We start from the raw sequence: 576,716 nt of genomic DNA on the forward strand, positions 1-576,716 counted from the left end.
TAGGCATAACAAAGATACAGGAAGCATTAGTTCATACACAGAATAGTTTCTGGCCTTCTGCTAAAAGTTTAATCTGATGTTACCTTATGCATGCTATGAATAATGGATTATGTTACAGCTCAGATGTACACTGATGTATGTTTTTCTCCTTGGATTTAATGACAATGAACTTAGAATAGATGTATACCAACCGACTGACAAGGCTTACGTATCCATTTATATTTTCACCAGCATTTCAACTTTGTTTGCTAAAGCTGAATACATCTACTGTCACAGAAATTTTTACTACATGGAATATTATACAGAGTAAATTGTTCAATAGAGTAAATTGGATTTTGTCTTACTGAAATGAAAAGAGAGAGTCATAATGAAAAAATTACACTAGAACAAAAAAGAAATTGTTTAAATACATGCAAATCTTTTGTCTCATTATTCATAGCAGAATAGTCTAACCAGTAAACAATTCTACCTAGGCAGTGGCTGTGCCTACAGGAAATATGGTGTTCTAACCATGGTTGCTTCAATAAAAATGAGCTACATAATTATATTGTCAAAGAGAATAAAAATTGGTGACATAATAAATCTTCTGATTCTTTTAATCCCTTCATGAATACCACTAACCGATATTAAAATTGAAAGTATGAGAGGTATTCAAAACATTTAGAGAAAACGCATTCCATGAAATAACTACATGTGGATTTTACAATTTTTGCATCACAATAAATCTGTACTTACTGGAAATAACAGACCTGAAGAGAATCCAGTAAGAGGCAGTAAGAAGGATAAGATGTTAGTATAAATGGAGCCTGTAACGGAACAATATGTATTTCGCTAACATTGAAGCAAGAACAAGCATCAAATTCACTGTGACTGTCAGATGGAAGCATGAAGAAATTAGCAATGCTTTACAAAATCTTTCTGGACACAAGTCCCCTAAAAAACTCATTTGCCTATTAGTGGATAATTCATTTCAAAAAATGTAAAACAATAGCCACCACCAAAGATATCTCAGTTGATTCAGCTTATACTATTCTGACTGAAAATTTGAAGTTGAGCAAGCTTTCTGTTTTAACATGTGCCAAAACTGTCATGCCAGAGCATCTAAAGATAAGAGCAGAGCTTTCAGTGGAAATTTTAAACAAGTGGAATTGAAATCCTGAAATATTTATTCCAAGAATTATAACAGGAGATGAAAGATAGCTTTGCCAAAATGATCCTGAAGACAAAGTATAATCAAACCAATGACTACCAAGAAGCAGAAATGGTTCAGTAAAACCAAAAGGGATGAATACAGAGTAATGGTCTTAGAGGTTGGGGAATGCTGCTACAAGGATTTCCACGTGGACTTCCTAAGGGGCCAAAGAAAGATAATATAAGCTTATTAGGAAAGAATATTGGGATTGTTTGCCAAAGCTGAATCCACAAAACACCCACAAATCTTCACTTGAATAGTGGACCACAAAAGGCTCCTGTTAATTCTTCTTATAAATCAGCTGTGATTTGGAGAGAATTTCTAACCATGTCACAGTCCAGATTCACTCCTTCTGAATTGATTTTGTTTTCTAATCTTTAAGTATATATATATATATTTGTATTATATATATATTCCGAGGATCTTCAGCTCTTTTAGACTAAATGACTGCTTCTATAACTCACAAAAGTACCTTGACATTGACAGAGTTTATATGTAGAAACAGAACTCATGTTGTTTATTACTATTTTCAAATGTGTTTTCCCTCAGGCTGTAGTCTTCTCACGTGATTTACACTGATACATTGAGAATTGCTAACTTGCAACTCAAAAAATAATACAGGAAGTCAATACTGTCATTTGTGTCGATTTAATTTTTGATCTGTTTTACATCTCATTATCATTCTCATACATTTTTAGCTTATGCTATTTTACTATTTTTGTGTGTATTTATTAATCATCTCCTGATAAGCATAATAATGGTTCCCAAAATAATCTGCATCCTAATCTTAATAATGTGTGAATATGTTATGTTAATGGTAGTATATACTTAAGATTGTAGATAAATTAAGTTTGTTGGTTAGCTGACCTTGTGCTAAGAAGAATATCCTGGATCACACAGATAGAGCCAGTGTAATTACAAGGCATCTCATTATTGAAAGAGGACGGCAAGAGAGTTAAAGTCAGATGGAGTGAATAACTTGTTGCACAGCTCAAAATGCTGCAAAACTGGTATCAACCTCTTGAATGTCTGCTTCCTAATTCAATATAATCCCTGTCTTCAACTTGTGCACTGTGTTCAATTCAGGCTGTAGGGTCTGCTGTGTACAGACCTGAGCTGTGTGTTGGTTTATGGAGATCAATCAGATGTGCTTTTTGTATTCAAGCAAACCAGAGTAAGATCAAGTTCATCAGATTTTAACTGTCTAGGGTGAAAGTCTGAATGGAGATGGAATAGGGGTGAGGCCACATTGGATGATTCTTTCTGGTGAGATCAAGAAAGACTTGCAGGGAGCAGGCACGTGTGTCTTACCTCCCAGTTCCTGGGTTGAGGTCCCATCTCTAGCCCCTGATTCTGATTTCCTGACAATGCAGACACTGGGATGCAGTACTGGTTGTTCAAGGGAGTGAGTCCCTGCCACTCAAACTTTCTGCCTCTCCGCCTGTCATACAACTAATTCAATGTTCAAAAATTATGGCCTTAAGAAACTAAACCATTCCCTGAAATCCCAAGTAAGCACAAATATTGTTGAACACAGAAAATGCCCACTCATGGTCTTTACCATGTAAATATTGAAGTTGCAGGCTAACTATATTTGGGAAAATGGGCAAGAGCAAGGTCGTGTGTGGGTGAGAGTGTTCTTGTAAGAGGACCAATTACTTCTCAGGGTAAGAGATTTGAAAATACAGTAACAATTACATGAGAATAGTTTTTTTTTTTTTTACATACATAAGAAAATAACAGGAAAAACCTTTTGGGGTAGAAGTTATGGCACAATGGGTTTTGAAGAGTGAATCTGCAGGTGGAAAATCTCTGACTCTCCCTTACTCTGCCTTTCAGATAAAGAACTATGCAGGAGAAGAACAGTTGGAAGTGGCTGCCTGCAGGTAGCCCAGTTAGGGCAAGGCAGGCCAAATGACAGATTCCTTGATAAGCCTCTTAAAGCAAAACACCATCCCTAAACGAACCAAAAAAACTATGAATTTGTACTGCTCTAATAAAAATAAAGTTACATTTTTAAAAAAAGAAAACCTGAGAAACTTGATTTTTAACCTTTCTTGCTTATCCTCTGAAGCTCTGAATTACAATATTTTGTGATCCCCATTGCCCTTTCCTATTCTGTCACCCAGAACTAGTTTCTTCCTCTTTCTGTATAGCTATAACAAAATCACAACATACAGGCTGGCTTTTATCACCGCGGCCCAGTTCAGGGAAGCACTTTGCTAAGTAGGGGTCAAATATTTGCTGTACCTGAAAGTGGCTATTTCTGCCTCGGGGAGCTGCAGGACTAGCCATTTGTGCTGTGGGGAATTCAGACAATCAGAACTAGGTTTTGACATGTTCACAGCAACCATAATTCTCATTTGTAATTGATTTAACACAACTTGAGACAGCAGCACCCTTGTGCCTTCTACTGCGGCAACTTTCTCGAAATCCTACCCCCAGAAACTGTTCTCAGAATCTATCCACCTGTCCACTTCACCCCCGTGCAGACTTCCGTGTAATGTGCTAACGCATGTATTTTCAAACTTAGTCTTTCTGCTTCCCAAACTTTAAAAATTGAATAACCCTCAACCAAACTGTAGATAGTTAAACTCCGGTAGTTTATGATATTTCAAGTTGCCATTAAACACAGGCAAAAGTTTGGCCTAGTGGCTAAGATACCCGTATGTCTGACTAGAGTCCCTGGGGTTATGTTCAGCCCTGGTTCCTGACACCAGATTCCTAATAATGCAGACCTTTATAATAATAATAATAGCAGTAATAATAATCATTTAATTAAAAAATAAAGTTGTTGCCAAAATGAATAAAATTGTGTGTATTTACTCTCACACCTATGACTGTATTTTTTTCCTGTTTTCTGCCAACGTTTGAGTCTTTAATTTTGAAGACTCAACACAACTGCAACCTGAAAGTTTTTTTCTTTTTACATTTGCATTTAGTGACGCATTTGCTGGTTCACTCCTCAGATGTCTGCAATGGCTGGTCTTAACTACTAGGCTGATGATCTGTTCCAATGTTAGAATTTAGTAAGTGTTTTGCTTTAAGCTTTCAAAATCAACTTACAAGCTTTATTACTCTACTAACAACCCTTCAGTATTGATGACCATTTCTGAGGATAGATCTTTATAATGTTTGATCTTATTTACAAATTAGTTTACAAGAACATGTGATTTTAAACTTTATTTCTTATTTCATGTTTGTAAGGATTTCATTTTACCAATTGATTGATAAAGAATTTGGATAACAATAATTAATCCAAAAATTTAACGTACAAATGCAATAATTCTTCAACTACTTTAAAACATTCCAAATTGATTGACAATCTATTTTTTTATATCACTTGTATTTTCTGACTAAATTCCTCAAAACAGAATAAAATACACCATACTATTACGACTCATTTGTTCAATTCACTGGTCTATCAGATGATAAATTCTATACTAAATATTTGTAATCGGATAAATTTAATCTTTTATACTTTTTTCTAAATCATCTCAAAAGCAACATATTTATCACTGCCTGGACAAATTGGAATTTTCTCTCTAGAAAATTGTTTTGGCCAATTCCAAACCTAAAACAAATGTTAATTATCAAAATGTTTAATTAAGCAACTGTTTCACTCTCCAGATGTCCTCAATAGCTACAGCCTGGGATGGGTTACACAGAAGCTGAAAGTCTGGAACTCAATCTGATCTCCAGGGCCAATGGCAGGGACTCAATAAGTGGAGCTTGCACCTATTACCTCCCCGGGCATGCATTACCAGGAAGCTGGAACTGGAGGTGGACCTGGGACTTGAAACCAGATAATTAAAAGTGAATTGTAGGAGTCTCAAATGGCAATTTAATAGCTGTGCCAAGTGTTTGCTGCTATTTGTTTACTTTTTCAAGTGAGCAAAATAAATAAATAAATAAATAAAGCTGATTTAATTCAAGTACAATTGCACCAAGTGCTAGGGAGTAACACTTTGAGAATATATGAAAGAGAGTATAACGTGTTCTGCTCTGTATCTATGAATTATCTGCACCATGTTTGGGTGGGTGAGAGTTAATGTGAGGCAAGAAAGACAGTCTCAGAAGAGGAAACAGGATGCTTAAAGGCTCAATCATCCAGAAATTGAAAAACATTAGAAAGGAAACCTGGGTACCTAGAAGACGGTGTGCCAAGAAAAGAGGAGTTAGAGAGGAAACAGAGAGGAGTGGAAGAGCAGGTGAAAGTCCCTCAGATCCATTGTTCTTTTAAAAAATTGGTCTCCTTACTGATGCGGTATTTGTTGAAGGAAGAACATTTAACTGCTGTGTGTGTGCGAAACATTATATGATCTCTTTGATAAATGATTTGGCAAACTATACTGAGAGCCTTTAAAAATTCATAGCCTTTCATCTATGAAAATTGCCTCTATAATTCTATCTAAAGTGGTAAAAAAGAAAAAGACATTTTATGTACATAGAGTCATAGGTATCTGCACAAACGAGAAATTAGAAACATTCAAAAATCAAACAACTATAGCAACAGCCACAAATATGTTGAGTACTAACTGTTTTAACTACATACATAGCATGCATACTTGACAAGGATGTTATTTTTGAATAAATCACCTAGGGAGTAACTACCTTCTCCATCACAAGCGGTGGGTGAGAGACCTAGAATTTTAGTCTGGGATATCAAGCTCTTCACTGCTAAGTGAAATTATTGATTGTCAAGCAGTTAAACAACTAACAGATCAAAGGATGGGATTTTTTCAAGCATTGAAACGAAGTGCTTAAAGAATGTTTAAGGACAGGTAAAATGCTAATAATACAGTTATCAGCTAGAACGTATCAAGGCATACACTTGACCATGCATGCTTTTGATTATGCATAATATCAGGTACAGATATGTGTGTGAAGATTATGATGATATTAGCCTATAGTTCTCTGGAGCCTTCCTCCCAGGATCATATTCCAGTTTTACTCCAAAGGGCCCTTTTCAAATCTGGTTTGCACAATGGTCTTGGGTCACCCATTTCAGAAATAGCTCTAAAGATTATAAATCTCAAAAGACAGAAGTTGAGAACTACTGATGTGCTGTATAAAAATACTCACAAGCTTGCTTGAAGAGCAGGTTTTTCTACTCCCTGAAATATTTGGAGCTGTAGAAGACACAGAAGAAGGTTAAGAGAACAAGCAGATGAGACAAGAAAATGAAAAGATTTCATAGCCTGAAAAGGAGAGCAAAATTCTCCTTTGACCTTAAGTGGATACTGACTCCATACTAAGCAGTCTGTTTTATTGCTAACTTAAAAATTTGATCAACTATTGACTCTGCGTTACACAGCTTCTGTTACCATCTGACTGGTACCTGCAGATAGTTCACTAATCAATTGCTCTGGAAATCTGGTGGGAGAATTTAGATATCAAATAAGTCGAACTAATATGCCTTTTCTTCTACAGGACATAGAAACAAAGGAAAGAAAATACAGCAAAACTGCGAATCATATAGGCTATTTTTCGTCTTTAAACTTAGTTGCATATAAAAAATATTCTATGATGCATGATATTTGCAATCAGAGATGTGACTAAAACAGAAAAAAAAATGTACACTCTTTCCTGTGATTTCTGCCTAATTTTTGGAAACTTCATAACAATAATGGGTTTGGCCAAAAGAGCACCTACAGCAGTGCTAAGGTTTCTCTTTGGTTTGAGTCCAATTTATAAGTAAAAATTTCAAAAACCCAGAGTTTTTGAGTGTAAAATCAGAGGGATCATGATTTTAGTGTAAACATGCAAAGCTATGAGGCAGCAAGGTTTTATCATGCAAAGCTATAGACTCAGAAGAGCAGCCGGAATGATCTTAACTTGAAGGTGGAATTTTTTTTTGTCTGTGTTTTACTGTGCGCTTCCAGCCTAAATTATGATTTATGATCTCCTCTTAGCTGCTTCCAATAAAGTATTTATTTCAATGCCACTGACATTTATTTATATGACTAATTAGTTCCTTTCTGAGTATACTTTCAACTTCATAAAACTTTACAGTTTTATTAACTAACCCTTGAAATCCCAAACCAGAGATTGTTTCTATATGTGTATTCATAGGTTTTGCTCAATAAACATTTCATTAATTTGACCAAAGGAGAGCTCAGACCTCATATCCAGGTATGAGGAGATTGATGTTCCTCACCACAAGATTTTAGAAATTAGCAAATGTCAAAGTAGGTTGGAGCTTTAAATTTTTTATCAGATTCCAAGCAGAACTATTGCAAATCAGGGCACTCATTTATTTATGCAGACCAAAGAAGCTTTCCTGAATGACACGACAACTAAAATGAGTATTAAAGGATAAAGAGGAGATCACCTAAGAAATGAGAATGAATTGCAAGGTATTTAATTTATTGGAAAGGCAGAGAGAAATAGAGACTGAGAGACAGAGTTGGGGAGAGAGAGAGAGAGAGAGAGAGAGAGAGAGAGAGAGAGAGAGAGAAAGAGACCATAGTAGCCAGGGCTGTGCTAAGCCAAAGTTAGTAGAACTCAACCTGAGTATTCCATGGAAGTGAAGGACTCATGCACTTGAACCATCATCTGGTACTTCCCAGGATGTGCATTAGCTGGAAGCTGCAGCTGGAGCCAAGGTGGCATTCAAATCCAGGCAATTGTCAGGGAATGCAGACATCTTAAGCAGGATCATAATCTTCATGTTAAATGTCTATCTGTGCAGAATGTTTTTGAAGTCTGGAGAGGAGGCTAGGAGATACAGAGGCTGATGAAGGAAAAAGATATTACTGGGCCTGGCACAATGGCTCAATGGCTAAATCCTTACCTTGAAAGAGTTGGGATCCCATATGGGCAGTAAGTCATCTCCTAGCTGCTCCATTTTCCAGGCAGCTGCTTGTATATGGCCTGGGAAAGCAGTAGAGAATGTTTTTGTGGGAGAACCTGGCTCCCGGCTTTAGATAAGCTCAATTCTGCCTTTTGTCCATTTGAAGAGTAAACCAGCAAAGATTTTTCTCTCTGTCTCTCCTTTTCTCCATAAATCTGACCTGCCTTCCCAATTAAAAAAAAATATTTTTTCAAAAGATACTACCATGAGAGAGCAGCACCACTGCTAAGCTTTATTGGTGATGTTCTGACACGTTTACATGTGGGGAGACTCCTCACCACAAGAGATTGTCCAGAGGTTGGGGCACAACAGTAGCTGCTCTAAAGAAGGAGCTCCCAGGAGAAAGGCAATTCAAAGCGCTGAGAGAGGATTTAACATGGTGTAGATAATGTCAGCTCAGTCACAGGCTGGAAGTAGTGGAGTCAGGCATTTCCAAAGGGTAGTTGTGGCTAGAGATTGTTATGGGCAAGGATGTATCTTAGGTATTGTTAGTGGACAATGGCATCATGGTTTCGAGAGAAGCCAGCTGCATGAGGCATCAATAGCCAAACCTGCCACAAGAACCACCTTCTTTCCAAGGCAAGTACCCAGGGACCAAATGATCTCTCAGTGGGCCAAATTCCAAAGTGTCGGAATCAGGTGAAGTCTTAACCTGAATCTATTAACCATTAACATCAATCCATTAATCATTTAAACATAATATTCGAAGAAACAAGATCCCAGCACACAGGTCATTGGTAAACAGCCATATTATCCAAACAACAACAGATTGGGGTGTAAACAGAATTTTCTTAGTTATAACTGTAAACACAGAATGTTGACTTAGGCAAAAATTACAACTAGAGATTAGAGAAAATTTTGATCCTGTGGAGTAGAATATAGAGGTGAAAGTGTGCTCAGCATTCATTTGCAACGAAAAGTTAATAGACCAGCCTGACATTACAAACTAATACAACAAATAATAATGATAATATTTACAAATATGAAACAAGTACCCCCCAAGGTGAAGTGTTTAGATTTCTGAAACTAGAACAGAGGAATGGTAAACTAGTGTTGTTTTTCATTGTATGTATCATGACATTTCTGTATCATTTAAACACTATGCACGTATAACTGGGAAGGAGCTAACAATTATTGGAAAATCTCCTGAATAATTCCTTATTTGAATGTTATTGGGAGCTCCATTGCCTGTGCTTGTTAATGGATAGTATGTCCAGGAATTGCATGGTATTCTTGTTTCCTAAAAGAACCAGATATTGCACAACCACTACAAGTTTCCCAGAAGGACCAATCCTACCAGTTCATGGAGATATTTTAAATGATCAGACTCTGGAGCAGTACTTTTTCAATTTAAGCTACATATTTCAGTCACACGAGAAACTTTATTAAAAGCACAGATGGTCAAGAACTATTAAATTCCCTCAATGATTCCCATATTGCTATTAGCCTAGAGTCTAAAGCTTTAGAAGTGTTCACAAGGCTCCCCTTTGTGTAATCTTGCCCTATCTTCTGCTACTTCCTCATGTCTTCCAACAACTTTAGCAATTTACATCCCTAAAGCATCCCAGACTACTGGTCTCATACACAAGCCTGGTAGAGAAACTACAGAAACTTCCCTGTTAAGCCAGTGATGAGTGTTGGGAGCTTGGACTGGGAGCAGATCAGACTAGGCAGCATAGCAACACTTTTTAACCACATGTGAGCTGGGCTTGGGGAAGGACCAGGGTAGGCTAGGACACTATATCTGCTTGCACATAAAAGAACCAGAATAAGTGTGAGGTGTATGGGCTCTGCTGCAGCATCCATTGGCAAGTTATGTCAGGCTGGACTACAGTATCACTGGCAAGCACATGATCCAGGACTGGGGGTATGTCCAGTAGGGGAACTGTGGGCACTAATCTGTTGGGCTGAAGCTCCTGCTGGTAAACAAGAGAGCCAGGGCTGGGGGTAGTCCATGCTGGACAAGGGAACAGCATCCATTGGCATATATGTGTGCTGAGTCTGAGGGTGGGGTAGCCTGAGCTATGCCGCAACACTTATGAATGCATATAAGAGCCAAATGGAATGCAAGATGGATCAGAGTAGACTTTGCCCATTTTGGCATGCACAGAACCTGGGATTGGGGACAGGCCTGGTGTAGGTTATTGGGAGTTGCCACAACCAGGCTACAACTCCTGCTGGTGTGTATAAGGGCTGGGTTTGCAATGGGCCTGGTTGGGCTAGGCCACATCACCTGTCGGTTTGCTTGAGAGTTGGGGCAGAGGGTGGAACTGACCAGACAACTACATTCACGAGTGTGTGCATAGGCTGATGTGAGCAATGGACTGAACATGACCCTGCACTACCTGAAGCATACAAAAGTCAAATATGAGGTTATCCAGTGCAGCTCCTTGGGGGACTCCCCACCTAGATTGCTGGACTCAAACACCAGCCACAGAGAAAATCACAAGATATGTGATCCCACTTTGGAGAGCATGTATCAGCACTTGGCCTTCTCAGTTGCTAATGCCTGTGCAGTAGACAGCATGCCCAGATGCATACAGGGCACATGATAACCAGCTCATCTAGCTCAGCCGAGAATGTCAAGTGCCTTATCAGAGGATGCAAAGCAGAACAGGTTGAATAACTCTCTTGCCCAAGCTTTGCAACAAGTGTCTGGATGTATGGATGCACTAAGGTGGACGTTGTGAACCAACAGACCTTGGAATATTTTCTCAACCCTGGAGCAATGAAACCAACAGCATCTCAGAGCTATTAAAACCACTCAAGTAACACCATCAGAATACTCCTCCTCACTTTGGGGTCTCTAAGATGACATGAAATGACTATCCCTCATCCCAGTGTCTGACAGCAAGGAGCAGCCCCTCTCTTGGCACCCCTCCTCCTCTGAATTACAGGAGAAAAAGAAAAAAAAACATTTGTCCCACCCTCATTCCTCCACATCTGGACCCTTCCCATCCTAATCAGTGGCTCACATGGGCAGGCATCCTTTTCAACTATATAAACAACATTAAAAATAAAATAAAATGAAATAATATTTTATGAAGTAATAAGTCCTCAATTTCTGTTAGAGTGGGGCAGGGGTAATCTCCCAGCTGTACACAAGGAGGGTGGGCTTTAGGGATCCAAATACATCTGAAATAATCCTCTTCTTGTTAGCCATGATATTACCCTCATGACTGTTTCTGAGACTTTTGAAGGTTCTGTTGTTAAATTTGCTTCCTGTACAACTTTTATCACAGAAGCTCAGGATTCATCTTTCTCAGGTTTTCTAAGCACTTACCCAACCCATCTGCTTTTCAGGTTCCAGAATTCTGTTTTTGGTGAATCTTTGTTCTTCTCTTCCTGTCTCTGTGATCTGGGTTTTAAGGTTTACTTTATTTTGTGTCTTTAGCCAAGAGTTCCTAGAAACTAGTTCCCTGAAGCACCTCCTTTAGAGCAGAAAACTGTAAACAAAATCCGCAGTGCTTTTAAATAGATTAAAACGAATTCCAAAGAGTATATCTGAGAGCCTAATTTATAAAATTTGTGACAACAGCTCCAACCACTGGCAATCCCTGCAGAACTAGCCCAGATCTCTTTAAGTGCTTGTTTATGTGAGCCAGAGCCGGCAAAGGGTGGTCTTCAAAGCACTCCTGCCAGGCATTATCAACGGAGGTTATTTGGATTTATAATACGGTTTTAGAGGGCTTCAATATGGCTCATCTCCATCCTCATCCCCCTCCTCAACGACTTCCTAGAACAATTCTGTACTTCATATACACTTAAAGCATTGGCAGAAACAATTTGCCAGAAAATTTATTATTTTCCACCATAATTTATTTTCTCTATCATTAGCAACAAAGATAACAATTTCTAGTTTCTTTTAAGATGAGTCACATTTTTTGAGAACTCCTCAGTTTCTAAAATATCTTACCTTTTTCTGAGAAGTGATATGACTATATACAAATGATTCAGGAGAGAAAAAGAAACTTGAAATGTTATGAGGGCAGATCAGTGGCAAATTATTTAAAACTCAATCTGTTAGGGTTTCTTTGTGTTTTTATGTCTGAAAATGTAATTTCAGTTTATACAAGTTCTGGATATAATTTAATAAGCAACCATCAAACAAACTTGTGCTGGGAAATGCAGTGTAACATGGTTATCATGAGGCTTAATTTCAAGTTAATTATTGTCGTACCCTACTAGCTTTCATAAACTCCTCCAGAGTCTCCTGAGAGTGAAAGCATTACATACTGCTGCCCCCTGGCAGAAAATTTTGTTTACTGTATATCGTGAGTTGCCTTAAGAAAAAAATTGAAGCAGTCTTGAGACTGGCTTGTACTTATCTACAGAATATTCTTTCGGTGTTTGTTGTCTGATGAACCAACCTTACCACTGAAATGAGATTTGTTTGCAATATGGCTTTGTTGAAGCCGAAGCAGTACATCTGAGTTCCTGGCTTCAAATTTTTGGTAAGTGGAAATTGCTATGAAACAAAATGCCAAAAAAAGGTGAGTGTTACATATAAGCATAAGAAAAACGTGATAGCCACTGCCCTTGGCACCTTTTGTGTAGATTCAACCTGTCAATCAAGGCTATATGAAGGTCCCTGGGAAAAAGGGCACTTTTCAACCAAAAATGTCCACTCCGCACACCTGCTGCATGAACAGATGAATGTATTGAGCTAGTGGTAGAGAGGGTGTGTGTATTCATATAATTTCTTCCATAACTTTTCCTGTTTTTTCTAAAATGTCCTTCGGGGTAAATGAGAAAAGAAGTATGGTCTAAAACCTTTTCACACCAAGAGTCAACTTCATTTTATGATCTACAGATGATTTACAAGGTGAGAGAAAAATAAAATGTAAAATATTAATATCTGTTTCCATTTGCTGTGTTTGAGAGTATGGTAACCATGAGAATAAGGATTTTTCAGACTGCTTAGGGGATGTTTATGCTGACAAATCTGTGGAAACTATTTGGCAACAACCAAATGGGAAGTCACATGTTGTGTCTTGTTTCTCACTCTTGTCAGAATGATTCTGAAGTTTGGAAGGTTGAAGGAGATCAAAGAGGCATGCCAGATCAGAGCATTAGCAAGTGTCTGCGGCTCTGGTTACTTGTTCCGGTCCCCAAGGACTCTCAAGGATTTGCAAGTGAGAGAGAGCAGCATCTTGTTTTATTTCCGTTTTGTTTTATCCCATGACGGATTGATTCCCATCCCCATCCATCTGAACCAGTGCTTGTCCAATTTTCTTTTGCAGGTTCGGTACACTAGGACACAGAGATGAACAGTTCCTCCCCAGAATCCGCTGAGTGAGATTAACCCAGGAATCTGCCTATTGACACATGTAGATGATAAGAGATGTGAATCTTGGTTAAACAATCTCTGTTACACCACACATTTTCAGCTTATTCTCTCTTGGAATTTTGCTGATAAAGAATATCCACCTAAAACCGCATTCTGGGCAGTGATAAATTTCCTAGCATCTTCACATGCCTCCTTCAAGAATACCAGCTATAAATCTTATGTAAGTATATTTAACATAAGTTTAGTTTGGTTTTTGGAAAAAAAAAGTAATTAGAATTGCTATGTAGAATTGTCCCTAAAAATAATGTAGACCTTCTGAGTGATGCATTGAGTTCTTATCCTGTGGCCAGCATTACCGCCCCTTGGCAATCTTCTTGTTTATGAAGTTCCATGGTTTTCTCTCCAAGTAATGAAAATAGACTAGAGGGATTAGCACCAAAATTCTCAACTACTTCTATTTGTGCAGCTAGCTCTGAGTAAAGGATTTTTGCTATTTTCTCCATTCAAGCTTAGGCACACATGCTCAAATACACTCCTGATTTATATGCTAATCCTGGTCTGTTTATCTTGGATTTTGCAGAATTTTTTTTTGTTACACTGACTATTTTATAATTTGTTACTGAGTTGTTTATCATTATGTTTCATGTTTTCTCAATATTTCATAATATGTATCTTGGAGAATAGATTTGTTGATTAAGAAGGATAAACAAAATTATCTCTGAGTGTGCTTTCAAATCCTCAAGTGCAAATCACCATAAGAATTAAATGGTAATTTTCAGTTCTAATGATTTGGAGTTTTAGCAACCTATAGATTCTTAACAAATACTAGGGACCATTTAAGTCAACTCCTTTTAATTTTTATTAGTTGGATTTAATTTTATAATAAATTGCCTTTCGTAGAAACAGAACAGAAAATAAAGTCCCCATATGTCCGTGTTATAGTTATTATGAACAACTTGCCTTGGAGTGGGACATTTGGCATAATTGATGGGCTAAGGCTGATACATTGTTATCAGCTAAGATCAGTAGTTTACACTAAGATTCACTGGTTAGGGGGAAGTGAGGTGCAAGCTGGCATAGTGGTGCAGTGAGTTGAGCTGCTGCTTTTGAAGCCATAAACATCTTAGACCAGTTTGGGTTCCAGGTGCTCCACTTCCAGTCAGACTCTCTGGTACTGTACCTGGGAAACCAGCAAAGGTTAATGCAAGTACTTGGGCCCTTCTTCCCATGTAGGCTACCGGAAGGAATTACTGTCTTTTGGCCTCAGCCTGGCACAACCGTAGCTTCATGGAAGATCTCATTGTCTCTGTGTCTCTCTACCTCTTTTTCTGTCTCTTTCCATTTCATATAAATAAAGGTCTTTACAAAGTGGTCACTTTGGGTTATATAATCTATGGACTGTGATAGATAAAGCTATATACACAAATCTAAAGTGTATGTAGAAAGTCTTATGTCTCTAAAATCATATATTCCACGTGCGCATTTGTCACTTTCTCTTTCCCCTAGAATTTTTGACAATCTGCACCAATTTTGCTGGATTCATGGTATTATCTTTTCCAGAAACCATATATTTGGAATTATAATCTTTTTAGATTGGTTTCCTTCACTCTGTAATACTTTTCTAAAGTTTCTCCAAGATTTTTTGACCCTTTGTTGATGATTTGTTATCATTGCAAAATCATATTCTGTTTTATGGAGTGCTACAGTTAGATTTCCCATTCACTTTGTAATGACCTCTTGATTAATTTTGGTAATTATGCTTTACGCTGCTATAAAATTTATATGCAAGTTCTTGTATAGATGCAAATTCTTATTTCAATTGGGTAAATAACCAGGAACATGATTTCTGGATTGTTTAACTGTATAAGAAAATGACAAATTGTCTTTCAAAGTTGCTGTACTATTTTACATTCTTGCCAATAACGAATAAATTTTCATGATACTACACATCCTAACCCATTTTATTTGGAGTGTAGCATTGTTTTGTTTTTGTTTTAACTTATAACTTCTGAATGGCATGGGATATTTAGAGTGGTTTCATATGTTTATTTAACATTTGTACAAAGCCTTTTATAAGAAGTGCTTTTTTCAAAAATTCCCCCCCCCCTTTTTTTTTTTGCTCTGTAAAATTCTGCTGTTGGGGTCAGCATTGTGGTGTAGCAGATAGCAGGTAAGGCTTTTGGGTGCCAGTCCATGTCCTTGCTGTCCACTTTTGATTCAGCCTGCTAACTTACAAAAAACAGTGCAGGATGATCCAAGTATCTGGGGCTCTGCTACTCAAGTGGGAGACAAAAGAAGTCCTTGACTCCTGGAGTTAGCCTGGCCCGGAACCAGCTGTTTTGCAGTTATCGTTAGTCCTTCAGATTTTTTCCACTTGAAAATTATGTTGGCTATAATATGTCTTTTAAGTAAACCAGGTATTAATTTTGTTGAATATTCGCTAAATAACTTTTCGGAGGTTAGACTGTCATGGCAAAGAGTCTGTAGATCAAGCTGGAGAGTTCGCACACCTTAACAATGTTCAATCTTCCTGCACAGGAACAAGAAATAACTGTGCAGTTTTAGATGCTCTTTAAGTCAGACTTTTTTTTTAGTTTTCCACATATAAATCTTGCAAATATTTTACACCTAAATATTTAAGCTTCTGTGATAAGGTAAGCTAAACTGTATTTTTAACTTTATTTGTTCACTGCTGAAATATTGGGAGACAATTGACTTCTGCATATTAACATTGCATCCTACAGCTTGGTTAGAAGGCTTTGATTTTTTTTTTTACTGTTTTGATTTGGTTTAGTAGATTCTTAAAAATTACTTAGCGAAGACCCAGTGTGATCTCTAAACAAAGCCTTATTTCTTTCTCTTCAACCTGTATGCCTTTTATTTCTTTCCTTATTTGATGTTTCAATCTAGCCATCAACATGCAATGTTAAATATGAGTGTTAAGAGTGGACATCTTAGCTTTGTTCCTGATTTTAAAGGAAAAACAGTTTCCCAAAGCTAAGTTGACATTAACCTGCATGTTACTTTTTCTTTTTTTTTGTAGATGTTCTTTATCAAGTTGTTGAAGTTCTCTTTTATTTCTATTTTGTTAGCTTACTTTTTTTTTTTAGCATAAATTCAGGTTGGATTTTTTTTTCCAACTGTAATTTCTTATAACACAAGAGTCCTGTTTGGGAGGTGGTAAGGTGTGGGTGGAAGGAAACTGCCGTATGCTCCCATGGTTAGGTCTCAGTATCTGAATGTTTCTGAGTTTCTCAGCTGTGACCTGTTCAAATGCTTTTCAGTTATATGCAGCTTTTCCTCCACCCGATGAAGTGGGATACAAAGCCTGCAGAGGACTGCAGTTGGGTGTTGGACTAGGCTTCAGTAAAACCATGTATGCTGGTTGCTGTCACAAGTTTCCTTATTGGAAAGTTCTTTCTCAAAATAAGAATGAATCTCTCTGGCACAACCATTAAATTGTTATTTTCCTTTACCCCAAGTTAATTCTGCAATAAAGTAGCTACAAAAGAAATTATAGAGATATGGTGGGTTTAGTTTTTACAATTCAAAATTAAAACATTGTTACTTGAAAAATACAAAATTGACAACTTGGTATACTCTTGATGTGATAAACTAAATGACAAAGGGGTTATAATTTTATATATGAGTTTTTGAAAGTCACTAAATAAAATCTCCTAATAGCCAAATTGTTATCCTTTATCAATGAGCATGAAAGAGAAATATAAAACATAATTAACCATAGGGGAAAATAAATGTTTTTGAAAAGATTTGAGCTGCAGAATCAGAGAGCGAGGGAGAGAGAGAAGGAGAGAGGGAGAGAGAGAGAGAGAGAAATCTTCATCTGTTGGCGCACTCCTCAAATGGTTGCAATGGCTGATAGTTCAGGCCAAAAACAGGAGGCTGGGACTACATGCAAGCCTTCCATGTGGGTGCAGGAGCCTACATTTGCGTCATCTACTACTGCTTTCCCAAGCACATTAGAAATGGATCAGAAGTGGCACAGTCAAAATTATAACTGGGATTGCTGGCATTGCAAGCAGTGGCTGGACCCCCTGCATCACAATACTGATCTCAGATATTAACTTACAAAAAATAAAACCCCAAAATTTAAACTGGATTTTTCCACTCTCGTCAATAGTACCACACCTTGACATTGATTAAGATACAATGCTTTGGGCTCGGCGGTGTGGCCTAGTGGCTAAGGTCCTTGCTTTGATCCCATATGGCTGCTGGTTCTGATCCCGGCAGCTCCACTTCCTCTCTATCTCTCCTCCTCTCAGTATATCTGACTTTGTAATGAAAATAAAATAAATCTTAAATAAAAAAAATAAAAAATAAAAAGATACAATGCTTTTTCATTCAGTGCTTTTTTTTTTATCCAGTGCTTTTGGACAAATCTGACTTATATATATTAGAATACTGCAAAAAAACAAAACAAAACAAAATCACTTTAACCTGTCATTTTCTAGGGATTTCATCAAAGAAAATTATGAGAGGCATGTTTAATGGCTTTTGTATAATGACATTGATATGTATTTTTCAATATTGCAAATGACGTTTGGAGGTGGCTTTGAGCTCTTCCTTTCAAAATCTGAAGCTCTATTCACCTCCTGTTGATGGAGGGCTTGGTGACTTGCTCCTAGTGAGTAGATATGGTAGAAGTAGTAGTATGTAATTAGCTCCTAAAAATGATCGCTATTTCATCTTTGCTAGGTCTCTATTTTTTTACTTTCTCTGGGGCAAGACACTCAAGCAAACCTTTGGAGAGGGCTGATTAGCAAAGAAATGTGGTCTGCCAATAATCCATCAGAGAGCCCTCTTAGAAGGGAGCACTCCAGCTTCACAAGTCCTTGAGTACATTGGACAGTGCTTGAAATGTCAGTGGCAGAGAGGAATACTGTGTGGAATCTTTGGCTGGCACATATAGGTGTGTCGCAGAGAAGAATAGAATGATTTGGGGATGAAGCTTTGCCACTTGCACTAAATTATGCCTCTCTTCTTGAAGAAACATCTTTTGCTTCGCAGCTGGCTTTAGCAGAAACTCAACCTCAACCACAGGTCACTGGATTACCATGCAGCACAAGTTGCTAATCACATACTGTCGCTGTTTGTCCTGCTAACCATTAAAATTGGGCATGTGAAGAAGAACCCTGTTTCCAGATGGAAAAGAAACATAGCTGAGTACACTCTAGTGGATCTAGAAGGCCCAGGTAACTTGTGTGAGGAAGGCATGGATGCCCACGGCCTATTACATGGTCTTCTTTCCCTCCCAATCTTTTCAACCTATAGGGCGTTCCTATGATCAAGTAACAACTGAATAGGGAAGCTGAGCCTGGTTTAATCAATGGTTTTACAAAGTATACAGGTGCCGTACTAAAGCGAATGGCTTTAGCACTATGGTCCTGCTCTGCAATGACCTCAAATGACAGTATAAGGGGAAAACATCCAGTGGACAAAAATTCCAATTGTTGGATTTTTCTAAAATGAGGGTAGAGCCATGGGTCTGTACCTATTTCCAGATTATACCGAAAACATTAACTACAGAACTTGGTACTTGGACAGAACAATGACAAAGAGATCTAGGAAAGAAGTATGTTAATAGATCCGTCCAAATCACCCAGTGTGAAGATATTGTCCTCCATGTGAATGCTTACCAAAGGATGATCCCAACAGATGACGATGGACAAAAGGGCATATTATGTAAATGTCAGAAGGTTTTGTTCCCCAGGCAGTCCTATTTTTACTCACTGAGCTCTGGGGAAAGAGGCTGTGGTAGGAGAGAATCCACCACAGTAGACAGAGGACCAGTAACGTGAGCTTCTATCTATTAAGGCCCTGGTGGTGATAACCACTGCCGAGTATCCAAACTGCATTCCAAATTATGTTTTTCTGGAAGTGTTTCTGCCAAAACTACCATTATGGATTAACAGAATTGTTTTGTCATCACGGCATTCACTCAGCATTGCTTACCAATGTGGAAATCATCTCTCAGCAGGTTAACTGTGGCAACGGGCTCACAGCATTCACTCATATTATCATGTGACACCAATGCAATTGAACAGCTTTTAAATTTTTTGTTTATTGCACAAACTAGTAGACCTGTGGAGCTGTTAGCAAGGTCTTTTAGGGTGTGACTAGTTTGTTACAGCAGCGTGTAGTATTTGGTGCTTTGTGCTATAACCAGAGCTCTCATACCTAGAAATCACAGGATGGAAATTAGAGTGACTGCTTCCATTATTAATCACAGAATCCCAATGGCAATTTTTTTTGCTTCCTTTTACTGTAAATTTTAGGCTCTACTTATTAGATTCTAAAGTAGAGTGCATCTACCAGGGGTATAATTTCATGTGTTTGGAATCTTGGACAGTTATGATACTATGTTGGGCATTCCAGGAAGTCAAAACAACAATTAAGGGAGGAATTCCTGTGAATGACAAATTAGTGGTGTGTTTATAGTGAGGATAGAGTGGGATTTTAGTTGTTATTTTGCTTTTATTGCACCAAGTTTTTATTGAACTGCTCAGGGAGTCAAATGGCAGGCGCTGATGTGGTATAATGTTTAACAGTGTATGCCATATTCATGTTAACCTGCTAACACTTGATAATCAGAAAGCAACAATGTGGCCCCAGTACAGATGTCAATATAAGACTGAGTCAAGGATATATTTTGAGTATTGAATCCATGGCCCTTGACCTTTTGTTTACTTTTTTTATTTGTATACATTTTACATTTGCAAAAATGACTCCCTTATGTTTTTGCTTTGTCTGTTCTTACTTGATTGTACCATTTATTAATTGCCGAATGTCAGAGTTATATTCACATATCTTGCAGTTATTGAATAAAAAACTTAACAGGGAGGTTGGAAGCAGAAGTCATCCAAGCAGTGGAAAAAGACAGAATTCTTTCCCCTAAATTTTCGATTTTTTAATTTACCTTAATAATAAAAACATATTTCCAAAGTAGTAAGAAAAAAATGATCCATGAGCAATCACTGATTGCTGAAGTCATTGTCATTCTGAACACATCCTTTAATGTTTTTTATCTTTTTTTGCTGCTCTCAATGCTCCTTTTCTTTATCTCTACCTTAGCAGTGTGGTTGCTGAACAAATTGCTTCAGGCTTTGGAGGCAATAGACAAGACTGCTTTTTGTCGTGATTAACTTTTGGTGTTATGAGAAGGCCGCTCACAGAGTGTAGGCAGAAATCATCTACTCCCCATATGTTGCTGGCACTGATAACATGTCAAACCTACCTATGCAGAAGGGCTGCACAATCAAGATGGCATGATTTAACATTTCATCTGAAGTTTGTAGGTTTGACTTATTGTCCTTCAACATTTTTATTTCCAGTTATTTAACCTCCTAAGGAGTTCATTACCATCCCTTTTTTATCACTTGTAATGTCACAATATTTTTAAATATTTTGAAAGTTTGAAGAATACAATGAATATGCTGAGGATGAACTTGGATATTTGAATCCAAGTCAGTGCTTAGACAGTTCATAACTTAGCTCAGTTTTGATTACTGGTAATCACTGTGTAAGAAAATAAAAACATCGCATTTACTTTTAACATATTGGTTACTCATTACTATGTCAATTAATTCCATAATGATGTGAATTGTTGCAGATGGTATGTTGGAGCTTTCAATTGACTGGGATGATACTCTGCTGGCTCTGTCTTCAGACCAGAGAGGGTATACCTAAGAAGCCGTTGAACTTGACTGGACAATAAGATGCTGGACTCTATGTTTGGTATACGCTTGCAATGGGGAAATCTCAACTGAACTTGAGCTGTGGTTATGCAACAAGGTGGAGGAATCCACCATGGTGGGAGGGTTTGGGGAGGGGTGGGGAGAGCCCAAGTACCTATGTAACTGTGTCACATAATACAATGTAATTAATGAAGTAAAAATAATAAATAATTTTAAAAAATAAATAAATAAAAACATTTCATTCTATGGAGGGTAAAGGTGTTGATAGAGGTTTTGTTGACTTCACTCTCTTAATTAGACTTGATCCAATCTCTTACAGTTATTTCACGGCAAAGAATCCAGCCCAAAATCTATATTAAAATGCTTTTTATTAAAATATAAAATTATATTGTTGTTTCGAAGATAGAAGACTATGAAAGCTCAGAGAAGTACAATGGAATGCTCACGTGACATGCTTTATGGGATGGGCCTGGAGTTCAGGCCCCTTCCACCATAACACACACTTTCAGTGCTAATCATGGGAGCACCATGGACAAGGGTTTGTCTTTGATCATTTCCAGATAATCCCAGTTTGAGTGATGACTGGAGCATCTGTTTCTTTAGAGCATGCAAAGCAGAGTGGACATACGCATAAAAGCAAACACTGATCATGGGGACTCTTGCTGAGAAATTCATGGAGCTTAAAGAAGAAGATAAGGTGCACAGTTATTTCTAGAGATTTATTCCTAGACTCTTGGCAGAAACCAATTTGAACTAATTTGTGAAATACAAATTCTCAATTTCTTGGTTGTATCTAATTTTTCTACCTGACAGTAGGACCTGCTATATTAACAAAACCAACAGCAAAAGTATACAATCCTGCCATCTAGAAAAGCATTCAGGTAAGCTGTCTTTAAGTCAATTGAGGTACACTTTATGCATCAATAATAGAGGAAGAGTCATGAGGCTTGCAAAGATTCAATGTAAAATGTAATCTTGGTTTAAGCAGGAACTATTGATTGGTAATATCTAATGATTAATTTTTGCGATGTAATACCTAGCAAAATCATATTTTGGCATAATTAACGGAGTAGAGAAATAAAACATAAATACCAATTTTATTGTTTGGACCCCTTTTAAAACAGTTGTAGTAGTATATAGATACACCAACATAGCTGCTCAAAACCTTAAACTGGATATTGAAATGAATACTCATTTGAATGTAGGCCCCACAATTCAATCTGTGACTGTACATTACGTATCACTGCTTCATTTTCCTCATATCTAAAGGGAAAATAGTAACCACAATAGCCTCTTGATATTAAGAGTACATTATATTTAGTTTTATGTCAAGTGGAAATCATAGAAATTTCTTGACATGTGTTTTTTTCTGCTACAAAACCAAGAGCAGATATTATTAATATTTATATCACGAAAGATATGAGCAGAGTAGTTGGGATGGTTGATTTTATCCATGGTTAGGAGCTTTCAGGGATACTGAAGACATGATTACTACAACGTGTCTAATGGACTCAGCTGAATACAGAAGGAAAGTATATCCTGAGCAAGGTGGCAGACAGGAGGGAAGTGGAGATAGTGGATCAAACACCAGATATGGATTGCAGGTATGGAAACAGAGTGGAAGGACAGCAGGTTGAGTATCGGTGCCCAGCTTTTCTGACATAAAAAGGCTATGAGTAATGACCAAGTTCAAGTTGTGGTCATGCTGAGGGGAAGTGGAGAATGGGATCATTAGAATTCATTTTGAAGTCAGAGAACTATGAAAGTGGTATGACAGATGAGTGGTTTATATATTCACAGAAGTCCCCAGAATGATGGTTTAAAAAATGGCTTGAAATTTTAAAGAAGCTGGATAAAAAACAGCAAGGAAACATTAACACTGAGCAGAGGCATCAGGCTGCACAATTCTACAAAGAGGATAGGTTTATACTGGAAATTCATGCAGAATTTCCCAATCAGAAGTAGCATCCCCTGTTCTGAGGCATCTGGACTTGCTGGAAAACAGGCCAAACTTAAAACAGATCAGAGATAAGAAGCATTTGGAGGGGGAACTGAAGTTAGATAAGACCAGGAGGCAAGGAAATTGGAGAGTTTTTCCTTGGCTCTACTTTAGAATCACTTCCTCAGGCTTTTAGAAACCATAAAGGTATGAGTACTTCCTGTGTGCATTATACACTGTCAAAGACCAGAACTCTTTAGTGGGAAGGTTAGATGAGAAGCTGTGAATTATAAGGATGAGTCAGCTGGCAGGAAAAAGAAAGCGGTAATGAATGAGGGGGAAACAGAAATGACCACAGATCTGGCATTTGAGGCTGTGATGGGGTGGGAGGCATGGAGTTAACTGCTCTCTAGATGTAGGGTGGGATTTAGAATTGCTCATGCATTGTAACAGCCTCTGCATGGCTTCCTGGGGGATTTCATCACTCCCACAGTAGACATTATGTGGGCAGCAAGTGAGGAAGGCAGCAACTGTTGCGAGGAAATGCTTCGGAGAGGAGGTCAGAAATAATTTGTTTACTTTTCTTTCCTTCCTGCTCTCATTCTTTCACTCCAGCAGATTTGTTCTGTGAATCTCAGAGGTTCGTGGCACTTCGCTGCCATTGTGAAATGCAATATTTTCATCCATGGTCATCCCATGTGTTTTGGATGCTGGACTATTGCCCAGTTGTTACATGAATTTTCTCTAAGAATTTTTCCCCCAGAAGAGGAACAGAAAAGCACTAAGCAAGAATAAAATTGACTACATGTGATTTCACTGTGACCTAGGTGGGACACAGAGCTCCCTGGGGGAGATGAGGCAAGGTGACCATGTTCCAGAGCTGAGGACATGCCCCAGCTTTTTTGCATTGGCCAATCAAGGTTATTTTTGTTTTTGTTTTTGTTGTTGTTGTTTATTAGTTTTGATTAGTGGTATGTATGTAGTTCACTTTCCTTAAAAATCCATCTTGGGGCCACAGAGTCTAACTTCCTCTGTATGGCTGGCCACTCAATAAATGCACTCTGTGTGTGTGTGTGTGTGTGTGTGTGTGTGTGTATCAGATTCCAGATGATTCTTATTCCCTACACCAACATAATAAAAATGTTTATGCCTTTCTTCCTCACAGATTTTGCAAATATTTAAGGGTACATCAAAAAGTTATTAACCCTGAATGTAAATGGATTAAACTCATCAATCAAATATCACAGTAGTGAACTGGATCAGAAAACAAAACCCATCTACACAATCATTGCCTACAGGAGATACATCTCACCAACAAAGATCAATGGAACCTGTATCTCACAGATTTTGATGATTTTGTTTTTATTTTCATTTCTTCAAGACAGTTTTTTTCATGCTAATTTTTTTTACTGACTCACAGGTCATATGGTAGCATCATTGTCTTCAAAACGGTTCTTGATTTTCTTTTTCATTTCTTCAGCGATGCATTAGTCAATCAGTGGCATGCTATTTAACTTCATGCTGTTGTAAATTTCTATTTTTCTTCCTATTGGTTTTGTTTTGTGGCTTTTCATCTGAGGGTATGTATTGTAACTGTGTAATGGAGACTATCATATCTAGATGTGAGGATATAGTGTAGTATACATCTCTGCTTCCAATCAAAAATATACTCTCAAAGCAACTTAAATTTATTTACAATAGCATGCTGGACTCTCTGCAACTTGTCGATGCCTGCAGTGTCAGGATACACTTAAATAGCAAATGATGGACTTACGACTGTTTATGAAGAATTATGCTATTGTAATGATTGGGGGGAAATCAGTGTGTGTTTGGGGAATGGATTAGAGGAAGGGATAAGGGAAATCCCACAGTCTATGGAACTGTATCACAAATTAATTAAGAAGTGAAAAAAAGAAATTAATGGAAGATAAAATAAAAGATACTGTTTTCCATGAATGTTTTCACATACTTATATAGATAAAAAGTTTTCAAAAAGTTCATGAAAAAAAATGCATCTCATGAAAAATATACTTGGGTTTTAAAGGGTTTTTTTTGTTACCAAAATAATCTAGCTACAACTTTTTGAAGTACCTGTGTGCATGTATGCTCTGAGGTCTTTATTTGTTTTCTTTCTGTCTTTTCCTTCTTTCCTTTTTCATGAGGAATAAAGTCTTAATGAGCTCAGAACAAGACTCCATGGGTTTTAAGGACCTCTGTGAACTTGTTCATTTTGTTTTCTGTGTTCTTTTCAACATATTTCCCTGGCCTCATGACTTTTTTTTTTTTTTCTGATAATGGATCTTACCCTTCTCCCTGTTTTCTTCCAATACTGGTACTTCCAGCCAATTTCATGAACCAGAACTTCTGCTAGGTGTACAAAAACCAAGGAAGCTAATATTTCCACAGTGTAAGTATTAGATGAAGTCAAAGATGTTCGTGGTTGAAGCTAGGAGTGCATATAGGGCACTAGGGAAAGCAAAACATAAAAAACCTTTTATGTCAATGTAAGGTGCTCTGAGGCAATGGTGATGGTATGGGACAGAGAAGTAATATCACAAAGAAGATTCACTAACTTCAAACTTAATACCCTAAAGGGGGTCAGGGAGGAACAGAAAGCTGAACTTGGCTAGGGCAAGAATCCAGAGGCAACATTGAGTATACTGAGCCACCTGGTAGCAGAATTGTAAGAATTGATCATATTAGAGAGACGTTTTGAATGCAAAATTGATATGTGCCTGTTGTGAGGTTTGAGATATATAGAAGCATCTGAGATTTGGCCTACAATTGAAAGACAGAAATTGCCTAGGAGTGAAAAGGCAAATCTGGAAAATGAACAAATGTTGTGGGAAAGATGAAAAACCCTTTAAACATATGCTGAGCTTGAGATGTATCAGGCATTCAAGTGAATAGCTTGACTAGGCAATTGGAGTATGCTTGTAGGATATAAAGAAGTCTGGACTTGGGTACAGTTTCAGAAATTTTAAGTACCTATTTTTTTTAAACTATGTGGCTACATGATATCAGGGGTGATCGCCAGATCAGTAAGTAAATCCACTTTCTGAAATAATTTATGGTGCAACAAGTTAAATGCCCCTTGCAACACCATCATCCCAAACAAGAATGCTGGTTTAAGTCCCAGCTGCTTTGCTTCCAGTCCAGCTTTCTGGTAATGCATGTTGAAAAGCAGTGGAAGACATCCCAAGTTCTTGGTCTCCACCTACCCGGGGTTGGGGGGGTCAGGATGGATTTCCTGGCTTTTGACTCCAGCCTGGCCCAGATTTGGCTGTTGGGGCCACTCTTTGCTCTCTCTCTCTCCATTTCCTAAATAAATAATTGAATAAATATTAAAGAAAAATAAGCTATATCTTTTTCTACAAGGGTATTGCTTTGGTGTAGACTGTCACCTGGTATTTTTGTGAAATAAAAAGGCCAATAGTGTTTCTATACTAAATTAAGACAAGTTTTTCAAAATAAATATATTTACGGTGTTTTTAAAAGTTTGCCAGTTAATTCGATTATTCCAGCTTCTTAGAATCCTGTTATAGCAATATATGCACATGTCAATATACACACAAATATTTTTCAAAGTATTTTGGATATATAATTGGAATTTCAGATTTTTTTAAAAAGTAGAAATTTTAAGCTAGTGGGAAAAATATTAGAGTTTATGCAAAGCTTCCCTTTTATAGTGTATCTTCTTAAAATTTCTGCTGGATATATTTACATGGGCAACTTTTGAAATGTTTATTAGTTGCATATTTGCAAGATGCTCTAATTTAACAATAGAATAGTTAGGAGTAGATAATAGCTTCAGAAACCTGGTAAGCTGGGAGAATTCTTGGAATACTTGCAAAGCCAATTATACAAAGAGAACATGTAGGCAGTCTGAAACCAGAACACCATAGAAAGAGGCACACTGGTCACTTCAGAGAGCAGATTAATTGTGAGTCAGTCCAGTAATTCTGTTCTTAAAAACTCTTGGCTACTTCCCTATTAGGTACTAAAAATGGTCAACACTTCTATATGCTCAATTCTGATTTTATTGCTAAATGAGGCCATATATATATATATATATATATATATATATATATATATGATATTTAAAGGACGCCAATAAGGGTTTGGTGGTGCTTTATGGGATAAGCACTAGGGTGTGTGTCTCTCATGTGGGAGACCCGCATGGTGTTCTGGCCCCTGCCTTCAGCCGGTCTCAGCCCTGGCTGCTGGGAATGATTGTGGAGTGGAGCAGTACATGGAAGATCTTCGTGTGTATGTCGTTCTGTGCCTCTGTCTTTGTGTCTGTGTTTTCAAAGAAAATGTGAATAAATACTGTTAAGTTTAGAGCAGAGAGATTGAGAGATAGAGAGAGGCTTGCATTTCAAGCAGAGTTTTATTGGGGGAGATAGTCCTACTGGCTGCTTCCTGGCAGCAGAGCCTGGGACAGCTCCCACATGGTGGGGTTACCACATGAGGAAAATGGCCGCCCAGGACACACTGCACGGCGCCTTTATCATACATTTGGTGTTTGGGATGGGGAAGGCAGCAGCTTCTAGGTTGGCGCATGTGAGCGGGGTACTCATCATGGTAGGCTGAGACAAGGCCAGAGTGGTTCTTATAGGACATCCCCACGCAGGTGATAAGGCAGGGATGATCCATTGTGAACTCACTCTCAGTGTGCCTCAGGTCAGCATCCCGAAAACTACATTTAACCAAAAGGCAAAGGAAACAATAAAGAGGTTACAAAATTTATTATTTATATGAGAGAAGATATGACATAAGATATGTGAAATAATCATCAAGTTGCTGCAAACAAAAATCCTAGATCAGAAATGAAACCACGCTGGGGTTTGAATTGTGGCTCAGCAGGTCAAGCTGCTGCCTAAGATGCCGGCATTCCATGTGTGGGCAGATTCAAGTCCTGGTTGCTCCACTTTCAATTTATCTACCTGCTAATTTGCACAGAAAAGGAATAGAAGATGGCCCAAGTCCTTGGTCCCCTGGATGCACATGGGAGACATGGAAAAGTTTGGAGGCTACCTTTCTCTCTCTTTCTCTAACTCTGCCTTTCAAATACATGCATACAACTAAAAAATAAAATTAAAACCACATGATAAAGGTGTGAATTTAGTACTTAATTAATTCAGTATATTTGTGTTAACACAGGTAGACCTTCAAAAAACGATATTGAAAGAAAAATTCCAGAAAGTGAAATGAAAATATCATCTATGTAAAATTAAAAATAATGTGTACATATTGTTAATAAATAGAAACACATAAATAGATATGTGAAATTGTAAACTACTTACAGAACAAATCCATAAGCGTACCTTTTCACAAAAGGAGAGGCAAGGTGCAAAATCGAATAGATGAGATTTAACTTTTCCCACAAAGCTGTATTTTCACAAACAAGCTGGAATAATAAAAAAGATCTGAAATGAATACAAAAATAAGACACTGTGGTCCTTATCTCCATATTTTGTTATATTTTGTGTAACTACCTCAAAAAATTCATGGAAAAATGAAACTAAAAGAATTTTTTTGGTAAGGAGAATTTTAGATGAATGTTTGCCTTTGCCTGTACACACTTTCATCAAATTTTTGAAGTGCCATGTATTTATACAAAAACAGTAAAACACCATTTTACTATTAAATTACCTTGTGAAGTAAAATCAATTGAAGTGAAACTAAATACGATATGGTCAGGTAGATTATTCTTAGATTGTCTTCAAAGTTGAAATACCTTTTATGTTGAAAACCTGGCGAATTGTGTCTTTCATAAAAAGTATTCTTTTTCTGGTTGCTGATAACTTAGGGGTGGCCCTTCCTGGTTTAGGGAGAATGGTTCCTGAACCTGATCTTCAGATTCACCTAAAGTTTTTTAAAATGCAAATATCTGAGCCTGACCCAGGTTTATTAATCATATTCTCTGGGGGTGGAGCTCAAAGATTTGTTCCCTTTATTTCTCTAGTCTTTGAGAGCTCCCAGGGGAGTCTGCTAATTAGCCCGGCTCAGAAACCTATCTCCAGATGTCATCTCAAGTTTCCTTCCTCCAGATAATTTTGCAGAGATTAATTAGTTCATAATAGGAGTGGGGTCACGCTCTTTCTCAGACAGGAAGCTGGTGGTAGAAAAGGCTTCTAGTTTATAAAGTAGATCTCATTCTAAGCCCACTAAGCTTATTCTTGCTTACTTTACAAGCTGGATCCGGCTAAGGTGGTCCATGACAGTCTCAGTGTCCTCTTTATTACATAAAATCCTGAATGTCTTCTTCCTTTCTTGGTTCCCTTGTCATTTTCTTCCTCTCTTCATCTGCCAGAGTGCCATACAGGCAGAAGAGTGTCTGGAAGGGCTTGATGATTTTGGCTTCCAGGAAAACAAACCTTGAAGCTCCCTTTGTAGGGAGCCCTTTGTCAGCAGAAATCTTTGTGAATTTTAATGTTCTTTGTACTTCATTTGCGGGTGAATGTGACCTCGATTTGTACCACAAAATAAAAACCAGGACAGTGATTTGTGCCTCTGAAGCATTTTTCCATTTGAGGGTGGCTTCTCCATAAATCCTTCTGCAGATAATTGCAGAAGTTACATGTCATCCAGTGAAGGGAATTTTAAGTATGTGGGGCGTACAAGGAGTGCCTCCTGACCTGGGTCTGTCATGAAGGGCTTTCCTGAGGGTGGGAAGAGGGTGAGAACAGAGGAGAAGATATGAGAAGCAGGTTCCTTGCAGAAGCATTTTGTATGTATTGCTGTTAAAGGTTATGTTAGCAGAATTGGTCTGCATTATGTTTCTAAAAACTTTTTCAGCACGCAAAGATAGAAGTTAGAGGGTTGCTAGGAAGAGCGATTACTGTTTTCTTCGAATTTATTCTGAACATCGTATTTCTTCATTTCTGTTGTGACTTTGTGCCTGTTGCTTTTGCTGCTTTCCACAACTATCTACTTTGTCAACATTCAAGAACAGGGGTCCCACTGATGTAAGTTTTGGACCCCATTGCTTTATTGTTACTCTCGTGCCCTGCTCTGCTTCTGTATTTGCCTTTTTCCTGATCTAGATCTTTTCTATCAGTAGCCTAACTGTGAATTCTGCGGTCAATTCTATACTTGACTTTTGTAACTTGACTAGCAAATCTACAGCTACTCCCAGGTTGCTCAGGAGCCTTTGAAAAGTTCATACAAATATGTACTATAGAAAAAGTATGCATGGATTGCACACTTTTTGCATTGCATTTTAATTTTCTACAAACTTTTGGAATTTTTTCTTGAATATTTTTGAGCATGCATCCTTGGAACTTTTTGTAGCATGTCATTTGAGCATTTGTCCTCAACCCAATGTGTAACAAACGTTTGTTGATGAACCAATTATACAAAGACACAAGAGCATCAGTTTCATTGCATTATACGGATACTTCCTATTTAATTCAAAAAAAGTTTCCAAAGTTTTCTCATCTAGTTTAAGCATAACATGTGTCATTAGACACCTACATAACATTTTTAAAGAATGGAACGCACTCTCACAGCCTGCTATACCTTCCTTCCCATGACTGAGGATTCTCCATCAGGGTGACTTTGAAATACATGTAACACAGACTGGCAAGCTACTTCCTGAATAAGAGACTGGAAAAGTTTTGAGCAAAGATAGGATTTCTAGAAGAAATTTGTGTTCTTTACAATGAATTTCTTAAAATAAATTGTATTTATTTGATGCTGCCCTTTTTTTTAACCATACATGATATTTTCTAAATATGCTTTTACACTGAGCTGCCTAGAACCAGACTGGTCTTCGACTCTCTAGTCAAGTGGGAAAGCAGCACCATTTGAAATTATTTTATGGATATCATCTAAACTTGAAAACACTTATTCCCCCTCACAGTAATCTCTAATCCTTTAGAAGCTATCATGAGATCTGAAAATAGATCTATCAAGGATTGAGCTGAATGAAACGAAATCAGCACACAAGAAAGTTGCTTACACAGCAATGTTTATTGCAGCTCAGTCCGCAACAGCTGAGATGTGGAATCAATCCAGTTGTCCATCAATGGATAACTGGAGAAAGAAAATGTGGTATATATACATAATGGAATACTATTCAGCCATAGAAAAGATTGAAATCCAGTCTTTTGCAACAAAATGGATACAACTGGAAATCTTTATGCTTACTAAAATTAACTAGTCCCCAAAAGACAGATATGATTTCTTCAATTTGTGGTAACCAATACACAGAGTGCAAAAAAATGTGATATATATATATATATATATATATATATATATACACATATATATATGTATATAAACAAGATAGACATTTTGAGATCTGATTATTGGTTACAGCCTTTGTCCATACTCTTCAGGAACATTAATTTTGCGTTTGTCTTGTTTTTATTTTCTTCACATACCTTCCAACTGGTGAATTCCTTACTGAATAGGACTTCAAATCTGTGTTTTCAAAGTGAACCGAGCATATGTCATTGCAAAAGTTAAAAAGAAAAAAAAAAAAAGAGAGAAGACGAAGAAGAAGAATGAGGGTGGGGGAAAAGTGGGCAGTGGGGAGGATAGGGTGTGAAGTACTACTACGCTCCTGAAACTGTATTGTGAAAAATGTAAAATTTATTCAGCTTATATAACTAAAACAACTTAAAATATGAAAGTTACTGTGAGTAACACAAAAAGTGGGAAACTTTCTTTGTCATCTTCTTCTGTTTGAGTTTTAGTTGATTCACTGTTTTTGCAATCATTGCTTGAACACTTTCTCTGTTTTAGGCATTGCACTTAGAACTAGTCTCAAAATAATAAACACTACATATCGATAGGGAACAAACAATTGCTTTGGAAAGCATAAGCACATACAATTCCTAACAATGTTAAGTTCACTTTAGTGACTTGCGGAGAATGTTCTAGGACTTTGGAGCTTATATATTGATAAGAAGACTACTTCACTAGGAAAGTAACACTAATTTGGACAAGAGGTCAGTGGATTTTTCCGCAAGAGAGTAGATAAGAAAAGATTCAGGCTTTTGGGCTAGATAGTCTGTTGTAAGTACTCAGCTCTTCAGCTGTGGTGCAAAAGCAGCTATAGACAATATGGAAATGAGTGAACATGGTATTATTCTAATAAAACTTTATTCATCAAAGAGATAGAGAGGCAGGTCAAATTGAGCCATGGCGTATTTGCTCATCCCTCATCTCGGTCATGGAGCAACAGGAAGTGAAAACATTTCAGGTGTAAGGAACACCATGATAAAGGTTCAGAAGGAAGAAGGTGTTATGGATCACTGGGTAAGAGCAACATAAGACACACAGAATGAGGACTACTGGTGGTTAGCTGGACAAGAATGATTAGATTATTCTGAGAACATCTTAGGCAAGTTTAAACAGTTGGGTCTTAGCTCACAGGGAACTATGATAAATCAGCTTGCTCATTTTCTGGTGACAGTGATGGGAAGTTTATTAGAAGAAACAGCACAAGGTGAATAAAGATTTCATTTAATTTTTTTTAAAAAGTTATCTGAGAGGATGCAGAGACAGGGAGGAGGGTGTGTGTCTTATCCATGGGTTCACTTCACAACACATGCAGTGACTCAACTGTGGCCAGGGCTAGAAGGAAGCGAAGAACCCAGACCTCACGGGGGGCAAGGTCTGCTTACTTGAGCCATTGCTGCTTGCTCTGAAGGGTCTGCCATAGTGGGAAGCTGGAGTCACAAGCAAAAGCTGGGAATCAATAAATCAAGGTCAGGTACCCTGCTAAGAGAAACAGGCATCTACCTGTTAGGTGAAGTCACTCCCTCTTTGACCACTCACCAGATGACTGAAGACATAAAACATTTTTTCTTCTTCAGTTGTGTGCAAATTTTTTTAACACAGAATTTGACAAAGCCAGCCTGTACATGTATCAGCTCTACGTGCCCTCAACCTCCGCTGTCTTCAACAAATAAGTTGTTTTGGCTATTCACCTAAAAATAATAGAGCAGCTTTGAAAAAAATTACGCCCTCTAATAACTTTTCTATAGAAATCAGTGGCATAATAACTTCTGGATGGAACAGTATTTAGGTGAAATGTTAGAATGAATCAACTACAGAGATGAAAAATCACCCTAGATATCAGTAGATTTTATAATATAACCATTTGTCTTTAAGACAGATCAGAAAATTATTTTCCCAGACATGAACTATCTCAAAATCAACTATTAGAACTTGTGATTCTCAGAGAATCTTAGGAGCTATTTATGTTCATAAATTGCCTGAACTCAAGAGCAATTGTTTGTGAAAAGATTAGAAAGCTATTTGGTGGCATGGATGTATATTGTAAGCATTGATGTGATATTTTTATAGTTTTTTTTTACCTGTTCTAACAGAAGGATCATGTGTGCAGACTTCAAGTTGAGAAGACGTCCCACCCACCCCTGGAGCAACCGTCTGTGAGGAAAGCCATGGTCTGAATCAGAATGCTGGAATTCTAAATTCCCTCAGCGAATCTTTATGGCCGCTCTGTCTCTAACAGGCCAAGAAATGCTTAGTGTCTGCAGTGAACAGCGGTCATGAGATGTCAGGACACAGCACTAGAGGCCAAAGCTTCCGGGAGTGCTGAAGGCCTGAGAAGAAGTCTGCTTGGGTACAAGTAGGTAATTTCTGGGGAGGAACGTTCTGAGCCCTTGCATAATTTCATCTATATATAGACTGTACAATATGAAAAGATAAAGCAATATAAAACAGGCATAAGCTTTCAAAGAAAGGGAGATTTTTTTTTTTTGCAAAGAATATTTAAGAGCAGTGTAACTACCAAAGGAAAACTTTTAATAAGGAACCTTCAGAAATCACATGACCTTATCAACAGACAAGTACTTCCTTGGAAAGGAAGCAGAGTGACAGCAGGGAAGACGTGGCTTGGGACAGCCGCATGCCATTCAGGGCTCAGTGCATGCCTCCAGTTCCTGACTTCAATGTCCAGCTCCTGAGCGTCCTGCAGGTAGTTAGTGATGCTCGGAGTCCCTGAAATTCACATTGGAACCTGAACTGAGTTCCTGGCTTTCAGCTTCAGTCTGGCCTAGCCTCAGTTATTAAGGGCATTTGGGGAGTGAACCAGTAGGTGAGAGGTCTCTTTCTCAAAGAAATAAAGCTTAAAACAGAATTAATCAAAAACATTAACACTGCATGAAGGCAACAGTGCAGCATAATTGACGCCTTAATCACATTGACTAAGGATAAAAGCCACTTTACATAGATGTCAAGAAGGTCTCAGCTCAATTTTCTTCTTCTTCTTTTAATTATTATCATTTTATGATACAGTTCCATAGGCCCTGGGATTTCCTTACCCTCTCCCCAAGTCCCTTCCCCCGCCTCCACTGAGTTTCCCTGTATCATTATTATAGTATAGTTCTTCACAACCAGTCATAAGTCCATCATTGCAGGCACGGACAGTGGCAGAGAGTCCGGCATCCTATTGTCAAGATATAGTTAAGAGTTTCACTGGGAGTCCATCTTTAGTCTGGAAGTAGAGATGCATACTGCATTGTATCCTCACATCTGGATATGTTAGTCTCCATTATACACTTATAATATATCCCCTGATGTTTTCCATTAAAATATGGATGAATTGAGAAATAAGTCAGTGGAAAACATTTTTAAAAAAGCAAATTTTCTTCTGATTGGAAATGACTCTTAAGTACCATGTTCTCTCTGTAAAGTTTATAATCACATGCTAGGTGAGCTTCCCCACCCCCTTGACTTCTATGTAGAAAGTTGGACTGGGGAGTCCACATTGGCAGAGAGACAATGGTCCAGAAGCTCTTTGGCAGACCCAACGGGAGACTCTCCCTCGTGTAGGAAGCCCACATGGGAGCATATGACAGATTCCACAATGAATGATGGGAAAGGCCTTGGACTGACATTAAGTGTGTTTGTCATCTGCTCTGTTTCGCCTGCTCCCTTCCCACACTCAGCCTACTCTTCCTTTTGGAAACCCCCCCTTTCACTGCATGCAATCTTGGTCAGACTGTAAGTGCCTTGGACAGAAGTTGGTCAGGAGGTAATTTTTACAGTTCTCCAAAATTTATTCTCAGAGCTGAGTGACATAAGAAATTGAAATAACTAGAACTTGTCATTCTTCCTAAAGAATAAGAAACATATTTTCCACAACAACTACAATTTCATAACCAGACAAATGAAGCAAATGCATTACTATCACCCAATTTTCAGCTGATTATTATTAGCAATTTGCATGAGTGTGATTTTTTAATGAATAACAGAAAATTCCATCCTATCACCGAGTACTAGTCCCAGCTATGCTCTTTCTTTTCACCAGGCACTATGACAAGCCATGGTCTTTTTTTTTCCAGAAAAGTGAAACAATTTCACCAACCATGTGTTTTTTGTAGTTTGAAGTGTAAGAGTCATTCTAAGGAAATTATGATTTATTAAAAAGTCAATCCTGTCACGCAGCTTTCCCAGACAAGTACGCTCCTCAGTGCTGATTTTGCTGACTTTCAGCATGTTACAGGTTTTCTTTGCCCAAGACTCCCTCTGTCTGCAAACTCAAAATTTCTTCAGAATAGATAAGGGCTCCACCACATGGTGGCGCTCTGGTTGTGCCTTTAGGGAAACCACTAACGTTTTCTTTTTAGGAAAAGGGTTGAACAAAATATGAAATTTATATATCTATTTCCAATCCTCAGTTTTCTAGAGTCCTTTTGGGGGAAAATGTTCAAAAATGTTTCCTCTACTTCCTCTATGTTATCTTCCTTCTCCTGTTTTAGAAGCTTGCACATGCACATTATTTTGGTTTATGTCCTTGAGGCCACAAGGACCCGAAGTGAAGACCCAGGGGAAACAGCTGGGTTTTGATGCTGAACAAGAGGAGCTGGCTGGGTGATGCTCCGACTCCCTTCTTGTGACTGCTGCTCTGTCGCCCATTCATAACCCTTGTCATTCTCCCCCAAAAGTGAATCATCAGAGAATTTCTAGCACTCCCAGCTTCCTGACCAAGATCTTGACCCCTCTCCCAATCAACCTAAAATAAAATGTACTAATGCAACAAACAGGATTGAGTCCTGGGAAAAGGTCATTTATATTTAAGCTCCAAATTTCCACAGAGCACGTAGCCCCAAGGGAAAGAGAAGGACAGCATACTTTTTATTTATTTATTTATTTATTTATTTATTTATTGACTGCTGAGAACCTGTGTTCTCTGGCGAGCAGTTGCCCTTGGGTAGGGAAAAAGGTCCACTGATAGGGAACTTGGGCAAGTTTTTAAAAATTGATGTCTTTTTTTTTTTTTAATATATTTGTAAGGTAGAAAGATGTTGGTTTGCTTCCCTGATACCTGCAGCATCTGGCGTAGAATTAGTCCAGGAGCAATGAACTCAAGCCAGGGTCTTCCATATGGGTAACAGGAATCCATGTACTTGAGCCTTCACTTGCTATTTCCAGGGGTGTGTATTAGCACAGTTACAACAGGAAGCTGAGCCAGGATCCAAACACATATGCTCCAATATAGGATGAGGGTGTCCCACACAGAATTTTAACCACCATACCCATACCGCACATATCCTTCTGTCTTTGTCCTCAGCAGCCTACAGAAGCGGACACTCACACAACTGTTCAGGCCCACCCACATCATTTCTCTCTTGCTCCCAATCAATTTCTAGGAGTCCTGCAGGAGGCACTGGCTGCAGCCATTGGGTACCTGCGAGGAGGTGCGTGTAACAGTCTGCTATCTCAAAATAGTTGCTTTCACAGAACTTCTTCCTGTTCTGATTTGGGATGAGTTTATTCTGTCTCTGTAGAAGTACAAGTGGATTAAAGGATACAAAACTGGAAGAGACTTTAGAGAACTTCCCGGTCACTGGGGCCATGACAGGTCGGTTGAGAAGCAGCCCAGGGACACAGAGGGTGGCCATTGCACCAAAGTCTTTATCCCTCCAGCACTGCCTCTTCCAACCTTCAGGGCTGTTCCGTGATGCTGGGCATTACAGCAGGCTGTGGGGGAAAAGAGGAAAATGAGACTAGTTTAAGAAGTTTTCTATAGGATTATTGGCCATCAAAATAACTTCCCTTTACCGTGCATGAGATTCTACTGCTGACTTTCACTTTTCTTATTAATTTCTTTTTTCGCTGATTGTGGGGAATGAACTAGCTGAAGTAAAGAAATAATTTGCACACAGACGCCATCATTCACTTTTTAGCTGTGAATACAATATAAGCCTTTGGATTTCTAGGGCAGGACTTGGTTGATAAATATGGCATCATGTTCTTCATAATGTCAAAGAAGAAAAAGAAAATCATAACCGAAATGAGAATATTACGATCCATTTATTCCAAGTGCTTAGTCTGCTTTCTGGTTTTCATTTACTATGATTCTTCAAAAAAAAAATCCAGTGTCTTAAATTGTCCAATTATTTTCCCCTCTTCCAAACCTCTGTGCTAGTTCCCTATACTGGTGGATAAGTTCACTGCTTAGGTCGACTCCAGTGTAATCCTTGACACTCCAGGGACCACAAGGACGAAGCCATGCAACCCTCTGACTTTGTAATCCAGTCTGTTACCCAATCCCTATCGAGTTCAGAATACATTATGGATATGGTAATTATTAATTTTTTTACTGGATTGGTAAAAGCATTTGTAAGGATTATGAATCAGTGATAAGATACAAATGGATAAACATATAAAAGCATAAAGTTGCCCTTCAGTGACTGCTGCTAGTTGCCACAAGGCACTTTGATGCATTTTCTGCAATTCATTCATTAGACTGCAAACTAAATATTATGCTCTTTCCTTTGCATGTGAAGAACAATTTTCAGAGAGACTGAATCACATTGCCACAGTCAGAAAGCTAGGAAAGCACGGGACGGTGATGGAATCTTCAGGTTCCATGGCTGTTTTAGGCGCATTCATGACCGTGCTTGTGACCATCAGCCATCTACTACAGTGTGAGTGCATGTTGTTGCTACTGCTGCCCAAGAATGAGAATTAAATTCACAGGCTCAGCTTTGCGGCACAGGAGGTTAAGTGGCAGACTGTAATGCTGGTGTGACCTATTTAGTGCTGGTTTGGTGATCAGTGACTGTTTCAGATCCAACTCTCTTGATAGAACATCCTGGCCATCTGCAGGTGATGACCTAGCTTGGGCCCCTGCCAGTCACGTGGAGCATTCAAATGGAGTTCTTGACTCTTGCCTTTGGACTAGCCCAGATCTCACTACGGCAGCTGTTTGGAAACTGAACAGGTGGATGCAAGATTCCTCTCTCTGCCTCTATCTCTCCCTGCCAGCCTCCAAATAAGTGAATAAGGAAATGTTCAAAATTACATTCAGACATGAGAGTAGACTGCATCCTAGAAGCCCTGGAGCTGGTATCAGTAATGAAGTTCAAACACTGATACTTTCAGCAACGGGATTGAGTAGGATGAATCATTTTGCTCTATTTTTTGCACCTCAGTTCCTTCATATGTAAAGCAGTGATAGAATTTTTACTGGTAGCTGCTGACCTGAAAGACTTAGGCTTAGGTTAACTTGTCTTTAATTGTTGTCCAACCTTCTCTTTGTTTGCTGTTTATTTAAATGGTATTGTTAGCAGTTGCCTCCCTCCCATTAACTTTACCATGGTTATTCCTAACACTTCACTAGGGCCACAAATGCATTTGCTAAGACAGTGTCTGACTACAGCATTACTATCAGTCAGAACTGAATCTCAAAGTCTCAGTGAGCCAATTATAATTACCTTCACTTTTTACAACCAAGAATAAAAATGCTTGGAGAATTATTCAAGGCTTTATTTTTATTTATTGGAAAGCTGTAAAGAGACCAGGTAGAAGGAGTGAAGAGATCTTCCATCCACTGGTTCACTCTCCAATTACCTGAAACTGCCAGGGCTGGGCCAGGGTGAATTCAAGAGCCAGGGACTCCTTCCAGGTACCCTACACAGGTGGCCTGGAGGAACCCAAGCACCTGAGCTGTCACTGTTCTCTTCCAGTGTGCTCATTATCAGGAAGTAGAACTGACATCAAACCCGGGTGCTCCTTTTTGGGATGTGGGAGTCTCAGACAGCATCCTCCCTGTTGCCTGCCCCTTACCCTGTCTCTCAACGAGAGAATGCAGGGAGAACATTATCATTTCTTTTAGTAGAATAGTAATTGAAACTTGACTTCCTAGAGAGCAACTGAGTTGGCTCCGGCAATGTGGAAAGATCTGTTTCTCTCATGACTTCTCATTCTTTCCAGTGTGCCTATGCACACACATGTGTACACACACACACGTACCATTAGTATGCTCTTGTACAGCTGGGGCACAGAGGGGAAGGAGTCCACACTGGGCTTGAGTGTCATCAGCACATCTCCAGAGGTTCTCATCTGTGACAGGTATTTTACAAGGGATTCACTGCAGATGCAAAGATGAGTGAGACACAGTCTGGACCCACAGGTAGTGAGCAAATAGAATTAGCTTCCCCATGATTGCAGCACTGACTTCCTGGGCGGGAAGAATGGGTGTGTGGGTGAGGGAAGGGGGATGTCACGGAGCAGCCTCCATAAAAGGAGACTCTAGGAGTTCTGTGCCACTGTCCTGAGAAATGTGCAAAGCTAGGACCTCAAACCAGGCAGATATGAATGCTTTGTGCTTTAGGGACAACAATTTTTCTTTGAAATGGAAAGATTTGGCTTTTAGGCTAGTATGGGACACAGGCTCACAGGAAGCAATAGCAGTGAACTTTGCACAAGGCATGCAGGAGAGTTTGGCCGAAGATGATTATTTTCAGTGATGAGAATGAACACAAGCTCAGGAGCTCACAGGTTTTGCGTACCTGGGAAGGCAGATTCCTCCTGTCAGTGACAGACCAGGAAAAGTGTGTGTGGATATATGTCTGTGCATGTATGTGTGCAAGCATGTACATCTGCATCAGGGCACCTGCTGATCAGTGGGTATCGGGTGTGCATGAATTCATGTGCATGTATGTCTTGGTGAACACATTTCTGTATACATATGTGGCTGAGTGTCTGATACCTGTGCATGTGCAGGTGCACCCCGCTCACACATGTGTCAGAGTCCTGTGTGGGGTCGTTTGCACAAATGAGGAACGGAATCTGGCAGGACACATTACTGACTGTGCTTCAGGCAGACACTTCATTGTTCCAAATCTAGAATAGAGAAGGTAGTGGCCATACGTAAATGGAGGGGGCCAGAACCTACATTGCAAATTCCGAAAATTAGCAAATATTTCTACTGGGGGAATGGACCCAAACACAACATATCAAGCTGATTGTTTTACCCACCGAGATGTCCCTGGCATGGGAAGGAGTGGCACAGAGGTGGAAAGGCTTTATTTTCTGTTCTTATCCAGGCTTTCTGTGCAGCAGTCCTCTCCCTCTTCTCACGCCCCCTACTTGCCAGAGAAATCGCTTCCTTTGTCTGAACTTGTTTACAACAGATGCCTTATTACAGCCTGGGTTTTAATTGTCCTTATGAGCAGTGGAAACAAAATGAAAGGAGAAAACACAACAACAAATAGTATCAATCTACAAACATGTTTCAACAGAGCTGGGGAAAATGATAAATATATTTTAAAATGATTTTAGTTTGGTAGGGAGCCTGGAAGGCTAGCCCTTCCCCCAAGGGGTTAAGTCCTGGGGGGCAGGGATAATTATGATTATTTGTGTTTGTTAGACACATAGAGCTGTAAGGATCTGCTCTGTTTCTTTCCAGTGTATGGTTTCTCTTCAAATGAGACGCTGCTAAAACACAACTTGCATATTTATTTTTGAAACTGATTTTAATCCTTTCTGTTCATACAAAAAGAATGTATTTTCTCCCACATACCAGTTTGATAATAGTGAAAATCTAGCTCTAGATGCAAGGCTCTTTTTTTAAAAAATAGTTTATTTTCATCTGTAAATATGAAAGTGATGCACTAGAAAGCAACACCTTTTTTCCTTCATTTACAAGTGATGATAAAAGTAAAAATAGTACAAATAAACTAGAGTCAGATATTGTCAAGGTTTGAAGGCTTAATTTTTAGAGCAGTCTCTTGTTCTCAGGAGGTCATGTTCATATATGGCTTTGAAAGGCTTCCAAGCCCCAAGAACAACTGTGCCAAATGTCTAGGTTGTGGTGGGTTTGTCCTGGCACCACCCAACTCTCCTAAGAAAGAAGTCTCTCTCCTAGCTACGTGCTCAGTAACTGGGAAAACCCACTAATTACAAAGAGGATCAAAACATCTCCTGAGTTTTCTTTCACTTTGCAACAGACCTTGTAAAAGAAGTCTCACATTGGGCAGTGCATAGTCTTGTAGTTTTATTGAAGTCTATTTATCGGCAAGAAGGGAGTTAAGCTGAATGTCCTGGTACCACTGTGTACCCGGTCACCACACAGTGTCCCTTACAAAGCATACAATACACTGGTATCATTGATGAACTCTCACTTTCCAACACAAGAAATATTCTGACTGCAGGGACAAAGTTGGAGAGTGACAGAATGTTCATGAGCACAACATACCCCAACGATTCAACTGAAGACCCAACTGGAAGAAGTTTGAGTAATTGGAAGAGAAAAAAGGGAGGTGAGGAGGGCTTTGAAGGAGGTCAGCAAACATGTTGTTAAAGCCAAAAGAAGTAGAGTATGTTCCTATGTGAAAGCAGGAGGAGAAACACTTCAAAGAAGCATTTAAGGAGAAACAGCAGGGTGACAAGCACAGTAAGGTAGCTGTCACCAAGGCCAGGGAAGAATGAGTCATTTAAAATTACTACTCATCAGTAAAATGATGGGCGATTCTTAGAATTCTGGCTCAATAAAATATTCCCTAGTAAGATGTTGATTTGTAAAAAAAAAAAAGATGCTGATTTGTGGTTTATGTTAGTTATAAACAGGGTACAGAAGGAAATAGTACATCATTGGAAATACTCAGTGCTAGGTAGGGAAAAGCTTTCAACTGGGAGACAAGACTCAGGGTTTCCTTCTAATACCACATTGGTTAATTGCCATCTTCCCATGATGAGGATTCGAGGGCAACACTGAGGCCATTGGTTGAGTTATGGCACTCCATCATTAGTAGGTGTGTATAATACAAAAGCTAGTGAGCTCTGAGAAGGGGGAGAGTAACACAGAGGGAGGAGACTATGCACATTGTTTTGTTAAACCTAATTAAGGACCAGCAGGATGGCTCCGTGGCTGACAAATAGCCTTAGATGCACTGGGATCCCGTATGAGCACCGGTTCATGTACCAGTCACTCCACTTCCCATCCAGCTCCGTGCTTGTGGCCTGGGAAAGCAGGATGGGCCAAAGCCTTTGACTCTGAATCCATCATGTGGGAGACCCTGATGAGGCTCCTGGCTCCTGGGTCGGATCAGCTCAGCTCTGGCCATTGCAGCCACTTGGGGATTGGATCAGCTGAAAGACCTTTCCTCTTTCTCTCCTCTCTGTAAATCTCCCTTTTTAATAAAAATAACCAAATCTTTTAAACAAGCCGAATTAAATCACATATGTGCAAACTGTGGAAAAACATAGCTAAAATTCACTCAATAAGGCTGTGGAACAACTTATATGAGAACAGATCTGCTACAGATGATTTTATTCTCTTTCTGTCTCTCAATCTCTCTCACGTTTTCTATATCTCTGAGACAAAATGTGTCTCCCCATGAATCACGGACTAGCTATCTTCTTCAATAGCTAATACACAATAAAAATGCTAAACATTATCAGAAAATATTCAAACTAAGATTATGACTTCAACGTCTCCCATCTTCCAAATATGGGAGGTAGCATTTTCATTCCAAGAACGACCCCACCCACAATGTGGTTTTATACATCTTGTCGAAAAAAGCGACACTTGTTACAACAGGTGCACTCCTAGGAACAAGATCATTCCATCTCTAAACCTCTTCAAATACTCTTTTCTTTGAATTATGAAACCATCAAGGATTCAGTTGCCATCTACTGTTCACTTAGGAAAATCCAAAGGGCTGTCATGTGTCCAGCAACGTGCCAGAGTAAACTGTGGGTGTGTGAGCCTGATCCCTGACACATGACATAGGAGTTTGCAGTGTAGTGGGTAGAGTCATTCCTACAAAGCCACCAGAGCAGATCAATTACAGTGATAGATGACTTGAAAGCGGATAGTTTGCTTCAGCTGTAGCATCTTCATTCATCCAATTTCAGCATAGCAAGTTCAAGGATTAACTGAAAGTCAGCTATACTTTCAATTGTACAATGCAGTGTTGTAATGGAAGTAAGTGCAATACAATACAATACTTTTAGTTGTATATTGCAGTGCTGTATTGGAAGTAAGTATACTTTTAATAGCATAATAGTTTTTATATATTTATAGTCCACATTTTATGTGTCACTCCTTGTTTAGTTTTTTAGCCAGAGCCTGCTAGTTTCTATTCTCAAAGCCTCTTAAGACATTTAGGAAAGTCAGTCAACTTCACAGTCCTGAGTTTTCAATCGTCCTTGTGCTGTTGACGCACACCAGCTACGACAAAAGCCAATGAGTGCTTTACCCATCTGTGCTCAGTCCCATTCGTATGTATGAAAATTTTGATAACCTTGATGCTGTGTCAAATGAGAGAAGAACACAGGTTTACAGTTCAAAGCCAATTCTTAGAGCTGCACTGATTGAGGTGAAATCCAGCTCATTTGTGGACAAGCCCTGCAAGGTTAATTCCAAGATATCACTGGGATTGGAAAGTTAGTGGAAAATGCATACTGTGCAAACAAATATGGATCTCCAAATATTCTTGCGCCAAAAATAACTTACCATTTAATTGCATTTTCTCTGACATAGTGAAGGGACTTCACCTACAATAATCATTTCCTCAATCTTTCCCAAAAAGATCTTCCGACTGTTTCCCTGTGGTGTTAGGCACCCCATTCGACCTGCTGCTCAGAAACCCAGGAGTCCAACATGATTTGACAACTTGACTATAAACTAGGAGATATACAAATTCCCCAAGTTTCTCTTATAAAAAGTTCAGTGGCTATTTACACGTTTTCTGAATACATGATTGGCGTGGATATATGAGGGAATTCACCATGTTTATGGAACATAATTAAAAGATCAATCTATCTTGGTGCAAAAAGTTTGGGGAACTTACTCAATGTTATCCTTGGCTTCTTTTCCATGAACTTGCCTGTTTGTATAGATTTTTGAAGGCTGGTCAAGGGCATGTTTTTCAAGCTTAAACATTCCCATTAATACTCTGTATATTCTCCCTCTCTGACTATGGTTTTATTTTTTCTTCTCTGGGCTTTTCCCTGCATAATCTTTTTGTCTACCTTGTCCTATATGTCTACACCTCCAGAAATATGAACTATGTTCCCTTTCATTCTCCCAAAAGTGGGATTCTGATGTCTGTATAAAAAAGGGAATATTTTGTGGGGGCACATACAATAGCCTTTTTATGTCTTCCCAGAAGCTTTTACTCCCAGAAGTTAATTGAAACTGTGTATCCATTTGAAAAGAAAACATGTTTGTGGTATATACAGAATATTTTAGAGTCTATAAATATCAAACATTTTAATAGTCATACAGAGTCTGTGGCAAAGCTAATGGGCCATTAGTTTATATAACCTACTTAGCCATGCTACAGTATGATTATTGAAGTTTTACAGGCACACTCTGATTCTCCATAAATACTTGTGCTGCATTGATGACTTAGGAAGCTTTTCTTTTCTTCTAGACCTATTTGAGTTTGTCCTAAATCAATGAGTAGCAATTCAAATGAGCTACTATCACTTTTCAATCTTAGAATTCAGAAAACCAAAGTTTTGTGTCCCATGTAGTTCCCAGTACTGATTAATAAGCTAATAATATAATTAAGATGATATCTCAGAGACAGAAAGCTTATTTCCTCCCCTTTCTTCTGTGGCTGTACATATGCATCTGTAGCAGGTGTAATGGAGAGGAGGGAAATGAAGCTCATTCAATTGTTTGCCCTCAGTCATACACTCCAAGTGAAGGTTTCCAGAATCTGTAGCTACGGCTGATACATTAATACTGGAATAGAGCTTAAAGGATGGAACTCCAACAGAACAACTTAAGATCAGATTTGAAGAATGAAACTGAAGAAAGTACATATACTACAAAAGGTGTCTCCAATAGAAAATTCTAAGATGAGAAAAAGGACATTGAAAGCACATAGAATCAGATTTGCATCCAGAGTCAATGAAGTGACAGGAAATGGGAAGAAATTTGAGGAAAACAGTATATTTTGCAAGACAGTATGTTAATCTTAAAATATAAAACTTATTTATTCAAATAATATCTCCTACTAACATATATTGGTAAGAAAGTATAGTACAGTTGTTTACAGATATCTGCTTAATATGAATCTATTTTCCAAAGAAAATGATCATGTAACCAACAGGGAACACAAGCCTTAAATCTCATGATATCACTTAATTGTCAAATCTAACTTTAAGTTAGACATTTGAAAAATCTTTTGTTTCTTAGCTTCCTAGTTCACACACACACACACACACAAGTTTATGAGTAATAATTACACTTTCACATCGACTCAGTTATTATATCACTATTTTTCCATGACTTATTCCCTCATAGTCAGATTCTTCTTATAAAAATCAATAAAAATAAATTTAACTTTTTCTTTATCAAAATGTAACTAATTTCTCACCACTCAGAGACACTATCAAGAGATTAAAACATACTGAATACTCTTAAATGTCTTTCATTTTTGAATGATATTAATTATCAATAGCCTATATTATTTGAATATTAACAAGCCCTCAAAAGATATTTATATTTATGCACATATATGAAAATGGTATTAATTCTGAGAAAATGTTTTTGATGTCTCATTCTTAAAACATTGGGAAGCAACTGCCAAGGAGGCCACAGGGAATTGGATGCCCTCGGAGGCCGAGTACTCTGAGGTCACCCACCCCCAACCGGAGCTTCTGCAGGGGATGGAAGAAGTCCAAACACTACCGTGCAGAAACCAACGTCATCGGAAAGACAACCAGAAGCCCTGAGCGGTCCGCAGAAACAGAAGAACAATAAATGTCCTTCGGGACCAGGGAGGAAAGCTTTCTCTGGTCCGAGCCTGGCTCCACCTCTGGACCCCCACCCTCCCGCGCAATGACCATCGGGATCGCTCTGAAAACCCCTCAGAGCAAACAAACAATCATACAAACTAAAAACACCTAAAATAAATAGACAAACAACAAAGAGTAGAGCTTGGAATCTGACAGGTAAGAGCTGGCGTGGATTGGCTCATGCCTCACTAGGTAGGACACAAAGATTAGTCACTCCTCACCATGGTGTTGAGGATTTTCCTGCACACCCCCCCCCCCAAAAAAATGTTCTGCACCTTAATTGTCGACAAATGTCTTGTTAGAGTTACAAGCCAGTCTAGATTATCCTAAAAGCTGCCAAGATCAGCAAAATTATACTTCAACACAACAAATGACTAAATACTAAAATGAAACAGACACGAGACAGCTGAATGATACCTTATAGCCATTTTAAGGTATATAGCAGCCGGTCCTGTATATAAGCTAAAATTGAAATGTCAATGAGCTAATCATAGGTTGTGGTTAAGAACTTGCTTCTTTTTTTTTTTTTTTTTTTTTTTAACATACTGGTTACTCAAAACCATGTCAATTCCATAATGTTGCAAATTGCTGTTGATGTTATATTGGGACTCTTAATTGACTGGGATGATATTCTACCAGCTCTAACTTCGGACCAGAAATGGTCTCCCCAAGAAACTGTTCAACCCATCTGGACAATAAGTAGCTGGACTCTATGCTTGGTATATGTTTGCAAAGAAAGAATCTTGATTGAATTTGAACTGTAATACTGCATCAAGGTGGAGGAATCCACCAGGGGGGAGGGGCGTGGGGAGGGGTGGGGGATTCCCAGAGCCTATGAAACTGTCACATAATGTAAAATAATTAATAATAGGGCCCGGCGGCATGGCCTAGCGGCCAAAGTCCTCACCTTGAAAGCCCCGGGATCCCATATGGGTGCCGGTTCTAATCCCGGCAACTCCACTTCCCATCCAGCTCCCTGCTTGTGGCCTGGGAAAGCAGTCGAGGACGACCCAAAGCTTTGGGACCCTGCACCCGCGTGGGAGACCTGGAAGAGGTTCCTGGTTCCCGGCATCAGATCGGCGCGCACCGGCCATTGCGGCTCACTTGGGGAGTGAATCATCGGATGGAAGATCTTCCTCTCTGTCTCTCCTCCTCTGTGTATATCTGACTTTGTAATAAAAACAAATTTTTAAAAAAAAACATTGGGAAGAATTTAAGAACACATTTATATTAAAATTAAGTTCACATTCTGCCCTGAAAAAATTAATAAAAAATAATAAATTTGATTTTCTTACACGACTGACTAGAAACTTTAAGGGAATATTAAATATTGCTTGTATGTGTCTGTCTTACGTTTGCTTAAGTTTTCACTAAAAACTGGTACCAGAACCCATTCATGTTTCCCAGTGCCTACTGCAGAACAATATCCTTTTTTTTTAATTTTTATTGGAAAGGCAGATGTACAGAGAGGAGGAGAGACAGAGAGGAAGATCTTCCATCTGATCATGATTCACTCCCCAAATGACTGCAACAGCTGGTGCTGCACCAATTCGAAGCCAGGAGGCGGGAACCTCCTCCAGGTCTCCCATGCAGGTGCAGGATCCCAAGAGTTTGGGCCATCCTCAACTGCTTTCCCAGGCCACAAGCAGGGAGCTGGATGGGAAGCAGGGCTACCAGGATTAGAACCAGTGACCATATGAGATCCTGGTGCATTCAAGGAAAGGACTTTAGCCATTAGGCCTCTGTACCGGGCCCACAGAACAATATGCAACAAATAAATGTGGAATAAAAGATAGCCCTGTAATAATGTATAATATATCCTTACTACATTCACTGTTATTTTGACTTGAGGAAAAGCACTTATTTTTTTATCTCTGTTTTAAAATTTTCTTTGGAAAGCTTAGAGGGAGAAAAATAGATGTGAATTTTCTCCCTGCTGTTTCATTCCACAAGTATCTGCAAGATCCAGGTCTAGGTCAGGCTGAAATCAGAATCATAGAATCCAAGCTGGGTCTCCCACAAGTGCGGCAGGGACTCAAGTATTTGAACTATCATCTACTGCCTCCCAGGTTAGATATTAGCAGAAAAGTGGAATGAAAGACAGAGCTGGGTCTCAAATCAAAGCACCCAGCTAAAACAGATGTGGACACCCCAAGTGGTGTCTTAACTGCCATGTCAAACACCTACTGCTACTTTAGAATCTTCTCTCAAAATGTAAAGCTTGCTTGATTCAGAAGATAAATTGTCTAAACAGCGTTACACCAGGATGCTTAAATACACCAAAAACTGAGTTAATGTTTCATGAACTTAAAAGCCAAAGTTTTTTTAGTCTTTTTTCAAATACTGTATTTGAAAGTCATAATTAGAAGGAGAGATAGAGAGAAAGAGAAAGAGAGAGAGCATGCTTCTATCTACTGGTTCACTCCCCCACAGGGCCAGGCTGAAGCTGGGAGACAGGAGCTGCTTCCAGGTCTCTTACATGGCTGCAGAGGACCAAGCAGTTGGGTCATCTTCTGTGCGTTTCCCAGACACACTAGCAAGGAGCTGCATCAGAAGAAGAGCAGCTGGGACTTGAATTAGTGCCCAAATGAAATGCCAGCTCTGCAAAAGGCAACTTAACTCAATATGCCACAGAGCTAGCCCCTAGAATCCAATCTTAATGTGACTTGAAAGCATATAGAAACCTTGAACCAATAAAACAGATACTAGAGGAAGAAGAAGCTTCCAGAAAATATTCTTGAAGACAGTGAACGCCTATAAAGATAATGTCTGACAGAAGTTTCCTGACCCACTCACTAGAAAGAAATTTGATTTTATAGCCAAGTTGGTGATGTGCAAGAAAAGGTGATGGAAGAGATGGAAGAAATAAAAATAAAAGGGAATTCATATGAAGGGATGAAGAATAAAAGAAATGGCAGTGAAATGGTGACAGTAAAGAAAATAAACAGGAAAAATAAGCGAGAGGCAAGTTCCATGGCAGTGTAGTGCTCACCGCTGATTTCTAGCAGCATCTTTGGGCTACCAGAAAGAGTGTCGGAACTCAGGAAAACTCCACTTACTCAGATGGCTTCACATACCTTAAGAAAAAGTATTTAGAGAGAAGGCAAGCTATATTTGATTCATTGATTGTCTCAAAGTAGTGTTATTAATATTCAAGTAGTGCTATGCTTACAGCTACCCAACAGCTGTCTGTGACCCACTGGCTACTGTTCAGGCAATAGTTAGCCTTGACAGTGTGGTGTTCAGTGATGCAACAGAGAGTAACCAGGTGTTGCATGTTAACACCCAGTGCAGTATATTCAGACTACGCCCAACCACCAGCAAACACCTCTATTCGCACATTTTCAATGCAGATTGAAAAACAAGGAATTTTATGTGCAAATGATGTTGACAGCATTGTGTGAGACAAGATTAGAGGTCTAGTAGCAATTGGTTTAAAAATAATCAAAAAAACAACATCACAAATATACAATTTTTCAGCACTCTTCCAGAAAACAGTCTAGCTCCTTAAAAAGTAGTTTGTTTTTTTTTTTTTTAAATGGCCGATGAAGTCAGTCTATTTTGGCTAAACGTGCTAAATTCTAACCTACCAGGTTAGTCGACCAAGTGCCTGAGGGTGTAAGAAGAAAACATTGACTCCCAGCAGCCTTTTACAAAATAAAAACACAAATGATGGAAAATTTTCACTGTGTAGCTTTTGCTTTTTTTTTCCCCCAAGTGTCATCATTCCAATACTGTTAATGGGTGGGTAGTTCTTCCAGATAAGGACATAGACTTTGTTCAATTTCCTTCACGGTTTTGTTGACTTTACTTCTTGATTACAGACCCTAGAAAGCAGATATAAGTAGCTGCTGTCCAGACAAAGTGCAGAGGAAACTGTGCATGTCGGGGTTTTAGCATTGATGATCCATGTGCCAGGAAGTCAGCATCCACTTGGTTAGTTAGCTGAATTCCTGGTTTATTTGCCCCCTCCCGACCTGGCCTTTTCCAGATGTGAGTGTGCACCTGTACATCAGGTGCCTAAGAAGTCTGATGTCATTGCTATCATCTGGAGTGCATAATCTCCAAAGCAAAAGACTGAGTCACATTTTGGACAGTTATGGCATGGGGCTCTATCTAGAGATGTGCATTTGAATTGAGTGAAGAATTTTAGCAACTGTTACTACCTGTGTCTAATTACCAGAAGTCTTGACATCATTCTTCTGGGATGTGGACTACATAAGTTCCCAAGTAGGTTAATATGTAGGCAATGCTGAAAACTACTGACTTGAGGTGCTGGTGGAATGGGAAGGCATTTCAAGACTTAATGTATGTGATATATTAAACCTTCAACATGAAAGTATTTTGAGGCATAAAAATGATCTGTATTTAACCTCAACTATTGATAGAACATTTGAATTTCACTTTATTATCAATGATCACATGAAAAAGCCTTTGAGAAAATCAAATGTGAACTACATTAACAAAAATTCTATTCTGTCTTTAATAAATAAATTTTATTAGCTTGATTCATTTTAATCAATTACACATGTTAAAGATGAAGCTTTTTTGAAGACCTTTTATGTTTCACTTACCTAACTTTCTTTAATCTTCAAATAAACAATTTCTATTTTCTCACTTCAAAATAAGTATTCATCTCTACTTAACCCATTTATGACAAGTTTAAGAGTAGGATTACAAACAAAATACTTAACAGCAAATAAGGCACAGGCACTGAACAATTGCCAATTCTGCACTTCAACAGGAGTAGGGGAACACTAATTGGAGACAATTCACTATATAACTGCTAAACCAAAATGTTGTCCTGAGAGCCCTTGATTTCCTCTGAAAGCAATACTTCAGATATCTGGGGAACTTTCTAGTAGAGCAGGAGTATTTAACAGTTACTGCCATTTTCCAACTACATTGCCCCTGACACTCAGCCTTAATAAAGAACTCACCAATTCTTCTAAGGTAAAATGTCTGGATTTTAGTGGTGAAGTCAGTATTAGCAGCTATAAATCCAATCTCTCATTCTCTACGTGAAATCAATGTATAGTACCATTGTGCCCTTCAAGGAAAACAATAGATTTTGAATTCAATCAAACCTGGCTGTGTATTTCAGCTTTGGCTCTTTCTGTGTGTAATCTTTGCCAAAATATCTTTTTGAGCCATAGTTTCCATCATCGTTTAGATTTTTGCAATGGTTAAGTGAAGGCATTATTCTAGGAGCTTGTTGGGTGTTTAATAAATAACAAGTTACTATTATGGTGAACATTGTTTAGCTTCCATTGAGATTGATACTCATTACCATACTATTGTTTTCCAGGCCTAATTGCCAGCAGTTCACATCATATTAAAGAAGATCGCATTCTTCTTCAAAATATTCATCATCGTTTTCCATGGAACGAAGAATTGTCTAGAAGCATTTGGCATCAAGCTGGATCATATGAGTTGCATCGGCCAATGAAATAGGGAAAGAAGTACCATGTGCTACTTTCAGAGAAAAACTCAGTGTCAAAATTTGGACTGTGCCTTGTTTTATTTTCTCTACATCACAAAATTATCAATGCCTCAGACAGAAACTTCCTTTGTTTTAAGATTTATTTTTATCGGACAGTCAGATATACAGACAGTCAGATATACAGACAGGAAGATCTTCCGTCTGCTGGTTCACTCCCTAAGCATTCCTGATTCACAACAGCCACAACTGTGCCAATCTGAAGCCAAGAATCCAAAGCCTCTTCCTGGTCTCCCAGGCAGGTGCAGGGTCCCAAAGCTTTGGGCCACCCTTGACTGCTTTCTCAGCCCAAGGCAGGGAGCTGGATGGGAAGCTGGGCCACTGGCATTAGAACTGGCGCCCAAATGGAATCCCCGTGCCTGTGAGGCAAGGACTTCAGCCACTAGGCTATCACACTGGGCTCTGAAACTTCCTTTTTAATCCATGTACTAGAATGGAGAACATGTGGAGCAAAATGCCTTACTGTGGGTACTCATACTATAGATGGAATACATGATTTTATTTTTCTAAAATACTGAGATTTGAGACCGACACAACAATGCCTCCACACTGCAATATAAAAAATAATAATAACCACAATAAAATGCCTGACTTTTGCAATTTTGGTTGCAAGATCTGGCAGTGGGTGGCAAGAAAAGTGTGCTTAGATACTGGAAAGATGTTAAGTTACTGAGAGAAAATACATCTGGACATTTGGTAAAAACAAACTAGTGACATCACTTAGAAAGTGGGTAAATGAGATGGAAGAGCCTATAGACTTAGGAAAGGTATGGAAAGAACTGCAGATAGTATCCCTAGGTTGTATGAAGTAATCCACAAGAAAACGATTCTGTGTAAGAGTAATTTACCACACTGAATATGGTAGTAAGAGGGAACATAAACAGGAGACACATTTGGGGATTTTGCACTGTTAGGAAGCTCAGCCTTTTCTTGTCTCAAACCAAAACCATGCATGTGGCTGTCATGTTGGTCGTTGCTACATTAACTAATTGTAAGTCTCTAACAGTTAATTTTTTCAGTAGGACAATATATCTTAGCTTAGAGATTTAGAATCGGCTCTTTTAAAAATTACTACACTTGGTTAAGTCTAGAGAGTTCAATGTCTTGGTTTGCCTTTGTTACATCAGAGAAAATAAAATTACTACAAGCGCTGTTAAAGATTCTCTATTTGTTCATGCTAGATTGAGAGAGAGGGAGAGAGAGAGAGAGAGAAATTTCCATCTACTGGTTTACTCCCCAGAAACTCTCAAAGTCGGCAGGCAGGAATTTAATTAAGGTCTCCCACATGCGTGGCAGGAATCCAACCACTTGAGCCATCAATTTTGTTTTCCAGGATATGTACCACTATGAAACTGGAATTGGGGGCTGGAGCAGAAAATCAGACCAGGGCAAAGCACTTTGGGTCTTGAGCATCTTAACCACTAGACTAGATGTCTACGTTACAAGCTATGTTTTTGAAAGAGTGTAATTGCCAAAGAAACACCAATTTACACAGATAATGATAGGGATTATTTAACACTTATTCAATGGCTCCCAATTTTTTGGGGACCAAAGCAGGCTGAAAAGTTTGTAGCCCACTCAGATGTGGTCAAAGTGGAAAAGGAAAGCCCTGCCAGAAGACAGAATGAAAAGCTCTGGAAAATTACAGACTGGGGAGCTGCTCCCCACATAGAAAAAGAGAGTCTAATCAAGGAACTTTTTCGCTTTTCGATCTGCCATCTGCGGTGGGGCCGCCGCCACGATGCAGATCTTCGTAAAGACCCTTACGGGCAAGACCATCACCCTCGAGGAAGAGCCCTCGGATACGATAGAAAATGTAAAAGCCAAAACCCAGGATAAGGAAGGAATTCCTCCGGATCAGCAAAGATTGATCTTTGCTGGCAAGCAGCTGGAAGATGGCCAAACTTCATCTGACTACAACATTCAGAAGGAGTCCACTCTGCACCTGGTGCTGAGACTCCGTGGTGGTGCCAAGAAAAGGAAGAAGAAGTCGTACACTACTCCCAAGAAGAACAAGCACAAGAGGAAGAAGGTGACGCTGGCTGTCCTCAAGTACTACAAGGTGGATGACAATGGTAAAATCAGCCGCCTGCATCGCGAGTGCCCCTCTGACGAGTGCGGTGCCGGCGTGTTCATGGCTAGCCACTTCGACAGGCATTACTGCGGCAAGTGCAGTCTGACCTACTGCTTCAACAAGCCTGAAGACAAGTAACTGTATGAGGAATCAATAAAAGACACTAACCAGCAACAACAACAACAAAAAAAAACATTTTCCACCCTGAGGGCCCTTGTAATATTCTTACTGCAAGGTTTCAAAGTTACTCTGCAAATTGTGTGTGATCCCATTTCCCCTTCTCTGTATGGGAATATTGACTGGTGTAATCCTATTCGGTGAAAAGCAGTAGAGAAGGGGAATGGGCACATCGCTGGTCCCATTAGCACACACACAGTTCTTAAGTGCAAGTGAGTGAATAAACATATTCTGGAATAGTCATTCAAAGGGAATATTTTACAGCCATGTAAAATGACCATTGTTTAACCTAGTAGCTTCTGGCTAATGCACTGGGGCACAACAGATGATGGTTCTGGTACTCAAGTTCTTGCCACCCATGTTGGAGACTGGGATGAAGTTCCTTGTTGCTGGCTATGATCTAGCCTAGCCTCTGCCTGACCAGTAGATGGAAGGTCTCTCTCCATCTGTCATTCTGGTTCTTCTTCCTTTCCAAAGTGAAAACTATTAATTTGAAAAGAGTAGCAAGAGAGAGTGCTCCCATCTGTGGGTTCACTCTCTCAATGTTGGCAGTGGTAGAACTAAGCCCGGGTGAAGATGGGAAGTGGAAATAAAGCAAAGTGTTTTACATGGCTGGTGGGAACCAAATCACTAAAGCCATCACTGCTTCCTCATAGGAGGCACATTAGTAAGAACCTGGATTAGTAGCAGAGCTCAAGCTCAAACTCAGGTGCTCAAACAATGAATGCAGGAATCCTGAAGAGCAGGTTAACCATGGAGTCAAATGCTTGCTCCTAATATGATATTTACAATTTTATCCAAGAATTCTTGCATTTTCCACTAGCAGCCAATTCACTTTCATTGGCTTTAATTCTTTGTAGTATTGCGGATGAATGCAAAGGGTAAATCTGAAACCTGTTGTTGCCTTGCACATTGGTAGACTTGTACCACGAATTGAAGAGCTACCAGAGAAATTTTGAGTCACGGGAGTGGGCACCGTGTGTGTCCTGGCTGCTTCACTTTGCTCCAGCTCTCTGCTTATAGCCTGGAAAAGCAGGGGAAGATGGCTTAAGTTGGGCCTCTCCTGCACTCATGTAGGAGAACTGGAAGACCTGGCTCCCAGATTTGGATTAGCTCAGCTCTGGCCATTGTGGCCATTTGGAGGGGTGAGTCAGCTGATGGAAGACTTCTCTCCCCTTCTCTCTCTCTCCTTTCTGTAAAATCTGCCTTGCAATTGAAAATAAATAAATTTTAGAAAGAGAAATGGGAAAATGGGATTATAATTTCAGCATATAAGGCATGTTTTCAATAGGCTAAAATTTCTCACCTTGCAAGTACTGAGATCCCCTTTGGGCCCAGGTTCATGTCCCTGGTGCTCCACTTCCCATCCAGCTCTCTTCTATGGCCTGAGAAAGCATTAGAGGACGGCCCAAAGTCTTGGGACTTTACACCCAAGTGGGAGACCTAGAAGAAGCTCCCGGCTCTTAGTTTTGGGTCAGCTCAGCTATGGCTATTGTGGCCATTTAGGGAGTGAACTAGAGGGTGGAACATCTAACTCTCTCCTTTCCATAAATCTGCTCTGCTTTTCCAATAAAAATAAATAAATCTTTAAAATAAAGATTAGCTTATCATGATACAAAATATTTTTGAAATCCATGTGAAAGCCTCTCATGTGGAAGAATTGGGAGGATTTATAATAATGATCTGCATAATCATTTTTATCACATATTTCCTGCTTAAATGACAATAATATGGAAACCTTTAATCCAACCTTAAACACTTGAAATTGGACAGATATCTACATCAGCAAAAGCAGAAGGTATGCTTCAACCCCCAAATCTGAAGCAAAACAGGAGCTGTGACATTCTGCTAGGACAGACGGCAGCCCCACAACCTCCGTCTCTATGCACTATTTTTCAGACATAGCCCAGGGTTCTGTGTTTGATATAAGCAAGTCAATCAAAGCTCATTATGCTGCAAGCTGATCTTGGCAGTGGTTAAGGCGTCTCACAGGCTGAAGAGTTCTATTTGAGTTCCATTTCCAAACATGAAGTGAAAGCAAATTAAGTTGGTCTTTTGGATGTAAGAGTCCTGAGGGAGATTTGGACATTCATGGAGAATTTTAACCAAGGGCATAAAGAGGAAAGCCTGAATTTTCTGTTGAACTGTAACTTGAACCGTCTCAGTTGCATCAATCATTTGGGGCATATAAATCTTGATACAGAGTCTCTGGTTATTTATCCATGGAATGATGAGTATCCTTCCCTTCAATCTGAAGGTCCTACAGAACAGTGGTTTACAATTCACCATTCTGAATAAATCACAAATAAAATTAACCCAGGGTTCTAATAGTTACCAACTGAATAATTTTAGGAAGACTAGTCAGTGTCCTGGCATCTCAGTTTTCTTGAGTACAAAAAATATGTGGAGATGTATGGGGTGATTTATGTGAGGCACTTAGCAGAATGTTTGACTTACACTGAAACTTCAATTAAAGTCTTTATTATTGCATTATTTCATTAAATAATTGTCACCTTTCATGCTATTTGCTTTTTTCTTTTACACATATATTTGTGCTCTTAGCTTAAATTTTCAATATTTTATATATGTAATTACATATACATAAACATGTTTATATTTCCTAACAATATTAAAAAGACTTTTCCCAGTTTTTCAGGTAACATTTATTGGCTCATAGCAAAATACATTCTGAATATTTTTAAAAGGTCATGCTGGAACATGATCAATTTTTAAAATAAAAAAATATATATATGTTTATATAAACGGGGGCCAGGTTGAAGCCAGGAGCTAAGAGTTCTACCCAGAACTCCATGTAGGTCTTCTATTAGATGGGTAGCAGGAACTTAAATGCTCGGCCATCATCTGCTGCTTTCGAGGCACGTTAGAAAGGAGTTCCATTAGAAGCAGAGCAGCCAAGACTCAAAGTGAGACTTTGATGTGGGAGCCCAAGCTGCAGTTTAGCCAGGGCGGCCACAATCCATGCCCTAGCAATATGATTGCCTAAAGAAAGAACTATGTATTTTATAATATCTCAAAAACCCACACTAATGTTCATGAAGGTTAAGATGTAATTAGCATTTCTAATATTTGCAAATGGAAAAAAAGGACATGATATCAGCATAGAAGGTATTTAGCCTACATTGATAAATAAATGATTGACATTTTGCTAATCAGGAATAGTTTATAAAAATGGAACAAAATAATAATACAGTGAACCTAAATGAGTGCTAAGGACTAGTCTCACTAAAGATTGTGTAAAGTTTTCAAATGTCACTGTGTGCTTTGTTGTAGATTTATTTATTTGAAAGTCAGAGTTAAAGAGTGTAAAAGACAGAGAGAGAGAGAGAGAGAGAGAGAGAGAGAGCGTGCGAGCTCTTCCATCTGCTGGTTCATTTACCAGATGGCTGCAACTGGGCAGTTGGGCAGGCGAAAGCCAAGATGCAAGAGCCAGGAGCCAGGAGCCAGGAGCTTTATCCTATCTCCCACGTGGGTGGCAGAGACCCAAATATTTAGGCCGTCATCTATTGCTTTTCCCTGGCTTTTAACTGGGTGCAGGATAGGAAGTGGAGCCGTCAATACTGGAATCACACCTACATGGGGTATCAATGTCGCTGGCAGGAGCTTGACCCATTGTGCCATAACACTGGTCCCAATGACACTGTGATTCATAGGGTAAAATGTACTTGCCTTCTAATTTTATCACAAAGGGGCAAAGCGTATACTAAACCAGGGTCTGAGTAGTGTTTAGGACTACAGGATTCATGATGTCTATTTTCTAAATTGATTGATATTGGATATGAATCAAAGTCCCTTCGTGGGAACAGAAATTTAGATAAATGATAAAAAGCAAAGATTATTTTAAGCCATAATTTTCCATGTTAAGGACTGGTGGATAGTGACTTGAGTTTTATACCCCATTTAACAACTGTATTAATTGTGGAAGTAGAGAGCTTGTTAACTAAACTTGTAGATGATTCTCAATTAAGATACTACAGACACCAATGAAAATAAGAAGTAATGGTGGCTGTGAAAGAAAATAATGAACAAAAATTGCCATTAAATATAATGAAATAATATCAGTAAGAAGGCATTTAAAATACTGCTATTCTCTGTCTCTGACCTCCAAGAAAGCTAAATAAACATTTTTAAAAGAGATAAAAGCAATTTAAAATATATCCATTTCTTTATTTGCAAGGCAGACAAAGGGAAAGAGAGGGAGAATAAAAGCTTTCTATCTGTGTGTTCATTTTCTAATGCCTACCCCGTCTGGGGCAAGGGCTCCGCTGAAGCCTGGAGCCAAGAGGTCAACTCAGTGCTCCCACATGGGTCATAGAAATTCAAGTACTGGGCTGTCATTGCCAGCTCCAAGTTTACCTTGGCAGGAAACTGGTACCAGGAATCAAAGTCGGGAATTCAACCCTAAGTCTGTTGTTAGAGGTAAGAATCTTAATCACTAAAGCCAAATGTCTCACCACAGAATTTTTAAGGTAAATGATATGTTTTTGTTTGCCTAAGAAGATTCTGGATTATTTTCTTTAACATTTCATAACTGTCAAGTGGATACCTAAAACCAAATTTGGAAAACAACTTTGAGTAGTAAGCTTTTCTGATTGATTATGTTACTAATCTGGAGCTTTCTGGTCCATGGTCTGTATCCCTAGATAAGAATCTTTGCTTTGTTGTCTAGATAGTTATTCCAAATTCTGCTACAGAATGAAATTCTAACCTTGATCAACAATCCTGTAGGGCACGGTTTTGTAACTCTGTCTTCTTATGGCCACCAACTTGTCCCATCCCAATGTTTCTCTTGCCTGGTGTCTAATTTACCTTTCTCCTGTCATTGGTTCTTGGGCAATTTATTGTCTTCTTATCTTCCGCTGAGGACTCTATCTCATCTCAGCATCCTGGTTGTCACATTTAGAGTGCTTACATGAATGGGTATCTTACAAAGGCCCCTGAACTCCTGTCTTTGGAAATTCTATTGGAGTTTCAAAGTCAATGTTTCCAAAGAGAATTCGTTACCTTTTTCTGTTCCCTGAAAAGATCCCCATCATGAGTTTTCTAACAATGTCAGCAGTGACAGATTTCACCCAGGCCAGTAAGAATGAACGCTAGAGTTGTGTTTGGTTTTTCCATATTCATGACCTTTTCTATTCTATTGTCACCCAGTCTCCTCGAGACTTCTTCCCAACTTCATATTAATCTTCCTGTTTCCATTCCTGCTTTCATTCTTGTCGTCTAAAGCCATGCCACTTATATTTATTTGATTATAATGGCCTTTTGTATGGGGGAGTAAAATAAATGTAACAATAGGCTTAATGTTGTTATGAAGTAAGCACCCTAAAGAAAACAGATTTGCACCAAGCAACTCAAAAAATGAAACAAAACAAACAAGCAAAAAATGAGAGTACTCAAATTTAAGGACAGGACAAAATAAATAAACTAAATCAGAACAGTATGATCACTCAAATATTTTCTATCATCTGCAAGCTTTAACTGGAAGACTGGAAGACAAGATGTGGTTCTTGTCTGTTTTTTCTTTTCTTTTATAGATTATTTTTCACAAGATACATTTTTGTAGTTATATGTATTCCCCCCTTGCCTTCCCCTTTCTCTCTGCCTTTGTTCTCTCCCACCATTCCCCCATATTATTACAGTAGTATAGTCCTTCAGTAATAGTTACAAGTTTAACATTCTGTTGCTTAAGAACACAATGGAATTGCGAGTATAGACTCCCAGGAAAACAGTTAAATATACATTGACACCATGATACTAGACTTTCTATCTTGCCTGGTTTTGATCATGCATTATTACATGGGAGAAAGCCAACCATTAGTAGGGCCATCACAAAGGAAGAATCGGTCTCCCACCACATTCAGAATAAAGCATAACATCTTGCATAGGTGCTACAAGAACCTGTGTGAACCGATGCTCACCTCTCTTTCCTCCTAGTTCTCGTAAAAGCTTAACTCCTTTACAAGGCCACATTGGCCTGCCATGGTTTCTTCAACCAATTAAATTCCACAAAGTTTACGGTTTTTGCCTAAAACATTTGCTCTGCTGCAAACTTTTTTGTCCCAACCCTTTAGTTGATTCACATCTACTCATCCTCCAGGTTGAACTTGTACCCCTTCCGAGTGCTCTTTTATCTTTTCTTAAAAGGAAAAAAATTGGTGCTTTCCTTATTGGATATTTAAGTTTAGTGTACTGCTGTATAACTCGCATGTGTAAAATTCATTTTGATGAAATATGATGAATGCCCACATTCATATACTCATCTAGAATCAGAATATCAGAGATTTTCATCTATTTTAACATTGTCCTTGTGCTCCTTGGCAATCAGCTCTCTTTCCCTTCACCTAGCCCCTGACAATCACTGATTTTTATTCCTGAAGGTGTGTCTTTTCCAGAAGGCCGTATAAATGGAATCATGTGGAATATAACCATTTGTGTCTGGCTTCTTTCACTTGGCATAATTATTTTAAGATTCATCCATGCTGTTGCCTGTGTGTATCATAATTTTTTTGTTCATCTGACAACAAAAAAGCACACTTGATTCTTCCTAGTTTTTGTCAACTATGAAAAGAAACTATTAAAAATACTTGATAGAGGTTTTGGGTGAATATGCATTTTTTTCTCTTGGGAATGAAACCATAAATATAAATAAGTATGTATATTTAACTATATTGAAATCCTCAAACTATTTCCTAAGTAGCTGTGCCACTTTTTCATTTACCTAGCAATATAGAAGAGATTCAGTTACTCTTTATATTTGTTGGTATTTGATAATATTGGTTCTCAATTTTAATTTGAATATTGTATAGCAAATGTATGATTTTCATTTGCATTTTCTTTCTAACTAACTAAAACATATTTCCATGTACATATTTTCTCTCTATAATTCTTGTTGGTTGAATTGTCATCAAACCTTTATACATTCCTGGTAAATTCCTTTATTAGAAATGCATGATGTAGGGCCCGGCGTGATAGCACAATGGCTAAAGTCCTCACCTTGCATGCCCGGGATCCCATACGGTCGCCGGTTCTAATCCCAGCGGCCCTGTTTCCCATCCAGCTCCTTGTTTGTGGCCTGGGAAAGCAGTTAATGATGGCCCAAAGCCTTGGGACCCTGCACCCACATAGGAGACCCAGAGAAGCTCCTGGCTCCTGGCTTTGGATTGGCTCAGCTCCAGCTGTTGTGGTCACTTGGGGAGTGAAACATTGGATGGAAGATCTTCCTCTCTGTCTCTCCTCCTCTCTGTATATCTTACTTTCCAATAAAAATAAATAAATCTTTAAAAAATGCACTATGTAAATATTTCTTGTGATTTTATTTTTATTTTCTTGAGATGTAATTTGGAGAAGAGATATTTTAAATTTTGTTAAATTTGGCCTCACAATCTATTATGCTATAGTTATTCTATTAACTTTGTTTTTGAATCCTTATCTTACCTAAGGTTGTAAAACAGTTTCTGCTATGTTATTTTCTAAAATTTTATAATTCTATGATCATTATCCATTTCTAGTTTTTTTTAATTTTAACTTGTGAGTAGGAAGAGATTTGTTTGACCGGAATGTGACTTTTATTTTTTTTATATAAAAATATTATATCCAAGTATGAGAAATTCTTGGCTGAGTATTGCTAACATAATTGTTTTCCTAAAGCCAGAAAAGATAAAAATTTTAGTTACATTCTCCAATGCATTCTCTATCCCAGACTGTTTAATATACCAGCCCACAATTTTAAATATGTTACTTACTTGCTAAAGCAAAGCAAAACAAAACCAAATTACAGTGGCAGTGGGCATTTGATCCAGTCGCTATCTGGGATGTCCACATTTGAGATCAGAGTGCCTAATTTGAGCTCTTGCTCCCCCATTTCCAAACCAGTTCCCTGGTAATGTGTACCCTGGAGGGAGTAGGTGATGGTTCAAGTGCTTGGATCCCTGTCACCAATGTAGGAGACTTGGTTTGAATTGTGAGTTCCTGGTTTCATATTGGCTCAACCCAAGTTGTTGTGGCAATTAGGAAGTGAACAAAAGATCAAAGATCAACTTTCTCTCTCTCTCTCTCTCTTCTTCCCTCTCTCCCTCCTTCCTTCCCACTCCTGCTTATACTACTCATATTGATACTTTACCTTAATTCTCTAATATCACATGTCTCCGTCACTTTATTCTGCAAAATCAAGATCACTTTATTCACTCAACATGTGAATAATGTGAATATCTTCTACATGCTGGGAATTTTAAAAAAAAAAAATTTGCTTTCAATTTATATGAAAGGCAAGGCTACAGCAAGGGCAGTGGTGGGAGTGAGGGGAAGGAGAGAGAGAGAGAGAGAGAGAGAGAGAGAGGCTCTTCCATCTGTTGGTTTTCTCCCCAAATGGCCGCAATGGCTTCTGGGCGAGGTTGAAACCGAGAGCCCAGACATTTTTTGCTGATTGCTTACATGGGTAATAAAAGGGTCCAAGAACTTGGGCCATGTTCTACTGCTCTCCCAGGTGCATCACTTGCGAGCTGGATTGGAAGTGGAGCAGAGCTGGCACCAGTTACCAGTGTTGCAGCAGGCAGCTTAGCCTGCTATGTGTCGTCGACTGATCACACAGATATGGATTCTGACTCCAGGGAATTACAATTCATCAGAGGAGATTGACGTGGAGCAAGGAATTAGAAAAATATTGAGATTTTAGATGAAAAATTAAAGGCAATTTTAGTAACATACGTTCATAATAAGTTCATATAATAAATTGGACAAGTGTAGAAGCACATATTTGTTATAATCAAAAACTTGAAATCACTTGACCATTTGCCAAGAAAGTATCAATTAAATACTTTAATATATTATATACTCAATAATTTAAAAATATATAAGTCAATTAATAAAAAAATAAATAGCTGTTGAAATAGAATAAGGTATATATACCTTATAGCTGAATAAGTGAAGATTATCTTACACAGACACTATTATTTTAACTTAATACATAAATAGTACATTGTATTCCTACCAAAGTATTATATTTATTTCTGTGAGGAATTTGGGAAGAAAGAACTTAATTTTGAGGTTTAATGCCTGAATTGTTTGTCATGATTGTGATGGCTTTTAAGATGCAAAGTTGTTTACATTAACCATAGAAAAATTGAAAAGAAATCACAAATTGCATATTAACATATTACATTATATCATTCCTTTTACCATGCTTCTATGCCTACATTTTATGTTTAGATATATTCGACATCACAATATGCAAAAATCTTACAGCTGGTGTCGGTCTCTGAGTCACTAATTCATTTGTTTACCGTTCATCACCCTATGTAGAAAGTTTTAATTCCCATTGTGAGAGATGCAAGAGAAAAAAGGCAAAATATTGAAGAAAACAGAAATATGCTATCTAAATACTGTCATCTCCCTAATCAATTGATTTGGCAAGCATTTGCTGAGGGAGTTTTAAGCTGCTAAGAACTATTCTAAATGTAACAAGCCTATCAGGCAAGCTTTGATTGTTAATGCAAACAGAAATCATCAACATCCACTTGATAGTGCCTAGTTTTAAAATGAATAAAGGCATGAATGTTCTTCACACGATCTATCAGGCATTTAGCACATTAACTGTTTTAATATTCTTTAAATGGCTATGGGTTTTGTCCTTTTGAATCTGAGGTCACAAACATTTAAATTTCTTCCAGTGAACATATGCTGGCAAACCGACACTGGCTGAATTAATGAGTATAATAGAAATGTGTCTATTGATAGAGAAGGCGAAAGGACCCAAAGAAAGCAACGTGTAGTAAGAAAATTAATTCGGTGTTCTCTTTTGTTACAGATATAAAAAACTGGCATGGGGATGAAGACCAGATGAGAGATTATTATTAACTGGAAGCACATTCCTTGATGTTCCTGCACTGATATTGTCAACTGCTTCTCTTTTTTTGCATTGGAAAACTTGCCACCCCAAGGGCAGGTGCAGGGGCTAACAGGCTAGATAGAGCCAGAAGGTGTGGTGACCAAAAAGCATCGTGCTAAAGTAGAGGTCATTGTCTAATTCCTAGACAGGTTGTGCTAGGGAAGTAGAACAAAGCAATAAAATGAGGAGAAAGCTAGATTTCAAGGAGAGGACAATCACAGTAGGTGGCCATTGTAAATGTGATGCACACAAGACTTCATCTCCTGAACAAATGTGTAGTTACTAGAGTAGATTAGGTTATGATAACACCACCAATTGACTGTCTTGCTTCTTGTTTCATTCCTGTCAATAATTTGGCTCTAGAGCCTGTGATAAGGCTTTCTGCTGCAAATGGAGCTTGAGGTTACTCAGCTATGGGACCTCTCTTTGGTGGGACCTCATGAAATAATAAGTTAGTTACACTCCCCAATACTGTGAGAACCAAGAACCTATAAAGGAATTGGAAAATCATAGCCCATATTCCTAATCACAACCTGTTGATCCCTGATTGATAACATATAGATGTCTCCTTGGCTTTCCAAGGCTGCCCCTTATTCATCTTTCCCCACTGCTCTAAGTCACTTTGTAGTGCTATTCTGTGGATCACTGTTCCTTCCTTTCCACTTGACTTTTACGCTAACATGAAAGGTATATTGAAAAATATCATCAGCACAAAGTTCACACACATCCTATAAAAAAATTGGCAAGTCTTGCCCCTCTATGAGGAGCTAACCAATAATTTGTCATCCTACTTGCATGCGTACGCTTAGCTATCCAGGAAGCTTGGTTGTAGCAGAGGACACTTTCACACTAAGGTGATCAGGATACAGAACCACTACCCACAAAATCCCACAGTCTTCATTCTCAGTCCTGTGGATAATGGGGGAAGATGGAGACCAGGAGTTTATCATGGACTGTCCTCATGGCTGTGGGTAGTGATTCTGTATACATTTGTCATAGTGCTGGCCAGATTTCATTTCCCAAAGGTTAGGAAACTCTTAAATTATTTCATGTTTTCATAGCTCCCTTGGAAAGAGAGGATTGATAATCAGTCCCTTTCTTTATTTCCTTCAATTTATTTTTTTTTGCAATTTCTTAACCAGTGATAAAGAAATTTGTTTTTCTTGTAAGTGGAAGGAACTTAATTGAGTGTATTGGGTTGGTTATACATAACCATTTGTAAGTATGTAGAAACCAAATACCATTTGGAAAGTAAAATTGCTTTTTCTATTGCAGTATTCTTAATTATGTGTTCTTACCTGAGCTCCAGGGCAAAAAGTTTCATTTTCTCCCTGCTCATTATTAATAGAACCCACAAGGACAGGATTTTGTAATTTCATATTTTTAAGTGAATTCAGTGTGCAAAGTATTCTGAAATGACATTTCCTAAGTAGCCAATATCTTGGCCCTTGAATCTCTTCACTTTACACAAATCTTTATATCCTACCCAGATTCCCTCCTTTTACATTGAAATGCTTACCCACACATTTGAAAGTATGAACAATGGTCTGCTGCGGTGATTTTTTATATGCTATATACATGTGAAACATGTTATAACTGCATAACATTATAGACATTACTTGTGTTTGCTGTAATTTTGTACATTACACAGACTTGCAAAGTGAAATTAATTAACCAGAACAAAATTGAATTTAGCAGCCTACATTCTTTAATAATATCCTTGCTAAGACTAAATAATGAATGATTAGATCACGGGAGTGAGGACAGTCCAGGGAGACAGACTGAAGGATTAGGCCTCCTGAGTTTTTATTCCTCCTTCTGCTATTGTTTTCCTCTGTGATCTTGAGTCAGCCACTCTCTGCTTTTGTTTTCCTGGCTGTAGCATGAGAGTAATAACAAGCCTGGGCAGTGTTATAGCGAGGGAAAATGAATGCCTAAAATGTGCTTTGAGAGCCTCAAGTAAAACACCACTAAACTGCATGTGGAAATTATTATTAGTTCATTCTTCATGCACTTTTAGTCCTTGCCCTCTAGGCTCACACTGCCAGCCAAGGCACCAATTACTGTCGATGGGGCTGTTGGTTCTTGTGATGTGAACACCTGTCCTCTAGCAAATGAACTGAGATAATACATACCAATTTACTATGTGTGTCATGTACCCTACAAATTGAATCTCCAAAATACACTCTGAGTTGAATAATAAATGACACTGGATTTAAATGACAGGAAATAGACTCAATACAATTGAGTGGGCATCTGTGTCCACCAGGCTTTTGTCCACCCAGTCTGCTGTTATAACACCAAGCCAGACCTCTCTCTGCATTCTCAGAGCTGACTAAGGGGCCATCTGTATGGAGAAAGTCACTGTAGAATTGCTGGCTTTCCTGGGACAGCCTCAGGCTAATTAATTCAGTAAAGCCAGGGTTTGGCAGACCTGGCCCCACACTGCTCATCAGATATGACAAAATTGCCACCAGATACAGTTCCAGGGGCTTTCACATTCATATTTAAAGCAACATCTATTAGGCAACTGGATGAGCTGCCCTAGAAGAAGTGTTGCATTGCAATTTATGGTAGAGAACATTTAGGGCTGAAAAAAGAAAAAGAGAGAAAGTATTGGGTGGTGCTTGATGGAAGTTTTAAGGTCAGTCAGAAGCTGATGTGAATTGAGGCTCCACCTTCAGCAGCAGTGTGATTTCTAACGAGTCGGAGGCCCAAATCTCTCTAAACTTGAGTGTCCTTGTCTATCTAGAAGCCAACACCACGCCTAATTTGCCAAATTTTAATGTTCATGATGCCTGGTCCAGTATTCGATGCATCGTGGGTGCTAAAGAGCAGTGGGATAAATGAAGACTTGTGGGGTTGATTTTGCAGTTTGGTTTGACAACAGATTGAATGGCCAGGATAGGCTCACAGTAATCTTTATCAGCTCCCTCCTGTGCTGTCTCAGTGGTCACTATGGGAACAGCCTCCGAGTGAGAGAAAGGAGCTGCTCCAGGATTTAAACTGTCCTGCTGCAGTGTCCAGCCAGAAGGTTAAGCATCATGCTTACACTCTTTGGGTAGAGCTCAGCCTTCTTCCTTCAAAGAATGCCATGACTTCACACTGCAGTATAGTTTATGTATTCATATTTATGTGGAACTGAGCCCATAGAGAGTTTTGTAACATTTCCAATGACTTTTTTATTCAGTGTAATAACATGATGTACAAATACAGGCATGTGTACCTCTCTTGCCTGTGATTTATGTAGGTGCAGGTGTACGCAAATTTTTCTTTTTGTGTGCTTTGAATTACATGTGAGTCAGTCAGAATCATGTTGCTCCAGATAATATTTTTATGACTATATTCATTTCAGACATGCAGTATCAATCAAGAGAAAAGGTAAAAATGAGAAAAAATAGGAAAATAGAATCAATGCTTTGAAACAGGCAAAAAAAACCCTTTCACATCAGTGTTACATTCATAGACTTTTACTTGTTATTGCACTCATTTATTTTATTACTCTAACAAAATAATGCCTATATAATCTTAAAAGGTATTTGTTTAGTGGTCTACTTTTGCTTTCTGTATAATTCCACACAATGCCTTTGACTTATTTTGCAAGCTCATGCCTTGGTACCAAGGGTTGTAGAGCTCAGAGCAAAGGGCCTGTCTTACACTGAGTTTGCACCATTGCATCACTGGTGAGCACACTGGTGTGAGAGCAGGCAGCTACAGATTTGCTCTCAGGAGATCCACCTCCCACCTCCTAGGAAGATCCCTTCAGAGTCAATGAATAATGTTCCTTCCTTTTTAGGGCTTTCTCAGCTGCGACTTCCTTCACATTCACCCAGAATCAGCCCTAACACTCCACTGTATGTGGCTTGCTTCTTAACTTACTGCATTTTCCCCAACAGTGCCCCTACATTAGTCTCTTCCCCTATCTCATTGGTTGGCTACTTTAGGAAATTGCAGAGGAAATTACACAAAAGCAAATTTTCTCTTGTTTCTCCCTTGTTGTATTGCCTTCTCCTTTCTGGACATCTAGAACATTTCATTGTAGCTATTCCTATTTCACTTATTCACAGCAAGGTAAGTAACAGTATGTGGCTTTATTTACATTATTTTTACAAATATATAAGATTAATAAAGAGGAGTCTTTACTTTTCATTTTTATTGAAAAGGCAGACATACAGAGAGAAGGAGATACAGAGAGAAAGATTTTCCATCTGCATGTTCACTACCCAATGTCTGAAGCTGAGCCAATCCGAAGCCAGGAGCCAGATGCCAAGAGTTTCTTCCGGGTTTCCAATGTGGGTCTCCTGTTCGGAGTCCTGCAGCAATGGACTTGGTGCACAAGCCAATAACAACACGCACGGACTACTGACTGATGGTCAACAGCCAAAGTTTATTAACAGCATCGGATTTTTAAAAGAAAGTTATCCCTAGGCTTCCAGGGAAGGGACCTTGAGTCATTTACATTTCAACAGCAAAAGACAATCTCCCAATACACAACTTGTTCCTCTAGCAGGTCCTTTATCTAAACCTGCAGGACCAGGAAGTTTCCTGTCCATTCATCTCCATATCAACTGCTCCTGGGCCTTTCACAGGAGATTGAACAGGCTCTGTCTCCCAAAACAGCAAAGATTCTGTATGTCCTTCTACAGTCTCCCACTACAGTGCAGGATTCCAAGGCTCCGGGCCATTCTCCACTGCTTTCCCAGTGATGGCTACCCAGGGCACTGGAGACGAGGGGCTGGTCTGCCCCGGACCCGGCATGTCTCCCAGGCTTCAGCCTGGAACAGGAGGGGCCACAGGAGCCAGTTACATCACCGACCTGGCAAGATTCCAGTTGACCAATGGCACATCTGAATGGATATTCCTTACATAGGTGGGGCACAGACAGCCCCTTTGCCTGCCCCCGTGTCTAGAGGGGTATAAAACTCCTCAACACATATCACAGAGGCCCTTTGCGCCTCCATCTTCCTTCCACTCAACGCGAAGGGGGCCCAGGAGCAGATTTTCCAATAAAGCTTCCATTACAACTTTGAACAACTTGCTGATATTATTCCACCAGTGGGCGGGCGGTCAGTGGTCATCATCTAACACCCAGGCTACAAGCAGGGAGCTGGATAGAAAGTGGAGCATCCAGGATACAAACCGGCATCTGTATGTGATCTCCTCACATGCAAGACAAGAACTTTAGCCACTAGGCTACTGCTCCAGGTCTCACAACATGTTTCTTTGTGCAGGTGTCTTCTCTTTAAGAACGGGAGGTGCCAGGCTTGGTGCAGTGGCCTAGCAGCTAAAGTCTTCTGCTTGTAAGCACCAGGATCCCATATGGGCGCCGGTTCTAATCCCGGCAGCTCCACTTCCCATCCAGCTCCCTACTTGTGGCCTGGGAAAGCAGTCAAGGACGGCCCAAGGCCTCAGGACCCTGCACCCATGTGGGAGGCCTGGAAGAGGCTCCTGGTTCTTGACTTTGGATCAGCTCAGCTCTGGCCATTGCAGCAACTTGGGGAGTGATTCATCGGATGGAAGATCTTCTGCTCTGTCTCTCCTCCTCTCTGTGTATCTGACTATCCAATAAAAAATAAATTAGGAAAAAAAGAATGGGAGTTGTCCCAGGGATAGGAACTCCAGATTTTGTTTTATGTCTTCTGCTGTTTGCATGCTACCTTCTCTTGAATTCAGTCTTAATAAATGTCCACTTGATAGATGTGATAGTGGAGGTTAAATAGTATCCTTTCCTGAAAACATGGTTGTATGCATGGTTGAGCAGGTCTGCAATTGTAAGCAATGTGTACTGATAGATATACAGTGTAAGAAAGGAGGGCATTGGGAGAATCAACTAAAATTTAATTATAATTAATAAAAACTTTTCCAAACTTGACAAATGACTGGTGAATGTGGATGGCAAAAGGTGGGAGAAGGACATTGGAGAACGTAAGATGTTAGTGAGAGAGGATCCTGGTGCAGAGGTGGGGGGTTGGGAGGGGAGGGGATAGTGTTATGACCTCCTGGTGAGAGTGCTGAAAATGAATTTCTGAGGATCAGCTAGAGAAAGACGCAGCGCTGGGGAAAATGAGGTTACAACCATGAAGCTGGCACCAAAGGCGAATCACATTTATTTTCCTTTGCAACATTGCATTGAATCAACTCCATAAACCTCCTCTTCTCTCCCTCTCTGTTTTGTTTCTACAGTAACATACTCTATCCTCAGTATTTCAGACACTTTCTGGCATGTGAATAGGTGTTAAGTGTACACAATGTAGAAGAAATGGAAGTTGTAAGTTTAGAATAGTGGCTCTATATAGATTTGCTTCAAACCTGAAGCTAGCGATATAAAATTTTATTGTTTTAGTATGCTTGCACTGCAAGAACAAACTACTGAGACCAGCTGATAAGTCCTAGGACTAGGAATTAATTTGCATGCACTTTCTAACAGTTGGAATTTGGAAGTTTGTTCTTTTATTGATGACTTCCTTGTAGCTGTGTCCTCCCATGGAAGAGGGTGGAGGGGGGGAGGCAAAAGAGAGAGAGGGCGTGGGGTAGGGAAGAGAGAAACTATGGCCTCTCTTTTTCTAAAGTCACCAATTCCATCATGAAGACTTCATCTGACCGCAATCCCCTATCTCCAAGTATCACCGCATTGGTAGCAAAAGGCTTCAACAGAGGAATTTTGGGGAGATGTAGCTTGGTACAAGAATATGTGTAAATCTGCATCCATTTCCCTTTTTCCCCCATTTTATTATTATTATCATTTTATGATACCACGCCATTTGCTGTTTGAGGTCAGACAAGGTTTGTCTCTTTGGGGCACCATGGAAAATGATAGTCACCAGAATATTTTGCCTCCTCAGAGATGGCCCATTGAGCTTGGAAAATGACAAACGTAAAAATCTATCTGCTTATTACCAAGGCATATAATTCTTTATATCTGTGGCACATTGTATTATTATTTTGAACTTTATTTGAGAGGTAGCCAGATGGAGAAAGAGAGAAAGACATAGAGAGGGCTCCCATTCAATGACTCACTCCCTAGCTGCCAACAATTGTTAGAACAGAAGTGGAATCAGAAACATACCAAGCTCTCCCCTCTGAGTGGCAGGAAACCAAAGGAACCCAATTACTTGAGACCTCATCAGTGCTTCTCAAGGTCACATCAGCAGGATGCTACAGTCATGAGCCAGAAGACAATATTGAACTTGAGTATTCCCATGGGGGAATATGGCATTCTTTTAAAAAAAAAAACATACTTTATTTTTGTTGGAAAGTCAGATACACAGAGAAGAAGACAGACAGAGAGGAACATCTTCCCATCCATTGATTCACTCCCCAAGTAGCCACAATGGCCACAGCTGAGCTGATCCGAAGCCAAGAGCCAGGAGATTCTTCCAGGTCTCCCATGTGTTGGGCTGTCTTCAACTGCTTTCCCAGAGCTCTGGAGCAGCTGCAACTCAAACTGACTCTCCAGTACGGGATGCGTACATTCTAAGTGACTTAAAATCCAGTGCCACAGTACTACTCCGTAACTGCTGCCTCTTACCAGTAGTTTTAACAACTTTCTCAGTGACTTCAGCATGTATGCAGAGCTGAGGGTAATTTTTTTTAAAGTAAGTATTAGGATATTGTTCTCGTGGCATTCTTCCTCTTCTCCTTCATAGTTTGCAATAATTCCAAAATCACTTAATAATGGTGGGTAAGCATCGTTTGCAAACCTTCTTGGTCCTTGTATTTTAAAACTGTATATAGGCTCGGCAGCGTGGCCTAGTGGCTAAGGTCCTCATCTTGATCCCATATGGCCGCTGGTTCTGATCCCGGCAGCTCCACTTCCTCTCTATCTCTCCTCCTCTCAGTATATCTGACTTTGTAATAAAAATAAAATAAAATAAATCTTAAAAAAAAAAACAAAACAAAAAAACTGTATATATATTTTCTTAAAATATCTCTAAGTTTAAAACTTTGAACATTGTATTGAAAGAGAGAGATCTTCTATTCTCTGGTTCAATTCCTAAAAGCCTAAAACATCCAGGGCTTAGCCAGGAGCCGGGATCTCAAGGCAGGTCTCCCACCTAGGTGACTAGCAAGCACCCAAATAACTGGGTAATTACCTGATGCCTCCCACTGTGTGCACGAGCAGGAAGCTGGATCCAAAGCTGAGCCAACAGTTGGCTGTGGACATCAACTTGACTCCCAGCTGCTTCCCTTCTGATTGAGCTTCTTGATAACGTACCTGGGAAAGAAGTAGAGAATGGCCCAAGAATTTAGGTTTCTGGCAATCAAGGGTGGAACTAAGAAGAAGCTTCTGGGTTTGGATGTGCTCAATACCTGACATTGTGGCCATTTGGGGAAGTGAAGTAGCAGGTGGAAGAGTTCTCAGTCTCTCTCACTATCCTCTTTCTCGCTATCTCTAACTCTGCCTTTCAAATCAATCAACAAATGTTTTTAAAATATCGGAAAGTTAAGCTTGTAACTTATACTAAGGGATTATACTAACATGATTAAATGGGGAAAAATGGTGAGATGGGAAAATGAATAGGAAGGAAGGGGAGATAAAGGGATGAACTTGTAGCCCATATAAAACTGTATTGTTTGGCCCAGTGCGGTAGCCTAGTGGTTAAAGACTTCACCTTGTAAATGCCAGGATCCCATATGGATGCCAGTTCAGATCCCAGCTGCTCCACTTCCCTTATAGCTCCCTGTCGTGGCCTGGGAAAACATCAGAGGACAGCTGAAAGCCTTGGGACCCTGCACCCACACTGAAGACCCAGAAGAAGCTCCTGACTTTTGGCTTCAGATCAGCTAGGCTCCAGTCATTTCAGCCACTTCAGGAGTGAACTAGCAAACGGAAGATCTATCTGTCTCTCCTCTTTGTAAATTTGCCTTTACAACAAAAACAAATAAATTTTAAAAATTAAACATAAAACTATCGTGGAAAAAATAATTGCTTTCCTTGACATTATTTCCCCAAAATTTGAATATCAAACTTTGTTATAATCAGTTTAGTTTCATGTGCTATGCATATGGCTTATTTTTAGCATTATCTTTTCTTTGGAATTTTTCTTGCCTACATCTTGATTCTTGAAGCACTAACATATTACTGAATATATCCATAGGTGACATTTCTGTTAAACAACAGGATTAGCATTAGCAATGTCATTCAAACTACATTTTCCTAATATTTCTGTCATTTTAAAAATAATTTCTTTCCTTCAATCACCTCCTCCTAGAATGCTTGCTAGATATTATTGACAACTGAAGGGCTGGCATTTGTGGAAAAGCCAATGAAGCTACCTACCACCTGCAGCACTGGCATCCCATATGGGAATCAGGCCCTGTTCTGGTTGCTCCACTTCCAATCAACGTTCCTGCTAAGGCCATACTAAAGCCACTCCAGGTGGCCAGAATGATTGGGCCCCTACCTCCAACATGGGAGAACTTGATGAAGCTCCTGGCTCCTGGCTTCAACCTGGCACAGCCTTTAGCCAAGGTAGCCACCTGGCAATGAACCAGCAGATCTCTCTCTCTCTCTCTCTCTCTCTCTCTCTTTCTCTCTCCCCCCCCTCCTTGTCTCTATCCCTCTGTGTGTTTAACTCTGCATTTAAAATAAATAAATAGGAGCTGTTGCTATGATGTAGGAGCTTAAATCTCTGCCTGAGACGCCAGCATCCCATGTTGGGTGCCTATTGTGTCCTGGCTGCTCCACTTCTCATCCAGTTCTTTGCTCAGAACCTGGGAAAGTAGCAGGGGATTGCTCAAGCTTTGAGTTCCTACATCCACATGGGATACCTGCAAGAAGCTCCTGGCTCCTGGGTTTGGATTGGCTCAACTCCAATCTTTCTAACCATTTTGGCAATGAACTGGCAAATGGAAGATCTCCGACTCCTTCTCTCTGTAACTCTGCCTCTCAAGTAAAAATAAGTCTAAAAAAGTAATTTAAAAAAATGCTGACACTTTAGAAAGAACAGTGATTTTAAGTATAAAACATGAATACATATATATGCATAGGCATAAATGAGATCATCACAAAGTTTATGGAAATGTGAAAAGTTATGCATCGATTTCAAGTGTTAAACATTTTTAAAAATCATTTTACATGAACTTTTGGAATTCCCTCATATACAGTTTATAATGTGTTTTATGCTGTAGGAAATCTTTTAAAGACACTTTTGACAGTACTGTTTGATCTTGCCTGAATATTAGGTTCATTGACAGATTCCTGTTTTAATCACAATTAAAATTTTCATTTCTAAATATTTTTATTCTCTGGTGGTTCTTTTTTTTCCCCAATCCATTCTTGCCATGTGGGTACAATATCATCTCAGTGCTGTCTGAGGGAACTAATTGAAATATTTTTGCCTTTCATTTTGATTTCTAAATTATTTCTGTTTCCTATGCAGCTAAATCTTTGTTTCTTCACTTGCACTTGCATTCTGTTGGTGTTCTTCCAAATGGGGTGACCCTTCAGATTGAATCACCTCTACTAGTTTCAGGATTGGGGTGATTAATGGGGTGCCCATGTTCTTTTTCTAACAGATCTTGCATATGATTTTATGGGGGCGGGCTCTCTGTTGATGTGAGTAGCCTGTGTCAGTTCTGAGTTTGCCTTGTGAGTTACTGAGCACATGGAACAATTGGATTAAGTCGAAATTTCCATAATGAGACAAAGTAAGAAGGGCTTTGCTCCAAGATGAAGACCAGCAAGCATGTTCACTCGGGTGTTTCTCTTTCTCTCCACAGCCTCTGTTTGGATAGCCAAGTCCCTCCTCAGGCTATCCATGCTTGTCTTCTCTCTCTGGATCCCATACAGGAGCAGATTTGTACTCCAGATAGATTGGAACGTTTCTGAAATTATTTACTGTGAGTTGGTTTATTTAATTAAAATATTATTTTTAAAGCACCAAAATTAAGTGGCATTCCCTGCCCTTTATTTTTGTTGCTAGGAATTTAGAGTTGATCTTGGTTGTCTTGAGTGACAAATCTTGCACTTAGCATTTAAAGCTGAGGCTTCACCCATCCTGCTTTTTCCTTCAGTCGATCCTATGCACTAGAATGCTCCAGATGTTCTAGAATCCTTCTGACTTGCTTTGTCCCCACCCCCAAACACTGGAATTTTCACTCAAAATGATGTTAGTGGACCCAAGAGTGAATGGAGACAGCTGATTATGCTAAACTTAATAACATCTTCCATGGAACAACCATGATGACCATACTATAGAATCTCATTGCTTAAAAGGAAAATACTGTGTAGGTATTTGACATGTGTTCCTTTGGATGTTGGTATTGAATGTTATAGACCAGCAATTGAGCAGCAGATGGGAGAAGGACGCTTCTATGTCTCCCTCTGCTTTAAAAGTCAACACAAATCAAATGAAATAAAAAGGAAATGCATACAGACAAGGATAAGTTGAAGGACGTTAATAGCATATTGTCTGTAACCTAACATATGGTAAAATGTTAAGAAAAAATGATAGTGAAGATGTAAGACATTTTCACAATATTGAATGAAACATAGGGAATAATTAAGTAAATGTACCATACCTGAATTGCAGATCTAAATCATACTGTAATAATTTGGCCGATGTGGAAATACTCTGCAAGATGTACACATTCATGTGTTTATCCACTGGTTGCTGTGTCTTTGTTGCTTCATAATTGTTTTTCATGTAATAATCCAAAAAGCGTTAAACAAAACAAAATATCTCCAATCTTATTAGCGTTCTATTAAAGGAAAAGATAATGTTTCTCAAACTCTTTAACCTAGTATTTAAATCACAGTGAGTTCGTAACATTTTTGTACCATGGATTCCAATTGTGATCTACTGAAACCTGTAGACTCATTTGTAAAGTATCTTTAAATATTTTCCATTTTTTTAGCAATTTTTTTAAGATTTACTTATTTTTATTACAAAGTCAGATATGTAGAGAGAAGAGGAGAGACAGAGAAGAAGATCTTCTGCCCGATGATTCACTCCCCAAGTGACCCCAACGGCCAAAGCTGAGCCAATCCGAAGCCAGGAGCGAAGAGCTCCTCTGGTTCTCACACGCGGGTGCAGGGTCCCAAGGCCTTGGGCCACTGCTCTCCTAGACTACAGACAGGGAGCTGGATGGGAAGCAGGGTCTCCAACACGTGAACCAGCATCCATATGGGATTCAGTTGCATGCAAGACAAGGACTTTAGCCCCTAGGCTACCATGCCAGACCCAATTTTATAGTATTTTACAAAGTGAAATACACAATGTCCACAGGAAACTAAATTCACTGAAATATATATTAACCTAAAAAACTTGTAAATATTTTAAATTTCTGGTACACAGTCTCTGTCTTAATTAATCCTATCAAACGATGATGGGGTTATGTTCTTTCCAAGAATTTGCTATTCCAAAAAAATAATGCTCTCAAAAATTAAATGAACAGGGCCTGGCGTGGTGGCCTAGTGGCTAAAGTCCTAGACTTGAATGCTCCAGGATCCCATATGGGCACTGGTTGACGTCCCTGTGGCCCTGCTTCCCATCCAGCTCCCTGCTTGTGGCCTGGGAAAGCAGTCGAGGATGGCCCAAAGCCTTAGGATGCTGCACCCATGTGGGAGACCTGGAAGCAGCTCCTGGCTCCTGGCTCCTGGCTTTGCATTGGCTTGACTCTGGCTGTTGTGGCTGTCTGGGGAGTAAACCAGTGGAGGATCTTCCTTTTTTTTTTTTTTTTTTTTTTGGAATTTTCATCCTTTATTCCTTTGTTTCTTTTGAGTGTTCTTATGAAAGAATGCTATTTTTGGAGACTGAAAAGAAAAGAAAAATATGGGACAGGGAAAAACAAACTGTTAACATTTCAAGATATACAAAATTATTTTAAAAATTCATAGAAGAGGCAACTAAAGACTATTCGGTGTGAAAATTTCTGAAATCCATGCATAGCAAGAGGAAGATCTTCCTTTTTGTCTCTCCTCTTCTCTCTATATATCTGACTTTGCAATAAAAATAAATAAACCTTTTAAAAAAAGAAATTTGTAAAAATGCACCTTGTCATTTTTATAAATTTATGTTTAAAAATTTATTTTATTAAATTAAAATAGAAGTCTAATGATTTACTCCCCAAGTAACCGTAATGGCCGGTGTTGCACCAATCCAAAGCCAGGAACCAGGAACCTCTTCTGGGTCTCCCACATGGGTGCAGGGTCCCAAAGCTTTGGGCCACCCTTGACTGCTTTCCGAGGCCACAAGCAGGGAGCTGGATGGGAAGAGGAGCTGCCGGGATTAGAACCGGCGCCCACATGGGATCCCAGCGTGTTCAAGGCGAGGACTTTAGCCGCTAGGCCACGCTGCCGGGCCCTGTTTATTTTGTTTTAAAGAGCATAGCTATTTGTTGTGTATTCCTTGTATGCTTACCACTTTCTGCAGTCTTGGAGGTATTTCATAGATTTTGAATTGTTCTCTTTTTCTTGTTAACTGCTTCTGCCCCCATTACAATGACTTTCTTCATCTGGGGATTTTGTGAGAGTATGTTTGGAGTTATTTCTTCAGAGACAGTTTGTCCTCGCTTCTCTGTGGATACCTGGGGTATGTTTGTTTAGGGTGTCTCTTAGTTATCAGGTTAAGTAGGGGTTGCTCTGAGCAGAGCTTCAATTCCCTGTGACAACAAGACAGTGGAAGGTACAGTCTCCTGGTTTTAAAAGCAGATATTGGGGGCGTGTTCAGGTTATAGGAAACACCCTCCCTGTTTACGTAGCGCACATCTTAAGATGTGGACTGCTCAGAAATCTGACCGGAGCCGACTTCTCACGCTTTCCTTTTCTGTGGCAGTCTGGGCTGCCTAGGAGAGCAGTGCTGCAGGATAAGCCTCTTTGAACCAGTCTGTGCTCAACCAGCTCAAAGGAGTGAAGTGCCCCTGTTCCATGTCCTCTCTCGTCTCAATCCCACACTCCTGGCCATGGTTGCTATTGCTGACTGTGTGGGTCAGAATCACACTGATACCTGGCTTAAGGGATTTGTGGACCAGATAGGTAGTGGTAATTCATCTCTTCCCCATCACAAGCAAAGATAACAGTCGCCTCTGTGGAGTATCAATGGGAAATTCTCCTTTTCACCAAAGGGCCACCTAGACTGTTGCCGAAGTAAGCAAATCCTTCACTGTGCGCCTATGCCTTTTTGTTTGTTTCAGGATCCTAGGCTCCGTATGCTTGCTTCTCATCCAACCTTCTCTCTGTGAGTGCTCCTGGAACAACAGATACAATTGTTCTTCATGGCTCACTAAAGTCCAAGCTATGTGCCCCTATCAGTAGTCCCTTAATTTTTCAGATGCCTCCAAAAGCTCCTATTTCCACGTCAACTCAACTACCTACTGAAAGATGCTTTTTTAATACGTATACCATGAACACACTTGATGAGCAGATTATTGCTTCTAAATAGTATTTGCAGAATCAGCTGCCCTAGCACTGACTCAAGTGCATAGTGAGCCTGACATGCAGTGTGCCAGAAAGCAAGCAGACTCTAAATGAAGAGAGATGTGTCGCAAAGACCCGGGAACAAACTTTGGAACAATGTAAGCATCAGAAAGGATAATGAATATAATTGACCATAAATACTGAATACATAAAATTCTATCATTCCACTGTGGTATCAGAGAGTGAGAAATAGGTTACAATAAGGAGATGATTATACTGATTTCTTATCCTCTAAATTAGTCATTAAAGGAACAGTTAAACATTAGGCATAACTCTTTTGGAGGAAATAAAATTTAATATATGGCAATGCAATAAAATTCACCCTCACCAAAAATGAAAACCCCAGAAGATGAAAAATGCCAGTGAAGAAAACAGGTAATAAGAGAATAAAGAAAATCGAGTATTTTACTCTCAGTAAAAGTTTGGAAAAGATCATCACTACAGGCTTGAGTCATTAAAGGACGTGTTTTAAGAAGCAGGAGAGTCATTGAACCAATGTATCATCCTAAAACTCATTGGCTAACTGCAAAGCAAGGAGCAAAATTTCTGCTTTAAAATGCAGAAATTGGGCCCAGCGCCATGGCCTAGCGGTTAAAGTCCTTGACTTGAATGCTCCAGGATCCCATATGGGTGACAGTTCTAATCCCAGCAGCTCCACTTCCCATCCAGCTCCCTGCTTGTGGCCTGGGAAAGCAGTCAAGGACGGCCCAAAGCTTTGGGACCCTGCACCCGTGTGGGAGACCCAGAAGCAGCTCCTGGCTCCTGGCTTTGGATTGGCTCGGCTCTGGCTGTTGTGGCCATCTGGGGAGTAAACCAGTGGAAGGAATATCTTCCTCTCTTTCTTTCCTCCTCTCTGTATATCTGCCTTTCCTATAAAAATAAAATAAATCTTTAAAAAATGCAGAAATCCAGACATCATTATCTTGATTGGGTTTGAAAGTATTTATATATGTCACATACAAAAAGATGTATTGTAAGGAATTCATGGCTCTGATTGTAGAACCTTTTTGTGAGCCCAATATCTGATGAGTGTGCTGGCATACAGAACATTCAGAAGAAGTTGTAACTCAAAGCCAATATAAGCTGAGTGAGGCAGAAGACCTGGGAATTGGTCTTGGCCATTAAGTGGAAGGCCGGGTGGTGGCAGAAGCCCTTCTTGCTAAGGGAGCTCAGCGTTCCAGTTTAGTTGGCCCTTAAGTTGTTGGATGAAGCCGTTCACATTATGGAAGTTAATTTACCAGACTCAGCACTCGCTGCTTTAAGTGAAAGTCTCAGCCAAAGACACACTCACAGAAACTTTTAGAATGAGGTTTGACCAAATGTTTGGGCTTGAGGCTCAGTCAAGTTGATAAATGCAGTTCACCACGATGATGTGACAACAACACAGCAGCAACATGTTTCCTTAGCAGATACCTTCAGGTATATTGGAGGAGAAAAAGCGCCATAAAGCTCGTAGCTCATCTCCAAATTTAGAATGTACGCATGTACACAAGCACATCTATATTCTCTCTCATACACACACACACGTCTGTGTTTATGCACATACATATTTGAGTAATTGCTTATTTTAAACACTGGGTATAGCAATTCAAAGCATTGAGAATTTGTAAGAATTTAGACTGTTTAGTTGCTTGCCACTCTGGAAGGTTCATATGGATATGTACCTTAAGGTAGATTTAGAACATATAATATGCAAGTGCAGTTTAATTTTTATTTTCATTAATAAATGGCTGAGGATTAGAGTTCCCTCAAGAATTTCTGGTAATTTTTTATTTCTTCAGGACAAAATCGCCAAAATCCAATATCTGAGGTTATTTTTCCTCAAAGCATTAGTATTTCCATAATTTAGAGTCACAGTGTAAGTTATAACTTGATTCTTAAACACATGATACATGTTAATGTTCATGACCGTATCAATGAGATCATATTCAAATTACTAAGTGTTTTCATTTACTGCATTTCTTTTCTCTATATATGTCATTGGTTTTGCATTTTGAGAAGTAGCAAATTGCATTTTTGTACTTTTTGTATGTATTTGTCCAAAATTTAACTTTTCCATTACAAACATTTTATCTTACCTTAGACTTTCCACTTGAAGGCCTTCATCATTTTTTTTCTTAATTCTCTACTAACAGGAAGGTATAGGAGTAGAAATCTGGCATTTAAGGAAAGAATAGTAAGTGAAATTAATAAAAAAAATTCTAAAGATCATGGCGGACTGACAATTTATGTCTTGAGATATTACCCCTTTGTATGTTTGGCTATACATTTATGAAAGTATTAATTTGTTGGCTAAAAGTGTAAAATTCAAATGTTCTCTTGAATTTGAATTGCTTGAGATATTATAAACATAATTAATGGCTTCTGGGATACATAAAAAATTAGTTTAGACAGGCAATATTGAGCTTTAGCAATAAAAGGGTTAGAATAATGAAATTCTAGTCATTTTCTACATCTATGATTCCAGTTGGTCTTTGACTGTTAACATTTAATTAAAAATTCCTTCAATGTGTAAGATATTAACCATCTTAAAAAATGAATTTTACTTGAGCAGAGACTGGAGCGCAATAAATCAAATATTTTATGTATTGTATCACTCTTGTCCTTCAGTCAGAAGATGCATTTAGATCTTTCCTAACAGCAGTAAAACACTCTGCTGTACAATTTCCTGAAATCAGAATTTGCGGTTAAACTTGTGTTATTCAAATTGTTTCTGAGTGATCAATAAAGAACTATTTTGGTGTGAAAGAATACTTTGCTTACATCCTCAACTTTTCTTTTTTTTTTTTTTGCCTTTCACAGACATTGACTCATTTAAAAACTCTTTAAAAAAAATACTAGCAACAACATCCAGTATATGTTGTTTTGCAATCTGATCTGGCAATGACATATAACTTCATTCAGCAGTAGAATCCCCAGGCTACCCTCAGTTAATGCATGCTTAAATACTTAGTCTAAAAGACAAAGGTCACTGAGAGCTATCCTAATGTTTTCTTTCTTACAGAGTTTGTTCCCAAAGATTCCTTCTGTTATCACAGAGGAGCACTTATTAGGCTGGACACTCTACTCAATGTTTATTCTGGTATAGGTGTGCCCAGGTTTCCTAAAGCCAAGGTATGCAAGTGACATCTGTGACTTTCCATACTTAAGCAAAATTTGGACTTCTGTAACTTAGTTAAATGTAGGAAGATTTTATACTTTCATGCAGTGGAAATTGCTTAGACACCAATAATCTATACAAAGGTGTCAAATTCAAAAGTGTCAACTATATGGCCCTCCTTTTGCATATCTTACATGCAAAAAAGTTATTTTTTTAAATAAACATGAAAAGAAAATATAAGAGCAAAACATTAGTTATATGTGAAATATGAGACAGAAGTTTATTTGATTGAAGCAAAATGGAAAACTTTCCATCTACACGGATTCTCACTGAGCTAAAAATATTCTCCTAAAATTAAATTAGCAATATTAAGTAAGAAATAAACAATTTTGGTAACCCATAACTGCACAAATGCAAAACAGTAAAGATTTTTGACTATAATCTATTTTTTTCACATAGGTATGTGTTAGAAAATCTGAAATTATTTTATGTATAAACTGGACTAAAAAACGTAATTATATCATGAATAATGGGAGGCAATTGTTTTTTTCTTGTAAAGTAGATTGAAACAAGGAAAGGGTAAATGTTAGAATGAACCAGAGGTTATTGCTTTGGAAGTATGGTTATGAATATCTACTCAAGTTAAATATGCATAGAGACAAAAGCAGACATGGATACAGGTCAGGGTACAGAAACATGTTTCTCAGTTCTCTCCATTCAGAGTTCCCAGAAGCAAGAATAATTAAACAGCAATGAGCAAACTTAATGCCCAGATCTAGGTTTTGAAATATCAATCATTAATAAAATGAAGCTACAACATTAAGCCTTTACCCGAGAAATTCACATTGCATTCTCCTGTGCCAACCTGAGTTTCAACTACTCTATTTCCCATCCAGCTTCTTGCTATTGCACCTGGGAAACAGCCAATAAGGGCTCATGTGCTTGAGTTCATGCCATATAGGTGGGAGACTTACAAATTCTTTTTTTTTTCTTTTTTAAAGATTCATTTATTTTCATTTGAAGGGTAAATTTACAGACAGAAGGAGAAAGAGAAAAAAAAGAGAGAGAGAAATTTTCCATTTGCTCATTCATTTCCCCAGTGGTTGCAGTGGCCAGAGCTGAGCCAATCTGAAGCTGGGAGTCAAGAGCCAGGAGCTTCTTCCCAATCTCCCTTGTGGGTGCTGGGGCTCAACGACGTGAGCCACCCTCTGCCACTTTCCTAGTCATAAATGGGGAGCTGGATTTGAAATGGAACAGCTGGGAATAGACCTGGCATCACTATGGGAAGCCGAGGCTGCAGGTGGAAGATGAGCCTGTTCAGCCATTGTCCCAGCCCTGAGACTTCCCAGTTCTGATTTATGGTTTTAGCCTGACCCAGTCCCAGTTGATGGGGCTATTTGGCGTGTGAACCAGAATATAGATAATCTCTCTCTGCTTTTGTCTATCCCCCAGTTACTATTTTAATAAATAAATCTTTAAACATTTCTTTAAATTAACCTACACATTTTTAGAAGTTGGTGATCCAGCCTTAGGACAGAGGAAATATAAAATTAACCTGCAATAACTCGTGGTACCAGAAAATAAAAAGAGAATTTAGGAAATGATGAAAACAAATTGAAAGGACACTCTAGCCAACCTGGAGTACCTAGTGGTAATACCTGGGTCAATATGAGCAATACAGTATACGATAGTGATGGTGTATTGCTCACCATGTGTGCTTAGACTCAACTGGGGTAGCTTCTGTGAGTTCACACCAGTAAAACATATAACTGGATACAAGTTTAGAGAAAAGAGGAAACAATTCTTCATTTTATCAGAATTCGTATTAACAAATCAAGAAGAAACAATGAAACTTTATTCAGTGAACAGCACAGTAATAATTGTGACAGGCAAGAATCATCAATACTCCTAAAAGTAAAGTCACAGGTATCCTAAGAAATAAAATATTTGTGTAATTAGAAAGTTTATTCCCTATAGGATAATTATTTGTTATAAGACTTAAAAATAGCCAAATTTATAGGGGAGGAATACTTGTCGAACTTCGCGTTAGCCAAGTGACAGAGGTTAACAGCACTAGTAATAGCACCTTGATAGAATGCTAGACATTGTATCATTTTAATAGCATTCTTTCCCAAAATTCATATCTTAGATTTAATCAGAACAAAGCATCAGATGAACTTAAAGGAAGGACACACTACAAAGAAAGTGGCTGATTGGCACTCCTTACAAGTGTCAAGGTCATCAGAAAGAAAGATGCAAAAAGTCAGAGGCAAGTTGTCACTCCATGTTTAGGACATTGCTGGAAACACCCCATGTCAGAATGCCTGGTACCAGTGTGGGCTTTGCTTCACATTCAAGATTCCTGCTGAAGCGCATGCGGGGAGGCAACAGGTGATAGATGATTCAAGTGCTAGAATCCTTGCTACCCACAATGGAGGCCTGGATTGCGTTTCTGGCTTCTTTGTGTTGGTACAGTCCCAGCCCCAAAGGGCATTTAGGGAATGCTTCAGTAGATGGGGCACTTCCATCTGTCTCAGTCTTTTTGTCACTTGGCTATTCAAAAACAAAACAAAACAAAAATCCTACTGTCAAGTGTGTCAAGTCCCTAACAAAGTTCATGAGAATTTTATGTTATCCTTGAAATAACAAAGCTATCAAGTTAAGATTAAGCATGCATGGTGACTAAATCCAACATACAATATTTATTAGTTCATTGGTTAGGATGATGCAAGTTAGATAATTGCTAAAATTTGAATAGCATTTCTAGTTTCTGAGTTATGATAATCATACTTGATTATATAAAATTTGAGGGTGCTTCAAAAATTCATAGGAAATACAATTAAAAGAAAAGTTTGTTTTGATGTAAAAATTTGAAAACTGTGAATAGTTTTTGTTCATAGTGTTTATTATCCATGAACTTTTACAATATCCTTTATATTTTGGAATTATTTGTACCAGTTTTGCAAGTACAAGTAAAAATAAAATGATTAAAATCAAAGCAAAATCAAAAGTATTTTATTTTAAAATTATTAGTTGCAATGAAACTTTCCCTTTCAATAAAACAAGTTGTAAATCTGCCATTTTGTTTTCACATTCTAGTTTTAATAAAATTTTACAATCTCATATTGTGACGGCTTGAGACAATCTCCAGAAAAATAGAATTATAAATAATGTCATTATAAATAATGACTAATTGTATAGCACTACTAAAGTTAGTATACTACTGAGTTCACAAACTACAATTATGATATATTCGTGGTTTTAAAATTTGAAATAGAGGCCAGCATCTTGCAGTGTAAGCTTAGCCTCCACCTGCAGTGTTGGCATCCCATATAGTCACTGGTTTGTGTCCTGGCTGCTCCATTGCTGATCCAGCTCCCTGGACATGGCCTGGGAAAGCAGGAAAAGATGGCTAAAATGCTTGGACTCCTGCATCCACATGGAAGACTCCAGAAGAAGCTCCTGGCTCTTGGCTTTGATCCGCCCGTCTGGCTGTTGCTGCCAATTTGAGAGTGGAGCAGAGAATGGAAGATCTCCTTGTCTGTCTTTCCCGTTTCTCTGTAAATGTGCTTTTCAAGTAAAAATTAATAAATCTTAAAAAAAAACTCGCAATAACATCTGAATCATGTGAAGCGCTGCTCAAATGAAGGTTGTCTGACTCCGCCTTTTAGAATTTCTAATTCTGCACATATGCACTGCAACCTACTATTTCACATTTCAAGGACAGGGGTACCCCTTGAACAAACTCCACACAAACTCCAGTGTAGGTAGTAGTTTGAAACTGTAGGATCAATATGTCACTACTTCTCTATTACTTCCAGGCATGTCATTACACATCAAGACCAATGAAAAGACTCATTCCAACTTCTTTTTAATGCAAACTATCTCGAAACTATAAACTATTTTTATTGAAAACTTGAAATATCCTTTAATAATCCCATGATCATAGACTTGTCATTTAAAGACAATCAGAAAAAATATAAATTTTATAAAAATTTGAGCTTTCTGATATAGAAAATAGAAATATTTGCTAATTATGTTATAGTTTGAAATTTAATGTAGCGGTTAGGCTTCCTTCCTGTACCTACTGCTCTCGCTCACTATACAATGATAGATCCCAAATTAACATTGTTTTCTTTAGAGAAAATAAAGGTACCTACCGGGGGGGAGGGGCGTGGGGAGGGGTGGGGGATTCCCAGAGCCTATAAAACCGTCACATAATGCAAAATAATTAATAAAAAAAAAGAAAAGAAAGGTACCTACGAACTGTTGTGACTATGTTAGAAAGGCCTTTAGTGACTTCTGGCTTTACATCTGACATGGAAAGTGCATGAAAATCATCTCTGTTGTTCCCACTTCAAGTAAAACACTGGAGGAATAGGAAATCATTGCCTTTTCTCACAGCTGTCAGGAATTGCTGCTGGAGGGAAAAACGCCACTCTGAAATCTGGAGAAAAGGACATGTTCAGCTAGATGCTGCTGAGAGCTGGCAACTAGAGCCAGAGCGACCAGAACTGCAAACTAGTGGAAATATGTAAATATTAATTTTGACGAATCTCTGGAGGCTAAAGGTGGACTTAGCTTTAGAGTAAGAAAGTGATGGGGAGCCAGCATTTGGGGGCCCTCCCCCACGCTTACTCAATCTTTTCTCAGGACTCTCACCAACTTGTCAGGATGGAGATGCAAGAAGGATCCTCCAAGTGTGGCAGAGGGAGGAAGAGAGAATCCTAGCGACGTATTTCCAATGCCACCTGTAGAATACTCTCTTGAGTAAACAAGCTTGGGGAACATTTTGCATGCTGGGAAGAGGTTAGCTCCTTGATGCCAGCCTTGCTGTCTCTCCCAAATGTGTGTGTGAGGTGGCTGTGGTGGCGGAGGTGGGCCAACTGTAGCAATCAGAGCTTCTTAAAAATAAACTGAGAATGCTGTGGTCCAGAAAGCAAGCATGTGACAGAGCAAATGAAGAGCTGTACCACTGGAAAGCACTGGATGGCTCTAGCCTCAAACAAGGGAATAAGAAGCACACTAAGTGAATTAACCAGTTAATAAAGATTAAGTATGATTAGCTTAAAAATTACACAATGTCCTCTCACCTGAACTTTCCTACTACACCATTAGGGCTCCACAGTATTAGCAAAGACAGCTGAGGCAGCTGCAAACACAGCCTATCTCTGAGGTAGTACCTGGTAGAGACAATGGAACAGGTGTGTGGTGGAAGAACATAAGAAGGTTGCTAAGTCTCTGACACCCCTGGCCATAGTAAATATTAAATTAAACGCAGTCTGATTCCTACCAGTTCATCACAATTGCTAAAACTACAGACTTATTTTCTAATTTCTATTGTACAACACAACATGTCCAGCTTTCGGCAAGAAATGTCATTTAAAGCATGTCAAAAGGCAGCAGAATTAAAGCATTAAGTCAAAGCAGTCTTTAGAACTAGAATTTGATATTACAAAGATGTTGGAATTATTAGACAGGAAAATATGTTTGATTATCATGTTAAGTACTGTAAATGCAAAAAGGAAGGGAAGGGAAGGATACATGAGAGGCAGAGAAAATAAAGAGTGGAAATAACACGAGGGAGAAGAAACAGAATAATTACAAAAAAATGGAAAATACTATGATAGATACCATTCCAACTATATAATTAATCACTTTAAGTTTAAATGCCAGACATTACCAAACAAGACCCAACTACACATTCAATCTTTGGTATGCATGGGAGACCTGTTTGAGGACCCTCTTTCATATAGCAAATCTTGAAGTTTCTCAAGTTCCTTACATAAAATGCACAGAATTTGTATTTGCATATAACTTATGTACATTCTATTGCATACTTTCAATCATTGCAGGGACACATAGAAGTCTTACAATGAAATGCTCAGTAAATATACTTATATTTTACTGTTTAGGTAATAATGACAAAAGAAAGTGTTTAGTACAGAGTCAATGGTTTCTTTGTTTCATTTTGTTTGTTTCTGAATATCTTCAATCTGTAGTTGGTTCAATATCTGGATGTAGATCTGGGAGATATGTGAAGAAGTTAGTATTTGCTCTACAAAAATAAAACCCACTTGACACGTAAATGCTTACAGCATGTGTTGTGGCTTAGCACATGAAGTTGCCTCTGTCAACCTCAGCATCCCATATGGATTCCAGTTTGATTCCCCAGTGTCCCACTTCTGATTCAGTTCTCTACTGAAGGCTTGAGAAAGCAACAGAAGATGGCCCTAGCACTGGGCACTTGTTATTCACATGGAATAGCTGGAAGAAGTTCCTGGTTGCTGGCTTTGGCCATTCCCACAATCTGGGGAGTAAACCAGCAGATAGAAAATCTCTGTCTCTCTTACCCCAAACCCTATAACACTGACTTACAAATGCATTAAAATAAATAAATAAAGAGAGACAAATCAAAAGTTCCCAAAAGGTATAAGTGAAAGAATGCTTAAAGGTATTTTATTTTAATACTAATGAAAGTTGATTACCAATATTAATCTTAAATAAAACATATTTCATAAAAAATTATCAGGAATAAAGAATGTCACTCCATACTGAGTGAAGAAAACATAATCTTTAACATCTATTCACCCAAAACAGAGTCTCCAAATGGTTGAAATTAAAATAAGAAGACTGAAGGGAAAATAGACAAGTACACTAGTATTGCTGCATACTTCTCTCTCTCAGTCATTTATCGATACAGCTGGCAACAATCAATAAGGATATAGTTGATCTGCACAATACCATCAATCATCTGGAACTAACTGACATCTCCATTTGACAATAGCAAAATAGACATTCAAGTTCACACGCAACATTTAACAAGATAGATGACACTCTGGACATCAAACACATTTTGCAATTTCAGAAGCCTAAAAATCACACAGAGTTTGTCCTCAGAACGCATGGAACACAGTTAGCAACCAATATCATATGTTGGTTATTCAGTGGCATGTTTTTCGACTCCATGGTGCTGTAATTTTTTTTAAGATTTATTTATTTTTATTGGAAAGGTGGATATACAGAGAGAAGGAGAGACAGAGAGGAAGATCTTCCATCTGATGGTTCACTCCCCAAGTGGCCGCAACGGCTGGAGCTGAGTCAATCCAAAGCCAGGAGCTAGGAGCTCTTCCGGGTCTCCCATGTGGGTGCAGGGTCCCAAAACTTTGGGCCATCCTCAACTGCTTTCGCAGGCCTCAAGCAGGGAGCTGGATGGGAAATGGGGCCACCAGAATTAGAACTGGTGTCCATATGGGATCCTGGTGCATGCAAGGCGAGAACTTTAACCACTATACTATCACAGAGTGTAAATTTTTTGTTTTAACTTCATACCTGCTGTTGACTTCATTTCGTGTCTTCTCATTTAAGGAAATGTATAGTGATGGTGTAATAGAGAGTATCATATTCAGATGTGAAGATACAGTGCAGTATGCATCCCTACTTCCAAATCAAAGATGGACTCCCAATGAAACTGTTGAACATATCTAGACAATGAAATGCTGGACTGTCTGTCACTGTATGTGCCAGCAATATTGGGCCACACTTAAATAACAGACTTATGGACTTATGACTGCTTATGAAGGACGATACTATTGTAATAATACAGGGAAAATTAGCCGGGGTGGGAACTTGAGGAGGGTGGGGAAATCTCAGGCCCAGTGGAATTGTTCCATAAAATTCAAAATTCAAAAAAAAACAAAAAAACTGAAAATGAAGATTGGAAAAATACATTTTTCAGTTCAGAAAAATACTGGTAAGTAGTACTGAACTCAAAGAAATCTTGGGATAAATTTAAAAATACTTAGATATTTAAATTTTTCTTCTTTTTATTGTTATTATCATTTTATGATACAGTTCCATAGGCCCTGGGATTTCCCTTACTCCCTTCCTAAATCCCCCCACACTGATTTCCCCTTCATTAATACAGTAGAATAGTTCTTCATAAACACTCATAAATCCATCATTGCGGGCATGGACAATGGCAGAGTCCAGCACCCTATTGTCAAGATAGAGTAAACAGTTTCACTGGGAGTCTATCATTGATCTGGAAGTAGAGATGCATACTACATTGTATCCTCACATCTGGATATGACAGTCTCTGTTACACCATTGTTATGCATCCCCTTAAATGAAAAGCTGCAAAACAAAATCAACAGGAAGAAAAGACAAATTCAAAACTCCATTAAGTTAAATAACACGCTATTGAATGACTAATGTGTCACTGAAGAAATGCAAAATTAAGAACCTTCTTTAAGAAAATGATCCTACTGTATGATCTATGAGTCAGTGAGCTATTTAATAAGAAAGTGTTCTGAAGAGATGAAACTAAAAAAAAAAATCAAAATCCATGAGATACAGTTTCCACTGATCTTTGTTGGTGAGATCATGTCTCCTGTAGGCAACAAATAGATGGGTTTTGTGTTTTAACCCAGTCTACTAATCTATGACATTTGATTGATGAATTTAAGCCATTTACATTCAGGATTAATATGAATGGGTGGTAATTTGGTCTTGTCATTTTAGCAATGAGTTGCTCATTGCTTTAGTCTTCTGTTATTTTACTGGGATGTTCTTCACATTTGCCTTTTTTTTTGGCGGGTGCTATAAAGCTTCTTATCAACAATAAAGCTTCTTATCAATAATGAGAATTATGTAATACAGGAGTTTAAGAAATTTAAGGAACATGTCACACAGGAAATGAATCAAATGAAAGCTGATGTATCAAAAATAATACAGTGGAGCAAATTAAAAGTACAGTGGAGAGTCTCCAAAACAGGATGAATGAAGCAGAAGAAACAATGTCAGAATTAGAAGATATTTTCTGTCACCAGAGGGAAACAATCAAAAAGCTGGAAGCAGAGCTGGGTCAAGCTAAAAAAAAGTATCAAGAACTGAAAGACACTATTAGAAAGTCAAACATAAGAATTATGGGAGTCCCAGAAGTTTAAGAATGAGAAACTGGGTTTAAAAATGTATTTAATGAAATAATAAAGGAAATTTCCCTAATCTAGAGAAAGAATTGGGAAACAACATCCAGGAGGGGCACAGAACTCCCAACAGGGTTGACCAAAAGCAATCTTCACATGATAATCAAGCTCTCTTCATTCAAACATAAGGAAAAGATCCTTAAATGTGCATGTGAGGGCCCGGCGGCATGGCCTAGCAGCTAAAGTCCTCGCCTTGAAAGCCCTGGGATCCCATATGGGCGCCGGTTCTGATCCCAGCAGCTCCACTTCCCATCCAGCTCCCTGCCTGTGGCCTGGGAAAGCAGTTGAGGACGGCCCAATGCACTGGGACACTGCACCCGCGTGGGAGACCCGGAAGAGGTTCCAGGTTCCCGGCTTCAGATTGGCGTGCATCGGCCCGTTGTGGCTCACTTGGGGAGTGAATCATTGGACGGAAGATCTTCCTCTCTTTCTCTCCTCCTCTCTGTATATCTGGCTGTAATAAAAGGAATAAATCTTTAAAAAAAAAAAAAGAAGAAAAAAAGAATATGCCTCTTCCAAACCTGCCCTACAAATGATACTTAAAGATGTTCTCTTGACAGAGAAGCGAAATAGCACCCACCAAAACCAAAGGCAAATGTGGAGAAATTTAAAAATACATTTTGAATTAAATGTAATTGAAAAATTAGGATGCAGCATAAACAGTGTTCAGTGGGAAGTTTACAGCATTAACTATATGAAACAGAAAAGACAATCCAGCAACCTTTCTATTCATCTTAAGAAACTAAAAAAAGAAGAGCAGAAGTTTAAAAACCAAGAAGAACGGACTTAATAGGAAACTAGAGCAAAAGTCACTGAAATTCTGAATAGTACAGAAAAGAAGCTGGTTCTTTGCAAAGAGCAATACAATTAAACACATCTAGTCAGACAAATCATGAGAAAAGAAAACACGAAGCACTGTGTACAGAATAAAAGAGGTCACTGGTATTTAACTTGTGGACTTCAAAGGATAGATACTTAAGGAATGCTATGCACAATTCCAAGCTCACATATGTGATAACTTAGATAAACTGGACTAGTACTTTGAAATATATAACTACCAAACTCACAAACTCACAAGAGGAAAAGTAAAAAATAAATAAATAAAATTAAAGAATCCTATAGCTACAAATTAGAGGACTTGTGTCACTTAAATAACAGGCTAATGGACTTAAAACTGCTTATGAAGGACTACTGTAATATTATGGGGAAAATCAGTCGGGGGAGGGAATTTAGGAAGGGGGTAGGGAAATCCCAGACCATATGGAATTGTACCATAAAATTAAAAATGTAAATAAATAAATACATAAATAAAGAAAAAACAAAGAAAAAAGGAATTATGTCAAGCAATAGCATTTAAAACTAGAAAGCTCAAGGCTCTGATGGTCTTGACAGTGATCTATCATGCTCTAAAATTGAGAATATTTCTATTTTATATACATATATATATATATATATTCGTATATTCTCCTAGAAAGTGAAAACAGAAGAAATACTTCCAAATTCATTCTGTAATGAGTTGAAAAATTAAAAGTAAATTGAAACACAACAAATCACGTATCAAAATAGCTATTTTGTTTTAGATGACAATTTCGATTTCTGGAAGGTTGTGGAACAACTGGGACTTTCACTTACTGCTGATGGGATTACAAACTGGCTTAGTCACTTTGGAGGTCAACATAATGTTAGAATATAAGCCAGCGAGTACAGCCCTAGATATCCACCTGAGTGATTTGAAAACATAACATACATATAAAAAATGAATGTGAAATTTTGTTTTCTCACAAGAACTGGATAAAATTTTTTAAAAATTCCCTAATCAGTAATCAAGTAACAAGTTGCTACATTTGTAATAGAACAATGGACTATTGTTGAGAAATAAGAGTAACTGAAATATTGGCAAATTGTAAGAATGTATTGCGAGGTGAATGTGTGTCCCAAAGAGATTGCACAGTCTCTCTTGCTAACGTGTAACATTCTGGAACAGCAGAATTGTACACTGACATCATCAGCTGTTCCCCGTGTCTGGGTTGGGGATGGTTTGAGTAAGTGAAGGAGCAGTAGATAGGACACATTTGTTAGAACACATATAATATTTTCCACACAAAGAAGTGAACTTAGGTGTATGAAAACTTGAAATGAACACATTTCAAAGTTCAGAATATCCCAGAATGGATTGAAGAATTTGACAGCACAACAACAAACAAACCTGGAAGCTATCATTTAGTATAACTCTAAGAAATTGCCTGGGATTCCAGCACCCCGAAGCAGAGTGCTTGGCTGAAGTCCTGACACCCCCATTCAGATGCAGTTGCTTGCTGCTGACACCCAGGGAGGCAGAAGTTGATAGCTCAGGTACCTGACTGCGTCCACATGGGAAGCCTGCCCTGGCTTAGGCTGACGCCTGGCCCTTTTCTGGCTAGTGTGAGCATTTGGGCTATGACCCAGCAGTTGACATCTCTTTCTTCTCTTTCTTTCGAAAACACACACACACACACACACACACACACACACACAAGTAAAACTGAGCAAAATAACCATTTTATAGTTTCACTGAAGGGACAGTGAGAAACTGAGGTGACCTTTGGTCTGAGTGGAATCTATGAAACTGACAGCAACGGAAGCTTTAACCAGCTGATGAACTTGTTTCCTGTCCGCAAAGATCAACGATTCTGATACATACATTTATATTCGAACCATTAGGTAAGGGGATGTCAGGTGGGTGTAGAAAGATGCTTCGGTGTTACAACAGGTGTCTACAGAAAAGCAACGGCAAGGGGTTGGAGTGACATATATGTTAATGGTTTGGAATTAGAATTATCAGTATGAACTCCTATTTAACTGAATGTTGACACAGCTAACTGCAAATACAATATTTACAGATATGCCTATAAACAAGATAGTATATATATATGTGTGTGTGTATATTTATTTCTTCTGTCATCTGGGAAAGGTGCCATGATCGTATAGTGGTTAGTACTCTGCGTTGTGTCATCTGGGAGGGTCTAAAGTTAAACACCAATTGCCATGAGCAGAATGTATGCCCAGATCTTGTAAAATACTCATAAGAAGTTACCACAATTCTTTGGCGCAATAGCTGATTTTGTGATTCAGGCAGAAAACGCGCACACACACACACACACACACACACACACACACACAATGAGCCTAGTGCATTTTGTAGTGCCAGAAAAAAAACCTAACACATGATTAAAAGAATATATATGTGGAATAACCCCAGGAGCCAAATGAAAGTGCACTTGAAGCAAAGACCTGAAATATCTGAGTAAGGAGGAAAAATAAGGAAGTTTGTGAATGAATGAATAAACAAAAAATATCTTCCACACACCCCTGTCACTCCATTGGTCCATACCCTCAGCTGATCTAGCGATTCAATATAGCCATCTTTCTAGTTCTCATGATCATTACTTCGTAATTGTTAAGAAACACATGCTGTTTGCACTGTAGATGCCATAGGAAGCCCAGAACTACACACAGATGTGAGAAGATTTCTGACGTATAAAAGCGAAAAAAAAAACTTTAAAAACAATCAATGTTATCATTATCACTGTGACAAAACTAAATGTAAAGATCAACAATCTGCGGCCATGATGTAGTAGTCTACAAAGACTCCATTCAGGATAAAGGAAGGTCATTGCAAGCGACCATGATGCAGGATCAGTATGTGAGTCAGAATCCAACTGGCCTTTGTGGGATTCTCACTTCCTCTCCATGTCCTTGCTGCTGTGTTGGAGTCACTCTTGAAGCATCTGTTTCAAGCCTTCTGAGGCAACAGAGGGTGATACAGTTACTCTCCAACGAGAAAACTGCTCAACAAGAAGCCTTGAAAATTAAATAGTATCAAGCTATGCTTTTCAGATGTGTGCCACCATGCCTAAAACCTGCAAACTTTTAAAAAAGATTTATTTTATTGCTAACTCAGACATACAGAGAGGAGGAGAGACATATACAGGAATACAAAGAGGATAGAGGAAGATCTTCCATTGATGATTCACTCCCCAAGTGACCGCCAAGGCCGGTGCTGCACTGATGCAAAGCCAAGAACCAGGAGCTTCTTCCAGGTCGCCCACATGGGTGCAGGGTCCCAAGGCTTTAGGCTGTCCTCGACTGCTTTCCCAGGCCACAAGCAGGGAGCTGGATGGGGATGCCGAGATTAGAACCCGCACCCATATAGGATCCTGGCACATTCAGAGTGAGGACTTTAGCTGCTAGGCCACCGCACCAGGCCCTATCCTACAAATTTGAATGCCCAACTTTCCCATCTTAATAGACACCTATTTAGAAGTAGTCTAAGATTAAAGCCATGTCAGTATCTGACTATGTCCAGATATAACCTCTCAATCAATCCCTACTGCTTGGTTGCTTTGTTTTTACAGGATGGTGTAGTTTCCACTTTATTTTCTTTTTCTTTCTTTTTTTAAAAATTCTTTCATTCTTATCCTGACGCTTCAATCTCTAGCTTTTCACTGGGTCCCAATTTAGAGAATTGGCAGTTTGGATTGGGTGGACTCCTCGGCCTTCTATTCAGGTTGGCGTCTTTGCTCCATAGTTTATTTAATGCTATTTCTGCACAAATTCAACAAATGACCTAATAAGTACTGAGTCCACAAACACATTTTATTACATGATCATATAATTTTTGTCTATGCAAGAGAATTTTGAAAAAAACATTTTTTTGTTGGAGGGCCCAGCATGGTAACCTAGCAGCTAGGCTCCTCACCGTGCATGTGCCAGGATCCCATATGGGCCACGGTTCTAATCCCCGTGGTCCTGCTTCCAATCCAGCTCCCTGCTTGTGGTCTGGGAAAGCAGTTGAAGACAGCCCATGGCTTTATGACCCTGCACCCATGTGGGAGACCTGGCAGATGCTCCTGGCTGTGGGCTTTGGATCAGCTCAGCTCTGGTTGTTGCGGTCACTTTGGGAGCAAATCAACAGACAGAAGATCTTCGTCTTCTTCCTTGTCTGTCTCTCCTCCTCTCTGTATATCTGACTTTCCAATAAAAACTCCAATTTGCAATGCAGAGGTAGAGAAATAGAAATAGAGATCTTTCACCTACTAGTGCACACTCCAAATGACCTCAGTGGCTCAGGGCTGGGCCAAACCAAAGCCTAGAACTGCAAACTTCCTCCTGCTCTCCCATTTGGCTGTAGAAGCCCAAGCACGTGGAACATTCTGTGATGCTTTCCTAGACACATAACCAGGAAGCTGGGTCAGAAATAGAGCAACTAGGATGTGGACCACCATGGGACGGAAGGCAGTATAAGGTAGCTTTACTTGCTATACCACAACATCTACCCCTAAACAAAAACATGTTCATCTTAAAATAAAGGTAGCCTTTAAATTTGATTCAGAATAACAGATAAAAGAGGTGTTATAAAGTTTTTTTGTGTGTGTGTGTGATATAATCAGCAGAATGAATAGATGAGCACAATTTTTTTTTAAAGATTTATTCCTTTTATTACAGCCAGATATACACAGAGGAGGAGAGACAGAGAGGAAGATCTTTTGTCCGATGATTCACTCCCCAAGTGAGCCGCAACGGGCCGATGCACGCCGATCCGATGCCGGGAACCTGGAACCTCTTGCGGGTCTCCCACACGGGTGCAGGGTCCCAATGCATTGGGCCGTCCTCAACTGCTTTCCCAGGCCACAAGCAGGGAGCTGGATGGGAAGTGGAGCTGCCGGGATTAGAACCGGCGCCCATATGGGATCCCGGGGCTTTCAAGGCGAGGACTTTAGCCGCTAGGCCATGCCGTCGGGCCCGATGAGCACAATTTTTGACACAATGTAATTTCTCTATATTGACTACTACAGATTAGGCATTTGAATTCTAAGCATAGTAATATTAATATTCTAAGTATTATAACCACCATGATTTTATAGAAAGAAATGAATTGTGAATTCACATTTGAGGTTCCAGCCCTAGTGTCGCTCTCTTTTAAGACTTATTTTATCAGGCCTGGTGCGGTAGCCTAGTGGCTTAAGTCCTCGCATTATACCTGCCGGGATCCCATATGGGTGCTGGTTCGTGTCCTGATGGCCCCACTTCCCATCCAGCTCCCTGCTTGTGGCCTGGGAAAGCAGCTGAGGACGGTCCCAAAGCCTTGGGACCCTGCACCTGTGCGGGAGACCTGCAACAAGCTCCAGACTCCTGACTTTGCATCAGTGCAGCACCGGCCATTTGGGAGGCGAATCAACAGATGGAAGATCTCTCTCTCTGCCTCTCCTCCTTTGTATATCTACTTTTCCAATAAAAATAAATAAATCTTTAGAAAAAGATTTATTTTATCTGTTGGGAAGGCAGGAGTACATATAAAGAGATGAAAGATAGGTCTTCTATCTGTTGGTTTACTCCCCAAATGGCCAAAATAGTCAACACTGTGCCAGGCAAAGCTGGGAGCCAGAAACTTCTTCTTTGAGTTTCACAGGCGGCTGAAGGGGCCCAAGCACTTGGACCATCTGCTGCTGCTTTCCCAAGAACATAAGCAGGGAGCTGGATCAGAAGTGAAACAGCCAGGATGCAACTGGTATCCCTTTGGGATGCTAACATTATGATTTAGTTCTCTGAATTCACAAATGTTCTTTCCTGGGACAAGCAGAAAAAGCAATTTCTTCAACTTGAATAATCTCCAAGCTGAGCAGTGAGGGTCGCCTGTACAGTCACAGGGTAAGCAACACTTTATTTTTTTAAATAAAGGTCATGTTATTAACAGTCCTTGTCCTTGATAATTTTTTTCTACACAGATGAATTAGAAAGGAAAATTCCTGATAAAGATAATATAAATTTTAATACCAAAGTCCAACTTACTCATTTTCCCCCATTCATGGATGTCTGTGATCACTCACAGCATACCTTGAACACACTAGCAGGAAACCAGATTAGGAACACAGATGGGACTCAAATGTAGGAACTCTCAAAGAGGATGCTGGTGTTCCAAATGCTACCCTAACCATTGCACCAAATGCCCATTCATGTTGCTTTTCTATATTACATTTTTATATTGTGGTCAAAAGCATATAGCTCAATGAATTTTTATTAAGTGAACCATCTATGTCATTTGCAACAGAATGTTACTAATATTTACAAATCTCATTCCAGTGACCTTTTCCAGTGACCACCACCAATGGAACCACTATCCTGACCTCTCCCACTAGTGATTATTGTGACCAGTTTTGAAACACTTCTGAGATATAAGTTTTGTTTTTTTTACACTAAGTTAATATCAGAGTTGGTTCTTTGTGTTTGGACATCTCTGAATGCTCCTGTTTGGTTGCTCTTAAATATGTACTTTTTGTTTTAAATGAACGCATATATAAGTACTATTTGAAACATGCTGACTTTGAAATTCATTTTCTAGTAATGACTCTCTTATCTGAAGCTTTAATCTCATTCCCCCTTCTATATTCCAATAATATCAAATTATAACCTAGTGACTTCAACGAATCTTACAGATTTGATTGGTTCATAGCTTCATTGTACCTGGTGGGGTTGTTAATAACCTGTGCTGAACTATTTATCAGAAAATTTGTATCTCATGCACAAATGTGTAACACTGTAGCTTGAAGGTCAGTTCAATATAAAATTAATTTTAAGAAAAGTGGAAATTTGTCACTCCTTTGTTATTTCTCTGCACTGCCAGGTTAGGAGAATCAGGGGAGCAGACATTTTTAATAGAATTGCTTAAAAGGTTATTTCTGTGTATAAGATGAACACTTATTATTTTTTTCTTATCTGGAGCTTTAATTTCCAAAACATAAAGTGAACTACAATAAAAACTTAAAAGTCTGGAACTTCTGAATGCTTGTTTTGCTTTCTGGTCAAGACACCCAATTAGAGACTTTTGTGTAAGTTTGGGAGGTGTTTATTTTATCTCCTCTGCTTTTACTGTCAATTGTCAAAACTTTCAGTATGGTTGCAGGAAAAGAATGGGTACTTTTTCCTTCAGCTTTGCTTATTCTAAAGTTAGCAATGTTACCAGTATTTTGTAGATTCTGAATGTTTGAGCTTGAAAGGCTCTCCTGGAAAAACTATTTCTAGAGATTGTAGCGTTAGCCAAGAAATTTCCATGTGCCATTCTCATCACTTTTATCTTGCAAGTTAGACAACGCTCTAAAGTAATTAGTCATGTAGTATAAATAACATACAAGGGGTCGATGATGATGGTTAGATATGCATTGGTTCACTCAACAGAAAGAAACTAGAAATACAGGAAAAATTGCTGAGAATCAGGTAGAGTTATGTTTCTCCCTCTTCCTCAAAAACCTTTTTTTTTTGTGGCCAGATAACTATTCTAAAAATAGTCTAGAAATTCTACAATAGTACTGTCCACTGAGTTGAAGATGAATATGTGGATTACTGTTTTAGGACATATATTTTGGAAGAAAAGATAAGCCATATGGCTGGTGGGAAATAAAGCAATATTTGGGGCCAGGAAAAAAATGTATTTTATTCTCTGTTTCAGGGACATGAACACCAGACTGTTAAGTTTGGGCTTGATCATAGTTCTAGCAGCTAGACAGAAATGTTGGATACAAGAATGTTTAGTGAATTCATATATGCCTATCAAAATGGAAGAACTGGCTGCACCATGGACTTGTTAGTAAAGAGATGCTAAACATTTAGAATTAAGCAACATTTAACAAGTCAACTGCACTATCAAATCAAATCTGTTCTTCACTTACAGACCTATTTGTGGGAAATAAACTCCAACCAATGCCTAACCCTTAAGGAATATCTTGCCAAATCTAAATGCCATTCCGTTTGGAGCCAAACAGCAGGTTTCCCCCACTTTGTTAGGAAATGAAAAAAAGGGGGGGATGGTATAGTTTATAAAAAAAATAAATTTGTCTTAGTAATAGCAATGGTAAATCAGAATGGCAATGTCTTTCAAAAGCATTTCTTTTGTGAACCAAACAATAGTAATAGATTAATAAAAAAAATTACCAGATACCCCTTTGCAAAATTATTTCGCAGAAGAGTCAATAAATTGAAATTCAGCTCATAAAATCTGATTCATGACAATGTTTTCATAGTCCCCAAATTTCCACTGTCCCAAATTTATCTGCATAAGCAAGATATTTCTCCTTTATCCATTTATTCTATTTCATGTTGAAAAGTTACAAAATAATCAAGTTGCTGATAGGGCTGAACATTTGTTTGCTTTGCAACTGCCTTTCCACTGGGCCAGTTACTGAAAGGCTGTTAAACATCTTAATATTTAATAATGCCCGGTGCATCAGGTTTTAAAGCAACAGCCACCACAATCTCTAGTCTTATCAAAGGGTCCCAAATCTCAAACTCATCAAGTCTCCATTTAATCCCTTTAATGGCAGATTTGCTCACAAGCTCTTCTCAAATTTCATAGTTTCAATTTCCCATGTTTTCAGGATCAGATCTTCTCTGGAGCAAGTCTGACTAGTATCTTTCACATTTTCCTTTTATAATTTTTAATAATTGTATGGGCTTATAAAATTTGGAAAGTCAATGGTAGTTTATGTGCAAAGATAAATCAAGATTGTTCTATTTTTTTTTTTCGGTTTTCCTCACTACTAGTATTGTACCATTGGAAGACAACTTCTGTTGCTCAGCACCTGCCATTCCGCTTTAGTCGTAGGGTATTAGTATACATAAAACCCATATCAACTGATAAAAATTTTCCTTTGGGGGAGGGCATGTGAGGAGAAATAATGTCATTCTTTAAATTCCCTGTCTTTTTATCTCCAGTTTAGATTTTCTTTGTAGTTCAAGCTTCTATATTCAAATGCCTACATGAAGAACTCTCCTGCTATTTCAAATTTAACTTCTCTGAAATTAAATTCTTTCTTCCTGCCTCTCCACCCCAACCTGCTTCTGCTCCTCCCTCAGCCTCCAACTCCCAATCTGTTCCCTCAGACTTCCTTCTCTTAGTCAATGGTTTCGCTAGTCATATTGCTGAAGCCAAAAATCAAGTAGTCATCCTTAATCTTTTCTTTTCTCTCCCTCACGTAATCCACCTGCGTACTAGTCTATTGAGGCTGCTGTAACAAAATGCAGTACACTGGGTGGTCTACAAACGATAGCCATTTATTCTCTGCAGTTCTATAATCTGCAAAGCCAATGGCCATGGTACAGGCAGATCTGGCTTATGGGGAAAGCCCTCTTCACGGATTGCTATCATCCTGCTGTGCTTTCACATGGCAGAAGGGGCAAAGGTGTTCTCTGGGTTATCTTTTTTTAGAGAACTGATACAGCTCACAAGGTCTTGGCACTTGTGCCCACGTCTTAAACATCCCACCATATAATTTCAGCAATTCTGGAGTCAGAATTTAAAGATAAGAATTTTTAAGGAAAGAAGGTTAACACATATCCAGTCCTTTGCAATCAGGAAAGTCTATTCCACCTTTACAACACATCTACAATCCATCCTTTCCTTTCCTCTGCACAGCTACCACTCTGATGCATTCACAACATTTAACACAATCTGTGTCTACTCCAAGTTCCTAACTGGTCTTCCTGCATCCATGTTTGCATTCTTACAATCCCCTTTTCTCATAGCAGTTAGTGAAACTTAAGAAAATGCACACCACAGTGTGCAACTCTCTTGTCTTAAATGCTTGATTGTTTACCTAAATTTCTGATCAGTTATTTCCCTTTTCACTATCTATTTCACTTTGAAGGATTTAAGTATATGTACTCACATATGTATTCAACTGTCTACCCTAGCCTTAGAGTCTCTAAGAGCAGTAAATAGTTGCTGAATAACAGCGTAAACTACTGCTGATGAAATCATAGTGTTGCTTGTGATTGATACAAGAATGCAACATTTCCAAGATTATTTTTGATACAAACTCCATATTGCTGAATGAAAATTTACTTTTATAACACAGTTATGTTGATTGTAGCTTAAATTTTGGAAATTAACAGTTTTGTCTGGAACATTGTCTGCTTTCCCTTCTGTCTCTCCCTTCTTCCTTTTCCTTTCCTTTCTTCCTCTTTATGTAAGCAAGTAGGGTTCTAGGCCCAGGACAACCCAAGTTGTGCACTGGTATTAAGATGTGCAGTAAAGGATCACACTTTTTATGAGATATTCTGTAGAAATGCAATGGTGAAGAAAATGTCTTGGATAACTGTCAAGTTAAATTTTATGCCACCTGTATAGATGAATAATAAAGATGAAGAAGAGACTCAATATGACTTAGGAGTAAGTGAAAGTAAGAATATCTAATTTAGGGGAAGTTGAAGTGAGAAGCATGATTGTAACATGCATGTTGAGCAACATTTTATCAGGGGCTTATGCGCTTTGGTGTGTAAGACAGGGTAAAAAGGTGGCACTGGCATTGTGATACACTTGGCTAAACCCTACTTGAGATTTAGGCATCTCCCATTGGAGTATTGGTCCAAGTCCCAACACTTGCGTCCCTGCCACTCATGTGGGAGCCCAGGAGGGGGTTCCTGGTTTCTGACTTCAGTGTGGCCAAGATCCAGCTCTTTCAACAATTTTGAGAAAGGGTCAGTGGACAGAAGAGCTTTCACTCTCTCACTCTCTTGCCCTCTCTGCCTTTCAAATAGTTAATTTAAAAAGACATGATGAAAGAGGTTGACTCAACAGTAGATGGTAGAGTCAATCCCATTATGGAATCCGTGGCAGGGGTGGAGGGATGGGAGGGTACTGAGGCATCCACAGAACTGTGAGAAGCTTGGCCCTGCAGGAGCCAGGGCTCCTTACTCCTTCACTGCATGGATATTCCTCCAGGACTTAACCATTCACCTCTTTCTTTGCTCTATTTTAATATCTGTGTGCTTTGGGGGAGAGCTCTATATCAATCGGTTTCAAACAAGTGGTGCCTGATGGTATATATTTGTATTTTGCCACTGGAGTCCTAATTTAAATATATTATCATGTTCAAGTATAGCTATAAAAGTGATGAACACATGCATTTGGTGAGGCCCTGGCATTTCCTTAAGTGGAGACCAACTTCATGTAAAACACCAGCCAGTAAAATCAACAGGAATGGATCAGGATTGTCCGTCTCTTCTCCCCCTACTTCTCTTTCGCCTTACTCCATTAATCTACTAACTTTATACACATATATTTATTTAGCCCTTACTGTGTGCATTGTTCATTGTGCTGAAGTTATCGGCAAAACACTAGAATATGAACTTTTAAGGGTTTCTAATCAAGCTTCTATTTGAACAATGAAACATACTCATGAAAATATACAAGGAGGAGTGAGGTATTGTAATGCAAAATACTGCTTTCCAAGCTGTGACTTGCCAGGTGGATCAATATTGTGGTACAATGAGGAGATACAACTGCACTCCATATCAAACTCTTGCATGCCCTATCAGAGGGCTCTCCGCTTCCAATCCAGTATCTTCTTATTTCGTGCTTATGTGCCTTGGAGGGCCACATGAGAGATGCAGGTGGAGTTCCATGCTCCTGGATTCAGCCTGGCCCAACTCCAATCATCCCAGCCATGTGAGAAATAAACAAATGAATGGAAAATATTCTCTCTCTTCCCATGTATCTCTCGCCCTTCCCCCTTCATAATGCTTATCAAACAAATTAAGCTTTCACTGGTCATAGTTGGGACCATTCTTTACCAAATAATAAAACCTAAAGCTGAAAAATATGTGTATATTAACATGTATTAGATTAGTAAAATTTTTTTCATACACGTTTCAGGTGACACATTTTAACCACTCTATGCCATTGTAAAGTGTAAGCTTTATAAAAAGAGTTTTAAACAATGAAAGATACTACTCATTTTTTTTCTAATGTAAAAGGAAGACTTTGAGGGGCTGCAAATTTACCTGAATGATTCTTAGAGAAGATGGGGTGACTATTCAGATGGAAAAGCTACAAAACAACAAACACACAAACAAACACATAAACAAGAAGACTGCAAACTGTGAAATAAGGTATAATAATCAGAAATAAATTCTACAGAGCTAGCTCACTTTTGGATGAATGTTTCTAGAAAGTATTAGGAAACACCGATCAGTATAGAACAAAATCTAATTTTTTAGAATTGAAATTATCTCCAGTGTGAGGCCACAAGGGAAAGTTTCAAATGGTTCCTGTTAGCTGGTCCACGTGGGTAGACATTTAGAGATTCAAAGTTGCTCTCTGTCTGTTTGTCCCAAACACGGCACACAGGTTTGTGAAACTATGTATGTGTGTGTGTGTGTGTAAGACCTAAACATAATATCCAATTCAATAAACTGAAAGTGACACCCTCAACACATTTTTGGTAGACACACTTCTGACTTCTATTGGACAGCAGATTCTCTGAGCTCTAAGACTGGGCAAAAATCCCAGGACTCGGGACAGCTGATTTATTTTAGTATATATATTCTATAGAAAAGGAGGAAATAAAAAAAGACTAAAAGCAGTCAGGGTGGCCTCTGGCTAAGGGAAGTTGCTTTTGCAGGAATCCTGCAACTTAATGAGAATTCACCCGGGACTCCAGAGCAATGGAGAGAGGAGGAGAAAGGAGGCGATGGGGTGGGGGCAGATACAAATTCTTCCTTTGCAGCTGGTCCTCTCCCTCATTTGTTGCTCCAATAAGCAGTAATTAGGTCCTGAGCTAATGGAGTCAGCTGATCTGCTGTTTTTAGGCTAGACCCAGAGGAATCTCCATGGAAACCCTGCTGGAGTCGTCCCCCCACCTGGATGCTGCTAGCTCCTTTCCGCCACCTGGCTGCCGCCCGGCCAGCTACTACCTCCTTTTGCTTCTAACCTGCAGCCCGCAGCATGCGCACTGCCCCCGGGATCCCTAAATGGGACAATTCTGCCCGTGACGTCAGCGCCCAGCCGTCTCCACAGAAACTTTTGTCCCATTGGCCAATCACAGAGCTTGAAAGGGTCCGGGGAGGGGAGGGTGGGAGGAGAGGGGAGTGGGAGGGGTGGGGGTGAGGGGAGAGGCGAGAGGTTTCGTGTGTGGAGCTGTTCGCGCTCCGCCCGGGCTGTCAGTCCCAGCTCCAGCCGCCGCGAGACCTTCCCGGAGACGCGCGCACACACACAGCGCACCCCCCGGCACACCGCACACCCTGGCTCCCTCACACACACGCGCGCGCACACACACAGCCTGGCCGAGCAGGAGCCACTGACCGTTTTGCAAGTGCCAGGGCCGGCTGCAGCGCCGTGGAGACCTGCACTCCGCCTTCCCGCTCGGGGCTTTTCGTCTGGGAGGCCACGACGAGTGGCGACGGTGGGCTGGGACCCTGACCAGGCGCCGGGCGCCGGCCGGGCAGCCTTTCTGGCACAACCGCTCCCCGGGACGGGCGCGGGCCTCGGCCGAGAGTAGAATAAAGAGGAGCGGTAGCCGCCGCCGCGGCGCGAGGAGGATGGGGAGTCCTGTTTCCAGCCCTGGAGCACGCGGATGGGGATCCTGAATGGAAGAACCGCTGACTTGCTTTGCCTGAGGAAATCGTCCGGAGGAAGTCGTACCTGGCATCCCTGCGCGGTGGAGGGGGTGTCCGTGACGTGGCGTGAGGGAAAAGCGGCAAGCGAAACCTCCCGTGTGGACTGCAAACTGTGACCAGGCAGGGGTGGGGAACGATGCCTCCGTTCATTACAATTTCTTGCCAAGGGTTTCAAGCCTCCGTGTCCTAAACTTACTTCTTTGCCGGGCACCCAATTCCGCCGGAACGCGAGGAGCGCCTGCTGGGGACCCGTGTTTACCCCGGAGCCCCGCGGCCAGCGGCCTGCCTTCGTGCCCACGTCCTCCAGGAACGGAGACGTGTTTGGGGCACTCCAGCCGGCCCTGAGAACTAATGCCCAAGCCCTCTCGGAAAGCTTGGCTTATTTCTGGAACTTAACTCCTGGGAACCTCAATGCGGGGCCGCCCTTGAGCCCACATGCATCTGAAGAAACCATATTTGAAAAACGTTTGAAAATTACCTGGCTTTGCGCCTTCCCCCTCCCCCTTAAAAAAATCCTGTAAATCAGGATTTGATAGGCTTAAAAGACAAGACAGGTAAGAACTTTCTGTTTTTCTAGTCCCCTGACGCCGGTCACCAGGGAAGGCCCGAGCCGGAGCCGGACGCAGGAGCAAGGAGAGCCCCGGGCCCCGCGTGCCCTTCGGGGCGGGCAGGCGGGCGGGCGCTCGGCCCGGCGGCAGCTGCTTTCGGGAGCGGCGCAGCTCTCGCTCCGGGACCGCGCGGGGCCAGCGGCTTGGGGAAGCTCTCCCAGGCGCACGCGAGCGCTCCATCTGCCCTGCCTGGGACGCAGCCCGGGGTGAGGCGTCGAGGGACCCACTGCAGGTCAATATTGAGATTTTTAATAAACCAAGGAATGGGATTTTAATTATTCACAACCCAACTCCTCTGGGCCAAACGCGATTGGGATGGTCCTGGACACACCATATTAAAAGAGCCGGGTCGCTGAGAAGACGGGATGAGCGCCCTAGCCCTCCGCTGCAATTACAAATGAGCCAGACTGGCTAGCACTGGGCATTGATTACCCGTGCCCAACTGGACCCTCCTCCCCTCGCTGCCCGTTACTCCCCACCCCGCTCCCCCTCACCCCCACCCGAGGCAGGCTTCCGCGGTGGCCGGGACCTCGCGTCCCTGCATCCTGGCCGGGGCTGCATTTTTTCATGAGCCCGGGGTGAACAGGTGCGAAGTGCGCTGGGAGCATCCGGCCGGCGGGCCGAGCGCCGTGGGGGGAACATGGAGAGCGAGCGCGACATGTACCGCCAGTTCCAGGACTGGTGCCTCAGGACTTACGGGGACTCAGGCAAGACCAAGACGGTGACCCGTAAGAAATACGAGCGGATCGTCCAGCTCCTCAACGGCTCCGAGTCGAGCTCCACGGACAACGCCAAATTTAAATTCTGGGTGAAATCGAAGGGTTTCCAGCTGGGCCAGCCGGAGGAGGTCCGCGGGGGAGGCGGTGCAGCCAAGCAAGTGCTCTACGTGCCGGTCAAGACCACGGTGAGTGACTCGCCTTGCCGCTGTTATTTGTCTGCCCGAGCAGCCCTGCGGAGCCGGAGGAGGGGTGGGGGGATGGGGAGAGCCGGGGAGCCGCGAGCCACCGTTGGCTCGTGTGCCCCCCACCCTCCGCAACCCCCTCCTCAAGTCGTCCCCACTCGCAACAGCCAGACGCGATTCCCTCCCCCCCCCCACCCCCACCGTGGCGGCTTTGTGGTCCTTTATTTTTAAAGCGGTAGCGCGCACCTCCCGGAGCCCGCTGCCCTCCAGGCTTCCTGGCTCTGGGACCGGCCGCCTAGCCTCCTTCCCCGCCCGGGCCGGGCGGCGTCCGGCAGCGTCCAGCGTCCTCGGGCTGAGCCATTGTCCCACGTCCTTCGCCGGGGCGCCTGGCGCGCGTGCCGCCGCGCGCATAAAGGCCAGGCTGGAACCGCAGCCGCACGCTCTGATAACAGACGATTCTGATCGATAGGCGACAGTGTCTCCTTATTGGCACAAAGCCCCGAGTGTGGCGGTCGCGGGCAGACGAGAGGGCTCTTCCCCGGGACTAGCTACCGGGCTTTATTGTTAGACCTCTGGCCGCGAGCCCCGGGGCAGCGCGAACGCCTGGATACCTCGGGGAGCGGGCGGCCACCGCTGTTTAGATTGCAGCTAAGGTAGCTGGAGATACCTGCTCCCAGCCCCCCTCCCCCGCGCGCCCCCACTCCCTTCCTCACTTCCCTGTTCCACAAATAAAAGCCACAGATAGATGATGAGCAACAAAGAGAGGTGCGTTTGGGCGCGATCAGATGGGGTGTGTGTGTGTGTGTGTGTGTGTGTGCGCGCGCGGTGTGCGCTCGCGTTTGTGTTTCTCTTTCTGGGGTGGCACTAGTCTCACGGCCACAAAGCTTCATCCTGGGCGCTGCCAGAGGTCCTGGCCTTGGGAGCTGAGGGTCTGGCTCAACACCGCACACAGACGGCTGCGGGGTGGGGAGCTGCAGCAGCAACAGCAACCGCTTTCCTTCACAAGAAGATGGGCACTGGGGAGCTCCAAGCAGGATTGCAGATGAGCTGCCCGAGACCTTTCTGCAGCGTGCCACGGTGGGTACCGGCTCAGAGCAGGGTTGGGGGAGGTCACCGGCGTCCTTTGTGTTGGCGCCTCGCGTGGCTGTGGTTTCGGGAGCCTTTGCCCCTTCCCCTCAGCCCAGCCCCTCCCTCGCTGGCAAGTGTTTCCTGGCGCAGGGTTTCTGGAGTCTGCTTAGGAAGGAGTGAGCTTTGAACGGTGGACTGTTTCTGACAGGGGAGTACATTCATTTGGAAACAGGTGCAGGAAGGCTTGTTCAGAGCGTGATCTGAAGGACTCCTGGAGGTTTGTGGCTTCTTGAAATGAATTGGGAATAATCGGACAGTGTGCATTTTTTTTTTCTTTTTGAAATTCATGTGAGCGCGGAAATAAAGGTAAAATGGCAATGCTTGAAAGTTCTGTTGTTGGAAGGTTTCTAAGGTCAGTGGGGCTTTTTCCTGGAGCCTATGGCACTGTTCAAGACAATGCTGAGCTTACCGTCTCGCTTTACCGGATAAATGAAGACTAGACTGGCATGAATTAGAGCTGGGGCTTGTTTACATCTGGATGAGCCAGAGCCTGTGGTGGAGAACGGAGCGTTTGGATTCATTTGCCTCGGGAGTAACATGTAGGAACATAATTTGCTGTGGAGATAAGTTAGAAGAATGTGCTCTCCTTCCGACAAACCTAGCTCACCGAATGAATAAAATTATAGCACGGTTTAATTAGCTTACAGTTTTTAAAGATAATATCATATGCCTTAAATGTATCTCTGAATTTTGCTTTCCATTCCTTCTGTGGTAAACTTAGGTTCCTCTTTAACTGCCTCGGTCCAATAGGCTTATCTCTGTGTCAGTTTGTGTCCACTGGATGTGTTGACGCATGTGTCCGTTGAAAAGCTTAGTTTGAAGAATTCGAAACAAAGTGCATTTTATACTGGTTTTCAGTGCAGTACAAAGCATCATGGATGGAAATGATCTAAAAAAGCGTTCCTTTGCTCTGATATCCTTATTTTCAGTTACAAATTAGTACAGAGTTGTTGAAAAATACTGGTGAGGTGTTCTTTGCAGAGACAATTCCAGGGGCAGTCAGATGTCTTTGTCCAGGAAAATAAGAGAAAGAATCACTCATGCAGTGATATTACTAGGTAATATTAGCTTCCATGTAGTATTTAAGAGCTCTGCTCTTCCTTTGAGTCTGCTTTGACTGTCGAAGAGGTTTTTAATTCATGAACTCTGCTATTGCTCTTTCTGGAATTTTTCTACCGCTTCTGACAGCTACAGACTCCTCCTCCTTTGAGAGACAGCCAATCATCATTTCAATGAGTTGAAAAATAAATAAAAATCTCTTCTTATCATGTTTCTCACTTTGCAATTATTTTTCCCTTACATGAAGTGATTTTTTTTTTCTTGGTAACCCACAGATATATTATCACCAAGAAGACAAACCGATTATCTCCCTTCACTCAAAGGCATGTAGCCCTAGGAATGAAGAACTGTATTTGAAAGCTGTTTTCAAGTAGCCTGAGGACTTACTCTCAGCTGCTGGAGGACAGAGGGTCCCTGGCTTGTTTTGCGGTCAGGGAGATGCTTTGGCCCTGATGTTGCAGTAATCCAGTGCTGCTGATAATTAGACATCATTACTTCAGCGAAAAAGGAGACAGAAAAGGGGAGAGGACAGGCCAGGGCTAATTAACTACTTTAGTTTAATGAAAGAAGAGGAGGCTGATAGCTACTGTGAGGTTACACGAGACAGAGCACATGGACTTAATTGCTGCAAGACCATTTTTCAGTCCTATAGTTAAAGAAGCTTGACACTCCCTCTCATTTCCTGAAAGAATAAAAGCAGCTTTGCAAATGCTCTTCTCTCAAAAGCCTAAACCTAGGTGATGACCAAATCAAGCAACTGACCACTGCTTTGAAATAAAACTGTTGACCACTGAAAAAGATAAATATACCCTTTACTGTTTGTCCTGGTCATGTCTAAAGCTGAAGGGGCATATTTGCCAGTGATGTTTGGATTGCTCTGGGGCGGAGGAGGAACTGATTGGTCACCAAGCAACACCCTCCTGCAGCTCAGCCATTTTAAGTCTGGAGCAGGACCTGTGCTGGTGTGTCTGCACTCACGGGTGCTCAAGCGGGTTCAGTGTGTTGAGCATCCAGACTATTTCTGCACAAATGACTTCTTATTTTTGCAAGTTCTTTAATCAAAGATGGCAAAAATATTAAAAAGTGAAACGATGAGTAACTTAAAACCCATCTGAGAAAGATACAGCCAATGTCTGACATTGACTAGAACAAACTTTTGATCTATATTTTGAATTATAACCACTGCACATATTCTGTTTTGCTTCTTTGGTAGTTGCAGTCAGTGTGTTTTTACCAGTCTTTGATCCCAGCTGACATTTTTGGTTAGTTGAAAACATCACACTTAATAATTTAAATTGCCAAAATACAGTCTACAGCTTGATGTTAAATGGTCATTATAGAAAATAGCCAGAAAATTAATTAAAGCTGTCTGCTAGTAATATGAGGAGTACATTATCATAGTATTATGTACTCATGATATTTCAAAATATTTTAAAATATATTTTTAAAAAATTAAATTAAAAAAATATTGAAAAACATTGTGATAAAAAACACTGTGTTGTATAAAAGCTAAGGATATTTGGTAAGCTCCAATTTTTGACCTTTCAGTCTTAAACACAGTAATGGATATTGAGATTGAAGTCATGTAATGTGACCAGTCCTTTTCTTGACCTATATTTATAGGAACTGACTCTAAGGCCTAGATTTTGCCTTCTGTGCATATTTTTTCTAACATTTGTCCCACTAAAGAACGTAAGGTAACTTTTTGCCAAGAAAGGAATATGTGTTATCTTGAATTATATCACGTAAAACTGATGAGTCATTCAGTTCTGTAATCTGCAAGCTCAGATTTCATATTGTTCTTGCTGTTCACACCGATAATTAATTACTATATTGTGATAAGAATGAATATTCATGGATTCATTTATAAATGGTTAGTGTTTTGTTGCTTCATTATGTTTTTAAAAATAATTTTTTTGCTACATCAGGCTGAAGGAAATTATGGCTTGCTAAGGGGTTGTACCCATTCCCACCTGGTATAACTTTCTGTCTGAGGTTTACTTATTCTAGACTATGCTCTCTTGTCAGGAATTTGCTACAAATTTCAGAAAACAAAGCAACCCATTATGATACTTTGTATCTATAACAGAGGTAATACAGTCACTAAGGTGGACATCAAAGTGCCCCTGTCTCTTTTCCAACCACTGTGGGTGTTGCTACTGATATGCAATTTTGTTCTATTACAATCTGCGAGTCTTTATGGCACTGCCTTTTGGGGTCAAACAAAAGCCACGCATGAGTGTTAGTAATGTGGTTGGTTGACACAAGTGGTTTCTAATGAAATTGGGAGGAATAAATAGAAAAACGTGGACTTAGGACTTTGTGGCTAGGCCAGTGGTTAGGACACTCTTGGAGTGAGTAGCTTCCTGCCAATGCAGGGGATGGTTGACACAATGGAGCTCCTGCTATCCTTGAAGGGAACCTCAATCCAGTTTCCATTTCCTGGTTTAGAACTTGTGCTGGGCTGTTGTCAATTGAGGATTGAACCAGCAAATGGGAGACTTTGTTCTTTGCCACAACCTCTTATTCTTTCCTTTCTTAGAGGAATGCGTTTTTTTTTTTTAAACATGACAATTTGTTAGCAGGATTACTATACATACACTCAGGGAATAATGGTCGTTCTAGTCTGTGTATTAACACAAAGAGCAAATTCCTCAGGATGTAAGGAGGAAGTTAGACTTTTCAGTATAGGAAGGCTACCTCATCCTTATTTCCTAAGAGAGCAGTTCTTGACGTTTCCAGTGGGTCATCTGCAGTGACAGTGGGAGTGAAGTGGAGATAGAAGACCAGATGCAGTGCTTCTATAAACTTGCTGAGCTAGCTGAGAAAGATTTTTCTTTCTTATTGTCTGGAATGGAAGAAAGGGGATAAAGCAGAAATAGGAATAAAACAGCACAACTTCAAGCATCTCGATCCTTTGTCAAGATCGTAAATCCTTGTTCTAAATAGCCTTTGTGTTTACTAAGACATTTTAAAATATATTATTATATGAAAGGCAGATTTTTTTACAGAGAGAGAAGGAGAGACAGAGAGAGAGGTCTGCCATCTGCTGGTTCACTTCCCAAGAAGCCAAAATGACCGGAGCTGAGCTGATCCAAAGCTGAGGGCCAGGAGCTTCTTCCTAGGCTCCCACGTGGGTGCAAGGGCCCAAGGGCTTTGCCATCCTCCGCTGCTTTCCAGGGCCATTACCAGGGAGCTGTAGCAAAAGTAAAGAAGCTGGGACAGAATCGGTGTCTCCATATGGGATATTAGTCCTTAGTCTCTCTTTCTCTCTCTTTCTTTCTGATTCATTGATAACAAAATAGACTTCATTTATAGCATCAATGACAAGGGGTGTGACATAGTAGACAGAGTGTAGACTTTTTTCTCTTTATTTATTCTTATTGGAAAGGCAGATTTTCAGAGGGAAGGAAAGATAGAAAGATCTTCCATTCACTGGTTCACTGCCCACGTGGCTGCAATGGCCAGAGCTGAACTGCTCTAAAGCCAGGAACCAGAAACTTGTGCCAGGTCTCCCACGCGGGTGCAGGGTCCCAATGCTTTGGGCCATCCTTTACTGCTTTCTCAGGCCACAAGCAGGAATCTGGATGGGAAGTGGGCCTGTTGGGACATGCACCATTGCTCATATGGGATCCCGGTACTTGAAAGGCAGGATTAGCCAATTGAGCCATCATGCCAGGCCCCGCGAGTTTATGCAGACTTTTGAAGTGTGATTTAAATCCTAGCTCTGGAGCATTTACTGGAGCTATTAGGTGGGTAAGGTTTCTTATTAAATATGCAAATACCTCTTTAAAAGTTAAAATAATGCTAGTTAAGTAGCTTTTCATAGGAATAACATATAATTTCGATGATATGCACTAATATATTTAAAACAAAATATAGTAATATGTAAATACACATCCAATAAAGATTATGGCATATGTAACATGTGCCTGACACATAAGGTTGAAACATGTCATTTTAAGTTATAACCATACATATCATGATACAATAATTGGTAATATATATTATAGGATTCACAATTACACTACAGTACAGAGTTAAAACATAAAGTACATATGTAAATGTATCACATGTATTATTCAGATATTTATCCTGTAGAGTCCATTTTTATAAAAATAAAAATGCCTTGGAAAATGGGAATATTCTCCTTACTTTAAAATTGAAATGAGGGCCCAGCATGGTAACCTAGCCGCTAAAGTGCTCGCCTTACATGTACCACTATCCCTTATGGGTGCTGGTTCTAAGCCTGACAGCCCCACTTCCCATCCAACTCCCTGCTTGTGGCCTGGGAAAGCAGTCTAGGATGGCCCAAAGCCTTGGGACCCTGCACCGATGTTGGAGACCCAGAAGAGGCTCCGGGCTCCTGGCTCAGGATTGGCATAGCACCGGCCATTGTGGCCACTTGGGGAGTAAATCATCAGATGGAAGATCTTCCTCTCTGTCTCTCCTCCCCTCTGTGTACCTGACTTTCCAATAAAAATTAAAAATAAAATAAATCTTTCTATTTCATTTCAATTTTAAAAAAGAAAAATAATTTTAGCAAGTCCTACCAAATGTCCTATCTAGACGTAATCATCTTTTTAGATGTCTCTTTAGACATATGCAGCAAGAGATGATTAATGTTGAATAGTTACATGCAGGTAGGGACAAGTCGTTTCCCAAAACTAAAATGAAAGTCATATATTAAGAACAAAATATAACATCATCAGGATGCAGTAAAATAAAAAAATACATACATCCGACATTGCTAATACATAACTGTTTCTTACAAGTGTTATTTATTCCTGAAGTCAATGAAAAAGATTAAAGACCTTAAGAGATTGAATTACATTTTCTTTTTTCCTTTGACAAGCTCTAGTTTTATATAATATTTTTGGCTTTGCAATGACAAATGAGGAGTAAGCAGATCACTTTTGCCCACTCTTGCTTTTAGCTCCTGGTTCATAGTGTTACATTTGTTATGTATTGTATCTATTATATGTCACAATTATTTTTGTATTGTCAGTGCTTTTGATATTTATGCTTAAATTTACAAATTGGTTCTCCTTATTGCTTTTCCTTCGTTCATATCTAAATGCTTATCATCTGTTCTTTCATCTGGTTTTCTTTACTCTGAATGTCTTATTTGATTAGCTTTAATTACTGACCACCATTGCTTTTTCCAAAGGAGGGTGACTGTCAGTGTGTCTGCACCGCAGAGGGTTTGCCCTTTGGTTTGTGCTGAAGGGAAAGTTAATACCAAGTGTGAATTCATCATTACATTCTTTTCCTAGAACTTTTGTAGATATTGTATGTGCTTTGTAAAATTTGAACGCAGGCCTGTTTTTCCTAATTTCATGAGTTTCTACTTATTTATTCCTCAAATCCAATAATTACTTTAAGGTACATTTAAATTCCTTGCTTGATTTTATATTTATCTTGGGTTATTGTATTGCACTGTGTGCATAACTTCATTTGGGTCTGTGTTCTGGTGATTTTTGCTGCTTATGTTTTCAAGTCCAGCTCAGTATTTTACATTTTCTAGTGGGTGTTGCCACCCAAGACATCCAAAAGTGTTTGTCATATCACTCAGCTTAATGTCTCAAGATTCAATTATGTTGAAACAGATGATAGGGCTTCTTCCCCTTTAAAACATGGGTATTATTGCATTATGTCTGTCTGCCACATTTCGTTTTTCCATTTTCTGTGGGTGATTATTTAGGCTATTCCCACCTCTGGGTTGTTGTGAAACATGTGGTATCAAAATGGGTGTAGAAATAACTCAATGAGCCTCCACTTCTAATTCGTTTTGACTTGTCTGTGCACCCCTAAGTGGGGTTGCTGCATCATATGGTGTTTGGACATTTGCATTTGTAAATGTTGAATAATTGCCTAATTGTTGTCCAAAGCCATTGCACTGGAGCGAGTGTTCCTTAAAGAGAAGCAACTGACAACTCTGTTTTTCATCTAGAACTTTCCAATGAGCATACTCATTTTAAGCAACTGCAAGTGTTGAATGTAATTTATAGTGATATTATATTAATGTTTGACATTTATCAACTTCTTTCTATAATTAGAGTTGTTTGCACTTTGTGTAAAATACCTTGTTTAATCTTCACAATAATCCCATGCAATTAACATTTTCGTACAAATGTGAAAATTGTGGCTGAAGTTAAAATGAATTTAAAAATTCACACCACTTGGGGAGACAAACCTTTCAGTTGAATTCTAAATACTTGCATTAAATCACTTATTGCCAAACTTAATTAAATATACTTCAGTTGCTTAAAAAAAGTAAACATTCCCACAATATTGTAAGTTGTGAGTATTTGCCTCTGTACCAATTCTTAGTATATTCCAAAGTATATTAAAATATAAATATACAGGCCTGAGGTTAAAATGAGTATAAATCCACTTTTGGCATTTTCTTCTTTACCGTGATAGGTTATCTCATGCTATAAAGCAGATAGATGTGTATATATCAGTTTGAAGATAATCATCCTAGTTCACTGTACACTGTTGTCTCAAAGTGAAACACTGTAGCTATGGCCTTATACTTAAATATTAAACCCTCATTTCTAGGGGGGCGTATTTTGGTATCAATTGTCACAAAATTAAAATAATGCTTTCATTGTACAGATTTATAACATCTATAAAATCTCTATACACACCTGGTGCTTGTTCCAGATGACAGAACATTTCATCAAAGCCATAGTGAACAGTCTAGAACATCTGAAGTGTAAGATACATTGAGCAATGAGGTTTGAAAAAGCATCCTTGGGTAAAATTATGGAAGCTATGGGAGCCAAGCTTCATGTTGTAGGAAATGGCAGCTACCTTGGATGTCATAATTTAGTTGGTTATATGGGTAGAGTTGATGTTTCTCAGCGGCTTGTGAATGTGCCAGAGTGTCGGTTGGGGGAGCAAAGACTAAAAAGGTAAATACTTCTTTCTACTCAGTGTATTATTGCAAATGATATACGGGTAATAAAATCAAGTTATCAAGATTTGTATCAATATAACTTAATGTCTTTATATTACTGAGTGATTGAATCCTGCTATCTAAATCTCAAACTTCATTAATTTCAGTATTATAGGAAATATATTCTGTTAAATAAGAATAGATCTGAAGGTACTTAAAAGGACTAGAGATCAAATCATAGTATAATGTTTAGGTGTTCTTTTTTAATTCTTTTAAACTTGGGGAAAAAAAACTGTTGATCTCTTAGCTGTAGCTTTGTCAGAAACTACAAAATCATTCCATTAGAAAAATCATTCCATTAGAAAAATCCTTCCACAAGCTTACTGAAACACAGAGCTATTCAAAGTGAACAGTTAAAATATTTCTTCAACATGTGATTATTGCTTTAAGGCAACATTCTAAATCTTACTCCCAGTTGTTTCTTGCTCAAACTTCTTTGATTTTATAGCCTTATATCTATCTTTACCATTAAGGGTCTTCCTTACGTACACATTTTTGTGCAATGTACCAGGTAGAATTTTGCAAATAGTTTTCATCGTTGTATCATTTTCCTTCCCTCTGAGTATGATTGGAACCTGTTGGTTTGAGCTATCAGTCTCGTGAATACATTACCCCTTAAGGACATAACTTGAAAGGTATGACTTTAAGAATGAGGAACCTTTCAGGTTAAGCCCCCTCGGTCTCTTGTAATTCAGATTCAGTCACAGCCTCTTAAAAGTGTGGAGTTTGTTGTTTGTTTTCCCTGGTTGGCACCAGAAAAAGAAGGTGAGATTGATCCAAAGCTTGACATATTTTCACTTCAAGGCAAAGGGAGGTTTCCGTTCCCTGAGATGGATTTAACTTCTTCTCTTGGATATTATGAAGAGTGCTACAATAGAGTTGATGCAGGTGAGTCTTTGACATACTGATTTCACTTCCTTTGAATATATAGTTAGTGGGTGTGTTAGATCATATGTTAATTCTGTTCTTAGTATCTGGGAGACCTACCTTTCCGTTTTCCTCAGTGCCTGTACTGCTTTACATTCCTTCCGACAGCGTGGAAAGGCTGCATTTGCTTTACATCTTTGTCAGTTTTATCGTTTGTCTTTTCTGAGAATAGTCCTTTGAACAGGAATTGCAGTGGTGTATCTCATTGTGATTTTATCTTGTATCTTGCTAATTAACATTATGGTTCATTCTTGTAACCTCTTTGTTGACCATTTGTATGTCTTCTTTTGGGAAATATCTATTCATTCTTTTCTCTTTTAAATTCAGTTGTTTTCCTGAGTTGTGTGAACTCCATATATATTTTGAATACAACTCTTGTCAAATGGTGACATTTATCCCATTCTACAGATTATCTTTTCACTTTTTTTCTGATTGCAATTTTTTAAAATTTGTATAATCCTATTTGTCTATTTTTGCTTTTATTTTTAGTGCTTTTGACATCATATTTAAAAAAACTCCTTAAGTCTTCTAATGATTTTTCAGTCTCAGATCTTGCATTTGGATCTTTAATCTATTTTGAATTTTATATTTGATGAAATAAATTCATGTGTCATATACGCATATACAATAGAATATATGCATGACTCTGGGGGACCTTGTTATGCTGGGTTAAAGCAGACCCAGAAAGACAAATACTGTATGATCTTATTTGTAAGTAGGATCTAGAGAAAAAAGGGTAATTTTATATAGAGAAGAAAATGATGGATCCCAGAAGCTGGGGGAGTTAGACAGAAGAGAATGAGGAAGCTATCCATCACAAGGTATGTGAGCACATTGTATAGGAGGAAGAATTTCAAACAATCAGCTGTAATGGTGACCACAGTTAATAAGGACGCATTGTGGGCCCAGCACAGTAGCCTAGCAGCTAAGTCATCACCTTACATGCCGGGGTCCCATATGGGTGCTGATTCTAATCCCAGAGGCCCTGCTTCCCATTCAGCTCCAAAGCCTTGAAACCCTACACCCACATGGAAGACCCGGAAGAGGCTCCAGGCTCTTGTCTTCAGATCGGCTCAGCTCTGGCTGTTGCAGCCACTTGTGGAGTGAATCAGCAGATGTAAGATCTTCCTCTCTATCTCTTTTCCTGTCTCTATATATCTGACTTTGCAATAAAAATAAATGAATGTTAAAAACAATCATGACACATTGCATTTTTGAAAAATGCTACAGGTGAATGTTAAATGATATCACCACAAAAATCATGCTTATATGACACCGTGCATTTGCTAAGAAGATTTAACCATTCTACAAGGTATATAGACTTGATAATCTGGGTAATCTTATCAATTTTTCCAAAGAGCTGAGAGCAACGTTTTGGTTCTGTGAACGTACTTGGCCAACAGCTATCAAAACATTGGAGATATTGATCCTCAACCCCAAGGGAGTGAATTCTGCCAGTAGTTTAAAAGAACTTGGGGATGGATCTTTTTCCTGTAAGACCTTACAAATGGAAATGCAACTGTGTGACACCTAGATTTCAGCTTTATAAGGAGGTGAGTAGAGGACTCAATTTAAACATGCTGACCCACAGCAACTGAGACAATATTTGGGACATCTTAAGCTATTCCATTTGTGGCAATTTGACACACAATGGAAGCGAAGTGATGCAGCATCACTTTTTAATGCAAAATTTCCTCCAAACATTTGAACAATTCAAATAGGTCATTTTTTTGTAAAGCATATCTGGGTAAGTATTATTAGTGACTGAAGATAGAACTGAAATCATTTTTATGTTCTTTTTCTCTAATAATGTGCTGCCATTTTTATAATTTTTTGATGAAGTTGTTCACAATTTAGTCAAATAAAAACTTCTGATGAATCATTTGAATATTTAGTCTGATTACTCCTGTTAGAACACTTATAATAAATATTTATTATATATTAAACACATATATGCACACATGTATGTATGTTTACAGAAATTTCCTGTTTTTCTTTTCCCCTTCATTTTTGTTGATTGGAAAGGCAAAGAGATACAGAGACAGAGCTTTTCCTCTGCTGGTTCACTCCACAAATGCTTCCTACAGCCAGGACTGGGGCAGACCAACCACGAGCCTTGAACTCCATGTGGGCCTCCCACGTGGGTGGCAGGGAGCCTAGAGTTGAACCATCAACCTGCCTCCCAGTTGGAATCAGGAGTCAAATCTTAGTACTCTGACGTGGGATGCATGCATTCCCCACGCAATATCTTAACCACTCTGCCAAGCGTTAGTTCGTCCCAGAGATTTTATTATTAAGTATTATTTTTAAAAGCATGAGGATATATGTATACATGTCTACATCTATACATACAAATTCATCTTTTAATTAAGAACAAATTTGCTTACTGTTTTAGTTTTCACAGTAGAATGGAGAGAAGTGTACATATAAAATTTTTACATTGTTATTAATTTATATTAAAGTAGCTTTGCAACCTTAACATATATGAGAAAATATAGCAGAATGTAACATTTGCTTATTTATGGAACATAGCCATTATGTAGGTTTAACAATTTATATTTACATAATGATATGTATTTTTTTATAAAGACTTGGTTAATATTTTGGGAATATATATATAGAAAGTGATAGTAATAGGCAAATATTTTTCTTTTGATAAGACAGAAGCATAAGTTAATTTTTACTATCTATGTTGAATTTAAATTTTTTTTTCTCTGAGATTTATTCAGTATGTTCAGCCTAATGTAGATCAAGTTCTCATTTGTGGTGCTTCTCCTTACAGTGACATATTTTTTCACGTACTTTGGAGCTCTCAAAAAAATGGGAAGGTTAAGAAATATTTCAGACTTAAGTTGGAGTGGTTGGGATTTCATTTTGATGTTAAGCAGAAAGTTCTCTCGCAGCAAGAATCCTGCTTTTGTCAGTAATTTTTCTTTTTGTTACAGTGTTTTAGCCGAATGTTTCTTGAATTATGTGTTTTATCATTATGTATAAGGTTAACAGTCAAAACAGTAAGACTACTGTCTTTGCATTGGGGGGTGGTCCTTGGGTGAAGAAGATGGGATGGGCTATAGGTACCCTTTCTCTTGGTTTGTTCTGGAGCCTCTCAGTTGCCAGATAGCTAGAGGCTTTAGGGTTTTAATCTAGGGACATGGCCCATATGGGGGTGTAATGCCTAATTTGGTCACATTTGTGCTATACTTTACCCAATTGGCCTAATTAGATGAGCTTTTCAAATCTAGTACCAAAGGGTTGCTCGAATGTCAGATGCGAGTCATTGTTCTCTTAGCAATCTCTGCTCTCATGTTCATTGGTGTTTATTTGAGGTCAAGAAAGGAGTTTTACTATGCTTGCAGATTATGTTTTTCTCTATAAAAGCTATCATTACTAAACAACTAATTTGTTTACCTGGCAATCAAATTTAAAATATGCTGATATAGAATCAGTAATCTGAACAGGGTAAGGTAACATTATTATTAAAGGAGAATTTATCTACAAATTAGTAATTAATAATATAGTTCTTAAACTGTCATCACATAAACAATTTATGTCTATTGCATTATCAAGATCTGTTTGCTCAATTAAGGAGATGTTAAAATAACTTCCTTTCAACTAATTTGCATTATGCTGTTATTGGTATAGGGAATATGATAACTATGTGTTCCCTTAATTTTAAGGTTTTTTTTGTTTTTGTAATAAGGAATTATTTATTTATTTGAAAATCAGAGTCCCAGAGTAAAAGAGAGAGAGAGATATTGTATCTGCTGGTTCACTTCCCAGGTGCAGCTGCAGGATTGGGCCAGTCCAAAGCCAGGAGGTTCTTCTGGCTCTCCCAGTGAGTACAAGGGGCCCAAGCACTTGGACCATCTTCTGCTATTGTCCTAGTCATTAGAAAGCATCTGGATTATAAGTGGAGCAGCCAGGACTCCAGGTGGCACCCATCTGGGATGCTGGCTTTGCAAGCTTTACCAGATGTTATACAATGCTGCCACTCTTATCCTGCTTGAGCTTTTAAGCAAGAATAATAAGATCACTCTCTAAAGCTAAGCTATAAAATCAATATGGTTGGGGTGGATGTTTGGCATACAAAGCAAGTTACCACTTGGCTTGCCCTTATTCCATATTGCAGCACTTGGTTCTCGTGCTGGCCCCTCTGCTCCAGTCCTGCTAATGCTCACGGTGGGAGGCCTCAGATGACAATACAATCAGTAAGGTTCCTGCCACGTAAGTGGGAGACCCAGACAGAGGCCCTGACTTTAACCTGACCCAACCCTGTTGAGGGAATTTTAGGAAAAAAGAAATCAGTACAGTTAATCAGAACAGTGAGCTCTAAATGACTTTGTAGTGATAGAATGGTTATACAACTTTAACACCAGACTGCATTGTGAAAACAGCATGAAAGACCTTGTAGTAGAGTTTCATCTTCAACTTTACCAAAGCGCCCTTTTGTCTCTGCACAACTGACTACTTCCCAGGGGATGCACAGACCCACTCAGTAGCCCTTTTCTCCTAGTTTCACTTTATATATTTAAAGATGTCAGAATCTGATGAAAAGAATGCAAGCATATAAACGCAGTGTGCTATAAAGACTCAAATGTAAACTACAAAACAAAACAAACAAACAAACCCACAAACAAAACCCCACAAACCCGCAGCTGTGGAAACCGAAAAAAAAATTAGGAAGTATATTACAGTAATTGAAAGCAGAGATTGTAAAACAATGCATTATGGCATAGACACTCGTAATACAAATTAGCAGATACAAACTTAAAGAAAAAAAAACTGTTCTTCCCCAAATTCAGCAAATAATTGTAAATTATCATATAATAATGAAAATTTAATGTCAACATGTATAACATTATTTTGGGCTTTTACCTTTAACTTCTCTTGTAACCTGAATGTCACAGTAAATAATAAGAGCCTGTACATTAACATAGAAAATGACAATAAATGGTAGTTGGTCAACCATGGAAATGTGAATGAAAGCTATAATTATTAGGGGTGTCCATAAAATAATACATTGTCATGATGACAGAAGAATTTAGTGTTTCCTGAGGTTTACTCCTATTCAGGACAAAACGCTGCTACCTGCAGGAAAATAATCCCGTAACTTAATTGTTTCCTGTTATTGTATCCTCTTTAGATCCACACTTAGCAAGCTTTGCTGCTTCTAATTTTGGTTCCTAACTGGCTGGACTAAAGAGAGAGTATCACTAGTTGAAGTGTGCCAATGGAGGAAATATTAGATGTATATCTTCAGTATAAATTTAGCAATCTTCTGCTTTATGGTAGTTCAGTGTCTTCTGAGTTTCGATTGAGTTTAGAATCCTTATGATTATCAACTCATATATACTGGCAAGAGCTAAAAAGATTGCTGGATTGGTCCTGAGAAGGGAAAGGGAAAATAGATTTGAGGAAACCAAATAGGGCCGTCTGCATCCTGACTTGGCTAAATTTCTCCCTTCTGTGCAGCTATTCTGTCTTGGTTTGCTGTTCTGGTTGCTCTTTTCTGAGGGGATACTTTTTTACAACACACTTTATAATTTATAACAAAGGCAATATGAGTTTCACTTAGGATTATTATTAGTTAAAGATTCACTTATTTGAAAGGCAGTTACAGAGAGAGGGGAAGAAATGGAGTATGTAGGTCTTCCACATGGGTAGCTGGATCCCAAACACTTGGGACGTTTTCTGTTGCTTTTCGAAGACCGTTAGTGTGGAGTTGGGTTGGAGGGGGAGCAGCTGGGACACAAATTGGTGCACATAAGGGATGCTAGCATCATAGATGGCAGATTTACTCAGTACTCCACAATGCTGTCACAGAAATTTATTGATTTGAGAGAGAGAAGAGAAGAGAAGAGAAGAGGAGAGGGAAGAGAAGAGGAGAGGGAAGAGAAGAGGGAAGAGAAGAGGAGGGGAGGGAAGAAAAGGAAGAGAGAAAAACAGGGTATCTTTCATCTACTGGTTTACTTCCCAGGTGGCTCTAATGGCCAAGGTAGCAGCAGGCAGAACTGTGACGGGCAGAGAAGCCAGGAGCCTGGAATTTCATCTGTGTTCCCTCTGTGGGTGGTAGGGCTAAAATATTTGGGCCATCCTGTGCTGATTTAAAAGACAAATTAGCAGGAAGCTGGAGCCACAGTGTGGTAGCTGTGACTTAAACCAGTGCTTACACGAGATGCCAGAGTTGCAAGTGGCAGCTTAAACCACTGTACTATAGGCTGAGTCATTCACTTAAAAATTTTTATTACTGATATTTCTCAATGTTACTTTATAGTCATGGCCATTTTTTTATGATTTCATGAACACTTAATCGGGTGTCTTGTTTTATCTACTATTTTCATATGGTGAGCTATTTTATTTATAATTTTATGCCTCTTCACACTGAAGTAGAAGTTAATTTTTTAATTTAACACATGTGCATTTGTGAGATTGTATTATAAGTGTTTTTTAATTTGGGGGGACCAAATAGGAATCTTCTCAGATTCCAGGAGTGTTTTTGAATGAATGAATGCTTTCTTAAATAAATACTGTTCCTGTCATTTAGTTTGGATCATCCCATATGTTAAGATGCTTGTCAGTCACCTGGAAATATTGTAAAAATGGTAATTTTGGGTCAAGTCAGGCTCATTATAATTTATTTCTAAGAATCTATCACATGGGTTTCCAATGCTGGCCAAGATAGTGTAAATTCATGATGAGCCATCCGTTCCACCGACTACACTTAACAACTCTTGAAAGACTATAAAACAAAACTACTAGAGAACTCATAAAAGCAAACATCAGCAGAAAAAACTGGGGATTGAAGTCAACTACCAACACAACGGGTGAGTTTCTGGTCCCTAACCATCTTTTGTCACCAGGGTTTGACCTAGAGGTTGTCTCAGTCATGAAACTGCACCATGAGGAGAGACAAGACAAATGAGACTCACTTCTATCTTTCCCAGAGGACCAAGCGAAGCACTGCTTCTGTCACTTAGTGTAGAAGAATCAGGGTTTCAATAGTCAACTAGCAGAAGAACAGCCCCAGTCATAGAGCAGGCCTGCTGCTGGGGTGGTGGCTGTGCCGGTGACAGTAATTTAAAGATGTAGGTGGAAAGCCAGTTCACTTTGGAAAAACATGGAGAAAAGGTCCCTGTGGCAAAGATAATGCACGAGATCTCTGCTATTACTGTGCTTTTCCTGCGATGTTTTCCTGAAGGTGGTGCAGAAAGCTAGAACTCAGAGAGGAGTTGAGGGTTTGAAGTTACGGAATCAGTATGAAAAAGAAGAGGTTGTGATTTGGCCAACCAGAGAATTAAGGGAAATTCTATAAGGAAGGTCCCCTAAGTCTGTATAAACAGAATTTATTGTCATATCATGAATGTGCAGAATATGCCTAAAACTACGTGGCCACACCTTTGAGAACTGACATGTGATATAAACATGTCCCTGGATGGACCCAAAGGAGCACAGTGAGGTTTAAAAACGGAACTGATGTTGGAGTCACATTTGAAAAGGCAAGGCAGAACTTGGGGTGTGAGTCTGTCAGGTCTTACCACTCAGCAGCAAAGCCAGAGCGTTTTTTCCCAGAGGGATTTTTAACAGGATTCAGTCTCACAACACAACATTCAAAATGTTCAGGCTGCAACCTGAAATTACTTAACATATGAAAAACAATGAAAATGTGACACATTTTTCCTAGGAAAGAAAATCAGCAGCTGCCAACCCTAGGAAGGGACAGATGTTAGAGTTACGAAGGATTTTAAGGTAGCTATTATAACCGTGTTCTATTGTCAGAGACAGAAGAAACCATATAAAGAATAAAATGGAAGTATTTGAACCAGAAAATAAAATTAGTGATGAAAATTCACCAAATGGGCTCCAAACTAGGATGAGAGTAGCACATGAAAGCATTAGTACATGCTAAAGTAGACCACAGAAATGATCCTTTCTGAAAATCAAAACAAAAATAACGTGAAAAACCTCTACAAAACCGGGGATCTGTGGTACAATATCAAGAGGTCTGACATTTAATACTGGAATCAGAAAAAGAGAGGCAACAAGGGAATGATCCAAGAAGAAAATTACAAGAATGCCTGGACATTTCCCAAATGTACTGACAGAGCAGTTCAATACTCAAAAACACAAACAAGATAAACTCATATATAGTTATTCAATAATATATTATAATAAGACTGCCAAAAGAAAACCATTTAGAAAGTGACAAGTCACATGTTTATCTATCTATCTATCTATCTATCTATCTATCTATCTATCTATATGTTTGTGTGTGTAAATAATAAGGAATATTTATGCGGGCTTCTCATCAGAAACCATGGAACCCAAAAACAATAACAATTTACTTGAAGTATTGAAATAAAAGAATATTCTATGAAAATGTTCTTCAGAAAAGGAGGTGATGTAAAAAAGACATTCTCGGTGATGAAAACCAAAGGATTGGAGGTCAGGAGTTCCACAGCAGACAGTGAAATAAGTTCTTCAGAATGAGAAGTGATAGATACCGGAAGGAGAATACAGGTAGAGTAGCAGAAGTGATAAATTCTTTTCATCCTCTCAATTCTTTCAATACATATGAAGGTCAAAATTATAGCATTACTGGTATAATAGTATATATATATATAATTACATGTAATATGTTAGCAAGGTTGCCAAGGCAAAAGGAATTTGAGCCACAAATCAAGAGTTTTATCTGTAAAGGTTAAATGTTCTACCTTAGGATTTGCATGGATTATGTTTTAAAAAAATCTTCATCAATTTGTTAATACACTCGATTCTTAGGATCAAAGGTCAAACAATGTTTGCATAAGTGATGGAGTGAAGCAGGAAATCCCAAGGATTAGGTAGCATTCTGAAGTGAATTATAATGATAATGTATCATATAAAATGTGTGGGAAGCACCCTAAATGTGACCTAGAGGGGTGTGTGTTTTTAGAAGAAGTCAGGAGTTTCATCTGGATCTTACACATAGATGGCAGTGGCTCAAGTGCTTGGGCTATTTTCTGCTGCTTTCCTAGGCTAGAAGCAGAGAGCTGGATTGAAAATGAAGCAGCTGGGATTCCAACCAGTACCTATATGAGATGCCAGCATCACAGCCAGTGGCTGTACGTGCTACCCCAAAATGCAAGCCCCTTGAGGGAGAAACATGGTAGTAAGTGCTTGTGTGATGAAAGAGGAAATAGTGGAAATCCACAATCTAAGCTGTCTGACAAATTGGGAAAAGAAGAACAAATGAAAGCGCAAACTTACTATTAAGTATTTTCTGGTAATCTTGATAAAAATTTTTAATAAATTTTTATTTTGAATTTTGAATTATGTGGTGCAATTTCGTATAGGCTGAGATTCCCCCCCCCAAACTCCCACCCCCGTCAGATTTTTCCCATTTTGTTACAATAGTGTAGTCCTTCAAAAGGAATCATAATTCTATCAGTCTCTTATTTAAGTGTACCTCGACATTGTTGGTACAGACAATGTCAGACAGTCCAGCATCCCATTGTCTGAACATGACCAACAGTTTCATTGGGAATCCATCTTTCATCTGAAAGCAGGGATGCATGTTCCATTATACTCCCATATCTGTGTTTGATAGACCCCAGTACTCCATCACTATACATTTCCATAAGTGGAAAGTCACAAAACAAGGTCAACAACTGGTATGAGTTAGAACAGCCACAACGATAACAACAACAACAACAACAACAACAACAATGACATCAACAACAAATTACAGCACCATGAAAAAACACGCCACTGAGTAACCAACACATGGGTGACAAAAAGGAAACCCAAGTTTCTTGGGTAAAATGATGCCATCGTATAATCCATGAACCAGTGATCAATTCGACAAGAGAAAAGAATTTATTTGGAATAAACCAAAATGAAATAAAAAACATCATAACACATGGGATACAGCCCAAAAAGCAAACAAAGAATCAAAAAACAGCATGGATTGGATTATTGAAGTTACACTTTCCATGTTGGTTTCTTTATACAAGAGAGAACATATGGTATTTGTTCTTTAGTGGATTGACTCATTTCACTGAGCTTAATGGTCTCTAGTTGGGACCACCTGGTTGTAAATAGAATAATTTCATTTTAATAGTTGAATAATATTTCATGGAGCAGATGTACCATAGTTTGTTTAACCACTCTTTGGAGGCACATCTGAATTGTTTCCATGTCTTTGCTATTGTAAATTGTGCTGCTGCAAATATAGGATTACAGATCCCCTTCTCATGCAGATTTCACTTCTATTGGGTGTATTCCTAGGAGCGGGATAGCTGGGTCATATGGCAGGTTTATTTGCAATTTTCCAAACACTCTCCATACTGATTTCCACAGCGGTTGCACTAGCCTACACTCCCACAAGCAGTGAAGGAGGGTGCCTTTCTCCCCACATCCACGCCAGCAGATAGTGTTAGTTGAGTTCTGAATGTAGGCCAGTCTCACTGGGGTTAGGTGGTACCTCAATGTGGTTTTCATTTGTATCTCTCTGATGGCTAAGGAGCCTGAGCATCTTTTCATATGTCTGTTAGTCATTTGATTCTGTTCATTTGAAAAATGTCTTCATTTCCTTTGCCCATTTTGTTACAGGGTTGTTTTATTTTGCTGTCCCTGGGTTTCTGAAGCTCTTTGTAAATCCTGGATATTTGTCCCCTAGCACTTGTGTAGTGTGCAAAAATTTTCTCCCATTCTGTTGGTTGCTTCTTCGCTTTGAGAAATTTAAGGTGCTGCTTTGCTTGAGGCTAAGTTTTGAGAAAGGTCCATAGAATATCATAGTTGCAGAATGAGGAGGTATCTGGGTTTTGATATCTGCTAATGGCACTTGTATCTACCTGTGTATACAATTCTCACATCATTTATTCTATATCAATGTATTTGGGTAATGTGGTGCAATTGACAATGAAGATGAGGAAAATGCAAGTTTGGATCCGTCATAGATATTTTCCGTATATCTTGATGTCCTGGGTAAATTCACCTGCTGTCTGAAAGGAGTTTGTGACTTTATTCTGCTGACATGCGTTAGTCCTCAGTTATCTCTATTAGATTACTAGGCTGGGTGCAAACTAAGCTAGGCTGGGTGCAAACAAGTTTAAATGCCATCTGCCTGCTACATTTAGATTTACAGCAATTTTTGCAGTTAATTTTCTTGAATTTTAAGGAGTTGGATTCAGGAGGCGGAGTTTAAAACTCTTTCTCAGAGATTCATGAGCATATATTGTATGTTTTTCCTTCCACATTTCTTTCACTACCTCCGGAGAGAATTGTTACTGAACTGGTAGTGTGGGGATTGTTTATGCCTTCATCAGCTTTCATTCAGGTCTATTGTTTGTGGCATAAATAGTACGTGATGAATTCTCTAGATTTTATCATAGGCTGGTGCCATGACAGATCAGCTTTGAAAATTAACATCTATGGCTTGGACATTTCAAAAGTGTGTTTCTATAACAATTTTTCCAGGGCGGCGATGATGGAATAACTTTATCAGAGAAAAAAGGAGACCAGGATACACAGAGATATGCAAATGATGCTTAGCATTTCAAAATCTCTCCCAGTTTATATGAAATGGAGGCATTGGCTGGCATCTACTTTACATATAGTTTCCTGCTTAAAAAACAAAAAGCAGCAGAAGATTGCCCAAGTACTTGGGCCCTGGCACCCATTTGGGAGACCCAAGTGGCATTCCAGGCTCCTGACTTCCATCTGGTTCAGCTTGGGCTCTTGCAGGCATTTAGGGAGTGATGCAATGGATAGATTTCTCTTCCGTTTTTATTCCCTCTGAATTTTAACTGCCTTTCATATAAATAAATTTTTTAACAAAAATATTGCTTTACTTTAGCATTTTAATGCTCCCGAAATAGTGCTAGAAAGCAAAAGAGATATATTTATTAATAATGAAATATATTTAGACAAATGCAAAAAAGCTTTCCTATGTGGGTTAAACATGCATCCAGACGTAGAGAGAGGGAGCATTCCTTGACTTGAGTACTAGCAGAACATTTATATCTTCAAAACTGACTTGATTGGGTCTTTTTAAAATAAGATTAGAATAAAAATTTGGAAATATTTCTAAATGTGATTCTCAGAAGAATTATGAAAACTTCTAAGTGGCTCTGAGGGAACTTAGAACTAACATATATTTGTTGAACTGAGGAATATATCGGATGTGGCCAACAGTCGCTTAAATAGAGTAGGCCTAAATAGAGAACTGTGAAAGAAATGATTTCAAAAACCCAATATGTTGTATCTAATGAGGAAAGGATGGTGACATAAATAGGAATTATTTGGTGGACTTTATAGAACTAACTTTGTGCAATCCTTCAAATTAATTATGCTGCTTTTCTGGTTCTTGGGATATCCATTTCTTAAAAAGATGTATAAATCTTGCCATTTATTCTTGATGGCAGCAAGGCAGGAGGTAAGAACATGAACTCTGAAACGCAGGTGATCACCTGGATTTGATTTCCAGCTCCCTCATATATTGGTAGTGTTACCTTTGGCAAGTTATTTAACATTGATGTGCCTCTATTTGCTCATCTGCAGACTGAACACGGTGCTCACCGCATGTTTATGACGAGTAAGAGTTGGTATCTGTAAAGTACTTTGGAAAGCGCATGATAATAGAAGTACTTTTTAAGTGCAAGTTGATATTTTTTTGAAATGAGTATGTAAAAATCAGAATATTATTTCCTCCTCTCAATATAAAAAAAACATTTATTGTATGCATATAGCAACTTAATAAAGGAGTACATTTTAAAAATTCAAGTTAGAGCACAAATTAGCCTTGTTTTTCATTAAAGTTTACCCTCAGTTTTGAAAATTCCCTGCCAGAAGGAATTGTCTTTTTGGTTAGGCTAATTTCTGGGGGAAAAAAAATCCTTTTCTTTTTATGGGACTCTTTTACCACTTGGAACTCTTAATATTGACTAATTTTCCTGATTAGCCTGAGTTTTTCCTTTGAGTCAATGAGTTTTCTTCTATTTTCAACTGAAGTGCAGTGCAGCAGCAGTATGGCCGAAGTGTCTGGTCTTCATGGATTGAGAAACAATGTTTGTGATACATCAAAATATCTCGGGTCTCACAGTACTTTCTCGAGACTTTCGTTTCCTGGACTAGTAAATAAAGAATTATAGAGCAAGCAGTCTAGCAGTTAAGATCCGAAGTAAGATGCCTGAATCCTATGTCTCAATATCTGGGTTAGATTTGTGCTTCCTGAACCTGACTCCAGCCTCTTGCCAAAGAAGGCTTTCATGGTTCAAGCAATCGAGTTCCTTCCACCTAAGTGAGAGCCCTTAGTTGAGTTCCCAGTTCCCAGCTTCCGCCAACCCTGTCAGCTCTGGTAGACACTGAGGGAGTGAACCAGCGGTGGATGGTTGTCACTCTCCTTTACTTGCTGTCTGTCTTCCTCTCCCTATCTCAATCTTTCTTGTTCTTCCTGCATGTATCATTTATATATTTTTAAATCTAAACAGAAAATAATACACTATGTTTTGCCCAATTGTTGTTTTGTTTTATAGGGACGTTTTCATCTGATGTACCCATATTTACTAACAGCTTGTCCTAATAACTGAAAATATTTAAGTTAGAATCAAGAACAATTTTTTAAGATGAATTAATTGAATTTGGTGAAGAAAATTCATTTATATTGTGTATCTATTATTTGTTCTCTGAGAGTGACAGGACCATCTCCTTGTGATACGGAGATTGTGCTTGTTACCCATTGGCTACAAAAGAAAATCCAAGGAAGTACACTCAAAATTAGAATGGCTTGTGGTCTAAATTTGTAAAATGGTAAAAGCAGTAACTCAGTACTTCACAGCTGTGTTTTATTCTTTCAATAAAAATAGCATGCTTATTTTCCTGTCCATTCCTATTTTACTTATTGATATGGTGACACTCTATGGTGCCAAGGACTTATTGAAAAAAAATTACAAAATGAAAAGTGAATTAAAAAAACGAGGGCTTCTGTATCAGGAAGAGTGAACACACACCCTGTCTTCCAGTGTAAGGGGTTGTTGATCTCATCATTGGTGTCCAGTATGGAAACAGGCTGAGAAGTTACTTGACAGCAAACGTCATTTACTCTGTTACTCCCAACAGGTTCCTTGCTGCACTCCAAATTGAAAAGGAAACACAGATGCATACAAAGAAATCCATATCTAAATACATAGTAGCAAAGCATCGGAAAATCTTTGATTTAAAAGCAGGCAAGGAACCCTAATCACTTAATAAGAATTATGTAAATATGTGGCTAATTTCTCAAGAGCAATAGTGGAAGCCAAATGACTTTCAAATACTGAGAATAAAGGTGAGGATGTCATGAGACATCTTCACATGAAAGTTGAAAAAAAATTAAACAATTTATTTTGGGAAGAGGTAACATAGATATCTCCAAAGGTATGAGCAGGATGTGAGAAGAAAAACGATGTGGCAATGAAAAAAGTGTGGCCATATTAAAATTAGTATAAAATAACTACAAATAATAGGAATTTTAAAATAGTAAAAATGTATTAAATGCAATATGAATGATTCGATTTAATGTAATTAATGATGAGCTATTGCTTAGGTTTCACCAGCATTAATATATGTATATATATATTAAAATTACAGATTTAGCTACTGATAGGATAGAAATAAATATAATACTCCATTTGTTAAATAAACAAAATTTTAGGATAAAATATAGCTTCATAAGTATAACAAAAGTAAAGGGAGGAAAATAAAACATGCACACAATTGAATGAATGAAAAATTTTAGAGCAGACCTTAAAGTAGCTCACATCAAGGAAAGAGTGTAAATGAAAAAATATTTCAGTGATAGCAAAATATTTTATTGCAGAGCTTTTGTGATAGAAGCAAATCAATATTTGCTACTTGTACTATTTCTTTTTATAGAGGATGAGGGGGATTGGAAATCAATGTTATATTCTGTTCAGTCTAATAAATTGGAGAAATAATAAAGTGAATCCAAATAAGTAAATAATAAAAAGAACAGAAACCCACAAATCATTTCAGGAGTTTTAAAAGATATTTTCTTGTGACTCTGGTCTTGCCTATTTTCTGTTGTCATTAGTTTGTGTATAATGTCTTACTGCTTTTCCACTAGGTGCCTTCAAAATTATCTTTCAGTTTTTGTCTAGGTGGAGTGATTCTCTGTATTATCTTTGTAGTTTTGTGAACTTTGGAAAATATGATTTATTTTCCTTAATTTTTTTATTTTTTGATATTATTATTATTATTATTATTATCATTTTATGATACAGTTCCATAAGCCCTGGGATTTCTCCTACTCCCTCCATAAATCCCCCTACCCCGAGTTCTCCCAAATCATTACAACAGCATAGTTCCTTATAAACAGTCACAAGTCCATCATTCTGGGTATGGACAGTGGCAGAATCCAGCATCCCATTGTCATGACACACCCAAAAGATTCACTGTGAGTTCATCCTCGATCCGGAAGTAGAGATGCGCACTGCACTGTATCCTCACATCTGGACATGTCAGTCTGTACCACACAGTCACTATACACCCCCCCCCAAATAAAAAGCAGCAAAACGAAATCAACAACAGAAAGAAAAACAGACATTTACAATGTCATGAAGTTAAACGATACGCCACTGGATATGATAGTCTCCATTACACAGTTACTGTACATCCCCTCAAATAAGAAGCCGCAAAACAAAACAGCAGGAATTAAAAATAGAAACTTACAATGCCACGAAGTTAAATAGCGTGGTACTGAATGACTAACGTGTTGCTGAAGAAATGAAAAAGGAAATCAAGAACCTTTTTGAAGAAATGTTACTGTATGATCTATGAGTCATTGAAGAATTTAATTAATGAGGAAAAAAGTGTTTTGAAGAAATGAAACTAAAAACAAAACCTCAAAATCCATGAGATATAGTTTCCGCTGGTCTTTGTTGGTGAAATATGTCTCCTGTAGGCAACTAAATAGATGGGTTTTGTTATTTTAATCCAGTCTACTAATCTATGACATTTGGCCTATGAGTCCAAGCCATCGCATTCAGGATTAATATAAATAGATGGTAAGTTCCCATCAATCAGCAATGGGCTGCTCATTGACTTAGTCTTCTGTTATTTTACTAGGAAATTCATCACATTTGCCTTTGGTTTTGTGGGTGCTATTCCTTTTCTCTGTCAAGAAAACAACTTTATCATTTGTAGGGCAGGTTTAGAAGAGGCATATTCTTTTAAATTTTCTTTACTATGGAAGAATTTTATTTCACTTTCAAAGACAAAGAAAAACTTTGCTGGGTATGTTATTCTGGGCTGTCATTTTTCCCCCTTTTATAATATAAAAGGTGTCACTCCATTCTCTTCTTGCCTGTAGTGTTTCCTATGAGAGGTCAGCTGTGAATTTAATTGCAACTCCTCTATATGACAATTAATCTTTTTCATGAGCATATTTAAGTATCTTTTCCTTATGTTCAATTGAAGAGAGCTTGATTACCATGTGTCATGGTGAAGATCACTTTTGGTCAACTGTGTTGGAAATTCGGTGCCTCTCCTGGATATTGTTTTCCAATTTTTTCTCTAGATTAGGGAAATTTTACTTTATTATTCCATTAAATACAATTTTAAATGCAGTTTCTCTTTCTACAACTTCTGGAACTCCAATAACTCTTCTATTTGACCTTTTAATAGTGTCTTTCAGTTCTTGAATGCTTTTTTCAGCTTGACCCAGCTCTGCTGCCAGCTTCTTAATTGTTTCTGCATTGTGACAAGAAACATCTTCCAATTTTGAGATTCTTTCTTCTGTCCTTCATTATATTATTGAGACTTTCCTCTGAATTTTTAATTTGCCCTATTGGGTCCTTCATTCCCAGTAATTCGACTTGAATTTGTCTCAGTGTTGTTCTTTCCTGTGTGACGTACTCCTTAAATTCTCTGAGCTCCTGCTTTATGTGCTTCTCATTGTTGATAAGAAGCTTTATAACAAATGTTTTTAATTCTGTATCCTCCTTTGCCTCAATGTATTCCTCAGTTAACTCTTAGGTTGTAAAAGGCCTTTGCTACTTTACAGGGGAGTCTTCAGTAATATTTATTGTGTCTTTGTCTTCTCTGTTGCTCTTAGTCATTGTACTTCTGGTTGTCAGATTTTTCTGCTTAGGGCAGGCTTCCAAGCTGTGTCACCCACAGGTCTACAATTCAATTTTACTTATTGCAGTTGGTACCAGTTCTTTGCAGTCACTTCTTTCACTCCTTCCAATGAGTTTCGTATCTGGGGTCCTATGTTAGACTTCCACCATGTCTCCGTAGCCCCAGCTCTTGGCTGTGCACTCTACCTCTTGTGATCCTGTGCTGTTGTTGAACCACAAGGATGAGCAGTTATTTTTCTGGGTTCACCTCCTGAGCTCCCAGTAAACTCCCTGTTCACACCTGGTTGCTGGTGGAATTCTGGCTGCAAGTGCAGTTCAGATCACTGCTCACTGAATGCTTCCGGGGTGTCTGGTCACTGCAACACCACACTGTTGTCTCTGCTGCTTTCCTGTGTCCGTCAGTCTGCAGGTGACCCTCTGCCATCAGTCTGTCCTCTCCTATTTGCTGGAATGTGCCATCTTTGCTTCACCCTGGTTAATGCTTCTGCATCTGTTTAAACACATCCTCACCCTATTCTGCCATTTTGATTCTCTCTATACTCCTTAATTTTTAAACAGCATTATACCTGTATATTTTTATGTGATACAGCACAGTCCTGTAACATATGTATATAGTGTTAAGTGATCAAATCAGATAATTGGCATACTTTTTGTTTTGTTTTGTTTTGTCTTTTTCATTTGGAGTCACGTAGTACATGCCAGATTATTGTGAAATGCAGTAACCTCACTGTGCTGTGGAAATTTGAACTGGTTCTGCTTTGGTACGTATTGTTCAATCTTTTTCCATCATTCTTCCTTCCATCCTTACTGGATCACTGGTCTTGATTCAGATCAGCTTTGGTCATAGTTCAATATATGACTGAAACATTTAATATCTGAGCCTCTTTGTGCTTTCATGTTATTATGGAAATGTATGTCTTGAACCAAAGGCGAGGATTCTTGTCAATTTTTTCCTTCCCCTTTGTTTCTGAGCTTTCAACTACCCAAGTGAAGTAATGTTGAAAGGATTCCATACTCTCTGCTTTTTTCCTAGTTTACTTCCCCTCTTTACATTAAGTATTGTCTGTTGATCTTTGTTCTTATCCTAAAATTTACAATTCTCCCTCCCAAGAGAATCAGCAATGGCTTTTACAGACCTAATTTTCTGTTTTAAGATTTTGTTGTAGTTGTAAAAAAAATATATGTAATATATATAAAAAGTATGTGTGTGTGTATATATATATATATATATATATATATATATATATAGAGAGAGAGAGAGAGAGAGAGAGAGAGAGAGAGAAGGAGATCCAGAGAGAAAGATCTTTCATCCCTGGTTCACTACCCAACTGGCTGTAAGAGCTGGAGCTGAACCAGTTCAAAGCCAGGAGCCAGGAGCTTCTTCCATGTCTCCCACGTGGGTGTACGGTCTTAAGGCTTTGGGCTGTCCTTGACTGTCTTCCCAGGTTACAAGCAGGGAACTTAATGGGAAATGGGGCAACTCATCTGTAAGTGGGAAGTACGATACGAAATGGCATTTTAAGGGATCTCAGCATGGGCAAGGTGAGGATTGAGCTACTAGGCTACCATGCCAGGCCATATTTGCTTAGAACTTACCTCACTTTATGATAACACATGCACTAATATGATTAATTAATGTCTGCCGTTCTCATGAAGTAAGTTCCACTGGAGCAACAGATTAAACTTTTTTTTCTCTCTTTTACATATTCTGTAGAATGAGGAATTGTACAATAAATGTTGAATAACAACATTATGACATTTTTGTTCTTTTATAGTATTGTAGTTATGCACTGTGTTTACTATTGACAACTCAGAAATGCTTATTTGTGAAGCTTTCTGACTTCAGCCTGAAAAAGTTAAGGAATAAATCATGAATTTATCTATGAATCTGTTTAATTCTGAAGTTATATTTTATTTATTTTGCTTTAAAAGGATGAATTTAACAGAAAAATAATATAGACCATAGATTTCAATTTTCTTTCCATTGTCCTAATTGTGAAGGCAAAATAAAATAGGATAGCATATTATTATTGAGCACTACTTAATTTCCACATTATATATTGTGTTTTTTTAATGAGCTCATTCCCTCACATTTACCCTATCCATAAACAGTGCTCTATAAATGAAAGTTATAGATCTGTAAAAATCTATTTCACCATCACAGTCCTAAGACAACAAAATTCAAAACCATAGCTAAGCCTACTGTTTAACAGTATCTAAGAGGCCGTAAAACAGCAGAAATAGATTTCAAAAAGGCCTAAAATCTATTAATTTTATAAGCCCTTCTTAAAGGCGGCTATCAAAAACATCTGGTGAACTATAAAATTGCTTGTAACCACATGCAGTTAATTTTCAGTCATTGAATTGCCAAGAAATACTCATTTGTTGTGCCTTATTTGTCTTCTTAAACTTTTAAATATGTCTTCTTTACATGGAAAAATAGGTAAAAGTTAATGGGAAATAAACTATTGCAAAGGAAATGTCTTTTCCTGATGACTTCTGTAAATACCAATCATCTTCCCAGTCCATGGAACTTGCTGCAAACATACGTTTCACAGCTAAGAGAGTGTGATCAAATCTCCTAAGAAATGCTTGCTTGGGGGCCTTCAGATCTCTGCTGTGTACATCTAATCAAAATTCATGTTTTACTAACAATACTTCAGTCATGTCAACTTCACTTTGAGGACAGGCCATTTGCTTATTAATTACTGATTTAGGCTGTGCTCTAAAGCTGCTGTGTGATTCTGGCTCTGCAGGATTGAAAAGGCTGGGGCTGTGTGTTCTAGTCTCAAATGGCCCTTATCAGCACTTTTCATAAGATTCATAAGGTGTCCAGCTTCCATCTTTCTTAGTTTGACTAAAATAAGATGATAGACTCTTTCTGCTGTACTTTAAGGTCCACAGTACTTTTGTAACAGAAAGTGTGTGTACACATTTTAGCAGCTATCTCCTCCTGGTGAATGGGATGCAATACAACAGACAAGTTTCTCTGTCCTAAATGGGTACCAGGAAGCCAGTAGTTTCAATAGAGACATCTTTGAAGGGAGTCTATTATTTCACATTCGTTTTTATCAATTATAGGAAGAAAGTATTCATAACGATCCATTTTTTATGTCAGAAAATGAGATGTATTACTTTTTTTGTGGTTTTCATGGATATGCTTATTTCCTGTGTGACCTTCTGTAGTTGCTTAATTTTTTGAAAGTGAAGAAGTTGAGTAGATATTAACGCGAAGGGCAGATAAGTGAATTCATTAGCTTCTGACTGGGAAAGATATTGATCTACTTGCACATCTAATACGAATATCTTGGTATTTTCCTTACTGAGGTAATGGCAGTAAAGAATTTCAGGCAATTTAGCATTGTTTTATTATCTCAAGCGTCTTGACCATTGCAATGGAAATTAAAATGCAACTTAAAACTGATAAACTACACTAGAATAAAATGGTAGTTTTAAAAAGGCATATGTTAGCTTACCTAAGACATATCTTCATTAAAGCCAACTACTTTCCTTGCTGAGAAAATTAACAGCTGCGTTATAAGCACTGAGTCCTAAAGGAAAATTTGACATTCTTGCTTTAAAAAGTTAACAACTTATAAATACCTATAGAAAATATATGCAAACTCTGACTGGCCTCTTCATTATTTTGTGTAAATGGAATCATCAAGATTTGCACTGTTTGTTTTACCTAAGTTTCTGTGTTAATAAATGCTAATTATGCTCTGAGCCTCACCCTTATATTACTTCTGTGAATTTAAATTTTGAGAAAGAGAATTTAAGGGTAGGTGATTCTAGCTGTCAGTAAGATTCATGAAATGAACTCCTGAGAAAAGCATTGCAATCATGCCACAGTATTTCATGAAGACATCTCAGTAATTTCTGGAAAACCTGCTTTATCCAGTTTTATTTATCAGTGACTTAATGGCAAAGCTGTAACTATTATAGGATTCTAGCAATTGATTAGAAAAATATTTTTTACCAAGAACTTTTCATTAAATTGAGTTAGTGGGCAAGAATAAGTTAATTGAATATCACTGCATTGAGCCTTAGATTTTCAAAGTAAATTTGCATAGATGTAGGTAGTTTTTATATTACATATAAAAAGTTGTCCATAATTCTATTGTATCATAACTGATAAAGATTACTTAGCTAACATAGCAGCTCTTGGAAAATGAGCTGAGTGAAAACATATTTAAAATCTTTTGCTATTTGAAATTCAAACCAAGATGTTTTGAGATCCTAAGGATGGTTAAATTTTGGCAAATGACTTAAAATTACTGCAATAATTTAATAAAAAGTTGCGTTTACTTTTCCTATTTTGTTTCCTCTGTCTTCCATTCCCTTCCCTCTCCCTTTCTTTACTCTCTCCCTTCTCTAAGTTTTTAATTATTTATTTTTTATTGTCAAAATTGCATATGTAGAGTACAACATGTCTTTTGAAACTTTTACACAGTGGGAAATGACTAGATGGGGCTAACATACATTTTTCACACGCTTTTATTTGTGATAGGAACACTTAAAATCTCTTAGCCATGTTTAATGGTGTAATACATTGTTCACAATAGTTACCATGTTGCATATCATCTCTCTTGAGTTTATTTTTTAAAACAATATAAATTTACTTGAAAAGCAGATTTACAGAGAGAAAGAGGGACAGAGAAAGGGATCTTTGTCCGTTGGTTCACTCCCCAGTGGCCACAACGGCTGGAGCTGAGAGGTTCCAAAGCCAGGAGGCAGGAGCTTCTTCCAGGTCTTCCCCATGGCTGCTGGCTCTCAAGGCTTTGAGCCATCCTCCACTGTTTTTCCAGGCTATAAGCAGAGAGCTGAAATGGAGCAGCTCAAACATGAATCAGTGCCTATATGGGATGCTGGAGCTTGCAGGTTGGGGATTAGCCTATTGAGCCTCCAGGCTGGCCGCTTTAGTTTATTAATATTAACTGAAATTTGGTCTCCTTTAACTATCATACCATCTCCCCAATCCCTGCTTCCAAGCCTCAGGTAATGATCATTCTATTCTTCTTCTTCTTCTTCTTCTTTGAAAGGAACATATACTAAGCTATCACACTGGGCCCCTTTATCTCTTTTTGAGCAAATTTTATGGTGATTTTCATGATGCCTGTACAAGTACATATTTCCACCAGCAATGTGCAAGAATCCCATTTTATTCTCATTATCTGTATCATTGGTTATCTTTTGTCTTTTTCATAATGGCTGTGAGGTGATGTATCCATATTTTAAAAAACATGTAGAATCTAGTTTTGTTAATTAAAACCGAAGCTTATTAGCTTCTCCAGTTATTTTTGAGCAATATCTCTCTAGCTTTAACATAACATGAGATACGTTTGATTCACAAGGCTGAGTGAGTTTCTTTGGCTGTTTTAGCATACGAGTGTATTTGCCTATGAAACAGTTTGGCATTGTGGACTGTATATCTATTTATAAAATATTATATTTCTTTGTTTAAAATTAAAAAACAATTTCTATAACATACTAATCTAAGAATCATTTAGATGGAAGAATAAAGATAAAATTGTAATAAGACACAGTCGTAAAGTACTTGTCAAAACAGTTATATTTGTATTTAAATAAAAATACCATTTTAATTAAAAAATAAAAACCTAAAAATTGCATTCATTGACTTTATACATTAATAATGTCTTTGGATTTTTTTGGAGCCAATCCCTGCAGCTGATTAATATACGCCATCAGGATGATGAAGAGATTGACTCTGTAACCTGATAAATACCATGAACAATTCAAGGCATGCATTGCCCTCAGTGGTTACTGGGTGACTGTAGTAAGCATATTCATTCATATAAATGCTGAAAATATAAACACAATGAATTTTTATTGAATTTATAGTTATTATTTGACAGTTATTTATAGAAGAGCATTTGGGAGATGCATAAAATCATATATATTATTTTCTAGTTGCATTACATCCTAAGAAACTAATTTATATTCCAAGATTTTATTTCCTTGAGATCTGTTACAGATGCCCCCTAGCTATCCTTCTCTAGATAGAAGCATTCTTAGCTCTTGTAATTATGATGAATATCAATCTATGCATTTTGCTTCTTCATACATATATATATATATATATATATATATATATATATATATATACGTATATATATCACAATTACAGGCAGAAGTTTGCTGTTTATAAATCTGAATCTCTGCCAAAGCAGAGATGTTGGAATTCATTTGGTGCACACAGAAATGTATATTTATACAGTGAATTTGATACTTTTACTTAGTATATATGTATAACTTTTTCTACTGTTAGAATTGTAACACACACACAAACTCACACACTTGTCAAATGTGATATTGGATTGGGAAACCTAAGGAGATCATTGCGACACTCATAAGGACTCTTAAGAAGGTATCTGCATGTTTGTAGGACACTGCCAGCACGAGTCGTCTTAGTTTAAATATCTCAACTTCTTAGGGAAAAGCTAAAATATATGCTTATGTATAATTTAGAAATAAAGGAACTATTTCAGCCCAGATTAAACCATTTATTTGGACTTCTAGATGACTTATTTCTGACCTAGAGCATATTAATTTAAAATACAATGAGTGACATATCTTAAAATGTATTATTAGAAATGGGAAAAGAATGTCAATGTGTACCTTATTAGCATGGATTTTTTTCCTGTAAGGATGGATTGTCTTTGATTTGACTCACTGGTTTAAGCATTTTGCCACTTCTATTGGAGATGTTCAATAAATATTTGCTGAATGTTCTTTATTATTTAATGTCATAGGATGTCCTGGACAGGAATTATTATATCACAAATATAGATCAGTTTTCTTTTAATCTCTTTACAACTATACAAAAAATAATAAGGTTATGTACTTAGTTTTCTAAATCTAATATGTTTATGCTAAAGAAGATACACCTGAATACAAATAGGATATATTTTATATTTCAAAACAATACATTAAATTTCATAAAAATATGTATTTTTGAACTCCAGTCTAGCATTTATCTAGTAATTAATTTAATGGCAATTATATATAAGGCATTGTGCTACATTCAATGGATGACAGGAAGATGAGTGAATTTTGCTGCCCTTAAGAGTTTTATAATTAATGTGGAGACAAATTTGCACAAAAATATCTCTAATACTGGACATGCTTGGTCATTAGACAATGGCAAATAGCAGGGCTGGTTTTGTGGAATTTTGCCTTAAGTTTGCTGTTTGCAATGCTACCATCCAGTATCAGAGTGTTGGTTCAAGTCCCAGTAGCTTCTCTGATCCTGGGATGGTGGTGGGAGATGGCACAATACCTGGGCCCCTGCCATCTATGTGTGAGGCCATGATGAAATTTTAAAATCCTGGCTTTAGCCTGGCCCACCTTTGGTTGTTATGGCTACTAAGCTAGTAAGTTGGGAACTCTCTCTCTCTGTCTTTCAAGCAAATGAATATATCTTTTAAAAAGGAGAAAACAGAAAATTACAAAAATGCTGAGATATAAATACATGCCTATTAGCATGGTAAAAGTCCTAAACCCTGCTGATACCAGATTCTAGAAAGGATGTTGTACAATGGAAATGCAAAAGGGTACGGAAGCCTCTTTGGAAAGCAGTCTCACAATTTTTTTTAGAAAATTCAACATAGTCTTGTCATAGAGTCCTTGATATTTATGCAAAGGTTTTGTAAACTTGTATCTACAAAAAAAGTCTGCAAATGAAATTTTATAGAAGTTTTATATATAATTGTCCAAAGTGGGAAAAATCCAAGAAGTCTTTTGGTAGGAAAGTGGATAAAATAACCGGAACATCCAGACAACGAAATGCTTTCAAACCTAAATGGAAATGGGTCCCAGGCCATGAAAAGACAAGGGAGAAGCTTTAGTGCTCATTTAAAAGTACAAGAAATAATTCTGAAGAAGCTACATAGTGTGTAATTTCAGCTCTTTGACACTCTGGGAAAGACAAAGTTATGGATAGAGGAAAAGGATCCATGTTTGCATTTAAGGATGAAAGAAGAATGAGCAGAAAAAGCATGAAGGAATTTCAGGGCACTGAAATTGCTCTTATTAAATGATGATAAGGGCTACTTTTCCTTATGTATTTGTCACAACCTGTAAGATGTATTCAACATAATGATGAACCTTAATATGGCCTACGAACTTTGGATGTTGATCGTATGTCAGTGTAGCTTTGTTGGTCTTAGAAAGTATAGCACACTGGGGTTGTAAATTGATAGTGAGGAAGGATGGAAATGGGGTGGAGGAAAAGGTTAGGTAGAAAATATTTGTACTTTCCCCTTATCTTTGCTGTGCACCTGTAATTCTTCTAATAGAAATATTTTTAAAAACAGACACAACATAAAAGAAATAAGGTAAGCAATGTATGTATATTTTAGAAATTTATGGGTGGTGGTTAAGTTCTGGTAAGGAAATATTTGTGAAAGATATAACCATAACATATGGCTACTATTTTATTAATGACAGTGGTAAAAATTTCGATAGGTATAATATTCGCAAAATTGCTTTCTGTGGACTGGAAAGAGAGCAGTTGGTGGAGTAACAGAAGCCCAGGAAAGGCATGCAATTTTATTGCTAAACTATTTAATGCATTTTCTTCTCTTTCTACAGATAAAGAAGAAGGAAATTTAGAGGTAGGAAAACATAATTAGTGGTGGATAAACTTTTTCACTTACCTGATTCCTAATCACAAATTCTATACATGTATGTTTTTGCTGTTACATGAGCACCTCAAATGTTAAAATAAGAAGTTTACAGGTTATTTAAAAAATCATGTTGATGTATGGCAAAACATAATGTGATATTGACCAATAAAGTGCAAGCAGAATAAATTAAGGACAAAGTGGAGTTACCCACATTATTTTGGTATTACAGATAATTTGATAATATAGGGTTGGAGAAGTGAAAATGGAAGCAGAGGATTAATTGGCATTTGGGGAATCAATTCTGGTCAGTTTTTGGGCCACTGACCAACTGTTAAGATTTTTGGAAAAGGAGCAAAACTTAGGGGGCTTAGGGTTTAACTTGGCAACTATATTAGAATTCAACTTTGAGTCATATTAGTTCTCTACGTTTCTACTTAATTTATAATATAAGTAAGAATATTTTTTTAAGTTTTATTTTTATTGGAAAAGCAGATCAGATTTTACAGAGAAAAGGAGAGTAAGAGAGGAACCCCTCCCTCTGTTCATTCCTCAGGTGGCCACAGTGTCTGGAGCTGAGCTGATCTGAAGCCGGGAGCTTTTTCCTGGTCTCCGCTACAGGGGCAGGGTCACAGTGCTCTGTGCCATGCTCTGCTCCTTTCTCAGGCAACTGGCAGGGAGATGGATGGGAAGTTGAGCAGCTGGGACATGGACAGGTGCCCATGTGAGATCATTGTGCTGTGCTCAGTAAGCATTTATCTAAACAGATGCGAAAGGGATTTATGTTTGATAGTAGATATGAGAGAAAGAAAAGGGAGAAGTACTCTAAAGTTAATCCCAGAATATAGCGTATCAGTGCTAGATGGCAGGGGAAATGTGTGGCAGGTTTGTGTTTGGTGTTAAGTAGCACATAAGCAAGTGTTAATTTTAGAAATATTAAAATTTTATTGGGCTTGACACAATAACCTATTTGTCAGTTGTGCTTTTAAAAACAAAATCTTTGGCCTGCTTTTCAACTTGGCCTTAAGTATCAATGGTTCACTGGCAGTTTAGCTTTTCCAGTGGAAAAATGTATGAAATATTTGTTTATATATATGTACAAAATACAAGATTGTTTACATCATCATTATCAGATGCCATTCCATTCCTAATGATTCATGACTATTTTATTGTCATGAGGGATTTATTCGTCAGTTGGTTTTGGTTAACACCCAACTAATCCGGGGGCAGGTCAGGTTGGCTCTCATACCTTATTTATAATTGTGACATTTGCATTTGAGTGTTTTAGCCTCCATGACAAAATACATAATTAACATTTTCCCTGTTGAAATTTATTCTGAATGCAAAAAAGGCAGACCATAAGAACAAAATGATTTGCTGAAGGATACAGACAATGTAGCTTATAGTTCAGTGGTGACTTAAAATTGCATGTATATCAGGATAGGTGGATTTGCAAGTGTGATATTTTCTATCAGGCAGCCCAGAAAGAAAATATGATGAGTATCTGAAATCAGATTATATTGGACAGAATCTATTTACTGCATTTCTTTTGTACATCAACAATTATGCAAATGTCGAACAGTGACTTGACATTCTTAAAGTTTTCACTTAAATATGTCAGAAAAGGAGAAAGCATTGTGATCTCTTTGTAAAGCGATTAAAACTGTCTGACATAGCAAGAGTAAAACAGCCCCTTCCATAATGAAGTGGATCATTTTTATCTGAAGACCAAAAGCAAAATGACAATTTTCAGAACTGAAGATATTTTTCCAAAACAAGCATGATTATGCCCCCTAAGTTTTAAATGTAATCCATAACACGAAGGGAGAGAAATATTTCCTTCTATCAAAGCAAAAGTAATTGATGTGTAATACTAGGAATACAATCTAAATAAAATTGCTCACAGGCACATCTGTGTTCTAGGTTGATCATTGATATTACAGATCTTGTGAAGCAGTGTTAGAGGAAGCTGATGACAATTAATGCACTGACTTCTTTAGTGAAGTTGGAAATGGGTCCTGCTTTGATTGGTTTAATATTCTTAGGAATGGAAGTTGCGTTCAAGCCTTATTTTGGGATTGAAGGATACAAAGGTTACACATTTTAAAAGGTAAATAAAACTATGGAAAATGAACATTTTCATGGAACACAATTGACAGGAATGAAGTTGATTCTGTCAAGAACTGGTAAGTTTATCTCTTGCAGATTTTTTTTGGTGGCTTGGGGAAGTTGGCCTTTGTATAATGTTCTCTTCTCTCTGAAGATTACCATTGCAAAAAGCAGGAGTTTTTTTTTTTCTAATTTTCTCCCATGATTTTTTGTTTATGCTTGGCACATTCTTGCTATGGCACCAATTCCAAGAAGCCTCAGTCTTTGATCTCAATTTCAAAGTCTTGAAAAGTAGCACTTTAGTAGAGATGGGGGAAGTTATGTAGCTTTACCTGCCATGTTGAGGTCTTTTTTAATTGGAAAGTCAGATACACAGAGAGGAGGAGAGACAGAGGGGAAGATCTGTCTGTTGATTCCACTCCCCTGGTGGCCGCAACAGGCAGCATGCTGTTGTCCCTTCAGATCATCAGTTTCATGGTTCTGCTAATCTGGTGTGGGCCCTGTGACATTTTTTGTCAAAAGATGAAGATAGTAGTGGTAAAGTTCTGTAAGTATCACATAAATTAGTTTGCATGCATTTGCAATAGACTATAAATATGATCTAATAATGTTTTGTAGTTGGCCCTGAATTAGGAGAGGACTCACAGAATACAGAAGACAGTTATCCATGGTTCTCTAGCATTTCTGCTTGCCTTGGGAGCAGACGATCTGATGGCCTTTGTTCTGGACTGTCTTTTGAAGAATAAAGTGGAGTGGATAGCCTGGGCTAATATAGCATCTCCCTTGGGAGGAGAGGGCAAGTTTGTCCAACTTGATAAAGATGATTGGCTGCTGGGTAAGCATTCAGGGTGTTTGCTATCCACTATAAATGATTCAGGTTGCCTGAACTCAGTATATCAGGTAGTAAGAGTCATATTATCTGACCTTTCTTCTATTGCTTTGTGAAAACTGGGGCTTTCAGAACTATTGACACTTAGGTAGCCTAACTACTCCTGTTCCTACTTTGTCTCTGATGATAATGTAGTCTTGTGTCTTCTGCCAACATCCAGGAATCTGTGGGGAGATTAGATAGTTAACTTGTAAGTAGGCATGGTCTTAGATTCTTCATGGTTCTTTATGAACTTTTATTTGAGAGGGAGTGAAACAGACATAGAAAGCTCCTGTCTTCTGATTCACACCCCCAAATTCCTGCAGTGGCTGGGGGTAGGCCAGAGCCAGAGCAATGAGGAACTCAATACAGATCTCTAATGTGAATGTCAGGAACCCAATTGCTTGAGCCATCACTACTGCCTCCCAGGGTTTGCATTAGCAAAAAGCTGGAATCGGAAATTGGAGTTGGGTATAAAATTCCGATACATACAGTTATTGATCTGTTTTAATTTTGGATGTGTGCAATGTAGCTGTCTAGATGAATTCTTTTATATGTGCACATCTTATGTTACAGTTTATGGAAAAGCTTATTTTCTCCTCTATTAAGTCGTGGTACCCTCAGAAAAATTGAAATAGATACATAGGTTTACTTCTGAATGCTCAATTAAATTCTGCTGACCTATATGTAGCCATGATACCAATACCGTTATCTCATTGTCTTGATTGTTGTATCTTTGTAATAATTTTTGAAGTCAGGAAGCAAGAATTTTTTAAAAGGTTTATTTTTTAAATTATTTTTATTTTGATGATTTTTACATAATTGGTTAGGGTGATTAGGGTCAAGGGTTACAGGAAAGTGGGTGAGATGACCCTTTCCACATTTTCCTTTTTTTCCTTCCTGTATCTGGGGGAAGGAGAGAAATAAGGGGAGAATCACACCCAACATCTCAACATCCCAGGGTCCCTGATGTAGGGTATGCTCTGAGAGTCCTGTTCAAGAGGTTTTGATAGTTCAACAGTTCTGAATTACTGCTGTTCTTGCCACTCCAAGCACGATGAAGTCTCTCCAAAATCCACTGGTTGACATAGTCCACCTTTGAGTCTTCGTTTGCCCAGATATTCACTGCCAACACTTGGCTGGGGGTAGTTGATCAATTTGTCTGTCCACTGTCTTCTGTTGTGATACCAGGTGTCCTCCACAGACTCCAGTGTACTGCCATATCCTCCATGTGCACCCACCCGGACATGATTCCCACTGCTCCATCTAAGCCACTGAGAAGGCCCAGCTCTGATACATGCACTCACTCCTTGGTCAGACCATGGAAACTTCAATTCTCTCCATGGTTCAGAGTCCAGGAATTCATTTCAGGATCCCCATAGAAACTTCATCTGAGGTGATCCCAGACCTGATTCTTGTGTGTGCTTGCCAATATAGGGTCCGGCACAGTCCATTGCCCCAATCAGCTTATGCATATGTTGGTGATTGCAAGTGCTGGGTCAGTTCTGCCTCCAACCCTGTCTTCTACACAAACCAATGAGTTTTGCAGCCCAGCCCAATCCTGCCCACCACTTACTCAGCCTTCATGTACACCAGTGAGAGCAGTCAGCATGACCTACAATAACCCCCACCAGGCATGCCCCCTGCCCTGGTTCCTGTGCTTGCCCATGTGTATAGCTGGCTGGTCCAGTCTGTCCCACATCCCATTCAGCTCTCATGTGTATCAAAGGGCCTTGAAACTTAGTTCAACCCAATCAGTCCAACTATCCAGTCCACACATGTGTCAGTGGGTGCCATTCTGTCTAGCCATGCCTGCCCCAGTGAATACAAGTCCTGGTTATCCTGTTCACCGGTTGGAGTGGCAACCCAAGAAGGAGGTGCACACTGTTTCCTTACTGGACCCACTCCCTGATCATGCACTGTGCACTCGCCAGGTGGTTCTGCAATTTAACTTGACAGAATTAGACCCCAGTGACAGTATCTGCCAGCTGATGCTGCGGCATAGCCCAACCAGCCCACACTCATTCTGACTTATGCATGTACCAATAGGAACAGTCAGTAGGAACTCAGCCTGGCTTTGCCCTGATCCAGCTCACATGCGGCCAACAGGTGTTGTAGCCCTGCCCGGTCTGGTTTGCACCATCCAAACTCTCATGCTCACCAGTGAGGGTAGCGGTCCAACAGGGGAACCCCACGCAGCTCCCCTGCTGGAGGAAGCATGAATCTTAAACTTTATTATTTCTGGGTTATTTTGGTTTTCTTATTCCCTTGTATTTCTATGTGAATTTTATGATCACCTTGCCAATTTTTTCCAAAAATAGGACCTTTGGAATTTTGAAAGGGATTATGTTAAGAGCATAGAGTAATTTGGGGAATATTGGCATCTCAAAACATTGTGTCTTTCAGTTTATCAAATTGGAATGCATCCATTTATTTCATCCTTCTATAATTAATTTTAACAATGTGTAAAAGTTTTTCATATAAGTCATTTACTTTCTAAATAAATTCAGTATTAGTATTTCAGTCTTTTTATGTAAATAGTATGTTTTCATTATTTCAATCTTAAATTTTTCATTGCTAGTGTATAAAAGCCAAGCCGATTTTTGTATACTGATCTAAATATTCTTTAAATTTGCTAAACTTAGTTATTAATGAAATCAGTTGCTGTTGGATTCTTTAAATTTTTCTGTACACAAGATGATGTCATCTCTAACTATAATTATACCTATTCATTCCCAATATGAATGATTTATTTTTCTGCCCATTTTCTCTGTTTAGAATCTCTGCCAGTGTTCAGCAGAAATGCTGTGAGCCTACCTTCTTGTCTCCTTGCTGACCTTGTGCAGTTATTACATATCATGTGAGCTATTGGTTTATTGCAGATTCTATCAGATTGAGGATGTTTCCTTGAATCTCTCATGTGCTGATTTTTATTTCTATGAGAGAGTGATAGATTTTTGTCTAACATTTTTCCTCACGTCTATTTAGATAATCACGTTCTCTATTTACTGAGAGTATTTGAGAATGAAACAGAGACAGAGATAGAGAGCTCCCATTGCATGTGTCATTCTGCTAAAGCTTACAACAGCCGGCACCGGGTCAAACAGAAACCTGCAGCAAGGAACTCAGTTTTGGGCTCCTGTGTGGGTGGCAGGGTTTCAAGTGTCTGAGTTCTTAGCTGCTGCCTCCCACTGTACCATTAGGGTAAAGCTAGAATTAGGGTAGATCCAGCACTCAAATACAAGCACTCCAATTTAGGTTGCAGACTTCCTAAACTGAATCTTAACTACTGCGCCAAACACTTGTCCCTAGAGTATAGCTTCAAGAGGCTAAATTCAGGGATGCTTGATAAAAATGGTGTTGCAAAATGTGTTTCATGTTCAAACATTCTGACGTTTCTAAGTAACTACATTCAAATATGTTAACTGGTATTTCTTTGTGTAGAAAGAAGAAATGAAATAATTATTATTAGAGAAACCTCTACTTTCCCTATAACCTAGGGCCATTTTTATTTTTTGTTTTTCTCTAACGCAATAAACCTAACAGCTAAGACTATGATCTGTCACAGATTTAGATATCCCTTCTTCGAAGAGGATTATAATGAAATAGCCAGGAAATGATAGTATTTTTGATTGCTGTTTAGAATTTTGCTGTTTAGATTCAGCAATTGACCCAAAATCTCTTAAATTGTTCATAATACCTCCTTACTTATGAATTTATTTAGTATTCCAAGATAAACATTACCATTTCTGCTGTATCTTGAACCGGCTGAGCTACTAATGATTGCACAGAGAACTGAAAAATGAGTTGTGGTAAAAACACTCCACACATAGATACACAAATATGTAAAGTCATAGCTTAGCATTTATAAGAGTAGTGAGTAAAATATATGCTTGCAAAATTCATATGGAGAGACTGTATATATACACATAGATGGGAACAATAATATGCAATAATTTAAAAAGTAAGGTTGTATCAAGGTTGTTTATTATATTTATCAACAAACTGAAGTCCTTGATCCTGGGGGAAAGTCAGGATTTAAGGTAGCATACTGAAGTGTGGATTCAGGTAATTAATATTTTCTACATCAGAAAATGCTATGAAACTTAATTCTTGTTATAATTTCTACCTAAATGTAATTGCACAATATCTGACAGAGAAAACATACATGTTTTTATACATAGTATGTTTATGACATTTAATTCCTCATTTGGTTTCAATATTTCTTTTTAATGACATATTCAATACCCAAATTAATGACCTGCTTAGAGGTTCCAAACTACATAAATAGGTTACTATCTGGATGTGTATTAAGAATAATATGCAATTTAGTTGCCATAGAGAGAGATGACAGACCATTAGGGCTTATTAAGAGTTCATGAGCTGCCATATTGGGACAGAGATGAAAGTCTCAGAAATTCTTTTTTAATAATTATTTAGTATGTAGACTACATATATGCCACTGTTTTTGTTTTAGAAAAGTTACTGTTACCTTATTTTTTTCTAAGAGTGATTTATTTTCTATTTGAAGTACTTAAAAATAGCTTGAAGTGTTAGCAAATAATCTAGCCTCTTTTATTCAACATAATATTTGAGCACAATAGCAGACATAATAATTTCCCCTCAACAGATGTCCTCTTCCGATTACCAGTTCCTGTGGATGTTTTACCTGACATGGTACAATTGACCTTGAAAATGTGATAGTTTAAGATCTTGCTATAATAAGGCTATCTTTGAATCTGGAAATGCTACTGGCCATAATTGCATTTATGGTCATTTACTGTCAGCTCAGATTCTCATGATGTTCGCCTGATCATGGGACTGTGGGAAAATGGGGCTAGAAAAATTTCCATGTAGTCCGCATTCTGTAAAATACAAATATCTTTCATTATGTCCCATTCTGAAAGAATGCCTCTACTTCAGTCCCAGGTAGCAGATCTATCTTTTAAGATAGCATGCTTCATTGAAGTAGAAATTACAAGTTGTCTATTTTTTAAAGTTTGATTTTAATTGATGTATGATAGTTGTTCATGATGATGTGTGTTGCCTTTTATTGTTCATTGATGCATTTTTTATTGATACTTTAACTGCAGTTTATAAATTTGTTGGTACCTGTTTGCAGGATAAACTATAATGTAATTATATTCTGAAACATTGGAAGATAAAAACTGCTGGCTTTCCATCATAAATGCTTTGCAGGCTCGAACATTTTATTATTTTAATATTTTAGGTATAACAGTTTCTTGTATTATACCATTGTTTATTGTAAGGTAATATCTGAGCATTTTCATTGTTTTTTAAAACTTGTGGATTATTTCCAAATCTTGGAAAGATATACTTTGTAAATTTTCATTCAGTTGGCTTTATTCTAGTTTATGATAAATTTAGACAATGCAAAATATTGAAATAATATAGTGGTGTTAGTCACAACCAATAACTTAAGACAAAGAAATACATGACGTGTTTTTAAAACACAAACAGGGGCAGGTGTTTGTGATGCGGTGGGTTAAGGCACCAGTGGAGATGTCCTTAGCTCTGGCTTTGAGTCCCACCTTGGCTTCCAATCCAGCGTCATGCTAATTTGCTCCGTAGGAAGCATCCAATCACGGTTCAGACTCTTGGATATCTGCTACCTTTACGGGAGAACAGAAAGGAGTTTTGATGCTTGACTTTGGCCTTGGCTGTTGGTAGACATCTAGAGAGTAAAACATCAGTGGAACCTTTCTCTCTGTGTCCCTCTCCCTCTCTATCCACTAGATAAAAACATCATGAACATTTATCAATTTTTAAATATTTATTATCATTCAATTACTACCTGGTTATTATAGATTTCTTAAAAAGTGGAAGAAAAGCAGACGATAAAAATATTCACCCCTAGTTATACATCTAGGGTACAGAAATCATCTGTTAATGGAGATTGCACATTCTGTATATGATATATTTTTGAGATTCTTTAAAAATTATTTTAATATGCTTCTTTTTCTTCAACTCTAGTATGTATTAATTTACTTAATTTGGTCAGTATTTTTCTGTAAGAGTTCATATTGACCTATGTCTCATAGCCTATATTTTAATCCTCTTAAATATATTGCTTTAAAGATAATGAAACAAATAATTGAATAGGCAAACATGCTTCAGACCCAGCTGAAGCACGCCAGGTCTGTGGAGCAATTGTAAGGCTGTGTAAAATGGACGCGGAGTAAAATAACAGGCTAACATGTCTAAAGCAATCCAGAAAGCTAAAAGCTATTCTGGTTACCTCCCCATTCAATTATATGTCCAAACATTGGAACACGGGGTCCTCTGATGACCAGTTTTCTACCGTGATTTCCTGAGTTCATAAACCGAGGTATTAAACATCAGTGCCGACACAGCCTAGGTCTTACACACAGACCTGTCTTCTAGCTGAAATTGCCATTTGCATTTTTTGGTGGTTGAACAACAAAAAAGTAATTCTGGCGTCTGATGACGTGGGTAGTATCTATGGGAGGATAGTTGGAAGATTTCTGCTAACCTAGAAATAATTTGGCAGTTTGAAGATGACAAAGTTAGATATATATTGTCTTTATTACTCTCCCTCTTCTTGCATCACTTTTAAAGTGAAGCTGTTTAGGAGAGTCATCTTTGGAAATGTCTCATGAAAAAATTTAATATTTGAAGGCAAAGATAAACTAACAATTAGGTAACACTGATATTTTATTCTAACATATCTAAACTCTTATTTGACTCTTTTATGTTTTAGTATCGAAAGATCAGTTATATACATGGGTGAAATCATTGTGGAGCTGGCTGGCCTTGTGGCATAGTGGTAAAACCACTACCTCCAATGCCTCTGTCACATACAGAAGCCAGTTTTTGTCTCAGATGCTCTACTTCTCACACAACTCCCTGCTGGTGGACTGGAAACAGCAGCAGAAGGTGGCCCATGTGCTTGGGTCGCTGCCACTCACATGGGAAACCCAGAAGAAAATCCTGGTTCCTGGCTTTAGCCGACCATGAGGCTGCTTGTCCATCTGCAGCACTGCACGGAAGAGCCCCCTCTTTCTCTTGCAGTGTGATTCGACTTCAAATAAAGAAAACTTATTTTTTTTCAAGATAGCGCTGTAAAATTTCTGAAGCAGATTTGCAAAATTCTATTTTGCACGAGTGCTAGTTAATCAATAATCATTTAAAAACTGATTTACCTAGCATTTTCATAAATGAAAAATCAATTTTACAATGTACATTCAGAAATATCATTGTTTGTAAGTCTTAATTTTAAAAAAACCGAGCATTATATTAAAGGGCAATACTAGAACATTTTTTATGGATAGTCCTAGTTATGGCAAGAACCATTAGTTACAGATTAAGGGGACAGGTTCATATTGTATACCCTATAAAAATGGTTTCAAACATTTTAAGCAGTGAATTAAATGTAGTTTCTTTGGATTGGTATCAGCAGCTAAATAACAGAACTTCCACGTACACAAAATTCCCTTTGGATGCTCTGCACCATCAGGGCAACAGTCCCCATCGACTTAGCAACTGCAACAGATTCCCTTCTGTACCTGAGATTGTTTTTGCTCCAGTAAATAAAGGTAGGACTCAGTGGTTTTAGGCTATGAACAAAATCAGTTTCAGTGGGTAGTCAGGATTCACCCATTAAGGATGCCCCTCCTCGGTAACTGACTTGGTCTAGGGTGGCAGGTCAGGGCCAGTTGACAACTCAGCTCCCAGCCTCTCTCCTGCTGAGAGGCTCAGAGAGCAGCATTATGGACCCTCCGGAAAACCCTGATCATGTGTCGCCTGTGCATGAGCCACCTTCTAGGGCTCTTGATCTTCCCTTCCCAAATGCCAGGGAAGGACAGAGAAGAGGGGAGGGTCCCTGGGTCCTAGTCCTGGGACATCGTCCTGGAGAACCCCCGGGGCTGGTGGAGAGAGTTAGTTAGCCTAGATGTGAGGAAATAAGAAGGAAACCTCCGTCAGTGAGGACCACTCCTAAGAGGCCACCTGGCCCTTGCTTCCCCAAGGGATGGGTTAGGGTGGGGCGTTTTACCCCCAGCGGCTCCGAGATCCCTGGAAGGTCAAATGCACGAAGGGTGAGACCACAGCTCCCAGGCCTCTCGGAGAGGCAGAGAGGAGAAGGCAGCGATGACGCCCACACTGCCAACCGGCGCCAGGTGCCCGCGGGGGCGCAGCGTGTCTCCTGTTCCTCTGAGAGCCCCAAATGGCACAGGCCTGTATAAAGGGAACTCAGATTTCATCCAGGCCCCAGCCACTCTGGGCACTGGGGGTGGGGAGCATCCGCGGAAAACGGCCTTGGCTTTCCACCCCCGACGGTTGCCTTGGCAACCATGAGGTTTGAGGCGGATGGTCCCAAGGCTGGTGCGCGGCTCCCTCTGGAGGAGCGCAAAGCTCGCCTGGAGGTCCTGGGAGGCCAGAGAAGGGCTTGCCAGGTGGAGGGCCCTTTTCCCTAGGCGCTCCCTCCAGCGTTGCCATGGAGACCGCCAGGGCAACCTCACCTGTACCCACTGCTGCAGCTGCCGGAGAAGAAACAGCAAGCCAAGCCCTCTTTTGCCCTAGCTTCTCTCCCAGGAACAAACAGCAGCTGCCACAGCTTTCCTCTCACAAACAGGAAATGAGGGCAGCTGTCCAGAATTCCTCCCTGCTCCTCCAACGTGTCTGTCTTTCTTTGGCTTTCCACTTGAAATTTTATATCTTCCACAATAAATGATCTAAGGCATATATTGTCAGCTACATTTCCTCTATTAAGAGATAGCCTGTTTTATTCCACAATGCACGGACCTTGATCAGGTTTGAGTATTGAAAGATATTTTTAAAAAATATTTTTCACTTCCTTTATTCAAAAAGAAACAGTATGACCTATTTATTAGATATGGGAAATCTCCATTATTCATTAGTAAAATATGGATAACATTTGTAGGAATACCCTCTTGCTGCTAAGCGCTGCTGAAAGAACCACACAGTCCTAATTGAGTGATATCAGGCTGTATGTGGTGTAGAGTGGAAAAAGTGGGTCGTTTAGACTCCCCTTCCCTCTTTTATTGCCAGTTCCATATGCCAATTCAGTGCTAAAATCTCTTTTCTGGGCTCTATTCCATCGATGTTTGAAATCAGTTTTTGGCTTTGCAAGGATGGGATGGTGGTGATTATTTCAGCATGGCTCTGTCTTTGAACTCAGGCTGGGGGGGAAATTAAATACTCCAGACTACTTGCACTCAGCTCAGGTGCAAAATTTAGTGCTTGGGTGCTTCTCTACTGCCTACCGACATGAATGCGTTTAGCACAAGGACTCTGATTAGAGCAAGTTGAGGCATCTGTGATCCTGAATTGGCAGCCATACCCTGGCAGGCTCTGAACTGCTGTTGGTCATAACCCTTTGCTTCTCAAATCCTTTTCCTATTTAATGTGTGTGCAGCTTTTTTTTTTTTTTTTTTTTTTTTTTTTTTTTTTTTTTTTTTGTGAAAGCACCATGGTAGCTTTTGCTTCTGATAAGCAGTTTTCTTACTTGGTTCTGTGAGTTTAAATAGACCACCCTTTTCAATGGCCTTAGCTACTCCCTCTTTAGAAAACCTTAACAATGCAAAATAACTGTTTCTTTCCCAAAGCTGTTACGGGGTTACTGAATGATTTTTGTTTTGCCACACTTACTGTGTCATAAGACTGGCTAAAGTCATTACAGAGATTTTAATATAGTCCAAGCGCTGGGTAAAGCTGTAAATTTGAAACATGTTTCACTCTGTTGTTCCATTTTACAGGGTTGTTCCTTTCCCCCATACTCACCAAGATTTCTTAAACACTAGATCTAATGTCTCATTTTGTTTTTCATCACACTTAGCCTCTTATAAGAATTTGATCCTCTTGAAGTAATCTCATTTTCCTTGAAAATTTTTACCTGACTTCTCTTAGAAGCCTCCTTCTTGTCACATTTTCTTTTATTATTTGTTTATTGTTTATTGACTTATTCTTTTTTTTTATTAAAAAGGCAAAATTGGAGATGAGACAGAAACCAAGAGATCTCCCATCTGCAGGTTCGTTCCCCCAAGTTCCTACAATAGCCAGATCTTGACCAAGTTGATACCAGGAGCCTGAACTCTATCCCAGTCTCCCATGTGGATATCCAAGACTCCAGTACTTGGGCCATCACCTGCCAGGTACTATGGCATGCCTTTGCAGGAAGCTGGAAATAAAAGCAGCTGAACCAGATTGATCAGCATCCTGGTCAGTGCGCAATGCAACTGCGACACCAAATGCCACCACTGCTTTTCTTTGTTCTTTCTTGCCATTGCAACATTCTCTTCTTTTTTGTTCCCATTCTGCACATTTTCATTGCTTTCTGTTTAGCCTTCTTCATTGATTTGCTAGATCTGTGTGATGCTGTGCAGACTTTTCTATCTGCTCTTCTTCCCTACTTCTGAGCTAATGATGGATATTCCTATACATTTTCCTACAGTTATCTGAAATTCACAGTGCCCCTCAGTGAATTAGGTTCCTATCAAAGTTTTTCTTTCCCTCTCATATTCTATATCCCAATGAATGATCTCAGTGTGCCTCTACTTAACCAATATCAGAGCCCTTTATTGATTTGTGAATTTATCTAATCAGAGTTTCTTATCAGTGCTTACAAATGCCAGGAAGAGTTTCATGAACCTAATTCTTGTGGGAAAGAGAAAAACGTGCATTTCCAACTTAGCAATAAATTGTCAGCTTTTCATCAAAGTCTGCTGTACAGGTATGATTAAGAATAAGTGGAGAGGAGCACATTTGACATTTGGCAGGTTCTATTTAGTATGTGGTGGTGAAGGGAACGAAGGAACCAGACTTCTCAGGGGCTGAAGAGAGAACAGGGTAGACAGAGCCAACAGTAGTTGTGAAAGTCCTTTTAGGGAATCTCAAGCCCTTTGTGTGGCTATAGCAAAGCGGTGGGTAGTCCTCAAAGAAGAAAAATTGATTTCTTGCAGTTTCCAAGGATGGGCATCCAGGATCATGTCACTAGAATTTGGTGTTTGGAGAGGGTGACAGATACTCTGGAGAAACTAGGGGAGATTATTGTGTCCACACCTGACAGAAGATGGAAGGGGAAAAGGAACCAGTTTTCTTTGGTCAAATCCCTTTATAAGGGAAGCTAATTCCATTTGAGAGGAAGGAGCCCTCACGGTGAAATGACTTTCTAAGGGCCTATTTTCCAATAATGTCACATTGGCTACACATGAATTTTGGAGAGACACATTCAAACTGTAGCAGAAGAGGAAGCCCCTCCCCTTTTTGTCTAAGAACTGACATAAACATTAGAGTGCGTGGCAATAAGTTGAAAGGGGATATGATGAGGATGGAAAAGCAAGCAGGGGGCAGATGTTGGGAGACTTACTGTTCCCTATATGGTGTTTAGACATTATCTTATGTGCAATAAGAAGCTACTTCCTGGTTTTAATAACCGTGGCATGAACTGTTCTGTATGTGTTTTTAAGTCAACTACCTGTAGGTTCAAGAACAAATTGGAAGGAGTAATGGTTTGGAAGTAGGGAGGAAATTAGACTTTGAAAGTTCCATTGGTGGCAGGCATGTGAGATAAAGAGGGGACAAATAAGGAACAAATACCAGTAGTCTTTTTGCTTGTCACACAATGATGTGTGCAATCTTATTTTTGTGCTTAAGAGGACTTCATGCTGCACAAGATTTTTCACATGTCAAATTCTTACCTCTAAATCCTAATTATTATGATTATTTTTCATGACTGTAGCAATCAATATAAATGTATACTGTCAGAGAAGGTAAAAGTAGAGAATGGTGCTTAAAAAAGCAAACTCCCGAATTAATATTCCTGGGCTCAAATTCATGCTCCGTGAGGTACTAGCTATGTCATTTTGAGCATATGGATAGTAATATAAATTATATTCTAGACTTTACAGAGATCAAATAGTGCCCATAACAGACTGATTCATACATTATAGTATTAAATGATATGTGTTCAATAAATATTACGTGATGATGATGGTGTTGATGACAATAACACAAACTTGATAACTGAGTTTGAAAAGCATCTTAAGCATTTTTTTATTACTTATTAAATTTGAAACTAGAGAGAGAATGCGCATGAGAGAGCAAGAGGAGAGAGGAGAGAGAGAGAAAAGAGACCTTCCATCCACTTTTACCACTTAAATGCCAATTACAGCCAAAATCTGGGTCAGGCCAAAGGCTGGACTGGGAACTCAGTCTAGGTTTCACATGTGACAAGAGCCCAGGGCCCAAGCACTTACCCATCACCTACTGCCTGGGTAAAACTAGAATTCAATGCAGGTGTGCATTGGGACGAGCTAGAGTAGAATGCAGATCTGGGACTTGAAGCCAGTCACTGGGTATAGGATGAAATGATCTCAAGCAGCTTTTAACTTTTTTTTATTTGTGTGTGTGTGTGTGTGTGTGTGTGTGTGTGAAAGAGAGAGAGAGAGAGAGAGAGAGAGAGAGAGAGAGACATAAAGCAATCCACTGGTGCAGTGAAACCTGGAGTGGAGTCTGGAGCCTGGAATTCCATCACACTTCCTGTGTGAGTGGCAGATACCCCAATATACCAGCCTTCTTCACTGCTTTCCCCTGACTTCAGCACACAGCTGGTCAGGAGCTGGTTACTCGAGACTTGAACTGGCATTCTGATAGGGGATGCAGTGCCCCAGGTAGTGGTTTAACTCTCTGAGCCACAGTGCCAGCCCTCAAGCGTCATCTTAACTGCTGTGCTAAATACTGAACCCTGAAAAACATTTCTTTTAGTTGTTTCCTGCTTGTTTTTTTGACAGCACGAGGCTTCTGCAAGTTGTACAGCTACTCCTTCCACTGCTGCTGCTTTTTGGTCTTCAGGTTCTCCCCGTGCTGTTTAGCCCACAGAGGGTCTTCTTGGGCTGTGATTCCCGGGCAGTGTATTTCTTATCCTTGTAGAATTTCCTGAGGTTTTCTTTCTAGGTCTAGTTAACGAGGTTGGAAACGCAGGTGATAGATTTGCAGACAGCTCAGGTCTGGTAAAGCTTGTACGCAGCGCCACCTGTCACTTTGGCAACACAATGGAGACACCTTCAGATCCTCCAGTTCTCCAGCAGCTCTTCTTTTTCTGTTTGCCTCCAAGGTTGGAAGGTCCATGATCTTGATCTTGGCCACAAGGCTGAGGGAGAAAGAACCTGAAACATTTGAATGTAAACATTTTGAGGATATTTTGTGACCTTTCTTCATACTGTATCTGATAACACTAAAAGTTAGAATTGGAGAGATATGCTGACTAGGTGGGAAAACCTGGAAAATATCTGACAAATAAATATTCAAGAGTGGCCTCTCCTCAAATTAACTTTCTTGGAGCAACCTCACTTTAGGAAAGCATTGACTATTATTTTTAAAACGTGTTTCTTTTAAATCTCCGCTATATAATTTTGTTTTTCCTTATTAAAATCATTTTTATTGGAAAATCAGATATACAGAAAGGAGGAAAGACAGAAAAATGTTCCCTCAATGGCCGGAGCTGAGCTGATCCGAAGCCAGGAGCCAGGATCTCTTTTGGGACTCTCATGTGGTTGTAGGGTCTCAAGGTCTTAGGCCATTGTGCTTTCCCAGGTCACAAACAGAGAGCTGAATGGGAAACTGGGCCACCAGGACACAAACCAGCACTTATATGGGATCCGACACATGCAAGGCAAGGACTTTAGTCACTAGGCTACCACGCTGGGCCCTGTACCATATTTTAAAGGAACTGTCATCAACACTGCATCTCTTTACCTCATGTATGTGGAAAATTGAAGGAAAGATATGTATTATCTATAGCAAAGTAGCAAATAACATTTGTTGAGTGCTTATTAAATTCTAGGTAAAATTCAGTTAATCCTCACATAAAGCCAAATAGATGAATGTTATAGCTATCTTCATATTTCAGATGAGTAAGCCAAAACCCAGAGAGATATGAGGAAGTTCCTCCACGGCATATTAGGTCATGAATTATGGAACATGATAGATTACCTGAAAGCAGTATAATGCAGTATCACTCCCAGTGAATAGGGTGCAATAACTTCCTGGAAAGAAACTCCTTAACAGGATTGTAGAAAAGCAGATTATACTTCAGACATTTCCTGGCATGTATTGTATTACAGCATTGTTTTCTGTGTTACATTTTCAGAATCATCAACAGTAATCATCTCTTAATGAATCTATTGTATAGTGTATCTTATAGTTAAGATAAAATATAACAGCATGTTAAAATGCAACAGTAGTTTTCTTCCTTTTTTTAAGATTATTTTTATTGGATAGTCAGATACACAGAGAGGAGAGACATAGAGTGTCTGTCTGTCTCAGTGGCAGTAGCTGAGCCAATGCAAAGCCAGGAGCCAGGAGCCTCCTCTGAGTCTCCCACATGGGTGCAGGGTCCCAAGGCTTTGGGCTGTCCTCTATTGCTTTCCCAGGCCACAAGCAGGAAGCTGGATGGGAAATGGGGCAGCTGGCATCCAAACCAGCACCCAACTGGGATTCCAGCGTGTGCAAGGAGAGGACTTTAGCTACTAGGCTATGGCTATTGTGTCTGGCCCAATAGTAGTTTTTTTTTTTTCAGGGATTTGCTAAATTGGAACCAATCATGATACACATTGTCTGAAAAATTAAAAATTATGACAGATATGAAATCACATATCATTCAACTAAAAATAGGAAATTGTGATAACAAAGTTTGGATAGAGATCTTCCTTGCATAGAGATGTCACATGATAAATCTTGTGAAGCTCTATTACAGTTCTGATCAACTGAGAAATGGTAAATCATTTTCTGTTCTAGACTTTCCTTTCTTACTTGTATTTAGTCAAAAATTTCTAATATGTGATCACATATACCATAAATTTACAACTCCCAGAATTTTCATAAAATGCATGGCAGTTTTTGTTCCTGGGATTATAACCAATGAAGATGTCTTCCTAACTGTGAAGGCAATTTTTCTCCTTTTTAAATTTTAAACATTTATGTAAGAGGAAAAAATTTCAAATATTTCATATATGCAGTTTTCTTTTATCTCTAAGATTTATTTATTTTTATTGAAAGGCAGATATACAGAGAGGAGAGAGAGAGAGGAAGATCTTCCGTCCCTTGATTCATTCCCCAAGTGGCCAGAATAGCCAATGCTGAGTTGATCTGAAGCCAGGATCCTCTTCTGGGTCTCCCACGTGGGTGCAGGGTCCCAATGCATTGGGCCGTCCTCGACTGCTTTCCCAGACCACAAGCAGGGCGCTGGATGGGAAGCAGGGCTGCCGGGATTAGAACCGGCTTCACTATGAGATCCTGACACGTTGAAGGATCCCACGCCAGGTCCCATATATGCTGTTTTCAAAGTATAATGAAGCACGCTTTAAAAAAGGTTTTCAACCTTTCTTTCCAAACATGCTTTTCCATTACAGGTTAATGGACACCATATGTCTTTTGGCCTACTCTTTGATTTTTGTTTAAAGTTATTATAAATATTGGCATCTCTCAATAACATTTTTATTTGGTTTGCTTTGGTTCCTAGCCTCAAAGACATAAAACAGAATTTATTGCTGTTTTGTTGTAACAAATATACCTGTTAAGACAAAATGGAAAATGATGCAGTTTTTAGATTGAGCTCCCCAAAATGGTAGCCAAAAGAGATAGATAGCTCAGACGGTCCGGTCTGACAAGTAAAGCTTATTTTGCATCTGAACATATGGCAAAGCAGCTTCCCAGTCTCTTTGAGATGACAGAAATTGGCTTCCCAGCAACTGGACTTCTGTTCGTGAGGATGAAGATTCTAGATAAATAATTGTAGATATTTTCTGATAATGTTCAAACCAATAGACTTGGACCAGTGCTGTTTTATTGGATACATCATCAATTTGGGGAAGCAGCAAATTTCATTTTGTACGATTTTATAAACAAATTGTAAATACCAAGTTAATAAATTTGTATGGATTTGCTTTATATGGAAGGGTTTTTTTTTTAAGTTTAGGGTGAAATCCTTTCTTTTCGCTTTGTGCTGGGATTACCTTATACTGCTTTTTATCTGCTTGAAGTGTAACTTCTTTAAAATTCCATAAGACAAGTTGTTTTCCTTTTCAAAACTAGACAGTAACCCACACAATAAAAGATTTTTAAAAGATTTGTTTTCTTTTATCGGAATATGCAGATATACAGAGAGGAGGAGAGACAGAGAGGAAGATCTTTTGTCCCCTGATTTACTCCCCAAACGGCTGCAACAGCAGTAGCTGAACCGATCTGAAGCCAGAAGCCCAGAGCCTCTTCCGGGTCTCCCATGCCATTGTGGAGTCCCAAGGCCTTGGTCCATCCTCGACTGCTTTCGTAGGCCACAAGCAGGGAGCTGGATGGGAAGTGGGGCTGTCAGGATTAGAACCAGTGCCCATATGGAATCCTGGTGCGTGCAAGGTGAGGACTTCAGCCACTAGGCTACGGCACCAGGTCCAGATTTTAAGTAAAACTTTCTGGAAATCAGTAATAGTTTATTGTATTGATCAACACACTATTTTAGATGTGTTAAGAGTAAATTTTTTCGTTGCACAAAATACATGTTTTTATTGTGGAAAGTTTCTTGTAGATCATTTTTTTAGCCAGATGTGACTTAGTTTTTTTTTTCTTTTAACTTGAAGATACAACGAAATATTCATGAACAATGCATATTACTAAAAAAAGACAAAGAAAAATTCTACTTGTATTTTAAATATTTTCGCAACAAAATGAACTTAACCTTTCAATTTCTCTTTTTCACAAAGTCTGTGAAATACCTTCCTATTTCAGTGACGTAAAGCCAAATGGCACTTTTTTCCTTGTTCAAAAGAGAACTTAGGGCTTCCTATGATTGTTTTGATAACGAGCTCGAAGAGCAGATAAACTCACACAAGTGCCTTTCTGTTTAATTAAACCTCCACAAATGTTAGTGCGAATGACATTACTTATAGATGGTTTCTGTAACTTCTTGCACTTGAAATTCTTAAGCATGAAATGTTGAAAATTTATATTTACTTTAAAGACTTTTTCATTATGATCATTTTATTTGTTGTATATAAATTGGCAGCCAGTCTCAATACTTTCACTTCTAAATGTTCCACTAAAGAGTATCAAATTTGTGATGATGATGACTCATCAGTTAGATTCTTTGATAAAAACGTAACCGATTAAGGAAAAGTGATAAATATTTTCATCCATTGATTCCTAGATAGTACCTGTGCCTTATAAGCCTGGGTTTGAATTTGGTCGCAGGTGGCTAGGTGTGTGGGTGCACTGGGTGGCCTTTGTCAGCCAGTGGACCTTGAAAGACTTTCTCAACCCTCAACAAGACTAACAACGTCTCAGACCTGCTGGGACCACTCATGTGACACCCTTGGAGCATTCTTCCCCACATCGGAATCTGTAGAATGGCTTCAGGTGGCTGTCCCCTCTCCCTAGGCGCTGATGCCGTTTAAGAGTAGGGGCCCCTTCCCTGCCATAGCCTGCCGTGCAGATACAGGAGAAAAAGAAAAAAAAAAATTGAAACATTTGTCTCACCCACCTTCCTTCTGTAAATGCTGGATAAACATGAAGAATTGCATGCGGGGTTTCTAGTGTAAATGGCGTTGTGCTTCTATTCCAATGCTGTCAGTATCTCTAAGCAGGACAGCTTCGAGCTTCTAGTGATGAACTTATATCCTCACTGTAATACTGTTGGAAATTAGCTGAAAACACAGAGGTTTATTGGTGAAATAACAATCCAGTTTTATCTATAAGTTGATATGTGTACATATATAATTGATCTCTATATGAATTTTCATGCCAATGGCATGCAATAAAATGTAACTGTTAAACTTTGAAATTAAGATATATGTGGACTCGATGTTTCTTTCTTTATAATGTTTTAAGTGACATTAATGATTGATTTATACATACTTGGGTAAAGTGTGATATATGAGATGTGTAGGTTATGTAATAGAATTTTGTATATGGCAAATCAAGTGATACAGCTCCTTAAAATCTACTTTGTATGCTCAGATGATTTTGAAAGTATCAGAAAAGGAATTAGACAAAATATGTATGTAACATTGTTTATGTTCATCTTGTCTTTTCCAGTACTCTTTCTACATCTGAATTTCTGATATGGTCTGGTATCATTTCTTTACTCCAAAATCCAATAGAGTTTTATTTTGTTATTGAACAGTATATGACACTTTTGCTTACTACACCAATAGAGCAATTATTTATGGGTTGTTTTATACAAATTCCTGTTAAATAATTCAAATCAAAGGATAGACATACAGTCTGTAGATAATTATATTATCTTATATTTATGTTTATTGGAACCCTATATATTTTTCCATAGATTTGAATTATGTGGTATCATTTACTTTTGGACTGAAGAGCTTTCCTTATCAAGTATTATAGCTGTTTTTACTAGCATAGAGTACCCTCAGTTTTCAAAATCTGTGAGTTAGCTTCATTAACCTTAATTTGTTTAATTTTTTTATATGTACAATTCATAGTTAGCAATTTAAATACATCATCCCATTGCCTTCTGGCCTCTATTGTTTTTTTAATTCATTTTATTATTATTATTATTTTATGGTACAGATTCATATTCCCTTATCCCCTCCCCATTTCCCCCACCCCCCAGTTCCTCTATATCATTACTAACATAAAGTTTTTCATACTCAGTCATATGTCCATCATTGTGGGCCTGGACAATGACAGAGAGTCCAGAATCCTATTGTCAAGAAATAGTAAACAGTTTCATTGTAAGTCCATCTTTGTCTGGAAGCAGAAATGCATACCACACTACATCCTCACATCTGAATGTTAGTCTCCATTTCACAGCTACTGTACATCCCCTTAAATGAAAAGTCATGTTTCAAAATCAACAATAGAAAGACAAGAAGAAATTTACAATGCCATGAAGTTAAATGACATGTTACTAGATATGATAGTCTCCATTACACAACTACTGTACATCCCCTTAAATGAAAAGTCGTGATACAAAATCAACAAATAGAAATTTACAATGCCTGAGGTTAAATGACATGTTACTAGATATGACAGTCTCCATTACACAGTTAGTATACATCCCCGTAAATGAAGAGCCACAAAACAAAATCAACAACAGGAAGAAGAAAGAAATTAACAACACCAAGAAGTTAAATAACATGCTATTAAATGATTAATGTGTAGCTGAAGAAATGAAAATCAAGAACCTTCTTGAAGAAAATGATGCTACTATATGATATACGAGTCATTGCATGATTTAATCAAAAGGAAGTGTTTTGAAGAGATGAAACTAACAGAGAATAACAAAACCTATGTGATACAGTTTCCGCTAGTCTTTGTTGAAGTGTGTCTCCTCCAGACAATAAGCAGATGGGTTTTGTTTTATAATCCAGTCTACTACTCTATGATGTTTGATTAAGCTTAAGCCATTTACATTCAGAGTTTAATATGTATGGGTGGTACTTTGGTCCTGTCATTTTAGGAATGGGTTGTTCATTGGTTTAGTCTTCTGTTGTCATTTTACTGGGATGTTCTTCCCGTTTGCCTTTGGTTTTGGTAGGTGCTATTCCTCTTTTCTGTCGAGAGAACTTCTTGAAGTATCATTTGTAAGGCAGGTTTGGAAGAGGCAAATTCTTTTTGCTTTTCTTTACTGTGGAAGAATTTTATTTCATTTCCAAAGACGAAAGAAAGCTTTGCTGGATATGTTATCCTGGGCCGAAAATTTTTTTATTTTAGAATCTGGACTATGTCACTCCATTCTCTTCTTGCCTGTAGAGTTTCCTGTGAGAGATCTCCTGTGAGCTGAATTGGCATTCCTTTATATGTCAATTGATTTTTTTCACGTGCACATTTAAGGACCTTTTCCTTATGTTCAATTGAAGAGAGCTTGATGATAATATGTCGTGGTGAAGATCACTTTCGGTCAAGCCTGTTGGGAGTTCTGTGCCCCTCCTGGAACTTGTTTCCCAATTCTTCCTCTATATTAGGGAGATTTTCCTTTATTATTTCATTAAATACATTTGCAAACTCAGCTTCTCTTTCTGCACCTTCTGGGACTCCCATAACTCTAAGATTTGGCCTCTTAGTAGTGTCTTTCAATTCTTGAATACTTTTTTTGGCCCGATCCAGCTCTGCTTCCAGCTTTTTGTTTGCTTCCCTCTGGTGACAGGAAATACCTTCCAATTCTGAGATTCTTTCTACTGCTTGCTTCATTCTATTTTGGAGAATCTCCACTGTACTCTTAATTTGCTCTACTGTGTTCTTAATTTCTGATATACCAGTCTTGATTTGCTTTATTGCTTCCTTAAATTCTTTGAATTCTTGCATGAGCTTCTCATTGTTGATCAGAATCTTTAAAATGAGTCTTATGGATTGTGTGCCCCATTTTCTTGATGTCTTCCTCAGTTAACTCTGAGATTGGCATAGGGTTTTGCTCCCTTGCAGGAGAATTTTCAGTAATATTCATTGTGCCTTTGTCTCTTCTTTTGCTCTTGATCATTGTACTTCTGGTTAGCAGAGTCTTGAATTCCTTGGGGCAGGTTTCTAAGCTGTGTCACCCACACGTCTACAATGCGATTTTACTTATTGCGGTTGGTACACAACTTTTCTTGCAGCCACTTGCGCCACAACCTCCTGCAAGTTCCACGTCTGGGCTCTTATGTCAGATTTCCACTGTGATCTCCACAGCCCCAGCTCTTGGCTCACCACTCACCACCTCCTGTGATACCGTGGTGAGGCTGCACCGTTGTCTCTGCAGCCTTTCTCCCACTTCCGGTTGGAGCAGGTCCCAGGATTAGAGAGACACCAGGTGTCCTATATAATTAGGTTGTTGGTGGCACTGATCTTGCTGGAACCTGGTTGCTGGTGGAGTTCTGCCTGCTATGGAGTTCAGATCGCCGTGCTGGAATATCAGTCTCTGCAACACCACACCGTTGTGTCCGCTGCTTTATTGTGTCTGTCAGTCTCCAGGTACCCCTCTGCTGTTGTTTTGTCCTTTCCTATTTCCTGAAATATGTCCTCTCTGCTTCATCCTGGTTAAATGTTTTTCCATCTGTATAAACGTGTCCTTACCCTATTCCGCCATCTTGATTCTCGCCTCTATTGTTTTTTAATGTTGGTCTTACTGGATTCTCTTTTTGCGTTAAAAGTCATTTATTCCAGATTTTTGTCATTGTCGTAATCATTTAATATTTCTTTTTTAATGAGTTATGCTCATCAAATCTTAAGCTCCAAGACTGAATATGTATCTTCTGAATGTCCTAATTACTCCTTTGTCTCTTGTTATGAACGTGTGCTTATATTGTATGTACAACTTCTGAAGACATATTTGCATTTCAATAGTAAAGTGTGAAATGTGCTTGAAGCATAATTGAGGATAAGCGGGTACACCTGATGAGAAAAGGAGAGGCCCTTTCCTTTTGGCAGTATGTGTAATTTGAGTATCACCTTGGTTAGCACTGACTTCTGATTTCTTCAAATAATGTTGACTATTAGCCTATGATTGTGAGGCATCCCTAACATATGCCCCTTTAACATAGGATGTACCTCCTGTGATCTAGCACTTAGGACCTATAGTTGGTTGACTATTAATCACCAATGATAACAACCCCTAATTCCTGAAACTTGTAATATTATCATGTGTGGGAAAAGGGTCATTGTAGAAGGGAATAAAGAGTATTGAGGGACTACAATCTTGGATTCTCTTTGGGTCCTACGTGTTAACAGACAAACTGGAATGGAGAGTGGAGTTTTTAGTATAGCATGTGGCCATCCCAAGAGGTGAACAGTGGCTTAAAGACTGTGACAAACAACCACCCGTCAGCAAAAAGGCTGACGGGGTACCATACAGATTTCATAACTGGGACAAGAAAGATAAGGTTTTGTGCATGTTTTTACTGGTGTGTAATGTTTGACTTTGACTTTCTGGCCTCAGATAGGGGGGATATTCTCAGAGGGGATAAGAGAAGAGGCCAGGAAGAGAATATCTGAAAATTCTGCTTTTGAGTCACTATCCTTTAAGCTGCAACAGTTTTCTAGGCTGGTGTTGTTTGGTACAGCTTATTTATAGACTCACTCCATCAAGGTCTTGTACCACAGGCAATGAGGTCTTTGCCATGGGTCTCATAGTTGCCTTGAGATGTGAGGGGTGGGAGAAGTATCAGGAGCTCAAGGAGTTACAAAATGTGTAATAGGTTATTAGTGAGGGAGGACTTCAACTTAAAAAGTGCATTAAAAATGGCACATCTTTGTGGGATTGCCATTGGATGTCTCCATACATGAATATACTGAGTAATATCTAATCATGGCAAATGTGTAAGTTGTGTCAATATTTGATGGAAGCATATGATGGAAGCACTCAAAGTTCTTTTTTGTAGTACTTTTTTATTCATATGGAGAGAACAGATTTTTATACATTCCACACATTCCACAAGTACAATTCCCAAAAGACAACTACACCCTGCTTCACTCTTTTGGTCCCCCTGCCAGATGCAATATATTACAATAAGCTACAGTTCCCTCCTGTGCAATAGTGCACTGGAGTTTCTTACTCCCTTCTAACTATAGCTTAATATATGTTAATATATGCCCTATTATCTCCACTTCCGTCCCCTATCCAGCCTCTGGAAACTGCTGTTATACTTTTGGCTTCTATGCAATCATTGCTTTTATCTCTCACATGTAAGGGAGATTGTGGGGCACTTTTCTTTCTGTTCCTGTCACTTTACATATAATGAACTCCCATTCCATCCATGGTGTTGGAAATGGCAAGAATTCAGTTTTTATGATAGAGTAGCATTCCATTGTATTGTTACCTACTCATCAATTGGTGGACATAGATAGTTTATGTATCTTGGCTATTTTAAGTAGCACTGCACTAAACTTGGTAGTGCAGATGTCTCAGAGTGATATCATTTCACTAGGATATGTATACCCAGTAGTACAATTGCTGGATCGCATAGCAGTTCTAATATAAGCTTTTTAAGTTGGTTGCTTTACTCTGCTGTTGGATTTCTTCGCCACGGGGGAGCTCCTAGTTTCATGAAATCCAACTTATCTCTTTTGTCTCTACTTACTTTGCTTGAGGGATCTGACTCCATGTATGGAAAGGTCTCCTCTACTTTTTATTCCTGCAGTTTAAAACTTTTGGGTCTTACATTTAGGATTTAATTCATTTTGGCTTGATTTTTGTGTATAGAGGGGGATGCAAGGGTGTCCTAGTTTCATTCTTCTGTGACTGGATGTCTACTTTCCCCAACCATTTATTGGCAGGACTTTCATGTTGCTATGTGTGTTCTTAGTGCCATCCTAAAAAGTCACCTGAATGTAGATGCATGAGTTTATTTTTATGGTCTGTGTCTGTTTTTAAGCAAATATATACTTGTAATAGATTCGTAGCTTTGTAATACATTTGAAAGTCAGATAGTAAAATGTTTATTACATCACTCTTTTTATTCAAGATTGTTTTGACTATTCAGATTTTCTGTGATACCACATAATTTTTGTAGTATTTTTAATGTTTTGAATAATTATATGTATTTGAATGTATTTGTATTTGAATTTTAATAGTGTTGGCATATTTAATACTTCTGATCCATGAACCTGGAATGTCTTTCCATTTCTGTATGTTCTCTAAGCTTCTTTCACGAGCTTTTTTAAAAGCTATTATTGCATCTATTTGGTAAAATTAATTTTTTTATTAATTGCTAGAGGACTTTTTGTAGCTATTGGAAATTGGCTTGATTTTTTTTTAAATTCAGTGTCCTTTGGTGCATGGCAACACTACTAACACTTTTTAAATGTTATTAATTTTAAAGAGTTACAGAGAGAGAGAGAGAAAGAGAGAGAGAGAAGGAAAGGCGAGACAGAGACATTCAATCTGTTGATTCACCTCTTAAATGGCTACGATGACCAGGGCTGAACAGACAAAGCCAGCAGCAGGAGTTTCATCCAGGCTACACAGGTAGCTGGAGCTTAGCACTTGGGCCATCCTCTGCTGCTTTATCCAGGCCACTCACCAGGGAGCTGCATCGTAAACTGAGTTGTTGGATTATGAACTGGTGCCCATATGGGATGCGAACACACAGGCAGCGACTTTACCCATTCTGCTACAATTCCAGCCCCAACACAACAATTTGTATGCGTTGACTTTGTAGTTTGCAACTTTGATGGATTTATATGTCAATATTAATAGTTTTTGTTTGTTTTGGTGAAGTCATTCACAATAAAGAATCCATTTCACGGGTAAGCAAGACATTCTATTAACTATGGCAAGTGTCTTAAAGTTCTGTATGTAAGAAACATAGAAATTGGGAGATATCTACTTTTGAAATGTCCTGTCTAGCTGACCTGGTTGACATATTACAGTTCCGTGTCATGTTGTTAAGTGTAAATTATCTTATTAGACTTGTGAGCTTATTTTATTTTACCTACATTTTTTCCAGGATGGCGTGGGGGTAGATGAGAAGCTGTCTTTACGGCGGGTAGCTGTGGTGGAAGATTTCTTTGACATTATCTATTCGATGCATGTGGAAACTGGGCCAAATGGAGAGCAAATCCGGAAACATGCTGGGCAAAAGAGAACTTACAAAGCAGTAAGTTTTAAAGAAAGAAAAGAAAAAAACATGCACTTTGAAATGTGGTATTACGTATGCTTGTTTAAATATTCTATCTTATGACTATTTTTATTATATATTCTTTAGGCTATCGTATACTGATAAAACTGGTCTCTGGAATTCTCGTTTTATTTAAATATATATATGTATATATAAAGTGATAGCCAAAAACTTAAAAATGGGATGATACATTTGAATTATATATTCAGTATATGATAATATATGCATTATGAACTGGAAGAATTAGAATTCTGTACTACTGCTATCTCAGCATTTCTTACATTTCAAATCAAAGTAATATGTTTAGATATTTTATATTTTACATTTGTGGTGATATATATAAGAAAATGTTATGTATTTTTGTTATGTCACTTTGTATTGAATGCATTTATGTTAAAGGCTATATAATTCTTAATTTTCCAGAATAGATATTAAAATGTTATATTTATACCTTTAATGCCCTTGAACATTTTAAAATGGAAATATATAATAAATTTATTGTAAATTATATTAAAAGCAGATTTAATTTCTGATAGATATTTAAATATATATTGTCAAAGGACTATATATTATTTCTAAGTTTCAAATTATACCTACAGCTTGATATAGATACTCTTTTTGTTTACTTAAAAACTTTATGAAATCATAGTATAGATATTTTGTATTTTCTAGGAAAATTCAGGAATAAATTATTCTTTTCGAATATGAACAAAATGTACATCAGAAGTACTTTATCAACAACCGATAATATCCTTTTTTAGATTCTTACTGAATTTTGCTTTTGGCTACCTTGATCTTAATTGTTTTCAGCTCTATTGATACAAAATATCAGTCTGGATCCATTTTTTTTTCAGATACAGAAAAATGTGTGAAATGCTCAAAGTTTCAAATACAGGTACATATGTTTGAAAATTAGCTACTGAGCATAAGAAATAGCTTCTTTTCCATAACTATTTTTTGCTATATTGCCAGGTTCATATTGAATCTTTGTAGTTGCATAATAACCCCTAATACATGTCGTATTTATCCTTCCTTCTCTATGGTTTTGTTTCTTGGCTGTTTCCAAATTGCATGGTTTGTGGGCAGGCACTATTGTAAGTTTCCTTACATAATTCTGCCACATAAACTTTCTTTTGACTTAAACATTCCTGGAGACATTCTTGTCATGACTAATGATGACTTTGCTCTGGAGATACTGTTCTGTAGACTAATATATTACTGAACATACTACTTTGTCTCCCACGCCGGGGTTGAACCTCTGGACAGTAATAAGGGAAAAATACGTTGATCTACTAATATCACTAACTGTGTACTCTTATGATAATGAATTTTCATGCAATAGCTACCTGAGCTTGACAGGACTTTGTAAGGTAGGAATACCTAAGTTCAATTATGTGAAATGAAAAACAAACAAAACCTGGAAGCAAAGCAAACAAAAATCAGGTGGCTTCACTGTCCATAGTATTGTGTCAGTCAATTCTGTGTAGGTGCCAAAAGCAATGAAAAACAATTCAGAGTTGGAAATGCATTTATCAGAGATCTTTATTCAAGCGAAAACTAGAGTCAATGACATAGACTCAAATATCCCAGTTTGTGTTTTTGCAAGTGAAAAATACAGCAATTGACCCATTGCCATTATGCATATTTAATGTTTGCAATAAATTAATAAACATGTTTCCTATGTTTATGATTTTGTATTGGCATTGTGAGAGAATTTCTGGATTTTTAGATTGCACTTTAACGGCATAGCAGAATCTAAAACATCATCCCATCCCTTTTGAAAATGTCCCGTTTGTAGATTCTACTCAAATTTATTTTTTTTTCCACTAAAGTCTTACCACTTTTTCCTGATGTCCTGAAAATTCTTTGTCCTGCTGCCCTCTAGTATCTCCCAATTGAATCCTAATTAGGAAACATTTCCATTTTATGAAGTAATAATTCATTGTAGATTTTTTTTAAAGTGCTGCAATGCCAGTAAGGTTGTGCACATGACTCTACAATGAATTTAATAACGTTAAAGATGAATATAAATGTTCATTTAATGGGGCATAAAACTAAAATGCAATTTGAAATGCAATGGTTTAATGCTATTAGAGCCATAGCTTGTTGGGCCAAAGTTTAGTTCTCAGTAGAAAGGCTAGGATTATAGGAATAACTAGCTACCTATTGTAATTATAATGGTTCCCTTTAAGTTTAAGATATTTTTCGTCTAACACATTAGTTCAAAGAACATGCATGATTATATTTATTGACCTTCTTTTTCTCTCCTTTCTTCCATGGCCAAGAAACCATACTTGTACAACTAATCATTAAAACGTATCATATTGTCTTAACAATATTATCTGTAGATTTAGTAGTCATTTTATTTACTTTGCCTTTTTTTGCCAATATTCTATGTTTTCACTCTGCAGGAATTGGTGGTCCTTTAATATGGGATTAACTTTTGAATGCTATTTGATTTTACCTATCTGCAGTATATCATTCCTTGAAATATCTAGGCATTATATAGCTTAAATTTTATTGTATTTTGACTGGACTAAAGATAAAAATGAAGGTATACTACTATTTAACGGTTCTTGAAAATCCACATAAAATGACACATTTTAGGAATATGTAAAGGCGATCATAATTTATGGAATCATTATTACATTTAACATCTTTAAGGTTTTTTTACTGCATTTATATCTTAAGTATATATTAGTACATACATATACATATATACATATATAGACATATGAGTGTATGTATGTATATTATATATACTGTTACTGGTGCATTGACTGTTTCTCCTTGATTACAGTCAACTCTTGTTTATACTAGCAGCATGGAGAAGGGGTGTGGACAATTAATTTATCACTTATATCTCAACTGGAAGTATATTTTTGTATTGTACATTGAACACGGGTATGTTTAGCAAGTTGGAAAGTCATTTCAGAACCAGTGATACAACATTATAAAAATAATTCAGGATGTTGTCGGGTCCTCTTTCCTTACCGCTTCTCAGCTTCTCAGCTTTGGCACAACTCCACCTTCAGTGGCTAGAATGCTGTCTTCTGGTTGTTTTTTATTACTGATTTTTCATGACAATCTAAATAAAACTGTCATATATATATGTATATATATATATATATGAATCAGAGTCAAAGGGCTAAGTTTCCAAAGTTCTTTCTTGCTTCATGTAAAGTAAGCGTCTCCGGGGGGAGGGGGCAAAGTCAGCATCAGCACCCTGGAGAGCAGCCTGCACCTGCATGTGCACATCACACACACACAACTTGGAGTTTGATATTGTAAAGTGACATGGATTACTCATATACAGAGCTCTCAGTAATTACGTTCATTGAATTTAAAGTCGAGAACATATGCTAGAGCTGAAAGAAAACAGGCTGGACGCCAAACAACTACAGCTTCAGACTTCAAATCTAGTACTCATTTCCTATCTGTTCCACTTTGGGCAAATTATTCCCTCTTTTTTTTTTTCAGACAGGATTATGATACAAGGAATGATCAAATGAATGAGCTAAGATAAGTCAAGAATTTGTCGAATGGTAGACTTGTGCTCGATGTTATTTTTCTTTTCTCTGATCACTACTGGAGTTCCAGATAGACGGACTAGCAGGACGTTAGAATAGATCTGTCAGAGAGATCAAAGCTAAACTTCCAAGTGAAGTTTATGAGAACTGTATTATCATTTCATGTGCTTTTCCAAAGTTTGATATATTTCAAAACAGGTTCAAAAATGTTATTGTCATTACTAAAAAATATTAATTAAATTATATTTTTAGAGAAGTGTCAGTTTAATTATCTAAATAATGTTTAAGGTCCCTCTTTTTTAAAACAAAATTTATTTTATCTTTATTGGTAAGTTAGATATACACAGAGGAGGATAGACAGTGAGGAAGATCTTTGGTCTGAAGCTAGGAGTCTGGAGGCTCTTCCAGGTCTCCCATCAGGTATAGGGTTCTAAAGCTTTGGGCCATCCTCAACTGCTTTCCCAGGTCGCAAGCAGGGAGCTGGATGGGAAGCAGGGACACAGGGATAAGTTCTGGCGCCCATATGGGATCCCGGTGCATGCAAGGTGAGGACTTTAGCCACAGAGCTATCACGTCAGGCCCAAGAATATATTCTAATAGTGTTCTGTAGTCCCACTCTGAAAACGAATAAGGAAAAGTTCTTATGGTATCATACCTGTAACTTTGAGATCTTGGGTAGATTTTTGGCATTCCATATTGGTACCTGGATTTGAGTCTAGAGTGAATCTTGAATGCCAGCTTCGTTCTAATGCACACCTTGGGAGACAGCGGTTAAAGGCTCAAACAGTTGGGTCCCTGACATGCATGTGGGAGACCCAGATAGGTAACCAGGCCCTTGGTTTCAGCCCAGCCCCGCCTGGTCATAGCTGTTAAGAGAAATAAGAAAGTGACCAACCAAGGGATGATCTTTCTGTATGTATCAGATACTCAGATTTCATCATTTTACCTTTGCTGTTTTTATAAGTATAAACAAGCTTAACATCTCTACTGCTACCTAGGACATTTTAACTTGCACCCATCACTGCTAGTTTGTTTTGTAAAAATTCCATAATTCTTCTCAATTTATAATGAGACTATAGAACCAAATTCACAGCCATTGTGTTGTGAAAATATAGTGTGAAACTAAAATTCACAAGTTCCAAAGTATTTAACCTCTTTTGGGCTTAGGCCACAGTTTACTTAGAGCTAAAATCTGCAGGCTATATTACAATTTCTTCAAAATCTGAAGGAATGGTAACAATGCAATAGCATGTGTAGAACCAAATGTTCTTCATGGGGATAAAATGGAAATAGTAAACACATTGAGCAAACTAATTGGCATAAGAAAAGTTCGAATATAGGGCCTATATTCTCTCTTATAAAAGTAGACTGATAGGATAAGCATGAGTAAGGTATGAGATTTGTGTTTCAACTCAGGATAATTAATCTCTCAATTGCCTTCCTGTTAGTATTATTTTAAAAATAGTAACCGTTGGGGTGGGCATTGTGGCACAGAATGCTAAGCTTCTGCTTGTGATGCCAACACACCATGCTGCTGCCTCTGTTGTCCTGGTTGTTATGCTCTCTATCCAACTTCCTGCTCGTGTGCCGGGGGAGACAGCACAAGATGGCTGAGGGCTAGGAGACTGGCCACCATGTTGGAGACGAGGGTAGGGGTTCTTGACTCGTGACTTCGGTGTGGTCCAGACCTGAATGCTGCAGACATCTGGGGGAGAATCAGGGGTTGGGATATCCCTCCATTTGCCTCTTCCACTCGAATACTCTGCCTTTAACCAACCAATTAATAGTACAGAAGAAGGGGCATATAATAACTAAATAATACCAAGTTTACCAACCAGCTTTACCAACTTGCTTTTGGTTACTAGCCATTTTGCAATAATCTACCCAGATGATGATCAGACAGTTCCTCATATTAGAAGGTGCTTTGGAATAGCAGTATAGAAGATGTGGCCGTACTTCCATTGTACTCACTGTTGATGTGAGTATGAGTATGCTGTAGATTGCATGTGTTTAATTCTTGCTTTTCTTCTGCACACTTATGATGAGCATAACTGACATGAGCTTCCATATTGCCTGACTTGGAGTCGAGAGTCTGAGAAAGAATTTGACGGAGAATTTGGTGTGCCTTACAGTATCGACATGGAAGGTTATCTGTGTATTTCTGTGAATCATGCCAAGATGGCAGGCCCCACCTTCACCCCAGTGTTTCCTGGCCCTGTCACAGTGCCTCCCGTTTTACAAGTACAATTTAATCTATTTGGATCTATCCCTTCACTCCACTATATTTCTACAAGAAATTAAAGTGACTTTGGACAAGAGAAGTTAGGGAATAAATTACGTTGTCAGTAGTCATTGACATTGTATGTGATCTGTAAAAAAAATCTTTTTATGTGATCATAAAAAAATTGTTTCTGTCTCTGACCTGTAGTTGAGTGAAAGGGTGATGTAACATCTGTGTGAGACATGGCGTTAACACATCTACTGACCTCATGAGCATTGGTTCTGCAGGTGTTTTTGCATGGGTCCTTATGGGGCATTGTGCTTAACAGCCTTTGGCACATGTTCCATAGCTAGAAATGGAGAACTAGAGAGGTCATCCAGCTGAGCTTGAGAAGTCTAACAACCTCCCTTGAAAATCCTTATCTGCTAAGGAGGGGGGTATTAGTCTCTTGGCAAATATTTTTAAAAGGTGAAAGAGTATTGGGCCCGGTGGCATGGCCTAGCGGCTAAAGTCCTCGCCTTGAAAGCCCCGGGATCCCATATGGGCGCCAGTTCTAATCCCGGCAGCTCCACTTCCCATCCAGCTCCCTGCTTGTGGCCTGGGAAAGCAGTCGAGGATGGCCCAAAGCTTTGGGACCCTGCACCCTTGTGAGAGGCCTGGAGGAGGTTCCAGACTCCTGGCTTCGGATCAGCGCACACCGGCCGTTGCGCTCACTTGGGGAGTGAATCATGGGATGGAAGATCTTCCTCTCTGTCTCTCCTCTGTATATATCCACCTTTCCAATAAAAATAATAAATCTTTTTAAAAAAGGTGAAAGAGTATTATTTTTAAGTAAATGGGAAGTATTCAGTTAAAAACTATAAAATTGAATATATTTCCCAGGATAGGCATGATTCACAATTAGAGTATCAAAATGCAGGGAGCCTGTGTGCTTTCCTGTGGTGGATTCAGTGACAGGTCAGGTGGTTCGTGAAGTCAAGGGATGAGGGGGGAATAATTAGCCATGGCTTAGGCCTTGGTTTTATGTCTGTAAGCTACCTTCTTTGATCTAATGTAAAAGGAAAATCAAAACAAAATAATATGATAAACAAATGTAGACCTTTTTGGTTTTTATTCAGTTGACATTGTTATTGTTTTATTCTAACTAGAGCTCTACCTGAACAACTGTCCTGGAAGTCCAGCAAAGAGAAGAAAAACACTTCAGTTGAAGTCATCTAAATGCAATTTCTTTGGAAGATCTTTTCCAGTATTGAGCCCATTAACAATAACAGTGTCATTTAATAAATCGGTTATGCAGGAATACATTCTTAAAGACTTAACTATTTGAAAGACAGGGTTTCGCAGAGTCACAAGGAGACCTCTTCCTTTCACTGGTTAACTCTCCAGGTGATTCCAGTGGCCAGAGCTGGGCTGGCACGCAGCTGGGAGCCTGGAGCTTCTTCCAAGTCTCCTGTGTGGGTGCAGAATCCCATGGCCTTGGGCCAAACTCTGCTGCCTTCCCAGGCAGAGTAGTATGGAGCTGGGCCAGAAGTGGAGTAGGTTGAACTCAAACCACACCATATGGGATGCTGGAGCAGCAGAGAGCGGCTTTACCAGCTACAACATAATGCTGCCCCCCCCCCTTTGCAAATTTTAAAAAGATTTATTTATTTTTATTGGAAAGTCAGATACAGAGAGGAGAGACAGAGAGGAAGAACTTCCATCCCATGATTCACTCCCTAAGTGGCTGCAATGGCTGGAGCTGAGCCAATCCGAAGCCAGGTGCCTGGAGCCTCTTCCAGGTCTCCCATCAGGTGCAGGGTCCCAAGGCTTTGGGCTGTGCTTGACTGCCTTCCCAGGTCACAAGCAGGGAGCTGGATGGGAAGCAGGGCCACCAAGACATGAAGCGGTGCTCATATGGGATCCTGATACAAATAAGGTGAGGACTTTAACCCCTAGGCTACTGTGCTAGGACTCTCAAAAGTCCAATTTTAAGGATAATGTACTATATACTTTAAAAAAAAAGTTAAAATGTATTTGAAAAGCAACGAATGAGAAAGAGAGACTTTGCAATCTGCCATCTACTGATTCACTCCCCGAATGCCGCCAACACCCCCGGGCTGGCCGATGCTGAAGCCAGGAGCCCAGCCTGAATCTCACATGGGTGGCAGGGGTCATGCCTGATGCTTTCCCAGGAACATCAGCACAGAGCTGGATGCAAAGTGGGGCAGCTGGGACTGAAAGCAGTGTTCATAGGACATGCTGGAAACACAGACATCAGGTTAGTTTTCTGCAGAGGTCCCAGAGTGAATGTGTAACTGGTTCATCTTGAAGAGCTTATTGATTCAAAGTGCTGTTTGACTGCAAATATTACAAATAATATTGTAAAGGATTTTTGTTTTTGGTTTGGGTTTGCTTTAATTTTATGGCTGGAATAGGTTTTTGTTTTAGAATAATATGGTCCCTGAAGGTAGGGGCACAGGACTGTCTTAACCACAGATTAACAGAACATCTCACTGTAGTTAACATCCACTCACTGTAGTTGTAACTATCTTTGTGAAGCCTCCGCCTTTTTGATACAAACTGAACAGTTAAAAAACGTGACTCTAATGAGTAAATATTAAGCAACTTCTAGACTGCTGTTCCTGACTGTAATCACTGCATTTCATGACTCAGTGTTTGCAGTGACCAGCCCTCATGGATACAAGTCATTTGGGTGCTCCATGTAAGGGTAGAATCATTAACACAGGTGCTTTCCATTTGCATTTTAGGAAACATTTTGATCCTTCACTAAATAAGGTTCATTGTTTGAGAAAGAATAGAAACACATTACTTACTTTTACACACATTGGTTTATCTCTGTTACACACACACACGCACACTCAGCACACCCCATGGAACCACAAATCCACACAGGTGACTTCTAAATACTGAAAAATAGGTGTTTATTGATGTAGATGTATTACATATAGTGTTAAAACCACTGTTTTTGGATAACTAAAAAAAAGTGACTATTAATCAAGCTGTTACAACAAATGTGCACAGCATCTCAAATGGAAAAGACTAACAGAAATCCTGTGGTGCAGCAATTAAAGTTATTAAATAGAAATATTACAACAGAAGAGCAGTGGACTGCCATTCATCAGTAATGATTTATTCCTCATATAGTGTAGTCATCACAGATAGATAATACACATGGTTTATATTCAGAAATTCTCCTCCTATTAGTGTAGACAATCAGAAGATGTAAGAGCTCACATACGGACATGTTTATCATTACGCAGTGTCACATTCCTGTCATCAGCTATCTTCTTCTTAAACAATCATGGTCCAGTGAATTTTGTTTGAAAGAGAATTAACCTTTTGGGGAAACTTCCTTAACGCCTGCATTGGAACAGTAAATTGCTACTCCAGTGCACCCTAGTGGTGAGAGTGAGATAATGCAGCGTGATTTGTTTGTATTGATTTTATTTTTTTTTAAAGATTTATTCATTTTATTACAGCCAGATATACACAGAGGAGGAGAGACAGAGAGGAAGATCTTCAGTCCGATGATTCACTCCCCAACGGGCCGGTGTGCGCTGATCCGAAGCCGGGAACCTGGAACCTCTTGCGGGCCTCCCACAAGGGTGCAGTGTCCCAATGCATTGGGCCGTCCTTGACTGCTTTCCCAGGCCACAAGCAGGGAGCTGGATGGGAAATGGAGCTGCCGGGATTAGAACCGGCGCCCATATGGGATCCCAGGGCTTTCAAGGCGAGGACTTTAGCAGCTAGGCCACGCCGCTGGGCCCGTTTGTATTGATTTTTATTTGATTTTTCATTCGCTGGTTCATTTCCAAAATGCCCACAACAGTTAGGGAGGAGACATCTCGAGACAGGAACTCAGATCTCATCCAGGATCTCCCCATTGGGAGGCAGGAACCTAGGTCCTTGAGCTGTCACTTGCTTTCTCCTAGGCTGGGATGAGAAACCAGAGCCAGAAATCAAACCCCAGCACACTGATGGGCAATGTAGATTTCCTGACCCACATTTTAATTGCTAGGCCAAAACTCTGACCTGGAAGGTGTTTTTGTTTTTGCTTTATTTTTCAATATTTGGAGTTGTCTTTTAAGTAACATGTTATAAACTGATACTTTCCTATTAAATAGGAAATAAAGAGTCTACTCAATTGTGCTAAGTTTGCTCCCCAATAACTATGGGGAACACCTTTCTCTAACTTGATTCATGCCTTTTCAAGAGTTGAGAACACCATTCTCCAGCTTTTTAAGCAGCTGTCTTAGTGGCTTCTTGATGAATAAAAGGCAGGAGTATGTTATCTGTGTTATGATGTGTTCAACTGGTCTACTCACCATTTTTCCCTCCACCCTCAACATCCCAGGAATGACCTCTCACAGTCAGTGCACACCACAGCTATATTTGAGGATGGGCTGTGCGCATTGGCCGGGGTAATAAGCAAAGAGGTGACTCCTCAAAGAAACAGCCAAGTGGCCTCACTGCCTCTTTTGCAAGTTTAAATTTTGGGCCAAGAAATCTCGTATTTTTGTCATGTGTAACCTTCAGTTAGTTGTATAATTATTTTTACAGTGTAAAGGAATCGTTCCTCCATGGGGCACTATAGGCATTTTGATCAGAAAGTGGCATTGAGCCAGCAAGTGCTAAGACCTAGCAACACGACCCCCGGTACTGTGACCTGCAAATTCCATTCCTGCTGTCTGTTTCCACATGTGGCCTAGAAGGCACAGCAACCCACCCCCATCCTGAAGCCCTCCACCATCCCGATGCCAGGTGAGACATTTCCTAAGGAAAACTGCCTTGAAAAGTCTTTACTTGATATCTTAAACATCTTTCTCATTTGCCAACTGTTGAACAAGCCAAGACTTCAATGAGTTCTGCATCTGAGGCCCTTCTTTATCAGATCATGCATAGTCTGCATAAATATAGAAGTTGCGCAACTTACTAGAGTTTCTAGCAGAGTGGAATCCAAACTTTTCTATTTTCTCCCAGTCCTCTTAGATGGCAAATTTTTACCTGCCTTGAGTGGCTGCAGCAACTGTACTATTCGCTATTTATTCCCAAAGAATTGCTGTTTTCCTACTGACCAACAGTGTATGAGAAAAGTAAATCCGTTGCAGTAGGAGCTTGACTGTGCCCATGACCCTGGAGCAGAATGATGGGATTTTACATACTCTCTTCTAAGCCCAGAAACAGAATTGTGTTACATTATGCATACTTACCAGGAGAGGTCAAAAGGAAGCAGGCATTCCTCAAGCAGAAAATAATTCTATAAACTGGATTTGCTGAATCATCTTAATTTCATGCAATACTTAGAGATTTCTTTTCCCTTAATTTTAGGAAATTAATGAAAAGACTCGCTTTCAGTGTTCATCTGCTCTGTTTCCCATCTACTGTTAGAATTCTCTGTTAGGACAATCTGTTCCTTCACAGGCAAATGTTCTATCATAAGAAATAATAAAAATAGCACTCACAAGTTAAGGAATACATTGGCAGAATATTTATCTCTATTTTTGATGCTATTACATTTCTTCAATTGGTGAGTATTTTAATTACAGTGAGATGAAATTCCCAAATTAATGTTCATCGTCACAAAAAAGAGACAACAGAAATCTTTCCTCAAAGTCAATAAACTTCAAGTATAATTACTGAAAGAGAAGCTGTTTCCAATAAACATTAATTATATTTATACCACGTTTTGTCTCCTGTTTGTCTATACCCCGGTTGCTAAGTTTGGTTGATGTGGCACTAAACCCATCAGATGACGTCCTGGATGTTTCTGTTCCTGCATGGTTTCCTCCTCTCGTGTCTTTAGAGTGAATTTCTGTGCCTGGGTGCACGCGGAGTCCCTGCCTTTGGCCCAGCACATGTTGCGTGTCCCTTTCCCTGGAGGATACTGTCTTCTTGTGCCTGTACTACTTTTACTTTTCATTTCTCTCTCTCTCTCTTTCATCTCTCTCTATTTGCCTCAAATCTTCAAATTGCCTGTAGCTGTCTGAAAAAATTGACCTAAACTATCTAAAAATATTCCTGCCTGCTTTAGATTGCTTTTGGATCTTCCAACTTTTATTTTAAATTTGACCGCATACCCTGTTTTCTGAAAACTGCACAAGACTCTTTGGATAGACAGCATTTGTACCGGTGGAAAATAGTATCTGTTCCAGCAAATGTTGTCCCGCTTTTGGCACCTTTCCAGGTCAATTTTATAGACTGTGATCACTTTAAATAATGAAATAGAGAAAAGATAAATAGAAATAAGTGGTTAGTCTTATTTTATGACTATGTATATATTCTAGCTTATGATATAAGATATATTGATGCCTATGCTGTTGGTCTGAAGAGCTGGAAAGTGTTGCTTTACATGGATCCCATTACATATTGCCCGTTATCTGTCCAGCAATCACTTCTGTTTATCTTCTGCTCTCATTTCTCTTTGTATTTCCTTGTATTTTCCTGACCTAACAAGTTGGTTCAAATGTAAGTTATCTTCAGACATACCTCTCCAATGTCATTCATGTTAGATAAATGTGCCCCTTTAAGACTTCCTGATTTAACAAATAAGATGTAAGATACCCAGTTATAGTTCAATGTCAGATAAACAAGAAATTTTTTGTATCTTTTTTAATGCTGATATTGCTAATTTAACACCTTGTATCTCACTGATCAATCTTTACATTATTTTCATTAATATAAAGAACAGATTTCCAACAGTTTATAGATAAATTTCTATGAGTATAATGCTAGTTCTGTTACTTCCTCCCTCCCTCCCTCCTCCTTCCTTTGTTTCCTAAATGCTGTGATAGCATGTTTTTGAGTCATCTTCATCCCATTTAAAAGTCAACTGTAGATATTCCTACTGTACTAGGTCTTCTCTTTCAACTGGGTAGAAAAGGCAAGGGAGACTGATGAGTGGCTGTGAAATTTTTTAAGAGATGATTTGTTTGCAAGGAGAATGATGTGACAGAGAAAGAGAGAGAGAAAGAAAAAAGAGAGCATATCCACTATTCATTCCTTTAGATGGGAACTTGCCTGTCCTTGGGTGTGGAGAGCAAAAATCAGAGGAGAAAGAAGGGGAAAAAATGGATAGTGATGTTAACTGTGCATAGCACCCTGGAGTAATGATACTAGTACCTGCTAGAATACTAGGCATGTCAGCACTATTGTAGGAGTAATGGAAATCTTGTAGCTGGGGCAGTCTTAAGTTTGAGGTTGATGGGTAGATCTAGTAGTATCTGATTATGGTGCTGGAAATATTATTAAGGCATAGGAATTCATTTAACCTTTAGTGGGTGCTAACAAGTAAAGTAAATAAGATGTAGCGCTAATTCTGAGTACTTAGAGTTCTGAAACCAAAAACATCAAAGGCCATAGCGAGCGCAGATTTGACTGTCAGGCCAAAGCATATGACTCTTCACCAACTAGTTCTTGCTATGAGATCCCCTTTTATCTCAGAGTTCTATGGTTTTTCAAATAATGTAGAAGATAATCTAAGAATGACTAGTAGGTGATCAGAATGATTTAATGGATCCAGGTACATTGACTTTTCACAATCAAATCTAACAGCCTCTCAGATTATTTGAGTTCCTGTGTCTTCAATATTTATTTGTTCAATACACACACATGTGGTTGGAAAATGTATTTTATCAAGATTTACTTAACTCTACAAATTATTCCCTCTATAGAAGTGGAGTGATGTGGAGTTCTCATACTTCCTTATGCACATAAATTGATACAAAGAGAGCCTATATAAATTTATGTACAAACAGTTGTCTGGGCATTTCAAATTCATAACTCATTTAGAAAAATATCAAAATCATGGTTATGTTCCAGTTATGGCATCAAGTTCCACTCTGGGCCAAATGTAAACAGTGTTGGAAGCTGCTGCTTTTTTTTTTAATTTTAAGTTATTTAAAATGTTTACAGAAATACAGAAAACAGCCCCAAAACCCTTGTCAAACTGGACATGTTGCCTAGAGCTTAGGGTTATTTTTTTTCTCCAGAGAGGGGTTTCTCGGTACTATGGTGTGCTGTGTCTCAGGAGTCAGCATATATGGGATGTTGGCTAACATTTAGACTTAGCAGCTTTGTTCATTACTATCTAAAATTTGTTAGTTTTTTACCAATAATTCTCCCCTGGCTACCTTATCCAGTTACCAGTGTGAAGGGTGGTTTGTGCAAGAAGCTTGCTCAGATATAGTGAGATTAAGACATTTCACTGGATTATTTCTAAGATTTTTGTAATCCATAATCTTAATGGTGTTATTAAGAGAAAATCTTAGAAGTTTTGTTTCCATAAGTGTTCTGTGTATTGTTTGGCAAAAGCTATGGCTTTCATATTATTGAGATAAAATAAAATTATTATTGCTATTCTCCAAAAACAAAATGTGAGGAAGGTGATTTTAAGCAAATGATCGTGACTATATCAACTTGCTTGTCCTAAAGCTGAGTATCTGAAAGAGTACAACTTATTAAAGCATTAAGTCATTTTGTCAAACTACTAATATTTAGTAAATCAAGTAACCAGTTTTTAGGACAATACTGACTGTAAGAATGGCATGATGTGGAGACTGGCTTTGTGGCCTAGCAGATTATGGCATTGCTGATGGGCACTGGTTTATGGCCTGGCTACTCCACTTGGGATCCATCTTCCTGTTAATGTGCCTGGGAAGTGCTTGGGCCCCTGACACCAACACAGGAGACTTTGATGCAACTCCTGGCTCTTGGCTTCAGCTTGGCCCGCTCCTGGCCTTTGTGGCCATCTGCAGAATGAGCCAACTGATGAAAGATCTCCCCGCTCTTCCCTTTTATTCTGTAACTCAGCCTTTCAAATAAATAAATCTAAAAAAATGATTTTGGGTTAATAAATATTTTAATTAGTTTACTTATTTGTTTTATAACATTGTTAACTCAAGATTCACTAGTTTCGTTGGAATGTCTTCATTTTGAACTCACAAAACTACTTCGAGTCTTAGGCCAAAATTGGCTTTTGTGCCGGTGAATTTTTTTCAGCAATTTGAAGTCTTATTCCTTTAGAAATAGGCAGTTATTTACTTTCCTTTCAAACATTCCATTAAAATAGAGTCCTGTGCATTGAGTTGCTGGCTGGTTAGTACTATGGCATTGGCACAAAGTCATCATTTTATTCATTAGTTCTGCCAGAACAAAACAGATGTCCTGTTAATTTTTTCCAGGTGGGGTTTTGCATTGTCGCTGTAGAGTCTGACATTGTTTCCTGTGGAACTTTGTAACCTGAGACAAGGTACCAAGTGCTTGGGTACTGCTTGTATCAGAAGGGTCACCTCAAACTGGTGAGAGCATTTTATATGTACAAAGAACCTCTCACACTAGGAAGCATTATAAACAGTTTGGAATAATTAACCTGTGCTGTGAGGTTAATATCACAGCTCTTTGTGGGTGAAAGTCTCTATCTTTTCTAAATGCTGATAGCCGGAAGTGGCTACAAAGCACAGTGGTTAAAGAAATAGCTGGGAAACCACATTAGCACAGGTGAATGCTGTTTCCTGTGCAAGATCCCAGCTCTCTCTAAAGCTCAGCTTTCTCATCCGTAAAACAAGTCAATGATTAAAGTCAGTTCATGGGATTATTATGAGGAATACACTTTAAATAAAGAAATTATAAAATCCATGTAAAGTTCTTATTTAGCATAATCCACTTACTATGCATTCAATTAAGAAAAAGCTTCACTACACTTAGGTTATATGGGACGTATTTTCTTCTGTTGTAGACAAAGTCAATATTAATTGGAACGCAGCAAAGAAAAATCTTGATGTTGAAAATCGTCAATTCGGTTTCAGCAACCATTTCCAAAGCAACTCAGTTATTAAAGTGTTTTGATTAGCCTAGTTTTGTTTTGTGTAGTGATTCACTTCTTCATTCTTTCTAACATTATGTCCCTTTATCTATCGTGATCAACTAGGAGAAATAATTTTTGAGTATGAACTTCTGATATTACAAAGTAAATTAAGAAAGCTTATAGAATTAAATGCTGCCAAATTTACAAGATGTGTTTTGCAAGTGAGTTTACATATGGTTGGCTGTTTAAATTCCAACTCTCTTGGGTAACCACTATTTTTATCTTCATTCTGTTGAGAGGAAATTGAGTGGCCCTTGAGAATTTCCAGGGGTTGGCTACATATTCTTAGGGGTTTTAAAAGTAATTTTTTTTTCTTTGGGAAAGGCAGAATATTGTGAAGGTAGAGGCTGTTTGTATCCTCCTTTCTATTACAGTGTTTGTTAGTAAAGTTTCCAGAAATACAGTATCAAGTTTTTTTAACTCATTTTCATGTACTAAAAATGTACAGCAGTGGCAGCAGCAATGGTGCAGAGACAGAGAGAAAAAGGGAGAGACGAAGAGAAAGAGACAGAGAGAGAGAGAGAGAGAGAGAGAGAGAGACTGATTCTTCTGCTCATTAGTTCAGTTCCGCAGTGCTCATAACAGTAAGGGTTGGGCCATGCTGAAGCCAGCAGCCTGAAAACCTGTCTGGGCCTCCAGAGAACTGGCAGGGAACCACATATAAGGGCTGTTACTGCCTTTTTCCTAGGATACATTAGCATAAAGCTAGATCAGAAGCAAAGTAACTGGAACTCAAACTGGCACTGGTATGTGGTATGTGAGTTTCCCAGGCCATGGTTTAACCTATACCACCACAACACCCACCTGAGTCTGCCTTAAAAAAAAAAAAGACAAAGATTGAAGATCAGTAACAATGTCCCTTGTAAAATTTGATCATTGACCTTTCTTCAAGTGGATTAGTTTATCATTAAATTACTTGTGCTATCTTGAGAGAGCCTGATTTCATTATTTAATACATCCAAAGACATTATTTTTATTTAGAATCATAATTATATGTTTCGATAGCAGAAATAACCTCTACTTCTAATTTATGGTAACACTTTGATATATTCTGTATTTCTGAAAAATTCTAGTCATACTGTGTTTACACTGTAGTATCTAAAAGAGTTAAAACCCCCAATACAATAAAAGCACACACCCCTAAAGAAAAAATGTAGTACTTTCATTGAAAGAATTATGTTGTCAAATATATGCAGGTGACTTATGGTTTTTAGGAGATGTGAATCATCATTCATAAGGACTTCCTGTGATATTACTAATTATTTCCCTTTTGGGTTTTCTGACTTTACTTAATCCTATGATTTGATTCCCTTCCCTTTATTGTCTATAAATCTACTAAAAGTTATTCTCTTTTTTGCCATGGACTTTACATAGAATATGTTACAGCTATAATAAGCTATTTAAGATGAAAACAAAATTATATACACATAAAACTTTTTAAGAATGATAATTTTGATTATATAGAAAAAGCTGTAGTCCGAGGCTTAGAGATGGGCCTGTCACTGGGATCCAATGTGAAGTTGCGTGCTCACTCTGTTCTTTTACCTGGCAGAACACATTTCTCATCTTTCTACACGCTGTGCCATATGGGTTTGAGGGAAATTTGGCATGGGAAATCTGGAACTGTCCTTTCTTTCTTCTTGGTTGGGCCTTCTCTTATGTCTGTGTTCCATCCAGGGGCTATAATCTCTTTAGCTGCTCTGAATAGATAATGATGCCTGCATGGTTGTTCAAATTTCTTCAAGTTTCTTCTGTGGGAGACTGGGCAATAGAAATTCCTGCTCCACCATGAGCGTAACACCACACCCGAAAATCCCAGAACTCTTTACATCAGTGGAATCTGGTCAAGAAGAAAGGGTTGATTTCCTACTGCCTCTCCACTATAGGATAAACATTGTTTCTGAAAATGAATTATTGTTTCATATATGAAAAACTTCTTTGGAAGGTCACTCTTTGTGCCCAAGACTATCCCATCGCCTGGAGGCCTCAGTCCATAGGAGGTGGGAAAGGAGAAATTTGAGGGAAATGAAATTACATGGCAGGTCTCGCCATAGAATAGTTCCAAATGCTATTATCCTCTTCTGTAACATAGACTGACATGACAGATACCATGTCAACACCATACAAGAGAGAACTATGTGGTCAAATATTTGCTTGAGCATCTTTTCCAAATTACGAAGCGTGATTTTGTGTTATTTCATGCACACTGGTACACACATACACTCATATAGTTGTGGATATCACATCGAATCATTTTTAATATGAAAATGATAAATGATGAATAGCAATTTCAAGAAAAGTTGATTTGGAGTCCAATGGTATTAGAAAGTGTCATAGATTTGGAATAAGGCAATGATAGATATGTCTAGAAGGGATTTCTACACGAGCACTGTAGCAGGTTTGGAAAGTAGTAGATTTTCCAGGATATCAAGACCTCAGTAGCTGATGCAGTATCTCTCCAATTCTGGCACTCATCTCTCTTTATCTTTATGGTAATTCTCTCTTGTGTAAGCAGAGAAGATTGAATAGAAATCCTTTACGAAAACAAGTGCGATCTTGTCCTAAAATTCTGCTTGTTAGCAGATAGATTGGTCAACCGCATTCATGCCCATGGACTACAGCTCCATGTGTGTTGAAGTGTAAAATACCAGGAAAAAAACATACAATGATAGACTTTTTAAAGTTTTTAATTGTGAAAGGGGTTTTAGAGAGTCTGATGGAAACTAATCCAGAAATAAATGAGAGTATTAGTTCCCTCTGTAAATGTGAGAAAAGAAGGATCAATTCATGTGTGTGTTTGGGGATACTTCAAAAAGTTTGTAGAGGGGAGAGGATTTGGTGTAGCAAGTAAAACACTGCTTGGAATGCTGGCATGCCATATCCGAGTTTGAGTTTGGATTCCACTCCTGACACCAGTAGGGGGACACAGAGGATGGCTTTATACTTGTCTCCCTGTCACCCAAGCTGGAGATCCGGGTTGAGTTTGAAACTCCTGTCTTCAACCATGATTACTGCAGGGATTTTGAGAGTGAAACAACAAATAGAAGACTTTTTTTTTTGTCTGCCTGCCTACCTTTCAAATTAACTAAATGTTTTTTTTTTTAAGCTCGTTGAGATTTAGAATCAAAAACACATTTATTTTGGTATAAAATGCAAGAGTCATAGCAAAGTTTATGCAACCTACTCCTGTGAAAAAATTGTGAAATGAAATTTCTTAAACCAAGATAAAGTCAAGCTTTAATTTTCTTTTGTTGTAAGCTTTGGAAATACACTCGTGTGTGTGTGTGTGTGTGTGTGTGCGCTGAATTGGAGAGAAGAGTTGAGTGATAGAATGAAGGAGAATTTAAATTACACATATATTTATATATATTTTTCAGGAACTAACATTAAGGATTTCAACAAAATATGTTTAGATCAGAACTTTTGCCCCATAACGGGTACATTTAAAGCGGTAATTTTAAAAAATTGCCCATGTTAACTTATAAATTATAATTACATTTAAAGATTAAAGTTTCATATTTCTAATCCTAGTAGAAGGAAATTTTAATTACCTGCAAGTAAGTCATTGATGGCAGATTTTATCCATAGAGTTCTGCCGGAGTCCAGCTCCAGCTGAGTTCAGAGCTCAAGAAGGGTGCGTGAAATAGGCGTAGAAAGAAGAAGAGAGATGGACCACTACAATTCCAAGATCATTGTGGGCAATGCGAGAAATCTGTCTGCTTTATTTATACAGAAACAGTCACGAGCTCTGGCCGAGACTTTTTACATCATGGTGTTGCATCCACTCGACTGCAGAGTGCGGCCCCAAGCAGTACAATTACAAAGTTTTCTTTAGGGGCAGTTTGACATAACTTCAAGGGGGCACAATTTACAATAGCTTGAGAGGTGAGTGAGGAAGGATTCCACATTCCTTGCTTACATCGGCTTGCCAGCCCCCACCTGCTCTCCTCAGGTATGGGTTCTATCCTTGGCACACCTGTGACAACCAGACCCCTACCTTGAATTATGCATGGGTTAAAAAGTCTGGGGCCTTGGTTTCTGGGGATTGGGGTCATTGACATTAGTTGGCCAATTAGGGTTGCAAGCTCAGCCTTTAGGGTCCCAGTAACAGGATAGCCTTTAGGGTCCCAGTAGCTACATTTTTTTTTTGTCATAGCAGATTCAGCCTATACTCTCATCACTTCCATTAGTTTGTAAAATTCTTCTAAATACATTTCCCAGAAGTCATGCTATATGTCTGGGCCAGATTTCTGGGCAATGGGTAGGCACACAATAAGGTGTCCAGAAATGGCATGGGTTTAATTGTACTCCTGTGTGCAGTTAAAGGCGCACTCACCAAGACATTATCAATAACATTAACTCTCAATCTCATTTTGGTTGCAAAAGCCATCTCACAGGGGCAAACACTGCCTCAATAGATTACAAAATTCTTAGTGGGGTGGTTGAGTGTCCATGCAAAAAGGGGGTGAAACTGTGTCAAGGTGGTCAGAGAGAAATCCACCGAGCCCTGCCAAACAGCTGGAAGCTCCCCCGGGCCCTGCCAAGCAGGGGAGCTGTTCTCTTCACACCTTCATGTTATTCACACCTACTGCACGGACCCCAGCAGAGTTCTCTGTTTTTTGGAATCCTTAGGACTTGATGAACCCATCACCAATAAGGAAATTGGCAGATCATTATATTTGGTACATATTTTTCTTCCTTCCACTAATTTAACAATGTTGGTAATCTGTGACATTTAGGACTAACTTACAACTCATGTATTGCTCCACTTTGCTCCAGTTTGTCTCAGCGTTAGTGCTGGGGTGGGAAACTAAACACTTGATTCCAATTTCTTCATAGAATTCTCTCCGTGAATGACAGCATTTATTCAGGGGTCTTTCACAATCTAGCAGTCACCTCAGGAGTTGTTTGGTATAATGAGAGGAACTTCTTGGTTTTCTCAGTTAATATTTAGAAAGTCACTGTGATGAAATATTGATTTCTGACCTGTTGTAGGCTGTGACATCTAGAGCACTAGTTCTGTCTAGGACACAGAAAAGCCTGCTCTCCTCATGACCATTGTTGTGAGCAATTGTGGACTTTAAACTGGGAAAAAAATACACAAAGTAAATAAAATAGAAGGCCTAATTGCAATTCCAAGTGTGTCATTTTGTGTGGAAGGGATGATTCACTGCAGTACGTATATAAATATATATATGTGTGTGTATGCATATATATATGTATATATGTGTGTATATATATGAATTTGTCTTTTCTTAAAATTTAAATAAAATCAGAATAAAGAAAAACTCATTACAGAGTATGCAAAGTCAATTGTTTGCACTTAGGATTAAATTTTGAAATCGAATAAGAGTTTTATCACCCTAGCACTGTGTTTAAAAACAGTGTTGGCAATTTCTAATAAAAAAGGAAAATTCACTGAGCACTGTGATTATTTTCTGAAAAGAGATGCAGACACATACAGACATCCATCCAGATGGGGTTGATTTTTTCTTTCTCCACATGGCGTGGTTGGCTATGCTTAGGAGACCTCTAATCAAGTTGGATAGATATTTCTTGAAATGATGCATGGTACGCAGTGCATGCTCCCATTGTGCTTTCTGCCATTATCAAATAATGCGTCTTATTTGGAAATACAATGATCATTTCTGTGCAGGCATGCTCAGTCAGCTTGTATAATAACACCTGTATTTTGTGAATCATTTCAGATTTCAGAGAGCTATGCCTTTCTACCAAGAGAAGCGGTGACACGGTTTCTAATGAGCTGCTCAGAGTGCCAGAAAAGAATGCACTTAAACCCAGATGGAACAGATCACAAAGGTAGCCGCAGTGTCAAATAGTGAGATTTAAAGTCATTTCATTCATAATAGCAATTTATATTGTACATTTTTATAAAAATGCGGTAGATGGAAACAGTTCAAGAAGTCAGATCATCTCATTTATTCAAGTAGGAGGCAGCAAATTTTGAATATCCACTTAGAAAGTAATTCAGTGCCTTTTCTTAGAAGAAATATTGTTTCGGCAAGAGCAAATAACATTTTCTTTATGTAGAATAATGTTTTAATATTTATTATTTTTCGTAGTATTTTAGGTAAATTCAGCAAATTGGTTTGTATCAGTGTCTTTTAAAATCTGCCAATTCATAATTTATAACCATCATAAATAATACAGATGGTCATTCAATGAAATTTTTACATAAATAATTATGATATCCAAATTTATCTCAATTTGTGACATTTAACATTATCTAGATTTTTTTTTTTCATGACTATGTTCGTAAGACAGTTTCAAGTAATTTTGCTGTGTCATTTCCCCATGTTGGGAATGAATAGCCTGGTTAAAAAAAAGTTTAAAAACGGAGACATTCCCTCTGGCACTCATAAAGTCCTTATAGAACAAAACTGCACAACAAAGAGGAAAAATACAAATAATTATACTTATTTAACACATTAGCCTTGTTTGTGGTTACTGAAGATATTGAAAACCTCTTCTGTAATTGGAACTCACTGATGTATGCACATTATAAATTGTGTTGATATACCTTTGTGTGGCCTTCCCACTCCTTTTTTTTTACACTTTGCATCCTTCTGTACTGCTATGATGCTTTTAACCACTCGATCTCTAGAAACTTGTTTCCATTGGACTAAATTGGAGCATTGTGAAATGACAGGTAGAATGCAGTATTGCTTTCATTGCCCATTAAACGTGTTTTATTACAGATAATGGAAAACCTCCCACTTTGGTGACCAGCATGATTGACTACAACATGCCAATTACCATGGCTTACATGAAGCACATGAAACTGCAGCTGTTGAACTCACAGCAAGACGAGGTAAAAGGGAAACACACGCGTTTGTAGCACAGACTGCAGTGGAGTTTGATAACCACGACTGTTGTGTTAAGGATGATGGTGTCGGAGGCAGTGATTTACGTTTTAATGAAAAAAAATTGTCACCGAGATGGCACAGATGGGGAAAGCAGACATGGACTCTGAGTCCTGGATCAGCGTCCCCGCTTTCACACAACTACCTTAGTGTTGCTTGTGAAGTGGCTCGTTTCTGAGAAAAAATTGATTCTCCTTGGTTCGTTCAAGAATCAGTGCACTAAGCTTGCCAAAGTCCTAGAAAGCTTTGGGGGTGGGGAGAAATTTACAGTAAATTTCCCATAACTAGGAAGAACATAAGACAGCTATTAAGGTTGTTTTGTCTAAAAATTTGAAAAGATTGATTTGATAGATTGTACAAGTCTAATCATTTCTTTACCTCTCACAAGTATTTTGAGGTTATTTTTTATTCACGCACCATTCTATTTTTTCATTTACTTCTCTGTATTTTCTAGAAAAAAATTATGGTGACTCTTCTTAGTTGGAGGTGATCTAATGCTTCAAATGATTCTATAAAATCAGAATATAGCAATATGTTGCCATGTATTCTGCACTAAATGTGTATCTGTTGAGATGCACATGTATTGAGCACTCTCTAGGATTCTAATTAGTCCCTCCTTTTGGTTTGAGAATTTCAGAATCAGTGGCTGAGTTATATGTAGCCTAATTATTATCTTAAAAAGATGAAATAGTAGCTAAAAATAAAGGCTTATGTATCTATGTTAATTGGTTAGGATATATTATTTAGTAGAGATGGTTAAACTACCTACATTAGGAACAGAACCTTAAGTCAATAAATTCTTTCCTTTTTGCAATTTCTTCAGATAATAAAATTTCTCCAGAGTCTTTTAGCTATAGCAGTTTTTGACAAAGTATCATTTAAAGCTATTTTAAAATAATTTTGTCTTAATTAACCTAATTCAGGCTATATTCTGCAAGGAATAGACATTGGTACAATTATAGTAGCAAATTATGTATTTCCATTTGGCTCCATATAAATAAATGAACAAATATCAATAAAATCACAGGGCTGAAGACTCAGCACAGTTTAAAAAATATTGCCTGTCCACCTTCACAAATGAGGAAGTATTTCCATGAATCATTATGTATTTGGAAAAAATCAGTATCTTATAAATAGGCTAGAGTTGTGAAATTATTTGTGCATAGCTCACCTTAGTATTGATATGTTTATTTCTAGGTCAAAATGTACAAAGACCAACCTTGTGCCAACAATACAGGCCACATACGCTGAGTCCTTCTGGCTTCTAAGGCATCAAGAATAATTAATAAAATACACAGATGTTTCCAAATTGTTAACTGGATTAAGAATTTACTTCTTGTGGTCACATTTAAGAATTTTTAATTTGATGTGTATTGTTTTTAAATATTCAGATAAGTTACTACTTATATTATTTAAACAGTTTAAAAAATTTTGATTATTGAAGAACAGGACAGAGGTAACTCACATTAAAATGAAATTCAGGTGACATAGGCCTTGTTTGCAAATTACATATGAATCTGAATATCAATTAATCCAGGAAATTCAAACAGTATTTATTGGATGCCTTCTATGATCCTGATACTCTGCAGATAAGCAATGGATACATCGACGAAAATCCTGCCTTTGTTAAGGTTATCTTCAGTTAAGAGAAACAGAAAATAAGGAAAATAGACTTTTACTCTTTTATAGGGACGTGCTAAATCTTATTGAAAGAAATAAAGGTGGCCAGAAATGGAAATTTCTTTAGAACCAAGGATCACAATTTTAAATACTTTCATTGGGAATGTATCATTTGACCAAAACTGAAGGAAGCACAGTATGCATTTATTAGGGGAAAATAGAACAAGGCTCTTAAAACTAGTATGTATGCCATAGCTGAAAGACAAGCCAGATAGTCAAGACAGTGCAACCAGAATAAGCAAGAAAGCAATAATAGGAGAGGGGTTTAAGGAGATGGTAGAACTCTTAGTCATGTAGAGCCATATACTTTAAAAAGTTTTGGATTGGTCCAGCATCGCTGCATAGCAAGCTAAGCCTCCACATGTGATGCCGGCATCCCGTATGGGTGCCGGTTGGAGGGCTGACTGCTCCCCTTCCAATCCAGCTCCCAATTAATATACCTGGGAAGGTAGAGAAAGATGATCAATGTGATTGAGCCTTGCACACAGGCAAAAGATCTGAAACGTTTGGGCTTCTAGCTTTGGAGCGACTCAGCCAACCCTAACCCTAACTCATTGCACCCGTTTGTAGAATGAACCAGTGGATGGAAGATCTTTCCATCTCTCTCTCTCTCTGTCCCTCCTCCTTTCTCTGTAACTGTGCCTTTCAAATAAATAAACAATAAAAAAAGAAACAGGAACCCCTGGGCTTTACTCTGAGTAGTATGGAGCAAATGGAAGGTTTTAGGTAGAGAGACTACATGATCTGATATATATTTTTGCAGAATCACATGATCTTTTGAGATTAGACTGTAGGGAGACAAGCAGGGTGAGCTGTCAAGATTTATTGCAGAGCAAGTATTGCCAAAGAGCTAACAACAAATTTCCAGTTCTGCATGAGAACTTGACTTCTGAGTAACTCCCTAACTTTGCTCCCTGATAAAACAGATTGAGTTGAAATGGCAGTGGTGGTGTTAGGCGATGTTGCTAATGACAAACTATATCAGAAGCCCAGAAATACCTTGTAATAATCTTTCAGTTTCCTTTAATTGGATGATTTTTGCAATTGGTAATTCCTCTTTGGTGGTATGAGCCTAGTTTGCCACGACTTATCTAAATTAGTGGTGTAAATTGTCACATGACAACTGTAACAGCTCCTGTGGATGAGACACGGCCTGTGGCTGTTGGAAAGCTTGTTCCTTCACTCCTTTCTTCTAAATAAATCGAAAGGCAGGGGTGGCTAGTGGTCTTATGAATATACAGTGCACTTTGTGTATGAGCTCCTGAGGAGTGTTTTGGGAATAGAGTATGATCCTGGCTAGTTTAGAGCCATAGTAGATAAAGTAGTGAAATGAGATAAGATTGTGAATAGGCTTTAAAATTTTGCTCACCAACTGAGTGTGGAATCTGGAAGAAAAATCAAGAGTCAGTGATGGTTCCAGGGTTTTAAAATGAGCAAGGGTGATAAAAAAAAATGCTTTAACTAAATCTGGAAATGCTATGCATCAGATTGATTTGAGATAATCCTTTTGCAGCCTTGTCTACATGTGACGATCCTGCACTTCTGCAAAATAAGGTGATGCAGGGCATTCAGATTTCCTATGTGGTAGCTGGCTTTCAGTGAGACCAAACAGAATATCTCCCAGGCATCTGGGATTAACCCTCTTCTAAAAAAATGTGATGTCAGTTTCAAAGAGAAAAGAATTATGTATTACCTCTTGGTCTGAGAAATGACATACAGGTGCAGGAAAGGAGGGACTTGATCATATTTGAGACTATGCACTACAATGGTCAATAATCATGAGAAAATATTCAATTTAATATACAGCCAAAACAAATTTTTAAAATCAATTGACTCGTGTTTTTGGGATTGCCATGTTGAGAAAGATTTTTACAACTTGCTATATTCAATGTTAGGTCAACCATCCTATAAACTGTTGGGGAAAGTTTAGAAAAACTTTCTGAAATCATCCAAATATATTTAGATGGTTTGACTAGAAATTTATATTAAGGGATGTAAGGTATGAAACAACTTCTATATTAAAATGTTTACTACATTCAATGGGTGTTTGATGCATTTTTAAGATTTAATATTGAGGGCATGTCAAGATCACAGTGGCCAATATGGGTTGCAGCCACAGGTGGTTACTTAAACTTAATTGAAAAATTACTTAAAGCAAGCAAAAATAAAAGGTTCAATTTTTACATCACACTAGCCGTATTTCAAGTCCACCATAGCTGTATATGGTAGTTGTTAACTTACTGAACAGAGAATATTGCGAGTACTATTGCCATCACAGAATGTCTTCTTGGACAACACAGTGCAAATAACAAGCATTAGGGTCATGTGTAGTGTCTTAAGTGGTAGCCTTTTGCAGATTTAAAATCCTGAAGCATGGAATCTGATTTTCTAAATACCATGGTCTATCTCATGCACATTGAGGTTTGAGGGAGTGTTTTTCATACAGAGTGTGGTAATACAGGCTGTAATTCAGCTTGAGAAAAAAAATTTAACTAAAAAAAAAAAAACAGCGAAAATGGGATTGATAGGAATAGTTTTCCAACAAGCTTATGGAAATCCCTAAATGCTGAAATGACAAATTGACACGTAAGCTGGAAGTGGACAGATACGGCTTTAAATTTTTGAACAGAAAAGTAGCTCATTCAGAAATTGAATGAGTAATAGTAGGCTACAATTTGCTATATGTAAAGTAAAATGAAATATTAAATCAGTGAGAGATGGATAATTCAAGTAACTTAAAAATAGAAAAAACTTAATAGCATTAAAAATTGTACAAGGATTAAATTAAATTATACTTTCATTTTGAAAAGAGGAAACAAGCCCATGTGAGAGAATGTGATGAAACTCTTGGCTCCAGGCTTTGTCCAGGCCCAGCTCACCGTTTAGTGAGCCAGTGGATACAAAGTCTCTGTCTCTTTCTCACTGTCTATAACTCTGAATTTCAAATAATTAAATAAATCTAAGTGCAAGAATTTATTCTCTAAATGCAAGAATTCATTCTGTAAGTTCTAATTATTAATGAATTATGCTGTATTTTAATCAAAGCTATCTGAAATATAGGAGAAACAATTGCATTTTTAATTAGCTAAAAAACGTATTAACTTGACTAGTAAGAAGTTACTCAAGATGTCCTAGGGTAAAGAATCACAAACTTGATTTATATATTACATAGCTACATTGACCCAGGATTACCTTTAGCCCATGCATCTATGACAATCAAAACAGTCTCCCTGTCATACAGGGTGAACTTATGCCTGGTGCAACTAAAATCTCAAGGTAATGAAAATCAAGTCTAACTACATACTAACTCTGTTTTCTTATGATTCTTAAAAAAAAATCACATCAAATATTTTATGCATTGAATTTTAGACATTGTGTCCCTGATACTATTCTAGATAGTTTACATATTTAACCTCTTCAATTTTCATTCCAATCTATGAAACTGATACTATTGTTCCCATTGTGTAGATGAAGGAACTGAGGCCTGGAGAGCTTATCTAACTGGCTTAAGTAGCAGTGGAATGCAGGGCAGAGCATGGTTTTGAATCCAAGAAGCATGCATTCTAAGAATGTCTTAGAGCACACAGATCCATCTATCTATATTTCATATAGATATATTATACACTAATCATATTTCAACAAATCAAAATAATGAAACTGTGCCATTTACAACAGCATAGTCCCAATTAGAGACCCTTATGCTCAGTGAAATAAACACATCCCAAAAGGGCAAAGAGCATATATCTCTCTGATATAAGGCAACCCTCATGCAAAATACAAGATGAATAGATAATAGGTAAACATGTATATATGCATATTCACCTAGAGGAACTTTACGGTTGAGACTAGCACACCAAGAAGCGAAGATATTGTGCAGTATGCATCTGTGATCTACACTTTGAATTGGTCATTTAATTTTCTTTTTAGTATATATGTATTTATACTCCAGATGCTTTGTGTTTATTTAGGATTTAGGATTGGAGAAAAATGCAGTGTGTTGAGAGAGAAGGTATGTGACCAAGAGGAGTCTGTGTGATCAGCGAAGTACAAGTCTTGTGGGTAGGATTTCCTTGCTGAATTAATGAAGAGCCAGTGTTGCTGAGTGTGCCTTGACAGTCACATCTTTGGTGAAGGAAGAACCCCAGAATCACCTGGGTCTGATCTGTGGATCAGAATACAGATTGATAACTTGGTCAGAACACTGTTACTCCTTCACCATATCAACTTATTTGCTGAAACCAGGTTGTCATTTATGAAACTGTGGTAACTGTTTTATTTGAAGCGCTATTTCCTGGGGCCTCAATGACTACTTCTGAATACTGGCTATGGTATATCAGTGGAGGAAGTCATTTAAATTTTATAGTCCTCAGTTTCTTTATCTATAACATTGGGCAAATACTGGCCCCTGCCTCATGGGCTGTGATAAAATTTGAGTTAGCAAACATAAGAATGATGCCTGCAACATAAATAGCAATGTGTTTGCTCTGCAGATCATATTAATGTTAAGGTTTCACATTAAACATCTGCAAACTAAAATCAAACCTGGTGATTTTGCTGAATTATTTCCATGTTATACATGGTTTCTGCCTAGATAACCATCCCGATCATCCAAAAATAATTTCTCTAAGAGGAATTTCCTTCAGTAACATGACTGCAGCCTAGATTTTGTTTGAGTCAGTGGTTGACAGGTTTGGTTGAATTGGCCATCTGGCATGCTAGCCATTTGGTAATTTAATTACTGTGTGCACTAACTTTTAGTAAATAAATGTTACTCAATTTTACCTAGAGCTCCTCTTTGTAGTTGCAGTGCAATCTTTATTCAGTACAAAGAAACAAATGGTACATTAAGATTATATTTATTCCAAAAATAAAGTTTGAATCTATACAGGTAATTTATTAATTTATCTTTAGGATCTATCTTGTTTGCCTTTGCTAAAGCATTTCAACTTAGAATAGTTTATTGGGTCATTTAATTTTTAATAAAAATTTGTGTTTTATGCTATGTTTTATGATATACATAATTTATTAAAATATGTATTGGCTAAGAAAAAAGCTTTCCATTATTCACACTAATTCCCACACTACATTATTCCTAAGCACATTATTTTGCCTTTAAAAGTATTTGAGTGTATTGACATATTGCTTGAACATTTCCAAAATGACTCAATTAGTTATTTCAAGTATCTATTAGTGTGTAACACAATTTACTGAGTTCTGTAAAAGCGTGGTGGGTGACTTTTAATGACTGTACAGATACAATCATCACTGTGCTTTATGATGATTGATGATATTTTGAACTATTTTCAGGATGAAAGCTCGATAGAAAGTGATGAATTTGATATGAGTGATTCAACACGGATGTCTGCCGTGAATTCTGACCTTAGCTCCAATCTTGAGGAAAGAATGCAAAGTCCACAGACTCTTCATGGCCAGCAAGATGGTAAGCCTTCCAAATTAAAGAAAGCAAGCTACAAAAAACAGCATGGTATCAGAATCCGCTAAAGTGCCAGGCATCTCTTAAGAGCTAAGATGGCACACTGTTTTATAAACAACTGTAAAATCCAAGTTTGCACACCTTTTGCTCCATTAGTTTAGTATATGTGTTATATTAATGTGGATTGGATTTGTGTGATAATGTTTTCAAAGTTCAGTTCTGGGGACATCCATCTTATGAGTGAATTAAGACTTTAATAGTGTTGATCAAAAAATAATATGTTTTCTTTGACTTGAAAGACAATTTACAACTAAAATATATTGGATGCAAAAGAGTAATTTACCAGAGTGATTTTTGCTGTATAAGGAGATATTTTGTTTTGATTTGGGGCTAGTTTGTTCTGATGTTAATGAAAGAAAAATCAGGCTCTTATTTCTGGACCCGTTAAGGATTCTTCAGGAATTTTATTATTCTTGACAGGAAGGACAGCATAGAGAAAGTAGATATTGTGAACACTTTAGACCCATTATTTTGGTGACCTTTGAAAACAATCTCTTGGTTTTTCTAAGTGTAATATTTGAGTAATTGTGAATGGAAACTAAAGTTTGCGTTTAGAAGGTAATTAAATTTTTTTCTTTTAAAAATTAGCTCATTGCATCCTGTAATTCAGCTGTTTGCAAGAACTTTTTGACTCTAGATTATAGAATCAGAATTAGGATCACTGGATCATGTGACAAGTGTATTTCTACTTCTTAAGGAAATTTCCATGGTGGCTGCACTAATTTACATTCCAACAGTGTGAAGTGTTTCCGTTTCTGTACTTTCTTACCAGCATTCGAGTCTTTATCCTCTAGATTTTAGCCGTTCTACCAGTGGATTTGCATTGGTTGAATTTACGTTTTTTTTTCTGATAGCTAGTGATGTTGAACAGTATTTAACGTATTTTGAATTATTTGTATTTCTTCTTTTGAAAATCATCTATCCATCTATTGAGGTCCTTTGCCAATTTCTTACCAGGATTGGCTATTTTTTTTAAGTCTCTTCAGTCCTTTGTCAGCTTGCAAGTTTTTTTTTTCATTTTGTTGGATATACCTCTATTTTATTGATTGCTTATTTTGCCGTGCAGAAGCTTCAGGTTTGTTTACTTTAGGAGTATTTTTGGGGGGTCCTATCCAAGTAGTGATCACCTTTGCCAATGTTTTGGTGTGTTTTCCATACATTTCTCCCGGCAATTTTATACTTTCTAGTGTACAATTTAGGTCTTTGATACATCCTCAGTTAATCGTATCTGGTGATAGGTATGAATCTTATTTTATTAGTATAATTTTGCCAGCACCATTTGCTAGAGATTATCCTTACTATAGTCTGGGTATGTTTTTTGTAAAGAAATCAGCTGGCTGTAAATATGTGCTCAATTTGAAGGCTACTAATCTGTTCTGATGATCCATGTGCCAATTTTTTGCCAGTACCAGCTGTTTAAATCACTAAGTCTTTACAGCATGCTTTGAAGTCAAGTATTATCAAGCCACCCATTGTTCTTGTTTTGTTTTCTTTTTCCCTCAAGGTTGTTTTGGCCATTCTGGCTCTTTCATGATTCTGTGCGAATTTCAGGATTTTTTTTTTGTTAAGATTTATTTGTTTTTATTGCAAAATCAGATATATAGACCGGAGGTGAGACACAGAGGAAGATCTTTCATCCGTTGATTCACTCCCCTTCACTCCCCAAACGGCCACAATGGCCAGAGCTGAGCTGACCTGAACCCAGGAGCCAGGAGCCTCTTCCAGGTCTCCCATGCAGGTGCAGGGTCCCAAGGCTTTGGGCCGTCCTCAACTGCTTTCCCAGGCCACAAGCAGGGAACTGGATGGGAAGTGAAGCTGCTGGGATTAGAACCGGAGCCCATATGGGATCCCAGAGAGTTCAAGGCGAGGACTTTAGCTACTAAGCTATCACTCCAGACCCTAGAATTTTTTTTTTCTAACTCTGTTAAGAGTGTCATTGTCATTTGTTTTACATGACCTTTTTGAAGAACCTTCATATATACTCAGGATATTTTTGTCACAACATGTTTTATAAAAGAAAGAAGATAGAATTTGTGCTGTTTGTATCTTGCTTTAGTCATTGTTCATTAGTTATCTCTTAGAATTTCCTGTGTGGTAAATGATGTATAACTAACATGTTTCATTATGCCTACCTTCATATAATACATAACCAGAATAGAAGAATACATGATATCATCTGTTTTGGTTACAGTGTATCTAAACTATAGGGGAATAATCCTATAAAAATAAGAATTTAAAACAGTGAAACTTCTCATTTGTTTCTGTGTTTGTCATCTTTGTGAGAGTTCAGGGAACTAGATTTAGGCTGACTGTGGGTGTATGGTTTTCTTGGGAGTGGGGTATATTAATATTTAGGAATGGCACAGAGGTTAGCACTTATGCAGCTGATAATGGAGTAGTATGGATGAGGGTTTCTCAGTCCAGGCACTAGTCATTGACACAGAAATCCATGTGGAGGGAGGTGACTGTGTGTTGAAGAATGTGTAGCAGATAAGCGGCCTCAGACTACTACATAATAGTGTACCCCACCTCCAATTTTGACAAAGAAAAATGTCTCCAATTTTGTACAAATTTCCCCTTGTTGGAGTGGGGAGAACACTCTAAGATGAGAACTACTGATCTAGATGTATACAGGGAAAGAACCCAATAGAACAAAAATTAGAGACACCATGGGGAGGCATTTTCAAATGGAGGTTGGGAAAATTTTTCTGATGCTATTTTCTGCACTGCTGGAAATATTCCGTAATTATACTGTGCAACATGGTTTGTAGCTGCAATATCTTTAATATAACTAAGGAACTACTCTAAGATCAATTTTATTTCATTTTGATTAATGTAAAATTTAAATAGTCTCATAAAATGGGTGACTAACATATTAGTGTAGATTTTGGGATAATATATTGATGTAGAACTCAACAATTATCTTATTTTGATAGGGTAGTTAACTTTTTTGTAGCAATAAAGTTGATGTGTCTGAAGATTTAAGGAAATCTTTTTATGTATAGATTTTTTAATGAAAATTTTAAGTGGAATTCCTAGTTTCGTAGTTGCCTTAAACTCCAGTTATATGCAAAATCTTAGCAACACAAAATTCTGAAATAATTTAAAATTTTATATTTAATTTAGTGTCAGATGACTATTTTGAGACATTATTATTTAGAAATTTAAGTAAAATATTGTGATTTCAATGAAATGTTTTTCCCAATAATTTGAACGTAGACCGGTATAAATAGTAATGTACTTATTTGGCATAATATAAAGTTGAAAGTAAAAAAATCATATTTTGTTTGTAGTTGTAGAAGAATTGTGATGCATTCATAAAATACGAAGGGAGATACATTCATATCATGTATTTTGGAAAAACAGAGAGGAAGGGAAATGCTATCCTCCAAGCAAGGCAAAGGTTAGCTACTAGGCTACCGTGCCAGGACCAGGGCTGTAATTTTAAAATGTAACTTACTTTGACCAGGGCTAAAATGTAATTTACCAGAGTAATTTACTGGAGTAAGTTGTGGGAGGCCCAAAGTTTCATTATTCAGTAAACAAGTATGTATTATTTCCTAGAATAAGTTCCATGGAATATTAGCTTAAACCACACGAAATTACCGTTTTTCATGGTTTCAGTCTGGTAGTTCCAGATATAAAAATCACTTAACTGAGAACATGAAGGACATAAAAACTGGTTTTTAAATGTGGATGTGTTTCTCTTGAGATATTAAAAGGAGTATAGTCCTATGTTGAAAGGAAACGTGAAAATTTGAAAAGCCATGTAGCTGTCGTATAAATAAGTGCTCAAAGAAAGATGGTTGTAGGAGTTTCAGTTTTTCTTCTATCCCTTCTTATATACTGGATTGAAGCGTAAGTGTAGCTAGGGAGTTTACTTTTACAAACTACACAGATGCCTGAGCCATACCTGCACCGTGCTGACTTAAACAGTCATGCAGGAAGGAAGTGTGAGAGGCAATGGTGGACGTCACATTTTAAAAGATACTTGTGTCTTTACCACCACCTTCTCGTATTTGCTGTAATTGTTCTGGACTGTCAAGATATCAACAATCTTAAAGAGCGCTAAATAATTTGGATGTGGTTCATGTTCAAATGATGTGGCTAGGCTGTCTGGATCGGGGATTAGAATGCTAAGTCTGAATTAGCTTTTGTTTCTTAATTTTGACAATTACTATGGATGGTAATTTTGAAGAAGTTTTTAGAAAAACACATCTAGTCTAACAAATGTTCAGTCAACTTTATGAACATTAAACAAACTGAATGAATTTAAACACACACACAAATGCATATGCAATCATTTTTTACTGCTCCATGTATATATGAATAACATTTTAGCAAAATAGACTCCTGTGAAAATTGCATCTAATTTATCTGAATAGCATAGTCTCGTATAGTTATTAAAGCACGTAAACCAGCCACAAAAGCAGGTCTTATTCACCATTTAATTTAGTTGGAAAATCGAATAAAACATGTTTTTAATAAAAATGATGTAAAACAGTATTCTTAGTAGGAAATTAAATTTGGTGGTTAATATTTTATGATGATGAGTTTTAATTAGAAAAACTATTAAAATGTTTTCCAGGCCAAAACCCAAATTCCCTAGTGAGATTATGTTGTCCTGTGGAAGCCTTTTTATTTAGTTGGTGAGTTTGTTTACTTTTAACAGTTTCTAGTACCTAAGAAATTCTGCATACAGAAAAGTTATTAAAACTGTTATCATGCAGCTACAACAGAATATTTCAAGATCACATTGATTCTCAAATAGTTCTCAAATATTCTCAAATATATTCTATTATACAGAACCAAAAACACAATCTACAACAGGGAGAAAAACAGAAAATGTACAATCAACATGAAACTCAACAGAATGCATATCTTGACAGTGGAGTGCTGGACTGTGACATGGTCCATGCTTCCAATATCGGGAAACACTTCAATCGTGGAATGATGGATTTATGACTGTTCATGAAGGACCACCCACTGTAATACTAGAGGGGAAATCAGTGGGTGAGAATATGGGTGTTAGGGATGCGGACAGGCAATCCCAGAGCTTTTGGAACTGTATTGTAAAGTTTTAAAAAATCATTTATAAGGATGTATTAGTTAATTATTCTGAGTCAGATCAGTTGACTGATGAAGCTTTTAGATAATGCTCTTTGTGGCAACCTGACTGTTAGCAATTACACCATTATTTTCATAAATAAAAACTCCATTTATAAGCCACATAAAGAAACCAGGTAATTAGAACCAATGCTACTATGAATTGAAGGAAATTTAGATTTTTAAAATATGATTGTTATAGTGGTGCTTTGTGCATGTATGTGCAAATTTTATATTGCTTTTAAGCAACAATTCTTTGTTTCCAAAAGCAGAAGAACGAGCCATTGAACTTACACCTTAAAGCATCCTATGGGTTTGACTGAAGAGCTGCTTACTTATTCCTTTTTTAAAAGGTTTCAGCAGGGAATATTATTTTCTTTGTGCATTTGAGGTTATATCATTTGCATATTTGCTCTACATTTCTCAAGTTAAAATTTTACCTTTTGGCACTTTCATGACACAAGTGAATTTATATAGATATAGATGAATGCTTGTTTACAGACCTAGCTTATATGGAATGAAGCTTGTCACACCACCCAGACCAGGTCTGTCTGCGCCAGTTCCTGGTCCTCTGCAAGGCTAGAAGTTGGCTGAGCTCCAGCATTGCCTTGGAGAATCTAATCAGATCAGTGAAAGATGTCAGATTAATTTAAAATTTTGCTTCTGGGTTAGTGTTTTGTGGTGAAGTATTGCTCTTGTGGTTCGTCATTATCTTCATAACAGTATTTGCTGGTCCGTGAATGATTGCATGAAGCCAACACTGCTGAGTCCAATTCAGCACCCTCAGGAGATGACAAACTGCTAGAACCGAGCAGCGGATATTAGACGTTTTTTAAGTCCTCAAATATTGAAGTGTGTCTATCTGTTAAAGCATAAACAGTCTTAGGAAACCATGTGGTTCTAAAGAAATGTTTGAAAATGTATATCTTTAGTGCATTTATTCAAATAAACTTTAGACCTGTCCATTCATATACTCGGTCATATATAGAATCATCTGAATTTTAGGTCCTCTGAATTGCCTGTCTTTCTAAATTTTGTTTTCTGGGTTTTATTCTCACTTGGTAAGCCTTCACAAATGTTTACTGTAAAGTCAATACCAGGCTGCATTTCTGCTCTACTTTCTTGTGCTGGTAAGGGTCAGTTGGTGATAAATTTAAAGAAGTAGCTGTGGTCGTTAAGCCATTCAACACTTCAGTAGAGTCAGCGTTGAGAGTGGCTCTGATGCTGGTGTTGTGTGACAACTGTGCAGACAAAAAACTCAGCTACAACACAGAACTGGATTGACTGTGAAATCTTTATTTACTAGCTCCACAGATATGATACATGAAGAATTAATAAGAGGAAGAATGTCTGGAGGGTACTGAAGAAAGAGATTCAGAGATCATTTCATTATATTTACTACGTATTTCTAGTCGTTTGTTTTCTTATCCGTCTCATCTTTGTACTTGATGGAGAGTGCCAGGGGTTCAAGAAGTAAGGTGTATCTCATACATCTTTGCACACTCACTTTGCAGGCAAGTGCTATGCTCATTGTGGAGTAAGAGAATGCATACATTGTGAGTAAAATAATAATTTAAAATAATTAAATAGCATTCTTCACTGTTTCTTGTGGCTGAGGGGACGCTGACTCAACTGCTTGACTAATTTTTTCTTGCCATCGATGGCAAGAAGTTGCCTTCCGTATTCATGGATCAGTGTCCTATTTTCTATCTTCCTCTGGGGCTTGTGATACCTGTGCTGTGTGTCCCTCTCAGATTTACTCAGGGGCAATGAAACAATATTGGATTTTTGAGCTCTTGATGTAAATTCATTAAAGTAGTGTGAAAATAAAACCCTCTCAGCTGTAGATTTCCAGGCCCAGTATCTCATGCCACTTCTGCCCGTGACTTGTTTTGGTGATGAATTGAAGAAATAGTTTTTAATTTGGGGGCAACTAATTCTGTATTTGTAAATGAGAGCCGTAAACAGTCTAAACGTCCATCAAGCACCAATACACTCCGAGTGTTGGTACTTTTAGAGTTTCTTTTCTTGGCTTGCAGCATGTACAGTTGTCTCACTTTCTATATGTCTTTTAGCTGGTGTCACGTTTTCTTAGACTATCAGAAGGCATTAAAGAATCATGAAGACACCCCACCCTGTCACAGCAACATCCCCTCCTCTTAAAGAACCATCTTAATTCCAAAGCACACATGGGAAGAATATGTAAAGGACAGGGCAGTTCCTGAAGGATGATACTTTGCAGTTTCTGTCTGTGGTCCTCATTTGCGGGAGTTACCCAGAATTTTTCTCTGCCTTCTTTTTCTTGGCACTCTTCTTGCCTTTGGTTTAAAAAAAAAGGAATGAAGTAAATTGTGAATACTGTAGAAATGCTTAAATGAATGCTTCCTTCTTTTTCATCTTCATTATTCATATGAACCTTTACCCATTGTCCCATCTTTTCTTTTAATTTGAGACATAGTACTTTTTAATGGTTTTATTTTATTTTCATTGGAAAGGAAGGTTTACAGAGAGAAGGAAAGACAAAAGAAAAGATCTTCTGTCTATTGGTTCACTCCCCAAATGAAGGCCATGGCCAGATCTGAGACGAGATTAGGAGCATAGAACTTCTTTAGCGTCTCCCTTGTGGGTATGGGGTCCTAAAGGCTTTGGGCTATCCTCTATTGATTTTCCAGGCCACAAGCAGGGGGAACTGGATGGGAAGCAGAGAAGCCAGGACACACACCAGTGCCAATATGGGATGCCAGCACCTGGAGGTAGAGAATTACCCGTTGAGCCCTTATCCCATCTTTTTTGGAAGGTTTTAAACAGTATATGTGATATTTTCTTTAAGAGTTTTGAATATTATATACAACACAAAAATATGCATTATTCTATCTTGGATGTATCTATGCGGGTATGTATGCCTCTGTGTCTGAAATGTGTGTGTGAGAGAGAGAGAGAGACAGAGACAGAGATAGAGAGAGAGAGATAAGAGAGAGACAGAGATTGAGAGCAAATATGCTTTGTTTCAGTAATGGTTGGGGTTTTTGTTTGTTTTTTAAAGTTGTTTTCCTTTAATTTGTCTTGAAGTACTAATGAGTTTTTTAAATAATTTTCTTCCATAGCAACAATATTACATCTTTAGCAACCTTATATGTCTTTACGTGCTTTGGAAGTTTTGATGCTTTTGGAAGTTGAACAGCATCATTGAGATTCTCTCTTATACTGAGCATTGATTTTACTAGCATTCTCCAGTGAAATATTGTGATAACTTCTTAGAGAATAATCCTTAGCCCCATACAGAATAGAAAGTGCAAGTTATCAGAGCTTATCTCTGTCTCTTTTCAAATCTGTGTTAGAGCAATCAGGATAAATCAGATAAGCATTGTAGAGTCAGAGGAATTATTACCTATAATACCTATATCAGTTCCTGTTGTTAGTGCATGTTTAGTCTGTCACATGTCAACAAATGCACAAGTTTGTTTATCAAAACTACTTGTTAGTAATTCTGGAATCATTGAAAAATGTCTTAATTCTTATCTGTTTCAACCATCTAAACCAAATTATTTTAAATGGAGATTTCTAATGGAAAGTGAAAACATGTGATAATGTGAAATTGTATTTTGGGGTATCTAAATGCCAGGCAGAATTTGAATTAGTTTTATGAATTTCCATAGTATTCCTAAAAAAAAACCCAGCAAACTTGTTTAATCACAGTCACTATATAAAATATAAAGAATTAGAGTACCACCATCTGGTTCTCTAACTCATGGCTTCAAACATGAGTCTCTAAGTTGCCAGAAGCCCACCTCTGGAACAGTTGCAGTTGTTCATTCTGTAGCCTGTGCCTGCTTAACAACTACATTGTTTTATTTCATATGGCCTCAGTCAGCTCACCATGGTCTTATTTTATCAGCAACAATCATTTTATGGGTCCCGTTTTATATGACCTTTGCTTTTAATCTGTCCATAAAACAACTTATGGATATTTTTCCATAGCTTGCTTTTTAATATTGGCATCCCCCCTTTTTTAAATTGCTGTAAAGAAAATACACACTTTCTAAGTCATTGAACTCTGTTAGTTCTATGTAGCTTTTGAAGAGAAGAAATTTGAATTCTGTTTATTTCAATACTATCTCTTGGCAGTAATTGCCTAGTGATTGAAATTCATATTTCCCTTTATCTGTAATTGACATTTAACAAGTTCTTTCATTCCCTCTGTTCTTCCCTCCTGAGGAAAGGACAATAAGAAAATGTCACTGGCCACCTTTAATGCATTCATTACTTTGAATCTTCTTATTTCATTTTACTGTGCTTTATTCTAAAGAATATGACCAAACTTTGGTTGAAGGAAAAGAAAAGCACTTTTCATTCATGATCATCCACTCATGCCATATTGATTTGTTTTATCTTATAACATAGCCTCTTATTTTATAACATTTTAGCTTTGCTTTGTGCTAAAAACAATAAAATGTATGCTTTTATAATAAAGAACACCATTTTTCTATATAAAGCACTCAGATGAATAGTCTATTTTAAAATATCAATCATGTTACATATCTTAATGACATACTTTATGCAACTGTAACGGTCATTTTTATTAAAATGTTTTCAAAAGAATGTTACAGTGGCATAAAATAGAAATTCTTCAGGTTACCATTAAGTAGTCTTATATAATAATGGGATGTTCAGTCCTACCAAAAATAAGCAAGCTTTCAAAAATGAAACTACCAACTTCGAAAGAAGCCTTTCAGGGGGATAAGTTGAAATTTCCTGAGCTTGTGAATAGAACAAACAGTTCCTTAGTGCTTCTGCGATATCGCTGTGGCTTTGAGAATTCATATTTGGGAGTTGGGAGGTTAGTAGAATCGTTTATTAGGGGTTTTTCTCCCCTTTTGTCTCTATCAGTTACGAATGCTTTGTTCCGCTACCTGTTTTGTAGGACTTATTAGTTGGCTAGTTTGTAAATAAACTAACCCCTGTATTTGCATCTGTAGATAAAAGAGCCATTTTTTACCTGTTTATAAAGAAACTACATAATGTTATTCTGGGTGTGGAAAATTGTATAAAAAACTTCAGACATACTAAATATTTCATCATGTCTCTTTGGATAAGAGTTCTTATCTTATGAAGATGATATTATGATTGTCATGTAGTTTATCAATCAAAATAGTCATATTATTCCAATATCAAAATGAATTAATTTATTTTTGTACTGTTTCCGGTAAACCATGCTGCATTTTGCTACTAAAAGCAACAATTTATCTTGTCAAGCAAGAGTTTAAGAAGCTGCTTTTTGTAAAGCAGATCAAGTTGTTATTAAAGATGATAAGGGACAAAGACATGATAGACAAGTTTCACACAACAAAAGTTCAGATTCCAGGTTTTTAAAAAAAGATTTATTTATTTATTATTTATTTGAAAAGCAGAGTTACAAAGAGGGAGAAATGGAGAGCCAGTAATCTTCTACCCACTGATACACTTCTGAAACCTCTCAACAAGCTGGCCCAGGCCAAAGTGAGAGTTCTAGAACAGGTGCAGTGGCCCTACCATTTGGGTTATCTTCTTCCCGAGCACATTCGCAGGAAGTGAGATCTAAACTGGAGCACCCAGGACTCACAGCGGCACCCAGCCGGGATGCTGGTGTCTCTGGTAGTGATTTATTCTGCTCCGTCATCACGCTTTCCCTAGATTCCAGTTCTATGACATCATTTCTATGGCTTGATGGCCTTTTCGCATGTGTTAGTTTACAGGCCCTCCATGTCCGATTCGGGGTAAATGTTTGACTTGCTAGTTCTGTAGAGACTGCTATAGGAACCAACAAGACAATAGTCATTTACAACAAACTATCCACGATGTGTGATACTTTTATGGATTGCTGAGAAGTCAGCAGTATTCCAAAAAAGCAAAGGAGCGTGCACTATTTATGTTGCCAAGTAGGAAAATCAGTTGTCTCTGGTTATAGTACACAAAACTGTGAGGGTAAAGAGCCTCATGAGAGAGCATCCAGGTGAGCAGTTATAAAGTGAGAGTGATAGAGCTGGCAATGTTTCCGGCAGAGGATGAGTGACAGTTTACTGGTGACCGAGTTATCAAGGGAACCACAGGTAGAAGCTACATACAGCAGGTGCACAAGGCCTAGTGTTTTGTGTATTTTTAAGGTACAACGGGTAATCTTTTGTAATGTGTGGATGTATGACTGGTTTTTTCATTTTTTTTTTTCTGTTCACATTTCCTTCATGCTGATTCTAAGCCTTTCCAAATGAACTGTCCTCAGTCCAGGCCTGGTTAAAAAAATATGTGTGTGTGTGTGTGTGTGTGTATATATATATATATATATATATATATATATATATATATATGTTGGTTTTGAGGGTGTAATTAGATACTTTTAAATTAAAGCATTAAAACCAAGGCTTTAATATCCTGTAATTAAATAGAGACAGATATAGAGATGGAGATGGAGAGAGAGAGAGAGAGAGAGTGAGGGAGATTTATTTGCTGGCTCAGTCTTCAAAGGCTGCAGTAGCCTGAACTGGGCACAACTGAAAGTAGACCATCCAGGTCTTCCACATGATAGTACAGACCCAAGTGTTTGCAGAATCTCCCTCTGCTCTTGGAGGTGCATCAGCAGGGACTGTGTCAGAAGTGGAAGATCAGGGCCCGGTGCAGTGGCCTAGTGGCTAAAGCCCTCATCTTGCACGCGTCAGGTTCTAATCCTGGCTGCCCCACTTCCCATCCAGCTCCCTGCTTATGACCTGGGAAAGCAGTCTAGGATGGGACCCTGCACCCCTGTGGGAGACTCGGAAGAAGTTCCAGGCTCCTGGCTTCGAATCAGCTCAGCTTAGCCGTTGTGCTCACTTGGGGAGTGAATCATCAGATGGAAGATCTTCCTCTCTGTCTCTCCTCCTCTCTGTGTGTCTGCCTTTCCAATAAAAATAAATAAATCTTTTTTAAAAAAGTGAAAGATCAGAACTTGAATGCACAATCCAGTAAGGGAAAACAGTGTCACACGCGGTGATTTAATGTGCTGCACATTAACCCCTGCAAAGAATTTTTTTTGATGTAAAAAAAAAATCATTTTATTGGATATTTTGTGGTCAACTCAGGAAACTGGTCTTTTGTTTTTGTTTTTCTTAAATGTATGAATAACTACCATTTATAAAATGACAGGGTAAGTAATATCCTGGAACACTTAGCTGCTTTTTATTCTAAACTGAAATAATAAAGGAAAATAATGAAATTACTTCAATATCCACTAGAGGTCTACTGATATCCAATATATGCCAATGTCTTCCATGCTGTAATTATTTTAAATTAGTGATTTTATCTGGAATTAAAATTTTCCTTCTTTGTGCATGCATCTTATTCAGAGGAAATTAATTCCATTTAATATTAAGAATATAGAATAATTTATGTTTGCTTTTTCCCTACTTTGTTCAGTTACTGTGCCATGACTTCATTTTAAGGAAAATGGAGTTTGTAAGTTGCTATTGGGCATTGGTACTTTACTGAAATATATGCAAAATTGCATATATGTATGCACTCATACATGTTTGTATTGATTTATGTATGCATAAATATACATTTAAAGCAACATAATTAGGAAATAAATCTGCTTTGCTTCTTATTAAGAGGAATATATAAATTGCATTTGATTCCAAAGCAAAAATTTATTGCCTAATTATAGACATTTTTATGCCAATGTGTGACTAAACATCCAGGTAATTTGTCTGTGGGCAGTGAGATCAAATATTAGCAGAGAATTCATCATTCAAAGACTTATGAAGTAGTAAACTTTTTCCAGTTATTTTTAAGAAATTTTTCAACAGCAGTTGTATATATATTATGAAGTGCCATGTGGCAGTCCAGTGCTGATCCAAACAGGGTGATCAAATTATCCCTCTGTGACAGAACTTTCATAGTCAGTTTTGTTGATAAAAATATGTGCTTTCTGTCTTATTTGAATTAATGTTTCTATTTATCAAAATATATAAAATATTTGGTTTAAGATCAATGGGAATATTAAATATTTTTGTGCTAATAAATGTTTTTGCCACTTCACATTTTTCTATGTGAAGGATATAATGAATGTGTGTGAGTTAAGGAACCCATCTTTGAACTCTGAACTCCGGTGCTTAGGAGGATATCAGTCTAGGTTGTTTAAGGTGATATTTGAAAAGGTTTAGTGACTTGTAATCTGATAAGTCTCCTACATCTACAATAGCTTGAAGAGTCTGGTTGCAAAGTTTGGTAGAAATGACACTTTTTCACTTTCATATTTAATTCAACCAGGCCTCATCCTCTTACCAAGATGAAAAGTAAAATTGAAATTATGGTGTCAAGTTGTTAAAAAAAGGAGAGGGGACATGCATATTTTTTCCCAGCATTCTGGGAATTTTTTTCTGCATTAGCCAAAATAGTTATGAATGTACTTGCAATAAAAAATAAAACAGCCTAAATTAGAATAACACTGTGTCATTTGGAACATTAATGTGAACTGTCAAGAATATTTTCATCTCTAAACATATTCTACCTCAGTCCGTTTAATCAGTAAACTTTTTGTCACATGTTGTTAGATTATTGTTGTTTGCCCTATATAGGATAACTTTCTTATATGGCTTTATTTTTCTCTTAAAATATTTTTTTATCATTATCACTTTTCCATGATATGTTTTTATAGATGTAGGGGTTCATGCATACCCCTCTTCTTCCTTCCTCCTCATTTCCCATTCTGCCTTGCCCCTCACCATATTATCACCATAGTACCATCCCTTAGAACCAGTTAGAAGTTTAACTTTATAACATCCTGACATGATAAATACCAAAAAAGTAGAAAACCTAGTATTATTATATAGAGAGATATATTTGCCTGGTACCTTTACTTTCCCAGTATGCTAGACTTACTTGAACAGTTAATATATATAAATATATACATATTTATGTGTGCATATTTATTTGTATATATACACAGAAATATATAATTATATATACATATATATACACATTTAAGCAATCACACACACTCATATCCACATGTTACCATGCATGTATATATGCATCATACCATATATATATACATGGAACCTTCCATATTAGCTGGCTTCTAACAAGCAGAGCAGCTGATATTTGTCCTTTGGGGATTGGCTTACTTTCCTCAGCATGTTTTTCCAGGTGTGACCATTTCCTGCAAATGACAAGACTTCATTCTTTTTTATGGCTGAGAGTATTCAGTTGGGTAGATGTACCACAGTTTCTTTATCTAGTCCTCTGTTGAAGGAAATTTGGATTGATTCCATGTCTTTATTATTGTGACTTGTGCTGCTGTAGGTACGGTTGCAGGTCACTCTCTCAAATGCAGATTTCAATTCCTTTGGATATATTCCCAGTTTGGGATAAGCAGGTCATATGGTAGATCAATTCTCAGTTACCTAAGCACTCTCCATGCTGCCATGCAAAGTGGTTGTACTAGTTTACATTCCCACCAACAGATTAGGGTGCATTTTCCCTCGCCAACAATTGTTTGCAGATTTCTGTATGTAGGCCATTCTCACAAATAGTAGGTGGAACCTCACTGTCATTTTTTTATTTGTATTTTCCTAATAGCAAGAGAAACTGAGCATTTTTGTCATGTGGCTATTATCCTTTTGAATTTCATCTTTTGAAAAATACCTGTTTATGTCTTTGCCCAATTCTTAATAGGGTTATTTCTTTTCTATTATGAAAAATCTGGAACTCTTTATAGATCTTCTCTGTGCTGTGCTAAATGCAAACACTTTCTCCCATTTCGTTGGTTGCTTCCTTACTTTTTTTTTTGTTTAACTCTCTCTTATACAGAAATTTCTCTTTCTGATGTAGTTTGGTTTCAATTGTTCGTGCTTTCAGTGTCTTTTCCAAGACATCTTTGCCCATGCTATGACTATGCCTTGTAGAGTGCTCTCTGTTTTGTTCTAGTAATTTGATGATGTCTGGGTATGGGTTTAGGTCCTTGATCCATATAAAGCCGATTTTTTTTATAAGGCTAAAGGTAGGGTTCTTGCTTCTTACTTCTGCATATGGATAGTTAGTTTTTTCCAGTAGCATATGTTGAAGAGACTAAGTCCTTCATTCTGCTATTTAAGTATATCCTGACATCGTAGATATGGATATTGGTAGAGTCAGCATCATATTTTCAAAATATGTATAACAGTTTCATTGGGAGTCCATCTTTGATATGTAAGTAGAGCTGCATACTCCATTATATCTTTACATCTAGATATGATAGTCTTATTGCACAGTTACTATGTATAAAACAAAATCAACAACATGAAGAAAAAGAGAGAAATTACAACAGGAAGTTAAAAATTTGCTACTGAATGACCAATGTGTCATTGAAGAAATGAAAAAGAAAATCCAAAACCTTAAAGAAAATGAGTCTACTGTATGAACTATGTCAATGACGAAATAAGGAAAAAAGGATTTTGAAGGAATGAAAACTGAAACAATGTCAAAACCCATGATATATAGCACGCACAGTATGGAAAGGGACAATTTTAACCTCTGTTGCTTACAAAAGAATCAAAATATCTCAAATAAATGATGTAATAATGTATCTCAAGGACATATTAAAATAGAAAAATGTGCGGGAAGCAAGAAATAATAGAAATCACAACAAAATAAATGGCATTGAAACTAGAAAACTATAAATTGCAACAAGAAAACCGTTTTTACGAAGATGAGCAAAACAAACTTTTAGCTCGGCTAGCCAAAAAAATAAGAGATTAAAAACGAAGTAAAATTAGAGATGAAAAGGAAAACATCGTAAGAGACTATTACGGTGGTCTCTTCCTACTGACTGGATCCTTTGATCATTAGGTGGTGTCTTTTTTCATCACTTTTAATGTTTCTCACATCAGAATTCACATTATCTGATATAAGAATGGCTACACCAGCTCGTTTTTCTTTTCCATTTTCCTGGAATATCTCTTTTCATCCTTTTGCTTTCAGTTTCTGCATATATTTGCTGATGAGTAGCCAGCCTCGCCTGTAGGCAATAGATAGATGAGTTTTGTTTTTGATACAGTCTGGTAATCTGTGACATTTAATTGATGAGTTTAGGCCATTTACATTCAGGGTAACATGGATAGGTAGTAATTTGGTCCTGTCCTTTTAGCAATGGATTGTTCATTATTTGACTTAATTATCTGGTGTCATGTTACTGCAGTATTTTCCACATTTACCTTTGATTTTGGTAGGTACTATTCCTTTTCTCTGTTAAGAGAACATCTTTAAGTATCATTTGTAGGGCAAGTCTGGAAGAGGCAACTTCTTTGAGCTTTCCTTTACTTTGGAAGAATTTTATTTCATTTTCAAAGACAATAGAAAGCTTTGCTGGGTAAGTTATTCTGGGCTGACAATTTTTTGTGTTTAGAATCTAAAATATGTCACTCCATTCTCTTCTTGCCTGTAGAATTTTCTCGAGAGATCAGTAGTGAGTCTGATTGAAGTTTCTCTATATGTTAATTGATTTTTTCATGTGCATATTTAAGTATCTTTTCCTTGTGTTCAACTGAAGAGAAATGATTATCATGTGATCAACATACTGTAATGAATGATGATGAATTTTTACCTAGTATTTCTGTATTTCATAAGTTTCAAAATTCTAGTGTACTATTTTTTATTAACTAAGCTTTATTCCAATTTAAATGTCATATGAAAACAGCAGTTTTCAAAAATTTACCTTGAATATACATTGAAATTATACAAAGGGAGTTTAAAAATGAAATGCTTCATGAATTTTTGTGTCATTTTTGGACAGGGACCATGCTAATCTCTGCATCATTCCAGTTTTAGTATATGTGCTGCTGAAGAAAGCACCGTATACTGGGCTTAAGGTATTCCCTCTATCCTTAACATTGGAGCATTTAACAAGGCTTGTCCAATGCTGGGGCCTCAGTAATAAACAATTTAGACAAGATATCTGTGATCTCAGGATTTATTATCTAAAAGCTGCATTGTATGTTATAAGCTAAATCCTTGAACACTATGTGTCAGAGGAACTATGGATTACTAACATATCTTTTATGTCATTTCTTCCCAGTTTAGTTATACCATGTTTCTTGTCTAAGAAAATAATTTTGCATTATTTTTTCCATGTAAATATTATGAGCATATAACAACTGTATTTGCTAATAACCCTTCTTGCTCTTTCTTTCTTGACAGAAATATGTGTCCGTTTTTATTTGAGTATTTTCCTTGTTCCTATTTCTTTTTAGCTCTCCTACTTGAAAAGAAGGGCTATTTATCTTTATTTATTTACTTACAATTGTGTCTATAAGGGAATATTTCCACTTTATTCTCATTTCTTGAATTCCTTGCTTTCCAACATCGAGAAATTACTTTATTATTCTTTGAATCTCTGTAGAATCTGTAATGATGTCACCAGTACTTCCTAATTTTAGTATCTCCTTTTTATAGTAGTGATAACCTACTATAAATTTTTTCCTTAAAATTGGTTTTGTAAATATTGTCAAAAATCAACTTATAAGTGTGTTTCTTTTTTTATGTTTCCTATTTAATTGGCATCCAACAATTTTTAAAGATTTGTTTCATTCTGCTTAGTTGATGTTTTTCTTTCTATAAGTTGTTAATGTTTAGCTGCTGATTGCTAACAAGAGCAATCAAAATTGTACATATGCAATCACAATTTAGCTTCTTATAATTTCACATAGAATTGTTTTGATGATCCGTGACTAGTTATAATTTACTTTATTTGAATTTGTTTATTTTGTGTAGTTCTTTAGCAGTATCTTTGCTTTTATTAAGTTGAGATTGTTCCCACTCTACCTCTTTTACTTAGTTTTTACTATGGAGGAATGTTAATTTTTTAAAAGATTTATTTATTTTTATTGGAAAGGCAGATACACAGAGAGGAGGGGAGACAGAGAGGAAGATCTTCCATCTGATGGTTCACTCCCCAAGTGGCTGCAATGGCTGGAGCTGAGCCCATCCAAAGCCAGGAGCCAGGAGCTCCTTCCAGGTCTCCCACGCGGGTGCAGGGTCCCAAGGCTTTGGGCCATCCTCAACTGCTTTCCCAGGCTACAGGCAGGGAGCTAGATGGGATTAGAACCAGTGCTTATATGGGATCCCGGCGGGTGCAAGACGAGGACTTTAACCACCATGCTATCACGCCAGGCCCAGGAATGTTCAATTTTATCAAATGTCTTATCTATACCTACTGAAATGATTAAATGACTTTTGTCTTTGGTTGTTCATCTCAGTATAAAGTTGAAGCTTCTTCAAATGGCATAAATGTAATATCCTCCCTGCTGCCCCCAAAACATGCAATAAATATGCTGGTTTAAGGATGCTTTGTTCCTGTTGGCACTGTTGCCTAAAATATTTGATTTCTTTTTTTTTTTTTAACCTCATTGTGACCTTAAAGATATTACTTTGACATCTCCCCAGTGCAGTCTTAAATGACCATTTCCTTAAATTGAAAACTCTATGCTCTTCTGTGTCTATGGGGTTTTCATTACTTTAACTGAAATACTGAGAGGAATTTCTTGGGGGAAAAATGTACTTCAGCTTTCACTTTACAAGTTCATGGTGCATATCCCGTGTCCTCATTAGTCTTGTGTCTGATGGGGGCTGGCAATGGTAAAATAGGTGGGAAGGAAACCTCATATAGTGGCTCATAAGCTTAGGGAGAAGGTAGGTTACTCCACTGAAATAGTCAACCCGCCTCTCTAGAAATAGCCTCTGAGCACAGTGATCTAAAGACTGGCTTTTCTCAGACACCACAATTAGAATAAACCTTTGCTCTTTAATCCAGGAAACCTTAATGTACATTTTCAAAGGTTAGACACTGACGTGCAATTGGGCACCCAAGTCCTGTTTAATCCACAATAATTTCCTCTGCTCTATTTTTTAATCTAAAATATTTATGTTTCTCCACTATCTATGTAGTAAATTTAATATTTTCTTTTCTTTCTCCCTCCATGAAATGTAATAGGATGGAAGGGAATTTTTCTTATTTTGTTGTTCTATGTCTGTAGAATGTTGTCACAAGCTAAAAGATTGAGAGGCTTTTGTTTGTTTTACCATGGCTCGGTGCCTTTGTTGATATTATTATTTTACATGATACAGCTTGTAGATAAAGGGATTTCTCCTTACCTCTACTCACCTTCGTCCCCATTTTTTTTTTGCCACCATTTCCCCCATATTATCACAGTATAATAGTTCTTTAGTAACAATTGCAAGTTTAACATTCTGCTATGTAATGTATCATGGCATTGTGGATATAGGCCTCTAATAGATTATGCTGTCATGTGACGACGCTAGAGTTTGGGATTATTATTACAAAGCGAAAAGAAAATAAAAACACAAGTTTCTTGAACCAAGATTGAAGTTTGTCATGCAGAGAAGTAATATAGATTTAGACTTCATATTCCAATGATGTTTGTCAATGTTAAAACACTTTTCAAATGTATGGAATTAAAGTATTTTTTATAATAGCTTCAGAAAATTTCAGTGCTCATTTGACATGAATACTCTCAACCAACAACTCCCTGCAGCTTTTAAGTATTGCAGGTCTATAAAATGAATAAAGCTTGAGGTTGCAAAAGTAATGTATGTAATTTCATATATTTTAATGGGTTCCAAAATATTTTCTCTTGAAACAAATTTATATTATTTAAAATCGTAGAATTTTGTCTGATATTTTCTTCATGAGTAAAGACTAAAATAATTGGGAAAACAATATAAAAATTATAGTTGCAATAATCTAAGGATACACTAACTTTGTATTTTATTTAATAAAATCTTAAAAATCTCTTATAACCTGCTTTGATACCTTTCAAGAAGGAACAAATTATCTACAGTGAAGAATTAATGTGTTACATGTAACTGTAATAAATAAAGAGGTATATGTTAAATTTTCTAAATTAGATGAATTTATAGCTATTATTTTGCTGCTTTGAGCTCTAGATTTTAGGATGCATTGTTTAACATCATGTAAACTGTTATGGACATTTAAGGAGGAATGCATAGAAGTGAAATAATGTTACAAATGAGTTTACATGATAGTTAATAAACTTTTATTAAGTCTTATTTTAACTCTTCAATTTCCAAACAAAATTAGTAAGTACTAAATGTTTTACTTAGACAAATGGATTTATGAGATGAATGGGGATTTGATAGAGACTAAACTGAGCTGTAAATGGCTGTGTTCTTTTTCAGGCATTTAGTATCCCTCTTAACACATCTTAAAATGCACTGAACTAGATTTTTGTGCTAGTTTCTAAATTATACTGTACTTCTTTCTCTTTTAAATAATGCAGTCATATCCTTATTTGGATAGCTCTTTTTATTCAAGGATATAGCATGTATTTTTGAGTTGGTTCTGTAGAACATCAGAATTCCTAAAGATCTTGTTTTCTATAATGTAAATACTGTATATGTTTTAGAGAAGCAGTAATTTTTTTTTTCAAAAACAGCGGGGGATAAAAATCATGATTTTTGACATTTGCATTCCGTGGAAGTATTATGAGCTCCTTTCAGTAGCAAATAGATAGTATTCTCAGAGTATTTGTAGGACTTGAATGAATTCAGTTCTGGGGAGCTATGAATGGTATGTATAGACACACCGCAGAAATGTATACAATGATTGATTTATATTCCTGTAAATAAGAGTCTTATGTGCCACGATTCACCATTACACTCTTGTTTGTTACACTGTTGCACACTGCTATTGTTTATTTATTTATTTATTTACGAAATCAAAAGAAAGTTTTTGTAGTAGCGATGATTTAGGTGTATTTGGTGGCATAGAATGAATATTTAGTGACATAGGATGCATGCTAGTTTACCAGGATAATGTGTGTTCTACTCTGTGGTCCTTAAGAAAACTTTCCTATTTTGAACTGTTGGAGGTCAGATTTTGCAATTTTACTGATCGTTCACAAGTGAACTTCTAAACTAATTATATAGAGTTTTAGCTTTTTGTGATATTGTAACATGTAAGAGGCATGAAAATGACATGGAGCCTGGGACTCTGTACAATCATACAAAGTAATGAGAGTGATCACAATAATGTTATATATATATGTGGTGTTAATGGAAATGCCTTGTTATTTAGAGCCTTCACCATTCTTTAGTCATTCATTTGCTTCATTCAGATTTCAACCTAGAACAGAAATAAATGAAAGAGAAATTGTTTAGTCCACTGGTTCGCCTCTTATTTTCCCTGTATTTATTTGGTCCTTTAGTAATGGTCATCTTGGGGCAGGGCTTGTAGTGTCGAGGGTTAATCCTATGATCCAAGCAGAATACCCGCATCTTATATTGGAGTGCTTAGGATGGAGTCTTGCCTCCAATTCTCATCCACCTTTTCTCACCCAAGCCTCATCCACCTGGAGGAGGCGATGGATGATGGCTTAAATCTTTGCCTCCTGCCACCTCTGTGGGAGTCTCAGATGCAATTCTAGGCTCTTGGTTTTGGTCTAACCTTGTCCATTTTGCATTTAGGTAGTGAACTAGTAAATAGAATTACCTTTCCCTTCTCCTGCCTGTTATTCTGCCCTTTTGCCTCTCCTGCTTTCCCCTACACTTTCTCCTCTCTTCTTTCACTGTGTCATTCTGGCTTTCAAATAAATAAATAAACTTAAGAAAATAATATTGTATCTATGAAAGAGTATTTTGTGTTTCAAAAATTGAATTGTATCAGTTATATTGTGTGGATTATGCTTGACTTTATATGATGCTCTTTTATCTCATAATTATAAGTTTTTTAGGAACAGAACCATTCAGCCACATCATAAAGTGACATGGGCATGGAATAGTTAATGGATGAAGTCTAGACTATTGAGTACTTGGGTAATAGGAACTGAAAGAATCACATGACTTATTATGGGATTGCAGGATCACACTAATCCTTTTAAGGGAGTGATTGCTCAGACTTTTGGCTGAGTGTTTAAACATTGGCTGTTGATGTCAAGATTGCCTTTTTTTCACCTTGGCTTCTTTTAATGTGGTCACTCTGTTGACTAATTCAAGGTGTGGCTATGATTTTCCTTTTCCTTTTCCACCCCGTTTGGGAATAGATTTTCATTTTTTGTCTGTATTTCATACAGAAATATGAATGATGAAAGAATGAATGAGTGCTGAGAGGTGAGATACTTCTTCCCACTTATGCAGAAGGAGGCTTCAGTATCAATAGAAAGCAATTAGCACCAATAAGTACATTCTCTTTATACTTCTTGATAAATAGCAATTGCATTACAAATTTAATAATGTATAACTACTTTTGTAAACTACCTTTCTGATTACAAATTGCTTTTAATTCAAACATCCAGAACATTTCACTCTTTATATAGTTAATTTCATGTGTGATAGGCACTGTGGTTTTCAACTTGCTAGTATCAAAGTCCAAGTGACTTCCTTCTGTGACATGATGTGCCCCACCTCCTGCTTGTCCTAATTCTGAACTATAAAAACGTGATCATATGTTGGTGAAACTGAATCTATTATTACTGACTTTTGAAAATCAAATGATCTTTTTTTTTGACACTTTCTAAATGCAAACTGGAGCAAATAGGGAATGAAACTGAAATACCAAGTGTTACTACCTGTCTAGTTTCACCACATTTATGAAAAGGGGGCTATTCCTGTTTGGCTAACTTACAATATTCTAGCTGATGTAAGGCAGTAAAACTCTTAGGAAAAGATTTATATTTACATTCTTCTCACCCTTCATGTTAGACTCATGTACCTAATTGAGATCTAATATCCAACATTTGGTGCTAAATTTCTTTATCCAAAAGACTTATTAAAATTACTATATTTTCTCATTATCTCTCTTCTACAGGACTTTTACTCCTTTTCATCTTTTGTTCTGTAAGCTCAATCTTCTTGTTAGTTTCAGTAAAATATATTTTTGATATTTCTTATTTCATTTCTCATTTTCTTCCTTGGCCACTCCCCTCACTTGAATCATTCTTAATCTTTATTTTTTTTGCTTTGATTTAGCTTTGTGGACTTTATTTCCTTTTTTGGGCACATTTCAGTCTAGCTAATATATTAAAGATGATTAAAGAAAAATGTGGTTACTAATATCACAAAATTATAAATTGTAGCAAATTTGATCATGTTAACTACTGATAGTTCAGTTTTTCCAGATATTGTAAGAATGCAAAATGATCCCTTTACCTCAATGAATTTATAATATTTTTACTAAATCATTACTCAAAATACAATACAAACGAAAGAGTATTATTATAAACTGGCTATGTCATTTGTGTATGCTTCTAAAGAAATGAGGAAATAATAAATTCATTGTCCCTCCCTTAAGCTACCTTTGTAATTAACGCAGGAGTAATATTCCAGAAGTATTGGAGATGTGTGTTGAAGAGTGCATTAAGTTAGATCACATGTTAACACTTAAGGGAACGTCTTAACTCCCAGCTACCATCACTTGAGTTTGTCTCGTGACTAAGGCATCCTTCCAAAGAACCAGCTCTCCAGCTGTTGCAAGTTAAAACCACAGAGGTTAGTTTGCTTTTCCCTTCCCAAAGACTTAGGTCAGTGAGATTTGAATGGTCACAATTCTATCTCATTATATTTTTCTTGCCCACCATCTGTGTAAGAGCACTTCTGAAATAAATTTATTGGTTCTACAATAATTCAGGAAGCATCTTATTAATGAATAATTACGCTAAAGACATGCATATAATTTTTAAAAATTTGACAGCTGTAGAGATACACAAGGAGAAACAGAAAAAAGATAAACATATTGGGTGATGGAGAGACAGAGCGAGAGAAACAAACAAGGACTCCCATCCTCTGGTTCTCTCCCCAGTTGTTCAGAATGTCTCTGGAGGCACTGAACCAGAACCAGAAGTTTCCTGGATGGGTTGCAGGAGCCTGGTTACTTTGGGCTGTCCCCATTGCTGTACTGATGGGAGGCAGGCAGCAAGAGCAGAGTTCTATATCTGTGTATAGGCTGTGGACATTTTAACCAGTATCTTAACTGTTAGGTCAAATGCCCTCATTTTATTTATTAATTATGCTCTTATGGACATTGAAGGGAATGCATATGTTAATCTTTAAGTTATTTTGTTTTTAAATTTAGGGTTTCTTTCTCTATGAAATTCAACCCACTTAGCGCATATCAGTCTCACACATTCCTTTAAGTTAATGTGAAAATCTATTTTCTGGAGTCAGATGCCTTTGTGAATTGAACTAAGTTATGCAGTAAGCAGGAATGAAGGCTTTCTTCATTTGCATAGCACTTATTCTGAGGAGGTCAGGGCATGTCACTTGCATTATCTTATTCCCAGCCAGACTTTCCTTCTGGAGTAGTTGTTAAGTCACACGGGAGTCAGATTTCAAGTCTTCTGAAATCTGTTCCATAGTCCTTCCCAAGGGACACTAATTGTGTAGCTTCTCTTAGGTCTGCTTTTCTTCACAGTATTATCCCCCAGATGTGTTCATTTGTTCCATTATTTATTCCAGAAATAATTATTCCAGAAATTATTTCTTCCAGAAATAATGACTCAAATCAACCAGCAAATATTAGGTGTCTGATATTACTAGTCAAAATTTCAGGAACTTGGATAAATCAAAGAGCAAACCAAGAAAATAAGTGAATGAGCAATCCTTCCATGATTCTTCAAGCAATTATAGTTAATGGGGAATAGGAAATGTAACAGAAACAAATTATAAATGGCCCGCGTTAGTAGCATATGATATTTTAACAAGCTGTCAAAGCAGTGGAAAAATAAGGTAGTGAGTGGAAATTTAGGTGGTGTGGTATAGATCGACAAATAGATTAAACAATACAGAATGATAAAGTACACAATTCTGCAAAACAGTACTGTTAAAATTGCTTCAAAATTCAAAGTATAAAAATGTAGTTGTTTGGGGTTTTTCTGTGCTCAAATTGAGAGTAATTAAGTTCATTCACTCATTCATGAACATTGGTTGACAACCACTCGGTACAAAATATTGTGTAAGCATTGTGGCTAGTGAGGGGGCTGTTATGCAGGTTCACTTTCAAGGTGTTCAGAGATGGGGAGACAAGACATGATAATGCTCTACTGTTGCATGAAACGGAAGAATGAGGATGGCAGGTGGGGGGACACAGGCAGGAGGGAGTAGGTTGGGAAGTATCACTGTGCTCTTATACCTATATCATGAAAGACGTAATGTTTGCTCACTTCATAAAAATGTTTTGTAAAAAGCAAAAATAAAATGTGTTGAGTTCAGTAAATAAAAAATAAAAATGTAAAAAAAAACCCCACAGAGCATAGATTGATTTATTTTTGTTGGAAAGGCAGATTTATAGAGACAAAAAGCTTCCATCTGCTGATAGACTCCCCAAGTGGCTGCAACGACTGTATCTTAGCTGATGTGAAGCCAGGAGCCAGGAGCTTCTGGGTGTCCCACAAGGGTGTAGGGTCCCAAGGCTGTGGACCATCCTGTACTGCTTTCCTAGTGAGTTGATTTGGATGTGGGCAGCAAAGACACGAACCAGCACCTGTGTGGGATCCTGGCACATTCAAGGCAAGGATTTAGCCACTAGGCTACTGTGCCAGGCCAGAGCACAACTGTTTAAAACAAAAACCTGTCTAACATCTCCTGTGATAGTGTTGTTGACATATCTTAGCTAATCCGTGCATCTGCAGTTCCTCATGTGGCTGTTCCTGAAGTCTTCTGAGGATGTGACTGCCCTCGAAGGTCGGATGTGGCCTCCTCAATGCCTGAGGCTTCGGAGGAACAAAGCCAGGAGACGGATCTAAGTTAACATGTTGGGACAGTAAGACAACAGGACCTTTTGTCCCCTTCCTATATTAGGGCCTCTTACTCTTTGTGTGGCTTCTCCACATGGTATCTACATATAGGTTTTCCAGGAGTAGTGACTTACGTTTACTTATAAATCAAGAAACCACAAGGAGCATAAGGAGAAATAAGATTTTTTTTTTTCAATTTTTGATCATGTCCACATAATTGATTATGGTGGGAAGGGTTGAAGACTAGGGGAAAATAATGAGACCATTATTTCCACATTTTCTTTTCCTTCTTTCTGTATCTGGGAGAAGGGAGGAGATAAGGGGAGAAGCCACACCCAGCCTCCCATCTGCCTCAATACCCAAGGATGGGAAAAAGCCACCTGATGTCATCCCAGGGTCTTCATTGTGAAGCATGTTCTGAGGGTTCTGTTCAAGTGGGTTTTTTTTAAGATTTATTTATTTTTATTACAAAGTCAGATATACAGAGAGAGGGGGAGAGACAGAGAGGAAGATCTTCCATCCGATGTATCACTCCCCAAGTGAGCCGCAACGGCCGGTGCGCGCCGATCCAATGCCGGGAACCAGGAACCTCTGCCAGGTCTCCCACGCTGGTGCAGGGTCCCAATGCATTGGGCCGTCCTCGACTGCTTTCCCAGGCCACAAGCAGGGAGCTGGATGGGAAATGGGGCTGCTGGGATTAGAACCGGCGCCCATATGGGATCCCGGGGCGTTCAAGGCGAGGACTTTAGCCGCTAGGCCACGCTGCCGGGCCTAAGTGGTTTCGATAGTTCTGAAACATTGTCCGTCTCGCCAATCCAACGATGAGGAAGTCCTTCCGTGGTCCGTTGGCTGACATAGTCCACCTTAGAGTCTCCATTCACCCAGATGTTTGCTGTCAGTGTTTGCTGGAGTGGTTGACCAATTTGTTCTACTTTCCTTCCTCTATATGGTACCATATGTCCTCTGCAGACTCCAATGGACTGCCATATCCTCCATGTGCCTCTGGGTATGCCGTCCACTGCTCTTTCTAAGCCACTGAGGAGGCCCAGTTGTGACACATGTTCTCCACTGTCCGATCACAGTTCCTGCCATTCTTCCCATGGTTGGAGTTCAAAGCCCAGCTATTTAGTTGTGGAGACCCTCAAAGAAATCTCATCTGAGGTGATCCTAGACCTAATTCCTGTGTGAGCCTGCCAGTATGGGGTCTGGCTCATTCTATCATCCACATCAACCTACACACACATTGGTAGATGCAAATTCTGGGTCAGATCTATCTCCAGCACCATCTCTTATGCAAACTGATGGATGCTGTGACCCAGCCCAACCCTGCCCACAATACACTTGATACTTATGTACACCATTGGAGCTGCAGCCCAGTCAGAGCAGCCGCTAATAACCTGCACTGAGCCGACCCGCATGTCTCGTTCCTGTGCCTATCATCATGTGCAGTGGAAGGTCCAGTCTGTCCCACATTGCATTTAATTCTCGTACACATCATTGGGAGTTGAAGCCTAATTCCATCCAACTTCATCCTCCAACCCACACTCACGCCAGCGGTGTCACCGTCTATACAGCCAGGCCCTCCCACTGTCCTGGTTCTCATGTTCACAAGTGGGAGTTACAGCCCAACAGAGAGCTGCCCACAGTTTCTCTGCAGGACCCTCTCCCTGTCCCAGATCTTGCACTCTCCAGGTGGTTCTGCATTCTAATTCGACAGTACTTGCCCCTAATCCTAGCACTTGCCAGCTGATGCTGTGGCAAGGCCCAAACAGCCTGCCCTTATGCTGGCTCATGCCTGCACCAGTGGACACAGTCAGTTGGTCCATCCTGATTCTCCCCTAACCTTACAGTTCACATGTAGACCAATAGGTGTTGGTATCCTGCCTGGCCTGGTCAATTCCCAGTCCCAACTCTCATGCTCACCAGCTAGGGGAGTCCTCACAGCTCCTTTAATCAACTCACACCCCTCCAACCTTGGGTCTCGCATGTTCTGGTGGGTGCTTTAGCCCAGTCTGGCATGGCCCATCTCACCTCGGCATTTGGCGGCTGGTGCTATAGCCTGGCCCAGCCAGGTCTGCCTCCTGGTCCAGTTCATGTTGGTGAGTGCTGCTGCCCAACCCGGCATAGCCAGCTCCCAGTCCTGGCCCTAATGTGGACTGTCTGATGCTGTTGCCCAACCTGGCCTGTCCTGCACCCCATCCTGGTTCTCAGATCTGCCAGTAGGTGTTATGAACTGGCTCAGCCTAGCCCACCCCCAGACCTGACCCACACATATGCCACTGGGTACTGTAACTTGACCTGGTCTGGACTGCTCCTGGCCTTAGTTCTTGCGTTCACCTGCAGGAATTAACAGAATTTCTCAATACTTAGGTCCAGAACCTACACAGGATAAATGTCTAACCTGTTGGTTAAATGAAATCCCACACGGGTCCAGATACAGAGAGGGTATTTTATAAGTGGAGGACCATGGCATGTTTAGGTCTCTCAGGGACATTACTTGAAACCAGTGATCCCAGAAAATAGTGGTTGAAGCCTTCAAAAAGTACCCTGTAGACAAGAACATCTGTCAGTCTAGAGACAGTCAGGTGAGACTTCTAAGAGTCAGCAGATACTGAGCTAGATCTTAACAGAAAAGTCAGGATTAGCCAGAGAATTATAACAGAAGAAGATGGCAGGTTGATTTAACATGAGAGTAAAGTAAAACACTTTTAGCTTAATGTTGGGAAAGAAGGCTGGAGAATTAAGCCAGGGCTTTAAACCCTAGTATTATATAAAATGAAAATAATTATTATTGAGTTGAGAAAAATAAATCAAATATGTGGCATATGTATACTAGGTATTAATGAACTTGCATGTTTACCATTAATACACCAGGTGATTTCTAACACTTATTTTGGTGTGATATGATGTTTGAAATAAAAGTGAAGTTGATGGGAACTCAATAAAGAATGTGAACTGCATCTTACAAAGACCCTTTATGTGCAACCCAAAAATTGGGTGAGAAAAAGGCGAGAGAATGATTGAGCGTTCTGATGGACTTTCCATGCTAGGCAGAAAAAGAAGGCAGAGAAATTGGTAAAAAGATAATATAGTTATTAAGCACATATATTTTAGCTTTTGTCTTTCAAATTCTAGTAGGGCTTTTAAAAATGATTCAGTGTATTTATTCTAAGCTTTATGACAAAATGTACATATACAGTTGTAATATATAATTTTTCACAGTCAGGAAATGTTACTTTATTAATGACACTTACAATATAATAAGACAAGTCCCTGGTAGATGTAGGTGCATTGGAATTCCATTTTTTTCTTGAGGTGGTAAATATACAGATGTGTTTCTAGTGGATATCACTTCTGACTTGAAAGAAAACAGAGAGAATCTTAGAGAGGTGGGGACTTTATCTAGCAGAAAAAAAAACTAGGAACCAAGACAGAGAAAAGTGTGTATCATTTTGACTACAGCCTTACATATAGGAAGTTGGTATTCATGCAAAGAGGTGGTATTCATGGGGATATTGGGAAATTCTCATAGTTGAAATGAATAGACATAAAAGCCATTTGCAAGTCCTGAAATTATGTTCTACCTTATTTTTTTCAGTTGAATTCAGACTAATCACAGAGTCTTAAGGCTAAAGAAATTCATTAATCATTTCTATGTTTTGATGGTTAGTATTGATAATTATGACCAGTATCTTGCATCCATTTTCTGTCTCCATGCAACGTAGGTTTAGAGTTGAGATGTGGAAGACATGATTTTTATTCTCAAAGATTCAAGCCAACCTAATCCATTACATATTTGTTGACCATCCAATGCTTTTAGATAAACACTAACTTGTGTTTTCCAAATGTGACTTCCTAGCATCTATTAAAATTGGTCTTAGAGACTGATACAGAAAAAGAGCAGATGTTCATTGAAAGATCATTTTCCCACACTTTTGGAATTTTGTTCTGTTTTCATTGCATAAAACATATTTGAGTGTGACTTGGTCAGGTAATTACAGTGGTAACTATACAAAGGAAAGAATGTCTTGTCTTTTTCCTAGGCTTAATTTAAAAGCCTAAACAAGGTCCTGGCATGGTATCTTAGTGGCTAAGTCCTCCTCGCCTTGCATATACCAGGATCGCATATGTTTGCCAGTTCTAATCCTGGCAGCTCCACTTCCCATCCAGCTCCCTGCTTGTGGCCTGGGAAAGCAGTGGAGGATGGGACCCTGCACCTGCATGGGAGACCCAGATTTGGTTCCTAGCTAATGGCTTCAGATTGGCTCAGCTTCAGCCGTTGTGGCTGCTTGGGGAGTGAATCAACAGATGGAAGATCTTCCTCTCTGTTTCTCCTCCTCTCTGCACATCTGACTCTGCAATAAGAATAATATAAATCTTAAAAAAAAAAACAAACCTAAACAAAACAAATGACATTATAGGGTTCCCCGCCCCCGGTATTGTGGTGTTTTTTAAGCACCAAATCAGGTGCAAAATTGTGTTCATGAGTGTGTCTGTGCATATGTGTATTAAAATTGATGTGAAGCTGGACTCCTGGTTAGTGTGAGAATTGCATCACCTTAGATGATAATATACAATCAGCTTCTGTGGATGGCTGATTAATTATATCACAAGATCTTATTACAAAAGGCATAAGTATGTAGGAAAAATATGGAGCATTTCATGTCAATAGTTTCTTAGTTGTTTTTTAGTTTCTGTATATAAAGAATTATGTCATCTAAGGTGGGGCTATCTTGACTTCTACCTTTCCAATTTATACCTATTTCACTTCTTTTCCTTGCTTAATAGACATGGATAAAACTGCAAGAACTACATGGAATAGTAATGATGAAGGTGGGCAACCTTTTCTGGTTTGAGGTCTTAGTGAACATGTTTCCAAATTTTCCCTGTACAATATGATGCTGATTGTTGCTTTACTGTGTATTGCCTTGATTATGTTGATCAGTGTTTCTTTTTTATCGAATATTCTTAAGGTTTTTTCTTATCATAAAAGGGTGTCATATTTCATTAAATGCTTTAACTGCATCAGATAACCATATTGGTTTTACTGTTCAATTTGTTAGTGTGGTGTGTGTGCGTATCACATTTTCTAATTTCTATATATTGAAACAGTCCCATATACCAGGGATATATTCCACTTTGTAGAATAACTATATTCTAATAGTATTTTGTTGGAGACATTCGAATACTACATTCATCAGCGTTTTTTGGTTTAAAGCTCTCTTTCATTGTTTCATCTATTATTTGTTTCTGAAATTAAATGGTGCCGCACAGAAGGAGTTTGGGAGTATCCTCAATTGTTTGTAATAGATTGAAAACACTTGAAAATCAGTTCTTTAAAAGTAGAATTCCACAGCTAAGCCATCTGGTCTTGGGATTTTCTTTGTTGGAAGGGTTTTATGAATGTTCCAATCTCCATTTTAGTTATTGGTATATTTGAGTTTTCCATGCCTTTGTGGTTCAATTTTGGTAGATTGTATATATCCAGAAATCTATCCATTTCTCTTGTAATTTCCAATTTGTATGTATGTATATGTATATATATGTATATATATGTATATGTGTGTATATATATATATGTGTATATATGTATATATGTATATATATATGTATGTGTGTGTATACATATATATGTGTGTGTATATATATATATATATATATATATCTCCCCGGTGATTTTTTTTCCTATGGTGTCTGTTGTAATATCTCCTCTTTGTCTGGTTTTACTGATTTGAGTCTTTTCCCTTCATTTTGGGATGGATGAGTTAGTGATGTAGCACTTTAATTTCTTTCCCCTGACTAATGGTTAGCTCTTCTGCTACTGACTTTGTGTTTGATTTTTTGTTTTTCTAGGTTCTTTGGGATGCATTGTTAGATCATTTACTTTGATATCTTCCATAACCCACTATTTGCTAGTGTGCAGTATTCAGTCTCAATGTGTTTACGTAGTTTGTAGAATTTCTTGAGTTAATGACTAACTTAAGTGTCCCGTTACTATTGTGTTGCAGTCTGTTTCCCTTTAAATACATTAATTTTATTTGAAGAAGCCAGGCACCCTGGCACTGGGTGTATAAACGTTTACCACAGTCATGTCTTGCTGCTGAATTTCTCCCTGAATCCTTACATAATGCCCTGTTCATCTCTTTTTGACAGTGTTTGTGTTGAAGTCTGTTAAATACCAGAAATTACCATGGTTAACCTAGTCATTGTGCTTTCTGTTAGCACTGGAATATGTTATTCTGTCCTTTCACTTGCAGTCTGTTCATGTCTTTGTTGATGAAGTATGTTTCTCATAGCCAGCAAGCCAGTCAATACTTGGATTTTAATCTGCCCCATGATTCTATATATATTAATTGAAGGATTTAGGCAGTATACATTCAAGATATTTCTATCGATAAGTAACAAACTTTGTCCTAGAATTTTTTCTGTAAATACTTCTGTTGTTTGTTTTAGATTTCCTTTGTTTATTACTAGATATTCTGCTCTCAAATTCTTTAGTAATGTGGACTGTCACTCTTTGTTTCTGTGTGTAACACATACTAAAGAATCATTTGTAAGGCAGAAAAAGTATTTGCTTTGGAAGATCTATATTTCACTTGAATTTGTAAATGAGAACTCTGCTGGATACAGATTTTTTGCATGACAGTTTCTGTGATTTCAGTCTTGTATCAAATATTTCCATTCTCTCCCAGCCTTTGCGGTGTCTGTTGAGGAATCAGCTGTTAGTCTAATTGGGGATTCTCTGATGGTGATCTGACATTTCTCTTGTGCCTATCAGCATCTATGTTTTGTTGTTGAAAGTTTGAATGTGTATTCTGAATGTCTGTTATAATCTCACCTTTTAGGTATTCTGTGCACTTTTGTGATTTGCTGTCTCTTTCTCCAAAGCAGGCAAGTTTTCTGCCATTATTATATTGAACCCATTCCGTCTTTCCATGCCTTCAAGAATTCCTAAGACATGGATGTTTGGTTGTTTGGTAACCTTGCATAAATACCAACCATTATCTTGAATTTTACTTTTTTTTTAATTTGTATGACTTAAATATTTTCAAGGATTTGTCTTCTAGCTCTAGAATTCTTTCTTCTGCTGCATGTTTGCACTGCCTACATTGTTCTACGGCATTTCTCTTCTTTTTGTAGAATTCCCACTGGAAACTTTTCTCCAACTGTCCCTGGGAATGCAACACTGATAGTCGGGGACTTCCATAATCCACATTCAGTAATGAATAGCATAGCAAACCAAAGGCCAGGAAGAGGGTTTAAGTAATACAGAATGGTTGTTCCTAACATACATAGACAGAGCATTACAATACCACTTCTCAGCTACACATGAAATGTTGTTTGGAATAAATCTCATGTTCAGCTGCAAATAAAGAGATTGAAATCATGCAAGGTATTTATCATCTGAAAACAATTTTATGACTTAGTAAAGCATTTATTCATGTCACCTGCATGCAAGTTGCTTCCAGTATTTACTCTGACCATCACATTTTCATCTGACTTGTTCATCTGAATATGTGTATTTATATACACACACACATATATATGTGTATGATTGTTCACCAATGTATCTACTTGTTTTGCATTTTGCATGGCTGTTGCCTGATGTCAGAGAGAACGTACAATATTTGTACTTTTGGGATTGGCTTATTTCACTGAGCTATTGCTCTCCTGTTGGGCCGTTTTATTTATTTATTTTTTTAAAGATTTATTTTATTACAAAGTCAGATATACAGGAGAGAAAGAGAGGAAGATCTTCCGTCCGATGATTCACTCCGCAAGTGAGCCGCAACGGCCGGTGCGCACGATCCGAAGCCGGGAACCAGGAGCCTCTTCTGGGTCTCCCATGCGGGTTAGGGTCCCGAAGCTTTGGGCCGTCCTCAACTGCTTTCCCAGGCCACAAGCAGGGAGCTGGATGGGAAGTGGGGCTGCCGGGATTAGAACCGGCGCCCATCTGGGATCCCAGCGTGTTCAAGGCAAGGACTTAAGCCGCTAGGCCTCGCCGCCGGGCCCGGGCCATTTTATTTCAAATGGTAGAATTTCATTCCTTTTATTCATGCGTTGTTTGACAGGCATTTGGGTTGTTTTCATGTCTTCACCATTATCAATTCTGCTTTTTTTAATATAAGGTTATAGGCTGCTTTGTCATAGGCAAATGTTACTTTGAATGTATTTACAGGAGTGGGACAGCTGGGTCATATGGTAGATCAATTTTCAGTTTTCTGAGCACTCTCCATACTGACTTCCCTGGTGGCTGCACTGGCTTGCATTCCCAGCAGTGAAGTAAGATATCTTTTTCCCCACACTCATGCCAGCAGGTGTCATTCATAGATTTCAACATGCAGGCCATCCTAACAAGAGCTAAGTAGAACCTTAGTGTGACTTTCATTTGTGTTTCCCTAATACCTAGGGAGGCTGATCATTTTTTATATGTCTGTTAGCCATTTGAATTTGTTCTTTTGAAGAATATATGCTCATTTCCTTCACCCATTTCTTACTAGGGTTTTTGTTTTGCTGTTGTTGAATTTCTGGAAGTCGTTTTAAATCCGGAATCTTAGTCCTCTATCAGCTGTGTAGTGCGCAAAGATTTTCTCCCATTATGTTGATTGGCTGCTTTCTTGCTTTGCTGCTCATTTCCTTTTGTACAGAGCTTCTTGGTTTGATGTAGTCCCATTTGTTTATTTTGGCTTTGACTGTCTGTGATTTTGGTGATTTTTCCAAGAAGTCTTTACCTGATCCTGATTATTGTAAAATCTGTTTCTAATGGTTCTAATACCTGCATTATTTTTCCATAATATTTTAATCTTGTCATAGTTTTTCTTGCTATGTCTTGTAATGTTTTGAAAAACTATATGGATAAAAATATATGAAAAACTATATGGATAAAAATATATGAAAAACAATGGGAAAGCTTGGAAATAATATCTGATTCAGAGAGTCTCTGTTATCCTCCAGAGGGCAGATAAGGAGGCACAGGCTGCATGAATGAAATCCAGGATTGAGTTTACTTGGCGCTGAGTCTTGCTTTTTGTAAGTTTCCTTCTCCATCTGTGTTCTAGGTGAGGTTCTAACATACTGGATATCCCAACTGAGACCCTGCGCTGCTTGCCAATCCCCCTTTCGCTCTGACTTTCCACATCTAAACTGAAATACAGGAAGCACTGCTCTAGTTTTTAGGAGCAATTTTCTGCTTATTCTTTTTCTTTTGGCTCTGTGCAACTTAACAATAAGCAAAAGTCGCAGGACAAATAATGGAGTGGAAATGTCCAATCTTGATACATCCTGGTTACCATTTTCAGTCAAAAGAGTCATGTGTTCCTTGCATGTTAGTAGATTTATTTGAAAACATTCTACTATTTTTTTTTCCTGTTTGCAATAAATGCCCATACTTTTGGTCCTTCTCTCTTCACACCAGAATCACATTTGCCTTGGGGAACAGGCTGCTTGCAGAATGTTGGTTCACATCTATCTGATTTCCTTTGTTCAACGGTCTTGAGAATTCAAATCTTGTTTGTCCCTTAGCTGATACCTGCAAACACATTTCAAACATGCATTTTAAAAAAGATAACTTTTCTGGTTATTCTCAGTGGAAACACTGAGTTAAAAAAGACTTTAGTATTTTCCACTGCTGCTGCATTTACATGCTTGTTCAGTGATTTTGTGTTTACCTCCCTCCCTGCGTAGACGAAATTCCCTCCAGAGCACTCAGTTTGTAATGTTGTCCAAGTAATTGGGATTTTGAGTGTTAAAAGCCTGAGTGCTTGTCCGTCTCCTCACTAGGGATTTATTTTCTTTTCAGGCATTCACGTGTTATATAACACATAGCCCTCTCCCCATGGCCAGACACACTCAAACAGGGAGAGACAAAATTCCCAAGAACCTGTACTTCTCTGGTTTGCTGTTGTATCCTTAGCCCCTAGTACAGTGCCAGACCTGTAGAAGTGTGTTAAATGAATGATCAGTTCCTCTTTTAGATTGTGAACTCCCTGATAACAGACACAGTGACCCAAGTCTTGGATCCCAGTATGCATAACATCTACTAAAGCAGGTGTGAACACATTTTCTAATAACTAATAACACACTTGCCTATAAAACTAGATTTATTGTTGATAATCCAAGATAATATTTATCATACTTATAACCATTATTCAGTAAGTAATCCTTAAAATAGAATTGTATTTAAGAAGATGACACTTTCAAAATTTATTTCATTCAGATCATGAATTTTTACTTATTTACTGAACTTTAGAATTCTATATTAATTAACTATATTAAAGTATTGATTCTCATCTTTTGATGTTACAGAATTTTTTTGATACTTATTTTCATTTCCTGGTTATAAAGTCATACAAATAAAATGAAAATAAAATGTTCTCTTCACCTATTGAATATGTATTCTCAAGCAGATATTGCATTTCGCACAGAGAAAACAAAAACAAAAAATATTTAAGCCTATCTTCAAGATCCTAAACAATACCTAACATTTACATAGGCATTTCTCTATATCAGATGCTACTTTGAGAAACTCTATATGTGAATTCTGAATTATTACAAAAGCCCTTTAAGTACTATTATTTTTTCATCTTAATAGCAAATAAGTGCACGGAGATGGTAATTTGGTTTTGTCTTTATAGTCTGAGCTCCGCATCTCCAAGCCCTCCCATGTAATGTTGTTCTTGACCAACTCTTCTTCCTTCCTCTCTCTTTCTTTGGAACCTCATTGGAATTCATCTCAAAATATATCTGAGAAAAATGCTCTTTCTTTTTCTCCATTTTTTCCTCTTCCCAAGATCTTATTGTAATTTACAGATATACTGATTGAAATGTTGAAAATAAAAAGTTCATAAAGACAATGTATAGCAGAAAATTATAAAACTCAAACTTCTTACAATAACCAGTTCTGGCATTCATATAGCCTTAGTTATTACTAAGATTACTTTTAAAGTTCAAATCCAAGTTATGACACATTCAACATGACCTACTTGATAAGCTCATTTTTATAAATAATGTTGTCTTCTTGGAAACACAGGAACTGAAAATATATAATCTGATTGATTTCCAGGTAGTCCATCTTCAAGAATAGCAGATGGTAAACATTACCTATTAGAGCAGGAAATTACTTCAACCCTTTTTTTTTTTTTAGCTAAGAAATTCTTGAGAAATAAATAATTCTGATTGGTTCTTTTTGGAATGAAACCATATGTTGTTTACATGTTTTGGCATTTATCCAGTTTTGCTGAAGATGACAGTGAACTTTTTTTTCAAAAAAAAGCTCTTACTAATTAGATAATAATGAATCTAATGAAAACAGGTGCTATAACTTTTTGAATTATGCAGATACATTTTCTTGAGCTCTGGAAAGAGAATCATGAAAGAATAAATGAGCTGTATATATTGCAGTGCATATGTATCCTGGAGATACATACTAAGGTGTCCATTAGCCAAAACTGTAACTGTGAATTTCTGCTCTGATGGAAATCAAAAGTAAATCACAATGAGTACTTTTTATAAATTGTTTTATAGAAAGTACTAGAGGTAAGCACATGTATTGTGTGCTTTATGGAGCTTCTAATTAATCTTACAGCCTTATAAATGCATTAGGTAAATCCAAAGTAACTAGAGATAGCCCAGTGATTTTGCAAGTTAACCAACAGAAAATGGAAAATAGAGATCCTCACCTCTAATGAGAAAAGCATCCAGAAACTGTTGTCTTCCCTCTGAGAGAGTGGATTCAGATAATGTAGATAATGTAGATTTTATTACTTCGAACGCAAAGGAAAATAATTGCAGTGATTGGGTAAGGATTCTGTATAGCCATAGTTGTTCCTGACAAAGGATTAAAACATGGAAAAGATAATGGGGGAATTAAGCAGTAAAAAGGAGATTTCCTTGGACTCCAAGGACAAAAGTCTGACTCTCCAGGGTTTAGTAAGTTGAAACTGTGCTACTGTGGGGAGACTTAGCCCACCTTCTGTCTTTGCTTTCATTGCTACAAATGTTTGAATGATATTATTATCAGTGAATGTCCAAGAGAGTGCATAGCACTGTTAAAAAGCATGATCAATTCCTTAAAATATTTTACAGCATATGCATTCATTAAAATATGTAGCTGCTGGTTTGGTAACTGACAATAAAATCTGCCCTCCTACAGTACGGCCCAGCACTGCATCTCTTCTGCCAGCACACAAGCACTTAAATTCCACTTGTGATTATTTTTTCTAAATGATTAGGCCTTATTGTGATTATCCTCAGGCTAATAAATGTATGCAAAATGTGGCTGCAGAGATTCGCTTTTGTTAGCATATCCCCTCCCCCAGTCACAAACCTCAAGGATTCATTCAGACATTGATGCTAAAGAGAGAAAATGCATGTGTATGTATATATGTGTGTATGTGAGTGTATGCATGACTGTGTAGCTAACCTTCAAGTTGATACAATGGTGATGATATACAAACAAAAAAAAATGCAGCCTTTCCTCCACAATGCCATTGTTAACGCATGATTGTCATTTTAGGAAAACAAAAAGTAAGCAGAATGCTTTAAATTTAAAATTTAAGTAGGGGTAGTGTTTTAAAACTGCAAGAAAGAGCATTTACTCCTGGAAATTTAATATCACTGACAATGGCACTTTGATTAAGTAATTCTGTGATCTTCTCAGGATGTTCTCCTCTAGTAATCTTCCTGCAGCAAAATACAGAGATAATCAACAACACACACTGGTGGCAAACTTGTTGGGGATTAAATCCTAAAGGAAGGAGCCCATAGCCCTGGAGGAAAACTGAGTGCATGTTTCGCTGAGTCTTTGAAGGCTCCTCTCAGTAGTCCCACTGCTAGAATGTGCTCTGTTGTCATAGCAACACCATCTCCTGCTTCATACAGGAAAGATTAGCTCTTACTGTGCAGAGGAGAGAATTTAGGGAAAGTCAGAGTAATCCCTGGGTGCACTTCGAGAGAAAGGTTGGACCTCGCCTGAGGGATGCTGTATCGGCAATGATAGAATTGGCCCGCCACAGACACTGGTGTGTAAGTTGAAGAGCAGGATTCACAGTAAGTGTCAGCTCCTCCAGAGCTGAACGTTGATGAATGAGGTTTGCCTAAGTCTTGGTGAAGACTGTCCCATGCAGCAGCACTCTGACAGCAGCAGGCTTTGGTGAAAACATCAGTGTTTACGGAGTTTAGGTGATGTTAGAAGGCTCCAGCAGTATAGCAACTTGAGGACAATTTTTGATACTTTGAAATCTCCATGTGAAATCCCAGTAGTAGGGAGGCATTCAGGAAGCCAAGCAAAAAATGCATTGTGTCTTATGGCACTTAATTTTTTACCCTATATTTTGTGCATTGAAATATAAACGAGAGAGAGAAGATACTTCATGAAAAAAAAGCATAAGCAAGTTGAGGTTTTCAAATACCAGAAGTGATGAGATTTCATTTTATGACTGAAGATTTTTTTTCTACTGTGTATACTTTTTCTTTTCTTTTCTTTTTTCTTTTTTGTGGAAATCCTCTTAGAAGCATACAAGTGGTGTAGTTCTTTTATGGTAGTTATGATGTGATGAAAAGGTATCCTTCAGGGAAAGGCTATTTAGCTATTCTATTTGGTGCTGGTGTTTCAGCTTGTCAGCATAGTGCGTGTGCAATGTTAAATCTTTCAAGATTTTTGCTGCTTGGCTCAAATGGAATTTGTTGTAGGGGGATATCTCTGTGAATCTGTTTAGTTGTCCTCTTTGGTTTGTTTTTCTAGAATTATTTACACAATTATTGTGGATTACATTTTTTAAAAAAAATCTCAGTGTATCAGCTAGAAACCCTGGAACTGAAATATTTTACATTAATATTCCTTGTGGGTATGTCTGGCCTTTCTAAAACTTAATTACATTGAAGGACACTTTAATCTCCATAGAGATTTGAAAGAGCTTCAAAAATATGTAATTGTATATACTATATTATTATTTAACTTATGTGGTCTTGAATGTCATTCTATATTATCCTCAGTATATATTTATTCATATAAGATATTCATGGTACAAGTGTTATAATGCTGCATTCATGATTGTTTTCAATTGTTTTAATTATGGCTATATATTTATAGCATCATTTATTATTTGAATTTTATTCCCTATGTACAAAATGTTAGCTTACTAATGCAGAACACCAGCCTATACTAAATATAGTCATTTTCATAAGAATATTTAATTGTCATTATAATTGTACTGTTTCAATTTCTTTGGAAGAAAAAGACTTGGGTGTTGCTGTGAAAACAAAATATAAATCGCATGTGCAATCCTTTACTCTGAAATATAATGCTGGAATAGGCAGTGGTCTTAGACTTGAACTTTTTTATTACAAGATGTCGTAAGATTTTTCTTTTCATATATTAGGAAGTAAATGCTAAACCATGAAGATCATCTGGGTATAATTACATTCTATTGGAAACGATGTAAATTCTGGTGCCTTTAAGAAAGTGGACAAGAAGCAAATGACTAGGAATTATTAAAATGATCCTGTTTAGGATTTCTATCAGTTGGTTAGGGTAAGATGCTCAAAAATTCGAAGAGAAGGAAGAAATTCTTGCCATTCCTGAAACAAACCAGAGTATCCCATCTTTCTTCGTAGAGCAGGCAGGCAAGAGAAAATTTTAATCTTCTCTTAAACAGAGTGAAACTTTGGGGTTGTTAAATAATGCCAGAGTCAGAATTAGTAACAAAAAAGGATTTTGTTTCTAATTGAGTATCAATTACTGGATAATACAATATATAAATAAATATAGGAATAATAATTTTAAGATTAACTTATAGATTAGCCTATTAAATGCCATTTCTACAGGTGTCATTTACCTGATTTTAAAGATCTTGCTGTGTTACTGAGAATCTCCCATTCCTTGTATTCTGTGCTTGTGTCTTTTGAAAATATAGTGGTGATTGACCTGATGCCAATGTTGTAAGCTGATAACTGGTAAGGGCTTATTATCTCCCTGAGGCAACTTTGGGTCAGCCCATTACTCTGTGTCTGGGTTTTTCTTGGCGAGATAAGGTCATTCTCCACAAGCCTAATTATCCCTTGAAAAGCAATGCCTTAAGAAATCTTCTAAAAAGCAAGTTTCCCCATTCTTGAACAGGTGTCACTGGTGTGTAATAGCGTTTGGCAAGTCCACAGGTTATTTCATGAATGAAAATGTTCAAGTCATCAAGGTCTTTCAAAATCTCTGGGGTTTGTACATGATCTGGATGTGGTCTGAATTATCCCATTTGAATCAGTGGTACAAGAAAGAGGGTAAGGAAGCAGTAGCACAGAAAATTCACAAAACATAACCTGCAGGGCAATATTCAACACACAAATGCTGAAGGCATAACTGCACAATTTCCCTAACAGTTATCATATAGACTGAAGCTGACTGCGAAATCTGCTCAGTGCAAATGATGGAAATGTGTGCACTATAGAGTATTTGAAAATAAAAATATTCTGCATAAAAGAAATCATATTCTGTGCCAACTTCTACAGAACAAAATAGTTTTCAAGATAATTACATTTGATTTGATACTTGTTGTTATTAGATGAGAAAGACCAATTTGGAGAAATCAGAGCATAAAATTCTTCCTTTTTTATATTTTTGGGTTTATACTGACAAAGTTGCTTCATTTTTTTATTTTGTGTGTATGATTTATCTATTTTGGATAGTGTTAAATTTGTGTTCTTAGGAGTTCTAGCTCTAGGTGTTAAATAAAAATCTTTTTAAAAAGATCACATATCTAATGAGGCATAACAGATTAAGTCATTGTCTACAATGCCAGAATCTGCGATGAATACCAGTTTCTATCCTGGCTGCATGAATTCCAATCCCACTTGCTCCTTTCATGTCTGCAAAAGTAGCAGAAGATGGTTCAAGGAATCACGACCCAGCCACTATGTGGGAGACCTGGAGGGAACTCTTGGTGCCTGCCTTTCACGTGTCGGCCACGGGCATTGAGGCCATTTGGAGAGCGAACCAGCAAAAGAAAGATTTCTGACCCAACCCCTCTCTGCAAGTCTGCCTTTCAAATAAATTTAAAACATTTTATATACATATATATATATGTGTGTGTGTGTGTGTGTGTGTGTGTGTGTATCTATATCTATATCTATATATATATATATTTAAGTTATTTTAAGCAAATGAATAGCAAGTTGTGTGGGGGAACAGAGCTAGTTACGTTGTTGGAAATGGGTTATAGAAATACAGAATGTTGGGCCTAGCACAGAAGCCCAGTGCCTAAATTTTCATCTGGTATGTGCCAGGATCCCATATAGCCACTGGTTTGTGTCTCAGATGCTCCACTTCCATCCAGCTTCCTGCTTGTGGCCTGGGAAAGCAGTAGAGGATGGCCCAATGCATTGGGACCCTGAACCTGTGTGTGAGACGCTGAAGTGCTTTCTGGCTCCTGCCTTTGAATAGGCTCAGCTCTGGCTATGGCAGCCACTTGGGGAATAAACCAGCAAATAAAAGATTTTTTTCTCTGTGTGTGCCTCGCTCTCTGTTTCTGTGTCTTCTTCTCTCTGTGTATCTATCTTTTCAGTAAAAATAAATGAATCTTTTCTAAAAAAAAAAAAAGAATACAGAATGTCAGTTGGGGGCATATACTTTTGATGATAATATTTCAGAGGATACATGTGAGTCCTCAGTACTGTGAACCAGGAGTGAGAAATTGGAGTAGGGCTTTCTGAAGATGTATTCCTAAGTGTAGAGCGAAGATGCTTTGGGTTACAGTTATGGAAGGTGATTAGGGTTGAAATTCTAATGTAACGTAAACTAGCAGAAATATAAAGGGAATGGATCCATAAGAAATCACAGAAATATATTCATATAGTACATTTGTTAGGTTTTTTTTTTTAAAGATTTATTTACTTATTTGAAAGAGTTACTGAGAGAGTAGGAGAGAGAGAGAAACAGATCTTCAATCTGCAACTTCATGCCCCGCATAGTCACAAAGGCCAGGTCTAGAGCAGGTGAAGTCAGGTTCCAGGAATTGGGAGTTTCTTCCAGTCTATCACATGAGTGGCAAGCATTACAGCCAAATTGTGTTGCTTCTCCCAGGCCATGAAAAGGGAGCTGAATCAGAAACAGTAGCCAGGACACAAACCATTGCCCATATGGGATGCCAGTGTTGCAGGTGGTGGTCTTATCCACAGCACGACAGTGCCAGCCCCTGGAGCTATGTTTTTTAGTTTAATTGATCAAGATTTATGTGTCCTGTGCCAGAACAATATGACAAACTAGGAGCTAAGAAAAATGCCAACGCTTATGCTTTCATATGAAGTATTGTAGGTAAGTCTGAGACTCAGAGATACCGCGGTAGACAGTTGGATGGAATGAAGTTGAAAACCAGACTTGGCAGATGACTGAATAATACTAAAAAAGAAAAGGAAACTTCAAGCCTCCAAATGTGTGGGATGCATTATGATGCAAAGAGAAGGAGGAGTTTGTTAAGAGAGTGCTGATGGTAATGGGAAAAAAAATTGATTGAAGAACTCCTAACTTAATTCTTTAATTCTTCTACATCAAATATTAAATTTCATTGTAGGACACAAGTTGTAATGTAGTTCTAAAGTGCAGTTTCTAGTGATTGTGTATGACTTTTAAACAACAAAAAATTCAAAAATTGTAAGTCAAATGATTTGATTGATTGTAAGGTTCCATCTTTATAGCAACCCAAGTATGTGTAAGCTTGATGTATGTTTTTTGCTTAACACATGCATCTTTTTAGTGTGGCCAAAAGAATTTTTTTTTAATTTACTTACTGTTATTGGAAAGTCAGATTTAGAGAGAAAAGGACAAGCAGAGTTCACTCCCTGAGCAGTCACAATGACCGGATCTGAGCCAATCCAAAGTCAGGAGCCAGGAGACTCTTTCAGGTCTCCCACGTGTGTGCTGGGTACCAAGGCTTTGGGCTATCCTCAACTGCTTTTCTAAGCGATAAGCAGGGAACTGGAAGGAAATTGGAGCAGCCGGGACACAAATCGGTACCCATGTGGGATCCTGGTGCACACAAGGCAAGGATTTGGTCCCTAGGCAATTGCATCAGTCCCTGAAACACTTAATCTATGAACTTTGCCTCTCTTTCACTTTACCTACAAGCTTGGCAGATCACCAAACAACACTTACAACATTGGCTCTTCTATGTGCATCCACTGGGCAACGATTGAATTAGGAAATAGTGGATTATTCCTTTAAATACTAGGAAATACTATCATAGGATCTGACCTCATCTTGTAATTACCTAAAGAAAGAAAAGGATTTGATGGGAGAGATATCCCTGAAACTTTTTTCGTGTATGAAAGTCAAATCCCATTACAAGCTGTCAGTTGACTCTCCTTTAAGATTTGACTGAAAGGATGCTAGACAAGCTTAGGAGAGTTAGAGCAAGAGAAAAGACAGCAACAGTAATCAGATCATCAGTGGGGTCATTAACTGAACCAAAATGTGAGCTATATAAAAGAAGATTCCTACTTTGTGACCTGTAGATGTCTTCATTTCAATTTCTGCTCCTACATGCTTGCCTGCAGATATAATTACAATGTATAGTATACTTATAAATCACTGTAAATTATATATTGAGATTTGTTTGTGATAGAATCACTTGTCTTACATACAGAATAACATTTTCGTAGAAAAGTTAACATATTATCATGAAATTTGACCCTAAATAACACATCTTAAGACCAATAAGCCGTATTTCAAGATGCCTAATAATGCAAAGATCAGTTTTTTAACAAAGATGCCTAATTTTGACACTGTAATTTTTCACTTTCACACCATTAACTACAAAATAAAGGAAACAGTAAAGAAAATGTATCTAAACCATGTTTCTGTATGCGTTGGAAGAAGCTTGGAAATTTACAAGAACTCAGAAGTTATAGGTTTGTTAGAGAATACTCCACATGTATATCCTGTCTTTAGAAATTGTATGAAGCCATAAGAAGTGTAAGGGTGATAACCAAGTTTTCTTCCTTCTTCTTTACTTTAGCTAATAAGGTCCCCAGGGATTAGCACTGGGCCTATGGGGAAGGAGAGCTGCGTTTCTCTTAGCACCTGCCATGTAGAAGACTTTAGGGATTTCCTTTGGCCTTAGCTTTTTCCACTGGGAGGTGTCAAGGGGTGGGGAAATAATAGGGATAGTCGTTTTTTTCATGTTCATTTCTTATCACACATTTCTCATCGCATTGTTCTTCTCTCAAGATTCTTTTTGAACTTAGAAATGTAATCCATTACTTCAGGCTTGGCTTACTTAGTGACTTACCTTGAATTTGACGATAGAAAACTAGACTCATCATCTGATATATTTTCATCATGTTTCTTCCACCCCAAGAGTATTTTTGTCTATTAAACAAAATTATCTGGGCTGATCATTGTCAACTGAGCATGTCATGTGTGCTTGTTTCTGGCCTTGTAGAGTTTAAATAGATCTCTTGCTAATTTAATAATAAAAGGACAACATTGAATGGAATAATTAAAATATAAAATGCAACTACTGATTAACTTTATGTGAACAGTTTTGGCATACACATGCCTGAAGTCTGAGTTGTGTCACTGTCACCAGAACACATCGTGAATGTTTCTTTTTGTCCATAACCTTCTGTGATATGTAAACTTGGAATACAAAGATACCATTAAATTATACATTGGGCTCATTTTTCATTGCTCTGCAGCATATGGAAATGGGCAGCATTCCGATATTTTTGTTTGCTTTAGCATCACATCTCCACTGTAGTTTTCCCAGTTGTCTACCGAAAGGCTAAGAATATACCTTGCATGTTGCTGTGTTTCAAAGTTGGATCAGGTTTTAAAAGATAATAGTATGAGATTGCATATTTGTTTTATAAGATATATTCATAATTAAATCATTTAGCCTCACTAGAATAGGTTCTATTATCAATATATTATTAAAAGCCTTCATGTTCATTTAAAGCAGATATTCATGACAAAGTATATATATATATGTACAGATACAACATTCCACTTTCTTCACTCCCAATTGAGTGCTCTTTCAACGGATAACCGCTGTTAACAGCTTGCTATATACTTTTCTGAGCAGGATAGAAGATAGATCAGTAGACATCCTTTTTATGCTAATAAAGCTATTAAGGTTTTGAATATATACATCTTTCATGACTGTGATGCTTCTGAATCATTTTGGGGGTAGAACACTTGGCCAGTGGTTTCCTGAAGTTGTCCTTGTTCTAATGCTAGCAGTTACTAAAATAGACCTAGCAATTAACAGTCTAAAGGACAGTGGGGTAGGATTGACCACAGAATAATCTTTTGGGAATCACTGATTTTTGGAGCAAGGGTTATTGTGAAATGCCAGAGATGTATATATCTTAGCAATGTAGTTACAGATAGAGGCCAAGCAAAATTAAAGGCTCTCCCCTACAATATTTTGTGTGTGAATGTCTGCAGAATTCAAATGTGTAAACCAGAGATTCACTAGAGTCTGCTAGCCAAAAGTGAAAATGAAATTGCTTTCCACTTGCTAATTAATGCCATGTCCAATTGATGGCAGGAAAAAAAAGCCACCAGGCCCATTGGGAAGCGCTAGTGTCCTAGATGTCAAGAGATTTGAAACACATTTCATTCTGATATTTAATGTGGGACCCTCAGAAAACCATGTGCTCCACATAACCAGTTAAATGTTGAGGTTCAATTAGCAACCTGTTACATTCACAGGATTTTTGTGGTAATAAGACAAGGAAAAAAATCTAAAATATTATCAAGATACAGAAAAGTCATGGTATAACTACATCTGTACATTTTAAGATTATGATGTTTATATTGTCGATACATTTTAGAAAAATTTAAATGATTTTGTGCCAGTCCTGGCCATTCAAGGAATAGTTAATGTAATTGACTAGTCCTGGTTCTCAAAACTTGGTTACTGGACCATAGCAACATAAAGATAGGTGTTGGAATCAAACAAGTATGCTTGTAGAATATAATACTAAATAAATGTGTTTGTATGTATTTTCTTTGAATTCTTCTCTTGAGGGTTATCTACTTATTTACATGTAAGTTTTGCATTTCATAGTGGAAATGTAAATATTGAAGTATTCATTGCAGGGGCTTGAGCAGTGCTACAGAAGGGGACTGATACCATGTTGTTATACAAGAGCAATTGTGGCCCTTGTGTCTGTCCTCTCAGAACAGGGTTCTTTGAGGCTACCCAAATATTAATCAAATAGCCGTTCTGAAGTGATGCTGTTGTCCAGACTGATACACATACCATTTTCAATGCCATTTCTCCAGGTCCCTCCCTTTCCTTCCCCATCCAAGCTCTCCTTAGTCCTTTCACCCTCTTTACCTGTTCATCTTTCCTGCCCTCTGGTGTCTTTCCCTCATCATGACTTGTTCTTCAGCTGTCACTCTAAATCCTGTGTTTGTTTGTTGTGTCGATGTATATATCTGGTACACTTCTATTAATTTATGCAAGAAAATAAATATGTTAATGTGAATTGTTGTCCATAACAGAACTATTCCAAATGCTTAGGAATATAGTATCTTTCTTCCAATTACTCAACTATTTGTTCCTATTCCCCTAGGCTTTTCTCCCCATTCTTCCTCTCTCACCTCCCTCCTGAGACTATTATGACAAAGTACGTTGAAATTTGACATTCAGACCCTTTAAAAATCAAAACTCTCATATGCAATTGTCATCATTCCTTTTGCTAAAGTAAAAAATTTAGGTAAGCTAGCATTTTGTTTATACCACTGTTTTATTTGTTTTTAAGATAGGATTGATTATGAATATGATGAATAGCTGATTTTGAGTTCACTCTATCATTGTATATTTTTCCATACTTGACACTCATAACTAATAGATGAAGTGAACTTTTTGCATGAAAAAAAAAGGTAAAGTCTTTTTCTGGTTGAATTTGTCACCTTGTTTTAGGTTGTTTTGCCAGTGTATTTACTATTTCAGATTGGTTAGTATATCCTGGTGGTTTTAACATGAAGATGTATTTTGAGAAAAATTGTTGAAATAGAATAAGATAAAAATATCTTATATCTTGGTTCTGTACCATCCTGAGACTAATGTTCCATTCATATGTACAAAGCACCTAAGGATTTAAAAAATAGATAAATAAAACATACATCCTTTAAATAGAATTTCTTTGACTTCAGACGTGGTGATGCCTGTGGTTAGTGTCCGCAGCATCCTTGAAAGTGGAATTCATGAACTTGTTGCTCACAATCCCACATCTGATGAAGGAAAGGACCCAGGCTATAGGGTCTTCTGTCCCTCGGTGTCATCAGGTCCTTCCTCCGCAGGTGGCACCTCAGGAAGTCATTGAATCAAGGTTTCCCATATGCCCCTTTGACATGAAATAAACTGTACTTGCTTCAAAGATTAGATGCAAATAATTTTAATTAGTTTTAATGTCACCAAGTGTGAAATAAGTAAAGTATAAGTTTGTTTTTGTCTTCTACTTCAAACAACGAGGACTGGAAGAAGGCACAGTATTTCCCAGAACGATGTGTTGTATTTAAAGAGGGAGTAATTTATGGACCCGAGAAGATGTGCTTGACAACCAGGTCATGAATTAACCTCAGCATCACCAATATTTTTACAGAGCTATCATATAATTTACTGTCGAAACCAGATTTCATTTAAGAGTCAAAGAAGCATATTTCACAGCTATTTGGAGAGAATAATTGTGCAACAAGTTTGTGTAAGAGAGACATGCCGTGCAGATCCTCTGCAGTGTATCTTCTGTTTCTTTCCATCTTTCTCCCCACTATCCCACTATTTCTTGCTCTGCTAAAATTGTCTTGCAGTGGGCACCTGTAAATTCTCCAGACCAGTGTTCCCAGCGACACTGACTTCTGCAACTAACATGCATACTTGTAAATTTTACAAATCTCCTAGATCACTTTAGAAATACAGATCTGAGTCAGTTGGTCTGGGGTAAGAGCTGTGATTCTATAGTTCTGACAGGTTAGCAGGTGATTTCAGTGTGATCATTGAGCCACGCATTGTGGGGGAGGGGTGTTAATTTAAAATACAGGAGACGGAGTTGTTTGATATCATTCATTCTCTGATATCATTGCATTGGTTATAGGTTTCACTTGCAGTAGGGTGGTCCTGAAGTTAGAGGTTGGCTTAACTGAGCCTGCAGAATTCATTTAGTTGTCAGTGCAATTGATTGTTGGCGGATGAGATTTCCTAGAAAGGAGTATAGAGAAGATGAATACACTCAAATTATATATTCAGTGTTGCTTGTTGTCCTGTTTATTTTCATTGCTCGGTTAACTACTAAGGAGGAATCTTGGGAAGCTGCCATCAGCAGTAAGCACTCTGAACCACGCCATTCAAAATGCAGCAAATATTTTCTCTTTGGCGTAAGTCAAGGACGAGCAGTTTCCAAAACAGAAACTACTGCACTTTGTTCAAAAACAATCTTCTATATGGCCATGTCTGTGTAATATTGGTGTAGCAGCATGAGGCATTAGCTAGGGCAGAGTATATATATACAAACGTGTGTATATATATATATATATATTAGAGATTCTTTCTTTCTTTCCTTTCTTCTTCTTCTTCTTCTTGTTCTTCTTCTCCTTTTTCTTTTCTTCCTCTTCCTCTCCCTCCTCTCCCTCCTCCTCCTTCCTCTTCTTTTTGAAAGGCAGAGTTACAAAGAGATGAGAGGCAGATACAGAGACATCTTTCATTTGCAGGGTCACTCCCCTAATGGCTGCATTGGCCAGAGCTGAGCTGATCCAAAGCCAGGAGTCAAGGCCATCTTCTGGGTCTTGAAAGTGGTTGCAGAGAGACTCAAGGACCTGGGCCATCCTCCATTGCTTTTCCAGGCCATAAGCAGGGATCAGGAGTGGAGCAGACAAAACATGAACCAGTGTCCATGTGAGATTCTCGTACCTCAGATGGAGGTTTAGTCTATTATACCACAGTGTAAATCCTGGGAAAGTATGTTTTTAAAATATTTATTCATTTATTTTAAAAGCAGGGCAATAGAGAGAGGGAGAGAGACACACACAAACACAGGGAAGGAGGGAGAGAGAGGAGTGCAGATCAATCTTTTATGTGTTGGTTCACTCCAGAAATGGCCATAATGGCTAGAACTTGGAACTACAGGCTTGGCACATGGGTGTAGGGACCCAAGTGGTTGGGCCGTATTCTGCTCTCCTAGACACACTAGCAGGGAACATTCAAAAGTGGTGCATCTGGAACTAGAATCTATGTCCATATGGTATGCCAGCAATTGTTTTAACTTGCTGCACTGCAGTGCCCGTGGCCCCTGGGAGAGAGATTTTGAATGGCCTTTGAGTAAAAATAATCATTGCAAAAACTCTCCATTTGCTATTATTCAAAGAATTTAAATTGATCCTGTTACTGCAGTAACAGATTATTTTTTCTTGATATGCAACCTAGACAAAGTTTTAAACTTGAAGAGTATCTAATATTAGATTTGACTTGAAGAGTGTCTAATATTTGATTTTTATATAAACAATATAAATGAAAATGAGTGCGCTTAACACTGCTATAAAAATAATATCTGGGAATGCCTTCAGTTCTTTGTTTTGTATATTTCTGTGTCTCAAATTCCATCTGACAGACTGCCAACATTTGTTGGCTTTCCTTTTAGTATGGAAAATAAAGCATCAACAAAAGCAAAGTGTTTCTTTTCCCTTTATTGAGTTATTTGAACACTTTGCTTCCAGTGATGGCACACAGCAGATAACTGGCCTCTCTGGACTTCCCTTACTGAAGTGCCTGTGTTTGAATCCCAGCTCCTCTTATAATCCAGTGTACCATGGGAGGCCGCACACACTTTATTCCCTGAAACTTTGGTGGAATCGTTTATTGAATTCTATGTCCCTGGCTTTAGTCTGACCCAGTTCTGATTACTGCAGGTATAAGGAATGTGAACCAATAGATGAAAAACATCAATTTCTCTCTCTCTCTCTAGTAAATGAAAAGTAATAAGTAAAATAATTATATATCCAATTGGTAATTCCTACATTTATATCTTTATGCAAAGGAGTATTAAAGAAAGGTCCATACTTCCCATGAACATTTGGAAAATGTAACTTGTATGTGCAGAAAATAAATGCATAACGTAAATTAAATTTGAACCATAAAAATCATATATATATATATGACACGTATGTATAAAACACAGTAAAGTTGCTTGGAATTATCCACTTAAATTTTTAGGCATTTGCTAAATATTCACCACATGCAAAGACTTAATACTATCTTCAGGGTATATACAACTAAAAAAAAAGCCTCATCCTTGTTCTAGCCCTGTTTATAATTAAATGGATTTGGTCATTAGAGGAAGAGGTTATCATTGGAGAATAGCATATCCTACACTAATACGCAAAGGTTGTCACTTTAGTTTTGATATGGATACAGCTTCATAATTCCATGATTCCTGGTCCCAATATACCTTACCAAAAATAATGACTTTCCTACATAATTGAGAGCTATGTTTTACCCAAGCCACCTTATCATCATCATCATCCTTTTCTTGAGTCTACTCTCCTTTAATTTATACCTCTCTCTATGTAATTTTACATATATATGTGTATGTGTATATATATGTGTGTATGCATATATATATCTATATATATATATGAAAGACAGATTTACAAAGACAAGGAGAGAGAAAGATCATCCATTCATTGGCTTTTTCCCTAAATAGCCACAACAGTTGCATCTGAGCCAATACACCAGGAGCCGGGAGCTTCTTCCAGGTCTCCTAAATGAGTGCAGGGTCCTAAGACTTTGGGCCATCCTCCACTGATTTCTCTGGCTTAAATATAGAGTGGGATTGGAAATAGAGTAGCTGCAACACAAACTGATGCCCATATGGGATGCCAGCTCTTACAGGCAGCGCCATTGAGCCATTGTGCCGGCCTTGAGTCTATATTTTACTTTTCCCAAGTTCAAACCATTTCTATAACCTGCCTTCCTCAAATCACAGGTCAGCATAGTGGAGATAGTATGTATTGTGACATGTGACACTTTAGTTTCAGCTTTGTACACACTGTGCCACCTTTAGTGAATTACAGTGTTATTTCCAGATTCAGAAATTCCTGATTTTTCAAACTATTGCAAAATGAGGATCCTAGATGACACCTTTCGATATACTTATCTTTAAGAGGCTCCCAAATTTGGACGCTCACTTATTTCCTTCTTGCTTATAGCATACCACCTGTCTTTCTCAGGCTGTTCTTTTAGTACCTAAACATGTGTTTCCAGTTGCAGGATTTGAGAGAACTTTGTCTGGAACTAGGCAACTTAATTGTATGTCATGGTTAGTGTGACCTCAGCAAGTTTTTTATTTTTATTTTTACCAATCCCCTTAAATTATGAAAACTGATGACATTATCTTATTACCAGACACTTGAATACTGTAAAGATAATAGCTACCAAAGTGATGTGTACAACTGAAATGCTGAAAGATGCAAGGCAGTTGATATTATTTATAGATTCCTTTGTTTAAATAACTCAGAATAATCTAGTCATTCTGAGAAAGCTACATGCGTTTTTAAAGCCTATGTTTAAATTATTTGATAGGCAGAGGAAGATTCATGGAGGAGAGGGGAGAGGGAGAAATGGGAATCTCCCACCCCAATTAACTTCTCAGATGCCTGCAACTGCGAGGACTGGATCAGGCCACTCCAGAGCCATGGCTCCCACATGGGAGGCAGACACTCAGGTACATCCACCAGATACCATTGTCTGCCTCTGAGGATGTAGTAGAGTGACAGAGGGGAATCAAGGACGGAACTTAAAATCAGGCACTCTGATACAGCACAGATGTCCTGAGTGGCATCTTAACCCATGTATCCTCACACCTGTCCATAGGTGCATTTATAATGTTTCTTTTTTTCTCTCTTTTTTTTATTAATTACATTGTATTATGTGACACAGTTTCATAGGTACTTGGGTTCTCCCCACCCCTCCCCAAACCCTCCCCCATGGTGGATTCCTCCACCTTGTTGCATTACCACAGTTCAAGATCAGTTGAGATTCTTTCATTGCAAGCATATACCAAGCAAAGAACCCAGCATCTTATTGTCCAGACAAATTCAACAGCTTATTGGGGAGACCATCTCTGGTGTGAAGATAGAGCCGGCAGAGTATCATCCCTATCAATTAAAAGCCCTGACATAACATCAGCAACAATTTATAATGTTATGGAATTAATTGACATAGTAATGAGTAACTAACATGTTAAAAAAAATGCAAGTTCTTTACCACATCCTGTGATTCCTCTGTTGACATTTCAATTTTAGTTTATACACGACCGGGTTCTATACACCTTAAAATGGCTATGGATTACTATTCAGCTGTCTCGTGTCTATTTTCATTATAGTATTTAGCATTATATAGCGTTAAAGCACAATTTTGCTGAACTTGGCTTTTTTTTTTTTTCTAAATTGCAATTACAACACTTTCTCTTCCTTAAGAGACCCATAGAGTTCACGGTGGAGGTTTCAACTTCTGAGTGAAACAGTAAAGGAAACTTGTTGAAAATAATTGCAGATATCAGATAGCAATTTTACATTAGAAAGAAAAAAAATACTGACTCCAGCAGCTTCAAAGATGTTAGAAAACAGACATGCTTAAGGCCAAAGTAAGACCAATGGTGTCAGCTGGAATCCTTCAAGAACTTGGAAGCCTATCCCATTTTGTTTGGTTTTAGTGATGTTGGAGAGCTAAAAAGCCAGTTAGGGTAGTGAAGCAACCTAAAGCAACTAGAATAATAGCATTGAGATTGTTCTTATGGCAAGCAACAGAAGGCAGGGTCAGAAAAGGTGTTGCTGGACTCCGAGAACAAAAGTTAGTCTACAGAGAGCAGATTCACAGAAGATGCTTCCTGGCAGCAGCTGGGACAAGGAGGAGGAGCAGTCTGTGCTGGACACACGTGTGAGATAAAGGAGACCGTTTCAGGAGTCTTTCAGAGTACTCCTTGTAGGGTTAACTTATTCTAGAAATCCAGCTCTAGTTTCTGGCTGTCTCTGAATATTGGAAATGAGAGTTGTGGATGTTTGTTCAGCAGTTTTCCCTCACCTACTATAGTAGGGAGTAGGAGAGCTTGGTAGAAAACCTAATGGCATATGCAAACTACTAATTTGCTTCTGAGTTACTCTAAAAATCTGCTCACTGAGTCCTTTGAGCCCAGGATCTCTCCCTTTGAACATACTCTCCCAAACTACAATATACTTCTCTGCCAGCTTGCTAATGGCTGCAAATACCAAGACAAAAAGTCTTTCATTCCACAATTAGAGATAAAAGGTTTAAATTACAGGTGCCTTGTTGAAATAATGGTATTTTTTCTGTGGAGGAATTTCAGTCAAAGAGTAATCAATCCATCAGTCTGTCAGTCTGTTCTGTGAAATGACTTGTAGAGAGTGGGTATGCACACAGAGAGATGGGGGATTAGCTATCAAGAGGGACTGGGAATGTGAGTGACTAAGAGAACAAGCTGAAGCTTTACACAATCTTTCCTTGAATGGTACTCTTGGCCTCTGTATGAGCACAACCAAGAGTGAGCTCAGCACTTGTGAAACCCTAGATTGTAAAGTTCTTGATTTTGCAAAATATGCTTGAACCTAATAAAGGCCCTCTTTCCCAGGAACTTGTTAATCAAGAGAGTCAAGGTGATACTTTTCCCAGAGATACGATCCTTACCTCTTGGCCATAAATCATATTTTTTCATGAGGTTTAGTTTTTAAAATGATACCGCTCTGAGTGTTTATTTTCATTCATTAGTTTTATAGATTAAAGGGATAGAATATTTGGCTTTTGCCTTGCTTTTTTGACTTTTTCTGAGAAACTTATAGCATGGAGTAAAAATGCCCATGGATCTCATCTCACTGAACCCAGACTTGAGGGCTGCCTGTCACATTTAGTTCTCTAGATTTCCAGTTATTGTCCAAAATGCATATTTAACTAGCCAGTTGTTTAACATAATCTGGATTAATTTCTCCTAGATGAGCACAAAGCTCGTGTTTAAGAAATAGATTTTTTTACCCCAACTCTCTTTTTATTTATTTCTATATATGTATTAACGTGGTTGAATGGTCTGAACCCAGGACCTGAAATCCTAAGCCAGATGAAACTGGGAGAAGATAATTAATCTAAAGGCAAGTGGCATGTTTTCTACTCCAGAAAACACCCATACCTAAGGGCATTCCAAACTGCTAAGACAAAACACAGGGAGCCTCTTTGCATATATTCTTTCCTCCACCCCACCCAGGGTCCCGTGGCACTCTGCACATCGCCTGGCAAGCTGCTTTAGAAGGAACTGCATGCTGCCCAGAGGGAATAAAGCCTGGTTTCCATGCCCTCTGCCCTTAGTCTGAGCACGGTTTACACCCAGTCTGTCTTTATCCCCGTCCCCTTACTATGTCCTCCCTAAAATAAATGTTTCTCCACTTAAAAGATAATTATAAGAATTTTAAAAGGAAAGGGGGTTAAATAGCATTATCTTCTTGGAATTGTACCTATGAACTACATGAAATCTGGTTTTTTTATAGTAATAAAATATATTTTTTAAAAATGGGCTCATGTGAGTAAATCAGAGGTCCACCTCCTATATGAGATCAACAGTAGTGTAACATAATAGTGTGTGTGATTTATAGGGTCTTGGAATTATGGTGTGGAAATTTTGCTAGTGGGGTTGATACCTCTTGTCAGTTTCTAATGCAATAATACATAGAGTACATAGAGTACATAGTTTCTCAGACTTCAGTAGCTACATAGTTATTAATTTTGTGAGGATTCACTTCAACAACTAGTAACTGAATGTTTATTAAATGCCAATCAAAAATTCATGATTGAATAAGAACTGGAAGTTACTCTCCAGTAAGCAGCATACTTTGTCTCATGATAATTTTACCAGAATTTCTCATATGTTATACACAAACTGATTCTATACAGCTTCTCTGTAGTTTTGATTGTCTGTAATCCTGACAGGTAATAAAAACAAATTTAAACTTTCAAATATTTGATGCAGTTATACCCCCTCTCTGCAGACCTTGAAGATATTTTCAAGCTTAGTGTTATCTAATTATTTGACATTAAGAAACTTCAGCATGCAATTTTTATTTGTTTTTGTTTTACTTAAAATATCTGTTTTACATTTCTTTATCAGGCTTTTCTCAAATATTTCTATTCATTTTTCATGTGGCTGAATTTGCACTTGCCTGATATGTAAGAATATCTCAGTTTCTGGATTTCCATAAATTTTTGTTGAATTAGTGAGTCTGTTGAGGAAAGGTAGATTCAAAATTTCCTATTCTATTATATTTCTGACATTACTCCTTATTCCTTGGTTTTTCTCAAAAATAAAGCAAATGATATAATAGTAAAGGTTACTTTCTCTCTATATATAATATGTATGTATAATAACATTCAGTTACTCTATACATATAATATGTAGTGGGACTACAATAAGAAAAAAAAATACCTAAATCGGTCATCTGTTAGAGGAGGACTGGAATGCCTTATAAAACATGTGAAGGAGTTTATTTCCCTGTGATTTAGAAAGTCACAAAGTGGGAAAATGCTGTGACTGTGACAAAAATTGTTATGTTTTTTCTCTAATTCCAATGGTGCCCATTTGCTCTGTATCACAGCCGCACATTCTTCTAAAGCAAAAGGGTTATGCCCACTGGAACCCACATTGTGGAATTAAGAGGGTGTGCATACAATTAATTACCATCTCTGTAAGTGTTATGATTATGTCACCATTTAGATACTAAAACACACACAGCATCATCAAGTATCGTTCCTCCTTCAGAAAAATCACAAATATCCCAATTTTTCCAAAACTAGAACTAAATCTAAGCAATGTGAAGCTAAAGCAGCTTGGGTTGATGGTGGGCCAGACCTGCTTTCCTGAGAGCAGATCACCCAGAGATGTTCGTTTTAGTTTTAGTTCTGAAACAATTGAAATTACACAATTAATGGGTCTACTTAACATATTTATCTGTCACTACCTAACCCTATATACAACAGAGGAGATAGGATTTGAGGAAATGAGGATGTGTGTTTAGACATCAGAGAGCAAAGAAATCCAGGGAAATATTAAACTCCTGGTTCTAACTTACCAGCTTATAATGAGTGTTTCTAGTACACATTGTTTATTTTTACTTATTGATGGACTCCTGATTCCAACTAGTTCATAACTAGTAACTTGACTACATAGTGCATATTTTTATTTATTTTGCCAGCAATTAAATTGCTTAGGGAATTTTCCAGGTGGAATGTCATATCAAGGGATAAGTCCTGTGGCCTCTATGAAGATTGCCTTTAAATTCTTATTTTCTCTTTGTGAAGAAGGAGAGTAAGAAGTGCTTTAGTGGCTTCCTTGGAGTTCACCTCCCAACCAGTTTAGTTGGTTGGATATTGTTTGTTTCCTTAGGAGTCAGGATCAGTGATCGAAGCCAACACACAGTCCTCATTTTATCATCTAGTTCCTTGATCACCTGCATGCTGTAAAATGATGAGTGTCTGTCTTGCTTTTGGACATGTTCTTTCTGCAAGTCAGAAATGCCTGATGTTGTAGAGCAGGATTTCTGGAAGTGCTGGCCTCTATCTTCAAGAAGCCTGCTTTCCAGGTGGATATTGTTGGCAATGGAGAAGCAACTTCAAATATCCAGATAGATCACATCTCCCAAAAGGCAGTCTTCACACTCAGTGCTATCTCCTGGGATCAGCTTAACTAAGTTTTTAAAAGTTTGCTCCAGGAATTTTAGAGGTCGAAAATTTGTATTCAAGGAACTATACAGAGTTTATACTTTATATTCAGGGGACTATACAGAAAGATATAATGCGCAAATTTCATTTGGTGAATATCCTTCTCCAATTGGGCTGATCCAAGTATGCCACCACAGACAGTTTTTCAAACAAGGCTGATGTTTTTCATTCCCAGTTTTTAGTTACAAATTTCTTTCAGGCATTATAAACTAAATGATGGGTTTTGTGCAATCTACGTTTATACCATTGGGTCTGATAGGACCCGTTTCTACATGATGCCTCCAGTCACAGGTACCTCTAGTGCCATCTGATAACCGCTTTTGTGAAGATCAAGTGGCAAAGACTTTTTGAGAACAAAAGCCTGTGAAAACTGTGTTGTGCTTCCTTCCTAGTGGTGTAGATCAAATTGTTAAGGCCTGAAGATCACATGCTGTGGGTGTGCTCTGGATCACTAGCTTCCCCTCACTGAAGAGGCTGGTTCCTGTATTTTAGCTATTGTCTGTAACAACTTGTCTTACCAAGACAGACATGATTCTATCAATGTTGTCCCCAAGAACATGGTTTTGTTTTTCTGCTGAACTATGGGGATGTCAGGTTAGGGCAGGATTTGGCAGTTAAAGTTCCTGTGAATTGGATCCTGAAACAGAAATAGACTTCAGGTGACAAGAATGATGGTAAAAATAATTTGCTGCTGTATCTGGTAGGACAGGAACCCAGACAAATGTATGGGGCAGACGAGTGGCTGACTTAGTCAAGAAAGTAAGAATCAGAATCTAAAACACACCACCAAAATGTTAAAACGGAAGGATGGTTAGAGAAACTTCCTCACTGGCAAAGCTTACTCCAGGGTGAGGGAGCCTCATTCTCTGGGGTGAATGCTGCCTACTCCATGCTTGAAGGAATAAATCCAAGCTAACCACAGTCCTATCCAGCTGCAACATACTTCTTTTTAGCCTAAATGTATTACATTTGGATGTTCTTTGTTTCATTTCATTTCTAATTTTCTTCTTTTTTTTTTTTTTGAATAAAGTATTAATGCCAACACAATTTTAAAAAAAGCCAAAAACCTTCTCTTGTTTGGTTTTTGGGCAAATGCCAATTTAGGGGCAAACTCAGTATGGATCACATTAATTTTAGCTTCAGTTATAACATTTCTGTTCAGAATGGCATATTCCTAATTTGTGGTATTGGTTCACATAACTGAGTTATTGGTTGGGGATGATTAATGATAAGTTTCTGAGCCATTTCTTCTACAAATGGTCAGATCACTTCCTAGTAGAATGACTTTATAATAACACTATATGAAATATTCTCATTTTTATTGTCCATTTAATGTGTTTTCTGGGAAATTTCTCTCCAGAGGTTAGCTGTCAGTTTTCTTTGAAATTACTATGAGTGCTATGGCATGAATGTCTTAGATTCATTTTACATCTAACATGAGGTGTTATCTCTTTATCTATATCTGTATCTATACCTATATCTGTATTGTTTACGTATGAAGCAGAATATCTCTGATTCTAGGGAACTGATTTGTTTTTAAGTTGTAGTAGTGAAGTTAGAGTAAAATGTCATGAGTTACCAATACATGAAATCATTCACAGCTGCACTAATATACTCTTTTATCTGTGGCATTCTTTGCCTTGTTTATCTACATCCATATCTAATATTAACTTTCTTGATTCAAAGGAAAAAAATTATGCTTGGTACCTCAAAGGAACAGAAAAATATTCAAGATGTAAGACACCTATTGTGTGGAAGCTTAAAATACAGTTGGTAAATAAAACACAGTTATTTTTAATTTTTTGTTGCAATTCTCTTATCTCTTTAACTCTTTTATTCATGAGGCCAAGAGACAGCAAGAAAGAGATTGATCTCCCATTTACTGATCTACTTTCCAAAATCTACAATAGTTAGAACTGGACTAGAGCCAAAGCCGGAAGCACAGGAACTCAATCTCAGTCTCACAGATATGTGGCAGGGATGCGACTCCCTAAGCCATCCCAGGTGCACAGGAATTAGAGTCAAAGCTGAATATAAAACCCAGGGGCTCCAACCTGGGATGTGTCTCTCCCTCTCTTTTTAAGGACTTGTTTATTTTTATTTGAAAGGTAGGCTTACACCAAGGAAAAAAGAGACAGAAAGAGCTCTTCCTTCAACTGTTTCACTCTCCAGTGCTATAACATTCAGAGCTGAGCCAATCAAATTCAAAACTGGTGCCAGGAGCTGCTTCGATCTCCCACTTGAATGCAAAGGCTCACAGGCTTGACCATCCTCTGCTGTTTTCCCAAACCTTAGTCAGGGAGCTGGATTGGAAATGGAACAGCCAGGACTAGAACTGGTGCCTACAGGGGATACTGGCACTGCAGGCAGAAGCTTAGGTTGCTACACTACCAATGGTAGCCCCAGGACATGGATTTCTTAATCAACAACTTTAACTGTAGATCAAGTGCCTGTCCCCCAAAATACACATTAAAAACAAAACAAAAACAAACAAAACCCACAAGATGATAAGGTGTTGTACAATGAGCAACAGGACTAAACAAATTATTGATAAAGACTGTCAGATCAGAATGAAAACTCATGACAGTTCTATTATGATGCCATTTTCAAAAATTGAAAAAGTAGGATGAAATATAGTTCAAAAACACATATCCTGGGGCTGCCATAGTAGCTGACAAGGCTAATCCTGTGGTATGGTGCCGACATCCCATAGAGGCACCGGTTTTAGTCTGGCTGCCCCAGTTCTGATCCAGCTCTCTACTTATGGCCTGGGAAAGCAGCAGAGGATGGCCCAAAGCCTTGGGGCCCTGTAGAAGGACCTGGAAGAAGTTCTTGGCTCTGGCTTTGAACCAGATAGGCTCCAGCCATTACAGTGATTTGGGGAGTGAACCAGCAGATGGAAGATTTTTCTGTCTTTCCTTATCTCTTTAAATCTGTCTTTCAGATAAACAAATCAATCTAAAAATATAAAGAAACACTTACTTTTGTATCCACAGGTAGATAGATCAGTGCTATGACTTGGAAAGATTATATATTATGTTATATCATATCATATCATATCATATCTTCATGCTATCACTAACTGAAATTTAAAATCCCCTTCTGTTAAGCTTATGTATAGACCATAAAGCATGGAGGTCTTTATAGTATCCATGACTTTGCAAGCAAAATTAATTACAACTATTTGCAAACCACATTTTTAGAATATTGAAATATAATTACTCTTAGAATTTTTTTATGAAAGAGCTTATATTTCAAATCTTTAAATAAGCTTGTGTGTTAATAGGCAATTAATATTTTCCAATCCATTTTGTGATTAGGAAGCTATTGGCACATTTGTTGTGTAAACTACTACTTTCTAAACATTAGTCATCTGGGTGTTGGTGGAAGGTTTCATTAAAGATCAGTTGATTGTGCCTTATAAGAAACAAGAACGGTAATCAATGGAATCTTCTCGAACTAGACTCATGTGATCAGACTGCTTCTCCAAGTGCCTGCTGTGGGAGAATAAGTATTGATTTTACAAGATCAACTAAAAAGATACATAGTAAAATATCCACAACTCCGGAAATGACATAAATTCCTGACTTACTGTATAGAAGATGCTCAGTCTCCTGTCTTTTCCTGGGTCTTTGGTCCTTGGATGTTTTTCCTTACACACTCTGCCGCCTGGAATAACTGCTCTGACCAGCATCCTGTGTCAGAAAAAAATATTTCAAAGTTTTAAACAAAAACAAAATGAGGAAAATGAGGCAAGATTTTTAAGTAGTAAAAACAGGCCTTCAGCAGAACTGAGTTAGAGCATCAGGCTCTGTGCTGGAGGTGTGCTGGGAAGTGCCACCAATGACTATCAAGACGAATAGAAGGAGCTATGGATAAAATGTGGGGTGTGGTCTAGCAACATTACAGTATTCCCTTCCTGTAGACTGAACCCTGTGGCTGGGAGAGGACTTAGAGCAGATATCAAGAGCAATGAAAAGAGAGTTATACCTAAAGTCTTTATTTGGCAAGTAGATTTTGAAAGAAGTTTTCTAAGGAGACATCAACTGACTTGAGGAGGAAGATTTTGGTCTATCTGGGAAAACAGTAAAAACTTTTAGGAATCCTGTGAGCATCTGACATGAATTTTAGGGTAAAATTTCCAAATATTAATCTCAAAATGAGGAGTCTATATGAGGCTGCGTATCTGTGTCTTCTCTGTGCATTTTGTCCAGGGCACTTGACCAAAGGCAATAGTGGAATTCTACTGAGTAATAAAGCAGGTAACTGTTCGAAGAGAGTTCATGTGTGTGGAGGGGGTTGATACATGCGAACCTCATAAGAATGCTTCCAGTAACGTCTCTTTATAGACAGAGAACTAACCATGGAATCAGGTGTTGTGAAAGCCATTTTTGCACAAAATGCAGCCAGGGCTGTTTGAAGGAACTTAAACCCGCCTAACACTTAGTATCCAGTATTCTTAGATCTTCTAGAAAGGAGTTTTTGCTGAGCTGACTTAGAAATCATGTGAATTCTGAAAACACTAAATCCATCTCATCAACATTGACCTCAAAACAAATTGAGTTCAGCTCTCCAAACATCCTCCTGATCTCACTAGATGCCACATGCCCCTGTCACCACATTCCATCTTCTCCTCTGTTGCTAGGCACCCCAGGCGGTCTGACTTCCCAGAGCTCCAGGTGCTGTGTTTCTTTAGGGCTCACATACAGAGAGTCTTTCGTTTAAATGCTGTGGTGCCCAACTTGAGACCTTGAGAGAACTACCAACCTGAGTCTGGGAACCCGAAAGCTGTATCACAGATCTAAACACTGCACCCTTTGCGTGGCAGTCCGTTACCCACGTGTCAAAAGCAGCAATGGAGCAAACTGTATTGGGTAAGGAAGGCAATAACCCCTTTAAAGCGATAACCCCGTTACAGCAATGAACTGATGTGAACTTGCTATGACAAAGAGCAGTCTGAGGTCTGTGGTTTCACATTTCTAGAAAAGCCTCCTTAAGAATGATAACAAAAATTGCTAACATGGTTACCTGCAACTAGACAATGTACAACTGTTAATTTAGCTTCAGTTTAATGTCTATGTCATATTGTACATTTATTTTTAAAATCAATAGTGAAAACTTATTTTTTGATTTATAAAACAGTATCGAAGATATTTTTTAACCATTTAATTTGTGCATTTTATTTTATATAAAGTAGGAAATCATTTGTTTGTCCTAAAATATATGGATTTACTCAAGAATGAAATATGTAAAGCTGTTGAATTTTGTTACCTTGGTAACATCTGGAGTGAACTATTCGGTCTAAAAATATTTCTCCCTTATTGTTTATATTTTATAGCAAAATTATACATAGTATTTATAAAGACTTTCTCAAAAATTATTTTTCTTGTCTGAAAAATGAATCAGTGATATCCTGTTTATGCAATGGATAATGGTTTCAGATTTAAGAAACAGATAAAGCATTTTTGATTTTCAATCATAGTAGAATTGGATTTGTTCGTATGAATGTGTATTTTACTTAAAAATGCAATATGTTCATGGTTATTTCTAGTTTGTAAAGCATTCTTACATGAAACGTTTAGTATTTTCCACTGATTCTAGTACATGCATGTTCAAACACATTTTTCTTCATGACTTAAATGATTGGATTTGACTGTACATCCTATTTTTCTTTGGAGTTTCTTGGAAAAATAAGTGAAAAATCAGAAATGACCTTTCATACTTAATAATAAGGATTTAAGTAAGCATGAAAGAACCGGTATAATTTTCCAAAGTACACAAATCATTCTGCTAATTCTGCATTTCAGAAACCCTACAATTAGATTGTTAACGGAATGTTCTTGATTTCTCAAACTTAAAGCTGTAGGCCACATCATAGTGTTTATGGTCACTTTCTTAAATTATCCTGCATGTTTTTCCTCTCCACTTGAACTCTTGATGGTACATAAAAAAGTTCGTTAATAGTGTTTTTCCATTTGTACACTTTTTAGCTTTTTTCACAAGATAGTTTAAGAAAAATATTCAAAAATATTTTATGACAGCCCTAGACTTCCTCATGAGCACCCACCTGTCCCATGACCAACTGCCTGTTCTGTTCCCACAGTTTCTCTAATTGCTTCACTGTTTCTGCCCTATCACAGCTTCAACTTGATCCTCAAAGTTGCCAACGTAGATGATCTCTGCATCTCAGTTTGTTTCCCCAGCCACCATTTGTTTCCTGCATGCCATCTCTCCTCGTTAGAACCATGGGAATCTCTTCAAATTGTAGGGTTTTTTTCCCACAAGAAGTTAAAATCATTTTTGCTAGTTCTCCAAACAAAGGGCAGGCGTTTTGTTCTACTAAACACTTCTGGAGGTATTTTTATTCCTTTTCCTTTTTTTTTTTTTTTGGCACTCTGCACTCTATCATCTTTCTTGTCCCACATATTTTTTTCACCAATGAGTAAGCACATGCTGATCCTTCTGTAAGAAATACTACCTCGAGCTTCTGCCAGTGCTGAAGGCTCACTCGTCTGTAGAAATCAACCGTGTCACCTTCCTTAGGAAACCTTCTGACATTGTTAGTCCTTGAACCAGGTCCAGATTTTTTGCTCTACATTTCCATTGAATATGTATTTTTTGCACTATTAATTACCTAAAAACTCTTTGAGGGCAGAATCTTTAATAAAAAAAAAATGCTTAACCTCATATTGCCCACAAAGCAGACATTTAACAAATGTTTACTGACAATATGAATGAACAAATGAGTTATATTACTCATCCTGAATTTAGATATTTGTTTTCATGAATGCAATTTATTTTAAGGCTTGCAGTATTTCATTGCAACCCACCAACATGTCTACTTGATAACATTAAAGAAATCACGTGTATTGAACATTATTCCTGCTGCTTCCTCATTTGTGTGATCTAATTAATGGACTTTAAGAGAGAGTGTTTAACAATTTTGTCCATAAAATCTGTTAAAATCAAAAATAAACTCTTACCATGGGACTAAAGGTGAAATTGGCCAAAAAATAAATGGTTATTATTTTATGTAAAAATTTGCTCATGTGTTTTCTCTTTATAAAATTGAGATAATTTTAGGTATACTCAGCAGGTTTTTCTATTTAATAACTTCATGACTCATGTTTCCCCATATCTTAAAATTGAATACTGAATAACTAAATGATATTGTAACCATTCCAACACTTAGTAATCCAATCTTATATTTCTGATTGTTGATAACATTTCTTAATTTTTGCTACTAGTATCACTAATATAAATGTGTACTTATACACAGTGACTTCTTAGACATAAAAGGAACAGAAATTTATCGCCTGGAGAGTAGGCTTCTGATTTGGATGTGCATTAAGAACTCACAAACCTTGCACCAACTTCCATTCCCACTGGAAAGATAGGTGATCGGAGAACTTTTTTTGAGCAAAGAACTTTTATGAATTCTGGGTATTCATAATGAAAAAACAAAGCTATTTGCAATATAATTGGCACAAGTCATCCTTGATGAAATTTCCTTTCCTTTTATGTCATGCAGTTTCTCTCTTTTGTTCACATTTTGTTTCACTTCTTGGGCTTGAAAGTTTCTACCATATTGAAAAACAAACAACAATGCATTCTCAAGTTTATTGCTTGGGTTCAATTCTATACTATGTGTGCCATTTGCTTGGCAAATGCTACTTGAGGTAGAAACTGAGTATCATATTAATTAAAATGAAAATATAAAATCTTCTTGCCCACAGATGATTCTGCTGCAGAGAGCTTTAATGGCAACGAGACCCTGGGGCACAGTTCAGTTGCTTCGGGGGGAGCGCACAGCAGGGAGATGGGTGACTCCAACAGTGATGGCAAAACTGGGCTGGAGCAGGATGAGCAGCCACTGAACCTGAGCGACAGTCCCCTCTCTGCACAGTTGACTTCCGAATACAGAATAGACGATCCCAGCAGTAATGGGAAAAACAAATACAAGAACCTTCTAGTTTCTGACCTGAAGATGGAACGAGAGGCGAGAGAAAACGGAAGCAAGGTAAGATCACGTAGCCATTTCCAGAGAATGTTTCCAGATGATCACGTAGCCATTTCCAGAGAATGTTTCCAGATGATCACGTAGCCATTTCCAGAGAATGTTTCCAGATGATCACGTAGCCATTTCCAGAGAATGTTTCCAGATGATCACCCAAGTGCCCTGTGAATGCAGGAGGTGCATGTTATTGTTCATGGAAATATTTAAGATAATCCTGGCCATGCATTACCAAGCAAGTTACAAGTATGTGTTCTAGGTATATATGAAATGCAATCTCAAATTTATTGGTGATTTTTTAATATTCAGAGTTTTTTGTTGTTTATGCTTTAATGTTTTTCACATATATGATCTATTTATGGGTTTGTGTGGAAATTTGTGGAATGCAGATATGAAAATTTCACTCAGCACACAATTTTGGTCTTTTAAAAGATCCTAAGCCTAGTTGTCTGGAGTGGGTAGGAGGGTATAGCAACGAAGCTTCAGTTGAACTTCAGTTTGCTTTAGAGACTTGGGGACTTCAGCCGGTAATTTACTTGATGAACCCTGGAGAGCTGGTAAGTGTCAGTGTCCTGAATGAAGTATAGTGGACTAAATAACTTTTTGAAGGTGTAATTTAGCAACAAATTTTGCTTTGCAAAATACAAATATGTATTATCAACATTTCTGTATTATTTATGTTGGAAGAAATGATAACCTTTCAATTTGCAACTAATTTTAAAAAGTTAATTTCTGCTAGTTTGACATAGTGCCTCCTGAGAACTTTGCCCTGTATTTTTGTTTTTAAGTTATACTCTGGAGCACTTGAAGACTTTTATGGAGCGTTTATATTAGCTCTCTTCCCTCACTCCCATGTCTAAGTTAGAGTTGTTGAATGGTCTATTGACATAGTTCCTAAAAGCAGAATGTCTGAATCTGGGTAAATTTCTGCCTTTTCAGAGGCACCGTGGTTTCTAAATTGACTCCATTTAAATTGTATTGCTCGCCTGAGGGGATGTTGTTTCATCCTCTTTTAAGCAAGTCACTAGACATTATCAGCCACATAAGTGCCTCTGCCTGGGGGAGGCCACTGCAACTTTCACTGTTGTAAATGTCCAAATGTCCTCTTCAGTGGTTTCAAGCTGATCCACACAAGCACAAATGATTTTAGATTCACTGCAATGATCTGAATCACTAGTTCTGATCTCAGAACACAATAACCCTTACGTTTCCCTGCCCTCCCCATAACCCTGTCTTCATCACACTTCAGTAACCATGAAACTTACTTTATATGCTATGTGTTTGTTGAGTTTTTGGTTAAGATTCTCTAATGGTTTGCTCTTCTTTATCCTCTTGCTCCATGTCATCCTAGCAAGTAGGCTCAGTAAACACATTCTTGCATACATTAAATGTGATGAAGTTACTTTCACTACCTCTATGAAAAGGGAGTTAGGAGAAGTCTGGATTGTTTGGCTGCAGATGAGGGCTGAAGTGGGAGATGAGCACTGGGGGAGGGACATCCCCCTGAAGCACTGAATTCATGTTTTGGTAAAAGAACAGCAGCTTCCAGGTCAAGTGAGGAGCTGCAGAGAGACAGAAGGGAATCGGAGGATAAATAAAGGTAAAGGAGACTTGATTCTTCCCTGATGGACATTATTGAGGAAGCAAAGCAGACGATAGAAAGCAGTTGAATTTGTGAGAACACTTCTGGTGGCAGAAACCAAAGCTATTGCTTAGTCATGCTTTCATAAAGGGAGTAGTGGGATAGCCATTTGGACTAGCGGTTAAAGTGCAAATGAAGACACCCATGTCCCAGTCAAAGTGGCTGGATTGGAGTCCTTGCTCTAGCTTACCATTCCAAATTCCTGCTGCTGTCTACCCAGGAAGACAGCACATATAGCTCAATAATTCAAATTTCTGCCATATATTTGGGAGATAATTGAATGTAGGGCTCTTGACTTCAACGTGGCCAGCCCCCACCTACTGTGAGTATTTGGGGCATGAACCTGTGGATGAGAAATCTTTCTGTGTCTCTACATTTCTCAAATTAGAAAGAAAAGAATATTAAATATCTGACAGTTACTGCATAAGTCTAGATGTAAAATATACACCTGGGTGACAGATGAAGTTCCTGGCTCCTGGCTTTAGTGTGATCCAGACCTGGAGAGTGAACCAGAGGGTTGGAGCGCTTTCTCTCACTTTCTCTCTAACTCTGACTGTTGAATAATAATAATAATAAATGGATCTTTTTAGAAAAGTAGGCAGAAATAGAAATTTGTTGAGAAGAGATTTTATTTTGCTCATTTATTATCTTCAAAATGGAGAGAGAGAAAGAGGAGAGAGACAGCATCTAACCTCTGGCGTCTAATATCAGATGCCACAGTGCCAGAGTTTGCCTGGTCTAAGACAAAAACCATAAGTTAGTGACCCGACCCATGGCTGCATATGGGTGGCAGGAATCCAATTACGTGAACCATCATTCGGATCTTGGAATCAGGAGCCAGGGCTGGGCACAGCCCAAGTACTCTGATGTAGGAAACAAACAAACAAACAAAAATTGCAAAAACCAAACTTCTTATCTGGCTTCTGTTATTTCTTTTTGAAGGTGTATGAATTTTTATGTAAAAGGTAGAATTATAAAGAGAAGGCAAGAGAGAGAGCTTCCATTTACTGATTTTTTTCCCTCTCTTTCCATACCTCTTCCCGTCTCCCATGGCCACAGCAGCCGGAACTTGTTCTGGATCTCCCACGTGGGTGCAGCATCCAAGGACTTGGGCCATTCTCCCCTGCTTTCCCAATCCATAAGCAGAGAGCTGGATTGGAAGCGGAGCAGCCGGGACACAAATTGGCTCCAGTATTGGATTCTTGCACTGAGGCAGAGGATTAATGAATGGAGCCACGGTGCCAAGTCCCCTTATCCAGCATCTTAACCATAGGCTAAACACTTGTCCAGAAAGTAAATTTTAGGTGTTTTAACACAACACCACACAGATTACCATGCAAGCTGATAGATGTCAAATTGCTTTTAGGTAATGACCACTTTATAAATATGTATATTGAAACATCAAGTTATATATTTTAAATTTGCATGATAAAAGCTACCTATATACAACTTTGGAGTAGGTACAGAGACAACTCATAAATACCAATGTTCATTCATAAGGTCCCTGATGTATGGTTTTAGGGAAGATAATATATATACATAAAGCATTTTCTTAGCATGTGTAAATATTCATTCCTACATTAAAATGTTAAGAACAGGCATTTGACTTCGATTTTAAGCTGTTTAGGGTGTTGCCTTTCCATATTAAAGTCCCTTCATTTGCATCCTGGCTCTCGCCCCTGCTGCCAGCTTCCTGCTTATGTACAACCTGGGAGATACCAGATGATGGCTCAAGCAGTCAGGGTCCTGCACACTGAGTTCTCAACTCACGCTGGACCAACGTGGGCTGTAGGAGGGAACAGGGGGGAGTAAAACAACGAATGGGAGCTCTTTTAGTCTCCCTCCCTCTCTCACAGATAAGGTGAATAATACAGTTTTATAAGAGGTAAAGCAAGGAAATACTATATTTACTAAAATATTAGTAAAAAACAGGTTTCATAAAGGAAACATCTTAAATTCCGAAGGAAGTGTTAGATTATCATGCTTGTGCAGAACAGATCTGCTCCTATGCTCTGAGAAAGACCTGGAAAGCAGACAGGGATGGCAACTTGGTCTTTGGCTATGTCCTTTCTGATCTGGATAAGCCTTCCTAATACAGCTTTTAGAGAAGAACCTTGCATCACTATGGAAGAGAAACTATCCACTGTCATCTCAACTTCCACATGTTTCCTAAGGGAATCATTTTTTAAAAGGAATTATTCATCTCTTCATATCTCTTCATGCTAAAGAGAAGTCAACAGAGAGAGAGGGAGAAGGAGGGTGAGAGGGAAACATGGAAGGAGGAACATAGAGAGATAAGGAGAGAGAGAGCCCCTATATCTGCTGATTCAGTCTCTAAATGGCCACATCGGCTGGATGGAGGAAGTCAGAAACTGGAGCCAGGAATTTAATCATGATCTCCAAAAAGTATGACAGGAATCCAAGCCCTTGGGCCATCTTCCACTGCCTTTCCAAGCACATTATCAGGAATCTGGAGCTAGGCTATGCTAATGCCAAAAGCTTAGAACCTGATGCTAAGCTCTCATGAAAGTGGAAGGGACCCAAGTACGTGAGCCATTATTTGTAGACTTCTCAAGCACATTAGCAGAGAGCTAGATCAGAAAGAGCAGTTGGGACTCAAACTAGCACGTGGATGTTGCCAGTAGGAATCACATGCAGCAGCTTAAGGCACTGTGCCACAATGCTTGCCCTACTCAAATATTTCAAAAATACCTAAAAGTTTATAGATTATGGTAAGCAAGATAGAACTTTCTAGCACAATTTTAGGAGTTTTGACTTTGTTGCTTGTGCTAATGATAATTCGACTTACCAAGATTCAAATTGAGAAATATGCAAAGAAGCTGGTTTTGACATATAAAGTTTCTGGAGTCTAGGTAGCATCTAATGAGTATTTTTTGTAGTTGTGGGGATGTAGATGGAAAGGTTAAGGAAAGCAACACCTGAGGTATTAAAGGAGTTCTTGGAGCAAAGGGTACTGAAGAACAATAAAAAACTGCTGGATAAGGGTATATTCCAGAAGGCATTTTGATACCAGTAAAAAGACTTGATTAAGCTTTAAATGAAGTGACATCAGCCTAAATTTTGATAGTGCTTAGGAGAGTTAATGTTGAATTGGAATCAAAATATATGGCAGAAGAATTCACAGCCTTAGTAATACATTCAACTGAGGACAATTGTAGAAGCTGAACTAGGAAAATGAATGGTTTTAATGACATAGGAACCTAAGTCTGGATTTTTAGGCAATTTCCTTGCAGTCTGAATCCTTGTATTAGGTACTTGGCTTTGGATCAATACTTGTTTGGCCCAAATGCTTTGGAATGTAATACATACATAAGTTCTGTTCAATCAGTTGTACTCTTTGTTGTTTCCAGGAATGTCTGATGGGGAGATACTACTACCAATTTATTCTTGCTTGGAAGGACATAAATGCTTCATCATATGGAATTTTTGAGAAGCCTGGGTGCTTGTGAATTTAATATTGACCTAGTTCAGTTTTATTGTGAATAATATCAAATAAAAATGATTATGAAGTGCTTAAAATTGGACAGTGAACAGAAACGCTTAAAAAAGAATTGCTGCATTGGACTCTGCTATTTACTGATTGCATATTATTATGCAAATTAACTCACTAGTCTAGCAGGGAATCACATTAACTGATCTAAAATCTAAATATATTGCAGCCAAAGTATTTGGGTGATATTTATTTTCTTTGCTGATGTTACATTGTTAAAATACAAACAATGATATCAGGACTCATAGGACAGTAGAAATGATAATGAAGACTTAGAAAAATAAAGCTTATAAGGAAATGTTATTCACTAGCTATAAATACTGACCAAACGGATGGAAATCTGGTATATATTTAAAGTTCTTAATCAATGAGTTTGAGCAAAACCAAAGTTTTGGTTAGCTGATTCCTCTCCTTTGCTGGTTTCTAAGCTGTGTTGCCCACTGGTTTACAGGTCTATTTTACTGATTGTGTTCAGTACCCCATACTTCATATGGAGTATCTTGTGCTACTCCCTTCACTGAGTTTCAGTCCCAGGCTCTTGTGTTAGGCTTCCACCATTGTCTTCATAGCCCCAGCTCATGGCTCACTGCTTTCTGTCCTCTGTAATCCTGGGCTGTGCCTGCACCGTTGCCTGCATAGCCTTTCTCCCACTCTCAGTTCGAGCAGTGCCCAGGTTTAGGGAGAGGCCAGCTGTCCTAAATCACTGGATTGTCAGTGGTCTTGGTCTTGCTGGAGCCTGTTAGTAGTTAGATCTGAAGGCCACTTGGATGTATTTTGGATGGAGCCCATAGGATACCAAGTCGGCACTATTTTCCCAGTGAGACCAATGGTATGCTTTGATCTGGATGTGGGTGGTTTCCCAGCTTAGCACATGTGGAGTTCGCTGTTGCTCCTTCAGCGGCTCCTCCCCAGCCTTTTCCTCAGTACACCAAACAGCACTCAATGTGGCACTGGTGGGGTCCAAACCATGGAATCTACCCTAGTTCTACTCCTACCTGCTTGGGCTTTGCCACTCTGCTTCTACTCATGGTCAAATAAAGCAAATCAGCAAGACTGGCAGTTCTATGCCTGGGTTCACCTCCTGAGATCCCGGTGAATTCCCCTTCCCGCTTGGCCTCTGATGGATCTCTGATAACTGATTGCTGACAACTACTGGGGTATCTGGTTACCCCAGTAATTAGAGTATTACAAAGATAAAAAGAGTCATTTTACAGTTCCAAGAAAGGGAGATTGATTGAGCTTTTTATAGTGCGAGCACTGTTCTCAAACCCTAGCAAGCTTCACAATTTCTAAACACAGTGAAATCAGGCTTTGTTGTTATTCACATTTTTACGGATAAGAAAACTAATATCCAGTGGGTAAGAATTGATGACATTTGAGTGTAAGCCTCATATACATTTGCCCACATTTCAATCGCTACAGTATCAGTCAAGAAATTATGATGTCGGGAGCTGATACTGTGGTGCAATGGATGAAGTCTGAGGCTGCCTGTTCATGTCCCAGCTGTTCCGCCTTAATCCAGTTGCCTACTGATGGTCTGGAGAAAGAAGCAGGGGAAGGCTCAAGTGTTCGGGCCCTTGCAATCCATGTGGGAGACCCAGATTAAGTTCCTGTATCCTATCCTGATATGATTCTGTGACCAACTGGGAAGTGAACCAGTGGATGAAAGAGTTTTCTTTGTCTCTGTTTCTCCCTCTGCAACATTTTAAAATGTTGTTGGAGAAGCATATTGACTGACCTAAGCTTATTAGTTCTATTTTACTTTTCTTTTTTATTTTTCCATTTCTTATTTATTTCCCTACAGTTATGCTTATTGTCTAGGCATATGGAATATATAATATATTCCCAGGGGCATTTTGTAGGTACTTATTTTAGGATCTATTTATGTGAATAGCATTTATTCATAAACTAGATTCTAGAATACTTTGAAACCTCTGTTTGTTAAAATCCTCCCTGACGTTGTCACGGAACTATCGAATTAAACATCACTTCCTTCAAGCCACCCAGCACGATCATCTTGTTTTCTATACCTCTATAAGGAAAGCTTCATGAAGAATGAGGACAATGTGGCAGGGTGATGGATGTGTGCTCACCAATAAAGTGATGTACATGTGTCAGGCTTACTCCCTGTCATATGTTCACTGAACAAAATGCAGTAGCATGGAAATATGGTGCATTGATTATATCCCAGAAACTTTCTCATACCAGGAATTTCTTTAATTATCCATGACTTTCCTGAATGCTCCTTAACTTGGAATATGAGCAGTCTTATTATAGTTAGTATACATGCACTTTTGCTCTCTGGCCCAGATATTCCTCCATTGAATATTTTCCATCAACAGTGTTATTAGATCATTTGCTGCTACAATTAAAGAACCAAGGCTAGACACTCACAAAAGAAAAGAGGCTTATTGAGTTCACATTTTTAGAGTGTAAAGGTAAAACCTCAGGCAGCCCCATCTGTTTGGCCTCTTGTAAGGCTGGAGAGCAGATGGCATCACAATGGCGGGAACACGTGTGAAAGATATCACATGTGAGACAGGAAACCAGAGAGATTCAGAAGCCACATGCAGGTTTCTTTCAACCCATGGGGGAACCTCATGGGAGCTAATCAGTATCTCATGAGAAATGCATCAATCTTCTCAAAGATGGACCCCTCATGGCATAATAACTTTACAGTTAGGAAAGTTCTACCACTTTGTAGTACTGCCAAGGTAGGAACCAAGTTTCCAGCGCATGAACCTTTGCAGGCACACCAAAAATCACGACTGAACCATAACAAACAGTGGCCCAAATGTAATGAATGTCCAGATATCATGATTAAAAAGAGACAGCATCATAACCAGCTGAAATACTGGGAGGGGGTGAGGTCTTATGATTTCCCAGTTACACTACACAAATTTCATATAAAGATAAGTAGGCATTTTATTTAATTTCATTTTGGTCTTAAGAAATTTCTTTCCTTTTCCTTCTATTCTATTTTTACTTTTATGATACAATCCTATAGGCTCTGGGATTTTCCTTACTCCCTCCCCATTTTCCCTCCCCACAACAGATTTCCCCCATATTATTACAATAGTAAAGTCCTTCACAAACAGTTGTAAGTCCATCATTCTGCTGTTTAAATGTATCCTGACATTGCCCACACAAACAGTGGCAGATTATCCAGCATCCTATTGTCAAGATATATCCAACATTTTCTTTGGGAGTCCATCTTTGATTTGGAAGTAGAGATGCATGCTGGTTTGTATCTTCACATCTAGATAGGATTATCTATTGCTCAGTTATTATACAAGCCTTTAAATGAGAAGTCAAAAAATAAAATCAAAAGCAGGAATAAAATTTTAAAAATTACAGCACCATAGAGTTAAATAATTTGCTACTGAATAACTAATGTGTCAATGAAGAAATGAAAAAGAAACCAAAAAAAAAAAAACCTTCTTGGAGAAAATGATGCTTTATGCTGTATGATTCAGTAAAGAATTTAATAAGAGAAAAAACTGTGTTTTGAAGAAATGAAAATTAAAAACAGAAGTGTCAAAACCCATGGGTTGCAGAAAAACAGTTTTGAAGTGGTTATTGATTTTATAATTTGTGTGAAGAAGTAAATTCTTTTTTTTTTAAAAGATTTATTTATTTTATTACAAAGTCAGATATACAGAGAGGAGGAGAGACAGAGAGGAAGATCTTCCGTCCGATGTTTCACTCCCCAAGTGAGCCGCAACGGGCCGGTGCTGCGCCGATCCGAAGCCAGGAGCCAGGAACCTCTTCCAGGTCTCCCACGCGGGTGCAGGGTCCCAAAGCATTGGGCCGTCCTCAACTGCTTTCCCAGGCCACAAGCAGGGAGCTGGATGGGAAGTGGAGCCGCCGGGATTAGAATCGGCGCCCATATGGGATCCCGGGGCGTTCAAGGTAAGGACTTTAGCCACTAGGCCACGCGGCCGGCGGCCCATGAAGAAATGAATTCTTAAACATCAAAATCAATACTTATTTCTACTTTTTCATGAACTAAGATGTTGTTTCTGCTACTAGCCTTCTGTGTTATTCAGAGTTTTCCAGAAAAATAGAGCCAGTAACATGCAGAAAGATATTCTAAAGGAGATGGAAGATTAACTCACACTGCTTTGGAAACTAAGAAATCCTGTGAGCTGCGCTTTGCACGCTGAAGGTGAAGGAAGCCCAGTGCTCCTATTCCAGTTCCCAAAGGCATGAGAATCAGGGAAACCCACGGTAAAAGTCCATTCCCTGATGTCCCAAAATAAGTAGTATCTGCAAGTTGTCAAAATTTAAGGTCGGATTGTCTGACGACCTTTTTCTACTCAGGGTCTGGACAGGTTGATTAATATGGATGATTGTCTTCACTCGGTCAGTTCAAATAGGAATACCTTCTAGAAACACATTCACAGACACACTCAGGGCTAACATTTTATCAGCTATCTGAGCATGCTTCAGTCCAGTCAGGTTGATGCATAAAACTAGCCACCGCAGGTCCATCCTGTGCCAGACTATACACAGATCTAATGTCAAAATAAATAAAATGACAGAGAATTCTGGCCAGTGTGATTCCAGCTGTCTAGAAGAAGCATTCCTCCCTCTGAAATGAATACTTCAAAGCCAGTAAAGTCTGGGAACAGGAAGGGAAAAAGAATGTTAATAGGTCAGGAGTCTCCCAAAAACTCAAGCCCATTGCCACACCCTTTTTTTTTTTTTTTGACTAGAAACCATGCTGTGTGGAACTGATAGTAGATAATGAATTTTGCAAGTCTATCAATGGTAGTTTTTGATGGAAGACCTGTATGTAGAAAGATGATCCACATTTAACTCTCTATCCCATTAAGGACAAAAGGCTGCCCCTCTTCTTAGTGTAAGCAGCCTATGGCAACCATCCTGCCACCAGGTTGCAGCATCTGAATTGTGCTAAAACCACAACAGTGTATGAAACCTATAGTAATGCAGTGAGCATGCTCCTTAGGCAGGAGGTGGACTCCGCACTATGTGGAATGGTTGAGTGATGCAAGGTTACAGGAGGTAGTTATTCAGGAAAGGTACAGGAGCGTTATGACTGGAAGGAGTAGCACTGGCCTCAACTGTGACTTTATGGAGTTGCAGATGTGAGAGGTTTGTAGAGTTAGGTCAAATAGGTGGGAATGTGAGACGAAAAGCAAGGAGAATGACAGGGAAGGAACAAAGAATCAGGATCATTACCCAAGAGTCACCAGGAGTCCAGACAGGAAGCTACAAATCAACAGAACTAAGCTTTACTTGGAGAAGAGAATAGTAACAAAGAGGGATGAGAAGAAGTGAACAGAAAACACAAATAATCTGGCATAGCAGTCCTAAGGAAATGATGAATCCTGTTGATGACTGAAGGTGGAGGAGAAAAGAAAGTGATAGCCATCGAGCTAGGCATGTGCAGAGGCCTTGCAGAACCCAGTGTCGAATGAGAACAAAAGGTACATCTCAGGCACTAAGGCATGAGTTATTATGTGGCTTTCCCCAGAAAAACCATGTAATGTAGATAGTAAATGGGTTCATCAGCCTTGCACGACTTTTTGTGTCTGTTTGGTTAAAATAGCTATGTAATTATAAAATGAAACACAATAGTACTTCAAAAATTTCATAGAGAAAAGAAACTAAAAGATAACTTTTGCAAAACAAAATTTCAAATCAATGCATTTTTTAAAATGATGCTTGGCTTCCATGAGCTGTTTGAAGACCTTTCATGTAAGATTTTGATAATATTTCAACACAATGTCTTTACATTGAATGAAGAGAATAATTGGAGTACCAAATATGTACTGAGATGTGAAAATGAAGAAATGAAGGAGGCACTTAGGGTCACACTCTAGGGCATCATGAAGACTTTGGAGACATACAATATGTTACAGTGACAGTCTGACAAGTGCAATAATGCAAAACTGAAAACAATCTACAAATGTAGGAATACAACAATTGATTTTACTGAAAGAGAAGGGATGGGAGTGAGTTTGGTGTGATCAGGCAAGTCTCTTCTGAAGATCTGTCAACTTGCCTAGCTTTCAAAATAAAAGTAATTTTCTTATGAAAAAAAAAAAGAAGGAAAGATTATTTAGTGTGAATGCTTTGGAGGAACCAAATCTTATTCAAATCATAAAATATGTCCCTCCAATTCACTAAGGTGAAAGTGCTAGATTTACAGAATGGATGGTCTCTTCATCCACTGAGCAGACACTCCTCGGAGGCCTATTTTGTGTCAGGTATCCTGCTGGCCACTGGGGATGTAGAGCTTAATGAAATGCAGTCTCTCCTCTGAGTTCCTGTAATAAAGCACATGCAGTATAATGATGTTCCATTTACCTCATCCTTGCATGAAGGCATGTCAGACTACTGGAAGATATAGTGAAAGCAAAAAATCATAACATTGTCCTTAAGAAGCTCTGAAGAAGGATGAATTCCAGAACTAGTTTTTTTGAGTAAATGTCAAAAGCAAAACATAAAATTTCATCTTTATCTCTTGCAAAATATTAATATTCAACATATAAAAGTAACATGAATGAGTTTATGAGGTACTCATCTTTTATGAAAAATGGGGTAATGTTTACTTCTCTGAAAAATGGGGGTAATGCTTACTTCTAAGATATTTCATATGAATTTCCTAATTAAAGGATGTCAACATTAGAAACAGATAATCCTGGGTTTGTACATTAAATATAAATCACTCTCATTTTACACATTAATTTTAGTACAGTAACAGTGATTTCCTAATAGAAAATTTAGTAATCTACACTGATTTCAAGCCATGACATGGCTCCTTTCCTAAATAGGAAAATAAATGTGGACGCAATTTTTTTTAATATTGGAAATTCTTGGTTAACACTGGTATTGGAAGCTTTTGTTAATACTATTATGGAGCTGGGTGATTTTCATTTTATCCATCATTTAGTATAACCTATGTACCTATGATCCAAGTACTCTGTTGACAGAAATGCATCAATAGAAGGAAGAGATGGCTTTGGTTTGGTTAGGTCAGGGTTCATCCCTGTGGGTCTGCACTATCCACTGGTTTGCTCAAGAGCTGGGGTGGTGACAGGCCAAACTAGGCATGACCATGAAACTCACTGACACTCATATGTACTGAAGTTGGGAACAAAATGAGCTAGTCTGGGCTGCAGCACCTGGAAGCATGCCCATGAATTGGGTGTGAGGTGGGCTGGGACATAGCATTCACCAACACACACAAGGGCCAAGAGTGGGAAGCAGACTATGCTGGGTAAGGGCCTAGAACTACTGGCATGTGTGAGATCTGGATATGAAAGTAGGCCTGCTGGGGGAACTTGGGGAAACCCCCTTGTGGACTATAGCTCCTGCTGGTGAGTACGTGAGTCAGGGCTGGATGTTGTTCAAGTTGAGCAAAGCTGCTCCATTTGTCAGTGGGTGTGTGGGTTGGTTTGGGAGAGTGGGGAGATGGGTGGATGGGGAACCTGACAGGGCCTGGTGACAACATAACACACCAACATGCCTAGGAGTTAGAATGGGATGCAGGCCATAGTGGGCCAGGCTATCACACCTACCAGTGTGCATAAAATCCAGAGATGGGGGCAGGATGGGCAGGGCTAGGCTGCAGTTCCCACTGCTGAGAGTTAGGTTTGGGAGTGGGCTGGGCCAGGCCAGAATGCAGCATCTGATGGCAAAGGTTATATTGGGCTGGGTCAGAGCAACCACTGGCATGCACAAGATCTATGGCTGAGAACAGGCCTGTTTGGGAAATTAAGGGGACACCCCAGCTAGAATGCAGTTCCCAGTGTTGAGTGCAACAGCCACAATGGAGGTACTGATCTGAACTCAATGTGGCTGCAGTAACCCTCGGCATGGGTGTGGACTGGGTCAGGAGTGTGCCAGACTTGTCTAAGCTCCAGTACCCACCGGCAAATGCCAAGGTGAAGCGGGCCACCCATGCGAGAATGGGCGTAAGACAGACTGAGCTAGGAGTTGGCATCTGCTGAAAGTCTAGTGGTGGGCCAGGCAGGGCTGGGCTTTAGCACCCAGTGGTAAGAGCTGAAATAGGTATCAGATAGTCAGGCAAGCCCACTGCACTTGCCAGTCTAGGAGTTAGACCAAGTTAGGCTGAGCAAAGAACTCACCGATATGTATGAGTTCTGCAACTGGGGCAAACCTGATAGAGGAACTTAGGGAGGTGCTCTGTCAGGACTTAGTCCCTGCTTGCAAGCCCAAAAGTGAGGCTGGTAATAGCTTGCACAAAGCCAGATTACAGTACCCCTTGGCATACATTTGGCTCAAGTCTGGGGCAAGCTAGGTTGGGACAGTTCATAGTACCCACTGGCAAATCTGAGAACCAGGTTGGGGTGCTGGACAGGCCAGGTTGTTCCACAAAACTAGTGGGGATAGTGTGCAATACCCACCATCATTAGCTGAAACTGGGGACAGACCAGACCGGGCTAAGCTATAACACCCACTAGCAAATGCCAAGGTGAGGCTCGCCATGCCTCAATGCTGTGCCACAATACTTACCAGGTAACTGTAACCACCACCAGTGTGTGTGCAGGTAGATGTAGGTGATGGGCTGAGTCAGACCTCGCACTGGCTGGCATACACAGGATTTGGGTCTGGGCTAACCTTACTTGAGGTTTCTTTAGGGACTCTTCCTGAACTGGTCCTCTGGAGTCAAAATTACAACCATGGAGAAAATTGCAGAATCTGTGGCATGACCATTGGGTGCCTGTTTCAGAATTGGGCCTCCTCAATTACTGAGGTCTGTGCAATGGACAGCATGCCCAGATGTACATGGGGGATGTGGTTGATCATTGAGGCCTGCAGAGAATCTCTAATACCATGGAGGGCAGATAAAATTGGAGAACTCTCCTGCACAAGCTTCAATAGCAGGTATCTGTGAGCGTCGAGATGCTAAGGTGAACTCTCAGTCAATGGACTTTGGAGGGATTTCCTCAACTGTGGAGCAACAAAATCAACAGCATCTCAGAACTGTCAAAAACGCACAAGAAATACCCTCGGAACATGCTGCATATCAGGACCCTTGAATGGTGTTGAGTGGCTATCCTGCATCCCTGCTTACTGGTGTATTAGGCAGCTGAATGTGGCGCTCTCACCCTCTCTCCCCCTTTCCCTAGATAAAGGAAGAATAGAAAACAGAAGAGTAGGTAAGGAAATACAGAAAAAAAAAAACATATCAAAAGAGCCACCTCTCAAAAGGCCATGTAAGTTATCCTGATTATTACCAACATAATAGCTACTCAGAGTAATGAGAACAAGATTTTCATTTTTATATTGTTGAGTCTAGAACTGGATGAGCCAAGGTGGGAGCATGAAGATTAGTTTGAATGCCTTTAAGATAACCTAACTAATCTATTTTGATGACCTGGTTTCTAGTGCCAGGATAGATGCAGATGGCATTGCAAATCATAGATATAGATATAGATATAGATATAGATATAGATATAGATATAGATATAGATATAGATATAGATATAGATATATCACTTTTTCCAAGTTCCTTTTTTGGAGTAATTGCCTCTCCAAGTCCCTGAGCCTTTAGCACCTTCAACTCTTCTCACTATAGTACTCAATTATTATAATTTTAAGTCTAGCAGTTAATACTCTGTGAAGGAACTTGAGTTCCATGCTTTATATTTGAACATGCCTTTCCTCTACTGGAAATAATCTGTCCTACTCATCACCTTCCATCTTATATTACCAACACACACACACACGCACACACACACAAACTTGACCCAATCCATTACTTAAGACATTATGTCAGATTTGAAAAGTCTTCCTCAATGCTTTGAATATTACTACCTTTCATATTTCCTAGATTATGTAGAATTCTCTTGCATCATTTATGTTTTTATCATGCATTCATTTATTTAATATTTGATTACTGAGCACTGTTGGGGGCCCAATACTTGGACTATCTTCGGCAACTTTCCCAGGGACATTAGGTGAAGCTGGATCAGAAGTACAATAGCTGAGGCTTGAACCAATGCTCATACTGGGATGCCAGTATTACAGAAGGCATCTTAACACACCGTACCACAATATTGATTCCAAAGTTTTATTAATTCATGATATTTATTTCTAAAATGTTCAACCACTAGAGAGGAAGAGTATGAGGGAAAAGAGATCTTTCATCTGCTGGTGTCCTTGAAAATGCCTGCACACTGAAGATCCCAGAACTCCAAGCAAGTCTTCCACATGCATGGCAGGTGCCCAAGTACATAAGTCATCATTATTTGAAGCTATGTCAGAAGTAGAGGATCTTGGACTTGAACCCAAACATTCCAAAGAGGAATATGAATGCTGCAAGAGGCTGTGTAATCTGCCAAGCCCCCAAACCATCTGCAGTTCCGGGTGTTTGTTTACACATTTGTCTCTTGTGTTAGTCCACAGAAGATCATCCTTCTCTGAGACACTGCCCTTAGGATATTATAACAAAGGTCACTGAATAACTTAGAACAGCTAAAAGATTGCAAACAGTATATTATCTTACCCAATGTTGCAGGTGTGAGTAGAAAAACAGATAAGGGTATATAGGTCATTTGTGATTATCTGGTAGGAATAACCAACATTCAAAAATAAAGAAAATTAATCAACATCATTTGCAGTATGAAGGAAACAACACTGTGGAATACTAATCTTTTCAGGTGGACTTAGGAACACTCAAGTAAAGAGATGTTGTTTCATGTTGTATGCTTTTATACTAAAAGTGATTAAGCTTTCTCAACCATCTACATTGTATTCAATTGAAATAACAGGTTTTAATTATTCTAATTAATAATGAGATCATTGATTTATAGTGGGATATATTCTCCCAATATATAACATGTGGGAAATATATTTTTTCTTAAAATTTTAATTACCATTTTTTCCATGAGAACCTCACAGTCAGGCTTTATAATTATACATTTTGTAAAGAGTTGTTTATTTATTATAAATTCAGTGACACTAGAGAATTTAGAGAGACAGAGAAAGATGTTCCATCTGTTGATTCTTCTTCAGATGATCCAAATGCCTCGTAATAGGCCTGACAAAAGCCAAGAGCCAGGTGCCTTATCTATATTTCTCATGTGAGTGCAGGAGTCCAAACATTTGGATGATCTTTTTTTTAAAAAAAATTATGCATTTTATTGGAAAGGTAGATTCACAGAGAAAACGAGAGACAAAGACCTTCCGTCCACTGGTTCACTTCATAAGTGATCGCAATTGCAAGAGATGAGCCAATCCTAAGCCAGGAGCTTCTTCAGGTTTCCCCACCTAGGTGTAGGATCCGAAGGCATTGGGCCATCCTCTGCTGATTTCCCAGGCCATAAGCAGGGAGCTGGATGAGAAGTGGAGCAGCTGGGACGTGAACCAGTGTCCACAGTTGATGCCAACACTTGGAGATGGAGGCTAGCCTGTTAAGCCAATGTGCTGACCCCTTTTGGATCATCAAATGTTGCTTTTCCTAAACCATCATCAGGGATCTGAGTCAAAAGTGAAGAAGCTGGTATATAAACCAAATAAACCAGCACCCACATAAGGAGTCAACCTTGAGGTGTCAGCTTTACCTGCTGCAAGGTAATGCTGGCCCTTGAGCTGTATTTTAACAGATCTATAGTTCTTACTCTCAGGAAATTGATTCAGTACCGAGTAACTATCTTTTTCAGTGTGATGTTGTTGAGTTTTAAGGGTGACACTGTTATGACAGCATTATCAGTAGAAAGACAGAAAATAGGAATTAGCATTTTATGGCATCTGCAGATGACTTTCAAGACACTGATGCATTTTGGATCATTTTTGTAATGCGTGATACAGATATCATCCTTCCCCTGAGGAAGAACTCACGTTGTGAAGTATTAACAGTATCTTAAATTTCACCCCCTGGGCTTCTTTGTTTTAATTTGGGAGACTTCCATCATCTCTTGAGAGTGTGCATGAAACCTTGAGACTGTGATCCAATTATGGTAACAAATTTCTGCCTACTTTTTCTTATCAGGACAGAAATAAACTGGCTTGTTCAAAAAATCTTGATGAAGTTAAATACATAAAAAAGAACCAATTATGGGACTAAAGGACAAGCATAAAAAACTACATATAAATAAATCTTCTTACTCCACAATGTTCATTTCTGCAGTGCAATGATTTTGTAATAGTTGAACTCCAAATACCCAAAACAGCATATAGATCATGATAAAACATGGCTTATATAAGCTCTGAAAATAAATAAAAATAATTTTATTTTACAGGCTGTTTGGCTTCTTCTTTTTGGCTGGCTCCTGAGCAGTTTAAAGATAAGAGTCACATTATCTTTTTGAAATTGTATTACTCGTAGATACCCTGGGTAAATGCCAAATGTCTGGCAAAGTCTACAAGTCTATTTGTTATTTACATAGTTCATGTTTCTTAGATAAATTGAAATGACAAGTGAATCATCCATATCCTAGGAAGAGCAAACTGTTTTCACTTTGCGCTACAGTTTTAAATATTTGTATGTGATAGTGACTACCTGTCCTACTAGTACATTATGCCAAGGCTGTGAAGGAAAATTGTAGGATTAAAAGGTTTGCAATAGGACCAGTCAATTATGATGCTACCCTTGTAATATAGCATCTTGTTAATGCAGCGAAAGAGGCCCATGTGTTTGGGCTGCTACAACTCAAGAGGGAGACTAAGGCGGCATTTATGGCTCATGTGGTGGTCTGGTTGACCCAGCCTTAGATATTGGACTATCTGGGATTAGTAGACTAACGATTAATCTCTCTCTCTCTTTCTCTTTTTACCTTTGTCTGTCACGCTCCCTCCAAAACAAATAAATATCTTTTTAAAAGATTTTGGGAAGAATGGTGCGGGTGAAAATAAACACGTTTCACACACCAACAAGTTAGGCCTATGCTATCCACTCAGCTTTTGTAAAGTGTTCTCCCTCAAATCTCGGGCAGTGTGTCTCTTCATCCTTCATTCCACAGGTCGTTAAATCAACAAGCAAGCAAACTTTTCATGAACATTTGTCATATGAATATATTGTTGGGTGTGCCTTGCTAATGAAAGATTAGTTTACTAAGTCTGATATTTATATATATATTTTAAATTGCTGGGCAATATAATATCATCTATTTTCTGGTGTTTCAGTTTCTTAGGTTTTTTTTCAAGTCATCCCATTCAGTGTTTTGCAATAGGAATCCAACATTTTCTCCACGAATTTGTGAAAATTGATGGCACAGATACAAGAGTTTCCTTCCCTGCCACCAATGATATACCTCTGCCACCCACATTTTCTCCTTCTATTGCTGTAATAATTCATTTACTCTACAATTCATTGATTTGAAGTGCTATCACCATGGGTCATTCTACCTGCTTTTCATCGCCCTAAAAGGAAACACTGCACCTTTAACTATGGCTCCTTCATATATATGTGGTGTCTTCTGATTTCCATAGTATAGAAAGTATTACTTCATGTTATTCTTAAAGTATCTGTCATTAACATTCTCCTGTTAACATTTAAGGGAAATTTATGCATGCCCTGATGGGAGAATTAACCTCTGAATCTGTAATGTCATGTGTATTCCATAAAAAACTTACAGATACGTGCTTGAAGAATTCAGTTGTTTACATTCAAAGATGATGCTTCTAATTTTGCAAAACTGATTTTATTAATTTTACTTGCAGATATATCAAAAATGCAAAAACCAAGGACTTAATTTTCTCTCATTTCATGTTTCCATAGATACTTATTCATGTATAATAGATGATTTAGCTGGAGCAGCTCTATTCAAAAGACATATCTACAAATGACAGAAATGTTTCTGCCTTATCCAGCATGGCAACCACTGGCTGTATGTGTCCATTGTTCATGAAAATTATGTATATTCTTATTAAGGATCAAAATTTCCAAATTTTCTAAATTAAATTTAAATAAACATAATTGACTGGCTGCTGTTTCCCTGGACACCATCAGGCTAGAATAGTTAATAATAATTCTGTTACCGTTGACCCATTTATTCTGCCACTACATGCTGTACTTCTACATCCTGCACATATATGGACTAATACCTAACTAATAAAACATACAAGGCTAGCTTACTGTTTTGCTTTTCAAAATGGTAAGAAAAAGCTAATGGTTTTATTCTGAAGAAGCCAAGTAAATACTCTAACAAAACATGACAGTTAGAAATATAACTATTCAGTTGATAATACCTATTTCCACCATTAGAGTTTGAAGTATGCAGTTTGAAAAGCAAAGATGTGACAAATTGTAATAAAGTTTTATTCAGGTGTATTTTCTCATGAGAGGTCCAAGAAACTTATAGAATATCATATAACGTACTGTGTAGCTTCACAGAGTGTGGAGCAGGCAAAGTGGTGGATGAAGTTAGACTGCAGGATCAGTGTTCTCTGGATTGGACGTAGCTAACTGCGGACAGGTAAGTTAACTGTGGAAGTGTAAAATTATGATGAAAAGTTTAGGTTGGAGCCTAGTGTGATAGTCTAGTGCCTAAAGTTCTCACCTTGCATGCCTGGGATCCCATATGAGCACCGGTTCTAATCCCGGCAGCTCCACTTCCCATCCAGCTCCCTGCTTGTGGCCTGGGAAAGCAGTCCAGGACGGCCCAAAGTTTGGGACCCTGCACCTGTGTGTGAGACCCGGAGGAGGATCCTGGCTCCTGGCTTCAAATCAGTTCAGCTCTGGCCATTGTGGCCTCTTGGGGAGTGAATCAACGGACAGAAGCTCTTCCTCTGTGTCTCTACTCCTCTCTGTATATCTGACTTTCCAATAAAAAATTTAAAAAAATCTTTACAAAAAAAAGTTTAGGTTGAACAAGAAGATAACTGGACAGTTTATTAGGAAAAATTGGAAATAGACAATTGAATTTCATCATGAAGACATGTAGGAGGATACTGGGAGTGAGAGAATGAAAATTTATAAAAGTAAAATGCTGCAGTCAGGGAATTGAAGGCTATAGTTTTATATTTCAAAATAAGGATTACTTTTGAGAAGAATGATCTGAAATATGCGCGGCTGAATGGTGTGAAGCAGAACAACATTGAACTGAGTCCCAGGGTTACGAAGCTAGATTCACATATAAACACATCATTTAAAAGGACATTGAAGTCACTCAGGATATTGGTGTCATTTGGGATGGAGAAATGATACATGCTTCCTTGCCAGAAAGTGAACAATAGTAAAAGATAATACAACAAGGAACAATCAAGGGCTGTATCACTGCATAACATAAATTTTGAGAATTGCTTTCACAACACAATGGAAGAATTAATTATCAGAAGAGGTAATGTGGATCTAGGAGTATGGGAACTGGCTGCTTAAGAGTTGGTAATAAAATTGTGTTTGTCATGGAATGGATGGTTTCAGGGCTTTAGCCAGAAAACCTGGGAGTTGAGGTAGGGTAGGCTTTGTGCCAAGTGATTATCACAGTAATTTGGTAGAATGAGTGAGGTGTTCATATTTTTTGGTTCATCAAAAATGATGTAGTAAGCATTAGCTGGCTTTGATTTTTTTTTAAAAAAAGTATTTTATGAAACTTTTTAAAAGGTTTATTTATTTTTATTACAAAGTCAGATATACAGAGAGGAGGAGAGACAGAGAGGAAGATCTTCCATCCAATGATTCCCTCCCCAAGTGACTACAATGACCGGTGCTGTGCCGATCCGAAGCCAGGAGCCAGGAACTTCCTCCGGGTTTCCCACGTGGGTGCAGGGTCCCAAGGCTTTGAGCCATACTGGACTGCTTTCCCAGGCCACAAGCAGGGAGCTGGATGGGAAGTGGAGCTGCCGGGATTAGAATCGGCGCCCATACGGGATCCTGGGGTGTGCAAGGCGAGGACTTTAGCTGCTAGGCCACTGCACTGGGCCCATGCCACTCTTTTCAGACTATTAAATCTAATAACTTTCTAAATTTCATATCACAAATACATGCCCCAGTTTGATTTTTATGAAGTATGCTAAAGTTTAAACACATCCTGTTTCATGTGTCGTGACTACCTTTACTTCTTAGTAGTGGCTCCCAAGAGAACAGGATCCTGCCCCTTGCTTTGCCCTCCAGTCCCTGTCCAGACACTGGCAGCTGACTTGTTATATGGGCTCAGTAAATCCTGGTGAGCCAAAGCATGAACTCATTTATATTGTTATGTTAGCCTGAGTGGGAGACAAATGAGACTAAAAGGGTTATACCTGGCTTACTAAATATCACACATGATATATTTCATGACATAATTATATGTAAACTGTAAATGAAGATGTTCCAACATAGCTATGGTGATTATTTTTGTTTCACTTTTCAAATATTTATAAACCACTTTTATTTCATAAGAAGTGTTTTCTAGCCTTACTAATATTAGCTCATTAATTATTCATTATTATGCTGCCTTAACAGTTCCCTAAGGCACTTGCTTTGTTTTTTTTTTTAGGAATATCTGCTTCAATAATTGAAATATGCTGAGCATAAGAAAGTTAACTATCATCTCTTTCTCTGTATAAAAATAAGTTTAAGCAGCTATCCTGGGTTCCTTCACATTGGTATAGTCCCTTCTATAAGAGTATCATTTATGCCTTATAGCATTTTATATTACGTCAGAATATAGTAAAATAAATCTTCCCCCATTCAACGAATTAACTCTTGGTTTATATAGTTGAGTATATATTAATGTTAATAATGGAGTATTAGTCTATAGTTTTTTTAAATATATATTTGAAAGGGACAGATACAAATAGATGATGTAATCTATAGCTTAGGAACCATCAAGGCTCCCCAGACCAAGCAGTGGTTACTCCGATAAAACAATTGTTTTTTTTTTTCAGATTTATTTTATTTTTATGGGAAAATCAAATATACAGAGAGGAAGGTCTTCCATCTGCTGATTCACCCCCCAAGTGGCTGCAACAACTGGTGCTATACCAATCTGAAGCCAAAGCCAGGAGCCTCCCCCAGCCTCCCATACAGGTGCAGGGTCCCAAGGCTTTGGGCCATCCTCGACTGCTTTCCCAGGCTACAAGCAGGGAGCTGGATAGGAAACAGAGCTGCCGGGATTAGAACCAGTGCCCATAGGGGATCACAGTGCATTCAAAGCAAGGCCAACGCGCCAGGCCCAGTGACCCAGTTCTTAATGCCCACCATCTTCCTTGTTGTTCCAAGATGTTTCACTGTTTTTTTTTTCTCTCTAGGCACCTTCACCTTTCATTCCAGGGAATCCCTATCCTGAAACTTCAGGTTCACTGTCTTCCTTCTGCGTTAGTTTTTAGGGTTCCCCTAAGACTGGAGCACCCATTAAACTAATTAAACAACATAAACAAATTGTTTTGCAGCCCTGGAGACTATAGAGACGTAGCAGGAATGTGCTTCATCTAAAGGTGCTGAGGAAGCTTGCAGTTGCAGGCACGTGTGCTAGCGTCTTGCAATGCAATGCTTTTTGTCATCATAACTCTAATTTGCACATGATATTCTGCTTGTGCATGTCTCTCCAGCTTCCAGTTTTCTTAAAGATACATTCATAAAGGATTAGAGCCTACCCTAAGGGGCTGACATTAGTGTGCTCATCTGCAAACATCCCTTTTCCCAATACTTGCATTCTAAGGCTGTGGGCATTAGTAGTTCAGTATATGAATTTGGAAAAAATCCAATATGCGCACATTTTCCAAGTCTGTCTATTTTTATCTCCTTCAATTAACTTTGAAAATATCATTTTCTTCCAGTTAAAATATTCTAACTCCAGGTTCATGCTATGATTGTACAACCTTGGATCAGGAAAGCGAATAATGCATTCTTAAGTTCCTTAATCAATATGGAGGGGATGCAATCAGTCACACCTGAATCTGTATTTAAAGAAAACATTTTTCTCTCAGTCTTTAAGGTTAATAGTCTTTCTGAGTATATATTTATAGTTACTGTGGATTTTTTTATTCCCCAAGCAATGCATAGTGGCCCACTAATATGTATTACATAAACAATGCACTTAAGTATACAGACTTATAAAATCTCCACCATAATTTTCCACTATGAAGCATATTTATTTCCCCTAGTCAAAACCAAAAAAAAAGTGCAATTATCTGTTACTTCTTTAAGTCATATAGACGTGCAAGTTAATGTTCCGTTAAAATGCTTTAAAGGTATCAGACTATTGGCATGATATTATTTGTAGTATAACCAAGCTGGAGAAATCAGTTCAGGGAGAATAAGGAAGTGAACATTTTATCTTCATTTAAAATGTAAAATCGACTGCTTTGTATTCTTACCTTCCATAACATGCAACAGAGATAGGTTGTGGATAGACTGAATGTAATCCATTATGCTTCTAACCTTTGCTGAAAAAAAATTGTAGTTGATTGTATATTATGTGACCCACCATTGTGCAACTAAATGTATTTTGAAATAATGAAAATATTTTAAGGGTTTAAGACATAAGGATTTTTTTATATTGGTCTGGATGAAAAAGGAATTACAGTCTCTTAAAAGGAAATTGTGAGGGTCAGCTATAACCATAGTTAAACTATTATGACAGCTAAGAAGTTTTCATCCTCTTGATAGAGGGCATAAAGGAAAATTTTTGCAGCATTTGGAAATATAAAAACATGTGAAATATTTCATTATCCTTTAGGTAACAAACGTTGAAAGTTATACCGGCACTCACAGGTGTGTTTCTGTGAGGGTTCTCTTGTTCCTGTAGGCCAGAGGACACACAAGTGAATGTTTTCAGATGCTCGAATGACTCTACTGGGAAAAGCAGGACTCAAAAAACAGTCTCACCTGTGGTTTTACGATTAGGGTGTCTGTTAATCACTTGTACACAAATCTTTAAGGAAGTTTTCAAAACTAATCTTTAAAACAATAGTTTAGAACCCATGTTATCAACACAAGTTAAAGCCATGTTTGCGTTTCTTTCAAAACCAAATTTTAATGAGCTTTAACTCTTACACACTACCTCTTACTCTTCATCATAATCCTGTGAGATGGATGCTATTGTTGTCTTCAATTTTTAAAATGTAATTGACAGGTAAAATTATAAGTATTCTATACAATATGTTGTTTTAATTATCCTCTTTTTTTAATGAAAAGCCTTAGACATAGACAAGTTAAATAAATTGTCTAAGGTCACATAAACAACAAGTGGGACAGGAAAATATAATTTCACTCAATATCATGCTTGTTATCTTGCAGCATGTGGTTAATATATCTGTTGGTTCACTCATAAATGCCTCAGGAGGTAAATACCATTACATTAATTTTAGCAATAAGAGCAATGAGAGGAAATTGTGGAATATTCATTTGAACTCTTATAGCCCTGCCTTTACTTCCCACCACCTATCAGTATATGATGCTTAAATTTACTTTTTATTATGTTAGTTGTGGAAAGTACACTGAGACAGTGGAAGATGCATTTTACCATTTAGAACTTACTTCAGAATGATAGTCAACAACTTTAATAAGTGTTTCAAGCTTGGAAAGAAGGGGTAAATCAGGAATTCACATTTTATATTAGGGGGAGGACCAGCATGATAGCTCAGTACCTATATCCTTACCTTGCAAGCACCGGATCCCATATGGGTACTGGTTCATGTCCCAGCTACTTCCCATCCTGCTCCCTGTTTATGGCCTGGGAAAGCAGTGGAGGACAGCCCAAAGCCCGGGGATGCTGCATCCACGTGACAGACCAGAAGAGGCTCCTGGTTTTGGCTTCAAATCCACTCTACTCTGGCCATTGCAGTCATTTGGAAAGTGAACAAGTAGATGGAAGAACTTTCTCTTATGTCTCCTTCTCTTTGTAAACCTGCTTTTACAATAAAAATAAACAAATCTTTAAAAATAAATAATTGGGAAGGAGGGGAAATCCCCAAGCCTAAAGAACTGTACCATGAAAAATTAAATAAATAATAGGGTTATAAGATTTTAGAATATTTTGTCCAATATGTAATGAAGAATAAAATCATTGTCATTGGCGATATCTATCTCTAAAAACTTCAAGAACATGTTTTCTTGGACTCTTCTTAATGTTATAATCATAGAAGTTTGAAGTTGAAATAATTCTTGAATATCATTCCTAACATATTTCTATCGTAACTTATAGAATAAAACTAAAATACATGAAAAATTGTTAGAATATATCAAATTATCAGAAATAATTGTTTCACACAAAACAGTAACTAGATATAAAAATGCATTGCTGTTGACTTACGCCTTTTATAATTGAATGGGATTTTCGGAATGATATAGTTATTTTTCCACAGGTTGAAAAATGCCAGTATCCTTTGACAGCATAGCATGGACTCGAAGAGCCAGTCATAAGGATCATTTGCCCTAAGTGTGTTCCATCATCATTGCAGTCTTCCCCTAACCCTGACTTGTATTTCTTTTCTGATTTGAAATGTTTATTTCGCTGTGTGTTTTTATGTCTTCAATGCTGAATTTCTCTGCATCATTGCACTGTCTCAAAACCCGCCACCATCAACAGGCTTTCTTATGAAATGTCTTGTTTTCATTAACAAATGAAATTATGTGTGTATACCCACTTCTACTTCTGTGTCTACTTCTGCTTCTACATGCTACAGAGGATCCCTACTTTAATTCATGGAAAATTTAGAGAAGCTTTGCTCTAGGGAGCCTTTTCCCCCCTTGTCTCTCATTTCTTTACCAATTGCTTTTGGATAAATGCATAGCAGTATAAGTGAGGACTCACGAGTTATATTTTAAAAATACATGATAGTTAAGGAAGCAGAAAGAGATATTCCTTGCCTTCCTAACAAACATCTTTCCTTGAATAAATTACAATACTATTTTAATGAAAAGCTGTTATTGTATCAAAGTATGTAAAACCTAATGTCTTAGCCATTTTTAATTTCTCTTATTCAGTATACATACATATATAGGTTATACAGAAAAACATTAATCCCTCATCCCTGGATCCATCTCCAGATGTCTGCAAAAGGTGAGGCTGGACTAGGCCAAAGGCAGGATCCTGGATCACAACCCGTGTTTTCCTAGAAACTAGTGGCAGGAATCCACGTATTTGAACCATCACCTGCACCCCTAGGGGGCACATGAGTGGGGAAAAACAAAAAACAACAAAAACAAAACAAAAAACAAAACAAAACAAAACAAACAATGGGTTCCAGGTGTTCCAAGTGGCACCTTCATGTATTAGCCAAATGCCTGCCTCCATTGAGGCATTTTTAAATAAATCATTAGGTATGTCACATTGCTGTGGGGCAAACCTCCAGAAACTTAAGCAGAGATGAAACTACATATCCATGAAACAAGAACTCTTGCTTCCCCTTCCCACGACCTTGAGTTATAATTACTTTTGTTTCTATGGCTGCTTTAGATACCTCACATAAATAGCTTCATCAATAACATCATGAAATACTTGTTTTATATTACTAAGTGTGGCTGCTTTATTCCATATAGCATAGTATCCTCAAAGTTCACCAAATATCCTATGGCATGCTGCATCAGACACGTTACCTGTTCTGATGCCTGGCATTGTCACAATCAATGGCATGTAAAATTGCTACTCAGACAAATGGGAATGCAGAAGTAAGTTTTTAGTAGTAGTGTCTCTCTTAGATTTACTAATAACTGTAGGTGATACTAAGATAATGTGATCATAAAGCCTGAAATAATTTGGATGTGATTTTAAAATGGCAAGACCTCAACTGAAAGTTAATTTTGTACATATTTCAGAATTACTGGTCAGACTATGATACATAAATAAGAAGGAAGTGTTTTACAGAAAGCAAAAAACAAAGAGTGAAAGGTTGACATAAACTTTAAAACATCCGTGTATCAGGGCCTAGCATGGCGGCTCAATGGCTAAATCCTCATTCTTTGAGCACCAGCAACCCATATAGGTACCTGCTCATGTCCCAGCTACTCCAATTCCCATCTAGCTGCCTGCATGTGGCCTGGGAAAGCAGTCCAGGATGGCCCAAAGCTTGAGTACCCTGCACCCAGATGGCAGACCCAAAAGAGGTTATTGATTCTTGGTTTTCAAATCGGCTCAGCTGCAGCCACTATGGCCACTTGGGGAGTGAACCAAGAAAGATGATCTTTCTCTCTCTGTCTCTCTCTCTCTCTCTCCCCTTCTACTCTCTCTAAATTTGGCTTTCCAATACAAGTAAATAAATCTTTAAAAAAAAAATCCATCTGGGCCCATATGGTTGCTAGTTCTAATGCCAGCTGCCCCGCTTCCCATCCAGCTCGCTGCTTGCCTGGGAAAGCAGTTGAGGATGTCTCAACACCCTGGGACCCTGCACCTGTATGGGAAATCCAGAAGAGACTCTGGGCTCCTTGCTTTGGTCTGCTCATCTCCAGGCTTTGAGGCCACTTGGCAAGTGAACCAGCTTCCTCTCTGTCTCTCCTCCTTTCTGTAAAGAACTTAAATTATTCATGACCAAATTGATAGATAAGGAATAACAGTAATCAAGGTTGCATAAATGATAAACATAAGATAAAAATAATCAAGATCCTTCCAAAAGGAAGTAACAGAACAAAAAAAGATAACATTACAGAAAAACACATTTTGTGAATGAAGCACAGACAATTGTTAGCGGCAGTTTCAATTTTGACATTGTTAAATGTCTATCATATGTCGATCCTTCAGGACAAATTAATTTTATTCAGTACTGCTTAACAACCACAACAAATAGATGTTTATCAAAACTTGATTGAATGTTACTTACAGAGATTCAGTAGGACATTATTTTAAAAAATGTTGCTTGCAAATATATTTAATAGGAAAAAATTTTCCCCTCCTTAAGTCCCGCCCCATTGTTCTCCCATCCAGTCTTACAATAGGTGTCTTTCGTGAATTTTCACAAGTCCATCATACTGCCACTGAGGTCTCTCTCAACAGTGTGGGAGATTATTAGCCACATCACTCTCAGTTCATCCTTGTACTGTGTCCATGAGGACATATTTCTCTGTTTCCACCTATGAACATATTAATTTCCATTATACTGCCATTATGCATCCCATTGAGTACAGTCACCACAGGGAGGAAAAAGAACAAAAGAGAAAAAAAGTGGTGAACCTTCATCCACATGAATTTGACGAACATCTAACAAAGGTATCAACGTGATGCTAGCATGGTGAAAAAGAGTGTCCAGCATCTACACAATGGAACAAATGCTAGCGTGTGTCCGATGTGGCACTAACAAAAGTATACTAAGGGCTAAGATCATCATTACTTATGGACCATAGTGATAACAGTGATAAAAGGGACATTGACAGCCTCAGGTGGTTGCAAGCAAGCAGTCTCTTACGAGTGATTGATTAATGGATTACATCACAAGGTCTTATTATGAAAGGTACACATAATTAGTAAGTGCGATAAGGTAGAATTCACAGGTAAAATCCTTAGATTTGACATCATATTACTTTGTATTAGGGCAAACATGTGATATCTGACATTTTGGGATTGGCTCATTTCACTTAGCATAATGGTCTCCAGTTTGGCCCATTTGGCTAGCAACAATTGTATTTCTTTTTTTTTTTTTTTCCCAATAGCTGAGTAGTAGTCCATAGAGTAGATGAAGCACAGTTTCTTTATCCAGGCCTCTGATAATAGGCATTTAGATTGCGTCCACGTTTTCGCAATTTTTCATTGTGCTGCAGTGAACACAGTAATGCACATTTCTTTCTCATGTAACGAGTGTTTTGGATATATTCCTAGAAGTGCTATTGTTGCGTCATATGGTAGGTGGATTTTCAGTTGCCTAAGTATTCTCCATGCTTCCTTTGCTTTTTATGATTTTTCTAGGCAATCCTCGCCTGCACCTGTACCTTGCAGAGTATGTCCAATATTTGCTTCCAAAAGTTTGATGGTTTCTGAGTGTAGGTTTTAGATCTTTTATCCATTTAGATTTGATTTTTGTGTATTCTGTAAGGTGGAGGTCTTGCTTCGTATTTCTGCAGGCTGTTAACCAGCTGTCCCAAAAGCATTTATTGAAGAGACCTTCCTTTTTTCCCTGTATTGTTTTCTGGTTGTTTTGTTTTGTTTTGTCTAAGATTAGATGGCTGTGCATGTGTGACTTCCTTTCTGGTGTTTCTGTTCTATGCCATTGGTCTTCCTCTTCGTTTCTGTGCCAATACCAGGCTGTTTTGATAACCATTGCCCTATAATATATCCGAAGGTCCAGGATTATGATCCCTCCCACTAGGTTCTTATTCTTCTGGACAGTTCTACCTATTCGTAGGTTTTTGTGTTTCCAGATGAACCTTTGTATCATTTTTCCAGCTCTGTGAAGAATATCTTTGTATTTTGATTGGAGTCACATTAAATGTATATGTTGCTTTTGGTAATATGGACATTTTGATGATATTGACTTTACCAAGCCAGGAGCACAGTATATTTTTCCACTTTTTAAAGTCTTCTGTTTCTTAACATTTTGTAATTTTCCTCATAGAGATCTTCCTCACCTTTAGTTAGGTTTATTCCCAGCTATTCATTTTCTTCTATGTTATTTTGAAGGATATTAGGCTTGTTAATTCTTTTTCAGCCTTGGAGTTGTTTGCGTACACTATGGCTGTTGATTTCTGTTCATTGATTTTGTACCCTGCTAATTTACCTAACTCTCATATAAGTACAAGCAATGTCTTTATTGAGTCTGTTGGTTCTGTATAGCATCATGTCATCTGCAAACAGAAATAGCCTGACTTCCTTGTTTCCAATTTGAATTCATTTGATTTCTTTGACTTTCTAGTTGTTCCTGTGCTTCGTTTTGTATTATATCATTTGCCACATAGTATGTGGTCATCACGCTTTTAGTATTGCTAAGATTGCAAGTAGACTCAGTGATGAAAACTTTACTTTAAAAAAAGTAAATACAGGTGTTGTTTAAAATTGCAAATTCAAAAATTATCGTAAAACATTTGTGTAAGTCCCTTACGTAGGATGTCACTCATTCAGAAAATATTCAGTTTATTGCTTCGATGTGCTTGCTGCTGTGCATGGTTATAAAGATAAGAGAGGCAGAATGCATAAGTGAGCCCGCTCTCAAGTGACTCTCGGTCTATATGGAAAATAAAAATTGGCCTTGAATTTGTGTGTTCTTCTTATGAGTGTGTTCTTTCACACACTCATAAGAGTGTGTGAAAAATTCAGGTCTCTCTCTCTTTCTCTCTTACTTGAATGGTATGTCAGAAATGTCTCCCCATTCCTCCCCCCAGCTGCATCTCATATCAAGCACAACAGTATTGCTCTGTGAGCTATAGCTATGCTGTAACTACAGAAAAAGTTAACTTATTAAGATTCCTTCAGCTGGAGAGTTTTTATAGTCCTGGTGGTTCTATTAAGGCAGGGGAATTTAGGAAAGGGAATGGCAAATAGAGGTGCTGTGCTAAGAAGGGCCTCATTGCAAGAGGAACAAGTGGAACAATTAATTAAAGCAGCGTTCTATGCTTATATCTAGTAAACACTTGTGTTTTGAGGCTAAGCAGGTATGCATCTTCCATAGGACTTAAATTCTGGTCCTTTAACATCTTTGGATTTCTTTAAACATTAAGCTTGATTTTTTTTTAGACTTATTCTTGGAATAAGAAAAAAATATTGCTGCTGAAAGGAAGATCTCCTAGGTAGTAGGCCACCAGAATTCTGGTTAAGGTGAGGAATGTTTATGGGCAAATGAATGCCATAGTTTTAGACAGGTTATTTGAAGAAGTATTACAATGTTTATTTGGTTACATGGTATCACTTCAATATCAACAATCTCCCATTGTAACAGATAAAATACTTTTATAGAAAAAGGTCAATAGTTTTGAATACCAAAATCAACATGTCTTGGTTGATGAGATAAAAGATAGAGGAATATGCTTTGATCTGTTTCAGTGTGGTTTGAGAAAAGATGAAAAACATTATGAAAAGAATGAATAATAATGGTGCTTATTCAAATGATTTAATGTTAAGAGTCTGCAATCTTGGGAAGGATTACAGTAGACTGATTCAGAATCTGTAATGATTATGTAAATTGAAATTGATATGATTAGCCTTAAAAGATAGTCAGCTTTTAAGTAATGACAGAAGCAAGAAAAGATATTCATAGAGTGGCAGGATCCTGAGTTATAAAAATTTCAGTTTATATTGTAGAGGAAAAATCACGGATCCAGCCTTATATATAGATACTGAATATTCTTAATAGGATTGCACTTTTTTTTTTAACCTTAAATGACTGGACCATAAACCTTCCACGGTTGTAAGTGGTTCTGGGTGTTGTGAGTATCTGAATTGGATGTCTCCTCTGGTGTGTGGAAAGAATGAATTGGTCAAATATTTTCATGCAGATAAGTGTATTGTAATATTTTTCAAATATTTCACATTGTATTTAAAACATACCTGATATATTATGTATTTCATGCTTCTTCATATAATTTATACTTGTATGAACACATTTTTTATGCTACCAATCAAAAATTCCCATTGTAGAAAGCATTCAAAGCATTTACTTTATTGATGGCTTTGAGCCTAGATACTATCATTTATAGCAATATTACCTAGATACTACTATTTGCACAGATATTACCTGTTTATTTGAAGCCATGTATGATGCAATTGAATTGATCCCTTGTGAAATATGCATTGTTGATATGGACTGGTGCTAACTGGTTTCTGCAGCACTGTAGGCTCTTATCAAAGGTGACAGTCAATTTTTAAACAAACGTTAAAAGGAAGAAGGGAGGATTGGAGGATGCATAGCATCACACAATTAGAAGATGTAGTTATCAATTTCAGGAGCAGTTGCATCTGTATGTACACATCTTGTTGTTAGCACTCTCTGCTGCTCAGCAGTGCTTGACTGAGCTTGATTTCAGTCTTCACCTACAGGTAAAGTAGAAGCATGGATGCCCTGCAGGAGGAAGGTTGGTACAGCCACCGAGAAGGCGGGGTGAACTGCTGGAGCAGAGAGAATTTGTGAAAACAAATGTACTGAGCTAACAAAGAAATAATGATACCACAGGAAGGCCTATTGTTTGTAAAAAAAAAATCTCAATTGCTGTTCACCTTTTTTACACGTTTGCAACCCATTCTGATTTTGTAACCTGACATCATCGTGTTTCTTGGCTTGCTGTCATGGCCCCTTTCCTCTGAAACCCCATGTGGCTCAGCCCTGCCATAGAAGGACCAATGTCCTCTTTAGAACTTCTCTACCACTTTGTCTCGGCAATGGATTATCTCATTAACTCTGGTTTTAAATCATAGTTTGAATATGTCTGACATAAATATATATTATGTCAGTCACAGTCTCTGGAGAAACAGAACCTATGTGTGTGTGGTTTGGTGCGTATGTGTGTATTGAATTGAATCATTCAGTTAGGTGATGCTTTACTGAGTTCACCAATTTGGATGCTAATCTCATACAGAAACGTCCTCTAGGACATATCTAGAAATATTGTTTAATCAAATATCCAAACACTCTGTAATAAAGTGAAGGTGACATAAAATTAACCACACATACATTCATGTAAGATTTTTTCATTATTATTATTCCAATAATATGGGAATATGTGTAGGGATGGCTGAAGGGGCAATCCCTATGCTGTGAAAATATCATGAAAAAAATGAGAATAAAAGGAAAAAAGGCTACAGTGATTTAGAAGTTGATTTCTGCTTGTGGTGAAAACAGAAAATAGGGTTAATATCATGGATTCACAGTCAAACCGTATATGTTTAAATCTTTATTTGCAACTGTTATGACACTGGGAAGGTTACTAACCAGTTAATGGCCAATTAAAATGAATTATATTTTTAAATACTTAAAATAGTTTCCAACACACAATTTGTGCTCTTATTGTACCAAACAGTGGTTTCAGAATTACCTAGATGAGAGGGTTATTTAGCCTTTCAAAGATGTTGTTTCCTTATTAGTAGAATCAGGATAATATCATCTCACTTGCTTGCTTGCAAAGATGGAAGATGCAATGTACTTCATGTACCATGTTTCCTGGTGTTAAAATCTTCTGTTTGTCTTTCACACATTTTTCTCATTATTTGCATCACAGCAGTTGATATATTTAAAACATCTGTTACATTGTTAAAAATAAATGTAGAGCCATTTTTTTGTTTAAAAAATTATTTGAGGGCCCGGCCGCGTGGCCTAGTGGCTAAAGTTCTCGCCTTGAAAGCCCCGGGATCCCATATGGGAGCCTGTTCTAATCCCGGCAGCTCCACTTCCCATCCAGCTCCCTGCTTGTGGCCTGGGAAAGCAGTCGAGGACGGCCCAATGCATTGGGACGCTGCACCCACATGGGAGACCTGGAAGAGGTTCCTGGTTCCCGGCTTCGGATCGGCGCGTACCGACCCGTTGCGGCTCACTCAGGGAGTGAAACATCGGATGGAAGATCTTCCTCTCTGTCTCTCCTCCTCTCTGTATATCCGGCTTTCCAATAATAATAAAAATCTTTAAAAAAATAAAACCAATAGCTTAAAAAAAATTATTTGAAAGTGTTACAAAGGGAGAGAAAAAGTGTTCCATCTGCTCGTTCACTCCCACCCCAGGTGGTTGTGACATTTGGGGCTCTTCCAGACTGAAACTACAAGACAGGAGCTACGGTGGGGTCTCCCACATGAATGGCAGGGCCCACATAGTTGGCTCAGCATTCACTGTCTTTTCCCAGGCCATCAGCTGAGAGGTGGATCAAAAATGGAGCCACGTATTGAAACCAACATTCATATAGGGCACCAGATGTAGCAAGGAGACTATTTGTGTTTTGTATTCATTTATTTTTTTTAAATTAATATAAAGAGAACAAATTTCATGAATTTTATATACATACAATTTTAAGAACAGAATTGTTCTGCCCATCCTAACCTTCCTGCCTCTCTCACTCCCAACCTTCCTCTTCCTCATTTTCTCAGTTGTCTTTTAAGTTTTATAGTGACATACTTTAAATTTTTATTACATTCATAAGCTTAACCCTCGACTAAATAAAGCAGAAATATAAGAAACACGGTTCTCCAAGAGTATACACAAGGCCTATAAACAATAAGCAAATCTCAAAATGTCAGTTTCACTTAATTATATACATCATATATTTTGTAATCTGTTTACTAATCACCACAAATTAGCAAAAAATATGTCTTTTGGGGATTGGATTATTTAACTAAGCATAATGTTTTCCAGATTTATACATTTTATATGCAGAATTTCAATTTTTGGCTGAATAGTATTTCATCCTATATAGATACCACAATTTCTTTTTCCAGTCAACAGTTGATAAACATATCTTAGATATTGTTTATTAAGCTTCTATAACCCATATGCTGATTTCACTTTATTATTAAACTTCTATAACCCATATGCTGATTTCACTTTAATTAAGTAAATCCCCAGGAGTGGAATAGGTAACTGGGTCATATGATATTTCAAATTTCTTAGAAATCTCCATATTGTGTTCCATACTGGCTGTATTCGTTGACATTCTCACCAACAGTCTATTAGGGTTCTTTTACATCCTTGCCAGCGTTTACTTTTTGATGTTTGGTTGGTAGCCATTCTACCTGTGGTGAGATGAAACCTCACTGCGTTCTGTACCTGCATTTCCATGATGGATGATTCTGAGCATTTTTTCCCATCATCCTTTGAACATCTCTGCTCACGTCCTTTGCTCATGCATTAACGGTATTGCTTGTTTTGTTGTTACTGAGATTCTGTAGCTCCTTAAACATTTCTGATACTGATCTTTTATCAGATATGTAATTTACTTTCTTACATCCAGTTTCACTATCTTATCACAGGTTCCTAGCATATGTTTTGATGATTGCTTGTAAAGGTGTGTTTCAAAGGAGTTGTATAAGAAAGTTCATTGTTATGCTATACACTGCTGAATTGGGTTTCTAATCATGCCGTACATTTTGATCACTTTACTTTCAACTCAGTTCTAGGAAACTAACTCTCATATTATCCCAGGAATCTTGGGAGAAAGTATGTTGAATGTGTAATTGCCAAGTGAATATCAAAAGCCAGTTGACATATTACCGAATAGGTATTTACACATAGATAGATGAACACATTGTTGTATTTCAACAATTAGACCTCTCAGAAGGCCATCAACTGTTCCTAGGTAAAAATTACTCTTTAAATATAAAAATTTTGATGTTACTGATTTCACATTGAAATTTGGGATAGTTATTCATTTCTTTTTTACATTGAATTTGTCCTGTTCTTTGCATACCATTGGAATGTATAAAGTACTGAATTTAACATTAAACAGAGCCCATGCCCCTTGTCTAAGCCAAGGATTGTAGTTTGTTTTTTTTAATAATCTGATTTAAAATTTTTCTTAGCCTTATAGATAACAAAGTACTCATAATATCTTGTATGGTTATTTATGGTGATTAGTTAAGCATAACTATCCCTTGGTTTCCTGATTTAAAGGCCACTTCCTGTTGTCATTTCTCTTTATAAGAATGTGAAATGTTGTTAAAATGTAATTCAGGGAAATCTTAAAAATGATGAAAATTTGCTTTTTTGTGGAATATGGATATTGCATGGGGACAGTAATTAGTCTCAAACAACCAGGCTCAATAAGACTTTTCTGCAGTGACAGACATATTCCATGCAGCTATTGAGGCTTGAAATCTGACACATGTGACCGGGGAAAATGATTTTTAACTGAATTTGAATTCATTTTGATTTAAATTAAAATAGCCACAGTTCTGGAGTTATCAAGTGCTAAACAGTATTCTTTGTTTTGATGAAACAAATGAAATGGTGAATTTCAAACAGGAAATTTCACCTTTTTTTCTTGCCAGTCTCCTGCACATAGTTATTCAAGCTTTGACTCTGGCAAAAATGAGAGTGTAGACCGAGGTGCCGAGGACCTGTCGCTGAACAGGGGAGATGAGGATGATGATGACCATGATGACCATGACGACTCTGAGAAAGCGAATGAGACCGACGGCGTGGAGGCCGAGCGTCTGAAAGCTTTCAACGTGAGTCCTGCTGCGCTCTGTGCGTGGCTTCATTTGTAACCACTTCACCTTCGTGCTGTTGCTTGTTGGTAAATGTGGATATTTTAGAGACATGTTTGTTTCATTGACAGAAGGATTTAAAAAGTACATGACCACCCAGACACGAGAATTGCTGTGTTTTGTGTAGCGTTTTACAGCCCGCTATGAGCTGGAAGCTGGCTCTGTGTTGTGTGAGTATGCGTGTCTGCCAGTGGATGCAGTGTGTCTCACTGACTCCGCTGAGGGGTTATGCCTGTCACCAGTTATTTCTTTGGCTTTCCTAGCTCACCTAATTATGCATGATGAAAGAGTCAATTGTTTGGTTTCAGAGATTAGTCCAGTGTGCCAGGTAGCAATGTTGCACACTTATTTATTGTTAATAGCTAATGTAATGGGGTGCTCAGTTGTCACAGTGTACTGTTATTTTTCTGATTTTTTTCTGCATAATAGTCTATTCTTTTCTGTCTGTCTGTCTGTGTGTCTGCTTCTCTCTCTCTCTTTCTCTCTCTCTCTTTTTTTCCTCTTTCTCTCTCTTATTTAATCCAACCATTTAGAAAGTCTTTAAAGAGTGTTTGCTTAAAATTTCTGGCTTTCCATTGAAAAAGTTCTCCAGTGCATAAAGCAGAAAAAGAATATTTTCCAATCAAAGCAGGAAGCTAGAAACGGCAGAGAGCAGCCCTCCAAACCCTTCTCCTCTGTCTCCCTCTTGCCAACAGATGTTTGTCAGGCTGTTTGTAGATGAAAACTTGGACCGAATGGTCCCAATCTCTAAGCAGCCCAAAGAAAAGATCCAGGCTATCATTGACTCATGCAGGCGACAATTCCCTGAGTACCAAGAGCGTGCCAGAAAACGTATACGTACTTACCTCAAGTCCTGCAGGCGGATGAAAAGAAGTGGTTTTGAGATGGTGAGTTTTGAATTAAAACACAGCCCTAGATTCCATCAAAATCCCACATGTAAACCATGACACTATTTTTTTTTCATCTTAGTGTCTTTTTTATTTTTTCCATAATGTCAGGTCGAGGGGTTTTGTTTGCCTGTTTGTTTTTCCCCTTCTCCTTTCCATCTTCCTGAAGTATTTTATTCCCTTTGTTTATTTAATAAGGGCTATCTTGTGAGACAAGTGCTCACAGAACCACATGGTGCCATGTCACAGAAGAAGAGGGTGATAGGAGTAAAAAGCAGTGAGAACCCTCATCTCATGCATGCTTGTCTTCTGTCACTACGGAAGTGGGTATGAGGTTCCTGCAGTCCGATGGCATGTGGGAGTGGCTTTCCCTGGAATGAAAGTCAATGATGGCTCCGTCTCAGGTCTACCATCTTCACATCAATGATTAACAGACTCCAAGTCTTGAAAACAAGACGCAGGGAATGACATTTCCAGGAGAAAAACAAGGCTTCGTACACCAACTGTATTTATGTGTATGATTGTAGGTGTGACCATGAGTTATTGGGCTCCACTGAGCTTTATAGATGGATGAGATGATGTTGACACCAGATTACACGTGGGGTGGAAATAAGAGATCAGTGTTCTTTGAACTTTATCCTTTTCACCTTGTTCTAATGTATATACTTAGAAAGAATGCCTGCAGATACATGAATATGAATACTTTTCTCATGCCTTTCTTTTTACTTGCATAAACAGAAATATATTTTCTGCAGTGGTTTTTCTGCTGTCATTTTTTAAAGCTCCATGAAATCCTAGTCTCTTAATAGTTGTGGTGTTTGCCTCTAATTGATGAGGTATGTAGGGTAGGGTAGAAATTATAGATAAGAAAGGTTTAATAGATTATATATAAGAAATAATTTTTGTTCATGTCTGAAAATACTACAAAGTGAAGGACTGAGGTAATAAATCCACGGACTATTGCCAACTTTGCTGCATTGGTCTATAAAATCATCTTTGTCCATTTTTAAAGGAAAGACTGTCTACTGGGAGACTGATTTTAAGTTCTAGATCCAACAATCCTTAACCAAGTTCCCACAACCGCCTGTGTTCATGTTCCTCCTCCAGAGATGACAACAACTGCTAATTTATAGAACCAAGTGAATTATATATGTTTTCTATGTTAAACCTCTACATGTCATTTTTTGGCCTATAGTAAGCACTCAAGAAACGTTAACTCTAAAAATATTATCTGAAGAGTTTTGAAGATGGTTCGTATTTATTATTTTTATTTGTAAGGCAGAGAGTCAGAAAGAGCTTCCATCCACTAGTTCACTCTCCAGAGGACTACAGTGACAGGAATTGGATCTGGCTGAAGCCAGGATTCACAGACTCAGTCCAGTTTAGAAACATGAGAAGGAGGAGCCCAATGACTTGACTTTCGGGGTCTGCATTAGCAGGAAGCTACAGGTAGGTACTGTGCTAAGGAACACAGGCATCTTAACCAATGTCCTACGCCCACTTCTCAAAAGGCATTTCTAGTCTCCAGTTGCAAATCATGCAAATAAACGCTTGCTTCTCAGGATACCTACACTGGAGTTGAAGTTCATTGTGCAAAAGTCATTTTAGCAAACCAATTTTTAAACAGCAGAAGTAACAGGAGAAAGGATGAGATATTGCTTAAAGAAAATGAGCTATTTCTTATTTAGTTAATATTAAATAGTTATCTAATACTATCGGTTTAATTATTATTACATTCTGAATTTTTATTATATTTCACTAAATAAAAGATGACCCAGGAAACTGTATGTTAACAAGTGTAAAAATACAGTGACCTCATGCTGACATAAGTTTTGAGACCAGATAGTAGTTGAGATAAATTGATTGAAGCTGAAATTATTCAATTTATGTACTTTCCTCTTTTGACACCAATAAAAATAATAGTATCTTATACCAAAACTTTGATTTTTATCTGCATCTGACTTTAATATTCTAATATTTTAATGTCTTTAGTGATGTTTTCTTTTGTTGACAGTTATTTTATGGCATAACATTTTTCATTTGATTGTTCTTTTAAGAGAAAAAAAATCACTACCATGTGAAATCTTAGTTTTCCAATGCGTATTTCAGACATTCAACCTTTTATTCCAATATTAGTTGCCATTATTATTAGTTGTAGGTATTCAGTTTATCATGAGCATCTCTTTGGTATAAACCTTGTGCTATGCATAAAGGGACACAATATATTTTTTAATTTTTATTTTGTTGTTGTTGGAGAGACACTGAGAGAGAGAGAGAGAGAGAGAGAGAGAGAGAGAGAGAGAGAGAGACATAGTGCCGGTCTACTAGTTGAATACTCAAATGCTGGCAATAGCTGGGGCTAGGAATGGACCAGGCTAACACCAGAAAGCTAGAACTCTGTGCAGGTCTCCCATGGGTAGCTTGGCCGCAGCTAATAGAGATCTCAGCTGCAAGTACGCCACTCAGTTTCTTAACTTCCTATCCAAACACCTCACGAAACAAAATTGATTTACAAGGTCAAGACGTTTAATAAACTCATCTTGAAGTAAATATACCATAAAGAAAATATATAACATTTACTTCTAATAATTTCCATTCAGCTACTTGTTCAGTTATTCAGTGTATACTTTACAGCTATATAAAAGAATGAGAAACATATCTGACTTCTTAATAGAAAATGTAGCACGTCCCCTAATTATGATTTACTGAAGTGTGATAAGTTGTATGAAGTGAAAAGTTTAGGGTATAAAGATCCATGTGGTCAAATGTTAAATGAATAAACTAAGTAAAACAAGAATTACAGTTTATCCCACATTGCTGAGTAATATAAAACTGGATAACAAATCATGTCCACTGTCTAGTGGACATTTGGGAAATGTTTATTTTAGTTTTGGTTTTATTGTCATAGATTGTGGATAAAACTTTGTGTCATTTGACCACTAATCCTTACCCAAAAATAGGAAAAGAAATGGCTAGTGCAGATAGTAATTACGATTAAATATTTCTCATAAATAGTTTTGCACTCATAATTTTTAGGTGTGATATAACATCCATAGCTTTTTGAAAACAACATTAAATAATAATCCTTCCTTCTATTTTAAATCAAATAGATATAAGGAAAAATACATTAATTTCAGTATGTAATTATTTTATGTGTATATTCTACAGCATATAAGATGTTAAAAAGGCAATTTGAAGTTTTTAATAAATTTATGAACTGGTATCAAGTAAGGATTATTTAACTGGAGATTCTGTGTTGTGAAATGAAAATAGCATTCAGCAATCTTGGCTGCTGCCATCAGTATCTCTCAGGTCAGAAGACTTTACTTACCGAGCTCCATAAAATATTGAGTTACATGTCTCCTACCAAGAAATTCAAAAGGAAATTCCCACAGAAGTACTTTGTCACAACATACACCATGATTATGCTTGAGAATCTTGACCATCATATTAATGGATTTACTGTCATTGCTAATACACAATCCATCCATGTTTAATTATTCTATCCTAGCCCTAATGAATTTACTTATCCACATAGGAATTTTAATTGTCTTCACTGAATGCACGAGCATTAATGTATTTATGCATTCTTATTTTGCTGAAATGATTAACTGTGAGTGCTTCAGCAGCACGTACACTGAAATTATCAACCACATGTCATGATTGCTTCAGCAGCCCATGTTTCTATGCACACTAAGCATAGTTTGTGTGATTTATAACATGAAATATCATATTGTAATTCTTTTCTACACACTCTCACCAATTCACTATTCACAATCATCTCAAATAATAAAATCTCTGTTGAATGAAAAGGCATATTTTATGAAAAAATATTCATAATAAAACTGATTTAAAGTACTTGAAGAAACATAAATTATTTGAAATATACATAAGTATATAAATCACTCAAGACATGAAATATATCTGAAAGAAATATCTGAGCTACTTGAAATATATAAAAATATATGAAATAGTTGAAATACACATATAAGAAAAACACTTGAATAAATAAATTAAAACACACATTAAGCTTGTTCCAAAGGACACAGTGAATGAAGAGTTAATACACATATGATGTATTTCAAATTGTTTTTGACATTATTGTGCAGCTGTGACTCACAAATTCACTTGAACTACTTCTTTGAGGAACATTTGTTGGTTGTTCAAAAAAAGATATGTTTCTCCAAGGTATCCTGACCATAAATGTAATAGTACCTGTAACAGGAACATTATAAATGGGATTGGCCCTGCTAAGTAGGGACCTGTATTATGTGATGTGATGTTCTCTTTTCTGTTTCCTGAATTTGTGTTACTGGGATTCTTGCACTGTGCTTCATGTTTTTATATGTACTTCTATAAAACATGAGTGAAAAAACCTTAGAGACTACACATACAGTCAAAGATGCTTTCAGTCCGGTTTTGCCATTGAACAAAGACCAAGTGAACCTAGATATCTGAATTCAATAACCTCAGCTTCCTGTAAAATTACTTAGTTCCTTTTAATATTATATGATTGACTATTTTAATTTACACAAAAAGTAGCATGTATGTTTTTGTAAAATTGAACAAAAGACAATGTCCTTATGCTGCTAAATGTCTATTATGATTGATCTCATTTCATAAGAATCTTTTAGAATTTAATGCAAGAAAAATAGTTTCTCCTGCAGAATTAGAGGGCTTTCATTTGCTGTCATCACCAGGACTACATAACTTAATATGTCCACTTTTTTTGGATGCACTTATTTATTTGAAAGGCAGATTCACAGAGAGAAGAAAGAGATGGAGAAAAAAAGGGGGAAGTAGAAAAGATTGATCTTCCTTCCTTTGTTATGTTCCCCAAATGACCATAATGCCCAAGAATCCATCTAGGCTTCCCATATAAGTGGCAGGGCCCAAATTCTTAGGTCATCACCTGCTGATTTCCCAGGCATCTTACCAAGGAGGTGAATTGGGCGTGGAACAGTCAGGACAGGTTAGGTGTAATATAGTATTGTGGCATTGCAGGTGAATGGCTTGACTTCTGCTACAATTCGTTCCCTGATATGTTTGCTTTCCTAACCCAAGAATTTCAGTGCCAGCATCTTGCCAGTGCCCCAACTGTCTTTCTGTTTACATGGGCGTACATATTTCTTTGTGAATCTGTTGTCTGTTTTAGGAGAAAATCTGAGGTATAAGTTTGAAAAGAAGTATATAACCTAATTCTAGAAATGTCAGAAGAAAAATAATTCTTGTTAAAGTTGTATATTTTTTATGGAGTTTTGTAACATCATTTGCTTCTGCTTGTCTCACGCAGACCAAGAATAAAGAAATAAGAGCCTGTTTTCAGTTCACATCGTGTTTGACATTATGAACACTAACAAAACTACGTAACACTCCTGACTCCTCTTTTAGCAGACTTTACAATTGTGCATTTAAGTGCTTTTTAAAAGTGAATATCTTACCAGGTTTACAATAAAATCTTCATATAAAATATTGATAAAACTTTATAATACCCATGTAGCTACATCACTTTTCACAAAACATGGGTAGAAAGATACAGGTCCCCTGGCGACCAATTAATTTAATTGATGCTAATTAGCAAACACATTTTGTTTGTATCCCCCACCGGCTGTGTGTACCAACTCTTGCCCTTTCTCTCATAGTTGTCATCTGCCATCCCTCAGAATTCTTTCACATCTTCTGAGTTCTTTGTTCATGATATCTCTTTTAAATTATGATCTAAAACATCTTCCTCAGTAATTCTGATTATCATTCTGGTCTCATGTTTTTTTTTTTTTTCGCCTTTTCAACATCAGTGATCGGTACTTCGTTATGAACTTACATCAGACTTAGCGCTCAAAGCAGTATTAACAATGTTCAGGTCCATCTGCAGTGTCTGTTGTTAGTTACCTTTGATAACCACCCCTTCCATCTCCCCTCCCCATCTCATTATACCTTCAGCAGAACATCAGCCCACCAACCATTCCTGCTCTTTCCCAAGCTCAGTCTCTCCTTTTCCTCTTCCTTGGACAAGAGGCCCCTCAATTTAAAAGCCATTTGTTTCTTCCCTTCTAGAATATGAGTCTGTCATTCAATGACATGCTATCCAGGGTCTTTTATACCCAGGGATTATATTTAATACCACTCAGTCTTGCGTGAATGCCCCTTGTACAGCCATGAGTTCTCACCATTGTGTAATTATTATTAAGATAATATTACGGCTTTGACCTAAAATCTGAAGATTGCATCACTCTCCCTCATTTCCTAGAAAAATTTTCTGTTTGTTTGTTTCATGCCTACTCACAATTGACATACCAGTCATCTCCAAATCTTTTATATCTCATTCCAAATATTAGCCAGTTCTTGGTACATCACATTGACTCCTTTATATTCTCCACCACCTGTTCCCTTTACTCTTGTTGTACCTCATCAGGTAAACAACCAAGAAAAATCCTCTTACCTGCTGCCTTAATAGCCCATTGTCATTTATACCACTATTAGCAAATTAGAATGCACCTTGACTTTCTTCATACTTGTAGCTTGAATTTTACCACTCGCTGATTCTGCCTATTCTTTCTTTGCTGAATTTCCCAAAGCCCATCATACTTCTCATAGTTACACATCATTGGATATTTAGGTTTTATCAAGACATTGAGGCTCAGCTCAACCTCATGGAGTACCCCCACTATATACACCTTTATCTTCTGATCACAGACATAAATAATGAATATAATATTTGTTTAAATATCTATCTGAAGTCAGAAGACGGAAGAATAAATTTCCAAGTACCTGAAATAGAGAGGAAACTTACAGACATAATTATAAGCCTTGAATTGAATAGGGTAACAACCTAGGAAAATAAAACAATGAATGTAGACTTACACAGATTAGGGATTGGATCTGAAATGCCTGCTGTGTACAGGATATCTATATATGTAGACATACAGATATAGTGTGTAGAGTGTCTATGATTAGGTGAGGAAATAAGCTGAGAAATATATATATCTGGGACCCTAGAAAGACCCTAAAAATTTTTAAGATTTTTCCAATTACAATGTCAAGAATTAAATATGACAGGTAGTATAAGCATTGAAATTACAACTTTACTAGATGTACTAAATAGAATCTAAGATATAGAGAAGGAATAAATCAATGCATTAAAGCGTAGGAATATAGAAATCACCCACATAAAATAAAAATAGAAGAAATATGAACAAAATGTAAGATGGGGAACAGATGAATAACTATGGATCTATGGTTGTCTCAAAGGAGAAAATAGAATAAAGAAAAGATAACATTCAAAGTACAGTGATGGAGACTTTTCTCAAGTTGATTTTACCATGAGTCCTATGAACAGAAAAAAGTAGACTAGTGCTTAACAGTAGAAATAAAACATATCCATGTCATATTCAGCAGCATAGTGAAATGTGCCACAGTGAAGCAAAAACCATGAAAAAGAGAAAACCAGTTACAATGAAAAGTTGCTTGTTTCCAAATCAGAAACCTTTCTGAAGTATAAAAAAAAGAAGAAGAAAAAAGAAAAAGCAAAGGAAAGGGGAAAAGCCCAAATTGTTAGTGAATTTACTTTTAAATTGTAAATTAATGCACAACTAAACTATACTTTCATACAAAGAAGGAATAAAATACTTCAGAAAACGGACACCAAACTCAGCCTGACTCTGGGCTGACAAAATGTACCCCAAAATAAGGGTAATTAACCTCAGAGGAAAACAGTGGAAATATTGCAAGATTGGTAAGCTACTCTGAAAAGAGGCATCCTGATTTTTTTTAATATCGATTCCTTTTCTTTTAAAGATTTTTTAAATTTATTTTTATTACAAAGTCAGATATACAGAGAGGAGGAGAGACAGAGAGGAAGATCTTCCGTTCGATGATTCACTCCCCAAGTGAGTGCAACGGCCGGTGCTGCTCCTTTCCGAAGCCGGGAACCTGGAACCTCTTCCGGGTCTCCCATGCGGGTGCAGGGTCCCAAAGCTTTGGGCCATCCTCGACTGGTTTCCCATGCCACAAGCAGGGAGCTGGATGGAAAGTGGAAGTGCCGGGATTAGAACCGGCGCCCATATGGGATTCCGGTGCATTCAAGGCAAGGACTTTAGCTGCTAGGCCATACCACCAGGCCCTTTAATATCGGTTCTTATACGCATTTACCAGTTGTAGCATATGGACCCTTTGGTTTCTGAGCTTTATTCTTCCTATGAGAAAACGTGGATAACAATAGGACCTGAAATAACAAATGTAAAAACCTCCTACTTTGATCCCTCCCTGTACCTATGAAGAACATGATACAATGCAGTCTTATCTGGAATTGAGTTCTCTGGTTTTCTTTGCTGGAAAATCATCATTGTGCCAAAATCGCAAAGTATTTGCAGGACTGAACAAAATATATTTATCCATGTAATCCTCACTTTTAACATAGAGCAGCCATATCTCTTTCTCTTCTGTTTGTGCAAATTGTACTTTGTGGTACTTCTGTCGTAGTTTCGTTTTTTCCTGTCTTATCTCGCTGTGATCTATATATTGTTTTAGGTCCTACTTAAGAAATTATGTCCTTTGAGTACTATGCTTTTTATCTCATTCATCTCTGTTTCATTCACAATGTCCTCCATACTATAAGGAGCTGCTTCTGAAAGCTATTCAATTAATGTTCAATTGAATAAAGTTGGTTGAATGAAAGATTGAGTGAATGAAGAGATGTTTACCTAATGCACTACTTTGTTGTGAAAATCAGTTGTGAGAAAGTTCAATGTTCTTGTGTGCTATATGTTTCAAAGTATTGTGCAATTGATACTTCAGTTTAAAAGCTACCACTAGAGAAAAGCTTTAAAAAACTACTGCTAACTGAAAAATATAGCTTGCTATACTAGAAATCTTTAAAATGACGGTTGCATTACTGACTTTTCACTTCTCTCACCTGAAACATTTTTTGTAGTTATATCTATTTGATGATTATCACAAAAAGCAGTATTAGTAATTATGTGAATAGAATTGGTGAGCACTTTTAGTTCCACAAAAAAAGTATTAGAGGAAAATATTTCCATGATTCAAAAAATGTATGCTTATATATAATTGCTCATTTTCATAATTAAATTATGTTACCTAGTAGAAATTAAAATAAAGGATCATTTACCCAAAAATTAGTGTATGTTGTTTTGTTGGTAATTTACCTTGTGTCTTGAACCAGTGGTATTGTCAGATCATAATGAACAAACTGTGTGGCCAAGTATCAAGCGCAAGGAATTTATTCCCCATAAATTTATGAAAGATCATTATTAAAGACCAATCATATTATAAAATTAGGGCAAAAGCATAGATCAGTAATAAAACACTTCCGGCAGTAGCCTACATGAAGGTTTATTGGCCTAAATTCAATTGTTACTTAAAATACACTCCTCTAGTTGAGGACAATTATTTTTCAGTCTTTTGGCTAACATAAAGTGCAAATTAGCCACCAGAATTTTCTCAAACAGCTGAATATGGAGGTATTCATTCACATGACTGGGATCCTTGGGCTCAAGTGTTAGGGACTTGCCTCTTGCCTTATTAGCGGTTCTCTCGTGTATTGATTTACCTCTCAGACAACTCCTGCAGACCTGTGTTTGAGGAATGTTGTCATCAGCAGCTATAAGCTTCCATTCTTAAAACTCACAACCCAGAGGTAGTTCATCTGCCCTGTTTTCAGATCCCATGAAAGAACCTTGACCCTAATAAGATCTAATATTGACCTACTGGAACAGTTACCGGGAAGAAAAGGGTGAGTGGCCATGATTAACCAGGTGTAGCTGAGGTGGCCAACACATTGTTGGTTAGGTATTTTGCTTATCTTTTCCATCAAAACCATATGGTCGATGATAAGGACAGTTATTAGTTTTATTCACATCCTCAACCCTCATCTAAAATCTTGAATTTTGCTATGGTTCAGAAATCAGAACTTTTAAGGCTTGGGGACATGACAGAAAATATATTCTGTTCATGGTATGGCACATCAACAGAGTGGTTGGGAAAATATCACATAAACAAAGGTTTTAGTGAAACATTTGGATATTTACAGAAATCAGGGCAAAAATGTCTACAAGTATTTACATTTCAGTTTTTTCTACCAACTGAAGTATCCCAAGCTTTTGAAAGAGCTCCCTGTTTGTATAATGTTAGGATTTCAGAGTTGCTGATGAATGCTCTTAACTCTGTAATAAATACATTTTATTGCAAGTATTATACATGTTAGGGTTTGTACTAGCATGCAGAGTATTCTCTGTGATGGCAGAACCATTGTTCATGTTTGTATTTCGGAATTTGACACAGTTCCTGACATATAGAAAGCAATTATTAAATGTTTTTTAAAAGAAATACTTAAAGATAGTAGTTGTGTTCTAACACAAAGCCCACAGTATGGATGTTATTTTTTGCTATTCTAAATTTTCTAACTTACCCTCAATTTTGCATTTATAACAGTGAAAATATTGATATCTAGCAGGAAGAGTAAGAATCACAAAAATTATATTGAAACAGCAGTTACATAGATAGCAAGTGGGTGATGACATGATCATTTCTATGTTAGACTGATTTGCTTGCTTTACTATCTGTTTTTCTGGATTTGGTAAGCCAAATTATCTGGATGATAGAAGGAAGCATCTATGAGCTGAAACTTTCTATACTTTATGCCGTTATGCCCTTGGGCATGCATACCATTTGGGAAAGATGTGTGGTAGACATTTTTGATTATGTATCTTACCAAGTTCCAATATTTGGAGGAATAATTGTAATTTAGGATCCTACTTAATCACTGTCTCCTAAATTGTTTGCTTTAAATATCTTCAAAGAGCCTTGGGGGTAGACGTCACAATTATTCCCTTTTTGGCCTTGTCTTGTATTGATAAGCTTTACGTAAATGCTGGAGTCTATAAAGAAATTAACCATGTGGAATGTTACATTCCTGTTTTAATTGACTTTTAAAAATTCTAAAAATGCCACAGCATTCTAATGTAAAAGTTCAGAGAACTCTAAAGTTATTAGTTTGCAGTTTTAGCACCAAAAAATTGAAGCAGTTATTGGTGTACTGATTTTACTGGCATGTATAAGCAAAGACACATTTTATATTGTGCCAACAGCAATCAAGTCTTAAGTCCCCAATTAAAATGCTACTTTTTAAACCCCAAAAGCTCCATGTGATAGATCAGCCATCTGTTTAATGACACAGCCATCACTGATTTGAGCATGGATAATTATTACCATAAGACCGGTGCTAGCAAGAGTTCAACTCAACTCCCGGTTGAGAATGACTGTTAATTACGAAGAGATAATTAGTGAGAACATTATCTCACATCCAGGGAGAGAAATAGATAACAGATCTTCCTCATCTTTGTATAGATCATGTAAAGTGTATAACTATGCACAATTTTAATCATTATTTCAAAGCTTCTTCTAAGATACGTATCAAATAACATATTTACTAAGACAATTTCAACCCAAAAGATATGTATTAGTTTGTAAATAATTATTAAATTCTTTGCATTTGATATCTTGTCAAAATATTCTTACCTGCAGTTAATACAAGATAATTTACAAGGTTCTTGGTCACTCTTACTGGTATAGGAGGAAACCTTCAACATTTGCTCTGGGGAGTCCAACTATAGCTCTTAGCATACCCCACTAATGATGTGTTGGATGCTCAGCTATCAAAAGTGAAGCTAAAAAATAGAAGACATCATATGAGCATCGTTATCAAGAGTAGTGATAAATAATTTTAAATTCCTTGGATAGAAAGGAGCAAAATTTATTAACTTCTTTCTATATTTTGAGTTATAAAATGAGTAAAAGCCAAATTATGAAGGAAAAATAATATCAATTACAGCATAACCAAATTCTGTGTGTATTTGGAAACATTGTCTTTATTCTTGGCTTATCCACATTGAAAGCAAAGGGATTTTAACATGATTGCTGCACAGAAAGAAAAAAACAATTCTGCATGACTCTGGCTTTCTCAATTTGGACATGCAGCTGAACATTGTTATTTTTCGTATACCACAATTTTTGGCACCTCTGGGTGCTCCAACTTTAAGCCTTATGGGCTTAGGTGTAATCAGTTTAGAACATGATACTTAACAGATAAGTTGAATTTTTATCTTTGAACTATTAATGAAGAACTGTATTAGGAAAAACTATGAGATTTCAGTTATGTTAAGAGAAAGCTGTTAGGAAGATATTGTTTTATTTGCTTAATATAGATTATATTATTTGCTAATGATTTTAAGGACAAATGAATTCTTCCACAAGAATATATAGAATTGAGTTCTAGCTTTCTTTATATACCCACAGAGCCCTCAGTTTATAAGAGAATACTTTCTTATCATGCATTTTTATTCCAAATTTATTATCATATTCAGACTTGAATCCAACTATCTCTACCTATATGGCTGCCTGTTTGGGATCAAGAAATATAATCTCCAAAACTTCAATTTAGTTTTTTTATTTAAAATATTAATAATGTTGTAGATTTTCCCAGAACTGCGTGGAAGATTAAATACCAAATCTAAGCTTTTTATACTGATGCCTGAATGACCTAGGAGATCAGCTGGTATCAACCATAATTTTATTTCTAAAAGATTAACTTACTCTTTATTTTGAAATTTAGAATTACAAAAAGTGAGGGACAAATAGAGAGATCTTGCATCTTGATGTTTCACTCCCCAGGATGGCTGCAATGTCCAGCACTGGACCAGCACAGTGCCAGGGGCAAGGAGCTCCTTCCCAGTGTCCCAGATGGGTGACAGCTGCCCAAACACTTGGGCCATGTCTTACTGCTTTTGCCCAGGAGCTGGAGCAGAAGCAGCCAGGACATACACAACATTCATACAGGATGCCAGCACTGCAGGCTTTGTCACCATACCATCTGGCCGCCCGAGTCAGCACTTGTCAGTATTTATCTAAAGCTTAAGATACGATAGTCCTTTTATTTATTGGAGGGGAAACATTTTATTATACATATGAAATACACTAAATCTTTGAAAAACACACATTGTGTGTAATGTCTGGTAGACCCATGTGTTTTTTGATTACAAGGTAAATTTTATGAATGAATTATGCCCTTCTCTGCAATACTCCCGAAGAATTATGACAATTGTAATGTGTCCTTATGAAAATCTTGTGGCCCGCTTAATTTTTTATTCTAAGCAAGTTTTTAGTTTTTGAAGAATTTATTTTACTGTAATAATTACAAATTATGTAATATTATCAAAGATGAAATGTAATATAGGAAAATGAAAGATGTAATTATTGGATGATATGAAATTTGGTTCTATATCTAACCATATAAGTGCTTAGACAAATTACTTTGTCCACTTGGTTTTCAGTTTCTTCAAAGTTCAGAGAAGAAAAAACTGTACTAGATAATTTCTATGTCAATTTACAGTTATCAAATTATTTGAAAATAAAGTAAAATAAAACAACTTTATTTTCAAAACTATTCTGTTTATCTGTAGGTCAACTGTTATTTGAAATGGACTTTTTTCTAAAGCTTGACATTTTACTTAATCAGCTGACCTTAGAGAATATCTAGTTCTATTCAGCCAACATGTTATTCTAGTGTCAGAGAAAACCAATTTAACATATCTGAAAAACAGCCTATCTTCACTACTATTTCTTCTGAAGTACATAATTATTATGAAAAACAACCTGTATTGTTTACTAGAGGTTTCTGTAATTTATTTGTTAAAAATAAAAACAATTGGAGAGGAAAACTACTTAATCATTTTAAGAGGATGGTTCACCTTATATTCTTTTTGTTTAAAAAATGTGTGCATTCAAGGAACCTATGTGTTTAATAATATAATTTAATCAGTTCAGTAAATCTCAGGGGTTCACATACTCTCTCTTTTTTTAATTTATCATACAATTCTGTATAGTCTGGGATTCTCCATCCCCTATTTTCATCCCCCAATAAAGAAAAGATAACAAAAACTCAAATTTGTCTTTGAATCCCCTATATTGTCAGTAATTGGGTTAATAAAAGGTACATTATTGATGTTTTATTTACCTTATATTAAATTTATCTCTGGAAGCACAGGAAGGATCTAATAATGTAGTAGGTAAAAGTGTGAACACACTATTTAAAATGTCAACTCCAATCAAATAATTTGGCTTTTTTCATAATAGCCTTCTTATTCTTGTTTTTTCTGCAACAAAATATTTCAATCAAAGGACAACAGTTATGATACCCATGAGACTTACAGTATTAATTTTGAGGAACTTAATATTTTGTAACTTAATATTTATTGGTTCTGAATTAGAATGCTTTAGCTAAATTTGGTTAAGTAGAGAATAAAATGAAGAAGCAATATGAGTTCTGAAATCAACCTTACTTTGTTTTATGGCCTATTATTATTTTAGGATTGGATACCCTCTTCTCTGTTCTCAAGGCAAAGTTCTGACATTTATTTGTTTAACTTGAAAGTCAGAGTACAGAGAGAGAGAGAGAGAGAGAGAGAGAGAGAGAGAGAGAGAGAGAGAGAGAGAGAATCTTCCATGCAGATTCACTCCCCAAATGGCCACAACAGCCGGAACTGAGGTGATTCCAAACTGGGAGCCAGGAGATTCTTCCAGACCTCCCACGCGGATATAAGGGTCCAAGAACTGTGAACCATCCATCACCACTTTTTCAGACCATAGCAGGGAGCTGGATCTGGCATTGAAACAGCCAGGACTTGAACTAGTGCCCATATGGGATGCCAGCACTGTGGGGAGATTAGCTTGCTACCCAGTCCTGACTTTTGAATTTTCTTCTCAAAGCACTTCTTCACCGTTATCAGGACCCTCTTCCTTTTCTTTTGCAAAAGTGACATTCCACACATTCTTCTGCTTTATTACGAATATTACCAGCCATCATTCCAGACATACACCCTGTACGTCTCCTACTTTTGGCCTGCAGAGGCTACTGCAATGGTGCAAGCAGGGAGAACATGTTGAAATAGCTTCAGAAAGTATGACTATCTAGTTCACAAAAAGTTAGAACCTGGTTTCTTATACTATAAAAAAAAAAATGTCACAAAAAAGTGTCTGTTACAACACCATGGTTGGAATTTTTGTTCTAGAATTTTGTTTGAGACATAAACTCTATGGATCAATCTAATGGAGTACATCATGTACAGTAAAGTCACAAAGGTCTTTCATATACAAAAAAGTTTGTAAATCTCAGTTAATTCACAGTTGCATATATATGTGTGTGTATATTTATATATATGTTCATACACACATGCATGTCAGATTGAGGCTTTGAAAACCTTAAGAATGTATGCTGCTGTTGCTAGCTTCCAAAAAGACACTTTCATTTTATAATTTCACATTATTTTGCTATCTTATTCAGTTTGCTTTTCTTGTTACTTTTTATCTATCATTTGCTTATCTTAATTGAAAATGTTCTGTATCATTAAGCACTTAATCTTTCAGTTATGATTTTGCATAACATTATAGAAGAATAGAGAGCTTTTCTATATTTATATCAAATTATGATGAGAGTTATAAACAATTTGTAGTTAATTAGGATTTGAGTTATGGGATTAATTTCTGTGGAGGCTAACTGGCAAACTGTACATATTAAATCATACAAAATTCTGTAAGTAAAATGCACATGTATGTATACAAGTAAACAAACATTTCACATGTAAAAATCAAAATCAAACACTATATTAAAAGCATTCTAGAACTGACTTTTTAGTTCGTATTTTAAAGTTAATATTAATATTTTAAGATATTTTACTGAAATCCACTTTGTCACAACTTTGATGATAAATAGTCATTATGAGGTGATTTGACATGGTCTGTGTGTCTGTTTTTTTCAGTTGTGTTTTAGCCTTGTCATTTGTTTTGTTTTGTTTCATTGTGCATTGTCATATATTACAAAATAACTAAAGCGCTTACTTTATTTGCAAAATCCAGTTAGTGGTTTTGCTACTGGTTGTCCAAACTCAAACTTACTGGCCCAGACTGAATACTTGTGACAATGGAGCTCTAAGGATGAATGATGGATCTCTGTAGCAATGATAGCTTTAACTTCCAACTAGCTTTCATTTTTCATCTTTCCATTTTGTTTTTCTATTGAAGTAAATTCAGTTCCAATAACTGTGTCTCCTGCACTTGTTGATGCTCCTCTGAGCTCTTCTAAGAACAACGTTGCTCTATTATTGATACTGTTAATAACTTGTCATCTCTCTCTCTCTTCTTTTTTAGTCTCGACCTATCCCTTCCCACCTTACTTCAGCAGTCGCAGAGAGTATTCTGGCATCAGCCTGTGAGAGTGAGAGTAGAAATGCCGCCAAGAGGATGCGTCTGGATAGACAACAGGTACACAGGGGGGTTGGAGGCTGGTGTGCACCCGCTAGAGCAGGTGTGCTTAAGTCAGTGGATGTAGAAGAGCAAACACTCTTATGAGATACAGCTTTGGGGCCTTAATGATAGAAATGTAGACTTCAAAAATGATTGAAAACTTGACAATGAAAATCAAACCAAAATGTCTAGTGAAAATGGAAAATGAAGTTATAATTCTGTTTAGCATCCAGTTTAAAAGCTAATAAAAGATTCTGAGTGACCATTTACAGGACTTTCAACATCTTATACTGTCACTCATGAAATATATGTTCATTTAGGAAAAAAAATCAAATTCTCCATTTCTGATCTAAGTCAGATGCCAATAGATTTTGATGAGTGTCGGTAAAGTGTGTCATAACTTTAAAAAGCTAGAAAGCTGTAACATGGGAGTCTAATGAAAGGAAAATTCATGTCCTGAGCTCAGAATAACATTTCTGATTCTCCAGTTTTCGCATGGCATCTCATTATGTCTCCTTTCTGGGGGTCTATATGTGGCTTTGGTGCGCTGTGTCCTTTTTTGCATTGTGCTATTTGTCTCACATTTTCCTTTACCTTCATCTTTCTGTGTAACTCCTCCTCTCTAAAATGCCCTTCTCTTTCCCAACTTATTTTCTGAATTATCCACAGTAAAGGATGAAATTATAAGGTACGATGCTAAAGTTATGAGTGAAAGTGTGCTGTGTCCTTGTAAATTGTTTTAAAAACTGGATGTTTCCTGTTTTTGTTATGATTGAGATGAAGTGAGGCAAAAGCACTTTGCTGCTGCCCTGTTTTCCTTGACTACTAGGCCTCTATGAAAAAACAAATGTTTGCATGCCAGGTTTAGAGTATTTGAAAATGTTTCAGCATAGTGTGCACACTGATTTGGTATGTTGATTATTAAAATGTTACGGACTAATAATTACGAATGTGGCAAAAGATCAACTCTTAAGTTACATAAAAATATAATATTAACTTTGGATGAAATGTATTTGAAAATACCAGTATTGAATTTTTAATCATGCTTTCTGTATTATTCACATACTCATGTCCCAAGTGAGATATTTATCATTATTATATCTATAAATGTAATTTCATCTAGCATAATGATTAGGTTTGCATATCCTGGAGGTAAATGGAGCTGATTTTCTACCCTTACTAACTGTGGGAACTTTGGCAATCTATTTCAGTTCTGTTTGCTTTTCTTTATGTAGAGTTTGACAATCACAGCATACTAAGACTATACATGATAAAGTCATGATCAGTACTTTGCATTCTGCATAGTAGTGGTAAGCATCGATAAATTCTGCCTGCAAAGGAAGATTTTGATGCCCAGATTTTTTGTGTATACTAAAAAAAATCTAGAAAAACATAAACAGTATTCCTCTGACTAAGGAGTTACTTAAATCCGTTTAAGAAAATAGCTCAGTTCTAGAAACTGGAATCGGAGAATCCTGAGAACTGTATGAATTCTCCTGCTTGTCATCTAGCCATGTGTCATCTACCTAGTGTATACTCAGGAACATCCTTGCAAAGTATCAAACATACTTAGAGTTGTTATAAAAATGAAATGTCTAAAGACAGCATGGTGGTATAGCAAGCTAATCCTCTGCCTGCAACATTGGAATCCCTAAAGGTGCTGGTTCATGTCCCGGATACTCCATGTCCCGTTGAGTTCCCTGCTTATGGCCTGAGAAAGCAAGGGAGACTCAAGTCTTTGGACTTCTGCACCCCCATGGGAGACCTGGAAAGAAGTTCTTGGCTCCTGACTTGCAATCAGCTCAGCTCTGGCCATTGTGACCACTTGGGGAGTGAACCAGGGATGGGAGATATATGTATCACTCGTCTTCTCTCTGCAAAATCTGCCTTTCAAGTAGGAACTAACAAATCTTTTTTAAAAAGAGAATGTCATGACTACTTCATGATACATACTACATATAGTATTTTTGCAAAACTGATTATTCACAAGTATTGCTTGTAATCATATTACTATTGTTCTAACCCATGAAATTAAGGATAAAAATATCAGATTTATAGTCAGCAGGATTATATAGGGCAATATATCTGAAAGCATGCTATATTTGATTTTATATATTGTTAAAGATATATGTATTGATTAAGATTTATGTATTGTTTAAGGTATTGTTAAGACATACATAATGTTTATGATATATTGTTCACCATTTTCTCAAGTACCTCAAGTGTTACACAAATACCACCTCTAGTACCAAAAATTCACAATTTACTATTATACTTGACTAAGCATCAGAAAGCTGTAATGGCTTTCAAGATATTTTCTTTAAGATTTGCTTTTATTTATTTTAAAGGCAGAGTAGCAGAGATAGAAGGCTCACTCCTCATATGGCTCCCACAGTCGGAGTCTAGGTTGAGCCAAGCTGAAGTCAGGAATACCATCCTGGTCCCCTACATGGTTGGCAGGGGCCCAGGTGCTTGGGCCTGGGCGTCATCCTCTGCTTTCCCATGCACATTTGCAGGAAGCTGGTTCAGAAGCAGAGCAGCTAAAACTCAAACTTTTGCGCTTGTGTGTCAAATGCTGTTATCTCAGGCAGTGGCTTAACCTGTCACAACACCAGCCTCGTTTTCAAGGTTTTAATTTGAGTTCAAGTTTGCATCCTAAAGCTTCTACCCACTTGGGGGAAAACAGCTACCAATACTGAAGGGTGGGATTTTGTAAGTTTTTCTCAAAGGTGGAGGCTAAAGTGGCTGGGAACCTGTGGACTTATAGACTTTGACCCTACTGGTTGTATTTTCTGTCTCTTGCTATGTGACTTCACACACTTTGGCTGTTTACTGGGAGGCCTCACACCTAAGAAGAAAGTCTAGTGTTCCCTCCATATGGAATGGTCTTTCTACTCCCTAAAAATACCCAGGAGATTTGGGATTTATGTGAATTGAGGAAGAAATATATGTACAGGCTTTTAAAAATATGCTCTTTCAATAAACTCTGTATCCATCGATATATTACTTTAATTTACATGTAAGGAAACAGGCTGAGGGAAGTGGAAGGATCTGCTGCAGCCACATGGTCAAGTCAGACTGGGAGTTTATATACCTTTTAAATCCTTCTATGATTCCGCAACACCTTTTCATTGATTGTCTCCACTTCGGGGGAAACTCATGGCCTGAAACAAGCAAACTAATAGAGCCCATACTCACATAAGCAGGCTCACAATAAAGGGAGAATCCAATGGTTAAATAAAAAATACAATATTAGCCTTTCTGAAAGTGCCAATTTTAAGTGTGTTAATCACACCAACAGAGTTTATTCACATACATGTGTTTTGCTAGTACAGGACATGTTTAAATGGACGGAAAAACATTTAATCAGGATGAAGCAAAGAGGACATATTTCAGGAAATAGGAAAGAACAGAACAACAGCAGAGGGGTACCTGGAGACTGACAGACACAGGAAAGCAGTGGACACAATGGTGTGGTGTTGCAGTGACTGATGCTCCAGCGGCATTCAACTAACAGCCATCTGAACTCCACCAGCAGCCGGAACTCCACCAGCAACCAGGTGGGAAGGGACTTTCACTGGGAGCTTGGGAGGTAAACCCAGACAAAGAACTGTCCATCCTGCTGGTCCATTTGATTTGACCAGGAGCAGAAACAGAGCAGCAGATCCCAGACGGGCAGTGTGAGAACAGGGTGGATTTCACAGCCCAGTCAGCCCCCTAGAGCTGAATTGGATGCCATTTTGCGTAAGGAGGCAAAGGCAAGGAAAGGACTGAGCATACACTGAGCTGGGAGTGAACTCATTTTTGACTCTGATGAACTGCAGCAACGTGGCATTCTACAGGTTCCATCCAAGACAGGTCTGGGTAGCCCTCAGATCTGATGGCCATCAGATTAAGAACTGTAGTAGTGGTACGTCAGGTGCCATTTTGTACACTGTGGCAATAGCTTTAGGACTGCAGGGGACAACAGTGAACTGCACATGTGCTGAGCTCGTGAGAACTCGCTGAATTCCGTGGTTTGCACTGGTCCCGGAGGAAAATAATACCGACTGTGGCATCGTATGGATCAAAATAGGTCCATGTGGCACCCAGACCTAACGTCCAACAGGTTCCGGCAAGATCAGTGCCACCAACAACCTAATTATATAGGACACCTGGTGTCTCTCTAATCTTGGGACCTGCTCCAACCAGAAGTGCGAGAAAGGTTGCAGAGACAACGGTGCAGCCTCAGCATGGTATCACAGGAAGTAGAGATTGATGAGCCAGGAGCTGGGGCTGTGGAGACCACGGTGGAAATCTGACATAAGTACCCAGACCTGGAACTCACTGGAGGTTGTGACACAATGGCTGCAAGCAAAAAGTTGTGTACCAACCGCAATAAGTAAAATCGCATTGTAGACCTGTGGGTGACACAGCTTAGAAACCTGCCCCAAGGAATTCAAGACTCTGCTAACCAGAAGTACAATGAACAAGAGCAAAAGAGAGACAAAGGCACAATGAATATTACCAAAAACTCCCCTGCAAAGGAGAAAAACCCTTTGCTAATCTCAGAGTTAATTGAGGAAGACATCGAGAAAATGGGGCACACAGAATCCATAAAACTCATTTTAAAACTTCTAATCAACAATGAAAAGCACATACAAGAGTTCAAAGAATTTAAGGAAGCAATAAAGCAAATCAAGGCCAATATATCAGAAATTAAGAACATAGTAGAGCAAATTAAGAGTACAGAGGAGAGTCTCCAAAATAGAATGAAGCAAGCAAAAGAAAGAATCTCAGAATTGGAAGATATTTCCTGTCATCAGGGGGAAGCAAACAAAAAAGCTGGAAGCAGAGCTGAATCAGGCCAAAAAAAGTATTCAAGAATTGAAAGACACTATTAAGAGGCCAAATCTAAGAGCTATGGGAGTCCCAGAAGGTGCAGAAAGAGAAGCTGAGTTTGTAAATGTATTTAATGAAATAATAAAGGAAAGTTTCCCAAATCTGGAGAAAGAATTGGGAAACAAGATCCAGGAGGGGCACAGAACTCCCAACAGGCTTGATCAAAAGCAATCTTCACCAAGACACATGATAATCAAGCTCTCTTCAATTGAACATAAGGAAAAGATCCTTAAATGTGCACGTGAAAAAAATCAATTGACATATAAAGGAATGCCAATTAAACCCACAGGAGATCTCTCACAGGAAACTCTACAGGCAAGAGGAGAATGGAGTGACATATACCAGATTCTAAAATAAAAAAATTGTCGGCCCAGGATAACATATCCAGCAAAGCTTTCTTTTGTCTTTGAAAATGAAATAAAATTCTTCCACAGTAAAGAAAAGTTAAAAAGCAATTTGCCTCTTCCAAACCTGCCCTACAAATGATACTTCGAGATGTTCTCTTGACAGTGAAGAGGAATAGCACCTACCAAAACCAAAGGCAAACGGGAAGAACATCCCAGTAAAATGACAACAGAAGACTAAACCAATGAACAACCCATTCCTAAAATGACAGGACCAAAGTACCACCCATACATATTAAACTCTGAATGTAAATGGCTTAAACTCAATCAAATGTCATAGATTAGTAGACTGGATTAAAAAACAAAACCCATCTGTTTATTGTCTGGAGGAGACACACTTCACCAACAAAGATCAGCGGAAACTATATCGCATGGGTTTTGTTGTTTTCTGTTAGTTTCACCTCTTCAAAACACTTCCTTCTGATTAAATCGTTCAATAACTCATAGATCATGCAGTGGCATCATTTTCTTCAAGAAGGTTCTTGATTTTCATTTCTTCAGCTACACATTAATCATTTAATAGCATGTTATTTAACTTCTTGGTGTTGTTAATTTCTTTCTTCTTCCTGTTGTTGATTTTGTTTTGTGGCTCTTCATCTAAGGGGATGTATAATAGCTGTGTAATGGAGACTGTCATATCTAGTAACATGTCATTTAACTTCAGGGCATTGTAAATTTCTATTTTTCTTTCTATTGTTGATTTTGTATCATGATTTTTCACTTAAGGAGGTGTACAGTAGCTGTGAAATGGAGACTAACATCCAGATGTGAGGATGCAGTGTAGTATGCATTTCTGCTTCCAAACATGGACTTACAATGAAACTGTTTACTATATCTCGACAATAGGATTCTGCACTCTGCCATTGCCCATGCCCGCAATGATGGACATATGACTTCATATGAGTATGAAGAACTGTATGTTAGTAATGATATGGAGGAACTAGGTGGGGGGAGGGAATTGGGGTGGGCATAAGGGAACAATAATAATAAAATGTAAAAAAATTAAAATTAAAAAAATCAAATGAGCAACGACTTGTGATGTCTGCATTAAAGGCAAAAATATCATGTGCTAGGTCACTCCAGCCCCAAACATGTATTTAATTTGATTGTTGTTCATTAGTGTTGCCTGTTTTTCTTCCTAGACTGGTGATCTTTTACTTTTCATTTGCTATTGTATATATTGTTTATTTGTTTGTTTGTTTTAGAGGTTGATTAATTTTTTGAAAGGTGTAGTTGCAGAGAAAGATATCCGTTGCACAGGTTCACATCACAAGGGGCCACAACAGCCAGAGCTGATCTATGAGCAAGCCAAGAGCCAGGAACTTCTTTGGGGTCTGCCACATGTGTGGAAGGGGCCCAGGTACCTGAACCATATTCTGTTGCACTCTCAGGCTTATTGAAAGGGAACTGAATCAGAAGAGAAGCAGCCTGAACTTAAGTTGGTGCCAGCTTCACATCTGGTGGATTAACTCACTACACCACAGTGCCAAAAACAAGTGCTTTATTTTGATGTAAGTTTCATGGCTTTCCTGTTACATACCCCACAGAAACTTACACCAAGTGTTTTTACTTCCCACCAAATAATGCTTTGGGGTTGAATTCCCTGTTACTGGAATCACAACCCTTTTTGCTCAGGTAGAGGAATCAAGTTTGTTTGGATGTTGGGAATGAGACCGTCCTTTTCTGCATGTATTCATGTACAAATCAAAATTTTGAGAATGTGTCAATGATTCAGAGATCCTTCATTCTTTCTCTGTGTAGGTGCATAAAAGGTTAAAATACAGACAGATGAATGTGTTTTCTGTTAAGCCTCACATCTAATCACGTGCGGTCAGTGGTTAGACACCTGTGGAGCTGTGACTCTGTAGGTCCTTCAGAGTTTATGAAGCCTGATAAATTAATTGGATTTTGCAAAGTTCTTTGCTCTATGAACATGAAAGGTGTCACGGATGTGTTAAATACTTCATTTCATATACCCGTTTTGCACCAAAAGCCAGAGGAAGCTTTTTAGTATGCAGCCTTGCCCTGAAGCCAGCCAGTGGCGAGGACAGAATTCTACCACTTCATCAGGAATCAGAATCCGCAAAACCGAAATTCATCCCCAATGCATTTTAGAATATATTCAGAGCTTTTAACACAAAAATCTAAAACTAAAGTTTTTCTCATGGAAATTATTTTTTACTTGAACAACTTGAAGAGGTGAGCAAAGTTATACCTCATTCATACAATTACATCACATTGTCCAACCCCCACAAAAGGTCCTTTTCTGTATATTTGGTATTTAGATATTATTTTATTTTCCCCAAAAACAATTTGAAGAGACAGACAGGAGTGAATTTGAACCAGTGTTTTGTGCTGTTTTTGATTCATTCCACACGTTTTATTCATAAGCCTGATGAATGATTAAGGTGGAAAGTTTTTGATGAAGGTAGAATGAAAAAAAGTTTCTCTGACTTCTACTTCAGTTCAATTCACTTTTAGCTCTACAGATGCAGTTACATAAAACCAGTAGTCAAGGTCTCCTAAGGAAGCAGCCCCAAAGTTTGTCTGACTTCTTGCAGTGACTGTAAGGGATGGGTACAGGTGACAGGACCCCTTGCCTTTACTGAAAACACAGGGGATGGTTTTTGGTGCAGCAGTAAAGCTGCCTGCAGAGTATGTTGGAGTACCAGTTTCCTGCTCATGTGCAACCACCAGAAGTAGCAGGTGATGCCTCGAGTATTTTGAAACCTGCCACCTGTGTGGGAGACCCGTTGGTGTGATATGGCCCAGCTCTGGATATGTCTATTCCCCATTCCTCTGCCGCTTCTCACCCTTTCAATAAAATCAAAATAAATAATTTTTTTAAAGTATGCAGCTGAGGGAAAGGGGGAAATAATGTATCAGTTGTCATATGATAAACAGACAAGGAAGCAGGAAAATAAAGTAGTGAAGCTAATACAGAACTAACTTCAAAAAAAAAGTCGCTGCTGGTAAAGCCACGTTGACTCACTGGCCAGGACCTGCTAGCTTTTTTTTTTTTTTCTTGAATAGTAGTAAATTCACACCAATCTATATGATTTCATTGTTTTTGCTCTATTTTGTCAGAGGAACTAATGAGAGTGCATACTATTAAAGAGATGGAAAAGTAGGCACGCAAGCATGGTGGCAATGTTGATTCAGACTTACTTGGCTTTTGGATGTATTTGAGAACTATCTAAAAATGCTATGAGACAGTTTTTGAAACATGCATCTTTCCTTCTATGTAATTCTGCAGCATTGTTTCCTTTCAGTAACATTTCATATACCGCAACAATTGTGTCACTGAATTCAGTAGAATTTAATTGTTAAACTTCAATGCTTTAACCTAATGTATCTTGAATCCTATTTCAGTGACCTCCAAGCCGTGCCTGAGTTTTTTCTATTTCATATATAATACTTTAGAGAAAAATTTCATTAAGTTTAAGGAAGTCATCATGTTTCAATATTGACTTTTCACCCCCACACACACACACAAAAAGATGCTGCAATATAAGAAAGCATCTCGTTCTCACAGTTTTGATATTCTCATTAATTAAAACATTTCTAACAATAGCAACAGCAGAAACATTTAAGTAATTAGCACTGTGTAAGGTATTTCTTCAAGATTTTTCAGTGTCATTGGCATGATATTTTAGATTTGAAAGATTAAAGATTAGAATATTAAATGCATTTGCCAGGATTAAGGTTTTTTTCTTCCAGAACTCATATTTTTTAAACATAGCAGTGTTATATTTCTAAAAATCTTTTTAACCATGTAGGTTTGCTTTTAATAACTTAAGAAATAGAAAAGTATGCAGAAGAGTTAAATTTTACTACTAATAAAAGCCTCTTGGTTTAATTGTGTAACCCCCTCAGGTATTTTTTCTGTGGAAAAATAACCTTCTGAAAAATAAAAATAATACCACACTACATCATCCATTTCACTTAATATTGTGAGTGTTTACTATATCACTACAAGTGATCTTATAAAATCATTTGTTACAGTTCTGATTATTCTATTGTGTCCTTTTTATGTTATTAAGTATAAGCTCTACTATTTCTTCCATCATTTATGTAGGAAATAATCCTTGGCCTATTTTATAAGGATAAATTATCAGAAGAAGAATTAGTGAATCAAGATACAATACCGAGCCTGGCTCCACCTCTGGACCCCCACCCTCCCTTGCAATGACCATCAGGATCGCTCTGAAAACCCCTCATAGCAAACAAACAATCATACAAACCAAAAAGACCTAAAATAAATAGACAAACAACAAAAAGTAGAGCTTGGAATCTGACAGGAAAGAGCTGGCATGGATTTGCTCATGCCTCGCTGGGTGGGACACGAAGATTAGTCACTCTTCACCGTGGTGTTGGGGACTTTCCTGCACACCACCCCCCCCCCCAAAAAAAAATGTTCTGCACCTTAATTGTTGACAAATGTCTTGTTAGAGTTACAAGCCAGTCTAGATTATCCTAAAATCTGCCAAGATCAGTAAAATTATACTTCAACACAACAAATGACTAAATACTAAAATGAAATAGACACGAGACAGCTGAATGGTACCTTATAGCCATTTTAAGGTATATAGCAGCCAGTCCTGTATACAAACTAAAATTGAAATGTCAATGAGCAAATCATAGGTTGTGGTTAAGAACTTGTTTTTTGTTTTTTTTTAACATACTGGTTACGCAAAACCATGTCAATTCCATAATGTTACAAATTGCTGTTAATGTTATATTGGGACTCTTAATTGACTGGGATGATATTCTACCAGCTCTAACTTTGGACCAGAAATGGTCTCCCCAAGAAACTGTTCAACCCATCTGGACAATAAGTAGCTGGACTCTATGTTTGGTATATGTTTGCAAGGAAAGAATCTTGATTGAATTTGAACTGTAATACTGCATCAAGGTGGAGGAATCCACCAGGGGGGAGGGGCGTGGGGAGGGGTGGGGGGATTCCCAGAGCCTATGAAACTGTCACATAATACATAATAATTAATAAAAACAAGTAAAAAAAAAAAGAAAAGAAAAAAGTGCAGAAGTAGAAAAAAAGCTTTGAAAATAAAGTATCTGCTTTCCCCTTAAAAAAAAAAAGATACAATAAAGGTTTTAAAAGGTATAATATTAAAAAAAAAAAAAAAAAAAAAAAAAAAAGGTATAATAAATATATGATGCATGGCCCTAATCTCTAACCTTTCCTATGAAGCAGGATTTCAGCTTGTTTTATCATTATATCTGTATTAAATTCCACTTTTAGGAATCTTTGGCTATATCTCTCTGTTTCAAACATAGCATCTTTTTTTTTTAGAATGATTACTTTGAAATGTCCCATTTTGTACCTGAAATGCAATTACTTTATAGTGAATAAAAATTATCTGTTGCTGCTATACTTGTTTATCTGTGCGGTTATATATTATCCTATTATTACTATGTTATATATTGTCATGTATAACACATAAAATATATAATACAGTAACTTAAAGTAACACATAACAAAATAGCATGCCTTTTAATGTGAAAGACATCAGTGAAGTCATCAGATACTGACAGTTTTAGGAGAAGTCAGTGAGCATGCAACAGCAGGACTGTCCCCAGATACAAGTGTGCTGTGGCAACTCACTATTTTTTTTTTAAGATGTCTTTATTTTTATTTGAAATGCAGATTTACAGAGAAAAGGAGAGACAGAGAAATTCTTCTGTTTGCTGGTTCACTTCCCAAAAGGCCCCATTGCTTTCCCAGGCCAAAAGCAGAAAGCTGGATGGGAAGTGGAGCAGCTGGGGTATGAACAGGCACCTATATGGGATTCCAACGCTGATTAAGCCACTGTATCAGACCCAATCAATATTTTTTAAGATTTATTTTATTTTTTATGGGAAAGTCAGATATACAGAGATACACAGAGAGGAGGAGAGACAGAAAGGAAGATTATCCATCCTTTGATTCACTCCCCAAGAGGCCACAAAGGCCGGTGCTGGGCTGATCCAAAGCCAGGAACCAGGAGCCTCTTCCGGGTCTCCCACTTGGATATAGGGTCCCAATGCCTTGGATTGTCCTCAACTGCTTTCCTAGGCCACAAGAAGGGAGCTGGATGGGAAGCAGGGGTGCTGGAATTAGAACCAACCGGTGCCCATATGGGATCCTGGCACGTGCAAAGCAAGGACTTTAGCCTCTAGGTTGCCACACTGGGCCCTATCAATGGGTTTTAACACAACCTTTCCAAATGACAAGAGACTATTGTTAAATTTTCAAGCAAAATAGTACAATAATTCCAAGTTAATTGTATTCCAGAGATAATTCAGTATATATTAAACAGACATCATAAGCTTCATTTATATGTAAAAAAGAATTTAGCTCAGATAATTTTAGTGGGCTTTCCACCTATAAAGATATCTAGCAGGACCTTTGGAAACCCACATAGGAATGGTGATTCTTGGTCACCAGAGCTCCCTGAAACATACCAAATTATGAACTTAACCCCCACCTACTTAATTCCAGTAGCACCTGCTTTACAGTTCCCAAGTGGTCCCAGTAGTAGTAACAGTGGCTTTGAGAAGCACTGCTATGGACGGAACCTTCCAGAAATGGAATACAGAAATGAGAATCCCCAGTCCTTAGGTCTGCTGCTTCATAGTAAGTTGTTTCATCTCAGTTATGCCCATTCTGAACCTGAAGCTCAAAATGCTGGAAGATTCCATAGGCTTTGTTCCTGTCATCTTGCCTCGTTTCTTCCTTTTTTTTTTTTTTCATTTTTTTCATTTGTCGGAGCCTAAAAGTAAAAATTATGGGTATAAAATAAAAAAACAATGAGACATTTCTGCTAATTATACTCTTCGCAATGTATGGGGCAATTAGATATCAGCATATCAATATACTCCTAATCCAAAAAGCTGAATGCTATGATTTCTAATTCCAGTATTATTCTTTTTAAACTTTGAAAGTTATTATCATTTTCTTTGAAAGGCAGAGATACACAACGAAAGAAACAGATCTTGTCCACCCACCTGTCCACTCTAAAAATGTGTTCAAGGTCAGGACATGTTGCGGCAGTCAGCCTGAGTCTCTCACATGGCAGGCAAGGACTGGAGTGTTTGAGCCGTCGCCTGCAGCTTCCTGGGTTGTACTAGTGTGACACTTGAACTAGAAGCTGAGCAGGAACTTAAACCTGGCACTCTGAGGTGGACTGTAGACATCCCAGGTGGTGTCCTGAGCACTACGTCAGACACCTAATTGAACTAGAATTGCATTTTGTATTTATCATTCAACTATTTTAATACCTTCAATCTATTATTTTCTTTTTTAAAGTTTTATTTATTTTTATTGGAAAAGCTATTATTTCCTAAATTGGAAGCCACCATAAAATTACATTTTATGTTTGATACTTGCAACATGGATGCCGCAAAACACAGTATTGTATACACTATTTACAATATCCCAATAAGTGCTGGGGTTCAATACCTGGCTCCAGGTCCTGGCTGCACCTGTTGGCCAGTGATGACCTTGAGAAGCCACAGTCACAGCTCCAGTGGTTGGGCCTCTGAGAGCAACACAGGAGACCTGTATCGAGCTCTGGCTCTTCCCAGACCCAGCCCTGCTCCTTGTGTGCATTTTTGGAGGTAATCAGCAGATAGAAAGTTATTTTGTTTCTCATTCTTTCTCCTAAAATTTTAAATTTTTATTTACGCTCAAGTAACAAAAATTTTAAAACATCCATCTATTTTAATCATCAATAAATATACCTTCGGTACACTTGCAACATGGAAGGATATGCATCCCATTGCTGTTCTGTGGTGGTGATGGATTTACACGGAACCGTTTAGACACCAAAGGCCTGCAAAACAAAAATCTTTAGCAAACTTATATTATGTAAAAACTAAGAATGGACATCAAGACTATTTTTCTCCAAAATATGCTTTAAGTCCATTTGCCATAAACATTTTGAAGTATAGTTGTATTCACATGGCCTCTCAAAAGCCTACTAGTATAATTAAGGTCTCAACTTCCAAATAAAAAAGAATTTGTCCTATCGGGAAGTAACTAATATGAGTAAATATCATGATCTTATTGCATAAACACAAAGTGACGGGCAAAGCAGCGCCCCCAGCTAGAGAGAACTGATTGTAAATATTGTCAGTGCTGCACACTTGTCATTATGTTTCCATGAGAGCAGAACAGACCCTGGATTGTATGGTTGCAATCACATTTTAAAAAATAAAACTATGGGGGTAATATGTGCTCCTTTCTATTTTGCTAAACCTATAGAAAATTATGGACACAAAGTTAGGGAAAGACAGCAGTCTTATAAAACTGACACATGCAATGCTGCTCCTACAATTATGATGCTTCTTTACCATCCTAGTTTAAAACCAATGTTTGAGAAAAATGGTGAAGTTACTTTTACTGAAATTTTGTAGCTGCTGTTTAGGGATGAATATTTGACAGGAATGACATTGATATTTTATGAGCTAAAAGGCTTTATGAATTCATATTCTTTCATTATCAGATTAATATTGTAGCTGGACTTCAAATAAATTTATTTCAATTTAAATTCTTAAAAAGGAACTTCTTAATATCAATCTTTTATGAAATATAAATTTGTAAATGTTTGCTTGAGAGGTAAGGAGACAGATTACGTTGGTTCACTTCTGCAGTGCCCAGAAGGTCTCTGAGCCAGGCAGGGGAGCCGCAGACTGGGAGTGAAAGCTCAGCCTGGGCCTCCCACCTGAGTGCCAGCATCCAGTGCCCTGAGCCATAACCATGGCATCCCAGGGGCGCATGTGCAGGCAGCCCATGTCAGGAGCCCAAGGCAGCTGTCAGGCACAGGCACTGCACTGTGAGCTGTGGACATTCCCCCTTAACAGGGAAAGTTTGACCTTTTGTCCCCATGACTTGTGAATTTCCCAAGATATTTCTATGAATATTTCATATCCTTGAATCATTACAGATATGATTAATAAAACATGAGCATCTGCATAGACCAAGAGGGTGTTAATTTTTGAAACAAATAAACCTTAAGTAGTCATTTTATAATGGAAACATTGCTCCGTGCAGACACTATAAGACAAGGATGGAGAGCCGTCATTGAGAATTTACTGAGTGCCAGATTTAATTAGTACTTTGCAGTTTAGTGTCTTTCAATGTAGCAACCTGGCTGCTAGCAGGTGTTCATGCTCTCACTTGACAGATAGGTAACCAGACCTGGAATCATTGTCTAGTAAATTCACATTCTCATTCAGTGAAATTAGCACAGTAGCTGACATGACAAGGCTGCTGTCATCAGCTGCAGGAGCCAGGAGAGAGCACTGCTGACTGCCTGGGGAACCCAGGAGGGCTTCCCAGAAGAGGTGTTTTGAGCCACACCAAGAGAATGCAGATTTCTTCAGACAGGAAAGCTAGAGGATGGTATCCCAGACACCTGAGCTTTTCCAGACAAGAACAAAAGTAATTTTCAGTGTGGATAACTTGGTGTTCTGGGAAAGAAATGAAAAGAGAAAATTCGAAGTCAAGTTCAAGTTACCTTGTGCAGTGAATGAGTATGGATATCAGGTTTATGCCAGAGACAAGAGGTGAAAGAGGAAGGATGTGGCTCAATCCTGAGAAGTTTCACAAGGCAGTGGACAGGAAGATATGGCTGAGAAAGCAGGAAAGGTCAGACCCTGACCCAGCAGGCTGTCATCTTTCCCAACCATCTTTTATTCCAAGTTTCATATTTTAAATGTAATGTTATTTAAACTGGAGCATTTGTTGAAAAATAGTTGTGAAGATTGACTTCTACAAAACAAGCATGCAGTTAGAATCTCTAAGCTAAACATCAGCGATTTGCTAATGTCTACTCTTCCATGCTACAGGTTTAGCTCGGCTCATTAAGAATCAAAGTTTGATTCATTCCCCTAATTTTAGCTTATATAATTATAGGTGCAGATTACTATCCTGTTTTAAAGACTGCCTTATATGAGGTCTCAAAACTCTAGCATTGTAGTTTTTGTCAAGCTATGCATGTTCACCATTTTTAGAAATATATCTAATGCAAAGTTGCCATGTTTGCTCAGTCTGTTTCTATTTATCCTATCTAATGATGTGCCTGTGTACGTTCCAGTAGTGATGGTCAGACATCATTTGATGGTGTCTCACAGAGATACGTGAGGTATGCCAACTGCAAAGTCTCTGTCGCTCACTGATGGGCAATCCAACTGGAAAACTGCGTGTGGGCACACTCTGGGAGAGATGGGAGCAGAAGCTGAATGCAAGCTAGAATTTTTGGTGTTTTTTCTGTTACTTGTTGACCCTTATTATTTGGTCTGCTGGATCCACCAAGAATTCTCCCTCGTGTATGTACAAAGTGATTTTCACTACATTTTAGGTACATCTTTGGTTTAGGACACTACTCATTTGAGGAGGCTAAATGGCAGAATATGAATAGATGGTTTGAATTCAGACAGCAAAATTCAGCTGTCTGAATAACTTGATACAGGTTTGATGCCAAAATCAGGGAAGCATATGATTTACCAGTTTCTTCGTTAAAACAGCATCTTTAATCATATTATTCCAAAACAAATTTACTTTGAACGTAATAAATAGAGTCTGATATATTTGGTTTTTGCTGCACAGTTTCATTTTTATAATTCTCTTCTAATATATCAGTTCCTTGCCCCACCCTTTCCCTTGAATCTATCCACTTCAGAACTTGTTAGTTGCTGTGAAACAATAATATTCCATGTATTGGAAAAATTGAGCAGGAGTCACAAACTCACACAGAAGCTAGATAACTCAGTTGCTTGGGAAATTAGGCCATGCTTCCTAAAGAAAGAGCAACGATGCTGCTTGGCGCGACTCCTCTGTTCAAATCAATACCAGTGGCTTCAATGGCCACACAGCGCTCACCTCAGTCATGCTTTGCTTTGGGAACCGAGTGATTCTGCTCTGGCCCTTGGGGGGGAGTGGAGCTGAATATTAGCTCTCATTAAAAAAATACTTGTATTTTACACTGCAATCAGTATATATTTATTGCATTAGAAAAGTCTACTAGCCATAAAGTGTAAACTTCAGACAGAGTTAGTTCCTGATTTTACTAGTGAATGTGCAATGCTGGCATAGAGCTTGACTTTACAGATAATGAGCAAGTGACTCTACGGAATTTATCCAAGGAGAGAAATTTTTGATCAGGTCAGGGATGACTTTGTTTGTAATTTGTCTCTTGTAATGATAAAGAGATCTTGACTGACATGTGGTTAACTGTACTGAAATGGATTAAATCCTCATGTGTATTTGTGTCCCTCAGAAAGAAGCCCATCTCAACTGTCATATCAGTGACTCTCATCTTGTCAACATTTTAAGATAATTATTTTGCTACAACCATCCAGAAACTCCTAGTTTCCTGTATGACAGCCTGCAATTCTTCTTGAGGTCCTTTTAATGAGAGGGCACACCCACTACTTGGAGAGTGCATGAAACACCAATCTCTGAAAGTCCTCACTTAAACCTTAATTAAGATATAAGTGATGCTTATGTGGATAAAAGCTAAGTTACATTTATTTCTACATCCTTTGAATTGTTTTGCATTGAATATAAACACTATCCAAACCGCACTTTACAACATAACTACGTTAAATGTATAGTGAGATTCGTACATTCAGATCAGATCACTTACTTCAGTGGAGGAATTTTATTGCTCCTCCAGTCACATTCCATGTTGTTGTGGCAGGTCCTCCTGGTTGTGCTGCTCAAGAAATGAGTAGTGTTGGCATGCATCTTACAAACTCAGCACGTGTTAGGACTGATCGCTTTTTCACCTCTGAATTTTGTGCTTGATCTTCTGTTCTCAGCTCCTCTGTGACAAATCAAAGGCTCTGGGAAGAGGCCGGAGAGCAAACAAGACACTAGGTGTGCTTATGAAGTTTTAGATGGAAAAATCTGAAAAGAGGGAAGAGAAAGATAGCCTCAGTTTTGGCCTTGAAGAAAAGAAGTGGAAAACCGAAAGTGCTGGGATGTTTTAAGTACACATTAGTATGTGGGTATGTTACAACACTGCTAAGTTGAAAACATGTAGGAGTGCTGGCTCAAGTTCGAGCTGCTCTACTTCTGATCCAACGCCTGTTGACGTGCCTGATAAAGCACAAAAGGTGGGACCTCCGCCATCCCTGTGGGAAAATGGATGGAGTTCCTTATTCTTGGGTTTGGCCAGATCCAGATTTGGCTGTTGTCTCGTCAACACTACCTTTCACGTAATGAATAAATCTATTAGTTAGAACTATAGGAGAATTTATAGACCACTTAATGAAATCGTTTTATTTTATGAAAGACATTTACTTTTTAGCATATTTTTTCCTTCTTTCTGTTTCTTTTTTCCTTCCTTCCTTTCTTCTTTCTTTAGTAGTTCTTCCATATATGACTAAAAACAGAACACTCCTTTAAGAAGAAGCAAAATTTAAAAAAAGACTCCTTTTTGATTTAGGGGTAATGTTCTGAATAATGAAAATCAGAATGCTTCATAAATTCCCACTTTTAATAGCATCATACATTCGTAGCATGCAAAAATCTGAGTATTGCTTTGGACACAGAACTCAGAAGGTCACATTGGTTTTAATTCAATTGCACTTTTCCACCATTAATGATCCGGTCTGAAGCAAGGTTGAGAAACCCAATGAAGCTGTCCAGCTTTAAATGGACCGCCATATGTGAGAACAAAAATTTCTTTCTAGGAAACTGGCACTTATCCATGAGTTTCCTGGTTTAAAATCCAAACTCTTAACTCTGCAGTTCATTTGATGTCATTTTGAAGCCATTTCGGATGAATATAGAAATACATCATATGCTACTATTACACTAACATTTATGTGTCATATTATAGTATAAATTTTGTTTCACACTTGTTTCTCATTTAATTTTTTTTCAAAATATCCATACAGTATGCGTACATGTTGCTTTGATTCTTGATTAAACCCTACACGAAGAGGAAATGTGGGTTTTCATTGTTCCTGCTTGCTTTCTACATCAGCGACATTTGAAAATTTACAAGAGTCTGAATGGGAAGCATGTGTGCTCTCCACCATTTTGTCTCCAAGTCTGTCCTGAGCAGAAGTTCCCTGTCTACATGAAGTTCACCTATTTTTAGCAAACTCCTCCTAAATCAAATCTTAGTTCACAAAACTAAGTCCTTCTTTTAGTTCACTATTTATAGTTCTATAAACATGAAACCTTTTTAGGGCTTTATTATACACCCAGCTAACATTGTAATAGCTTCCAGGTGTCTTGCTGAATATTGCTTGATTCTATAATTTTGTATTTCCCTGTAGAGTTAAAATAAATAGGTTTGGCTTTTTTTTTTATCACTCTGAGATCTTCAATATCTATTTATATACTGGGATGGTGATAATCACTTAGTTGATATCTGTATGTGGATATCATAGCACAGCAAAAAAAAAAAAAAGAGTCCTTTTTAGGGTGGGAAAGTGCCTTTTTCATGAGATAGCCACCATCACAGAAGGAAAGACTGATCCTGAGAAGTAATATATGGCCAAATAGCCAAGGGGGTTATTGCTATAGCTTAAAATGTTATCTGAACACCCAGGAAAAACAGTATCAGTACCAGAGAAAATGACAAACACAGTATGATAAAGACCAAAGGTTCAAGCAGGAGAGCAAATAAAGAATGTCTTAACAGTTTTCTCTGGCCACTATTTGTTTGCACTGTTCAGTGAGGAAAAAAAAAGACTGCAATTAGGGTTCTGACAATGTAATTATACCAAGACACAGAAGCAGGGAGCTGACCTGACATTTGCCCCTAGGTAGTTGTCATAGCAGCAGGCTGAGGAAAGCTGTTGGTCAAAGAGCCACTGCAGGCTCTGGAGAAAGCTCTGCCTGAAACTCAACATGTTTGAATATTAATATCCAAAAGTGTGGACCATACTTTAGGGATAATTGTCCTTCTCCACTTAAGAACTCATTTAATACTTAGTTTAAACCCTTATTTCATAGGAAATAGATGCTCAATAACAGTGATAACGGTATTCTTTTGAATGGCTAGCAATATCAGCTGTAAGCAGATACTGTATATGTAGGGCATTGCTCCTTGAGTCAAATTATTGGTGCAGTATTACCAATTGAAGAAAGGTTTAGATGCTGTAAACTAGGGATATCTTTTAAAACATATTTTATTTTAATATAAGCACTTTAGTATTTATTTATAATTTACACTTCATATTAATATAGTTTATATTAACATAAACATTTTTATCATATTTACTGTCACCTTATTTAAAATATGTGTGCATCTCAATGTCTTATGCATAAAACATAGCTTTGAAAGTTTATGGCTAAAATGCATATGTATTCAAATGCATTACATACATGTCACTGTATGAGAAAGAAAATCATTTGGGATCACTATTCAGTAATGTGTTCGTCATTTGAGTTTTTAAAATATAATTTCCATTATTGTAGCCTAAGTTTAACAGTAATCTGGAAATGTTCTGTCCAACTTTAATCCCTGCCTCCTTAACCTTCTTAATCATGGTCTCTCTCGGAGTGAGGAAGTTCACTGGGCTGGCCTTAACTTCTGAATCCCAATGGCTGTCCTCAGTCATTCTTCTTTTATTCAGTCACATCTCTGTCCCTTTTCTGTCGAAGCTGACAGTTTTTCTTATGCTACAAAATTCTCAAAAACCTTGTTAAACATTCTGTGGATGTCAGCATGACCCACACCAATAAACACGAAGTTTCTTCTCGCATGTTTCCCAGAAAAGCCTCATCTCTGCTCCTGATAACTACTGACTCCTGGTGAGGGCCCGTGAATCACACACTGCAGCTCGGCCATCCTGTTCTCCAGGATCACCCTACACTTGACCTTAGCCAAAAGGCTGAGAAGCGATCAGGATCATCGTATTTCCAGAGCATGATACCCCCAAAATTTTAAAATCAGCAAGCATTAGTCCTTTGTGCTAGTAATTCACTTCTCACCATAGGGATAACTTCATTTTTCATGCTCTACTTTTTTGAACAACATGTGTATGGCTTTATACCCGTGAGTTATATGTAACAAATATCTTAGAATTGAAAGCACAACATTTGAAATATATTTATAAATTCAATCCACTTTGCACTGGATTCTTAACACTCTTGTTTCCTATATAAGAATGATGTAACAATAATAAACATGAAGGGTAAGACATTAACGTTGTACATATTTAAAATGGCTTTCTCTGCTTTAGAGACAAAGCTCTTACACAAACAGTATTTCATCTGTACTTACCCTGTACATATATCCTGTCACTGGAGCTATGATCAGACTACTAATCAAGTGCTTCTAAGTAATGGGATTATTAATGAATTGACTTCTTACAAAGTACTGTTTATTTATTAGCTCTCTAGTGCCAAAAAGGCTTTACATGTATTTCTTTTGGTAAAACCTAGCTAAATGAACCAGTGTACCTTATTTGTTTACCTTTTTGCTGAATATGAAAGCATTGAATTAGCAGCGATTTGTTAATTATGGGGGTTCCCAAACATTGTGTTTGTCCTATCATGGAAGCATTCCTCCACAATCCAGGTTACCCCCAGACAAAATGAAGGGACGAACACCTGCTTGACGTTGAGACCAGATGCTTTCTCTCTCTTCCGCTGTCGCTAGCTGAGTGCTTTTCTCGGGAGGAAGAGGTGCGTTTGTCCTTGTCTCTTCACATGGCAGAGTGCCTTGTTCATAGAACCTTCGTGACCAAGCAAACAGCATGGATGCTTTTATAGCTGATGATTCCGGCAGGCCTGTTGTGACAAAAATGAGAAACGTGGAGTTGTATGGTTTCTATGATCACAGAGTCCAACTCAAGGATGAATTATACTCATTAGGGTCTTAAAAGAACTTCCAGGGTAAAACACATCAATTCTTGATGTATAGAAAATGCCTACTTTAGAATCTAGGTAAACTCTCCTCTATGATTTTATGAAAACTAAATATATAAAATAAGAATAAGCTAAATAATTCATTTCTCAGTATGTTAAACCTATTTGTATCAAAAATACAAGGAGATGGTAGCAAATTACAGCTTACACAAAGGCACAGGCACTGCAGGTCCATATATGTCTCCATGACAGAAGAGACAAGTTGGATAAAAGAATAGAAGCAATGATGTTCTTTAAATATGACACTTGTTTTCTCGATTTTAGCATGGAGGAATGTGTGAGTTTTGTCCTTTCAAAAACATAGTGGGGAAATAGCTGAGTAGAACTTTTAGATGACTGAATTCAAGAACACGTACCTGTTTCTCTTCTCTTGGCGAAAGCCTTTTGGAATTTATTTTGAAATGGAGTTGCCTGTACCTCTCACAAGTCAAGAAGAAAGAGAACCCCCAAATAGGTGAACATTTTATTTATATTTGACCATGGCAAAGATATATATATATATATTTGAATGACTGGATCAGAATCCCTAAGATAGAATATAAAACAATAACAAAAAATCATTTAGAATGAAGAGCTGCTGGGCTTAAGTGTCCTACAATCCTATTGGCCATAAAATGCATTCAAAGCAGTTAAGAAATGAGAGCCCCTGCTAAAGAAAACAGAGCCGCCAGGATTCAAATCCCCAAAGCATATATCTCAGAAGGAAGCCCTTATTTTTAACTTTGCTGCTTATAGAGTTCAGGATGATTTTATTGGCTGTAATCACTGTACACTCTGAAGCATTTTACTCTACCGTATTCAAACAACACTGGAAATTAATAAAACCCAATTAATATGAATTCTGCAGTGCACTTGGAACTGTGCCCATTCATCCACACAAGTGCACCACGCTCAGTAATTTACTGCAGTGCTGGTTGATCTGGTGGTTGGAAATGGAGGGTTCCTGCATGCTGTCTCTTAGTTTCCCTGTTTTTTGTATCCTGGTCTTCCTTTTGCAAGAACTTACAAAAGACAAAGGAGAATACAAGCAAATTGTGGTTTATTTGCATAATTTAGACTGCAAATTAAAATTATTAATCGCCTTTCTGATTTTTGTAATGAAATGAAAAAAAATTGCTTATCAGCAAATCCAGCCTCCTGCACACAGCCTGGGTTAAAACAAACAGAACAAATCCCATCAAAGGAGAGTTTAAAGTGAGATAATGCCGAATCCATGGAAATATTTCTTGTGCAGTTACATTATTTTTTACTTAGCTTTATTTTATTTTATTTTAAAAACCATTTGAAATAAAAGCACCTCATCCTCAAGAATGGCAATGATGTGTGTAACTAAAGTTATAATTTAGGATAGATGAAAAATTTTGAAAGATTAAAAATGGATATTTGTCCAAATATATAAAGATATACCTAACAAATAGATAGATTGAGTACAAGCCATGCCTAAAAATATTAATAGCTAGCATTCATTATACTTAGTTTTACTTATTGCAAAACATGAAAATTATATATTTTTTCAATTGTGTTCATGCATAGATTTACATAAGAATATGTAGCGTTGAATCTTAAATTTCTGCAGCTAGTCATTTTCTTTTGAGGCTTTTTGCTTCTGTGCAATACAAATTAATTGGTACCTATGGTTCACTGAGTGGGTACAATCAGCTTTTGATACAAATTTCCTTCAACCTGGCTTTGCCAGTTAGAAAAAGGGTTTTCAGCAATCCTTGACAGCGAGTGTCTGATGAAGACATTGCCTGGTCCTTCAGCCCTAGAGGATGAAATGCAATCACCTGCCTGTCATCTTCTATTCAGTTTAATAATATTAGGTACATATTATATGTAGAACACATTCTGGGACACCATAAACCTAAGAACAATACTAAGATCTTCCTTGTAGGGATGCTTCATCTTTGAAGGGCGTGAAACATATGGATAGAGAGTAGATAAACAAGATAGAACTTGTATGGGACAACTCATGAAAATTGGGGGGTCATTCTGTTGAGTGAGATGGCAGCCCAGAAAAAAATTTCTCCGGTCAGAAAAAAAGAATCATATCATTTTAAGAAATTGAAAAGATTTTTTCCCCATCAACTCCCAATCTTTCCCAAAATAGTTAAAACTTAGTCTATCCCTACCTGCTCAAAGTGCAGCCACTTTTTATTCCAAGGCTTTGCAGTGACATAGAAAGACAAACGTGCAGGTCAGATCATTTATATCTTTTCAGCTAGCCCTGTTTTACTCTGTGCTGGAAAAACGTTGGGTCAAAAAAATGTTGATTCCTCTGAGTTTGGGTCTCTGCAACGTGGGAATGGTTTTTTATCTCACAAGGTAGCTGGGACTGAGAGTCATGTAGAACGTGGCCTCTCACCCAGTGCATAACTCAGATGAAGCAGTGGAGAGCAACTGGCTCTTTCCCAGATACCAGGAGAGCTTGTCGCTTTTCAATAAGTGCCCTGTTAGTTTCAGCTTCCTTCAGTGAAATAGACAATAGAGCCTGACTCTGTTGTCCTGTAATATGCACTGTTTTTGCCATCTTCTGCCCTATTTCATGACAAATGGCCTTGTATGGTATTACTACATGCATCATCTCCCACACACTTCAGCAATTCTCACCCTCTGCTGCATGGTCACTTTTGACCCCTTTTTATATTCCCATCACAAACACAACCATTAAAAAAAAAAAAACCGAAAGATTTAAACCCACTCCTTCTCTTGGGTCCCTTACTTTTCCTGCCTTTTATTACAGGATTCCTTAAGAGTATTTTTTTTTTTTTTTGCATGCTTTCCATCCAGTTCTTCCCTATCCTATCGCAAACACAGTCAGGCTTCTCTGCCCACCTCGCCTCCAAAGTTATACCTGTCAAGGTCACCTATGCCTTTCACTTTTCCAAATCCAGTGGTCCAGTTAACGGTTCTCATCTTACTGTTGGGAGCAAGTGGCACACTTGATTACTTTGTCCTTGAGCATTTATGCTGCAATTGATTTGTAGGCTAACGTACTAACTCACCTTTGTTACAGAGCCTGCTGCCTCATATGCTTGTTCATCACTTTTTTTTAAAGATTTATTTATTTTTGTCGCAACGTCAGATATATAGAGAGGAGGAGAGACAGAGAGGAGGATCTTCCCTCTGATGACTCACTCCCCAAGTGACTGCAACGGCTGAAGCTGCACTGATCCACAGTCAGGAGCCAGCATCTCTTCTGGGTCTCCCACTTGAGTGCAAGGTCCCAAGGTTTGGGACCATCCTTCACTACTTTCGCAGGCCACAAGCAGGGAGCTGGATGGGAAGTAAGGCTGCCGGGATTAGACCTGGTGCCCAAATGGGATCCTGGTGCATTCAAGGCAAAGACTTTAGCCAGTAGCCCACAGTCCCGGGCCCTCTCATCACTTTTTTTTCTAAGTAGTTAAAAGGGAGAATGAGAGTGGTGATGTCCTTTCATCCAATGGTTCACATTCCAAAATGCTGAATGTTCAAATAGCCAGGGCAGTCCCAGGCTAAAACCAGGATCCCAAAACTTCTTCCAAGTCTTCCACAAGGGTGCAGGGCCCACGCATGTGAGCCATTGCTTGCTGCTTTCCCAGGCATATTAACAGGTTTCTGCATCAAATAGGCAGATCTCTAACCAGCAGTCTGATATCGGATGCTGCCATCACAGACAGCAACTTAGTCCACTGAGCTGCAATGCTCCAGCACTGGGTCCAGTCCATGGACCTCTTTTCTTTCTCATTCTCTCACAAATTTAAATACCATCAGTAATGTGTTGATTTACAAGTTGACAATAGTGACAGTGTTCTCGACAATGTTGTAGTCTCCCCATTCTTCCTCACATTCCCACTTCTCAACAGTTCAGTATCTGATAAAGAGACTTAATTTGTTGTATTGATTTACACATTTCCATCACACAAGGCTTGGGCTTAGACTGTGGCCTAAAGACTTCCATTTGTCTCAGTGCAATCACCAGTGTTCAGATATGCTCATTTCTTTAAATATGAGCCACACCATTAATAGTGCCATATTTCAGCACACACTTCCCTATTTTACCTAAAAAAATCACCACAGTTCACCTTTTTAAGTGCCATCACAGAGAAAATGAGATGAGTTTAATATGAATTGTTTCATAACGCTTTTAACCAGTTCGAAAATGTTTAGCTTGCCATCTTTAATCACTTCCACTGCTAGTGTAATAGAAAACAATTTTGTTTGAATATTTTATTTTTTCATTTTGTTGAGGGAAAGAGAGAGGAAGAGAGAAAGATTACAGACTTTTTTTATTGTTTACTCCCCAAAGGCTCACAGTAGTCCGAACTGGATTAGTCTAAAGCCAGGATCCTGGAGTGCATTCTAGGTTTCCCACGTGAGTCGCAGGGTCCCAACCTCATCTTCATCACCTGTTGCCTATCTCTGTGCGTAATGGTCGAAGCTAGGGATGGAAACAGGCACTCAAGTAGCATCTTCCCCAAACACCTACCCAATTTCCATATTCTAAGTGATCTCTTTTTCGGCACATTTGGAGGCAGTTCGCCATCTCATACATTAATACTATGTCGCATGTCAAGTGATTGAGATAAAGGGTGTGCTTCATGTAGCTATCTTAAAACTATCCCAAACATTTATAAAGTTATTTTTACCTCAAATCATATACGTACAAAATTTAAGGGCACATATATTTTTGACGTAAAAAAAGAATCCTTGCTTTTATCTATGCTCCATTCTTAAATGCAACTAAAATTATTATAAATGAATACCAAACATTTAGATCTACAAGGAGGTATGTGATAAGAAAATCAGAAAGTATTTAGTATAATGATGAGAGATTCCAACTTATGTTTGGAAAATGGAAATCTGCCCACCAGCTGGCCATGGAGAAAATAACATGAAAATACACCAAGAAGTCCTTCAATCACATGGTTACCACAAGTTTTAGCAGAAACTGGACTTCGCATGGAAACAGAATTGACTCAACATATACCTAAGGTTTTGATTAAGGGTCCCTTCCCCATTCCATACTGTGCGCAGTGTTATTCCTCTATTATCCATTCAGGAGCTGGGGAAAAGAGCAAGAGCTGTCAGACCAGGATACAGGATCTAGCAGCAGGCACCATATACTGGAAATGGGCAGAATAAAATAAATTCTTCTAGCTGAAGGCTGTGTACTTCTGCTAAAGGCAATTTTCCATTTCTAACTCCAAGAATAGAGACAGCCTAGCTATATCGTCCATTAAAGAGACTAGAATTCTTCTCTCAAAAGCTGCACCAAAGAGGTTAAAAGTTCTCTTGCTTCCAATATCACAAGCAAAATAAAGAGCAGAAGGATGTTTAAAAAGCAAAATAAAGTTCAGGTCCTCAGAGATAAAGAAAAATGCTATTTCATTTTTGAAATAAGAAATGCATTCACAAAAGAATATAAAGAATTATTAGTGCATAAAAGCATGTGAAATTTACTATTTTTAAGTATTTCTTGCTTTAATTAAATCATTTTTCTATGATACAGATTTATAAGCATTGCGTTCATCTCTCCTTGTCCCTTTCCTCCCTCCCTGTAATTCCTTTCTGTTATTTATCCCCAAATTATTATAAATATTTTTGAAGTGTGAAAAATTGTTTACTCACTCAGAAACCTTAAAATGTTTAGACAAAGATTAAAACATAAGATGGAAAAGTCATTTCAAAATAACCAACATCTGGCTTTAAAAAAGGTGGAAAAATAAAAGAGAAGCAGTTATTGAGAGAGAATAATTTTCATATCCGAAGAACACGTATTGTCAGAATGAAAGCAGGTTTGTCCTATTTGGATAATAAGTGTAAAAAATACCTGTGATTTTCATGAAAATTCTAGAACATGGGTGACAGGAAATCTTAAGAACTTTTGAAGAGAAAGGAGGTCAGGGGAAAAGAACCCCAAAAGGCTGTCAGCCAGGAAACAACTCTGGAATCTCTGCCTTTGTACCTACAAGGTCGTGGTACCCATGACATGCTTAAATTGCAAAATGATACACTTGTGGAAGTTGCTGAAGGAGCATGCTATTATAATAGCATAGCAGAAAAAGTGGAGATATTTCTGAGCCTATGGAACAGATGTGAAAAAAATTTTTTTGAAAAAGGCAATGTAGCACAGCAGATTAGGGACCAATTGTGACACAGGCGTCCCATCAGAGCACCAGTTCCCATCTTCTGTGCTTCCCATCCAGATCCTTGCTAATGCACCTGGGAAAGCAGCAAAAGATGGCCCGAGTGCTTGAAGACCCAGATGGAGCTTTCAGGTTCCTAACACTGACCTGGCCTAACAGAGACTGTTGTGACCATTTGGGAAATGAGCCAGCAGATGTAAGATTCTCTCTCTATCTACCATCTACCTATATCCCCTGCCCCATAAATAACAAAATCAACATTTAAATACTAAATACATGGGAAGAATACTAAAAAGTTCTGAAGAAATGTCCACGCCTAGTCATATTATATATGAAATTAGACATGCAATTTGGAAAGCAGTTGCAAAGATGGCCCTGGGTAACACGCTCATAGAACAGCTTTTTCAGAAGAAAGGTGTATGGGGAAACTACTAACTGCTGGAACAGCTGATAGATCTTTGCCCCCATGACAGATTTTCCAAGGGGCTTTGTACTTGCACTAGACAATTTGGGAAGAATTGGCAATTGTTTGGACTATTTAGCAAACAATTTCAAAGCCAAAATGAACTTTCATGCTGATAGAACAAAATATGGCGAAATAAGGTGTCCTTACCAATTGAATCAACAGTGAATAACTTTTCATTCTGTGTCTGAGCAGCATAGAGATAATATATCAAAAAGAAATAATTGAAAATTGTTTAAAACACATTCACTTACATGTGTGTTGTTTACATATGTGGGAGATGGGTGAAGGAAACAGAGAATGAGTTGAAGTTTCACAAGAAAGAGAAGCCACCATTACCCAAACCTTAAGGATCAGGAGTCAGGCCTGGGGCAGAGCACGTGTGATAGGCTCTGAATACCTTGGTGCAGGACACACAGGAATACCAGACCAGAGCATGGCAGCCAAGGACACTGGGATCTTAGCTAACCTCTTTCAGTGTTGAAATTCTGGAAGCCAAAGAGCAGGTGAGCCCAACTGTCTAACGGAGTTCACCTTTCCAGGAAAGCAAAAAATATCCAATGCACCAGCAAAATAAATTTTGTAAGTTCTTGTTGGAAGGAAAATTCTATGCCAAGTCATGAGACTTCTTACATGACATAATTAACTGTGCTCCAACGAACATGGTCAGAGCTCTTGAGACACACGGGAAGCTTCATATCAAGTCTAGACAGGGTTACACATACATGTTCCTCACATACATAAATTCCCACATATGCTTTTCCCCTGTATTTCACTAGGCTATGTCATAGTTTTGTTCGATTTGTGGCTTACTAACATCTATCTATTTTAGGAACACCTTCCCTCTTCAATAAACACCCATCAGACATTCTTTTAACACTGCCAGTTTTAACTTACTAATTAGTGTTTGTCTCAGTCTTGAGTTATTTTTATATTACATATTAATTTCTGTATCCTGCCCAGCTTATACCATACCCCTGTAGATTACATGACAATAGGGATCCTCCTTTTTTAAAAAGATGTATTTATTTATTTATTTATTTATTTTTTATTTATGTATTTATTTATTTATATTGGACAGGCAGATTTCCAGAGAGAAGGAGAAACAGAGAAAGATGTTCTAACTGCTGGTTCACTCCCCAAGTGGCCACAATGGGCAGAGCTGAGTCTATTTGAAGCCGGGAGCTACTTCTGGGTTTCCTACATGGGCGCAGGGTCCCAAGGTCTTGGCCCATGCTTTCCTGCTTTCCCAGGCCACATGCAGGGGGCCAGAAGTGAAGTGGAGCATCCAGGACAAGAACTGGTGCTTATTTGAGATCCTGGCACATGCAAGGCGAGCATTTAGCCACTGAGCCATTGTGCTGGCTGTAGGATCCAATTAATATGCTGCTGTATCGCCAGTCCCTAGTTGAGTTTCTAATTCAGTAAACAATAGGCATTCAATAGAACACTTTAAAGCAGTCATTCATAGGCAAAATCAGACTTTAAAGACTTTCCCCTGAGTTACACATATGTTGACTATGGCACAGATCTGTATCTCAGAAGACTGGACAGATGAAGGCATCAGGATCAAGAATGCAAAGGACAGGTGCCAGTGCTGTGGCTCAACAGACTAACCCTCTGCCTGCTATGGCTGGAATCACTTAGGGGACACTTGTTCAAATCCACTTCCAATTGAACTACCTGCTGCTGGCCTGGGAAAGCAGGGGAGGATGGTCCATGAACTTGGATGGACCTCTACACCCACAGGGAAGACCTGAAAGAAGTTCCTAGCTCCTGTCCTTCATCAGCTTAGCTCCAGTCATTATGGCCATTTAGAGAGTGAAATAGGAGATGGAAGATCTTTCTGCCTCTTCTTCTGTCTATAAATCTTTCAAATAAAAAATAATTTTTAAATCTTAAAAAGTACAGGGCCCAGCAGAATGGCTAGTGGCTAAATCCTCGCCTTGCGTGTGCCAGGATCCCATATGGGTGCTGGTTTATGTTCCAGCTGCTCCAGTTCCCATCCAGCTCTCTGCTTGTGGCCTGGGAAGGCAGTGGAGAATGTTCGAGGGCCTTGGGACCCTGTACCCATGTGGGAGTCTTGGAATAAGCTCCTGGCTCCTGGCTTCAGATCAGCTCAGCTCCAGCAGTTGTGGCCACTTGGGGAGTGAAACAACGGGTAGAAGAACATTCTCTCCGTCTTTCCTTCTCTGTATATCTGCCTTTCAATAAAAAATAAATAAATCTTTTTTAAAAATCTTAAAAAAAGAAAGCAGATGTTAGAAAAAATTATGGCTGGAGAAGAGAGAAGATAAAAAGTACATATTTGGGGCATATTAACTAGAAAGCCTCTGTGAGATCTGTAGGAAGTTATATCCTGGAGGTGCCTTAAAATGTAGATCCGGAAAAAGCTTTTAACTGTAGTTTTAGATTTACAAATTTTTGGCATAATGGTAACAAATGGAGTCATAATCACATGTTAGATTTTGTAGAAAAACTAAATAATGGATATTGGAACATTCCTAGAGAATCAAAATCGATCGAAAAGAGAAGTTTAGGGCCCAGAGTGATAATCTAACAGCTGTCTTCACCTTGCATGCAGCAGGATCTCATGTACACGCCAGTTCTAATCACGGCGGCCCCACTTCCCATCCAGCTCCCTGCTTGTGGCCTGGGAAAGCAGTCAAAGACAGCCCAAAACTTGGGGACCCTGTACCCAAGTGCGAGACCTGAAAGAGGCTCCATACTGCTGGCTTAAGATCAGCTCAGTTCCGGCCGTTACGGCCACTTGGGGAGTCAATCAGTGGACGGAACATCTTCCTCTTTGTGTCTTCTCCTCTCTGTACATCTGACTTTCTAAGAATAATAAATAAAATATTTTTTAAAAAGAGAAGTTTAGTAATATTGTTTCTAAAAAAATCTACTATTGGTAGAGTTACAAAATCCTATAGTTTAAGGAAAATAAAAAACACAACTTTCCAAATTAGTGTTCAAGGACAATTTAAAGGGTTATATGTGTATATTTTTGAGTCATTATACTTGAGAACACCTAAAAGCTAACAAATTCTTGAAATACATTTTCATTGTAAATGGAATAAAGTTTAAATTTTGTATCAGTTAGAAGGGGGATTATGCAGTATTGATCTTTCTTTGCTAACTGTATAACCCAAACCTACAATCAGTGTGATGCACCAGAGGTTTCTCTAAATTATACCAACAGAAATAGTAGTATTAAGGAGGTCAGTTTTAACAAGGAGCAATAGTTATATACATAACAGCCATGTGACCTGCATCCATTGCTAGATATTTTTGTTTGTTTTTAGATCATTTCATGATTTCCCATATATGTTCCTTTCAGAATTTAACTTCATATTAATCTAAAAACATTTTAACTCGGTGACTCAGGAATGCCCATACTGATGGCTTTTCTAATGATCTTAGTTTGACTATTTTATAATTCATATATTTGAAATACCAAATGGATGGGTAATTTTTACACTCTGCTTAAATGATAATAACCTATAAGCTTCTATTCCAACATGTAGAAATTAAAGTTTCAATTATATAGTGCTTTCAAGACAGACCATCAGATGCAATTATGTTTGCTATATGATTGAGCATAATGTTGAGTAAAGCAGCTATGAAGGAATCCATTGTGTGGCGTGACATTAGGCTGGGATTGTTTGCCACTCTGCTCAGCCAACCGTCTCGGCACACCTGTTTCTAATTGTGAGTCCATCATGATTACCTCTCAGCTTCAGTTGTTGGAACAGCAGCATTTGTCACATTTTCCAACTTCCTCAAAAAGAAGTGTCTCAAGATAAAAAATTTCCACCCTGGCTAGTTTGTTTTTTGAAAGCTAAATGCATTTTACTTTCAAATTTCTCTTCCATGTTCACCCTAATTTTCTTAAACCAGTAATGAGAATGCTCAGAAACATATTTAGAATTCTGTGTTAAATGAATTTACTTCAAGATCTCACTTTTAGTGTCCTTGGCTGATGCTCATACAACCATGTGTGGCAATAAATCTGACCATCATAGTTTTAGCATTAATTATAGCTTCAGTTTATACTCCGGGAAAGCTGATATCTAAATAAATGAAAATAAAATCAGTTTTCTTAATTTATCTTTTAAAGTGGCATGTGTTGTTTTTATTTAATTGCAAATGTTGAAGTCAAAACTGCAATAGTTTCGATGTTATCTTAGCATTGACAAGTAATATGTAGATACTATTGTATGTATTTGCAAAATAGGATCAATATGTAGTTTTATGACCAACATAGAATCCTAAATGAATTAATTCCCTTTGTAATCATCTCTTTTTGTGTTATGTCACTTATAGCATCAGGATCCTCCTGTCCTTCCCCAACATCAAATCAAACTCCAGAAAGCTATTGTGCAGCTAGTCATGATCTTCTGCCATCACCATGTTAGGATTTTTACATCATAGCTAATGTTAACTGCTAATGGGGAAAAGTGGCGAAACTCCCCACAGGACTCTATTGTGCTTCTCAATGTTTAACACCAACAACTGGCACTGTGGTGCAGTGGGTTAAGCCGCCACTTCACATGAAAGAATCCAGGTCTGCTTCCTAGAAAGCAAATTATGAGATTCAGAAAACTTCTGTGCCTGCAAGTTTAATTGATTTTTTTTTTTTGACCTAGCATTCTCCAAGGCAGTGCTTTGCAGACTTAAATGTATCTCAAAGCCACTTAAGGAACTTGTTAAAACACCTTCTCTGGGATCGCATCCCTGGAGATTCCCGTTCAGTAGCTCTGAGTGGGATCCATGAGGAGTTTTACTGACAAGTTCTAATACAATGCTAATACTGCGGAGGTCCATGGAGCACACTTTGACAACCACTACTCAGATGGAAGATGAAGAAGTAAGGTAGACATTGCTTTGGGTCCAGGGCAACCTCCCTTCCCCCGTATCCAATTGCTAAACACAGCTTTATTTCACAACAGTGTCTCCAGAGTACTTAGTTCTCGTGGTCTGTAACTGAAGCATGGCAGCACTGGATGTACCAGTATATTTTTGGACTCAGTTGTAATAATCTGTAAAATGAGTCACTCATCTACAAAATGTTGGCTGTGAAAAGTTGTACTATGTGATTTCTCTTCATCGCACCAAATTGAAGTCTTAAATGCTAGCAGAGTTTAAAAATAGGTCAAAATAGATCATTTAAAAAAAAAAAAAAGAAGAAAGAATGAATCCAGGTCTCATTCATTCACTTATGACGGCTGCTAAAGATGGCCCCAATACCTTGGCCCTTGCTGCATGATTTGAATGTGTGCAGGTTGCTCACTCTCTGGCCGGTGTGGCCGCTTGAGGAGTGAATCGGTGGATAAAAGATATTTCCCTTTTCGTCTTTCCCTTTCTGTCTCTCACTACCTTTCAAATAAATAAATATTTTTTTTTCCAAAAAAGTTTAACACTAAAGATATTTGCTCTGATTTTTGATTATTGATAAAATATTTTATAGCTAATAGATGTTCATATAAATATCATCCTTAAATTCTTGATACTTGGAGAAATTGAAAAATGATATGTTGACAATAGGGTTAACATTAATTTTAAAATATTTCGTCATCTTAGCAGAATATTAGATTCAAGATCTTTTAAATTTTAGCAAGCTGAAAACAATAAAAATACATTATGTTAAGGTCTTGTTCTCTATTAGAATATCATGTATTCGTTATTTTTTGCCTTTTTTTCAAAAAGAAAATTAGGTACAAAATACACAAAATGATTTCTATAGGTCAAGTTTTTCTTTGTGAGAGTGACTGAAAGATACATTCAGATCTAGGAAGGACAATGTTTTCTAATAAATTCCAATCAGGAATTTATCTTAATTTTCTCTGGATCTAATTCTCTTATTTTAATGAAATAAATCATTTTGAATCATTTATTTCAGCATATTTGTTTGTTTATCTGTTCTCTTACTTGAAAAGTATAGCTATAGAAGGAGACAGGAAAAAGCCCAATGAAACATGTTCCATCTTACTCCTCAACCGACTGCAATGGCCAGGGTTGGAGCAGGTTTGGGTCAGGCCAAAGCCAGGATCTAGGAACCAGAGCCTGGTATCACATATTGGTAGCAGGGACCCAAGCACTTGGACCATCCTCCACAAATCTGGATGGGAAGTCAGACTTGAACTGGCACTCCAAAAATGCTGCCAGTGATGCAGATGTGGCTTAACGTTCTGTGGTACAACTCCTACCTAGACCTTGTTCACAGTCATGAAAACCGTACCTAAACCAACTTTACCCACATAGCACCTTGACATCCCATACAAATGTAAAACAATGTGCTAACATAATCTCTAAAATATAGTTTATTATTCAATATTATACACCCACACGTTAAAAATTAGGAAGGAGTATTAAATATATGGCAAATCAAAATCAAGGGATACAATACATATAGCAATTATGAGAAGCTTTCTACATAGTGATGAATTGGGTGGGCCAGAGCATGGCATGTAAGCTTTCTTTTGGATTATGTTATGACTAGAATATACTGTGTTTAACAGAACTAACAGAAAATGCAGCTGGCAAGACTATCTTCAAATCCTAAAGAGTACTGCATGCGATGAGCTTTTTTTTTTTGTTCTCTGGGAGGAAATGAATCTCAAACATTTTTAAGAAATTGACATGATAAGTGCATAAAGATTAATTTGAGGAAATATGGACAAAACTTGAAGATGATACAGATTATTATAGTAGCTCAAATGAGAGAGGATGAGTCTTAAGTTGAGCATCAACAGTGAGTGTTTCTAAGGTGGAAAACAGTGAGGTCAGACAGGACTTTGGTGCTATTTGATGGAAGCCATGGAAGAGAAGGAAAAAAATTCTTGACATGGTGCATTGCTGGGAGCAAAAACTATTGATAGAACACATGTTATTTTACTTTTAGTTAAAAGTTTTGCAAGGTGTATCTGCAAGAAAGATAAGACAAATTTGTTATTGAAATGCTAAATGTGAAATAACTGGACAATAGAAAATCCACACGTGGGTCTCAAATACAATTTATTTGAAAGGCAAGGAAAGTGAGGCAGTGGAGGTGCAGAGGGAGAGAAAGAGACAGACAAAAAGAGAGTGAGCTTCCAGATGCTGCTTCACTCCCCAAATGGACACAAAGGCACAGGCTGGGCCAGGTCTGAGCAAGGAGCCAGAAACTCCATCCAGGTCCCACATATCTGGCAGCAGGAGCTCTTGGGCCATCATCCACTGCCTGCCCAAGTGCATTAGCAGAGAGCTAGATTGAAAGTGGAGCTGCCAGGACCCAAACTGGCACAAACATGGGGTTCTGGCTTTACAGATGACTTAGTCCTGGCCACCACTGATTTAAAACTGAAATTTAGAAAGACAATGCCTCTAGTCTCACTTTTAATAAACAACTTTATGTCCTTCAAGAACAGCATTGGAGCATCTGACTTTGCAACGCCCTTGATAAATTCTCAGCAGTCAGAGACTTGCTGTTACTGTTGCCATACTTACTTTCTGGGTTTTTTTTTTTTTCAGGCTTAGTGTTTCTCAACACTATATTTTTTTGCAGAATTTCATAAATTTATTCCAAATACTAATTCTTGTGGACAAATAATAATCGTATGCATTTATGGGATGTAATGCAATGTTTCGATACATTTATTTTGATGCAAAAAATGTTTTAAAATTCCTGCATTTTTATAATATGTATTTCCAAAACTTTATGATGATCGCTCCTGAATTTATGATGTAGATAACTAAATCAAGCAAATTGACATCACTATAACCTCACCTGTGATTTTTTTTATAAAACAATTGCAATTTACTCCCTTAGTTCTTTTGAAACATATAATGCATCTTTCCTGAGTGTGGTCTTCCCTCTGGGCTCTTCATCCTTGCTTGACCTGCACACCTTTGTCTCAAAGCCCTTCGTTCTCCCCTTCCACCCCCAGGCTATGGTAACCATCATTCCCCTCTCTTTCTCAATTTTATTGCATCCTACATTCAAGTGAGACAAAGCTTCCACTGTTTATAACCCAAGTGAGTGCATGTGTATGTGGCAATTTTCCTACAAAAAGAGTTTTTAAAAATAATAGCCTTTTCTTCAGATTTTGATTAAAAAAATCTGGTAATCATTTTGGTTTCTTGAATAAAAATGAATGTAATCTGATTTTTCAGTAACTTCCAAGCTGTTCATTAAGCTCCGTTAACTCATGAATTTTCCTCAGTAGACTTGCCTTGTTGGGTTTGGGGGCATCTTTGCATGGAATAAAATTCCATACTAGTATATTACTTATGTATGTAGCCAGCAGGCAAAGTATGACATGCAGCTTGTAACTGGGGGGAAAGGGGAGAAATCACTTGTGCATTTGAGTGTATGTTTGTGATTGTCTTGATGTCATCAAAATCACTTATCTTCCCAAGAAGTAAGCACATGCACTCCCCCCTCACATTTTTGCATATTCCCTTTCAGTGCAGTGGGTTTTTTCCTTGATTTTAAAAAAAAAATTCAAATGGAAGCTCTGGTTCACAACTCTTTAATGAGTTTTCCAAAAATCTCTTAGCAATGTACTCAGTCCTGGAACACTTACTGTCAAGCAGAGGAAGGGAACCTTTAGAAGCTGGAGATACTTTCCAATAGCCTAAACATGAAGTAGTTCGCACTGCCTCAATACATCTGTACTGGTAGAGCAAAGCAGAAATTTAAAATAATAATTTATGAAACGGTATCAAAGAGTAAGCAGGGAAAAGAGACATCCAATCTTAAAGATATCTCAGAGAAACTGAGGTATGTATTTTTCATGTGTTTACTATCTGGCAGCAATGAGGTTATTTGGGAGGCCTAGTCAGGCTATTTAAACTCTAAAAAGGAGTATTACTGCTACCTTCTCTGACCATATCACATCTTGTTATAAAACTGTCATTCGATATGGATGCAGAAACGCCTTGCAAATTCCAACTGCAATAAACAATATAAAATTAAAGCAGAAATAAAGTATGCACATTACTGAATCTAGAAATAAATTTATTTGGAATTTTCTGATCATCTTTCTTGTAGCAAAGAAGACTCAATGATAATTCATACTGAATGGGTAACTAGTTGGGATGCCTGTGTACCGTACTGGAGTGCTTGAATTTATTTCATGGTTCCAGCTACCTACATTGCAGACGCCAAGGGCCTTGGTGAAGGCTCCAGTAAACTGGATTGAATTCACAGTTTCTGGCTTTGGTTAAGCACTTGGGAGGTTGCTCATTCCCTTTCTCTCTCTGCCACTAAAATTTTAAATATCAAGTAGAATACAATAAACCAAGTTTAATTTTAACAAAGCTTGTCTATGAAAGATACTCAAACGCAAGCTTTTTCTGGTATGTGCTGTGAATTTGGCACTCAGCATGTGTGACTCAGGTACCAGATCAGGTTGATCAAGTCAAGTTTGTCTCTATCCTGTGCAAAGATGGAGAACACAGGAGCACAGCTTAGCTCCTTAAGCAGAGTAAATCAGAGGAAACATCTGCTGATCCAAACCATGCCAAGTTTGGCCTTCATCTGAAGGGAAATGCCAACAATCTAAGAAATCTATTTGATTTATCAGGTGTATATTTATGGATACATGGGGTCTTCAAAAAATTCATAGCAGGTATATATTACATAAGAACTATGCATGGATTTCAAATTTACATCAAAATAAACATATCCTTTAATTCTGTTTTCCCACAAGTTTTTTGGAGAACTCTTAAGTTTGTTGATCAAAGTTTAACAGCAGGAGTCAGCATAAGTGTTTCTTTGTTCTGTTATGTATTTTAAGAAATCTGAATCAAATTGATTGCACACTTTCTAGTATACTGCCTGAGATCAGTCATTGATCATGTCTTATTTTTATGAATTTTTTTTAAAGTGGAAATTATTGATCATAATTTTCCATTTTAATTTACCAAATTTATGTAATTGCTTCATTGTGTAGCATTGTAACATTAAGATTGTGCTGGCTTGGAAGCAATCTCCACAGCCACCCAAGAAACAAGCTGTCACCTTTGACAACTTTCGGGACTAAGAGTAAAAGTTGATTACAAAAGCAAAATATGTTTGTGGGTATGTATGCCATTAAAAACTGTGTCATAAAAACTTTTTTATGTCATTAAAAACTGTACTATGTGGGTCCAGTACCATAGCCTAATGGCTAAACCCTCACCTTGCATCTGCTGGGATCCCACGTGGAAGCTGGTTCATGTCCCGGCTGCTCCAGTTCCCATGCAGCTCACTGCTTGTGGCCTGGGAAGGCAGTGGAAGATGACCCGAGGCCTTGGAACTCTGCACACATGTGGAAAACCAAGAGGAAGCTCCTGGCTCCTGGCTCCAGATTGGGTCAGCTCTGGCCATTGCAACCACTAGGTGGTGGGGTGGTGAATCAGTGGATGGAGGATGTTTCTCTGTCTCCTTCTCTCTGTGGAGCTGCCTTTCCAATAACAATCAATAAATCTTTAAAAAAAAAGATGCTGCTTTGAAACATAATAATCATTTAAGATTGAAACCTGAATTGAATTTACATTAAACTTTTGTGCAAAAGATACTACAAACCTGATGTTTCTTTGTTGTATTTATTCATGTAGAGTGGACTGCCAAAAATGACAACAATGCAAATCTGTTTATGAGTATAAATGAATCCCTATGAAGCATAATTTGATTACTAGAGGAATTAATTGTCTGCCTGTTCTGTGTAGTTAACTGTATGGTTTAGAACAGCAGTTCATAATGAAAGATGAAGGTGAATTTGTTTTTAAAAATCACATTAATAATACAAAGTAAGTCTACCATGCAAAGAATTAAACTGAAAATTATCTTGCTTTCTTGCCTTCTCTCTTTTTTATTCATCGTCATCTATAAAGGGATTTTATTGCTGTTTTTCAACGAGAAAAACAAACTGCTGTGTTTCAGAGTGTCATTATTTTTCTAAAACTGGAAGTTCAAGTTTTAGCATGTTACCTAAGATATTTCCAAAACCCTAGTGCTGGAACTGTTTCAAGGCAGTCCTTTGCCAAGGACCCCAAAATTGCTTTGAAGTGTCGAGCATTGTTTTTTTTTTTTCAGAATTGCAATAGCTAACAAATCTTTACAAGAAGAATACTTTATAGCCCACTGCTTTTCCTAAGGTTTACAAGGGTTGACTTGAGTGTAAACTAGAGCTGAGCAGAGCTGCTGATCTGCTGAGAGGAAGAACTCAGTAGGGAAGCCTCTCTGTGTTTCCCTCACACTATCAGGGAGACTGAGTCTTCCCAGAAGCAGGGGCACCACTCTGAACTCGGCTCCTTCCTAGCAAATACAAGCTGTACAAAAGAAAAACATTGCAGGTACGTCTACCCATCTTTTGGCAAGCTGTATACCTTGAATATCTTTATACTAAATGAATAGTATATAACATGCCTCTTCTAGGATGAAAGAATGTGTATACATGTTGAGTATCCTTTATTCAAAATATTTGGGACCAGAAGTATTTCAAATTGGGGTTTTTTGGAGTTTGAATATTTGTATAAACTTTATTACTTGGTATCCCTATTTCTAAAAAAAATAAAATTTGAAATGCTCCAAAATGTAAAACTCTTGGAGCATCATGTGGGCATTTTATCAGAACATTTTGCTCATAGATTTCTTTCCCCAGCTGGAAAGGTTAGGACTCCAAGATGGAAAAATATTTGTTGAATTTTGAGAAAGCCTGGTTAATGGTGTATATGTGGTGTAGTAATGTGAGATTTGACTTTTTTCCTTGACAAAGTCATTGTAACATAGAACTTATAGCGCAGCGTACTAGGACTCTACTAGTTGTTGCGTTACTGGTCTATTAACAACTTTTACTCACAGGTCATGTCACTGTAGGTAACATGGTCACCTACCTCATGCCTGCTTATTATGGTACATGCTTCTACCAACAACAAATTTCTAGAAATACCATCATCAATATCTTGGATTACTTATGTTTCTTTACCAGGTGTAATGCAAAACTTAAGTACAAAAAGACATATATTGTTTGCCTATATATTAAATAGAAATATGCTTTCATCAAAATTCCTATTAACAGAGACAGATTTGGGGAAGTTCTGATACCCTTTTTATAGAGAACCACAATCTAAAACACAACTTCTTTGAGTACTCTCTTTTAGCAAAGAGTAGCTTTGGAGTTAACGATAGTAATAAGCACAGAACTTTTTGACTTTCCAGCCTATATAGTGGATCCAGCATTGCCAACAAGGTTTCAGTCCATCTTGTTACTGCTATAAGGCAGTTTCTCCCATGAGAAGTATTTCAGGTAGTTCCTCATCTCCGCCCCCCATGGATGTCTCAGGTTTATATGAGAAGAGTTTAAATTGCAATAATATATCCTAGTTTATATACCAATTCTAGGTCAGTTCCTGTGCATATATATGTATATATATGCATATATATATAGAGAGAAGATATAGATATCTGTATCTTTAATCATCATTTATTGTTGTTTTATTAGGAGTTCATGCTGGAACATAAATTTCCACCCAAATCCCATATATTTATGACATACCCATATTTCCTTTCAAATTTCCCTTCTTTTCACTGCGATTTGGTAATTTTTGCTGCTGCTTTCATAATCTTACTAAAAATGAACAGACGAAAGCTCATAGATCTGCGGCTGAGTACAATGGGCCATGCTGAAGGGATAATTTAGAGTTGAACAGGTGGGAGGAACAAGGGCAACATCTTGACTGTGGTCCTGATGATCATGGCAACAGCTGCACCCTGTAAAAGATGAGCACATTCATTAACAGGACTACTGCTTCCATTCAGCAAAGCGATGGACCTTTCTGCCTTTTAACGATTTGGGGTCACAGAAAAACATATTTGAAAGTCACTCATCACTGCAAAATAATTCTGATTGTAAAAAATAAAGTGCTTCTAATAATTCACTAGAAATGCATTTATAATTCCTGTTTTATTAAAAACAATGAAAGCAGAAAAGCTTAAAAATGCATAGGCTAGTGAACTCATAAATAAAGAGGTGAAGGAAAAAACACTCATTGTTTTCTACTGAAAAACATAATTCATTGTAAAGTAAATGTTTTTATCTTGTCACAACTATACATGGATGGATGGCTTGGAAATAAGTTTGTGAATATCAGTATAGCTTAAAAACAAAAAACAAATCCAAAAAGCTGAAAGACCCTGGTGTTTCTTAGGGTCCTTGTCAGACTCTTGTATTGCCTATGGTAGGCCTGCCTGGAAATGGGAACTCAATAAATTTTGATCATCCTTAATTATAAAATCAAAAGAAGAGAGAGGTGAAAGGGAGGAAGTGACAAATAAATTGAATAATAGATGGAAGGAAGGAAGAGAAAAAAAGGGGAGAAAGGGTGAGGGAGGGAGAAGGAAGGAAGGAAGGAAAGCTGGGGGAAAAAGGTGTCAAGAAACCCAAGCTTTGTTAAATTTCTTGGCATTTTATTTACTGCCTTTCCTTTATGTAACTTTTAAATCCTAGCTAATTTTTTTTTAAATTCAACATAAAATTCCTCATCCCAACAGTACAATATTGTCAACTACATGTAACATAATTGTGCGATAGAGCCTCTGACCCCACCCCCTCCATGAGTACAACCTGCATCCGCAGAGCAGTTCACCTCCTGACCCGGGCCCTGGAAATCACCACTCTACTTTACGTTTCTGTAAGTTTAACTAGTTATGTAAATATGTAAATATGCATTTTGTTTCTCATACTTAGCACAATGTGCTTAAGTTACATCTTTGTTGCAGGGTTTCCTCTTATTTAAGGGCTAGATAATATCACACTATCATATTTTCTTTATGCATTCAGCTAGCAGTGGGTATTTTGGCAACCCTACCTCTGGGCTACTTTAAGTAACTTGACTTCATGTAATTTTATATTCCATTCAAATTGTCAACTGTTTCCCCACCTGAATTCAAGATGTTAAACAGGCACATATGTGCTTAGTTAATGTTCATTTTGTAGTTGTGTCTTATTCAATACAGATATGTGGATGACATTGAGATGGTCCCATTGAAAGAGAAACCATACAGTGATTTGACAAGTAATGGTATGCTGTCTGTCCTTGCAGGATGAGTCTGCTCCCGCTGACAAACAAGGTAAACCCGAGGGAGCCCAGGCCACTTACTCCACATCAGCTGTTGCAGGTTCACAGGAGGTGCTGTACATCAATGGCAACGGGACCTACAGTTACCATAGTTACAGAGGGCTAGGAGGCGGGCTGCTGAATCTAAACGATGCTTCCAGTAGTGGTGAGTTTTCTTGGTGATTGTATTTCTCTGTATATTTGGGGCTGTAAAGTCTCTAAATTTGAGAGAAGATAAGTGATAAACCTGTTGCAAGCAATAATCAGGGCCAATCTGCTAAAAAAAACAAGACTATTTAATGCATAACATTGTGTAGCTGCATGTGTATGTCCCTATTCATTTTTCTTGAGAATAACAGAAGTGTGACACAATTGAGTGATTGCTTCTTGGTGTTAAAAAGAAATCTCAACTAGAGAAATAGTATTTTACCCCAAGTACTGACATATTTTGCCTCAAAGCTATAACGTACTATTCATCAAGAATAATAAAACATTTTCTCAATGTTCAAAGAGGCTTTTGATTTAAAAATCGTGGGTCACCAGGGACTTTGCATAATTGATGAATCACACACAGTCATAACCAAGAACATACAAAACTAAACATCACATTGAAACCACTCATGGCTCTCAAGCCAATGGCTTGTCCATGGGAACGACATACTCTCTCTACAGTGAGTGGTGGGCTGGAGCTGCCTTGTACTAGTTAAAGCTTAGTAAGCTTTAAGGAGTTCCTTAGGCTTCTATAAGTGAATGAGATAGAAAGGAATCAGATTCAGATGTTTAACATAAAACCCAACATGTCTTGGGGAAAAACATGCATGAGTGAATTTTTTCAAAAAAATTAGATTGTAGGGAAAAATCTTCTACCTATACTTAACAGCAACAGAAAATTAATTTTGCTGTATACCACAAGATATAGAATCTTTTCTTTAGAGGCAGAGAGAAGCAGGGTAAAGAATTAAAGAGATAAACAAAAAGAGAGCTTCTAAATCATTTACTCCTGAAATGGCCACTGTGGCTGAAACAGGGTCACTGAAGCCAGAAGCCAGGAACCAGATCCAGGTCTCCCAAGAAGGTGTCAGGGGCACAGTTATTTGAGCCGTCACTGCTGTTTCCAAGGTCTGGATTGGCTGGAAGCAGGAGTCAGGTGGCACAATGAGGTCTTGAACCCAGGAAATCTGAGGCAGGAACTGGGCATCCCAATGACTAGACTAAATATTTCTCCCCATAAGACACACAACATTAATATAATTTGAAAACAGCCTTAGTAAAATAAGAAGATAAATGTCAAAACTGGAAAAATGTAACTTCCCATAGTACAAAAGGTTAACAAGCCAAACATGAAATATTCTAAATATAAAGATGAAAAACAACAAAAACATACTAAAAAGGATAGGGATATAATTGCATAATTCTCAGAAAGGGCCATGCACATGTTTCTTAATTACATATAAGGTTTCTCCATCTCATTCACTCCTAACAGAAGAAAGATGTGGCTTGTATGCAAAAACCTAATGTAAGAGAATATTTTGAAAAAGACTGGGTGTTCTCACTCACTGCTTCCAGAAATGTAAAAAGTTGGAGTGGGATTGGACAACATCTGTTAAAATTAAATCTGATTTTACCATTGGACTACCAAAATGTGAAGTTCCTCTAAGGACAGTATCACTAGTCTTTAGTCTGCACCAATTTTAGAGAATCGTGCCTCAGATGGGAGATTTAGGTGGATGCTCAGCTTTACAAATGCTTGGGGAGGGGCAGGGTGTCCTTGTCAGCTGTTCTACGTCTTTTTCTTTAATTTGGAATCAAATGAGCAGCAAAGGACAACTCCAAGACCAGAATGGAAATCACAGATATGAAATGCTTAGCCTGAAAGTCTCGCGGGGGTCAGGAACATTTTCCCAAGAGCCCCCTGGAGACCTGTGAAATCATGTGGTCTGGCTGTGCCAAGGGCAGCTGCAGGAGGGGCTCAAAATTCAATAACTCTGTAGCAGACTAGTTTTTAAGTTGATAACTCTGCATGGTCTGTGAGCGATGTCATAATATCCAGATGGCCCTTGGCAGAAAGAAGAGTCTCCAATCCTGAGCCTCTGAAAAGTATCCTAATATTTCACATAAGAACTCAGCCAGCAAATAATAACACTTAGGATGCAAGGTGTATGTTCAGTGAAGATTTCATTAACAGCCTTTTTGTCTTCTGGATTTAAAAAAATCTTATAAATTAATTTATTTAATACTTAGCAATGCATCCTTATGGTATTCAGCATGGACTTCATCTAAACCTTACACAGAACTATGATGTATGCTCTGCAACAAGGGGACAGTTTCAGCAAAATTTCACTTGGCCCCTTCCACTTTAAAGCATCATACTGAGCCTAAGAAAAAAAATCCCTTTTTATAATATAGTGAAAACTCATTATGTTGTTCAGTGACTTCCCCAAATCTCTCCTAAGTAAGAGGAGCCAGGATTTTGAAGATGGCCATATCCAAGCCACTTGTTCAACACTGTCAGTGTCTCTGGAGCGAAGCCCTGGAGTGAGTGTTCAGTGCCAGCAATCACTGATCTATCTACTTTCTGTCTCCAGAAGTACTCCTGTTCAGGACTTCCATAAAAGTGAACAAATCAGACCATGTGTGCCCTTCTGTGCCTGGCTTCTTTTACATGGAGTGATGCTTTAGTCTGTATCCATACTCCATTTCTTTTATTACCAAATAAATTCCAGCCTGTCACATTTTGTGTTTTATTTAGCCAGTCATCAGTGATGGAAACTTGAGATTTTTGCACCTGGAAGTCAGTCTGACTAAGGTTGCTATAAAAATCGAAGTACAAGTTTGTGTTGTATAGGCATTTTCAGTTCTCTTGAATACATTCCTAGGATTAGAATTGCTGGCTTATAATATGGTATCTTTTGTGTTTAACATTTTAAGGAAATACCAAAGCAAACAGGATTATTTTCCCATTCACTTCAAACTTTAAAATATCTTTCAAATGTCTTTGCTGTTTCCAGAGCAAACCTTGCACTATTTTTGATCTTTTTAGTGCTATTTCACTGTATTGAAATAATCATAAATCTAATGTTTTATTCCTTCTTTTCAATTTTTTATTGCAAGTTTACAATAATACCATTGGACTTTTTTAGATTAGTGATTTATGCTGCAACCTTGCTGAGGAAACCATGTATTCTTCTAGGTTCCAAAGAGATATTTTGTGTATCCAAGATAAATGTGATTTGTAGATGGAAATAGTTTTACTTCTTTTCAAATCAATTCACTATTTGTTTATCTTGCCTGTTTGCTGAATGTAGAGTTTCCAATAAAATGTTGGATAGGAGTAGTGATTGTGACTATTGCTACTTTGTTTCTAATGTTAAGGGGAATAAATTCAGTCTTTCAACATTAAGGATGATTTTTGCATTGGACTGTAAACAGGTGTCTTTATTAGGATGAGGAGATTCCTTTAATTTCCTTGTTTGCTCAGCGCTTTGCGTCAGAAAAGGGTCCTGAATCCTGACAAAAGCTTTTTCTGTGTCTATGGAGATTTTTCATGTCATTTTTATCCTTTATTACAAGATAATTGCATTGATTTTTGAGTGTTAAATTATTTTGCATTCCAGGAATAAATGTCAGTTGACAAAGGCAGAGATTTCTTTCTTATGTAATGCTATATATTCCTTTATACTTTTGCTAATATTTTGTCTGAGATTTTTATATCCATACTCAAAATGAGGATTGGTGTGTACTATTCTTATTTTAATTATTTTTTTTCTTATTGCTTTAAAATACAGTTCCATAGGTCCTGGGATTTCCCATCCCACACCCCAGGTTCTCTTCCTCCCTCCCATTGATTTCCCCTCTAGTATTACAATGGGTGATTCTTCATGAACAGGCATAAGCTTATCATTCAGCTATTGAAGTGTCTCCCTGCTTTGTAGGCATGGACCATGTCAGAGACCAGCATCCTACTGTCAGGATATTTCCAGCTGTTTCACTGGGAGTCCGTCTTTGGTCTGAATGCAGAGAGACATACCGCACTTTGTCTCCACATCTGGACATGTCAATCTCTACTACACTTCCATCATACATCCACTTAATTACAAAGCCAGAAAACACAGTGCGCAACAGGGAGAACAACAGTAAGTTTTCATCCACATGAGCTTAAAGAACATGCCACAGAACATCAGTGCATCACTAGAGTGATGAAAAAGAAAATCAAAAAGCTTCTTGTAGAAATTGATGACACTGCTTGACCCATGTGGTGCTGAAGAAATTACAATAAAAACTAGAACGTCATTACCCGTAAGATGTAGCAAAAACAGTGTTGAAAGGGACATTGACAGTCTCTGGTGCTTATAAGCAATCAAAAAATCTCTTATGGACGATCAATTAATGAATCGCAAGGACTTATTGAAAAAAATACAAATGACTAGGAAGTGTGAAAAGGTAAAATTCACAGCAAAAATAATTAGATTTGATACCAAAAAAGCTGCAAATTGAAACAACAAATAGCCATTCCTAAGAAGATAAGCAAAACAACCCTTAGCCATATTAGTGTTGAGCATCACCGGGATACAATCACATAAATTAGACATGAAAGAGAAATGGTTCCAATTTTTTGCTATTTATGCAGGTCATGACACTGTAGGCATGTCAGTAGTAGGATTGTGATTTTTGTTGTCGAGGTATGCATAGAAGTTTCATTGGGGGTCTACCTTCCGTCTTTAGTAGAGATACATTCTGTTTATTTTCCTTGATTCCTGGTAGTCTGGTTTCCTTTACATCCTTTTGGCAGGGAGGGGTTACGTGTGTATGTTTGTTCTCCTTGTGTATGTGTGTCTCTGTGTATGTCTGTGTGTGTGTTTGTTGGAAATTGTCTTATGTTAGAGTAAACACATGATATCTGTGCTTTGGGGACTGGCTCATTTCACTGAGCATAATGTTCTCCAGTTAAGCCCATTTGGATGCAAACCATAGAATTTCAATCTTTTTGTTAGCTGAGTAGTATTCCATAGAGTAGATGTACTGCAGTTTCTTTATCCAGTCCTCTTTCAATGGTCATTTATGTTGTTTCCAAGTTTTTACAATTGTTCTTTGAGGTGGAATGAATACAGGGTGCAATTTGCTGACTCATGTATCAGATCCTTTGGATATATTCCTATTGGTGGTATTGCTGGGTCATATGGTAGGTGAATTTTCAGACATCTTTATCAGTTTTTGTTATCAATATTAACACTGGCATTATGGAATGAGTTGAGACATGTTCCCTATATTTATATATTTTTGGATAAATTTGTCAGGTATATATATTAATACTTAAACAATAATTTATTATTTAAAGGCTTGATATGTTTCAGAAATTAAACCACATGTATTTGGGCTTTTCTTCTTGTTTTTTTGATTACTCTTTAGTTAAATTATGCTTGTACTATATACACATATACGATGTGTGTCCACATGACAATTTTATTGTTCAATGGCACTCAAAAGGAACAAAGGAAATCTGGTATTGAATGAAGAAGTATAGCGATAAAAGTAATTAGCAAGCAGTTTTATGAGTTTACAACTTGAATGTAGATACTATATTACAGTGTTGAAGTCTTGTCTGTAAATCATTTCCTCATGAACTTCCCTACACAAAATGAGAAAGCCCAAATTTATATGCAAAATTATTTTTTTCTCTTTAATTTTAAAGGACATAGGTGACTTGCTCAATGTCAGACTGACTGGATGTGGGTGTGATGCCTCTTATGGCCTTTGTATGATGAGATGAAGAACTCTTAAGGACACAGCAGAGAATAACTTCCAAATGTTCAGACTATGCACTGCTGAAAAGAAGCAGAAACAGCAGACTCACTAGTAAAGCGTGCAGCAAACTTAGAAATGATGGAACAGTCTTTGAGCAATGGTTGTGGGATGAGTATAACCGAGTCAAAGCAACAGTTAAACACACACAGCAAAAGAATAGTCATAGCTAATAACCGTCTTAGACTTGAACCTGAAATTTAGACTTAAATTTGAAAAAGGACAGTAGCAATGGCAATGGTAGAAGAGGAATCATTAGTTCTACGTGATGAAGGGATTCTAAGTACTTCTTTCTCCAATTTCTGCAACACTGGTATGATCTATTGCTGTTCTGGTTTTCTTTTCGTTTCTATTTGTTGTAATCACAGAAAGCCATATAAATTGATCAGGCCCGTAGTTTCCATTATTTGAGCACTTGCTAAATGAATGCTGAGAACTTCAAGTGTTCTTTTAAAAATGGTATTTTGTATTATTTCTTGATCTTTAAGACATTAAAATAATCATTTGCTGTAACAGATTTAGAGCTTTAGAGAAAGAAACTGCATACATATGCATAAATTCTGAGAGCTGAGAAGATGCATTCATTGACAGAACAGTCTTCTACTGGATGCCAGCATGATATCTGATGGCTGACAATTCCAGGTCTTCTGAGTTCAAGAATGCTTGTTGTTAAGGCGTCTGCGAATCTGCAAAATATGGAAGGGAGTGGCAGCTCTCAAGAGGCCAAGTGGCATTAGCCGTAGATCTGACTTAATTTATGAAACAATGGTAACATTCAGATTTTGAATTCTCACTATGACACAGGCTGGCAGCTTAAGTGGGGGGAGAGAAGCAAAAATTTAAGGGAAGGTGATGTTTCCTCAGCTTTTGAAAGTGGTCTTGTAATCAGGTGAACTCCTCAGATTGTACTGTGTTCAGGAAAAATAAGGGTGCAGAATCAAGAATACCTTAAGTATTTGTAGTTAGTGAGTGTTTGGGGATACCCGTAAACAAACCCTTGAAACTATAGGAGAAACAAACGTATAGAAAGCAGAATTAATGATTTCAAGACATTGACAAGGGAAAAGAAGAGATTAAAATATTCTTCCTCCTTGTCTAAATTTCAAAAATCTTTGAAGAATTTGATTAAATACCACCTCTGTGAAGCTTGTTTTACTTCATCATCCTTCTATTCTTAGAATGTTAATCATGCCCTTTGATGTGCCTTTATTCTAGGATTTATTGCATGGTGATATGCATTTTCAGATACGTTCCCTAAACTAATGTGCACTTGAAAAAAAGAAAATGTATCATGCTCATTACTACATTTGAGTAAGATATACAAATATACATACTCAATTACGCTGCTCCAATAAGTGAGTATTTTTAAACCATATTTGATACTAAAAATCAAAAAGTTAAACATTCATATATCTTGAGTGGCAAGAATAATAGGTCTTAGAGAAAGAAAAATAATTAGAAACAAGAAAAAAAAAGTAAACAGAATTTGTGGTTCTGTGGGTAGAAGAGGAAGGGTCTGATTCAGTCATCAGTTTTTGGATCCACAGCACTTACCAAAATTCTTGCTTAATTTTGGATATGGTAGCAATAAGAGAAACTTGTCTATGTTGGAGACTGTTCATAACAAGATTCTATCTACTAATAATGCCAGGGTGCCCTTCAAATCCTTCATTAACCAACCTCCATTTGCTCAGAGCTGGCAAGGTTCCCCACCCACCAATCCAAATTTTCAAGTTGGAGTATTATCAAAATGACAGCAGTTACCATTTGTATAAAGAATTTATTCAAATTATCCAACTGAAATGAGAAGCAAGCAAGCAGCCAATCCTCCTATTATTATCGCATTCATTTACATAGGACTTTGGAAGGCTTGCTTTCTAACAGGAAGCTCACATTGAGCTGTCTAAAGAGGGCAATTGTAGATCACTGCTGTTATCTATTGGATCTCTGGAGTCTTAATTATATGCAAAATGCATAATTAAGCTACTGCTGTTTCCTCTCTACAAACTCCATGGGCAGACTTATCCATTTGTTTTTCAACTCTGATATAAACTGGGCTGATATACAGTCCAACATGTAACAAATCCAAATTATAGTAATAATGACCATAATAACTAACATTTATATGACAGTTTCTACATGCCCAAATCTTTACATGTATTCTCTTCTTGAACTTCACTTGCGTTCAGGATCCCTGGACTTTGGATCAGGGGCTATATTCATGAGTCTCAGGGAGCTTGGTGGTGAGACTGGCCATCCTGCTAAATGGAGCAGGTTCACAGTGCTGTGGCTGGCGTTGTGTGCAAATAGTGCCAGGCTTCGTCACTCTGAAACGTGAGTTCCCAACTAAAATCTTCAAAAGAGCACTCCGAGTCACTCACTGCCTTTCCTTTTAATCCCCAATTCCATTCAATCCCATTCAATCCTCAATTCATGACAGCCACTGTCTATCAACATGAACAAGCAGGTCTAGTTAAAGTGATCGGTGACTCCACTTACTACCAAACTGAAGATATTTTGCCCTTTATTTGGTTACACTTTCTGGTCATATTTAGATTTCTTGATAGCTGAACCCTTGCAGTGCTCATGCGTGTTGGGCATGCTCTCAGGTGTCCTTGTTCTCATATCATTCTTATCTTGCTGTGCTTTCAGGCTTTTCTTTTCCACACAGGGACTTTCATCTTTGGATTCACCTGTCATTCCACCTTTGTCCCTCCAATCATCTTGGTCTGCATGCTACCCAAGGGAGAGCCAACTTGCTTTCATGTTTTTTGTCACAAGATATCCCAAATTTAGATATTAGCCCTATTCTTTCCCTAGTTTTTCAGGCTTTATATCCAGTAGTCTAATAGAAAGTTTTGTCAAGACATCCCAAGAAAGCTTACATATAATTCTTTTAAAATGAATTCTTAATGCCACAAATACTGTTTGTCTCTGAGGTTATCTTATGCAAGAATGTCCTCTCCTGCAATCTGAATCGTATTGGCTATTTATGATATCTTTACTGCTTCTCTCACTTTCTACTAGATTTGCTTCCTAAATATATTTTTAACCTATCAAGTGCCTTTTTTATTTTGATTTGTTAAGGATTTTTTAAAATTTTTATTGGAAAGGCAGATTTACAGAGAGAAGGACAGAGGAAAAGATCTTGTATGTGCTAGTTCACTGCTCAAGTGGCCACAATGGCCAGAGCTGAACTGATCCGAAACCAGAAGCCAAGAGCCTCTTCCAGGTCTCCCACACATGTACACAGTCCCAAGAAACTGGACAATTCAGCTCTATTGCTTTCCCAGTCCACATACAGGGAGCTGGATGCAAAGTGGAGCAGCTGAGACACAAACTGGTACCCATATGGGATTCTGGTACATGCAAGGCGAGGACTTAGCTAGTAGACCATCACACTAGGCCCTAGTTTTTACTTTCCATGATACAGTTTCTCAGGCTTAGGGATTTCTCCTTCCACTTTCCCCTCTTGCCTCATCCCTATTGATTTCCCCTGTATTATAACAACAGCATAGTCCTTCAGCAGCAGTCACGCCCATAATCCTTCTATTAAAGTGTATAATCTGATATTCTGGGTGTAGACAACGATGGTGAAGACATGGAAACAACCCAGATGCCCATTGAAAGAGGAATTTATAAAGAAGCTGTGGTACATCTACTCTATGGAATACTACTCAGCCATTAAAAAGAGTGAGATTATACCAATTGCAACAAAATGGTCCCCACTAGAAGCCATTATGTTCAGTGAAATAAACCAACCCCAAAAGGACAAATATATGTTCTCTCTGATATAAGACACCATTCACACAGAATATCAGATCAATAAATATATAAATAAGCATGTATGTGCATATATTTATCTAAAGGAACTGAATAATGGGAGGCAAGTACATCATGAAGTGAAGACATCTCAATTCTGAATGAAAGATGGACTCACAATGAAACTATTAAATATATCTTGACAGTAGAGTGCTGGACTTTCTACCACATGCTCTTTTCTATATCAAACTAAGCAGTTTGAGGGCAAGGGAGGAAGAAAGGAAATAAAGAGGGAGAGGGAGTGGGAGAAAGAGAGGGAGAGACACAATGAGGGGAAAGATCCGTCTGTTGGATTCACTTCCCAGATGCCTGCAGCAGTCTAGGCTGTATTAAACCAAAGCCGTCTGCCAGCTCCTGCATCTGAGATCTTGATCTCCCACATGAGTTTCAGGGACCCGATCACTTGAACCGTCACCCTTGAGCCATCACCCGGTGCCCTCCCAGGGTGTACATTAGCAGGAAGCCAGGTGAGAAGCTGAATGGGAATTCAAACCCAGGCTCTCTGGTACTGGTGCAGGTGTCCCAAACGGCTTATTAAGTCGAATACCGAATGTCTGCATCTAAAGTGGCTTTAATCATCAATTTCAGTAGATTATTTGCTTATGTCAGTTCTTAGTGAAAATTAGATAGACAGGTGAATGAGTAAGAAGAAACTGTTCCAATAAAATATTTTGCCTCTTTAGAAATCTTGACCAAACCCAACTAAGCAAGGGAATAATCAAGTGAAGTTAGTAATTATCTTCTTAAATCTTCTTAAATCTTCTCCATATCTTGAAGAGCACAATTTTGGAGGAGAGAAGTGTTTCACATAAAACAAACTATTTTGAAATGCTTATATAAATTCCACCTCAAAATACATTCAGAGGTAGCCTTTTGGCTTAGCAGTTGAGACATCCTTAGACAAACCACATTCTGTATCAGGGTGTCTTAGTTCAAATCCTGCCTCTGCTTCCAGTTCTGCCTTGTTGCTTATGCACAGCCTGAGAGGTAACTAACTGATGCAGGCCGAGCAGGTGTGTTGCATCTGGATTGGTTCCTAGCTCCTGGTTTCAGGTTAATGGTCCTTCACTGTCTTAACAAATCGAGGAGTAACCCAATAGGTGAGAGATTTCTCTCTTTCCTTTCTGAATAAATTAAGTACACTTTTTAAAGCAGTCAGCTTAAGCCCATGAATCAGGAATAAGGTATTTAAGTTAGTTACTCAGGGGCCTGGAAAAGAGCACATTTCTCCTTAGTTTACACTCATGATAATTTTTTTATTGTTTCCCATGATACAGTTTCATAGGTATAAGGATTCATTGCCCCCACCCTTCCCTGCATCTTCACCTCCCCCCATTTCCCCTATATTATCACAATACTATTATGGATTAATATAAGTTACATGACTAACTCTCTGATACTTAAATGTGTCGTAACATGCTAAGTACAGACAAACTACAGAACTTAGAATCATAACGTAAAGATGCATTTCTAAGTGTCGTTGCTGAGTCCTACTTTTAGCAGAAGTGGAGACACATACTGCATACTGCCTTTACCTCTCGGTATGCTTGTCTCCCTTGAATAATTCATGTGTATGAATGTGTGTATGTATATGCATATATATATATTTGCATATAATACTGTATTGTGTGCACTGGCTATCTTATATCAGAGAGAACATATATTTGTCCTTTTGGAACTGGCTTACTTCACAAAGCATAATGGTCTCCAGCTGGGACCATTTTGTTGCAAAAAGCAAGATATCATTCCTCTTTATGGCTGAGTAGTATCCCACCTAGAAGATGTACCACAGTTTCTTATTCATCTCTCTGCTGACGGGCATCTAGGTTGATTACATATATTTGCTATTGTAAATTGTACTTCTTATAGACAGGGTTACAAATCACTCTCTTGAATGCAGAATTCATTTCCTTTGAGCACATTTCTAGAAGTGGAATAGCTGGGTCACATGTTAGATTAATTCTAAATGTCTCAGCACTCACCATACTGACTCCCAAAGCAGTACTAGTTTACATTACCACTTACAATGGGTCAAGGTACATTTTTTCCCCACATCTTCCGCAACGATTATTTGCTGATATTAGTATGGAGGTCTTTTTCACTGGGATTAGGTAGAACCTCATTATAGTCTTTCTCTAATAGCTAGGAAATCGAAGCTTTTTTTTTTCATGTGGTTACTAACATTTTGAATTTCACATTTTGAGAAATATCTGTTCATATATTCTTCCCACTTCTTAACAGGGTTGTTTGTTTTGCTATTGTTACTCCTAATAGTTTGTTATGTCTCACTATCCACTTGCAAAATGTGCAGATGTGTGTGGAAGCAGTCATTGTCTTCCTGTTTAAGAAGACAGCCTTGCAGAGAGAAGGGCCGTGAGAAGGGGGCTGTGTAGCCCTGCTTCTTACCTGCACACCTCAGCACTGCAGTAGGTTTTACAGTTCAGCATTGATCGGGCCGTTCCAGCAGCATTTTGCTAAAAGCCTGTTCTCTCTTGTACACTTAAGTGGATCTTTTCATCGTCTCAAGACTCTCTGGAGAATTTTGTGTTGTGTCTCCTTAGCAAACGTGAAGAAGGGAAAGTGACCCCATTTGTATTCTGGGACCTCCATTTCTGAGCCTTCTGGGAAACTGTCCAAGGGCTTTCCAAGTGACTGAGACTTATTAAGATTGGCTTGGGTTGTTTTTCTTCCATAACCTCCTTTGAACTTTGACCCATCCTCTGGGAAACTGTCTGAACAGACCAGTTACGTTTTCTGGCCTCCCCAGCCCTCTGCCCTGGGGAAGATACTATCCTGGTAAGTTCAGCATGTTCTTGGCTGGCAAGTCCAGCATCTTACTCTATCTAAGGAAATTGAATTAGCCCTTGCCCACACTCCTCATTCTTGGCTCCAGTAATGATTCACCTTTCTGAACCAGGCTCTGGGCTGCATACCTACTCCTACTAGAGATTTGAGTCTGAAACACTTCAAAACAGCATCATCCTCAGATATGCCTTCTTTTTCCCCTAATGTTGAAATTTTCCAATTTGAAACTCGATTAAAATTACAACACTAATATTTGCTTCTGTGATTTCAAGGTACAAGGTAATTTTAAATGACATTTGGCTCTTGTCTAACGTACAGATACTGTTGCCAAAAACCTTCTTCCCATTGATGTATATTTGCCAGAACTAATCAAAGTATACACATTTGAATGTGGGGCTTCACAATACAGCTTTGGCCTCCTCAGTTGCTATTTGGACCACATAATCAAATTCAGAATTAATAAGTGACAACAAAATTGAATATGGGTTGACTAACATTTTGATCAATATCTAAATGGCCACAAGGAAAAGCAAATTATGATCATTTAAAGCACTAGGGAATATAATTCTTTTCAGTGTTCTGAAGAAATTTAAAAGTACCTTGTCTGTTGCTTTGAATTTTGTAGGGTATTTTTTCTGGTTACCACTTCTAAAATATAAATTATGATCTCTTTATTCTTCTTGGGGCTAATGTGGTAGAGATAATTACAGTCTCTTAACCCTTCTGTTTCTGGAAGCATACTCCTATGCACACTTTGTCCATAATTGTGAGAAAACTCATGCTGTTTGTCTGTGTTCCGGTCCTTCCGAGCGGAGGTATGCTCTCTGCATTTTCAATGCGCTTACCCATACTCTCTTCCTCTGCACCATTTTCTTCTCGCCACTCTGTCCTCCCATGATCTCCTCCTAGAATTTTCTGTTTCTCCAAAAATGTTCATTATTTGCCAAGCCACTTAATAAGGTGAGAAGTTGAGAGAGGAATATCAACTTATTGGAAATCCCTCAACCCTTCCGCACAGGCAAGAAAATAGTTTCTCTAGGTTCATAAAAATGATCTGGTTAAATTTGAAATCTCTTGATGTTTGAGGAACCAGTGCAAATATTTGAGAAGAAACCTCTGAGGGAAGTAGGCCCAGTCACTCAGTCTTCATGTTTCTTAAATCTTTATTTTTTGTCTCCAAGGTTTATTGACTAATGGGATAAAAGAAGAAGCTAGATCAACTTAAATATCCTGTATTACACATGAGCCATGGGTTCCTGTACAGTTTCAGACAGTTGAAAACTTTCAGTGGATCTTCTGTTTTAAACATGTAGCATAACCAGGCTTACTGTCTTTTAGTCTAATGATTCCATTTAATATTATGTTATATTATTTGCTGTTATGTCTTTCATTTATACTTTTGATGCATATTTTCCTCTTCCTAACCTTGAAGTATTAAAGTCTGAGAGCAAAAGGACACTCTATAGAGGCAGCAGGATCTAATCACACCATTTTTACCTCCATTTCTAAGACAATAGCGTTAAGAACAGCCTAGCCACATACCATGTAAGCAGCTTCTTAACCTCGGTGAGCCAGTTTAAATTTCTGACTCCCTTTAAAAAAAAAAAAACACTAAAACACAGATTCATCAAATGCGACTCATCTGTATATTTCAAAAAAATGAAGGGGGTCAGGCACAATGGCTCAGTAGCTAAATCCTAGCCTTGTGTCAACCGGGATCCCACCTGGGCGCCAGTTCATGTCCCGGCTGCTCAAATTCCCATCCTGCTCCCTGCTTGTGGACTGGAAAAGCAGTGGAAGATGGCCCAAGGGCTTGGGACTGTGTACCCTCATGGGACACCTGGCAGAAGCTCTTGGCTCTTGGCTCCCAGCTTTGGGTTAGTTCAGTTCTGGCTGTTGAGCCACTTAGGGAGTAAACCAGTAGACAGAAGATCTTTTTCTCTGCCTCCCCTCATATGTATTTTACTTTTACCCTTAGGCAAAACAGTATTTAAATAGAATCAACAATAACTCTTAGAATCTGAGGGTCAGGCATTTGGCACAGAGGTTAAGACAGCATTTGGGACACCTGTGTGTTTTATTGGAAAGGCTAGTTCAAGTCTTTCTTCTTCCACTTCCACTGCACTCCTTGATATCATGCATCCTGGGGGACAACAGGTAATGGCTACAGACCTGAGCCCCTGCCATTCCTGTGGGTGACCAGAGGACTCCTGGGCTCCTGCTGTACCTTGGATCAGGTCTGATTGTCCGGACTGTTGCTGGCTTTGACAGTGAGCTAGCACTGTGGAGAATGTGCTAGTGGAAAATGTCATTGTCTTTATTTCTCTAAACTCTGCTCTCCTTTCCTTTGTTTTTTTCTCTCTCTCTCTCACCCTCCCTCCCTCTCTCTCTCCTCCTCCCCTTCAAACAAAAGGAAAATAAATAATTGAATTGAATTAAGACATCAGATACAGAAATAGGAAATGAAAATGAACATGCAGCAGAAGTGTAAGCTTCCAAGCAGGTCATTTGTTATCCAACTAGGGAAAAGTCACTTCATATACTAATCCTAAATTGATTAAATTGCATTTGATGACAACAGCTGAAGAAATGTGCCCAAAGACAAAATAAAACCACTAAAGACTGTTAGTATTACAGGAGCAATAGTACTTGAATGGTTCAAGAAATTGAGACATTTGTAATAACTACAGTCAGATAAGAAAATGAAGGCAACCAATTCCAATAGTTTTCCTTATCTCTTAAGTGGAAATATTACTGCTCTTTTGTTGTCTTCTCAGTAGTCAGTGCTGAGAGCAAGGTGACTGAAGAATTGGCCGCTTTGGCTACTATTGCAGAATAACTGCAGCAGAGAAGATTCTCAGAATAGTCAAATAATTAGCTCAGTATAAGCTAACGTGGAATCTGTTAAGATGTGAAGTACAAAAAGGGTTATTTGGCCCTATTTACAAAGTTGGTTAAACCAAAGGCATCCGGTTAATCTTTAAAATATTCATCAGCAGGGGCATGGAGAAGAGTTTCATTCTTTCATGTATTATTGAAATGGTTATGTCATTGTTAAACTCACTTGTTCCTATCAATTTAATGTCCTTCATTTCTATGATTTTTTTTCAGAAATAGAATCTGTACATCCTGATTGCACAACACAACAAGATGATGGTGTGTGCTCAAGTTTCATTGCTTTTATTTCCAGATCAGGCTAAGATTGAAATTTTTCTGAACAAAAGGAACTTCTCTCAATCACTGTCATTAAACGTTTTTTAGCTTAGCAAATAAGCTTTATCTGCAGAATTGGAAAGGCTTCAAGATGAAGATGGGTCTAAAATTTCTAAACAACACAGTGCTTATCTGCAATGTTTCTATTGTGATAAAGCCATGTTGATGATGACCAATGCTGTTTCAATCACATCAGGGTAACTTGTTTTATTAGATGCTTGAATAAAAAGATAAAACATGATGTGAAATCTCCAATTCCACGTAATTTAGCAATATATATTATTTGAGCACATACTATAGGACCAACGATCATATTTCAAAATCCTACTCACTTTTCAATTGAAGAGCCTCCAAATTAACATTAAGTTGGAAGTAATTTGTTGATGTATGAATATTGATTTGCTAAAAGGCAACTAAGAGGGAAACAATCCAGCAACATTTCATAAATGTCTTCCCAATAATGAATATGTTCACTTAAAAACATGTGTTTATGTCCTGATAACAATATTTGGAAATACTTATCTGTATAAATAAAAGACACTACAAAGATGAAATACATTGAATCCCAGTAGAAATCTGCATTGAAAAGCAATTTACAGTTGCTTTGGTTAAAGGGAACATACCTTTGAACCCCAGTTAAGCTAAGTGTTAGCTCTCTTCCAAAAATTCCGTTCTCTTCACTAATAGACCTGTATTACCAAAAAAATACTGAATTGTTGTCACATTTTGAATTTTGTTCATACAGATCTTACCAAATATTTTCTCTCTCTTTTTTCACTTGGGCATCTACATAAATCTTCATTTTTGTTCTTAGCGCTGATGCCTAAGTTATTGACCACCTGTTTTAAAAAACATTTTTCAACTCTTCTATTAAAGCATGAATGTTAGTGTTTCTCCATTAGGTTACATTGTTAAAGGTATCGTATCGCCAGTTATCCACACTTCCCAGAGTCCATGAGGTGAATACAGATATTTTGAAAAGAAAGAGAAGTGGGAGAAAGTTGTATGTCACCTGAATCTTTTTTTATATCTCACTCAACACTTTTTGTAGAATTTAATGGTAAAGTAAATATGGTCATATAGGGAAATTGGCAGTAACTGTTTTCGTTGTTTGCAACAAGAGTTCATATGAAAATTGCTATAACCAAAAAATTCTATCTAGATGGATTTTTCTTGATTTTCCATGACTACTTGTTATGGTAATAGTAATATTCCCAGATATTAAATACAACTTTATTTCAACATGACATTAAATCCATCATCTTCTATGTTAAACTAATTTTCTTTACATTCTCTATTTCTTGAGCCTTGTTATAGAGAGAAATCTGGCACTTCTGATTCATTTCTTACACACACATATGTATGTATTTCTGTATAGATATATGGAGCCTCTATCATGCCAGGTGGCCCAGGACTCTAGGTGCAATGTGGGGAGTGAAACAGAGAGCCTTGCCCTGTGGATCTTGCATTTTTGTCCTAAGAATAATTTTTGATAAATAAAAATAGCTGCTGCATTCCTTAAATGAGAATCTATACTGCTAAAAACAAAATAATTTTTTTCGTATAAGGGACTTTTTCTGAAGGTAATTGGCACTAAACAGAAGATCACAAAATACATATAAAGCAAGAATTAAGCATGGATCACAGAAGAAATATCCAATTGATAATTTCACAAATAAAATGAAAAATTAGAAATATACATATCCATTTAGTTAAAACTTGATGAAATATACCTCACACCTTAAAACATGAATCAATGGTTGATTTTGGTGCATTCATCTTAATGTTTCTAACAATATTGTATATTAGCATGAACTATCTTTTATCTTTTATTCAGCCATTTAGATTGATCATACATTCTGAAATGAACTGTGTCTGCATTGATTTGGTAAACATGTTAAGTACACTCATAAGTTTCCTTAATTTTTGACCTTGACTTTGATATTGAATCATTCTCTTAAAGCGTCTTGATGTCATCTTTGGTGATTTTGTCATTAACTGGTCCAGAAGGTCTCTAAGAATACTTTGCAGGGTATCATTAAGTCCAGGATCTCATGTAATTTTTTACTCTATAATTAATATGCATTCTAATTATGTCATATTGTTGCTTTGGTTAATTAAAGCAAAACACTCAAGTGTGACATTGACCCAGTGAGATTTTGCTCCATTGTTTTTCGTTTTGCTGCTTTGGTTTGTTTTTGTTTTTGTTTTGATTTTTTTTGCTTCCTTACCCTAACTCCCACCTTTGAAGATTGGAATGCTAAATACTTAACGAAATATCTCTTGCAGTTTTAATCACATTCTCAACTCTGATCCTGTAAACTCAGAAGAAATCAAAGCAATGCATTCAATTTTCTTGCAGAGGAGGAAAAAATTAGTAACTTGGAGGTGTAAATGACCTCTAAATCACTGAGCTGTGTGGAGCATGCTTGTGCTAATGAAAGTGAGAGAAAGTGAAAGCCAAATCTTGGTTTCCAAGATTAGAACATTGAGGCCGGGGTCAGGTATAACCTACAAACGACAGCATTAAAATAAAACCAATCTGCTTACCCTCAGCCTCAACCCTTTAACAATTTCAGTTAAGGATATCAACCAACAACTTGGTTTGGCAGCTAAATCATAAAGTGTTGTATCATCGAATGAAATAACAATAATGAGCCAATCAGATATTAGATGTCTACATGGCTGAGATGGCTATTTAATTTTCTTCTCTAAAGATTTGTGCTGATACTGTGTCTTGAATATAAATAAAGGAAATACGGTTTAAAGTGGTTTCGTCCAGAACTTCCGTTATCTCAAGATGCTTTTTTTATCAGAACTGTCCAAATTAGACCTTGCTAATGATTGTCTTGCATAATCTCTGTCTGCAAGTGTGACATCCCTACATCTCTCCCTTTGTTTTCTCGTGCTAAATAGCAGAAAAAATAAATAGCAGAACAAATGGAAGCTAACTCCTGCTTAAAAATATCAAAGTTTTGAAAGACCATGACATGTAACAAAACTTTAATAATGTAAGAATACACACCATAAAATGCCTTTCAACAGAAATGTGTACATTTTAAATAACTTTATGAAATATTTTAAGCTAGACACTCACAAAGTATTATAAAGCAAACTTACTGGATTTGCTTTAAATATGCATAAGGAACAAGGATTTGGACATGTGAGTTTTCTATACAAGCGAATGCAGAACATCTTCAACAATTTCGTGGAGATTGTGTATTATGAAAAAAGCTATATATGGACTTCAAAAGTTATATTTGAACTCTGTTTTTGCACAGTCATGTTGCAGTAGCGTCATAGACACTGCTTCAGCAGCATTTAAAGCAGTATTCCGACAGGTTTCTTTGTGGTGCTGTTGCAATTATCACTGTATTTCTAAAACAAATGTCAATGTGTGAGTTTTTGAATACTGAACAATTTTGTGGAAAATAATATTGATCTGAAATTTAAAAGTTTCCAAGTCAAATCCTTGCTTAAAAGATCCACCTATAAGTTGTTAAAGTGTAAAACACCATTGGTTCCTTCAGTCCCGATGCATTTTTCTGAACTTGTTTGGAACTCTTGAGTCGCTAAAAGCAAAGCCGCGCTTTAAGGAACAAATTCTGAATTGTCTAAGACATTCATTCATGAGTGCCATGAAATGTTTAGAGATGCCAGCCACTCATGCTACTACCAGGAAGCTTCTACGGCATTGGGAAGATTGAGTTAAGAATAAGCTTGACGTAGGCATTTGGTGTAGTGGATACTTTGGTCATTAGGAATGCTCGGTTAATATCGCCAAGATTGCTTTCAAGCTCTGACCCCTCTCCTGATTCCAACACCCAGAGATGGGCAGGTTGTTGCTACCCAAGTGGGAAACCTGGCTTGGGAGCACTGGTTTGGGTCTTCTGGGTCCATTTCTTGCTATTTAGAGGCATTTGGGCTGTTAACTAGTTGAGGCGAGAGCTCTCCATTTCTTTCGTTGTCTTTCTGCCTTTCAAAGTATGTAAGTAAACAATGGTTGTCAAAACCTGGATGTTTCCAAAACGCACACATTCAAAGAAGATCTCTTTGTGCTGAGAAATGATTGCCCCCCCACCCCTGCCCCTTGACTACCCTGTACTGCTCTTCCTTCCTGAGAGCAGTTGTACTGGAGTAAGGGCATCAACAGCACCTCAAGGAGGAACGCGTGAATCACGTCAGCCCTTAACACTGATGGCTCACATCTAACTTTGTGATTGTCTGTCTAGGACCCACGGATCTCAGCATGAAGAGGCAGTTGGCCAGCAGCTCAGGATCCTCCAACAGTTCAAGCTCAAGACCCCAGCTGAGTCCCACCGAGATCAACGCGGTGAGACAGCTGGTGGCAGGCTACCGAGAATCAGCTGCGTTCTTACTGCGCTCTGCGGATGAGCTGGAAAATCTCATTTTGCAACAGAACTGAGTCAGATGATGACCGTATTCACTGGGGCCTAGGTTTGCAGTTTCCACTAAGGACATCTTGCTTTCTCAGCAGTTACGTCTGGTCTTACTGCACAAAATCTTTTAAGAGAAATACTTCCATTTCACCACAATTGTTCTTGACCCGCAAAGTGATGTGTTACGGTGCTTCAAAGGAACGCTGACCTCTGAAGTACTTGACGTACTGTAATGTGTCCAGCCTATTGCTTTTTGTTTTAGTGTGTCAGCATAAATATTAAGAGCAAGAAAGGCTGTATATTCTTAACTCAAGGATAAAGCGGAAGAAGTTGTGGTATAAAAAAAAACGGTTCAAGATCCAACTGAAATATTAGTGGATATTGCTACTGACTCATGGAACTGAAAGTTGAAGTTTATGGCAAAAAAAAAAAAAAGAGCCAAATTTCTTGTTGCTACAGGTTATAACAACAATGAAAAGGATCTTGTATTTTAAAAAAATATGTAATTTTTATAAAAAGAAAACTTGTTTTTCATTCAAAATTGTCATTTTTACTTTAGTAAACTTTTTCATAGGTCTTAAAAGAAAACGGTTTTGAGAAAACTACTGTAAGTACTTTTTCCACATCCCTTTGCCTTCTCCTCTTTCCAAATTCTTTCTACAAAAATAACATTTGATGCTGGAAACCCCCCTTCCTGCATTCTTTAAATCATCGTATCAGGAACTACTTCCAAGAGAATAAACCTGCCTCTCTCTGCTGCCATGGTGATCTCAAAAACTCTACTCCACACTGCAGCTCCAGCATATCTGTTTCCAGCCCAGATCTTTCTACTGTTAACTATACATACTGAAAGAAAGAATCACAACTTGATTTCTGAGAGCTGCTGTCTCCTGGTGGCCACTGCAATCTTACAGGTGTCCCTAAGCAGCAGTCGGACGTAGATGATTGAATGTTAAGAGGTTGCAAGTGACAATCTGAAAATTTGCACTCTCGTGTGTAATTCTCTTTTCATTTCTCTCTTTCACAACTAGTTTCTGAAATGGCGAGTCTGTCTCCTGATATGATTTGTATCATTTAAAGTTTTAGCGCAAAATAATGTAAAGAGATCTCAGTGGATGCAGCTGCAACTTACAATGAACTGTTCCTTCTGAATCTCCACACTTTGCCCTTATTTTATAGTGTTGGATACAGATGAGTGGTGTTTCCTTTGTGCACTGAGGCAAGCCTATTTTTACAATATTTAGGGAGATGTATTTTAATTCATGCTTCTTGTATGATTCTTTTTCTGTTGGTTTATTTTGGTTGGATTACAGATTCTTTGTGCATTCCTGAATTTGCCTTATTTCATGTAAAATTTGTCATTCGGTTTTCAACAATGAGTTGGAGGTATCAGTGATATTTCTTATCTCCTTGTTACATACAGTTTTTCAAGTAATGACTGTGATTGTGACCAAGTAATGTGCACTTTTTTCTTGTAACTGTGGACATTGCTATGCTTTTTTTCTTCTAGTGTTTCTAGAATTACTGTTCCTTACAGTTACATAAACAAACAAAAAAACAAACAAAAAAAACCTTTTGTGATACTGTTGGTGAATATAATGTGAAAATCTTATTGAAATATGAGTATTTTGGAAATACATAGTTGCACAAACATCTTTTTAAAAAGGTGTGGATTTAGAGTTTGCTTATTTAAATGAAAAATCAAAAATTGAGGGCTGGTATAATTTTCTCTGTTTTGTTTGGTTTAATAAACAGATTTCTGTGTTAAAACAATGATTGTGAAACCTTAAAACCTTTGTGGATGATTTAATGCTAAATTGTTAGCCATTCACCTTTAAAATCTGAAATACTATGTTGCATCCACATTTAGCACAAAATGAACATGCGTATCTTATTTCTCTAGAACATCCAAACATCTCCAGGGAATCAACATTAAGGCTGATGAGACTTTAATCTAAAAATGAACAAAGGAAATTAGCAAGCCAAGGTGACTTCATTTAGTTATTTAAACCTGATTTTAAAATACAGTTGTAACCATGTAGTATTAGTTTTTCCCAGAAGTCACATGTTGTTGGTTTTTTTTTTTTTTTTTTGGTTCCCCTGATTTAATTTCTTGGGAGAAGCATATCCCAGTCTTAAGTATTTTTTGCTTCATATTTTCTTTCTTGCAATAATAGGCTTACATGTTTTGAAACGATTTCTGTTTCACAAATAAGCTTTCCGGCTTGACTTCAGCATGCATATCAAAATTCCTTGATAATGATATTGAAGCAAAGGTAGTCAAGTGGGCAAGCTTTCCCAGTGTCTTCTGGGCTTTTTTGGTACATTTTTCCCAAAAAAGAAGGACACCGGGACTCCTGTAACTTCCCTACGACTGAAGAAGCTGAAGTGAAATACCCTCTTGTTTTCGTGTCTTTTGTGACCTGCACCTGAAGCACAACCTGGTCCTATTTTTACCCTATGTCTCAAGAATGAAGAGTTCACATTTCTTTATAAAGCATTTTCTGCAAAAACTTCCTACTTTCATTAAAATAAGATAATGGAAAAGCCTCACCAACACAGAGATGACATAGCAGTTTCTATCACTGTGCCAGTTAACACTTGATGAACACCAGTGTCTCGTTGCTTTATCAATTTGAAAAGCAAACCTGCCTTCAGATAACCAGAGAGAGTAGTAAGTAACCACGAGCAGCCGTGGAACCTTAGTATCAACATGACTATTTTCACAGTAAGTGGAAATAGGGCATCCAAATATAAGGAGAGCCAGCATTTACCAATTATTTACACAAGCAAAGACATTTCTTCTTCCTTCACTTCCAAAAATAGATTTTGGAGAGTGATGCAATTACTGTCCGTTTTACAAAGTAGGTTCCAAAGGGAAGTCATTTGCCAAGAACGCAGGAAAGTACAAACAAATGCCATCGTGTGACCCAGAAGGCCCTGAAGCCAGAGCTACTCTCCTGTCACTGTTGCTGCTGCTTTCCCAGGTGCCAAATAGCTGAACTCTGCACTGTGTCTTGGAACCAGGTGTTTATACAGATTCTTAGCAGTTTTGTTTGTGCAGGTTAATCACGTTTATTTAAAATGCATTTGAGAAAGCATTTGAATAAACACGGAACTTTATCCTGCTATAGAGGCTAAATTTGCGTTAAATTATATTCTATACAAATGTAGACCTGAGAGTAATCAAAATCAAATGTATATAGCATAAAGGGTGGGGTGGGAGTGGATACTGCCAGGATAGAACCTTATAAGCAAAGAGAAACAGGATTATCCAGTTAAATACACAATGAAACTCATTCCCCACAGGTTTTGCCTTAGACACATACAGATCACTAACCAGCTATTGTCATGAATCCTGACACCAGGAGCACAAATAATATTTGAAGATTAAGATTAGCATGATGAAAATGTTTCCAAATTTCTTCTGAGCCATGTTTTAAGATATAATCTATATAGAAAAACATTTTCGAAAATAAGTCAAGTGGTCATTAGCATCTTGTTTCTAAAGCATGTTTGGAATTAAGAAATTCTGTGAATGATATAGCATAAGCTAAGCTAACCTACATATGCTTGTTATATTAAGGATAGCTCTTTCCTTAACATTTTTGGCAAAGACATAAAATGCAATGGAAGAGGCACCTGCTTCACACTTTAATATATCAGTCATGTCCAACATGTTTGATGACAAAAGAAACTTGGAAAATATGGAAAAAGAATCAAGTGGAGAAAAGGACCCCTTAGAGAATTTGAAATAACATGTTATAGCACATACTTCTTGTTTTGGCTAAAATGTGTGTAACTGTAAGCCTTTTTCTATTTGATTTTACTGCATATGGTATCTCATTTTGGCTTTTATAACTTAACAATGTACCATAAATATTTTTAATCACTAGGTGTTTTTTAGAGCTATGTCTAGTGACTGTAAACTATTCCATTGTATAAATGTATTTACATTTGTTTTGAATTGCTCTTAGAACAACCATTAAAAGCATCCTTCTACTCCAGTCCCTTAGGCAGAAAGTCTAGTTGTTGGCACAGCTGAGTTCCCCTCTGGTGGCTACAGCAGTGACATGATAGTGTCAGTGGAGAGTAGCATGATTTTGCCTGTTGCAGTATTTTATTTTTGTTTTTTTTAAACATGTATTTTTATTGCATTTCACTTTTTTAATTAATTACATTGCATTATGTGATACATTTTTTATGCACTGGGATTCCCCCCCGCCCCTCTCCACACCCTCCCCCCACTTTGGATTGCTCCACCTTGTTGGCTTTCCATAGTTCAAATTAAGTTGACATTCTTTCATTGGAGGTATTTACCAAGCATAAAGTCCAGCATCTTATTGTCCTGGTAAGTTCAATGGTTTCTTGGTGAGGCCATCTCTGATCTCACCAATCAATTAAAAGCCCCAGCATAATATTTCCAATCATTTACAACATTATGGCATTAATTGACATGGTATTGATTAACCAATATGTTAATAGGAAAATGCAGGTTTCAACCACAACCTGTGACTTCTTCATAGACATTTCAATTTTGATTTATATTCAACCGTGTTCTATACACCTTTAAATGGCTTAGATTGCTATTCAGCTGTCTCATGCCTATTTTAATTTTAGTATTTAGCAGTTTATAGCATTGAAGCATGTTTTCGCTGAACCTGGCTGTTTTTCGGGTGGTCTAACTCTATAATTCTAACAGGATATATGTCAACAGTATATGTGAGTGTGTTTAGGAGGGGTGTGCAGAGAAATCTTCCATACCCCAGGGAGGAGTAACTAATCTTCATGTCCCACCCAGTGAGTTATAAGTGCGTCCCCGCTGACCGTTTCCTGTCTGTAAGCTTTCCTTGTTCTCTGTCTGTCTATTCTAGTTTTGTTTGTTTGTTTGTTTTGAGGGGTTTCTGGAGCGCTCCTGATGGTTATTACAAGAAGGGGGTGGGGACCCAAAGTTGGAAGCAGGCAAGGACCAGAGAAAGCTCCTCTCCCTAGTCCCGAAGGAAGTTTACTGTTCTTCTTTTTCTGCGGACCGCTCAGGGATCCTGGTTGTTGTTCCGATGACCTTGGATCCTGCAGGACCTTGGGTCTGAGGTCACCCACCCCCTTTTGGATCTACCACATGGGATGGAAGCAGTATTTTATTTTTGTTTCCTTTTGGTTTTTTCTTTAACTACTTTCCTTTCCCCAGTTGTTTTTCCCTAGTAGGAAAAATCTTCAAACAAGCCCGTTTTGTCAATAACTATCAGCTGCTGCATTTGCACTTTGTTTTGTGTAAAGGGGTGATCTTTTGAAAAACACCTGAGGGGATTTCCTTAGTCTCTCATTAAATTATATGCAATAAACCAGTATGGTAATAGCACTTTTCAAGGGAAAATAAAACCAAAATGCCTGTGGATCTTTTCTTCCATGCTCAATTTTAGAATGTGTTTCTGCACAAGGTATTCCCAGGGATATTTTTGAGAAGGTTCCGGTTCACTGGGCCAGAAAGGGTGCATGAGGACCCAAAGCTGCATGAGATGTAAGCAATCCAACCACATTCCTGAAACTTCTCATGGTAAGTAGTAGTGACATTTTACTTAATCTGAATAATTAAACTGTATATTTACTGTTCAATGTGATTAAATGCCATGTCTTTTTAGAACTTATATTTGCTTATTTCATAAGAGGGAAGGAACTTTCATTCACTGATTCACCCCCCAAATGTCCACAACAGCTAGAGCTGAACCAGAACAAGCCAGGAACCAGAAACCCAATTCAGGCTCCCTTGTGGGTGACAGGAACCTAATGACGTGAGCCATCTCTGCTGCCTCCGAGGGAAGTAAAAGCAGGAATCAGATCCAGGTACTCTGCTGTAGAGTCTGACCACCTTAAGTTTACGCCAGCTGCACACCCTGCCATAGTTTTAACAGGGAAGTTTGATATTAGCTAAAATCCATGAAATTGGGGTGAATTTATTGACTTTAGAAAGTAAACCTCTTTGCTTCCACTTCTGCTAGTTTCATATGAAAAGAATAGTTTCTTCATTTGTTTTCCTTTTGCTCTTAAAGGCCTCTAGCCAGCTGAAAGAAGAAAAGATGCAAGACAATTACCAGAACTGTTTCTAATGCTGTGAGCAAAAGAATACCAGAAAACTGTAAAGGCCGAACGCCAACACCAAAAGTGTGGCCTTGGTTTTTTGCTTGGAAAGTTTTGATTTCCCATATTTATTTATTGGGAGTAGATTATATCAAGCCACCCTATAGGGCATCTTCTGCTTGTGGAAGGCTCTCCATTGTGGTGACAAAACGAGTTAGTTGCCAGAGAAATTACACTAGATTATTTAGCCTTAATTCCCTTTGTGGTGGAAGGATTCTGAAATTTGCACTGAACCCCCACCAAGTAAGTAAGCCTCTTTAGTCATTATGATTTTCATCCATTCAACCACTGCATATTCTTTACCTACTATGTACTGAGCACTGCTGTCTAATGCATAAACTACCTTTCTGCATAATGAGTCGACATCTAGTGAAGGAGTAGGTGAGAAGTACAGATGGCATCACACGGAAGGATCCTGTGTAACAGTGCAGCATGAAATGACGGAAACACGACAAAGAGGCCAAGGAGGGCGTAGGCCCTGTCTCAGGGATGGAAGAATGGGAAGGGGTAGTTGATCATGAAGACTGGAGCTGTGACAAAATTGTTGAATGTCTGTTGAGAGGCCAAGATAAAAGAGAGGTATTCAATATGCATGTTTCATGTATAAGGAACAACATCACAGGTACAGAGGTGGCATGGCAGCTTATTGTTTTATTTTGTTTTGTTTTTTAGATTTATTTATTACAAAGTCAGATATACACAGAGGAGGAGAGACAGAGAGGAAGATCTTCCGTCCGATGATTCACTCCCCAAGTGAGCGCAACAGCCAGTGATATGCTGATCCGAAACCAGGAACCAGGAACTCATCCCGGTCCCCCACACGGGTACAGGGTCCCAAGGCATTGGGCCGTCCTCGACTGCTTTCCCAGGCCACAAGCAGGGAGCTGGTTGGAAAGTGGAGCTGCCAGGATTAGAACCGGTGCCCATATGGGATCCCAGGGCGTTCAAGGCAAGGACTTCAGCCGCTAAGCCATGGCGCCGGGCCCACAAGTAGCTTGTTGTTACAAGAGGGTAGAGTTGAAGAGTGAAAGGAATTTGCTACAGGGAAAAAACAAAAGGAGATGGTGCTAAATGTGCAAATGTGAAGATACTTGGTCGCGTCTTCTAGAGGATGAAGAGGCACTGGTGTATTTTTTTTAACAGAGGAGAGGTAATAGGAGTTTGCTTCTCTGCTCATTTGTTCCCTGGCAAAACTGAGCAGAAACTTAAGGACAAAGAAGACAAAGTTGATTCTGGATCTTGGGACTTCCCTTCTACCACAAAATAGGAAACCCCAAAAGCAAAATAAAACAAAAACTGTTATTACATGGGTAGCAAACTAACAAAAAAGCAAGAAGCTTTATCTTTGACTCATTTGAATGTGGGAGTCAGCCCATGTTTAGCTGCCTAAATCCTCACCTTGCATGCACCAGCATCATTTGGGCACCAGTTTGTGGCCTGGCTGCCCCACTTCTCTCTTCCAGCTTCCTGATTGTGGCCTGGGATGTCAGTAGACAGCCCAAAGCCTTGAGACCCTGCACCCACTTGGGAAACCAGGAAGAAACTCCTGGCTCCTGACTTTGGATCAGCTCAGCTGCAGCCATTACAGCTACTTGGGGAGTGAAGCAGTGGACAGAAGATCTTTCTATTTCTCCTTCTCTCTGTAAATCTGCCTTTCCAATAAAATAAATAAATCTTTTTTTAAAATGTGGGAGTCAGAAACAGTCATGAAACCTCACAAGTTAGTATGCTCTCCCGGTAAACATATGCAAGACAGGTGAGCAGGAAGAAATTTGACAAACTTCATCGCTGACTGTTATTTTGAAGGAAGGAGAATGAGGGAAAGGCAAGCTTCCTGGGAAAAATAGGACACCACCTTCAAAAATTTAAATCCTTCCCTGCCATTGCAGTGTCTCCAGACCTGGCAGCAGTACCAGGACCCTCCACTCTGTGCATCCTTTGGGGGAGGAAGCCAGTCCAGGAAGGAGAGCAGGGTGATAGCACTCCAGGTAGACCTTCTACAAGACAATAGGGCTGTCAGCCTGCATCTGTCCCTATTCTATCGTCTTTTCCCTGTCCTCTCCAGTAATCCCTGGGACAAACAACATGGTGGTCAAACCACATGAACTCTGCTAGCTTACTCTCTTTTCTCACAGGCAAGGCAATATGCAGATCTACTGTGGACAAGGTATAATGGACAAGGGGAAGTAAATGCTGACATTTTACTGCCTCCATCAAAAGCAAAGTGTCTAAGCATCCAGCCAGAATTTGGGGGAATTTAGGAACTGGAAGACTAATTCCTCATCCTCAAATACTCACCACACACAATAACACCTAACTGGACAGAGTTCTGAAACAGAACTATCAATGACAGAAAGCAATCCCAGGCTGGGTGTCCTCAATGGACATGCTTCACAGACCCTGCTACTGTGTCCAGATTGCATGACACAGATGTCAACAAAGCATCAAGTCACATCACACTAGGACAAACTGTGGAAAGACAACACCAGTTAAATAGGAAGGACATGTAAAGAAACAACATATACTGTTACATATAACTAGCTGCCAAGAAGGGAAGTCAGGCAGACAGGCAAAAGAGTTCAAAATATCGAATTATCGACACCACTTGGGAGTGCCTTACTTCTATCCAGCTTCCTGCTAATGTGCAACCTGGGAGGCAATAGATGATGGCCCAAGGGCTTGAGTTGCTCACACATACATGGAAGACTCCAATGGAATTCCAGGTACCTGGCTTTGACCTACCCTGCCCCAATTGTTGTAGGTGTCTGGGGAGTGAACCAGTAAGTGGAAAATCTCTCTCTCCCTATCTCTCTCATAGTTCTTGTTTCCCCGTTTTGTTCTTTTTTGTTCTCTTTTCAAAAATTTTTAGTTACAATGGCATATGAAATAAAGGGTCTCGAACATTTCCATAATAAAATTTTTGCTTGCTAAAACTATGGAACTAGGGAAATAGGTTTGTACTTCATTTAACAATCCTAAGTTATGGCAATCTTAGCTTTTAGCCAATCTTTAATTACAAAGACTCTTTCTTAAATAAGTGTTATTAAGTATAATGTACAGAAACAGAAATACAGGATGCATGCCCGATACAATGTACCAAGTCAAGAGATGGTGTGACACCTTCAGTTGTCAGACTTCCTCTAGTGGATCTGGCATTGAGGAAGGACTTGTTTGGTAATGACACCGTGACATCATGACATATATGTTAGAGTTTTGTTTTGTTCTTTACTGCTGACATGGTAATGCCTTACAGTTGTGTGGTTTTTTTTTTCAAGATGCTATTTGACATACTTCATATGCTCCAATAAGTCCCAAGCAGAGAGCAGTGTTGGATCTTAGACCAGCAGGAACGTGTGCCTATACCACTCCTGAAGCAATTATTCTCCTTTTTCTCGTTAGTATGCAGCTTGGCTACAGATACTGCCAACGCCAAAGGTCAAATTCAGATTTCTTAGAATTAAATAGGAAGTCATACTCTGGCATTGTCATGTTTATAGAGCATTGCTTTTTCAGACTATTTTGCCCCAGGAATTGATTGGTGTGACCTCCTTTGCAAAGGCACTTAGAGATGGAGATTCTTCTCCTTCGTTCTATACTTCTTGGGCAGACCAGGTTGGGTTTGTTTTGTTGAATCCTCGCGCTGAAGATACATAACAGCCCATCCTGTGTCTACCTGTGTGTCCCCGGGGACCATGACTCTGCCAGCCTGAGTCTGGATGGGACCATTTTTCTGATCCTTTGCACATGCTGGGTGAGACTGCAGCCTGGAGGGCCAGGAGAGACAGCCAGAAATGGAAAAGACCTCTGTGAGTTGGGCCTTGCCCCTACACCAGGAGCATCTTCCTCAGTGACCAATCCCCCTAGCCAGCAGCAGTTCCTCCTTGTTAATCTTAACACTGCTGGGTGTTGTGACCAAAGAGGCCAGGCTCTGCTGACATTTGAGATGAATCTTAAATATGCAGATAATTCTGGAAGCACGGAAAAAAAAAAGCAGGTTCAACTCGGCAAAGAATTGTACAATCTCATTTACCCCTCTACTCCTTTATCAACCCCCTTGCAGTGCCTCACTGAGTATAAGACAGTGAGCTGATATTTTAAATATAGCAAATACAAACTATCCTACAATTTATGCTTAAAACTACAAGTCTCAGGTAACAATTTTGAGAGTTTGATAGGTTACAAAGTACTGACACATATACACAGATAAGCCTTCACAATGAGGTCTCATAACTGCTCTCCTTTTTAGAACCATATTTATTTGTTTTTATTTGAAAAGCACATTTTACAGAGAGAGAACGAGACACACAGAGAGAGGTCTTCTACCAGCTGATTCACTCCTCAAACAGCCATGATGGTCAGAGCTTGGCCAATTGGAAGCCAGGAACCAGGAGCTTCCTCCAGAGCTCTCATGTCATCACAAGGACCCAAGGACCTGAGCCTTTCCCAACCCATAAACAAGGAACTAGATCAGAAGCAGGGCATCTGGAACAGGAACCAGTCAATATGGGACCCAGCCCATATGGGATGGCAGCACTGCAAATGGAGAATTAGTATGCCATGCCACCATGCTGGCCATTTAATCACTTTTTGAAACTAAAGCTCAGAGTTTGGGAATTTATAATCATCCAAAGCTAGACAAGAAACAAGGCCCTCCCAATTCTAAAATCCGTCTTACCTCCCCCCACACACACTATTTCATTTTACATTTCTAAGAGCTGTTTTTTGATGTGTCACAAATACACATTATATGGTTTTCTACTAATCTGTGATACCTATCTTATGCCGTTTTTACAAAGTAGAAGCCTGTAAAGCCAAGATGTTTGTTTTAATTTTCTCTGCTCCTATGCCTAAACCTTTTTTTTAATCTTCTTCATAATAAAAATTCATTAGAAAAGTCTTTCAACCATAATATATTAAATGCCTCTAACTTACTAAACACCATGTTGCTCTGAAGTCAGAGGCGGGAGATTTAGACAGGAAGGAAATATATGCTGATGAGGAATCTGTAAGTCACCAGGCAGTGTTTTGGCACGAGACACTGTGTTCTCAGCCACTGGGCTAGATCGATTTGTCCATGTATAAAATGAGCATAAGCTCTTTAAACATAAACATGGCAGGAAGTATGAAAGAGAAGGGTTTAGGGTACCTACTGAATAAAATTTAAAATAACCTGCTATTCCTAATTTCCATTTGAAGCCCTCAGCAATATTGCTTGCTTTCAGAAAAAGATAACAACCCTTGCCAGAAACCAGTGTAACAAAATGAAGGTCCAACACACAGATGCTTGTCCTGTAATGGATGTTAAACATGATTTTTCAACCTCACATTGCAATCCAAGGCTGCAAAATCTATTCATAGATGTTGCTCTGAGTCTTGGAGGAAACATTCCTTGAGCAGTCTGTGCAGCAAACAGGTGTAACTTCTACATCTTTTTCATGTGTGTGAGGGAGGTAATGTTATCCTCATCTAACAGATGAGGAACCAAAAGCATAGAAAGGTCACCCATTTTTTCAATACTGTTTAGCTAAAATGTGGCAGAGTGTCATGTTCCAAGCTACCTTGTCACTCTAAAATTTCATTTCACATCAGTGGAAGTTACTATGATTTCCACATAGCCTGGCTTAATGTAGGATCAGAAAATAAAACCCTTGGGACCCAGCACAAAGGTGCAGTGGCTAAATCCTTACAAGTGCCAGGATCCCAAATGACACCGGTTGATGTGCCAGCTGCTCCACTTCGAATCCAACTTCCTACTTGTGGCCTGGAACCCAAAGCCTTGGGACCCTGAACCCACTTGGGGAGACCTGGAAGAAGCACCTGGTTCCTCTTAGGTTTGAATTGGCTCAGCTCTGGCCATTGCAGCCGCTTGGGAACACTTGGGGAATAAGACAATGGATGAAGATCTTTTCCCCTGTCTCTCATTCTCTCTGTAAATCTGCCTTTCCAATGAAAATAACCTTTGAAAATCTCAGTAGGAACATAAACATATATGATAAACCCCAAGTCCTTTTAATCTTCTAAATCTACAAATTGTGCTTCTTTATGCCATAATTATGCTATTCCCTATCTTTCTGACTTTCTAATTCTTCAGGGCATTACTTTGAACTTCTCTTATAATTTATCTCTTTTTAGAGGGAAAAGGGAAATATAAATGTGCAATGGATGCATACTTTAATTTTGAGAATATTTAAGATTTCTCTTGTGACTAGCATTATAGTATATCCGCCTCCTCCAGCCACAAAGATTATGTAGCATCTGGCATTGTGCCAAGCTTCTTGGGCTGAGCCAGTTAAAGCAAGGCAGACCACCTATTCTACACTTTTCATTGTTTCAGTTCTCCTTCCTACCAACTCCCTCTCCATCCCCCCCAACCCATTTTGTGTGGGCTGCCAAGTGCCCGGTTGCCTAGATAAGGCAATGTGGAGTCTCTCCATAGTGGCAACGTTGCTTGTTAAGGGGAGTGAAGGAGGAGAGAAGGCAGATGTTTTCTTCTGCTTAAGCCAGTCTCTGTTGCCTCTGATGCCTAACAGTTCTTGAACCTAAAGTAGTATTTCTCCAAGAGCATCTGCAGAGTGACCGTGTGTGTGTGTGTGTGTGTGTGTTCTAAATATTTAGGCTCCTGAGTGGCACCAAGCTCTTTCAGAATCAGAAAGGGAGAAGAATTTGGAAACAGCTGGGTGAGTGTGAGTGTGGTGAGGGTGCTGCAATCTGCATTGCAGGTGGTTGTCCTAGGAGATTGCAAAGCAACTGGATTGAATAAGAACCTCTAGTCTGGGCCAGAGAAAAGCGAGAGCTGGACAGTCAGTGGGCATATGTGAGGTGGGATAAGTGACAGCATAGAAGTCCAGGACTGGGAAATGTTCCTGGAAAGTTGTGCTGTGGAGAAGCTCTGAACTTTGTAGCTTCTACTTTATTCACAAGTACATCAGCCATGGCTCTCTCTGGAGACTCTTCCCTGTGCTTAGCAGCTGGCTTGATCAGAGGGTGACCCTGGACTAAACAGCACCTGTTGCACCTTCAACAGGATAGACATTTCTAGCAAATGAAATAAAAATGTGTTTCATTGCTCCTTAGTATGCAATTGTTGATTTAATATTTGAATTCAGTTATGTTTGAAATTCTGATATTTGTATTACTATAATTATAAATGTAAGACACCGCATGGACCATAAAATTAAGTCCAGAGGTCCAAAGCTGGCTTGCCCACAATTTTGATAAATTGAATTATATTTGAACACCACTACATTCATTAATTTACAGGTGTTCTCTAGTGGTTTTCACACACTGTGAATCTTGTGTAATGGATACTAGAAATAAAGATACATTGCAGTATATGTTTCTACTCCTGAAGAAAAGTAGGACTCCCAATGAAAGAGTTAAATATACCTCAACAATATACTACTGGATTTTCTGTCTTTGTCTATACCCTCAATGCCATGATGCACTTAAATAAAAGAATGCTAAGCTTATAAATGTTATTAAAGGACAATACTACTGTGATTAAATGCGGGGGAAATGGTAGGAGGGAGAATTGGTAAAAGAAAAAGAAGGGAAGAATCCCTATTCCTACAAAACTGTATCATGGAAAATGAAATAATAAAAAGAAATTAATAGTTGGACAAGAATTTGTGACCCACAGAACTAAAAAGAAAATATTTCCTACCTCACGATGGGAATTGTCAATCCTGATCAGATGGTTATAATACACGATATCTATGGATAACTACCACTGCTTTATGCCAGGCACTTGACTTCATCTCTTTCATAATCTATCTCCAATGCTCTCTTCTGCTACTTACGTTATGATCGTGCTACTGCAAGTGGGGAACGAGTTGTAAGTCAAGGGCTGTGACTAAGGCAGACTAAGGCCCGTGGCCAGAATTCAAACCCTCTTTTGTGCTGTATGCAGACTCCAAGTCTTTTATCAACTATTCTGTGGACACAATTGCCATCTGCAATGGACTCAAAGATATGCTATGAGAAAGCAGATGATCTGTGCCGTGGGCACTGCCCCTCATTCCGCAGCAGGCTCCTCTGGCCTCCTGGACACTCTTTCACTCTCTAACCTGTTTCATGTTCTGTTCAACCATTTTGTGAGGTTGACAACTTCCTTGTGACTCTCTTTTCTTACCAGTAGAGAGCAGCTGCCTTGCAGGCAGAGTTTTGTTCCATTCTCTCTGGAAGTCCTGGGCTGGAGGTGTGTCAGACACAAATGTCACCGCTCAGCAAGCGTCTGATGCATGGTTCTCTCTTAGTTACTAATAGATGTTTACATCATCATCTTGTAAAATAGAATGCATAGGTGGAGACTGGATTTACAGGCAATTTATGTTTGTGTATTTACCAACATGGAAAATCCTTTCTTCAAATCCACACAAGCCCTTTGATACTGCAGAGAGCTGCGCTCCATGGTGAATCATTACATTACAATATTTTCAAATTATCACAATATGTCTTCTGTGGACTTAGTAGAATTAGCCATTATCACATGCCACAGAAAGAAAAACAATAGCTTTCTCATGACTTTTATTCTAGCTCCAGATGAATACTGCTCATTAGCCCTTAGAAGTTTTTTACAGGTTGCAACATCCTGCCCCCTACTGGAGGAAAGCATTAATGACAAGTAGCAATAAGCAAAAAGGCATACTATAAAAAAAATCAGAAGCAATATTTTATTTTTGTTAAATTATATCTTGTAACTGATTTTCTTTTCTACTTACAAAATAAACAGTAGAATGAAAGAAAGCTAATAATATACCAGTGATGCCAAGGAAAAAAGACTAAATATAGGATGTGTTTTGAAAACAAAAATGATCTTTAATTCAATAGAACTATTTTAAAAGTATGAATTGTTTCATAAACAACTTAACTCTCACCATATGAAATTCTCTTGGAGAATGAAATTTAAGCTTCCACATATAACTTTTCTGCATATTTTCAGGCAGCAATTCGTGTATACTCGCATTAGTTTGATTAACCTCCATTTTCTTTGATTCTAACGTAGGAAAGAAAACATCCTGTATAAAATGATAGATATAATAAATGAAACCATAATCCACAATTTCAAAAATGTGTATCTTGTAAAATGCTGTTTATTTTATGGATAACACATTAATTATACTTGACCCTGACTTTCCCTTCTGGGCCAAATTCGTCCCGTTTAGTTTTACAACTCATCCTGCCCAACTTCACGTCCACGTGGAGAGAAATCAGTTCATCTCTACCTCCTAATATTGAGCTTGTCAGATACGGACACCATCCTGTGAACAACCTTCTGATTTGGACATATTTAGAATCTCTCCTCTGAGCAATATGATGCATTACAGCTTCTAATGTTTTAGTCAAATTAGCCAATGATGCCATGATTTCACAAAGACACTTCCACAGTCCAGCTTAACACATCCAACATAGGAGCAAGACAGTGCATGGCAGAGGTTGGATGCATCAGCACACAGTACCTCTGACCCCCGCCCCTCTGCCACGCTGCAACATCGCAAACAGATGTCTGCCTCTCCATGGAAGGCTGGTGCTGTGCCCCCAACGTGAAGAGAGCAGAGCACAATGTTCCCATGCGAAGAACGGAATGTTTTTCTTGGAAACTAGAAACAGTTATTTTTCTCATTTTTTGTGATTATCTTTTTTCTGTGGGATTCTCCACCCCCCACTCCACAAAACTCAAATATCTAAATTCAGTGCCCCCAGTTCTGCATCTCCTCATCATCATCACTGTCACTACCATCTTCACGGTCTTGACCAGCACAAGCATTGTCTGCGTGCTGCTTTGCGTAGCACTCATCTGAAGAGCTCATCTAATCCGCACAGAAACCCAGCCAGTTTTGCTTTATCTTTGTATTGTATAGTTGAACGAAGCATGGGAATCAATAACATAATATTTTTAGTTTACAATGAGAAGCTAAATCATGAAATAGCTAAAGCACAGTGCAGCTAGACCTGTAAAAGGAAGGGAATCTACAGGGAAATCTTCATAGAGACTGAGCTGAGCTTCTGGAGACGCATGGAAGGGTCACAAGCAAAATAAGACACTCCGGCTGCAGGAAATTCAAGGCTGGTGTTGGAAATGGTGACTTGATGAATGGATGTGTCATTTGAGGGAGAAGAGCAAAGAGGTGTAATGAGAAAGAAAAAACATCTGGAGCAATACATTTGGAAGCCAAAATAAATATATGTGGTGAACTTTCAGAAATGTATCTACTAAAAGCAATATTTTGGAAAATATGATCATTGCACAGTTTGGAATAAATTAGAGGGTGATCCAAAAGTCTGTCTGTTGGAGTGGGCTGGATGAAGACATAGCTAGGCTACTGGGACTGTTAAAACAACATCCTGAGCGCTCGGTTCCAAGTGCCCAAAGGACTTGGCCTCCCATGGATGAAATTCCTCTCAGGCAGCTGCTTCCATAATACAAAAATTTCGTCCATATTGAATATTTATTCTGGAAAGTAATTTCCTTCCACCATCAGTTTATCTAGTTTGCAAAAAATTTTCAACCTCCAGACCAGCACGTACAGAGCCACCACTTGCACTCACATAATGGGATGAATAATGATTCCTCAATCATGTAAAGAAAAAACCTAAAGTTAGTTAGTCTAGCCTCTTCTTTCAACATCACAAACTTTCTGCTGTCACTGCAATCCTCATGAACCAAGACAGATCCCCTTTGGGTGGTCTCCCACCCAGCTCCTAGGATTTTTCCATATCTGATAGAGTTTCTTTTCCACTTCCCCCCACACACACCCCTTTTTAAGTTTTTGCTCCGGCGAAGCAGAACTTTAATTGCTTTGGTCACTTTTGTTCTTATTCTTCAAGACTCCAGTCGCAGCGGAGTGGGCATCCCTGGCTCAGGAGCAACAGACCTCGCTGACTTTCCACATTGGTTATCCTTTATTTCATTTTGAGATCAGTGTGGTGTCCGTGGTAATGTTAGCAATATGTATGTGTAAGTTTTCTGATGAACAACGCAGAAGATTACATGAAGCACAACAGAAACAATACAATCAAGGGATATTATAGCTATCCTATGTATAAACCTACTGCCAGCATACACTGCATACTGTTTACAATAAATTATTTTAAATATAGGTAGGATGTGTACACTGTTAACTAATGATAAAAGTGTCACATGATAAACATTTTACTCAGAAACATGGCCATTTGTTACCATTGTCAAGTATTTTGCACTTTGCATCATGGTATGGCTATACTTTTATAAGGCTGGCAGTGTAAAAGGTTTATCAGCATCACCACAGATACGTGAGAAATTGATTGGCCTATAGCATTACAATGGCTATGACATCAGTAAATTACAGGAATGGTTTAGTTCTGTAAATAGAAACACTGTTTCGTGTGTGGCCCCCATCAATAACCAAAACATCATTATTACAGGCATGACTCTATTGTTTTTTTCCATATTTAGACTCTAAAGAGAAGGACTGTCACCTTAAGGCTAGGAAGGTGAAGTTAAAATTAATTTAGAAAAGGATCTCAGGAGCTATGTGATGCTTCAGTTAGCTAATCCTCCACCTGCAAGTGCTGGGATCCCCTATGAGAACAGGCTCATGTCCTGGTTGCTCTGCTTCCCCTCCAGCTCCCTGCCTGTGGCCTGGGAAAGCAGTCGAGGACGGCCCAAAGCCTTGGGACCCTGCACATTCAATATACACACATTATATTTGTTCATTATAATACTTAAAATAGCATAGTAAAACAAAAAGTCAAGTCCAGATGTGGCAACACTCAGTGTCATTTCTGGCCTATAAAAAGATTAAAAGTTGTCTTTACCATGCTTATAATAAGAAAAAAGTAAACAATATGAAAATGAGTGTGTTTCCTTGCCCATCATAGCACTCAAAGCAAGCAGCCAGTCTGTAATCTGGAGAGAAAGGTGCAAGCTGAACTGTGGCTCAGGTCGGCTTAAGAAGCCACTGGTGGAGCCTGGTGGAAGTTCTTCGTGGGCAATTGTGGCAAATGTCTGGAGGCTGCTTGTGAACCAGCGCGATAATGGGAAACTCCCGAGGATTGTATCCTTAGAAAAGGCTCCACAGTCAGAGGTTTTATCTTCCAGAAATACCATCTGGTTATCATGGTGGAGATCCAAACAAGCTCGCTTGGGCCTGCTCAGGAAGAAGGGAGGAATCATTGTGGAACAAGCAGAGCATTCTTTTTTGTTTGTTTTGTTTTCTTTTTAAGATTTATTTTCACTGGAAAGGCAGACACACAGTATATTTTCCGTGACAGCTTTCTCTTCAAGGGAGGAACTTTTGCCGGTGGGAAGGACCTGCTTTTCATTCCACAGCCCCACCCTTTCCGGTGCACTCCTGGGGAAATCCTTGTTTCTGTGGTCACAGCCCAGAGACAAAGAAAGAGGCCAACATGCAATGACAACATTGTGAATATCCTTTCCCCATACTGACCTCCATCCTAGCCATCTCTATGCAACAGCAGTAGACTGCAGCTGCACCAACCACAAGCTAAGATCTAGAAGAACCCATGTGCCAGAGGCATTTGGAGAAGCCTCTGAAATTCACAACTGCAGCAACCATTACACATAGCACAGCCTTAATCCAAACAGAAGAACATAAACTCTTCTACTAAGTGTCTATTTGCTTCAGTCCATGCTGTGGACTGAATATTTGTATCCTCTCCAAATTGAGAAGTTGAAGTCTTAACCTCCAGTGGGTTGGCTTTGGGAGGAAGCGGAGACCTTGGAAGGTAATTAGATTGTGATAGTGTTGCAAGCATTTCCAACAGAGAATGAAAATAAATACAAAACAACAACAACAACAACAACAAAACACTAAAAGTTAGAGTTGTGGCCTAGCAAGATACAGCCGCCACCTACAATACCAGGATCCCACTGTTCATGCCTCAACTGCTTCACTTCCAGTCCAGCTCCTTTTTTTTTTTTAAGATTTATTTATTTTTATTGGAAAGTTAGATATACAGAGAGGAAAAGAGACAGAGAGGAAAAGAGACAGAGAGAAAGATCCTCCCTGTGCTGATCCACTCTCCAAGTGGCCAGGAACTTCTTGTAAGTCTCCCACGTGGGTGCAGAGTTCCAAGGCTTTGGGCCATCCTCCACTGCTTTCTCAGGCCACAACCAGGGAGCTGGATGTTAATGGCATGGTACAAGCAGCAGCCAGCTGTTTGGGACCCTATCACCCGTGTGGGAGACCCCAAAGACGCTCCTGATTCCTGGTTTTAATCTGGCCCAACTTTGGCCATTGAGATCACCTGGGGAGTAAAACAGCAGATGGAAGATACATTAATAAATAAATCTTAAAAACAATAATGTTTATAATGTATCAGGTGATCACAAGAAAGAGATAAATTTAGTAAATGGAAGCAATGTCATAAGATCGAGACAGAGGAACTGACAGTCCTGGAAGCCTCCAACAGCCTGGCAGCTGCTGCAGATGCCTGAGCCAAGTTGGACTCAATGCTTGGGGCCCTGGCCATGGTCAGAGATGCCATGTGGTGAGCAAGTCTTGGGCTTGCCTGGATCCCAGAGGTTTCTCCCTTCTTTGTAAGTATGCTATGAAGGGATCTCTTGTGAGCTAGGGTGGGCAGAGACCTAGAGGAGTTTGAACTCAAGGCCTGGAAGGTGGGAGCCTCTAGCAGAGGCTGCTGGAAATACCTAAGCCAAGTTGGACTCCACACTTGGGGACCTGGCCACAGACACTGCTGCCACATGGTGAGTGAGTGCTGGGCTTTTGGACACTAGGTCTAGGGAATGAGCCAATTGGGGAAATGTGGGAAACTCCCTAGTGGGTCATAACTCTCACTGGTTATCACATGGTCCAGGCCTGGGGATCCGGCAAGCTGGGCAAAGTAGCTCCAACTGTCGGCTAAAGTATTGGTTAGTTTTGGAAAGGGGTGGACTGGGAAGGGCCAAGAAAGCCATAGATCATGGGCAAGAGCAGAAAACAGGCTGGAACACAGGTCATTCGGGGCTAGGTTGCTACACCTACTGATTTGCATGAGCCAGGGATGGGAGCAGACTGAGCAGGACCAGATTCCAGCACCTTCCAACGAGAGTTGGGACTGGGGGCATGCCACGTCAGGCCAGGCTACAGCATCCAAAGGCGGAGCTCATGACAGGTGAGGGATTATGCCAGGCTGGATCAGAGCAACCACTGGCATGTGCAGGATCTGTGGCTGGGAACAGACATGGTTGGAGAGCTGAGGAGACACCCTGGCTGGGTTGTGGTTCCCACTGATGAGTGCAGGGGCCAGAGTAGGAATTGTGTCCTGGTCTAGATATGGCTGCAGTGTTCCTTGGCACAAGTGTGGACTGGGTTGGTTGCAACGGATTGGGCTCAACTCCAGCACCAATTGGTGCTCATGAGGACCAGGGTAGGTGTAGGATAGACTAGGCTAGGTATCTGCCCCTACTGAGCCAGGTATGAGCTGAGTCTAGGTGTGGACTAGGCTTAGCTGGGCTGAAACATTCAATAATAAGAACAGGAATGGGTTGAAGGTCAGTCAGGAAGGGCCACTGTTCCTGCTAGGACAGGAGTTGGACTAAGTAGGGCTGGCCCATGGACCCACCGGTATACATGAGATCTGGCATTTGGAGAGGTTCTGATGGGGGAGCCTGGGAAACTCCTCTGTCTGGATACAGTCCCTGCAGGTGAGCACAAGAACCACAATAGAGAGCAGCCCAGACAAGGCCGGGTAACAGTACCTACTGGTATACGTTTGGAGCAGGTTGGGGGTGGACCCAGCTGGGCCAGTTCACATCACCCACTGGTGAATCTGAGCACCAGAATAGAGTGTGTGTTGGGCCAGGTTCAGCGCAACACATACCAGCACACATTAGGGCTTGGATTGAGTGCCAGCTGGACTGGGCTATAGCCCCCCCAACAGCATGAGCTGAAATTGGGGGTGGGCTGGACTAGGCCAGGCTACAGCATCCACTCGCAAATGCCAAACTGAGGCAGGCCATGCCAGACTGGATCGCAGCATCCAACTAACACACATGAGAACCAGGGGGAAGAGGAGACAATGCCAGTAGCGGGACTGCATGGGGCTCTCCTGCTGGAATACCACTCCCATTGAAGAGTGGGAGTTGGGATGGGAGCAGATCAGACCAGGCAGGGCTACAACACCTGTTGGCTTCATGTGAGCTGCATCAGAGAAAAGCCAAGCTGGGTTAATTGTTCCTATTGGTGTAAACATAAGTCTGAGTGGGTGCAGGTTGGTTGGGTTCTGCTGCAGCATCAGCTAGCAGATGCTGGCTCTGAAGGCTAATTCTGTCAAGTTAAACTGCAGAACCACCTGGAGAGTGCATGATCTGGGAGTAGGAGTGGGCCCAGTGGGGAAATAGTGGGCACCTCCCTCTTGGGTTACCACTCCCACTGGAGAACATGAAAACCAGGTCTGGGGAGGCATGGCTAGGCAGAATGACATCCATCAGCATGTGTGTGAGCTGGAAAGTAGCGCTGGTTGGGTTCAACTAGGCTTTAATGCCCATTGACATATATGAGAGCTGAATGGAATGTGGGACAGACTGGAGCAGTCTGCTGTATGTACTGGCAAGCATGGGAACTGGGACAGGGGGCAGGACTGGTGGGGGGTTATTGTGGATTTCTCTGACTAGGGTGCAGTTCCCCCAGTTTGTGTGAGGGCCTAGTGTGTGCTGGGCAGGATCGGGCTGAGACAGGGCTGGAAACAGAACTGACCCAGCAATTAAAAGCACCAGCATGTGCATAAGCTGATTGGGGTGACAGACTGTGCCGGACTCTGTACTGGCAACCACACACACGATTCAGGTCTGGGATCACCTTAGACGAAGTTTCTTTGGGGAATCCCCCCAACTGAACTGCTGAACTCAGAACCCCAACCGTGAAGAGACGTGCAGGTTCCATTGTCTGACCATGGAGCGCATGTGTCAGAGCTGGGCCTCCTCAGTGGCTCAGATGGAGCAGTGGACAGCATATCCAGGTGCACATGGAGGATATGGCAGTCCATCAGAACCTGCAGAGGACACCTGGTGCCACAACAGAGGACAGAGGACAGAACAAATTGATCAACTAGCCCAGCCACATGTTGGTAGTGAAAATCTGAGCAAATAGAAATGTTAAGATGGACTGTGTCAGCCAGTGAAAACTGGAGAGGTTTAATCGTGCAAGATTAGCAGCAATTCAGAATAACTGAACTATCACAACCACTTGAGCAGTGCCCCTGGAGCATGCCCAGGTCGGGGACCCTGGGATGGTTGGGAAGCTGAGTAGGGCTACTCCCTTTGTCTTTCCCTCTTCCCCCTTGATACAGGAAAAAAAAGAGAATGTGGAGACAATGGTCTTACCCACTTTCCTGTAGCCTTTGACTCTGCACCTTAATCAACTATGTAAAGATCATTAAAATAATAATAATAATAATAATAATATGGTTTTAAAAAGGAACTGGCACTTCTGTTGTAAAGTAAATGGACTTCATAGAAAGCAATAGAGTGTTATTTGGATGTGGACTTGGATTAAATGCATCTCAATCTGGAAATGTCCTGTGGAACTGTTCACTGTGTTTATCCTGATGACAGTATTTTGCATTTTGCTTCTTTAACAATTGCCCTCTTTATGGACATCTGTGCTCATCGGATTTCAATATCAGACATAATTTGGTCCTCTCAGGAACTAATTTTCATAAGACAGAAAACCATGTGCCTAAGTGTGTTTCTTTGCACTGTTCCCCAGAAATCACTTTATGGTATGACTTTCGGCTTTAAAACGGCATCTCCTAAATCCATTTCTTTTAAACTGTTATTTTCCCTTTGCCTCATTTTTTTTCTTTGATTTCTATTCCACTTATTTTGAGCATTCTATCCTCCATGGATCTCCATAAACTACATTTCGAACATTTAAGTAAGATTAAGTAACACAAGTAAATGAATCGCTGTAGTTCCAAGTGCTCTCCAGAGGGATGTTAGTAGAACAAATTATAGCTATCACTTGGTAGGATGAACCAAACAGTATTTATTCTTTTAATCACTGATGAAATTATTTATTTTGATGGTTGCCTCATTGTCTTTGAGCTGCACTGAGGGAACTGAAATGTCATGATGGCTTTGCCATTCCTTGATACAGTTTTCTTATGTCACATAGTTATTACAGTTCTTGTCATTTTGAAAAGCATTAATTAATCACCAGAAAAAATCACAATGATTATTATTGGAATGTGCTTTGCACTCAGCATTTCAAGGAAGCATATAATCCTAGAGTTGGAATCTCTTTCAAAGAACTGTTTGTTCTTGTCCTTTCTATCAACAGTTGATTGTTTGCAAAACATCCCGATCACAGAACCCTGCAAATTCTCCTGGGGTTTCAGAAGCCTCTGACCCTTTCTCCTTTTAATAACTATGGACTGGCTGTCACATCTTTTATTGTACAAAAACCAATCTTTCCTTATCAACAGTGTCCTTGAAATCATTTAGCACTGTGATCAGTAAACATTTCTATTATTTTTATTATTTCTGGAAAAATGAGTGTTAGAACTCCTAGTGAAAGAAAAGAGTCCGTTGCATCTGAGAGCTGTGTGATGTGAAGAGGCAGCTGCTCAGCAGTTCACTCTGTCAACTCCTTGCTGCTGCCTCAGCTGCCCTGCCAGCACTGCTGGGCTTGAGAAGGAGAAAAATAAGGATGGTACATAAACATACGTCTTGTTCCTGAGTTGTTGGCCCACGGGCAAAGTCTGTGCTGATGCATTCTTTGCTCATGCCCTTTGCCACAAATCATGTGAGATGATGGTTGGAATGCATGGAAACTGAGGGTCTGGATAAGGTGGAGATTGGCATCTCACTCCTCACTTGGGTTTCTACTGAAGAAATGGGCTGTGTCATCTCAGAGTAACGGAGTCGCTGATGGGCCGCTGTGAGCTCCTCCTAGGTTGTCTTAGCAACAAGTTCAGCTCATTTTTGCGTTTCTACCCTACAAAGTGGAGCAGCCCAAAGTTGAACCATGACTCCTGTGGCAGCATCTCAGACCAGTGGCTTAACCCAAGTGTACCACAAAACCAGCCCCAGAATGAGGTTTTTAAAAAATTCTTTCATGTCTACCCATACCATTTTCTCCAAAAATGCAAACATTGTAGGAAGAAGTAAGAGATTCTTCTATGAATGCTTTGAATCTTTACAATATTTTTCTTGGGGACAGTTTTTAATAGAGGAATGTGAAGCAAAGGTGTACAAAGAGGAGATCGGAGACGAACTTGTAATACTTGAGACTGAGCCCTGTATGGCTTCTGTGCTGGGTGGGTAGAGAACCAGCCATATTTTCAATGGGAAGCTAGAGAAACAGCTATAAAACTTGAAGATATTATCATTAGACCTCATTAGTAAATATGCTCAGTTTCCACAAGTGTAAATTTATGGAAGAAATTTCTCCTGACAAGCAGCTAAGGCTTGCTGAATATGTTACAAAAGGGAGTCTCCTCAATTCGTCTCGGAACACTTTACAAAGAGAAAAAAATTGCAACCTAACATTTGGAAAATCATTGCATTTTTCTTTCTTCACCAAAGAATTTCCCACCAAAGAATTTCCCAGGGATCCTGGGCTAGCCACATAGGTGTTCAAAACAACAAAGACAACAAGTTTAGATGGTCTTCAACATGTTTAGAATTATTGTCTTCTGTTGGTGCAAAAATGATACACATTCAATAGAAACAACAGAGAAAAATTTTAATTTTAATCTATTCCTGGGCTACTATATGTAATATAATGTCATTTTGTGATGCCTGATGGGGTTATTATAAACATGTTCTTAGCATGTTTAAGCTAGGCAATATTAAACTACAATAATCTGTAAGTTTGTGTCTTCAGCATACTTTTGAACACAATATGAAGATTGGTTTATCTAAGTTGAAAAGCATCATTAAATCTCAAAGCTGTGGTGATTTGATTCTATTCATTTATTTTACAAGGGTAAGTTAAATTGTTTGCATTAAAAGATGTTTATTAGGACACACACACAAAAGCAGAAACACATTATGAGTTTTCCTACCATGTATTTTCCATGAACGTTTTGAAGACTCCTCGTTTATTCCATTTCAAAAGTTTTGAAATGGAGAGAAATAAAATCCTAATTAATATCCCAAGTATGCTTGTCAGTAGTGGCAAACAAGAAAGTGCTTACCCATTATGTTCCTTCATCCCTCAGAGGAGGTTTCAGCTTAGGCTTTCTGCTCTGTCAGCTAAACCCACAAAAGATTAAATGCTATGTACATAATAGACAGTTAGTAGAGGTCCGTCATGGAGGCAGGCAGGTGTTTCTATGAAATTTTGCCCTGCCTGTCACAAAACATAGGACAGCCAGCACCTGGCAACCTCCTAATAAACAGCACTCTTTAATTGCTTTGAAACAGCACAGGCAGCAGCTGCTGCCAACATTGCTAAGTAAACAACAGGTTTTGCACCTGCTGGAACAAAAACCTTACCTTAATATTGGCCAATCAGGTGACACCCAGGTAATTTAGGCAGCCTGTCCAAATTCAAGTGGCCTAGGAAATTAGCAGCAGTCTGTCAGTATTGATTATTCCCCCCCCAGATTAGTAAACTTTGCTCCACAGCTACTCCCTAAGAGAGCATTTAGCCTAACCCCTCCATGAAAACCTAAATAATTAAATTTGTCTTTTAGGTAGTTCCTTCTAGTTCTTCCACCTTCCTCCTCTGCCATCATTTGAGGACAGCAATGAGGAAAGGTGACTTGGTTTAAGTCCTTATATTCTGTCTTTTCCACAATGCCTCTTTTTGAAGTTTGCAGTGGAGAAGCAGAATGGAGCAAATCAATAATATCCATTGACCAAAGACTTACTTTTTCATATTCCATGAGCATCAACAAGGCGAGAAAGAGAAATAGCATTCATTTACATGCAAATCTTCTAGTGAAGGTTTCAATAATACACTTTTCGGGGGTTTATGGCCTTTTATGTGTGTTTCATTACTAGGAAGTGAGAGTAGAAAGCCTGATGTTAGTGGTCACATGACAGTAAAGTGACATTTAATTCTTCCTCCCTAAGTAAAACCCCTCTGCTCCTCCACACACATGCATACTTTATTCTAAGATTTATGCAAGATGACGTCTAAGAAACAATGTTTGAGCTTCAGGGAATATAAGCCAAAAGAAATGGAAAAACAAAGTTGTGGAAGAAGTCTCTCCTAGTAGATAAAACATTAGATGTGTTTGAAACATACACATGTATTTCCAGGTAGGACATGACAAGCTACCTAAGTTGAATTCGTAGACGAGAGCACATGATGTTCTCAAAGGCATCAGTCGTATGGGACTTTGGCATGTGTCCATTGACTTGTCTTTGAATCCCCAGGGTAAGTCTTGCTGTGATTTGACAGTCTTCCGGAAGTGGCAAATGTAAGGACTCTAGTCTACCAAAGAAGACAGTCCCTTTCAATAAAGAAAAATAAATAAAACCTTCACCTTGAGAGGGAAAGAAAAACACGTATTTTGAACCATGGGTTAAAATATAGTTGAACATATTTAGGTTCTTTCATTTTCATCACAAGCACTCAGAATTCTCAATGTAGAAGAACAAAGATGGGATAGGCCTATGCGCAAATGATCAAACAGCCTAAAGCCAATAGAGTATCTTGCCTATGGCTTATTTATATCATTTTGATCAAAAGGAATAATGCAGCTGTGAGCTGGTCTGAGATGGAGGAATTTTTCCAATGAAATACGTTAATTATTTATTTATTATTGGTTGGAAGTACATGTCAACAGAATCAAAACATATTTATTTCTAATGCTTTTGTAACAATTTCCCCAAATTTGTTAAGCTTAATAATAACTTCATAACATCCATGGGGCAGTTGTTCAGATTTGCTGTGTCAATTATATATATTCATAAATTTAACATCAAGTAACAAATTATGCCTCATACATAATGAACAAACCATAATGATAAGGCTATAAATTTTCAATTTTACAGCATCTCACGGATCATAAACATTATACTGAGATAAAGATACTCAAACTTATGGGGAAGTCCTTAGGGGCTCATTGGGTCTAGCCTGCTGAAGAACAATTAGACAGTTTCAGCTGAGACCTATAGATTACATAAACAGACGTTAAATAAAAAAGACATTTAATTCATATCCAATTTTGGCCCTCAGTCGGTATTTTTTGACCTAGTCTTTTTTTTAACCATCGATAGCAAAAATGAAGGCCAACCAGATATTAAAGACATAAATAAAAGGACATTCTTTGTATTTTTTGAATTATTATGCAACTTTATTTTAATATTAACTATTGTGTTAAGTCACTAGTACATTTTAATTATTAATTACAGAAACTCATGCTTTTTTAAGATTACTTTTTATTATTGTTTTATGATGCAGTTCCATAGGCTCTGGGGTTTCCCATCTCCCACCCCAAGTTCCCTCCCTCCCTCCCATTCATTTCCCCTCTAGTATTACAATGGGTGATTCTTCATGAACAGGCATAAGCTTATCATTCAGCTATTGAAGTGTCTCTCGACAATGTATGCATGGGCCATGTCAGAGACCAGCATCCTACTGTCAGGATATTTTCAACTATTTCACTGGGAGTCCGTCTTTGGTCCGAATGCAGAGAGACATACCACACTGTCTCCACATCTGGACATGTCAGTCTCTGCTACACTTCCATCATACATCCACTTAATTACAAAGCCAGAAAACACAGTGCGCAACAGGGAGAACAACAGTAAGTTTTCATCAACATGAGCTTAAAGAACATGCCACAGAACATCAGTGCATCACTAGAGTGATGAAAAAGAAAATCAAAAAGCTTCTTGTAGAAATTGATGACACTGCTTGACCCATGTGGTGCTGAAGAAATTACAATAAAAACTAGAACATCATTACCCGTAAGATGTAGCAAAAACAGTGTTGAAAGGGACATTGACAGTCTCTGGTGCTTACAAGCAATCGAAAAATCTCTTATGGACGATCAATTAACGAATCACAAGGACTTATTGAAAAAATACAAATGACTAGGAAGTGTGAAAAGGTAAAATTCACAGCAAAAATAATTAGATTTGATACCAAAAAAGCTGCAAATTGAAACAACAAATAGCCGTTCCTAAGAAGATAAGCAAAACAACCCTTAGCCATATTAGTGTTGAGCATCACCAGGATGCAATCACATAAATTAGAGATGAAAGAAATGGTTCCAATTTTTTGCTATTTATGCAGGTCATGACACTGTAGGCATGTCAGTAGTAGGATTGTAATTTTTGTTGTCGAGGTATGCATAGAAGTTTCATTGAGAGATACATTCTGTTTATTTTCCTTGATTCCTGTCTGGTCTCCATTACATCCTATGTTTGTGGGGTTACATATGTGTGTTTGTTCTCTGTGTGTGTGTGTCCGTGTGTATTTTTTGAAAGTTGTTTTACATTAGAGTGAACATATGATATCTGTGTTTTGGGGACTGCCTCATTTCTCTGAGCATAATGCTGGGCCCATTTGGATGCAAACCATAGAATTTCATTCTTTTTGTTAGCTGAGTAGTATTCCACAGAGTAGATGTACTGCAGTTTCTTTATCCAGTCCTCTTTCAATGGGCATTTATGTTGTTTCCATATTTTTGCAATTGTTCTTTGAGGTGGAATGAATACAGGGTGCAATTTGCTGACTCATGTATCAGATCCTCTGGATATATTCGCAGTAGTTGGATTGCTGGGTCATATGGTAGATAAACTTTCAGTTGCCTCCATTCCAACTTCCATAAGCGGCTGCACCAGTCACCAATCCCATCATCCGTGGAGTAGGGTTTCTTTTTCTCTACATCCTCTCCAGCAGGTGTTGTCTGTATGCTGCCCATTCTTACTGGAGTTAAGCGAAGCCTCAGTGCTATTTTTATTTGATTTTGCCTTATTGCTAGAGAGCTTGATCATTTTTTCATATGTCTGTTATCCATTTTGACTTTTTCCTTTGAAAAGTGTCTGCTCATTTCCTTTGCCCATTTCTTGACTGGTTAATTTGTTTTGTTGCTATAGTTAGTCTGGAGTTTTTCTGTATACTCTGGATATTAGCCCCTTATCTGTTGTATAGTATGCAAAGATTTTCTCCCACTCTGTTGGTTGCTTTTTCACTTTGTTGAATATTTCCTTCGTTGTGCAGAAGCTTCTTAGCTTAATCTAGTCCCATTTGTTTATTTTGCTCTTGACTATCTTTGTTTTTGATGATTTTTCTAGAAAGTCTTTGCACATATATCTTTCATTATTCTCTTGTTTTCTAGTTGGTTTACAACTATTACCTTATTTTTTCTGTTTTTCTTGGAATTATTTTGCTGTTGCTGTCTAGTTCCTCTAAGTGTATACTTAGTTCATTTTCTTGGTGTCTTTCTTGTTTGCTAACATAGGCATCAAGTGTGATAAATTTAACTTTTAAAACTGCCTTTTTGCTCCAAGGAATTTTTATATTTCTTCTCTGACCTATTGTTCGGTCAACTACATCTTGTTCATTTTTTAAAAGTTTACAAATTTCCTGGAGTTTTTTGATGTATCGAATCTCTAGATTCACTCTGTGGTTGTCTGAGAAGATGCATGTTATGATGTCAGTTTTTTTAAAGCTTGTGAGGCCTGTTTTGTGACCTATCCATGTACAACTGAAAAAAATAAACATTCAGTGTATGTATGATGGAAGGTTCTGTATATATATTAAATCCATTTGTTCTGTTGTCTGTGTGAGAAGTGTGAGTTCTTAGCTGAGCTTCTATCTCATGGATCTGTCTATTAATGTTAATGGGGCATGGAGGTCCCCCACTATCATTGGCATGAAATGTCTTTTTCATCCTTTCACTCTCAGCTTCCTTGTAACTTTCATTGATTAGGCAACAGATAGATGGGTCCTACTTTTTGATCCATTCTGCTAATCTATGTATTTTGATTGATGAGTTTCGGCCATTTGAGAGCAGAGGTGATATTGAGAGGTTGCAATTTAGTCCTATTATATGTGTGTGCATGAGTGTGTGAATGCGTACACATGTTGGATTCTCTGTTTAACTTTGGTTTCTTTTGTGGGATTTAATGGGAAGATTTTCCCCTTTGCCATTGTTGATTAACTTCCTTTCTTTCTGATTTCAGCACTTTTCTGAGCAGCGTTTCTAGGGTTAGCATAGTGTTGGCATATTCTTCTAATGGGAAGAGGGGGTGAGTTTAGCTAAGTAGAGAGGCTCCAGGGCGCTTTCCTACTGGGCCACTGCTCCCATTGGTGAGTATGAGTACTGGAACTGCTTGCAGACCAGGCCATGCAGAGCTACAATACCTGCTGGTCTGCATGTGAACTGTATTGGGGGAGAGCCAGGCTGGGCTAACCAACTGTATGCATTGCTGCATGCATGAGCCAGAGTAAGTGCAGGCTGGTTGGGCTTTGCTGCATCATCACCTGGCAAGTGCTAGGACTGGGGGCGTGGCAAATTCTGTCAAGCTGGACTGCAGAACCACCTGGAAAGTACAAGATGCAGGACTAGGAGTGGGGCCAGTAGGGAAACTCTGGGCACCTCTCTGATGCTCCCACAAGTGAGCATGAGTACCAGGGCTAGGAGTGGACATGGCTAGATAGGTGCTGGCACCCACTGGCATGAGTGTGAGCTAGATAGTGGGGCCAGTCAAGCTAGGCTTCAACACCCATTGATGTGTACGAGAGCTGAGTGGGACGTGGGGCAGACTGGACCAGACTGCTGCACACACTGGGAGTACAGGAGCCAGGGACACGCCTTTTGGGGATTATTGGGAGTTGTTCTGATTAGGCGGCAGTTCCTGCTGGTGTACGTGAGGGTCGTGTGCTGGTGGGCAAGGGTGGGCTGGGCAGCAGCATCCATTTTTTTTCCCTAAGAGATGGGGCTGGAGATAGAACTAACCCAGCAATTGCAGCTACCAGTGTATGCTAAGTCAAATGTGGCTTATAGAATGAGCCAGACCCCATTCTGTCCAGCACACACAAGACTCAAGTGTGGGATCACCTCAGAACAGGTTTATTTGGGAATTTCCCAAACTGACACTGGATTCAGAATTCCAACCATGGGAAGAATTGCAGGATCTGTAGATCAATCATGGAGTGCATGTGTCAGAACTGGACCTTCTCAGTGGCTATGGTGGAGCAGTTGACAGCATGTCTAGGCACACATGGAGGATATTGCAGTCCATTGGAGCCTGCTGAGGGTACCTGGTACCATAGCAGAGGAAGGAGGGTAGAACGAATTGATCAAATTCCTCAGCCAAGTGTTGACAGCAAATATCTGGGCAAATGGGGACTGTAGGGTTGACTGTGTCAGCCAATGGACCTTGGGAGGATTTCCTCATCCTTGGATTACAACATTTCAGAGTTTTTGAAACCACATAAGCAGAACCCTTGGAGCATGCTACACATTGGGGACCCTGGGTTGACATCAGGCAGGCCTTTCCTTATCCCTGGGTACTGGGGCAGTTTGAAGGCTGGATGTGACTTCTCCTGTAATCTCTCCCTTCCTCCAGATACAGGAGAAAGAAAAAGAAAATTTGGAAACAATGGTCTCACCCACTTTCCCCTAGTTCTAGACACTTCCCATCCTGGTCAACTATGTAAACATCATCAAAAATAAAAAATAAAATGTAAAAACATCAAAGAAAATAATGCAACATAAATTCATATACAACTTGCTTTGCTTATAGTCATCTGTAAATTTAAACAATAGATGATCAATCTTTTTAATTTCTGGAAGATACCTTTGCACTGAGAAAATTACAAAGTACAGTAAGAGTCTTCTATTGCTAACCATTTCCTTGTTTCCACTTTTTGTGCACATTTCACATTCTTATAATTTCATATCAAAACACGTAAAAAAAATAAATATGTTCAAGACATGCAGAAGAATGTGTTTTAGCCATATGTGGCCATGAAACCTAGGTCAGTCAGAGTGGCTGTGTGCAATTTCTTTGAGGATTTTGGGCATAATAAAAATTCTGCGCTTCATTGTCATCTTGAGGATCAAATAAGAATGGCTGCACTTGTACGACACTTCAACACAACAATAGATACAGGTTCTGTAATTCCTTGACAAACTGACTGTTATTCTGGGAAGAATAATCACAATAGAAAGAAAATGATAACCAGAAAAAAATAATCATTGACAACTAAAATACCACTAGAGATGAAAATCAGTGTAATTATCTGTAAAAAGTACATGCTATAAGGCAATGAAAAGGCAGTTTTATATTGCAGTTCTGAAGTGTTTAATATCAATACCAAGGAAACTGGACTCAAGTGTAATCAATTATTTTTCTGATTGAGAGGACCATTTAAAATAAACCAGACCCTCATATAAAGAAAAGAACTGTTGAAAAAAAGAGCATTTTCGAAAGAGGATTATTAAGCCTTTTGAGTCAAGGAAAAAGAATCATGATGGGCAAAATAGCAGAGTATCTCAAATGGGATCCTTATATGCAGCGGTTATTTTTTAAAGTATCTTATTTCTACCCTGTATCAATGAATTAATCTACAGAAAACAAAGGAAACAATCCAGTTAAATTTAATGTGTCTTTTATGATTTCATGTCTAAATTCATTCAAATAAATTTTCTGATAAAATCGCAATTGTTCAGAGAGTGATTGCTCTAACTACATGCCCACATGCAGTAGAATTACAAGAAGTAACAAACTAAAAATCATAAAAATAAGTTTGTGCTGGGTCCAGTGTAATGGCCTAGTGGCTAAATTCTCGCATTGCAAATGCCAGGATCCCATATGGTGCCCAGTTGGTGCCCCAGCTGCTCTACTTCCCTTCCAGCTCCCTGTTTGTGGCCTGAGAAGGCTGTAGAGGATGGCTCAAGACATTGGGACCTTGCACGCACATGAAAGACCAGGAAGAAACTCCTGATTCTTGGCTTCAGATCAATTCAGTTCCAACCATTGTGGCCACTTGGGGAATGAACCAGCAGACCCAAGATCTTTCTACTTGTCCTTCTCTCTGTGTTTCTGCCTTTCCAATGAAAACAAATAAATCTTTTTAAAAATAAGGTCATGCTGTAGCATCACTTTGGGATACCATACAACAAGTAGGTGTAAGCCTATATAACTCTAGTAATCTGTCAGTTGGCTGGATAAGAAAAATCTTATTTTCAGCTCACCACTCTGGCCCACTGGAGCCCATGTTGCTGTAATGCATTTGCTAAGCCTAAAATAAGAGAAGCTTACAAAGTAAGGTTAGAGGGTCAGCATCTCCCCTCCAAGAACTTCTATGTCACACACAGAACATCAGATATGATTTGTATTTCCTAACCAGGAATATTAATTGTAAATTTAAGCTATTGCCAAGCAAAGTGTGTGTGGGTGGGAGAGGGGAAGCTATGGATGGCAGTCCTATCCAGCAGTCTTCAGTGGGAACAAGGTAGGGTAGGCGTCAGAATCCTGCCATTCACTTAATCAGATTTCCTTTGCTTGTTCAGACATGGGGAAGGAAGCTATCTAGGCATGGTTACTGCACGCACATCACATAATGTCTTTCACTGGAACTCATTCTTGCAGAGGCAACACGGTAACCATTTCTCAGAGTTTGATCAGACTATTACTGAATTTCTCAGTGCGTATATATGATGAATAAGAAAACTTGCCTGTAACCATGGGAATATAGGTTTTAAAAATCTATTTTTTACTACATGGGTTAGCACTTTAAATTGCTATTATGTTGGAACTCTTTTCCTCCATCTGTTTTCTGATAACCAAGGAACAGGGGCTTATAACCAAGCTAGATTTCAATCAACTTCCTTTGAGAGCCTGTCCTACAGTGTTTGAGACACTTTCAAACCAAGCAGCTTGAAAGTGTGCTAAGTTTCTAGATCTTATAGGCAAGAGAGTAGAACTCTAACTGCAGAAATTACACAGGAAAGAGAGACATGTACAGTCAATTCTGTTATGCAGAAATTTGTTTTGCTTTTACTTTGCACACTGTGCTGTGGAATGTTACTCCACCAAGAGTAGACCAGAATTATAAAAGAGTAATTGACAGAGCTATTTTTAGTAGATGCCAAAAATACTTTTGCATTAGACTCCCACATTTAAAAAATAATAAATAACTACTATGTGCCATTGAATTAGGCATAGGCGGAGTAGGGAAATGATCCTGAAACACAACACCAGATAGACTTCCAAAACGAAGCAGTGCCTAGTGTTCTCATTAAGATTTTCTTCTTACTTGCAAAGTATTAAGTGCTGTAGAACGTTCTTAGAGCATCCATTTGTTCATTTCATCATCTGCTTATCCATGTGTGTGTGTGTATTTGCATCAGGACTAGGGCAGAAACTGGGCAATGTTCCCTGTCTTTCAGGAATTCAGAGTCTGGGATAGGAACTGAAACCAAGAGCCCTGCTAAGTCCCACAGCCTGGGCACGATTTGTAGTTATCTCAGTTTTGAGATACGGTAGGTGTGTGCACTATATTTTACAAACAAGGACCGTGAGCGGCTCGGAGACATGGATTTGGCCATAGGCATTCCACCACCAAGAAGAGGAGGAACGGGATGTAAACTCCGCTGCCCTTAGAGGGAGTCAGGAAGTCTATGGATGTCACAGATAGCCCAGAGAGCAAAAGACCAAGAGCTTTCCAACACAATGCAAGTTTTTTTTTTTTTATTTCCTGCCTTCATCTAAAAAGACATGGTCTATGAATCAGAAGGAAAGTCAATATTGGGACTGCTGCTTATTTTCATATTTCGGCCTGACAATTCGATACAAGGATTTAATTCTGAATATATTTCAGAACACAAAGACTCAGGCCTCTGAAACATTGATTCAGTAGCAATTCTATTTAAATGGTTTAGTAGGCAAGCTGTACCTAGCAAGATTTACACAACATTTGCATAGGCACTCAGTGCCTAACCCCCTTACGCTGTGTAGGTCAAACATTGCAGACATAACAGCAGCACAGCATTCTGTCTATATTGCAGTCATCTAACTCTTTTTAAGATTTATTTATTTTTGTTTATTTACTCAGACTTTCAGATTTGAATCTGCATTCTTCCCCATTTATTTGCTACAATTCTGTTTTCTATGAACACACATGTATTAGTTATAATGATGTGAACTATCATGTATAAGCTGACAATTTTCTGGTATTTATTTTCAGCTTACAGCTTTTCCCAAATTATAAGAATTATTTATTCGGTCACCTATTATAATTTTAATGCCTTAAGGGCATACCAAAATCAATATACCATAAACCATGTTTTGTGTCATTTACTTAACAGTGTCCTCTTCCATTTTGAATAGCATAGACATTGATATACTTGACATTTAAAACCAATCTCTATCCTAACCTCTCTCTTCACTACCATTTATTTAGTCACTTAGCCTCTCTTCCTACAAACACTACAAAAACTTCTTCTATCACCCTTTCTTCTCTTCTCTCACCATCACTTTTCAGAACGGCTGCCTCCCGCATCCTCCGCTGTAGCCTCCGCTTTGCCACTGTCCCTTTGTTACGCTTCATGCTGCAGCAGCTAAAATTGCTTCGATTTCTTCTTCACGTTGTACTATCATGTATATTTCTACTCTTCCTCTGCTTGGAATATTTACTACCATTTTCTGTGCCTAACTAAGCCCCACTCAATATTCCAGATACAGATTCCACCTGATTCCTTCCAAAGGCTGCAGTTCAACCTTGCTTCTTACCTGAGTATTGATTTTTTTTTTTGTGCCTGCAACTTCCTCTATCAGTGTATCCATCACATGGTTTTGAAATTTCTTACATGCTGTCTTTTCATCTAAACTAAAAGATACTAAGTGTAATGATATTATTCACTGCCTATCACAAAACCTTATCTAGAATAGGTACACAGTGGATTTGTACAGAAACGTCTATGACAGCTTTGCTTCTAAGGAATATGTTTGCTCTCACTTTCTTGGTGTGTGTATTTTTTTTAAAAGATTTATTTTATTTTTATTACAAAGTCAGATAGGAGAGATAGAGAGGAAGTGGAGCTGCCGGGATTAGAACCAGCGGCCATATGGGATCAAGGTGAGGACCCTAGCCACTAGGCCATGCTGCCGAGCCCAGGTGTGTGTATTTTTTTTAAGTATTCATTTAGTTGAAAGTTGGAGTTATGAAAAGAGAAGGTGACACACAGCACAGAGAGACATCTTGTATCTGCTTCTTCATTCCCTCAAATGGCCTCGCCTTCTAGGTGCCAGGAGCCAGGAGCTTTTTCTGGGTCTTTCACATGGATGGCAGGGACTTCTGCGGCTACTTCTTTTCTTAGACTATAAGCAGGAAGCTGGATCAGAAGTGGAGCAGCTGGGACAACAACTGGTGCCCCCAGGCATGCCAACATTGGGGGTAGTGGTTTTACCCTCCATGCCCTTCTGTGTGTTTGCTATTAAATAAGACTCTTATTCTGCAGTATAACCGGATGGGTGATTCACAACATTGAGAAGCCAGCACTGTATCCCTTTGATTAATTATGCTGTTATCAAAATAATCAGAACTGGTTTCTGTATGTCTGTTTTGGTGAATTCTACTGTTTTTCCTCCTACAATTACTTCAAGAGGCCTCCAAGCACAGCTAAGGCATGCTGTCCAAGGACTACCAAACAAACAAAAACATATAGATCCTTACTAGCAATCATTGAAGGAAATCAAACTTTACAGTGAGTAGTATGCTAAAATGTTACAGAAACAATTATATGGTCTGTTTCTTTCATTACTTTATCCAGTTTCTACTTCTCTGCAAGTCAACATGCTGTGTTCTTCTTTGCTAAACCTCCAACAAAGAAAATATATAACCAATAAAAATATATCTATAAAACTCTACAGTGGGAACACTAACACAGTGGGTAAAGCCACTGTGTGCAGTGTCAGCATTTTTCATAGGCTCACGCTGTAGTTTGGGCTGATTTGCTACTAATTTAGCTCCCTGCTCATGAGCCCAGGAAAGCAGCAGAGAATGGCCCAGGTGCTTGGGTCCCTACACCCATGTGTGAGATCTAGAAGAAGCTCCTGGCTTTGGTATGGCATATCTATGACTGATGCGGTCATTTCGGGAAGGAACAAGTAGATGGAAGATCTCTCTCTCTCTCTCGCTCTCTGCCTCACCGTCTCTTTGTCTTTTAATCTGTCTTTCTGCCTTTCATACAAATAAATAAATCTTTAAAAACCACCCTGAATGAAACTATTAGTATTTGTTTATACAGCAATGATTAGCACTATAAAATAATAAAAACACATAATTGTGTAAATAATTTAGTTTTCTAAATGATCTATTCATACAGTATACTAATATTAAAAGAGCCTTTAAAATAAATGTTAATGTGCCTATTTTATAGATTTAAAGATGAGACACCATTGAGAAGATTATAGTAATGAAGCTTATTCACTTTATTCGGTCATCTTTGCAGACAGAGGCAGATACACCAGAAAAGGCCACCATGTTGACCAGAATTGTGGCGACCAAAGCTCAGCAAAGTGAGGGTCCATCCTTCTTGGCCTTGGGCGCTTCCGAGCCACAGAAGGAGATGCAGGTCTGAGGTGGAGATGTTAGGCTGTCATGGTCTGTCTCCCTCTGAGCTAAAATTCCAAAGGACACACATGTTGCAAGAGCCAAAAGTAAAGATGTTTCTGCCTTGTTGGCTTTTAGGATCTCTGAGAGATATCTGTTTAGCCAAATGAATACTGTCTTGGTGAGAAACTACGGAAAACATGACCAGATGCAGGTTAGAAAGGCTGCTTTGCTGTAACTCTCAGGGTTCTGCAGTTTCAGCCAGGACAAAACAGGGTTTGATAAGCAAAGAACTTTCAGAGTTAGGAGAGAAAAGAGTCAATGGCCAGCAATCAAGCCTGCAAGCAACACTTCTAGGAAGATCCAGTAAGACGGAGATAAAAGCAACATCCTGGGAACAGAGGGAGGAACCCCTGTACCCCTCCACGCTAAACTCGCACTTGTTTTTGCTTTCCATTGCTCAGATGCCATCTTAGAGCAGGGCAAGTAGAAGGGGAGCCCAAGACAGGATAGCTATTTAAAAGCAAAAAATCCACTGAGTTCCCACATTTAGGTCTGATATATGAAAAGCTGGATAGTTGCCATTTTCATCCTACAACAGCAAAGCTAAACGGTCTGAAAAGCAATGATTTTTCTTGGATCCATAAGAGGGTGGACATCATGGGGCCAATTGCTGTTCTGTGAGCTGAAGAGGTGAAGATAGAGAAACACAACCAAGACCTGCCTCTGGGGTACAGCAGCTGAGCGAGCTATAACCTAGTAGCGATTCTTTAACAAAATGGGCAAGCTGGAAAAGGAGAAACTCCTGGGAGCCCCCATATTGAGGTCACCCACATTTTCATAGGTTTTCTGCTAAGAAACCAGATTCTTATGGTGAATAGTCAAGCAAAAAATATATGTATATATAATTTTTTTCAAGCATTAGCATCCAAACATTTCCCTGAAAACAGTAAAAAATATATATATTTAAATTATATATCTACATATTTTATATATTTATGTATAAATACATATTTAAAATGTGTAAATATATCTATATATTTAACTTAAAATATATATTTACTTATAAATAATGATATATAATATATTATGTATTATATCATTATTTATTATATTATGTTATATAATAAAGATATATGAAATTGTGTGTATTTAATATATAAATACATACATGTATTTTAATGTATATATATATATATATATTTTTTTTTTTGGTATCCTAGGTGAGAGGAAAGTAGTCATTTTGAAACACTGCAAGTTCTCCAGAGTAAAGTCTTACTCTCCAAGGGAAAAAAAAAAAAAAAAAGACTTTCCCCAAGCTTTAACTCACCAAGAGAGCAGAAGGGCAATTACCCAGCAGCAGTCACGTGACTCCCATCTCAGTCTCTTGGAGGAGGTCCAAGAAACCCTTCTCAGTATGACAGCCCGAGGACTCAAGCCTACTGCAAGTACAGGATCTACTTCAAGATTTCAAGCTGCTTCTCTTCAGAACTTCTGTCCCTCATGTTAGCAGGGCTGCAGTAAGACACCAATATGTGAAAGTGAAAGTGTAGACTTTAGGAAGATGTTCTTAGGGGAACCCAAAGATAACAGGAGAAAAAACAAGGACACTAGGGAAATGCCCAGCCTCTGTTATCTGAAGCTTTAGAAAAAACTAAACTCAGCTAAAATCTTGGCCAGATGAATACAGAAACTCACAATTTACTTCACCTCTTACAAATTGAATCAAAAATTTGTAACCTGCCAAAGAAAGATGAAGGCAAGGCCACAGATGATTTCATTAGCTAATGTTACCAATAACAAAGAAAAAAATAGGGCCCAGCACAATGGCCTCGCGCTGAAGTCCTTGCCTTGAACGCGCCAGGATCCCATATGGGTGCCGGTTCTAAACCCGGCAGCTCCACTTCCCATCCAGCTCCCTGCTTGTGGCCTGGGAAAGCAGTTGAGGACAGCCCAAAGCCGTCCTCCCTGCACCTGTGTGGGAGAAGTGGAGGAAGTTCCTGGCTCCTGGCTTTGGATCGGCGCAGCACCAGCCATTGCAGTCACTTGGGGAGTGAATCATCAGACGGAAGATCTTCCTTTCTGTTTCTCCTCCTCTCTGTATATCTGACTTTCCAATAAAAATAAATAAATCTTAAAAAAAAGAAAAAATAGGTTTGCATTCTCTACAAGATATTCCATAAAATAAAAGAGCAACATTTCTTGTCTAGTTCATGAAGTCAGTATTAACCGAATACCTAACGCATACAAAAACATTGCAAGGAGAAACCCTAATGACCAGTATCTCTTGTGAACGTAGATACAAAATTCCTTTTAAAAAGGTTAGCAAGTTTAGCCCAACATCACGTAAAAAGACCTATTTAATGCTCAACTGGGATTTATGGCGGGTGTACAGAGCAGGTTCTATGAGGAGTGACGTCCTGAAGGTTTTAAGACCCAACCCCCACAGGTATAAGGCAGCCTAGGCAGTTTCCTACAGCTGGGGGTCTTTTTCTCTTTACCTCTCAAAGAAATATTTTAAATTCTTTACAGAAGAATCAAAAATATAAACTACTAGGTACAAATCAAATAAAACATGAGCAGGATTTAAATACAGGAAACCACAAAACTGACTAGAAATATAAAAATAAATGTAGAAGTTTAAAAAAGTTCATGGATTAGAAGTTTTAATATTGTTGTCACTTCTTTGTCTATAAATTGAACACAAGCCAAATCAAGATCCCAGCATAAAATTTTGTTGATATTGACAAATTAATTCTAAATTTGACAAGGAGGGTAAGAGACCCAGAAGAGCCACAGCACTGAGGGAGGGAGACAAAGCCCAGGAAAAACACTCTCTGGCTTTAAGATTTTCTGTAAAATTGAAGTAATTAACACAGTGTGGACATTGGCAAGAGACACATTGATCAAAGAAATGAATAATGCATCTAGAAATGGACCTATTCACACGTGCGTGGGTGATCTTTGACGAAGGAACAAAGGAACACAACAGAAAAACCAGTCCTTTCAACAAATGGTGCTGAAATAATTGGATGTTCAGATACAAAATTAGGTAGATGCAGACTACAGAACTTCCATGAAAGTTAATTCAAAATCAATCAAGTACTTAAATATGAAGAGTAATACTATAAAATGTCTAGAAGAAACATAAAAGAGTCTGTCTTCTTCTGCTTTTTAGATGAATTTTCAGATATCACACCAACAGCATGAGCCATTAAAAAAGATTGTAGGAAGATAAAAAAGATTGTACTCTTCAAACTATATGAAAATTAAAATATAAGCTATAATTTTTGAGAAATTATTTGCAAGACACAAATTTAGTAAAGTATATGGACCCAAACTACACGAACAACTCTTAAATCTTGAAAGCAAAAAAAAAAAAAAAAAACAAAACAAAAATAAACAAAAAAGAAACAATTAGGAAATGGACGGAAGATCTGTCCATGAGAGTGACTCAGGAATGTGTAGATGGTAAATAAGCCTGGGGAGATATGCTCGGCGTCAAATAACATTGGGGAATTGAAAAATAAGTCAAGTTGGCATTACATATGTATTTCTGTGGCTAAAAAGGCTTGATTTTGAGTGACTTCAAAAATCTGACAAGGCCAAATGCGTATAAGGTTGCAGAACATAAATTCTCATATAATTCAGGTGAGAATGAAAAAAATGTCAGTACAGCCATTTTGCAAGTCAATTTGGCTATTTTTTTCATAAGACCAAATTCAATCTTACCAAGCAATCACGCTCACCAGTGCTCACCTAATTGATTTCAAAGTTTAAGTCCACATAAAAACCTTCACATGGAAGATTCTAACAGCTTCAGTCATAATTGCCAAAGTTTGATTCAATCAAGATGTTCTTCACAGGTGAATGGATATACTAACTCAGGTGCCTACCCAGTATGGCATGATGAAGAGAAATAAGATATAAAGTCAAGAAAAATGCACTGATGAATAAGTTTCTTAATAAGTGAAGGAAGCCATTCTAAAATGACTATGCTCTTTTATAATTTCAAAAATATGATGTTCTAAAAGAGACAGAAGTATGGAGACAATAAAACACCAGTGCCTTCAAGAGGTTTAGCAGGCTAAGAAAGTGTGGGCCAGGCAAACTATAAGATGTATTTTGGGCATTAATCTTTAAATACTATATGGTGGATACTTGACATTATACATTTATCAAATTCAGACCTTTACAGCACAAAGAATAAAACTGAGATAAGAAAATGAAAGAATCCATCTTAGAGGAGGCCAGGGCATTTCAGAATGGCCTGCATGCTGTAGGCCTAGGTTCTGACAGCACACAGATGTGGCTGCTCATTGTTGGGGGTTGTGGAAAAAGGAACTGACACATAATTGGAGGAATGAAGAGAACTGGTTAGGCAAAAAGAATTCCATGCCACGTAACGGCTGGACTATAGCTCAAAAAATGTTTTTATATGATAGCAAGCACCGATACTTCTGATACTGATTTATGAAAATATTTTAAAGTTAATGGAAAATCTGATTAAAAGATGTTTACTTTAGGAAAACAGGGAAATATATAGATTTTTGTAATATATACTTTCTATGAAATGTTTGAAGATCCTTCTTGCATTTGAACTAGACTTGAACACTTAAGGAAATGGTTGACAGATGGGGTGTCAGTTTTCTCACTGTGAAGTGAGAATTGCATGTACATTGGGAAGAGCGAGTGAGGTGATTCCTAAAAGAATGAATTCAAACTGGAGACAGTATGAACTCAGGTTTAACTTTTTATAGCTCTAGATGCTTGTATATATAGACACATATAGAGAGAACTATTTATACAAGAAACATTAGAATAGCTATTGCACTCATGTACACATTCTTGACCGCTCAGCTGAAAAAGCCTAGAATCCAAAAGCAAGAAGCATATTTTGTGCTTTGAACTTGGTTCATTTTATCATTCACCAATAAGGGGAATCAAAACTTCTGATGAGATTACTGATTCTAGGACCAGGCCAGCAAATATACAACATGAACCCCAAGAATCTTGCATGGCCAGAAAAAAAGGCAGTGTTTAAACAAACCTTATCAATTCAGTTAGACAGAGAAACATAAAAATTATGTTTAGATTATAATTTAAAATGTAAGAGAGAGAGTGCTTTAAGCTTCTGCTTATGTAAATAAGCGATGGAGTAAATAATTAAATGACAATGAGATGAGAAGAGAAAAAAATTGCCTTGAAAGAATTTATGCAAATCTCTTCAACCTCAAGGAAGGCATAATGAATTAAATGGACATTCCCTCTCAAAACCTAATTTTGAAAACAAGAATCTGCAAATGATGCTAAGGATCTTAGCATGAGATCATTTTGAATTTTGAGGAGGCCTTATATCCAAGTACAAATATTCTTTTATTTTAAAAAATAGACTCTTGGGGCAGGTTTGTAAAGACAGAGATTTGAGCCAACTGTCACAAGGCATAGGATCCCTGGAGCCACTGGAAGCCAGAAGCAACAACAACAACAAAAGAATTCCACCCCTGTCATGGTTTGGATGTGTCTGAGTGTGTCCCTCAAAGGTTATTGCACAGGTACTGGATCCCCAGTGAGGGTATATAGGAGATATGAGAATAAAGGCCTATTGGGAGGTAAAACTTAGATCAGTAATGTAGCTATCCTCCTAGAAAGGTTAAGTAGTTCTTATCAGACTCTTGGCCTTTGGGAAAGTTAGCCCAAATCCCTGAATTGCTCCTTGGCTTCTTGTTTTGGAAGTGGTCTCTTCCTCTCATTTACTCTTTTACCATTATGACAACTGTTGTTAGGTCTCACCAGAACTGAATTAATGCAGCTGCTTCATCTTGGACTTTCAGCTTCCAAAACCATAGGCTAAATAATCCTTTAAAGGAAGCTGGCCTGCCTCAAGTATTTTGTGAAAACAACAACAACAACAACATAAGGGACTAACACACTGTCAAGAACTTCCTAAGACAGCATGACCCTACTAACACTTGAATTTCAGATATTTCACCCCCATAACTCTGAAAGAATAAGCTTCTCTTTTGTAAGCTGTCAAGTTTGTGGGGATTGGTTACAATAGTTATAAGAAACAAATAAAGAGCGTCTGCCAGTCCGCAGAAATTCTTGGCATGTACGAGAGCCAGGACAGACTGCAGGCTAGGCCAGATTGGAATGAAACACACACCAGTTCATATGGTGGCTGGAACTAGGGTCTGGCCAGGGAGAACCAGGTTGCAGCATTAGCCAGTAATGCCTAGATGTGGTGGGCCATGCCAGACTGGACTGTAGCACCTGTCTGCTTATGCAAGACCTGGGACTGGCAGCGGGCCTGGTAGGGTAACCTCAAGGACCTTCCTGCTGAGCCACTGCTTCCACTGGTAAGCATGGACTGGGGGGTGGACTGGGTGGGCAGGGCTGCAACATCCATCAGCTGTCATGTGGGCCGACACTGGGGAGGGCCTGGTTGAGTTAGGCCGCTGTATCAGCTGGCACACACAAGAACCAGAATACTTGTGGGTCAGCCAGGCATTATTACTGCATTCATTGGCACCAACCTGGACTGGGTGCAAGTCATGTCAGGCTAGACCACAGTGCCTCTTGGTAAATCCAAGATCCAGGATTGGGAGTGGTCCTGTCAGGGGACCTGTGGGCACTCTCTAGCTAAGCTGTAGCTGCCATTGGAGAGCATGAGATCTAGAGCTGGGGGTGGAGCAGGCTGGACAAGTCAGCAGCATCCATCAGCATTATGTGCAGGTCAGAAAGCAGGGCAGACTGCGATAAGTCACAGTACCCAGGAGTGTGTTCAAGAGCTGGCTCGGACATGGGATAGACTGGGCTAGGTGCAGCACATTCCAGCAAATGCCAAAGCTGGGTCTGGGGCAGGCCTCATGCAGGTCATTAGGGTCACCCCTACTAGGCTAAGTCACCCATTGCTGTAACTGAAGATCAGGCCTGTGACGGGCTGGGCTGGACAAAATCACAGCAGCCATTGGTTTGCATGAGAAATGGGGCTGGGAGCAGATCTGACCAGGCAGCTGGTTCGAGCAGTGTACACATGTGCATTGGTTGGTTCATGTGATAGACCTAACCTATCCTTCACTTGGATGGTGCACGCAAGTCTGAAGTACCTGGAAAAGTTTCTTGGATGACTCCCCAACTAGATCATTGGAATTGAACCCTGGTCACAGGGAAATCCACAAGATATGTGGTCTGACCTTGAAGTACACATCGGCTCTGGACCTCCTCAGTTCCTGAAACCCATGCAGTAGAAAAGCATACACAGATGCACACAAAGGACGTGGCAGCCAGCTCTTCTAGGCCAGCAGTGGATACTGAGCGCCTTGTCAAAGGATGGAAAACAGAACAGAATGGACAGCTCTCCTGCCCAAGCTTTGCAGCCAGTGTCTGGGTCTGTGGAGGCACTAAGGTAAATGTGTTCAACCAATAGATCTTGCAAAGAGTTTCTCAACTCTGGAGCAATGAAGCAGATGTCTCAGAACTATCAAGTTACGCCTTCGGGATATTCTTTCCCACACTGAGGTCTTCACGAGACCATCAAACAACTCTCCCATTGTTGCAGGCTGACAGCAAGGTGTGATCCCCTCGCCTCCCTTCCACCCCAGACACAGGAGAAAGAGAAGACTGAAAAATTTGTCCCACCCACCATCCTCCATACTTGACCCTCCCAACCCTAATTTGATATTCACAAGGACATGCATCCCTCTCAACTATGTAAACAATTAAAAAACAAATCAAATAAAAGGGGGGGTTGTTGGTAGTGGTGGTTCATTGGTTACATCACAATATCTTAATGCATGAGGTTGAGGTAATATTATATTTTACAGGTACTATTTTTCAGATTGACATCATTTCATCTTAAATTAAGGCAAACATGTGATATCTATGTGAGTCAGACTGCTTATGATCTAAAATCAAAGAATTGTAAAACCTAATATACTTTTAAAAAATTTTTTTTTATTTTTTATTTTTTGACTTTTTTTTATTAATTATTATGCATTATGTGACAGTTTCATAGGCTCTGGGAATCTCCCACCCCTCCCCACGCCCCTCCCCCCTGGTGGCTTCCTCCACCTTGGTGCAGTATTACAGTTCAAATTCAATCAAGATTCTTTCCTTGCAAACATATACCAAACATATGCAGCAGGAGAGCAGAGAAACCATCCATCTCCCTAGAAGGTGTGAGGAAGATGTGAAGTATAACCTATCAGGAACATAGCAGGTAACTCATAGACAACAGACTCAAATCAGCATTAGGCAATAGTAAAACTACAAAGACATATAGGGGGAATCAAGAGCGATCCTGAACAACCTCTTAACAGGGGGTCATATGCACAGAGCAGGGGGGGAACCCCAGAGTGGAGCAGGTGGACAGGAGGAGGCTTGTATCCCAACCCTGAAGCCTCCCGGATCCTCACCAAGGACTATCAGTATGGGCACCAAGGACTACATCCCAGCTGCCAAGGAGACCATGGGGAATCAGCGTGGCTTCGGAGGCCAAGAACTCTGAGGTCATCTACCCCCATTTGGATCTACCGCATGGGATGGAAGAAGCCGAAATGCTTCCTCGCAGGATCCAAGGTCATTGGAGCAACAGTCAGGAGCCCTGAGCGGTCTGTAGAAACAGAGGAACAGTAAACTTCCTTCGGGACTAGGGAGAGGAACTTTTGCTAGTCCTTACTTAGTTCCAACTTTGGATCCCCACCCTCTGTTGCAACGACCATCAGGGTCACTCCGGAACCCCCCAAAACCAAACAAAAACTAGAATAGATAAACAGAGAACAACAAGGAAAGCTTAGAAACAAACAGGAAATGGTCAGCATGGATTCGCATATACCTTATTAGGTAGGATACAGAGTTAGTTATTCCTCACTAAGGTATTGAAGATTTCTCTGCACACCCCTCCTAAAACTGTTCTGTGCCTCAATTGGTGGCATATGTCTTGTTAGAGTTATAAGCCAGTTTAGACTATCCTATAAACTGCCAAGTTCAGCAAAATTATGCTTCAACACTATAAACTGCTAAATACTAAAATGAAAATAGACACGAGACAGCTGAATAGTACCCTATAATCATTTTAAGGTGTATAGAAGCTGGTTGTATCTAAACAAAAAAATGAAATGTCAATGAAGTAGTCACAGGATGTGGTTAAGAACTTGCATTCTTTTTTTTTTTTAACATATTGGTTGCTCAATACCACGTCAATTAATTCAATAATGTTATAAATTGTTGCTGATGTTATGTCAGACCTTTTAATTGATCGGGACAATATTCTGCCAGCTCTACCTTCAGACCAGAAATGGTCTACCCAAGAAACCGTTGAATTTATCTGGACAATAAGATGCTGGACTCTATGCTTGGTATATGTTTGCAATGAAAGAATCTTGACTGAATTTGAGCTGTAATACTGCAGCAAGGTGGAGGAATCCACCATGTGGGGAGGGCAGGGGAGGGGTTGGGGGAATCCCAGAGGCTATGAAACTATGTCACATAATGCAATGTAATTAATATAAAGAAAGAATGAGGAACAAATAATATAAAAAAACTATCAAAAAGGGGGGGGTTATAAACCCCTATTCTTTTAGCTTGAAATGTGCCTTAATTATATCCTTTTCATAGAATACAGGATAGAAAAAGAGAAACAGAATAACCTTACAGTAGAGATATCTGACAAATACTGCCTTAGCCAGGGGACCAAGGTCAGTATCAACAATGATAAATCATGATGACATGATGAGAATAGCACATCACCTCTCTTCTTCCTTACAAAAGCTCATATCGCCAGACTAATCATAAAAAGACATCAAATTTCAAAAGAAGAGAATTCTATAAATTACCAGTTTTCCTCAAAACTGGCACAGACATCAAAACCTAGAAAAAGTTGTGAGTTCAAAGGAGCCTAAGAATGACATTACTAAATGCAATGTTCAATGCTACAGGGGATCCTGGAAGAGAAAAAGACATCAGAAAATCTACAGATTTCAGTTCATAATGGTATGTCATTATTGTTTTAATTATAATTGTAGCACACTAATATAAGATGCTAATAAACAGAAAAAATGGTGCAAAGGATATGGTGGCTCTTCACTGTTTAATTTTTCTTACATCTGAAACTTTTCTTATATACAAAATCCATTATAAAGATGAAGGTATTAATTAAAAAATACTGGGCAAGGACCTGGCATAATAGCCTAGTGGCTAAAGACCTTGCCTTGTATATGCTGGGATCCCAGATGGGCAATGATTTGTATCCCAGCTTCCCCACTTCTCATCCAATTTCCTGCTTCTGGTCTGGGAAAGCAATCAAAGATGGCCCAAAGCCTTGGGACCCTGTACTGGTGTGGGAGGTTCAGAGGAGGTTCCAGGCTCCTGGCTTCAGATCAGCTCAGCTGCAACCAATACAGCCACTTTGGGAGTGAATCATCAGATGGAAGATCTTCCTCTGTGCCTCTCCTCTTCTCTGTACATCTAAGTTTCCAATTAAAAATAAATAAATCTTTTAAAAATTGAATCAAATTGAATTTAATTTTAGTATAAGATTTTAGATTTTGCCCATTTTAGAATTGTCCTTATGCTAGCGTTCTTCAGGGGAACATAAACATGACACATTCTGTCCATAGAATGTGAAAATTAGACAAAGAAAATAAGAATAAATGATTTAAAAATCACATAGATTCTTCTGGTACAACTCAAACTTCAAATGCTAACTGTGATGTCCAACTCATTTTCACCTTATCCCCTTAAAATTTGTAGAAAATTGTGCAAAAAAAACAAGCTATATTATATCTGTGGAAAATCCACTTGAAAACTGAAAATACATTCCAAATAGTCTGAGAAAGCCAGGTGCAATTTACACATGTATGATACAGAGGAAGAGTACAATATGGACAGACAACATCTAAGAAAGAAAATGAGTCAGTATATTTCTGCGGTGCTTCAATACTCCCTACTAAGGGTTAAGTGAGAATAAAGCAAACTCAATCCATATCAAAAGAACACGTATTGCTCTTTTAAAAAAAGATGTATTTATTTATTTATTTATTTATTTATTTATTTATTTATTTATTATTAGAAAGGCAGATTTACAGAGTAGGCGAGACAGCAAGATCTTCTAATCACCAGTTCACTCCCCAAACAGCCACAAATGGCCAGATCCGACCTGATCCAAAAACAGGAGCCCAGAGCTTCCTCCTCATCTCTCACATGAGTACAGGGTCACAAGGCTTTGGGCCATCCTCTGCTAAGCAGGGAGCTGGATCAAAAGTGGAGCATCAGGGACGTGACCTGGTGTCCTAATGGGACCCAGGTGCTTGGAGGTGGAAAATAGTCAGTTGAGCCAATGGACTGGCCCCAAGAATATATTTTTAAAGATTTATTTAATTTTATTGCAAAGGCAGATATACAGAGAGGAGGAGAGACAAACAGGAAAGTCTTCAATCCAATGGTTCACTCCACAAGTGGCTGCAATGGCTGGAGCTGAGCCAATTCAAAGCCAGGAGCCTGGAGCCTCTTTCAGGTCTCCCATGCAGATGCAGGGTCCCAAGGCTGTCCTCAACTGCTTTCCCAGGCCACCAGCTGGGGGCTAGATGGGGACTAGATGGGAAGTGGGGCTGCTGGGATTTGAACCGGCGCCCATATGGGATCCTGGCATGTTCAAAGTGAGGACCTTAGCTGTAACAATATTGTGCCAGGCCCCCAAGAATATTTTTATTAGCTTTGTCCAAGATTTTGTGATTGATGTGGATCAAGAACTTAAAGGGCTCAGCTGCAGTCTAGTTCGCCATGTTTTGTTACTATGTTATAATCCAGAAGATAGGAAGAATGTAATTAATACAATTAGTTCACTTCATAACAGCTAACCTAACATTGCAGCAGAGAAAACAAACTTGCAATTGATTTATGATTAGCAAAATATTCACTTTATCAATTTAGCTAATTAAAAATATTAGCCAATGTCTTGTTTTAGGGACTAGTTATGAAAATTCAGAAATCGTCTGGAAGACATTAAAAATACATTAAGATGAACATTTGGCCTAGAAAGTAAGGGGTCCAAGTCCAACACAATACCTCACTTCATTCTGACTGCTGATTTTAGCTTTCTGCTAATGTGGAGCTTGATCATGTGCAGTGATGTTTCAACTCTCAAAACTCTTCCCATTCGGATGGGAGACCATCAAGTTGCTGCCTTCTGTCTTCAACCCCTGCCCACACCTTTTGGAAGTGCAACGTGAATGGAATTCGTCTCTCTCTTCTCTCTCTCTCTCTCTCTCTCTCTCTCTCTCTTTCTCTCCCCACCTCTCTCTCCTTCGGTCCTTGTTCCCTCTCTCTTTGCCTTTCCATCTCAAATAGTTAAAAAAAAACCCTATATTAACACTACAAATAAAGTCTAACCAAGTTAACTCCATATTAAATTTATGATATATGTTTCCTTATACATGAAGGAAAAATATGCTTTAAGATATTTAGAATAATGCAATGTTTTTCAATGAGAAGAAATTTCTTTTCAAACATTGTGTAGTTCTGATATCTACAAAGAGAAATAATAATCACCTAACTAGTTGATTCAGTGTAAGAGCTGATAACAAAATGGAAAACAAATTAAAGCTAAAAGGCTTTACTTTTAAGCAGTAGGACATTTTTTCTTCCCAAGTGAAGTGCTCTTGAGTGAAAAAGCTAATAGAAAATAATTGTTAAATGCATTAAAATTCATAGGCTGTATTTTAATTTATCAAAAACTTGCTTTTATCCCTCTACTCAAATAGTCTACATGGAGAACAGTCAAATAAATTGAAAAGATAAAACAGAAGAGCCAAAAGCCCTGGAGGTGACAGTAAATTAAAAGGGCAAATGAATCAAGAACTATAATTTGCCTATGTGCAAAACCGAACTAAGCTCATTTTATACACTTAAAATGTCTAGTTCTTTTTTAAATAATTGAATAAATAATTCTCCATATGAAATTATTTGTCATCTGTATTTATGTTATGGCTTTCTCTGTGCTCAATTCTCAAAGCACCGCTAAATTCTTAGAGATTATTAGTTACTCTACATATCAGGACTTCATAATAGCTGATGACAATCACATGCTCTAAATATCTAGACATTCATTTATCACCATTAGCTGTGTTGCTAATTATATTCACATATTCTTGATTTGTGTACTTGATATATCAATTTGGATGGCATAAATTCAGAACATCAATTTTCAGCAAGTAACCAAAATAAGTGGATACTAATATTTGGAAATCCTCATTCTAAACTAATATGATTAATTGTAGGTCAAATAATTTCAATATAAATTATGGACTAGTGGTATGCTATCATCTGAAATAAATTAAAATTGTACTCCAATATAGTTTATGCTTAAAAATAGGTTTTCCTCTTTTATTTCTTTCTTAAGAATAAGTGAAAAAAATCTCTTAGGTTGACTTTGAGGTGAGAAAATCATAAAAGGACTGTGTTTGTTTTCCAACTGTTTAGTATGCTTTTATCGTTATCTTAAGTTGCTCTCCCAGATTTGTATTTAACAAGGATAATTCTAAAAAGAAAAATGAAGCGGGGGCAGAGGAGAGAAAAATGAGTGGAGAGGCATATTGCACACAGGTGGTCAACAAATAATTAATCCCATAAATTCAAAGAAATAATTGTTTTCATTGGCCTTAATGTACTTCCTGTCTTCTTTGATCAACATTAATATTATTGTTGAAACATAAGTAACATAAATATGTGTCCATTATTATTGTTCTATAGCTACAAAGAAATTTTGAATAATTGTATGAGGTAATTTTACACATCTTTAATACAATATAAATTATTTATGTTCCTAAACTGGATTACAGGGGTCAATTCAAAGTTTAACCTGTTAGATTTATAAAGTACTAATTCTCCAAGGAGAGAAAAATAATAACAATAAGAATAGTAGTTATACTCCACTGATGTTCATTTGTCTTTAGTTATAGTCAAGTTATATAAAAACAAAGCAAATCAAAAACTGATATAAAGACACACAAGCTCTGAGATAAATATAAAAGAAACATCAAGTGAAATCATGCCTGTCATCCAAAACTTAAAATAACATGCTGACGCAGCAGATCTATGCAAAGAGTACAGTCCTGAGAGTTTAGTTTTAGAGCTGACCTTTTTTGGCCTCCCTCTCCCAATGTCTCCAAATCACTTCCCTCCTTGGAATTAATAACTCACAAGCCACCAGCCAGGGTGTGACTTTCACAATTACTGAAGAAGTTTCTAGTCTATCCTATTTGGAATGACCATTGTAGGTCATTGTGGCTCCATTGGAATTTGAAATTTGTTTCTTAAATTAATTTTTCTGTAGCTTCTAAATTTCTTTCTGATGTTGCCCTTTGCAAAACTTGATTTGGTATTGGCTCTGACTTTATGAGCTGGTATTTCAATCCAAAGGTGTCTCCACTTTAAAGGTGTTTGGCCTGGTTGTTCTGTGGGTCCCAAATTGTCACGCTTTGTCTTGAGGCATCTCAGTTTCACCTTCCCTGGATCCATGTCTTCTTGACCCCTGCAACACTGAAGATACTTGCAAGTTGTTTTTCTTTCCTTCTGCAAAAGAGATTCAAGAAGAAACAACTATCCTAGTGTTCTATTTTACCTCTGCTTCACAGCAAATATTGCACAGGCCTTAAAAATTATATTCACGAGGTAGTGTCATTTCCCCCTTTATCCTACTTGAATAGTTTAACCAATAGTAATATTTGGGTATGTATCTTGGCATCCCTCTCTGAAGGCTTTTGAAACGGTGTTTGTAAGGCAAACACTGACTTATATATTTGACCTTTGCATTTCTTCACTTGGTTTTTGAGAAGTGGCTTGTTTTTAAGTTTTTTTGTACCAGTATTAACACTTTTTAAAATTTTTTCTTCATGCACTCACATATGTAAGTCACACTATGTAGGTTTATGTCAACTATTAGCAGAGCTGCGAGACACTTTTTGTCTAGCGTTGCTATTGTTGAACGGAAGCTAGCTGTTCTTGATCGATGGTTCTGAGGGATGCCCACATGTAGTTTTGGCTCCCTCCTCAGGTTTTGTCTTCCCAGAGTTAAAGTTATCTGAATTCAATCAGCAAGTAGGTATCTGTTAATAATTGCTGCTCTATGACAACTGTCCCTTGCACAAAACTCATGGAATATTCACTTTTAAGAAGAATTCTAACAAGATAGAAGTTTCTAGAATTTGTACAACTGATGGGGTATGTTGGTCGGTTACGCATATGCACCAAAACATCTGAGAGCTGTATGCTTTAACTGTGCACCTATAGATGCAGACATTTGCTGCTTATTCAGACCAGGCTGTTTCACCTACGTGTTGCTCAGAAGGAAGCTCACTAGTGGATTGAACAATGGATGTAAGACAGACAAAGCAGCCACTGGGTGGCAGCAGAAATTTGATAAATACATTGTTACAAATATGCTTTTTTACTGTTTTTTCTTTTTTATTGGGTATTGTTTAGCACAGCAAAAGACAGGTTAATATTCACCTAACTTATCTTTCTAAAGGTAAAATAACATAATTAATAGTATGAAAATGTACAACTAAAACAAGGACATTTACCATCGAATATCCTAATACATGTTTGATGTCAGGATAACTTTGCAGATCAAAATAAGGGTGTTTTCCTGGTTATTAAAAGCTTCCGTTGCTTTTAATAGCTTCACAAATCTATATATTCAGAAGGAATATGTACGTTATTATTATATCACCCATATTCAGAAGGAATTTTGAATTCAGAAAAGAGAAAGAATAAAACCAAAGAATCCTCAAGATTAACCATTAATGGGTGTCTTTTTTGATGTACAGATTTTTTCAATAATAATGGGTTAAAATTTTACAATACAACTTAAATTACTGTTTTTTTTACATAATATTTCTTAATTTTGTGTATAATGAAATGGGAAGATAATTTTTTGGTATAAAACTTTTAAATCCATAAATTGTTTTTTTCATAGTACACATTTCCCATGAACTTCGTGTTGCACCTTTATATATATGATTTTAGGATATTTTCTACAAAAAAACCAGCCTTTAATTTTAATTTTTCACAAACTTTTGGAAGTCTTATTGTGTAACTTTATTGCCCATGCATTTTTGTGATTCTATTTAGTGATTACATAATAGCATGTCATAAAACTAGACAAATTTATAAGGCTATTTTTTTATTAAGTTTTGTTGGTTTTTCTGTTACTTACTCTTACTGACAACTGTTAATTTTGAAGATTTGTAGCCAATTTGTTAAGCAGGAAAGTAATCTTTTATGTGTAGGATAGCTTAGTTCATTGAGTTTGTAGATTTCCAATCAGAATTTTCTGATTAGAATTACTTAGAATGGTCCTACTTCAGAACCTCACAGAGAAGGCCCTAAATTCTATATTCTAATGAGTTCTCTAGACATTTTAATGCACATTAAATTTCACAATTTAATGAAATCCTCAATTTTGGCACTCCTTATTCAGTCAGAAGATCTTAACAGTAACATTCATAGCAAAAGAACAGGTTTTCCTCCATTTCCACCTGTTCCCTTTTATTTTGTCCATCAAACAGAAATGATGATAAATCCTAGACTAGCTTAACATCAAAAGAATACTAGCATTATCAAGAGTGCATCTCCAACTTTCAAAATTTAGGCTTTGGAGAGACTATGGAGAAGAATATGCCTTTGTGAATTTTAGAAATGATATAATATGCATCAAACGTTATGCTAAGCAGTTTTCATATGGTACCTTACAAGAGTACCATAATTTCATTTTTAGGATAAACTCAAATGGTAAATCCACCCAGGTTATATTGCCTATAAAGTGTCAAAACCTGAATTGAAATGCAAAGTTTCTTCCCGATTCAGAAATGGTTGTACAGAGGGTTTTTTTGACACTTATGCCACTTAGAAATGTCAAGGTACCATTTCAGAACTGAGGTTTGCAGACCCGTTTCTTGGCAGGCAAACGGTATCTTCTTGGGATTAAAAACACATGTATACATTATATATATGCAAACATATATCATATAGCTTATACATATTATATGCAAATATTATATATCATATATGCATATATTTGCATTTTAGATGTTCTAATGGCCAAGTGTAGATCAGATATTGGTTACACACAGTTGAGGAGGTTTGAAAAAAAAAATGTAGCTCACACCACACACACACACACACACACACACACACACAAACCAATTCCATGTGGCCAGTTTCCCTTGAACTTTGAGTTATCCGCACAGCTAGGAGGGGCTGGGCAGAGAGGCTGAGTTTGGAGCAGTTAAGACACACTGACATTTTCTGAGAATTGCATGATTGATAGAAAGCATGCCATCTGGAGAAAAGGGATCCTTTCTAGCTGAATTCATGGGTTTGATCATTCCATTCCTGTTCTAAGAGACACCGTCTTCTTGCTCTCAGAGGTGACTCGAGACCCACGGAGACTCTATATGAACTGATACATAAGGCCTTTTTACCCTCTTGCTTAGTGAACAAATCATCCGACTGACTTGCTATGTGTCTAATTCCAGGAAAAGGACTGATCAATGATTTTAATCATTTGCTACAAAAGTTGTACTTAATTTGCAATCTGGACCTTTGGATACCATCAATCATGCAAGTTTCTTGGTAAATGGAAGACCCCAAAAATCCAATATTTTACTGTGTATGAGAACTTTGTTTAATTGCAGGGACATCTGAGAGCTAGAGAGAATCTTATGTAAATGACATACCATAGCACACTAAGATCAAGGTCCTTTCTCTGCCAGGACGTTCTCTCCATTGTACATGCTGTTCGATGTGCTCCCGCACGTCATATTCTCTTCCTTTCTCTACTTGGAAGTTAAGTTATATTCAGCTTCAGTCTGTTTGGGCTACCACATAGGAAAAGGATGGACTGGGCAGCCTAAACCATGTAAAATGTATTTTCTCCTCATTCTCAAGTCTGGGAGACCGAATCAAGGTTCCAGGGTTGGTTTCTGCTGAGGATGTCCTCATGCCACGTAGATGGCCTCCTTCTCTGTGTGAGCTCACTGGCCTTACCTGCGGACTCTTGCAAAGAAAAGAGAGAGCAGTGTGAAAGGACTTTCAAACATTCACATAAAATGAAATTGAAAGATAAGTTTATTTTGGTGCATAAAATGCTGGTAATGCATATGTAATTTTTTAATATGGTAAACATTTTCCGTAAAAATTTTGAAGTTCATTCCTGTTATATGATGTCTTTTGTCTTCTTAAGGCAACATCAGTCGTATTGGATTAGGGCTAGAGTCACAACCCCATGACTTTATTAAACCTTAATTAACTTTGCATAGAGCTTATTTCACAGTACAATCACATTGGGGCTGAGGACATCAAGTTGAGTTTAAGAGGGACAGAATTCAGTCTAAAACATCTTTTCAGCAGGGCTTCCCCTAAGAACTCTGTCTATAGCCACTCTGATGTTCAATATTTCCTGTAAGTTATGCTGTATTTTCATTCATGGCGCTTACCGCTTGTAAGCATACTATAAATTTAGGTTACGAATGGTAGCTTTCTATAACTCTAAACTATGGCTTAGAAGTAAAGGAATTATGGAATCTGTGTTATGCATAACCTAGGGAGATAATTCCTTTACATCCTTAAAATAGCATCAATTGCTTTTCATAAATCTATGTTTTAAACTATGAGCTAGGTAATCATATTTGCCATTATTCAAGTTATCACTCATTCTTGATTATATTTACAGGAGGCTAATATTAGCCATAAAACAGGTCAAACAGTTGTTTTCAAGTTCATTTTAAATGATCTATCCTCACAGTCATAAAACAGAAATTTCACCTGTGATAATACTTTAATAAACCACCACGTCTAAAAATACCTAATTACAGAGGCCAATGCTTTCTTTCTGACAAATTGACTCGATATTTATTGAAAAAAAAATTTAGCAGGTCTTGGTTAAAGAGCTTTCAACATGAAGTAATACCGAATTATCATCAAGCTGGTTAAAAGCTGTGTTTGTAAAGCACTCCCTCATTAATTTAATGTAAAACTGCAAGAAAATTAATCTTTAATTTAGCTAGAAAATTCTTTTTCTTTAGCCTTGCAACTAAAGAATGTTAATGCATAGTGCTTCCTATGACTGCAATGGAAACAACTCTGAAGGGAAAGTCCATCCCCTGGGTTGGTTTTTCCAGGTGAGCCAAATTTGATGATAAGTTTTTAGTTTTTGTTCTTAGTTTTCCATTTCAAATGAGCACATGTAATTTCTACAATAAAAGATGTAGGAAATGATTCTTAAAGTTGTAGTTGTGGTCTTATCTTTTGCATTTTATTGTTTCTATAAGGTAAAATAATCCCACGTGTTTCACAACACAGCTTTGGGAGGATAGTGATGCTTTCTACCCCGCTCTCTCTCTTGTACACACGCCCCACTCGTGGTCATCTTATTTTTTTTCTTTTCTTTTGCGTTTTTACAGTGGCATATTTTTAATTCACTTCACCATTATAAGCTTAACACTCTTTCAGGGAAAATATTCAACAAATGCCAAGTAGGAAATAAAAGAAAAAATTGTTGCTTATGAGTAAAGACAAATGTTGAACACAATAATCAAATCTCAGAATTTCAATTTCAGTCACTTAGATTACATTTCTTTATAATCTGCTCATTGTCTCAGATCAGGGAAAATATACTATTTCTCTTTGGGGACTAATTTATTTCAGTGAGCATAATGGTTTCCAGTTACATCTATTTTGTTGCACAAGACAGGATTTTTCTTTTTATATTTTATTGATAAATACTTTGTGCCTCAATAGTTTGGAAATTATTATGTATGCAAAGGTGATTTACATTTGCAAAATTTTCATGCTGTCAATGATTTAGTGCATTCAACCACATTATTCTGGGTAGAAGAGAAAATTCCTTCCATCCTATGTTGTGTAAACAGTGCAATGCTGAATCTAAAAACACACAGAAACATTAGATAACATCATTTTCCTTGAAGAAAGAAGCCATCAGTAAAACCTTACATTCTTTATAATACAGCGATTAGCATACAACTGTTTTTAAAAGTTTGTTTGAATGTGCAATGAACATTGGTGCCAGAAGTGCCTTAATATTTGGCATCTTCTTATAATTATATAGCGCCAAAAAGCAAACTGATTTTTCTTTCAGGGAAATGATATATCTTTTTTAAGCAAGGAGGGAAGTCAAAGCATCTGTTTTGGGAAATAGGGAAAATGCAAGTTCTTACTGAATCAAATTTTATAAATAAATTTGCTTTCATAATTTATTCAAGGGAAGTTATTAAAATGCTTACAGTACTTGGTTGCCAGATGGCTTTAAGAGCTTTATTCTCATGGAAGAGGTGATACAAGTGAGCTGTGAGTTGTGGGGAAGATGGTGAGGCAGACAGGAGCAGGGGTGAGTAACCACGTTCCCAGCTACAGTGCAACACAGGCACAGGGTTCTACGGATCAGGTTCCTTGGCGCCGTACCAGCCACCACTTGTGTGCCAGAGTGAAGTTAGAGCAGGAGGATTCACTATAATAGGTAAGGCTTGCTTGGAAAAAATATTGATCCGGGTGAAGCGTATCTCTGACTCTACAATGCTCCATCAGCTGATTATTCCTTTTTTTTTTTTCATTTTGCCCAGTAGCCAAAATTTTCTACATCTGTGATCCTCAGAAGAGTGGGAAGCTTCTACTAAAAGTACTAAGTGCAACATTTGTAAGTTAATTGATTCTAATCCAAACTTGCGATTAGCATGTACAAAACTAGCTCTGTTTTCCTGTTTGAACATTACTGAGCAATATGAATCATCTTAAAGCAATGCCTTCTTCCTTAAAAAAATGTAAGTCTACTTGGCAATTATATACTGTAATTTTTTGCCTTCGTTTCTGTAGCAGTGTCTGTAATATTATTTGACGTTTAATACAAATGTATTACACTGGTTTACCTAGAAAAACGTGGCCACCGTGACATCAGATACTACAATGCATTCCGAGATTTGGGGAAAATCTACGGCCATACCTTCCTGAATGCACGCAATCTTTTCTAATCTCAGAAGCTAAGCAGGGTTGAGCCTGGTTAGTACCTGGATGGAAGATTTGGGGATAGGACTGTGAACTGGGTTAAGGGTCTTCACACTTCAAAGAGATTGTCCTTGGAAGCGCAGCCTGTTTGCTGCTGTGGCCACCCTAAAAGGCTTCAGGCACATGGTTGTTGCCTCCCCCACCTCATCTTTCCCATGTCTTAATGATGCTCTTGCCACGTTAAACTATCACTTTTCCCCAATAGCCTATCACTTCCGGGGGGTGGGGGGGCGTCTGAATAGAATCCCCAGTACCTAAGGGAATCTGTGAAGCAGCCGTCTCATCTTGTTCTAAGAGGATGACTTTCAATTTCTGAAAATAGTATTTGCATCCAGATCTTAGTTGAATGTTGGTAATTTTCAGGTCCTTGAGTCTCAGATTCTTTATGGGATTTTAAAGAGTGGTATCTTGATTCTCCCCAGTTCTGTCAAGCAAAACTTCATGGGCAGAAAACCTTTGGCTAAAGAACGTTTCCAGTATCAATACAGGAAAGAAAAGATGGATGATAGGGCTCGGGGAGCAACTAAGGTTAAGAAGAAGAAAAAGAGGACAGGAGAGAAAAAGGAAACAAAGAAAAAAAAGAGGAAATGAATATACACAAATGCTATCACTTCCAGATGGGGAGAGAATAGCCAGGAGTCTCCCATGGCAATTTAGGCCAGGCACACTTCTCACCTGCAAATCTTACAGCATCCTGAGTGAAGCACTGTTAAACCAAATGAATCAAGGCGAACAGCCACTCTTCTGCACATCCGATTTCTCCCTGTGAGAACTCAACAGTGTTTTCCTTCAATTAAATCATAATTTGAAAATGACAGATACATGGTTGGCCCAAAGGTGAAGGCTACTTTGTATACAAGCTTACTGTTAAACACCCTCCCACCCCCAAAATATAAAATAAACCCCCCAAAACTGATATGGGTCTTCAGTGTCCATAACCTTCTTTTAAAACAGTTGAGTTTCCTACTTTTGCGCCAAGTTCTGATTTACAAGGGGAGTCCATTGAATAGTTTACTTAAGCTGAGCAAGAACATATCTCCCCAGTGTGTTATTGTTAGGTTGAAGCTCAACTTTAAACCATCTCTAGATGATATCAGAAAGAATAATATGAATGAAAGTAGACAACACATTCAACTTAAGTATCTTCGAAGAAAATCGTTCTATAAATGAAATGAATATAGTAAGAGTAAATTCCAATTGGTTTGGTAGTTAATTGCCTTAGCAACCTCATTAAAAGTGTCTGGGAGGAGGAAGATTAAGTTCATTGTATAGTTTAGAGGTCTTGAGTTTGTGACATTAGGATATTCAACCTTCTCATTTCTGCCTATCACTGTGAGGAACTGTGTGTCTCTGCACTTGATTAAGGCTAGGCAACCTTTAACTTAAGACTTTCAACACTTACAGGGAAAAACATTTTCTTACACTATTGCTTTTGCTTCTGATGAACAGAGCCTCCAACTAGGTTTGGGAACTATTCTAAGTTACTTCTAAACAACAGAATCATTTCTGACTGCAATAAGCAATTTGAAAACTAAAAAAAATTTCAGGATAGATCACTAGTTCTTAGGATGGATATAAATCAATACCTTAGGTAAGTAAACCATACAACTTTATTAAAATCAAGTATTTATATTTTGTGATTACTACTTTTTGAAAATAAAGATGAAAATAAAATAAATTAAGATATGTAAAGCATTCAAATCAGTTCCAGCAACTGTCACCCGAGGTCAGTGGCTTCCTCAATTGTATCTAGTGAATTTTGGCATAGATGCTGTTTGTAAAGTACTGTAATGAACATTCTTTTAAAAAGATACAATTTTAAATAACATTGAGAAAGCATTTCATAAATCAGCTACACAGAAAAAAAAAAGTGGCACAAAACCCAAACATCACTACAAGTGAGAACAAAAAGGAATCCTCCTCCACTAGCTTCCTTGGGTAAGCTGAACTTTCATTATCATTTTCATTGTTGGGAGCTTGTCTGTTTTTTTTTTTTTTCTCCCAAAATAAATATCCTCTTTCGCCATCTGGTGGCTAAAAGCAACATTTTCCATGAAAATGAAAACAGTTGAACCTAGTTTTAACAGGCAATTTGAGTTCATGCTTTCTGATTCATCTTACTGCTAGGTGTCTATTTCTTTAACCTGTGTAAATATAACAGCAGCAATTTTGTCCTAATGGCTCACAGCATTTTATTGAAGTAACAAGCTACAATATTTAATGTAGGAGAAAGAAGTTAACCAGGACAATTCTTTTAAAAGACCTATTCCCGTATCACGCACTTTGAAAATTAAATATGGAGGTCACAATACACTTCATGGGAATGTGTTTTGGCATCATTAAGAATATCTTCATTAGAACAGGAACCAAATATATTTTCAAATAACAATCTTAAGATATACCATCCGAGAGGCTTTAGTTTTTCCTGATTTAACAATACTCATAATTGTTATTTCTTCATGCAAAAATAATGGTAGATAATCTAACAGATTTCGGGCTGCTTTCCCCATAGTTTTTCTCTTACTAAAAATCTCAGTGCACTAATGATGTATAATTTGACACATATGTAACTACCTCATTTCTCTGGGAAAAAAAAAAGAATGACAACTATTTCATGTTTAAGTTCTTTATTTTCTCCAGCATATTAATATTGAAATCCAAATTGTTACTTCGAGAAAGGGAAGAAGAGAGAAACATGAAGAGACAGACATTTCATCTCAGTTAACTTATGGTCTTGTGAGCAGTCACTCTTGTAGGCAACACTTTTTTTTCTTTGTAGAAAATAAGAAATAAAAAAACAAACAGCACCATTAAAGAATGCATGATCCCTGAATTCTAAACAAAACACTGTCTAAAAATTTTTCTTTTTCAATGCTTGTTGCACTCAGTCACATTTAGTCAGGTATCAAAGCAAGCATAACAGTATTAAATTGTAGCAGTCTCACTGAGTCAGCCGCTCCCCCTTCTGAGGATTTTACACACCTTTTCTGAGTTTTTTCCTGTGGGAATAATATATTCTTTGGTAGAGGACTGAAGGAGGGTTTTACTTTTCTGTATGCTGTCCAGGGCTGTTGCCCCCCCAATCTGCGTTTGCCATGCATATTATGTTTGGGTTGGTTTCACATTTTGTTGTTACACTGTAGGAGTAATAGTGCCTTTTGAAAAAAGGCATTAAATGGCTAATGTCAAAAAGATGTAAACATTCAGAATACTGACCAAAACAAAAAGGATAAAAAAAATTTTTAAAATACACACAAACACACATTTAAAACACCTGTACTGAAAACATGTGAAAATAGGAATCAGGGTCAGTTTTGCTGAAGCAGGGGAAATACAGCAGTCCATGAAAATGATGGCAACCAAGTAAAGCACTTTCTCTGGAAGTCCATAAACAGTACAAATACAACCAAGTTCGTCTACAGTCTAAATTATTCTGCAACTATCAAATATACAAAGCGAAATAGTATGTGCTATTAAAAAGCAGCGCCTTTAAATTATAGTAAAAATGCTTTTTGTTTGCTGTACAGAGACAAAGCGTGAAGATGACAGGATTTTTAGATTCAGTGACATTTGGCTACACAGGCCCCTGATAGTCAAAGGAAGTCGGCCCTGTTTTCGGGCTCCTCACACTGTCCGTCAAGGAACATGGACAGTGACTCTTAGCTGTGCATGTTCAGCTCGTGCGGTGCCAGGCCTCCACAGCACGGGGAAGCAGCAACCCAAAACTTGGTTTCAGCGTCTAATACACCTAGGACTGACCAGGTCAAGGGAAAACTGCTAAGCCAGAGGCCACAGGAGCTTCTTGTTCATCAAGCAAATGGGGTTGCAACAACGTATTTTGACTCTTGACTGCATCAAAAAGCACCCAGTGCTACCAGCTTGTTTGGTTTTGTATGTATAGTTTGAGTAAGAATCTCCATGGGTCAGGAGTCAAACGGTCTAGAGTTCATCCCAGAAACACCAGCCCACTGAGCCTTTCTCGCAGCCAGGCTCCAAAGCTTGGTTTCTCAGGAATATGTAACAATGTGCTCAGTTCACCATCATTTCTGCACTTTTGACTTTGGGGAAGGAGAAACACCTTTAATTTGAAAATGAATCTGCATCCAAATGCTCCTACTGGCATGCTCGTTAACGACCTAAATGTCTTTGCACGTCTCAGGCATAGGCAGTCAGAGAGAAGCCGGGTAAGGCAGTAGCAGTTACATTCCTTTTCTGCTCCGAAAGTACTACTTAGCCAAACACATCCGTGTGATAAAGAACCAAGGAGTTCCATGTGCGAGTCCTACTCCTGGCAGGGATCTAACAGCATCCGATAATTAGGATGATGGACGGAAGATGTGCACCTCCCACCCCAATAACCATACTCACCATCTGCACATAGGCAGATGCAGAGATCAGAAACTAAAAAGCTGTTCACCTAACTCAAATTTATGTCCTGGTCTTTGTAAATATAGTAAATGGATGTCAAAAAATTTCTCATCCACATTTTGCTTCTGAATTTTTCTTCCCATTAAATTTTAGTCCCAAAGCATTAATGTTCAGTAATACCATACATGTATTACAGATCTGAACTGGGGGACAACAGAGAACAAGGGCACAGGAAAATTAGTTTTTTTGCACCTGGGTGGTGAAATCGACGCGCAATCAGCAGTTGAGTCTCCAAATCCGTTATGTGACAAACAAAAGACAAGGAAGGGCATTTTTTCCTGCCCAGCACTCACAGACAGTATTCCGCAATGATTGGAACATACTATGAGCTCAGTATCACATCACCTTCAGTTGTACCGCACATACGGAGGGCAAAGGTTTTGTAGACTGAACTTTCCTTCCACAGGTGTCAGTTACTGAGGGGGTAGTTTTTAATCTGCTGGTGTGGACAGTATCTGACACTGACAGTAACAGCTGCATTTGGAAGAAGTTGGCATGCAAGTGTCTATATTGTAGGGACGGCCCGCTGTGAGACTAACAGCATGATCTTCAGCATTGAGATGATAACAGAGCCAAGTAGAGCATGAAGACATCACCAATAAGGACACCACCCAAATACAACCTGACAGGTAGTTAACTAAAGATTCACTGGAAACTAGACTGCATTCCTTGAGAGGGGCTGATTAAGTGCATTGGTCTTTCATACTCATTCATATATATTTTTTTTAATTTAGTATGAGAAACAGAACTGGCTGGGCTGACAAATCAATCATGGCCTTGAAGCAGGTTTCAAGGTAAGCTGTCTTTTACTATCAGCAATTTGATAGTAACAATGACATTTCTATCACCCACAAAGATTTGGCAACATCATGATGATAAACATGGAGGAAAAAAAAAACATCCCATAGGTGATTCCCAACGAAAGATACACAGGAATTTAACTTCTGCACACTCCGGTTAACTTTTCAGACGTGTTTCAAGGAATGTCAACAATTGCATTAAGATGATTCCCTGTCATTCTGACCCTGCCTGCAGACGGCTTTACCCTCACCCCATGATTTCTGATTTCCACAGCCACAGTCAGTCAGTGGGTTAATGGACACTCCACATTTTGTGCTCTGGGTTTGAAGCTAGATGAGCATTTTCGTTTTTGTTGTTGTTCATCTTCCCACTGTGTGTGTGTGTGTGTGTGTGTGTGTGTGTGTGTGTGTGTGTGTGCTTTGTGACTGTTCTGGGAACAGAGCCTCCTGAACTCTAGCTGTTGTCTAGCACGAGGGTGGCCAAAGATGGAATGCAGCTCCAACACTCAACACTCAGTCTTTACTGGATGAAAACTGAAGAGGACTGTAAGATGCAGTATCCCTTTTGCGAAAGCAGTTCCACTCCCCCCGCCAGGTTTGAGGAATATATCGAGTTCACCTGAGGAAAACAAAACAAAACAAAACATGCATAACCTAGGAGAGCTTCTTTTTTTGTTTTTAAATGTTGGCTATTTCAGAGTCAAATGTAAATATAGAGATTGCGAATCGTGAATGAAGCGGTTCAGAAAATATCAACATGTCAGCCTCGGGTAGTCCCTTTAACAATGACAGTGAGAAAGAGCGGTGGCGACCCCTCAAAGACGGAGGCCAGCGTGCACTGGTGTCACCACCGAGGGCTACGGTTATTCGGCCAAATTTCAACATCCAATAATTGTATCCGAGTGAATAGAATAATATTTACATTACTGTCTTATGTAGGCATGCATATACAGCATTCTATGTGTTTTTTCCTTAATTTTAGGGCATTTGTTTTTCATATTTGTTTCATATTTGTTCTTAAAAAGCCATACATAAAGCTCCCCAATCCAAATCCTCTTGGCCGCTGGCTCTGTTGGCCTAGTGGTGTGACATGATCAAGTGCCCAAGGGCTGGGACCAGAATACTGGTTCCTTGTTGCAATTTCAGGTGTAGGATGCTTTTCACTACAACGCATGTTCAAAATCCAAGGCAGACACAGTATTCCACCGTAGTCTCTGAGAATGCACAAAAAGGGAGAATAGAGAATATTAGGATGACAGTGCATTTCATCGATGCCTCCTATGATGTGTCTGTCCTGATAGGAGTAAATGGAAGGAATCAGATTCCCCTTTTCCAACTGTGGTTTAGCCACTGTGGTAAAGGTAGGTCCCGCAAAGTCAACTGTAACAACCAGTACTGGCATGGCTCGTCTACAGAAAAAATGCATGACCGCCTTAATGGACTTCTACGATTGGCTTTCTACCTCTGCATTTCTGGTGCCTATTACGGATTTTGCAAGAGTCCTCTTCTTAGCTACACCTGGACTGGAAGAAAAAAAATGGACACAAAGTGGACAGTGACCTACACACACGCTGACAGAAACTTTCCCAAAGTGGGAAAGACAGCTAAAGGCTTTGTAAGAGAGAACGCAGCTGAAGCACAAGGTTGGGAGTACATCCTCCCTCTGTGAGAATTCCAAGAAAACAATCATTGTCTAGAGAAAAGATCATCTGGTTCCAAAGGAAAACAAATGAGCACGATATAAGCCACTGCATGATTCAATCTGTGGTCGCTGCTGCTGTTTGGCGTTTCCGAGTTGAAAAGGGATACTGCATCTTTGACTCAGCTCTTACCGCACAACTAGGCAAGCTACACAGAGTTTCGAAGGACCTATGCAGTCGTCATGGCAAAAGGCCCCGCAGCCTTTGCACACAATCATGGCTTTCAGCCGGCAAGAGCATTTCAGTTCCAACTCATCCGCGTTGCTGCTGTCGGCGAAGTTCTGGGCGGGCATCTGAGCGTTCTGACCAGGCAGGCCTGTGGCAGCGTTGGAGCTGCTTCCCAACATCCCAATGGACTTTTCGATTGCAGATGCTGCCCTTTTGAAGCTCGTGCTACCAAAGTGTATTGTTGGATAATTTCCACAGAGCTGCTGCTGTTGCTGCACCTGCATTTTCTGAGCAGCTAATTGGGTAAAAGGCTTTTGTGGCTCAGAGAGCAAATAGGAAGAGAAATCTGCATTTTTCAGCGCGAACGCTTTTAACTGTTCTTTCATTTCATTCTGGTCATAGGAAACTTGTTTCATGCCCAGTTCACAGCTGCTGCTTAAACCTTCCTCAAAAGAAAGAGGCTCCGATTTTATATTGCTACATACGCCCGTGGACTGTGGCCAACTGAGTCGCTTAGTGGTTTCCATGGTAACCGGTGGTTGTTTCTGCTCAGTTGGGACTTCTGCATTAGGGAGAGGTGGAGGTAGTGGAGGTGGAGGTGGCGGTGGGGGTGGGGGTGGGGGGGGTGGGGGCAGAGCCAAGGGTGGAGGGGGAGGTGGCGGTGGGGGCGGAGGCGGTGGGGGATGCACTAGTGCTTTGTTTGGCATTGTGTGTGCGGGGCCTCCCACGTCATCACCCTCTTTGATGGGTATATTGGGGGACAACATGTTGGCTAGCCTTAGCTGGTGAGGTGCTGAAGAGAGACTGACCTCTCCCAATCCCTTTTGTTCAAGATGCCTGTTGAAGGCGAATGCATTGCAGCCCACTGGGCTCTTGGAGGAAGTCTGTAAGAGAGCTGCGGTGGGCACAGGGGCTCTGGCAGCCATGGGCATTTGGTAAAACTGTTGTCTGTGTGAGGCACCAGTATCGGGGTGGAAGCCGCCATTCTTGTCCACATGGAACAGGTTCTGCTGGAAGCTACAGGAGGGAAGCAGCCGCTTCTGCTGTTTGACCTCGGGGCTGGGCGCGATCCGGTTCTGCATGGAGTGCTTGTTCAGCCACTCCTGCTTGAATGGCTGGCTGTGCCCCAGCTGACTGAGGCCAGAATTGATGACACAAGGCACCCCTTTCACGTCCGGGTCCCCCAACAGTTTTCCTGGTTCACATTTCACTTGGGTGTGTTCCCCCACAGTCCTGGCAACTCTCTTTTTGGGGTGGTTTTCTCGCTTTCTCATCTGTAGTGGAGCAAGAGTTCCCGCCAAGTAGCCCTTACCGTCGGGGTTTGGCGAGCTGGTTGGCATTTCAGCAACACTTCTCTCTGGCACTGGTTTACCCACTGAGGTAGTTTGAAGAGGCAGGGGCAGCCTGTTGATCTCCAGCTTGCCTCCCAGTCTGGGCTGTGGCAACACTTTTTCCAGAGGCAGGTTGCCTTGTAGCAACTGTGTCACCAGGGGATTGTTAGCCTCCACAGATGACAGGCGGCAGCTGGAGCTCCCTGTACCTGGAACTCTTTTCAGGGTGTCCGTAGCCAATGAGATGGCCTCTTCCATGGGGCTCGCAGGGGAGGCTTTTGTGTTCTGTGCGGGTTGGGCGCCAGGGCCCACCTCGGCTGCTGTAGGTGGCAGTTCCGGGCCAGGGAAGTCCTCAGTATCCATTCTAAAGCTCTTGTCCACTTCAGGAGGCTCGGATTTCATGGGAAGAGCCATGCTTGTTAGCAGATTCCTGGGATGGAGGTCGGAGGCGTGAGAGTAGCTGGTGTGTTCTGTTTTGATGGCCTTTGGACAGCTCTGCTCCAGATACTCTTTCTGTTTAGTTGAACCTGCGTGACTGAGCAGGGGTTGCCCCGTGGTTCTCATCCCATCATCATTCCAGCAAATATGGTTCGCTGAGGTGTACTGGTTGCCACAGGTTGTGTCTGCTTCGCTTTTGAAAGTAGCGGGGCCACGGGCCTGTTCGGCAAGGCCGTGACTAGGTGTGGGCGCCTCATTTAATTGATCTGGAATGACAGGCATTTCTCGGAGACTGGTGCAGGGGGTCTGTGACATTTTACAGTCTTGCTTTGCCACGGAAGCAGCAATGAAACTGGACCTGTGATCGATGCCTTCATTTGCAATTGGCTCTGGCCTGCTAATCACAGACACCTGAGGACAAGCCAGGGGTTGTACAGACGCCTCTGTCCTCACCAACCTGCTCTGCGGGTCCCCGCTGGCTTCCGTGCTTTCTAAGGAAACAGTCAGTGACAAACCGGAGGAGAGTGTGGTGCTGTGGTCCACAATGACTTTGCATGGAATGGATCTGTTGATGGCTACTGGCGCAAAGCCCCCTGCAGGCTGGTGAGGTTGTCCTGAACTGTCTGCCCTATTTCGAGGCCCTGAATGCTTATCCAAGCTTTCGGCATTTAACTTGGGGGGACTGTCATAAGCGTTTATCGTTAGCACATTTCCAGTAAACATGGCGATGGGTGGGCGTGTCACCAATGAGTCTGTGGCCGCCGTGGCATCACTGCAGCCGACGGTTGCTCTCACAGTGGGACCCACGGATGTGGGGGCCTGTTCTTCACTCGCAGGCATGGCTATCTTCTCAGGAGGAAATCTGGTGTTCATTCCTGGGGCGGAAATCAAGACAGAGCTCGTGGAGAGGTGGTTTGGCAAACTGTTTCCAATAGAAGGAGTTGGCACAGAGGTGTACTGACCAGAGACGATGTTGCTAGCACTGCTGTTCGGGATGAGCAACGGCTTCTCGTCTGTGGAGCTCAGGATGGTGGCGCCCTCTGTGGAGGCTGGAAGAGCGGTGCTGTCAATACATTTTGGTATAATGGCTATGCACGGAGTGTCAGGGCCCTGCATGGTTTTTAACAGGTTTATATTACAAGTAGAAACCGTAGTGTTTGCACTGTCAACAGACATTAGAACAGATGACTTATCAACAGAACTCACAAAGGGATGTTCTTTAATTGCTCCCGACATGGCAGTGCTGCATATAGACACGGGAACAGAATTTTTATTAAAAAGCATGGAAACGCTGCTATTTTCCGAAGAGGTAGATGAAACAATTTTCTCAGACAAATGTGACACAGGTATGTTTTTATCAGAACTGTGCACAGATAAGTCTGTGGCAGTTTCTGGAAGCTGAGTCGGGTTGAGAGACTGCTGTACTACGGTGCTGGTCTCCCGGAGGTGTGCAGACTTGTTGCTAGGAGATCTGCAGTTAGGATTGACAATAATGACACCTGTGGAACCTTCCATTTTGGTCTCAGGGGTAGAAGAGACATCCAAGCTTGTAGGTCCTTCTTTGGAGCTGGGAGGAGGTAACCGGCTCTCTTTAGTGGTCTGGAAGAGGTGGGCTCGGGCTTGATGCTTTGCAAAGAGCTTAGCTTTGGTTTGCTCTTTGATGTGTGCCAGGGTTCGGACCTTGCCTCCGTCTGGGCTCCCCATGGCTCCTGAGACGATGCTGGCCGCCGCAGCCACAGCAGCAGCTGCAGCAGCCTCGCGCTGGGCCCGAGCTTGTTGGGCGCGGGCCTTGATATCCGCGAGGGTCCTGGCTCCTGTGTTCCTCCCTCCACTGACAGACGTGCTAGCGGATGTGCGAGATTCTGGCTTGGAGACTGGCTGGCTCTTGATAATAAAAGGCGGCCCGATTTTGGAAAGCTGGATCTAAAAGAAGGAGAGAAAGCAAGGATAAGGTGTTTTGTTCAGGAGCACCGAGGGGGCCGTGCAGACCGGGACATACAGGGGCAAGACTGGCTGCAAATTCTGCTAGTGTGAGGTGAAATGAACCTCACACCCTGATTGGCCTTCAGGGAATAAGGCAACGATGAACATGAATGAAGTTTGCAAACTCTGGAATCTTAAAAAACCTCAACCGGGGATCTTATTAGGCATGGCAGTACAGTCTCTTCTTTGTGCTTTATAGAAATGGGATCAAAACTCATGCTTCCAAAAATAAGGTGAGAGAAATTTAGAAATATTTAGTTTTTACATCACTTCCTTGGTGAAACAAAAAACTGGGACTTTACTTTAACTGTTTTTGTTTCATCCTAATGAAAAAAATATTATACTGGCCAGTAAGTCAGAAGATGAACTCTCACTTGGCTTTGTACAAAAACTCGATGATGCTAGGAAATCTCCAAACCTCACTTTCTCCAGCAATTTCTCTAAGCCAGAGTCTAGGTTTTTAATGTACTTGCACACTACCTCACCTGCTGCCTCATACATATATAATAAGTCCACAATCAGAGTTTATAAACGGAGTTGTAAAACGGAGTGAGTTATTTCCGGTCTATTTCTTTTACAGAGTTGTCATAAAGATGAAATGGGACCCTATTTGTGAGTGCGCTGTTTTCCACAGGGATTTGGGTGATCATTTTCTGCCTCTAGAGAAAGTATGGATTGGGCTGTTCATTTCGTTACAGAAAATATACCATCTGCTCGATTTTACACCTGTCCCAAACCACGCTGTTTATGTACAACACCACCATGTGACATAAGCACCAGTAGCTCACACAATGCTGATGCACACTGCTCACTGGAAGGGATCTATGGATGTCGCTCATTTTACAGTTGAAAACTTGAGCTTCTGGAGGATGAAGGGGTCAAATAACCCCTGAGTGATTCTGGTGTTAATTCAGCGCTGTTTATGTCTATTTCTTCTTTCTCTTTTCCCCCATGTTCTCCTAGAAAGTTTCTCTTCCTAACACATGTATATTTATACTATGCTCCTTGACACATGCTTCGGCAACACATCCATTAGGAATTATGCTTTGGAATTTTGACGGATAGAATTATATTCCTGAGTTGTCTGAGTTCTTATTTTCAAACTGCTTTTGAAACTTCCCTTGTGGCCTAAGATAAAGAAAAGGTGAAGGAATTCAATATTCCTTATGAATTTTCCCCTCCGTCTAGAAAAATAACATCTAAAACATAAGAACATCAAATATACTTACATTATCTATCTATGTATTTACGTGTCCCTGCATCTTGAAGCAAAGCACGCATCATCAGACTGGTATGTTTAAAACCACTTTCCTAAAATAGATATTTAGACTTTTCTTTCCATATCTTTGAAAATGAAAATATACAACATTTGATATTTAACTGGAGGTTAAGGTTCATTTTTAACATCTCTACAATCTAATTACATTGGGATTGTTACATTAAACAGAATACAGCTACACTCTTCAAAGCTAAGCCTTGAAGATCATAAATCACATAAAAAGCAGATACAGCAGAACTAAAGAAAATTATGTTTTTAGAGAGCTTGAGATGTTTGTAATTAAAGGTAAATTCTCTGAGGGGGAACAATCCACTTTATTGTGTGATGAAGTAAGCCTAAATAGAAGCATCAATTAAGTATAAATGACAGAGGGTAGCAACATGTTTAAACAACAGTTTGTACTGAATTAACCTTAATATTCTGTTTACTTAAAAGCAATTCATAGAAAAATTTGCTTTGCGGGAGGTAAAATTTCGTTGGAATACGAAATATGAAAAAGCAACATATTTCTATGAGACTATATTATTTTTTGAGATTAAAGACTTCTTTACTATCTTGGAAATGAAAAAAATGATTTACATATCTTTATAGCATTCTCCCTCAGAGTAAATAAGGCGATTTTATTTATTTATTCTTTGAAATATTTAATGGGGTTCTACCGTAAGCCAAGTTCTCTCCGCTGGGCAATGGAGCTATTCAATGTTGTTACAGAATCAGTGCTTGCCTCTAACTTTTGACTACTTTCCCTAGTCCTCCTGAGTTAATAAAAACCTGAATAATCTTTCCTAGTTCCTCCTATTTATAAAGTTTTCCTTCCTTCGCTTTTGCAGCTCCCAGCGCCCCAGTGTTTAGTGGCCTCCAGGCTCCTCCAGGCCCTGTTTTTCCCACACCCCCTGTCGCCAACGCTTTTTCCTCAAATACAGTGGTTTAAATATATCCGCATATCTGAATTTCTTATATGAGCTCAATGAAATTTTAAAAGGGATCATTCACTATCTGAATGGGTACTGGGAGGACCAGATCATATATATCTATAGAAATGTGGAAGGAGGGAAGAAAATATGAACATTAAAAGTCCGAGGAGGAGAAGTCTGCTATGGAATGCACTTGCAAAGGTCATACCTTGAGTGGAGGGACTCGGGGCTCCTCTCTGGGAGGCTGTTCTTTCTCAGGTGGGCTGCTGGATGATATGTTCCGGTTAGACTGGTCATCTTCTATCCTAGCTCTCTTCTCCTTGCAAATTCCGAAGCCGTGCTGCTCTGCCGTCTTCCTCTTCGATATCTCGGATTCCCTACTTTCATTTCTCATCCCGTCTGGTGACTTGGAGGGCTCAGCTGACTTAGAAGCGTGGGAGCTCTCCGACCGATTCTGTGTGCCCCCCTGTTTGTGTGTTTTATTCCTGGAGCCTTCTGAAAAGGAAGCCTTTTCTGCCGATGAGACATACTGCCTGTCCTGTGATTTAGCAGAGGGGAGCTCACTGACCTTAGTCTCTGCCTCTTCGGAAAAGGCAGATAACTCCAATGGGGAAGGGATGCCCTTCTTTTCTGTTCTTTGCAGAACACTATGGTTTTTAACTTTTATCGTCTCTGGAGAAGGAAGCTCTGGGACTGAAGAATAGGGTTTTTCAGTTTCTACATGTGAGTTTGAAGGCTGCTGACTTAGGGTCTTGGGCAATTCTTCGGACGGAAAAGCTTCAGGAGCTATGGAAGAAGAAGCCATTTGGATGGACTCAGCAGTACTGGGCAGAGCATTCTGTTGAGAGATGAAGCTCTCAGCCAGCATGGCAGCCACAGATGGCTCGTCTTTCTGTGGGGAAAGTGGTTCCTCAGAAACTGGAGGTGACTTTCTCTGCGGGTGCGCCATCCCTTCACTCATGGAAGCACTAGACACAGAAGATGTTTCTGAAGGAAGTGGCAAACTAGACACAAACGTGGTCTCAGAGGGGAGAAGCATGGAAGACATGGAAGAGGCTTCTGATGTCAGCGGCAAATCAGACATCGGTGATGTTTCTGATGTTGGAGGTAAGTTGGATACCGGGGAGGCTTCCGATGTTAATGGCAGGTTGGACATATTTGATGCTTCTGATATTTCAGGTGATGTGGATACGGGAGATAATTCTGACATCAGAGAGCCATGGAGGTTTTCATCAGGAGGATTTCTCTGAGGGTATTTGTCTGTATTTTCAGTGCTGGACACTTCAGAACCAAACGTTGCTTCCAGGGAGGCTGGAGTGCATGATTCTTCCGACGTGGACTGGGTCTCGCCGCCTGGGGACGGAAGGCTGGTGCAGGCTCCCTCTGGGCTCTCGGAGAAGGAGGTTTCTGAGATGCAGGCATTTTCAGAAAGCTGTTCGTCAGGCTCACTCTGTAGCTCCATATCTACTGCAATCCCTTCACTTGGAAGCTGATCTTCCAGCGGAGTAGGTCCTGCTTTCATTTTGGGAATACTGATCTCTGTTACATTTTCTGACTCCTTCTGTTCTGTGTCGTCAACGTGAGTCACGGATGAAGTGGAAGGAACAAGAGAGTCACAGACTTCAAGTTGATCAATAACGACAGACATTTCCTCCTGGGGAGATTCTGGTTTGTCTTCAATCTTCACTTCAATGGGAGGCAAAGTTTCTAAAACATCATTCATCATGACACAGGATTCGAAGGTGTCTTCAGAAGGCGCCATCTGGGGCTCTTCGCAAGAGTGGGTTGGACTTTCAGATGCCTCCGAAAACTCAGGTATTGTCTTGTGATGTTCTTCCTGGCATTCACAAATGCTAGTTTCTACCTCTTCTGCAATCTCCTCCTGAATCACACTCTCTTCAGGAATCAAGATATCCTCAGGCTCTGATTCTATCATGCCATCTTTGGCTGGAACTTCCACCATTGGACAAAGTGCAGCACAGAACTCAGGCTCTGGGGAAGCTGGACCTTTCAGACTTTTTGGCTTTTGTTCTTCCAAGGAGGTTTGCACAGCAGGACCGGGAGGGCCAGGCGTCCCACATGAAGAACTACTTTCAGCTCTATCACTGCTGGCTCCGGCAGTGAGCTTCATGGAATCCTCTCTTGACATGCCCAATCTGAATAAAATTAGAGATATTAAATGTTTTCCCAGCAATAAAACACAGAAGGTTCAATAAATCTACTAAATGCATCAAATGGATTTTTAAATTCCCAAGTAACATGCCTGATTGACATGAGAGAACCTATGGTGACGTAGGTGTTCTACTGATTTAACAATAATAGTAAAAACAAGCTCCACTTTTAGGTAAGAAAGGAGCAGCATTTGCTATGTCACCTAAGATAGATGAACTTTATGAAGTTGGGTCAGTAAAAGGAACAAAACTGGAAAACATGTTCAGTAAAGCTTAAGAATGTGTAAGATCCAGAAATTTTTCTTAAGACAAAAATTAGAGCAATTCTCTTACAGTAGAAGATTACACAGATTTGGGAGATACAACAGAATCAAATAAGAACTATGGAAAGTGAACATATCAATTGTGGCACCGAAATGACTTCAAAAGACTGGTTCTGAAACCAATCTAAGAAACGCTAGTCTAATACCTTGTTTCATCTTCCAAGTGCCAAAAACTAAGGCAACGTGAAAATTTGACTAAAGGATCACAGAGTATGTTTGAGGTCATCCCAGTTATTCTACTGGATTCCAGCTAACAGATGCGTGAATGAGGACTTTTAAATTCACGCATGTAAATTTCCTGCTGTATAGATCTTCTACACTAGACAGGATGGAAAACCATGAAATAATTCTATCTAATGCTCAGGTCTTTAGGCAAAGCTAATCATAATCGCAATCAAGTAAGTCTGTTTCTGTATCAGACTCCAATGACTGAGAAATGAAGTTAAATTACAGTATAGGAAATGATGAAGATAAGCAGAGGAGAGAACATCTCCATGAACAGTAGCACATTGGATGAGGAAATATAATTGCATAGCTGCAATGCAAGAAAGCACCTCGGTGAAATTCACCTTAATTATAATTTAAATAACATCAGCAAATGAAAGGGAATTGAAACTGAAAACACTTCGGGGGTATCTGATCACTGTTTGCTTCACTAAAACTCACAAGGCTATCAAAAGGAGAGTATGTTGCCTTCAAAATTAGCTTAATTCCTCTCCATTTTCCCTGAGATGGGTTTGGGAAGTTGAAATTTAGAAGTATGCCTTACTAATAGCTATAATTTTTTTAAAGTTACAGATAGATTTCAAACAGAATAATCAGCTAGATCGTATCAAACACAGAGGCCACTGATATAGTTTAGTATGTAACAGAAATCTGAGGAACTGGCAGCCAAATTTCTATTATTTGGCTAATGGCAACATAATTAAATATGAAAGTAATGATATGTGCAGTATGTACACATGTACAACAAATGGTATAAAATACACCTATACCAAAAAAATTTTTTTTTAATTTTTTTAAATTTATTTATTTTTATTACAAAGTCAGATATACAGAGAGGAGGAGAGACAGAGAGGAAGATCTTCCATCCGATGATTCACTCCCCAAGTGAGCCACAACGGCCGGTGCTGCGCCGATCTGATGCCAGGAACCAGGAACTTCTTCCAGGTCTCCCACGCGGGTGCAGGGTCCCAATACATTGGGCCGTCCTCGACTGTTTTCCCAGGCGACAAGCAGGAAGCTGGATAGGAAGTGGAGCTGCTGGGATTAGAACCGGCGCCCATATGGGATCCTGGTGCATTCAAGGTGAGGACTTTAGCCACTAGGCCACCGTGCCAGGCCCCTATACCAAAATTTTAATTCCAAGGCTGGCACTATGATTCAGCATGTTATGCTGTTCTTCGCAGTACGAGCATCCCTTATCGGAGTGTTGGTTCGAGTTTCAGCTGCTCCCCTTCCAATCCAGCTCCCTGCTGATGTGCCTGGGAAAGCAGCAGAGGATGGCCCATCTACCTGGGTTTCTGTCACCCAAGAGGCAGACCAGGGTAGAGGCTTGGCTCCTAGCTTGGAGTGGCCCAGGACCAGCTACTGTGGCTATTTGGGGAGTGAACTAGTGGATCGAGGGCCAGTCAGTTGTTTTTTTCTCTCTCTCTCTTTCTGCCTTTTAGATAAATACGTACATCTTTTAAAAATGATTTTCAATGGAAAATACTTAAGGTGGCACAGGGCATGGGGGAAGAAACAGCGCAGCTCACACGACACAGAGGGAAACCTGATCTCCAGAAATGTAGACCGCACATGCACAGACAAAACCAATATGATGCTGTTCTATCATAAGAAAACTATGCCAGGAAAAAACATAATCAATATCTACACCAACAATCAGAGGACTAAATCCCACATGTCTTAACTGGACACAAGTCTGGATGATATCTTCATGAAAAAGTTGGAGCAATGGAAAGGTGTATGGTTTTGGTCAGCTCAAAACTGTTCTGTGCTGGAGCCAAAGTTTAAAATATCAGGGAAATACAGGTAAATGAGACATATACATAAAATATATAATCTGTCATCCACTACATGATCAAATATAGAAAACAAGGGACAGGTGCAATGATGGAAGAAGATAAAAATCTGTCAATGCACTTCACTAAAGAGAGGCTCTAGTAGAATCATATTTTGTATTCAGAGCTTGGGAATGGTGATGGAGGGTCATGTCCCTACACAGTATCATGACTATCACATCTTAGGTCAAGACTCCTCAACCTGACACTCAGGGAAATATGTAAAGTCCTCACACTTCATGTTTATGTTATTTTTTCTCTTAGAACATGTAGGACTAAGACTTTTCGCATGTGAGTTAACCTTATTGTGTAAAACTGGAAAAAATTACTTAGCCTCACCCTTCCCCAGTTTCCTAATCCTTTTTTCTTAACTTAAGGATAATGGAATCACTGGAAATTAAATGAAATATTTGCTAAGGTTTTAGCAGCCTATCAGAGGGCTCAATATTGAAATTCCTGGAATGTGGGGTTCTCAGCAAGCAGAGCCCAAGAAGCCCCAAGATGACTACACACTTGGCATTCTGGCATAAAAGAGAGGCTGGTTAAGTACTGATGAATTAATAACAAAGTAAGTGCTTGTTCTGCCACTCAGGATCGGCGCTTGCAGGTAACTAACACAGCTATGGCTCTGCCACTCTGGAGAAGTCTGCTTGCAATATTCCCTCTCCTATACAGGGGGAGAGAGAGAACCTTTGCGTGGTCTTAGTCCCATTATCCAGGGTTCTCAACCCCACTGAGCCTCAGCATGGTTTGCAAAACTTCTAAAGCTACTGATTCCTAAAATCAACTCTTAGTGCTTGTCAGTCCAGATTGATTCTGGGAAACCTATATTCATATTAAACATCTCTAATGAGGATTAAGATGCAGCCAGAACTGAGCAACACTACGGTTGATTACATGTAAAGATGTACTATTAGCCTGTTACATTTTAATCTGTGAGGATATACATTAATCTCGGTTCAGTTTTGCTTTACACATCCAGAAATTCTGACATAGAGATCATATGTAGACCTTTCCAATCAAGAATACTGCTATTTAGGACAACTTGTCAAGACTAGCTCACTCTGAGCAGCCAGCCAGCTAACCATCAGATTCATTTTCAAGAACACTTCCATGAGACTCAAGAGCATGGCTCCCCAAAGACAGGCAATCTTGTGAAATGAGATCAAACTGGTGCAGGTTTTCTTACCTGCAACACTCTATGTCTTTAAAAACAACAACTTTCAAGTATTACTGTCCTATGTAGGAAGTGAAGAACAATCTCTTCACTTTGGAGCATCTGAAGTTACTGGTAACAGTGCAATTCCTCACTTCTTAGGTATTTCAATGAGACATTAATTCTGCCCATGTTCACTGCTTCCATGTTATTTATTATTACTTTTACCAGTCTCTGGTTTTACTTTAAAAATGAAACTCACATATACACACAAATAATACATTAAAAACAGGTTGTACTTGAATAGATGATGGATGGCATGAAGGATAGCACCTCTGCATTTCTCTAAAACAAAATTAATATGTACGTCTACAATCAATGTTTTGGGAGTAAAACATGAGAGTTAAATATATACCTTACTAAACTACTTCTTTCTAAAGTATCCATTAACAAAAATACTGGACAAAAGAACTGGAAAACTTTAGTAAAATCCACTTAAGAAAACCAAAATTGACTTCTATGGGATTTCATGTAATATTTTCGGTCCAAAATGAATTTTCATGAACAAGTTATAAAACCTTGAAAATGCATTTTCTAACATTTAAGTGCTGATATACCACTATAATTTTACCTGCAATTTCTTACACCAAGGGCCTATTTCCTTTTATCACAGATTTATTAAGTTTTACAGCTTGTGAGTGCGCTATGTGAAGCAGAGAATTACATTTTCATTTCCTTCTGCAAGAAATGAGGGGAAAAAATGCTCTAGTACTTACTTTTCTCCATAAAACCTCTCAAAGAATTTTTCTTTCCAAGGTTCGGTTTTCTTTTCCTTCTCAATTTCTTGCCTTATCCGCAATTGCATTTCTGGGGTAAATTCCCCTAGAAAGAAAATAACAATGGAGTGAATAAAAGTGGTTCGTCATCTGCCAATTACTACAAAAAAAAAACAAGTTATCAATCTGAAAACAATTATAGATGTTGAAAAAAGTGACCAATGATTGCATTCTACAAATTTGTCTTTATGGAAATCACTTATCTCATCAAAGTTGAACTCTCACACCTTTATCAAATGTACTAGAAGAGTTGGCCTTGTGGTAAAGTGCGTCAAGTTGCTATCTATGATGCCTGCATTCCATGTGGGCCCTGCTTGATAGCCTAGCTGCTCTAATTCTGACCCAGCTCCCTGCTAATTACTTGGAGAAAGAAACAGAAGTCGGCCCAAGTGTTTGGGTCCCTATAGACATGTGGGAGACCCAGATGAAGCTCTTGGCTGTGGACTGACTCAACCCTAGTCATTATGGTCACCTGGGGAGTGAACTGGCAGGCAGGAGAGTTCTCCCTCTACTCCTTTCCCTCTCCCACCGCCCCCTCCTGTAGCTCTTTCTAAATAAATAAATACATCTTTAAGCATACCCTGAATGGTGGGGCTGCAAATGAAAGAGTCTTCAATACCCTTATAGAAAGCATGGTGGTGGGAGAAGAGGCGACATAGTTTACCATATTATAAACTAAATGCCCTGTTCAGGTCGTAGGTGTAAGTGTGGTGAAACTACAGAGGAGAAAGCACCGCAATCTATGCATGCTCATAAAGGAGGACCACATGGAGAAGCTGATTCTTGAGTTAGCCTCTGAAGGATGATCAGGCATTTACAAAGCAATTGAGTCAAAAGGAAAAGAAATATTAAAACATTTTTATCTTCTTTCAAGTAGCCGGTTATGAAAACATCAGATGAAATGAAATGAGAAAAGAAGAGTAGGGCCAATTATGCGATATGAAAGAAAGGGAGAGAATTTCAGTTGCTGATTCACTCCCCAAATAGCTGCTATGGTCAGACTTGGGCTGGTCTAAACACCAGGAGCCCAGAGCTTCCTGCAGGTCTCCACGTGGGGCATAGGGCCCCAAGGACTTGAGCCAACACCCTCTGCCTTTGCAGGCCATAAGCAGAGAGCGGCGTCAGAAGTGAAGCAGCTGGGACTTGAACTGCTGTATGAGGCAGGGGCTTTACCCACTGTGCCATAGCCCTGGCCTCTTCCATTAACTTTCTAACATCCCACATCGGCATGGATTTATTTTTTTAGATTTTTCACATATTAAAAAAAAAAAACCTTTCAGTTCAATTTCCCATGAACTTTTTGAGTACCCTCACAGGTATGGTTAGAAAGACAGTGCTGGCGACATCAACAGTTCCCGCCAGATGGAAGAACAAGAACGTGGGAAGGAAACGGAGACGGAGCTGTCAGAAAGGTAGCTCAGACAACAATCTAATGCATATTGTTCATGTCTCAAGCAGGTGGCTTTGAGTTGGACAGAGTCAAAAGCAAATGAAATACTGGAGGAAATATTTGAAACGTACTAAGAGGAGGAAATTGGATGATGCCATTCAAAGCCATGCGTATTCTCAAAGAAGAAAAATTCATCTGTATGTGGTGGAATCCCGGCTGACTTCTGAAAGCTTAACTGCATAAGGAGTAAGAGTATGGTGGTAAGCTGGTTGACTAAAGCAGGATAAGGTGAATGCAACTTTGGGAGGAAGAAAATATTTCATAAAGTGTCTCTTGGCTCCAGAAGGAGAATATACAGTGGATCAACTCATGTGATTAAAAGTACCACTCAAAAAAAGTCACGCTGCGTAACATCAGTATTATACCCCAAGTGAAATCATGCTTTCTTAAACAATAACTGACCACCTGCAAAACTGCCAAAGAACTGAAGAATTCATTTAAAGAGAGTTAAAGTTCTCAATAAATTTATGTGTATTTTAGGGGGAGGAAAAATACTGGAGATCAGAGGAAGGTAGAATGCCCAACACATTCTGCATACTCCAATGTCACATATTAGAAAACAGACATTTACCTTCTGCCAGTCGCTGCTTCCACCCTTGTGCTGCATATGCAAAGAATTCATTATTCAGAGCTGAAGTACTGAGGCGTAAAATTCCATCACTTCCCATCTAGGAAATAAATCGACAAAACCAAGATTTCATCAGGCATAATTCAAAGCAAAAGCATGCCTAAAAGCAGCAAAAATAGAATGGTGTTGGAAAGTGTGTGTGTGTGTGTCAGAGAGACAGAGACAGACACACAAGGCAAGGAAAAAAGGAACAGAAACCAGGTTGAATCTCCCAGAACGAAAGTTGTATTTCGCTGCTAGTATGGCGGACAGAAGGAATTAGTGGGTTTTCCTTGATTGGTCTGAAGTGACAGTGGTGGAGTGAAGAGAAGATACGTTAGCTCAGTGATGTCAAATGAAAATTAAAGAAATAAATAATAAACGAATAAATAAATGAAAGATCAGGGAAGGTTTTAGGTAGCCATGGGAGCGGTTAGGAAGAACACAACGGAACTGGTGCAGGGTTAGGACAGACTGGCCAAAATGAGACAGAACTGAGACGAGAGCGCGCTGCCAGACAGAATGAGCTTGTGTACTGCAGAGGTGGACCATCATAAGTCATCAGTAACCGAACCATTTATGAGGTATGAGGATGCTTAGCGTGGCACTCAAAGACCTGGTAAGCTGTAAATCTAACCAGAGCTTTTCTAAGGTTTACTTTCATGCCTAAGTTCAAGATACTCACTGTTACCTGAAAATACACATGCGGATTCTTTATCCCCATGTTTTGTTTATGATTGTTTCCACACTCTATTTTGCCAAAATGTTCTTTTTTACATTTATTTATTTTTATTTTTGATGATGTTTACATAATTGACCAGGGTGGGAAGGGTTAATGGTTAGGGGAAAGTGAGTGAGACCATTATTTCCAAGTTTTCTTCCTCCTGTATCTTGGTTAAAGGTGGAGATAGGGGTGATGCCACACTCAGCATCCCAAATGCCTAGTGTCCGGGGATTGGGAGTGGTCATTCGATGTCATCCCAGGGTCCCCAATGTGAAGCATACTCCGAGGGTTCTGCTTATGTGGTTTCAAAAGTTCTGAAAGGTTGTTTATCTCGCCTATCCAAGGATGAGGAAATCCTTCCAAGGTCCATTGGCTGACATAATTCACCTAAGGGACTTCATTTGCCCAGGTATTTGCTGTCAAAGGTTGTCTGGGAAGGTGATCACTTCGTTCTGCCCTTCTTCCTCTGCTATGGTATCAGAGAGCCTGTGCAGGTCCCAAGGGACTGTGACATCCTCCATGTGCATCTGGGTATGTCATTCACTGCACCATCTAGGTCACTAAGGAGACTTAGATCTGCAAGCACAGTAGCCTTTTTGATGCAAGTCCCTCAGAGGTATTTCCTCACTTAGACATGATCCCCCAGGTCCCCTGGAAACCCGCAAGGCCCGGAAGCTTCACTTGGCACCACTGATGCCCTGGGCTGCCCAAACTTAGCTGCGCCCAGCCCCTTCAGGGTTTCAAGGGCCAATTCCCACTGCACATGCATAATGAAGCGACCCAGGCTGCACCCAGCCCCTGCTGGGGCTCATGGTGAAATATTCTCCTTTCAAAATTTTGCTAAAGTAATGGCTTCGTGAATGTGTTAGTTAAGCCATCATTCAGAAAGAAGAATATGGAATTTAAAAGATAATGCTATACAAACAACTTAAAACTCGATGGTGGCCAATTATACTCAGCAAAGAGAGACATAGAGAACGAAGCTGAGATATGTCATTCCCTGACATAAGACATATAGAAGAATACAGATTTGATATCTTGGGTTTCTTCTTTAGGAAGAGACCTGTAACTATGCTAAAATATTCCATGCACTTGGAGAATTTCAGGCAGGATTTTACTCATCCATTAAACATTGCTTACTCACTCTGCTGTTTCGTTTTTATTCAACAGATACTGAGCGCCCATATGAACATATTCCTGGCACTTGCCTGGATACTGGCAACGCTGTGGCAAAAAAAGAAAAAGGCCCTATCCTTCTATTTGAAATATATTCCATATACATCAGCTGTTTCTAAGCTCTATACATCTCTAGCTCATCTGGAGTTTGCATGGTTATAGCAGGTCATTATGTCAGTATTCCATTTCATGGGCTTAGTTCAACCCCCAATATAGGAGTAGAGAAGTGTTCCAACCTGCCCACCCTTTGATGAGGCAATTGTATAACACTGTCCTCTGGTTTGTGACTTGGGCATCTAACCAGGAATGCCACGATGCTATACCCCTCATCAGAAAGCAAACTGGAATACTTCAACATAAGATTATAAAAGAAAGGAATACTGGAGATATAATCAGAATTTTGTAAAGGTCTCTGAAGACAGAGACATTGGGAGAATAATCTTAGATACTAAATTTCTCCAGTTGATTTTGGAAGCTGGGTTGGGCAAAAAAATGAACAATGCACAGTATTTATCTTGCAGGAAGGTGCTAATGAAGGACTAACAAATACAACAAGGATGAGGACAAGACAGTCATTTGCACAGTACACTTAGGAAACCTGAACATTTTCCGCAAATATTTATTCTGAATATATGGTATAGGGGTTCAGAAGCCTTGTGGGGAGGGGTAAAGGAAACAACTCTACGTCAGACTGGGATGCAAACTGGGATGCCTGTTCCGGCGGATGAAGGTGAGTATATTGTATCAGACTGCCTGGTATGTTTTCAATTCAGCTGACGTGCTTAGGGGCGGCAGCAGGTGACAGCATAAGTTCAAGGGTTCCTGCTGCCCAAGTGAAAGACTCAGTTGGAGTTCCTGGATCCAGACTTGAGTCTCGCCCACTCTGATTATTGTGGGCATTTGAGAAGTAAGGTACAAGGTGGAAGATTTCTCTTTCACACTCATTCTCCCCTTCGAACATTGTTTTAAAATGAGTATTTGCATTGCATAGATTTATTTTTATTAGGGCTAGCAGGTAGAAGACAAATTCTCTGGAAAAGTCTGAATTTGCTTACTATAGAGTGCATTTATAGAAGATGGCATAGAAAAAAAAGTAAGGTTATACCATATTTGAGGATATATAATGTGATGCTTAGTATCTTGCAGGTTCTCACTAAAAGTTTACCAACATGTCCTTGACTAGTATAAATAAGGACTTAAAATTTAACTCCAGAAGCTGATAAACAGAACTTAACTTTCTTGTATCTTACTAAAAATAAGGGCAAGATTAGTTACTAATTGAAATTTCTGTATAATTTTAAGACACAAAGAAATACAAGATCCAGATTAAGTCTGACGGATTCTTAAGATTTCAGTACATGTAAATGCATTCAAGAAAATGGAAACAAGCCCTGAAGGAAATGTGTTTCTTTTAAAATAGAAAAACAATATTAACTACCAGATTGCCCAGCCTATGAGACAGCACAAGTCAACACTAGAGCTCCATTAAACCAGATTTCCCAGCCTATGAGACAGCACAAGTCAACATTAGAGCTACATTAAATTTAGGAAGTACATGCCAATAAAACTTTTAAAATACACTATTAATTTTATGACTTTTAAGAAATACTGTCCAAATGATATAACATTTTAATGGACTGGAACAATAAACATTTCTGAAAGGTCTATTTATTCATTGCTGAGCTGTAAATTCTAGGTTTTCTCATTAGCCACGACAGACACATTCATTCTAAAAAATCACCTAACTCTTTTATAATTAAATGTCTAACTATGGATGAGTTATGCTTCCTTTTTAATTAAAAGGAAAAAATTCTGATCAAAATTGTTTCAGGGAGAAATAAATTCTAGTAAAGGGAAACATTCATTCAGAGATCCAAGAGGGTCCAAGAGGTTGACACTTTTTCTTGCCGAGTACATATATGTCCTTAGTACTGATGATATGAACACACATTTGAAGGGATGAGTGTCAAGTGGAATTCAAGTGTTAAGTAAATGTTGTTACTGGTACAAATCCAGAATTTAAAATTGAATGAATGCTTTAAGTATATGTTTCTCTTAATATCAAACCTGTGTTATAATCTGATCCCATCTCCTTATTTTGTGTTTTTTATCGCTAACTGCAAATGCACAGCACAAAAGAGCTGCTTGGGAGAACAGGGAAAAATTTGCTGGAGTGACAGAGGGGCTAAATAGCAATGCCAGAACTAGCTAATTTCGTTCTATAGACTATGGGTGTGTATGTGAAAAAATGATTGAGAAAGTTCAAGCACATGGTTGCTTTAGATAGTAGAATAGGCCTTTCTAATACTCACTAACAGTAAGGGATGCTTGAGTAGAAACTGGAAATTAGGAGAAAATGAGCAATATGGCTTTTGGGGAAGCATTGGGAATGTATACGCCAAGGTCCTTCGGGTGGGGCTTGCAAGGAGGTCCTTCGAGCTGGAGTGTAGTCGGAGTATGAACAAGTGGGGCAAGGGGCCAGCATCTGCTGAACCTCACAGGCCAGTGTAGAAGCTGGCGTCATCCCCAGGAAGTGGGAAAGCCTTTGGGGGATTTTGGTCTCAGCAAAGATAAAATGTGACATTTACAAAGGATTGCTCCAATTGCTGTGTTTAGAAAAAGACTTCCAGCAATGCTATTTAATAGTAACATAAATGTGAGTGAAATGCAATTCTAGTTTTTCTAGTCATCATATTGAAAAAGACAAAGAAAGATGTGAAATTAATTCCTATAATACATTTTATTTAATCCAAACTATCCAATATGTTATTTCAACATTCCATCAACATGAAATGTTGAGATATTTTAGATTCCTTCTGAATGCTAATTTTTCAATATCCAGTGAGTCTATTTAAAACACATCTGGATTCACATTCGTCATATTTCTAGTATTCAACAGCCACAGTTGGCTTCTGTATTGGACATAATTGTAGAAGATAATATACACCAAGGTCCCTCAGTACATAACCATTTTAATACTCCAGGAATGGGATCACAGCCATTTGCCCTAGGGTAACAGCACTGGAGGTAGTAATACATTTTAGAATTCTGTTCATATTCTAAAGGCTGGGCCGAGAGGACTTGATGCTGGATTGCATCTGTGGTATGAAAGAGAACAGGCTAAGATGACAGCAAGGAATGTTGGCCTTGACAATCAAAATACTTTATTTACTAAAATGGAGAAGAGTTAAGAAGGTATGGTTTGGAGCGTAAGTTCTAATAGATGTCTTAGCCCTATCACTCTAATGTGGAGGAAATTCTGTGCTAAGGCACACCAAGATTCAGTGACTTTTGTCAAGGAGCACTAGGATAAAGCAAGAGAACATACGAGGTCATACCTTAAGATCGGTCAGGCAATGGAAGTGAAAGTGGAAGAATATTCAAGGAAGGTGCAATAACTAGAATGGATTCCCTGAAGGAGCATATGTGTGGGTGGTGACCTAGGCAAAAATGTGAATGCAGATTCCAGGAACAAAGCTGGGATCACTGGACAGAGGCTGGCAGCAGACAGCAGGGCAGGAAGAGTTATGAGGAACAGTATTTACAACAACTGCTAAGTTGCTTTGGACATGTTAATGTCAGGGTATCTTGGAGGTACACATATAATGTCTAGTCAGTAACTGAAGAGTAGGAGCAAGAAATGTAACAATGAGGAAAGAAACAGGAAGAATTTGCAGCAAAGAAACAGGAAAGTAGGTGAGTGAAAACAGGAGGATGGTTAGGAATAGGCAGGCACGAGGAGAGAACAGAGAATGGAAGCTCACTGAAGAGATTTAGTGATGAAGAAATGGGGTTGGGGGGCTGGGCGCCGTGGCCTAGTGGCTAGAGTCCTCTCCTTGAATGTGTCGGGATCCCATATGGGCGCCGGTTCTAATCCCGGCAGCTCCACTTCCCATCCAGCTCCCTGCTTGTGGCCTGAGAATGCAGTTGAGGACAGTCCAAAGACTTGGGACCCTGCACCCGTGTGGGAGACCTGGAGGAGAGTTCCTGGCTCCTGGCTTCGGATCGGCGCAGCACCAGCCCACTGTGGCTCACTTGGGGAGTGAATCATTGGACGGAAGATCTTCCTCTCTGTCTCTCCTCCTCTCTGTATATCTGACTTTCCAATAAAAATAAATAAATCTTTTTTAAAAAAAGAGGAAATGGAGAGAAGCAGATGCTGTAAGAAAGAGTAAGACTAAGGTTGCCAGGAACAGGTGGACAATCAGATCAAGTATCATTATAGATGAAAAGGCAAAAGGTGTTGTTAGCAGACGATCTGTATTGTGCATGCACTACTATCTATCAAGTCATTTAGAATGATTTAACTCCACACTGTATACAGGACACTGTTAGTTGTTGTGTCCAATAAAAAAAAAACCAATGGGATCTTTAGAGCAGAAAACCAATACTGTAAGGCATGAATCAGGCATCTTACACAACAGCAAAAAGGTAACGAGCACATGATCTCTAAGCTACTGTCACTGAACCATTTACATTCTGCCCTTGTCATTTATACCCTAGGATGAATTAAAGTCACAATATTAATTCTAAAAAGTAAATGTTTATTCTGTTTAGCTTAGTACTAAGTATCTCTCAGATGGCTCAGGTAACTCCTAGCATATTTAAATACTATTCATAAGAAAACATACTATTCTTTGGAATAACATAATGATAGGCAAATGGATGAAAAAAAAATTGCTACGAGAGATGTTACTAAAAGAAGTTCAACAATTTTCTGAAGACAATTTGTTACTAAAAGAAGTTCAACAATTTTCTGAAGACAATTCAGCAAGCAGTTTTTGAACCTACATTCAAAATTGTAGTAAGACAATATTTTCCAACCTCTGCTTTTCAAACGAAGTACTTTAATCAGTAAGCCAGTCCAAAAGCAGCTTTATTCTTTCTACCAACAAATGTGGTTTAAACTTATTATGGTTAGTTTACTCCACACAAACTGTAATAATCAGAATTTCTTTTAAACTCATAAGAATAGCTTATCTAGCATTCCCAGATCATTTAAACCTTGGAATCCTCTCACAGAGCAGTTATAACAAGTATTCCCTGTAATACAGTCTGGGGAATGATGCACTGGGGATTGGGAAAGGGTCACCGCTAGAAGCAGTCAAATAAGATAAACCTAGGACAACGGATTTGCACAGGCTAGACACTAAATTCCTATTTAACAAATGAGCAAAAAAAAAAAATCTAACACTTGGCCATGAGATAATATTTAAAGCACAGTTAGAAACAATACTTAAAACACATAAAAAAAAAACCGCACTGAAACATCAGGCAGGAAGATGTCACAGCCTTAACTTACAGCTTCAAATAACCTCAACTTCAAAGTCCAATGTAATAAAATGATTACTTATTATTTATTACTCCCCTTTTAAACCAAAATATCCACAATGTCTTTATTTAGAAATTTTCATGACAAAGTTGTAATTAAACTCATGTTTAGAAGACAGCACTATGGTTCAGTGAGTTAACCTGTCATTTCGCTATGATGGCATTCCAGGTGCTTCGTGTCTGATCCCAGCACCCTTCCTGGGAAGCCACTGAGTCATGGACAGGTACTTGGGCCCTGCTACCGTTGTGGGACACCTGGGGAGTCTCCATGCTTCCTGACTTCAGTCGGGCTCAGAGCTGGCTGTTGTGACCATCTGGGGAATAAGCCAGTGGGTGAATGATATTCTCTCTCTCTCTCTCTCCTTCTCTGTCTCTTCCTCCTTCCAATTCATAATTATGTTTTTAAGATTATTTCTAATCATACACAAACAAAACAACGTCACATAGTATCATCCTTCTTCCTCCTATTTTTTTTAAAATATGCTTAGAATCAAGCAGGAATCAAAGAAAACATTAGCAAGCGCTATGTAAACAGCTAACATTGTGCTTGAAGAGTGGAAGACATTTTGCATCCTATTAGTGATGACAACGTTTTGAGCTGATTTAAACGACAGAAGCCACTCCTTGGACACTTCCTTCCTGTGCTTCCTACTGTATGTTGCTTGTGGGATGGCGGCCCAGCACTAGGGAAGCAATCACATGGCACACAATTCAGCCAGGAGTGCTCTGGAGAGGGAGGTTCTGCCGCAGTCAACATGACTCAAGTGTCATTCTTAACTACAATGAGGTTCTCCAGGCAGAGGAACACGGCAACATGTAATTATTAAACAAGATTTCTGGGGCCCGGCGGCATGGCCTAGCGGCTAAAGTCCTCGCCTTGAAAGCCCCGGGATCCCATATGGGCGCCGGTTCTAATCCCGGCAGCTCCACTTCCCATCCAGCTCCCTGCTTGTGGCCTGGGAAAGCAGTTGAGGACGGCCCAATGCATTGGGACACTGCACCCGCGTGGGAGACCCGGAAGAGGTTCCAGGTTCCAGGCATCGGATTGGCGTGTACCGGCCCGTTGCGGCTCACTTGGGGAGTGAATCATCGGACGGAAGATCTTCCTCTCTGTCTCTCCTCCTCTGTGTATATCTGGCTGTAATAAAATGAATAAATCTTTAAAAAAAAAAAAAAAAAAAAAAAAAAAAAAAAAAAAACAAGATTTCTGAAAACACAAACTGCGAAGGGCTTTACAACCCAAGAATTTCAGATGGCAAAAAGTCTAAGAAGTCTTACAGGAAATGTTTTTCTTATTGTTAAAAAAAAACCACATAGACATACATATAGGTATGTGGGTAAATCTATATATCCATGAGTAAATCTGTGAATAAATACACTCATGTGTATCAATCTCAGAAATATTTTGCACCAAAATAATTATCTTTTAATTCAATTTACCATCAATAGTGAAGTTCCCTTAAGTTACACGGATTTATATGTACATATACATTATGCATGAAACATACATACACACAGTATATCCTTACATATTGTACACTTGACTAAAATCCATATCACCTTTGGAATAGAATCTCCTGCTTATCCCAGAGTACTGATCTCCCATCAGATGACCTTTCCAGGATCCAGTACTGCACTGGGGATAGCTATTAAAGGGATCTATTTCTTGGAGCAAGCCATGTTGAGAAACAACGTCTCAAGCATCAATTGATGAGAAAAAGGAAGTTCCTAACACAGAAAAACAAAGATTTTTTCTCATAATTGCTGCAATCTATACCAGTGTACATAAGCTAGAAAACTGAGAGAGATCTTACATTTGATGACCACTGACCAAATGTTAAATGTCCCCACAGTCAGCCAGGCTGGAGGAGGCTGAAGCCGGAAGGCTGAACTCAGTGCTAGTCTCTTACATGGCAGAGACCCAAGGACTAGAATCATCATCTGAGGCCTTCTAGTGTGCATATTAGCAGAGAGCTGGGTTAATTGGAAGCAAGGGAGCTGGAGCTTGAAAGAGGTACTCTCATGTGAGATGCAGGCATCTTAAGAAGTGACCCAATTGCTGCACCAAACACCTTCCTCCAACCATCCCCAACATTGATTCCTAAAACCATTCAATCACTATGTCTCAGTTACTGTCCTGCAGAGGATTTCTTTGAGGCCTCCATAAGACATTATTAAAATCAACAATTCTTTTCCAGTGACATTATTCTATACTTCAATATCTGACACTTTCCTAAGAATTATTCCCTTTTTTAAATCTGAAAGATGGAAATCATTTATTCAATGTGCTATGATTTCTCTGATGCTTTAGCAGCCTGCTGAGTCTTAGAAGAGAAGTGGCTTATAATGAAATCAGTGAGAAAAAATGAAATAAAGATAGCTACAGGCAAATTACAAACACTGATAGATCAAGTTTTAATCCAAAATTCAAGAAGAATGTTTTGATGTTCACAGTATATTTGCTTCATGACAAATCTGTGGACAGCCTTTGGCCACACCTTGGTGCAATGTGCTATCAGAAGTGAGAAGCGTCAATAAGAATTTTTCAGAATGACCCAGGCAGATAATGAAATTTTTACAAGAGAATTTATTGTATGTCTTAGAAGATAATCTCTTACAATCGCATTCTCATCAATGTTATCTCTGGGAACATCTTTTCAAGTTAACTGAAAGAATTGGTAGTGGTGGGGGAGGGCAAGCATATAGAGACAGAGAGACAGAGAGATAAAGAGACAAGAGAAAGATCTTCCTATTCCCTGGGTCATGACCCAGATGGCCAGAAGCTAGAGACTCTGAATCCGCCATAAAAATAGCAGGGACCCAAGTACTTGGGGCATCATCTGCTTTTCTCCCAGGTACATTGGCAAGGAGTTGGATTGGAACCAGAGCAGCAAGTACTTACATTGGCACTTGGATATAGCATACCGGCATTGCAAATAGCAGCTTAACCTCCTGCACCACAATGTAAACACAGCTACCAAAAAACAAACAAACAAAAAAAGAACAAAAACCCTTTCAACATATATGCCATGATTTGACTATAGTTTGTTCCCCAAAACTCATGTTGAAATCACAACTCCATTATTACATATTAAGAGATGTAATCAACTGAGACCTATAAGTGCTGATGGGAATTGTTTCTGAGGAATGTATTAATCTATACATTCATTTATGGATTAATAGATAGATGGGTTATGTTGAGAGTGAGCCTGTTACAAAAGCTAGTATACTTCAAGGCCCCCTTTTTCTCACTACATGTTTCCCTGTGTAACGTCAGGGCTCTGCCATCAAGAAATGCATCTGTTAACCAAAATAATCTGTTATGCATAAATTATGCAGTCTCAAGTGCTTCACCACAGCAACACAAAATAGATTAATACATTACCAACTATGTAACAGAACAATAATACTGCTGAAATTCAAGCTCATGTTCTTGTTACAGATAAAACCGCGTTATGTTACAATGTAGTGAGAATCAATGGATCAGTATTTCCATTTGTAATACACTGAACAGCTGTGTTTTAATGACTATCTCTCAGTCACTCATTTCTTTAACAAATATTGTATACGTTTGTTCCATGTGCCAGGAACTGTGAAATGGACAATTTTTGCTGCCATGAGAGTTTAGGCCCTAGCGTGGAACAGAAAAGAATAAACTGGGGGAAGGCACTTCTATGCTAATGCTTAAGCCATGTGTCCCCTACACTGACATCAAGCTCTGGCTTATGGTTCAGCTTCCTGCTAACACGCACTCCGGGAGGCAGTGATGATGGCTCAAGGAACTAGGGTAATGTCATCCACATGGGCGAGCTGGATTGCATTTCCATCTCCTGTGATTGGCCCTTATGCCAGTCGTAGTTATTTTGAGTATTTGGGAGAGTATATCATTGGATGAAAGAATTTCAGCCTGACTGTCCTTCCCCTACCCCACCTCCCTTATCTCCTTCTCTTTTCTTTATTTTCCTCTCCCTTAGTCCTATACTCCACTCCCCTGATCAAATAAACAGGAAAAAAAAAAAAGACACTAATCCTTCTAGTGAGGGCAAGGCCCTAATCACTTCCCAATGAGCCTAAACTATTTTCCAGCATCACCAGAGGAAGTGGAATTTAATAAAAATATGGATTTGGGGGGTCAGAAATACTCAGAGCCCAGATTTAGTTCAGCTGTGAAGCAACATTGGATCCCTCAAAATGATGCCTTTTCCTTACACCATATGGCTTCCGTTAATTACCAGGAAGGCATTTATTCTTCCACTCAAAAAGTTTATGTTCTGGGCGCTGGCAACAAAACAATCAACAAAAAAGACATGGTTCCTGTCCAATAATTACAGATCATGCTGAGATCCTAGAAGAAAAAAGGATCACATGAGAAGGAACCCTCCCTGTGTCTGTACACAGGAAAGACTCTGTGAGCAGACATGGACATGAAGGATGGGGAAGAGGGCAGGGCTCAATTCTGGGAAGGAAAGAAAAGAGCCCCGACTGGAAGGAAAAGGAGTAACCTTTTTGGATGGATATCCTTAGCTGACAAGGGTCTATGTGTCCACCACTCAGTTTTGTCTTTTATAAACTCTGAATGTCAAGTATCTTCATGGTGTTTCTATGGGGATTGAATGAATAAATTCATGAAAACAATACTCTAAATAATGCAGGTTCAAGGAAGCTCTGCAGAAGTTGGGGCATATGGTAATTAACACTGTTTAACAGGATATGTAACAGACACCTTATATGTAAGGTGTTTTGTGAATCATACCCTTGAATAATACCCTCCCACAAAGTGTGGGAAGAACTCATACAAAAATGCTAGGGGTTGCCATGCTGTTGATTACGTTACAGTGTGCAAAGCTGCAGCAAAAGCACTGTCCTGCCTGTCCTTGAAGAAGCAAACCACCACTCTGAACCAAAGAAAAGATGTCCTTTTAGAATTGAAGGCCTCAGCTCTACAGTTGCAAAGAACTAAATTCTGCTAGCAATCTAAATGAACTTGGACCCCAAGCTTCAGATGAGAATGCAGCCACCAGCACTTTCATTTCAACTTATAAAGACCCTGAACAGACGATGGAGTTTGGCTGTGCCCAAACTCGTGACCTGTAGAAACAACTCACTCCTGATCCAGGCAGAAAATAAATGTAAGCTACATTACAGAATTAAGTGTATGATGATTGATTAAACAGCTCAGAAAACAAATACAGATATTGTAAGTGAGAAAAACTGTCAAAATTATCCGTTAACACTATGGAGGTGTTTATGAGGGTTAGAAAGAACACAGGATTTCTAGCACCATTATCAAAGAAGATGGGTTATAAAGCACAGATTGTAATCTCCCAAGAGGGCAGGGTTTTATATACCATGTCACAGTTGCACATTAATTAATATACTGAATGAATTAACTTTGTTGTGGTTTAGCTGTATAATTATTTGATGCATCTGTGTCACGTGACACAATTTTCCGATGAGGGTGCCTAACACATACACCTGTTAGGGTGAATGAACAACATACAGAAGGTGGAATCTACTCTTTGTTACTACATTTAAAGCAACAAAGAGAAACAAATCATGGATTTTAGTTTTTGTCTATGGAGTATCCACACCACAGTGATATCAGTGGAACACAAACCTTCTGAGCAGTGATGATGCCATCTTTGCAAGTGAAAGCAATCAACAGTATGCAAAACAGGAGGGCAAAGGTATAATTCCTTCCATGAGCTAAATGTTATGCACCCTTTGGTTCCTATAATCTCCTCTAAGAAACAGTGAACAAAACCAAAAAATAGACTTCTGATATATTCAAGACCTTACATGGTAGTATCTCATAAATAACTAGAATGTTTCAGTGGGAATACAACTGGATTTAAAGTTAGAAAATCACTATGCTAAAATTGAGCTTTGCAACTTCCATCTGAAGATGTTCCAATTTCTTAACAGCTGTGAGTCACCATTTGTCTCATGATTCAAATGTGGTATTAAACATACTTGCAAAGCTGTTACACACATTAGAAATAACAAATATAAAGAAATTAACATACTACCCAATCAATAACACATGAGGAATAAAATATGCAAAGGCTAAACTAACATTCAGCTTCACATAGTGAGTTTGTGATCTTTTAAATCTTAGAAATCTCAAGTGTAACCTTGAGCTTGAATGCACATATCAAGACATGAATGCAATATTTAGACTAAGGATTTAACCTGTTTGAAATAAGATACCACACCTACATCTACTGGCTGACCATGTCCTGTAGTATTTTTAAGAATCAATTTCCTAACCTTGAGTAACATTAGTCCGTAAAAGGTAAAACCAGGGCCAAATCTGACTGGCCTAGAGATTAGGGTCAAACTGTCCCATAGAGACATTCTATGATTTAAGATAATCAATTAATCACTTCCTTCATGTGTGTGGAGGGAAGTGGGTGGAGGGGGTGAAGATAGAGTTTGAAATATCAGAAGAAAGATTGTAACAGAAACAACACGTATCACAAATGAACTGCTGTGAATGTGTGTTTAGCATTCCCTACCCATACACAAGTACCTCGGCAGAACTCATCGAGCAAGGTCAAGCTGACACAACCAGAAAGCACCATGTTGAACAATCTATTGAACATTTTCTACTTTTAAGATGGTATACAGTTCACTGGAGAAAGAAATTCCATTTGAAGGAAGTCAAAGACCATGAAAAAAAGTTGGAGTGAAATGTAACAAGTCAGCAGTTCAACTTATACAATACTATAAGGATTAGATTTATAAAGACTCAAACATTAACCTTCAAATGTTCACAACAAATGCCAAACAGGACACCTTTAAATTATAGCAAACACATTAAATCTGGGATGGGAATCTTTCTTTTATGCCAAGGGCCAATGGATATTTATAACATCATTTGTGGACCATCCAAAATTATTAATTTAAAAATTAGCCTACCGTAAGTCCCACCCATGGTTGCCTTGGCATGATCAGACCACAGGGTCTCACAGGTTTTATTCAACCCATGGGCTGCGTGTTGCTCACCCCTGAGCCAGAATGAAATCCTAAAGCATACAACTCCACTTTATTAGTAATTGGGGGTACCTTTTTTTGTCACCTGATTTTTAATATGTACACATGATTACCAAGCTGTCTAACTCTCATCACTTTACTTTTGCATTTTCCAAATGAATTTTTATCATACCAACCCATAAACTATTCCTAAGGAAAAAAAGACACATGAGCAAATAAATTTAAAATCATTCTACCCAGGTCCAAAAGTTTCCTTTACTATAGAGGTTTGGGATTTTTACTGTATAGCATTTCTAAAAGTCCTGGATGCTGAGAATATAGTCCTCAATAGAATATTCTATGGCTCTGAAGGCCTATGGATTGTGTTCACTCTAAGCAATGTTACCTTATGCTATTGAAATTACAGCAGATTAGAGAACTTGAGAATTTCTGATTTAGAATCTACTTTCTCTTTCTTGCTGCGCATTGATACCTCTCCATGAATTTCAATATAATGAATTTTCAACTTATAATTCAATAGTAATATGATATAGCCTTTATGAACAAACTACTGATAATTTTTACAGAGTTGCCAATGAAACATCACTTGAATGCTGTGTGATAATCCTACATGCATGGTTCCTTTTATTACAGATTTATGCAACTTTTGCTGCTGTCTTTTGCTGCTGCTCTCCAAAACCTCTAAAGAGTGTATCCAGAGGTCATTTCTGACATAACCAACACTTGCTATCCCCTTCTATTTTTATTACTGTTGCTTATCTCTGTTTCTCAAAATTGTGACTCTTAATATGGATTCAAATACATTGAGGGTGTGAAGAAATCATAAACCATAAAGTGAGTTTTAATATCCTTTTCTGTGGTTACTTGGTTTTAAAATATTATCTTTCCTAAAACTAGAATTAGCAACACTGTAATTAGTGGCAATAATTATTAGTCACATAAAGATGATGCTTCAGACATCAATCACAGGGAATTTTTTGGCTGCAATTATAAATCAGCAGTGAGCTCTCTCCCTACAAAAAAATCACCAGTTACTGTGGCTTGAGGGACAACAAACAGCTAAACAGAATGTATAAAAATATATAAATGAGATTTAAAGGGCCAATGTGATAAGCAAAGAGGTACTATTGTGATAGTGTGTGTAGGCTTACTGTGAATTTTTCAATATATGGTAGAGCTGTGCTTGCCAAATTAGTTTTAGAGTGTGAAGAACGAATTTGCTGAGTTTTTAGAGAACTTGCTATTTAAAATCAGGGGGAAAAAGCAAACTGCTGAAAGAACAGGAAGCTTAGGCAGGCGCAGTGAGTTCTTGCAGACCCAGGACAAAAGTGAAATAGACAATAAAACATGAAGGCTTCACTTGACCTTTATTCAGTGGGCTGATTTCTGATGGGGAAGGGTGCACTTAGAGCAGGGGAGCCCTTCTACAAGGTAGGAGAGCTACTCCCTGTGTTCACTCAGAATGCATATCGAAGCACTGGCTTGTTCCCAGTAATGCAACTCCACCAATCACAAATTAAAATTAACCAGTTCTCAAGAACAACAACAAAAGAAAACAGACTGGAGGATTGAAAAAAGTTTCTTCAAAGAAAATGAAGTAAGGCAATGTTAACAATCCAATTTAAACAAACAGGCTCCCCACCCCCCACCTCCCCTTTCTAAGTTCATCATGTGCCACACTGATAGAAGTACCAAGATGAAAAGGATGGGGGGAATCAAGGTGGGCAGCAGTACACCACAGACCTAAGAAATACCACTGAGATGTGGAGGTGGTCTAAAGGTGAGCTGGGGGGAAATCTGAACAGGATTGAAAAAAATGCTTACTTCTCAAGTGAAATATGGGAGCAATAAGAAATACTCTTGGCTTGTTTTAGAGTTAGCACTAACCATATGTCCCCTTGGGCAAGTTACTTTAAACCATATGAATATGATTAAAATCAAAGATATTTAATCTTTCTTCCAGACCCAATGTTCTAAGACATAGCGGAACAGAGGGGAAAAAACAGTGACAAAGATTAGCAAGGAACTCCAAGTTAGCTTGGAGTTGCCAAGCTCATTGCCAAACTCACTGAGTGGCCTGTGACCTGCCTTCATTGAACACAATCTGAACTGACGAAACTGTGAGGTAGTGGATTTTATAGGATGGACCTAACTGAAACAGAAAGTACTAGAGTAAGTCTAAATGTTTTACTCTCACTGAAGAACAGCAAGAGCAGAGGGTAGCAATCACTTCACTACCCATGAATTAAAAAATAAGAAATGGCACTGGAAGGAGTGTGTATATGTATGTCTGTGTTGGAAGAACAGTTGGCTTCTACAAACAAGGTGGCATTTCTGGACGAATGGAAGAGAGGGAAGACACAGAAGACACGCTTTCATAAACCATGGAAAATTGACCGTGACCCCCATATGCCTTGCTAATGACCCAATGGACACACATGCAAGTAAAACACTTACTGTGATGACTCACAACTTGAAAATAATCCCATAGTTTTTTGTGCGCCTTAGTGTATACAGATACTGAATTTTCTTTTCAGGAATGCATCTAACCTGTAACTTGAGAGAATACTGCATTTTGCTGTTCACGGAGAATTGTGTCACTGGCATTAACACTACTTGTGTATTTCTGTTGACATTCTATTTCACTTGCATCAGTTTGCCAACGCAGTTCTGGCACTAAGTCATTCAATATGTACACATAGTTGTTGAGGTACTTTGTTTCAAAGTCCTAGCAAGTGCCCACACGGATCACTAACATATAGAACACATATGGCCTGATGGTTGATAATTTATTTTTCGTATACAATATATACTATATTGCATATAATAAAATTATATAACAACATATTACTTACATGTTTTAAGAATTTATGTGTAGGAAATTCACATTTTTTTTGCTAAAGACAGTAATTTTGTAAGATATATTTTACAATTAGCTTATTGTTTCTGACTGTTTTTACTCCAATTTTAAGCATTTTGGGCTCTCAATATTTTCTATGTTTCATGGAGGAAATGGATGACACATCTGTGTGGCAGGCTGCCGTCTCCCAGGACCCATTCTCCCCTTCATTCTTGTATAGTAACAAACACCTCCCCTGAGCATGAGCAGCACTGAAGGTGATATTTCCCAGACCCTTCTTACAGTGACTTGTGGCCATGTGTCAAAGATTTCACCAAAGGAATGTGAGCAAATGCAATGTGTGTAACTTGTGCACAGATTCTGGAATCTTGCCCTCCGCAGTCCTTTAGTTAGCTGAGCACGGGTGAGCCGGCTTCCATCACTGGGAATAAGGACAATGGTCCAACTGCTCATAGAACATAGAAACAGAGAAAACCACACAACCGTAAGAAGTGGGATTGCCAAACTGTCAAGGGATACTACCTACTTCTGGACTGCTGAATGTGAGAAAGTACCACATGTTGAAGCCACTTATTCCTGGGGCTCTACCAGCAATGCAGTCTCTACCTTGGATAAGTCACCCTGGAAACAAACCAACAAACAAATGCAGAAGTATACACATATATGTGTGTGTGTGCATCTAACCATATCTATACATATAAATATATAAATATATATATATATATATATATATATATATATATATATATATATACACACACACACACACACATATATACACACAAAATGCTATATACACTTTCAGAAGTTTCATGAGCCCCTCAAGTCTTTCCTGGTACAGAGAGCCACATGTTTCAGAGTAAGAAGGACAGAAAGACATTTAGGAAAACTAGCTAAAATAAAATGAAACAATAAACAGCAGGGGACTTCTGTTTTGGAGCACTTTCAAGTAAGGCTATTTCGTCAGGCAGTGAAGTAATTACTACAGGTGAAACAGGAGTGTGGTTTGGAATGAGAAACATGATTAAATGATTTGCTCCTTCCTCAATAACCTAAATCATTTCCTATCTCATCTCTGCTTTCATGTTTGCAAGCAAGTAATGTCAATGAATGTCAAGTGTGTCAATGTAAATACTAGGGCAACAACCCTTTAGATTCTAAACCTATAATAGAATTCTCTAAATGAGAAAAATAATTAAACACCATTCATATGATCTTTCATTCATATGCTCATTTTGCAACTAATAAATTTCTGGAGCAAATATATGCTAAACAAATATATGAAACAAAATAACATTTTATGACAAGTCAATCTGAATACACTTTAAGAGAGGAATTTCAATAAAATCGTATGAACTGCTAGATCACGAGTATGACTCAAACTGTCATTTCTCCCTTTAATTCTATATTTCCTCTTCACAAATGACAGTAACTGAAGAATTTTTTGCCTGTAAACTAGAAATTAGAAGAGTATGTGGAACTAATTTACTGTATAATGGATGAAAATGTAAGAAAACAGGGATTGCATATTTTATTCTTGCATTGCAACTGCAGGAATGTATAGAATCCTGATCTTTTTGACAGAAGCTCTGTGTTTCTCAGTGACATTAAGTGACTAGCTGCAAAACACGAGCTCCTGAGCCAGCCCTAGGAGGAATTTGTAGCGAAGCAATTGCTGTGACAACAGAAAACTGGCTCTGAGGGCTGTCCACACTCCCCTCCTCCATCCACAGAGGGACTGCAATGATCTCATCACACCATATGCTCTCACCCACAGGACACACGATCTGCGTGCAAGCGACCAAGTCAACCATCTAATTTTATTCAGATGATAAAGCGAAGAATGGCTTTTAAAATTCCAAGCTGTTTAAAAATCAGTTACTAGACACACAATTCATTATCACAATAACCGATAAAGGTTTCCATTTAATTTAATAATAACCATATACTGACAAGTATACAATTAGTCATTTGGGAATTCAGATCATCCATGATATGAGTCGTACTACATAAATGTAAAAAAAATGCAACTAAATATAAACACTGCAGTAAACTGGAGGGATGGGAGTCAAACTGAATTACAAAGCTCATGCATATTTTGAAAGCAAATTTGAGGCATATGGCACAAAATAAAATTTAAAAATTAAATGAGGAAACCACTCATCAAATTTGCATATAAAGACAAAAAAGGAGAAAGCAAATGTGAAAGCATGGACATTAGGAATAAAAATAATCTATTTCCCAAAAGGGATAAAGAAAATTATTGCAGCAAAGCATATACAAACATCTGCTTGCAATAAGAAATGTTAGCTTATATAGAAATCACTTCAAGGAAAAACATATCTACATTCCTTCTGAAATGATAAAAGTGTTCTGTTGGGCTGAAATAGAGGAAACCAAATAGAACATCTAAATTAAAGAAGTCTGCCAAAATGAAATGGAACATTTTCAAACATTAGGGAAACGAGTGCAGTGGTATGGGTTTTATAGAACATTTCATATCAGATGTATTATATCTTAAGTCTTTTCAAAAAAATATGAAATTAAGATTTTGTGATGTTTATCTGGAGCATTTTGGCACAGAGGGTTAAGCTGCTGCTGTGACACCCGCATCGCTACTGGAGTGCTGGTTCTAGTCCCAGCTGATCTGCTCCTGACCCAGCTTCCTCCCAGCAAAGAGCAGAGGAGGCAACAGATGACAGTACCAGTCCCTGAGTTCCTGCGATCCATGGGAGAGCCAGGCCAACTTGCTGGCTCCTGGCTCCTGCATCCCCTGGCCCTGGCTGTTGAGACCATTTGGGCATCGAACCAGTGGATAGAAGACATATTTCTCATTGCATTTCAAATGAGTAAATACGTCTTTTTTTTCCCTCTAAAAACAATGAACAAAACCTAGTAAATATTCAGTAGAGAATTCAAACTAAAAATTTCAAATGGAAAGTTAAAGTTAAAATCTGTATATTTCAACAATATGGTTTAAAGAGAATTCTCTCATAGCCGTATTTTGCTCATGTTTGACAGAAATAAAAAGCTTAAGTATTCTAAACCATTAGCAACAGATTTACATCTAAGTAAGTAACAAGTCCTAAATGAGCAAATTAAATCAAGAACAAAAATGTAAGGAGAATTATAATGGTTTTACATATTAATTTAGAATTAATCCTATTCTAAAAGGTGACTATAAAAAGATACATCTTTAATAAGCAAAGAGAATGGACCCCCCTTTTTTTAAAACATCTTTGAGCTAATGCCATGGCCATCCCTCTACAAACACAGTCAACTGGAAGAGAAAATCAGAAAGAAAAAAAGTTAATTATAAACAATTTTTTCTGGTCAAGGCATTTAAATGTGGTCATGATTTCTTAAGCTAACAGCAGTTATATTGCCAAATGAACTTTAGCATGGTGTTAGTGAAGTGAAACAAGATGCCAAAGAGTCTGGGAGAGGAGCATCCTGTCCACACGGGTGCCACCCCTGGCTGAGGGGCGTGGTCAGAGTGGTGGTGAGGAAGGGGCGGAGCGGAGGTCAGGGAGCATCAGGAGCTGCTGGTGTGACAGGAACAGACTGCCCCCACAAGGTCAAATTCGGTGTAAAGGAGTAATTATTTTCTTTCATTTTTGACACTTTAATTGAAAAGTGAACACAGCAGGAGGCCAGCTTTAACTTTACAAAAGGAACACTTTAAAAAAAAAAACAACTTTTTATTTATTTATTTATTTATTTATTTATTCATTGAAAGGCAAAGTTAAAAAGAGAGAGATGAAATGACAGAACAAGAGACAGCGAGATCTTCCATAGCTGGTTCACTCCTCAAATTACTGCAACAGCAAGGCCTGAGCGAGGCCAAAGCCAAGAGCCTGAACTCATCTGAACCAGGTGAGAGGCAGGGGCCCAGATCCCGTCCACTTAGGCAGGAGCTGGGTCAGAAGTGGAGCAGCTGGAACGAACATGAGCACACGTAGGGCATTGTTGGCTTCACACAAAGTGACTTAATCCACTGCGCAACAGTGATCCCAAAATGAATGCTATTATGTTACCGGCAATCAGGCAATGCAACAGAAAATTGAATAACTGTAAGAAGTGCTTGTTTCTGGGTGTTAATTCCTAAGGGTAACATATAGGTTGATTTTGTTTTGCTTTGGCTTTTATAGAAACAGAATTATATACTACATATACTTTTACATTGGATACTTAGGTCCAACACTATGCTTGTGCAACTTACATTGCTACATGTACAGATTGTCTGTTCACTGCTCCTGTGGTCAATACAAACAGTAGGATCCTATACAGTAATTTATTTTGTTATGTACTCCTGATGGGTATTCTGATAATGTGTACACTGAAATTTTGTGAATTGCACACATCTTTTGCTAAACATGTCTGTAAGTTTCTTTGGGCATAAATGCAGGAGGACTTTAAACACTGGTTCAATATTAGCAAACACCATCAAACCTTTTCACAGTGGCTATTCACCCCACCTTCCTCACCAACATACGCACTGTCTCCATAGAGTTTTATTTCTGTTTAAGTTTGTAGTCATTTGGATAGGACACATTTTAACGAGCCAATTCATGTCTTTTTCCCAAATGGATAACAATTATTAGCATTAAACTAAATTTGAGCTAAATTTAGCTACATTTGTTGAATCAAAACATCAGAGTCATTTTAAAATGCCAACACTTAAAAGAAAACTTAATGATAGACATACCTTATTAGATAGGACACGAAAATAAGTTACTCCTCACTGGGGTATTGAAGATTTCTCTGCACACCCCTCCTAAAACTGTTCTGTGCCTCAACTGTTGACATAAGCCTTGTTAAAGTTATAAGCCAGTTTGGACTATCCTACAATCTGCCAAGTTCAGTAAAAATTACGCTTCAATACAATAAACTGCTAAAAACAAAAATGAAAATAGACACGAGACAGCTGAATAGTACCCTATAGCCATTTTAAGGTGGATAGAAGCCAGTTGTATATAAACTAAGATTGAAATGTCAATGAAGTAGTCACAGGATGTGGTTAAGAACTTGCATTTTCTAATGTATCAATCACTCAATACCATGTCAATTAACTCCATAATGTTGTAAACTGTTATCAATGTTATGTTATGGCTTTTAATTGGTCTGTACGATATTCTGCCAGCTCTGCTTTTAGACCAGAGATGGTCTCCCCAAGAAATCATTGAATTGATCTGGACAATAAGATGCTGGACTCTATGCATGGTACACGCTTGCAATGTAAGAAGCATGACCGGATGTGAACTGTAATACAGCAATAAGGTGGAGTAATCCACCATGGGGGGAGGGTCCGGGGAGGGGTTGGGGGAATCTCAGAGCCTATGAAACAATGTCATAAAAAGAAATGTAATAAAAAAATGATAGACATATTGCATACAATAGTACAAACAATACATTGGAAGCAATACATTTTAATGAAAATGGACATGTTTCCTACATCAGTAGTTGTGAACTGCCCAGCTCTGGGAAATCCATCTCAGATGGGACACTGGACAGTATTCAGGCAACATTTTAGGCAACAAGGGCTGCTGCTGGCTGCTTACATTTGTAGGCACAGGCCAGGAAAGCTGATAAATATACTGCAATGCATTGGGTGGGCATCCCCAATGCTAACTCCCCCCACAAACAATCCTCCAGTTTAAAATGCTGCTAGTGCTTAGTGTGAGAAATTCACCACACACTAAAATCACAAGGAAACAAACAGATGAGGAACTGGTTTATTCAACACTTCTGGATTAGAAGGCTATATTGTGAGAATGTCACAGGGTTTCAAGAACTTTTTCAAGTACATAGGCTCATTATCTTGATGATCACAAAGTTTCCAGTAGTGTATTTACACACAAAAATCTATTAACTTCCACAAGTTCCATATGTGCAGTTCATCTCTGTCAGTTATAACTTAATGGGCTGTTCATTTTTTAAAATTCTCTACATAATTTATAAAAAAAACTAAATTTAGGACAAGATAGCAAAACTCTCCAACTGCTGAAGAAAACGAGTTTACAACTAAGTTTTCTCTAAAATGCATCTACACCTATAGAATCTTACAAGCGTATTCTCCCCAACATTTTGAAAGGCATAACAAATCTTGCAGAGACTTCCATGAAGTTGAATACATGCTAAATCTGTCAAACCATTTATAAGAAAGAGTGAGAAAAGAGACATGAAGGGAGGGAGAGGGGGAAGGAAGACAGCATGAGAGAAAAGGAAGGAAAGGAAGAGAAAGAAGAAAGGAAAGAAATGCTTATGGGTATCGGTATTGTTGCACACATATTTTTTTGTCAAGCTTTTTTTTATATCTTTGCCAAACTAATGATTATGAAAGTTATACTACTGTAGTTTGGACCTGTAGTTATTTAAAAACTTAGTGTACATGAGTGAAATAGTCCGCTTCCCATTTGATTATTATTTATAGCCCTTTCCTGTATTTTCATCATACTAGATTTTGTTTTTACTTGTTCAAGCTATTACTTTGTACAGCACTAAGCTGCTGGCCATCATGCTATGAAAATATGTTACTTCAAAAACTAAAAACGGGAAGGAAGAAAAGAGGAGAGAGAGAGAGAGAGGAAGCAGTAAGAATTCAGAAAGGGAGACAGTGTGAAACGGAGGAAAGGAATGTCTTCATATTCTTAGACTTGTATCCATAGACTGCATTGAATCTGTTCACTACGTATTGATGTTACCTTAACATGAAAATAATAAAAAAAGTTTTTAAAAAACAGACTATTGTAGATCAATCTCTCCTCCATTGAAAATGTTAAAATCCTAAATAGAATATTAACAAGCTGCATTCATTTATGTGTGTGTAGTTATTCTGGAAATAGAAGGTTCACTTAGTATCCGAACATTACTCATTTACCACATTAACATAATAAAGGAGAAAATAATTATATTAGAGGAAGAAAATATGATTTCGGGCAATGATTAAAGTTTTACAAAACTAGGAAAAGGCACTCTTTAAATATAAATTATAAAAGTTTACAAAAGAAACCTGTACTAACATTTCTTTGTAAAGGTAAAATATTCAAATTTTCCTCCCCGAGATGACAAGTATGACACAGAGGCCAGCTGTCATCGCTCTATAAGATACAGGACAGAATACATTTCCTGGGTATGTGGCAAGAAACAGAGAGCATTTTAAAATAATAAATAAAATGGTAATTACCATAGACAACCTAACTTTAAACTCATGATTAAAAAAAAAAAACTAGACATTCCCAGAGCTATAATGCAAATTAGTGCTTTTGTTATTTATGCCTCATCCACAACAAAAACAAAAACAATGCGTAACAAAAAAGTCAGAAAACTCATAGTAAAAATTTTAGAAATGCAGACTTTTCTAACCTGAATTATAAAATGTTATTGAATAAAATCAAAGATCTAAGTAAACAGAATGGTACATTATACTCCTGTGTTCGAAGATCTAACATGGTAATAGTTTAAAGTCTTTCCTACATTGATCATATAGAAGATGAATCTTCTAAATCAAAATTCATGTGGTTTTATATAAATGAATACTATTATTTCAAAATTCCTATGAAAACACAAGAAGCCACAAAGAAAAAAACAAAACCTGAAGAATTACTTTCAGCACAGACTGTTAAAAATGAAAATCACATGGCTTGGGTATAAAGAGTCATGAAGACTGCTACACAAGAATCGTGTCTACTTGGGAACTCATACATGGTATTTTTGCCAAAAGTGACCTGCTTTGTGGTAAGCAAAAGGATGATCTTTTCCATAAATATCTATACAGACCTAAAAAAACTAATATACAAATACAAAATCTATAATCTGCCTAGTATCATGTTCAACTCCAGGTGATTTATAGATATAAATGTGATTCTTACAGATATTTCTCATCTTAATACTAAAAGCTGATTATAACAACAAAAGTCAACTCAAGTGCATTAAAACTAGTAACTTAAAAACAATCAGTAACTTCCTCAAAGATGACTGGCAAGCATCCAGAGACAAAACACAATGCTAGAACATAACAGTAAAGTTTTACATAGACCTCATATCCTGAACATATAGCAACTGGCACAAATCATTAAGAAAAAGATGGTTTAAAGCAAAGGTAAAAGATTAGAGTTGGTCATTCCCAGAATGGTTTACTCAAATATCAAAAGCACAGAAAAGTGCTGCACCATCTCATTAGTCATCAGGGAAATGCAAATTAAAAACACAATGTAAAGCATGAGCGTATCCAGTTCTAGTAGGGTATGAAAGATCATCAATGCTCTATATTGCTGGTGAAGTGTAAACTGGTGTAATCATGTTGAAAACCTGGACTTTCTAAAAAGCTGAATATATGCATACTTCACAATCTAGCATTTAGATTTACAAGGTACATCCAGGAGAATTTTGTATTTAGGCAGACCAAACAACAACAAAACTGTAAAGAAATATTCATAATAGTCCTATTCAAAATGGCCTCAAACTGAAAACCCAAGTACCCATCCAAAGACTGAATGGGCAGGGGCCCGGCGGCATGGCCTAGTGGCTAAAGTCCTCGCCTTGAATGCCCCGGGATCCCATATGGACACAGGTTCTAATCCCGGCAGCTCCACTTCCCATCCAGCTCCCTGCTTGTGGCCTGGGAAAGCAGTTGAGGACGGCCCAAAGCTTTTGGACCCTGCACCTGCATGAGAGACCCGGAAGAGGTTCCTGGTTCCTGGCTTCGGATCGGCGCGCACTGGCCCATTGTGGCTCACTTGGGGAGTGAATCATAGGACGCAAGATTTCCTCTCTGTCTCTCCTCCTCTCTGTATATCTGACTTTGTAATAAAAATAAATCTTAAAAAAAAAAAGATTGAATGGACAAATTATAGTGATGTCACTCAATGGAATTATCACATGATAATGAGGATAAATTAATTACTGCTATACTCAATGTAATGTATGAATCAAAAAATATTTCGCTGAACACAATAGAGTACATACTGAATTATTTCATGTACACTAAGTTCAACAACAACCGAAATGAGGTGATAATGGTAAGTCAGTACAGTGAGCTCCTCTGGATGGGTTTCCTACAATGAAGACAGGAATTTCTGTAGGACTTGAGGATGCACATACTCAGGGACATACATGGTACAGCGTGTTAAGCGATCACCTACAACACTTGCAGCCCAAACAAGCGCAGGCTTGCGTTTAGGCTGCTGCATTTCTGATGGAGCTTTCTGTTAATGCAGCCAGGAAAGCAGTGGGAAATGGCCCACGTTGTAGGGCCCTTGATGCCATGTGAGAAACCTGGATGGAATTCCAGGTTCCTGGTTTCAGCCTGACCCAGCCCTAGTCATTGCAGTCATTTTGGAATACACCAGCTAATGAAAGACCTTTCTCTTTCTCTGCTTGTCTTTAACTCTGGTTTTTAAACACACACACACACATACATACCTAAATTTTTAGAAAAAAAACTAATGTAGTCATACGGTTATTCTTTTCTTTCATAAAATTCATCAAATTATACAACTCTAAGCTGAGTCCTTGTCTGTATGTATGCTATACTTCAAGAAAACTTCTATGCAAAAATAAATTATTACATTTTGCTTCCATTTCTTCTTTATTTTAATTGTTGATCACAGAACAATAAGAAAAAATGAATGTGGTGATTGAAGAAGCCCAAGTATAGACAGAATCAGAAACAGCCAGGGAAACTGGAGGACTTGTTTAATGTACCATTTGCTCACTTTTCTCAGGTATTTATCTGCAGTTCTGCATATGTTAAAAAGCCTAGAGAGATAGATTCATTCTGCTGCTGCAAATGGCTCATTCTGTATTAACGCAAAGCTTGACCATGTTTCTAAATTTAGTAAATTTTCACACACATTCGATACAAGGAAAATATCTTCAGTTACATTTTAAAACTTGCAGTGTATTCTCATGTTTTGGGAATAACTTTTTGTAAGGAAGGGGGGGATGTTAGCCTAATAGTTTTTCTCTTCTAACTAAATAGATCTTTGAGATACTAAGAATTCAACACACGCTTCTCTGATTCCCTAACATTATTTTGCCTTGTGCAATATAAAATTTGTGTCTATTTCAAGATATCCAGGAAACAAGCAGATCCCTCATATCTTAAGAAATTTTTGTTGATTATGAAAATAAGTGATCATTATCAATTACCTAAGCTATTAAACATATAAAATATCTGAACACCAGTAGAATCTTACTTGATTCTACTTAACCAATTTTTCTTGGCTTCTTGCCTTTCAAAGGATTTCTTAATGGGTAAAACATTTAAGAAGAATTTAAATGAAAGGCAGAATACGGAAAGTAACATTTTGGAAAGTATCCCAAGAAGAGATTAAACGAAGTGAGGAAATTGAACTACTTGAAGCATTTCCTCAACCCTCTATCAATGAACCATTTATTTAATGAGACTGCCAAATGTACAAAACTGCAGATTTAAGTAACTGAAATTCTGGTACTAAAATATCAACAAATAGAAATAAATCTATGAAACTTTAATGTAAAACACTCCAGGCAAGAATTGCAGTATAAGTATCATTAACACCTATGACTGCCATCACTGTCAATGGCATATTTCTGCTTGATGACTTTCGGCACTATTAATATTCATGCTAACCTCCCCCTTTAAACTGTGAATTCCTTGAACACAGGCACTGTATTTACTCACTAATGTTATCCTATTGCAACCAAAGAAACACGATTTTTTGCTCCATGTTTATGACTGGCAAAATGCAATGTTGTTGTAAACGCTGCAAACCCAATATAATTGTCACACTCACCAAAGCAATAAGACATGCCTCAAAATTATGGTAAATAACAATATATTTACAATAAAAAGGAATGGTCTTCTTTTTCTTTTGAGGCAAAAATACTTTAAGCAATACAACATGAATACAGGCATTTATAATGGAAACTGTCCAGGTACCAGCAGTCAAATAATCCATACCTTAATGTAATCCTTTTTAATAACTTCTGTTATATAAACATACTTAGCAAAACCACATTTTTTTCAAATAAATATGATTGGGAAACATAATCTAGTATGATTGGGAGAATACAAGGCAATTTTTTTTAAAGCTTTTAGTTAGAAATATGCTGTTTGCTAAATGCTTACTGCATGATGGTATATATTACGATATCCATCCATTAGCAATATGTCACTTTGGCAAAAGGTTAAGTTACTTAATAAAAAACTTTGTCATACTGGCAAAATAGCAAAAGAAAACAAATGTAAAATGATATTTGTTGCCACATACACAATCTACATTGCACAATCTATAGCTAGTACACTTCCATCACAGAGTGCTAGGGTTATAGGCTCTGAGACTTACCGAGGCTAAATTCTGGGCAATGCAGCCAAGAAGTCAGGAGCTGCTTTCCTTCAGCCGCTGAGAACTCTAGGGCGGTGGCTCTAGCTCTCACAGAGCGGGCCAAGAACACTAGTGCCTCCACGCCAGCACACTCAGAGTGGAGCTTTCAAGGCAGAATAAGTAGAGCCATTAAAGGCCAACATCCCCACGAAAGCTCTGCTACAAAGATCCTAGGCCATGACCCTACCCAGGCAGAGAAGTCCTGAAGAACAGCTTCTAAGATATCTCAAATGGTGAAGACATTATTTGAAATAAGAGAAAAGAGCAAGTCAAGCCCAAGCGTAATCTTCTAATCAATGGAAAGTTTAGAAATGATGAACTGGAGATGGGTAACTGTAAGAAGGGGCCACAAGCTAAACTTTAGCTTAACTAACTGCCAGAAAACCTTGGAAATGGTCAGCTAAGAAAATCCCTGTGGGAACTTGAATCACTCCCCAAAGTGGCCTTCACCCTTTAAAGAAGCTCTCTCTCGTTTAACTGAGCAGAACATTGGGAAATTTATGTCCTATGGCATTGTTGAAAACAATAAAGCAATCAGACTCTGATGAATGGAAACTGAGGGCTATATACGACAGAGTAGATGTGATTATACAATTCTGAGCACTGTCACAAATACCTGATAATTTTATCCACATTGCTTATGAGGGAAGTACAATAGTTAAAACCAGGACCAAGATGTTTACGACTGGCAAACATAATTTCATTGTGACCACTGTGTACCTAACATACATTAATTATTCTATTCCCTAAAGCAACATAAATAACATTCTAAATTTAATGATAATTAATGATTATAAAAAGGTACAAGCAAAAGAAATATCCTTTGTGTGAGGGAAAAAAAGACCAAGTACTTAGTACATTTCACATATGCATTTTTGATGGTTTAACAAAGCAACCAGTAAAGGACAAAGGGCACTTCAGGATGACTGTGGTCACAGCCAATACTTTAATTTTTTAAAACACTAAAGGCTTCACATCTCAGGGAAAATCAGCTGCATGAAAACAATCCAGTTTGGTCTCTAAACAAGGTAATAAAAGCAATAAAAACCACACATAAAAAGAGATATATGAATAAAGAGACAAGAAGGTTTAAGGAATTTTAGAAAATACAGGGGCAGGTGTTTGATATGCAGCTCGGTTAGCACTTGAGAGGTTGTGTCCTGTAAGTGCGTAGGTTTAACCATGCCCCAGCTCCTGATTCCAGCTTCCTGTTAACGTGTACCTTGGGACGAAGCAGAGTAAGCTTCAAGTAACTGGGTCCCTGACACCCATGGGCAGGGCCCAGAATGAGTTCCAGGCTCTAGGCTTTAGCACTGCCAAGCCCTGATTACTGTGGGTATGTGGGAGATGTGAGATCTCTGTGTCTCTCTGCCTTAAAAATCAAAATAAATCAATAATTCTTTTAAAAACCCCTATGGCTCCGGTGCACTCACCAGGCAGTCTGATGCTCTTCAGTTGCATTTCCCCGTCCCCCTTTACATGTGGGGGAACATGGAAGAGATACATATAATTACTCTCTTCCCATTTTCTTCTGAAGCCACTCCGACTGCCCTTTTGCTACCACATTTTACTAAAATAATATTTGTCAAGATCACCGGTGAATTATGTATGTGAGATCTATGATGAACTCAATCCAGATCGTATTCAAACCTAATTTCAGTGTATGATGAATCATGTACACCTCATACAGTCATGTCACTGACCTCCAACGACACACATCCACTGAGATTTCCCCCTCCTCCCTTCACTGGCCCTTCTCTGCGTCCTGTGAGAGCTCATTCTCTGCTTCCCAGCCACTGAGATAAGGAAACGCCCACTCTTGGTGCTAAGCCCTCGTCTCACCAAAGAGCCTGTATCACACATATCCATGATTTTAAAGAACACACATTCACCAGCGGTTCCCAATTTGTTAACTTTACATTAGATCTTTGGTTTAACCTTGATCTACATACACAAATCCTCACTTGGACAGTGCATATTTCTCAAATGTACCTAAGATCCAATGCATCCCAAAATGGTCCATTTGTGCTGCCATAACAAAATCCCTGATACTGGACAATTTCTAAAGAAAAGAGATTTTTCTGGAGGCTAGGAAGTCCGAGACTGACACATTAGCAGATTCAGCAACTGGGGTGGGTTGCTCTCACTGAAGCACCAGCCTTGGTGGCCGGGGAGCAGTCACCTCAGAGCAAGCACTGCTCTGTTTCTGCCAGTTGCATCCTAAGATTCCCAAGCTGAGGGCAGGTGTTGCAGTATAGCAAATTAAATCTTGCCTTGACCTTCCAATCCAGCTTCTGGTTTATATGCCTTGGATGCAAGAAATGTTGGCTTAAGTACCAAAGGACACCTACCACCCACGTGGGAGAGCTGGATGGAGTTAATGGCTCCTGGCTGGGTGCATCGGCATCTGAAGAATAAACCCGAGGATGAAAGGTCTTTTCCCCCTCTGTCTGTCTGCCTTTCAAATAAATTAAACAAAGATTCCCAAGTATCAAACCATTTTCATATGCCTGTATCATGTATATTCATTTGCCAATTCTCAAGCTTGCTCCCTTTTTTGTAGACAATCATGTTTCCAGAAAGCTGAACATGTGTTCACTGTTGCCAATGTTGTCACTCCACTAGAATGCATAACTCAATCCAGGTATTCCATGTGGCTGTAGGAAACCAAGTCCTTGACACCTCCCTGAAGCCTCCCAGAGTGCATACTCTAACAGGAGGCTGGGATTAGAAGCAGAGCTGCGACTCACACCTGGGCATTTCCATAATGGATACAGGGATTTCAAGTAACATCCTAACAGATGCAGCAAACCCACCCTGAGAGCTCCTGTGAGACAACTGCCCTCATTTATCCTCTCTCCAGTAATCTAGAGCCACCTCCATCATCTCCTGTAGAAATTCCTCAAAGTGTCAGGCATTTGCAAGACAATTTTCCCTTAGGTTCCAGGAGTGATAATGAAGCTTATTACTGGAAAAAGCCTGTGTCACTTTAAGGGAAAATTAGAAACAGTCAAGAGAACTAACTATGCAGACTTACAGGCGCACCTTAATCCAACGATGCAAACATTCCTACTTTGCTAATCCCCTGTTCATAATTGATTCTTTCATACTTACATAAAGTTTAAAAATGGAATCAAAGTATTTTCTCAGGCAAAGAAATTTCTGAATAGGGTTTAATGAACGCTAGGAGTTTTAAAGTAATTTTATAAGTGAAATTGATTTTTCCCTTCCATCCAGGACCCTAATATAGTCAAGTTCTTTATTCTTTTATCCATTCCAGTGGACACTGAACCTTAAATATTATCCATAAATACAATTAATAAACTATATAACAAATTAGATGACATCACTTAATATTTAATAATCTAAGATATTAGCAGTAATGGTTAGATATATTCTTCAGACCACAGCATTACCATTTACTACATGAAAGGGGCAGTAATTGGTCAGTGTATAAAATCATATGTTCTCTAGGTTAAATAAATTTATGTCTCCTCTTAGCTAACTGTGCATGACTAAAATAAACTCTCCATGATGCATTGCCTATTATCTACCATTCAATCTAGTCTATATACTTTTTGACTTACATTGTGGCAGATTCTAATAGGATCTGATGTTAACTATCAATTAGGCAACTGCTGAATAATATTTAAATGAAACTGCTTTCCCCCATTAGCAATCTTCATAATATTAAAATAAATTATATATATCTACAAAGCTGAAAGTGTGAGAAGGGAAATGTCCAGGAATAGTCCATGAGGGTAGCTGTGGCTATGTATGATTTGCTACCACCAGCAAGTGATTTAGGCAAGAAGGAATAATGGATTTCCTAAGTACTTTAAGATATGCTTTCAGAAGCAGGGAAAAAGCCAAAGTGTCAGTTCCATTAAAATAATTACATCTCAAGTACACACTTACTTTTACCTGAAGGCTCAAGATACTAGCATTTTTCATATCTGTAATACTTTCGAATTTTATAATCTTTTAGGTAAATTGACATTTCATTATACATACTAGTTGTGGAATAAAATAACAGGATACTTTTAAAAATCAATATATACAGTACATAGAGCAATCTCTAAGAGGAGCTCGAGTTATTGAAAATGTATGAGCTATTTCCATGGAGGAAAAAGATGGAAAGCTTTTCCCATTTGCATTTATAAAGGCTGCATGACTTCTTTAAGTATATACACTGATGCCAACAGCGCCATCAGAAATCAATAAATCACATTCTTGTGTGCTGTAAAATGTCTGACACACACATTCATTTTCCTAGTCCAATTTCTCTGCAAAAGGGACTGTGTAAATGTTCCATTTTAGCTTAATGACATTCTCCACAGTTAAAATTATGTGCATTATTGCCAGTGACTGCTAAATCTGAGGAGCACAAAGCCAGATAGGTTTTAAAGAGTCTACATAGAACAGAGCCTTCGGTGGCGAGCCACTTAGCAAACCATGGACACATAGATGTGACGTGCAAAGCAAAACCGGGAGATTACGGAGAATGGACTGAAACGCTGCCATTACCATCTGGACAAAAAAAAAAAGAGAGAAATACACATCATTTATTTACTATTTGGGGATGGTCTTACACATATGTAGACAGTGCTGTTAAGTCCTGACATCCCCAAAGGGGAGCCCGGAAGGACATCTCTTAAAAACAATACCGATGACAGAAATGACAACAACCTATTCATCAATGAGGTTCAATTTGAAAGTGTAATAAAAACCTAAATATGACTCCACTTTAGATGACATTTATTCCACCAGCTGCCATATATTTTTAAAAGGTCACAAAATTGTTCTATGTAGACATAGTTTATAAAGCGTAAGTTCTTAAAGAACTTGTATGTATAATCAAGGAGGTTCTAAAAATTCTCCAAGCGCATCTTGCAGACAGCTATGCACAAAGGCATGTCTGGCTACAAACCCAAGCACTGAATTTATTAAGTCAACATTCCTATATGGGCACTGAACGTAGGAACAAGATGTGTGTGTAATTTGTCCTGCTTGCTAGCACTGACCAATACTGCACTGCTCTCCTGGTTTCCATTTGATCTCTGCAGCAAAACTCTGTAGCAAAGGAGATGACCTTTGAGCCACAGGTTTTCTTCACTTAATCATATCTAAAAGGTGTTATCCTGAGACTTCAACAATGTATTAAACAACTAATTTTTTTTCAACAAGTAATTTGTTTTGCCAGGATAATCCTTAGGATAATCCAACAGATAACCTTCCAAACTCCTGTTAGTCTCTTGAAATCTTTGTTTTCTTGACTCTGAGCAAAGATGAGGATGCTTTAAAAATTTCAGAGGAAAAAAAAATTCACAGAGGGGTAGGCATTCTGCACAGAAGTTACAATGCCCTTGGTACACCCACTGCCCGTATCAGTGACCGAGTTAAGTCCCAGTCTCCACTTTCAGTCCTGCTCAGGCGTTCGGCAGGAAGGCAGTGATATGTCAAGTGCCTACGTCCTGCCAACATGTGGGAAGCCCAAATGGGGTATGTCTCATGGGTCCAGCCTGGTCCAACCAAGCCGTCGTGGGTGTTCAGGGAAAAGGCCAGCAGATCTCTTTCTGTCCCTAAAGTAAATACTAAAGTTTTCAAATATTTCAAAAATTCTATGGAAAAGCAGACTTATAAGTTTACCATGATCCAAAACAGCCAGGAATCCAAGCTTATCTCATCACATATTTTCTATGAGCTTTCTCAAAACTCCTCCTGCGTTGCCCTCCAGCTGAACATTTCTATTTTCCTCTGCATTTTCACAGACTGATTTCTGCAGTCCTTCTGTCCTGCTCCCATTGATCTAGAAATTGGTACTTACTTGTTTTCCTTAGCTGCTTTCTCTAACAAAGCCCATCCCTTTCATTTATTACAAAACTGTGATCAATAAACAAAATCTTCTCTCTTCCAATTCTCCATTCAACAGTCTCGATTTTTAGGCCCCAGACATGTTGAAATCTACCGATATCAACCCTGGGACTACACAAGCCCTGTGCGTCTGCATCATGTTCTACTTGTGCAAATACACCACCAAGTCCTGAAATAAATGGTAGGGACAATAAATGGTTGTTTTTCACAAAGTCCCATTAATTAATCCCAATGTGACTTTTCAAGACGAGGCTTTTAAAGACGTCGTTAAAGTTCAGTGAGGTCAGAAGGCACAGCCCTCATCCCAAAGGACTGTGTCTTTCTAGGAAGAGGAAGGGACCCTAGGGATGTCCTGAAAAGAGGCCAGGTACAGACAGCGTAGCTCTCTACAAGGCAGAAAGGGAGTTTTCACGAGCAACGGTCAGCTGCTGTGTTGATCTTGGAGCTCCAGTCTCCAAAATTGTAAGAAAATTAGATTCTGCTGTTTACACCACGCAGCCTGTAGAATTTTTTGGAGCCCTAACAGACTAATGAAATGTCTCATGAATTAGGCTTCAATGGCCTTAAGAGTAATTTCTTAGCCTATATTCTCTCACAGATTCATTCATTTATTCACTGAGCGTGTGGTGAGCAGGAAAACTAAAGGACTGTCCTGGGTCTTGACTCAAATGAAGACACATAAACACAGAGGTGGGTTAAGTGTATACCATTATAAGCTCTGGTAAGGTAACACCCAGTAAAAGCAAGGTAGAGAAGCAAGCAAGGTAGTGTAGAGGGGGAGCAAGAACAGCCATTGTGAGATCACACTGAGAGCCAGTAGACGAAAAGAAGCTAGTCTCACCAAAAGATACCAGAAAGGCATCTCAGCTGAGTTTATAGCAAGCATGGAAGCTAAGCCAGAGTGAAGGCTAAAGGAGGGTGCAGGAAGGATGGTCTGAACAACCCAGGGCCAGGTGCACAGTCAAGGAATCTTCCCTTCTCAACTCAGTGCTTGCCTCCTCCACCAGGGGCCTTCTGAAACTCAAATCTATGTCACACTTCAGGATGAAGTCTTGGTATGTCAACATGGCTTACGGACACTGCACAGCTTTCGGCACGCTTCTTCCAACCCTACCTTATACTCCAGCCATCAAAACTATGTAGATAAAGATCATACACTCGTTCTCTCGTTCTCTCTCTCTCCTCTCTCTCTCTCTGCATGTGTGTGTGTATTTTAGGGTTAAGTAATATTGGTGTAGGGGGAAAGAGCTAGAATTTGGAGCTTCATAAACCTATGATAAAATTCTCATTCTCACGGCTTTACTTGGGAAATTTTTGTGTAAATCCTTTTATTTTCGTCATGACCTTCAGTTTTGACATATAAAAGTGCAGTGAATAATGCAGTAGCGAGCGTTATTATTATTGTAAGGCTTAATAAAAACATATATATGCAGAAGGGCATTACTGTATGTAGGCAATGTTATGAATTGTACATGCAATTTTGTCTTGCTTACTCTCTCCAGATCTCTTTACTGGTAACCTACATTTTTACATACCATACTCTTATTTTTTTCTATTTCTTTATCTTTATTTGAATTCATAGCCTACCAGCTCCTCTCTTGTAGTTTTTTATACGGTCTATAAGGCAGGATTTGAGTAACAGTTACCCTCTAGGCTATGAAAATGGAACTTGTTATTGCTACTGCCCAGCCTCTTACTCCTTCACCTGCCACCCTTCCCAACCTCGAGTTATTACCATTCTAAGGTCAGAAATTTAAAACTTTCTGTATACAGACCACATTTTTTCAAGCTGTTTTTAACTCTCATGACTAGAACCACCCATTTTGTGTTTTCGTCATATGATGCATGTGATCACTACAGAGTAGTTCATTAGGTATTTTATCTATCTCAAGATAGGAATTATGAGTTATGTTAATATCAGAGCTTAGCAGAGTTTGACACATAATAGGCAATATGTAAATATTGACGGAGTAAATGAATTATACATCTTATTTCTACTCCACATCAGTAAAATTTGTTTACCTCCATTCTAACCAATTTTCAATAGGCCTGCAGACAAAGCTCTGGCAGGCACAGTTTATTCAAGATAGGCTTCAAGGAGGATTAAAGTCAATGGAAGGATGGTATAAAAAGGGGTGGTCAAAGTGCAGCAAAGTAGTGTTAATCCTCAAGTGTGAGGGAAGGGTGAACTTAAAAGAACTTGGCAGAGAGAAAAGGTCATACAGTGAGCAGGGGTAGTCAAAGGGACTCAGCCTTGTCCTTCTTTCTCTATCAGTCCGCTACTGCAGCTCTTCCACAGATAAACCCATTAGAATCTAAGGACCTTCTCTAATGAAAAATTGAGGTCCAAAGCTTAAAGCAATATATTCTTTTGAGTGTGGGGGGGTCCACAGTAACACAGAAGGAAATCACACAGCCGAGGGAAGTGAGGTGGGTACACCAATACAGTGGAGATTTTCAGACATTTCTGGGTCCAAGCAGGGTGAGAGATACCCTTATGGGGAAGCTGCCAGTGCACAGTATGAAAGGTCATGCTGAAGGGGAAAGATCTCTGGGCAAAGTGAGTGGGTGACACGATCATGGACAGCCACCACTGAAGCACAATGAGACCACCACTACACAGAAGAGGGATGCTAGCCACGACGGAAGACTAGTTACCTGCGATGGGGACAATAAAATAGCCAACTATATACAGAGTAGTAGGAGCTATCACCTCACTGTCAGGGAAGGGAGAGAAAGCCACCAGAAGAGAGAAAAACAGAGAGAACCACAGTGTATTAAGTTACTACTGAAAGTTACCAACATGAATTCATAGCTTAAAAAATAGATATGTGTAGAAATAAATGTAAACATAATTTGTAAAATGCTTATACACTGTGAATAGGCTCTCACATTTTTACATGATGCTCTTGGTCTCAAACAGTTAAGGATTTGTACTCTTCTGTTCCGCTCTCTGTTCCCCATCCCAACGCGCTCTCTCTCTCTCTCTCGGAAAATGCAAGCATGCATATTCATAACTATGTATTTCTGAAATGTGTCCTAGATTTAAGAACAGCGACGCTCACACCTTGCTGAGGTCTTAACTTCCAAGATCTTTCAATAAAGGGAGCCATGGTTTTATTGGCAGCAGCAGGGAAAATATAAGATGAAATTAGAACCTTCTGGTATGCTTCAAGGTAAGAAGGTGGTACAGGAAAAAGGAACCTAGGTCAGAGAACACCAAAGCCAGCTTAAAGAAACACAAAATGTGGGACAACTGAAACAACAAATCCATACAAATATAGAGTTGGAAGAGAAACATAGCATTTACACAGTTTAAAATAACTTTGTGACAAAGTACTCTTTAGGTTTTTACTGGAGAGGCTTGACAGATACAGTTTAATCCAAGTGATCAAGTAAAGAGTATCAGTTTGGGGACAAGTGAAATTTTATGCCATATAATAGGCTACAAGTAGAGGAATACTAGCTTCACGTATTGCACTCCCCTCAAAGGTACATAATATGAATCTGATCACTGGGAAACATCTTTTAAACTTAAATTGGTTTACAATTTTCCAAAGAGCCAAGGTCACAGAATTCAAAGACCAATTTTAAAACTTTTCAGCAATTAACCAAGGAACCATGAAAAATCAATGAAATGATACATTTGGTAGTGGAGCTCACTGTTAAAAGTTAATGACAGGGAAAATTAGCTAAACTTGATTCTAAGACTCACATGATAATTTTTGTCATTCATTTTCTGGTCTTGATTAGTGACATTGTACTTAGATAAGACAGCGGCCTCCTAAAGCCATACATAATACACTGGGGTTACAGAGGACTGGATCTTCAGGCTAAAAACTTACTTTTTATTGTACCTTCAAAATTTCTTTAAAAAAAGTATATTATTATCTTAAAATTTCAAAAGAGGAGACAGGGCACAGGTCCTCCTGATACAGGAATTCTGATACAAGTTAGCCATCTAGAGCAAAACAGAATAATGAAGGTGTAACCATAGACCTGGAGAAATGATAGAAAGATATTCTACTTAAAACCCAATGATTCATCATGTGTATTTGACAGTTTGGTATGATGATCTCTCGCAGATTTTGTGTTGTCTGTCTCTCATATCTATCTCATTCCCCTGGGAAAACTTGGGTACCCCTCAATGATTTTAGATCCCATAGCTCACACAACCTATGCATATTTTATCAGAAAATATCTTCTCCTATCTCAAAACCTACATATACAATTATATTCTAGACATTTCATATAATAGAGGCATCGCAACATATTAAAAACCAAACTCAATTCTTACCCTGTTTCAGTGGGCATCATAATTTGCCACCAGGCATCCATCCTAATATATTCATAAATATATTAATAATAAGAATTTATAAAAAATAGTTTGCTCATGTTTCTCCAACCTCTTACCTCAATCATATCAATTTTATTTTAGAAGGTGATAACACATTCTAAGCCTTAAGGTTCTAGACCCAGGTGACTTAAGACAATTTATTTCCTTTCCTTATTAAAGAAATATTGGTAAGAAGAATGAAAGCTAACTGAACAGGAAAAAAGACGTGCTAATTCTGACCACTGGAAGGTACCAGAAGAAAAGGGAAGAACTGTATTTTTCTAGGAAACAATACAGAAGTTTTCAGTGGAAATTCAATATACAGAAGGGAGATGCCAGGGAGCATTGCAATATTACACATTCTCACAGCAATGAGCAGTAACCTGCCAGTGACTCCCACAGGCAGTAATTGGAGGGGACATCTTCTCAGAGCAAGGCACCTGGAAACCAGCAGGGAGGAAACACTAGCTTTATAAGGTGAGTAGAAGCTGCTATGGCCCATGGATGACCAGAGAATTTTGTCAGAGAAATAACCATGCAGTCTCCACTGACTCTGAGACTGGATTCAAGGACTGGCTGGGAGTAGGGATTCCTCTTAGACACGCACTGTTCCGGACTTGACTTCCCAAGGCAGAGCAAAGAGCAACTCTTTTTAGGGAGCTCACTCTGGGAATATTACACTTCTTTCCATCAACAGGAGGCTTGTGGATGGAAGGTGAGGCTTGAAGAAACAGTGGATCCCTTGTATCTTATGGCTGAGGGCCTCCTGGGAGTGCACAACAGAGTATGTGATAGTATGTGGCTGGTCTTTGGGAAGTTGCTTCAGAGGCTTGGAACTCTATGTTCATACTACTTTGCAAAGTTTAGGCACTGTTAGCTTGCCTAAACGGTGGATTTACTTTGGCAGAGAGGGGTTGACATTGCGATTACACCAGCTGGGATGATGATATCCTTCCCTCTGCTGACTGCAGAAGAGACCTATCATGCCCATCTTGGAGTATCACCCTAGAACCTTGTCCCTCCTGCACTGGACAGTTTCCTGGCCCAGCACAGCATATGGCTCTGGATAACCACTGAAGGAGCAGACTCTCCACGAAGTCACAGAGGCATATTTCAAAGATAAAAACGTATCAGAAGAAAACCAACAAGTGTTTGCACAAATGTCTGAAAATAAATGTAGAAACAAGAACATGGAAGATAATATGGCTACCTCACAGGAACACAACAACACTTCAAAATTAGAATGCAAGGATGAACAGTTGCTGAAAAGGTTTCCAAAGAATGATGCTAAGATTACTTCAAAACAGAGAGGTAAATATGTGACTTGAAGAAATCTATACAGGACACAGATGAAAAACTCTGTCATGAGGTCAAGAGACTGTAGTAAAAATTGAAATATTAGAAATGGATTCAGTAGAAAACTTAACGACAGAAATGGCAAGGAAAGAACTTCTGAGCTAAAAGACAAGTCCTTGGAAATATTCACTAAAAAAAAGAAAATCAGGAAAAATAAAAATAGTGTTATAGATTGATGGGATAGTATTAAAACAAACAAACATATGTGTCTTAGACCTTGAAAGTGTGTAAAGACAAAATAGATTAGAAGGTCTATTCAATGACATAAACAGAAAACTTCCCTAATGTGGACAAAAATAAAGACATTCAAGTACAGAAAGCACACAGAATTACCAGTAGACATGATCAGAAAAAAACCTTCACCATGGCAAATTATAGTCTGGCTTACCACAGTAAAACCTAAAGACAATATTCTAAAATGCATACAAAAGAATGACCAGGTTACCTTAATAGGATCCCTTAGTATACTCACAGTTGATTTTTCATCAGAAACCCTACAGTCTAAGAAAAAATAAAGAGACATAGTCCAGATCCTTAAAAAAAGAAAGAGAACCCCTTAACCCAGAATATTGTACAGAAAGACTCTCATGAATACAAGAAGTGAAATAAAACCCTTCCAAAATACACAAAAGAATTTTCCACCCCTTGTCAAGCCATACAAATGATACTTAAAGATGTGTTATATGCAGAAATAGAGAAAGAGCATCATCCTGAAAGAATGCAAAGGCAGAAAATTCTCCTGGGAAAAGTGTAAAGGAAATCTGAAACAAACAAGGGGAATATTTATGGGAAAATAGTAGGATCAAGAAACATACTTCCTCAATGAAGATACAGACTGAAAGTGAAAGTATATTTCATGCAAATGGAAAGCAAAATGAGCAGGGATAGCCATCTAAATACCAAAGTAGACTCCAGCATAAAACATGTTGAAAGACACAATAAGAGAGCATTATGTAATAATTAAAGAATCAAATTAATAGGAAGATATTAATACAGTAAATGTATATGCCCCCATCTGGTTATTTAAAACAAATTTTAATGACCAAAAGGGAGACACAGGTTGCAATACAATCACAATCAATTACTTCAACACTCAACTGGACAAGAAAATCAACAGTCAAAATAATCATCAAATAAACAAATTCATCAAGTGAACATATACATCTCATCTCATATCCTCAGGAAACATAATTTTACATAAGTGCATGCATGGAACTTTCTCTGGCATAGAAAACTGGAAAAATCTATGACAAATATTTGGATTTCTGAAAATACAGTCTACCAAAATTGAGTCATGAAAGACAAAGAAAAGCTAAATAGGCCGATAACAAAGACAGCGATGGAGTCAGTTATAAAGATCCTCTCAATAATGATAAAAGCCCATGATCAGAAGGCTTCAGAACTAATTTCAGCCAGACATTTAAAGAAGAATTAATGGCAACACTTCTCAAATTATTCAAAACCATTCAAATGGAGGTAATCCCCACAGACTGCTCCTATGTGGCCAGTATCACCTTAATTCTAAATTGAGAAAAAGGTACGACACGGAGAATTATAAATGGTTATCCTTTATGTATTCAGATGCAAAAGTCCTAATAAAAAATACTAATCAAATACAAAACACATCAGGTAAACGCCACAAGATAATGTCACAGGCAAAGACTTCTTGGAAAAAATCCCAAAAGCACAGGAAACAAAAACAAAATTAGACAATCAGGAAGTTTCTGCACTGAAAAGGAAGCATTCAACAGAGGCACCTGATCATAAGGGAGAGAATATTTACAAACTATTCTACTACGAATGATTAATATTCAGGATATATAAGGAGCTCAAGAAACTAGGCAATTCAAAAAAATCCAGTTAAGCTTTGGGCAAAAGCCATGAACAGGCACTTTTCAAAGGATGAAATATGAATGTCCAACAGACATATGAAAAGTGCTCAGAATCATTAGCCATCAAGGAACTGCAAATCCAAGCACAATAAGGCTTCATCTCACCTCAATTAGAGTGGCATTTATCTAAAATTCAAAAAATAGAAAATGCCGGTAAGGATTTGGGGAAAAGGTACCTTTTTTTAAAAAAAGATTTATTTATTTTATTACAAAGTCATATATACAGAGAGGAGGAGAGACAGACAGGAAGATCTTCCAACCGTCCGGTGATTCACGCCCCAAGTGAGCCGCAACGGGCCAGTGCACGCCGATCCGAAGCCGGGAACCAGGAACCTCTTCCGGGTCTCCCATGCAGGTGCAGGGTCCAAAAGCTTTGGGCCGTCCTCAACTGCTTTCCCAGGCCACAAGCAGGGAGCTGGATGAGAAGTGGAGCTGCTGGGATTAGAACCAGCGCCCATATGGGATCCCGGGGCATTCAAGGCGAGGACTTTGGCTGCTAGGCCACGCCGCTGGGCCTGGAAAAGGTACCTTAATCCACTGATGGTGGGAATGTAAACTAGCACAACCATTATAAAAGACAGCATGGTGACGCCTCAGAACTCTGAAAATACATCTACCATATGACTCAGCCATCCCACCCCTGGGAATTTACTCAAAGGAAATGAAATCAGAATTCATAGGAGCTATGTGTACGTCTATGTTTATTGCAACTCACTTCACAATAACTAAGATATGGCATCAATCCAGATGCCCATTAACTGATGGCTCTAGAAAGCTTGGCATATACACACTATCAGATACTACTCAGTCATTAAAAAATGAAATTCTTGTCTTTTCAACAAAATGGATACATCTGGAAACCATTATGTTAGTCAAGTTAAGTCCTAAAACTCTGTATAGACAAAAAATGGGTATCTTGCAACCTGATTATTTAGCTCCTTTTTTACGCTCCTGTGGAACTGTAGTCTTTTTACTTTTTGCTTGTGGAATATTATGGTTAGTTGTACATTAAGGCTCTAGTCAGTGGAGACTGAAAACATGTTTCTGTGAACATTAAAAAAAAGGAAAAGAAAAGGAAAGAAAAGAGAAGAGAAGAAAAGAGGGAGGAAAGTATGATTATCTTCCTAAAATTGTAACTATGAAACCTATGAAATCTGTTCTCCTGTATCAATACTTTCTAAAAAAAATAAAGAAATGATGGTATGCCTAAGCAGTAACATTAAGTGTTGTATCAGCATTTCTGGTTTAAAAATTAAGATGGAAACACTTCTCCTGTGTGTATGAACAAAGAAAAATACACTTGATTTTTGGATCCAGGTAGCCATCGTATAACAAGATGATTCAGATTTAAAAGGAGGGCAACAAGATCTTTTAAATACTAATGAGTCCTTGACACTGCAAGACCAACAACCAGAAGCCATCTCTTTACATTAATGTCAGTCAGTTGGACTGAACTTTCTGTTACTTGAAGTCTTACATAAGGAGAAAAAAAATTAGATATGAAACTAGATGTAGCAATGTTATAAAACAAGAATAAAATTATACTCTAAATTATATCATAAGCCTATTTATATTTTGTGATATCTATACTTGTATATAATACCATATATCTGTCAAATAAATTAGCTATTTATAAATATAAATAAAACACCCATGGAAGCTGGCATAAAAAACACTTGGCATTGTCAAGATAAATGGGAAACTTCCTATATTTTAATTAAAACTTGACTTTATATGCTTCCAACGTTGGAGGTCTTATATGACTATATCATGCTAAAAACAGGAAGAAATTTGGGTGGTCAATAAAAAGAAACAAAAGACCTAAGAGTTTCTAATTTTGTAGAAACATACATGCAAGCATTCACACAGAGATACTTTCAATTATTTCACATATTTGTGGAAATTTCCACTACCTCCAAAAATCCTTATAACCAGACATTTCCACCTCATCTGTACTTAAGTGGTATCCATCTCCACTTGGATACTGGACAGGTGGAAAGAACAGCAGCATTTCTGATAGCTTGTCACCTCAAGTCACCTGTTCACTTCTTCAAGGTGAGAGGGTTGACTTACCTCAAACCAGAGCAGAGGAAGAGCAAGAGACCAATGCTCTAAATTTCTTGGTATCAAATGGTGATAGGCTCAAAAAGCCACTGTGTCTTTCCAAATTACCCTAGGTAAAATTTCCAGTCACCTCCACTCTTTGTGCAACCCATTCCATATAAAATCTGTCATTTATTCCTCACATCCTGGGTTGTAAATATGTCCAGAGCTCATTCCTTTCTTCTTGTTTCCAAGGCCAGAGCTCAAGGTCAGACCTTTATCTCCCATCTTAATTAGCATAACTGTCTCTTGACCAGTCTCCCTATGTCTTATATTTTTGCCCTTTCATCATTTACAGGGCTGCTGGCTCCTAAGAGAAAAACAATGAGCTTTTTTTTGCTCCTTGAGGCTTCTTCTGCTGCCTATGTCCAGGCATTAAAATATTTGCTTAAATTATTCTATTTAATCCATTTCTCATTTAAAAAATATGTGCAGTGCTCACTGGTTCCTGAAATTTCAACGTGTTCAGCTGGCAGCCATGGCATCAAGTTGTGGACAATTTGCCCCTTCAACAGAGAATCCCTACATTGTCCCACATAGTTGGCTCCAGTTACAGAAAACAATGAGTCTTTGCACTGAGTTTCAGAAAGTGACATGCCCTCCCATTGGAAAATTATTTTTCTTTGTCTTTGTGTAAGACATACCTACCAATTTTTATCTTCTGCACCATAAAATCTTGTGTAGTATGACAGTGGGATTCATTTCTTCATCCACTGTACCCTGAGAGGTCATTTATAGTTCTGTTTTGACACTATATGACTCTATCTGGTCTTACACTAAATTTGATATAGACTTACCCAGTTCTTAAACTTGTTTCCTGAAAATGAGCAAAGTACATTTCAGCAGGACCTCTTCCTCCTCTGTCACTCCTCCCCAAGATTCATTTATTTTCTCCCAGATACAATCATTCATTGTGTCCACCATATTTGGCAAACTAATAGCACACAATACATACCCAGTAAATTTTTCCTGAACAATTAAATAACTTCCCAAGGGACCAAGGGTTATTGAGTTCAAACTTACACCTTATTCAGTTCTACTTCTTATAGTGAAAAAATAGCAAACATATAATCCAAACAAGTAAATGAAACTTGTTACAGCTTCAATAAAACGTTAGGCTTAGATATTAGTTTCTGGGCTTATCAAAACATGTGTGTATACTTAGGACAATTGATCATTTCTTCATTTCAAAAATACTTGTTGAGTAGCATGTACATTATACCAAATCTTACCCCTGGACCTAGAGACGCAATTGCAAATGAAATAACCTTCACATACGCTGAAGTGATGGAAACAGTTACACATATCAATAATCAGTCTCCCTAAAAAGTTTTTATTAAGACCTGAATTCTATTCTCAGTCACATAAACTTTTAAGTGGAGAATAATCCACGGCTCCTCTCCACACCTTGCTTCAAGTGTAATTTGAAAAAAAAAAATCTAGAATTTTTCCAATACAGGAGTTGGGGGTTAGGAAGGCAGAAGAGAATAGGATGATGATGTTGATGATAATGATGGGACTGTATTTTCCTCCACTTCTTTAATTTTAACACTATTCACAAAAAGCTGTTATTATGCCTTTGGAAACAACTGAAATTGCTTTCTAAACTATTCTTTGCACTTTCATGTTTCATACTTCTAACAGTCCATTTCACTACAGCTAGAGTAATTTTCCTGGAAAGCAATGGTCCTATCACGTTGCTGCCATTCTCCAACGCCCTTGGCAGCATGCATTACTGATACCTGGGGGACAGTGTTCAGGCTTCTTAATTTCTACCCAAAGAATCTTTCAAAAGCTATTTCCAGTATGTTATTCCAGAACATTTGTGCTGTTCTTTCTACAATTCAGAGTCACACCAAATTAGCTTTTGATGTGGTATTCTCCCATCATTCATTTAATTCAATTCTACCAATCTCCCAAGATCTAATTCATGGGCTCTAAATTGTTTTTAACTTTCTTTTTGCATATCAAAGTGCAACATATTTTGCACTTTTTTCTCCAAAAACTTACACATTTCTATCTTTCTATCTCACATTACAGTAAGATAAAGTAAATTTTACTTACATAGAATACATTTGATAATTCATTCAATAGCAGTTAAGCATTTACTGTCTTATTAACCCCAAGCACCAAAAACATACTCATATTCATGGAAAATATTAAACATTTCTGTTAACTAAAAACAAACTTCCAAATGAAAATATATCAGAATACTTTTGCTAACTATGAAAAAAAAAACACACCTGAAATGGGATTTGTAGCCAATTGTTTCCCTATCATATTTAAGTATCTATGAAAGGAATAAGTAAGTTATTAGAGAATAAAATCAAATAAAAATCTAAGAAAACATATGCAAAGTAATATGGAAATACTGAATCTGTCTTGCACATTTCAATTCATGGATGGACTTTCAAGATAGAAACTCATTAAACCAAATGCATCAAATCCATCAATTGGAAATAAAATATAGCATCAGAATTTACTGGAATAAGAATCACAAGGGGATTTTTTTTCTAGATACAACTTAATACATTTTCTGAAATTTAATAAAATTTCATTTGATGATTTCTTTTCTCCTTTCTTTCCTGAAGAAACAGCTTTAGCAGATGATTGATATCTGCTACTACAGGCTTATTATTATATATCTTTATCTTAGAAGCTTTGCAAAAATATACTTAAAAGCATTACTGCTTACTCTAAAAGAGATAAAAGTAATTATTTATAGGCAATCATATTCATAATGATAGACTATCAGAAATCAAATGCAAACATAAATTTCAGATGCCTGCTAGAAAGAACTGAGAATAAAAACATTTACATAATTTCGTAGAAACCCTGGCTTTTTATTACCACATTTCAATATTCCCTCTGGGCAAAAGAGCAGCTATTTCAAAGATTTATTTGATAGTGGCATGTTTGACTTCTTTGTTTCCCTTTCCCAGTGTGGGAAGATCTACAGTTTTGATTCTACCAAGATGTACTGTATTTTAAGATTTGATTTGGCTCACCAGTGATAATAAAATACGGCTTTGTTTTGGTAAATTAAATAAACAAACCACTGATGGCTATGTGTATACATATCTATGTGTATGTGTGTGTACATATATACACATACACATGTGCATGCATAAATTATGCAAACACACCATAGTAGATCTGCCACGTCACAATAATGTAATTAGTGACTGATATCAAATGTCTCAAACTTTCACTTACCTGCCTATCCACTTCCGGGAGCAAAAGCAGGAGGTATTGTTGAAAATGCTGAGGTAAGGAAGCAAATGTATGTTTATTTATTAATGCCCTCAAGTTAGTGTTGACAAGAATAGATCCTGGGGTTTCTATGTCAATGTCCTCAGCTTTGGTCCATTTCAAGTGTCCTGTGATGACAAGAGGCATTAATTTACTGTAAGTTGAGGAAAATACTTAAGTGAATGTACACACACAGACACACACACACACCCCTATACATTGACTGAACACAAGTATTCAGTAATGTTTAATTCTATCCCTTTTATAAATATTTCATAAGAGAATTCCCCAAAGCATCTTCCACCATATTTCTGTCTAGCCTTAGATAGACCCTTAATCCTGTATGTTTATTAACCAAATGTAGCAACAAATCTTGGTAAGTGTTTTAATGATGAACTTGTAATAATAGATAAGCATTCTGATGACAAAAACGCAAACAGTAACAATCATAAGTTCCAGAAGACCTAGAAACGTGATCAACAGTGCTGTCGATTTTTTTATAGAGACAATGAGAGTTGTGTATTCACTTGGTGTCCAGCAGAGCAACAAGCATTGGATTATTTCAGAGAATTTCAACTCAGAGTATTTCTGAGGGTCGTATTTTTACAAGCAATCCCTTATTGAAACATCAGCTCCAGGGTCTGACATGCTAATATGCATTGAACGATAATTCCACAACTCGCGGCACATGGGCCTCCACAAGATATCTGTAGGTAAGGTTCACAACTCAGAACCATGACTTACTCATACAAGAAGATAACTGCCAACAGTTGATGTAGCAACAAGAACTGCTGTTCTCAGCTACTTGAGCCAAGAGAACTACTTGAATGTGATTATGCACAGTACACTTTTAAATCAGATCTTAGCAAATCACAGCCCATGAGCTATATCAAATCCAACCCTTGTTTTGGTAAATAAAGTTTTCCTGGAACACAGTCATGCCCAGCTGTTTATGTATCGTGCAAGACTGTTTGTGCTACAACGCAGATTTGATATACTGTGACAGAAACTGCTTGGCCAGAAATGTACAGTATTTATTCTTTCGGCCCTTGATGGAAAAGTTTGCAGATTCTTCCTTTTTAAATAATCAGAAGGAAGAAATTTAAAAATTATATAGAACTAGAATAAATGAATAGATTCCCAACAGAATTTCTAGAAACAAAAATTTAGCACAGTGAAGAATTATCAAATAATTAACTCACAAATTTGAAAAAGTATCACTGAGTATTAGTACTAAAGGATGAGTCCCAATAAAATAAGGAAGAATCCTGGGGGAAATAATGAGGACTTGGGATGTCTGTCTATAGGAGCTTCAGAATGAGAAACAGAAAGGCATAGCAAAGAGTACTTGGATAACTAATGAATGAAATCCAAGTTTTAGAACTGAAATAATGAGTTCTCCGATGAGGCAATACACCAAACCTCAAGAAATATAGACATCCATCCCACTATCATGTATGTTGAAATCTTTAAACACCAAAGACAAAGAGAAAAGCCTAAAAATCACTTCAAATGTGACAATTTTCTCCAGATGGATGACGGTAATCTGAGCAGAAACCTTACTTCCAAATAACAGAAAAGAGTGCACTGTCTCTAACGGGAGAAGAGGAGTAAGGCCAATCTCATTTAATCTGTATCTATCCATTATCAGTGTACAAGCACATTTTCAGTACTGAAAACATCCCTCAGAGAGCCTGCTGAAATGTTCACAAAGATGTCCTTAACAAGTTAACTGTGTCAAGGAAAGGACGAGAGAATGCAGAATCACCTGTGAAGTAAATGACTTAAAGGCAGGATTATCCCAACACAAACATGAAAGTGTAAAAAGTAATCCTAATAGCTAATGAGGATTAAAACAAAGTGGAAATCAAGCCATCGACAATACGTGCACGTAATGTGGGAGAGCGTGATGAGTACAACAGAAATTTGGCATTGTTTCAAAACAACAAATATTGCAAATTAATGTTTTGTTAAAATCCTACAGGTAATCATTGAAAGAAATGAGATCTACAGTTTCCAAATAAATGGATAAAAGGAAAACTCAATAAATCAAATGGAGGATATAAAAGCAAAGAACATTAAAATTAAGTCCGATAAAATCACAATAAATATAACAGATTTTCACATTAAACTTAAAAAATATAACAAAATTCAGCTAGAAACTGCTTTTAAGGGATATATTTAAGTCAAATCAAGGGGAAAACATAAGATTAAGAAATAAAAAAATACTAAAAAGAATAAGAAGTAATGCCACAGAATTAAAACCAACAAGATAAATATTTAAAAGAAAATTACTGGATATAAGAAAAATCATTCCTGAAGTACACAGTAAATAATGTATTGAAAATACACACTAACCTTAAACCTGCATCCAATCCAAAAGTATACCCTGAGAATGTAAAACTGGATAATTTAAAAAAAAAATGACATGCTACTAAAATATGATATACCAACAAAAATTTCTTAATAATACAGAAGATTGTAATCATTCAATAATTAACCATAATAAATCAATTAAACACAGAGTACTGCACTGAATTAATAGAAAAAGCATTTCTATGCTCTCAAGGAACGATTAAAAACATACACACAACTGGCCACTGAGCTCCAAAAATATTAAAGATTAATATGACACTTCATTTTTCTGCAAAAGGAAATAACAGATACCAATCTTTCAATTTTCCATACAGCCAGTACATACTGGAATGTTTCAAACCACAACTGTATTTCATAAGTTATAGAGAAAAAATGTGTAATGCATATCATAAAATATTTGAATTATAAATAGAAATGCTTAAATTTAAAAATACTGCTTATTTGTTTAAACGATAAATTGTATTCACAGCTGAAAAAATTAAAAGGCGTAAGTGAAAAATCAAAAAATCAAATAAAGAACAAAAATGCAATAAAGAATTCTAACAACAGGTATCCATGAAATATAAAAAAAAAAATGAAGCTCATCAATAATTTAAACTTGTATTCTCATTAAATTCACACAACAGACATCTGTCGTAAAGGATGACTCATATGAGCAAGAACAGGAATGCAGGACAGGAACAATACTAGATAGGACAGGTTTAAAAAGCAGATATAATTACTATTAAAAACACTTTAAATGCATAATATTTTGGTGTTTCACAATATATTTGATGGCAAATTAGTTTAAGCTGATGGTCTGCATTTAACTTAAAAATTGAATTCCTGAATAGACTTCTAAAATGTTAAAAAAAAAAAAAACTGGTTCAATAGGCAACATTGTCATGCTGCATATACACACAAAATTTCAAATAATGAACAGCTTTAAATATGAATTATCTGTTGCATAAGAGATTTATTATTCTCTGGATTTCTTGCATTATTTAATTTCAGACAAATTCCAGCCAACAGTTAAAAAAAAAAATCTTTCCAAGTCTACGTATAAAGTTAATATAGCTTTGTTTCACAAATAAGGACAAAGGAAGATAGCATGTGAGAATCTTATTGGCCAATCTCACACAACCACAAAATAATGCTTAAATAGCATCCACTTTTTTATAGCTTAACTTTTTTTAAAGATTTATTTTAATTATTTAACAGGCAGAATTACAGAGAAAGAAATACAGAAGAAGATGAGAGGGAGGGGCCAAGAAAGAGAAAAAGAGAGAGAAAGAGAGCCTGCATTGGTTGGTTCATTGTTCAAACGGTTGCAATGGCCAGGCAGGGGTCAAGCTAAATCCAAGAGACAAGAGCTTCTGCTGGGTCACTCACAAGCATACGAGGACCCAACCTCTTGCGTCTTTTGCTTTTCCCAAGCATACTGGCAGGGAGTTGAATCAGAAGTGGAGCAGACAGCACACAGGCAGGGCCCACTGAGGATGAGGAAGCTTTATCTTTTATGCCCCAAAGCCTAACTTCTTGCAATTGAGTTGACAGGTTCTTTTGCTATCATCTATATTTTCTATATAGTTTAAAAATATCATAATTAAGAGAAAAACATATCACAAGAAAAGTTAGAAGGACTTTTCTCAGAATACAAGTAAAGGTAATTTCAAAAGGCAGAAATATCCAATAGCAAAGAAACAGTTGGTTTCTTTACTAACAGTTTTAGGAAGGGGTTCAGGTCATTTATTGAAAATGACTGTGATTGGGAAGGCCTACTGAAGAACTAAGAAAAATGTAAACCTTTTGAAACATATAAGGAGTGATGTGTGAAGTAGTTTTTACACTATTACTTTTTAGTACTGGTTAAAGTCTTTCAGAATAATCGTAGGAAAAATAAGTCTCTAAAAGACATACAGACTTTTATGGCAAGGCCAAGAGAAAATCTATCTCAAAGATATCTACCTAAGAAAAATAGATCTTATAATTTTAGGGAAAGACAGAGTAGATGAACTCAATTTGTTGCCACAGAGGATGTTGAATTCCACTTTAATTATTCTTACACATGTACTCTTAATTGGCTTAAGAACAATCCAATTATATAAGATTGTCTTATTTCATTAAAGCAGTTACCCAGAGAAGAAAATTCTGTCTCTAATTCTTGATGCTTAGCCTAGAGGATCTGATGCAGACAAGGGAGGACATAAAAGAGAAGGAACCACTAGCAAATGGCCAACATGACAGTCTATGCCATACAGCAGTACAACAGGATGATACCACAATGAACATTACGGGCAATGTGCTTAATTACAGCGAGGACATTTTTCTGTTATTCTGGTCAGAAGTTGGTTTAGGACTCCTATTTTGAGCGAAAGATGCAGCACTGCAACATTTGTTCATCAGTGGTAGTCTGCTGGCTTCAACACTCAGCCCGTGGAGCAGGTAATGTGCCATAAGGGGAAACCCACACCCCATTTCAGAGTGCCAGTGCTGGAGCCCAGCACTCTGCTTCCACTCCATCTCCTTGCCAAGCGGATGCCAGTACTTAAGCTCCTGCACTCACAGAGACCCAGATGGCGCTCCTGAGTCTGGGCTTTAGCCTGGTCCAGCCCCGGCAACCGGGTAACTGAAGCCTTTGTAGAATGAAATGTGTACATGAAAAGTTTCTGTCTTCTTCTCATGCACTCTGGCTCACTCTTTCTCTCTCTGACTTTATCTTTTAAATAAGTAAATAAACGCCAGCATTAAAAAACCTATAGGGATATGGTTAAACAAATGGACTATAAATATGAATTTTGATATTATACAAATAATACAACGAACTTGCAGGTAGTAGGAACTGTCATTATTTCGAAGCCTTTTATAATATATCTCCTAAAATTGAAAATATTAGATACTAACTTTTTCATAATTTTAATATCTTTGGAAAGAATTTGGAAACAATCTTTAAAAATTTTGTATTTTTACTTTAACTAAAATTAATTAAATGCAGTACTTTAACTAAAATGTCATAACAGACTTTTTAATATGATCCTTGTCTGTGGATACATTAGAGAGATGTCAAATAATGTTTATAAAACAATGGGGATGATTATTTTTGATGACATAATGTGGAATTATTACTCAATTTTCATTTTCATTTTTCTGTCTTGATTTATTTAAGGAGTGTGTAACATTTTATAAACCAGCAAAGCTATAATTCTTCACTACCCAAAGATTAAGCTAAATAAAATACATTTCTTGGAATGAATCCCAGAAGTTGGGCTCAACGTGGACATTTATTTAAACCCCTTCAGAGGCATCAATTAGAAGCTTAAATTTGTTTAGCTAGCACTTTTTAAACTCTTACTGTGTGACTGGGGTAGGAAGAAGTATAATTAAAACTGATTTAGGTCAATGACCCAGAAACCAAGGAACTTACATGTTAAGTAGTAGAAATCTGAAAAATAAACACAGGGAAACAGGAAGGGAGGAAAAGGCAGAACAGACAGGAAACTCAGGACAGTAAAACTGTTCTAGCCTGCCATGGGGGATGCTGGGGATGTGACACTGGGAGCCTCCACAGCATGTGTAACACCAAAGCTGAACCCAATGGATATGGTGACTGGCTGATAACGATGTGTTAACGTACTTGCATCCAGTGTAACAAAAACCCTAGCATTATGGGAAAGGATGCTGGGAATGTATCAACCTGTGCCTGTGTGGAGTAGGTATGTGTATGCTTTGTTTCATTTTGCTGTAAATCTAAACTTCCCTTAAAAAATAGTTTCCCAATTACACTGAAAGGCATGCAAAACAAGTGATAAGAAAATCATTATGGAAATTTTAACTGTTTACAAATCTATGCTCTAGAGCTTTGGGCCATGAAGACAATGAGGTGATAATACATTAGGGTTATCTCAGAAAACTCCTTTGGGAACATTTTACATAAGGTTTAGCCTGTGCCAAGACAAGGTGAGAGAGTATTAAGGCAATTGATTCCGTAAGAAAAACCAACCTCAAACTCCATTTGCAGCCTGCATCTACCCTCCAGCTCACCAGATGACGTTTCCAATGTTAGGTTATTGGGCTGCCTAAAATTTACTGTTATGTTAATTTGCAAACCCTATGAAAATAAGAATAATAAACATTGTGCTAACATTGTTACTGCTGTGTTTATGCAAGAGGGAGAAGCAAATTTTGGTTTGTTTTTGTTTTACTAGAACATCATTAGCAAATACTACAGCAAATCTTTATTCTTTACATCTGTGTTCAGCCACTTTGAAGTCAATTAAACCAGAGCTACTCAGAGAACTTTCAGTTTTAATACATAACCTTAGGTAAGTGTAAACAAAACACCTAAATCAACAACAGTAGTGTTTACTGATGTAAGCTCAAAAGACCTGTAAGAATACCATCAGAAATAAAATGACTAAAGCATCCAGAGGATACGGAAATTCAACATTATTATGACTCCTTACTTCATGTTCTTTAGAGTGCCCAAGGAATCTGTTAGAAAAAAAAAAAATCACAAGAAAAAGGAAATATGGGCTTACGCCATGAAGTCTGATTTCGATTGGATTTTCTTTCTTTCAGGATTATCAATTTTAATTAGAATATGTTACTGGCTTTAATTAAGAATGGTTTAAATAGCTTAGAATTTATAAACAACAATCCCTATCTTCAGCAGGCAAAACAGATGAGAGCCACACTGCTGAAACTCTGGGAATTACATGTCTGATGCAGGTAAGAAAAACAGGAGGAGGCGCTGGCTCTCTCCATCTGCTGGCTGACGGGCAGGAGGGGAACCCTCCCTTGCATTGGTTCTGCTATTGGCTATATACTGGTTTTTAAAAGAAAGACCTTCCTCAAAGCACATAATTTTTATTCAAAGGAATATAAGCAGGTTTTTTTTTTGAAGATTTGTTTATTTTTACTACAAAGTCAGATATACAGAGAGGAGGAGAGACAGACAGGAAGATCTTCCAACCGTCCGGTAATTCACGCCCCAAGTGAGCCGCAACGGCCAGTGCAGGGCTGATCTGAAGCCAGGAACCAGGAATTTCCTCTGGGTCTCCCAAGCGGGTGCAGGGTCCCCAGGCTTTGGACCATCTTTGACTGCTTTCCAAGGCCACAAGCAGGGAGCTGGATGGGAAGCGGAGCTGCCAGGACTAGAACCAGCGCCCATAAGGGATCCCGGGGCATTCAAGGCGAGGACTTTAGCCTTGCACTGGACCAGAATATAAGCAGTTTTAACACTACACTGAAACCTACAGGATACAACATTCACCTAAACTGACCAGCCACATCATTAATTCATTCAAAATGTTTTCAAAGCCTAGTAAGCAACAGAGAAATGAAATGGAATCCCTGAATTAATGTTTATAACGTAGAGGCATTAGCCTTAGCTAGAGGTGTCGTTGCTTTGAGACCTAGCCCCTCGCATCTCCCATGGTCTAAGGTATTCTCGTTTATCCTTTACAATCAGCCACTTACCTAAAGAAATTTAGTGAACTGAGGGAGTGGTTCAGCTAGCCCTATAAGGTTCTAATCACAGGACTCTGGAATCATTGCCTTCCCCCACAGAAAAGAAACTAGATGAACAGTATTATCTCAGGCTAGCTTTGTTTAGGAGAACTCCAGGTCTGGGGCAAGATAACTACCATTTGACTGCAACTCCCCAGACAAATGAAGACCAACTGGTCATCACACACACACACAAAATTCCCTGAAATGCACAGCATCATTGAACAATCAAAGCAAGATCAGGAGTATCACCGGTCAACTACAAAATCAACATGAGCTTAGCACCCGCCTCTGAGTTTCTAGCTCAAGCACTAATAGCTTTCACTCCTAATCACTTGGGGAGCCTGGGAATTAAGCAATAGTTATCTGGCTCCTTGCTTTGCACAATGCAGGCGGATACCTACTTTCTACCACCAATCTAGTATCAGTGATTGGCTTTTTGGGTGTCAGGCAAGCCAACTCAAGTTTGGGGGTTGTATCAGAAGGCCATCAAGTGAGGTTGTTCTGTAGCAGATACAATGGATGCAGCAATGACTACAAAGATGGAGGGGGAAATCACTGTTCCCCAGGAATGAGCACCTTAGTGGCAAAAACAAGAGCAGAATATCCATAATTATGTTTTATAGAGCAATAAATATCCTCATTCCAACAGAATACCAAAGATATCACTGTCTACAACAGAGGTGGGTTGTCTGGAGATGGTTCTATTCCGGGGTCTTTAATTCATTTTAAATTTAAATTGTTCATATGACACTACTGGGTATACACTGGAAGCTTTGTAAGTATTATTGACTTTGCTTGGACAAAATAAGCCATTTCCTTCTTGGAAACTGCCTGCATTTTGACAATTTCTGTCTTAACTGACATATTTTAATTCCCACCTTTTGTTTCTCCTGTTTGAAATGGCCTCAGAGTCGCCAGTTCTCCCATATGTAACTCGGGCACTCACACTGTCACAAGTAATGGCAGACTTGCGTGGCATACACTGTTTCTACTCCTCAAGGCGGCCTCCAGTTGCAAAACACAGACTGGCTGCTTTGACATTCGGGCTCTGGAGTAACCTATGGCTCTGCTTGAATTCATTCATGAACAATGCCCTAACTCTTCTCAGCATTAGCTTCCACAGGTGTAAAACAGAAATAGTTCTATTGTATAAAATTGAAGACTTCAATGAGATATTGTGTATCAAAATACCTAGATCATTTCATTAAATATGAACAGTGGTATGATTTTATCTCCTCATTCTGCCATTAAAATGGTTTCATCATTTCTACTGTTTTGTAGTCTAAAAGAAATCCCATTAGCAATCATAACTGTCTCTTTGGTTATCTTTTGAAAGTGCTGATGAATCAGTCATGACATACACTCTGGCAGTCAGTCCTGTTTGTAAGACGTGACATGCAGAGTGGCATGCAAGATTTCCTACACTCAGCCTTGTATGCTCATCTTTGTCTCCCAGTTGACCCTCAATGTGAAAAAGAAAAAAACCCTAATTCTTCCTCTGCATGGTTATGAATGTCAATGTTACAATCAGAATATGAGAAACCTCAACTGAAGACACAAGCCCTCCTGGGTTGATGACGATACAAACAGCACATCATCCTGTTGACCTCTGGGCCTGCAGTTGGCTTAGTAAGCAAACAGGGAGGTCCCAGGGCCTTGACGTTTTACACTGGTCATGTGACACTGAGCATGCTGAGGCTGGTGGCACACGGGTTTCTCATTAATGTCCACTGAACTTTAAATCTTTAGTACATAGTAACATGTTACTATTTTAAAGACATAATTTAAATCATTTCTTATAATTATCCCACTATAATTTTCTATTTGCAAGGTTACTTATATTAAGAAACTTACTTTGCAACACCTAGAGGACTAAAATAAATATGTCAATATATATATAGTCAATATAATATATATATATATAATGGTGGTTGCACACAAACACAAGCAGATATACATTGGCCTAGGCTACTGACCCCTGGAAATAATGAAAACTAGGCATCTTTGTTATAACGAAACCTCATACTATAGCCTCAGAGGTCTCTTATAGGTATTTAAATCTTATTAAAAGGCTTGCATTGAAAATATGTTCCTAAAATTTAGTAAAAAATCTGAAGTCCTCACCTTAAACGCGCCAGGATCCCATATAGTTGCCGGTTCTAATCCCAGCAGCCCCGCTTCCCTTCCAGCTCCCTGCCTTTGGCCTGAGAAAGCAGTCGAGAACGGCCCAAAGTCTTGGGACCCTGTGCCCGCGAGGGAGACCTGGGAGAGGCTCCAGGCTCCTGGCTTCGGATTGGCTCAGCTCCAGCCATTGCGGCCACTTGGGGAGTGAATCATCGGATGGAAGATCTTCCTCTCTGTCTCTCCTCCTATCTGTATATCTACCTTTCCAATAAAACTAAATAAATCTTTTTTTTAAAAAAAAGATATTCTAAGTTGCCAGGAAAATGTGGCAGAACCTGTTAACAGAGTCCACATCGCTGAATTTATGGTTTCTATCAACTATTTTACAAGATAATATCAAGAAATGAATTATCATGATTATCCCTATTTATTGGTCAACTGAGGGAGATAAGAATAGAAACCTTAGGTTCAGGTCTCTTGACATGGTAGAACAGCCAAAACTCACAATGTGCAGCCCAGGATATATATTTTTTGTCTTTTTCTGTTTACTACTCCTTTCCTGTGCGTGGCTCTGCTGAGCTCCTGATGAGCAACTTCAAGAAGCAAAGCGTATCAGAGAAAACTCAGGGGCGATGGGCAAGACCTGGGGACTGAGTCCAGCTCACTTCTTAGCGATCCCATACTCACTTTCAGGCACCTGGGCATGTTTTTAGCGGCACAGATTGAAAAAAGGCAAAGCAGTTCCATCACAGAGGACCTTGATGACAACGTTTTCACCACTTCAATGAATCCTTCATAAACACTTGCATGTCCTCCCTCATACAATACATTCCCATCAAGTGACACAATCACACACAAACAACGCTCCGTCTAAGATGGAACCATCAGCAGGTAGCTAATGACCTGGACGCACACTGTGAGTTATCTTTACCCTCTGCTTCCTCCAATAATATCATGTGTAAATGGACAAACAAGCCCAAGAACAGACGATTGTAACTATGCCTCCTTGTTTAGCAACTCTTTTGGTTTAGATATAGGTATTTAAATTTCCTTATTCAATCACTGTTTTTAAAAAGCCTTCTGAGAATTTCCCATGATATATTGTTAAAAAAAACATAAACCTCTAAAACGTGAAATGTCAGTCTGTTGAACAACACTCACCTAAACCAGACTTTTTTAATCTTTTTAAGTGTTGATTTGTTTGTTTTCCAGTGGGAGATTTTTGCCCATGTTTCATTTCTTTATCTGAACTGTCTGCTTCACCATTTTTAGATTCGGATCCTAAAAAAGGAAATAGTTATTATGCCATTATCTTCTTCTCACTGTCCTTGAAAAGAAAAATCTAAAATTGTTTCAAGAACCATAGATAGAATCTCCTTTTCTAGGAGTTAACACACTACCTTTGGCCACAATCTGATTTCCCTGTTGGATGTAAAGAAAGAAGCCCAATAAATCAATCAAACAGAACAAAACGCAAGAACAGATGGCCTAATAGCAGAGTCAAAAACACGTTCACCGATCTGATAGCTTTTAAAATAAATAGAGTCAGATCTACGGTAAGAACACACGAACAAGATTGAGCAATACTATCCCACTTAGAGACAATACAAGACAGAGACAGCAAGATGAAGAAAACAGGGGTCTTGGGAAGAGGGAGCAATCAGATCTTTATAAATAACCCTGTGCTGAAGCAGGAACAGAAAATGCAAACGTTCATCTATAATAAATAGAATGGTACACAGCTGATACAATGACACGGGGTAAATTATAAGAAAAGGTCAGGGCTCCGCTGAAGTGAGAAGAATATTGCCGGAACAGAAAAACTAATAAAGGCTTCCTCGTGTTGCAGCCCAGAACAGCAAAACAAATTCACACTCCGAAGAACTCAGAAGAATTACACAGCAGCATGTGGCCCACGCGTAAAATTCCCGATTCAAACAGAAGCTAAAGCCACAACAGTGAGCAGCTTCCTCCCCCACCCCACAGCAGCACGAGATTTCCTCATACATCTCACCAACACCAAATGAAATCATTTGAGCATAAGAGTTGGTGCCTTTTTTTTTAAAACTGGTAAATACTCTAGTTTCTGAACTGGAAGACTCAATGGTATAAAAATTGGAAATCAAACCTCAGTGGCAGTTACTATTCAGAAAAGCTTCCTAACATCTCTCCCAGGGAGGACGTCTCCTCTGGGAAGCAGTGGCCATGCCCGGGCTATCGGAGCTCTGTACCTGAAGGTGAATCCGACTGCTCATCGGACACCTTTAATGGTGTCAAAACAACACGAGGCACAGTCTTGTTGACCATCATTGAGACTCCATTTCTTCTTTTCTGCTGCTGCCTCAGAGCCTACAAAACATGATAATAAAAAAACAGGATTTAAAAAAAAACCAGCCAAAATGCTTTCTCGTGATTGAATTAAATGATCTACTTGCGCATAATTAGACAGAACCTCTTTATGAGACTCAAGTTAAACAGAACCTCTAATGTGTCAGAATCTTTAATAACCACCTTGATGTCATTCTCTCCCAAAAGTATAAAATCAGGCTTTGGCGAAGACTATAAATCCGAGGCCACTTTCAGTGTAATTTTGACAGCAAAGCAGCACTTAATGGTTTGCTCTACCTTAGCAGCCTGGCTTGAGAGCCTGTGGAAGTTGAAACTATGACTCCCAAGGAAAATAAATGTAAAATAAATGTTTCCAATCCAGGATAAAAATATATGTGTCTGCACTTCTCTCGCAGGTGCATCCTCTCCAGCGCACTGCTCAAGTCAATCAAGTGTCATCAGCATGTACAGGATGTAAGGACTACAGTACCAATGCACGCACTCAGCCGTGGGGAGCACTGCACCAAAGCACCGAACATGGCAGGAATCATTGATTTCTGTGAAGGGAATCAGTCCTAATCTTGGAAACCTCGCAGCACTTGGCTTCTGTCTGCTTGACTTTGGGTATTAACCTTCAGAACACAGACATGATGGGGTTTTGCAAATCCAAGAGGGGGAAAAAAAGAGATATGGAATAAATCTCTCCAAATGGGAGTGACTTTGTGTTTCATAAATGAATTGGCCATAGGGATGATAATGTAATAAAAGACATCGAAAAGTTTTGAAATACAGCTTATCTAGTTGATCAATATATGCAGAAAATTACTTTTAATAAAAAAGGTCTTTTTATGTATGGAACAGCCATTTAATTCACAGGCACAGGAATGTTAAAACTCAGAAGGTTAAAAGTCTAGCTGCAGACAGTCTCAGATCTTTTTTATTCTTGAAATATCTAACAATCACACAACGTCTCAGTTACATGTTAAATGTGCTTCGATCAACAGTTCCCACAATCTGAACATACTGCACTGACTCCATATCCGCTAGTATCAAAAAAAGCTGCTATTTTATGTGCAAATGGCATTAGCTTGTTGACTCTAAGCTTTTGTGATCAAATAATTTCAAATGATTATAGATGTGAAAAACTCAACATTACTTAAATGAGAGAAGATATTTTCAAATGGAATTTAATGTCAGAGGAGAAAGTAAAGGCTTGAGCAAATCATTATAAATGACATGATCACAAATGATAAGACACTGCCCATTTGGTTCTTATATCTGTTGAGCTTTGATGAAGTAATACCATGGGGATGGGAATGAGAAATGCAAAAATTAATATTCTCACTTTTAGCCTGCTGTCAATAACAGATTTAATGTAAGCATATGTGCTATGAAATATTCAAAACATTTACTCTGCTCTTCCTTTGATGTGTATATATAATTGCACATAAATTTTGCATTAATCTCTTTAGACTTGTATAAGACTTAAAGCACTTATCAGACATTAATTTATAAGTTCTACAATAAACAGTACTGTAAGTCTATCTTTGCCCACTGCATAAGACTCTATAAAACAATGAAACCTACACAATGATCAATTTTTACAAGTATAAACATCATAGATCTTATTAATTATATCTCTTGATAACATGTTAAATATTTAAAAACATGCATGTGCATGTGTGAGGTTGGGAATTCACTTAGAAAACATGAAGCCAATATTGAACCCATTTGAATGACATTTTGTGAACATGTATTTCCTACCTAGAATATCTGAACAATACTTCTCATTATAATATCCTTTAAAATACTGACATGCAACACTACTTTTTTACAGGTGATTGCAACTAAATGTCTACCAGAGATTTAAAAAAAATTGCTTTAAGTGCATTACAAAGATCTAGAGGTTTTATTTATTTATTTATTTATTTATTTATTTATTTATTTTGGTTAAAGAATAATTCACTAACTAGAGTCCAATATGTTGGAATCTAAAAATCAAAGATGGAATGAATTTTTAGAGCATGTGTGATGAATAATAATTAATGTAAAAAATATTTGGTCCTCAATTTCTAGATCTAATTTCTAGAATTAATTCAAGTACAGAGAAATTGGTAATCAAATGTGGATAAAAACTGATTGAAATAAGAACAAAAACTCTCGGCAATTTTGAATTCTGACAGTCAGACAAAGGAACGCTAATCAACATTAAGAAATATTGATTTCCTACTAAGAAAAATGTCACAATACCTCACAGTTCAATATTTTAAAAAAATACTAACTGCAACATTATGTGGCTGCAGATAACCAAAACTCAATGCTCACCATATATGATATGCAGTTATTCTAAGTGTATTAAAAAATACATGGACTTGTTTTTTATTCAAAAAATAAAAACAAAAAGCAGGCACACCCAAACAGCATTTATAGGAGCAGATGAGTAAAACTGAAGTCTTTGTCTACCATATAACTGGTAAAACAACAGGTTGCCAGATAAACTCAGCCATACTGCGGGTCAGTTGTGCAGATGTTAAAGGGGCCTCTGGACTGACAGTGTGTGCCAGATCCACAGTCACTGTAGATTAATCTGGGGTTGCCTTGAATATCCCAATCCATCTGATCCCAACCAACAGAAAGCACGATTTACCTAAGAACACTGGGCACACCCTTTAGGCAGATCAGCATGTTGCAGTATGGTAATGTTGACTTGTTTGAGATGTCTGTAATCGTTCTGGCTAATGTTAAACTCGAACAGATCCCACCACTTTCATGCCCATGAAGCAGTCGGTACAGAGTAGCTGCTTTCTTGTGGGAACGTGTTTATACTGCATGAAATGAGGGCTAGCCTTTTGCATAATTTTAAGCATATGCAACTTCACTTCTGCAGCTATCTGCACACCTATTGACTCAAACACTTCAACACAGACTTGTGAACAATCTTGAATGCCTTTCGGGTCAGGCAAGCGGGGTAAGACATGGACAGAGGTGAAGGCTGAAGTGAGCGGGAACACAGAGACCCCATAAGAGCGGAAAGCTGAAACTCAAGGGGTGCATTGGGTCTAGATTTTTAGATGAGTCTATTTTTAAAAAGGTATGAAGAAAAACAAAGACAACTGCACCAAAATAAGTTTGAGGTGCAGATCTTTGATGCTTTGCAAACAATGTTCCCCAACCCCCATGCCCAAAATAAATGAGTCTAATCACTGCTCAGTGTAGGTAATAAAATCCATTGTTCTCTAATGTGAACTGGAAAGAAGCTGGGGCTGTTGAGGAGGGAGTTGTTCTAACGGCTGTGTGATTCAATGACTACAAGATTGCAATGTCAGAGAAAGATATGACTAACTAGCTCTGTGATGCTAGGCAAAGTACTTTGGGAAACAGAGACAGCAGTGCTGGCAAGAACAGTATTTTAGCATAGTTCAGAATACAGAGTAAATACTCAATAGAGTTTTTTTTATTATTATTTATAGGCTATATCCATTTTGCAAAGAAGGCAGTTTCTGAGGACCCACTCTCCTTACTGCAGTATTAGCGTGCCGATTCACAACCATGCGTATATCACAAATTTTCTTTAATTAGTTTACACTTTTCTGAAGGACTCACAAGAAAGCATGAAATACTACTAGTTATTTCACGGGAATATAAGTGCTAAGAAAGTGATAGCAGTAAAATGAAGCAGGGTAGTGGGCGCCAAGGGAATCAGTCTAGGCTGATGGGACAGGAAAACCTCTCTCTGGGAGGCCAAAGGGTTGATGAGACTTACAGGACAAGAAGAATCCAGCTGTGTAAAAATGGTGGGGTCCAAGTCAATAAAAACAGCAGTAGCAAATGCCCTAGCAGGAAGGATCTCGGATGGTTCATGGAACAAAAAGAAAGCCAATGTGGTTGTAAAAGAACAAAGACCAGTGATTTTACAGAGATGGCAAAGAACTTACCAGAAACAGCTGCTAAAGGTTTATAGGAAGCAGAGGATTTTTATTCAGAGTAAAGACATCCCCCTCCCTACAACTGGGAGTGCCTACGCTAACTAGTCAACACCAAGGATGGAAAAGAAACAGGTCAAAGAGAAAGCATGAGGTGTCCCTCCAACAAAGGCCTGCTGTTTGCAATCATTTGGCTAATATTCAGAAGGTTCCACTGCATGGAATGAATTGAATCTTACACCCCAGGCAAGTCTCTCCATAATTCATATCATCTCAAATTTTCCCTTTATGTGCTCCTGGTACAGCACTGCCCTTCACATTGGCCCTTCTCTCTATCCCAGTCACTCCTGCCTTAGCTACCTGAATACTTTATAAACCACCTTTACCTCAGTCTTCTCCAACCCCATCATTCTGCATTTTTTTTTTTCTCAGAGGGCATAAACATCGTTCAGCAAGTGTGATGCCATTGTTTCCTCCTCCCCAAACTAGTGGGTATGTCTGATAAAACCAAGGATTTTTGTCCACTTTGTTTACTGACACAGCCTTGAATACAAGAGTACCTGGAATATATCAGATGCTCACTAAGTATTCACTGGGTCAAAATCAAAACCTTGACAAACACATTTATCAGGGACAGGCATTTTGTTCAGAGGTTAGGATGCCTCTTGGAATGCCTGTACTCCTGCCACTGCATAGCATCTCCTCGGCCCACAAATACACTCAGGATCCTTGCTACACTACACGGTGTATGGCTTTACATTTTGTTTCTGTTCAGCCACTGAGGTCACTTCTGCTTTCAGAATTCTCCAGATTTCATATCATAATCCTTAAAAATACAAGAATTTACTTACAAAGGCAAACCCACATATGTGCACACAGACACAGGCACAAATAAAATAGAATTAAAGGGTAAGTTTATTTTGTTGTGACATATTATGAAATTTAAGCAAAATGTGTGTGTGTGTGTGTGTGTGTGTGTGTGTGTGTGTGTGTGATTTTGTCTGTGACTATTTGGGTAAAATCAATGTGCCATCTGCTGAGTCCTCTCAGTAAGTCCTCTGGGGCTGTGCCTAGCACCTCCCTTCAAAGCAAGATACACTTTATCACGTTGTCCTCAGCTTGAGCTTTTGCTAAAATTCCAAGAACATGAGAAAATTCCCATTTTATACCATGATACAAATATCTGCAATTTAACTTCTAACTGCTAAATTCAGTATCTCTGTTAGGAAAATATATGACTCTGTAATAGTTAAAAATAAAAAGGGGGAGGCATATGGCATTGCAGTAAAACTGATGCTTGAACGGCTCCATTCTGTGTTAGAAAGTCTGAGCTCCTCTGCTTACAGTCCAGCTAATGAGCCAGTATTTGAGCTAAATTACTTATGTACCTGTCAGCAATGTGAGAGACCAGATTAAATTCAGTGGGCGAAAGATCTTTCTTTCAAATAAAAAAAAATTTAAAAGATAGGATCTTTTGCCAGAGAGCAAGATGGTGGCATAGGGTGAGGACCAGTTTAAACTGAAGGAGAATAATTAGCCAGAGTGAAGCAGATATGAAAGATTCCAGGAAATAGTACAGGCCAACGGCAGGAGGGCACCTGGAGACCCGTGGACGCAGAGGGGCAGTAAAGACAACAGAGAGGTGTTACAGTGACCAGACACACCAGCAGCGATCAGCTGTCAGTGATCCGTGATCTGAGCTCTACTGGTGACCAGGTAGGAAGGGAATTTCACCAGGAGATTAGCAGGTAAACCCAGGCAAAGAACCGCCTATCATGCTGATTTGTTTGCTCTGACCACAAGCAGAGGCAGAGCCACAGACCCCAGGCAGCGGTGCAGAGACAAGTGGATTTCATGGCCCAGACCCCTACAAGTCCACATCAGGTACCTTTCAGTGCACTGTGACAAAGGTTGTAGGAACAGAGGGACAACAGCAAGCTGCATATGAGGTAAGCCCATAGCAAACTCAGATCCAGCTCAGCACATTGCACTGATCCCACAGGGAAAACAGTACAAACTTCGCATTCTAGTTTGCACTCAAAATAGGTCTACGGGGCACCCAGGCATAACAGCCAGCAAACCCAGAATGCCACTGGTGCTACAGAAGCTACCATTTTGTGTGCTGCGGCAAAGGCTGAGGGACTGGAGGTACAAAACGGAGCTGCACATATACTAAGCCAGGAGCAAACTCAGTTCCAGCTCAGAGCATTGTACTTGGTCCCACAGGAAAACAGTACCAACTTTGCATCCTACACATTCCAAGCAAAACAGGTCCAGGTGACCCCCAGGCCTACCAGCCAACTGAACCAGAACTCCTATCAGTGCAATATCAGGCACCATTTTGTGCACTGTGGCAAAGGCTGCAGGATCGGAGGGGCAACACTGAGCTATGCATGAGGTAGGCCGACAGCAAATTCACTTCCACCTCAGAGCACTGCACTGGTCTAAAGTAAACAGTGAGGACATGGCATCTTATAGGTTCCAACCACAATAGGTTCAGGTGGTTCTCAGACCAAACAGCCAGCAGGTTCTGGGAAGACCAGCACCCAGTGATTTAGGACAGCTGGGTCTACCTAATCCCAGGCATTGCTTAAGCTAGGAGTGGGAGAAAGGCTGTGCAGGCAATGGCAGGACCACTGTCCTGGATCATAGCAGGTGGAAAGTGGTCAGTCAGGAGCTGGGGATAAGGAGAATATGGTAGAGACTAGCACAACAGCCCGGGACTGAGACTTGCTGGAGGGAGTGGCACAAGTGATTGCAAATGAAGAAATGGGTACCAAAACACAATCACTAAAACCGACCTGTATACCAGTGGTCAACACAGTTTAGAAACCAGCCCCTAAGAAGAAGAATCTGCTACCCAGAATAGCAATGGCCAAGGAAAAAAGAAGAAACAAAGGCACAATAAATAGCCCTTACCAAACTCAGAGTTAACTGAGACATCGAGAAAATGTGACATAAAGAATTTATATAAGTTGTTATAAACCTTGTGAACAACAGGAAGCACATGGAGGATTTCAAAGAATTTAAGGAATATGCTACACAGGAAATGAAACAATGAATCAAATGAAAGCTCCTTTGTTAGAAATTAAGAACATAATGGAGCAAATTAAAATTTCAGTGGAAGGCCTCAATAATAGAATGAGTGAGGCAGAAGACAGGATAACAGAATTGGAAGATATTTCCTGCCACAATGGGGAAGCAAACAAAAAGCTGGAAGTGGAGCTGGGTCAAGCTTAAAATAGTATTCAACAGTTAAGAGACACTATCAAAATGCCAAATTCAAGAGTTATAGAGTTCCAAAATGTGCAAAAGAAATGGTGGGTATAAAAATGCATTTAATGAAATAATAAATGAAAAGTTCCCTGACATGAAGAAGTAATTGGGAAACAACATACAGCAGGGGCACAAAACTCCCAATAGGATTGACCAAAAGTGATCCTTACGATGACGCATGATCATCAAGCTCTCTTCAGTTGAACATAAAGAAGAGATCCTTAAATATGCATACAAAAAAATGAATTAACATTTAGAGGATCCCCAATAAAACTCATAGTTTACTTCTCAGAGGAAACTCTACAACCCAGAACAGAATGGAATAACTAACATATTCCAGATTATGAAGGAAAAAATTATCTCAGAATAACTTGCCCAGAAAAGCTTTCCTTTATGTTTGAAAATGAAATAAAATCATTCCACAGTAAATAAAAGCTTAAAAGAATCGCACTCTTCCAGACCTGCCCTACAATTCATCTTGAAAGATGTTCTCTTGAGAGAGAAAAGGAATAGCACCTACCAAAACCAAAGGCAAACTTGAAGAATGTCCCAATGAAACAACAAAGAAGACTAAACAACATCACTGGAGATGGTGATGAATATGCTTGTGCAAGGGCCTCCTAAGAAGATGTCCTTCTTTGCTGTGAAAAGTAGGGTATGACTGTCCCTTTCCTCAACTTTTCGTAACAAAAAACTCTCATTTTCACATTTATATTATATAATCAATCTTCCCACTTCAGTTTATGTTCATTTTAGGGGATATCATCAATGAGGCACCTTGCAGATGTATTCTGAATACTAATGAACTACCTTAACCAAACAAATTTAAATTTTATCATTCCAAATCGAGAAAGATCCAATAGCAGAACCTAAATAAATGAGCAGATGGTGAGCACAAATGTAGTTTACTGTGAAATAATATGTCTTCAAGCTGGTCACAAGTATAGTATGCAATTGCAAAATTACACACAGTAAAATTTAATTATCTGCAATGTTGTAAAGGAAAAACAATTGGACTTTCCACATTTAATACTTCCAGGGATTGTTTAGTAGGAAAGTAATTTATAGAGTTAAATATGGAAATAAATTTACTTTTTCAGAGGAAACAGACCTAACACAACGAAATAAGTCCAGGGAAGGTACAGATTATATCACATCCACAGCAATTCAATTCTGGCTTTAGGTAGGAAGAAATATAAAGATGCTGACTTGAGCATGCTTTGCTCCAGAGATAAACTGAAATATTTTATTGTAAAAAGACTTAAAACATGTTTAGATACACATGTTAGTTTTCAGATTGGAAGCTTTTCAGTTAATTCTACAAAATATGCTTTCCAGTTCTACCCAAAAGGGAAAAATAAAACTTAGAAACAAACTGGGGCTAATTTGGATTTTTAAACAAGTCCTATCTGCTTCATTTTAAAGAGCCCACCCCACACAGCAAGATGATTTATACAGAGGTATACATTACAGGGACTCCAGATGTGGGAAATTGTTATCTATCTTACTATGATAAAGGAATCTTTTAAAAATGTTATTTTGGGCCTGGCACAATAGCTCAGTGGTGAAATCCTTGCTTTGCAAGCACTAGGGTCTCATACAGCACTAGTCCCTGTCCCAGCTGTTCTAATTCACATCCAGCTTCCTATTTGTGACCTGAGAAAATTGTTAAAAAAAAAAAAAATAGGATCAAATCCATGGAACCCTGCACCCAGAAGAGGCTCTTGGCTCCTGGCTTCAGATAGGCTCACTTCTAGGGAGTGAACCAGCAGACGCCAGATTTTTCTCTCTGTTTCTCCTCTCTGTAAATCTGACTTTACAATAAAAATGAAATAAATCTTTAAAAAATGTTATTTTTCATTATAATTAAGACTGCAAAGTTAATGGGGTTTTAAGGATTTGCTTTTATCTGCTTCTTTCTGAGAATTAAACTGGGGAATACACAGACTACTAACGCCCTACTGAAACAAAATACACTTCTAATAAAATACTAACAGAAAGCATGTGCTTAGCCTAGTAGATAACATGCCAGTTTCCCACACTAGAATATGCAGGCATGATCACCAACTCCTGCATCCAGCTTCCGGCCGGTGCAGAAGCTACGAGGCAGCAGCGATGGTTCAAGTAACTGGCTTCCTGCTACCGTATAGCAGTCCTGGATTGCACCGCTGTCCCCCAACTAAGGTCCCAGCCCAGCCAAAGCTGTTGCCAGTACTCGGGAAGTCAATCAGCAGATGGGAGCACACTCCCTCTCAAATAAGTTTGAAAATAATGAGTACTATATCTGAGCGCATGATGCTAACACATGCTGGTATTGAACATAAGCCATCTGTCCTTACAATGACTATACTGTATTGTTTTTAAGCTATACAAACATGTAAGTGGGTAAATTTTCTTGGATAGCGTAAAATGCTTTATTGTAATATATACCATATGCTGAAATGTAGAATTAGTTAAGACAATAGACTCTGAAACTATGATAATGTATATGGATGACATTTCCAAGATTTACCCGCTGGGTGACCTTGGTTAAGTTATCTAGCTTCCCTGAACTTTGTTATTTTAGAAATCAGAATACTGATAAGGGTCCTTGGCATAGCGGTAAAGATGCTTCAGACACCTGCACCTCATGTTAGAGTGACTGGGTTTCGGTCCCATTTCTGCTTCTAATCCAGCACCCTGCTGATGAAGACCCACATGGAAGACCTGTGTGGGAGTTTCTAACTCCTATCTTCAGCCTGGGCAAGCCCTGACAGTTTAGACTTTAGGGAAATAAACCAGGAAATGAAAGATTTCTTGCTTGCTCTTTCAAAGTAAAATTAAAATAAATATCGTTTTTTAAAAAATGAAAAGAGGAGCACAGATGTCAAAGAATTTGCATGAGAATTAAATGCTATATTACATGTGAAATCAAAAGCATAATGTAAATCTCAGCCAATGTAATTATTATTAATTACTTCCACTGGTCTCAGAGATGCATGATGGCAATCTGCATATGTATATGCTTCATACAAAACATGTTCACAAATATGGAATAATTACTCATATGCATGGCTACATCGTGTATGGATAAATACGTCTACAATGAATGCTGCATGGCCATGGGCATTTAATTATTAAAAAAAAAAAAGAAAAAGCTACAGATTTGCTGAGATAGCTAACAATTTTCAATGGCATATGTTTCACTTTAACAAAGTGCCGTCTTAAGAAATTCAGCAATTAGATGGAGTCTGGTCAAAAATCCCACATGCTCCTCTTCCACATGTATCTACTATTCAAAGTGACTCATTAATCAGACATCAGCGTCTCTGCTGCATATTGAGCCATTTCTCTCGGTAATGACTTTGCTTCTTGGTAAGAAATGAGTGAAACAGCTCTTGTAGGACCTGAAGGAGCTTGCACCGAGGACTTCCTAAAGCAATGCAGCACACAAGCAAATCCGTGGCCCTTTCTGAAAACTCATCACTCTACCAAAGCAATAATGCTCTCTCGAAACTGCGGAACATTCTAGCAACTGCCAAGTGTTCAACTGGCAGGGAACCAACACGAATCAAGTAAAAGATACTGAGGACTAACAACACCAAGACAGGAATCTTTCTACTCCCACTCATATTCAGAAACACATCACAGTCTGCAGATTTTCCCAATCATTGCACTTCAGAAATGAGGGAATCATTTAGGATCCCATTTGCGTTTCTTAAATGCCAAAGTTACAAGTATCTGTTTATGTATCTTTTCTTCGATCCTGGTTAGCATTTGATCACCTGCATCCTATTAGCCGCCTGAATGAGCCTTTGCCCAGGGTCCTCCGCCCACACCCATTCTTCATGTCACCAATTAAAAGATCTCAACACGGATTCCAGTTTTGCTCTCTAGAATTTACTTTTGAAAAAATGTTTTAGATGCCCATCTCCCTAAAGATTACTTGACCTATTCAGAAGAAAATACTTTGTCAGCTAAAAATGCAATACCAAATGAAAGAAAATACTAAAATTTTAATAATTAATACAGGATAGGTAGGTAACGTATTGAGCACAAAAGCGCTGCCTCCCTATATTTCCTGAACTTAGGGGAAGAGGAAGGAGTAAATACTTCACATTTAGGAAACTGGATGTGAATATTAAGTAACTAAAGATTTAATGAGGGTTTTCAAAAAATGAACAACATTTTAAAAGACATGATTTTTCTTTTGCTTGTTATAAACATGTCCCTGTGTTGCTGGGCTCAGTTAGGGTCATCAGGATTAAAAGGGTTTGTGAAAGATCAAAATGAAAACGCCAGAGAAAAGCAGTTAAAACAAAGAAAAATCATGAACTAAGGGCACAAATTCAAGCCTTCCATGTATTGATATAAAAACTAATAGTGTGGGCCCAGCACAACAGCCTAATGGATAAATTATTGCCTAGCATGTGCCAGGATCCCATATGGGCACTAGCTAGTGTCCTGGCTGCTCCACTTTCCATCCAGCTCTCTGCTTGTGGCCTGGGAAAGCAGCAGAGGATGGTCCAAAGCCTTGGGACCATGCACCTGTGTGAAGCGCAAATGGGATCCTGGAAGAAGTTCCTGGATCTTGGCTTTGGTCAGCTCAGGCCTGGCCATTGTTGCTACCTGAGAAGTGAACCAGAGGACAGAAGATCTTTCTATCTCTCCTTCTCTCTGTAAATAGGACTCTCCAATAAAAATAAATAAATTTTATATAAACAAACGAAAAAACTAGTGGGGCCACATGTAATGACTGCTTCTTTCCACCACATCCCATCCTTCCTAACTCAGCATGGTCCATCCTGTGTGGTGTAGCAGCACAGCTAATGGTTATGACTGACTACTATAGTCCAGATATGCACTCCATCATGGCCTTTCTATGTATTACCGCAATTACTTCTCAGATAATCATACGTGTAAGATACCATAATTTTCTGTATTTGTTAAAGAAGGAACTTGATATTCAGTGATGCAAAGTGGCTGCTCTAAAGTCATAGAGTGACAACGATTCAAAGTAGGGCACATCAGCAGCTCCAGGCAACTTTAGAACCACCGCCTCCCAAAAGCATCTCAGTCTAAGGGCCCACTGATAAAGGCTGCTGCTATTGCAAAGTCACCACCGGGACGACACTGCAAAGCTCCAATCATCAGTATCAAGCAACAGTGCCTAGGGGCTGGCAGTTAACTCACTCAAGATACACTTCAGATATTGGCTTCAGTCTAGACTCCGGCTTCCTGCTACAGCACACTCTGCAAGGCGGCAGGTGTGGCTTAAACAGTTGGACAAGGAGATACAGATTGAGGTCCTGCCTCCTAATTTCTATATCTGTCCATCATTTGTTGTTGTCATGAGCTTGGGAGAGTGAACCAACAGATGGCAACATTCTTGTCTCTCTCTTCCTCTTTATATATACATACTATATATATATATGATACATATATATTGCTAACAAACATTCTAGACATAAGTAAGCCATGCTTACTATCTTCTTATAAGAACTTTATTTTACAATACCAGATAAACAGAGAATACAGACATGACTTAAACTATGCAATATAGTTTTGAAACTACACAATGTATAGATTCACTATACATCTCTAACATACATACATGTTTAAACAAAGTTATGATTCCTAATTTTGTATGTTTCCTCCTCTCTTTTACATTAAAGTTCTTAGAAGCCTCTTCTAGGGGTGTGGGGGTGTGTGTGTGTGTGTGTGTGTGTGTGTGTGTGTGTGTATTTTGTATTTTAAGCACAGGCTAAACTCCTGCATCACGTACTGTGGAAGTGGGTGAATTCAGGCTATCTCTATTGCTTTCTGATTGCTAAGTTCTTATTTGTTTTACTTGATCAACGGAAGACCCACTACCTTACGCAGGTAGAAGTGAAGGACAAAGGACAAATGCTGGCTATCTTACCTGTTTAAGAGCCTTTTTGGTGTGTTGCTGAAAGGAAGACACTAACTTGCTTTGCACTGTTGTGTTAGTAAGGCTTGAATCTCGAGTGGAAGATGCTCCATCGGTTACCTGCTTCACACAAACTAGAAACGGAGAGAGATAATGATATTACTAATTTGAATTCCTTTTTTATATCCTCTGTAATTAACTCTCTTGGAGCTTTTCTCTAGATTAAAATGGAATCCTAAAATAAAGCGAAATAACACAGTAAAAAGGAGATGTAGATTTGAAGAGAGAGGATAACTTAATTACTGTGTGGCCACAGGTCCATTCAATCTCTCTAAGCTTCTATTTTCTCATCCATTAATAGATGATAATTTCACTCATAGAGGTTTTATATGGACATAAAAATGTGCAATATATGTTTAAGAGTTACAAGTCAGTAGATACTATCCAAATCTGAATGCTGACATTAGGCAATTGCCTAGAATCCCAAAGCAGCAACCTAAAGAAATGACATTGTGTTAAATCTACTAGGTTTCAAAGGCATGACCCCTGTGACATAGCTAGCTTTTTCTATGTGCCAACTGTAACATGGGAAAGAGAAAATGAAATCCAAGATGTGTGTTACCAACTCAAGATATTTATTTTCAAGGAAATGGCACTCTGAACAGATTAAAGCCAATCAGGCTTTCCGATCGCATATTTTACGCAAGACATTTTCTTCCACAATGCTGGATCTCTGGACAATCAATGTCTCAGTGACAGTGACAGGGGTGACCAAGCTGTCCCCAGTACTTCCAGCTCTACAGAATCCATGTTAGAGCTGAGACCCTTTCTCTAGTCATCCTCAAGCTGGGGGGGGCAGGTGGAACTCCGTGGCGGTTTTGGCAGAAGTACACATGAAGAAGCCTTTGCTAGGCGCCCTCTGGGAGAAAAAGTTATTTTGAAGATCCTGGTGAGGAAGTATTGTCTTTAATGGCAGAGTGGAGGCATATGTCTGAGGTAGAGAGTAACAGGACATCAGGAGAAAGCCACTTGAAGATGTATTATACAAAACTGAAAGCATGATTCTGTAACGGCAAGAGTGTTAACACTGACTGACTGAAGAATACTTTCCAAGCAATGGCATTCAGGAAGATTCTGACCTGAATTTTAAACGAAGTGGGACGGAGTAAATTTTTTGTAGTTTAAAAAAAAAAAGCAGGGGGAGGGACTGGCTTTGTGGAATAGTTGTTAAGCCACTCCCTGTGATGCTGGCATCCCATACGGGCACAAATTCTTGTCCGAGGTGTTCCACTTTTGATCCAGTTTTCTGCTAATGCTCCTGAGAAAGCAACATAAGATGGCCCAGTTCTGCGGCCCCTGCCACCTGCACAGAAGGTGCAAACAGAGTTCCTGACTCCTGGTTTCTGCAGCATTGGGGGGAGGGGAACCAGTGGGTAGAAGACCTCTGTTTATCTCTCTCTCTCCTCCTGTTCTAAAGCTATCTTCCAAAAGAAATAATCTTTTTATTTTTGAAAAATGAAAGCATAAGTATATGCATAATATTGAAAACACACAAATTCTCACAAATTTTTTTGGTAGAGTTAAGTACACATTGCCTATAAACGAACATTTGTTCACAAGAGATAACCTGGTGGAGGAAGAAGTTAATCAAGCTGTGCCATGAAGCACAAAGTGTTAATCCAAATAGAGAATTATTTGGTATTGATGCCAAGTATTCTGCATGTGTGATATCACTTATTTCTTGTGATTTCTTTCAAGACAAGAAGGTATTATCTCCACTACAGAGATAGGAACATGGAGCTCAGAAATGTTAGATAATCTTTCAGCCAAAGAAACAATAGCGCTGGACTGCAAAGCCAGCCCTCTCCAGCTTCAGAGCCATGATTTTTCTTTCCAACTAAAACATTTGACCGCAAAAGTCAAGAACAGATGCATAAAATTACATGCCTAAAATGTATAATCCAGATACATGATACTGTGGGTACTCAAACAGTAAGCTAATGAGGACAGGAAGCAACAAGTCATCCAACCCCTGGCATGTAAAAAGAAGCTTAGAACAGTGGGTAAGAATGACAGGCTAAGGAAACCCAATGATTTCACTAATAGAAAGATTTGCTTATGAATATAGTAAAAGAAGTTGTATAATTAAGATCCAGTAACGCTTTCTACTCATAAGATACGACATTTTTCCTTATGACAGTTTAAACGTTCTAGTGAAGAAACACTTGTAGTAACTTGCATAAAACATATTTCCTAGGCTTCTCCCCTCGCAGTGACTATGAGCCTAATCTGTAACACGTCGCCAGAGCTAACTTATCAAGGACTATTAGAAACAATCAATACACAGTCAAGATATAGATTTTGTATATTATCACCTTTTCATTGTTTTGAAAAACTTGGACAGGACAGAAAGACCCAGAAAAGTACATATTTACTGATGAGTTAAAAAGAAAGAAAGCGCCTTGTGGCTAATAGAGAATTTGTGGGAAGTATGACAATGCTCACGTATACATTTCCTATCAGTTTGTCTGGGAGATGCTTTTACTCGTTAAGTCAAAGGCACAAGTCAAAGCAACAGGATAAAATATGGCAAATCCTGCATGTACGTGTCATCGAAGCTTTTGTTTTCTTTTTGTTTTCTGATGATTAAAGAGTCACACTATACACCCAGCTGTCCCTCCTCCAGCTAGTAGTCAGCTAGATCACCATTTTCTCCATTTCCCTGTAATCTACAAAGTCATTAGATATTCAGATACCAATTTAGGGATCAGCATCTATGCTGGGCATTTTGGTTTAAACGCAATACTGCACTGTGTTAATCATGATTCAGGATTCCGGTTCAACTTCCAGCCCAGAGAGAGGGAGAGTCAGAGAGCTGAAACAGCATGACCTTCACTTTCAAAATGATCATTTCTGTAAAATTTAATTATTTTTCCTCTCTTAGGCTACATTCTAGATTCAACTGAAACATCAAGGGTTACTCTATCAGGCAGTTAGTCTCTCCCCTAAACCCTTTCTAGAATTTGGACTGAGCACTTGTCTCTCTGAGTCAGACTATTTTACCCTACCATTTGTATCTCATAAAATAGGTGCTTAGCCTTAAATAAAACACAAAGGGTAACAGGATAAAATTCATGAATATTAATCATTGGATTTAAGATAATCTACTTTCAAGTAACAAAAATTAGAGAAGAAATGTAAGAGTAATATACACATGTAATTCGTCCTTAGGCTCCAAGCAGTCTGTAATGCAGAGTTTAATTCTGCTGATTGCAGATCGTTGACGTGAACATATGTGTTGTCTCACTCATTCTTTTGCCATGTACGTGATGTGATAAGAATAACATCTAAAAGCTCATTCATTGTACATCTGGATTCATCAAGTTCACAAAGATTCCCACATTGAAAAAAGCACAAGATTTTCTTTCCATTTTCATTTTTATAGATGTGATAAATGAACAATTAAGGGTACATTTTAAACAGTTAACTGAATATTTCACTGAAGGACTGAATTTGGCGGCTGAAATACAAGCCCAGAAAAAAATGAATTATAAGGAAAGGATCAGGGGAAATCCAATATAAGTAAAATTACAACAGGACACAGGAAACTGAAGAATCGGGACAGATGTTTTATTCAATAAATATCAAAGGCTGACATGCAACTTAGAAAGTGATACCTTCTTGGCAGTCTGAAGAGAATGAGAGCTATTTTTTCTAACTGTGCACTGGCATGAACACTAAGGATAGATTTAACTGCTTGAACCCCACTTGATGTCTGCCCTTGTTGGAAGTAGACAAACTGAAGATAAAAAAAAAACAATGAGATAAGGAAGGTAGCTGTCTCTGGAACTTTGATCATTCAACACTGTTTCTGTCTATATCCTACTTGCCTGTCAAAATGGGTAAAAATGTATATACATATATATTATTAAAAGCTAAATCACTGGTTGTAAATGTGCCTGCCTCTACCACTCTTCTTGCTCTATGTAGTATGTCTAAGAGCAAAGGCGTGGTGGGGCTGAGGGAGTAGAAGGTTAAAGGTATTTGGACACAGCCTTCAAGGACAAAGGAACTGCTTGCTCACTGTGTTCCAGCAAACTTGATGATTTCAGTCTCTTTCCTCTTTTTCATTTACCATTGAACTTGAAAATACAGCTTAGCATTCATATGCTTAGAAGTGACTGTTACAACGAATACACGGGTGGTGCTTCTTCCTACCCTAGTCATCCATCTACCAACAGATGTACGCATGAACATGCACAATTCTAACTGTGATCTGTAATCCAAGGTACAAAGAAGGGAGAAATCGGCATGCAAACTTGGTGTGTCTCTATTTCCATAATCACTCCCCAACTAGCCCCTTGTGTGACCCAGTTGTCGGACCCTTTCTAGTGTTTTCTGTATTGTGTGCTATCTGTTGCACTGGCACTGTCCCTCCCCCAAATACCCTTCTCCATCACTTTGCCTGGAAACTCACCTTAACAAAACATATTCAATTCCCTCAACGTTTCCCTGGCTATCCTCATTTCTGAGACACTTGTTCTTTTCCTACTGAGGCCTCTTGGAGACCTAAGTGCTGAATTCATCACAAACCCAGCAACTGTGGCTCTGTCCTTCTCTTAGCGCCCACAGTTTATTTGCAAATGTGAACACAGAGAAAATAATCCACAAATGTCTTTAAAGCTAAATTTCTAAATTTATTTTAGGTTAAATTTATCTAAACCATCAATGTTTTTAACAGTTTTTAACTAGATTTTGTGCCAGCAAAGGTCAGCAACACTGTTGTTGTTACAAAGGATAAGCTTACATAAAAAGTGAATCTGGATGCACTGGAAATGTAGCCGAGCAATCTCAGGCATTACATGTAACACAGGCATCTCATATTGTAGTAGATTTAATTCTGGTCGCTCTGTTTCCAGTCCAGCTTCCTGCTAATGAGCCTGGGAACACAGCAAATGGTCGTACATGTGCTTGGGTCCCTACCATCCAAGTGGAAGACTTCACGAAGCTCCAGGCTCCTGGCGTCAGCTTGACCTAGAATTAGCCATTGCAACTATTTGAGAAGTGAACAAGCAGAGAGATTTTAAATAATCTCCAGTTCAGCATCTATGTCTGCATTTCCAAAGGTTTGCTTTCCTCTATATTTTCTGCTTCATCTTGTCTGCTTTTTGGCTCTCCCTCTCTCTCCCCCCATCATGCTGCCTCTCAAATAAATAAATCTGTTTTAGAAAGGAAAGGTTTTAAAATAAGAGATCCTGTTAGGCAACTTTTTTATATACATAAAAGTATCCTAAAACATTGGCGACAGAACAGAAAAAGCCACAGAACGTCCTTTGCCAGTTGGCGGGAAGTTACACAACTAGTCATTAGTTACAGATTTTCTTTTCTCTTCTGTCCCTAGTCATTACCTTATTTTATGATTATTCAAAATTTAAGTGCATAAAAATAAAATGTTAGAGCCAAAATCAGAAATCACATTGGCAAATGACATTGCAGAATCTGTGTGCATGCCGAACCAAAATACAGACCAGAGGTGGGACACAATATAGCCACTGCAACACAGTGCAACTAATTAATATAAATCCTACTGTTCCACCCAAGGAGTAACAGGCATTCTAAAAGGTCTGATGATCCATGGTATAATAAAGGCAAGGAGGGAAACAACCTTTAATAAGTTGTATTTATATCAGTTCTCCCTCCCAATACACTCCCCCCTTTAAGTTTCTGATCAAACTCTGTGCTTTAAAAATCATGAGTGTCCCGTAGAAATGATACACATGTATACTACAGGCCTAATACGTTTTATGAATAAAACATCTAAACCACAGACCTCATAGTACGTTAGGGAAAACATTGTGACACATGATTCGTATTCAATAACATTTCATAAGACAGTTGAATCTAAGAAGCACAACTTACATTTCTTCATACCAAGCACTATGTATGATACAGAGGAAAACAAAGACCTAAGATCTGATCATGAAGCCATAAGGTTTTAGAAGCAGTTTGGCAAAGAGCACTTTCATAGAGCCATTAATTCTGAGGAAAACTACACCTATGAAAACATAGTGGTGATACTAAAATTAGTTTTGAAAGCTCAATAAGCAGTTAATTCTAAAGTATCCCCAGAGAACAACTAATCAAAAAGGTGTATGCTTGGATTGTAATGTGATCCATGCACAGTACTCATATGTAAAATCGTGTAAGATAGTCTGGATAAATGCAGCAATAAAGACATGCCGACACTGTTTTTTTAAATGACAAAAACAACGCAACATTTATTTGAACCCAATTAAAACCTTCCTGAACTTAATTTCATTCAGACAAAAGATAATCCTTTAACCCTTTCTTTGACCCAGACTTCTGACAGCACCCCCCTCTAAAAACATGGTTTAAGCAGTTGTTCTTGTTGAATTAAAAAAAAAACATTCAAGGGATATGAGACACCAAGAGAAATCACCCATTCAACGAAGCAAGGTTAGAAATGAAATCATGGAAAGCACAATTTTTGTCTAAGAAACTTGCAAAGGACAGAGTCTAAACATCCAAAGTATTAGGACTATTAATATTGAGAGTGATGTCTTCTATGAATACAAAATACTTGACATAATTCATGTTCATTTTATTTTGTAATCCACCTCATAAGCCCTAAGAAACTTTACTCTCGTTTGGAAGATCTACACAGAAAGAAGAGCAAAAAAACAAAGAACGGTCAATTAGACAATAACTGCACCAAGCAATACATTATTGTATCAGTAAAAGCGTGCTTCAACAAGATGAAATCAAGCCAGACACTTCAATGAGTTGGTGTTACTTGGTATAATATGTCAGAAGTGATGCTCACCCTTCACAGAACTGAGTATATCCCGTCTTCAGTACAATGCACACAACAGGATACACACAGCAGTTCGGTCTGCACTGCACAGGACACTGAATCTCCACAGGTAGGAAGGAAGAACATTTTACACACCAAACATAGCTACAGCAATCCCTTTTTCAGACACATTTATCAGCTAGGTCTACTTAGCTATATTAACATCCCTGGAGACTCATAAATATCTCTCTTCATACAGATGAGAAGGGAGGAAATTCAAAGCAAACTATACACACACATATACATGTTATGTATGTATACATGTATATATGTGTTACCTCAGGATATGTATATTATTTCTTTTTATTTACATTTCTGTATAAATATATTATTTAGGGGCTTTAATCATCTAACCACCTCCTACCATAGAAACAGTACAATTTCTTCTTTGGACTGATGGAGAGTAATAACACTACATGCCACTTGCAAGAGAGAAGAAATGTTAGAAGCTATTTTCTACCGGCACAACCTGTGATATTTTCACACAGAAACAAAGCCATCAACCTAGGAAATGAACAACAGTAAAAGTGAACAGGACGAGTATCAGCCAAAGCTCAGCACGGACCAAGGGTACATCCTCCACTCATGTATACCACTACTAACTACATTGTACTTTCACACAGAAACTCCAAGGCCAGTCACAGTTTTGGAGTTCTTGGCTCCTGACTTGTGCTTGGCCCAGCCTTTACTGTTGCGCCCATTTGGGGAGTGAACCAGGGAATGGAAAATCTCTTCCTTGCCCCCCCCGCCCTGTCCTTCCCTTCTCTCCTCTCTCTCTTCTCTCGTCCTCTCCTCTCCTCTCCATCCTCTATTTAGCCACTCTGCCTTTCAAACAGGTACATACATCTTTAAAAGAAAGTCAAGTCCGAATTAATATCTAACAGGATAAGGCATCCAGGTGTCTATTGAAGATATGATTATAGTCATTGCAAAAAGAAGAGAGAATTAAAATGCAGTTTTTCTTTCAAGAGCATGGCTTTTATGTTCTTACATATAAGTCACAGCTTACATAAATCAAATTGAAAATTGGCCAATTAAGATGAGTAATTGGGGGAATACCTCTAATTTTGTTTTTATTTGAGAGGGAGTTTGTTTTTATTATGAGATCATACTCTTTCCAATTTTTATCTCTGCATTATGAAATAGTTCTCTCAAGAAAGCACACTTAACTGAGCCAGTTTATCTACTCTTAACAAGAAAACTTTCCTTTCCTCCATGACTTCAGGCTTTTCAAAGTGATCAGAATCCATTAACGTGAGAACAAAGTTCAGAGTTCAAGGGGAAATATCTTAGGTACAGAGGTCCTTAATGGATAAAAGACATGGAAAAGGGTATCTATAAATAATGATGGAATGAGCTGGGCTAAGTCATTTGGAACACTTAGGAAGAAGGGTGGTAGGAACTGCATGCTGAGCAGCTGGTCTCCATCTTCAGACAGAAAAAAAAAAAAGAGGAAATTAGTTTAATGAAAAGCACAAAAGATTTCCACATAAGAGCAAAATTCTTCACCACAAAGGTTATCAAAAACAGAGAGACAAATTTAGAAGAAAGCTGAAGATTTCTTTTTCTCTGGACATGGACCATGAGAATGATGTTTAACGGAACTGACTGCTTTAAGAAAAATGCTGGTATGGAGACAGGATCCAGGGCTGCCCAATCTTTTGAAGTCCCACGTATTTCTGGGAAATTGTGAGATGTGTGGGTGAGGATGAAAGGTGAAGGAATGAAGGAGTGGGCAGAGGAAGTTCTAGAGCCTGCCAATGGTCACTACGGACTATGCAGAGTATTCTCTTTCCTCTGCGTTTGCTTCCATCTGTAGCTAAAACAACAGAATTTGCACAGATTTAAGTTTCCCTAGGCCACCAAGGTAGAGCAGGTGTCTCCCTGAGCTTAAAAAAAACTTTAAAAATTTAAAAAATAAACTACAGAGCTACTGAATGTCAGACAAATTGATCTAACCCATGGAAATAGGGGGACACTGAAGGCATTCCCTGCCCTCACCTGCGAAATTCTTAGGAATGGTTACTAGGCCATTCATCGTGTGGTCTTGTCTTCTACCATAAAACTTCTGAAGCCTGTCAACACCTTCCTAGACACTGCCCCTCCTAAGAAGACACACACACACACACACACACACACACACATCATCCTATCCAAAAGCATCCTATACCATTCACAAGCAAGTCCCTACAAACCTCCACAGTAAAAAAGATCATGAGGCAAGAGACACCAAATTACGGACAACATATTTAAACATTACTCGAATCACTTCCCACACACCTCCCCCGTTTCCCACAGCTTCCTTCCCCTTCCTCCTGAGTCAACTGCGCTACAAGCTCCCACAACTGCTCCCTGCGCATGCTGAGCCTGCCTTAGCGCATGCCTCACTTTTCTCCACCAAGCCCCTCCTCTGTTTGTGACTGATGTCTCTCAGCAGAGATCCACACACTTCAGGCTACCTTAAAGCACTTTTCACTCTGGATAAAAGGGCCCTTCCACTGTGGCCTCTGAGCCAAGGAAAACACAGTCAGCTGAATGTTTCATTAAAGTTAACACAAGCCTGCCAAGAATCACACAATCAGAAACCCACTTATAAAACTGGCCATAAAGAATAATGAAAAGGAGCCATATACAATTCTTCAAATGTTGGAATCATTATTTTCGCTGGGATCTAAGGCTTGACATATAGGGTACTTGTTCTCTGCTTCTCACTCTTTTGCTTTGTTTTTTGATTTTGGTCTACACAGAGACTTTGAAGAGCTAATTGCCTCGCCGCACGTGCTACTTCCTCTCTGAAAGCCATCAGGGTTAATAGCAAGCAGAACCTTTCGGATCTCTGTGCATACAAAATTGAACATTCTCCAGTTTCCTCATTTTTTTTTAAAAAAAATAGGATGGCTGCTATTTATTTTAACCACAAAATGGACTAAGGGCTACCAGAAAATGGAAACTAATTTTTTCTTGTTAATGACAATATATAAGTTGAAGATAAAGTGTTTGAAGATGGTCTCCTGATGGTATCAATTCATATAAAATATGTAGAGGTTCTGGAAACCAACAAGGCCTTATAAGTCAACTTAGTATGTGCGAGGAAACTCCTACCGTACCGATGCATTATGCTCAGAAAACAACCCAGACACAAACATACCCATAAATCTCTGACTAAAACAGCCCATAAAACTCATAATATTTTCGTTGGGTGACACAGATCTATACTTACATAGGCACAGATGGTCATGCATTGTCAACACAAATACATCAAGCCATTCACCTCAATCATTCCTTACACTCCAGAGCTTAGCTTGTAAAATTTAAATGGTTTACTTTTCCACGTCTATATTTCTAATATCCAGTAACCTGAGAAACTGTTCAAAATTCAAAGAAACTTACACAGTTCTAGGTCCTGTAAATTCTACAATTTATAATATACCACTTGGTAAAAATAATAACTCTACCTTGTAAAATGTTTCAACAGAACTTTCAAACACGATAATGTCGCAGAGCATCTGTCATTGACAAAAGCAGCTCTCTGTTTCCCTGGCCTACTAGCTCATGTCCAGAAAAGTACTAAGGCTAATACACTAGTGTTATCTTAGCTTTACACAAGGCGTCCTGTGTTAATAACCAGAACCAACCTTCTCAGATTTCTTTGTTAGTTTTTGCAAACTTTTTTCTTTTCAAAAATTTTTTTCCTCACCCCACTAAGATTGCAACAAATGTCAGTTCGTTTTCATTCATTCGCAGTAACTCTGGGGTAGCGGAGACCTAGCCGTTCTATTATCTTACCCATTGATGGTGATCATTCACTTCCACACTTCCCATTCTTTCCACCAAAGGCGGAATAACAGAGGTGAAGGGGAGTGAAGACGGAGCAACAGGTTCCAGCTCCTCCTCTCCATCCTAGCTACCTACCTTTTCTTTTTCCCCGCCATTTTTTCCCTCATATCCATACAACCAGACATACACCTCACCTTCTCTTTTTCATCATTTTTTTTTCTAATATATGTGCACAGCTGTAAGAAGTGTGGTAAGAGGGCCTGGCGTGGTGGCCCAGTGGCTAAATTCTCGCCTTGCAAATGCCAGGATCCCATATGGGTGCCGGTTTGTGTCCAGGCTGCTTCACTTCCCATCCAGCTCCCTTTTTGTGGCCTGGGAAGACAGCAGAACACGGCCCTAAGCCTCAGAACCCTGCACTTGTGTGGGAGACCCAGAGGAGTCTCCTGGCTCCCAGGTTTGAATCAGCTCAGCTCAGGCCATTTCAGCCACCTGAGGAGTGAACCTGTGGATGGAAGATCTTCTCTCTGTAAATCTGCCTTTCCAACAAAAATAATATAAACCTTAAAAAAAAAAAGGAAGATTTTAAGTATATTCATTCTCACTTTGGTCTCAAAATCTACTGGAAACAGAAAAGCCTTGGCTATCATTTAGGTGAGTCAATTTCCTGTAATTTATTGTTGATTTGTAGGAATTACACCTGTGTTATCAGGCAAACTGTCCGTGGCCATGCCTCGTGAGCATTTCCAGGGATTCTAGATGCAATGTCAGTATGGCCTGAGCCTGGCTTTGGGGTCACACTCACTAGGGTCAGGAGCTTGGTTGAGACATTGAACCTGCTTTTTTCATCACTGATAAAAATGACATTATTATTAAAAAAAAAAACAATAGAACTTATAAATATGGCCTAATCCACAGGAATGCTGTGCAATTAAAGAACCTTTATGTCAACAGTTTAGCAAAGCTGAACATCATAAGCACCTAATATATTTTCAAAATTATCATCAAGGTTTGAAAATATATGTCAGAATTAACTAAGGTTATAAACAGAAGGTTTATGGTCTACACCAGGATGTGAAACATACTTGTCCTACAAAAAGCAACTGAGGTTTGCAGTAAGATGTAAAACGGGGCAAGCAAAGGAATACTCAAGGGAATAAGCTACTTACTATTCTTTTGGTGGTTCTCCAAAGCAATTTTCCTAATGCAGCTTCAAAGAAGAGGCCAGGAAATCTAATTTTGGTCACATTAGCTGGATATGTGTGGGTATGGGCTATTTTGTGAAGTACCTATTCACATTTTAAATTACAAGAGTTTGCTTATCCCTGCTTTGGTTTAATTATTGGCTGAGGGCTCTTACTCCGTCTCTCACCTCTTCTCAGCTACCAAATCTCTCCCTCTGTATCTTCAGGAAGTCAGGGCTAATCACTGGCAAAATCTAGTGCAATTTCCACGGTTTATCTGAATTTTCTCTTCACATGTTGATGGACAAAGCATGGTTCTTTCTAATGGACACTGTCTCTTTTGGAGTTTTCTCTTGGATAGCTTTGGGATCACGGGACCTAGAACTGGGATGGGAGACCTGCAGTAAGAATGGCTACACCTGCACGTCTTTCCTTACCATTTGCTTGGAATATCTTTTTCCGTCCTTTCACTTTCAATTTCCTCTAACCTTTGTTGGTGAGATGTGTCTCCTGTAAGCAGCAGATAGCTGGGTTTTGTTTTTTGATCCAGTCTTCTAATCTATGGCGTTTGACTGATGAGTTTAAGCCTTTTACATTCAGAGTTATGGATACGGAGCTGTTTGCTCCTGTCATTTAAGTGATGTGTTGTTCTATGATTGAGTCTTCTGTCAGCCTTTTAGTAGGATGTTCTCCACTTTTGCCTTTGTTTTTGGTGGTTGCTATTTCTTTTTTCTTTCATGGGAATATCCTTGAGTATCATTTGTAGGGCAGATTTAGATGAGACAAATTCTTGAAGTTCTTCGTTATTGTGGAAGAATTTTATTTCATTTTCAAAGACAAAGGAGAGCTTTGCAGGATAAGTTATTCTGGGCTGAAAATTTTTCTCTTTTAGAATCTGGAATATGTCACTCTAGGTATTAGGGTTCCCCTCCCCCCAACTACCCACCTCCCTCAATGTTCTCCCCTCCAGTCTTACAATAGGTGTCTTTTGAGTATCCTCAGAAGTCCAGCATACTGCCATTCAGATGTGGAGACATGTATTTTCTTTTTTTTTTAAGATTTACTTATTTTCTACAAAGTCAGATATATAGAGAGGAGGAGAGACAGAGAGGAAGATCTTCCATCCAATGATTCACTCCCCAAGTGAACACAACAGCCAGTGCTGTGCCCATCCGAAGCCAGGAACCAGGAACTTCCTCTGGGTCTCCCACATGGGTGCAGGGTCCCAAGGTTTTGGTCCATCCTTGACTTCCTTCCCAGGCCACAAGCAGGGAGCTGGATGGGAAGTGGAGCTGCCGGGATTAGCACCGGCGCCCATATGGGATCTTGGGCACATTCAAGGCGAGGACTTTAGCCGCTAGGCCATGGCGCCAGGACCAACGCATGTGTTTTTTTGGCACCCTTCACACAGGTGTTTCTTCACTCATTTCCACATCTGCTTAAAATCTGTGGGCATTTGCTTTAATTGCTCAAGCTTCTTGAAATTCAACTTCTTTGTCTTTCTGTTGCTAGACTGCTTGCATTTGGGGCCAAAAAAAAAACCCCCTCTACTTAAATCTAACTATGTGTGTGCTGTGTACTTCCATGCTGGTCTTGGAACATAGCTGGAAAAAAATCAACCTGACCAGCTAGCTTCATATTAAATTCAGGATTGATGACATGAAGAGTGATACTCATGTGGCTAGACTCGCTTAGACATTCTTTGGAAATCTGGAAAATCTATTCCCTGTATCCTCACTCCCATTTCCTGATCCTCTTTCTGATTTTCATGAGAAATAATGAAGAAATGAGAAGCAAACTTCCATGAGCCCCCCTCGTATGTACTCATTTACCCTCACCCCTACCAAAACATCCTGGTCTTTCTACCTCCTGCTTGGTAATACCTGTTTAAACTTTTGCTGAGCCCAAAGTTGTCTATTGAATAGTTCCCATTCACTCCCACCTGATGAAGCATAAGGCAACAGTAACCTTCTCAAATCTGTCTTTTCCTTAATTGTGATTCTTCATCAGTAAAACAACAGTACAAAATGTAAGATGTATTTATTTGAGAGACAGAGTTACAGAGAAAGAGGGAGAAAGAGGTTAATGTGAATGAGAGAGAGATGGATCTTCCATCCACTGGTTTACGCCACAAATGGCCACAATGGCAGATTAGGTCAAACCAAAGCCATGAGCCCCAGTTCCATTAATCTCCCACATGGGTGGCGTGGGTCTAAGCACAGGACCCATCTTTCGCTGCTTTTCCAGGCACATTAGCAGGGAACTGGATCATTAAGTGGAGCTACCATTTTGTGGTACTGGTGTCACAGATGGCAGCTTAACTCACTATGCCGCAATGATACCCCTCAAAAATTCTCAAAAGAATTATTCACAATGGTGATCTCTAATTTCTCTCCTGCCACAAAAACTGCCATTATCAATTTCATCAATGGCTTCAGCAAAGCTGAGCAGTAATTTCTAAATTTCCAGCACAACCTGACATATCAGAATCACTGGCATATAAATTACTTCCTTCACAGAAACTTCTCATTGCATTTGCTGTTTCCTGTAATGTCTCCAGACCTGTGAGCTCAAGTGCCCATTAGCTCAGTCTTTTGGGCCTCATCTCTTCTAAAAGACTATTTTTTAAAGCTTACAGAAAAAGGAATTAAAAGATAAGCTTCTTTTGATACAAGAAACTTGATGATAGTACCAGAGGAGTCTACAAAATGTTCACGGGAGGTAAATACTACGAAAAAAACTGCACATGGTTTTAAAAAAATATATATTTGCAAAGCATCTTCATATTTACCTTCACTTCCTCACCTGTCATATTCAATTTAATCTCTGTAACATTATCTATAAGCTGCCTATTTTCAAATGTCTTTCTCCTTTTTTATTTTTTATTGGAAAGACAGATATACAGAGAGAAACAAATACAGAAAGAAAGGTTTTCTGTGCACTGGTTCACTCCCCCAAGTGGCTGCAACAGTCAGCACTGAGCTGCTAAGAAGCCAGGAGCCTCTTCCCAGTCTCCCACATAGCTGCAGGGCCCCATGGCTTTGGGCTGTCCTCGACTGCTTTCCCAGGCCACAAGCAGAGAGATGGTTGGGAAGCAGGGCACTATATGGGTGCCTGTTTAAACGTTTGCTGAGCCCAAAGTTGTCTATTGAATAGGTCCCATTCACTCCCACCTGATGAAGCACCTGCACCTATATGGGATCCTCGCAAATATACGGCAAAAATATAACCTCTACACTATCGTGCCAGGCCCTAGCAAGACCTTTCCTTTGAATTTTAGACAGACAAATCCAATTAATATATCTATCTGAATGTTGAAAAGATATCTCATACTGCATGTGTCCAAAACTGAGCTACCAATCAACAATCTACCCTCCCCAATTGGCTTCTCTTGCAGATTCTTCCAGTTAAACTAAAGTCAATGTTATTCTACGAACTCACTGGCTTTGAAGCAATTCCCAAAACTTTATCTCACATGAACAACGATGTTCAATCTGCCTTCATATATGTCCAGAAGCCAATCAATTCCAGCATATCCACTACCATTCCTTTCATTCAAGTCACTGTCACCTCTCCTCGAAAGTCCAGGAGGAGCTTTTGAATGGGTGTTTCTGTACTGTTTTCTTATATGTAGTGATCCTGCTAAAACCTCAATAACTGTCTCAAGAGCTCAAAACTCTACAAAGTAAATGACAGTAAAAGTTGAGCATCCTTAATCTACAATCCAGAAAATCTCAAACGGCAAAACTTTCTGCAAGGTGCCATGATCACAGCAACGGCAAACGCTGCGACTGAGCTCACATGATGAGTCACAAACTGCAGGTTCACCGAAATCTTTTATAACATTACCTCCAGGCTGTGTACGTAAGAAATACTTGAAACATAAATAAACGTTGTGTTTAGACTCGGGTGTCATTTCTCACATATATCCACATATATACACTCCAAAAATCTGAAGAAATAAAATGCAAAATGTGAAACTCTTCTGGTCCCAAGCATTTCAACACATATTAGCTCGTCTCAGACTCTAATCCGGCCATTCCTTCTCTGACTTTGTATCTCACCATGTGCCCTCCCAACCACATAGCCCTTGCTTTTTCTGGAACATTCCAGGAATTCTCCTGCCTTAAAGCATTTTCAATTTCTGTTCTTTCTACCTAGGGCCCATTCCTCTTGCAATCCACTCGGTTCTTTTCATAAACACAATCCTTCTGTCTTCTCCCTATTTATTTTGTCTCATAACACCAGTCACCAGTAACTATGCTCTAAGTGTTAAATATTTGTTTTGCTTACTGCCTGTCTTTCAAAAAGCATAAGCTCCATGAGAGGGCTGTTTGTTCGCGTTTACCCCTGTAACTGTAATGTCACCAGTAGGGCTGCGCCCAGAGAAGGGGCTCTGTGGAGCAGGAAGTACAACAGGAATGACATCACCAGGACTCACCTTCGTCTTCCCGAAGGCAAAGAGGATGCTCCATTCATCAGCCAGAAACCAGGGTGCACCTCTGCCTTGTCCTTTCTAATCAAAAAGACTTGGGAAGATTCACAGTGCAGCTGACTTTTCCAAAAGGCAGGGCAATAAGGACAGCAAGTCGAATGAAAGATGATGAAAACAGTCCATAAAACAGTCTGCAGCTGTTTCGCTGAGGCTAGAATCTGTGTTTCGCATGTTACCTTCACAACCTCAGCTGCAGATCAGACAGAAATCCAAGCAGCATGGGTCTTCCGGGGCCTATCAGCCTGCACACTAGTTGAGAGGGCAGGAGTGTTCAGTCGGCATGCAGAGCACACACAGAGGGACCCCATGGCCATTACTAAAACAAATGGCTTTGGGTTATTACTGACATCTGATATTTCTGTGAGGAGTCTTTGAGGTTTGTTTGTTTAAGGCTGCTTCACTGACTCCTATGAGCCCAGTGACAGGGATTATAACTACCGTCTTCCTTCCAGATCCTGAGGTGGGTCCATTTGTGGAACCAGTGGGTAGTGCAGGATAAACTGCAGGAGGTTTTGTGGGACAAATATTTGCCAGAACAGAACAGCAGGACAGAATGACAGTTACCAATAGAATGATACGGTAACTACCTTGAGAAAGATAAATGTGAATTAGCACAGATGCAATCCAAGAGGTAGAAAGTGGCCCCTTAGGATTCTGGAAGGGTCACTTGTTATTAACAAGAAAGTATCATATTCAGCCCAGATTTCACTTTGAAGAATGAGACTATTGAGGCTAATTTACAGAGGACAAGGCAAGGTTCAAAGCCATTGCGAAACTCCTGTGATCACAGGGAAGATCACGACACTAAGAAGTAGCAGGCTGGTGTTCTCATTCCTCTCGTAGGGAAGGAACCTCTACAGGCCGCGAGCGTCCAACTCACTTCACAGTAGAAACGCACCGATGCTGTTAACACTCAAAAAGTGATCATTGCCCAGGAAAATTCACACTGCGCAGACAAAACACAAAGAACTGCACACTCTCGGAGGCACTAGCTGCTTTTTGCTCATCACGAGTGGCATGGCATAGTAAGTGGTGAAGACTCATGTGGGTCAGCGCAGGCATGGCCGCAGGGAACTACTGGAGTGTTACAGGACAGAAGAGAACAGGGTGTATCTTTTTTGAAACCGATCAAACTCACCTCCATTTTCTTCTCCACTGGCATTGGCTTCAGCCATTTCTGTGCCATCCAATTCAGAGTCACAGACTAAATCCAAAGCTCCACCCACCGGGCTTGAGGACTCCTCTTTCTATATTATTTTTCAAAAGAACAATTTAATGAAGATGTATTAACATCTAAAAACATTCAATATACGTTAGAAACCTAGTTTTTTCACAGTTATGTATGATGCACAAATTCAACATTGACTTATTTTTAATATGAAATCAGCCTCTCTCAAATACCAAGTGAGAAAAGCCCACTGTCTCAGGTGGTTTTTTTTTTATTTTGGATAAAATTTCAAATTCCATACCAAACCAAACCAAATTCTTCATTTTCACATACATCCCCTCACTTTTAACTTTCTTCTTTATCTAAAGAAACAGTATGACAAAGCAAAACTCTAATCACTAAATCAAACACTCTAATAAGTGCAAAATACAAAAACAAAACGTATTTTGGCTAAGTTGTGTAATTTTTTTTTAATTCCCACAAGGACAAGTCCCTTGAGGAAGAATCCCTCCTCTCCTTGCCAGGAAAAATCTGGGATACTAAAAAACAAAAATCTCCTCAGAGGAAATTAACACACTTCAAACATAATCTATTCTTTTATTAAAACAGGTGATTTCTTTTTAATTTGATTTATAAAAAGTAACATACTATATTCATTTGTTCCAAGTTACACCACCATTGTAGATCCTAATGTTTTGTTCTGCACAATTTTGTATAATGTGTGTCATTTCTTATTCTAGATGAAAATGGGCATTCTTGTAAAATAATTCAGACTGTATGTACAGATTTGCATTTTTATTTCCCTGTTCTTTTCAAACAACACTCATGCATTCCTGGTAAAACTTCCTTGAGATTACCATTTGCTTTACAATTGAACACTGTTAAATCTGTAAGTGTTCAAGCACAGCCAATTTTTCTTATAAAAGCCAGAAAGGCATGCAGGTATAAAGCTTCTACATCAACATATGGTCATTAAGTCCAAGCCTTTATGGCAACTGTGATCATCTCAAACTCCTGGCCAATGTTCCATGACACTCCTCCCCAAATACAGACTCAAGAATTTTAAAGCCACAACTATTTTCCATGACTATATATTATGGAGTGAAACCACAGATATGCTTTCCTTAAAGAGAAATTCTATTGTTTATTCTCAACATGAAATCTTTTTTTTTTTCTGACATCTGAAAACATTTAGAATGCAAAAGGGTCATTCATGTGTCTTTATCCAAAACTCATTTTGCATACTTTCACACATCTTAAAAATGCATGATAACACAGTCAGAACTTAATACTAAAAAAAAAACCAATAATCCACTTACTTTGAGAGCATAGAGGCCTGACTTTCCAGGGATTTTGAGGAATGTTCCATCCCCAATTCGAGTGTTAGTGTGAAGCATTGCATTCAGACAGGCTAATGGAGAAGTTCCACTGGAAAATAAAAGTGTGCAAACATGAAGTAGTCTGAGATGCAGCTTCGGTGGCAAAACTGTTCCCAAGTCTTTATTTTACAAACAGACTGTCTTGCACGGCTTTTTAAAATATCCTCCCAACCCCAAAACATCTACATTACAATAACGGGCCAGTCCAATTTCACCAAAGTTAATCAGATACATCTGTCTTTTAGGCTTCAGGCAAGAAGTCTCCTGAATTAAAATTATTATTCATAAAGCAAGTGACACTATATGTTAAAGAACCCAAAACGTTTATGTAATGTTATTTTATAAATAACACCATGAAGCCTCAGTTTTTTAAATATTACAGACAATTTGATGGTTGCACTTGAGTGATCAAAAAAAAAAAAAAAACAGAAAAGGAAAAAAAACACAAGTTCAAGGGCAGCTCTATCCCATGGATTGAAAGGCAACAAAAGAATAATAAGGAGCCAGGGAGGAACTGATTTGAAATTGTAAGTATTTAAGTTAGTCACAGGGACTGCATTTGTTACAGGACCAACTAAGGATGCTGTATCTGTGTTTGTGTCTCTGATACAGCTTCTACAACAGCATCCTTATCTCAGCGTAGACCTCAAGTGAAGAAGTATGTGTCTGGGAATTCTGCCCAGTTAACAATTACGCTCTGCAAGTGACTAAATTTAAAAAAAAAGGTCCATTTTTAAATAAATCAAATACCCACTAATGATTAAAAATAATAAACTATAAACACACAAATATTAGTGGAATACACACACTTGGAAATATGTTTATAAAATGTGCTCAATACACATGTAGTTCCTGGAGTAGATTTTAGACCATATTTTATGTCTTGATTGCAAATTAATACTTTTTGCAAGCTGCAATTATGGCTTTCATTCAATTATGTTTTCATATGGATTTTGAAATAGACTACAAGATGAATATTTACCACATGAACGTCGGTTAGAAGCCCTAGGCTCACTCCCACATTCCTCCTAGGAGTTCTGAGTGTTTCTGTCAAAATACTCAGGGTTGAAAGAGTCTTCAGGAAATTAGACTTTCAAACTGAAATTCTGGGATGTAATATTTAGCTATTAAGAACTTCCTAAAATTGTGATTATCTAGCCCATCACTTACTACGAAAACTCATCAATAAAGTGAAGCACTAAAATTTGATGAATTACCAGAAGACCCTTACTGCAAATTGGCATACATATGCATCATGGTCCTAAAGGCTCAGCTGTATTACAAGAATATGAATACTCGTCATTATTTTAGGAAACAGCTTGTCTGTGCCAACACATGAACATGGTTCCCCTGGGTCTGACCAGTAATAGCAGTTCCAACACAAATTTAGTCATAGAACAATGCAGTTGTAACCCTAAAGCTCACATGGCTTAAAGCAGTGTGCTCATGTAGTAGCTTTCCTTAGGTAGCTCCTATAAGCCTACAAACCTCATTTCATTATTTTCCCTCACACATGATTTTTGCTTATATTTGAAGTGTTTCAGGCATATACATAAAGTAAAATCTATTTATCCCTGCATGAATGAATTCTGGATAAATAATGCAACACATGTTAGAGTGAACTCTGAAAAATATGTATTTCTGTTGTATGCCCTTCAGAAAAAAACACAGAAAATTTGAAGCTGGGGATGATTATGCCAGGTTTTTAGAGTTTTAATTTAATGAAACTGTCAGAAACAGACTTTCTGTAGGGACATGGCAAAGAGATGTAAACATGACAAGTGAAACAGAATCTAACATACAAACATGACACATTGTAGCCTTTCAAAGACATAGCTTGATAAAATTGCTCACCTAACATGAAAATTCACAATGTTTGCTGTGGATTCCTAAGCTCTTAAGGCCCATGGCTTAGAACTTGGATTTAGAATATGAATGGGACAAGCATTTGGCAAAGTGATTAAAATGACCTGCATCCCACGTCTATGCCCATGGGTCCAATCCCTTCCAGCTTCGGGCTCATGAACACCGTGGAACACAGTATTGGAAGATCAAGATATCGTGGCCCTTCCACCCACATGGAATACTTGGATTGAGCTCTCAGCCTTCAAGCATTCAGGGAGTGAGCCAGTGGAGGAGGGCTCGCTTTTCAAATGAATGAAATAACTAACAACAACAAAAAGATCTTTAAAAAGGACTCCAAGAATAGTGCCAATTTAAAAAGCAACTAAGAAATACTGAATATATTCCACTATAATTTACATTTGATTTCTAAGACACAATAAACTAAAGACAATTGTAGACAATAAATTTGCTATTGGTCAGCAGTTTAAAATATGCTTGCAGACATAGCAGGTAAAGCTGCTGCCTAGGACGCCAGCATTTCACACGGGCTCTGGTTCCGATCTGGATCTCAGCTGCTCCACTTCCAATCCAGCTCCCTCCTGACAGCCTAGAAAAAACAGTGGATGGCTGGAGACCGAGATTAAGCTCCTGGCTTCTGCCTGGTAAGCACTGACCACTGTGGCCATCTGGGGAATGAGCCAGCAGATAGTAGGTCTCTTTCTACTTGTCACTCAAAATAAATTAACCATTAAAAACAGGATTGGTGCCAGTATACATAACAGGGGCACAAAGTGTCATGCCAATAACAAGGTCTATTGAATATAAACATATTACTAAATTATATTGATCAACTCATTAAAATCAAAAATTATTGTAGAAAATTTAAAAACATACAATCCATAAACGTGTGATAGCACATTGCCCAAATCCCTATGAGTACTGGAATTTCCCCAAATGTTTCCCAAAACAAACATTTGAAATTTGTTTTATTTCAAAACCATATGCTGGCATTTTAGAAAAATCAGAAGATATTTTGCAATCAAATATAAATTCTGCAACCCAAATAATTCAGTCACTTAGTTTTAAGCATATCATTTGCAGATCTTTAAAGAACCTAATTATTCGGATCCATATCATTTAAAAACAATGTGGAGTTCAGCAGCAACAGACTTTAAATAGCAGATTCATCCGATGTAGACTATACAAAAAGACATTAGTTTTAAAAATCTTCCACACCATTTACCTATTGTTATTATCACCAGTTTCATTAAGTTTGGAAAAATTGGACTGCTTTTCCAGGAGAAGTTATGTCTCAGTTAACTGCTACTGAATAAGAATAAATAAAAGACCTATGTAACTTCATTATTTCTATATTAAGAAAAACTGGAATTGGGAATTGAACTATATTTATCTTCCCATTTATCTGAATTTAAAATATAATGATTAACTGCAGGTAAGAGAGACGATGACAAAAATATTAAATCTATTCTGAGGTATCATGGAAATATTTTAGGTAGCAATTCTTATTTTTAACTTGTGAAAAACAATTTAGTCAGTGTAAGACTTTAACATTCTACAACAGAGCATGTACGTATGTATATGAGCCATAAAACAAACACTTTAGCAAAATCAATGAAATTTCAAGTTACTTACTTTCTATAAAGATGAATCAGAAGAATCACGATATCCCGATTTATACAAGGAAAATAAAGAAAGGGAAGGAAGAAAAGAAAGTTAGTTTTGAAACTTAAAACCCAATTTTTTATTTTAGCACTCCAACAAATACAACAATTTATAGTAACAAGTCACTCTTAGATTTGGCTCCTTGTGGGAAGTTGGAAAGAAAAGAACTGGGACTTTGGGTTAAAACCTGACTTCACTATCTTCTCTAATATTTCTATACATTTGTATTCTGTCCCCAATGCATATGCATTTCTGTGTTTACATACACTTAGAAATAATCAAGCAAGACAACATTTGTTCTTAATGATGTTTTCTTCCACTCCCTATAATCAAGCCCTTTCCTAGGCACCTGCCGTTGCGGATACACAGCTTCTTTGACTTGCCTGCCTCCCCCCTCGGACTGTAGGGCTGTAGAACCCTTCTGGCTTGTTTTCTTTGCCCACAACCCTTGAAGCAGAACAGGGGTGGAATGTGGAATCAGGGGAGCAGGCATAATTTAAACTGTCTAGACATCAAAGAATCCCCAGAGACGCCTTGCAGAGTCCCAGTGCTACATGGAACACACAAAACCAATCCTTTATATGATCAAATTGCTGATGGGACGCATAAGAATTTTGCTCTTAGTGAATACTTAGTGGATGGAATGGAGAGGCTACTTAAATATTTTTAAAGCCACTGGAAGAATACCTGGGGAGTACTGGTGGAAGATTATGTAGTAATATAATGTCACAATCATAATACTTTACAATATAATATTTAAGTAATTCAAATCTTAAAATTTTATATTAGTACATCTCTTAACAAAAAAAAATGTGGAAGAAAGCTAGTTCCTGTAAAACAATGTTAAATCTCAATTTTCAAATAGAAAAGCAATTTAAAAATTCTGAAAAAAAAATGGAAGTCTAAAAAAGCAAAACTAAGTTAGCCTTTGACAATATCACTGTACTAGTAAGGAATTCTCTACGGTAACTGAAAGTAAAATAATAAAACTTAGACTCTCTTCAGTTATCAGAGTAAGATATGTATGTATGCAAAATGTGTATGTAATTATACTCATATATTATCTAAATAAGTCCAGCATAAAACATACAAAAAAAAATCCACATTAACCTGGAAATTTGGTTTTGAAAAACAATGTCCCAAAATTCATGAGCCCTTTAAAAAAATTACTAACGACATTTTAATAAGCACTGACATGTGAGGAATGGCAAACATTATAAAAATATAAAAATAAATAACAACTCATCAATCCAAACAAAGAATGGGTACTATCTAAACGAAAGATATGTCATAAACATCTATGTAAAGATATCCACACGATTTTCAATATTCAATGTCTCTAAGATAGTAAGAAATGTAGTTCATCTTGAAGGATACTTTGCAAATTCCTTTGTGAAGATATCTGTGTGATTTTCAAAGTTTGACAAGTCTCTTAAGTAAAGAAAGAAGTGTAGTGTTATCAAGTGAAGAAATTCACATAAGAAAATATTACCAAATAATACATGTCATGCAATTCAATTCTCAATTTAGAGAAAGAATTTCAGAAGCCAAACGTCATTGTGTATCTCTGATTGGCTTCATTAATACAAAAACATACTCTTAGCATCATTTGAACTTTGACCTTTATCTACTTTATAGAAACTGTCAAAGCACCAGTAGGAAGACTGAAGGGCTTTATCAGTCCTGCCCACTTAACTTGATCTTGTGCTTTAGAAGATAAAAACCCCAAAATATGAATAGAAGGTCAAGAGTTCGGTAAGCTTTATCTTGAAGCTGGATCTTTAAACCTAAGAAATATCCTTTTATAAGTACAAACTGAGATGTACACTCTATTTTATTATTTTACAGACCTTCCATTAAAATAAGTAGTAAGGTGATTGTCATAATCACAAGAATCCTATAAATAACTGCCATAAAATAACTTCAAATGTCCATTAATTAATATTTTATTTACACATTGAAGTACAGTTTACCTATCGGGTGATACATGACAACATCTGTCATATTTATTTTAACCTCCACCAGCTCAGCTATAATCTTCTAGTATTCTCCATCTGAAGCATGAAGAATCTTTTAAAGTCCAATTCAATTATAGGAACACTGGGCTCTTTTAAAATAAAGGCAGCAGTATGCCATGTGAATTTTATACTGCTCGTACTATTACAACGATGGTTGAATCAAAGGTGCTTAATTTTTAAAAAAGGAGAAATGCACCATAAATATCACTAGATACTGGTGAGCACTTCTCTACATGTAATTGTATTTTGTGACACAATGTGTAATGTGTTAATCTTACTAAAAGACAGAAGGCCATCGTGTATTATGCACAGGACTGGGGCTTGAGAGCCAGGTAACCTTATTCAGCTGATGTTGGAAAATTGCCAGCTGCATCACATCAGACTCAACCTCAGGTTCATCAGATGCAAAACGCAGATAAGAAAGCCATTGTGTCAGAGAGGACTGTTCTGAAGGCAGAATTAGTTTAAACCTTTAAAGCATTTAAAACAGCACTGCCATGTTCTAAGCATTCAGAACCTATGAGTAACTATTATTATTTTCACCATTACCAAATGTAAGTTACATCTACTGATACAAAGAATGCTACATGGAAATTAATCAATACTTTAATCTCTTTTAAACAGTCAGTGCACGTAATATTTTGCTTAATGTCTAACTCCATTTTTTTCTCCTTACTTAATCTAGCTGAAGACATGGCCATGTGCATGTGACAGCATGCTCTCAGACGATGGTCCTCATCGGTGAAGGATAGTATAAAATGTAATCACATACTCAGTGAGGGTCCAATGGCAGCAAGACAACAACATGTAGAATGGAGAAGGACAGCTAACAGGAGCAATCAGCACACACACTCTGTAGTTTGGAGTTCCAGTTTTACAAATGCCGATTAAATTCTGAGGATTAAGAATCTGACTGAGGGCCAAACACGGTAACCTAGCGGCTAAAGTCCTCGCCTTGCATGTGCGGAGATCCCATATGGGCATCGGTTCATATCTCGACTGCTCCACTTCCCTTCCAGCTCCTTGCTTGTGCCTTGGGAAAGCAGTATAGAGAGGCCCACAGCCTGGGGACCCTGCACTCATATGGGAGACCTGGAAGAAGCTCCTGGCTCCTAGCATATGATTGGCTCTGCTCTGGCCACTGTAGCCACTTAGGAAGTGAAACAGCAGGTGGAAGATCTTTCTGTCTCTTCTCTCTATATCTCCCTTTCAAATAAAAATAAATAAAAATCTTAATGAAATCAAATAACAAAACAAAGTGATGAAGTTGAAATTCACACTTTCCTCTGATTCCAAGACCTGTGTTCTTTTCACTCTCTCACAATTTCTCTCCTCAGAATTCCCTCCCCGATTTTGTCTGGCTTGAACACTGAGTGTTCGCACCTAGAGGAAACACACAAACAAAAGGCAGATGCTGCTAAGTGGCAAGGTGGCTGGCTCCATTATCACCAAACACTGCAGAAAGCAATCATTCTCTCAGAATACATTTCAAATACTGCACATTTAAAAGGAAGGGGGCCCGGCATTATACCGCAATCGTTATAGTCCTCGCCTTGCACACTCCGGGATCCCATATAGTCGCCGGTTCTAATCCCGGCAGCCCCGCTGCCCATCCAGCTCCCTGCTAGTGGCCTGGGAAAGCAGTCGAGGACAACCCAAAGCCTTGGGACCCTGCACCCGTGTGGGAGACCCAGAAGAGCTACTGGCTCCTGGCTTCAGATTGGCACAGCATCGGCCATTGTGCTCACTTGGGGAGTGAATGATTGGATGGAAGATCTTCCTCTCTGTCTCCTCTCTGTATATCTGCCTTTCCAATAAAAATAAATAAATCTTTAAAAAAAATAAATAAAAGGGTGGCTTTTTGGTTGTATTTCTCAGCTAATGCCCCACAAAAACCAAGGAAGAACTTTTAAGAAAACAAGACAAACAATTCAGATCCATAATTGAGACATTTCATCCAAGAATTGGATCATTAAAGGAAAAAAAACACAATCCAGTCACTGAACAAATATTTATTGAACACACTGTACATGTCAAGCTAATCTGGAAATAAATTTGCACTCTCCGAGCACTTTGCACATAACAGAATATAGGCTGAGCTGACCTCAATTTTCTGAATACATGTGAAAAGACAGGAGAATCAAGAGAAAGGCAGCCTTGAGGCAAATGACAAAGGGGAAAACCATTTAGAATGTCAGTGTTATCGCTAGCTTTTTCCAAAAAGGTGACTGAGACGTGAACATGCACAGACTTTTCATGCTATCAATTCCCAGGGAGTGCAGCCAACCCATGGCCATAAGCGGATCTTCAATCCATACACAGACTATGTCCCCACTCCGCAAATTCAGAGAATATTTTCAATTTGACCAAACAACGTTCCTAAAATCAAACTGTAAACTCCATTTATTAAAGATGGTATAATTGTATTTGATAAATTATTTTCACATTGAAATGGAAATTTCTATTTGTGTAGCCAAATTTTCCCATCTAATATTTCATTCTGCTATATTTCCAATATTTGTTCTACGAGGTATTCATTCCAATGATTTTCCAAATAAAGCGTCAAACAAAATTGGGAAATGCAACATACTATTCATTTCTTGCAAACAAACCAACTTTATTAACAATACATGCATACTACAGTCTGAGAAAATCTTGCTCGACTTCATGTTTCCTAGGCATATCTAATAAAAGGATCCTCTTTCCCATAATATCAGCAATATCTCTATGACATGCTAAAGAATATACTTGGGATAATGATGAACCACAATGATAATCTGTAGGGGAAAAAGCATACATAGCTGTCACCACTCCTGGGAAGGTTTAATTTTATTATTTAAATCTTAAAAGATTACTTAAAGGCTGTGTAAAATATCATTTTTCTATTTAAAAAAAAACCTGTCATGTGATGACTATTTTTCCCTATATAAAGATACAAAATTGAAAAATATATCCAGAAGCATTAAGGAACATTGGAAAATTAACAATGTCCACAGATAGCTCAATAATCCTGTGTCTCAGCCATATTACATCATCCAACAGATAACCTGCGGTGCGAACACTCATCCCCAGACCACCACCTGCCGCTAAGCAGTTCCCGCACTCCCTCTGCTCTGGCTACTGTCCTCCTCCGTGGGCACGGCTGAAGGATTTCTCAGACTGCTCTAGGTTCTTCGCTTCCATCAGGCATCACCAAAATTTACCTTTACATTTACATTTTTACTTCCATCTTAACTGCCACAATCTTTAGCTGTCTGCCAAGAGGTAGCCCAGTTGTTCAACCTGCCTTCAACACGTCCCTACTCTCACTCAATGGAGCCACACGTTTCCTTTTAATGAAAAAAAAAAAAAAGACATACACTTCTCATTGTGGCTCTCAGGTCAAGCCACACACAGGCTCCCTTTTTTAAATGTGTGGTTATCACTGCTAGCAAAGGGAGCATAAACTTCACAGGCTGACACTGAGTTCTTCGACATCAACTGCATCTTTATCCTCAACTCCCAGCTCACTCCCTGTAGTTCTATCCAACTTAATCAATTAGTCTTTTGTTTTTTTTATAGTTTCTCATCTCTATCCTTTGACTATTATGAATTTCTCTGCCTGGAATCATATCCCACGACTATTGCATTGAATTTTGTTATTCAAAATACATTCTCAGGAGATCTTGGCAGTTACTGGCTTGATGAGGCCTTTCGTGATCTTGAGAGAGCTCTGATCTCTAGAACACATTCAACATTTGTTTGCCTCTCGTGGCTTCTTTGCTCTAAAATCGTTTATACTTGTAACTTCCCTGCCTTTGCTATTTCCAAGAACTCTAACTCCAAGAGGTTAAACACATATTTATAGATCTGTGTATTCGCTAAGAAGTGATCCCAATGCATTCAAAAGATTTTTCTTGAAATATTTCATCATTGGGCCCAGCGCCGTGGCCTAGCGGCTATAGTCCTCGCCTTGAACGCGCCAGGATCCCATACAGTCGCCAGTTCTAAACCCAGCAGTTCCGCTGCCCATCCAGCTCCCTGCCTGTGGCCTGGGAAAGCAGTCGAGGACAGCCCAAAGCCTTGGGCCCCTGAACCCGTGTGGGAGACCCAGAAGAGGTTCCTGGATCCTGGCTTCAGATTGGCACAGCATCGGCCGTTGTGCTCATTGGGGAGTGAATCATTGGATGGAAGATCTTCCTCTCTGTCTCTCCTCCTCTCTGTATATCTGACTTTCCAATAAAAAAAAAATCTTTTAAAAAAAAGAAATATTTGATCATCACTATAAAAAGTTATTAGAATAGTAGATGTGTGAACACAAAGTACTCTCAATGAATATGACCATATTCCTTTAAACTCATGAATACAATCTTGTCTGTAAGACATGCTACATACCAAACAGACAAGTACGGCTATCTTCTAATTGAATGTCGGTGGTCCTTTGAGGAAACTTGCTGTCCTTAGTAATGCGATTCCAATGGAGGAGTCAATAAAATGGTCTTGATGTCTCCATCAGCAAGCGAGGTCACATGAAATGGTTAGTTGGGGCAGCATGAATATCACTGCAGAATTAGTATAGAAATGAAGGGACAGACATAGGGACCAGTTCTAGCACTGGCTGTTCCACTTTGAATGCAGCTCCCTTGTGAGACCTGGAAAAAAATCCCAGGCTCCTGGTTTGAATCATTCCAGCTCCAGCTATTGTGGCCATTTGGGGAGTGAGCCAGCAGATGGAAAATTCAACTCTCAATCCCCTCTCTCTATAACTCATTTACATTAAAAATAATAATAATTTTAAAAAAAAATAAAGGGGGAAAGTGTCAGTTATTTTCAGGATGAACATCCACTGTAAAAATGCCAATGAAAAAGTCAGCTGATGCATAACTCTGCCTCCCCAAAGACAGAGCTTACTAAAAATGAAGCTAACCAAAGGAAAGCAGAAGAAATCACGGAGGAACATAGCAAGAACAACGACATCACTTGAACTTTTCCATTACTGTGGCTGAAGATCAACCCATCAGATGCCTAAGTTAAATAAACCAATAAATATCCCAGTAATTTTATGTTCGATATGTTACTCGGGCTCAGTAAATGATTTATTTTTTTAGACTTCAATTTGCCCATCTGTAAGATGATGAGTTTAAAATACATTACTTTAAAGCTCTACTAATCCCTTTCTGGTTAAGCTTTTAAAGGTAATTAGTACTAGGTTAACCATTCGCTTTCTAAATTTCATTCAACTGAGGATAGCAAGCTGCAGGTTTCCCTGTCATCTTCAGAGCTCTCTGTTCTCCTCTCCAATGACCCCTGTGCTCTTGCTGTCACCTTGCAATAACTATAAACCACCTCTCTACTCCATCACGATCTTCCCTGCACTGCTGTGTCCATCACATCCTATGCCACTTGAGCTCGCAATCCTGAGCAGTATAAGCCTGCCCCGTTAGTGGCAGCAGGCTCCCTGAGAATTCTTGTCGTTAAGCACGCTTCCTGCTTCCCTCAAAGGTCCCTGCCCGACTTGAACAGTGAGAAAATATCATAACCATGCTGACAAACTAACATTTCACCATTTTCAGAGTAGAACAAAATTTGAAAGCCAAAACTTGCAAGTAGTAGCCCAGGTCATCCATAAATGGAAATTACATATTTCCCTACTAAAAAGAAAAACCGATATGACAATTCCGAAAAATATTTGTCAATGTCTAGCGAAAATAAAACTATGCATGCTCAAAAGAGCAGCAATTCTAGGTTTTGATGTGGCCTCCAGAAATACACTTTCATAAAGAGATAATACTTATTTCAGGAAAAACAAAAATGACCTAAGTGTTAATAGGTTATAGTTACAGAGATGTATATGCTGACAATATAATTCTCATGAAATACTGATTATAATTCTAGTGAAATGCTGACAATACAATTCTCATTTACAATAATATATAGTAACCTATGACACTTGTCTCTGAGGGGAAAAGAGAAGGAAATCAGAAGAATTTTAGCTTTTTCAGTTAGACAATTTTTAAAAGAAATCTGAAACAACTATGATAACATAGGTAAAAATTATTCAGCCCAGATGCTGAGTGTTTGATATATCATTACTTTAATGTATTTCCAAAGTTTTTCAAAATAGAAATGATTGGTTGTTGTTGATATTCTTTTACCAACAGTCTGACTACTCGCTAGCACCTTCTCCCCTAAGAGTTATTCAGCTTACATAAATCTGCAAGCATTTTATATAAGCAAATAAATAAATCATGTGAAGTGTAAAGGAATATCATTACACTCAGTCAAAAATAAAAATCCTTTCAGCTCTCCTCTATCCTATCTGCTAACTCAGGGTATTAAAACTTTTAAAGGACCTGCATTACTTTCCTCCAAATCTTTCTGCATTTATGTTTACATATATGCATAACAAGTATATTGAACTCTGTAGTTGGAAGCTTTAATTTATTTTTAATATAAAGGAGTGTATTTCATGCATAACAGTGGGTATACTTCTTCACCTAACCTGACAGAGTTTGATCTATATTCCACTGATGATTTCAATATTCATCTAATGATCTTAAGAGTCTGCAGAACAGATCAAATGCATCATAAGTGAAGTATATCCTTTTTGCACAACACATAGCTTCCATGTAATATTACTCACTCAAATCCTGATGCAACTGTCTTTTATATACCTCTCATAAGGACATGAAGAACTATGCCTCTAGAATAGATTCCAAAAACTTGTATTTTTAGTTTGGAGGAAGTTTTGAAATTTTTGATAACTAGAAAGATAGTCAATGATGGATAAAATTGGGTTATTTTAAAAGACATAGAAAACTGTAATTACAGAATGGTGTGATCTTTCCATGAACTTCTGTTTGTAGAATCCTCATCTTTACCCTTCAGTGTTGCTAATCCAGTCAAGGGCTGGAGATGAAAAAGCAATTTCAGGTAGAGGAGGTACCACAAAGAAAGCATAGAAGCACAGCATTGAATGTGGTATGTAGGAACGTGATGAGCTGGCATTTGTAGAGTAATGAGCTGGAGCAACAGTAGCGTAGGCACAAAATTCCAGTGAAAATGTATGCACAATGACATGGTTTATCATGCTTTAAGAGTACCACAGTAACTGCCACAGCTTAGGGTTACACTTCATACAGCAGATGCTAGAGACACCCAGAAAATTTTAATAAGGAAAGTGCTCTTGTGCCACTGTTAGCAAGACAATGAGTTTAAACTGGGACATACTGGCAGATGGACCAATTATTAGCCTGCAGCATTGGCCTGCAGAAAAAGTGGTACGATCTCCTTCAAAGCACTGATGAATGAGATGTGTTAGCACAGAATGCAGAGAAAGAACCAAGAAATACTTATATTGTTGGAAGACAAATATATAAACATATATATATTAAATACATTTAATACATACATATGTAAGAAAAATATAAACAAGGGAAGTATGAGAGACAGCAGGAAGAATCATAGGATTGCTTTAGGGACTGCAGGTGAAGGGCGATAGAGAATGAAGTGCAACACAGAAAATATGGTTTGCAAACAACAGGTGGATTGTCTTCAGGAGTTACTGGTTTAAAGGCATGCATCACTGCTAATGGGGCAAGAGAGAAACACTGGAGAACTTTCCATGTATTAGCTTTGGAATGGTGGCTACCGGTGGGCAGTTGCCCAGTTAATAAAAAAAAAAAATTCCAAACTTCAACAAAAAATATGAGACAATATGAGAAAGACGAAAGGTGAAAATCCTAGGAATTATAATACTATAAGGCATATTCTCACAACAAAATGTAATTCTTGTAGATACCAGAATAAATCTCTGTGGTCATTTATAAATATAGCAGGCAACCATTTTTCCAAACACAGTTTTTTTTTTTTTTTTTCTTCTGAACAGTAAGTAGTACAAGAAACACGTGCAGGTGGGAAAAGTCATTGCCTGGGACACTAACATCCCATGTTGCAGTGCTAATTCAAGCCCTGGTTGTCTGTGATCCAGGTCACTGCTCATGTGCCTGGAAAGCAATGGGTGATGGCCCAAGTACTTCAAACTGTCTTCGCATGGAGATCAAGATGAAGTTCCTGACCCCAGCCTTTGCTGCAGCCCAGATCTGGCCGTTGCGCCCAACTGGGGACTCAGCCAACTGATGGGGGATCTCCTTCTTTCTCATACTCTCTGTCACTCTTTCAACTACATAAGCCTTTAAACCAGTAACATTACTAAACGTCTATTAATTCTTTTTTAAAAAATCACTATAATTACCCATTCCTTGAGCATTTAGATTTTCTTCTAGTTTTCCTCTTTTTTACTTTAAAGTTATAATTTACCCAACTGTAGAATAGCACTATTATATTTCATAATACAATAGTCCAACTACCAAAAAATACCATAAATATCATAGTAAATGGTCAGGCATATTTCTTTTCTAAAAAATATCAAGTGAATTTTCAGGCAATTGCTTTAGTTTACACACTCACAGATCATAAATGTGAAATTAGGAAGATACATTTGGAATCTGTGTGAAGTTTAAGGACTGCTTAATTTATTGGGTAGCTAAAAAATGTAAGGATATTTTGAAGTTGCCTTTTACACTTTTCAGTAAGAATGAATGTTCACGCACAACACGTTTTTCCTTAGTATTACAAATGGAAACCCTTATTTTTACATCTTTCATCATGATGCACTAAGGTCATTATGCTTTTCTTGTGTTTAATAATTTCTTTATATCACAATCTCTGTATCAGCTATAAATATTTGCCCCATCAGGTGATTATCACTCTATTATATTTTTGATAAGCAGAAAATAAAATGTGATACAATCTATTACATCTGCATTTTGCTGTGTTTTATTTACACCTTCTAAAAGCCACTTTGCTGTTAAGGGTAAATTTTAGTGCCACGTTTAATGTTTTTCTAACTTTTTCTAATGGCATAATTTTTCATATTCCAATTTCTATCACGACTTTATCTTTTCTGACATAAAACTTGAGCATTGGATTTTATGTTCCATAAAATGTTATCACTGGCAGTGCTTGTGCACAAGCACTTGTGCACAAGCTCAGAAAGAAAAGATGGAAGTTCTCTTCTCCAATGCTTTGTTTCTGATTCATTCTCCTGTCCCTTCTCACTGCAAAACAGACTCCGGCATGCTGAAACCCCTTGCTCAGCAGAATGCTGAGAAAATTCAGCTCAGAGTTTTGCTGGGTATGGGAAATATTTTACCTTTAAATGTCTGATCAAGGAAATATCTACACATAACTAAACTAACCACTGCTATTAAGATTGGCACTCATTCCACTCGACAAATGGCAACCTAATTTAGGATTCCTTGTACTGCCTCTCCCTCTTTGTATACTTACATACTTCAGATACGCTGTTCACAAGTGTAACCATATGAAAACATCTACTAACCCAATTTCTAGAAAAGTATCTATAAAATATGAATTCCAAAATTCAACATAAGCAAAATGTCTATAAACACATTCATAAAATTCAGCTAGAATCATACAGTAAAAAACAAACTGCTTTGCACAAGACCTGATTTCAAGGGAAGACTTCTTATAGAAACAACTGACTTTGAAACAAAGACCAGGGAATTTAAACATTGCTCCCCAAACTTCATATGTGACACTTAAAATTACATAAAAAGAATGCAGCAGTATGTGTGCTAGAAATTTAATATGCTTAGTTCTTGTTTTAATTTCATTCTCAGGGAAATAAGATTCATGAGAGATGAACATTGACAGCAGATGTTGCAGAAATGCTTAGATTTGGTACACGCTTATATGAATAGTTTTATACAGATAAACTGAGATGAAACAGGATCAATGCGAATGTTTAAAAAGAATAAACAACAGTATTTCAGCTGATTGTTTTGAAAACTATAAATTATACCCACATCCACATTAATAAATTCCAAAAGTAATGCTACTAATAAGCTATATTTGTATTATCTCTGTTTTACAGAAACAAGCCTCTTCTCTAGGAAAATGCGCATTTTGATGACCCATGAGGAAAAACGTATCTTCAGACAAAACAAGACTTGCTGTACATTATTTGACAGCAATATCGACGGTCCAACCAAGTACACAAGAGACTCTCCAGAGAACAACTCCAGCAAAGAAAAAGAACAATATGTAACTATAATCAGGGTGAAAAGCAAGGGAATTCATGGTGAGCCAAAGCAAAAGTCCAAAAAAATATGCTAAACCTGAGGATCTATTTAATCAACTAACTAAATGGCAGCTGATGAAACAATTGCTAAAATTGCAGACTACTTAACGACGCATGATTACGGAACAATAGTAGAAACGTCTGCTTCCCTCTCTAAAAATACAACTTGGGTTACAAAAGCTTCTGGACATTTTGCAGATATCCTTATTCAGATAAGCACAACCCCAACACACTCATTTAACTGCAGTTAGCATGCCTAAGTATCGCCTTGCAGGAAAGAGTTCCTTGATCACACCTGCCACCAAATTCCAAGAAATCAACATTTCACTGAACTTAAGTCAGAAAATCTTAAGGTACTGAATTCTCTATTACTTCATGAGATATTAAGATAGCACTGACACTGAAAAATCAGTACTTCTCAAGAGCTTTATTGTTGGGGAAAGGGACAAGAGACAAAGGGTTGCTCCCTAGGGGAGAAATAACAAGATTAATAACACCTTTAATATACTCCATTGCTAAATACCACTCGGCAGAGAGAAAAACAATGTTCTTCCTGGCAATGCCTGAAATAAATCTACTGTGATGATTGAGGGCAGTTACCCATCAATACTAAATAGAAAACCAATATGAATCCAAACTTCATGCAAAAATAAAACCTATTTATGAAATTCCAATCAAACTACCCTTCCAGCAAAACACAAAAATTCACCATAGTTTCTGTCACATGTACCTTGCTATGTATTAAAGTAAGCTGAGGGTCCATACAGAAAAGTTCTGCAACCACATGAAAAAAAAAAAAAAACACATTTGTAAACAGGAAAAATTGGAAATTGTTTTCAGGTACTTTCTCAGATTAGTGTTGCCTGCTTAACGCATTGATTAGTTATAGATTAATTGGGTTTCCTAGTTATCAGTGTAGACTATCATGACTTCATTTGCAACACAGAGAGTGAACAAATGTCAAAACAGATATAAAACCTGAAACTCTAAGCCTGTTCAGCCCATAAACAGTAAACAATTGACAATCACAAATTTATTGCTTTTGTCACTTGTCAACATGCGTTTTACCAAAACTAGAAATAAACATTGCACTAGTACATTCCTGTGACTCTCATTTGCTCTTTGGTTTGCTCATGTCTTCCATCAGGGATGTTTGCTTGTTTTCTTTCTCTTGAGATGCCACTTCAAGTCTAACACTTGCCTGTTATCCAATGAGGGGAAAGACTGAGCCTTGTAATCCAGCAGCCACAGGTTCAACTACCCGACATTCAGGCTAGGCAAGAAACCTAATTTTTCTCAGCACCCATTTCCTCAACTGTACAATGAATAGAAAGCATCTATTCCTCAACATTACTATGGGGAATTCAATAAGCTAAAAACAAAGCAAACAGAAAACACCCTGCTTAGCTCAGTTTCCTGTCCTTTCGCCAAATGACACTCAACACGCAGTTCTAATATTTACAGACACACACATTTGTTTCTTCTTTCTTCTTTACCTATATTCCACACTCAAACCTAATAAACATTCTACATATTCAATACTCAAGCTTTTTGTTACTCTAATGAAAATGACTGAAATCACAGCATATAAATAAATAACAACCAAAAAGAGGTGCCAAATGTCTAAGAAACATGTTCCACTCCAGCATACTTCTACAAACTTAAAATCATTGAACCATTTAAAGAAGAGTCATCATTTGTGCTATAAATTTGTTTTTAAAAAGTAACACGTTTAAGTCAGAATAATGAAGTGTTTCAGGGAAGACAGCATATCCACTGTAAAAAATCAGCCATCATTCTCCAGATTATTTATTAATACAGTAAGGCTACTGTACTTCAAGAGCCCTTAGCAACAGGGTGAGCGAGTAAACAGCTTTAGTAAGAAAGATCATGGAGACGCAGTCAATGTTTATAAGGAAGAAGGCTCTAGATAAAAACCAAAAAGCGAAATAGAGCATTTCTATCTAATATTGCAATAGGATTTCCATGTTTAAGTAAATTTTTACCCAAATTAAGGCCACAGTGTGCACAAACTGTAATTCAGTGGAGAAATTAGAAAGCATATCACAAGCTCCCCTCCCAGATTTTCACTCTCCAACAAGTCACACTTTCTCAGTTTGCATTCTAGTCTGCACACTCACACTGACAAACAGAAATAACGAAGCTGAGTGAGTGGTATCAGTCCGGGACACACGCTCACTCTTCTACTCATTCAAAACGCACTGCCTGGCTTTCACGTGTCCAGTTTTCCGTCTCACACGCACTAAACACGAGCAAGGGAAATGAGGGAACTCCACTGGGTTCCATGCGGGAAAACCGCAGTGTCCACGTTTCACCCAACATCACTAGCTGGTACCTACCCGGAAGGAATGAACGGAACCACTCCAATGCACTCCCAGCCACTCCTGCTAGTTCAAGCATTCGGTTCAGCATCACCTCATGACCAACACGAAAGCAGCTGAGGCTCTAATATAATCATCATGGAAAGGTGTCCCAAATCCTTCATTCGAGGAAGATCCTTCAAACACACCAACGCTGTCTCCAAGCCATGCCGGGGTCTGAAACCAGACTGGAAAATATTATATATGTGTATATAAAGTGAAACTCCCACAAAGCACTCTTCCACTTTGTCACAGTCAGTTACAGATGCTTAGTCCATCCTATATATATATATTGCCTTCTCAAGATGAAAATATGAACATTCAAGGAAAGATCTTTTCCATTGTAGAAGATAAACTTAAAGCATATGAAGACCTGTTGCTGCCTGGTAAGGTAGTTGATGTGGTCCAAAATGGGGTATACCTTGTCCTGAAGGGAAGAGAGAAAAAATAATATTGGTTTCCAAGGCAATTTTTTAAGTTTGGTGGACAGAATCAAACAACTCTGATTTCATTAAAGGCCTTGGGTTTTCTGGAGATGGAACAGCAGTGTCAGGGTAATCTCTCTGAAGCTATCTTTGTTATTACAAAGTGTGTTCCTTTTCTCAGATCCACTGTGTCGACAGCACTTTAGTAACCCTAATGATTGTCACCTTCACTAATTCATCAAGGAGCTCTACACTGACAATATTTGTTTATCATGGGAGTAAGGCCAAAAAAACATATACTGAACAAGAACCCCAAACTGTAAGAAAAACAGAAAATGATCAATTGGGTCACAGGAGCTCCTATACACAAAAAGTCAATAGATCTCAAACCAACTAAAAAAGTGTAATTATCTTTCTCCTTAGTTGATAGGCTTTTTAGAAATAAAGCAACAGACATCACATAGTACATTCAATTTTTACTTGGCCCCTTTATTACCAGATTGAAAACTATTTCCATTTTGATTGTCCCCTTCATCTAAAATAACTGAATACTAACAACTTAAACTTTAATCCCATTACAGAATGTTTCCATGTTTTCTATTTCTTTAGTGTCTACAATAAACTTCAATGGGTCAAATCGCTGTAGCATCACTCTATGTACTTAACCTAAATTGCTTTGCATTGAGCAAACAGCTCTCTGTAAAACTATGCACCATATATAACTCTATTTAAGGTTAATAGAAGTCTGTCATTTCATTTCCATTTCTCTTGCTCTGCTGATGGGACCCATTCCATCCTTGTCAGTTACATCCAGTTACCTTAGAAACGTCCATCTGCTATACCGACTCCCAAGACTCACTTGGTATACACTCTGGCTCTCAAGTCAACAACTCTATTGATACTCAATATTCAGAAATGTTTTAGATATATTTGGACCTGAGATTTACATCAAACTTTATGCTCATTATGTTTCTCTGGACATTCCCCCCTCACTTCATGGCATCTCATAAAGGGAATTTATCTCTCACTAAGGATCACACACAAGGCATGGATAATTCATCCAGGGAAGAGGAAAAAAAATCAATATTATTTTTAAGAGACAGGCAACTTTGTTGCTTCCTTCAAGCTTACAGTCTGCTGGATATTAGCAACATAAAATGATTTTCCTCCTAAAAGTTGAAGCTCACAAGTTTGACATATTGACTTCTTGATGCGTAACCACAAATCATATAGGACTGAAAGTCTAGCAATCATCTCAAACCATTCCTTATAAAGATACTGGCTAAATATGTGTATTAATACTGTGCTATGACTTAAGGATTCTAAAGCATACGCAGGCCCAAGTAAGGTTTTTCTAGCTGTCTTGAAATTCTTGGCTAATTCAGAGATAGACATGCAAGCAAAACAACTATGATAATGACACACTAAAATTTTCCCACAGAATACAAAGAAAGAAACCAATTTTCTGCTTGGGTACTGTAAAGAATGTTTTCCAAGGAAGCTGACATTCCATATTTTAAATGACAACAGAATTAGGGTGGCAGTGTAATAACAAACTTTAAGACATTAATGTATCTGGAAATTACAAGAACCTTGGAAACCAGATCATTACTCACTACTAAAATACAATAAACGTTGGATTTTTTTTCTTTAAACAGGCAACAAAAAAAAGCATTCAGTTAATGGAAAACTCCTAGCACTCTATGAACATTCAATAAATACTACTCTGAGAATCTGAATAACACAAACACAGATTTAAAAAAAAATCCCACACATTTATATATAGAACTCCTGAAAGAGAGCAATGGTTCTTTTCACTAAATTCTACTTCCAAAATTTTCATTTTGCTTACTCAAGGTTTCATATCCAAATTTTAAACAAAATGTAGATAATGGTGAAAATATAGGATTTTATGACACACCTTTTCCTCCCCCACCACCAAAAAAAAAAAAAAATACCAGTTAGGTAACTTGCAGGAATACCGCAAGAATATTCCAAGGAAATGCATATGAGTGTGAAGGATGGAAAAACAGAGGTTATTCAACATCAACCTCATGCATTCAGAAGGCTCTCAGGCCTTAAGTATGAGAACTAATTAGAAAGAACCACACCCTCAAACGGCATCCTAGGATTCCAAAACTAGTCATTGGTGCAGCTCATATTAAAAAATTTGGGCTCTGCTTCTTGCATCAGGAGTCTAAAATCGTGTCATGAAAACTTAATTAAGAATATAAGCCAGTTAAAATACCTTTTGTATTCCTTTTAAAATTATACAAAACAACAAGGTTTAGAAGAAAAAGAAAAAAACACAATGTTTAGGATATGTTCTGTATTTCTTACAGAAAACATAAGACTTCTGGCACCAAAAGACTGCTGTAAAATATCTCAAAATACAACTTGAACTTCATTCAATCTTGATTAGCTTTCTTCAGATTTCTTAAAAAGCAGCAAACAGTGACACGTCACAAGCCAAATATCTCGGCAGCACAATTTCCAAGTTTTTCTAAAATTATTTTATCTTTAAAACAACCTTAGGCTGCAAATAGTTATATAATTCCCCTCTCCCTTTTTCCTGAAAAAAAAAAAAAATAAAGCAACTGAAAACCCGAGTGACTTATCCCAAATAACACATTATTTTAAAAGAAAAAAATTACAAAAGCCTAGAATTTTCAATATTTACTCAAGCCAGAAAATATGAGCCAATTATTATAAGAGCTTCATGGGTAGAGAAGGATTAATGAGACATGAACTCTACCATTACGGAGATTGCAGTCCTATTAGAACAAGAGAAAAATCTTAGTTTATTGGATGTGACAACAAAGGAATATACAGGTAATAATACAATAGACAGGATAAAATAGGAAACTGTCAGGTGTTAAAGAATTATACATGAGGAAGTAGCAAATAATATTTTAATAGAGCCTGGAAAGCAAGGATGAAATGCAAAAATGGTGGCAGGCAGAGTCAGCATTTCACAGCACAGCGAATTAAGCTGCCACGTGCAACGCTGGCCTTTTATGTCAGCGCTCTGGTTCAAGTCCAGGTTGCTCAGCTTTGGAAAAGCAGCAGCAGATGACCTAAGAATTTGGGGTCCTACCCCCCATGCGGGAGACCAGCATGCAATTTCAAGTTTCTGGTTTCAGCTTTCTCCAGGCTGGGTTGTGCAGGAATTTGGGGAGTAAACCAGCAGATGGAAGATAACCCCTCTCTCTCTCTCTCTCTCTCTCTCTCTGCCTTTGTCTATCTCTCTTTGTCTCTACCTTCTGTTGCCCTCCTGTTAATCTGCTTTTCAAATAGACACACATATAAAATGAATAATTCTTAAAAAAAAATAAAGTCACTACAGGCAGAACAAAGAAGAAACTTAAAATATGCAAAATGTTTGTATATAAATATTATTTTCCAAATGTAAGACACAATATAAATTGAGACCAATCATGAGACTTAGGGAAAAAAAAAAGAGATATGGCAAAGACTGATAATTCCCTAGTAAGTATCTTTCCCATAATTAGGATCCATTAGATGTTAGCTGAGAATATAATTTCTAAAATAAAGACTCTATTATCAAGTGTATATCAGGTCATTGCATGGGTATCAGATCAATAGAACAGGAGAAAATTTGCTTGAAGAGACTACATGTGCCCTTCCAGTTGCAAGCCATCTCTGACCACTATGATAAGATCAAAATCCTAGACACAGTAAGGCTAAAGAACAGCAAGAAAGAAAAACCCAGTGCCCTAGAAGTCTTGGCGTAGGCAAAGCCATAAGAGCAGTTCGGTGATTTCCCACCTTCAGACTGTGAGCTGAGAAAATATGTTTATTTGATTAAGCCACATATTTTTGGTAGTCATGCAAACTCACACATTAATTTTTACAACTGCTTATCGTATAAAGTAGTAATGAAAAGTGATTTCTTTGACCTCAAGTCTCAAAGCCTAAGGAAATCACCTGGAGATCTAAAATGCCCTCAAGGAGTTTTAAAAATCAGCAACATCCAGTTGTAGCAGACTTTCTAATATGCTGTATATTATAATATACAGCATCACTTTAGATAGCCGGAAATCAGAGATCAATATTTTCATTTTATAAGAAAAAGAACACACAATGAATTAATGATACAAAATATTTAAATGCTCCAAACTGCATTTAATTTGATATCATTACATAATCCCATATTGATACACTAACCATCCATTCCTAAAGACATCAAAGCAATTACTAACAGTAAAAAAAAATCAATAAATAAGAACTTAATTTTGCTGTGTATTTGCATTAACCATGTTTTCATTCACTGAACTCCTCAGACCACTCAATTGACTGTAATTATTCAAACACTTCACAGCTATACATTTTATTCTCATGAAGAACAGAAGAAAAGGTTGATACGTTTGCTAACATCATGTGAATCAAGAAACAGAACGGACTGTGTGTGCCCTGACAAATCAGAAAAGAGAACAATGGGAATTTCAGGATCCCTTTGATTCAAATAATCTGCAAGTAAATCTACTGGCCTGTGGATTTCCCATCCCATTTCCCATCGTCATTACATGCCTTACAAAGAAGAAACGTTAAGTAAGAAAATCCATGCCTGTGAGATCTGAATTATCTCACTGAGCCTGCCTGAGCACACAGACTCCACCAGCCCAGGGAAGCCCAGCTTTAGGCAATGATAACCCCACCCTGTCTTTCCCACAGTTCACTGACAAAACACTTGATGGCAACAAGAACATGACAAGACTAAGATCAAGAATTCCAGATGTGTGTGTTGTGTTGTGCCCAGTTACATCATCTGACTCAAGTCATGGCTGCTGTTTTTCCAATTTAGCTCCCGACTAATGGCCCTGGGGATGCAGGAAATATTACTCCAGTACTGGAGAGACTTTGGTGTAATGCTAGGTTTCCGAGTTATGACTGGCCCAGCCACAGTCATTTTGGTCAAGATCCAAGCCCCGCACAGTAGCCTAGTGGTTAAAGTCCTCGCCTTGCATGCATTGGGATCCCATATGGGCGCCGGTTCATATTCCAGCTGCTCCACTTCCTTTCCAGCTCCCTGCTTGTGGCCTGAGAAAGAAGTAGAGGACGGTCCAAAATCTTGGGACCCTGCGCCCAAGCTCCTGACTTTGCATCAGCTTAACCTTTGCAACCTTAGCCTTTGCAACCACGTGGGGAGTGAACCAGCAGATGGAAGACCTTTCTTTTTCTATTTCCTTTTTTCTGTAAATTTGACTTTCCAATAAGAATAATTCCTACAAAAAAAAATTGAAGATCCATCTTTCACTCTCTGAAACTCTCTCAAAAAATGAAATTTATCTCCAAAAAAATGAACATTATTTGCTATAGGAATTCTCTTACACTCCAACTCCTGTTAATGGTCTTATAAATTACCACTGAAGACACACAAAATTAGGTTAACAGAGAGCGACTAGATCAATGAAAATTCATCACTTCAGCAGAAACTATTGAGAGACATGCCTCTTCCTCCAATAATAACCTAAAACATTTATCTTTTTATCTGTTATCAGGTTCTAGCACCTAGCAAATCAGGTAGTGGCTCAAGTACTTGGCACCTCTGCCATCCATGCGGAAGGACCAGTCTGAGTTCCAGTCTCCTAGCTCTGGGCTGGCCCAGGCCTGGCTGCTACAGTAACAAGGGGGGAGGACAACGGGAAGAAGATCCTCTCGCTTGCTTGCTCACTCTCGCTCCCCCTCTTTCTCTCTCTCGCCTCTTCTTCCTCCTCTTCCTCTTTCATATGAAATATTTTTTTAAAGATGAGCCAACTCTACATTAGCCCTATCATTATAGACAAATCATTTAGCCTTCCAGAGCCTTAGTTTATTATCTGTAACTCAAAACTATCTCATCTGCAAAGTCCTTAGTAGAAACATGACGCGATTCTGAGTTCCCGATTCTATACTTTCTATCTCAGGGCGAAGAGATGGCAAAATTCCACAGTGAGCTTTGACTAGCATTTAAGAGGTTAACATCTGAGCCATTCTTCTACTGTTCCAATAACAGCAACCTATTCCAACAAAACTTGGTGCATGCCATCTTTAAATTTCTTGCAACAAGCAGGTCACCTTTGATAATCATGAACTAAGCACCTGATTGAATAATAACAGTTATACCAACTACTGCACTTCATTCAGATTTGCTAAAGAATGACCAAGTCATGTATTCAGGCTCTGAACATTCCACATGACAATTCTGCATATTTCACTGTAAAAACAACCATAAAGAGGAAGGAGTGGTAAGAGCATGAGTGATAGGAGAGTGGTTAGACAGG

The 576,716-nt window shown here is 38.3% G+C and overlaps 3 protein-coding genes and 1 non-coding gene across 9 annotated transcripts; 2 read left to right on the forward strand and 2 right to left on the reverse strand.

The window, feature by feature from the left end:
- Positions 1-53,223: 53,223 nt before the first annotated feature.
- Positions 53,224-53,768, forward strand: LOC101519104 (ubiquitin-ribosomal protein eS31 fusion protein-like). The gene has a single exon (XM_036493528.2). It carries the CDS (start codon positions 53,262-53,264, stop codon positions 53,730-53,732), a length of 471 nt encoding a protein of 156 aa, XP_036349421.2. The 5' UTR covers positions 53,224-53,261; the 3' UTR covers positions 53,733-53,768.
- Positions 53,769-104,983: 51,215 nt separating this feature from the next.
- NOL4 (nucleolar protein 4) lies at positions 104,984-381,821 on the forward strand. Of its 6 annotated transcripts, XM_058676996.1 has the most exons (12): positions 106,086-106,117; positions 141,923-141,945; positions 169,366-169,515; positions 190,861-190,972; positions 191,872-191,984; positions 199,024-199,156; positions 264,560-264,843; positions 300,734-300,913; positions 301,648-301,839; positions 318,058-318,171; positions 359,998-360,178; positions 379,884-381,821. In XM_058676996.1, exons 3-12 carry the CDS (start codon positions 169,444-169,446, stop codon positions 380,075-380,077), a joined length of 1,575 nt encoding a protein of 524 aa, XP_058532979.1. In that variant the 5' UTR covers positions 106,086-106,117; positions 141,923-141,945; positions 169,366-169,443; the 3' UTR covers positions 380,078-381,821. The 6 variants fall into 6 exon arrangements, with proteins under 6 accessions (XP_004579615.2, XP_058532980.1, XP_004579616.2 ...); XM_004579558.3 differs by lacking the exon at positions 141,923-141,945 and having other exon boundaries at positions 104,984-106,117; XM_058676997.1 differs by lacking the exons at positions 141,923-141,945; positions 301,648-301,839 and adding an exon at positions 104,984-105,159 and having other exon boundaries at positions 105,884-106,117.
- On the reverse strand, positions 216,048-216,151 carry LOC118758120 (U6 spliceosomal RNA). The gene has a single exon (XR_004995546.1). It is a non-coding gene; the product is annotated as a U6 spliceosomal RNA (small nuclear RNA).
- A 63,149-nt stretch (positions 381,822-444,970) lies between the features above and the next one.
- Positions 444,971-551,985, reverse strand: ASXL3 (ASXL transcriptional regulator 3). The gene is made up of 10 exons (XM_036493603.2): positions 551,877-551,985; positions 550,528-550,636; positions 533,075-533,196; positions 519,877-519,994; positions 518,807-518,926; positions 507,620-507,783; positions 460,351-460,447; positions 458,270-458,375; positions 451,989-453,936; positions 444,971-449,527 (listed from the first exon to the last, which is right to left on the reverse strand). The coding sequence occupies exons 1-10, from the start codon at positions 551,952-551,954 to the stop codon at positions 445,796-445,798; spliced, it is 6,594 nt and encodes a 2,197-aa protein (XP_036349496.2). The 5' UTR covers positions 551,955-551,985; the 3' UTR covers positions 444,971-445,795.
- Positions 551,986-576,716: the final 24,731 nt, after the last annotated feature.

This window comes from Ochotona princeps, chromosome 18 (assembly GCF_030435755.1).
Source record: "Ochotona princeps isolate mOchPri1 chromosome 18, mOchPri1.hap1, whole genome shotgun sequence".
Taxonomy (NCBI): domain Eukaryota; kingdom Metazoa; phylum Chordata; class Mammalia; order Lagomorpha; family Ochotonidae; genus Ochotona; species Ochotona princeps.

Excerpts from the sequence above, each read along its gene's own strand:
- LOC101519104 (XM_036493528.2), top strand. The coding sequence starts at position 53,262 with ATGCAGATCTTCGTAAAGACCCTTACGGGCAAGACCATCACCCTCGAG.
- NOL4 (XM_004579558.3), top strand. The coding sequence starts at position 105,854 with ATGGAGAGCGAGCGCGACATGTACCGCCAGTTCCAGGACTGGTGCCTC. Across the intron at positions 106,118-169,365 it reads ACGTGCCGGTCAAGACCACG|GATGGCGTGGGGGTAGATGA; the intron begins GTGAGTGACTCG and ends CATTTTTTCCAG. Across the intron at positions 318,172-359,997 it reads TGCGTCTGGATAGACAACAG|GATGAGTCTGCTCCCGCTGA; the intron begins GTACACAGGGGG and ends CTGTCCTTGCAG.
- ASXL3 (XM_036493603.2), bottom strand. The coding sequence starts at position 551,954 with ATGCTTCACACTAACACTCGAATTGGGGATGGAACATTCCTCAAAATC. Across the intron at positions 550,637-551,876 it reads CAGGCCTCTATGCTCTCAAA|AAAGAGGAGTCCTCAAGCCC; the intron begins GTAAGTGGATTA and ends AAAATAATATAG. Across the intron at positions 458,376-460,350 it reads GAAGCAGCGACTGGCAGAAG|GGGAATTTACCCCAGAAATG; the intron begins GTAAATGTCTGT and ends TTTTCTTTCTAG.